Genomic DNA, 576,716 nt, shown 5'->3' with positions numbered 1-576,716 from the left:
AGTTACATTGGAGCGGCTGTACTACTTATGAACCAGATAACGTTTATATGAGGTGACAAATTTCCATATTGGGAGGAAGCAGGTTGGGTGGATGGCTAGATAGTTAGATGGCAAAAACTGGACTTTGCTGCAGGAGATTGTTGTTCATTTCCCGCTTCCAACCGCGAGTTGGGACAGTTTTTTAAAAACCGTAACTACAATTGTCATAGCGTTTACTGTTGCCATGATGACAAAGGTTGCCAAACTTTAAGGAAGTAGTAACTTTAACCCATAGCACTTTTTGTGCCTAAACCTGCAGGTACAATCAACCTATGAGGTTGTTTCATTATGAGGATGTATTGGTAGAAGCTGTACATGCTGTACCTGGCCTTAATTACTTTGCAGGGCTAGTGTCTGCGCTATAATCACAGCGTAAAGCAGAATAGTTGCCATAGAGATATAATATGACAGTAGTCAGGTTCAACGAAAGGTCTGTGTCTCTTTCAGTCTGTGTGTAAACAACACACACACACGCACATGTACACGCACACACACACACACACACACACACACACACACAAACACCTGCCCCCCAGGGTGTTTTCCCGTGTCTGTTGTTTCTACAGGGGATCGTAATGACATCAGCATCAGCAACATCTACATCAACAAAACATCAACAGTCTGCTCACATTCGTATCCATATGCTCTCACACACACACACACACATGCATACACACACACACACACACACACACACTCTGACCTCATTCTACAATCTGTCTCCTGGGAGAAAAAGGTAGACGAGGAGTGGAGAGGGAAAAAATTATATCAGGTGAAATGAAGGGAAACAACCCATGCAGAGGTGAATTGAGCCGAGGAGGGGAAAGGGAGTGTTAGAGGAATAAATGATACAAGCCTGAATGGACAGAAGAGGAGAGTTTTAGGTGATAGCAGAGAGAGATAAGCAGAGGAAGAGATGGTTAGAGGAGATAGAGGTATCATTATCATCCCAGGAGTGGCGTTAATAAACAAAAGGAGGGTCATAAGGCAGGAGAGGATTTGCTGGGCAGCAGATGGCTATGTGAGTCACTCCCATCACCAGGAATGAAGGGAGACAGCGAGATAAGAGAGGGTGAGGGTGGACAGAGAAAAGAGATAGCAAGATTGATGATAGAGCCCGAGAGGAAAAAAAGAGTAGAAATACCACCTTGCAGTTATATGCCTCTGCCAACCAGTCAAGTTGCTGTTTACATCCATGTCTGTCCAGACTCATAATATTTGTAGTGAAGACTTTGAAGGAATTTAATAAAAGGTATTAAGCGTCACCAATTCAGTATCCGGCCAAATTTGAAATATGGTTACAATCTCCCCTTCTGTTCCTGAGTTACGGCGTTGAATAGCGGCCAGAAAAGTGTTTTTGCAGAACATTATGATGTCACAGTGAAGTTGACTTTTGACCTTTTGGATATAAAATGGCATCACTTCATCATTTTATCCTATTAAACATTTGTGCCAACATTTGTGTGAATTCTTGAGTTATGGCCAAAATGTGTTTTGTGAGGTCACAGTGACTTTGACCTTTGACCTTTGACCACCAAATTCTAATCAGTTCATCCTTGATGTTTGTGCCAAATTTGAAGAAATTCCCTCAAGGCGTTCCTGAGATATGGTGTTCACGAGAGAATGGGACGTACGGACATACAGATGTTCAGACAACCTGATAACATAATGCCTCCAGCCACCACTGTTGCTGGCGCAGAGGCATAAAAATCATTTATGTATCCCATCAAAGCACTTCTGCCTCTCTTTAACCATCCTGCCACTTCAGAAAAGAATAAACAGATTCTGCTGTGTTTTATTTACCCGCTGGGTCACAAGCAGCTGGCTAGGATAAATCCTCCCAGTCATGAATAAAAGAAGAAAATATTTCAATTATGCCTTCTGCTTGCAAGCCTTTTTTCAACATAAAAGACCCTACAAGCTTTTGTGTCTCTGAAGCAAAAGTGAAAGTATGTTGTTGAAAGATGCCACAAAACCTCTTCAGGAGGATGCTGGGGGTCAACAAACTGGTGACTGTGACACAGGAAACTGTTTTCATAACCAGTGAACACTGGTTTCTTTTAACCATGACCACGATTTTCCCCAAACTTATCTAGTTTTTGTGGCAGCACCTAAACAAAACTTATGGAAAAATCTATATAATAGTCAAGTTAAAGGATTTGGTTGGTGATCTTCTATATTTTTCTTATTGACAACAAATCTCTACAGATTTGATTCTAAAAAGCCTAAAGCCTGATATATTCCTATGTGTATTCCTCTGTTTTTGTCCAAAAACTATTAAAACTAGGTCAATGAGCCACACCGCTGCACTGGATAACATGTTCCCTCGCCCTGAAGGCAATGGCTGCCGTAGTTTATCTAGAAACAGCTCCAAAGACTAATCACAGTGATCACATTTTCAGTCTCTGGACAGTAGTAATTGTACGGCAGATGCCACTGAGCATGTGTGGGACTGTGGTTCCCGCTAGTGTGTTGTGCTAAATATCACAACCTCTTGACTTTGTACTGAAGTTCTTTGAGAAGAAGCTTCTATAGGCACCTGCCAAACCGTGCTCCATTTTAATGAGTCACAAGCCAAAAGGGTCAGGAACTACTAGCATATATGATCTTACTTGGTTTGATTTATTGAGTTTATTAAGTGAATAAAATTATAAAATGTTTGACTGATTTCTTGCTGTTTGCAACTGAAGAGCCTCTTTACAATAGAGGAGATCCTACTCTTACAGAATTAGAGTTGAAATAATCTACGACTCCATAAAATAAAAATAAGATATAATAGGTTTTATACTAATACTACAAAACCAACAACTGTCAGACTCAGCCATGTGCTCTCATAGTCGTCTCATTCCTCCGGATCAATGCTGCCCCTTGACCTTGCTGAGGGGGAGTCAGTGTTTTCCAAAAGCCTTTCTTGTCAGCTCATTGTCAGCTTTATCAAGGATCCATCAGAAATACATGATGGCCTGGTTATCGACCCACCGGCTCCTATAGATGCCTATTAGGATCTGCTGAAGGCAATCTAGATGTCACCGCATGACTCACACTTTCTTTGAAGAGACGGAGGGAAACAGTAGTAGAAGTAGTAGTAGTAATTTATTTCTGTCATTATTAACAACAACATTTTTTTTGCACATAGAAATATAGAAATAACAATAAGGCATTAGATTAAAAGGAAAATGAAACGGTGTAGACTGAAGCTTATCATACCTACACTTTTTACATTCTAATAGCTCTCTCTAATTTCACACAACCTCTGAATACAGTGAGGAAGTAAATTATTTTGTGCTTTGTATATTATCTGTTTTAAGATCAACTAGATCATAACATTTTAAATAAATAAAAAGAGGGAAGGAAAGCAGGAAAAGACCCATTTCTTTCTCCTCTAGAAGCCAAGGACATGCTGGTAAATGACTTGTGCTGGGAGGAGAGGAGAGGAGCGGAGCGGAGAGGAGAGGAAAGGAGAGGAGAGGAGAGGAGAGGAGAGGAGAGGAGAGGAGAGGAGAGGAGAGGAGAGGAGAGGAGAGGAGAGGAGAGAGGTTTTCAGATGACAGCAAAGACAGGGAAGCGTCGAGGGAAAAGGAGATGGGGAGAGCAGGGGATGGGAGAAGAAGGGATGAGAGTGATGAAAGGATAGAGCTGGAGGGATGTGATGATTAGGAGCATGGTGGAAGAGGGAGAAGGGGTGACTGGGAATGTGGAGGGATGGAGACCCATTGATCATTTGTCACCTCAGTTTACAAGGACCTGACTAACAAGCAGCAACACTTGGCTGTTTGAACTCTGTCTACTGTATGTGTGTGTTTGTATTTACAATATACTACAGCCTGCTGGGACTGGGTGTCCTTTGAATTTTTCATTTTAGTGTTAATACGCAACTCGAGTTTTGATACAGATATCAAAATGACCAAAAGATAGACAAAATTATACTTTTTTCAATGCCTCACTCACATTCTCAGCAGTAGGGACACATTTGGGCGAGAACAAAGAAAGTATTGAGGTTTGACACCCTAAATGTTCTTGAGCAGCATGTCTCCATATCTGCAACTGTGGCAAGTTTAAAGCCGCAAGAAGAAACCTGCCTGTCTCTAAACTCTCTGAAATCTAGCTACTACCAAGGAGGAAGGAAAAGACGAAGATGTCAGTGAAAAAGAAGAGGAATGGTTAAGAGAGACTTTCCCTCATATCTGTGAAGTGCTACATTACTCACACACTGTCTGTCTGGCTGCTCGGAGCCATCAAAACACTCTGCAACAATCAAACTTGACATCCCACACTGGATGCCACTTTATATTCTGTCCAACACCAAACACAAGACATTCCCACAAGATGCTCCAACAACAGCTAAAATGCTTCTGCAGACCGAATTAGACACAAAGGCTGCTAACAGAGGCTTCTGAAGCGCCAGCCACACTGGACTGTATCTTTTTATCAATGGCAGATGGAAATTCCTAATTACTAACCCCAGGAAGCCTTTTGGTCATCCTAACCGGTGGGTACAGAGATGATTAGCCTCGCGTGAACCTTCTAAGCCCCGAATCCAAACCTCTTCCCTTCCACTCCACAGCATCAATATAGCTATGCAAACCTGCCTGTGTCAACTCAATTTATTTTCCAATTTCCCGCAGGGTGAAAGAGTGTCTCTCACTTTCTCTCCTTGTCTGCCATCTATCACTCTCCAACTCTATATTTTCTTTTCCTCCTTTCTTTTCTCTCTATCCTTCCACGTGTCTTCTCGTCTCATTTGTCTGCCTCCTGCCTCGGCACCACACAGCAGACAGACAGAGTAAGATACTAGCTGGTAAAGAAAGTGGAACATTTAGCAGCTAAAGAGACAGATATTTTTCTCAGAAGTTGGTGGAGACCAAACTAGAGCTAAAAGGAGAGTAAATATAGGACTTACATTTGTCAGGTGGACACAGACAGCTCCAGATGAATGATAATGCTCCGTGTCTGCTGGATGTGTGAACAGACTGTTTGCTAAGACGTTAGCCACACTTTATAAGGAGATATTGTCTCAGAGTTTGTGTTTTACAGGTTGTTGTGGAGTTCTTCTCCCTCCAAGTGGCCAATTAAGTCAATTAATGCAACGTGAAGTCATTCATGCAGCAAAAACATCCAATATTTTCTGGTTCTGAAATGAATATAAATGTTAATTTGAATTATTTTGAGTTTTTGAGTATTGGTATTGATTCTCACACATGACATTTTAGTTTTATTTTTCATTTATAGACCAAACAATATATTGACTGATTAAAAAAATGAATCAGCAGGTTGATCAAATATGAAAATAACAATTAGTTGCATGGCAGAATTATTGTTTATGGCTTTTCAGTGGAACCGTATTACCAGTATTATCATGACAATATGCATATCTTCTGGTTTCACAAAATTTAGGTGTTTACATAGATACATAGATTTTAGTTATAAAATAGCAAAATCTGTTATTGAAGTCTTGTCCTAGTACTAAGGAGTTTTGTCCAAACAGTATAACATAATTTTGATTACTTTATAGGTGATTTTGCATGTATTTGTCATATAGTGATACACATTGATATTGACAAACATTTTCATTAATATCATCATATTGATTCCAACCTCATCTCCCAGCCCTAGCTGCACCTCTAGTTTACATATGAGGCCACAGACGTGACTGCTTGATGCTCATGCTGCTTTGTGATCAGCCCCAAAAAAAAAAATCACACACAAGCACAAACACAAGGGGCTGGCCGGCTGCAGAGGTATACACTATCGACCCACTAGGAATTCATCAGCCACAACAATTAATCTTGTAGGAGGCGGATAGTGACTGTGCGTGTGAATCTCTAAGTGTGCCTCTGAGAGAGAAATGGGGCGAGACTACAGGATAATATTGAAGATATCTTTTGTGCCGACCGCCCCTGATACACTCAGACAGGCAGACAGACTGCATACAGACACACAAGATTTCAGAGGGTTAGCCAGGCATGAGGGGAAGCTCCTCACATTCCCTCCACCTGCAGATCAGATCACATTTTCAGAGATGGTTGAACATCTAGTTCAGTCTGGATCCACTTATCCTCATTTTCTTAAAGAAACTTTCATCTTTTCAGTTATAACTGAGGGTCGGGTGAATCGAATCCACATACAATGAACAGGCTTTAAAATGCTTGATATGCTGTATGAGGATCTGAATAAACAAAAAAGGTTGTAAAACTGAGCTGGTGTGTCAAAAGAGGCTAAAAGAGCTATCTATATCCATGCAAAGCATCACATTACACCTGCTGTCATCCCCTGACTTTCCTGCATTCAAGGCTACATGAATTATTGAGCAATTCCTGCTTTGTCAACTACTACACCTCCGATTGAGCAGAATAAATATTCAACCTGTTTTCAGCATGCATTAAAATGACAAGATCCATGTTTGGGAAAGGTTTAACACAATCTGGCAGAGGAGGAATAAGAGTATAATAATGCTGTTATACAAAAAAAGATCATTCATGCAGTTCTGTCAATCACAAAGCAGAGCACATGCTTCTTCTTTATTTCTAGTTTTTCCCACCTGCAACAACTCTTTCCTTTTTTAGCTCTTTCATTCAAAGAGGCAAAGCTACTGATGCTACAAACTCTTCACCAGAGGAAAATAAAAACCAAGAAATTCTGCGGTTTGTGTACTCACCGTTGTTATGAGTGAGCGTGCGTTTGCTGGTCTGTGTGTGTGTGTTATGAGCTCCGCAGCGCAGCAGGCAGCCTCTCCTCTCTGTCTCGCTCCCACTGCGAGCTGGAGTAGAGTGTGTGTGAGAGCGTGTGTGTGAGTGTGAGCCCTCTAACTGGCTATTGTTACAGGGAAGGGAGCCAAACTGAGCATGCTCCAACAAGAACAGCCCTTGTGGTTGGCATGGAAACCAGGAAGCGGCTGTCGTGCTCGAGTTGTGAGGTGCTTTCTATTGCAGCGCTCTCTCACACACACACACACACACACACACACACACACACACACACACACACACACACACACACACACACACACACATACACACACACACAGACTAAAGTGCAGGCAGGTGCTACTGCTGTGTCATCATATTGGCCACGTTTTGACATTTGATTAATCCTTAATTCTCTGCAGTTTGATTCTCTTCAGTCAGAATGAAGTGACAGCTGCTCTGTCAGCAGATGACCTGGATCACATACAGAAGTTCACATCATGGACAAAATTAATCGGTCCAGATCTCTCAGTAAACACCTGACATTTAACCTGGGAAGACCCTAAATATGACAAATAACAAGAGACATGGGAGCTTCCTTTCCATAATCACATTATGCATCATCTCTCCAGAAACATCTCGTGACAAACCTCTCATATGGGGATATTTGTCTAAATTAAGTTACATTTTATCAAAATCTGTCACAGCGTAAGACCTTACAGCTCTTTCCTGAGAGGGAGTTTTTAATGTAATTTGGGGGCATTAGTCAATAGTTAAAAGACGGTGGGCGCTTTAACCCCTGGGCCACCAGGACGCCCCAATGAGAAGTTTTTAATGGGAAAATATTCACTTTTAATTTATACAAGTGTTGTAGTTGAGTCCTGTCTGATGTGACAAAGCATTTTATCTTAACTTAAGAACTTTCACTATGGCCTCTCAATATCAATAGTGGGTACTACACTGGTGTGAAAGTGTAAATATAAAGTAAATATCTTGCTCAAGTTATGTGTATGCTGATATAATTGATGGTAGGGCTCATGTGGAGACCCCACACCTGTGTTGAATCAGAAGAAGTCTAGATATTATATGCTCAGTAAACCTGATAGAGACATCATTTTGTTTTGGGTAAGTATTATATATGCATACACCATGCTGTAGTTGTAGCAATATCAGAAATGATTCTAAAAAACCACATGCTGCAACATTAAATGTGTCCACACTGCACCACTGGCCTGTATCTATAGGGAAGGGGTGAGTGTTATTGACTGTGAAGGGCAACATTATGCATCATGGCAGTGCAGAATCTCATTAGAAGAAAATGATTGACATCAATCAATAAGATTTCTACAACGTCATGAATTATGAAAATGAATGCATTTGCAGATATTTCTGTATCACCATACAGTACTGGTCTTCACATCACACCAGGGTGATTTTAATATGAAGTCTGTATCTCAATAATATCAGCAGGATGCTAACAATCTAATCAGATCATCTGCTCTGTCGGAGAACATGTCGTAAGCATGACCAGTTTTACCAGCCAATGCATCAGCTCTGAGCAAGTGCCCCACAGAGTGATGCTGAGGCTATTTGTCCTCTGCTGCAGTGTGTGTAGTAGTGTGCTGGTGTGTGTGTTTGGTGTTAGCTATGCATATGGAAGGAGATTCCAGGGGCCATCCAACTCCAACTTCCTGTGGGAATAACAGTCACGAAAGGAACCTCACAGGCCAGCCAGCCAGACGGCTCTCAGTGTGTTTGTTTGTGTGTTTTTTGTCACTGTTACAGAGTAGAAACTGAACTAAAGAGGACTGTCAAACAGAGACAAAGCAGCATACTTAGATGAAAACGGTATTTCATCAGCCATATGTGCGTCACTTCCCAGACCATCTTATTACACCAAATCACGCCAAAGCCAATCCCTTCTTCCATTTCTTCCATGAACACACAGCACACAGAAAAAAAGTTCAATTACCTCGTTAAAATCCTGAGAGAAATTTTCCTCCTTCAACAGACAAATGAAAACAGCCTTCGAGTGTCAAACTCTGCACATACATCATTCTGCACAGTCAAGCTCAAACATTCAAGTGAAATAACATTAAACAAAACACATTTTTGAGTGGAGCAGCACTTTATAAAACAAAAAACCCCCCAAAAACTCTCTCTTACTAGCTTATTTTGGTCCAACTCCACTATCCAACGTGAGAGAGAGAGAGCAGAAAGGTTAGAAAGGGTGTTGGTGAAGCTATTGTGAGCAGTCAATGTAGCCCGCTCGCTGCAGGGGCCATGTTCGCTAAGCACCTGCTGCTCTGCATCTCAAGGCTACCTACCATCTACAGAAACACACTAAACACGTTCAAGACTGTTAAAACGTTTCTCCAATATTTAGCAGCTCCATCACACATGAAGAAATCAATACGGCAGCCGCAGGAGGGCAATAATCAGGCGATGGAGCTGTTTATGGTGAACGACATGAATATACAGTATGTAATCCTCACATTCATTAATGACAAGTCTGAATCTGCAATGAGTATGGATGGTAGCAAAATGACTGCAAGGGGTTATAAACAGGCAGGTGCTATATGCTGTTGAGGAGTGCAGAGAACATATTAATAAGGAGAATAATAAGTAATGAGTGCCAAAGGTGGAGTTGATTTCACAGGAAGGAAAAGTGGCCACGGTTGACTGTGACGCCGTCAGATAGGGCTGATAACCATTATCCAAAGACCCAAACACCACATTGGAAAGGCCATTGTTTCTGAGTGAGACCTTTGTCAATAGCTTGATTTTCCACCAGAATTACCACCCAAAGTTCAACTAAAGTGAACTTTGACTATCAAATATGCTCCTTAAGAAAGCATGTTTAATGGCAATCTGGCAAACAGGAAGTGGAATTTTATTGGTGCAAATTTTGACTGTGAAAAAGAGTGATTGGTTTAAGTGCATTAACAATCAGGAGGACATAGATACTAGGTTAGAAAACTTATAATATTGTGCACATTATGATTCAAATGAACCTCAGATAACAGTTTGATATGAACATATTTATCTATTTAGCATGATGTTAAAGCTACATTCATTGATTTTTTTGGCTATTTGGGGTCACAGGGACTCTCTATCTTATTATCTAACATCTAAACACAGCAGCAAAGATACATTATCATCCCAATGGAGCCTTGTTTCTCACCACCTGATGAATCTAAGCCCTATATATTCACTCTGCTTGTAGCTCTGGTTTGGTCTCCACCAACTCCTGAGGAAAGTATCTGGCTCTTTAGCTGCTAGATATTACACTTTCTTCACCTGCTAGTCACTAACTTTGTCTACTGTTTGGGACTGGGCAGGTAATGTACAGAAGGTTAATCAGCAGTTGTTTGCTGAAAACATCTGTCGGAAACAAGGTGCTGCTGGAAACAAAGTTGATGAAAGTGACGTGACTGAATCATGAAGTAAATGTGCCGTAAAACCAAAACAAAGAGAGTTTTGTGGCGTGAAAGCCTAGTCATGTGTTTCCTTAGAAGCATCCACTGGGTGTCCAATGTATGAGTGTGTGTATCTATTAGTGTCCAGGTTGGCCCTGTCCTGCTATCAGCCCTATACAAAGGTCTAGATGGTACTGACACTGAGGGTCAAGATGAGATGGATCCACTGAGCTGCCCTGCTCCGCCCGGCGACACACAGTTAGATAATTTATGAGGGCTCCACCATTGGCTCAATAATTCATAGGACCCTCGCTCTGCTATGAGTGAGTCACAGACAAGCCTTTTACTGTGAACGGAGGGAGAGAGAGCAAGACACAACCAGAGAGAGTGAGAGAGATAAAGAGAGAGAGAGAGAGAGAGAGAGAGAGATATTTGTGGGGTGCAAACTCAACAAGAACTTGCCACACCATTACTTTTTGAGGCCTGCTAAATTTAGCACAGCTTCTATGACTCAGGGGAAGAGCCGCACAAGAAGATGAAGGAGAGTAAGCCAGCTTTTAGATTCGAGTAAGTAACCCATGGAGCCCGAAAGCATCCTACTGAAGCAGAGGGTTTCCCTGTACCAACAAACACAACAAGAAGTACAGAGAAAACAGGCTTCAGTCATGTCATTTGTCCATATCATTAACCACAGACACACACAGGAAGCCTAATAGAGTGTGTTCACATAATGCAGACCTTCCTTTTGTTAGTATTGCTGCTACATAATGGCTGTTACTGTTAGCTCTCCTGGGGAGAAACAATACATTGTTGTTGACCCCCTTGGCTAGATGGAAATGTTGACATATTAAAGGGGGAGGAGTGCTTTAATACAGGATGTTGTAAAAAATGTCCTTTGCCATATCTATCTGGAGCTTGATTACTTGGCAACCATAGGGGCATTGTAGGGCACACATCCTTTTGATGCCTGACAATCAATATCATGGGTGGAGGTTGATGGGAGGCACAATGGACAAAGGGACACAGTGACACACATGCAAGAAAGTAGCTACAGGCTTGACACACTGTACTATATTTATACCACTAACTGGGTGTTTGTCCTCTGACAAAGGTCGGCTTGGGTGAACCTGGCAAATGAGAGTAATAACTATGTTCTGCACTATTTAGTTATTGTTCCACACATCACCTACTATATAGAAAACAGCATTTTTCATACTTCAAAAGAGCGACATAACAAATATTAACAGAGATTTTGGCATTAGCACCTTGTGACCGTCATGACTATGACATTTCCCAAATAATGTAAAAAGCACCAAATTAATTACAACCAAAAAGTATCTAAAACATGTCAAACATTAGAAAGAAAGAGTATAATTTGAAAGAGATGTGGTTTTTTAGTCTGTACTATGTTCATTTATTTTTTAGGTTAATATTTTTTTTTTAGGTTAAATAAATTTAGTCTATTAAATGTTATAAAATAGTGAAAAATACCCATCACAATATCCCAGTGCCCAGTCTTCAACCAACAGTTCAAAATCCAAATATATTCAGTTTACAACCATATAAAGACTAAGAAAAGCAACAAATCACCACATCTGAGAAGCTGGAACCAGTAAATGTTTGTCCCTGTTTAATATGGAATGGAAGCATGAGTAGGTGTGATAAGCTATACCGTCTATCTCTTCAGTTATTTGTACAGCTGGTTTGACTTGCAGATTTAATGTTTTGTGGTTGTGTGAGCACTTGTGCATTTCATTTTTATTTTGGTTGTTTTATTATATGGAAACTAAAAACAGACATAAAAATCAATTCTATCAACTGAAGGATTGGGGGATGATACCAATCTATTATTCTATTCTGTGTTTGTTTTGTGATACAAGTTACTTTTTCCCACTAGAGGTATAAAACACTTTTTACAGTAGGATACATGTGTGAACACTAACATACTTAGACCCAAAGTGCTGAAGAGACGGGGAGACGGCAGGGGAAGTGGCCCACATTCCTTCACAAAAAACTGCTGCTTTATTTTCTCATGAGTCACGTGTATGTATGTGTGTGTGTGTGTGTGTGTGTGTGTGTGTGTGTGTGTGTCTGCACGACCCACATTCCAGAGCATGCTTGAACACCTAGGGCTGCTACTAATGGTTTTTATAATCAATTAATTTAGCTTTTCTTTTGATTTATCACTTTGTCTATAACATGTAAGGAATGCTGTTTATAATTTTACATAATAATAATAATAACAATAATAATAATAATAATAGGTCCCAGCAACCCCCACAACCCTGAACAGGAAAAGCAGGTATAGAAAATGAAAGAATGAATGAATGAATGAACATACAAATAACCAACATCACCATCTATGTTGCTCCTTGAGCTTAATAAAGCTGGAGACAGCATTGGCCTGCAAAATTGAATGTGCTCAGCAAATGGTCTTTTCACTCCCCATTGCAATTCTTGGTCAGATCCTTTTCAAAACTTAGTTGAAACAGGTGAGCTTTGCGCGGATGAAGCATACTCCTGTGATCGCTGAAGGCAGCACTGGTGGCATGGAGAGCAAGGACGCTGATGTGCTGGATGAGATTATATTTTTTGAAAACCAATTCCTGATACATATTGCAAACTTATCTGTGAAGTGGCTACACTATTAGCTAATTCCACCCGCCAAATTAATTTAAGACTCGAGTCAAGTGATGTGAGTCACAGCGTCGCATCACTTGAGCATCACAGCCTGTGACAGGTCAAAAATGACATCAATCACAAATAGGTTCAAATGTGCGGGCACAACCTGGTCTGGCCTGCCCCCAACGCTGGCCCTGCACCCATACTGACAGCGCCAACACAGTGCAACATTAGCTAACGTTAGCTTAAAAATGGAGTCCACTAACGTCCGACCCTGAGCTTTCTTTCTATTGGACAGGTAAGCTATTGCTGCAAAGTGTGTGAAATATATTGTGATATTGTAGTTTTAGCTGGCTGATGTTAGTGCTGTCACTTGCTTGCACTGACAGAGTGGAAGCACGCGCACAAGCAACAGGATGCTGACTGCAGTTCACTTAACAGCCACTGGTGTCATTAATGAGAAAGAATTTCTAATTCTTACATATTGTACCTTTAAATGACTAATCGATTACTAGAATTGTTGTTAGTTAATCTTGATTGTTGTTGATCAACAATTCAATTAATTGACTGATCGTTTCAACACTTCTAACTGTATCTATACCAATGTCAGGATTCTGCTTCCTGCTTCCTGACAATTTCAAGGCTAAATTGTAACTATGATTCATATTGTGGGTGTGTGCAGCCTCATATTGTGATGATCTGCTCTGCTCAGCAACAACCAGTATGCTGGTGGTGCATGTCTGTTTTTATTGACCAGGCAGTGCACTGGAACAGGTGACCTGCCTGTAAAAGGGGAAATAAGTGGAAAAACAGGGCCACACGTAACCATTGTGCCCCATTAGCCTCATTCATTATTTAATTTTCCATCCACTCTTAATAGGCCCGATAGGAAAAGGGAAGCAACCACAGGACTCCATTAAACTGATATTTACATGTCAATTGTTACGTAAAGGAAATTCTATGACCTATATTCTCAGATGTGTTTGTGAATAAGTATGTGTGTGTACTGTATGTGTGTACACATGCTCCCTGTATTGGCTAACTGAAAGCAGAGGGGAGTGTGCTATCATAATCAGCACGCCTGCAGCCGCACAGTACACTGAATGAACCCAGCCCTCCTGATGGGAAACCATGAAATCCAATTTTCCTGTCAATCTATCTGTCTCCACAGTACACCATACAGTCCCTCTCAAAGCTGCATCTCATGCTCACCATCTACATGCCTCTCTAATCAGCCTGCTTTGATTAGTCTCCTCCAGATGATACCGCAGATCTGGTTAGTGTGACTGATGCACTGCAGGATTATGCAGCCAGTGGCTAATATCGCTTTCATCATCATTTGCACCACAACTACAAGCTAAACTGCCTCCTTGGCTGGTATATCACCACAGGGAAATATAAAAAGTGTATTTTTGTGTCTGTGTTGAATGGCTCTGTTTCATCTGATAGTGCCAAATAGCAGAACAAAGTGTCAAGAGGTTCCAGCATGCATCTGAATAAGTATTGGCCAAACAGGAAATTGCCAGGGTAAACCTGGCGTAGCACAAACATGACTGACTTTCATTCATCTGCGAAATGGATGCGTCTCTTAATATTCAACCCCAATTAATCGCCTCAGTAGATACAGTAAACACAGGGCTGTTGACACATCGATGCCTCTGCAGATGGTGCACTAGACTGAACACTCTGAATCTCCAAAACTGAAGAGAAACCAGGAGAAATGTTGGCTGGATCACTTTCAATGGAAGATTAGCCTCTGAAACACAGAGACGATCAATGTTTTTCCTCTTTTCCAGAATGGCGCCTGCTCGTAAAGACTCTGCTGCGTGGGAGGCAGAAATAAAAACATCAGCCATCAAAATTCAACCGCGGCAATCTTCACAGTAATAGTAGGATGCTTGGGCGTACTTCAGAAACATCAGCATTTACACATCAATAGAGGGGGCTGGCTCAGGCGTATTATAATGGAGAATATTCACACAGTGGATGAGGCTTTTTGAATCTCAGTGACAGTGTTCTTGGGCAGAATGAAGGCAACAGGCGAGAGCTGTGAACTGTTGGAGGCAGTTATTCTGCACAAAGGTCCATGTCTGTATCAAACAACATTATGCAATGACAGTGACATAACTGAGGGACCAAGGAAAGAGCGGGGAGCCAACAAGGTCAGTACACTTTGAATAACGGCATGTGGAAAAGCCATTAGAGGAGACCTTGGGCTATGTCTGGAACAAAAGGTACAGCCACCAGTGAAGCTGTTGCCATAAAAAAAGATGTTTCTAATGTTAAATATGAGCAGAAAGAAGCAAAGACACTGCATGAAAAGCAATGTTATATTCTTACAGTAAATAAAAAGTGCCATATATGAAAAGAGACATTTATTTTGTTAAGCAAATGGGTGCAACGTTGGAACAAGACTTTTGTATTTGAGAGCATAAAGGAGAGAGCATTTTCAAGGATGTCACAGCTTTGTCTGGCAAATTCTTTTAAACTGGGCTCCACCTTAGCCGGAAAGCAACACTACGTCATCCGATAACACATTGTTGGTCAATCAAATACATGAAAGCTCACATTCCTGGTACATTACTTTGTAAACAGGAACAGGGTATTACTTAATATTTTGATAACTAACATGAATTACCCACAGTGCAGTGTTCAGGTCTGATAAGCCTTCACACTCATGGATCTATTACTTTAACTGAACTTCATGGATTGTATATTATCTTCTCAACTGGTACCTGGGACAACACGTCCTTCACGCCAACTCAGACCATAGTTTTTTTAAAAAACTTTTTTAATGTATAGTGACATTTTTGGTCAGAGCACCCTGTAAGGCAAACCCTAAAATATACAGCTTATAACCTATAGTGGAGATAGCAAGATTAGAACTTGATATTTGGCCAAACCAGTTTATGATTTTTAAAACGAGCAGGTAGGTTAAAACTAATCTTCACCTTTATTTTATGTCCCTGCACACCCAAAAAAGAAACAACCCAAAAAATAAACAATCCTTTATCTGAATACGGAAAACTCCACATTCACACCCTGACTCATGTGGCTGGAACGTGATCCATTACAACCAGGTAAGCTAAGGACCCACATGACCACAACGACTCCCAAGGTGTAAATGACTCTACAGAGGTTAAATCCTTGGAACGCCCCACCAGTCAGTCAGAAGTGAAATGTCTTCAAGAATCTAAAACAAGTCCAGTTGTCCTTGACTTAAGAAATTTTCAAACTTGCCTTGTTTAGTCCAATTTAATCGTACTGTAGTTTGTTCTCCCCCTTGGTATGATTCGCTTGGGCAAGTCTTTTCACAGCCATCGTACTCAATTCTGAGACCCTTTGAGGAAGTGGTTCGGTCCCAAACAAATTCTGGAGCGGTTTGTTTGTGGTGGGAGCGTGATCTGAACTTGATCTGACCCAGCTACTAGGAGTACTCTGCTAGTTTGAGCTAAGCAGCTCCTGTAGCCAGGTGCACTTTGCATACTGAGATGCAGATGAGGGAAATCAACAATAGTTAACAGATAGCCAGAGAGCGAATCGAAATCCAACCTGGATTACTGCAACAAAGTACACTGCATTTGGCCAGAGGACCTTCTTCTGGACCTTCTTCTTGTGTTTACATTCTTGCTCCTACCTCAGACACAACTAACCAATGAGCAGAGAGGCTTTTAGTGATGCATTTTGGATCACCGTGTCATCCACTGATTCAGACCAGCGCAAACAAACTAAAGGTTTGAAAAGACCCTTAGTCCTCCTGAATACTCAAAGCACTTAACAGGAAAAAAGGAAGACCTTTCTATTACCAGAACATTCTTGTATTAGAGCAGCACTATATCCATTTCTACACCGTGGGGGAGAGAGACAGTGGTGGAAAAATATTTTACCAACCAAATTGCTAAAGGCAAAACACATACGGTACACTGAGAGTCAGAGCAGGGTCTTCAGCCTCATGAACCAGACAGTGTCCCTAAGGATACTGCTGATCAACTAACCAACCTCTTTACTGAACACAGGCATGCCGATTCAGCTGCTTTCAGGATAATCCTTCCTACTGTTAAAAATGTGCTCTGACCTGAATCCTAATAGTCCAGTGGAAGGTTGTTGACATAAATGTACACACAAACACACAAGGAAAAGCTGTCTTCAGGCTGTCAGGTAGAGCAGCACAAAGGTTTTTCAGTCTCATTAATATTCTGCAACTGGCTTCCTCTCACATCACACACACACACATACACACACACAGCAATCTCCTCTGAGAGAAATATATTTTGTGGATAAAATGCCGCTGCCTCTACTATATAGATGGAAAATCTGAGAGAACAATATCTCACTGTGTGGGTGATCTGAAAGAGCTGTTTTTTTATTTTATTTTGTGCAACAGACTCTAATGGTTAAATACTTTAGGCCGAGTCATTGGGAGGGATTCAGTGAGTGATTTCTGTTGTCACAAGAGACTTTTTTTAAAGTGCTGCAGTCTGAATCTGTCGTGTCCATCAGCTAAATTGCTATTTTGCAGTTCCACAGCTGAGAGCAGTCGGGTAGAGATAAGGCTTTCAGGTGATAAATAGTTATATTAGTGGTAGCGGTGGGTGAGAATTTCCCCAGATGTATCACAGTGTAACTGCTTTAAGATATATTCTTTGAATATAATGAAACACTTGTAAAGTGATTTTCAGTATTTGAGTAAATGTCACAAACATACAGCTATTGATACTGAGATGGTAATGCTACATGTATGGGAATGTCAGTTTTGTGGGTATTTGGTTATAAACCAAAGTATCGGACCTGATGATGGCTCTAAAGAAAAGGTCAGAGAATCACCAAAGCTATTACAATTAATCCTTTTGGGAAGATGAACAGCTTTACCAAATTTCATGGCAATCAATCCAATAGTTGTTGACTCATATCACTTAAAATCACAAATGTCAACCTCATGGTGTGGCAGGGATCACCGAGGTTACGTGATATTTCACTATGAACCAAAGTGGTGGACCAACAAATCAACCAACTGGCAAACCCATCCCTTACATGATTAAAAATTGTTATTTTATGTCTTGTTTTTTGTCTTAGTGTGGTTATGTGATGTCTTGAGGTCTCTGTTTTGTTTTTGTTTGATTTTTTTGCTCTTTTAATTGAATAAATTCCATTGACTATGTTGAAATGGTATGACTTGTTGAAAAAGAGAGTTGTTAATATTTTTGCCATAAAATATCCCCCAAAACTCTAATAACAGCCTCAGAAAATACTCATGATACATGTTTGACAAGCCTTTGTTACCTTAAGGTGTAAATCTGTAACAAATATGAAGACAAGGCACCAAACACCTGCTTCAGCAGGGAATGACAGAATTTTTTTATCTTCGATTTGAAATGCCCAGTTTCTCTATATTGTAGTCATTTAGCCACATCTAAAACATATGGAATTAGGGGAGAGTGATACAAAAAAATGTACATTACAGTATATTGCCCAACCCTGTTCAAGCAGTGGTTCACGCTAACTCCTAAAGTTCCGCTTCTGACTCTGAGCATACCCGAACAACCAGTAGTAGTCAATAATGCAGTAACAATGACATGATCCTTCACTGGCTTCCCACTAATTTGTTCATTGGAACATATGATCAAACCTGAGGCATGCTTTGAACCCTAACACTTTGTTCTGGCACCACATGTAATGGGAAAGAAAAAATATGTGAAGGTTAGCACTGTTGTTAATGGGGCGTCTGCTCACCTTATCTTCAGTTGTTCCTAGTTTCTTCTCTCTAATAGTGTAAGAGTGAGTGAATGGAGGTGATAGAAATGGAAGGTTGGAAGGAGGGAGAATAGACAGGAACATCAGAGCATGTAGTGTAGAGAAAGAAGAGGAGAAAGAGGTGCTGAAATTGAGAGCAGGGTTATAAATGGTTGTTAGTGAGGAGAGAGGAAAGAAGTGGGATGTGGACAGAGCGCGATCACAGCTGGAGTCCTGTATATAGCTTTACTCATGGTTACACCAGATGATGGGTGGAGAGGTCATGCATTGAGGGAGCTTTTACCCTGCCACAGGCTGTCAGCAAGGTTCTGCTTTTGAAAAATGACTGCGCTGACAGAAAGCTGCTGCTTGCTGAGGTATGGTTAAGAGACCACCTACTCCATCTTTTGTCTGACTTACTAGAAAACCCACCTCACAGTCTCTTAACTTGCACAGCTACAAAGCATGGTTTCCCAGCAGTACTAGAGTTAACAGGGATAGACTGACATAAAGATTTTTGGTGTACAGGATCAATATCAAACGATCTAAGTTATAAAACACTGGCGGTCACACTGTACTTTAAACCTGCCTTTTTATTTGCCAGCACACTGATTATGAACCACAATAGCAGGTTTTGTAGTCCTGTATGCTAATGTTATCAGACTAATAAACCTGAATGGATTATGCAGGCTAATCCGGATAATACTATGGGATGAAGGCCACATTAGAGGAGGTTACACCTCTCATGGAACACACAGACATTAGAAATGAATGTTGTAAAAAAATGTTGTAAAACACTGCAAATGACATATCTCTCATGTTAACTGTTGAAATATTGGGTTTTAGGCAATCAAATGCTGTCCAGAACACAACAAACAACTTAAACAGCAGAACAGAGACGATCAGTGTGTGCAGTACAAGAGTTTCTGGCCTAATTTTATTTATTTACTGTATTTATTTATCATATGAGCATATGAAATTCATTCATTCGTATGTGAAATCAGATATTTTACACGTGAAATATCTGAAAACCACATGTGCCTGTATGCGCCTTAATCTCATGTGAAATGCTGTTTGACATGTGATGAAGTCACATGTGTCAATATGTGAGTGCAACACATGTGAAATGGTGTTCCACGTGTGACACATTTGCATGTGGTTCTCCCATTCCACTGTGAGCCAACAACAATAATGGATGAATATTCAGACAGGGCTCTGACTGAGCCTCATCTCTAATTGACACTTATGATAATAAGAGCAATCCTGTAGGTACAAATATTGTGATGGGAAGATTCAACCGGAGTGGTCTTGTTTCACACCAATTAAACAATGCCCACAATGAAAATGGAAATTCAGTCTGATTATCAGACTATAACAGAGTGGTTAAACATTTATTTTCACTTCAGTGAAATCCTTATTTGTTTATATTTAGTTTAGTCTTGTAAGAATTGTGAAGCACTGCAGGTAAAGGTATATTTTACCATAGGCATAATATGTTATGTATGCATCAATATGTCCCTTGTTTTGTAAATTAAATCTATAAAGCTCGAGACAGAAAGAAAATCACTTTTGGAATCTTCTTAGACTTATCTAAAGCTTTTTAATACAAAAAGTCTTCCCTGGTTTTCAAATTACCTTACAGAAAGGAAACAATTTGTCATATTCAGAAACTGTGCCTTAAAATGAGCCGATTAGACTACTGTCCTGTTGTGATGTCACAACTATACGCTCAGAGTTTGTCTTGGAGCGGTGGCCCTATCTTGTAATTAGTCTAATAATTAGTCATTTTAACTAATATTTTAATTACTTTGTGTACTTGTATATATGCATGTCTGCTATTATGCGCAATCTTAGCTTTTGTTTTCTCTCTTTTTTTCATTCTTTTAATGTTTTTTCTCCTTTTGTCATTGAGTGAGGTATGCATTGGAGAGTGCCCCAGCCAAGCCCCTTTGAGGGGTTTTTTGCACCTCTACATCACATTTTTCTGTTGTTTCTGTGTATATCAATTTGTATCTTTTGCAAATGTGTTAACAAATTAACATCAAAAAATCAAAGGTAAAGGACCAGCACGCACCTGGGAGGGTCTATGCTTTTTTTTTTTTTTTTTTTTTTTACCAGAGCAAGCAGGAGGCAGGGTTTCTTTGTTCTTTCGTTTCTTGCTTGCCATAGCTAAATAAACCAAAAGAAAACACAAAAACTTGCACACCTGCATACATGTCATCCATATGGTGCATCGATGGCCTTTTGATATCAAGTTTGAATTATTTGAAATTTGTGCTACTGTTTCAACAATTAGATCAGTCACTTTTTCTAAGTTGTGTAGATGTTGTATATTCACTTCCCTATTTTGTGTTGAGAATAGGATACTTTTATATTCACAGGAACATGGTGAGATACATTTCACTGATTATATCAACTAAATATCATCATTCTGAAATTCCTGTTGACCCAATCTGTATGTCAAGCAGTCACATGAGGTATATCAACCCCAAGGTTGAGAGACTCTGGATTAGAGTCTGTATTTGTTTGTGGAGAAGATGTCCTTCACAGAACTGCATGTGTGTGTGGGTGCATGCGTCTGTGTGTGTGTGTTTGTGTGTTTGTGTGTGTGATCTCTCACAGCCAACACGCCCAGCCAGCCTTGTCAGACTGACAGAGCATGGATGCTAAGCGCTCGTATTAGCATTTTATCAAGTGACCTTCCAGCTCTCCAGCCTGCCTCTTTAAAACTGTTTTCTTTTCCTCAGTAAAGACAGAATAAATCGCTCTGTATGACCCAAACTGCACTGCTAGGATACATTACTCTCACTCTGAACAATATTAACTGTGGCCATGAGAGTATGTGTACATATTTTTTGGGTGAAGAGTAAAAAGGCTTAATTAACTGTTTCCCTTCCAGCAGCAGCAGCAGCATTCCTAGACAGTCTCTAAGAAGCAGTTTATTGTTGCCACAGCTGCCTGATTCTTAATTACTCCGCTGGTAATTAGTGGTTGTCCATAATTGGGATAGGGACTCCAGACTGTCATCCACCCGCAATGCCCTTTGTTGATTGTCCTCTTTGGGAAAAGGGGGAGGACTGGTAACACACACACACACATACACACACACACACATACACACACACACCGTCAGTCATGCTGCCTTCATGTAGCTGTGCATGCAGCTGTGACTGATGTTCTAACAGGACACAAGGGGATGTGTTACAGTTTATCCTGCAGGCAGGACAGAGGAACAAAGGAGGTTCTCAGGGGACAAAGGGGTTCGAAGTATGAGGCTTGATGCTGACTGGATTCTTAGAACATATTCTCATCACCTTCGTTACCATGCTGATTTCATTGTTTTTCCCTCGAATTCCAAACTGTTAATCAGCAAATGAGTTGCCTTCTACAACCTTGACATCTGAGACATCTTTTCAAGTGAGTCATTTGGGGCAGATATTTGAAATTTTCTTCCATTTTTTTATGAAGGTCTAATCATTGTGCTCTTGAATCAAGGTGGCATTCCTCTCATCAGGGCTGAGGAGGCTGAGTGCCTGCTGACTGACGTCAACTGCAAAGTAGAGGGTTTTATTCGTCTGGACTTTATCACACTTTGTACTCTTGTAAAATTGTTAATTTCCCTGCATGTAAAATAAATGCAGATTGAGATGTGGAACACATTTCTGAGAAGTCTAATTATATAGTCTGTGAAGATTCTCAGCCTCCCAGGTCATTGTATACCCAGAAGAGCTAAGTCAAGGGCAAGTGGACTGGCTTTAGATTCTTGAAGATGTTTCACCTCTCATCTAAAAAGCTTCTTCAGAACTGAATCTAAAAATAATCGAAAGCAAGTCCAGTTGCCCTTGACTTAGCCTTTCTGGATATAGATGATGTATATTGATTCAATTATTTGATCCAAGACGAGGTTTGCACCCTCAAAAGACTCAGAGTCGTGTAATTCCATGCAACTTGCCTGAATGAATAACAGTTGCTGGAACTGGTTGTACACAGTACAGGACAGTGCAACATGGTAAGTGGTATACCCGCTTATCCTGTGCAGTGTCATGGAGAGCTGGAGCCTAACACAGCTCACACACTGAGTGACAGACATCTGGACAGGTTGCCAGTCTATCACAGGGCTGAAACATACAGTAGAGACTCAAGAAATTACTCTCCAGTTCTCAATCTCCATGTATTTGACTGTGGGAGGAAAGCTCACGTAGGCTAACTAGCCGGCAGGGTTCAAACACAGGACCTTCTTACAGTCATGCAGCAGGGCTAACCACCTGGTTTAAATCAGCATCAAAATACTTATAAAAAATTGAGTGTGAAAGCTCATTCTTGACCATGGAAACTGTTCGACAAGAAAATCTTAACTCAAGGTCCACTAACTAGCTTTTCTTGGAGCTTTCAAACACATCTTACAGTCTTCCTCAGTGAATGGAGTATGCTCCATTCTCATGTTATTATGTAAACAAAGTTCCATACTTATTGTTGTTCATGAGATGACAAATGAGCAAACTCTACCCATTGAGGAAAGATGGTGAAATGTGGATGAAAGCTCCAGAAAAAGCAAATAAGTGGACCTTAGGTTAAAAATGATTTTGTTAGGTTATAATTACATTTTGTATGGAATAACTACTGATCATCATGATATGATACTATCACTATTTGAGAATTTTGTCTGCCCAATATATAAAATGCAAATTGACATCACTAGTTTGCTTTTGAGAACATTTTCAGTTTTTGGTCCTACAACACAACAATAGATTATTATGTGTGTGCTTTTTAATCTGTTTGTTGGACAGCGTCAAGCAAAGATATAAATCTTTATGTGTAATTAGATGATCAAAGGCTTAGTGCGAGCAGTCGAAGAAATCCATACAACAGCAGTCATATTTACGCCTACACTGTAGTCATATAATGTGTGGTAATTTTATAGTACTTTCTATTCTGTGCAAAAACCTGCTCATAATATATGACCTTAATCCTTTAATGACTACAATAATGACTATTACTTAGACTCTGAGTAATTGGAAGTCAATGGAATAAAAAAAAAACCCTGATCTCAGCCAGTAAGTTAATGGAAGGTAATTATACTCTGTCCAGTCAAGCTGATCTTGCTCCAAAACAAAACCAGTACATTATGATGCCTGTTGCATGTAGGCACATTAGCATTATAGTGCCCCGGGGCCCTTAATGTGCCTGCCACGCATATCTGCTGGCTTAGCCTGACAGATCGACCTGTCTCATTAAATCTAGTGCTATTGACTCCTCTATGGCTTGTTGTGCTGTGTGTCTCTGTAGCTAACAGGAAGCTGTACAAGTCCGCAGTTTCACTGCTTGACCTTTTCTCACATCACCTCAATGATTAAATCCATGCAGAGCTCAGATACGCAGCAACAAGACAACCCTGAGGAGGAAAATCTATGAGATTCTACAGTATGCTGACTCTCTCTCTGAGTTCAGCATCAATCTGTGTCATGTTCAGTTACAAAGTGAAAGAAAAAGGGGCTGAGAGCAAGTTAACTGTGAATCTGCTGGTACATTGGTAGGAACCTCAGACATGCATCATTTCTCTGGATTGTGCAAGATCATCAATCGGCCGATGTTCCATCACAACCCCACCCTCCTAAGTAGTTTTTGCCACTAAAAAGTTTGTGACATTTTCTGATTTTTATTTTTCTATTCATTCAACTGCATTCATTCATCGTTTTGCCTGTAATTTTCTCCCTAGGTGACTGTTTAAAGGCTATTTCAAAGCCCTGTCCACATTGCCAGGAATATACAGTAATTCTACATAATTCTGGTGGAGAAATACCAAACCTTAACCTTATCTTTTTTAAATAAAAATTAAATTTAATTAAGTTATTTCTTTGGATAAAAAGATCTAAAAATGTTTGATATTGAGTCTAAAAAAATATGAAAACCAGCCTTTGAAAATCCACCATGTGTAATTTGTGTGTATTTGTTGAGTGTAAATAGCAGCTGGGTGCATCATCTGTTCATAAGATCAAACTTAACTAGTTATAAGTGTTTAGTAAGTGGAGATTTCTGCATCAATAAATTAAAAGGGGTTGCACCGCACAAACTAGTTCTTACACTAGTAGGAACTAATTTGTGCTAGTTTTTACTTGACCTTAACACCTACTAAGTCTTATCTAACTGAACCAACTGACAAAGCTAATGTTAGCTTGCTAATGCATGACCCATTTAGAATAAAACTATAAAAGACTTGATGTAACAGTCAATATATCTGATAGAGTCCTTTAATAACAATGTAAACTGGGTAGATTTTAAATTGCATTTCACAAAATTACACAACCATAAACAAAAAGACAAAAAGACAAAAAAATACCAATAAGGTTAAACTGAATTTCTAAATAACAGCAGTTAGGTTAGCTTAATCAGATTCCACCAAAACAGATTTCTCACTCATTTGTTTGCATGTGTAAATAAAACAAAGTCTTTCCTATGTTTACAAAGGATTGGCAGTTAAGTTCATATTTCTTTTTGCCTCCTATAACACTTAGTTTTGGAGGTTATGCTACACCTGCTAATGCTAGTGACTTCCTGTTAGTTGTAGTAGATGTTTAGACGTACGTGTTAAGACATCTCTTGAGTTTTAATGATGCAACAGGATTGATTTAGTATTTCACAAATTTGAAACTATCTTACAAAGAACATAGGACAGACCTCACACACAAACTTAGTGAAGGATTTAGCCGATTCCAAGAAACAATCCAGAGGAACATGACCTCAATATCCTCAATGGTTAGCTACAGGCCTGTTACCAATGCCCAAATGTCCCTGGAAATAAAATGACATTGTTTGTTATGTTCATTTAAAATAACAGAGACCCAAGAAAAGGCCTTGATGAAATTCCTCCACTCATGATGAAGGAAAAAAAGGAACAGTCACAATCAGTGTTTGCTAGCAAAACAAATCCATAAGTCACGGATTTGATTCCTCTTAATGAGCCAATCATTTCTGCTGAAAACCACTCACACAAAATATTATGCAAGCTAAACAACAACCCATTCCTCAAGATGCATTAATATATGAATTGTGGCAGTGCCTTTCTGAGAGCACCCATGACAATTCAAATGGTCTTCCAGTCATGTGACCCTCATCTTGGAAAAAGACTCCAACTAAGTCAGTTTTCATCAACTATTTATGTGCAGCAAGCCCACACTCTATTATACAGTATTTACCATTCCTGGAAAACAAAGAAACTGCTGCTAGTGCAAATAACACAATTTTACCGTATTCATTAACATTATCTGATTGCAGTCTGGGCGTCAGCCAGTTTTCCCATCAGCCCTAGAGGCATTTCCAGTCATGACTTGGTTGCACCTGTTTATTGTAGCCCAGTCATCCCCAAAATGTTACACTAAAGGACTCCCAGGAGTACCTGAAAGACTCCAGGGAGTTCCCAAGGGAAATAAGGAATGACTATACTGCTATTTCATTTCCTAAGTGGCATGACACAGAGAGAACAGAAAGTACAGACAAACAGTTTTCTATTGCAGCATGGCTTTACACTCTCCCATCTTGGGTAAAAATCATATGTACCAATGGAAATCTCCTCAGCTGGGTTTGATTCGAACAAATCTGTTTGTGGTTTCTTGACATTAAAACACACTAGAGACAGGACAGTTCTAACCCTCCATGTGAGTCTATAGGACTGTTTGACACTGAGGACAGTGTGCAGGCTGTCAGACAATTCCTGAGGGTAACGGGAGTTCAACCTGGCAGCTGTTTCCCTCCTTTGATTCAGATAATGGCGTTAAGTTATTTAGTGGGGACGTCAAGTCTCAATATAGCCTCAGTTTTAGAGTAGAGAAACTAAACAATTAAGACTAGTTCTGATTAGCATTAGTCAATTATTTGATTAGTTGTTCATAGAAATGTAATCAAGGGCAATTTGGATAATCAAATAATAAGTCTTTGAAGAGGGAAAATATGACAAATATTTGCAAGTCAAATTTCACAAATTTGCTATCTTTGAGGTTCACAAAATTATCCTAACAGAAGATGCATTTAGTAGCTGCTCTGAAGCTTTCAATCATATCACTGATCTTCCTCAGCAGATGGAGTTTGGCTTGTTGTCATGCCATTGTGTTCAAATTTACATTCTTTTACTTTAAGTACAAATTTACATTCTTTTACTTTAAGTATAAATTTACATTCTTTTACTTTAAATACAAATTTACATTCTTTTACTTTACGTATATTTCCATGATGGCTTAAAGATTGGCTTGAAAGACTGAACACTCATTCTTCACCTCGGAAACAGTCGTTGACAAAATCATCTCACCATAACGTCCATTCAGTGTTAACAGGCTATGTATCACTAGGCTATATACTGTATACCTTCAATATATCTAATAACCTAAATATATTTGTTATCTGATTGTTGATCAGACAGTACAAGCCCTTTGAAGACGCCCCTTTGGGCTCCTTTATGTTGTAATGGGCATTTTCTTTACTTTTGTCTTTAACTGATTAAATGATTTGAGGTAATCATCAATAAATGACTCTATGATTAAAAAAACATATTAAGACCACAAGCATTTCCAGCTTGTTTTCCATTATTTAAACATCAGCAGCAAAAACATGAACTGTGACAGATTGCAGTGGGATGTAAGAGGAGAGTCATAGAAATGCCTACTGGGCTACTATGTATAGCAGTATGAATACTGCTACTGTAATTGGGATACATGAGGGGAAAAACATAAATTCATTGTTGAGGACCACAAACACGCACAAAATCCTTCAGGGACACAACCGGTGAATAGAAACATTGATTGGTGAAGCAAAATACTGGCTACATCAACCATCATCTGTTTTTTGTTTATAGAAAAAAAATATCATTTGTGTTCTTGTGTGGGCTACTTACTCAGAGTTACTTTCAGAGCGCTGTCACCTCCATCACATCAGAGAGGAGAAGTCCCGTTTCTGCCAGGAATCAGATTCAGACAGCAGGTTGAACACTCGCTGCTCCTCAGACTGAAGGATGTAATCTGAGTCACACAGCGGGATCCGCGCAGCCTGGACGGTTACTGCTCTCACATTAAATCACACACTGGTCGGCCATTCATTTATTTTCCATCCTTCCCTCGTGCTCTTATGAGTGATTTTTACCGGAGAATCCCGGATTCACGACCTCTTTCCTTTGCGGTTTTCTCCTTGGGAACTGTGCTGCCTTCAGGAACCGCTCGTAAAAACAACAATCCGAATTTGAAATTTGGGTCGACGAAACAGGCTATGACTTCTGTCTTCACCTTATTCTGCTTTTCTTGATTTTGTTTGTTTGTTTTTTTTGTTAAATCTATTTAATGTTTAATTTCTGTTTTTGTGAAATGCACATTGCCCTGAAACCACGATATGAGGTGTCTTATAATAGCTATAATTTTGGTGGAAATCAAACAGTTTAGAGACACTTTGGGCTGCATCCTTTGGCCTATAAAGTAGATAAATTGCCGGCATAGGCTTGTTAGTCTATTTGAGGTTAGAAAAGCAAAAGTGCAAAACTATAGTAAACCTACAAATCATAGCACTGACACAGCCTCCATGTTTATCGTCATCCTACACCTCACATTGGATTACCCACAGATTACTCAGAACCCAAGATCAATAAGGAGCCTTAACCATTTTTGCATTTACATACAGTTTCAGCATGGTTTCATATTATCTTACTACTTATAAAGGCATCAACATTAAAAAAAAAAAAAAAAGAAAGAAGGATTCTATGCCCAGAATGATTGGAAATATGAATAGGAAATATTGCAGTAAAAATGTCTAAATATGAAAACAATGACTTCTTATCATTACAATCGGGTTGGTGTATAGGATAGACATACTATTTGGACACTGCTATTGTCTTGTGGTGACAGGTAAAGTTTTTGTTGTCTTGTTACGAGGACGTTCATATTCAGACTTTAATATTTCCAACAGCACTTGAAGGCAGCGCTAGCCATAGGACAATCGCTCTCACTCTGCTCCTGATTGGCCCAGATGAAAAAAGCTAGCTGTGGCCACACTCAGCCCATATGTCCCCCTCCTCACCCCCTCAAGACTGAAAAGGCAAGGAGCCCAGATCATGGTAGCATTCTCTCTCCATCATTCAGTATGAGTCAAGTCTGAAATATAATATCCATCTTATATGCAAAAGTAAGAACATTGAACAGCCCAATTTGATAAGAGCCTTTGATAATAAGGATCAGGTAAGTAAAAAGCAAGTATTGAGGTTCTGTGTCAAGCTGGACAAAATCAAGTTAAGATTAGCAACAATTTCACCCCAATACTCCTCAATGTGAATACATATCCACATTAAGTACAGTGCATATAACTTCTCACTGCCTCTTGACATTTTGAGTACATTTCTGTCAAACTTGGATTCATCCTGTGTCTAAAGTAGGTGGTAATCTGGAAATGATACAGTATCTCAAACTGAGTCTCTTTCATTTAGTTGTATATGGAAATTTCCTGCACAAATTGCCATATTCCTACCCATGTTGTTTCATTTATTGTCAGATTGAAGAAACTATTCAACAGATATTCTGAACAAATGTTACTAACAAGGCTGGTGTGTGGTGTTGCATTGGAATTATTTATATATGGTGTTTCTACTATGTTTGCTCTTTTTATGTCTAAATGTGGTGGGCAAAAGATTAGAAATACTTTTTTTATATTTATACATAATATTTTATATTTACTTAACCTTTACTTAACCAGAGATCTCTTGAGATATACTGTATATCTCAGATAAAGAATATACAACATTCACATACATGCAAAATAACATAAGAGCTGAGGGGGATGAAGGAGAGTTACTTTTTAAAACTGTTGACTTGGACTCAAGTCAGATTTAAGTCACAAAGCTGCAGGACTTGAGACTTAAATATTGATTTGAATCCTTTGACTTGAGACTTGAGAGTAAATTAATTTAATTCCCAGGTTTTGACCTACAGGGAACTACAGGGGACTGTCTGCATTCAGTATTAAGTATGAAGACTTGTGACTCAGACTTGCCCTTCAGCACTTGAGACGTGACTTGAGACTGGGAGAGCAGCTTTGCCTACTTTGGCTGAATATAGACTTTCCACTCTTCAGATCGGGGCCGTCATCTCTTTCACCTCTGCTACTGGCTCACAACCTTGGAACTCTTTATTGTGGCTCGACCACAGCATTGTAAACTTGTGGATAGTTGCTTAGAAACAGTAAGCTTTACCTCCCACGGTCCAAAGGCAACCCCCAACTGATATCACCAGAGGATGGCCACTGTTTACCTCCGTCCATGGAAACAGACCCCTGCTGTTTTCTTTTCACATGGGATACAGATACAGTGAAATAGGATTCCAGTCCTTCTGCAATCCATCACAGTAGTTTTTTCAAACGCAGTACTGTCACCTTTAGAAGAGGATACTTATCACAAAAAAATGGAAAAACAAGCCAAAGAAAATGAAGTATTTTTAAAATGGATCTCCTTTTGAGACCATCCCTTCATTTTTCTACTGCAAGAACTTTCTTGCAGCTGATGAATTTTACTCTGATTCTTACTCTATAATCTAGAGGTCAAAGGTCAACATTGCCCCCTGACTGCCACATTGTCTGTTCAATAACACACATTTTGTTCTTTCATGTTTTAAATGATTCCTCACATCTCCCAAAGCACTTGTTTTGGTCTCCTCCATCATTCACAGTGCCTCTTCCTTTTCCCAATCACTATATACTTATAATACTTGACCTAGCTGTTGCAGTGGGCTCCATACCTGACCTCTTACACATCCACCTGCACACACACACACACACACACACACACACACACACGTGCAAAAAGACCAAGTTGTGACAAAGTGGTGATAATACGCTTGCGTAATCTTGACAGTCCACTTGTCTTAGATGTTGATCCTTTAATGTTTGAAGGCAGTAGAGCATATGGCCTCAGTAAAGTGCAGACAGGGCAGGAATTTAAGGCTTAAGAATCATTAACAGTTTAAAGAAAGGAAAAGAGATTATTTTCACTGCCACAAGGCGTATGGAGCTCAGAGACCCTGCAGCCTATAGAGCTTGAAACTGCAGCCAGTTAACAGTTACTGCAGCAGTTCATTAGTCTCTCATTGCCAGACCTTCAGGATCTCCACACTGTGTTTGAGCTGTTCTATCAGTAATTACGTTTCCAGCTCAGCCCAGTGATGCTGCTAATTTAGTGTATAAGGCAGTTTGTCAGTGAGTTGAGCTTCTAATATATTTGCTATGGATATATTTGTGTATTCAGTATAATATCATGCACAAGACAAAGCAATAGTACACACACGGCAATAGAAAATGCCACAGTCAAATTCCCATCTTTACAAGTGTTGTCTTTACAAGTGTTGGTCACAGGCCAGAAAATGTTGAGAAATCATGCAACTCTATGATGTATTTTTATTTTCAGACCCCACACACAGTTGGACAGTAACATTTTTTGATATGAGTGTTTCATGAGGTCTAAAACATGCATATAAAATTTGATTCTTTGACCGCTCTTCTCTTCTATAAACACAACACAATGTCTATGAAGTGATTTGTCAGAATTGCAACATAATATAATGTAATAAGTAGTAATTTGAGAAGTTTGACTGTACTGTATGTCACCATAGTCTGATGATGGCATAATAATAAAGGCAGAGGGAGGCCAAATTCAAAAAGACTATATTTGTCCAATGAGACAAGCTTGTTTGCAAACATAAAAACACATAATCAGTTAATTAATCAATTAACAAAAACAAAGGATTTAAAAATAGAAAACATTTTAGTGTAAAGATTTAAAGGAAATTTGAAAGACACAAGAGTTAATGGGTTTAATGGCAGTGGCCATGTCTGACCATAGTTAAGCAACTGTGTCGAACACCATGAAGGCACATTATGTCAAAAGGTGCAAAATGTGTATTTATCAATTTATCTATCTATCTTTTTTCCTTGGCTGGTCACAAGTGTTATGGATTCTAGAACAAAACCAAACAATGACCCTGCACAGTAAATATGGTCTTTTCAGTAAATAATATTAGGCACTGTGAATAAATCTGTAATTATTTCCATGAATTCTATTAAACATGAATATTCCATACTTTTAATGTAAAGTTGATTTCTTTTTTTATTCTTATTTGTGATATTTATGAAAAAAACTATGAAAAAATGAGTTTGGATTCATTTTCATCAAACAGCGCCAATAAACAGAACATACAGATAGATAAAAGGTTGCATGTATCAAAAGTCAAAGAAATTAAATTAAAATAAATGATAAGTCAATGTATGAATATAAATATCAAGACAAGCATACAAACAAAAAACAAACTAAACAAACCACAATAGTAGTAGTGAGAAGATGGAAAAAAGGGGAAACAGAGATTTCTCGTTTTTACGAAATAAGAATCACCAATTAACCATGTGACAGCCCTAAAGATGCCCTGTCATTACGAAATCTTGATTGACAGACGCTGAATCAATCAGACCAGGGATCAGTCTGTTTGACCAATCACAACGAAGAAGAGGCGGAACTTTGCTATCGGATAAAACAGAACAGCAGAAAGTTCACAGCTCGTCAAACTCTCAGAATGAATGGTACAGCGTATTCCAACTTTGACAACCAGGAACATGTCTTGAAATTAGGAGAGACGTTTGAGAAACACCCCAAAAGCGGCTACCACACAGTGCGATGTAAGTGGTCCTTTAAATCAGTACGTTATGTTTGACTTTTACAGTTGCTAACAGTTTCATGCTAGTAGCAGCAGGCAGCTGTTAGCCATGTAGCGTCAGTTAGCGTCAGCGTTAGCCGCCTCGTCAAGTCCATTTGTATCCGCCTGTTGACACGTTTAAGTAAGATTACAATTTTCTGTTTGCCATGTCGTCTTCATAAGTTATTTTACTCTCGACTATTAAAAACCACTAATGGTCAAGCTGTCAAAACGTTAGCTAGTTGTGGCTAATCAGCAACGTGGACACCACCGCCATCTGCTGGTGCCGGTGGACAACTGCAGCAGTGAGGGAGTGAAAATCTACAAACACAGTCATGTCACTGTTTTTATTATTGAGCATGAAATACATAGACATTTTTTATGATATATATACCACGTTTGCTTGCTTTTTTCCCCCCGACAGATGACTTCAAACCAGCCTCCATTGATACAACGTGTGAAGGGGAGCTTGAAGTGGGCAAAGGAGAGCAAGTCACTATTACTTTACCCAATTTAGAGGTTCGTGTTTTATACTCCCATTAAAGCAAAGCAAAGGCCATCGTTATTTTTGAATCTTAAAAGTAACTGAATACCTAGTTGTGAAATTTAACCATTACTGAATACTATCTGAAAATGAAATTTAAATACAATTGAATATGTTACTGATTATGATTTATTACTATATATTAATATTTTACTATGAACACCCTTTGTATGTTTGTCATTCTCAGATATGAAACTTTAAGTCAAGTTGATAGAAATCAGTTTGCTCACATTGGATTGGTAAGAGTCAGGCCCTAAAACTCATGATAAATAATTCAAACTTGACAATGGGGCTACTGAGGATAAACAGAAGTGCCTGAATGGCATGGATTTGATTTGACGTTTGTCCAATACATGCTGACAGCCATGTGATCCAAGAAAAGAAACAATGAGCAAACCCAGTGCGTGATAATTTTCTGTCTGAATTTGTCAGACCCCACAAAATCATGTTTTTGAAATTACTGAAACTTGTGTTTGTCCAAATTTTTTCCAGTTTTCAGAGTAAAATATTTGAACATTAAGTATGCAGCAGTGGTTAGATTTCACAATTATGCATTCAGAAATATATCTAGATTCTGGGGGTTTCACAAGTTATTGATGAAGTTTATTAAACTGTGTTTCAGGGTTCAAGTGCTCCAGTAACAGTTTTCAAGGGATCCAAGAGGCCGTACATGAAAGAGTGCATCCTTATTGTGAACCATGACACAGGAGAGTACAGACTAGAGAAACTCAACAGCAACATAGCTGTGAAGAAGACCAGGTGGGTAGAAAAAAGTAGCGCAGATGTCGGAGGGTATACATAACTGAAACGACCCTGGTTTCAGTCCAGATGCGAGCCCTTGTTGCATCTCACCCCCCCCCTCTCTCTCTCACCATAGCAGCACATAAACACACCATGGGGTACACTCATTGAATAAACAAATATGAAGCCATGTTAGGTGGAAAGCAGCAAAAAATAAATACTGTTTTTTAACCAAAATGATAGAAATTCACTAAAAAAACTTGTGCAACATTTTAGTAGAAATATACTACATGTCTGCTTGTCCTGTACATGTGCATTTCCAGGGCTGAGGGCAGCAGTAAGATCCATTCTCGCCTGGAGCAGCAGACCAGTCGCCTGGGCCAGCAGATGAAGAGTAACAACAACAGCAGCAGCAGTAACAGAACCTCAACCAGCTCCAAAAGTTCTCCCCCCAAAGAAAAGCATCCAGCATCACCCATGGATGACATCGAGAGAGGTAACATGCTGTGAGGCACAATGTCTTCAACTGTGTAGACCTTCATGAGCATTCGTGTCTCATTTTTTATTGAGGTTTGAAGTAAATTTTCAAGTGGGTGAAATTGTCCAGCAGCTTAGATCAGTGATTGTGTGTCCATGTAGTTTTATTTATGGTCAACACTTTTTTTTTCAGCAAAACTCAGAAGGCCATGTCTACTGTTGCATTCTAGCCAGTTTGCCAGTGTCCACTGGACGCATGAAGTCTTAAAAAAGCCTACACTTACTGACAATGAACTTCAAATGAATATTTAATAGTGGTGTAATGGTGCACAAAATTCATGGTTCAGTTGGTGCCTTGGTTTTGGGGTCATGGTTCATTATGTCGGTACTAAACAAAAAAAAAAAACATCAAAAAAGGTAGAAAATAACATTTCGGTCTCTTATTTTGAAAAATGTAAACATCCAACAACAGCTCATTGGCAAAAACTAATACTGAAACAGTTTAGTTGCTGCAGTGGAAAAGGAAAACAACCTTTCTGTTTCCTTCAAGGAGTCATGACACCCACTGACAGCTGTTTATGATGGTTTATGGTTACTCAGAACTGGTTCTCACGAAGTGCTGTCTGACCACATTGGAAATCAAATGCATTTATAGTCATTTTGAAACGGCTTCACTCAAAGCCAACCTTCACGGGGGGGTGGGGGCGTTTTATGTGTCTGAACACATATAAAGCAAATTTTTTTTTCGTTTGTAAGTAGCAAGAGGGAGAGAGAAGGGAAAAGTTCTCCTCCTGCTAATATACTTTCTTCAGGAAATGCAGATACAAGATGGTACATAATTTATAATGAGTTAAGTACGGCCACAAAGCATCTGTCAATCTAAATGAGCTGCGTAGGTGTATTTATGCTTGTAAAAGACAAAAGATACGTAAAACCATAATGGAAATGTAGCTGCTGAAGCTCTTCCATTGAACTGCAACACAAAAGTGACAGAGCCAGGGTTATCTGACCTTTTAGTGCTACCAACACCTGGCATCAGGTGTTTGACTTAATACATTATAATCTGTGTTATTATTAACTATCACATATTTCTTGTTGCTTGTGTGCTTCTCTCTATACAGAGTTGATGGCAGAGGCGCGGGTCATGGACCAGATGAGCAGCGACAGCTCCTCAGACTCCAACAGCTCCTCGTCCTCCAGCAGCGAGGACAGCTCCAGCAGCAGCGACTCTGAAGATGAACGCACTTCTGCGCCGCATCTGGCCCCGGCAAACCACAGCATGCCTATCCTCAACACCAGCAGCACACACAGCCGCCCCCAGGAGAGCGGAGGAGGACTCATGAACACACTCAGTGAGTAGTCCTCTCAGATCCATTTGTCTTTCTAAGGGAGCTTATCCTCTTCTTGGGCTTGTCATTACTCAGAAGTTGATACCAGCTGGTTGCTCTCAAGTCTTGGATGAGTTAGGCTGCATTCAGATCAAAAGCGTCACTACCACGCAGGGTTCTGCAGAGGTGTGGGCATGTTACTGCATGACCCATCTGTGTGACGTATCTGATCGTAGCACAGGTAGAAATACCGAACCAGAAATTTCAATTTACAGCCCGATACAACGCCATGTGAGTGCATGGTGATTGAAGTCTTTGTACTCCCTCATGGCAGGGTTGTACAGCTCTGGAAAGGTCATCACTGCGGCGATGAGTCTCTTCCATCTTCACAGTTCCTCAGTAAACAGTGGAATGCGGTCTGATCGGTCTGATCGCAGGCTTATGTCATGTCATCTGATAAGGCACTATGTTGACCAATCACATGTTTTTTTATTTATTTTTTTTTATTTTGGTGAGCCCTATGCTGTCCCCTCCCTCGCAGCGTAAACACACTGTCCCCATTCTAATGGATAGGAGGGCTGCCATTTTTCACACATTGCAGGATTTGGTGTGAACGCAGCCTTAGACAGTCCTCTAATCTTTAACATACCAAATATTTTACTAACAGGTCAGTTTTCAATCAGATACGGTCTCTAACTTATGGAAGAAATGACATCTTCTCCAGTCCTACAGAGTATGTTTTAAAAAGTGACTTTTAAAAATTAATGTGACATCACATTTAAAGTTTGTTTCTACATCAACAAAGTTCAAACATATTGTCACTTTATTGCTTCATGATTGTCTTTTTGCGCAAATAAATGATGTTTAAAGGCCCTCTTTACACCTGGCATTAACATGCGTCTCCACATGTGTCCTGAGTAACCACATGTGATCAGATCTCACTTCCCCGCTCTATATGCAAATAAACACGGACATCATTTCCATTTTCAAAGACCAAATTCCTTCGTTATTTGTCCAAAGCTGTGTTCAACTTGTTTGATAACAGGATAAATATTCAGGATATAAATAAATATTCCGTGTCGGGAGAGATAGAGAGAGATGCAGCGATCTCCCCGCAGCTGCATCTCTCCATTCAGAGACACCATGTGCATTTAAGCATAAGATACAACAGCATAACTTCATTGATTATTTAATTATCTGACACGCCGACAGGGTCGGTCAGGATCTAATGTTGATTAATGTTCTGTATTCTTCTACACATCCAGTTGGTCAGCTGTTACACACACAGTCAGGGTTCATACAGTGAAACTGTTTGGAGTAAAGCAGTCATCATCCTGATAAATCCTGAGCTCATTATGTCGAGCAGCACAGCAAAACTAAAAACTGTCGTTATCAATTTGACAGGACAGAGGAAACTATCCAGCTACGTTTAGCTTCTGAAATATTTTTTTAGACAGACAAGCGAAAAATTAATGGTTAAATTTCTATTCTAACTGTCGATTTGAAGAGGGAAACCGGTTAGGGGAACGAGAAAAACAGGAAAAAACGGGAGGTGGATTACGTTTTTAATTCACGTTTATCCTGTTATCAAACAAGTTGAACAGCAGCAGACGGATGTTAATGCCAGGTGTAAACAGGGCCAAAGTGATGCCTTTTGTTCAGATGGATCATGATTTGAGTCCTATAACACACAAACCACTGGAATAAACTGATGACAATAAATGGCAACAATTTGTAGTCAAAAGTGTTAAAAGCAACATAAAAAAATTCATTATTATTTTTATGTCCTTGATTTTATCCAAATAAATGAAACTCCAAATAAAATAGTCTAAATAAATCAGGGTTGCACTGCAGGATTCAGGAATAGTCTGTGAAGAAATATGACACTCCCTCACTCAGTATGATGACGTCAAACTGTAGAATAAAATAAAACACAAAAATGATTATAGAATCCAGTAAAATGAAACAAAGGTAAAACACTGATGAAATGATGCAATCAGTGTATGTAATCAGCTTGCTTTTCCATCTACTTGTGTTGCAGAGAATGACCTCCAGCTGAGTGAATCAGGCAGTGAAAGTGACTGATCAACATGAGGACATCTGCCCACCTGTGGACATCAGGGAGGTTTTCAGTGTGGAGTAAAGGAGCCTGGGGCAGACCTGTCAGTGTCTTGCTTCCTTTTTTTTTATGTGGAACTGTCTTCTCTACATATCCACAATTCTGCTAGCAAACATAATTTGTTTCTTCTATGCCAAAAAAAACCCTTCAAATTTAATATCACCTTTGCTGCTTCTTGATTAGTTCTATTGTTTTGTGCAAAGAGTATGTATTTATATAAGTATGTGAAAGTGATGCCTTAGTTCAGAGAGACGCGGTGTGGTCGGTATGAGAGAAGCAGTACATTTTCAGAAACCTACTGTAATGTTTCATCTCACTGGATGCAGATGTGTGGTTAAACTGACCAAGCATATCAGAGGCAGGATGATGGTGGTGTTCATATAGTGTAGATGGATGTTTCTGCCCATTGATCTCAAGTCTTAAACCACCACTGGAGTTTCTGCATTTCAGCTCGGCAACATTTGGAACTTATGTCGTGTCTTAGGTCAGATGTCGGCTGATAGCTTCAGTTCATTTTCAGCTGAATTAATTTTTGCAATTTGTGCCTGGAGACATCAATTGATCGTAACTGAAATGATTTAAAAAAAAAAAAAAAAAAAAAAAAAAGTTGGATGAGCCAGACTGAAATGACAGTCTTCTGCTTTTGTCTTATAGAGTTATTGTTATGTTAGCTGTATAGCGTTCTGCTTTGGATTACTGAGACGCAGCCGCCGGACAACAAAATCTTTTGATTGAAAGCTGCATTCATTCATTTAATAATATCGACATTATCACCTTTATGGCTGCAAAACAAGTCGCCTTTTCACACCTGCAAACACACAAGTGTGTAGGAGATCACATAAACTTGTTAGGAAACAATTGGCTATCTACACATCCAGCTGTCATGGAGCAACATCAGCATCCTAATGAATGTAAGTGACTCTCCTTTTAGCTCTGGTTTGGTCTCCACTAACTGAGAAAAATATCTGGTTCTTTAGTCGTTAAAGTTTATGCCTGCTGCAGCTGGAGATGAAACTGGTGAGAGCGCACCAGTGAACCAAACAGTAAAGTTTCAGGCTGGAAAACCAAAAACAACAAGAACGCTCCGTTGAGCTGATGGGAACTGCAGACTCCGATGATAACGCTCTGTGGGTTTGTCACTATGAGCGACACTTTCATATCACACTTAATTATTTGATCCATGGTTAACATAGAAATATTGAATATTACAGTTTTAAGAATGGAGACGTCTCTTTAACCTTTTGTTTATCGTGATATTTCGTTATGTGAGTGGGTGTGATTTCTGGCAAAGTAGTGCACTAGTACTCAGTTGACTCAGCAAGGGTCCTGCTTTGTAGCTTTGAACCTGCAATACTTGAATCAAATTAATTATTTATATTTCAAAATATACTCGACCAACGGTGAACTGCTTAATATATTTTATATATTTTAATAGTCAAGCAATTGGAAGTGCAAGTTAGTATGAACTGTATTGCATAACAAGCCAGATGCTTTGATACTGCACCTCAATGTGAGTCTTATAGAACTTCATGTGCCTTGAGTTATTTGGCCAGTTATAACACGGGGCCTTCTTGTTTTGTTACAAGCTCCATAGCTGAGCGGTCTCAGTGTACAGGAAGCTGCTGTTTATGTTTCAGCATGTCTTTGGCATCCCTGCTGACTGAGAGAGAGAGAGAGAGAGAGACTGAGATAGAGATCAGTTTAAGAATTCTATCATATGTTTAGCCTTAAAGAGAATGGTGATTTCAGTGCATCATTTGTAAACTATGCAAGAGTCATTTCTTTGTAGAAAAATAAAGATTTTAATTGTTTTTTCTTGCTTCTGCATTATTTTTATGTAACTCTTAGGAAACATTCATTAAAACCGGTAGCTGCCCTCTGCTGGCAGCATTCTTAACAAAAATACATATCAGAGAGGAGGGAAGAAGCAAAATACAGATAAGTGGAAGAAAAGTGTAAAGGTAAATGTATAGGAGATGCATAATGAATATGCTTTGATAATATACATATGACACAATATTAATTAGTGTTGAATATTAATGTATTTTATATAAAATAATCGTTTTAATAGCATTGTATAAGGATGTTAGGGATAACTTATGATATACAGTATTATTTCATAGGAAAAGAGCATTTCTGTGATATATTCATCTAACAATAACAGTATAGGGTTGTGAAGTCACTTGGCTTTAATTTACTCATTCTTAATGTCTTTAAAAATGAACTGCCTCTATGCATTATCATATTTTAATTCTAATATAATATTACATTTCATAATATATATAAATTAATAATAATTGTATGAATTTATAACATTTTTTAAAGATTGCTCAATGTAAATTTTCAGTAGACTCAAAAAATCTAATTTAGTAAATAGTTAAACTGTTAGACAGGCTGACATTCATTAACATACTGTAAAACAGTAACATACCATCGTGGTGTACATTTGTGAATGTTTATTCCTTGAGATACAGTTTCAACAGGTTAGAACAAGCCGTCCCTGTCGACTGAGGACACACTACATGTGAGAACCTGTGTGGCTTTCTGGCAGGGAGTCTGTTCTCAAAGAGAACAGATCTGCCTCCTGACATCTGTAAGCAGCTGGATGAACAATACCAACAAATTAAAGATCCCCTCCGGACATGCATTAAGATATGTAAAAGTACTCTGCTTGGAATAATAATGAGTGTCTGATATGATTTTTCCACAAAAAAAGTATAATTACCACATTAAAATCCTTAAAATGACATCTCCTCTTCCTCCCTCAGTAAAAAGTCCAGAATCTATGAAGATGTAAATATATTTTATTTCACAAGTTTAACTGCTGGACACAAGATGTCGAGGCTTCAGACTTCCTCATCACACTTGTGTAAGATGAATACTGGACCATGACTGGCCAAAACTAAACTAGTTGTTGTGTCACAAATGCTAAAAAGACTGTAAATGTGTCAGATATCCACTTGATATGACTAACTCATATAAGCTTCACATCAACTTTTAAATGCATTTTTGCAGAAAATGACTTTGGACACACTGTGGGTTTTGGTCCCCATCACTTACATTGAAAGCACATTTCATTTGACTGTTGTTTAAAGATAGACTTGAAAAATTGAAAACCTATCCTTTAAAACCAAAACTCTCTGTTTGGATGTCTTACAATAAAGCCACTAATGTTATTATTTAGCCTATTTTCAAAATATTCAGATTGCATACATTTTCATATACATTAAAAAGAGACAATCTTTGTTACTTTAGCAGTGTGTTACCACCCCTCGGGTGGTGCTTAAGTCAGACATCCTGCACAATTTTGTGGAATTGACCCTTTACACTCAATGGCCCAACATTTGGACACGTCCACAACTAAGGCAATGCTGCAGTAGAGGCTCAGAATGTTTGAAGCTTTCATTGTTTTCCTTCACTTCAATGGTTATGGTGTAGTAGGCTATATAGGTTATGTCTAGTTGCATTGTAGGTTTTCTCTCAGCACTCTTTGTGAGTAGCAAAGTCCACAGATGAGGTTGGAGATAGCCTACGTGCTGCGTAACTGCTAACAAGTAACGATTATAATCAGCCTTCACAGAGAACAGACACAGACGGGAACTGAACTGCTTGTGTGGACCGCAGACACCGCCGAAAACATGCTGAGGAAATCTCTGGTAAACATCGGATTGCGAGTGAACTGTCAACAAAATAAAGGCATCCAGAGAGTGACGACGGGATGGAATCCAGTAAATTATGGAGGGATCCACCGCCGCGACGCATCCTCTTCCACCACCACCGTGATGGGAGACAACACCAAACCAAAAACTATGGATGAACTGGGCGGACCAAGTTTCATGACAACATTATACTGGCTTTTTGTAAAGGGTTACTTCAAAACGACGCAACAAATGCAAGTAAGTGGGATTATGAGGTGAGGGGATTTATCTGGATGAGGGTTGAAACTGCAGTCCTGTCGTTTTGTTCATACTGCTGTTTGTGTTTCATTTGAACTATAGTGCACCCATCCATTGTTCTGCAGTTATTCTTTATTTCTCCTTAAATCCTGCATTGACTGCAAAAGTTAAACTGTACAGCATAATCCAAAGGATCAATTCACTCAAAAAACATACATACTGTATCTTCTAGTGGTATTTACCCTGCAGACAGGTTTGGGTTTATGTGAGTTGGTTTTTGCTGAGCTTGACAATGTTTGCTGAGCTTGACGATGCCCCCAGATACTGCTAAACCATCAGCCCCGCAGTTATAAATGATAATTAATCATTAATAAAAGGTCAGTGTCTCACATTTTCTAACTCATCAGCCCTGCAGTTATAAATGATTATTAATCATTAATAAAGGGTTAGTGTTTCACATTGTCTAAATCATCAGGTCTACAATTATATTTAAAAAGTCAATAAAATAATTAAAGTCTGCAGTTATAAATACTTATGAATCATTAATAAAAGATTCACATTAAAAATACATTAATAAACTGTTAATAAATGGATTTTTGTCTGGATGCTCTGCAGCCCTTTTCAGAAGGTAAGTGGCTGAACATCACAGGTGTCTTCGAAAAGAATTAGATAAAGCAAATGTTATGATGGTATTGAAAGGAAGGATCTTTCACAATCTGGCAACCCAAAGACATGCTTATTTATGGGTTATACATGATTTATAAAGCATTAGTAGATGATTAGTTAACCACTAACTAAGCCATTAATGAATACTTATAAACCCTTTGTAAAGGGTGGCTTATTGTAAAGTGGTACCAACATGTTAGATGTCTTTTTGTTCCATTCACCTCCATTGTTTTGGGGTAAAGGCAGAAAAACAGAGATAGATATCTCAAAAATACTGTTGAAGTAAACTCTGCATGAATAATATAAGACAGTTTAGCAACTGGATTGAATCCAGTGGTAATAGTACCCTCCTTCCTCATTCACACATACACTAAAAATAGGCCAACTGGCATTTATGGACTGCAGGACAATGTGTTTTCAGCAGCAGTTGCTGCTAAACAAGCAGACTTTTATAGCCTGTCACTGGTGATGACCTCCACTCTACCACAGTACAGCAGATTCTCCCTAATCTTACCTTTAAACTAAAACAAACATCAAATAGCCTGCATCAGCCTACATCAGCACGTACTGCAGTACCTGAGGTTATTGTCCACATTACATGGAAAAATAAGCATCTAAAATTCTGCTTAAAGCACACATGACTGTCTTCACTAGTCTACCACTCAGTCCCTCCTGGAACCTTGTTGTTTGTACATTTTTTGCCTGAACACCATGGAATAGAGTCATGACAGCAGAGGAAAGAGATCTGAATAAAGACATTGTCTGAAACTATTGCAGAAATGTGAAACATTCACCACATTATTTCCAAATTTGGGCAGAGAGAGGGATCACCAAAATTTTTAGATCTGTTCAAAGATAAGAGTCTGTTCTATTCCTTTGATGATCAACAACAACAACAACAGAAAAGTTGTACAATGTAAACACCTCTTTAAGTATCTTCAATTAAGGAATTATGTATTAGTGACAGTGGTCACTTCTGCAAAGACTTAAATACTGACATCTCAGAGAGAGATGGGAGTTAATATTCCACAATGCACAATATAAAATGATCAATACTACGTTGAAATTGTTGCAGTATAGATTTATCATATGCTTATATATTACTCCCATTCTCTTACATTGATTTAATTAAAATAATCCAAACATGTGCAAAATGTTGCTCAGAGGAGGAGACATTGATACATTGTATGTGGAAGTGTCAGGAGATGCAAATCTTCTGGGTAAAAACAATACAAATATTATCAGATATCGTTTCTTGAACATTACCTATCTGCCCCATCTCTTTCCTGATGATATGAAACTATTCAAATCTAAGGCAGAAATGATCAGCTTTTGTGTCCTACAGGTAAAATATTGTATTGCACTTCAATGTATTTATGTTTTTATTAATTAATTTATGTGTAAAAAAGAAGAAAACCAATAAATATATTTAAGCAAAAAAACAAAACATTAATTAAACATTTGATTCTATTCAGTCACTTTGGTATGTGCTACCCAACATTTCATATTGGAATAACGCATAAGCCTGAATGTGTGTTTCTTTCACAGGTCAGCTACATTATCTCCAAAACATCATAAATACACATACAAGAGCAAAAATCTCAATAAAGCAAATCTTTTTAACATGCTACCACACAAAAGTTCTAGATGTGTGAGATGTGTGCCTCTGTGTGTCTCTCTCTGTATGTGTGTGTGTGTGTTTGTATCTGTACACATCAGTTTCACATCTGGAAGGCTGAAGAGTTCATTATTTTCTGATTCCAGTAGGCAACTGACTAAAATCATTTTTCACCTCTTTAACACACTGAACATCTAATAACCTGATTAATAATAACTCATTAACTCAAACTGTCTGCTAGATAGAGCACAGCAAGATCTACGGTCCCCTGTGGAAGTCCACATACGGCCCTCTGGTCGTGATCAACGTGGCCAGCGCCGAGCTGATAGAGCAGGTGTTGAGGCAGGAGGGGAGACACCCGGTCCGGACAGATATGCCGCACTGGAGGAGCTACAGAGAGCTCAGGAACCAGGCCCATGGACCCCTGACAGAGTGAGTGAAACCTCCCCTACACATCACCCAACATTATATCCACTGCTCAGACCAGAGGAAGAACTCTTAGTACTCCTTCATGGACAGACTGTCACAGCAAGGCTCCCAAGGTTCCAGATCCCTGTGGATCCCTGAAAACTTGAGGTTTACTGTGTCTATTGGTTGGTCTTAATCTTTTTAATTGTAATTTTTTTTTCATATAAAGTGCAATACTAGCTGAAATGATAAGGTGCATTTATGTATTTAATGTAGTCACCACAAGCCAATTGTCACACAGCAAACCTGGGGCCAGGAGTACTGGTTTTAAAGTAAATATTAACAGGATCACATAACTAATTATATTGTGAAAGGGCTCACTCGTAGTGATGAACAGCTCATTGTTTCAGTTTTCTTGCCAGCAACTTTTCCGCTTTTTTCTGCTTTTAGTCTCACTGCCAGTTTTCAGCCAGCTGTTTCACCCACTGTGCAATACCCACCCAGCACCTAACGACAGAGACACAAAGATAGTGACTAGCTGTTAATGAAAGTGCAACATTTAGCAGCTAAAATATTTTCTTCAGGACAGAAAACAGAGCTAGGGGTTCACAACACGATGCACAGAGTGGTGGGAGCAAGAAATCATGTTTGCCCCTGGGTCACTTCAGCAGCCTAAATCATCAACAGCTTCATAACAAATCTTAAGACATGCAAAGGGAACTTAACTTCCTCCCAGGTGTTGTTCTCTCACCCCAATAAGACCTGAACAGGCTCGTGGATCATAATTGTCTTTGACTGACTAATAGCAGCTTTTCTTTGCTGGCTTGCCCAGTCTTTCCTGTCAGACCTGTTGTTGCAGCACACATCATGGCTGGTAAATGTCGTAACACTGGAGCAATGCTGTCAAACTATGAGTCAAACAGCACTGGAAAACACAGATTTAGCATTCTTCTTCTTCTTGCTCTTCAGCTCAGCTATAGCTAATTAACTTTCATTCTGTAATGGCTAAAATGAAAGGTTTGAGTTATGAGGTTCATGTGCTCTCTGCAGCTGATGTCTGTATTCAGACAAAGATTGTTTGTGAGTGAGGACACATCACACTGTAACACCACTGTGTCACCATGGGTGGACTGTGTGTTTCTGTAGTTCAACAGGGTGGTGACTCTTCTCCACAGAAACGATCAGCTGATCACCTCACATCAATTTAAGAATCTCCAAAAACTTCAATCCAAATCATATCAAGATCTGATCAACTTAATAATTTTGAATAAGAATCTTCAGTATTTGGAGTAAGTAGCAGGCGGTGGTTATATGTAATGTGTCAGACACATTTAACTAACATTTCATATATTGTGCTGCTCATCTCATTTTCAGGTAGTAGATAAAATATGTGAACATGAATTAAAACTAAAAACTGTGGTGTTTCTGCCCTCTCAGGTGATTAGACATCTTTGAGCTGTAGTTATTTTAGCCCTTAGGTGTGTGCAATTGTTGAAAGGTAAACCTGAGAAGATTCAATAAAGGATTTGAAAGGTTTGCAGTTTTGATAAATGGAGTGTATACCAGATCTGAATTTTAACCCTGTTCATAACAATGCAGCTGTAAGGCACAGAGGAATAAGATATATCAGGCTTTTACACAGGCTCTTGATTAGGAACTCAACACTTTTGAGAAGGAACCATTCATCGTTGGTTTTGGTCTTTTCGTGGGATTGTTGTTGATAACAAGAAAGATATAAGAAAATATCAGTATACGTTTTGGAAAATAAGTAAGTTAAGTAAATACAGTACAAAATAAGTAAGTAAATAAGTACAGTAAACCCATAGTACCAAAAGCCAAATGTTAAAAATGTCCACTTAAAAAATATACATAATTTCAATGGTAGTTTCCAGTGAAATGGCCAAATGAAGGCCAGTCTTCCTCTGTGTCTAACATTAATATTAAACCCTCTTAAGCTTAGAACAATTAAAGGGATTGTTTCACTCTTGACAGTGTAGGTATTATACAACTTTGTCTCAATCTGTCTGTGAGCTCATTTCCTTGTATTGAATCCGGTTTTTAGGATGGGGGCTAAGTGGCAGCGCATCCGTAGCATCCTGAACCCTCGGATGCTGAAGCCCAAACATGTCTCCTCCTACACCAACACCATCAATGAGGTGGTGACAGACTTCATCTACAGAGTGGCTTGGCTGAGGCAAACCAGCGGCGGGGGAGTTATGGTCAACAACCTGACTGAAGAACTCTACAAATTTGCTTTTGAAGGTTAGCAGAATACAGAGTCAAACAAATGAAATATTTTCATTGAATCAGCTGTGAAAACACAAATTTTTTCTTAGATGCGTGAAACATCTTGATTTTTCTCTCTCAACCCAACCGGTCAAGGCAGATGGCCGCCCACCTAGATCCTGGTTCTGCTTGAGGTTTCTTCCCGTTAAAGGGAGTTTTTCCTTGCTGCTGTTGCCAAGTGCTGCTCATGGGGGAATGTTGGATCTCTGTAAGAGTACGGTCTAGATCTGCTCTATGTGAAAATTGCCCTGAGATAACTTCTGTTGTAATTTAACACTATATAAATAAAATTGACTTTACTCAATTAGTAAAAAGAACACGTCACCTGCAGTAGTGGGTTCTTGCGTAAGTAAATATTATATGTAATGTAATACTAAAACTACACCTTGACCTCTTTATATAGGCGTAGCAGAGCATTTGACTTTGACACGGTTTCTCAGCCGTTTGGCCTTGACAGCTGATTAGACACCGTGAGATAAGCTGTGGGTGTGATCATAGTACATTAGAGTCTATGATCACACTACTAAGTTTAAGTACACTATATGACCTTTAATCAGAGTCCCTTTCAAGGCTTTTACACATGAGGTTGGCGTTTACTTAGCATTTTAAGATTTAATAAGGCAAGGCAAGATTAACATTACAGGAGCATGTGGGTAGTCTGGGTCCTCAGTGGTTAAAAACCAATTCATCAAATTATTTATTTAATCTCTGCCTATTACACTTTTACAATAAGTGACTGGTGTCTGAAATTAAAAATCACATACATATACTAAATGGCTTTTTGTGTGCTTTTGGTCTGTTGCTGTTTTTCCTGGTTTGACCTTAGCCCCTTAGTTTCAATGAAGGGAAGTCTTTCTAAAGTATACAACAATGTTGTATTAGACCTCACTAATGCTCTTGTTACTGAATGGGAGCAAATGTCTGCAGCCAGGTTCCAACATCTGGTGTAAAGTCTGAAACCAGAAGAGTGGAGGCTGTTATAACAGCAGATTGATGCCTATAATTTTCTAATGAGGTGTTCATCTATCACATATGGGTGTGATGTTCAGACATCCACATACTTTTGGTCATAGTCTATACTGTGTATGTGAAAAACCACAAACCAGTACAGGTTATATTAAAGGCACCCCACCTCCCCTAAAAAATAATCAGAATTTAGATGTAACAAAGTTTTCAGTTCAGTTGTAATGTATTCATCTCCTAAGGGAAAAAAAAATAAAAAGACAAAAGACAAGACAAGTCATTTCTCTCTGCATCCTGTCAAAAGTCCTGTCCAAACACAGCAACTCAGGACCTTTGTTCCAGAAATCTTCAGTAGTATTTACTTTAAAGCAGTGTAGGATTCACCACCTATATTTATTTTTAAATGCAGGGATCTGTTCTGTGTTGTTTGAGACTCGTATGGGCTGCATGAACGAGGTGGTGCCCGAGGAAACCCAAAAGTTCATCTTCTCCGTGGGGGAAATGTTCAGGCTCTCCCCCATCATCGTCCTCTTCCCCAAGTCTGTCTGGCCCTACATGCCTTTCTGGAATCAGTTTGTGGCAGCCTGGGATCATCTCTTCAAAGTTGGTGAGCAACATTAGTTTTAACCAGTGAATCAATGTGTGTAACATGTTTTATTTGTTACAGATAGAGGGCTGATATTTAACATGAAGCAAGTGGTGTTCACTTAATGCTGATAAAGAAACAAAGCTGTACAACCAATATTACTTACATTATAAAATCAACACAAAACTTCACATCTGGTCACTGTGGGATTTTCATTTTGGTGATTTTCACACCTCTGTCTTTCTCTACCCTTATTTCCTGTCATCTCTGCAATCAACTTCAGAAATAAAGGTAAATATACCAAAAAAATAGTTTAAAAGGCCTTTGGGATAATAGTTTCAGAAAACAATTACTATCAAGGACACTACACTCCGGTGACTCCCTCAAAGGACAAAGTCCATCTCACAGGTCCTGCTGCCCTTGTTCCACATCAGTGTCTTAAACATAGACTGTATATAAAGATGGACGTAGCGAGGTGTGACATCTCCCAATGTTTTGCATTGGAGCTGGTGTTGTGAAGTCTGTTCCCCCCGTTGATATGTGTTTCCCTTGCCTTTAAACTGCACCCAGCCTTATCCCTAATCCCAACCACTTGTCCTCTGAGGTGCTTAACCTGACCCCAACCACTTATCCCTGCTACGTATAACCATAACCATAACCATAACCATAACCATAACCATAACCATAACCATAACCATAACCATAACCTAAGTCTTAACCCCAACTGCAGAGGTGGTGCTATGGAAAACAGTTTTGACAGGAGGGGAACAGACTTCGACACAACACCAGTTTGAATTCCAGAGGTCAGAACCAAGATGTTAGGAGGGAGTGTGTTTTTCGTACTCTGTCAGGTTTTTTGGGGTATGTTGCTAAACTACTAATTTGCTTCAGTTACTCGTAATAAACCAAACCCAGTGATCTTTTTCAGTTATTTAAATAAGTCGAACAGTCGAACATGAAGTCCATTGCGGAAGATATGGAAGTTACCTGTGCTAAAGCTAGCAGGAAAGCTACTGCAAGTAGTGAAGCCAATGCGTCTTGGTGTGAAGTTTAGGCAAAAGTTAGCCCAGAGGTCCTTTCTCAGCCTCTCCCCGAAACTCCAGAAAGGCTTCCTCCACTGAAAAAAAAACCAAGATCATATCAAAAATGACATGACATGACATGACACCAGTGCAATTGTGAGAGCTATTCAGGAGCTCTCTGTTAATCATGATCAAACTTCGGAGGCTTTATTTGAAAAGGTCTCTGTTATCAAAAAAGTGTCATTGTCCACTTCCAAAGCAATGTCCTCCCTTTTGGCTATGGTCAACCAGCTTGTTACTGATGTCAGTGACCAGAAAACCATCTTGTCTGGAAGAAACAGGTGAGAAGATTAAAGATGAGAACAAAAACCTGAAGGCAAGGGTTGCCGACATTCAAAGATACAGCTGGAGCTGGTCACTCAAGTTACACAGCCTGTAGGAGGAGAATGGTGAGGACAGATGACAGGTGGTTGCTAACATCTTGGGGAAGGTGGCACCTAAAATCTGTGAGCAACTGGAGGACATTATCGACGTGGTCCACCGCCTGGGACCACGGAGGAAAAACAGCTCGCATTACTCCATCATTGTGATTTTTTCCATGTGCCACTACCGTAATTTGATTTGGAGGGAGAGGGTCCAGGTTTCTTCATGACAACAATCTCTGCCTCACTGAAGGTTTGTCTCCTGAAGATAAAGCTGTCAGAGACAAACTGTGGCCTTTACTCAAAAAAGCAAGGGGGGTGAGTAAGCAGGCCTCATGGTGTGGTGCCTCCATCATTAACGGGAAGAAGATTCACTTATAACCGTTTGTTTTTAACTTTTCCCATCCAGATCCTATAATCTGTTGAATGGGTAATGCTGTGTTAAATGGTGAGGCCAGCAGAGAATACCGGCAATGGTAACAATGGATGGCATTGCTGTCAAAAGTTAAATTATTTTAAGTTTTTGCCATACTCTGCAGCAAAATTTACAACCAGATGTTACGTAGCTCCCTCACACAAGGAGAAAACATGAGTGATCTGGACAACAAGAACCTAATTGTTTTGGTGCAACACCTGGAATTATAAAATCAGAGCTTGAAATCCTACTGAGGATTTTGAGGAAGTTTTAGAGGGAATTTAACATTCATTTTAAGTTTGGAATAGAAAGCTGCGTTTTATAGCTACATGCATCACTAGAATAATTACATAAAATAATAGACACAAAATAGTTTTATTTAATATATTTTATTCCATAAACAATATGACATCACCATAGCAACATATCCTCATGTGTGTTTGTTTTGCCATCCTGCCATTCTGTCAGACTGTTAGTTTTTCCCGTGCCGTACAGGTTTTGTTTATCTGCCTGAATTCATGTGAATGCGGCATTACTCATTATAGGTATTGTTGCAGCTGAAAAGTCTGCCTGTCTAGTTAGGTGACACAGGTAATTAAATACCAGGAACACAGAATTTTCCCTGCAGTCCAACTGCCTTTTGATCTGCTTACACAAACACTGTATACTTTCAGCCTCCACCCAAAACAAGCACTTTGTGTGCAGTCACACACTTCTCTGTCTGTTTCCTGCAAGATTGTTTATAATTATTCCATATACGGTGTCATTCCTGTCTTGTACAGTTTCCAGTTCTTGCATTAAGTTCCCCTTTTCCAACTTCTTAATATTTTTATGTCACTTGTTTATATTTCAAAAGTTCATAGTTTTTTTGTCTTTTCATGTTTTTTGTCTTTTCATGTTCATTCACTGAAGCATTTGCATTTGGTGACAAATTTACGAATGTAGGTTTTATAATGACATATATATTTTATGCCCTCTCTTTAAATGATAATTTCTCTAAAGCCTCTGGCCTATTCCTCAATATCTCCATCCCTGTAACAATATTTCAATTGAAAACATACCAGTGAAAGATACTGTTAAATATCTGGTTATCTTTGTTTCTAAAAATCCCATTGCAAGACAGAATTTACATTTCTCACACAGACTGAAGAAAGCCTCTTGCATTTTTAATAACTGGCTACAAAGTTATCATCCTGTCATTGGAAGGGTCTTTGTCTCCAAAGCTGAAGGCTTGTCTTGCTTTGTGTACCCATCATTGTCTTTATCTGACAATAATAATACCTATAAAGAGGTCAATAAGATTCTTTATAACTTCATATGGAAAAATGGTGCACAAAAATTGAAACAATCTTTCTCTGCAAACAAAACTCTGAGGGAGGTCTTGAAGTATTAGATTTCTGTGACATAAACCACATGTTTTAGCTAAACTGGTTTAAAATATGTTTTAGTCTATCTGGAACTTCATTCCATCTCACATTTTCAACAAAATTGGTGGTTTAAGCTTTCTGTTATCTTGCAGTTTTTTTTCTTTTTACTGTAAACTACCTGTTAAGCTATCAAAGTTTCATCAACAAGCTCTGTTAGCTCGGAAGATCTTCCATGTCCACAATGTTTCTCCACATAAAGCCTTACTCTGGAACAATGCAGATATCACAATTTAAAATAGGTTTCATAAGTCATCAAAGCTTTCCTTGTGGTCTATTACATCTTGTCAGATCCCATATTAACTGTTTGTTTTGTGTGATGGTTTTTTTTATTTTTGTGTCATTTGTATTTCAAATTCGGGACAATAAAATTGGAGAAAAAAAAACCAAGCAATAATTTCCAAAATGACCACCAGCACACTTATTAGAGGCCTGAATTTAGAGACTGAGATCATAATGACTGGTTGAAAAAAAATGATTGACTTGGTATTTTTAGAGAAGTTGATGCTTTTTGAATGGGAGTCTATTAGAGCCAGCATCTAGTGGCCACCAGTGGTATTGCACTTTAAGGGACTTCCTCATCAGCTTCAACCTTAAGTTGTTGTAGTTGCAGCTTGGGCTGAACAAGACTCCTCACAGTGTGTCTCTTTTGCCATCTAGTGGGCTGAAGTGTTTATTGCTCTCTTCTGTTGTCAGTTTTGGTTCTGACATGATAAACTAGGTAGATATATTTCTTGGAAGTTGGGGCGGTGTTGTGAATCTTGATGTTTATGAGTCTGTATGTGACTGTCAGCTTTTTTGTCACCTAGCTGAGGAACTGGTGCAGAAAAAAATGGAGGAGATCCAGGAGAAGGTGCACCTGGACCAGAATGTGGAGGGAGCCTACCTCACACACTTGCTGCTCAGTGATAAGATGACCGTCACTGAGATCCTGGGCAGCATAACGGAACTCCTGCTGGCAGGAGTCGACACAGTGAGTAGATGCTGTGTGTGCACGTGAAAGGATGGATTTCTACATTTAGTTGTGTTGGCATAGTTGGGAGGCATAAAAAAATGATTTTCTGTCAGCAATGTTGTTGAAACAACCTACACATCTAAAAAACTTTTATCTTTCAAATTAATTTAAGCCCATTTTGAACATAGATGTCTTTTGAGCTCCACATTAATGCTCACTGAGGGGGCACAAAACTGAAACATCAAACAACAAAAGATAACTGTGTGTGTTGCTCTGTTGCAGACCTCCAACACTATCTCATGGTCTCTGTACCATTTGGCAAAGGAGCCAGAGATACAAGAACAGTTATACCAGGAAGTGATAAGTGTTTGCCCTGGAGACAAAGTGCCAACCAGCGATGACATTGCTCAAATGCCGTACCTGAAGGCCATCATCAGGGAAACACTACGGTTAGAGGGTTTCTTTAATTTTTATCAATATATTCCATCAACGGGACACTTGACAGCAGGTCACCAGAAGTTTGTTTGGTTGTGCTGAAATAGGTTTGTTTTCTACTGAAAGGGCAGAACCTGATAATCACCTGAGGCCCAAAATGTGAACATTTATTTCATACAGCAACTAGAAAAAATAAAATATGGAAATCTAACGTTTCAGATTCAGGTGTCACCTAAAGGAATAGTTTGTCATTTTGGAAAATATGCTTGTTTGCTTCCTTGCTGAGAGTTAGATGAGAAGATTGATGTCACTCACATATCTGTCTGTTCAATATGAAACTATAGCCAGGAGACAGTTAGCTTAGCTTAGCACAAAGACCAGAACCAGCTAGTCTGGCTCATTCCAAAGGTAATAAAATCCACCCACCAACACCAGTAATTAACATTAACACATTATATGTTTGTTTAGTTCATACAAAAACTGAAATGTAAAATTGTCAAGTTGTGGTTTAAGGAAAGGTAATGTGCAGGACTATTTCTTGGCTGGGAGCAATGACTAGCTGGCGTCCAGCCAGCTTCTAACTACTAACTAACTTTTCTTCTAACTCTTGAAAAGAGAGCAAATAAGCATATTACCTAACATGTTAAGTCATGCCTGTAAGGATAAAATTGCTGATATAGTTTGGTTTCTGAGCAGTTAAATGTGCTGTTTGAAATCACTAAATATGCACATACATGCTAGACATCCTATGTTTCAGTTTTAGCGTAGCATTACACAAGTCTAGTGAAACACTGCTCAGCAGCATATTTGTTGTTGTTGTTGTCTGTTGTGCTCTTTAATCAACTATGCAGGAATCCATTGACAAGTGTCCTTGCATAGTTGATGTCATTGACAAGCTAAAACTCAGTTTGCAAGCTGAACAGTACTCAATGTTCGTTAGTAACAATAAATAATAGTTGCTTTTCAAACAAATGGCTGTTTTGTTGACTCGTCACTGTGTTCTGTGGTCACCAGGCTTTATCCAGTGGTACCAGGAAATGCCCGTCTCACTGTTGAGAATGAGATTGTGGTGGGAGATCATCTCTTTCCCAAAAGGGTGAGATACATGTCAGACACTCCTGGTCAGACACTATTTTAACCTTTTACCAGAAATTAAATTCAAGATCAGACATGACAAAGTGCTTCACACAAAAAGACAAAAGCAAGAAATTAAAATACAGACACAATAAAACAGTAATAAATTGCCTTTCTGTAATGGCCTGTTGCAAAAATATACAGTACAATGCAAAATAAAAGGACAATGCATGTTAGTATGTACAACTGAAACCTTGAAAAACATGGTGTAAATGCTTGAAAATTTTACATCCAAATTCACAAGTATAATTTAGCTTGCAGTGAAGTAAGTTCAACAGCATTGTAAGTAACGTAATGTCATATGTCGATGTTCATTAAACTCAGTAAAGCAAATGTGGTCTTCCTCTCACAGACGCTGTTCCACCTCTGCCACTACGCTGTGTCCTATGATGAGAATATTTTCCCCGAGCCTAACACCTTCCTGCCGCAGCGCTGGCTACGGGGAGCGGAGGAAAAATCCAAGCAGCACCCATTTGGGTCAGTGCCGTTCGGTTTTGGTATCCGGGCGTGCCTGGGCAGGCGGGTGGCTGAGCTGGAGATGTATCTCCTCTTGTCCAGGGTAAGAACATGTCAATGCTGCTACTACCACAACCATAGATCCACTTTACACTGTCATAGCTGATATCTTTTTTTCTGGTTGCCTCTGGTTTCTTGTTTGCTTCTCTATAGGTTAAGAAACAAAAAGCTGTATGAAATAGCTCAGTTATCTCACATTAAGAGTGATTCTTCTTCATTCCACTGTTGCCTTCATTGGCAACAACTTCATTGACTTTTCTACACATTACTTATTATCACCTTGAATAATCCAACACAGCTTATATTGTTTTCACGTAAAGTATTTATTGTTTTCATCACTTCACTTTTACATGACAGTTTGCAATACAGCGTGGTAAAAAATGCTCTGTACACAGTGTCTGCAGCATGACATACATACAGTGCTGCTTGAAAGTTTGTGAACCCTTTAGAATTTGCTGTATTTCTGCATAAATATGACCTAAAATGTGATCAGATTTCCATTGAAGTCCTTAAACAAGATAAAGAAACATCAGTTAAACAAATGAGACAAAAACCTTACACTTGTTTGTTTATTTATTGAGGAAAATGTGTTACACATTGGTGCGTGGCAAAAGTATGTGAACCTCTTGGATTATCACTTTATTTGAAGGGGAAATTAGAGTCGGGTGTTTCAATCAATGGGATGACAATCAAGTGTGAGTCTGGGAGGCCCTGCCTTATTTAAAGAAGAGAAATTTGGGTCTTCACTATCAAAGTCTGAGCTTCACAACACAGGTTTGTGGACGTATGTCATGGCTCAAACAAAGGATATTTCTAAAGACCTTAGAAGAAGAGTTGTTGATGCTCAACAGGCTGGAAAGGGTTACAAAACCATTTCTAAAGAGTTTGGATTCCACCAGTCAATTGTCAGGCAGATCGTGTACAAATTGAAGACACCCAACACCATTGTTACCCTCCCCAGGAATGGTCAAACAACAAAGATCATGCCAAGAGCAGGCATGTAATACTCCCGGAGGTCACAAAGGACCCCAGGGTAACGTCTAGGAAACTAAAGGCCTCTCTTGTAGTGGCTACAGTCAATGTTCATGAGTCCACCATCAGGAAAACATTGAACATCAATGGTGTGCATGGCAGGATTACAAGCAGAAACCCACTACTCTCTAAAAAGAACATTGCTGCTGTCTACGGTTCGCTCAAGACCACATGGATAAGCCAGAAGGTGATTAGAACAATGTTCTGTGGATGGATGAAACCAAAAATGAACTTTTTGGGTTGAATGAGAAGCATTATGTTTGGCGATGAGCAAACACTGCATTCCAGTGTAAGAATCTTATCCCATCTGTGAAACATGGTGGTGGTAGTATCATGGTTTGGGCTGCTTTGCTGCCTCTGAACCAGGACAGCTTGCAATCATTGAAGGAGCTATGAGCTCTGAGTTGTACCAGCAAACCAGGACAATGTCAAGGTATCTGTCTGTGAACTGTAGCTCAACAGAAAGTGGGTCATGCAGTAAGACAACGACCCTAAACACATAAGTTGTTCTACCAAAGAATGGTTAAAGCAGAAGAAAGATAATGTTTTGGAATGGTCGAGTCAAAGTCCTGACCTTAATCCCATAGAAATGCTGTGGAAGGACCTGAAGCATGTAGTTCATGTTGAGAAGCCCGCCAACATCCCTGAGTTGAGACTGTTCTGTAAGGAGGAATGGGCTAAAAATCCTCCAAGCTAATGTGATAAACAGTTACTGGAAATGTTTGGTTGAAGTTATTGCTGCAAAAGGGGGTCACACCAGTTACTGAAAGCAAGGGTTCACATACTTTTGCCTCACACAAATATGTAAGATGGGATCATTTTCCTCAATAAATAAATGAAAAAGTTTTTTTTTTGTTTCATTTGTTAAATTGGGTTCACTTTATCTAGTTTTAGGACATTTGTAAATATCTGATCACATTTTAGGTCATACTTATGCAGAAATACAGAAAGTTCTAAAGGGTTCACAAACTTTCAAGCAGCACTGTATATATTGGTTCTTTTGTACTCTTATGTTCATGTGTGATGATAAGGAATCTATTTGAGATTGCTGGAAAAGATTGTTAAATGGGTTAATAGCTTGTTAAATTAATATCTTTTTATATGAGCAGTGAGTAAGGTGACTCTATGATGTGTAAGGGGTTACTCTCAGACAAACCTGATAAACCAGCAGAGAATGATCACCATCTGGGCAGCTCTATGGAGCTGGTTTTCACGGCACATTTACTATGTGGTCTGGTCTCAGTACTCTTACCAAGCTAATTTTCAGCAGCAGCAGGCAGCTGTTTTCAGCAAACAAGCTCTAAAAAACTCACAGTACGCTACCTGCCCAATACCAAACAGCAGAAAGACACAGTTAGAGACTTGCTGGCTCTCTAAGAAAGTGGAGTATTTATCAGCTAAAGAGAGAGATATTTTTTTCAGGAGTCAGTGGAAACCAAAACAGAACTAAAGAGGAGAATATTGGAATACTGAATATTGGACTTACATTCATGAAGTGGACATAAACACAACTCAAAATGAAAGCCTAGTGTTGCTCCTCCTGCTGGATATGTAAATAATAAGGTGTTTGTAGTGGAGTAATTCTTCCCCTAAGTAGCCAAAAAACAATTAATGTAGCTTAAAGATATATAAGTGAAAGCCAGCAGGTCTCTCTGATTTCTGTCAGTCACTGTACAGTCCACAGTGAAGCCTCATTGTCTCACTCTTTACTCTGTACACAAATAACTGCAAACTGATTTATCAAGACCGCATTAGATTACATTAAATATGCCAATAGTACAGCACTGAACCTTCTTGAACAGAATCAGAATCATCCATGTTATGTGTAAAATAATACACAGTATTAATTTACAAATGGTATGTTAATGAAGCCAAAAACATGCCGATCAGTTTTGACCTTGATGACATCAGTTGCTCTCTGAACTATGTGAAGGGATCAAGTTGCTGTCCTGAACTTTTGTACTTTCAGTGAAATGTCATCTTTCCAGGGACTGGGCACTCTTTCAGCACTCTGTGTGACTGAAGCAGCAGTATGTGTTTGAGGAATATTATCTTTTTAGTAACTTCAGTTTTGATATAATATTTAATTACTTTAACATCCAAATCGTGTCTTTTCTTTACTTTATTTACATCAGTGACTCTGGACTCTTGCAGCATAGAAACCAATACAGTACAGTCGTGTGAACTGAGCAACTTCAACACCATCCTCCGTTTTCACTCCCTGGAAATCTGTTGCTTTTTATCTACATTCAATGAGCAGCATTGACCTATAGTAACAGTCCAACCAGAGCTCAGAGGTCTGGCTCCTTTTGTTAGTCTTGGCAATGCAATGAATACAAACCAACAGTCAGTCATCTGACTTTGGACTGAGTCATGTCAGCCAAAAACCACAGTAATAAGTCAGTTAGCGAGTGAGCAGTTGGTAATCATTAACAGGAATGAGGACTGTGTTTGCACTCTTGTGCCTTATGTTAATAAATATCCTGCTCCAAATATTGTATTTCTTTGTCTGTCTTTGATTTTCAAGTTGATAAAGCACTACGAGGTGAGGTCGGATCCTGCTGGAACCACAGTCGAGCCGATCACCAGAACCCTGCTTTGCCCTGCTAAGCCAATCAACCTGCAGTTCCTGGACAGAAGAGTCCAGTAGGAGGAGCCGAGAGCAGCGGCAGGAGTTTCTCTGTGAGCTGTTTTAATATTCACACTGCGTTACCTTCCTGTCAACAAGCACTTGTTTATAGAGCGTCCACATCTTGAGGACTGGCTGGAATGCTCTGAGACTGTGGCATAAAATACAAGCTGATTGAAGAAGTAGTAACCGCACAGAGTATAATGCAGTATGTATAGTTTTTTCATGTAAATATCAATACTTTAACCTACAAAGACTGTTTTTCTCTGAGGAATCATTTAGTTTCAGCTCCATTAATGCCATGTATTTTCTCAGTTGTTTGGGCTGTCGGCTTGCAGCAGGAAGTGTTCTGGCTGCAGACATGAGTAGGACTGACTGGATCCTTTCTGTGTGGAGTTTGCATGTTCTCCTCAAGTTCATGTGGATTTTCAAAAGAAATACTAGAGTACTCCCGCTGCTGGCCTTACAGAATAAGGCTTCCGTTACTTTTATTATTAATTCTGGGGGGTTAAAAAACCCCATGAAAAGACCAAAACCGACAATGTGTTAGTCCGTCCACACATACTGTAAATAGTTTAATTTTAAAATGTATTCATATAAAAAAAATCCTGAAAGATCAGGTCACTGTAGTTTTTATGTAGGTTACTCAAAGCAGGAGTAAATAGTGTGTTTGTTGGGGACTATTTTCACTATTTTCAACTGTGAGATGGATTGCCATGATATTTGGTAAACACATTCAAGTTCCTCACAGGATGAATTGTAATCATTTTTGTGATCCCCTGAATTCATCAATCGCTGTCATCAGATCAGAATTTAACAGTGTATGACCAAAAACCTGCAAAACTAAAGACATTCCCATCAGCCTCAGCTGTGCTTAGTTCTTATTTGCAAACGTTAACATGCTAACACACTAAACAAAGATGGTGAACATGTTTAACATCAAACCTGTTTAATATCAGCATGTTAGCATTGTCACCGTAAGGCACAGCAGTGCTAAAAATACTAAGAGTAAAATGTAAAGATCATATTATTAACTTTCACATACATAAACTGTTTGCATCACTGATTTAAGTGCTTTAATTTTCTTTTCAAGTCATTTAACATTTATGTTTTTACTGTACATGTTAGAAAGTGTTGAGGAAACTAAAAAAATAAAAGCATCGACAATCAGTTGGAATTGTAACATGGAGATACAGGGTTTTCATTCTTCAGGCAAAGGCAGTTTGCAGCTTCATTATAATGTTTCTTATACATGCAGACAATGTAATTTTAGGTTTTAATATTTATAATTGTGATTTATTTTATAATAAAAAAGTCTAACCTGTGTTGTTTGTGCAGCCCCATATTTCATATAGTGTGTCAGTGTGTTTAATACATTATTGAGTTGCTGTAATAACACAAACTCTATGAAGATGTTTAAGACTCCATTCAACTGTGACAAAGTGACATTCTGGGTTTGAATCTTTGCGACATGTCATCTGCCATCTTTATTTTGTCTAATAAACATAAGAATGCCAAAGTGTAGGTAAGTATGCAAATAAGTATGACTGTAAAACAGCTCATTTTTGCTTGGGCTGTTGATGGACACTATTCATTGCATGGCACAAAGGAAATGGAGACTACTGACAGCTGCAGACAATTTAAATGAATTACAGGCGATGGTAAGAGTTACAGATGTTTTTTTTAAAAATAAATCTTTGGAAGAACATTTTCCTTTCAATCTACCAAGTTTAATTACCAATGGCATTATATAGTTACAATTTGATTTACAGCACAAGTATCATTTACTGATAGTATAAAATGTTCAAGTATGTTTGTGTGTACTAATTGCAAAATCAGTATACTATAAAAAATGAAGTATCCCATAACTCATTTTACTAACACATAAAGAACCACACATAAAACCCTATGTTGCACTTTAGAATGTTTGGTAGTGTGAGTGGGAAGGATGGACCAACAAACAGGTGTTGATTTGTCAGAATAGAAACATTTATTCAGACCAGCCACAAAAAAAAAAAAAAAAAAAAAAAAATTAGGTCCATCATCTGCAGATAATTAGTAGGAAAAAAACCTTCACAGTCCATGAAACACTGGCCCTCTATTTTCCTGGAGAGGGGAAAAACAGATCAACCAGTTTGCTGTCAGCTGCTATCTGTGGCCAATCAGGGACGGTCTTTGGAATTAGTGCCACTTTGACCCAGGTGGCATTAATCTCCCCTCATTTGGAGTTAAATGGTATTCAATTGTATTTTTGACTAAAACTACTCATCAAATTTCCCCTTAAGAGGCATTATCAAAATTACTTATTGTTTATGATATTAGCAAGTAAACATTCCCTTCTTTGGAATGGATTAACATTAAGCAGGGAAAAAAACCCACAGAGAGATTTTAAAGGAAGTGCACTCCTTCTTCTTAAAGGGTCTGGCAGATTAGGAAATTAAAATCCCCTTAAACCTGTGTGAGCAAGAAGACTAGACACAAGTGAATAAGTATCTCTCAAACATCACAAGTTCATGACTGATATGTTGACTGGATGAGTGAGAGGAATGTGCACCTTCCCCTCAGCATACATGCCAACACTGACTCAATTACATTTTGGAAACGGAGAAGGTAAACTCTATGACACCCTATTGTTGACATAACATTTATTTTTGTTGTCTCTCACAAATTCAGTCTCTATATATATCACACTATGAACTTTGATCATAGATATAAATAAATATATATTTATAAAAAGTATAAAGTACTTTGGTTACATTTCATACCACATCTAACATTTTGTGCATACAATCCCAAAATTTAAAACAATGAAAACATTTTTAAATGTGTTCTGTGTATAAGTGTCCAGCCCACATGGGCATGACAATTGTCAGTTTCTTCTTAAATCTAACATTACATTGCAAACAAAAACTTTGTCTGTTCTGACAACCTCACAAATAAAAGCTCAGTTTTATAATTCTTATTTACACTTTACTGTCGTAGCACTGTACATTTGTTTATCTTCTAAATGCTGCTGTTGTCTGTTCGTAGTAGACCAATGCTGCTCTCCTGCGGACTGTTATGGTACTACATGAATTTCCAATGAACTAATTTAGGCCTTATTCATTTGTTTATTCCTTAACAGGGACAGTGTACATTAATAAACATTACTGTAGATGTGTCCCTGAACTGATGTTAGTGTCATCCTAAAATGACAAGGTGCCATGTGCTGATGCTCTTACATAGAGAGGAGTTTACTGTCTTGCTCAAGGACACTTGCAGGACCAAGTTATTGATGAGTTGATGAAAAGCCCTGACATCATTGCTCCTGTAAGTAATACATCCTGCAGCTGCTCTGGAAATGGTAAATGCTACATTTTTAAGGCATGACAGTGGTGAAAACTACTAAATGTCACAAGATCATGACTTTTGCGATGCATAACAGATGTCATTTATTTTTCCTTTTACTATAAGGCCCTTTTTCCTCGCAGCTCCATTTAAAGCATAAAGTGACATTTAAGTTTTAACCCCTTTTGTACAATCTCTATTTCTGTCAGTGAGCACAGAAATCCTCATCAGTAATAATGGCTTTTACCTGGATTCACATCACTAGTGCACTTCACAATAAGGGAAGAACACATTTGATTAACACTGGTCAGTTTTAACGCCTCAGTTTCCTCCAATCAGAAACACTGTATGCACTTCACATTTTTGTTTTGATTTTAAAAGATAGAGGCATTTTTTAAAGATGGGGTTATTAATATTTTCTTCTTCCTAATGCTTTGTAAAGCTGTTTTTGTGACACTCATTTTAAACTGATCCTTATTACCAGACTATAAACTGGTGATGTTTGCTGTGATCAGAGAGCATATAACTGAAACTTTGAGGTCATTTGTGATGTAAGATGAACTGAACCTGCACATGAATTATCACCTGAGTAAAACTTTGAGGAATGAGGAAGAGAACCTCCATCAACAGATACACCCTTGTAATAAACTCATTATTAATGTGCTATTTGTAGCAAAGTGTGAGAGCTGTCTCTTCACCTTGGAACTCAGGACTCATGGTCCTTTTTCTTGGGCTTCCAACCACATTTGAGATGGAGTTTGTTCAGTTGTCATTACTTTAATTGCAGAGTTTCGTAATAGGCTATCTCTCAACATCCTATTGGATGGATTCCCATGTAATTTTGTACAGCAGGACGGCTTCACAGTTTTTCAAGTGTATCTTAAAACAACAGTCAAGAGCCCAAATAAACATTGTGAAACATGTTTTTCTTGCTCTAATCATTCCTCCTGTTCATACTGACAATTAGAAGATCCCTTCTTAATGCACTTACAATATAAGTGACCACAGTCCTCCTTCTGTACAAAAATGTATTTAAAAGTTTATAGTCTTTTTAGTGCCAAAGTCCCTCTTTTTGTTACTATACTTCCACCACAGCTCAACAGGGAAACACTGTCTGAGGAAACACAAAGAGGGAATACGATGCTAAAAAGACTGTAAATGTGGCAGATATCCACTTGATATGACTAACTCAGACTGCTGAAGTCTCATATAAGCTTCACATCAACTTTTAAATGCATTTTTGCACAAAGTGACTGTGCGGACACACTGTGGAAAAAATGTTATTGCTTTCAACAAGTGCCATTATTTACCATGAATCTTTTTAGCTCCTGAAACCTGTATGTTCTGTGTCTGTTCATTTTGTTTTGGCATGTTTTTTGTGATATTATTTGTCCTCTTATGTACTTTTATATGAAATCATTTTATTTTTTTCTGCTGCCATCTTGACCAGAACCTGCCTCCCTGGCAGAAGGGGTAATGTATCTCAATGGGACCTTTCTGTTTAAATAAAGGATAAATAAATTTGGCCCCCATCAGTTACATTGAAAGCACATTTGAAAGGGGATCTTTTAACAGCCAGTGTGAACGGGAGGAGTGATTACAGTGAGGAAAACCTCTTTCACTGTTCATATGGACAGCTGACAGCTAACAGCTTATTTATTATAGAAAACTTGATCACATGTGAGCATTTCTTAAGAAAATCATCTATTTTCTGAATAAAATGTGACTTGTCAAAGCCACAGTGAGGCAGTGGGTGTTGCTCATGCTCAATTACAGGAAATTAGTAATGCGCACGGAGTTATCCATCTGAAGAAATAGGGCAGCTGGGCCAACACTTCCAGGACGCTTTGACCCTCTATCCCACAGTCTGCTCTGAGCTCAACAACGACACTATTGTACAAGCAGAGGCTGCTCCCCACCTCTCCACAATTAACGGACCTCCTGCTGCACAGAAAGTGAGTTGAAGTATACAAACATTTGGCCAACATGGTGTTTCTACATGGAGAGTGACTTATTTTTTTTGATATTACTAATTGATTGTTTTCCTTTACAGCTCAATGTCTTCAAGTACAACCGTTTATAAAATAGAAACATCGATTTTTAGAGGTAAAAATACTAATCTGGATGGTATTGTCTTGTTTGGAATCTTTCCTACAGTAACTTAAGTCTGTGGAGGCCTGCTGTGGTTCTTTAAGAAACAAGTCCAAGTTTTGTGGTGGAATATTAACTTGAAGTCGGCTTGAAGAGCATAAATGATCGAGAATTTGCATTCGTCCTCAGGACAGAGCGGAGTGGGACGGACTTGGATGTTAGTCAGGAGCCCCCGATGCAGCACAGAGCCAAAATCTCAACAACAAAAATAGCAACATGACTAAGGTAAATATACGCAATGTTTTTATGTAGCAGAAACGAAGACGTGCATGTTGTTTGTTTGTGTTTTTTGGTTGCGTAAGATTTTTTTTTTAATTATTTTAATCCACCGTTAAAAGTTTCACCGAGTTTGGCTGGCACAGACGCGTGGACACGCGGGAGGGTGCGTGAACTTAGAAATATTTTTCAAGTCTAACCTTAAGCATGTGTCACGGTGTCAGGTTGCTGTACTCCTCTCTAAGCCGTTGCGTTAAATGATTGAGAAAATGATGCAACAGGCGCATATTTTACTGCTGCTCACGGACAATTTGGAGAAATTTGGTTCAACAAGTTCAAAACTTGTGATTAACTTCTAAGGAGACAGGTTGTAAAGAAAATGGATTGACATGTTGGTTCACCCAATAAACATATTCAAACTTAACTTCATGCAGATTTGGTTTAGTCTTTGCTGTCAGCAGTGATGGGAGGAGTAGACTATTCAGATTGAGACTAAATAGAAGTTACAATTACGAAAAATAAATAATTAGTAAATAATCCAGAATCAGAATTATACCTCATTAAATGCAAGTAAACATACTACACTTTCATTTCATGCATCCTTTATTTCACCAGGTAAAAGTCTCACTGAGATGAAAATCTCTTTTTCATGAGTGACCTGGCCGAGAGCGCAGCATAAACATTGTCACAATAAACACAAACAACATAAACAGGCGAATACAACTGTCACACACTACACTTACTGTACTTGTACTTGTAAATGTATATAAACACTTTTCACCCCTTCTTTGGAAATACTTTCCACTTAAGAAAAAAGAGCCTCAGAGAGAAGACTGACAGCGAGTTGTGAGGATTATTCACAACAACAAGGACGTCGTTTCCAGAAATAGATTTATCTTCAATGCTGTGAGCACAACAAATGAGTTGTATTGGTTGGGAGGCAGACATTTCAGTGACAGGCATCTCAAAACCTGCGCAAACAAAACAAAAAAGTCAAGTACTTGCACTGATAGCACTGGAGGGAAGTGAGGAAATTTGTTTTGATGTAATTTGGGCTGAACCGTCCTTTGAGTGAGTAATTGCAGCAATAATTGAACCGATCCAACTTTTTCTCCGATACAGATTCTCCTCAGCTGAGGGTATCTGCTCCTCTTTTGGTAACATAAAGCCAGAGACTGATTGTTTCCATTAATGATGAATCTACTGGTTATTTTATAAATGAAGTGATAAATCGTTTAGTTGAAACACTGTAAAAGAAAAAGCATTAAATGTCCATCACGAGTTCACAGAGCACATCTTCAGAGAGCTTGTTCTGTCAAAGATATTCAGTTTACAATGATATAAAACAGACTGAAGCAGCAAATCCTCATATTTGAGAAGCTGCAGCCAGAAAACGTTTGACATTTTTGTTTGATAAATTATCTAAAGGAATAATCAGTCACCAATATGTCTTTATCAATTAATTTTATGTCAACCTTCTGTAATCAACTATTGGCTCAGCTCCTTGCATGCACTGTTAGATAATGTCATTTTGTGGCAATACATCACATTTTATCAGTTTATAATGTTTTTCACTTATCTGCAGAGCTCACAGATAAATGGCGTAAAATCTACAATTTCCCTCTAAAATGTAGCAAAGTAACAGCATAAAGTTGCATAAAATTATTTAAATTAAAAAGTTACAGTAACCTGAAGTCTATCCCATATTATTAAAAAAAATAAATCATTGAAGCAGCTTTAAAGCTGTGTAACTTCTATTTCTGCACAATTATTAACTTGAGTAACTTATGTGTGATTGACTAACAGGAAGTACGCATCAACTACATTCCCACAATTCCACGGCAAAGTATTGATCAACTGGCTGTTAGAGATGGTGGAACTATTGATTGAATCAGCAACTTTTAGTTTATATTTGACTGAGAGAAAAGAGATTAGACTGTGTAATTACAGATTTATTGTTAGAGGGGTTATCTGATGAAAGTCTCACACTGTATGTTCTTGTTTTGAAAGTGTTGATTGTCCTTCAAACTTTGTCTCTTTTAGACACTATGCAGGACCAATTACCCAATCAGCATCTGCTTCATAGTGGTGAATGAGTTCTGCGAACGCTTCTCCTACTATGGCATGAGAGGTATGCAAATGTTCTGTTTGGATAACATGTAGTACTGTTGGTGGACCTGATGAGGAGGATTATTTATTCACAGACTGAATTTAAATGAAAAGTCCTCAACACAAAACAAAGTGAGTGATGATGCTCAGCTCGTAAATTCATCTGGTTAACACAGTGTCAGTCTATGAGGGCAGTGTAACAGAGAGCCTGTAATAGACTGATAACACTGTCTTTGTCTTCTTCCTCTCATGGTACCTCACTTATTCTCACATGTCTGTCTGTCACATTGCTTCAGTCAGTTCACACACTCACACACAAACATCCTGCCGATCATTTCCGCCTAAGATAAGGATCTGTGCTTATTTATAAGTGGTAGGGAAGCTAATTTCATTTAATGATTTAAAAGGCATTTGTGACAACTATAAGGAGCTATATTCATTTAGCAGATCATCTAAGGGCTGCAACAAATGATTATTGTCATCGCCAATTTATCTATTGATTTCTTATACTTAGTTATATACAGTCAATGGTTCAGACACCTACTTCCAGGGACATAGCCTTCAGAGGACTTAGAGTGAGCGGACTGAACCCTCACACAGAAAACAAATAGATTCAACATTAAAACAAGCATTCAACACCAGAAAAACTGCAGACACAGTGGTATAAACCACTGGACCAGTGTTTTATGATATGAGTTGTGAGGTTCACTTCAATGTATGTTGGCCAAACAGCATACAAGGTTAATGGTTATATTTAAAGGCTTACGTAGGGATGAGCAACACATCCAGGCTGCTAACAATAACACAGACAGAGGAGTTTTATCACCTTAACAGGCATTTTTCCTCTTGAATTTCCCCTGAAGTAGCTTTACTGGTACTGGCATTGTACTGGTATTTGGCCCTGGATACTCCCAAATCCACCTTTTAGGATTTGGGAGTATCCAGCCCCTGAGCAGGGTCACAGCTTTGTCTCGTGTGTGTGTTCACAGCGGTGTTGACGCTGTACTTCCTCGCCTATCTGCACTGGGACAAGGACCTTTCCACCGCTGTCTTCCACGCCTTCAGCAGCCTCTGCTACTTCACACCCATACTGGGAGCTATCATCGCTGACTCTTGGCTTGGAAAATTCAAGTGAGTCCTTCATCTCCAAATGCACCCAAAATTTGGCCCACCCAAATCTCAAGACATGCAAATACTTTTAATTTCATGTTCAGAAGTTATCTCTGTCTCTGAGATTTCTGCCTCCATTCCAATAAATATGAATAGAATTTTATTTGCGCTGCTCAAAGCCTTGAAATTTTATATTTAAAAACTCATCAGCAATTTGTTTAACAGGATTTAGAGAAATAAAATAGAAAATTTAGAGAAATAAAATAAAATACTTGCAACAAAATCATACAGTATGTCTATCAGGCATCTTTTGGCACATGATTTTAGTTTGCAATATGTCAGCTCTTTAACCTGGGAGCTTTGTGGAGAGGAATCACTCAGACCACACGCAGATCTTCCATAATAATACAGAGAGCAAATTTGAATGTGCATAATCACAGTTTGCTCCCAACAGGACCATTATCCACCTCTCCATTCTCTATGTCATCGGCCATGTGGTCAAGTCGGTTGGAGCCATTCCCATGGTGGGAGACAAGAATATGCACATGTAAGTTGTCTGGAGCTGATTCATTTTGAGCAGTCACAGTCACAGAACAGAACTGTTAGACATAAAAACAAAGAGGTCTTTATTATTAGTGTGTGTATTATAAGCCCACAATTGAATTAGGCAAGGCTGATAATGAAGCCGAATTGCCATTTTGTTCTACTTTGAATTACTCAACATATCAGAGATCTTGAACTACTGCCACTAACAGTTATTTTTATCATCAGATCTTCTGTCAATTATTTTCTCAATTAATTGTTTCACAAGATTGCACAGTCTGAGATGTCATTCTCAAACTTATTTTGTCCAATTAACAGTCCAAAACCCAAAGATGTTCAATTTACAATGACATAGTACAAAGAAAAGCATCAAATTTTCACATTTAAGAAAGAGGAAGAAACAAATGTTTGGTGTTTTTGCTTGAAGAATGACTTGAATAATCAACTGATGTTTGTTTCAGCTCTCTTTTAGTTCTTTGTGAAAAAACAGCTGTGTCTCATTCCAGAGAACGCCTGTTTGATAAAATAGTTAATTATTACAATATCTTAATTTTCTGTCGATCAATTAATCAATGAATAGATTAATAGTTTCTATGTGTCCAGTAGCATCATTAGCAATTCATTTTGCATGTGTGTGTTGCAGCGCTCTGTCTATGATAGGTTTGACACTCATAGCTATCGGCACTGGAGGAATCAAACCCTGCGTGGCGGCATTTGGAGGAGACCAGTTTGACGAAGAGCATGTAAGGCAGCTTGCATCTCATACTGTTTATATTGTCTTTAAAGGTCACAATGAGAAAAATTACCTGTGAAATTAGTCAGTAAAGGCCACATGTATCCAGAAAAATCTATTCTGAGTGTAAATGAGTTTTCAAAGTCTTTCAAACATTGGGTTGCTGAGGGGTCACCAATGAAAAATATGTCGTCAACTTCAGTATATCTTTTAATAGAAAAACCTCCCTGCAATTCAGTTTGGTACCTACAATTACATATTAGTTTTACAGAGTATCTCCAGGCCTTCTGAACTAAAAAAAGTGAAAGTCATAGCATCTATAAAAGCTGCTTGACTTTTTGTACCACAGTACGACACTCAGACACTCAAAAATCAGTACAAGGTTATGGGAATGTTACCAGACAGAGCTTTAAATGTTTAAACCATATGTTTGTACTAGTTTTGATAATAAAATTACAAGTTCACTCAAGCAATTATGTTCCATTCATATGGTTCCCTGTTATTTTTATTTATTTATTCATTTTTTGATATTAACATTTAATTAAAAGTCTCAGTGTTCATAGGACTGAAATCACAGAGAATTATCTACATCTCTTTGGAGTTTTGGTATTCTTCACATTTTACCCTCTATTAGCTAAATTTTGGTTTTATGGCACATTTAGTGTTTGGTTCAGACTCAGTACTCTCATCTGTGTCGTTTCCAGCAGCAACAGGAAGCTGTTTTCAGCGAACAAGCTCTGATAAACCAACTGTACGCTACCTGCCCAGTACCAAACAGTTAGCAACTAGCTAAAATGAAGCATTTAGCAGCTAAAAAAATAGAGTGAATGTTGTGTTTATATGTATCAGTTTTAGACAAACATAACTCTAAACGAACACTAATCTTGCTCCGTGTCTGATATGTAAGTTGGCAGTTGTTTGCTAACTCATGCAATTTATCTGTCAGGTTGTTATAATGTTTTCTGCCTCATAGTAACCAAGACTTTCAAAGTAGATCAATTAAAAAAACAGGTTAAATTGGGTTACACAAAACTCTAAAACTGTTCTTAAACCTTAATGGGGACTTAAAGATGACAAAATACATGTGGAAAAAGTCAGAAAAAAATGCAGTTTCTCCTGATTATTTTGTTTATCACCTCCAGGTCAATGAGAGGCAGAAATTCTTCTCCATTTTCTACATGTCAATCAACGCTGGGAGCTTCTTGTCTACTGTGATTACACCCATACTGAGAAGTGAGAGCTCACAGTCGTAATGTTCAACACATGCTATATACCCGATGAGGTCGACTATGTGAATGGCATCACGGTGTTGATGCCGATAACATTGGATTTGTTCCTGCAGGTGATGTGCAGTGTTTTGGTAGTGACTGCTACGCTCTGGCCTTCGGGGTTCCTGCAGCTCTGATGGTCGTGTCTTTATGTGAGTGTGCATCTACCTCCAACATCATCCAGTCACATGTAATCCATGCAGTAGTTAAGCTTTGGATAGTGGTTGCATAACACTCTCTAGATCCTAGCAACATTAGGTGGAGTGAAACTAAAAAAGAAATGATAAGAGATAAAATAATTTTCCTTTTTATACACAAATGCTTACAAATTGCAGCATTTTTGGCAATTACTGCTCAAATTAGGTTTATTTAGGGGCTGTCCTGAGCCAGGATATTTTACATTTGATCAATTTAAGGTATTATCATAAAGTGATTATAACAAATATATGAACACAGTAAATATAGAACTTTTTAACCGAAAATCAAATCACACAATCTCACATAATCAGAGCTAAAAACAGATACAACAAAGTATTTTAAAAATTATATGCATCTAGTTAATTCTTGACCTTACTATACTACTTTGACCACACAATCCCAAATCAAGGTCCACTTACTAGCTTTTTCTGGAATTTTCAGCCATATGCCACTGTCTTTATCAGCAGATAGGATTTGCTCAGATGTCAAACAGTAGTTTCTGATCTTGCATGTCAACAGATGCATCTCTATGACAGCCTAGCAGACTCCATCCTCTAATGAAGACTATGTAGCAAGGTTGAAAGCCCTGCGAAAAGCTAGTTTATGGACCTTGTATAATCAAGCTATTTTCAACTTGAATTCATTAAAATATATGTCAAAATATTAATAAAAATACAGCCTATAAAACTCTTGTATACTTGAATTTATACTTACATATCTGTCAACGTATATGTCAGTATATACTGTATGTAGATAAACCAATATCAGCCATTAATATCAGCCCTGTTGATATATCAGTCAGGCTATGCTACTTTCCTTATCGTGCTGACAGTGTCTTGATCAAAGCATCAAACTCCAGCTGATAGCTGTCAGAGCTTCTCAGTGGTAAGGAGCACATTGATGCAAATTATATATGAAACATCTATTACTAAAGAGCAACTGTGCTTTGATCAAACTAAAACAAAATTAAACAAAGTATAAATGGACTGTTCACATTTGAATATTATTTAAATCATTTCCAGATTAACTGACAAATTTCAGAATTTAAATCTGGTCCATGTGGTGATCTGCATGCTGTGAGCCTGTTTCTATGAAGTCCAGCTCTTGATAGGCTTGGCTTCCTGTTGAGTACACATACGTCCTGACAGTCAGTTGTCTCTGCCCCTGAATTTCCATCCCCCTGATCCATATGGGATTCATGCTTGGCTGACCACTCACTGTGAAAACAAACTATGAAACCCAGTGAGGGGAGACAAAGTTCTGGTGAACTGGCAGATCCAGGCTTGCCGTGTTCAAATGTTAGAATTTATTGCTCATAAACACTTCATAAATCATTGGGAGAGACCAAAAACATCCTTAAATGGTAAAATACTGTATTAGATGCTTTTGTCTGTATCTCAGGTCAGTTATGAGCATATTTGTACATCTGATTACGAGTAGGGCAATTGCTTGCGCAACGGTTGAGCCATTTCCAGCGTAAACTGTTTTCTTTACTCCTCTGAGTCCAGTCTAACTCTTCATATATCTTGTGCAGTTGTATTCATTGTTGGCAGTGGGCTATATAAAATGAGTCCTCCTCAGGGAAACATCTTATTGGAGGTCTGCAATTGTATTGGGGTGAGTCATCCTCCAGGTCTCCTCAGTCATATCAGAGGATTTATTAAAGTGCATATTGATGAATCCACTGCTATTTCATGTCAAGAATAATTTTGTGCTGTAATAAAGGCATGAATTCACCCATTACTGCTGTTTCTGTGTTAGCTTTCCATTTTCAGTCCTGTTGCTTATGATTCACAGTTTGCCATCAAAAATCGCTTGAGGAGATCGAAGCAAGACCCTAAGAGGGAGCACTGGTTGGACTGGGCTGAAGAGAAGTACTCGGTAATGAAAGGACTCCTACTCTTAACTCTTCCATGTGACAGCTTGTATCTATCTAAGAGTGTTTTCTGAGGATTGCACTTTTCAAAGATTCAAAATAGCGTGATGTTATTGCATCAATAATCCATCCAGTCTGTGTGTTTGTGTGTCAACAGAAGCGTCTGATTCAGGAGATTAAAATGGTTCTACGGGTTTTGGTGCTCTACATCCCCCTGCCAATGTTCTGGGCTCTGTTCGATCAGCAGGTGTGTGAAGACAAAAGACTGTGTGTTTTTAATATGTGTTGCAGTTGGTGTACAAGCAATAAATATAGTCAGTTAGTAGTTAGTTATAGTTTTTATTTGACAATTTATGAAAACAAATTTACACAATACAAACATATACACACACATACAGTACCAGTCAAAAGTTTGGACACACTTTCTCATTCAAGGGAATGACTGTTACTGTATATAATACACACCACATGTTGTCAAGGATAAAACAACAAAGTTGACAAAAAAGACTTATTTCCATTGTGGTCCTCTAGTCCAGTGGTTCCTAACAAGCGGTTATAAGATAAGTCTGAGCAAGATTAATTACAAGATAGGGAATAAAAAAAGGGAAATAGTTTTGGAAATAGATGTTCCTCTTCAGGCCTCTAAAAACTATTGAAATGAAACAACTCATAGAGTTATAAAACCTGTGAGAAAGGTTTGCAAGGGGCCATTACTTCACTCACAAGCAAAAAAGACCCACTCAGGCAGAGATGTGATATCAAATTATTAAAATGTCAATTCACATTATGGTTATTACAATTTCACAGCAGTACAAACATACTGTTTAACAACACAAACATCAGCTTGTATTAGTCGAACTGTAATAAAGCTGAAACAATTATTAATTGGTTAGTCGACTGACAAAAAATGAATCTGCAAACCATTTTGATAATTGATTAATTGTTTCTGTCATTTTTCATGCAAATTTGCCAAACATGCACCGGTTCAAGCTTCTCAAATGTGCTTCCCTTTGTCAGAAATGAAAAAATTGAATGTTTGAGTTTCGGACTGACTATTGTTCACATAAAACAAGTCAATTGAATATGTCACCTTGGGCTCTGGGACACTGTAATGGGCAAATTTCAAAACTTCAGAACTTAAATAATGTGCCTGCAAGGACTCATTGTCATTATCAGATTTTTCTTTTATGTTCCTGTTATGTTTATCAGCTGTGAGTAGCTCCGTCATGTCTGTTGTGTAATGCATTGTGGGTCAATATTCATTAAAAGAGTCCAATTTTACTTGTATACCTGCATTTTCAAAGTCCCTATGTTCAAAATTTTGGAAGTTGGCAACCTCTAGTGGTGGTATGTGGCTGACAGCAATATACACCACTGCCTACGGATCCCACCAGAGGACATTCAAAATGACTGACTGAAAGCACAGAATGCACCCCTTTTCCACCACGATTTTCTCATTTTTCTAACAGACAAAAACTAATTGCATGAGAATAATTCCAGACATAGGGGCTTTAAGTATACTTTACTTTGTTGTTTTAGTATGTGGTGTGCAGCTGGAACATAGCTAAATTGGTCTGTAATTTAAATAAATAGAAATAATGAGCTTTAATTTGACTACTTAATTCCCTCTTGACTTATATATCAGGCGTTGAAAGCAGGTTATACGGAACATTGCAGTGGCAACTTCATTCTCAGTGCATGCTGGTAGTACATTCATGACCAGTCAGCACCAGGCCAAGGTTATGTGTCATAGCTGTCTTATAAAATCCCATTACTACCTGTTATTCTTCTCCTCTGGCCAACACTCAACACAACCATCTGATTATGTAAAACCTCAGATCCATATCTAACATGCTGTACCCTGGACTCATTCTTCATTTAAAACTACTCATTTAAATAAGTTCAGAAAAAACAAACAAACGCGTGTTCTGTGGAATTCAGGTCAAGAAGTTTACCGGTTATTCATTTGAGCCCTCTCCAGGAAAGCAAACCAAATAAGTCTGCTGTGGTTAAAGGGTTATTTTACTAAGCTTACAGTGAGCTGTTGCCTTGACATAACAGCCAGTGTTTTGCTTTATTGCAGGGTTCCCGCTGGACACTCCAAGCCACCGGGATGGACATGGCTTTTGTAAGTTTGAGTTTCCTTACATGACATAACAACATTGTCAAAATTTCTAAAAGCTGATAACATCTTTTAATGCACTTTGATATCAATGGATGGTTTGTGATATTCATCAGATTGCACAAACTGTAAAACACACCTTCCCTTTTTTAGGGTGTTGTTGCAACGTGTCATTTTACTCCAGTAACATTATAAAATATTATATTGTGTATGGCCTTGATAAATCCTCATCAGGTTTAAGTGGATTTCATAGGACAATGCACATCCTGTTAGATTTAGTTAAAGTTTAAATGGCTGTCTTGTTAATCTGAAATCATCTTGTTTTATTACAGGGAGACTCTTTCGTCATTAAGCCTGACCAAATGCAGGTGTGTGCAGCTCCTCCTGTCATCAGTGGGATCTATTTTTTGTAGAATAACTCTGTTAAGATTAAGATTTGAAGTAAGCAATAATGCACAATAGCATGTCCTGATATATGAAAATAATTAAAGAGGAAAATAGGTTCATTATTTTCTATATCTGTACACCATTAAATCATCAGCTGTTTTTTTACCTTTACCTACTGTGCACTGATTAAACTAATGAAGTAAACTCTGGAGAGAGGCATGCTGGATGTTTCATACTTGATACAATCATACTTAACGTACAGACATGAGAGTGGTATCAGTGTTCTAGGACTTTATAAACAGTCCTAGACATTCATATTAATTCATATTCATATGTCCACAATAATTTTAATGTGAACACCCTCAAACATAATTAAAGCTGAAGTTAAACCCCCTAACCTCATAAAAACAGTTTCATTTCAATTTCAATGTTCTGGAGTACAGAGACATTGTCACTTGTATATTTAGTATACATTTTTATGGAACACATGCGAGCCAACTGGAAACGTGTATTTTTAATGTTTCTGGCATAAATGATTTTCACTTCCAATGAAAACGCACTCGGGGTCACATCAGTGCATAAAGGCGACTGATTGACTGTTGACTTGACTAGTGATGTTGCCATTCACATGAAAACATTTTTATAGCTGTTTATCGCTGCCAGCTCTTTATGGAATCAGAATGTCTGTCAGTCTCTTTATTTGTGTGTAACTCTAATCTTTATAATTTTATGAGTTTTATTTAGCTTTTATGGAGTCATTTAAAGGTGAATTTTTCCCTCCTTGTTGTCCAGATGTTGAACGCGCTGCTGATTCTTGTCTTTGTGCCCATCTTTGACCTCATCATATATCCACTCGTTGCCCTCTGCAGAATCAATGTCACGTGAGTAGAAGCCTGTTGTTTTGGATACTACTGTTTTTATTGCAGACATGATCATTTTTAGAAGGAAAGGACACATTTGCAGCAGATGATATTACATCAAAACAAGTGATGATTCAGTCTCTTATCAGGCAGGACATCAGTGAAGAGGCTGATGTGGAAATGCATGATTCATAGTGATGAAAGCCTGACGTTTAGAACAGTAAACACACACCGTGCTTACCATAATGAAGTGTCTAAATGTGTCGACTGTGTATCAGACACTGACTCTCTCTGCCTTCAGTCCTCTTAGGAAAATGAACGTAGGGATGATTCTTGCAGCAGTGGCCTTCGCACTAGCTGCGCTGGTGGATGTGAACGTCATAGTACGTATGAGCAGCGATCATGAATCTTGCCTTTTGTTACAATAATAGTCACTAACCAAAACCCTTACTAACTTACACACATACAGTAGGATTACCTGCATGCATTCACATTCAGCCAGAAAACATAAAAATGCCTGAACACAGACTGCCTGACTTAAATATAACAAGAGTTCCCATGCATCCTGGAAATCCTGGAATTTATTAATGCTGATTTCCAGTCACATGGACACCAAAAGGTTCTGGAAAACATTAAGCTGTCCTTACACTTAGGTTATTATGCTGTATAAAGTGAAATATCTCAACAATTCAAATTAAAAAGTGCAGTAAGACGTAAATGTCTAAAATATTCTTCTGAACATTAAATGTGCAGCTTTGTCTGTTGTTTCTTATTTTTGTCTCTGCTGATAAAATGTTTTACACATTTTTAAGTCATATTGCTATATTTATTATCATCCCATTCTAATGCTCTGACCATCTCAGAATGAACCATAAATAGTAGCATATATGTCATTAAGTCTCTGAAAATATCCTGGAAAATGATTTCTTGAAAAGACTGGGTTCTGTGATATTTATCACTGTGGTGCTCTGATTTCCTTCTCTGTTTATTAGAAAACAGTGGTGGATCCTGCACCTGCAGAGAAGTGTCTCCTGCAGGTATTCAACCTGGCAGATGGTAACGTCAGTCTGCAATTCCCCGACAACAACAACAACCTGTTCCCACAGCCGATCCAACACCTTCAGGTAACCAGATGGGAGGAGACAAAAACAACTTTTTACACTATTTAGCAACCCAATATCACAGCAGTTTGTGAAATAGTCATAAAATTTAATCAATAGTTTCATGTACGTGGATGTGAATTTTCCATTCCACTTTCAAACAAATGTCAGTTGCCTCCGCCTTGAAGTAACCTATTTTCCTCACTGTGTTAAGGTTTTCTTTTAATGGTATCTTTAACATTTCTCAACACACAAACATGAAAGTGTCCTTGATAACTCAACAATATGACAGATTAATGTTAAGGCCATCAGTTTTAATTATTTCTCCTTTGATTCTGAGAAATAAAGGTTTTTGATAGTGGAAGGCACTGTGTTGTGGGCACGTTCGACTGCTGTTTTGGGTTGTCTGCTGTCGGAGGGCTTCATTCCCTTTCAAATTGCCACCAGTCGGCTGCAACCTGAATCCAAATGTCACCATCTCTGTTAAGAAAAGGCGTTGGTGTTATAAAATAGGAAGTAGCTATTTTAATTTTATATTTCCAAGAATATATCGCTGAGGATATTTAATATGAAATCATCTTTCTTAAAACATAGTTTTAATTTATATTAAGCTACATCCAATAAAGCACTCCAACTTTGTGTGTGTGTGTGTGTGTGCATCAAATCTTGTAGCATGGCCATATGAATGGGATGAAGAAGTGGTTATCAAACTGGACTTTACATTTCACATCCCTCGTTTAATCCTTACACTTGTCACTTTCATATATTTCATCGAACTGGACTTCAGATTGTGCATTGCATTCAGACTCAACCCTAACCCAAGCACTTCAGGCCTTCCTCCAAGCCCGTATTAATGCCCTCGGTTGTCAGCAGTATTGTAATCCCTGAAGGTGACACACTTTTTGCTCACTATTTCCACTAAATAAGAAAAACACAAACAAACAAACAAAAAACTTCATTTCATATATTGGGCCTTCAAAGTGCTCTCTGAAACTAGTCCTGGGATGGCTTGTGTCCATGAAATGAGAACATTAAAACTCTGTGGTAGAGCTAAACCATCGTTGGAAAGGTCTTGACCTGGAGAGTAATATATGTCAGCATGAATATTCTAGATGCCTCCTGCTTTGAAATACTGACCTTTGAAACTTGACCTTGGTGCATGTTTGAAGGCTTATAATTCAGCAACAAAAGGGGTTGCAGACATGGGACCAACTAGAGAGCTCTTGACCTAGCTAAAACAGGAGTTCAACACGCCAACCGCCCACATCTTGAACCACATCATCCAACATTATGTGTGCGTGTGTGTGTGTGTGTGTGCCAACATTTCATTCTGGCGACTGGGTTGTTTTAGTTTAAAAGGCAGGGAAGCAGTTTCCTGTTGTTTGTTGACCATCCTTCACATGAGCCAGAGCCATTGACAAAAAGTGCTCTGACAGGAACCGCTCTACCTCACTTCATATTTCTTCGCAATTTCAAAAGAAATAGAGATAAAGAAGAAGAAATAAAAACAGGGATAAAATCTTGTGATTAAATGTTGAGTAATGTAGTGGTTATACTTACAAAAATGAACACAGTCATGCTGAGTGTCATGAAAAAATTGAAAATTCATGTCCATGTACACAAATCTATAGATTAAATTTTGTGACTATTTCACAAACAGCCGTGATACTGAATTGTATTTAGTATGCATTCGGGGCAGCTCAGAGTCCTTTTTCATATTCATATTAATACACTGGGTTTTCTTTTATTCAGTCAGGATTGTAGACTCTACCAGAGGTCTGAGTGTGTGTGAGTGTGTTTGCCATGTGAGAAAGAGCTGGCCTGTGCAGCGTTTATCAATCCTTTCATTCAATGATGTCAACTTCATTAAACCAGGAAATTCATCACTGAAATATAAAAATATGTTTTGCAGGATTGTCTCCTATAGGTGAGACAGCAGCAGCACACAGAACAGAGAAGTTAGAAAACATATAAAGCAGATTGGTATTAAAATATGGAAAGAACAAACATGTGGAAATATTCTGTAGGCTCATAATGACTGTGCTGTTTGTACTTAGTAATGCCCTTTAGACATTTAAAACCTATTTTGTTGGTTAGTTTTTACTGTATGTATTTGCTTTGCAATGAACCCAGTAAGTTAAATTTGTGTTTACCAGCCACTGAATGAGCCTTCTTCTGCTCTACAGGAACATTTTAGAGACCTCATTCACAGACATATGTTATGTGTGAGGTTTCTGGTTAAATTTTCTAAACAAAACTATTTTAATACTCAACAATTTCTAAACAATACAAATAAAGGCATCCTTAAAAAGTACTTTGCAAGTAAAGAGTTCTGTCTTCTGAAGCTAAGTGTTATACTATATTTCATTCTCTCATTTTGTCAGAGATGGTGTTGAGATGTTTTTCAAACGGTGGGGATTTTGGAACATTCATTAACCCTTTGGTCTGTCTTTGTCAGGACCCTCCTGAATATGTGACACTTCCGCTGGAGGCGTCCAGCAAGGAACTGCAGATTCAAGTCAGCCAGAACGGAAACATCTCTGAGTGTAACCAGACGTTTGACCAAGAGGAGGCCTACAGTCTCATCTTATACCCCAACACTACTGGAATTCAGTGCAAACTTGTGAGTATAAAAGAAATACTGCACACACAATGATTGAGTGAGTGGTATTAGCAGAGTCTGTACTAGATAAGAACAGCGCTCTGAAATTCAAGGAACAGCATAAATCAATGAGAAGAGAATGAATGTTTTACATAAACGAGTGGCTGTGTTCATTTATAATCCAGGTGCACGACAACATAAAGAAAAGTGAAGATGGGAATCCTCTTCTGAGGTAAAAAACTGTATGTTTAATATTGGAGGTTAAGACTCTCCTTATCTTTTATACCAACATTGTCAAACATTTTCATCTACTTCAAAATAGAAGTTCACATGCTGCTCTAAAGAATATGTTCATATGTTCAAGTCTGCAGTAAAAAAAACACTTGCATGCCCATATGTACAGTACGTTGTAAGAGTCATTGTTTGCTGTAATCATCCCTTCTGTCCGTGCTGGCCTCCCTGGCTTTATGGAAACACGTTCTCCATCTATGTGGACAGTATTCCCATGAAAGACGAGATCGCCATTATAAAAACAAAACACAAAACAAAACAAACAAAAAAAAAGTACAAAATACAAATTTTTCCCTCCAAGGAAAACACAAGACAACTGATATGCAGATATGTATATTGTAAAAGAGAAAAAACTTGCCATTTAATTTCAGTTGGTAGAGATGGGGGACAAAATCCACAGTCTTCATTCTGTGTAAAAATACATTTTAAAGTTCAGTTAAAGCTGATATGAACTTTCAGCAGTCCACTTGCTATATTCTAAAGTTGAAGGAGAGTAACTATATGCACATCATGTAGGTGCAAGGCTATGAAAAAGTAGTAACGCCTGCACACTCAAGTCAAAACTTTTTGACCTGATCCAGGTAGGACTGAATCATTGTCTGATTAAATTTTGTGGCTTTGAGTAAGTGTGCAGGTATTACTACTATGTTCTTAAGTTACCATCTCTTTTGGCATTTTAGCTTTATTTGACAGCAAAACAGACTGACGAGAAACATGGGAGGGAGGGGTATGACAAGAAAGGTCCATGGTTGGAATCAAGCTGCAGATGTTGCTGTGATCAGACTGCTACATCCTCATAGCTGCAGCTGAACTTATGGATGCATTTTTGTACAGGATGAGGACTCTGGATTTTTTCCTCTATCACCTCTCTTCATGGCCAAAATGAAAGAATGATTACAGCATTCAAAACTTGCTGTTGCAAAGTACATATGGCCCTGTTGACGTTTCATAGATTAAAAAAAAAAATCTGTCCACCAGCAAAGTGTAAAAATGACTACTTGTCATTTCACGTGGGGTTATGTCAGCAGGTCTTGGCCAAGAAATACAGTAGTTCAGCACATAAATACATAAGTATAACGACAACTAGTAATTTTTATATTGTGGTTTTTGTGTTAATTGTGAGCTTTAATTTTAATTAGTGAGATTTAGAGATGGTAAGCAGACAGAGCCAGGCAAGCTGTTTCCCCCTGCTTCCAGTCTTTATACTAAAGTAAACTAACCAGCTGCTGACTGTAGCTTCATATTCATTGTACAGATTAAGTGGTATCAATCTTCTCATTTGACTCTTGCCAAGAAAGAGAAGAACCTACTTTTTTAAAATGTCAAAGAATTCCTTTAAGAGAAAAAATGGGAACTTCTCCTTTAAAAATGTAGGTCAACTAATTTAAACCTGAATAATAAGTTAAGTTTGCTCTAATTCTAATTTTACAGGTTCCTCAACACACAGCTGGAGACAGTAAACCTAACTGTTGGAGATGTGTCTTTCCACGTGCCCCCCGGTTACAGCATGACGCTTAACAAGACTGTGCCATGGGGAACGTGAGTAGAACTGGGTGAGGGAGCTGGGTGGGGGTGGGGATCTAGCATCTGTAACTCAATACAGTCTCTCTCTAAGCATTTTTCTCAGTCGTGTCTCTGAAAAAGTGAAACGTGATCCTGGGAGTTGACTACTCCTAAGATAAAGTATCTACAGTAGTCAGTTGCTTTTACGATTTGAAACATTTGCGGTCTTCACAAAATGAAAAACAACAGCCCTCAGCGTGGTTTTACAAATAAATTAGCATAAAAAAATATTACAGCTTTGTCTGAACTAGCCACGGCCCCCGGCGCTGCCAATGAACTCTTCTTATGTTGAGCTGGTACAGTTTATAATTGGCTATAATCAGTATTATGAATTTGATCAAATGACTACGTGTTATGTGAAACGGCATGCTCGTAGTCCTGAACTCACTGATTGCCCAACTCTTATCTCATTGTTTTTTTTAGTTTTCCATCCCACATGTTTATGGTTTAGGTTCATTCTCACCACTTGCATCGTTTTCGATCAAGACGTATCTAAAAATCCACTGTACGCCACCAGCTGAGCATAAAACACACAGATTCAGTTTGCAATTTAGCAGCTTAAGAGCCAGATATTCCTCTCAGGAATTGGTGAAACAGAACTAAAAGGGAGAGTCAATATTAGACTTACAATCACCTGAGGGGTGTACTACGAAGCAAGTTCAACATACCCAGGCTTTTTTTGTGTGAGCTGGATCAACAAACCCTAAACTCGCGATCAGAGATAAGTGGTATCACGACGGTGGATATAAACTTTCTTTGTTAACTCAGGCTTTCTGCTTCAGGCTCTGTGTGCGTCCCCATAAAAACGAATGTATTAATTACGTAATTAGTTTATATACATATTTTACCACTCAGTGCACTCTCCGTGCCTCCCACACCCAAAGCTCTTAAACTTTAAACTTGATGCAGCAGATTCAAACATTATACTCAAGAAGTGCATTCAGGTCTGACTCTGTCCCATAATGAAGGATAAGTGGAAATCACTTTAGATTCTGGTCAAATCAAAGTGAAATTAATATTATAGATTGAATATTACCTGTGATAAATACCAATAGATTAATCTTTTTTTGTTCAAAGTATTTTTTCATTAGTTTTTTGTTTTTTATTTGTTTCTTTTTTACAATTTGAAATACAGTTTGATATATTGTAACAAAATCCCATCCCACAAGTAACCCTAACCTCTTGCACCATTACAAATTTACAATATGACATATCAAATCAATGGCAAGTATGGTAAAAGACTAATCAGTTTTCTAATCAGTGTTCTGATAGCTGCAGTACCAGCAGTATTTAACGGACTTCGCAGGAAATCAGCTGGTTAGTGAAAGGGCAGCGCTTTTTATTGCTGATTTAAGCTGAAACTCGGAACATAACCTGCTCCAGACTAGGTTAAGTTCGCAGCATCATTTACCACGGTGATATAGCCAGGTTAAAAGAAAGCCACCTTTGTGACATTGAAAACCCTGGCCTTATGCTCAACATACCTCGCCAACCCACTAATCTTGCTTCGTAGTACACCCCTCAGGTGGACTTAAACACAACTCCAGATGAATGATAAAGTTGCTCCTCATCTGATGGATGTGTAAACAACTAACTGTTTGCTAACTAGTTAGCCATATCAACTAAAAAGTTGACATGTTCACAACTTGTCTCTGCTGCCCCCTGAGTCGCCAAAAATCAGTTTTGGCAGGTTTAAGTAAAGAAGCATATAACATTTTTTTTTTTCTCTTTAATACCATACCTGTCTAGACAAACTGAATGAACTACAAGACACACTGTTGTTGAGTAAGAGTATGTTCCAAGTCTGGATATTTAGTCATTTGCATCACAAAAAAATGTTAATGCAACTTTGAATGAGGTTTCCTCCAAAGTTCTGCTTTCACTTTGGCTCTAGTGTAAGAATTTTTTTTTTTCATCACACAATCAACTGCAATCATCTCCCCACTCCCCACTGACTACCCATCTGCTCTCTGGATCTGTGAAGAGGATGTGTCAGCTCTTTCAGAGACAGAAAATCACGAAGGCACCAGGCCCAGATGCTGTCATCCTCCTGTCTAAAAGTCTGTGCTGATCAGCTGGCCCCCATCTTTACACAGACTTCTGATTCAGATTTTTTTTAACTTTTTACACTTAACAATCCTTTACATAATGAAGCTCAGCTAAAACCTACAGTATGTAGATCTGCACAGATGTGATTCCCAACACAATAATGACAACAAAAATAGTGAAAATGACAAAGAACAGTATTAAAAAAGATGTTGTGACATAATGACGATTGCTAATGTTGATGTTTATTTGAGTATTAATCTAGACTATAAACCCTTAATACTATAATCGATTAACATATAGATAAGTGGTGGCAACCAGTCCCTTTTTTAGCAGAAAAATAAAAACATTAACTTAAAGCTTTTATGAAAATGTCTGCCTTTGGTGGCTCCCAGTGGTAATATTAAAAAGGACATTGTGGCAGACAGTAATAGAGTTGTGAAGTAGGAGGAGATACTGCTTCTGCAGTTATTTTTGCCACTGTGAATTCCAATTTGCAGGTTTTCAATTAATGTATCCTCAATGTTCCTCAACAATGAAACATGGGCCTTATGCTATGACCATCAGTTTTAATGGTTTCAGCTTAGTTTCTGAGACATCCCGTTCTTCCATCCGTTTGGTTATTGTTGTGAATTTAAAGTTGAACATTCATGAAAATACATGACAATAATTATTGGTAATACTGTATATTGAAGTTGTTCATGGGAAACTGCCAAGTTAAAAGTAAAATACCAAATTCCATTGTCATTCACACATTAACTAATGGCAACAGAATGGACAGATAAGTGTAAATCAAAATCACTGTATAAAAAACTACATTACCAACAATTCTACAAACCAGGAAGTAGTGACACTGAGTATGTTGTTAGACAACAGACAAATTCAGAACACTGTGTCGTTGCAATTGGGAATCTAGTCATCATCTTCATGTGTCTACAAAACAAACAAACGCATGTGTTCTGTGCAAGGCAGGTCAAGAAGTTTACTAGTCATTCATTAGAGTCCTCTCCAGGAAAGAAAACCAAATAATTCTGCTGTGGTTAAAGTGTTATTTTGTTAAGCCAACAGTGAGCGGTTGCCTTGACATAACATAACACTCAGTGTTTTGCTTTATTGCAGGGATCTGTTTCTTTAAATCAAAGAAACAGATCATTATTTAAAACTTTTAAATAATGCTCATCACAGAGAGTTTCTGCAGTTTCTTGGAAATTCAAGCCACGTCCAAGCCAGATTATGTTGACTGAGTGATCAAGAGTTTTAATTCCAGAACCAGGATGCCTGAAATAACTTAACCCAAAATTTAGCCACAATTTATTAATGAATTGATTTTATACATGTGTATATAACTTTTGAATTCAGTGTAGACTTGTACATAATCAGATCACTTCAATCCGTGTGCCTTCTATTATTCTCTAATTCCTCCCATCCTTCATGTACCTCCTGGTAGTTTCTCAGATGTCAGCTGCAGCACAAAGTCAAAGAAGTGCTCTGTTCTTGATCTGGGCCTGCTGGACTTTGGAGCTTCCTACACTGTCATACTCATGGAGGTCAGGATGCTTGCTATACCGATTTTATACAGAATTTTTACTGGTTATCCATCCTGACAGACCCGTCTCTGTGTGTTTTTTCAGGAATCGGGTAAAATTGTGGCTTACAAGATGGAGGATGTGAAAGCCAACGATGTACATATTGCCTGGCAGATCCCTCAGTACATCCTGATAACTGCGGCAGAGGTCATGTTCTCCATTACAGGCCTGGAGTTCTCCTACTCACAGGTTTGTCATGATACATACCAAAATATCAGTGGGGCTATGGCTCTGTATTGCATGTATTTTGTATATTCTGTATTATTGTCTGCTCTGTGGCAAACCTTTGTTTCAACCTGTAGACTTAAAAGGAACGGTACACCTTATTCAAGAGGGACAGAAGCTGTAGTCAGCTTGGATTCATTAGAACTACTACTGTGACCCTAATCTAAGACACTAATTCACCAGATGGAAGACTTCTTAGTGACTTATGAGGCAAAAAATTGAAAAAGAAGATTACGAGTTCCCTCTGACAGTCTTCTAGCACTGCAATATGTAGCACAGTTATCCTGGATCAGCACTAAGCTAGTTTCAATGGCAAGTTTGGCAGTTTTTAAAGTGAAACAAAGTATCAAAACCATCCATAGAAACCTATCATATCAAACCACTTTTGCAGCATAATTCAAATCTGCGCTGTCTATTTGCATAATCATTATGTTACAGATATTCACATTTCCCCCCAAAATGGATTAAATACAAAGCTGTTGTTTGTCAAAAGTAAACAGTTTCAAACAAATCATTACATCTCAAACTTGGACCCAAAAAAGTGGAACATTTTGCAAATTAACACTCAAAAATCTTCATAAAGGATTCTATAGAAGAAGTAATAGCATTGATCAGCAAGAACAGAAGAGAAAACATCATCTTTGGATATATTTTTCAAATCAAAACAACTAGCTAGCTGTCAACTGCTAACTGCTACCTGCTGTCACCAATATTCCAAAGGAGATACAGCACTAAAGAAGCTAACAGATGAGTTGTTTTTTTTTTTAAAACAAGATGAAAACTTAAAGGATCCTTGTTGGTAATGTAATCCATACATGCTGGAGCCTCTCTATGCACCCTGGACTCAAGAAGTGATGGCATATGACTGGGGGTCACTCATTGGGATGGGAAGATGATCAGCTCACCCCCCTGCCAACTCTGCTACTAGGCCAGTCCAGGTTTTCAAATGTAAACATCAGATTAAACATCAAGTAAGACCATCTGTACATCCATCTCAACATCGAAGGAAATGGTCCTGGCCACATGGATCTTCTGCGTCAAGTTCAAGGCAGTGTTTCATTAGCAAAAACACCTGGGATGTGTTTCATGGAGTGCTTTTTGGACTACTGTTGGCACTCATTGCTGTATTGCCTGTACATGTCTGTCTGGCAATGGGAAACAACTGGGACACTGGGTGATTGAGCTTGGGACAAATGCTGGCTCATGGCGACTTGACGCTCCAGTGAGTTTTCATCATAACTTACTGGGATATTTTGCAATCAATTCCTCTGTCTTGCGGCACGGACAAGCCCAGGCACCAGAGCGAATCACCAATCCAGTGGACCGGTCATCTGCCACCCCATTTCGTTCCCCATCTCCTCTTCATACTGATCCTGCTCTCCGGAGATGTTCAGCTAAATCCTGGACCAGTGACACCTGGAGTGCTGCAGAACTTCGCTGCTGATTTGTGCCCAAGTGTGTCTGGGACTCCTCTGGTGCCAGTGATGAATGAGCAGCAATTTTCTGAGCCAGACTTCTCCCTTAACAAACTAAACTTTGTTAACACGAGGCATGATGTCTCAATGAATAACTTTTCGCTACTGAGCTATAGAAACCTTGATAGGTCACAAAACCTGCTGCTGACACCACTGTGTGTTGAAACCCTGCAGTGAGGAGGCAGAGCTTATTCAAAACCTTCCAAACTGTCAATCATACAAAAATCTTATGGGACCCGAAGCTGAAACCGAGGGGGCTATTCAGTGGACATTTTAACATCAGAAGCATTACTGCAAAGAGCAATCAGCTAACTCATCTTGTGTCTGACTTAAATCTGGACTCTCTCTGTCTGACTGAAACATGGTTGAAACAAACAACTCCTGCGAGTGTGTTCATGGTGCCTGGATACCAATGTTTCAGAAGAGACAGACCTGATGGAAGAAGAGGAGAGGCGCTTTTTTATGTGAGACATCATCAAATGTGAACCTGTGGTGTATAATGCAGGTAACACGTTAGAATATGTTGGGATAAAAATAATGTTATCCCAGCAAATGTCTTTTAACATCATAGGTAACTATAGGCCCCCTTCTGCAGATGACACTTTCTATGATCAACTCACAGAAGTCTTGAAAGAGTGCAATCTCAACAAAGAATTATTACTTATGGGTGATTTTAATGTGAACTGGGAGGATAAAACTAAGAGGAAAAAACTAAAAATGATCACAGAGAAATTTCAATTAGAAAAAATCTCAATATTTTGAATGAGGCAAAAGGCAACAGTAAATTGATCTGGAAAAACACAAGGAGGGACCAAAAATCTTTAGGCGATTTTAAACTCAAAGTAAAGGGGAAAGTTAATTGAAGATCATTTTACTGTTGCTTCTGTCTTTAATAATTTTTTTTCTTGAATCTGTATATGAGTTAGGAAAAAAAATTACAAAAAAGAAACTGGATAATGTTCCTATAGATACGAAAGGCCAGGTTTCGAGCTGGTAGAGACTAATGAGTTACAAGTAAACAAAATCCTTGTTTTTTTTTTTGCTTTGTACTGTTTGTTGTTGTGCTGTTGTATGTTTTGATTGTGGGGGACTACGGATGCAAATTAGCTTCAAGCTAACTCTGGTGCAGTGCTTAAAAATGCACACTGTCCCAATCAATAAATCAAATCAACAGCTAACCATGCTAATGCTAAGGAAGGAACCATGCTAAGGAAGCTGTGTATTTACTCAATTTGGGGGAAAATGTGCATATTTGGAACATATTGAACGTATACAAATGGACAAAGTTTCAATGGACATTTTGATACTTTTTCGCCATTAACTGGTTTCTTTTTGAATTGCAATTGTTGTCAAACAAGCTGACTGAAGCAAACATCAACTTTTCAGAGCCTCCTCTCAAGCCTACAGGGGTTGAATGTTTGACACAGACATAGTGACCCTTTTTTAAAAATATTTTTGCTTGAGCCCAGGACTGCTTGTTGTCTCATTACAACACTGGATCTTCTGTCCCTGCAGGCTCCAGCCAACATGAAGTCAGTCCTGCAGGCTGGCTGGCTGTTCACTGTTGCAATTGGGAACCTGATAGTGCTGGTTGTGGCAGAGGGGGCTGGACTGGAACAGGTAGGTTACAACGTCACGGGGAACTTAAATGGGAGACTTAAAAATATTTCTTCCGAAATATAAGGAAATAGGAGGGTATACATAATAAAAAATCCGGTCAATCACCATTTTTATAAAACAGTTTTATGGATAAAGTGCCTTCATGCTGTAAATACACACTTTTTTTTGTTTCTGATGATCAGGCTGAAAGTTTTAACCCTCATCTTTTTAATAACTATATTGCTCATAAACACTGTATCATGTTTTGATTGTTTAATCCAATAAAGAGCTCTTTACTATTGTTTCTTCATTAAAATACACATCTACAGCTATAACCTTTCATCATAACGTGTTACAAGCTTTATTTTCTCAGCAAACCTCAACACTGAATAAAATCCCTCTGTACCCCATAGTCATACACGCTAACCTGTATTTGTTGTCCCAGTGGAAAGAGTTCGCCCTGTTTGCTGTCCTGCTGTTTGGTGTCTGCATCATCTTCGGCATCATGTCTTGTCTCTACACCTACGTTGACCCCGAGCTGCTGGACAAGATTAACCTGGAGGATTTAGGTAAGGAGGAAGATGACGATGACAACATGAAGGAAAAAACTAATGACATGCATTTGAAGAAAACGGGGAAGAGCACCAGATTGTAACTGTGCCACATTACATATGCCATCTTTGATGCTGTAGCTCATTTGATTCTGCTAACAAATGTGAAGTATTGGACGTATTAGACAAGGAGACTTCAGGAGAAGGTACCCTGTTTTAATTCAGATTCTTTTTTCTTTTCATGTTTTGGTTTTGAGGTACATTTTTTTGTGAAAAGGAACCATATCTTGTGGTTTGAAGTTTAGTATTGGTTTGTCATGGCATTAATATCTTTTATGAAACCTTTGTGAACACTCCAGTAGATTATAAATTTACAACCAGCAAGGAAAGTATTTTCTGAGAGTGAATAGATATGCATGAAGTAGTGAGGCTAAATACTATGTGATTTCTCACACCTTGATCAATAAATGGAGTTATTACAGATACATATCAATTATTATATGCTCTATATATTTGTTGCATATTAACTCCATCTCAAAATATTTTCTGTGATGCTAAATAATGCGCTAACCTATATTGATTTTGACAGAACACTTTGGAGAAAGGGTTCAGTTTACATTGTGTCTATGACAATAATACTAAGGGACCATAGTTACTGGTGGTTTTGTAACAGGCTATTACTAAAAATTACTAAACATTACTGCTGCTGTAACTGTTTTCCAAAGCATACCACATTTTTTGATTGTTGTCCTGCCATTAAGGAAGCTGATGTTTAATGCATCAGGATAACCATTTATTTGCCTTTACTTTTTGTAAGTTACCTTATCATTTTTTGGTAGCACAGTTGCAAGCAGGGATTGTTGTGAAAAATGCTTTTTGAGTTGACATCTGAGATATAGGTGCCAGTAACATTTGATTTTCTGAAATCAAAGCTTGTCATTGCAAAATGTGACAGCATACTTGAACACATTACATAAGGAAAACAGTGCCTGCTTGCAGCTGTATTACTATACAGTACAATGATAAGTGTACAACAAGGGATTCTCTATCAAGTAATTTTCAAGTCTCTGCAAGTTAAGCAGCCTGGATGGTGGGAATTAAATAAATCTAAATGGAAAATGGTCAGCAGTATTGTTAAATACTATATATGATATGTAGTTAATGTGCTAAAATATGAAAAACCAGTAAAACTGTATGGTCCTTTAAAGTCATAAAATACTTGTTGAGACTTTATTCAGGGAAATGTGTAAATTGTGCTGCTCCCTATAAAGTTCTGTAAATACTGTTGTGATGCTGAAACTTGTTTTTGTGTGTTTGAAATTTTTAAAAGAACATTTAAAATGTGCTTTGTTGTCAGTTGTCTAATTCACATAACTAGAACAATTTTGCTCCACAGTATATTATGTTGAAAGTGTAAATATCTATGGTCTGTTGATATCAGTGGAAACCTAGTCAGGACATTAGTAATTAACAAAGACATTGTTAGTGGAAAGATTACATTTATTATTCTTGTACACGAGTGCCCTTCCCTTCTCTCATAGATGTGTTACTTGTGGCAGACTATATTCAAACAGACCCATTTCACTCATCGGTCCTTACACAGCTGTCATCAATCACCAAACCATTACTATCAGCCCTCGGTGCCTGTTCAATGACAATTCACATCACTAAATGACAGGGAAACATTATGCTGAAAATAAATGTTCACATCCCAGGAATATCATCTTGAATCATTTGGCGCATTAGCATACAAAATTAATTTAAGCGGTCATTTTTCTTGTTGTGGGAGAACCAAATAGGATTAGTATGTTCAGGATAACAAAATAAGGAAATGTTAGAGCCACTCGATGGCGTCACTCATTGCATTAAGATTGGTTTTGGTTGTGACTTCTCGCATTTGGGGTTAATCTCCGGAAGACCTTGACAGATGAGAGGAGAAAGAAAAGTAGGGTGAAATGCTGCATTAATCTTTATCTTTCCTCTCTCACTTTTTACTGACACCAGAGCATTAGCGGTAGCGAGGAGGATGGTTTTTTCCACAGCTCTAAATTACAGCGAACTCCAGCGAGACACCCGGAGGAGAGAAACTAAGACGGGCTTATCCTGACATTTTCAGATTGTGCCATTACTAGTCAATGAGGAGCTTTTTTGGGGGTTTATTAGATATTGTTTCTGGCCTGCGTATATTAAAGCTGGAGTGATGTGGTGGTCCTGTGACTTCCTCTGTGCCTTTCCAATAAAAGTTCAGTGACACGGGTGATGATATCAGGATGCACCAGGCAGTCAAGCAGGTCATTAGTAGTTATTGTTGTATGTCTTGATTCCCAACAGTCCTCTGATTGTCGGTGCTCTGAGTTCCCATCACCACAGTCACATGGTCTACAATGAGTTAAACCAGGGCTATATTCATGTTCTCCCTGGTGGAGTCTGACATCAGATGCAGGTTCTGTTCTTGGAGCTGCAGTACAGTCCTCTTGAGTTTGGCCCACACAGTTCCTGAAGGATTTAACCTCCAGATCTTTTGGGGTCACTGCCCTTGTTTCTGATGAGTCTTCTTGCTGACAGCGCACATATATTAGATAAGAGTCCTTAACAGGGTCGTTGTTGCTCCTGACTTGTCCACTGGAGTCCCGCTTGACTGGACGAGAGTCTTTCGGATGCTGGGTCAGTTTGCTGTGACAGACACTCCTCTGTCTTTGAGCGCAGGCCCTCACTGCCAGGTTCACGTACTGCATGTTCTCATTATGGGATGCTACTCCTTCCTGCAGAAACACAAGAGAGACAAAGGTCAGACAGTTAAAAAGAGTTCAACAAGCAACAGCTACTGGGTAAACAATCAACTACTCATCTCTGTGTGTTGAGTTACTTTTATATCTAAATGTCAATACACTCTGGAGTTAAGAGAGAGGAAGTCTGAAGAGGCTGCTGATTGAATAACATGATGAAGTTAATGTTTACCTGTGCAAAGTCACCAATTCAACATTAGACATAGAAATGCTAATTATAATGTATCTGTGAAAGCAAGACACTTCAAATATTCAAACTTTATACGGTGTAAAATGTGAAAATTTATGACTTTAGCAACCCCAAATGGTAATATTAACAAAAACACTATTGTAAATGGGGTGAAAGCAGCAGACTTCACCACTTTTCACTAGGATTGACCAGCTGGCTACTGAATTTTTTGGGGAAACCTCTGCATTTTTAGTCATGTCTGTGTTTACATGCTCACAAGCTGAGATAAAATATACTCAGCTGGCCCTGCAGAACCTCCATTACGGCTCATGTATACAGTAGCTGTTTTAGAAATGCTACAGTGAAAAGACTGACGTTATCTTCTAAATAATTTATTCTGCCTGATTTAAAGCTGGTCTGTTAAGTTTAGAGTACCAAATTATTATATGTTTTACAAAAAAAGCTTCTAAGACACAGATGTTAGTAAGAAAGTAAAAGGGTTTGAAGTTCAGTCCTTCTCTCCTCTCTTTATAGTTAGTTTCATCTCTCCCTAACACCTGTGTTTCTATACTGCAGCTCATACTGTGACTGCAAGGCAAATGACCTCCAGTAGGTGGGATAAATCTAATATACCTTACATGGGATAATGTTGGGATGATGTTGCTAAGCATCTAATTATGTTTGGATATAAATGCTTTGTGATGCAGCGATGCTGAGGCCAAGAAAAAAAGCCCTAAAGGGACCATAACTATAACTATATCTTATCTTAGATATATTTTACATCAATTATTTGGGAGAGTGATAAAAATCAGAGTATTAATTTGCTACCTCAGTGGGGTTGAGCCATTCGTCGGTGTTGTCATCACTCGGTGTGCTTTTAAGGGCGCAGACAACAGCCTTGGTCACAGCTTCACTAATTCTTGCCACGTCATCCCCTTCCTGCACAGGAACAAAATGCCAAGCAAAATAAGTATGAGTACTGCATATCAAGATGATTACACTGAATGACAAAGACAGTCTGGACATATGCTACAGACACAGTCTGATGTGTCTGTGACCTTGCAGGGGGAAGCTGGATGGGGACCCGCTCTCTAAATAAACATTCATCTGGCAGCACACCACACACACTCATCATAATGACTGGGAATCGTTTACTGCCAGGTCTGTTCATTACTCAAAGCTGAGAGGGGCCTTCATCTGGAAGCAGTAACCATTGTTAGGATCAACCAGAGCGGGTCCTTGTCAGGGCAAAGAGGAGAAGAGCTGACATGCCTACTCTCAAAATGCCAAAATTTGTCTGGCATATATGGATCATGTTTTCATTATGTCAAGTTTTGAGCTGAAGAATTCAGGGTGAAGAGGAGGCATGGCTGGGTTGCTTACCAGCTCAATCCAGGAGTTAACGCTGACGGTGACGGGATCCACCGACTCCACATAGTGCCACCAGTGTCTGGGGACATAAAGCACCTGAGCAGAGAAGATAAAAAGTCTTCAGGAGCTTAAATGGATTAAGAGTTTAGTGATTTTTCCACTCCCTTCTTTTTGTGTCCTTCAACTATTCTGACACTGTATAAATGTGGTAGGGTATATGTAAGCATAATTAACATCCACTAGATGGCAGCATACACCTTTTTCCCCACATCATCCATTCCATCCACAAAGGTCAACTTGTAGCTTTAAACTGTACATAAAGAGCAGGACAAAACAAACCACGGCACTGACTGGGAGGGTTCAAGGTGAGACTGGGGGCAGAACTAGATGGATAAAGGAAGCCAATGATGATTGATGCATTGATGCCAATGGCCAGCCTTGGACCAAGACAGGGGTCTGTGTGACTAAGGAACCAGGGCCCCATTCTTCATATGTGGATAACCGAGTTATCCAAATTAGAATGTTGATGATTTGACGTGAGTCTGGATTTTTGGTTCTTCTAAACTTGCTTAAAATTCATCAGAAACAAACCCGCAAAAGTGCATCTTATTGACAGTTTGTTAGATCATGACCAAGATGTTTTAAGATGAACCCCATAGAAATGGAGATATAATGAAAGAATGTTGATATTATTATGACTGATGTTATGATCTGCTGGTGTAATTATCACAATTTAATTTTTATATTCAAGAGTCATCTTGACTTATACATCACAAACTATACAAACTTAAATAACAACAAACTTAAAGTTAAAAAATAATTAATCCAAATTTAGTTTGAGAGCCAGAGCATATGGCATTAATGAGAACTTGTCATTTGAACACTAAGACTTACTAAATAATGAACTGCAGAACTCTCTTTGATTGAAATTGTTTACGCAATTAAAACTGCTTTTTGAGAGATTTCAGAAAGCATTAATTTTCACATCTGGCTTATTATTATGGAGACACTGTAGAGCACAATGTGGAACAAAATAACACCAGTAACAATGCAGAAACCTAACACATTTATGTCCTTGGATCTATGGCCCCAGTGCACACTGGGAGGTTCATCTACACAACTATCTCATATAAACGCAATCACATGATCTACACACAGCCAATAATATATTTGAAGAAACAGGCCCAGATTAAGGTCATGTGATAACATCTGAGGCAACTCCATTCACTAAATGAGGACTGTGAGATGTGGTTAAAGCTAAGAAGTGGACATTTCTACTTTGTGTTTAGATTCCTGTCACCATATTGAGTTCCTAAAGGTCAAGGAAGAAAATCCATGATCCATTTACAATAAATAAGACAAGAAAAATGGTCTGCTATGGTATCAGTGGTGATCCTGACCTGCACATTGCTCTACAACCAGCCTTTAGAGTTACCTAACAGCTGGGTTTGGCGTTGCTGATGGGGGGGTATTTAATACTCTACAGCAGCTCCAGCACATACAGTAAAAAAAGAGACAGATGGCTAATTGCTTTGTCACCATTTTGACTCTTGAAAAACAAAACAATGCAGCTTGAATATGAAACGAGGCTAAGAAGGACAAATACATCCAGGAAACGTTTGCAGTGATTCAGAATTGAAAACTACTTAAAAAATGGCAAAGAACTTCCTGAAAATTAGGGCATCTTGGCAGCTAACCTGTGATTGCACAACACCTCAATCATAACTTTACAGCCACCTCATAACTCAAGCAAGCAGATGACAGAAACTTGTCTAATCTGTCAGTTGATCTACTGGCCTGGACTTGACCATGTAACTGTTTCTCCTGGCCAGACACCAAGAGTAATGACGCAGTCAACTTTATTGTTGCTTAACCTTCCACTTCCTCAAGGTTGTTGAAGGTGACACAGTTATACTGAGGCCAGATTTTAATCGGAACCAAGGCCTTGCTTCACACCTTTATGGAGGACACCACAGCAAATAAATCTCTCTGTTCGGTCGATTTCTACATGTTGGGAGCTTAAGGACCAATAATGCTATATTTTATGGTTATTGCTTCTGTGTCAAAAGCAGATCGTTGCATAAATGTAGAGCTACAGTATTGCATAACATGAAACTTTAGTCAATCACTCATGATAGTTTTCCAATGTCTGTAAACTAGTGTTTGATGTGTCTTAGTTAAATATTGGATTTGAAAAATATGTAGCCTTGGGGGTGTAACAATACTGTACAGGCTCACAGGTCAATACAACTAATTTGACTGAAAACAAACCATGACTGTAGAATATTCTAATTTTATTCATTCTTCAGTCAAAATGTGCACACAGGCTGTTTTCAAGTTTGAACTGTTCTTTGGTTTATAATTGTATTCATATAGATTTTGGTTTAAAAAAAGGGAAATAATAGAATCTCTTCCTTTCACAGGCAGACTCTTATCTACTTACAACTAAATCTAAATTAAAGAACCAAATACTGTCTAGATGAGAATTTCATCTTCATTGTGTAAACAATATCCTCATTAACACATAGAGCAAGTATCTGAACTCAAATAACATTGTTCTAACACCTCATTTAGTCATGAAATGTAATTTAACACAGAATCAAACTTTAATTTCTGGTCAAAGGTATGTTTTTTTTTTTAAAGAAAAGTATGAGTCATGAACAGACAGTCTGGCTGTCTTCACAAGGGGAAAAAACACTCATCTAACATCTCTGTGACTGTCACATTTACTTTGACCACCTTCAGGATTAGAGCAGCAACGATTAATCGATTAGTTGTCAACTATTAAATTAATCACCAACCATTTTGATGATCAATTAATCGTGTCATTTTTTATGAAGTAATTGACCAAATTCTCTGATTCCAGCTTCTCAAATGTGAATATTTTCTTTATTCTTTAGTCTTCTATGTAAACTGTAATCTTTGGGTTGTGGACTGTTGGTCAGGACAACACAACATCTGAGGACATCATCTTGAGCTTTAGGAAACAGTGATTGACATGTTTCACAATTTTCTGACATTTTATAGACCAAACAACTAATTGATTAATCGAGAAAAAAACTGACAGATTAAAGGATAATGAAAATGATCGTTAGTTGCAGGCGTATTTAGGATAATACAAATAGTTACAATAGATTCAGCCAATAACACAGCATTTTGTCACATTGTATTGCAAAACATTGTGTAAAGGGTTCTCACCTGTCCTGGCTGCAGAGTGACCGTGTGGGCTCTGGCTCTCTGAAAAGCAGGGAACCTCCTCAGGTCTGGATGGAGAACGTCCACCTGGCTGAAGATACTGGACTCCTCATAGGGGATCCTGGTAGGGTAGAGTTTAGAAGTGTCCTCTGGAGGAAACAGGTGCCAGCGCTTCCTGCATACAGGACACATCATAGATTGATATGATTTCAATAAGCCTACTGAGCAAGTCAAACATTACTAAGTGAAGTGATTTCAGTTATCTATGGAGGAAACTGTAAATTCACTGAAGGCCAAGAACACAGCTTTACAAAACTGTAAACTAACTTTTATTGCACTCTGATAGACTATAGTAAATATTACAAGTGATGAAACAGTTTTTTAATATGATGGGTCCAGAATACACTTACATTTGCTCAAAACACAACACAAAATGTGGAAATCATGAGAAGAGGACAGAAGAATTTCTTATTATGGATCATTTTTTTCTTTCCTACACATTGTCATGATATATGATATATAGGAAATGCTAAAAGTCGTCAGACCCGAATGCAAATCCTTCAATATGAAACCATCTAGTCTTTTCTGACCTGAAACTCTGAAATCGCACTATAAAGTATTTTTTGATCTAATCTATGCTGCTACAGCTTTCTATTCATCTGACCCACCACTGTCACAAATGTCACTCTATCAGTCAGCTCTGTTGTATTTTCATGGATCAGCAGTGTCAAAGAACTGCTTGAACTGGATGATATTCCATTTGAGATCAATACTAAATAAAAGAGCCTGAGACCCAATTACAAGGAGTGAGATAAAACAGCTGATCAGAACAGTAGACTGAGATAAGATACAAAAAGACCTTTTCTCTTTTGTTTCTTGACTCACAGCGCCCTCCCTCCCTCCCTCCCTCCCTCCCTCCCTCTCTTGTGAGCTATGCGACAAATTAACTGTCTTTCAGGGGCCAGACGACAGATCACACTCTGTCAGCAGTTACCGTACCCTGCACCTTTCACATTGCAGAAGACGTAGGTGGCGAACAGACAGAAAACTTATACCACTCGTGTGGTGAAATACAGCTGCTCTTGTATAGAATCTTGAATCTTCCTTCCGCTCAGCTTCAGACTCCTCTGTCTAATTCACAGGCCCATTATCACACGTATGACAGGGCAATGTCACTTTTTATTTTACTTGTTATCTCCATGGGTATACCTTTCTTCATCCTGTTTATTGTTGCCAAAATTCATCATTCAATGTACATTTTTAACTTATAATTTTTTGATCACACTTCAATTATATTCAGTTATATTGCAAAATCTAAAGCAAAATCTCTTTCCAGAAACACTGCCAGTTGATGTAGATAAAACAAACAATGCAGTCAACAAATTCAACTGCTGCGACAGAAATTAGATCCAATAAAAACTGTACATGGTGTAGTCTGAGGAGAAGTAAAGAAAATATGAAAAATAGTACAAAAAAAAAGAAATTTAATATAAGTGAACGATGAATGAAAAAAAGGTATTGCGCCGCAGTAGTCTGACTCTAGTTTGCATGCAGAGTCTCCTATGAACTACTTAATCTTGGAGAACGATTGGCCTGAAACCACATGACCATATATCCAACCCATCTTTGTAGATGTCCCATTGGCTGATATGTGTCTATTTGTATATGATTGGTTGTCTTTTATATCTTTTTCAACTTTTTTTAAACCTTTTTTCATACCCAACATACTTTATTTAAATGGTGTTTGTAATGTGTTTTATGATGACCCTGATGAAGACCCTGAAATGCGTCAGTCAACTAATAAAGTTGTTCCTCATACTACAAGTGTTGCGGGAGTTCTCATCTTTCTTTTCTCTTCTTCTATGAATTACCACATTTTTCCTGCAATTTTTCAGGGTAGGGAACTGTAGTGGAGAGCATGAAAAGTTTTTGTTAGAATTTTACACACACATACGACTGTGAAGGTGTGTGCCCTACTTCTGGCTGTCACAAAAATGTTACAACATTAATTAGTTAAAATTAACCACTGGGCAGAGGTTTAATCAGTTTATACAGAAGGGCTGCCGTAAGTGGAAAGTACAGATAGACTCTCTACTGTAACTACAGGGTTATCAACACAAAAATGTTAAGTAAATGGAAGATATAATAAGGCCTGTAATAGGACAAAGGGGATGTGTAACCTTTGTAATGATAGTCGTCTGGGAGATGAGTACCACATCTTGTTTAAATGTTAATATGTCAGTATAATGAACAGTGGGAAATCCTAATTACCAAAGTGCTATTTAAACCCTCCAACCTGGCTCAAGTTAATTTGTTAATATAATTTAGATAAGATAAAAGTTAATGCAAATTAGGCGCCTTCTTGAAGAATGTTTTACCTTTATTCATAGAATTTATGTTGCTGCTGTGGGCGATAATTTTACCATTATTGTATTGAATTTGAAACTGAATATCTAATTATTTAGCGGTTCCACTTTTCAGTTCATAAGGAAGATCACTAAAGTGTCTCCTGTTTCAGTCAGTATGCATGGCCACACACACCACAGCAGAAATCTACATGTGATAACGGAAACCATGTTTAGTTTTTTGTGCACTTGTAATCTGGTTATTTAGGTGCACGTAAATATAGCAAAAATCTACTGGTATCATCCTTACCGTCCTTGCACCTGCAGTACCAGGTTACAGCCGTAGGAGTCCAGGTGGCATGGAGTGTTGGCCCCCATTGTGCCGATCCATAGGGTGCTCTCTCTCCCGTTACGTCCCTCAAAACCAAACTCAGACCACTTTACATCCTGCGACACACACACACACACACACACACACACACACACACACACAGTATGTCAATGTCGTTTATCCACCTAAAATAATGTGAAAAACATAAATAACAATCTGATTTTTAAATTAGAAGTCTCTGTTCTTTTTGCGCGTAATAATGACATGACATGGAGACAAGACTCACATTTTCACAACTGTCTCAACTCAGCTCAGAGATGTTTCCCCGCCTCATCAGCTTCTTTGACAAGGCCTATTATAGGTAACCAATGGACACCTCTGTGTAGAAAACCCAGCTACAGTATTTGTCATCTTTCAAGGCAAACAGGTCTGTCAGTCATGTCCTGTCAGAGCACAAAGGTGTAGCAATCACGCCAGCATCCTGAATAATGAAGTAATTACCATATATGCAGGCAGCTGTAAATGACAGACTGGTCAATCTCGCCTTCAGACATTCTTTTACGCAGCACCGTTTATTCTGTAAAAAGCCCATGTCTGCCTGTCTCAAAGACATGAATGTCAGCAGGTAATAATTGTACGTGGACGCACAATAAAAATTTATCACTGAGATAAAAATGAAATGAATGTTTAGCGATGGCTCTACAAAGGATGGCACTTTTATGTCTTTACCTATCGGAGGACAAGAATAGCAGCTAATATAAAATCATTATGGGCAAAAGCTTGATTTTTAATTGAAAAATAGAAAAAGTAAAAATGAGCATTTTGAAAAATAAAAAAGACCAGAGAGGAATATTTTGGGTCTTTCAATATGTAATTTTTTCATTTAATATTTCATTTGTTGATAAGCTGACAGTCTTGCAACTAGATTAGACGGTAATAGGTAATAATTTTTTAAAAATGAATTTATTATCTTCCTAAAGAAAAGTTGGTTTTTCTAACATTTCTTGACTTTGTTTGCTTAGACTGTTGGTGCTGATGTCATACTTCTGGCTCATGTATAAGTCCAAGTCATACATGATTAATTCCACTGTAGATGATACAGACCCACTGAGGCAGCAGGATGTGAATGCATTGTGTCTACTTTTTAGTACAGAAACAATGAAGATACATACTTACCATACAGTACACAGGCATATTTCTATAAAGAACACACTTATAAAAACATGTTTTTGAATTGAGAGGGGTTTCTCTTTCACTAGTTTAAATGTAGCATTATATCTGAACCAGGTCGAACCTGGTCATTCATTTATGCAAAACATGTTCATCGCTTGAAGCTTAATACATAAAACTAGATCTAACAAAGCAAGAAATAAGACCAAATGTGTGATGGTATGTTTGCTGCACTGCTGGTCTTGTTACATCTGTCAGACAGCCTGACCTCACTGTAGGCAGCTGTTAAAAATTACATGATGTAAATATGACTTCACTGCTTGAAAAAATTACAACCAGGTTTTGGGTTAAGGGAGAGAATTATTTAACATAAGATACATAAGTATGCAGACACCATTGTCCAAGTACTCGGTCTGATCTGCAGAGTGTCTCCAATATTCAAGAACCTCTATCTTGTCATAGCAGCCAGGAACTGCTGTTGATTCTGACAGAATAACGTAAAAACACACTACAATCACTGGTGTGTTATAAAAAAAGTACTTACCTATAAAAAGTTGCATGTTTTTCAAAAAAATCTTTGTAGTTGCAATGTCACTCAAAAATCTGAGGTGACAATTAACAAACACAAAAAAGCCTGATCTGGATCTGAGCCTGATCACCCTACATGTCTGTTGGACCAAGCATTACAAAACCGACCTACTATCTTAACATGTATGTATGCAGGAGGCTGATTACCTCAAACATGGAGGGCTGATCTTGAAACAGCATGGCGATGTACTTGTAGTCAGCATAGGCCCAATACTCTGAGTAGGGATAGTCACAGAAAGGCCCTACATCAGTCCCAGCCTGACCCCGCGTCCAGCTGAGAAACTGAGCCAGCTTGGCTTCCACATAGGAGCACTGGGTTTCAAACAGAGGTGCTATGAGAGCAGGAGAACAAAGCAAGAAAAGGTACAAGAAAGAGAATAATCAGTGGGAAATTGTGATAAAGTTTCAGTAAAACAATTCAGTTGATCTATGCTAAAAAGAAATGCAATTCACATGCCAGAATCACAGCTCTATGCATCATCACAGAGGCATGCGATTTTGTTTTACTTGCTTTTATGAGAAAAATAAATCACTGTTGTAGTGATTTACTCTTGGTTTTGTTTTAGTAAACAAAGTGTGTCTACGGTTGAGTGATGGCATTTATAATCCATCATGAGCAATGTGCTCCTGTCAGCTGTAGCAGCTGAAAAAGATGATTTAGAAATCTAATTAGCTAGCTTTTATCAGAGGACACGCTCTCTGTTATTCATCACAGAAGGAGTCATTACTGTAGCTGTTAGAGCCACATGGAGGGCAACATACACCAGATGCTCAAAGACAAAAAGCTCCTAATGTTTTTCTTATGTGACATTTATGAAATCAGATCATTAAACAACCTCCAATACTTCATCCGGTTCAGCTAACTACAGTCTAACTTGTAAATCAGCACCTGTCAGAGGATAAACTACACAAGACTGCAGATAATTATTATGTTTTTTTCTGAAAACAGAGAGCTGATATTGCCCTATAAGCTTTATGCATGGATATTATAAGATACACAAAAAACAGGAAAAGCTATATATATAGCCAGGATATATATATCATATGTACATAAATTGGATTTCAGTCACAGCTTTCAGAGGACAGATAAATGAAATGGCGGTCCAAGAGAGAATTTCTCTATGGGATTGTTTCTGGATTCTTATTAAAACTATGTCTGCTTAGATCTCAACCACCATTGTGAATCTCCCTCCATGTATGTGTTCATTCCCTTTTCATCATTACCTGGGCCTTTCACTGATGGATGTTGCTTTCTCAGAATTTTTATGCAACATGACATATCTTTTGAGTAATGCAAACTAATAAAATATTTTGAGCAAAAATGATCATATATGTATTACCTACATTGTATATAGCTATTTCTTTACCTTCATCTCAGTACTTTCAAAACAACAGCTTGGGTCTGCTCAGAGTGCTTGGTGCGGAGCCTGAATTAGATCTTTTTGGGTCACGTAAGTCTGTTTTCATTTTGCATGTTCAATCCAGGTGATTTATCACACAGAAATTATTTCAACCCAGATCTGTCGGAATTAATCTTCTGCTCCTACCGTTAGTCTCCTCTTTTCTCCCAAGTCTGAATCGCACAAGTCTGTTACCAAGGCAGCCAGACAGGTGCTCTGCAGTCCAGTGGAGAACAGGCCAGCCACAGGTCATGTTCAAGAAGACTGCTGGCTGCTGCAGATGATGCAGAATCCTCCGAGTCTCTTCTGGACTGAAGGGTTTAGCGGAGGCGGTGGTGGCCATGACCTGTAGTATACACCAGAAACAGCAGTGTTGTTGTGTGCCTCTCTACAGTACAGTACAGTTCCTTCCTCAGGGTTCTGTCATTTACCAACACAGTGTGCACACATATCTAGTGTAAATTACATAAAACAACTTAAAAGACATGGCCACAATTGTGTGTTATCACTCAGGAGCGTGATTTTCAACCATGTCTGTACCTGAGGCATAAACAGTTATCTCATTCTGTCAGGGACGTAATCTATCAGAGCTTATGACAGATATTTACCTACCAGGCAGAACGAGCCACCTAAAGCCAGTGTGGGTCAACGGTGGTCAGTTTTTAAAGTTACATTAATAGCAAATTAATAGAACAGAATAGAGGCATAATAAGCCTCTATTCTTCTGTGGAGGCTATTTCCTCCCATTCTTTCACAAGAGATTAGTGAGATCGACCACTGATATGATGTGTTCCAGTTCATCCAAAAGTCAGGGCTCTGTTCCATTATAATATTTTTAAGTCTCAAATATTATCATTATCGACTTCAAAAAATTCAGTATCAGTCGAGCCCTGATACTGAAGCGTTAACCAAAGTTAACTTTCCTAAAAGCGTACTTGTGTTAAAGATTTTCCCGTTTAATAGTTTTTCCCCATTTTACATTGTTGATAGTATTAGTGGTTAGTTGTGGACATTTTCCACCTTCAAACATGAGCCAGTGACGTTATAGAACTTTTGTTTCACTAATTATCCGGATGGCAGAATGGGTGGAGTTGCCTTTACACAATGAAATTCTGCTCAATATCGAAAGCTTGATTTTTTTTTTAGAACGTCAGCACTCACGATAGTGAAAGTTAGGCGTTGTTGTTTCAGCTAACAATAAGACGACGCTTTTAGCTCGGCTCTGCTTGGGGGAACGTTATCTTCGCTATGGAACAGGCATCTACTCCATGTTAGAGTATCACAACAAAGCGGACGTTAGCTAGGTGAACGTAGCTAGCGGAAAGAAGCGGGGTCCCTGGAGCAGGGGGCTCACCTTGTACAACACGTGCAGTTGAAGTTCGGGCGGAAGTAAACAAACCTCACATGACAGTGTACGGTTTCTATTTACACTTGGACCGCCTCCCTGTGAATCTACTCCATTGCGGCTCTGCGGTGGCAGCCACAACCCCACTGAAACTAATGCATCAGCCGAGCCAAAATGGCAGTCCTAAGACCACAGTTTCCACATTTCAAACTAGTTCCGTTGGCGCATGCGTAGTAAATTCCAGTGACTGAAACAGGCTATCGGGGTGTTATTGTTTGTGAGCTCGACAGCATCCCAGTGAGAAGCTTATTTCCCGCTGCTGTACACTCATTGAAGGCGGAATTTAAACTGAACGGACACACAAAAAGCTGCTATGGGTGCCGTTTCGAGCACCGAGGCCGAAAGGGAGCCGCTTCTCGTCCCCTCTTACACGGAGGCAAACAGTCAGCCGGTAAACAGCAGAGTGTACGGGAGAAGATGGCTGGTTCTGACACTGTTTTCCCTGCTGGGACTAATGCAAGGGATGGTGTGGAACTTCTGGGGTCCCATCCAGAACTCTGCCGTTCACGCTTACGGCTTCACCAAGTCCGACATCGCAGTCCTGGTTCTGTGGGGTCCAGTGGGGTTTGTCCCCTGGCTGCTGTTTATGTGGTTAATGGATAAAAAAGGTGAGCTGTTCTAATATGGTACACAGTGTCCTCTCTCAACGTGATGATGTTTTGAATCCTCGTTTGACCCATACTCTGTACTTACAGGAATATTACCAACCTTAAAGTCTTAAAATACACATAACATGTTGTTCTTTTTGATGGCTAATCACTCAGAAAAAGTTTAGTGCAGTTACTTGACTCAAATCCTACACATGATAGTCTCATATGCATACAATGAGTAAGATGAGTGCTGATATCCGGTGTTACACAGTGTTCTGTTATCCGTCAGATTCTGTGGCCTGATTACAAATTCGAGGTACTTTGACACCGACAGATGTTAACCCTGGTCACATCATGTATTTTGATAGCTGTTATCAAAAATGGCGACTCCTGACCTCCACAGAGGGATGAATATATATGTGATTTTGAAGCTGATACCATTATCCAATGTTTCCCCAACTTAATCAGCTGATACCGATGTGTAGTTTGAAAATTAGTGTGCGTTTTAAATAGGGATGCAACAAATGATTATGTCATTATACATTAATATGTCAGTTTTCATTTGATTTAGTCTACAAACAGTTAAAATACCCATCACAATTTCCTGGAGCCCAAGGTGACATCTTGAAATTACATGTTTTGTCTGACCAGCAGCCCAAAGATATTTGATAATTAAGGTGTGAAACACAGAAAAGCAGCAAATCCTCATCTTTGGAAAGTTGGGAACAATAAATCTTTGGCATTTTTGCTTAACTTACTTAGTTTTCTGTTCATTGACTAAGATATTAATGGAATAATTGATTCAGCACTGGTGCTACACATGCAGGTGTATAGGTTGCATTTTTCCATCTTCAGATGATTAATAAATTCTTTTAAGAGTGATATATTTCTTCTTTTGCAGATTTGACATTTGTAAATGGCAGTAAAAATAACCACTGTCACTTTTTTAATTAGACATCAGTCGGTGCACAAGGGTTTTCCTTTTCTTGTGTCCAACATCAGATTTGGAACCATGTGAGAGTTAAATTGCTGATGCAGGATAAGCAACTCTTGCAGAGCTTTTAAGACTTCTGTCTTTCAAGAAAGATCAGATTCACAATGGCCTTGAAACAGCAGAACATTTTGTAAAGTGCCTTTTAGCGATGGCAAGGCAGCCTGAAGGAGATCTCTTGACTTGAGCTACTGAGTCAGAGAGCACTTCATCTAACCAGTTCCTCTGCATCACCTGACTAACTTGTAAAAGTCAACGTTGGGCAAGACTGTCAGGTGACAAATACAGTAACAACACAGTAACAAGATCTCAGTAACCAGGCAACTTATGCATTGAAGACAACAAGGAAAATCCTGCCAAGAAATTACATAACTCAACTTGTGATACTGATTCATCAGCAATTAGCAGTTCTGGGTGTTTGTTTGCCTAATGAAAACAAAAAATACCACATCACATGAGCTGCTCAGTGGTAGAAACTTATCACTAACAAGTATGTATAATCTTAGTAAAATAACCCACCTGTAGATTCCCATCAGACATGTAAAATTAATGCTCAACTTTATAGGCTACATGCAGCTTGCAAGTCTTTGCTGCTGAGTCATATATTGAATTAGGGCAGCTCATTCAGCATTCGCAAATTGTATTAAGCCATGGTGTGACCTTGTTTAAAAACCTATGTGAAATCCAGACGTTGTGACAGGCCTACACTGTTGTCCATTGACACACACACACACACACTGGTTTTGCTCCAACTTGTCAGTGAGGAAAATGTTTGGCTTCTCTCTGGGATTTCCTCCCTCCCCAAATTAAAAAACTGTTGATGCAGTAGTTGCCATCCAAGAGAGGCTACAGTCTTAATATCAAGTCATGAGTGATGCCGTCATGGAATAGTAAACCCACATGATGTGCTTAGGATATGACATACTGACCATATATGCTGATGTTGTAAAATGTGTTGATCCACACATTTAAGTGTGAGGTTGTAAAGCTTGAAAGTCCTGTTTGTAGCCGCTGGCCTCCAGGGCCTCTCTGACATATATAGGTTACTTACTTTTCCAGTATGTTTACACACTCAAGGTATTTGACTCTAGTTTATGGTGGCTCTCAATGTACAGAACAATGTTCAAGAAGATATATGTGGTTATACATCCAAGACGACACAGCTGTAAACATTAACGTATAACCTATATGTAGGTGTCAGTAAATACACATGCAGTACTATGTGAAATATTAGCCCACATGCAGCACCAAAAGTAGAATAATACAGTATCTCTGTAGCACAATTATTATGAAATGATTCCACAAGTTTACAATTGGATGAACTGATTTGGGTATGCTCTCACCTTTATGAATAGGCCTGACTGGTGAATAATTAAAACGTTGAAAGCAAGACATTCATTCAGGTTTATTATGTCGATCCATAGTTGAATTGGCAGGTGCAAATGTGCTTCTTGACCTTTGTAGGCAGTGATAGACAGCATCACCATGCAACTATCGTCTTCTCCAGATCAAATGAACACTATGACTTGTTGAAAAGTTGTTTCTTGATTTTTAAGAAAGAGCACAGTCTTGACAGAAAACTAATATTCATTGACAAAGTCTCCGTTGATACTTGTTGCTAGTAGTGCCTTGTCAATACAGCAGAACATTACATACAGTACGTATGGACAAATCAATGCCCATGTTGACATCTAAAGAATGCAGCCCGACAAACTTCTAACATGCACCATAATGCAATATTGGCATTCTGTGACCTGTATTTCCCATTAGGGATCGATAAAGTACAATTCCAACCCAGCACTGTTTCACTGGTGTCAATATATTGACCTGCTCTCCACAATGATGACTGTGGTCTGTTAGTCAAAGGTTCAGCAAATGAAAACTGGTGGAAAAAAAAGAACAGGGAAGTTGAGAGTTTCCTAAAATGTGCGTCATGTGGGTGAAACTGAGAATAGAGACTTCCATGTTGATAGAGAAAGACACTTTGTCTGTACTACTGCTGTTACACAGGCAATATTAAATAAGGAATTTTGGGATTCCTCTAGTCTGTTTTGGAATGGTTGGTGTTATTATTGGCCACATAGATGCTGGAAAAGTATGAAATGATTAGTGAATCAGCAGAAAATTAATCAGCAACAATTATGGTAGTATAGTGTAAGTCTAAGTATAGTGGTTTTTGATCTAGACCTGGTCTAATGTGGTCTGGATGGAAAAATATCAGTGAAATTGTGCTTTTTTCTGTTTTCATAAGCAAAATAAAGGTTTCACAAACATGAAAGTGGATTTAAACAGTGTTAAGGCTTTTGCTATGGTATCTTAACACTTTTTCATAAGTGTAAGTGGTGAAAAAATGGAGAATCAGCTGATAAATATTATTTATGTTTCCCTTTGTTCTCTCAGGCAACTGCCTGTCTTCCACTGTGTCAGTGATCAAATCAAACAGCCAATCAAAGGTCATGGTCAGTATTCTAAGTGACCAATCAAAGGAGCAGAATGTCCATTCCATCCCCCGGGTCAATTGAATATCCTTGGGTTTTTGAAAACAAGCATTTTGAAGTCTTGGAAATTGTGACGGACATTTTTCACCATTTTCTTACATGTATTAACCTGATGTGCCAGATGGTTTGTTACACAGAACCATCTGAGAAGTTATCCATGGGAACTGTTTGGAAAAAGGCAGGCACTTTCAAAGAATACTTGGCAGGTGATTGGATGAACCATCTGTTTATCACCATCTTACGTTGCAAGGCAGTTGCATTCATGACGCTGATTGGTCTGAACCACCACTGGTTCGGACACAGGCGTGTAACTTGAAGCCTGACAAGATGGGTTCTCGTGTGATGTCATGATCTCACAAATCCAACTGCCTCGCAAGGTAACACATTTATAGGCAAATTTTAAAAAAAATAAAAAAACAACAAATTAATAGAGAATGACAGCCCTATTTGGGAAGTATTATAACAACTTTTCATTGGAAGAAAACCTGACTATCTGTGCCAGTGACCTCAACCATGCTCAGTCCCTCAGTCACCTATCTTCTGTCTGCTATCTTTTCACTCTTCTCTCCACTTCCGTAACCATATCTTCTTGTCTTCCAGGTTTGCGGGCCTCCCTCCTTCTCTCAGCATTCTTCATGCTGCTAGGGGCTGCTCTACGGAGCATCCCGCTGACAGACCAGCCTCTCAGACGATGGTAAGGCTCCTGTGTAAACATAGTACCAGATGGTTTAGTGGAGTGAGACTGATGATGTCCTTTTAGAAAAGTTTTGGAGAGGAGGCAAAGATTGACTCGTGATCTTCAGTGCAGTCAGAAGCCTTCCATAATTTCCATAATTTAATTTAATCTAAAACAAATCTCTCTAACCCACCACCACAGCCAATTCAGGACCAGCTATGTGCATCAGGCTATGATCCAAAAGAACTTAATGCAAAAGTTAGGCCTTCTCTTTGTCTGACGTATAAAGAACTTTAATAAATTAGGATTTGTGAGTTGTGATATAATTTTATAATGAAGCCTAATGGCTTAAATGATACTCCAACCTTTCCTCTAGCACCACCATGGGATGGGCATTTTTGTTTTTTAGTGAAATGTCTAGGATCACCATATAATTTGGTACAGATGTTCAGGATCCCCAGAAGATGTATCCTACTGTCTTAGGTGGTCCCCCTGACTTTCATCTAGCACCATCAGTGGTTCACAGTGTTCACTTATCCAGTGAAATATCTCAACATATACTGGATTTGGCAGAACATTTTGTACAGACATACATGGTTCCCAGATGATGTATCCTGATGATTTCGATGATCCCCTTAATTGTTGTCTTGCGCCACTGCAAGCTTGAAATTTTTTGTGAAATGTCTCCACAAATATTGGATTGATTGCCATCAAGGTTGGTTCAGACGTACTTGTTCCTACCAGATGATTTGTAATAACTGTAGTGATCCCATAATGAGTCATTTTTTAGTTGTCTTTGGGGCAAAGGGCAGTGGCAAAAATGTTAAAGTCCTCTCTAGTCAAAATTGTTTTTTTTCTTCTTGTTCCTTTGGTTGGATATTTGAGCTTCACTGTGCAGAATGATGTATGTGTCTGACACTAGAAGGCTGTTCTCACACTAGACTTTGCAGTGAAGAAGAAGACATCTTTTGTCCAGCATTCAAACTATTGAAATGAAAATTATTAGCTTATTTACAGATTCTGGATTTTTCAATGAGGGACAAAGAGGAGATGTAATTTTTAAGATTTTTAAAGAGGTAATTCAACTTTTTTGTGGAAAAACATATCAGACAAAAAATTATTAGTAAAAGCAGAGTCTTTTTCTTCTGATCTTTAAGAATTAGTTTATTGTCACAAACATGATGAAATAAAGAAGCGTAGTGAAGCACTTGGATGAATATCAGCACAGCCTAATGCAACATGCAATAGTGACTACTATTGTGGCTAAGAAGGTCTTCTGCTGTATTCAGCTGCATAGATTTACAGGTCCTGTTCCTTTTTCATCAAAGTATAGACCTGTACCTGAATAGAGGGACAGTCAGGCAGCATTTGGCTGCCAGAGAACAGAATTCTGAAAGACAGCTCAATACTGTATGGTTCCTTTATTTCTTTTTTTGTGTCCTTGCTGCCAGTTTCCTCCCTTATCAGACAGCTCTTTGACAGGCCATCCCTGGAAAACATAAAAAGAATCCTATTATTCTTAGTGTTTCATTCTCGGTTTTACCCATGAGCTCAGTGTTCGTCTTTTAGTAGGTGCAAAAGCTCAGAGAAGGTCATTTCAATTATAATGTGTCTTTTAAAAGTGTAATGTCATTGAGTATTTCTGAGTGGTAATCTGTCTAATGATTCCTATTGGGCTCCACAATGAGGCAGTATATCATAAAATATCAATACAGAGAGGAAATTGTATTTCCATAGAATGAGTCACGTATCACTTTCACTCCATGGATTTGAGGTTTTTTTTTAAATCATTTTGGATTTCAAAGAGCAGATGAATCAATTTTGTTTTTCAATATCTTTCCCTCTGTGTCTCATGAGGCAGGGATAAGAAAGCCATTAGTGGAGTGAACAGCTAATGTTACAGTGATACAGGCCAAATGCAAGAAAAATAAAAAGCTTCTGTTGAAGTATATTAAGAAAGGGATAGATTCATGATTTCCTTGAGACAGTGCCTAATTTGAAAAAGAGTATTTACAATTTGCCATAAAATGTCAGGACTTGGATCTTGGATTTGTTGTCACTCTGTGGTTTTAGCGTCCTGTATGTGTGTGTTCCTCACAGCCCACTAATAGCTTTTATGGTCTCTTTCTACAACCTTGCGATCAGCGACGTGCTGTCACATTAGCCCATTTCTACATGCTTATACCAACATGTAGACTAAACTTGTTTGGTACATGTGCAGACTTCTTGTCTCGGACTGTTGACCTTGTATAGATCACTGCATTAGATAACATAATGTGGTCCTGCTAGTGTTTTACAGTGGCAACATTTACAGGCCACTTAAGGCATTAACTTTCCTATTGCCAACAAAACAAAGCAGCTTGTTTTGAGGAAACTTATATTTCAGTGAGAAACATAGTGTTTTTTTAATGGCTGAATCATAACTTTAATCCATCTCAACCTCTGGGATTCGTCATAGGTTTTAGTGGAGTAGCAATCGCCTAAATCTTCAGGATGTTGTATTTTGCTGTTTCTGGCCTGCCTTTTAATAACCTTCATTTAAACAGGGAGTTCCATTGAGAGCAAGCTCTCTTTTACAAAGATGCCCTGATTAGTGTACATATAAAACAATAAAAGCACAAAATTACAGTATACATCAACAGATTATACAACAAACAGGCCAAAGACATCGACATAAGGGACATATTCAATTCAAATGAAACACATGCATTCACACTGCTCTATGTTAGTCAAAAGAGATTTAAATTGATTAAAAGGGATAAGCTTGTCTAATTTTACAAGCAGATTGTTCCACTTGTGTGGAGCATAGTATTTGAATGCCATTTTCCCAATCTGAGTACTAACATGATGATTTTCGAGGACCAAATAGTCTTGGGACCTGGTGCAGTGTGAAAATGATCTATAGTTAAAAAGATATGTGAGATACCCAGGAAGTTTGCCAAGAAGTGCTTTGAAAATACAATGCAGTACCATTCTCTTCTCACTGCCAACGAATGCCACCCACCTTTCTCATATAGTATACAACGATGTGTTCTTAAGCCATCCCCAGTTATGAACCTAAGGGCAGAATGATAGACTGCATCGAGAGGTTTAAGAGTAGAGGCAGGAGAGTGCATATAAATTACATCACCATAGTCCATAATGATAAAAAGGTCTACTGAACAATTTGCTTTCTGCAGTTCTGGGTAATACATGCCTTATTTCTATGAAAGAATGCCAGTTTTGCTTTTAAGGACTTAGTCAGCTCATTAATATGTTTTTTGAAGCTCAGCTTGTCATCAAGCCAGAAACCAAGATATTTATAAGAGGATACTCTTTCAGTTGCTGTCTCATTAAGAGTAGCAATATTCACTTCAGTGGAACTGTTAGCCAGTTTTCTAGAAAACATCATGCATTTTGTATTATCTGAGTTTAACAATAATGTAAGATCAATTAAAGTTTTCTGTACAGCACAGAAATCAAAATATAAGTTTTGAACTGCCTGGGCATCAAAGGGTGCTGTTGTATAGAGAATAGCGTCATCCATGTACAGATGAATGGTACTGTTTCTAACATTTTCACTTAATTCATTTATAAAAAATTGTGAATAAAAGTGGTCCTAGAATACAACCCTGTGGCACACCTTTGTTAACTCTCATAAAGCTGGACTGATAGCCATTAGCCACAACAGCTTGTGTTCTACCACTGAGATAATCTGCAAACCAATTACATGACTTTTCATCAAATCCAATAGATTGCAGGTGTTTCAAAAGATTTTTGATTATCGACAGTATCGAAGGCTTTAGATAAATCAATAAAAAGGGCAACACAATCCTGCTTGTTATCTAATGCACTAACAACATTATTCAAAACTTTCAACGCTGCTGTCACAGAACTATGCCCAGGTCTAAATCTTGATTGATAAGTTTATAAAATGGAGTGTTGAGATAAAAATGTTCTCACCTGATCATTTACCAGTTTCTCTTAACACTTTAGCTACATATGATAGTTTAGAAATTGGTCGATAATTATTAGCTCATTGGACTGACCCCCTTTATGCAAAGGTAGGACGTAGGCTGTCTTCCAAAAGGGATGCTTTCTGTTACCACAGTTAGATTAAAAATACAAGTTAAGCATTCAATTAGAAATGGAGCTGCTAATAATAAAAGCCTTGGCTCTAACTGATCAGCCCCATTGGACTTTTTGGATCAATAGAACACGAATGCATCACATATTTTCTTTCCAACTGATGGTTGAACCTTGAACAATTTCATTGAATAAGGATGAAGTAGATTATGCAATAATGATTTAACCGCTTTCCAAAAATTTGATTTGTGATCCTCCAGAAATTACAGAGGGAGCTAACACTGACATTTTAATTTTATCAGTAAATCAAAACCAAAATCCTGCCACAGTGGACAAACTGTAAATGTCTAGTTGTTTTATTGTTTTTTGTGGAGTGGCCCCTTAAAATAATACTCCATATTAAGAAAGGATGGTCAAAACTAATGCAGCTGAGGTCGAGATATCCTGACCTTTAGTTATTAGTAAAGGCCAAAAATGTTGGATTCTACACTCCAACTCAATTTTTTTTAGATCTTTCCTGCCAGGTAAAGGCCAATGATTAAAAGTTTACAATGCAGGCTTTCCATTAAAAATGTGTGAACTTCTGGCCTGACCTGAGATAACCCTCAGGTTGGGCAAGGGATGTTCAGACTATACAAAGCTCCTCCGGCAGACAACATTATACCATTAAACTAATTCTACAGTCTGAGTAGATTTATCATAGATCATGTATGTAAGTGCTGCTATGTCATGCTTGATTGTACAGTATAGTGTGTGGAGCCAATAGGCTTTATCCTCATGACATCTGGTAACCTGTGAAAGAACATATCTTCAGAAAGCTCTCAAAAAGTAACTTTGGTCTCAGCCTTTCACTTGAACCTAGTTCAACATGATCTTTCTGTTTTCTAAGAGAGTGGGCAGTTAAGGCTAACACAGCTCCTCCACTTGTCATTTGTTGGATGTTTTTATCCAAAACTTCTGCACACTAGCATGCATGTGCTCTTGCTTTTAACATTTCTGCTAACCATTGCTTTTACTGTAAAGGGGAAATAGATTCAAATAGAAACAGGCCTACAAAGAAAAAAGAAATCTCTTCCTCTACTTGTGTTGGATGCACTCAGGAGAGGACTGTTTGCAGTTAAAACTGACAAACTCACATCTCAGTATTACTCAAGTGTCAGTTAAGTCCAAAAACCAATAACTCCAGCATGCGTTAAGTCCCACCTCTCCTGGATCCAGCCCTGCAACAAGGATATCAGATCTTTGTGTCTCAAGCTAAAAGAGCACATAACGTTCAAGGTGTGCAGCCAGGTCAGAGCTGCCTGCCGTTTTCCCATTGGATGATGGGAACAACATTTCATAGCCATGACCTTCAGCTCCTTAGATTCGGTATTCAAAGTGGAAAACAAGATAGCACAGTGAAAGCCAAGATAACACAAATCACACAGCAAATATTAGTTCTGACACAGTTCAGCCTAATTTGCATATTAAATGTAATAGGTCACAGCTCTTGAAGCCACGTTTCAAAGGATGTCACGGATTATGACAGTAAAGTGCAGGGTGATGGAATCGTGTAGCTCACTGGATCACCAGTAGATGTCACTCTTGGCTTTGCAGTTGTGGAGATAAAACAGTATCAAGACTGTGAGAGCTTTTGTTTAGTGAGCTGTGCTGCTGCTGTGTGTGCTGGCCCTCATACAATAAATAGGACATTTTTTTCATACCAGCATTGGAGCTTAGATGATTATTTAGATTATCTGAGAGGCAGGGAGGGGGCCTAACAATAGTTACGTCTAGCTGGCTCCAGATTTTTGGACGTGTGGAGTTCAAGGGCATTGCAAGAGCCATCAAACACAGCATTTGAGTTTCCTGCTTCTCTGAAGAGGAGAAAAGTGGCGACAGTTATACAGGTAGAAACAGTGAAGTTCCCCCGACAGCCCCCTGCAGATAGGTGTTTGTTCCACATGCCGTTTCATGTTTGATTGAAGTGATTTTGTTTTTTTGTCTTTTATGATAACCTCTTGAGGAAGTAAACCACGTCTTTGTTGTGAGTTTTTAAGATCCTTAATCAGAAATCAAAGGCAGTTGTGAACTTGTGAGCAGTGGAACTTCCTCTCTTTTATATCCAGGATCCTCTGTGTAGCTCTTTCAGTCACGTGTAAAACAGACCTGAGTTGAATGCCTTTTGTTTTGAGAAGTTCAGATAAGGAGTGGAAAGGTGCTTTTGCCTCAGTGGTCACTGATTAGACCTCGCTTTGATTAGGTCTGCTCTCAAATCAAAGACTTCAACTTTTTACCCTCCTCGTTCTCTTCTATTTCAATGTATTCACTCTTTCTATTCACTCTTTCGATTCCTTTCCCCGACTAAGTACAGACCAGCTGTGTGATTAGTAAGTGTCTATCAGTTAGATCTCAGACTCTGTCTGATTGGTCATCAGAACACATTGTGGGTCCCTCAGCACGCTGTCATATTACTTTGACGATTGCTCCGGTGCCATTTTCAAGACAGAATTGGCCTTTGTGTGATGGCAGAATTGGGTCTGTCAGCCCTGGCAGACCAGAAGCAGTGGGATGATTTCACTACAGCACTGGCTCCTTTGTCTCCTTCTCGATCAGATTCAGTCTGACGGGGTTCATCAATACTGATTAACTCAATCATCTCCTGTTGGAAAAAGCTGCTCCCTTTTCCTGCCAAAATGCGACTGCCTCGACCACTCGTCCTCATGTTACTCACCATCCGTCCTCATCACCTGTCACATTAAAGCCAATTTTCTCAGTCACATCAATCCTGTGATCATAAAGACAGCGAGGCTGGGTTCAGTACTTTTTAACTACTGACTGAACTTTGTCTGCAACAAACTATGAAAGGCTTAGAGTCGGCTGTGAATACTTGATAACATTCTTGATCTTGTTAATTTATTCAGATATATCTCCTTCATTTCATTATAATTTGGTTTATTTTTATGCAGAGTTTCACTTCAGCTGTGTGTGTTCAGATAGAATTAAACAATGATACACTCAAGAAGTTGCCTTATTTTGTTAAACCAGAACAGGAACTTGTTTTGGCAAATTCCTGAAAATGTGATCCCATCTGATATTTGACTTTACATAGTCCGTGACCAGATGTGAGACTTCAGCTGCCAGTTGTTGCAGGGACACTGCACAAAAATCAAGTCTGGAGGATTGTCACGCCTTTAACATTTCATATAACAACCTAATCATTATTTTGTTGCATATTTTCCAAAAAATATTGGTCAGCTTTGCCATTGTTTAGCACTCCTATCTGACTAGAAAAGAGCATCACAGAATTTTAGGTTTTCAGGATGTGTGAAACCCTTCTTTTGTGTGGGGTCCCATTATAATACAGGATGTTGGATCTGACACACTGCTCTACAGCAAAGACAATCAAAAATGGCTGCAGTGGTGAGCCTCAATTCAGTATATTTATGTAGCTTAAAATTAACACATGAAGGCGTGAAGTAATGACGCATTTGTTACAGGGATATGATGGGAAAATGACAGGCAGAGGATTAAAAATAAGGTGAAATTGTCTTTGAGGAGGTGAGTAACAATCCGCCACTCAGACATTCCAAGTTCCAGTCTCACTTGTGCTCCTTCAGACTTGAGCTGTGCAAGACAGATGTACTCTGAAATGTCCCCTGATGCCACCAGACCCCTCACCACCCCCGGCCCCCTCCAGAACTGTCTGACTGAGACAGCCAGCCGCCAGAGACAGCGCACGGCTGATTGATTGTCTGTGAGCTCAGTAAAGACACCATTCATTCAGAGCAGTGCGAGACAGCTCAGCAGGGAGGAAGGAAGAAGAAGAGAGAGAGAGAGAAGAAAGGGGCAGACAGAGAAAACAATGAGGAGGAGAGAGGACGAGTAGGGATCTTGGGCTAATTCTGAGTTCATGGTATTCAAAAATATTCTGTGTATTTGCGCTCGGTTGATCCTAAATCAACATATATGAGGGCAGCCTTGAAGGAGAAAACTGAAAGTTTAATGAAGTTAACACTTTTCAAGATCTTATAAAACCAATTTGGATAAAAATAAAATATAGCTCTCATTAGACAAGTAAAATTAATATGAAACTAATAGTTATCAGTATATGACATGGATGCATGAAGAAAAAATTATTCCAGATCTTATAAGATGTTAGTTTAAATAACATAGTTTATAAGATTGTTTCAAGACTTACTGAAACTATGAAAAAACACATGGCTGTCATGTGTTTAATGTCCGTCATTGTCCTTGTCAAAACATCAATTTAATCTTTTAGAAAATTCACCTGTATGCTGATGACAAGTACATTTAAATAGGACATGTTACTTCTGATGTGATACTCAGGTTTTAGTGTAACCACAACAATACGGACTCAAAACCTTACCGTCATAACTACAAAGATGTTTTTCTCCAAAACCATTAAAAAAAAGAAATCTAATATTGGCAGCAACAAGAACAAGAGAAAAAATCAGGAACTATGTGATCAAAGAATAAGCAGATAAGACTACAAATCTGACCAGACATTCACTGCCAGCTTTTGGTTATTGACTGTTTCAGTACCTCACCATGCTACCTACACATGTCAATCAACACCAAACAAGTACTGAGGTTTGAAACTCAGGCCTCCATTTAAAAAAAAAAAAGAAAGCAACATCTTTATACTTACATAAAGCAGTCAGTATGTTTACTCTCTAGTCCTCTTACACTTCTCTGCCCTCTAACTCTTTCTAACTTTGCTGTACACTGCCTCTGGGGCTCACAGATAAATGTGTCCTGGCAGAATACAAAGTGCTGTGGTCACTGATAGATTGATGGGAGAATAACTTGTTCACCCTGTATCTTCTTCCCACATCTCAGACCTGTTAACATCGCTGCCTACACACCAGCACCTCCTAAAATACTCTGCAGCTCTTACTTTTTATTCATCCCACTCCTTCTTTTTTATATGCGGCTAAGTCTTAGGTCTCATACACGTTATTGCTCAATTAACTGCGAGAGCTTTTATTGGGGTTCTATTACAGACTAGCACTCTAACGGCATCTATGAGCATGTCTACATCCTGGTATGTTTCTATTAAATCAGGATATGATGATTTAGGTGGAACACGGAGACACCTAGTTATTCATCAACCTGTTCCTGATCTGGTCATCTGTATCAGTGCAGGCATGTCTGACACTTCTGCAGTTGAGGATGAACTCAGTGCCTAGCCACTGCTGCATTTACCACTCTGCTATTTTCTTTTCCATCTCATCACAAGTGATGGAAGAGGAGAGCCAAAAGCAATATAATTTATCCTCCACATTACTGGTGTCACACTGTCATTATCATTTCAGCATGTACAGTACCAGTCAAAAGTTTGGACACACTTTCTCATTCAAGTAAATGGGAAGGTGTGTCCAACTGGTACTATAGATCATCATTACATCATTTATCATGATGTTTTTTTTGTTTTACTGACTCGCTGCGGTGTGATCCAAGTCAAAGATGCACCTGCACACATGGCAGACATTAAGATAGTTTTAGGATTATTGTTTTTTTGTCAGTTTTTCATCTCAATCATTAGCTCTTGATTAGCTGAAAACACTCTCTTCTGTCTCTGCTCACCCCGAACTAACAAGTCCAGTCATCCCTTGATATTCATTATGAAAGCAACAAAGACAAATGAAGACTCCAAATGAACTTATGTGACCTGTTAGGGCTGGGCATCATTTCAAATGTTGTGTCAAAATGATACCTGAGATTTTGTACCAAAACCTAAATGACACTTTTCTTAACTCATTTTCTATTGATAGCTTTTCAAGGTCATTGCAGACTCAACCTTTCAGACCTCTCACCTGTTTCTGGTTTCATCATTCGAATAGTTGATTATTTCCTTTACATGACATTTAAATCAGTCCCTACAATGTGGAAAATTATTTCTTTATGCCTACTGTCCCACCACTTTTACTGTGGTGTTTCTTTTTCTTCTTGGTATTGTTTGCTTGTTTTCAATGAAAATTTGAAGCATTTTCTTTCTGCTCTTTCTGCCACAGGTTAATTCACGGAGGTCAGTTCCTAAACGGTTTAGCCGGCCCAACCATAATGAGTGCCGGCCCCTTCCTCTCCACCACGTGGTTTGCTCCTGACCAGAGAGCCACTGCCACTGCGGTGGCCTCACTCTTCTCCTACCTGGGAGGCGCTGCTTCGTTTGTGGTTGGACCTTTAGTAGTTCCAGCCCCTAATGACACCCTTGCAGCAACCACGATGGCAGCAGCAGTTTCCAACAGCTCCATCAGAGACAGGATCCAGCTGGTTATGTATGCAGGTACTTACAGCAAGCGAGAAACTCTGAGGGCATGGAGGATCGATAGCACATCATTTCAACATCATGTCAGCCCTGTCAAGGGACACAAATACAATCAGGCGAAGGGGATCCGAGAATTTTGCACAACTACCAAAAAAAAACCCAATTATAATCTTCATAAACGCCCCCCTGAAAAATAGATTGCTGGGACTGTTATGCTTAACTGATTCAGAAAATTAAAGGCACGTTGAAAAAGAGAAACAACCATGCTGTAATAGATTGAGGCTGCAGCTTTTGTTTAACCTAAGGGACAAAGCAGAAACCTTTCATCAACCAAAAGTTTTGGGGGTTATCCAAAGACACTGGCTACCTGCCAAATGATAGATCAATGTCAGTTGGAATGCACCTCTATCAGGGAGTAACAGGAAGCTGCTGCTTGATCAATCCATATCTGAGGTAATGAAAGGGACATGTGGATATGGCTGCACTGGAGCTTTTTGGAAATGACCAGACTGTAAAAGAGAAATAAGACTTGGATATTAACTACTGCTATGCCAAATTGCATGATACTATGACATGAAAATGTATGTAGTCTATAGCCTTGTCTAGTGGTTTATAATGTTTATTCCAGGGATGTTTCAGAAGACCTTTAGATGTCACAGTGACCTTTTAAAATGTCAGAATGGTCAGATCTGTCTTATCTATGAAAATGACATGTATGTCTCTTTTATCTGTGTCACTGTGCTCCGGCAGAATTGGCTGCAATTGCTGTGCTTTTTGTGGCAGTCCTGCTCTATTTCCCGTCACGCCCACCGATGCCTCCCAGTGTGGCCGCTGCGAGCCAGAGACTCAGTTACAGGAGCAGCATCTGCAGACTTCTGAGGTGCAAACACACACACACACACACACACACACATTCACACACAAAGTCATCTGAAAGACCAATACCAACTGCCACCTTTTGTTGAAACCAGTTTTGTCACTACAGTATTCAGTATGCCTAGCTTGATTTTGTCCTTGATTCAACTCAGGTGTGGATGTGTGAAGCAAGCGAGTCTGCATTTCAAATTAGTTTCAGGTGCTGTTATGTTTTACGACATCAGACTCTAAGAGAGCAGTTAGGAGTGTATTTCTGCAGCACCTTCAATTCTCTCTAACCGCTGTGTCTACAAGTATATTATGTCTAGTATGGTTACTTATTTAGTTATGTATTGCGTGCTTCTTGTCCAGGAAAGTTCAAGTGACAGAATCTTGCGTTGGAGAAGGATAAGGAATCTTAACGAAGGGGTTCGCCACTCACCATCTGCTTGAATTGTTATCAAAGAAACCCCAGCCTTCCCTCTAGATTAATTACTAAGCTATAATATACTGGTCGCTTTTAAAAACGACATCATCCTCTGCATCTTTACCATCAGGGCTGCAGACACATGTGTTTAAAGGAAGAGAGGTGGTTGGTTATGACAAGGTACTGACTCTCAGTATTAGTGGAATGCTTTTATTGATGTTTCATCACCTTTATCTTTTTTTCCTCCCTGGGAAATGTATAAAGGGATAGGTAAGAGGAAATCTAGAGTCAATGATTGAATCACACTTCAGTTAAACTCTGCAACACCCCAGCCCCCCACCTCCACTTTAAACCAAGGCAATATTTATCCTCGAGGCCATGAGGAAACGGCATTGCCTGAGGAGCGAATGCTATGCCTTTTGCCTGGCTTGTAGAGGAATGAGGCCTTTGGCAGTGGCCAGGGATTAAAGGGCTGGAGAAAGAAGTAGAAAAGCTGGGCGACGACAGCTGGGGAGTTGGCCTATAGGTTTGTTGGCGACTCTTGGTCCCCTGCAGTAAGAAATAGCTTCACTACAGCGCCAGAGTTTCCACAGGCCTCTGACAAGCAGAGACAGGCTTAACTCCCTGTAAGAGCTCCCTGTGACAGATGACAGCGACCAAGCTGATATTAACCTAATGCATAGTTTTGGACAGATGTACGTTCACACACACACACTCACACTCACACACAGACAGGCCAACTTAACTAGGCCATCCAGCTGAATGGGTTTCTGTTCCACTTGTGATAGGCAGCCTTCCAGTGACCTGTTTAGGCGGCATGTTGTATTTCAGTCCAGCAGCATCAAACCTTAGAATTCTCCTGCAGGGACTAGACATGGAGCAGGAAAAGTGACTTTTGAGTTTTTGTGTGCATGTGTATTCACACAGGAGGTAGACAAAATAATGGAAATACTTCAGGTAGAAGAATTCAACTTTAAAGCACCACTTATTAAGCATTTCAATGAAAATCTAGTCAAACGGCCACAGGAAGGTGTCACCATCTCTGCAACTCTACAGAGCTTTTCAGCCTCTTTGAGCTCATTGTTTTCATTTTACAGCACATTTACAGCTTGGTTCAGTCTCAGCGCTCTCACCAACTGTATTTCTAGCAGCACCAGAAGGCTGTTTCTACTGAAATGCCCTCATAACTAGGGCTGTAACAGTACAAAAAAGTCACGGTTCAGTATGTACCTTTGGGCTTGATACACGGATTACGGTACAACAGAAAAAAAAGATAGGTAGAAAATATCATTTTGGTCCTTTATTTTGAAAAATGTAATCATCCAACAATGAATTAATAAATTGGTTATAACTATTACTGAAACAGTTTAGTTTTGCTGCAGTAAAAAAGGAAAACAACTTTCTGTTTTTTGCAAGGAGTCAGGACACCTGCTGACAGCTGTTTTATGCTGATTTATGGTCTAAATGTATATAAAGTAGTGTAAACTAGCTCCACCTCCAGCAGCTACAACAGTAACATGCTGCTCTAACACTGGTGCTTCACTATTAATAATCTAATGATGTCATATATAATAATATATCAGTTAGAGGGACCAAACCACTACTTTTACTTTTATTCTTTTTAACTACATTTTACTCTCTCAGAACTGGTTCTTACTATGTACTGTTTGACCACATCAGAAATCAAATAGCTCTTCTGAACGTTTTCACTCGAAGGCGGAGTGAAAAGATGACCACCACAGAGAGGGGAGGGGGACGAGTAGACGCTGTTTTAATAATAGTGTTGCACTTGGTCAGTGTTACGGCTCTCTTGTTTGTCTCTGAAGGCAGCAACACTACAAGGTAACCAGGGTAACCAGCCTACCTTGGCTAAGCCGGCTAGTATACATCCACGCTACAACTAAGTGGTGCGTTGCCAAAACGTCCCAGGTAAAACTCACACTCTAGAACTGTTTCACACATCAGAGTAAGTGGTTTATTAATTATTGAATTATTGAATTAAACAGTAATTGTTTGGGTCACGGAGCATTTGTGAACACACACACACACACCCTGAAAATCTGTCTCCACTTATGACAAATGTTGTTCTTTGAATGTGTTTGGCATGTGTTGTCATACTTTTTGACATTGACATTAAATACATTTTTGAATAAATATTTTTAGTGTACATGGAAACTCTTAAAATGCTGAGAATAAGTGTTGTAATTGACTAAAAATCTTTTTTTTTCTCTGTACATACTTTCTAGTTCTTAAATCTCATCACCAGTCACAGACTGGACATTTGCCAATATTGATTCCCATTCTAATACCAGTGCTGTCTTTTTTTACCAAAATCTAGAATACCACAATGTGTGAAACTCATTGGGATCATTTTTATGTAAGGTAACATGAGGCACTAAATACTGAGTTGAAAGCCTGCTGTAACTTAATAAATAGTAGTAACAGAAATACAGAATTTTATAATGGCAGTGATGAAGAAACTGTATTTAATGTGAATCGGTCATGTCTGGATGATGCCCTGTCCACTTCACAAGGTCACTAATATCAGCCCTGATAACGATCCGGGGCATTTGATCGATGCATCTCCAGTAAAGGTGACAAAATGTTTTGTGGCCTCTGTGATTACAGCAGGTGGCAGCCAACTAGCCAGTTAGTCAGCCTGATAACTATCCACTGATGTATCAGTTCATCCATTAGCGTGTCAGGGTCTGAGCACTGGTTAATGATCTTCAGCTTGATGAGTGCTTCCAGCTGTTCACATCTGCTTCCACAGCAGCGGTCTAATTAGAAGCCTGAATGTCTCTACACGAGGTGTAAAGTTATTATTGTGTTTTAATCACAATGTGAGGGAGTACTAAACAGCTCAAAGCCGGAGTATCGATGATTCCCCTCCTTCCCAGTCATACTCATTTTAGTTTTGAAAGCTGTCATCCTGATGCATTGATTTCCAGCCGGGTCTGCCAAGGACAAATGGCACTTAGCTGATGATGCGGCTAGCTTTGAGACTTCTTCGGAAATATTTCATCACCAGCAGGAAGGGACGGGGAGAAAAAAATGTCCCCTGTCTTACCCAGTAGCTAGTGTCTGCTTTTACATTTGGTTATCTAAATAAGAACCCAGATGGGGAAAAAGGTGCATGGATATTGATTTCCTGCCGTTGTGGCAAGGTTAATGAAAAGGGTGCTGGGAGAAAAACAGAGAGGGTGCTCCATCACGGGGCTTTTTATGACTGTCCCTCCGTACTCTCTCCAAGGCCAAGTAGCTTCGTACTGCATAGGACGAGTCATGCCTGCAGCAGAGAGACAGGTTTGTTTTTGTTTGTTTTGAGTCAAAGCATTCTGCGGATCAAGTGATTCATTGTGTAAAGTGCACCAGTGTCAGGACAGAGAAAGGGCGTGCATATGTTTACAACAAGAATGCTTTTTGCTGTTCAGGTTATGCATCTCGGGACACGTTCTTCCCATGGTTTGCAACTCAAAGACTGACTTAAAGTGTGTGTGTGTGTGTGAACTTTATCTGTCTGTGTGTTGAGCATTTGAAGCCTTGGGGGGGGGGTGTGGGAGGGCCGCAAAGTGCTCTCCAGATGTCCCCACACGATACTGCTCAGGATGCTGCCTGCATTATAATGAACAAAGCAGGGGGGTGGATAAATGCAGGAGCTTAACAGTGTCCATAAACAAAAAAGAGGAGATCAGGAAAACAAAACAATCTATGAATCTGCTGCCTGCTCTGCCAGCCCTGCCTCATTTGTCAGACACCCAGTGATTCTAATCACATTGTTAGAGTTGAGAAGGTGGCACTGATTTAAATCAGCATGCCACCTCATTGGGCGAAGGTGATTAGCGTGGGTGTTCCAAATGATTGTAATTGGGTTGACTGTGACTGGAGGGGTGCCATATACCCTAAAGAGGTGAGCTCTGTGTGTGTATACTAGGTGTACATACATAACTAGGCATAGAGTTTAGGGGTGTCTTTCTTTTTTTCCTGTTAGACACTGCTCACTGTCAGCTGGTGAGATTTAAGCAGACAGTTTGTCTAAGATCGTGCAGCACACACACCTCTTCTGAACATACAGCGAGCGAGCGAGCGAACTCTACTGGATGGAGCGCGAAAAATTGTCCAGATCAACTACGAATGATGTCACAGTGAGAAGAGGGGATGAGATTTTTTTTGCGCCGCTTATAATTTCTCCCTCTCTTCTTTATTCATAACTCTCAAGTTTTAATCATTTCCTCAGCTAGAATGATTATTTTTTTGTGATTTCTACACTGTGACATTTTATATAGGCTTAGAATTTCTTATCTCTCTTTGTCCATGTTGACTGCTGACTGGAGGTGAAACAGAAATGTCAAGGACGCCAGCTTCGATTTTGACCAATGAAAATAGGTTGGAGGTGGAGGAAGTGTGTGAAAATTGAGAAGGATCTATCTGCAGTCTTGCAGACCTACACAACACACCTACTTCACTACATGACACGCCCACTTTACTACATGATACACACCCCAACCCCTAACCATCTCACTGATTGTACCTGAACCTAACCAAGTGTGTGTGTCATGTAGGTACCGCGAGTCCGCAAATAGACCTACTTCTTCTAATTTCGCAAAAATAGAGCCGGAGTGAGTGTTTTTTTAAAACAAGCGACACATTTCTTAGCCTGTTCACTCACGCACGGAGCAGGTTAGGACATCTTCATTGGGAAAAACTTCCAGTTAGGAAGAGGTGTCATGGTGTGTTCAGACCATGTGAAGCAAATTTTTCATACACGCGATTATATACAAAGTCAATGCAAAGAAGTGAATATCATCTTGAGAAAAAATTTGCACATATTGCGGCTAGCTTACAGCTAATGTACAGTAATGTTTTTTGGCTGTTTGGGGCAAATAAACACAAATGCCATTTATCAGCTTGGAGATGATGCTTGTTTTTATCTTATTTGTACAGTTTGGTTTCAGTTAATAACTTGATAAGTTGATATTAGTTCACAAAACTTTTAGATAGAGCTGAAACAATTAGCCAATTAATCAATTAGTCGATTGACAGAAAATTAGTCAGTAACAATTTTGATAATTGACAATTGTTTTAAGGTGCAGTGTGAAGAATTTAGTTGCATCTAGCAGAGCGGACTTTGCAGAAATGGAATATAATAATTATAATAATGTTTTAATTAGCATATAATGACCTGAAAATAAGAACAGTTGTGTTTTTTTTTACCTTAGATTGAGCTCTTCATATCTGCATAGGGAGCGGGTCCTCTTCCACAGAGCCCGCCATGTTGCACCGCCATGTTTCTACAGTAGCCCAGAACGGACAAACCAAACACTGTCTCTAGAGAGGGCCTTTAGATCTGCCATAGGTTTTCCTACACGCTTGGAAGGGGAAGAGTATTCAGTTGGTTGCAATCTGCAACCTCACCACTAGATGCCACTAAATCTCACACACTGGTCCTTTAAGTCATTTATCAAACAAAACAAACAATTAATTTGTGTGAGAACTTGCTGCCTTTAACTTTGTAATATAATTTTAAATTAAACATCTTTGGGTTTTCAACTATTGGTTTCGGAAATTGTGACAGGCATTTTTCACAGTTTTCTTAAGTTTTACAGACTTAATGATACATCTCTTGGTAAAAAAAAATCAACTCACACAGACCTTTCATGTGTGTCACACACCTCTCTTTACCCTTGTGTGCTGTCTCTCTGCACTTTCAGCTGTCAAATAAAGGCAAAAATGCCAAAATAATAACCTCAACCCCTCCTTCCCTCAGATACGACCCAGGGACACTGAGATGAATACTAGACTGTACCAATTATCAATAGGATTGGCTCATTTTTCTACAACCAAACCTTTGGAAAGATGCTACAATCTCAAAAAAATTCTAACCACTTTTACATAAACATTTTAAACTATCTATTTCCTCCTACAAGGTCAAAAACAGACAGCAGAATTATGTTTTAAACATTATCTTTAAATGAGAGACAAAAAGTGATTCTGTTATTTCATTGTACATTACGATATGATGCCAAACATCTGACTTCTGGCTTTTTCCTTTAAACAGCGCTGTCAAACTGGAGTATAACTTTTAAACAGAGATCTAAAGATAGAGAAGAATCTTAACAGTTTCACTCATTTTAAAATGTGTGTTTTGATCAGTCTTGACCACACATTCCAAATTCAGCAGCACTAGAAATTGTAGTGACAATAGCAGCTGTCACAGTGGTAGTAGTAGTGACATTAGCAGTAATATATTACTAATACTGAGAGATTAACAGTAAGATAGTACCAGTTCTGGTTTTTCAATCTTAACAGCAACGTTTGTTGTGATTTAGTGTGTTTGATCAATTATTACTGAAGCCAGATTGATCCAGTTCCATTATTTCTCTTAGCAGATCAGTATACTTTGCAATCGATCCAACAAATGAATCAGCACTATGTTACACTCTGTTAAGCCATACAGGACCGTTTAGAATAATCTCCTAAATCCATAGTTTAAGACAGTACTGTTTAGTTTTAGGTGTGTGTTGCCCTCTGATACCTCTCAGCTTTATTCCAGCGGCTCTGCCCACTGTGCTCAGGTAGCTGCTTATCTCTCTGTCACTACGCTTTTCACAAGAATAGATCTTTTGCTGTGACAGGAGCTGTGTGTGTATGTGTAAAGTGACAGCATACTGTAGGCAAGTAAAAAAAGCCCTGGAGCTAGTGCTGCCAGTGCTGCTGGGATGTAGGTTGCACTTGGAGGAGCTCTCATGCATTCATGCAGTTACTGACATTTTGTTGTTGAATAATCACTGCGAAACCATTGATGACTCTCGATTAAAATCAAACCTCACCTGTGTATATGCTAGGAGTCTTTGGATACACATTTATAAATATTAAAATATTGGCCTTTTTTTGTTATAATGGGAGACTTAAACAGCAGATGTGACAATACTGTACCTTTGACTTGAATGATGGAAAGCAAGATGTAGCAGATGCCTCATTAAATTCATGGGAGATCTGCCAATTCAGTATTTGATTTTTTAGCAAACTGCTGCATGTTAAATGGAAGAAACCGTGTCACATAATAATGGATGTGCAGTGATTGTGAACTACAGTATGTATTTTTTCTCCATGAAAATTGATTGGCCTAAATGAGAAGTACCAGCATACTTCATCAGAAGTGCTTGTCGATTGGTTGAACAGCTTGGGAAACCCCCTTCCCCCCACTCCTTTCCAACGTCTGAATTGCAGGGGCTGTGTTTGACAAGTTTTGTAACTTTCCAAAATAGATAATCCGACATTCCATATTTGAACTTCTGTCTCAAACTCTCTTTCATTCTTCACACAATTATTTGGTTCACTTTTCACATTAACAGCTGAATGCAACACTATGAAAGCCTTCCAGGAGAGACTGCCTGTGTGCTGTTATGCCTGTATTTTATTATGAGATTATCTGACTGAGCCGTCCAGTGTGGTCGTTTAGAACAGCTATAAAAACTGTTGCCTTCTGACGTGGTCAGACAACATGTTGTATGAACTTGTTCTATTCTAGCATGATCCAGCCCTTAACCAGAAGTTGTTAATAGGCCCTGCAAAAGAAATGATTTTAACAGTTTCTTATTAAGGAACATGGTTGTAGTTAATAAAGAAACCAGATGATAACAAAATAACAACCTACTGTCTTTTCACAGAATATTATGTCCAGTGTATTATTCAGGACACAAGGACACATTATGCATCTAATCTTGTGTAGTCACACCATGTTGGAGAACTCATCCATATTCATATTTTGGGAAGAACCAGTACACAAACATCTTAGCTTGTGAGTCTTTTTGTGAGTGCAATCTTGAGTCTCAAATTTGTTTTTTTTTGTCCCCTTTAGCAACCTGCGGTTCTTGATGATAGCGCTTGCCTATGCAGTCCCCACAGGAGTGATTGCTGGCTGGGCAGGAGTCCTCGACATGGTCCTTACACCAGCCAAAGTCAGCCAGGTAGGCAGCACGCACACACACACACACACACACACACACATAACTTTTAATCTTGTTAATGTAAGGAAGCATATCAGTAAACCAAGGCCACAATGCTGAATATAGTGACTATGGGTGAGTTTCTTTTTCTGTGCCAAAAAATGTTTTTCTAGGAGACCACTTCAAACACCTTTCAAATCAAAAAAGGCACAATCCTTGGTCAGCACTGCTATTTTGACTGGCTTTTGTGAAAATGTGCAGACTTGGTCACCACTTATTTTGCCCAACACATTTCATCTTGGTTACTTTTTTTTGGTCGATAATTTGCAATCAAGTATGAATAGAGGCTCGTCTCGTATTTCTGCATGAAAATAAACCAACACAAGTAGCTCACCAATCCATTTTCCAGCTTTGATTTTCCCATTTTGAAAACCTTGAAAAGCTCAACTGTTCTAACAATTTGCAAGACTTCTCACAGAGGTAGCCCACTCTCTGAACAATGGGATAAATAGCTGGTAAGCTTTCTCTTCAGTCTCATGGTTGCATTTTGAAACATCTAAAGCAATTCCAATTTCCCACTGACTTAGCTCCATGACCTGGATGACTGAAAACCAACACCTGAAACACTTCTCAGAAACTCCCTATACCTGCAGGGAGGGAAGTATGTTATTGTGCAGATGATGTTCTTTAACATCAATGCACAGAAAGCATTAACTGTGTTTAAAGCAGATCTGAAATAGTGGTGAGGTGTAATTAACTCCAAAGCTAGTCTACCGACAATAGAACATTATAGCCATTTCAGTGCAGAAGGCCTCCAGACAGCTGAATCCTTCTGCACTAGTTTATTAACCTCCTCTTGTACTCTTGTGAATACACTTACAAGTAAAAAAGAACTGCCCCTCATCAGCTAAAAACAGACAGTCATATTTCTTATTTCTAAGAACCGACAAGTAAGAAGAAAATTATCATTCACCTGGGCTCTTTTCTCTCGCTTTTCTCTTTTCCACTTATTGAACCTAATCAGAGGTTTCGTCCATCTTTTGTGAAGGGGCCAGTCAATTGCAGTTCAACATTTGCATGTCTGCTCATCATCTTCAATCTTACGCAGACAAAAGAGGAAGACAAGTTGGGTGGAGCTGTCAGTGCGACACAGGTTAGAGAGAGAGAGCTCCATATAGTTTACATCTTACAGCTCCCGACACAGCGGTGTGTCAGAAGACAAAGGAAGGATGTTTTCAAGGTTATCATCAGACAGGTGCTGCTGCAGAGGAGATCACACACAGGAGAGCAGAGAATGAGACACTTCTCATCACACTTCTATCTTTATATGTCTGTCAAGAGGTAGCAGATAGCATACCAAATTGTTATTAGATTTCATTTGTTCTCAAAAGATTGTTCTCTCTCTTCCGCATGTCTTTTATCTATGCTAGTTAAGAAGATAGCAGCGAGGTGAGGTATGTTACAGGATATCCCCTGAGTACAAAACTTCGAGGTTAAAAAATGTATGAAAAAGTATGGCGATGCATCTAAACATGGTGAGGAGTAGGAGTACTAATGCAACTGAAGATTTTTGAAATTTTTACTTTGTTCTTCAGAGGTAGAGATGTTTGTTCTTAAAGTCAGGTTGAACTGAGGAAAAGCAAATACTGCATCTCCTTTTCCTTTTTTTTTTTTTTTTGCATAGCTCACTATGCATCCACAGATCCAAATCGTGGCTTCAACTCATCCTGCTTTCCTATTTGCTGTTAGCTTTGTTGATTCTGTTAGATCCAAAAACAGCGCGGAAAGATGGTTGTGAAATGAGCATTTCATACAAGCACAAGATGTGACATATGTAGACTGTTTTCCTCCGTCTGTCCTTAAAGTCCGATGCTTTCTGCAATGTGAAAACAATTTTCCATTTCTCTGTTTCCTTGCTCTTTTATTATCCTTCTCTCATCACTTTAAAATGTTACTGAGTCTTACTGTATCTCTGGTAATTTAAAATATGCAGCAAGTGCCTGAGGCCAAGGTACATTGATAGCAAGAGAGCAATTTCATACTTTCTATTAATTTCCTCATGCTTTCCAATAATGTGTTCATTTTTGTGCAGATGGATGGTTACAAGCAGGTGTATAAACAAACAGATGTGTCTACCTTGGTAGTCCTTTCTTTTGCTGATAATTGGTACATTGTACTGCTGCCAGTGCCAGTCTGTGTGTGTAGTGCAACTCCTGATAGAAAGAGCAGGGTTAGGTATATACAGTATGCAGAGCAGATCCTGCTCCAAACAGGCAGAATGCAAGTGTACTCATTTTGCGCCTAAGTGCACCACTTACATCGTATTGCATTCCCTTCATTTGTGCTCACAGACCACATCGGGATCTGATGTAATGCCCTCCACCTACATGCCAACTTGGTTTATTTTCATTGTCCCTCCCAGTTGCAGGTTTCTCCCCACTTTTGTAGGTCTCTCTCTTTCTCTCCCTTTCCTGTCCATCTCTTTTCCCTCTCACAGCGATAGGTCTAGTGCTGCACGCATTCCATATAATGACCTCTGTATTGCAGATGTCACATGTTGTTGTTGTCAGTTCTCTGAAGGGCTCATAGTTGACAACTTTGTTATACATTTGCTTCATGCAGTCATTTATCCATATCCTTATCCTTTGTCTGTTTCCTCTTTTTCTACCCTCCCTCGATCTTTGTCAGCATTTTTCTGTCAGCTGTTTGTTCAGGGTTCTTCCCAAAAAAATATAGATGTTTCTGTCATCTGTTTTCTCAGCTAGCCATGCAGTCTGATTGAAAGATGACCGTGGCTGCTGTGAGGTAGCGGGAGCAGTTGTCATCAGATGAGACAAGATTGAGAGAGAAGATTGGATTGGAAACAAACTTGTGCCCAGTCCACAGGAGAGGGTCCTAAACTATTGTAGTAGAAAAACTTTCTACTTTATATCATGATGTCAAAAGAAACATGTCCTACAGATGATAAAAAGCCAGCACCAAGCCAGCTGTCTGGTAAGCAGGTGTCATACTGAGAGGAGTTTACCAGAAATGCACCTGGGGTGTTTAACTTGCAAGGATTAATTCAGTAAATGACAGATAGAGGGGCAGAGACATGTAGGGGTCCACTGGCTGGCAAATGGCACAGCAGGAGGTGATATGGTGATCCGACGGAAGCTAGCTTAGGAGACAGCAGGGTTTAGGTGATGCTGAAACTGTATGAGGGTAACTACATATTGGGCTTTTATAAGGTACATGGGCATATAGTTCCAAGTAGTTTCCATGTTTGTGGCTTTGTAAAGTCAGTGCTGTATGAACATAGATGGAATTTCAGCAAACCTTAAAACACACACAGACTGTGTGTGTGAAACATTTATATGGCATCTGTAACATCACCCACAGGATTCTGAAGCATCACTTTGAAGCCTGGAGTTGGGTTTAACTCTTGCCTCTGTCTTGTAAACGCCTGGAAAATGCATATTTAGGAAAAAGGGTGGATCCTGGATGAAACTGTGGTGATTGTTAAAACCTAATGCTGCATCTCAGACTGCTTCCTCAGCCCTAGCTCTTGTTTTGGAGTGACATTTGATTTTGAGCGCAAGTGAACTCTACATAAAGAGAGCCAAGGGTAGTATAGGACACAGATGCAAACACCTTTGGAGTCACATTGAAGTGCTTTCATGTTGAAGCCTGATTGGGAAACTGGAGATCACCCACCCCATACACACACACACACACACACACACACACACACACACACACACACACACACACACACACAAAGCCAGGCTCCTGCAGCTTCCCTGGGTAGGAAGAAGGGGTGGGTGAAAAAAATCGATTCACATAAGTGTGGTGATTCAGCTCTAGTTGTGCAGGTATCACACTGCTCAGCCTCCCTGGGAAAGAGCATGCCAGGGTGTTGGAAAGGAGGCTACAGTCAAACATAAGATTCAGGAGGAGCCATGTGCAATTAATCTTGACTGTGGAACAGTGGACAAGCTTATTCTAGCTAAGATACGGAAGGGGTTTTATTGGTTGCCCATCCAAGCTATGTGTGCTCTGTGGATGTGATGGATATGCCTGTAACCATGTCCCTTTCGGGGCTACTCTGGGAATATGGTGTACGTGGGTCATTGCTACAAGTCATCTAATCCTTACATAACAGAGGCTTCTTACCCTTTTGATAAATCTGTTTTTGATTTTCATGTAAAGAAATAGTCAGCCCCTCCAAGTCTGAGGCCATGGTTCCTCAGGGTTGGGAGTGAATTGCTGCCCCAAGTGAAGGAATTCAAGTATCTCAGTCTTGTTCATTAGTGAGGATAAAATAAAGTGTTCAGTTGACAGGTGGGTTGGGGTGGCATCAACAGTAATGCAAGCATTGTACTGGACCATTGTGGTGAAGAGGGGGCTGAACCTGAAGGCTGCTCTGAGCCAGCCACAGATAAGTGCCAGAAAATGGATGGTGTGGGTATTGTCTTCAGGAGTGCATCTTTACTTTTTGCAGATCATTTAGTTTTATTGGCGTCAAGGGCACATTGGGCAATTCATAGCTGAGTTGTTCTGATCAGAAACAGCACCTACAAGTCTAAAGGCATGGCACTCTGCTTGGTGGATTTCTCCCTTTTGGAAGTTGGGAATGAGTTGCAACCCCACATGAATGACTTCACTACCCCCGAGTTTGAGCGCTTCCCAGTGATCATGTAGCAGCCATTAGAAGAACTGCCTCTCAAGGCATTTCCATGCTGACTTCAACCCTGAGACACAGTGGTTGCTGCTTGAAAAAGAAATAAAAACTGCAGAATTGGGCAGTTTGTATACTTCTTTGACAGAAGCACGTCTCAGTGGTTTTTCGTTGCTATCCTTGTTTCAGTTTTATACCTGAGATTATGTATTCTCAAATGCAGTCAGTCTGTTTTTCTTGCAGTTACAAAATCTTACAGCCTGCTCTCCAGTGTGTTTTATATTAGGTAGAAAGTACAAGTTCAGGTCAGACGAGGACAAGAACCATTCAAACACAGGAGAATGGTGAAAGTTTAAGTGGACAGACTAAGGCTAAGGTGTGGTATTCTTGGATTGGATCTGACTTGGAATTGGAATAGTATATAATCTTGTAAAAGCAATGCACTCCTGTTGCTTAATGCCTGCTGTGTGAGCTCTGTAAGGGAAATGTGTGAGAGCTGCAAAGGAGGATTGAGCATTGAGCTTAGCATCACCATAATGAATAAGACTCAGGAAACAGGTGCCTTACTGTGCTCATCAGTCATACGTAATTGTTCCCTTAATGGAAAGTAGCCATTTAGAATTCACAGAAGAAGAAGGCTGGTCCAATGTGTCCCACTTCTTTTAGTTTGATTAGTCTTCTTTTATTCCCTTACAGATTCTCTTGTGAAGTTCTGAGGCACTGTATAACTGTATAACAGAATGCATGCTCTGCCTTCAGATACAGTAGAACACTTCCTTACTATTAAAGATTGTTTTGTGGATTTTCTGGGATTACATGAAGTGAATTTGTGCAGGAATACCATTTCAAACTAAAGCTAAGGATAAGGTCTTTGATTATTGGCTTAAAATGGCTTATAACGAGAGCTGAAGAGAGAGAATTAAGAAAACAAACACATTAACGTGTCAAGAGCCTGGAGTCCTGGCTTTCCTTACCCTAACACCAGCTTATTGACACAATCGCTATATAGCAGACATGATTAAGCTTCAAATCTGGCTTTTTTTAGGGTTCCAAGGCACTAAGAATACTGCGGTTAATTAACTCTCCACCCGCACATGAAACATAGTCATTTGCATCTCAGAACTGAAATGGCTTGGCAAGCAATTTGTGTTTAGCTTCCTAAATTGGTGTGCAAACTGATGTGACATTATACGCCTTAGAAACCTTTGCATTGGTGCTGCAATGTCTACATAGATAATAAGCAGCAGTTATAGGTGGCATGGGGCTTCGTGGGCGTTTTAAAATGTTTGTGAATCAAATATTTTGATGTCTCTATGACAACAGTAGCACAGATCTTCATCGTTTACCGGGGGGTTGTGGTTCATCTCACCATGCTGCCTCAGGTTATGCAAACAAGAGATGGGTGCCTTTCAATAAGCTTTTAGCATCGCATAAAGGGTGGCCCACACAGAACAGGAGGAGGAGGAGTGTAATTTAGATCAAATATAATGACATTTTGGCATTCATCACTTACTAAGCCAGAATACATTTTACATTTAATAATCTTGATAGTCCACTTTTCTTCATTATAGACTTTCTTGACAGGTCAATGCAGAGTATGATTAAGCAAAAAGCACCACATCCTACTTTAGATTCTGCACCGTTTCTGTCGCATCTTCCATCTGGTTGGATTTGGTTGAATGTGAGTTATTGCCTCAGGGAGATTGATGGGAACCAAACACCTTATTTGGCACTCGGAGACGTTCTTGCCTGGGTGCCCCACGCTGATTGGTTTTGTGTGTGTGTGTGTGTGCATGCACATGTGCTACACTTTACCTCATTGATTCTGCTGCAGTCCTCTGCCCAAAATGTCCTTTCTTCTGACTTTAAGGCCATGTGTATGCGTTGGCCTACATCAGTGTATATAAGAAGGGACAACAATCTTGCCCACACACATACACACACACACACACACAGCTGTTTTTATTTCCTTCAACAGCATTGCTGCCTTGTAATTTACCAGACAGTGACTGACAGACATTTGCAGACTTAAGACGCTTAGTGCCTGCTCTCTGTCTAGCTCTGTGCTCACAGTCACGGCCTGCATGTTGAACACCGAATAACTTTCTCTTCTCTTCTCTTCTCTTCTCCTCTCCTCTCCTCTCCTCTCCTCTCCTCTCCTCTCCTGTCCTCTCCTCCCCTCTCCTCTCCTCTCCTCTCCTCTCCTCTCCTCTCCTCTCCTCTCCTCTCCTGTCCTCTCCTCTCCTGTCCTCTCCTCTCCTCTCCTGTCCTCTCCTCTCCTCTCCTCTCATCTCCTCTCCTGTCCTCTCCTCTCTTCTCCTCCCCTCTCCTCTCTTCTCCTCTCCTCTCCTCTCCTCTCTTCTCCTCTCCTCTCCTCTCCTCTCCTCTCCTCTAACACACAGGTGGATGCAGGGTGGATTGGTTTCTGGTCGACCGTTGGCGGATGTGTGTTCGGAGTGGCAATGGCCAGGTAAGCCGTACCTCACTTTTTTTAAATATGGGACTATCTCATCCTGTGACCACTGAATATGGCTTTAAGGTGAACTTTAAGAACGTAAAGTGAACACGAATGCAATGCTGTCCATGCCTAATTCTAGATCTCTGAATTGCTGCCCACCTCTCTGATTTTCTCAGCGTTTAACTGAAAACGAAATGGCAATTCAGTCTGATTATCTGACTAATACCTCTCAGTTCAGTGAAAACTTGATGGACCCGGTGAGGCATCAAATTAGAAAATAAGCATTTACTATAACCCCGCATTTACATTTACAGACCTTCCTTGCAGCTGAATCTGCTGACATTTTCCACATGTAATCCTTGAAGCAGTGTTGTCTCCAAGACGGTCAGACAAGTTGCACACACAATGACCTCAGTCAGCTTGGGAAAAGCAGTGAAAAGTGCTTATATCATTTCACAACTTTAAAGAACTATGTGCTACAGCAAATGTGTAATACATATAGAGCAAAGGGGGGCTTCCTCAGTGTCAAATCATGGCTAGACTAAAGGTTTTTTAAGGGGGCAATGCATGGAACTCTAAAACACTTTGAGTGAAAAGTTGAATCTTTGAAAAATATACTTGAATATCAGAATATCTTAGTATTTGGTATGTTGCCCTTTTGTTTTAATGACAGCATGCATTCGAGCTGGCGTGGACTCCACAAGTGTGTGCATTGCAAAACCTGATGAGCCATGTTATACCAGCATGATTTGACTATGTTCCAAAGAGCTTTTTGTGATGTCACAGAATACTAATACTTTCTCAGTCTTCAAATGCCCCCATAAATGTTCGGTGGGGTTGACATCAGGTGACTGTGGAGGAAAGTTCATGACAGGTTGGTCTCCTTTGGTCTTAAAGTAGTTCTTGCAGTGCTTTGAGGTATGTTTTGGGGTCATTATCCTGCTGTAGTATGAATCCTTCTTCACAAAGATGCAAACCAGAGAGTACAACGTGTCTCTGAAGAATGGAGTGGTACTTCTCCATGGTCAGGGTGTAGTCCATTCAGTGCAGGTGTTCATCTCCAGAGTAGGCAAAACACCCCCAGACTTCCTGCCACCATGTTTGACTGTGGGTTTGATACACTGCGGTATCATTCTCTGTCCTGTTTGTCTCCTTACTGAGATTGATCTCAAACTTGGATTCATCAGTAAACATGACTTTTTTTTCCAGTCACCCACTGTGAAATGCTGGTATTTCTTAGTTTGGCCTTGTTTCTCCTCTTGAGAAGTGGTCTAGAAAATGCTACTCGTCCTCTGAGACCATTACAAGACAGCCTTTTTTTTTCTGACAGTACTTTTACTGATTGGAGTCTTGCGTTCTTTATTCAGCAAATTCTCTATCTGTGATGAAGTTGCTTTTCTATCTCTCAGGGAACTAAGCTTGATGTATTGATCTTGTGATGGTGTGGTCACTTTTGGTCTGCCTGATCGTGCCTTGAATACAACCGATCCAGTTTCTGCAAAGAGTTTTAGAGCTCCATGCACTGCCCCCCTTAGAAACCTTTAGTCTAGCCATGATTTGAAGCTGAGAAAGCCCCTCTTTACTTAGATTAACAATTTGACTTCTGACACTTTCACTTAGTTCTGATCCCAAGTTTCCCACTATCACAATGCTACTTAGTAAGCAATGATCTGCTGGAAAATTGAGTCACAGACATATTTATAACAGGTGAACACTGGCTGCAAGTTGAATTACTTGAATGAGCCTCTGATGAATAGATCAAATCCACCTGAATGTCATCCGAACGCATGCCTCTGAGGAAGGGATACAACTCAAGGAAATCTGACCTTTTGTACAAAGGAGTTAAGTTGGTCAATGCCACAATTTTGCTTAAATTCACAACTTTAATACTAAAAGGAAGGTTGACACGCTCTTAAAACCATCTGTTGCAGAAGAAATACAATTCTAGCATCACATAACACAGAGGATGTCCTTTAACCCGTAAAACGTACAAATAATCAATTTGTGTTCTGTGTGATAGCCTTGCCTCTGCCTCTGCAACCCGACAAACGAGATTAGAAACTAGGAGCTTTGAATTTTCCTCCTGGGAGACTAGCTCTGGTCACTTTGTAGTCACACATTCAGTACTTCAGTCTATCCACCTGACGCTCGGCAAGCTGTGCTGTTTATAACATTATTAATATCTAATAAATCTTATTTAAAGAACAGCGGAGGGTTGAGTTGAGGTAAAGGGGGTGGTTTCTCCCTTGCTCCCCTTATCTCATCTACTTTCTTTTAATATATGATCTGAATGCAGCAACACTGTGATAGAGTGAGGGGAATGCTAATGCAACCGTCACTTCGCCATCCATTGATGGATAGGGAGCCACACCGTGAAGACAAAGTGTGGAGTCTGCAAAAGCAAGGGATTCATTCCTGCTCTGACGGATATATGTTTATCGCAGGCGGAGGCCCAATCAGCACTTCCAGGCAGGCCCAGTGTTTTCTTAAAGTTGTAATCAGGGAAATGAGCCCATAACTCCCACTGTTAATCAATGAAGCTGTTTGCAGCACGAGATGAAAGTGTATGTAAACAGAGCTGTTGAATTATTTGTGTTGATTACAGAGACTCTGAGTCACTGGAGGGATTGATTAGTCTTTCTTTGTTGCAACAGTTGATAGTTAAATAAAATTCAGCTTTGCCAACTGGTCACACTTCATTTGCTCTATGTGCAACTGTTGGAATGTGCTAAATATGGTGTTTGTGGACTTCTTTGGGGTTTTTTGGCCTTTATAATACCCATGCTCACTGTCCAGTTGACAGGAATGGTAGAAACAGTCATTTATTGCATCTAGTGCGTTTGCCAAAGTACACAAAAGTTACATTTATTGAATAGAGGCTTAATGTGTCATCCAGGGGGATTCAAACGCTAACAATATGAACTTTTCAAGCTTGATGATCTGCTGGCTGTCAGACTTCAACATTTGTCTCTTACACATCAAACTACACAGTTCAGGGTCATTTCCTACAGTTAAAATTAAGTTAACCGACATAATCTTTAGCATTCTCAGTCACTCTTTGGGAAGTGGTTTGCTAGCAACAGGGCCAGGACTCATATTTTGGTCTGCACCTGGAAGTGAATGGGTTTGCTCTCACCTGCCAATATAAACTGGAAGAAAACAATAAACAATACGAATGTTCCCTTAGTGAGATTTAGTGAGTCATCCTGAAATTAAATGGAAGTTGATACAGAAAGTGTTTGGAAAGTCACTTTTTTGCATTATTATATAATTATGAAAAAATTATCAAAACAAAAATCAGATTTGTACACCACAGGAAGCAGACATGCTCATCAGTTGTCTTAAGTTACTGGGGTGACGTCCGTTGGGGTGTGAGCCTCTATATGAAAACTTCCTGGGGTGTCCTAACTGGAAACCTGTTTTAGAACAGCAGATAGATACTTTAATAACTTCAATCTTTTCTGTCTTTCTTTTCCCTTTAAAATAAATTCTGCCACTTTCCTTCTCCGTCTTTATCCACTTGCTACAATATGGCATCATTAGAAACACTCCCAGGAAATCTTGTGCTAATGAACTGAGCAGTGAGCAATCTTTGTCCCTTGTCTCACCCACTAGCAGCCCTTAAGGCTGGAGATATACTTGCTTTTTAACCATGTGTTCGCGTAGACAAATGGCTGCGTCGTGAACGTAATTGTTCACATACTTGCCTATGTACGTCACGTATTACTGTGGGTTCCCACTAGAGGGCACACCAGAAAACTAAGAATATAAATTGAAAATCTGGATTTGCACGATGTAAAATCTGTCAAACAACAAAGAAGAAGAAGAAGCATGATGTAAAAAAATAAACATGGCAACACGTGAGGAGTTTACTTCTTTGTTAATTCAAGCATATTTGTCACTGTGCAGCGGCAATGACACATCATACAGATGTTCTACTGACCCCTGACCCTGTCACATCCCCATACTGCCCCTACACTGCCCCTACTGTTCATATGCGTACTTGGGGACGTGTTGTGTAAATTTCTGAGGACGTGCACAACCAAGGCTCCAAATGGACACAGGATACGCCAGACAGCCATCATGTGCACGCAAACGTGTTGTTAAAAGCAAGTATATCTCTAATGTTGAGATGTGACTTACTGCACACCTCTAGCCAGCACAGTACTGTGCCAATGCTGAGCATAGTTTGCCTCACGGGGCAGAAAACGGCCCCTTTCAGATGCTTTTTGTGCTGCAGGTGTTGGAGTTGCACATTTTCAATACTTCTGCAAAGCTAAATTTCTTAAGGGAATTAGCACTTGCCAAATAAACACTGGCTGCTTGCAAACATTTCATTGCCTGTGTCTTGCTGGAGGAAAGCTGAGTGGCAGGGAGCTCGATGCAGCAAGTTCAATTAGCAGTGGATGCTCCAAGGTGTGGCACCCATCATGGAAACATTTGACAAACAATCTGGCAGCTGTTTAATTGTGTGGCCCAGACAGAAGCTGATTGGATGACAGTGCCATGCTGCACATTTTTATTTTTTCACAGATTGAGGAGGCTGGATAGAATAACTAACAAGCATCCCTCATTATCTTCCCATTACAAACCCAGAGCAAAGAGGAGGGAGAGGGGGTCAGAGAGGAGGAGGTGACAGAAAACAGAACCAGGTTATTCTTCTTCACACCACAGAGGTCTGAGACAGACAATAGCCCAGGTTAATGAGATGAGATAGCGCAAACACAAATGAGTATCAGCTATCGCCTAATTTGTTTTGCCTGCAAACAGGGACAATCTGTGGCTGCATACTGGTCATCATATTATACTGTCTACATCTATTTAGTTATTTATTGCAGGTCCCTCACTAAAAACCTAGACAGGTCCAAATGATAATGTCATACTCGTGATGATATTTCATCATTCCCCGAAGGCACTGGGAGAGCAGAAAATGGAATCTGATTCTGTGTGACTTAAATGATGCTATCTTTATGCCCAATAAATCCTGTTAGAGGAGTGTAAAAGATAGGCTTTTAATTCTGACATTACCTCATGAGATGACATGACCCTCTTCAGTCACTAAGTGGAACAGAGCTCTGAATAACATTACTGGAGACGTACAAACCTTAACAGCAAAGTGTTTTTTACCGTCAATGAATCCAATGAAAAGACCAAAACCAATAAAGTCTGTCTTTTAATACTTTGTACTAAACTGTCTGCGGCAGTCAACCACAAGGCCACTGGTTTGGAAGTGTGTAAATCTTTACAAAAGCCTGTTTAAACAGCTGGATGCTGTAGTTTCGGTATAAGTTGCTCAAACAGGAGGAAATGTTTTGGGGGACTATGTTCAGATGTGGATTAATACTCATTTGGTGCACTTTTAGGCCTTTCATGACATTGTTGGATGTAAGAAAACTATGGAGTGTCACCTGCCTTATGCATTAAAAATATGAGAAGTCATAAGGATAGGATATTTGTATTACTATTGGTTGTCAAAATGGTGGTTTTCAAAATCAAAACTCTACTCAATTGCATTAGTTTAATTCAAAGTGTGTCGCACCTTACTTATCTTGCCAATCGGTGACCAGGCTCTTTATCAGTGGACTCAGCGACCATCAGAGATGGAGTATAGGAAATAAGCTACTTATGGCTTTTCTGCCTAGAGGATCAGATTGGAATTGATACAGGGGAGCAGGCTGTGATCCTCTCAGCAAAGAAATGAGGGTTAGGCTGGGTGCAAGCTAAGGATTTCCTCCCTTTCTGGCACCAGGAATGGTTGAAGGGTTGTGGATGAGAGCCAGTCAGTGGCAGATGGGTGATGCAGATTTGAGGGGGTGTAGCTGTGGGCAGAGAAATCAGACATCTCTGCGTAGTCGAAAGCGCTTGGCCCTCTGATTAGACTGCCTTTTCCAATGCAAACCAGCTTGTAACAGCAATACGAAAGCTTTAGATCTGTTTAACATAAAAAAACAGACAAAAACCATCATGTAATGCCCCTTAGCCCATTCTCTAACAGTGATCTCAATTCCAAAGGTAGAAATGCAGAATGTAACTGAACTGAACATGGAGGTAAAGTGTTGAGGCTGTGATGACAGCACTTGAAATCCCATTAATATCATCAAAAAAAGCTACCCCGGAACATTCTGAGTGGAGATGTTCTCATTATCTGTCCAAAGGATGATTTCCCCCCATCGCCTGGCCCTCAGCATCCTGACAGAACTTCACAACCTAGCTGAACTAATCAGCCATTTCCAACTCTTCTTCTTATTATTATTATTCTTGCTTAAAGTTCATTGTCAAGTTCAGCCCTCTTTTCTCAAGCATCTTGTCTGTGAGCAACAAAATAAAAGTCATTAGTGTTTGTCTTTGCTACAGGCGTCTGTAGCTTCATCTAATCTTTCACACTCATACATGTGCATACCCAGAGGAGTGAAAAGTAGTTAATGAACTATGAGGGTTTTGAAAGGGCTACAAAGAGAAACCACAATGCTTAAGAGAGTTTGGGAATGGCCCGATGGCTTGTCTTCCACAATATAATACAATGCGCATCTCAAGTCTGCCTGCCTAGCTGGTGAGACAAATTGAATCAGCTCTCGGAATAGTGTCTGCGTGTGTAATGACAAGTACAACTGACGCACTCAGAAAGAAGTGGGAGAAAGAAATGATCTAGCCTTTCTCTGAAACAATGCATGTCACAAGTAATAGATTATGACACACAGAGGAAGCAGACATTGAGAAATTGCATAGCTGCTCATTGTGTTTATGAAGGACGCCTCTTGCCTCCAAAGCCGCTGTCTTTACTCACTTAAGTACCCTTGTATGTTTTTTGTCCAGATGTGTTTCCGGATCATTATCTTATATGTATTGTACTTTGCCTCAGTGTTTTTATAAAGTGATGTCATCCCCTTCAGGTTTGCAGACTCCATCCGGGGGATGCTGAAGCTGATCCTGGTGCTAATGCTGGCAGGTGCCTCACTGTCCTCTACCTGGTTCACACTCACCTGTCTGAGCAGAGTCACTCACCTCCCCTCCACTGCAGGTGAGTCCACAGGAGCAGCACAGTCAAGGTGACACTGCAGACAGGCGGTGCAGCTAGGAGGCTGCACTGTCTTGCTCGCATATATTTGCTAAGTGCAGGATAATCCACAATATATTACAGTATGGATTTGATAAGGACCAAAGCACAGATGTGTTTTCTATGTATTACAGTATTACACACAATATAGCCCTCCCTATTTGTACAGTGAAACATTTTGTGTTGGCTATGTACTGCTCATTGGATTGGAAATGTAACAGTGACTGTGAGCTTAAAGTGCTGACTTTCATCATTCATTTGAGAGTGTTTACAGTCACATAATTAACAGAGTAGGAATTGTTGCCCTTTTATACATGGCTGCCCAGTTTTAGGGTATCAGAAATTAAAATCAGCCTATTTAAAGGTACCCTGTTGAGTTTTCATGTAAACAAACACAGTTCACATTTATCATCAAAATGCACTGTGAGTCTTTGAGGTCTCACAAATGTGTTCAGTGCAGTTCCTTCCTCATAAAACATTTGGAAACCCACATTTTTAAATGTTTATGCCACATTTTGAGACACACAAGATACAACCAAAACTCGGACCTGCCCATCAAAAGTCCACAGTACCATTAGTGGTCAAAAACTCTACTTGGTACCTTTTTAATATGTGGTTGAAAACCCTTTGCAGTCAAATCTGAAGTCTATGACCCACAGACATCAGCAGACACTTGTCATCATCCCTGTCAATGCTCTGACTTGGGCAGCTTGGGCCATTTTGCCATCAATCTGGTCCTCACAAATACATCGTTGTCCATCTGCACTGCCCTAAAATTGGAAGGCTTTGTATAAAAAGTGTCATACACTGTTCCCCCAGTATGGAAGTAAACACCCTGAAAGCTGAAAGTCACTACTTTAATCATGTAATTACTGTTTCAAGTGTTGGAGTACAGAGCCAAAGCAATAAAAAAATGTCTCTTTTTCCAAATACTTGTATATTTGGTACATATTCAGTAGGATGGATCCATTAATAGACCTCAGTGATAAACCCATTGGGGACATGAGTGGACCTATCTGCATTTTCGTAAGCCAAACCAATAAGCATACCAGTGTGTCGTTCAAAGCCTCTGATTCTAGCCATCGTCATCCATCATCATTCCCCCGGCCCTGGCACCACTCTCTTTCTGTCTCACATCCTCTTATCTCTGACACTGGCAGTGTGCAGCAGCCAGCCTCCAACCTCGTTCATCCACCTGGCATATCATACAAGAGGGTGGTGTGATGCTGCAACTAAATCCGCCAAAACCCCTCATTAAACCACTGTGGGATGGTCAGTAGTACACACACAGATCAGTATAATCTGCTGTAAAGTTCTGCAAGCTTGTGACCAGTCTTTAAAAAAAGAACTTTTTTAAATAATTTGAGGTTGTTAGTGGGGTCTGTTGGTGGGATTCAGATGGAAACAGCCCTGCGTTAAGACAACACAGGGGGCTGCGTTGGTGGGGGTGTGTTGTTTGTGCTGTAGTTGTAACAGATTTATGCGTTTAAGGCTCATCAGACACCAAAACACAGGACAACGGTTTGTGATACTCACTGACATGATTTTACATCTCTGTAAAGTTATCACCGCATGAACTGTTTTATCTTTCATTGTGTCATTAGTGAGGTAAACAGTGGAAATACAGCATTCACGTTACAAGTGTTTCACCAGGAATATGTGTTTGTGTGTGTGTGACCATTTATAATTAAAGATCATTATATGTAGAGTCTTCCTCCTTGATTTTTTCCTGATCTGCACAGAAGAGTAGCAACCCGTCGAGTTGAAAAGCCGAGTCCAGCATATTGCTGTTTAGATAGAATAGCTGGCCTGGTCGCGTTAGCGTTTAGCTTGGCTAACAGACTGGCTCTACTTCTGTGCACACTGCTTCCCCTCACTTCTTAGCTGTTGTAGTCTGCTACACCAGTCCGCTGCTGCAGGGCAGCCTCAGGAGCTGCAGTCTGCTGAGTGCGGCTCTAGGCTTTGGTGGAAGTGAGGTGGGTGAGTTGTTGATAATGTTCAGAAGTTCGGTTGGGCTGTACCTTCTTGGCCTAGTTGCATTGGTCATGTTATCTGCATACTTACTCACATTAAGAGAAGAGTCCCTAACACTCTTTACTCCATAAGCCGGAGAAGCCGCTGCACTACTGTGTGCCACCATGAATATATTTGCATATTCATATTTTCTGGAATTTTTAATGAGTGAGAAGGAGTAAATGTCATTTTAAGGATTTTAAAGCGATAACTATACTTTTTTGTGGAAATACCACATCAGACACACATTATTGTTCCAAGCAGAGTATCTTTATACGTCTTAATACAAGTCTGGAGAGGATCTTTAAGTGTTTTATATCAATGCTTCATTAGGACTGAATAAAGACAAGAAGGGGAAGGCTGCCTTCGATGGCTGCATGAGTGGCGCCTGGGTTCCCCGTCACAGGCAGGCAGGCAGGCGAGGGCCCTCAGAGGCACTGTGATTAAAGGGACGTGCAGGCTAATAGGGGGCTCATTTGGACCAATCTGCTGTGATAAGGGAGATGGAGGGTGTAGTGATGCTCCAGAGGTGATGGCTTAATCTCTCGGCACATCCACTCTAATACACATTCACACATTTTACTTTAAGTAGAGGCCAAAGGACTGCAGCAGAGACTAGACCCTGAGCTGGCCAAACATACCGAACACTTTCTGATTGCTCTGCAAACATGAACACACACACACACACACACAGTTGACAATGACATGCCGTGTGTAGTAGCAACACAACTGTATTACACAAAGCTTTGCAAAGAGGTGACCTCTACAGGGTTCATTCTGAGAAATAAATTGAGGCAGACAGAACATTATGATTTTAAATTAAAAATGTACTATTCAGAATTAAAGTTTTAAAAACGGAGCCGAGAGGTGCTCTCAAATTAAACAAGCAGTAGCCAGCATGGAGACTAACAATTTTGTCATGCTTGAGGAGCAAATGAGACAAGCTGTTTATGTGTGGACATCTGCGCATTTTGGCTAAAGAATAAGAAATGTGATTTTAATATTCTGTAGAATCCGTGAAATGAGTTGCATCTTAATGTCAAGTGTGCAAGTCAACTAAAAACAGCAGTGTATTAGAAAAGAAATAGGAACTCAAACCAAAGTGCTCTCACAATTTATACGTAACACAGAGAAAACTGTCAAGTAGTGTAAGGTGAGTTAGTTATCTTGTTTACTGGAGCCCTTCTCAGACATGTCTTCTCTCTGTGGAAGCGATGGCTTTTGTCATTCAGACATTGATGACTTTTATGTTAATCTTCCTCACTTTATTGAGACATGACAGGCCATTTATGGAAAGAGACTATGCTTACATGATATTTAACACCTGCTGCACGAGCTGAGACAGTTTTTTGTTCTTTCACAGGTTTCAAAGCTTATTTAGCTGTTGAAGTCTTAATTAATGACCGTTGTGAGAATCACATCACTACTGTCAATTTCATCATTTAAAGTTATTAGACGGAGAATTCTGACGCCTGTTTTATAAAGTCTGACATGCACAAGTGTTGACTAACAGGACGATAAGTTACTACTCTGTCATTCCTGTTTGCTTACATACTGTATGTATGTAAAGAGTTTCTCCAGATATTGATTTCTTTGCATGAATCGACCGATCTGACGTGAGAGAAGATCAATCTCTTCAACGAAATGGCTTTTCACAGTGTTTCTTCATTTATTAAACCGATTTCGTGCATAAGAGATGATGATTGAGATATAACATTTATAAGAGTGATGTTCGAAGGCTAAACAAGACAGACGTTTCTCTCTTTCTGCATGTTTTACTTTGTGCTGCTGCACTTGATGTGATGCATTCAGACTTGTGTCGTGTTGAAAGCAATATGAAATGTTACTAAGTCTGACCTAGTAAGATTGCTGTCATGACTTTTATGTAAAAGTGACCTAAGGTGATTAATTAGACATGAGGCTGACATGTTGAATTGCCATCAGATGAACGTAAAGGAGGGAGAGAGGTGTTTCAATCATATTTAGCCATGGCTGCAGACAACATTAAACATTTTTGAACATGTTTGGCCTCTTGGTGAATTACAAAAGGAATTTAGGGGAAAACATGTTTCTATCTGTCTAAGTAAGGTATGGAAAAGTATTGTTTTGTTATCCTTACTGAAAGTCAAGTATCATATTGACACCCAGCCCTGGTTACTGTATGCACATATCCTCTACCAGCAGATCACCTGCAACCTCAAACTGATCCTTCCTGAAAGTGGACTCATGAAATAGTAACATGAAAAACAAACAAAGGAAACCTAGAAACACACAGTTCAAAGGACAAACCTTAAAAATGCTACTAATGATGTTCAGGTGAAGGTGATTGTGGTCTTGGAGGATGTGGCATGTTGTTTCGGTTGTTAACTGGCCATTTTCCATCCATATAGTGACAGTGTTTTGGTTTTGTTTCTAGTAAATTGCTACCTTAAGGGGTGGTATTCAAAATGAAATGTTTCAGGATGAGAGTCCGTCATAAATCTATGTGCTGCGAAGAACAAATGGCACAGTCGGAAGCTGTGGAAGGTGGCATAAATCACCACTGCTGTTCCATAAAGTTGACCAGCGTGCTGCAGTTATAAAGAGTTACCCAGATGGGATTTGATATGCCGTTACATCAAAGTTTCCAATTAAAATCTTAACTTTTTGTTGTTTCTTTCCCCCTTTTACAGCCATCCTGTACACTTCCTGCATCCTGGTGGGCATTTTTATCAACAGCAGTGTGCCAATATTCTTTGAGCTCTTCATTGAGACAGTGTACCCAGTCCCTGAAGGCATCACCTGTGGGGTGGTCACCTTCCTGGGCAACCTGGTCACCGGCCTACTCCTCTTCTTCCTCACCTTCTACTGTAAAGGTAAGACAGTGAGTGCTGCATGTATGGTAAAGGAGAGACATGTGACGGAGAGACATGTGATGAAATCCCTGTTGCTGTAGTACTGTTTCACAATATAAATGCATTTATTCATTCATTTTGTATACTACCTGCATGTGCCTGTTTAAGGCCATTTAATGGGTGACCCATCCAGTCATAGGGTTGGGTTAACTTGAATATTTCTTTTATATTTCTTATTATTGGCCATGAAAAAGTTTTTGTTCCGTTCAGAAGCCTTCTGTCCCCCTGCAGGTTTCTCCTGCCTCTCAAATTCCACCGGTCCCATTGTTTTGAAAAATCCATTCCAAGCCCTGCAGATACTGCCGATAAAAGGCGGATGGTGGGAAAATTAGGTTCCGATGCAATTGACACATTCAGTACAAAGAAAGAAAACCTTCAGATTGTAATTTAGCCTCTGATTTATCTTTGAGTTGGCCGCCTGGCAGAGTTTGATATAATAATTTGGGCCCACAGCAGAGAGGACAGCATGTCATCTGCCTCTCCTCTGTCTCTGCGGCTTTCACAGGAGAAAGCAAAATCATAAGTAAACTGAGCTCAGTCATCCATGTAAGAGCCTGCGTGTCTGTGTGTGTGTGTGTGTGTGTGTGTGTGCGTGTGTGTGTGTGTGTGTGAGAGAGAGAGAGAGAGAGAGAGAGTACATTTTTGTGTGCATGTGTGAATGTTTTTGTCTACTCTGGACTATGGTTTGCTCCATGACTCCAGCTCTGTGATCTTTGCCCACCTGTCTGCAATTTGCAGTTTGGCCACATCACAGCACCAATCAGCTGCAATGACAAATCTATCTCTGACAAACCCTCCTTATACTCTTTTTGTTTGAATAAATAAGAGATATATTTTCAGGCCCTCATAAATATTCATGAACTCCAGCCTCCTCCTCTGCCAAGTTTTTCCAATAGCTACGAGGCTACTGGCAGCTGCTGCCTGACAACTGTATTTTGATCCTGCCTTCTGGGTTGTCTTGCCAGTGCAGGTGAATATGATTCTTGTTTGACCCGAACAGCCGTGAGGTCCAGAGGCCCTCGGGTAAGGATGGAAATTAGCACTGGCCAACGGCCAAATACCGATGAATTTGCTCAACCTATCAGCCACGGAGGCTGACGTGCTGTAACCAGTCGACAGCGAGCCTCTGCTGCACTTCATATCACTTAGTTTTAGTGTGAGTGTGAATGTGACGTTACTGTCTGAGCTGCTGTGAGCACAACATGAACCATCATGCGGCTATGTGGAGCACATGTGTATAAATATGACATATGAGACTGATCAGAACTGGTCACCAGTCATGACCAATCAGCTGAAAACTGGCCGTTTTTGATCGGTGGCCAATCAATCAGTGCATCTCTACAAACAACAGCTTTATTGTGGGAACCAAATATTGGTTGCTATCAAGGATCATGAAGCCTCCAAATCCCACAAAGAGGTGATTTGCATCTTACAAATAAAGTTGGCTCTGGAGAAAATGGCTGCGATGACTGTGTGTGTGTGCGTGTGTGTGTGTGCGTGTGTGTGTGTGCGTGTGTGTGTGTGTGTGTGTGTGTGTGTGTAGCTAATCCAGCAGCCAAAGTGACTGGTGGATTCTAAAGGAAGAAAAAGTTCAAACCAGTTTGTCTTGTAACAGCAGGTCTCAAACATTTACATGTCACATATCCTGACATGGGCATATTTCAAGGCTACAACTTGCAATTAATTTGATCATGGATTCATCTGTTGCTCATATTTTGGATTAAATGGTGTCAGAAAGCGGCCCATCAAAACTTTGCAGAGCCCAAGCTTCATCTTGGCCCCTCCTGTCTCCTGATCTGTGTGAGCAAAATATTCTGTTTCCTGGCTGGTACATTGAGAAACTCACCCACTGCTGTCACAGTTTTCTTACCCAACCAGATTTTTAGAGGAGAGTAACTCTTGAGTTGTGATTGTTTTCCTGCCAAAGTGGCCTGTAAAGGGGAGAATGTTACCAGTGACTGCCAGACCATTTTGCATTTAGTTGGTAATAATACACTGTAAAAAAAGAAAAAAGGGCTACTCAAGATAGTCATAATCATTCTTGGATGATGAAGTCTTATTTTTTCTTATAAATGATAAATAATCTTGTCAAGCACTATTTCCCAGAGCTGTCAAGAAAGAAGTCTGGAAAGTGCATGTTTAGTTTTTTTTATTGGTGTATTATTACATTACATTATTACATTTTATCAAATTTGATAAAGGCACAGAAATGTGGATAATCTTGTTAAGCATTGACATCTAGTTGGACTAGATGAAGGGCTGAGAGGGGAATCTGAGAGGGAAAGCGTTGAGTAGATTTGTTTAATTTAAGTTCACTAATTTTCACAGTAAAAAGAAGAGTAGTTAAGGGACAACTCAAACAAAGACGAAGCTGTTTGAAAATTGCTCGTGAGTGTGATCCAGATGACAAACGATGTGTTTTAAATTCTCTGAACTTGTAGTGTGTCAGTTTGATGATAAATCATAGATTAGACAGCCGGATACCAGGTGTGGATAGACGGAGATAGAGGTAGATGGAGCAGCTGCAGGCCGACACACACACACACACACACACACACACACACTCGAACACACAATCACAAGAGAAGGACTCATAAAGAATACATGATGTATCCTCTGCTCTGCACTTCTCTCTGTGGTCCTGAATGATAGACCGCTGGCCAGTGCTGAAGGTAACGTATGTGCACGAGTGTGAATTTGTGGTTTGTGTAGCTCTGAGGAAGCGTATGTATGTGCTTGTTTTTCGAGTGTAGACATGTGTTTGTGTGTGTGTGTGTGTGTGTGTGTGTGTGTGGGCGAGCTGAAGGGCGTCAGATGTGCTGAGATGGATCGTGACAACTTCCCCGCGACAGTCGGGGGAGAAGATCAAGCTGAGATGATGGAGGCTTTTGCTGCTCTCTTCTTCACTTCCTACCCTGAAGTGGTGTAACAGAATAGGATGCGTGGAAGCTCTTTTGTCAGAAAGTTCATACCGCTGCAGGCATGCCGTCTTTGTATACGTGAGCTCGCAGATGACTACCTGAGTGGGAGATTGCCACCAATCACCTACTAGCACAAATTGTCTATGGGTGCCGAGTTGCTGAAGTCTACTGTTTCTGCCACATGGTAACTACCCACTGTCTGCAGGTCTGTATGAGCTGGGAGGTGCAATAAATCAATGTAATATGGGTATCATCATACAAGATTCAGTATCCTCTTGGATTTGCTTTTTATAATAGTGAGATATATTCAAGGATAAGGCTGGCTTAATCCAAATTTTTCTTTTTGTCAGCAAATCCCATGAAATGATTAAAACAATGCGTTTTTCTGTCTCTATCAACACTTTCTAACACGCTGTCTACACTGAAAGCGTCTCAGCCGCATTTTTCAGTCATCCGTGTTGTGAGTCTGACGGAACAGAACACTTCTATGTTAATCAATACAGCTAATCTACACAGCCTGCGTACCGGCTCATGTGTCATGCTATGCACTGACGTTTCTCAGCAAACAATTCTCAAACAGTGCATTTGTTGGAGACTATTATCAGATGCAGATTAATACACACTTTGTGCTCTAGTGAGTCTTGACAATGATAGATTGTTGAAAACTATAGAACATCTCCAGCCTCATCAGCTGATAATATAAGGCTTGCTGATATCATTGGTCAGTAGGCCTCCAGTGGGGATTGTTATTGGTACTTTAGGGAGCACCTAATGCAGCCTGTTAAGGACATCACTGATAGTAGTATCTGTATAAGTGTTGGCCAATGAGTAAGTTGTAAGAAGTATGTTTGAAGTTTTTTAGAAACAGTACCTTGCCATTACAAAGTTTATTAATCAAATGTTAAATTTCTCACTTATTACATCTGTGATATTCTTTCATTCTTGAAGTATATATTGATATCAAGGAAATTCTTGCGAAATATCACAACATCAGATTTTTTTCAGCATTGGCCAGTGTTGATTATTGGATCTTTATATCATGATGTATTCTGCACGTCTGAGGTTATTCTTGACTTTGGAAACAGTAGTTGGCAAAACAATCTAAATACAAAGTCCTTTTAGCAGCTGTTGTGGAGCTTTCAATCATATCACATCATCTTCATCAGCGGATGCAGTTTGCCCAGTTTTCATGGAAATGTAGAAAAATTTCCACTTTTTCTACGCACTTTAAGGAGCTCATGTTGGGTTAAAAGATATCGTGCAGAGTATATATATATATATATATGTTCTAATTATATATTATTTCTATTTTATATACCACAATAGAAGATGAGGAGATAGAAGGTCTCCTACTCGCTCAGCCGGTGACTCATCCAGCCACTCAAGCCTGGGAATTAAAAAAAGTGCATTTTTCCTGTCGTGTTTAGAAATCAGCTGCGTTCTGTTCTCCTGAAGAGATCCCTCCTGCAAAGATTAATTTGATTATTATGTAAATTCCCCTTGGAAGCATTCTAGTGGGCCATCTCATTACTCTAATTTCCTCTCCGTGGTCCCATTATGGATGTGGCAAATAATATGCAGACTTCAAAACTGATAAATTCTGCATGAGGCTCGTCTTTTCAAAGCGCTTTCACCTCCTGATATTTGAAATTGGCAACCCCAGCCATTAAAGATTTCCATCTATTTCCAGTTTAAAGTTCATTTTAGGGTTTTCCTTTTGGCTGCCCACTGCCTCATTATACATTCTGAATTACTTTCCTTTTCCCTGTGAGCGGAGAGGCATTTATGAATTTACCTGCTTGTCCATTTTAATATCCATGAGAGGCTGGTTTTGATTCAGCCAGTCCTAACTGGCCTCTTGACTCTGTTGTGTTTTAAAAAAATCCTCAAAGTCCCTGAGCCATGTGTCTCGGAAACATGAATGGAGCCTCCAGGCCATATATCTGCGCTTGTTGCTCTTTTTCGATTTCATCTGCAGTGTATTTGTGTCATTTAGCGCAGTGCACCGGGTGGAATACAAAGCAGCAGAGAGGTATTGTGCAGAAAAAGAGCCTCAAAAGTTCTGTGGAGGAAGAAGAGGAGGGAGCGGATGGGTGGCGTTTAGCTTCCGTTCAGCTGTGAGTTGTTAGTTTCTTGCATAGGGGGAAGCAGGAATTATTCAGCACAGAGAAATAATTGCTGCGGTTCTTTAGTCCCAAGAACTTTTTCTTTTCCTTTCTGCTAAACTTTGCATGCTCATCTGAAGTGAAAATGCTTCTGCAGAGTAACTTTTTAAACCCCCCGTAAAGTCTGTGGAGGTGTTAAAAAAAAACAACAACAAAAAAAAAAGAACATTTCTTTGTAGAGCTCAGTCACTCCTGAGAGAATAAAGGCCTTTTTCATTTGCTGTTTTCTTTGGTTTGTTTTTTTTGGAAGAGTTTTAAATTATGAGTGAGGAGCAACATTGACAGAATAAATGAACAGCAGCACATGGAATCTGTGTACACACACATGAAGTAAACACACATACACATATTGGCAGTCATTTTGAAGAATGTGGCTATTATAGGTGTGCTACCAACCTGACGATCCACAGTAAATATTTCCACATGCATCGTAATGATGAAGTGGTCATTTCATGATGGATGATCTTGTTCTTTACGGGAAGCTGGTCCATGTATCTTCAGGTGTGACCTCAGTCTTCTCAAACAAATGCCGCAGCCATAAAGGAGACACTGAACCGCATTAATTACAACGCTGCACTGACCTCAATTAAGACTGATTAAGGCCATAAGAGGCCTGTCAGCCCACGTGTCTGTCTGTCTATCTGCAGCGGCAATCTGCTGACGGTGGCAGCTGCAGTAATAGGCTGTTAATATGATGAACTGTCCGGTGTTCACACTGATGTCCTCTGAATATGTTCATACTGTTAAAGAGACCCAGCTATAGTTTATGGCACCACTGATCATTTGGATTGTGGTTTGTGGCTGATGTCCAATAGGTTCAGTTTTCAGTTCAGCTTTTGGAAAATGGTTCCTACAATCTGAGTAGATTTAAAGAGAAAATGTAGACAAAGTGTCAAAAAATTCAACAGCTTGAAAACATGTGTTCAAATGTCTTGCTCTGTAAATGGTTTCCTGTACATACTAAATTGGTCAGTCAAGAGATTTCAAGAAGTCAAAATTCAAGTTTTTTGAATTTCAAATAAATAGACAATGTCCACATACTGTATAATACATGACATTTACAACTATGTCTTAGTGTTCTATGCAGGGTTTCTCAATGGTTTCTCAATGTCACTCCACCCTCATTTCATGTCACCTCTCTACTTTAACTTAGTAATAAAGGCATAAAAGGCCTCAAAATACTTAAAAAAAAATCTTGTCCAGGTCTAACACTGAAGACGCTCAGAACACAACGTAAAGTTCAGCTCTATTCATTTTCTTTTGGTCGTGAGCGAATTTCTTTGCAGACGACACAGGACTGATCAACAGTGCAAAGAAGGGAGGAAAGTTTAAACATTTTAACTTTATGCCAATGAGCGCCAAATTCCACCGGTCAACAAAAAGGTGATGCAGTGGTGTGACTGGAGGTTTAGTCTTGGAGGAAGAGATAATTATTATAGTTTCCATGATCATCTTTTCTATGTCCTGTGCCTCCAAGATTACAGATACAAACAAAACCAAAGTGCTGCTCAGCACAAAGTCGTGTAAATTGTTTGAGAATGTTATTAGGTCACTTATTTACACAATGTTTGTAGCTTGCTGGCTTATACCCACAGAGGTGGGAAGTGGCAGAGGCAATTTGTTCACATCCAGTGTGGGTCATCATGGTAACGATGATGTGCAGCAACAGACACTATCCCAACAGCTGGACTAAAGTTTGCAAGTTTTAGTCACAGATTTATAATTAAACACACTTTCCTTTTAGAAATTTACAAAGCTGTTGAACTGTCAGATTCTAGATTAATTGTCAAAATTTTGTCTTTTGGTGGTTGCCATAGCATCACCATCAGGACCACTGTACAAATAGGGAAGAGGAGGAAAAGGAAGGACTAAAGAGAGATGAAGAAAGAACAGCATAACCTAAAAAATATTCACATCATCACAGCCGTCTTCTTCAGCTACTTAATTATTAGCTATTTTAAAAACTTTACAAATTGTTATAATAATACATATATAAGCCTACCCATAGAATTAATTAAAACAAGTAAAAACAAAAAAAATCAAATTCTCAAGTGTTGTTGAGTGTTTCACAGCCTCTGAGCCCAGTCACTTGTAGTGCTCAGCCTGGAGTTTATATATATATATCATGAGTCTGTGGCTCCTCACTGTTATAGGAAAGTTTACCAGCCTGTGACACAGTGCAAGCCAGATAAATCTGTCCTTCAACAGCGCTCATTAAAATCTTATAAACAACTTTAAAGCAAACCTGTGATCTGAGGAGCCTCCAGAATCAGAGCTAAGTGACTTCTCTCTCCTCTCCTTCCTTTTATCTCATCTGCTCTAATCTTCTCTCTTCTCCTCTCACTTCTCTCTTCCTCCTTTGTTCCCCTTCCCATTAGCTTACCCATTCAGCCAAACTTTTAGCATATCACCCCCAAACTTTGCTCCAGGCATGTCCTTTGAGATCAGAGGGGCTGCGACTGAGCTCCTTGTCCATTTTTACCACATCACCTGATTGAATTACTCCAATTACCAAGCTCTGCATTAGCATTCATTTAAGGCTTGGAGGCCCAAACACACACACACACAAAGACACACACACACAGAAGCAGACTTTGTGTTTCCAACTTTAAATGGACGACTCTCTGTCGGGCGTACACGTGCGAAAGTAAGACAGAGTTAGATGAGGAGACGGCAGGTCAGATAAACACAACTCCATTAACCCGCCTCCACGCCGGGTCTCCTGCTGTCCAGCTCACACACTCCTGATTAATGAGGCTGCTTCAGGAGTCTCGACACCTCGCCGCAAACACCCTCACCCCCCCCCCCCCCCCCCTCTCAAACCCCTTCTCCACCTCCCCTTTTGCCACGATTTATCCTTTGCTTTCATCTTCACACCTCTAACCCCGCATTCTTTCTCCTCATAAAAGTGGGTGAGCGATTAAACACCCAAAACTCATAATTTACCATAAAGAGGCCGCGCCATGCAGTCCAAGCACCGGTGTCTTCCTGCATTGATCAGTCGCTCTCTTTAGGCCAGGGCAGCTGATTGACGATGTTATGAAAAGCCAGTCGATTGGAATGGAAGCGGAGGCGGCCTGAGTTGAGACATTGTACTGGCGGGTGCCCTCAGGTCTCCACGTCGTGTTACGACCTGATTTCTCTGTTTAGTCTGGCTTATTATCAGGACCCAAGCAGCTGCCTGCTGCCACCACATCCTCCGGCCTGACTGAGAAGTGTAGATTCTGCTTAATGTCTTTGTCAGGACAAACACTTGTGCGTGTGGTTGAGACAGCCGGCTTCGCTGGGAGAGCTACTTAATGCATTTGGAAGAAGGGATTTATTGATTTGGTTTTTGCTCAGACTTGATTCTCGTGTCGGGGTGTGGCTGCATGCTCATCTGTGGTGAATCTGAGCGCGTGCGTCACAGAGGCTGAACAAGAAGAAGAGCTTATTTGTCTGTGTGCTGATGAGTTAAGATGCCGATGGTTCAGTGCCACTGCGGACTCTCCATCTGCCCTCCAGATTCAGCATTATTGCAGACAGCCAGAGCACCTCTCCTGTGGTTAATGGAGCTCGAACAGAGCTGTGAAAATAGAACACCTCATTCTGCACCATGTTTAGGTTCAAGTGTAGGTCAATGATAATGGGGAACACTGCCAATATCATTGAATTATTCAGAATCATTATGAAAGACAGCTTTCATGAGAAGGATGTTCTTATGGTATGTCTGGAATTCCTATTGATTAGCCATAACACTCATACATTATTCAGTGGCACTAACTCCCAGTAGGTTAATGGATGTATGTAGATGAATCATTTTTCATTGTGATGGACCATGTGGTCATATATTGTGGTCTGTACCTTGCTACAGAGACAGGTTAGGAACTCAGTCATCATTTCCTGTTCAGATACTCTCTCAGTATCATCTTTTTTTCCTAGGTGACAGTTCATTTGATCTGCTGTATGTATTTTATGTTTTGTCCTTTTAAACACTACAGTGTAAAAGAAACTGAATGTTGCATATGTTTTGGGTTTGGTTTTTTTTTTTATATGGCCAAAAGTGTGTGGATACTGATGTTGGGCAATAATGTCTGGTTCATGGTTGGCATTCCACTTCATCCCAAAGATGTTGGATGGGGTTGAGGTCAGGGCTCTGTGCAGGCCGGTCAAGTTCTTCTACACCAAACCGGGAAAACCATTTCTTTATGGGGCTGGCTTCGTGCACAGGAACATTGTCCCAAAACCACTGCCACAAAGTTGGAAGAACATGATTGTCTTAAATATCATTGTGTGTTGCGACAGTAAAATTTCACTTCATTTGAACTAAAGAGCCTAGACCAAACCAGAAAAACCAAACCACAACAAAAACTACACAGTAGACAGGGGTGTCTACATACTATTGGCAATATAGTCTATATTCATTTTATATGGAAGGCAAGAGGAAAAGATGAAAAAATAAGGTGGAAAAAAGAAAAACAAAGGCAAACAAATATACAGTTAATTAAAAAAGTCTGAAAGTCACCCTACCTGCCCTCCCAAGGTATCATGTTCTGGATCTGAGCTGAAGCACACAACTTAAAATCTAACCCAAACATGTCTTTCTTTTTCTCTCTCTCTCTTCTTCACACAGAGCTGTCATGGCTGAACTGGTGTCTAACCGGCTCCTGTCTCTTCAGCCTCGTCCTCATCCTCTTCTTCAGGGAGTCCTACGACCGCCTCTACCTGGACGTCTTTGTCTCCGTGTGACGCCCCCCCCCCCCCCCACGGGTCAAAAACAACGTTAACAATAAAGGACTGAATAATTATTCTTGCACAAAGTCGAGGAGAAAAGGGAGATAATGTGGAAAGCCCACACTCTTTTAAGATGTAAGATTTTAGGATGTAAATGTGGTGACGGTGGTGATGCATTGCTGTTGTATGGCTGCTGAGAAGAAGCAAGAAGCGTCAATGTTTACTCTTTATACTGACTCGAGGCCATATGACTAACACATCATTACCTGTTTTTATATGTCAGTCTATGTTTGTATGTAAAAAAAAGTTTTGTGAACGGTTAGTTTTTTTTTAACCAAACGCAGCATGACCGACTGTTAATTGTTGTTGTTTACAGATAATGTAATATTTAAAGATGTTCTCAGTGTCGCCCCCGTGTGGCTGCTCGGTTCACCTCCCCGACTGTCTCTAAAATGACTGGACACTGTCCTGAAGCTGGATAATGAGCTGACTCCGGATCAGCATTGAATGTCGGCCACTAACAAGGAAGTATAGCATTATAATGGGACAGGTTTGTCAGCCAATCAGCAGGCCTGGCTGTGCTGAGTCGGGGCTCATCAGTGGAAACTACATTTTATTACCCTCTCAAGATGAATATTATGCAAGAACAGAAATTACCAACCACACTGATGTTTGGATGTCAGCCAGAGACGTGGGCTGGGATTGGATGAGCCTGCGCTTTTTTTTTCACCAATGAACTGTTCATGTGGAAAAGTTCCCTGAACTGTTATACATTCACATTTCAGAAGTTCATCAGCCTATTTATGATTCATAATGTCAATTTCCAAGAGATTTGTTGTTTGTGTGTTTGTTTTTTAAATCTAATAATGTTAATTTGTTTTTACTGTTTTTAATATTTTAGTTGTCCTCAGTAGTCTGATAGTATTTATTGGAACTGTCTCAACACTAACACAAATGACACCCAGTTTCACTAAAACAGGATGTTTGGTGACGACTGCAAACCACAGCCAAGGCACACTGAGGGAGATTATTTTATTATATAGACATGAGGATTACGTCGTGTTGTAATTGCCAAGCTGCTCCCACTGCAAAGCACCAGCAGGTGTCTCTGCGCCAACTGAAAGTCTACTGACAAAAACCTTAAGGGAAAAAGAGGGAAGTAGCTATTTTTTTTGGATTCCTTAACTGATAAAACCTGAGCTGTAACAGAACTCAGATCTGGAAGGACATAACCACAAAGAAACACATCAAGGCAAATGAAAAACATCTGTCATTTACATTCTCTAACTTGTCCATGATTTCTCTATGTCTCTTTGTATTGCACAGCAGATATATGAATTGTTTTAATGTGTTTTCCTCTGGGCTTCGAGGAGGCTCTGTAATGTTTTTCCTGGTGCTTGTATTTTTTTTACTCTCCTTGTACAGAAAAGGTTTGTCTTTTACCTTTTGACGTGTTGCCTTAATTGCTCAGTGCGGTGCGTTCAGCCTCCCTCTCTTCCACACTGTGACTAGCTTGTATATATTGTTAAAGGTCACGTTCTTCACAGCAAATACTCTGTGGTTTCCTGGGCTTTGGGTTATAAATGTCCTTGTTCTGTGGAAAGGAAAAAGAACAAATGTGACTGTCAGATATTTCCAGCACCTTATTAAAATGAACATTTTAAGAATAACAGTGCTGTTGTTCTTCTGTCGTTGACAGGCTAATAAGGTTTTCGAAAACGTACCTCTCGATGACTTTTTGCTGTTGGACGTTATCGATCTGTGATGTCCATCGATGCCGGAGTTAAATTTGTATTTGTGTTGTGCTCACTTCTCCTCAACCTGCCTTGTTCTCTTTTACATTAGTGGTCTCGTACATTTCCATCACTGCCTTTCAGTGATCTTTTCATAAAGAAAAGGCATGGAAATGTTGCTCCTTGCAGTGCAGTTCCTAAGTATTTAGACACCTTTTTGGCTCTGCACTCCAGTACATAGGATTTGAGATGAAACAGTGGCATTGAAGTACTGACTCTCAGCTTTAATTTGAGGTAACATCCACATCTGATGAACTGTGTAGAAATTGTAGCCCTTTTGTTTTTTGATTTATTTATTTTTTTTCCCAACACAGTCCCTTAAGGGTAAAATAAGCCTTGTGTCCTCCACTTTTCACCCAGTATGGATGTAGACATCTCGAACACTCATAAAAGTCCTTTTACCTTGTGATTGCCGTTTCATTTCTCATCCAGTGTGCTTGAGTAGAGAGGCGCCACAAGAGAACATGTCACTGTCCAAATACATACAGGCTGCACTCTAGTTAACTAGTTTGCTTCCATTATCACAGCCGGGCCCAAAATTCAGCCTTTCTTATGGTCCATTATTTGCTTTCTGTGGAGGCTACAGTCTGTGAAGAAATTGGTATCCGTGCCCCGCTTAGATGGAACCCTGTCACAACGACTGTTGAAGTGCAGAAAGAGACTCTAGCTGTTATTGTGTTATTAATGACTTAGCTGAAACATTTTCTGCTGTTCTCAGCTGCAGGACATCAGGTCTAATGTAAAATATAGTACGACATAACAGGCCCCTGTTTAGTGGTTTGGTGTGTGAGGCTGGAGTTGTTTAAAAGGGCATCCCAGTGATTTACTGGAGTATTACACTTCCATAAAGTCACAAGCAACAGACTGGTATATCTTGAATTACAGTCCCTGCTATGGGTTGCGCTCTAAAAACAGTAGATGCTACATTTCCCGTTAAAAAATGAGAAATCTCTAAGCTGAAACATCCCTCATGATGTCGGAAATGGAGTTCTGCTTTAAAGCTACATCGAGCAATTTACTTGACATCACAAATATAAAATATTTCCTCATGTTTAGTGTGATGTAAATGAAAATTCTTGTTTTTTTTTACATAACTTGTCATTGTCCTGTTCACAAACATTATAAACAAACATTTAACAACACCAGAAAACGTTAATAACTTAGATTTAGTGTCTGCGTCATAAAAGAGCTGTCAGTCGATATGTGATTGACTGCAGGGTCTTTTATGTACATTTGGATCACAGAGTGTGCCTTTAAGGAGCAGATAACATCATGCTCTGCTGGGGCCTGAACTCATTTGGTGAGTTATTTTGGCAGCACAGGAACATTCTCGCACATCATCCCAAAGCAGGATAAGAAGAAGGTCTCAGAGGACACCTGTATTCTAGGAAATCTCATTTCCTACTTCCTCCTACTTCTTTCTTTCGTTCTTCGGATACAAGTCAGAGTGAACATGTATGACCTCACTGTTTTTAAACCATCCATTAAGTCATGTGCATGTACTGTTCCCCCCCTCCCCTCGGTGGCCCAGCTGGGGATGAGCTCATGCTCTGTTGCTGGCGTGAACGACGGTCTCTAGGGCGAGTCTGCATGCAACACACTGTTAAAGTCGTCAGTCTGGTTCCAATTAGTATCAGTGGCTGTGTGTGTGAATGAAAAGATGCTTAGATTAATTTCACTTCCTCTGTAATATTATAGATTCTGTTGATGATCCTCTGAGCTGTTGCCATTCAGTCTGGTAGGAGCACAAGACTTTCGTCGGGATTCAAAAAAAAATAACTGCAAGAGATTAATTTTGCCCAACATTAAATCAGATTAGATGGTTTTAGGTCGGGTGTGCCTCAGATTATTGCATGATATTTATAAACCAAGCCTGCAGGAATATAAAATTAATCCACTGTTGGTTTATGGTGATCTGTTGGGTTTTAGAGGAGCTGTCATATGCAGTCATCCCAAATCCTGCAGAGGAGAGGAAAGTGTTTTGTTTTGGCTTTTCGGTTTATTGACAATCAGTTTATTGACAGTTTCACCCCTTACCTCCTCTCTTCCAGTCACTGTCCCCCATGTTCTCTTTGCACTGTGATAAAGCCAAACTTTGAGAAATATAATGCATAAAATAACACAATATTCTCCCACATAAATAAACAAACATAAACCTGCCAAACAAGTAAACACAGTTATCAATTGATACATTTTATCATGGGTGTGTTTGTTTATTTGCTGTGTTGGAAATGTCATCCAAGAAATGGTCCCAAGGAAAGGTTGTCAAGTTGCTTCAAGTGGTCGTCAGCCAAACACTCGACACAGCCAAACACACTCTTGTCTTGAAATGAAACTTCATAATGAATATGGAATGGTCGCAGTGACCTAACAGCCATTGTTGTGGTGTTATTTTAGATTTCTCCTGGAGGATTTAAATTCAAAAACAAAACAATAAAAAAAGATCTCATAAATCAACATTGTCATTCTGTAAGAATATCCGTATACACAGCCTTTATTGTTGATTTATTCCACACAAAACTGTGAGCTGCAGAAACAGAAAACACATTCAAATATGATCCACGAGTACTTTTGAAGGATAAACCAATCAGATCTTCAGCTGAACCAGAGCAAATCTTCACTTGTCGAAGTTTTAAATTCATGTCAGAGACAGCGAGAAGCTGCAGGAGCCACTAACCCACAGTAGAAAATCTGATTAAATCCAGTTTTATCTGATGTGGAAATTACTACAAAAAGAGGAGCCGTTTTACTCACACAGAAGGATGTTATTAAGGAGAAAATGCTTTTCTTTTTACAATGAGGCCTCAATGTAAGCAAATACTCCCAAATTCCCCGACAAGTGCGGGACAGAAGGGGTGGCTGTGTTTTTTTTTATCACAGAGAAATAAGGTAATGATGCATACATTTCCCACAGTTCACAGACACAACGCTAAATGTGTATTAACAGCTTTTCAGCAGGAGTTCAACTCCAACGTCTCCTCATTGCTCATTGTCAGAGCAGGACGTGGTATTGCAGCTCTCTGGGGTCTCTGGGGAGCGGACGGAGCCACACAAAGTGAAACAATAGTTTTCTTTTACCCACAAGCAATTTGGGTATTGTGGCTTTTGCTGCTGTTCCTGTCAAAGGCTATGAAAGCAGCTGGCTGGCTGGCTGTAGAAAACTGAATGTTGCTGTCACTGTGTGTGACATTTTTATACCCCGTCTATTGTTTTCTTGGTTTAGATGCTGCTTCTTACATTTCCCTGCTGTTTTTCCATTGTGGCTCTGCTTGTTTTTCTTCCTCCTGTGACTAAAACTCACTTTGTGTCTCTTTCCTTTGCATTGCACCTCAATGTCTCCTTGGGCCTCCCCGGGCACCACAAGTCCCTTAATTGACTTCTCCAGGATTATGAAAAATGAGCCGCGCTTTCAAATGGCTCATTTAGCAGAAATGCTATCACAGTGCCTGTTACTTTATCTTCAACATATTAAAAAGGGCTAGGTGCTCTTGATTAGGAGAGATGGGCTGCAAAAGCCCAAGCTACCGGCATTTGACAGCTGGCTGCTAATTTGCCAATTCATCACAGGTGAATTTGAGGTATTTTGCCTCTCCTGTGGGAAAACACAAAATATATTAAGTTATAAATGCTTCACCAGTATTTATAAAAAAACACAAGACACACTAATGTAAAGGAAGACACACACACGCCTGCAAGCACACTGCATACTGAGTTAGTGCTAACACTAACAGAGCGTTTTGGTCACAGTTTCATGGGCTGTAACAGTTATTATGTGACAGCCATATGTCTTGAGCAACATATCGAACCCTTACATGCTCATTAATTTCAAGTTGCTCTGCATGAAAGCATCAGCTAAGTTTATGCACACAATAAACATACAAGCAACAAGCACTCCCTCCCATACATGACAACAGGTGTGCAGGCTCATTATAGCATATATACTCCAACACAGTTTAACCACTGCCACAACTTAGTGTACAAGGTAACCATAGCAACTGTAAACCAGTAAGATACCATGTATACTACTAAGTATACTATGTGTTAGAGTTTAGCATATATGTTGTGTTTTATATACATTTTTTTCCTCAATAGATGACAATAAACTTGTAGGAATAGTTTTGGTAATTTGCATGTCAATAAATATCCAGGCAATGTTAAAACTGGGCTAAATATGGTTGAGCAGTAAAAGTTTCTGGATGGCGTATAAGTTTCTGTGAATGTTTTGATATTTCTTTCTGCCATTATTGATCTATTCTCTATCCATTCAGAAACCACATTCAAGCCTACAGAGCTATTTGATATTCAAAAGATTTCAGGGGGAGTGTGACTTTAAGTAAAATGTGATTTTAAAGGTCAATGAAACATTTTAGAAGGTCAAATATGAGCTGGCCTGAGTGAAGCAGATAAGCCATGAAACTGTCACTGATGAAGTACCTTCGTATTATTCCTAAAAACTAGAAGTGTCAAACTTCCTGAGATGTTCTTTGGAGAGAAAAAAAACGTGTCTACCTGCAAAGCCAGGTTCTGCTTGGCTGAGGCGCCTCAGCTCTAATGCAGGAGGACATGGCCCTGACGGAAGCAGCATGTCCTCTGAGCAAGAGCAATTATGATAACCATGCAAGCGGAAAGGCTGTAGCCAGAAGAACAGCAAGACAGGCTTTGATCCAGCAGGCTGCCTATTTAAATCACAGCTCAGCTCCTCTACAGACGCCATCCTCAGCTAATGTAGATGGGCTTTTAAAAAGAAGTCTGAACTGTCTGAGGACTCCTGTGGGCTCCTCTGCTATGATATACAGCTGTTTCATCCTTTAAAACAGCATTTGTTTCACCTGTCCTTCCTCCTCATCAAAGGTGAGTGAGGGTGCTTTTGTTTTAGGGCAGACTGGTGAGGGATGTTTCCTTTCATGGCCATTTAGACAGTGTTCCTCAGTAGCATAGCCTGTGGAGGCACATTGAAGCACCATGAAGGCTCAGAGGGAACAGTAGGCTCAATTAACTTTCTATCAGAACAGAATCCAAGTCTTTGTTAAACTCTTTGAGCTCTGGATCCTAACTGTTTTGACACTGCTAGACAAGCTAACAAAAAAGTTTTTAACAGAAAAGGACTGAAAAAAGAGAATCACATCTGTTTGACCCGAGTCTCTCGACACCAAAGTGTCACTGAGGGGAGGACTCAATGAACTGTGACATATTGTCTTCTCAGATGAGCTTAAAAACAGAGATATCCATCCCCACCCTGAATGTCAAACTACAGACACTTAGCAAAAGCTGTTTCCATGTTATTTCACATATGTTCTGCATGTAATTTTTTTTTTTTAAAAAAAGAACAGTGATCTACAATGTAAAACTTGAAAATATGAGGAAAGTTTTGCTGTGTTGTGCTGGGAAGCTCTTGGTTCATCATCATTTATTGTTTTTACACTGCATTAAAGGAGCTGTGCCTCTTGAGCATAAAACACTCCCTGCAGGTTTTTACTTTATTTTACTTTTATTTTATAGTCATCAAATCCCATAAAAAAGAATTGGATTGATCATACTAACATATTGTCCGTGTAGCCAGAGAAGTTAATATCTCTCTGTGCCATAGAGCTAAAAGTTTGTCTAAAAACTTTTAAAAACAAATCAATGAGCCACACTGCACTGTATGACATGTTCCTTCATTACAAAAACAATGAGCACAGTAGTTTGAGTCAGTCACAAGTACACCAAATGTCTGTTCTGCATCTCAAAATAGTCCCCCAGAAATTCACTATTTATTTACACGTGTTTGAGTAACATTTTCCAAAAACTACAGTGCCCGGCTGTTTTAGGAAATTACTGAGTCTTTAAAAAAATTGAAGTGTTTGTGACTTGTTTTTAAAGATTTATGTCTTCAGTAGAAACAAATGGGCTCTGGGCAAATGCTAACATTTGCAAAGTAGCCTAGCAATAAACACAAAGTACAGTTGACGCTGATGGGAATGTCATTAGTTTTGCAGGCATTTGAATAAACCAAAGTAATGAACAAACTGAAATTTGGACCTGATGTTGACACTAGATGAAAAGTCAGCAGATTACCAAAGTTATCACAATCCACCCTGAGCAGCACATGAATGTTTCTGTTTGTACCAAAAAATGGCAATCCATCCAATAGTTAATAGGCTTCATCCTCCATGGACACGATCAGGATAGTAAAATATGGATCTTACGTCTGTGTTTACGAATCTCTTCTCGCGTGACGTCTTTCCAGCCACTCATGAGCATGGCCGTCATTCTCCTGTGAGAGTTTGCACAATAGCAAACTGCTACATCCAGTTAGAGTAGCGTATTTGAAGATTGCACAATCATAGGCTATGAGAAACTTGAGCTGATAAGGTAAGCATGTAATTTAATTTCCTTGTAGATGCTGAACAGGCTACAATTTGTGTTGTTTACTTTACTATTACAGCCTTTAGTTTATTGAACAGCTATGCTTTTGTTTTCAGTGTTGGGACATTTTTATTTGAGTGAGTCCTGAACGACTGCCCCCTTCCATGCACCGTAGAACTACGTCAATAATTTTTTTAAAGCAATGTGGCTAGATTTGGAGGCAGTGTCAAAAAGTCATTTGTCTCTGTTTTCTGAAATTACACATTTATGCCTATTTGCTCTCTTTTTTATGACTTTCATACAATAATTTTCATCAAAATACAATAATTTTAAGCCTTTTGTATGATTCTTGAAAATTTCCCATCCGGCAACACTGGTCATTTCCTTTGGTGCCAACACTGAATGGAACACATTTGGTTGCATATGGCATTGTTCTAAGCACAGCGCTTTTAGAGATGTAAAGGATAGGGTGACACATATACAATGCCTAAACCTAATGCTGACATTTACCTTTGTGAAGGTTATAATGTTCTGTTTTTTTACTGTCATTGTCAGAGCGTTAATTCCATTTCTGAGGACATAAGTTCAGGTGTTGCTGAACTACATTATTTTTTAAGTTGCTTCCATTTATATCCCCCTGTTAAGAGCAAAGTAGGTGAATAGTGTGCACATCCAATCCCAGGTGGATACAGGTACAGGAAAATAACAGCATACAAAGAAAAAGGAGAGGTTGTTTACACACTGAAATTTAATAATAAATAATACTCAATAATACTTCCGGCGCCGTCTCAGGTGGCAGCCCGTCGCAAGCTCTTTGACCTATTTGTATTGTTTGTCTATTTATTTTAGTTTTAAGCATCTTTTTTTTTTAGCATTTTTCTTCTTTTAGTCTCATAAAGAATGTACCCTACACAATTTTTTGATTGTGCAGAGTACATTTTGAGGAATACCACTGACGTATTCCGGGTGAATTGAGGAGAGGGGAAACAAGCCATATCTCCCTTCCAGCATTACAGGAAAAATGAAATTGCTGGTGAGTAAGATGGATGAACTAACAGCACTGATGAGGGGTCAGAAGGAATTTCAGGAGAGCAGTAATATGTGTTTTACGGAGACATGGGTCCATAAAGATATCCCGGACTACAACTACGCCATCACTGGCTTCCAGACAATACGGGCAGACAGAGACCAAAAGAAGAACGCTAAGAATAAAAGAAGGGGACTTGCCATTCTCATTAACAACAGATGGTGTAATCTGGGGCATATTACTGTCAAGGATGGAGTCTGCAGCCCAGACAATGAACTTTCAGCAGTGGGCCTATCTCCCTATTATTTGCTAAGGGAATTCTCACATGCTATAATGATGACTGTTCTGCCATCGGCCGATGCAACCGCATCGTCCACTCCGTTACAGCGAAGCTCCAGTGACAGCACCCTAGTGCTTTCATCATGATATCTGGGGACTTCAACCACGTGACTCTCTCCTCCACCATGACAAACTTCACCCAGTTTGTTGACTGCCCAACCAGAGATAATAAAACCCTGGATTTACTGTATGCTAACATTAAGGATGCATACAGCTCCACTGCCTGCCCCCTACTTGGCAGGTTGGATCACAACCTGGTCCACCTCTCACCCCTCTAGAAGCCTCTAGTCCATCTGCAACCTACAACCACCAGGACATTCAGGAGATGGTTGCATGATGCAAATGAGGCTCTGAGGGGCTGTTTTGAGGCTCCAGACTGGGAGGTTCTGACCGAGCCACACAGTGAGGACATCGATGAGCTCACACACTGCATTATGGGTCACATTAATTTCCATGTAAACAATATCATCACTACCCACACAGTACAGAGTTTCCCATATAACAAACCCTTGATTACTAGAAATAAAAAAAGCCCTCTAAATGACAAAAAGAAGGCCTTCAAAGCAGGGGAGGAGATCAAGAGGGTCCAGAAAACACTTAGAACTAAGATCAAGGAGGGCAAGGATGCCTTTTGGGAGGAGGATGGAGAACAGGCTGCAACAGAACAACATAAGGGACGTGTGGGACAGCATGAGAAGAATCACTGGCTACAATCAGACAAGCAGCCGTATGAGAGAGGACAGCGTGGCCAGGGCCAATCAATTAAATCTGTTTTTCAATAGGTTTGACACTGGAGCCCTTTTCCACCAACCCACCAGCCCCTCAAACATTCACACCTCCCAAATCACCATGCAGCCCCCCTCCAGCCCTTCTCATGTCCCTGTATCTGGAACTGCCCCTCTCCCCTCACCACTCCTCCCAACCATCACAACTGAAACACACACAACACACACAACTGAGTGAAAATGCAACTGGAAAGACTGGTGGTGTGAGCATGGAGGTGCTTAAGGATGTGCTGAACAGCTCTGTGGAGTCTTCCAAAACACCCACAACAATCTGAGCCTGGGACTTGGAAGGGTCTTCACACTATGAAAAACATCATGCCTGGTCCCTGTGCCCAAGAAGGCGCACCCCAGGGTCTTAAATGACTACAGGGCTGTGATGCTGCAGACACTCTATCAGTCAGTGGTATCAAATGCCATTTTCTAAGCAGTGGTGTGCTGGGGGTGTGGTATGAAAACTGTGGATGCTAACAGACTGAACAAGCTTGTTAGGAAAGCCAGCTCCAACATAGGAGGTGGAATTGAGCTGGACTTCCCTGGAAGCGATGGCAGAGAGGAGGATGCTAACCAAGCTGGTGAGCATTTTAAACAACACCTCCCATCCCCTCCACGATGGGCTTGTCAAACAGAAGAGCACCTTCAGCAACGGACTGATCTCCCCCGAATGTTCCAACAAGCAATACAGAAGGTCTTTTCTGCCGGTGGCCATCAAACTTCCCAACTCCTCCCCTCTCTGCCGCAACATGGGATCAGGCTGATGCTTTCTGCCCTATGCTTTACCCCTTCTCACAATAACTGATAACTGGTTAAGAGCTGCACTATATAATTATGATCGTTCTGCACAATGTTTAATAACTTTTTATTTTATTTTTTCTCATTACTCTCATTTTATTATAAATTACCTATATAATTACTGCACAATGTATAATAACAACCTTTTCTATTACACTATTTAAATATTTAGTTTATTTTATTCTATTGTTGTGTGTGATGTGTGCTGGTTGTTGCTTTTGTGACACTTAAATTTCCCACAGGATTAATGAAGTGTTTTTTATTCTTATTTAATTTAAAAACACTGAAATGTTCTCTGAGCTGCAGTCATTTCTTTAGGGCATTATGTGTTTTCTTATGTGCACAGTAAATTGTTTGGGGATAATGTGTTTTTTTTGTACCAAATGATTTCCTAATTGTAGGTAGAGCAGTCATTAAAAAAGCCTACTTTTTGTTGACATGGATGATGAATACCATGTAGGTCGAAACATTGCATCAATTGGTAAAATATATTTTCTGGATCTTGTAAATGTCAGTGCAGACATCCTCTCCAGAGTTGAATCAGCATCCCGCTGATATAGGCCTCAACAAGAACTGAGCATCATTATAATGCAGTAAGATTATTGTAATGCAGTGATTACAGCCTCTGTAAAGGATTTTCCACCCTCCTACAGTTAGATTTAATACAATCAAGTGGGGCTGCCCCCGGCCAAAGATTTTCCTAGTCGACTAGTAGGCGTTAGTTCAAACCATTAGTCGACTAGTTGTTGCACATTTATGATATTAATTTAATATATATTTTTTCAGGCATCAGGAAATAGTTTGGGAGTTGAGTGCTGGAAGTCAAAGATGAATTTTGACCAGATTTTGTTGCCTTTATGGCAGTGAGCAGTTGTAGCCCACTCGCTCGCTGTGAATTCTCCAGAGAATTCACTGCTGTATTCACACATGGGCTCAATTGGAAATTACACTGATTTTGTAATAGGGAGCTGGCAGGGTAAAGTCTGATTTGGCCATTTGCATTCATACATACAGCTCCTCCGGGTAATGTCCAAATAAATTTCAGGGTTGCAGTGTGTGTATGAAATGGGCTTTACATACATACTATGTCCTCTTGTGAAGGGGTGCATTTGATCAGTTTATCAAACACCACAATCTGAAAATGAACACTGCCTGCCTTGGTTGTTTGATAAATTGATGACCCCTTCACCAGAGCACCTTGGGAACTGATCAAACTCCAAAAACCCTTAAATTGGACTAAATTATGTAATATTAGACAGACTATTGGAATATCAGATGGAAAATAAGAACTTTGCAGCAAAAAAGTTGTAGCCTGCATTTTTGAGTTAATTTGCCTTACTTGACACCGTGCTTTCTGCAATGTGACTATTGCACATGGGCACATCACGATGTTGATGCTGAAATGATATATCATGTAGCCCTAGGATAATGTATTGTAAAATGGTGTTTAGGGATGAGGGTACTCTCTGGATAGAGTTCTTTGAACATTCTGTTATGGTCTATAATGAGCTGTTTCAAATTCAGCAAGTCCTGTGGTTACAACAGGTGCAAAAATGATGCTGCATATTTCATGTAGCAATAGAAATAATTGCCAGTGTAGGCTCACTGGATTCACCAGGTCTCCAAGAGGGAAAGGTAAGGTTTGTATGACACACCACATTTGCACTGTGGTCTATCTAATAGCAGTCTCAGATGTCCTCAAATTGAGGATGGCACTGGGTTTGTTTTTCTAATTTGAATACCCATAATCAAAGCTGACTATTCTTTTATTTAACTGTTCCAGGAACAATAGTTTCTCCTCATAAATATAGTGTTGAAGTAGTAGTTTTACCTCTGAAGATGCAACATCCTCAAGGACATCATGAAAACCAAAAAAAAAAAAAAAAAAAACAAAACCCAAAAACATATGTTTCTCTGTCAATGGAATTGAACAGAAGGCAGAGATGGATATTTACCAAGCCTGAATTGTAGGTTTCTTAAGGAGAAATACACAGCCCCCATTTTATGAATCTTTATTTTCAACCCCAGAGGATTTATGGTTTCCCGATCATCAAAGTATAGCTGAATCTGTAGGGCATTTGGATGTCTTTTATATAAGTCATGCCTGGCAAAGTGAGCACCATCACAGTAATCATGCATCTTTTCATCTGTACTCTTGTGAGATTGCAAATAAAAGGTCTGCATTTTCTCATCACAGAATATAAATTTTAGTGTCTTAAGTATGAAAATATACTGAAAAGTATTAGCTGTTAGTGATTGGCTAATGCACTTGTTCTTGTGGTGTCAGCTCTGTGGCCTAGGAAGATTTCTGTTGGCTTCACAAGAGAATATTTATCTTTAAAATATTTAGTCATTTTATAGGGGTTGTCCAAATCATCAAATACATTTGGAGTACTTTCAAAGTCTTTAATGAGACAACATCCTTATTGTCTTGTGGTACTGACAAAGTTCTCAGCAATGAAGTGATGGATGCTTGAAGGCTATCTGCTGTCCTGTCCAATAGTTCTTTAGTGCATGTTACACTCCTTTGTACATCACTTAAAGTTGTATTTGAAGCAGAGTACATTTTTGTGACAAAAGTAGTTATATAGCTTAGTGCAGGACCTTTGGATTTAGGTGAAGACAAGTCGGTCTCTACATCAATATCCTCATCTTATGTTGCAGTGTCCTGTATTACATCAGTTTCTTCACAGATGGTGGTTGTATTGTCATCCAAAGTCTGATTAGACAAATTGCTTGTATAAGTGTCCCCAGATCTATGTTCTCTGGAATGATGCCTTGAGTAGGAATTCAGATTATGGTTAGTCTGCTGGCAGCTATTTTGACTGCAGATAACGGTATAATCCTGACTGTCAGATAGAGAGTGCACTACATGTAGCAGTTTCCTGATCTCAACAGTAACTGGCTGTTTACATATAGGGTAATGATACATGCTGAGTTGATTTAGGCCAAAGCCTGAAGCTTGCCAATGAGCTCTAACACTTTGGATCGTCTTGCAGTCTTTGACACTGGCAAGTCATAGATACTGTAGTAGGCTAAGCAACATTGCATACCCAGTAAAACTTGAACAACTTATCCAAGGCACAGGTTAGGCTGTGCAGTGGAATGGTGATCTTGTCACTTTGGGCAACAATGACGAACTGGTGTGCTTGGCTGGTCAGATGGCTGATGCACACTAGCTGTGGCTGATGGGTCTGCTGATGGGTCCTCAAAGATCCCTAATTGCTGTTAAAAAGGGAGGGGACACTGGTCCTATGTTTGAGAAAAGAAAAACACACAACAAACTTCTTGAACACTGGTTTCAACCCTAAAACATTCCAAATATTGAATGTCCTTCACAAATAGTAAATCACATTTGAGATGATAGGCAAAAATCAAGGAGCTGACATCAGATGTCTGTGTTAGACAATGCAACCTCTGCTTTCTGAGGAAACCAGGTTAAGAGAGATCCCATAACAGTCTAAAAAGGAATTCCACTGATATTGACGTACAGATTGTAATCTTGAAAAAGTAGAGAGTTTAATTTATACTTGAATGTGATAATGCCATCAGAAGTCTTGCCGAACCCAGCATAGGCCAAGGAGCCTACCAGTGGAGCCTATGTACACCTATGTACTACCAAAATGTAACTGTGCATAGGGTGATGCAGCACTGCAGGCTGGAGGAGAGATTAGCAAAAATGTCTCATGGAACTATAAATGCTCAACCCCCCGAAACCACCACAGATAAAGCGCCTATGTGGAAGTCTATATCAGCCTTAAGGCCTCAACCACTCTGTGTGAGTGTGTTAAGGCAATTAGCTAGTACATTGGCTAATTCCCTTTAAAGACCACCTCCAAACAGTGAACTGCTTACAGTTGGCAGTGTCACTACTTTTGAATTTTGTTAGGCCTAAACATAGCCCAGACTGTCATGGCTAATGTTGAATTTATTTTTTATATTCATTATGGTGGGTAAAAAAGAACATCTGTAATTATAACACTTTTACCACCTCTGCTCTTCCTCATCCCTAGAATCCCACCCTTATCCCCTTTTCCCCCTACCACCCCATGGACTCTCTGGGCCCATGCTGGCCTGGTCTGTTTATTTGACTAAATGTGTTTACTTTTACATGTTACATATTTATTTATATATTGTTAATCTATGATAACTTCTGGTTCAAATTTCAATAAATTCTATTTATATTTGCACTCCTTTTCTCTTTATTACTGACTGAAAATGTTAGATTTCACATCCAAATCTGACTGTCAATTGAAAGGACAAGCAAATCATACAATACAAATCCACTTGAAGATAACTAAGGAGCCTTACACCCAGCACTAGAGCCTGAGAAGGTTTTGGGGAGTGCCTTTTGTTTGCTGCTCCGATAAGAGTCTAGTTTAAACACAGAAGAATGTGTGCACATCCAAACAAATCAGTGGGTCAGGTGCTGGCTAAAAGGGCTCAAAGTGAAAAACAAAGAATTACCTGCATACTGAATAGTTTTGAAGCCTCCTAGAAGGTATAATTTATTTGCCACATTGCAAACTCTGAGAAGGTCTTCCTCAGGCAAATACCCAGATACAGGCATTGTGAGGCTTATATTTCAAAAACAAACATAAGCAGCTGATTGAATGCACCTGTGAAAAATAGGTGCATTCTATCAGCCGATTGCATGGAGGTTTTTTGGCCTCACTATATAAAGGATCACAATACCTGTGTAAATACCCACAAGGCCTTCTCAGTGGTCGCAACATCACAGATAAATGATAACTCTTAGGGGGCTTCAAAACTATTCTGTGTGCAGAATGCTTTATTTTTCACACAGCCTCTCAAACTAGGTAAAGAATTATGCCATATCATATTATTGATCCAAAATCAGAGATATCTACTGTCCCATCACAATATTGCATATATTAATATATAATAATATAACAGTTATTCCACCCAGCCCCAATGAAAACAGCAATCAGACTAAAAAATTCACCTAAGAAACAATTTGAATTAAAATTGGATTCAAAGCCACTTTTTGTTCAATTCAGATATCTATAACATAACCTACAATACTAAATTACTGTGTGACACACTTCAATAACTTAAGTATCCATAACATAAAATCAAACTAACCATGGATGTTACCTTTTTGATGTTTGCAACTGAAGTAAATGAGAGAATCAGAAAAATACTCTTTTTAACGCTTTTTATTTTACAGATTTTTTGTGCTCTTTTTAAACATGCAGTGAACTGTTTCTTAACTTTGACACACAATTCCAGAAACTATCCACATAAACATTGACCATGGAGGTTGCATATGTATTTCACATGATACATAGTTAACAGATCAATATCACCTCGGGCCCCGTTTATGCAGACTCTAAGAGATATTGAACAGTCTTTCATATGCTTAGTCTTTATTTGACAAGGGCAAGCCCCTGACATTAAGCAGCAATATCTGTGTGATTTAAGGTAGGCTCCATATGTAAAGGTTCTATGTACAACTTAGTATGTTATATTTGCATGTTTTGTCTTGATGTAGCATCTCAGCATTCTATGATTTTTAAGAGTATTTCCTGGACAATTGGGCCCCATTCATGCAGACTCCAACTTAAAATCATCCTGGCAATTGGTGGGGTTCTCTGTATACAAGTGCCTCTCCAGTATGTACTTCTCTGTATATGCAGGCTCTAAATTAATATTTAACAGTTGAGTATATCTCAGATATGCAGGCTCAATATTTACAATGTTGTCCAAAGAGAGTTAGGCTCAGTACTTGCCATTTTCCATGTTCTAAGTCTGAAAACTACAAAAAAGGTGTTGGCCACATTCTGACACACATGTATTAAAGGAAAACCAACAACAACAAAGTGTCCTAGTAAGGTGTTGGGCCACCAAGTGCCACCAGAATAGCTTCAGTTAGCCTTGGCATGGATTTTACAAGTCTCTGGAACTCTACTGGAGGGATGAACACCATTCCTCTAAAAGATAGTCCCTCATTTGGTGTTTTGATGATGGTGGTGGAGAGCGCTGTCTAACACGCCGATCCAAAATCTCTCATAAGTATTCAACTGGGTTGAGATCTGGTGACTGTGAAGGTCATAGCATATGATTCACATCATTTTCATACTGATCGAACCATTCAGTGACCCCTTATAAAAATTACAAGAAACATAAAAAATATGGCATTATTGCAGAGTAAGTGGCTGTTATTCATAAAAGAGTTTTGTGTGTTTAAGTTCTTTGGATATTCACCTTTGTATTTGAATGTGGTTTTAAATTTAACAGTGTATTACTAAAAACAATTTGAGTATGTACAACATTCACCCACATTATTATGTGGATGAACTGCATGTATTATTATTATTATTGAAAGTATTTTTGCTATTAAAAGAATATTATCTGCTCTCAAAGCCTACTACCACCGTATAATCATGCTATGTTCAGCTGTCTCACTTGGAGAATAATTTTTCCCATAAATTTTTCACAGACAGTATGTGGGGAAAAATTGTAGCAATTCTCACTCTACAATAAAGGGTATTTGCATTAAATGCACAGAAATTTGAAAGTTGGCAAAAAAAGTGTTGTCATGTTGCTTAATTGGTAAACTCTTCATATAGCCTTTTGCATCAGGGGAACACTAAACTTCACTGGTGTGTCAGTAATTTCACCTTAACAGTGATGGCACAGAGCAAGACATGCCCTAATCAAGTATTTAGTAATGTATGTATGTAATTTAGTAATGTATGTAATGTATTGTAATGTATATTAATATATTAAAGCCAATACTTCATCAATTTAAACCAATAAGTTGCTTGATTCTTTGTAATATATGAAAAAAGGTCTCTGTACTCTGGAGTCAGACTCTCATAGTGTTCACTGCACAGACAAGAAGTCTTGTTAGGAGTCCAGTTCTGTCTTCTCATGTTGAGTATCCACTGGTCCAGCCTGTCTGGATCACCAAGAGGAAAACTTAACACAGACAAATAGATATGTAAAGTAATATATGTGTTAGGTTACCTCCTTCACAGATTTCTTAGCAAAAAATAAAAAATAAAAAGGGTGGTGGACATCAAAGTCATATTCTATCTGTTGCATTGTCTATTCTTGTTACAGGCCTATTCCTACACTTATTTTTGAAGATTATTCACATGACCATAAAATGCATAGTTTTTTCATGCTATATTCACTTATGTAACACACGATTGACATCAATTTAGTTCCGTGAGTGTAAAGGACAACAACGTAAAAAATCTGAATGCAACATAGAAGCTTAGTTTTCACTGAAGTCACATATAACGACACATCAATAATTAAAAAAAATACTTTCAATATAGTCTGTGTTAATAAACATTGAGCTACTTTGCACAATCCCTCTTGAAATGCAGGTGTAATGTTATATGTCAACGTCTCAGGGTACAGCCGATCATAATCAGTTGGTTTCTGGAGTGTAATAATCTTAAAATGCCTGTTTTAGTGATAATATTGAAAAATAAAAATAATAAAGTTTGGGTTCATGGGCCGTCAAATATATATACCATATAGCTGCTATAACCAGCTCCAGCTCAACCAATAACATATTGCAACATCAAGGTTAACATTATGTCTGGAACCATGCTGAAATGTGACATTAATATTTTCAAGTTTCACACACCTTATTGTAATTTCACACAGTTTGCCACTTTTTAACATACCTAGCCAAGTCTAGCATCAATGTTACATTAACGTTACGTTGCCCGTATGGCAAGTTTAACATTAACATTGCATAACATTAGCTAACTAACGTGGTGGACCTTTATTTTCCAACCTCACACAGACACCTTTTTTCAAAAGTATTAACACCCTAAATTCTACCACTTTTCCATTATATTTTGACTTTGGTGCATGCTGATTTACTAACTATGGCATCTTAATCGAAGGCTAACCCAAGGTTAATTCATTAGATGGCTAGTTAGCTAGTTAACAAACTAAGCTAACAAGCCAGGAAGTCAGCTGTAACGTCCCACAACCCAATCCTATTTGCATCCATCTACATTTACTTCTTCTTACTTCTCCTTAACTGGGAGGGCTTGTAGGAGATAATTAAATTAAGGGGCACAATTCATTGAAAATTTTGGCTTTTCCCCATAGAAATAAGAATAGAGGGTTTCACCTTTTCATGTCATTCTTGAACTTATCCAAGGCCATTGGAACTTACCCACCTGAAACAGTGTTCCAGGGCAGTAAGTTGTCAAAGGGAGAACTTCAGACTTTGTCCATTGACCCCATATCCTATGCTGCAAGATAAAAATCAGAATATAATGCATACAGCATGATTTTATCAACTGTCTCTCCTATATGTATCTCTGGAAAATTGTGAGCCTGAAGGATGGCGGTGGCTAGAGGTTCAAGGGCTAAAGAAAAAGGAGGGGGGACAGAGGATCAGTGCATAGAGCATGTGCAGTACCTCTATGTGAGTCAAAATTATGGGAGATGATACCATTAGTAAGAACAGATGCTTTGGAGTTAGCATCTAGAAGTCAAATCCATCTAATGAATTTTTGGCTAAATCCATATTATTCAAGAACAAGGAATAAATAGCGCCACTCGACTCTATCAAACGCCTTCTCCGTGTTGAATGATATTGCTGCCAGAGGACAGTTCTCACTCTGAGAAAACCACATAACAACGAGAGGGTGTCTGATATTGTCTGCAAAGCTTCTTAAGCGAGTAAACTGACTTGATTGAGATGATGTATTATGCTTATAATAATTTTATCAAGTCAATTAGCCAAGATTTTCTAAAACATCTTTTGGTCTTTCTGAGAAGGAAAATGGGTCTATAACTTTTACAGTCAGAAGCCAGTTTACCCTTTTTGAGAATAAGAGAAATTAGAGCCTCATTCAGAGTGGGTGGTAGGGTGCCCTGCTCCATTGCTTCATTGTACACACTCAACAACACTGGAGAGATTTCATCAACGTAGGTCTCATAAAACTCGGCTGTAAAACTGTCTAAGCCTGGAGCACGCCCACTTCGCAAATTTCTAATGGTTTCTAAAGTTCCTCTATTGTAACAGGCATATCTAGCAGCTCACACTGCTCTTCAGACAAGGAGGGGAGGGTCAAACTGGAGAGAAATGAAGAAATCTCCTAAGAGTCTCCCTGCAGTTCGGATTTGTATAGGTTTTTATAGTAGTCTCTAAATTTTTTATTAATTGAGGTAGAGCTGGACTGTAGATTGCCACCTTTGTCCATGACCCCTAGTATAATACTCACATTTTCTTGCTGTCTGATGTACCATGCTAACATCTTGCCTGCCTTATCCCCTTCCCCAAAAATGTTTATGCTTTGCTCTAAATAAGGCAAACTCTGCTCTCTGGGTCAGTATGGAATTAAGTTCATACTTCAGGTGGGTGAGGACCATAGGATTGACTGAGGACATATCCTGCTTGAAAGTACACTCCGCTATTTGAATCTGCCCCTCAAGCCCCAGATATCTGGCCATTCTGGCCTTTTTTCTAAAAGATGCATACTTGTTTTTTTATATAAATTAATTTGGTTACGCAGAGCTTCACTAAAATTAATTAATTGCTACTCCTCTGCTCCTCTTTGTGCCTAACTTTTTATCCTCTGCTACTGCCAGATGTGTTTCTTGCAGGAATGCCACATCACATTTTTTTGATTTAAAGAAAGACAAACATTTTTTGTCTTTTGGCTGGATTATTCAATCCCCTTACATTCCACGAAATCAGGCAAAGCCCCTTATTACTGTCAGCATACAGCATAAAAATTATAAGCCCAGAATCCCCTTGCTAAATAATATGGCAGCACAGAAGTAGTGAAAAAATAATAGATTAAGAAAAGAAACACTACAAGAATGAAACTCCAAGAAAATAAATAGGTGATGAAAGGAAATAATCATCCCACTTTAACTCCATATCAAAAGGATGTTAAAACCAAACCAAAAACCACACTGGTCCATAAAACACAGAAAAAACTGCTATCCAACCCAGTACCACCCAGTATATAACAAAATAAGAACAAAGAGAAACTGTTAACATGTGGACAAACAGTGTTAAACTTGGACTCCCCCCCACCCCCCTGTTCCTCCCCCCTTTATTTGTCTTCCTCCTTTCTTTCCTGCCTTTTCCCCTCTCCCTTCTCATCCTCTACCTTCTAAAACTATTCAGAACATAGTTAGCAGTTGGTACAGGAAGAGCAAAAGAGGGCCCATATATTACCCATATACTGTAAAATATCCTAAGAAACTGACAAAGCAGTGCAATGTGGAAATAGACTAACATTAGGTCTAATGTCTTTCCAAATAGGGCCATCCTGCTGCAGCTTTTGGCCCAAAATTATATAGCATAAATCTCTATAGAAGGAAGAAGTCCGTGAATAAACATAGTCCGTAACAAACCAGGAATGGGGACCATCTTAAATTGCTCTTCATGGGGATAAGGCGAAATCATCCAGTACAAGTCAAGAAACAGTCACCCGTCCAATACTGTCCATCAGCAAGTCCAAAGAGGGGGAATCCAGTTAGGGGCTCTCATTTATAGTGTATTTATGTAGGGAAGTGCTTGTTTGGGGTCGTCAAAGGTCTTCTGTCCATCTTTAGTGTTGCGGGGAATTGCAGAGCGAACTTAATGTGGTGCTCATGGAGCAGACACTTGCATTGATTAAACTGACATAGCTTTTCGTCCATGATATGGGAGTAGTCCGGGAAAATCATAATATGATGGCCTTCCCAGGTGACATTCTCAGTCCACCGGCAGCTCTCAGGATCCATTCCTTGTCTTGGTATTGCAGGAATACATCCATTTCAGCAAGGGTGGCAGGTGGATTGGCTTTTGAAGCCCTATCGACATCCCCAAGAAATTCAGACGGACGAACCTCAATATCATTCCTCCGGCTACTCAGCTTGGTGAGTTTACCATCAATGGAATCTGTTACTCTCTAGATATTATTCAGCTTGCTTTCTTGTTGTTCAGATGTTTTCTAAAGAAGTTCATAAATCCTTGCAATATCACCTGTCATTTCGCTCTCTTTACCAGTAGTGCCGTCTGAAATAGCACAAGCTACATTAGCATAGCTAACATTAGTGTTATGTCCGCCTGCAAAACTAGCAGGTATAGAGCTCTTATTAGCAGTTCTTTCCCTTTCTTGTCAGCTTTTTGTTTGCAGAAGCCATGTAAACCCTGTGAAGTCATTTAACACTACGTCTTGTTACTCTTTGATAACTTTTAAAGTGAAATACTGAAGAGGTGGTGAGTTTTCAAGCAGTCATTCTCTGGCAAACATCATGTGACTCCCCTAGTTCTACCTAGGGGTCATTTTTTGCCCGAACATGGCAAAGGATCAATACATTCACACTTTGGCCATGGGCTGCTAGCATATAACATGCATATCTGTGCTGAGCCTTGGAATTGTTACTTAATCATGTATGTCACAAGAACCAATATATAAAGTCAAGTTCAGGTCATAAAATTCACCTTTGAAACTTTGATAATATGTATGTAAATTCTGTTCATACCTAAGAAAGCATAAATCTGCCACTACAGTCTTAAAAAAGGTAGGAGACAAGATATGTAAGTTTAGTTTGTTTATGTACAAAATTATATCACAAGGGACAGTTCCCTACGCTTGTGTGGCTTTAACCCACAAACAGACAAAATAGACTCTTAATAACAAGGCAACATTAAAATATGTGCTTTTAAAAACACTTTCCATCAGCACAAAAAGGCTGCAGCTTGATCCATCCTGCTGTTTGGCAACTGAGACTTTCTGTAGGGTGCATCCATTGAGGCACTTTTAGACTATCAATAGGAGTAAATATACCTCCAGTGCAAGAAGAACCACTGCTTTCTTGCAGGATTTGGCTAGGAGTTCATGATGTAGACCTGCCATGATTCCACATTTGCAGCAACATGGAACCTATGTTTATGTCTGCACACTGACAGGAAAATCAAAGTCCAAAGACCATGAAAATGCCAAACCATCACAAAAATAGGGCCCAGTCTCAGCTTAAGTTTAATTTTTTACATCATTTCAGCTCATAATGCTTACTAGAATTAAATAATCACATAGCTAATGTTCATATTATTATATGAACATATATAATATGTTCATATTATATATAACTTCCGAATTTTTAGCGTCCAGACTTGATCTTTGTGTGCTTGGTGCGACGTGGTGGTTGTTGTCCTTCCTTCCTCATCTGTGGACCCAGTGTGCAGGTGATATTCACTGTCTGAGTCCACAAGACCAGGAGAAACACGGGAGAAACGGTCAATCACCGTCATTTTAACATTTTCGACCTCACACTTGGGAACCCCGGAGATCTTCAAGTTCCAGCACCTAGAATATGCATCCACGTTGTTCATGTTTTCCAGCAACTTCTTATTTTCAGCAGACAAAGTATTAATTTGGAGCTCCATGGGATTCACTCTTGATGACATCTCCCCTACCTTCTTCTGTGCAGCTTGCACGGTAGTAGTGAGTGTTTGGATATCCTCCAGGTTTTGGAAAATGGTCCTCTCTATGGATTCCAGTTTATCCATGGAGCAGCAATGAAACTCAGAAATCTTATTAATTGCAGCAAGCAGGACAGCATTGGAGAGATCCTAGCAGCAATCTGTTTTTTTCTGTGGGCTATTGCTGAGACTTTTGGACCTCTTCAATAGCCACAGTTGTTTGGCATAGTCATGAACTCATTCAAGATTTTCCACTGCCCCTTCCACTTCAGTTAGCTTTAGCAACAGCTTTAGCTCATCATAGGCAAAGTCTGACAGGAGGAACTTATGGGAAAAAGTCAAAAATGGGTCAAAAGTTCATAAACAAACCTCAAACCGTTGTTCTTAAAGGGAAACTGTTTTTTTTTTCAACCTGGACCCTATTTTCCCATCTTTTTGTGTCTAAGTGACAACAATTTTTGAAATTGGTCCACTTCTTAAGGAGAAGTCTTATTTTGAAATCTTGCAAGAGTTGAGTTGTTGCAGGAAGACAGCTAAATAATCAGCTAAATATTCAGCCATGACTTTGAAAATCTTTTATGTGACACTAAACTATGCTTTCTTTACTCCAACACTCCAATTCCTCCTAGCATTCCTCTCTCCAACTCTGTCATGGCTGAATATTTAGCTGATTTCGACAACAGCTCAACATCAGAACGATTTAGTGAGACTTAGTTAGACACAATAACATACTGACTGGATCAAGTGAAAGGTAAAGAAAAATGTTTTATTTCTCTGTAGGGTCTTTCCAATAATGTTGTCAAACACTTATAAAAACAATATGAGCCCATCAGTGGCAAAAACAAGGACTTTTAGTGGACGTACATTGACAGGGTGCTATTGCCCTATCAGATTACATTACAGCCCATTTTGCTGCCGCTGGCTGAAGTGCTGTCACTCAATACAGGACCAATTTCAAAACCAAATTAGTCACTTTGACACAAAAAGATGGGAAAATAGGGCCCAGATTGAAAAAAATGACATTTCCCTTTAACGTTAGAAAAACTATTTACATTTTTATTGGCTTTGGGCAAACAAATTCAAGAATTTAATGAAAAAAGATCCTCGAGTGCACAAAAAAGTGCCGTACAGTGGTGCTATCTTGGCTCCTCATGGCTCTAAAAACTGTGGCCGCCTTGATTTCATCAGGTTATTGTTGCCTACGTGTGCATGATGTCAGAGCAAGTTGGTATCAATTTGGACACAAATCTAACCAGCATGCATTGTGTGGTGATCGCCGGTGATCGCCCTGGCTCATCTTGAGTGAGCCTATTGTCTTTGCATGAGGCGCAGGGATAAACCAACCAACAGCAGAGACGCAATGTGATTGGCCAATAATGTAACACACTTGGGTATGTTGAAGAGGATGCAACATGCAACACATTATTTGCAGAAATTGACACAAAATGTTTTATTTAGCTATCTACACAATAATTGTACCAGGAAACAACACATCTTTATGCGCACTGTGCAGTGACTTCACTGCAGCGTTCAGTCTGTTCCTGTGAAAGTGCTATAAACCTGTAAACTGCCTGATCCCTTCACCAGCAGGCAACGAGAGCAGAGCATAAACATGGAGAGACACCCTTTAACAGCACCTGTTTGTCGTGTTTGGGGTAAACACAGTAGAGCCTTGGTGTGCCTCCGCCGCAAGCGCCACAGGCTCAGGGAGGGCTTTACTGGGGACGGGAGCAGGGGAGCAGAGATGAAAGTTTTTGCCAAAACTTCCTATGATGCTTGAAACCTAAAAGCTTGCAGCTATTTTCTGGATTGACTGATTTCACAACTGGGATGCAGAGCAAAACTGTGCACAGCTAGACTGTAATTCTACGCATTCCTGGCTTCAACGCCCACATGCAGTGCTGATCTCACAGGAGCACCCATGGATGAGAGAAAAAAAAAATCTGGTTTTATGCACTCTTCTCCACAAAACAGACCAAGTTCACTCCTCAGCTGGTACAGAGTTGCACCATGACTCATTCCAACTGATTACTGCACAGAACATTTGAGTTATTGGTTTTGAGAGGCGGTGGAGGGGTGGAACTAAATTAGTACTGGAAGTAATAATGCCCTGAGGCTGGAAGGAAAGAGAGATGTTGAAAAATTAGTAGTCCATTCATTACCCCATCTATCTCTGCAGTGGTGTGTAGCATTAAAACAAGTCATTAGGGGTCACTACCTACAATGCTGTAACAGTGTAAATACATTGCTATGTAAAATGTTTGAGTTTTCTTTGTTCTTGTAGACTCAGTATGATTAAAATGTTCCTTTAATCTGTTGATGTCTGTTGTGGTAATGTGTGAGTTTTGAGGGCAAAGAGGAAAGAAAACTTTTCTAACCTTCGTATACTAACCTGTCTTTGAAAGAAATTGTCACTTAATGGAACACAGTGGCTGCAATGCACTTGTATGTATGTTTGTGTTTCAGTGACATTGCAGGAAAAGGCATCAAACAAACACAGGGACAAGGAAATTGCTTAAAAGTCTGTCGGAGTGTGTGGCGAATGCATGGCCTGAAACCTATTTGCAATTATTTTGTCATTCTTTCATTTTTTAAAACTTTAATACCCATGTTCCCTTTTTGTTGTCTAAGCACTTTTAAATTTCCATGCTTCACATGCAGGCCCATATACAAGCATACGCTCGAACTGTGTTGTAGAAACGAAGCCCTGGGGTGTATAAATGATTCACGTCGAACAACTTGTTACCACCCAAGATCTGCAAATCTAATGTGAGTGCAAATGGCTTCTCTCAGTGTGTGTGTTAGGTGCATTAACCATGCCACAAGGAGAGTGGGGGTTGTCCGTATCGTAACAGAAACCTGTCATGGTAGTGGGTCAAATATAAGTCAAGGAGCATTTATTGAAGAAACTACAACAGTGTCTTTTTGTACCAAATGTCAGATGGCTTAAAGTGAGCCCACAGACTTATGGGAATATATGATTCAATAGGCACAGTGTAAACTTTAAGTTTTAGTGTGAAAATGAAAGGGAAGTGGTTTGCTCCTTTATATTACTCTCTGTGTGACTTACATCTCTGTAAGCTGCAGGAGGACCAGCAAGGTTATGTTACCTTGCTTCACATTCAGAGGTACTTGTGTCCCCATCAATATTTCCGTGCTATCAGCAGTTTTATTTACGATGCTGTCATCAATATTGCTTCCACTCAGTGCGGCTGCCAACCTTTACAACCTCCGTCAGCTGGTTAAGTAGATTGAATAAAACGCAAATGGCTCTCTCAAGCTCTGCGCTGCGCAACTACCATAATACCCGAATGTTCTTTAAATGAGCTTCTTGGAAACAGCCCCCCCATTCTGCAGTGGCTACTTTAACGGCCGAATGTGGAGGCTTGGCTCTGCGTGAGAAGGAGGCGTTGGAGGTGATTTAACATCATTTGGTCTCCCCTTTCTGCTTTATTAGGAGGAGGAGAGGACCGTACATCACTGCCAGCTCTGTCTCTCCCACTCATCTCTCTCTGTCAGCCAGGGTTAACTTGTGGCACCATTAACCCATCCTGTCCTATTACAAGCAAGGAGATCATTCCAACTTCTCCTTCAACAACATGACTTTTTGACCTCCAAGAACTGGTTTCACAAAGACATGTTCAAGTGGCTTACAGAGTTGAGGCAGTCTTAATTTTGTTCGTAGACCAGTCCAATTTTGCTTCACTTTACAAACTCAAATTTGAGTGACGCAGTCTTTTTGCAGTGCAGCACTGTGCCACTGTACTGACTGTACTGTGCCATCAGTGTCATATGAAAACTGAATCCTGGACTACAACATGACATTAGGTTCTTCCGATGAAGGTTGCTCACCATGCACACAGGCCAAAAATATTTCACTCTGCGTTATATGTCCCTTTGCCAACAATTTGTCTGTGCTCTCCAAAATTGTTACAAATCACTGTTAAAAAATAATGATGCTTTATGATGTGACATAGATATCGTTAAGGTCTGTTTAGGTTTAGGAACAAAAAACACTTGATTAGGTTTAGGGAAACATCATGGTTTGGGTTACAAATATTACTTTCTTAAGGTTAGGAGACCTCTGTGGTCATGGTTACAATATAACCACGTAGCTAAGGTTAGGGGGTGATTGGTCATGGTTAAAACTGTGTTAGGTAACAGTTTGAAATGCAAACCATACCAACTGATACTAGATGCTTTGTTGATCCATCCATACCCACCTCATTCAATATGATGTCATTTTAACAAGGTAGCAGGACTTGAAAACATTGTGTGGAACATTGGCTGAATATGTAAATTAGTTAGAAGAAGTAGTCAATACAGTAGCCAAAATGTACTGGTCTTGTGAGGGAACATGATTAAAATTGCAGCTTTTTGGAGGACACCCAAAGGCAATAGGACACTGGTGTATTCTGATGCAGGTTACATGCTGCCAATGTATATTGCGCTTCACTGTCTCTTCTCTTAACTCGCCCGCTCGTCCCATAGATTTTACAGCTCAAATTGAAATATTTTCAACATGTGCAGATGTGTCTTTGCCAAATTATTACTACCTAGAGTAATGATGTCCTCTTGTTTATGTCCTCTTGTGACTTTTTATTGACTTTGTACACAATTGCATCACTCAAAAAAAAAAAAAAAAAAAAGCTTTGCATTTTGTTTTAACACACTTCTATGGAACATTTGTACAAAAAATGAACACAATATTTTAGGCCTGAAAAGTTGTTTATTGCAACATCATGATCTTCAAATTATTAATATTTTTTCCGTGGTAACAGTAAATGCCATTTGTTGGGAAAACAGGCCAAATATGTGGTTATATATAAATATATTGTGCAGGGATATGATTTTTCGCATCCCTGCATAGGCTGAAGTGCATGAAGATTTTCTTTTACTTTCCAAATATCCACGAGGATGTTTGTTTGCATTCAGCTTGAGCTCAGCATGCCAATTTTAAAAGGACACTGTTGAGTGGGAGGAAGGCAACTGGCGCCATCTTGGCTGTTTTAATGACTACAACAGGGGAGAACTCACTGGGAGAAATAACATAATCATTGGGATTTCACTCTCTCTTGCACTTGCACAGTTGTGCTGCTCGGGAAAAAAGTTTGAGCAGGTTTTGACAGGCGCTTTGTTTCTGTATGTCTTAGTTACTTTCTTTTGTCATGGGTGAATTGTATTTCTGTCCACCGTTTTAAAGAATGTATAACTTTACTTTCAAGTAGCATTAACGCTAGCTGGCAGCTAATTCAGTTCATCCCACTTTATGGCGTCGACTATTTACTGGCATTTACCAACCTTTACCAAACAATTGATGCTTTAGCCACAGACATATTATGCTCATTTCCAGCTCTATATTTTTATTCTGGGTCTCCACTAGAGTAGCTTTGCATCATTCACAGTTCATTCTCTTTATGGCCCCCCTCATGATGAGCCCACTATGTTCTGGTTGGCCAGCTTTCCGGAAGCCTGCCGAGGGACAGCCGTATCAGTGTTGTGTTAAGTTACTGCTGGATCAAACCCAACATCTCCTGCTTTACTGCTCCATATTAAAAGCTTTTAAATGACTAAATAATGGGAGACTTTTATTGTGAAGAATGAATAGGAAATGAAACGTGTTCCTCACTGAATTAGAAGACCTTTTTTTAGCAGCGCTAAAAATCACCCCTTAAAGTGTAGCCAGCAGCAAGGTTTAGTGTAAGGCTTCACAACCAATATTTAAAAAGTTCAGCAGTACTTCCTTATGGCCATGATAACAATGAAGGCAAATCCACAGTGGAGTCCATCAATGCAGTGGTTCTGATATCCGGCCCTGCCGTTTCCAAAGCAGGACACTAGCCTAGAGTATAATGGCTGTGCCCGAGCCAGTGAGAAAAGGTTCTGGAGTTGTGAACTGTAAATCAAAGCCATTTGATCACATGTAGTTTCACTTTAATTTGTATATATCTGTGCAATTTAAACATTTAATAAATGTTCTGCCATGTGCAAAGCAGATAGTCACACAAATAGTCAAAAAACTGAATGTAAACATAAATACATTATTTCGACTATTTATTTAATTATAGCACTAGAAATAATTTATCCTGATTTTTCTCTGTCAGACCAAATGAAGGGAATCGACTATCCTTACATTCTAAAGATAATTTCCATTATTCTTGATTTCCAGCATACACACACTCATGGCCCTGAAGTAAAATCTATTGATGAGGGGGTCAAGAATTGGTTTAAATTGAGCTGGTTGCAGGAGACTGTCCGAGTTGGAGGAAACACCTCTTCACTGAATTGCTTCAACAAAATTAGGGAACCAGGCAAGGCTATTTGCAACACATGGGGTATGTATAACATAGGAGGTATGTACAAATTTTCCTGCTTTTTTGTCCTTTGCCAATCACCTGCCTAATTATGGAGCAAGCAATGAGAAGAAACCCTAGAAGCTGGTAAAACTTCCTTGTAACTTATAAATTCTTCCAGACAGTTTGCTGGACTGAATGGAGCTAGTGCAGTTATTACATCTTCTTGTTCTCGTTATACAGTAATATTAATATCTGAGATTAGAGGGAGATACCTGAGTAGACAGTTTGATTTTGTTCTACAATGGATTGCACTTTGGTGGCTTCTTGACTCCTTTGATTAAATTTCTAATACAACCAATTCCTCCCAGACAGGCTTTGCTCAGACTGCACTGACACACACCAGAAGAACTGGCCAGTGGATTAATGCTGAGCTGATGAATCATATCAAACAATGGCCCTGTTTTCCCATGGAGGAGGATGGAGAGCTGACGATGGAGGCGACAAAGTCTCAATCCCTGCAGATGATGAGAGCATTTTCTGGCTGCAACTTCAGACACTGTGTATTCTGCCCATCCTGTCTTGTTGTGGGAGAACACAGACACGTCTGTCTGCCGGCCGCCTCCTGGGACGCTGCAGAACACACATCAAAAACAACCGGTGGCTAACTCTGCAAACAGGACAACACAGAATAAACATCAGATGGTCATATTATGCAACTGTGATCTTTGCTGGGTGCTTGTAATGTTTGAGGTTTCTCAGGCCAACGCTGAGCTACTGCTGCACTGGCCATCAAACATTTATCACAGGGATCTCGCATATTATTGCATATTTTATTAGTTTATTTTATTATGTTATGTTTATAGTTAATAAATGATGTACAACTGATGTATAACACTGAAAGAAGTTTTCCTCACTGTAAGCATTCCTCCTGTTCACGCTGGCTATTGAAAGATCCCCTTCAAATGCACTTTCAATGGAAGTGATGGGGCTTCAGCAGTCTGACTTAGTCATATCATGTGGATATCTGCTACATTTACAGTCTTTTTAGCATAAATTTCCCTCTTTGTGTTTCCTCAGACAGTGTTTCCCTGTTGAGCTGCAGTGGAAGGATAGTAACAAAAAGAGGGACTCTGGCACTAAAAAGACTGTAACGTTGAAAGATATCTACTTAATCTGGCTCATTTGGATGGAAGCTTCATGTTAGCTTCAGATAAACTTTTAGATACATTTTACATTGTAAGTGCATTAAGAAGGGATCTTCTAAGAGTCAGTATGAACAGGAGGAATGATTATGGCAAGAAAAACTTATTTAGGTGTTCATTTAGGCTCCTGACTGTTGTTTTAAGACGGGTTCGCAATTTAAGAAAATTGCAAACCTGTCTTTTAATGTTTTATAGATAAGTAAGTCATTCACAAGAACTTTTGGGGTGCCAGTTTTGAAAAGTATCCACCATTCTTACACTACAATACTTATCACATCTGAAATTGTAATGTTAATCAATATTTTTAGATATTAACATTGAATCAAATGACCGTGTATAATGTGAAAAAGGTTGCTCCTAGTAACAAACTCAGAGAGAATAATAAAAATAATAATAATAACAAACTTTATTTCTATAGTGCCTTTCAGAACCAGAGTTACAAGGTGATTCATAAAATAAAATACCATGAAACAGTCACTCCAGGATTTTGCTGAGTTTTTTTGTGATTATTGCAGCCAAAAATGCTTGAGAAAAGGAAAATCATTTTTAAAAACTACTACCAATGAAGAGTCACGTGTAATCACTTCCTTCAATTAAAAGCATACTGCATAACACAGAGAGAACTATATTTCAGTGCTAACCTACGGAGGGTTGAATCGAGGGCAAATGGATGTCTTGGTTATAGATACTTGAAGACCTTTCACTTCTCATCCAAAGGGCTTCTTCAGTTCTAACCGACTGGTGGGGAGTCCCAGGTATTTAACCTCTATGGGGTCATTATCAAGGTTGATACAACTTGGTTCGTTTGTGCTCATGGCTGTTGTAACAACCGTTGTTAGAATCACTGGAGTCACCTGAGGCAAAGTGTAAATGACAGTCGCTGGACAGTCACAGTCACATGAGGCCAAATGTGAATGGTTGTTCCTGGGAAGGGATGAAAGGACAGCATTGTAAGTGGGGATAAATGGTGTCATAGATGTATTGAGAGATGGTTTCTCTGGATAACCTGGATGACTGTTAATCTTCACAAAGCTTTCAGGGCTATTTTTTAAATTTACTTTCTTAACATGACCCACGGGGTCGAAGTTGAATAAAAAGAAAATATTGTACTTGAATTCCATTTATAAACCTTTATTAAATCAACTTTCACCTCAACATTAGCACCAAATAAATTGAATCAATAATGCTATCAAGATAAAGCCATTAACATAAAAATATACTTTAATTTCCGCTGTCCCCATTTTTAAGTTTGAGGTAGATTATGTCCATCTTTGCTGTCTGAACAGCGCATCAACTTGTATTCTTCTGACAGAATGCAAACCTCATTTGGAAACATTGTTTTGTTTTGAACTGTTTTGCAAGGTCTGTGGCAGTATTTTTGGTTGACAGGTGAGATTTGTCCATTGTCATGGAAATTATTCCTCTTAATAAAAGGCATCTGCCTTGCGGAGTTTTATTGAAATAATCAGAATTGACATTTGCAAATGGATCTCAAAGCTTGTCAGGCAGAGAGATGACTGTTCAGCTATTATATTTATACATTCAGTCTACATCCAGTCAGTTTTGTCACCCTTTGAGTCTTTTAATCAATACACAGTTGTCCTTTGTTCATTCATAAATATCAGTTCCTTCTCTGGGGGATATATTCCTCTGTCTCTATCTGCTGAGAATTAAAAGTTGAAGGCCGAGTTATAGCTTTGCCTTTGATAACTTATCCACACCTGCTGTGAACTGGCAGTTGAACACTATCTCATGCAAGGATGACATCTACTTAAAATTCAGACTAACATAAATCAAGTTAATCAGTATGAATAATACAGATGTAAACATGATTACAAAAATAAAAAATATAAAATTAATCAACACTAGTTATAATCAGTATCAATAATAAGTCACAATATTTTAAGCAGAACTGAATTCACTTCCATACACTTGAAACACAGTACTGTAGTTCAATTCAGCTCAGGTCTCCTGGTCATAGTGACGTTAGCTCTCAGATATTAACACAGTGTAGCAGGCAGAACACTGGAGCACAGGGGTGCTTGGCGATATCCTTGTTTCTACTTCAGTCCCAGTTGTGCACTTCTGGTGAGACATCATCAGTTGGCCTTGGAACCCTTTTGCAGTGGTTGGCATACACCTGCATAGCCCTCTCTGCCACCTTCAATGCTGAGGCTGTTGTGAGGAGAACCTGGTTTGGACCCAGCCAGCTGGGTTTGTTGCAGCTCTTCCTCCTAAAGTCTTTCACCAGCACCCAGTCTCCTGGTTTGAGGTTGTACGGGTTACCTGGTTTCTGCTGAGGTAGGCCTGCTTTCACCTGTTTGTGTATAGTACTAAGGCCAGAAGACAAATTTGCACAATATTTCAACATTTCATCAATACAATCCTCTGTGCCAGGAAGCTGTCTTTTTGCTGGTCCAACACCTTTGCTACAGCACTTGCATCCATTTTTGTTGTTGGGAAGGCTTCAACCTATTTGGAAAACATGTCTACAATGGCTACACAGTATTTCTTTCTCATTCTTGGAATCAGCTCAATAAAGTCCATTTGCAGGTGATCAAAAGGTTCATCTGGTGGTGGAGTAATTTAAGAAGCCTTTCATGTACCAATATCCGTTACCTCTGTCAGCATTCCCTCCTTTGACACATGGTCTACACCATGTGTCAAGTTTGCATAGAGGAGAAAGAGAATTTAGGTATGAGTTACCATTTGGGCCTATCAAATACCATCCAGGTCTTGTGCTCCTGCCTTTTTCCACTGGTGTTTTTCATCTAGTGTTGCTCTGCTTTGTTAGTCTTTGGGATCAGCTGTTGGTGTTTCAGGTGCAGTGCTGTCTGTGCTCAGCATCTGTAAAGAGGAAGTGGTTAGGGATACTGTGCACTTTGCTGTTGTATCTGCTCTTGCATTACCTGTTGAGACTGAGTCTGTGTTATTTGGGTGCGTCCCACATTTTCATATTGTCAGCTGTTCGGGAAACATTACAGCATCCAGCAGTTCCTCTACCAATTTGTCATGTGCCACAGGTTTCCCTATTGCAGTCAGAAACTGTCTATTTTTCCACCGTGTCTCAAAGTCATGCACCACCCTAAAAGCATATCTGCTCTGTGTGTAGATAGCAGCTGTTTTCCCCTTAGCCCAGGGGCAGAGCTAGACTCTCAGCACAGAGGGGGTGGAGCATTCTTAATGGGTCCTTCTGATACAGTAATTTTAAAATTCACAACTGTCAAATAGCTGATATATCAAATCCTATCCATAAACACAAATGGTCACTCATTGAGCCAAGCAAGCCTACGTCTACGAAAACATACAGTGAAGCCACCTTGTCAGACAAGCTTGTTCTGAAGAACAAAAAAAGAAAAACAAGTTGCCAGTCACATTCAAATGTTTCAGCACCCAGGACAGCACATAGTGCTCTACATGCATCAATTGACGAACGGTTCAGCACCACCGCCGATAGACAGCGGCAGGCCAGGTGCACTGTCTCAGTACCATGTCTTTCTTACACAGGAATAACACAAACATAAAATACAGTAAACATGGTGGTCTACAACACTAGAAGACCTGTTCAAATACAAAGTAGACAGTCTACAACATCACAGGCAGTGACACAGACACGTGCCAAGATATGGTAAGTATGGAGTTAAACAACAGATTAATCTAACATTCTGACTGATTCCTTCACAACCGAAATTATTTTTTTTAATTAAGACTAATTATGGATGCTTGTAACTTTGTTGAGCCCTGAAAAGGGTGAAAAAGCCTAGCATTTCCCAAAAAAGGGCAGTGCAATTACAGAAAAATCTAAAAAAATTAACAAAAATTGCTCTCTTTTTTCTGTTTTATACTTTTTATCATCTTGTGACTCCACACATTTATCAAGGTTAGCTACATTGAGTCTGGAACTAAGCACTTATAGTGTATATAGCATAATATAGCAGTGGAGTGGTCAGAAGCCAAGTCAGACAGGTCATAATAAAGAAATAAGGTATAAAATAGCATAACATGTCAACTTCATAGTGGTGTAATACAACAAACCACATTGTATTCAATTAGAAAACTCTAGGATGGTATTTAGACAGCATATTTATGTTTTCATCAAAAAGAAACAATGCATATATCACACTGTAGATACGTGACTCACACATATTTATGTATATTCTTTAAGAGTTTTTATTCATGTCAAAAAGTATCACTGCATGTATCAAATACACAACTTACTCACTCTTGTTTTCTATATGCATGAATGAATTCTCATAGGCAACAAGCACACAGCTTCTGCTCAGGCTCATTCTCAAACCACACATAGTCAACAGGTGACTAAACCACTTATAAATGCAAAATTGGGGAAAATTCACCTTATTCAAAGCCTCGGTGGGCTTGTCAGTCCCAGTACAAGATCCAGAACATAATATAATTTATATAATATATATATTTTTTATATAATATAATTTTCCATTGTTATGGAACTTACATATTTCCATCACTAATTGTTGTCCCTGCTCAGCCTGCTGTAGTTCAATAGCCCATTTGTGTATTCCACCATTCTCCATAGAACAAAATAATTTGAACAGGTTAACAAACTTTATACATATCATGGTCCCTTTTTAAAACTTCATCCTCCTCTCCTCCATGGAGGCAAACCTGCCAACCACTTTGTCTTTTTCATTAGGGATGGGCGATACCAAACTTTTTTTGATACCGATATTTTTTGTTACAATTTTAACAATACTGATACCGATACCAATACTTCAATCATCTCTTAAATGTAATTTTTTAAATTCATCAATGGTCAAATTTATTACAGAAAAAATATGAGTATAATTAAATAACAATTTTAGTGCTAATAAGTGTAAAAAATAGTCCAGTTTTTGATCCAGAAATACTATGATTAAATAATATTAATATAAATAAATAATTATAACGAATGTGAGTAAATTAAATTAAAATACCAAAACCTTCCACTTCCCATGCAAATTGTGATCTATAAAAACAAACTTGACATTTGTGCGCACCTGTACGTAAACTCTGACCCATGCGTATGAACATGAAGAAGACAGGGGAAACTGGCGATGCAGATGACGAGGTGGTGGATTGAAGCCCCAGATTGTTTAATAATCCTCTCACACATTTTATTTCACTTAATATCAAATGTTAATTATAGATCCACATTATCATAAACATTCAAACCAGCAGTGTTATCTGTACTTGCACTCATAGTGAGCCATAATTATTCCATGAGCACCTTTCAATTTGAAAAGATATAAGCCAACTCAAATCTTAAAACAAAGCGCGCTCAACATTTCATCAGCACTGTCTCAACTGGAGTGCAGAGGAGAGGGTCAGTTGAGGAGCAGCACAGCAGCTGCAGGAAAGTCTGGCTTGCCTTTCCCCGATATTAACCCTGAATATACTGACTCCTTTTCACCTCAACCACGTTAACTAACTGATGAAATTATCATCATCGGTTGTAGAAATCCAAGATGACATAAAATAACTCAACTTAAACATAACTTAAAAATAATTGCAGAATCGATTTTAGACTAATAGATTTTAATATCCTCTAATACTGTGCATATATCACCAGGTATGATTTTAGTTTAGTTTTTGTGTGTAAGATCGCTGCAGGGAACACAGTTCTCTGCCACACACACTGTCTTCTCCACTCACCTCACCGCCACATCTTCACCACCTGCACTCATATATGGACTGTGTAAATTAGAGAAATACCTGTATGCTGGATTTTGGAGTAAATATCAATGAATACAGTGTTTATTGCATTGTAGATATTGAGTGTGTGGTGTAAAAACGTCTTAAAAATGATTAACTGGGAACTGGCCCGCTGCAGGGTGTCCAGTAAGAAACTTAACCAGAAATGTCTGACTTTATGATCCACAGGAATGTTTATTGAAGTTGTATATGGCTGTTTTGGGTTACACACATAAGTTCAAGAAGTCCAAAAACAAGGAAATAAAACAGTAAAAATCTATTCATGGCTGTCGCTGTTCTTCACCTGCAGCTGCCCGAGTGCAAGTGATGAGCAACGCTGACTCTTGACACTGATTGGTCAGGCATCTCAAGACAGAGTGACTGATTGGTGCAGCGAAAGAAACATATGAACATCAATGTTCATGAATACTTTTGCATGGACTATTTATGGTTGAATGTGGGCGTGTAGAGGGCGTGATATGAGGCTGATCCACATGCATACATTTCCAGGTGGACTGTGATTTATAAAGGGAAACATATGTGCATTCATGAGTACGTACGGTTTTATAAATCTGATTATTTTTTGGGGCACACCATTTTCAGCTTTTGTGCGCACGTACACTTTTAGTATGAATCCTACACACTGTTTGATTAATGAGATCCCAGAGCAGTAAACCCTGCTATGAGGGAGTAAAAAGACGTATTTGTTTTTTACAGTCTATGGTGTGTGCGCAGTTAACACCAAATATCTGTGTGGCAATTAGCACTGGTCTTTGTGAATCAGACTATTTTTGCAACAAGTCTTATTTCCATAGAAAGGGGCCAATTTTGCGCGAAATGTATGAATATTACTTAATTTACATACATACAAATGTCACAGGTGCACCATGACACTGTTTGCTTGGCAATACAGTTTGCGGTTCATTTTTTCCTTTGTGGGTTCTTTGTGAATTACTCAAAGACTTACATCTTCTTGTCTCATTTGCACAGGTTTAGCAGCCACAAAAGCTGTGCAATCCTGCAGTATCAATCAGGCATCTGATTCTGCCTAACTCCCTGTTAATCCAAAATGGGCAAAGAGGTGGAGCTGTGGTGAAGCCTGGTTTCTGAAACAAGCCCCCTAGCAGCCATGTCCATTATTATGCATAACTTTACAGCTTAATAAATTTTAAGCGGGTGAGTTATAAAAAATTCACTCCCTGTAGAGTTGTCATGAAAGGGGGAATTAGCTATAGAGACCAAAATTGTTTTTTGTTTCTGCTGTAAAGTTGGGCATTTTAACGTGGGGGTCTATAGAGACTGACTCGCTTTTGGAGCCAGCGTGAAGTGGCCAGCTTTTGGCACTTCCGCATTGGCTTCATTTTTCAGCCCCGGGTGTTGCTTCTTGGTTCAGTCAGACAGAATGGGCTCAAGGTATAACTGAAGAACACCGTGTCCCCCCTCACCGCCCCCCAAGCTAAGGCTCTGCTACAGCCTTGGCCAATTTGCATGCTTCTGTGAGTGCTTTTAGCTCTGCTCCTTGGGCAGAGAAGTGTGTGGGCAGTGGTTCTGCTTTCAATGTCTCATGTTATGTTACTACTGCATAACCTGCTCTTTTCACCCCAGTGTTCTGATCCATGGACACTAAGCCATCCAGGAACAACTCTAGCTTTGCACTGACCAGTGGTGTGTCTTTGTGGTCTGGTCTTGGGCTGCACACTTCATTTATTGCTGCCACACAATCGTGGTGCTTTCCATCTTCTGCAGTGGGGAGATAAAATTTGTGTTCACAAGACAATAGGGAAAACTATGCTCAAACAAACTGCAACAAAAGGAGAGAAAAATGGCAAAACATCAACAACAATAACAACAATAACGAAAGAACAAATAAACAAACAAACAAATGAAAAAGACATAATGTTTGGCTTAGATTTTCTTATTGTAGCACGCATGTGTTTAGGTAGGTGTGTGTGTGTTTGTGAGGATTGGTTTTCTGTGTGAAAGAAATAAAGGGGGGAGAGAGCATGGGGTGGTGGATGGGGATGTGGGGGGCAGTATTAACCAAAGGAAGAATAAATAAGTAAATAAATAAATAACATAGCTACAATGCAATACTTGGAGGGCATCCCTGGTTGGGCTGCAAGGACAAAGAGGCATCGGGGTAGATCCGGGGTGGGCCAGGTCAGGCTGGATCAGGGGAGAATTTTGTATATATAGAATATTTGTATTTATTTATTTATTCCCTTCCTTTTAATATTTGTTTGTTTGCCTTTGCCTGCTTTGGGCTGTCACCAGACCCGCAGGAGGTAGCTGGCCTGTTGGAGGTCAGATGTCCCTTAGAACAGCCCCCATCCCTACAAGAGGGGTCTGTTCAACTGGGTCTAAGCAGCATCTTTCTATTTGTCCCCAAAGCCCCCAGAGCCCCTCTAGTCACCAGAGCCCAGACAAAGGTGGTCCCATCATACAGATATGGTTGGAATGAAGCGGTTAATAAAACATAATAAAAGATGAGAATGAATATGCCAAACAGTTAATAAAATAAATTAATAAATTAACAATGATAAGAAAGTGAGAATGGAAAGGAAAGAGAAGTAGGTGAATAGAGAAGTATAGACTTGTATGTCTGTCTATGGCCTGAACATGAAGATGCCCGTGTATAAATAAAAATACTTAAGTAAGTTCCTTAACTGATCTGAACTTAAGAGACTGAAATTCATCATGTACTAAATAAAAATAAATAAAATAAATTTTAAAAAGCCTGAGAATAAAAATGTTTGTGTCCGTGTTGTCTGGTGGTGAAATAATTCAGATACTACAACTACTACTAATACTAATAATAATAATAATAATGATAATAATAATAATTCAAAACAAATAAACATATTCATCTTTGTCATCCTATTAACATGTCTAATAGCAATAAGAATAAAAATAATCATCTGTACAAAAATCAACATCATCATACCATTGGAGATGATCACTGTAATATATTTTAAGTATAATCATCACCATCGTCATCATCATCATCGCCAATCTCAACCTACCCATAATTACCTATTTAATGATACTAATCAACATCATAATCATTGTCTTATAAATTTTGCAACATTACTCTGTTTAATAATAATAATCCTATCCTAATCCTCATTCTAACAGTGTCTTGCTGTCTACACAACAGCAATGATAATAATAATGATAATAATAATAATAATAATAACATATCAGCATCGACATCCTCCTCATTCTCATTCTCATATATAATAGTATGTAGAATATGTAATATAATACTAATAACAACAGTCATCATCATTAAAATTATCATCAAAATAAGCATCTTCATTGTTAACATCATTTATATCAAAATTAATTATGATAATGAGTTACTGATTGATGATTTGGACTAGAGGATGCAATGCAAAAATAAAAAAGAACGGGGTTAAATAGTGATTAATTAACCAAAATTATAAATGTAAAAAAAATAACCTTTTGCCTCTTCCTTTCATTTTATGTGTGTATGTATGTAGACTTGGATGAACATGTAGGTGTGGATACTGATATTGATGTGTATGTGTTCAAGTTATGATTGGTAGGCAAGAAAAACAAGTTGGATGGAATCAGGTTTGTGGGGTTCAGTTGCAGTGTTGTTGATGGAGGTGGATAAATTTTCCAAAGAGATGTATTCTATCAGTAAGGTTTTTCAGTGTGCAATATGTGTGGTGTTCCTTGATTTCCAGTTCATGAGGATAGTTTTCTTGGCGATAGTTAGAACCATGAGGAGTAATTTACTGTTTGTTTTGTTCAGGTTGATTGTTGATATGTCTCCTAGTAAGCAGAGTGCGGGGGATAATGGGATGCGGCAATCCAGGAAGAGGGATAGTGACTGAGTGATTTCTTTCCAAAAGTGTTTAATGGGTGTGTAGTGCCAGGTGGCATGAATATAGCTGTCCAGGTTGTTTTGTGTGCAATGTGAACATATTTCTGAGGAGAATCCCATTTTAAACATTTTTTGCCCAGTGAAGTGAAATCTGTGAAGTGTCTTATACTGTATGAGTTGTAGGCATTTTTAGGCATTAAGTAGATGTTTTTGCAGATTTGGTTCCAGAAGTCAGCATCAGGGTGGTATGGATTTATTGAAGGTATGGATAGTGTTTTGTCAGAGTGTGATAATATTCTATATATTTTAGAAACAAGTTTTTTTGGAGAGGGGATGTTAATTAAATCTGAAGTTGAGGGAGGAAGATCTAGGTTGGTGACCATAATATTAAACTTTTATTGAACAGATGATATAAGTTGCAGATATTCGAAAAATTGTTTGCTCCCGATGCCATACTTCTGGACCAAGTGGGAAAACGAAACCAAGGTATTATTATGGAAGATATGTTTAACATGTGTGATGCCTTTTTTAGTCCATGTACAGAAGTTAAGTGGTTTCTTGTTAGTTGGAAAGTTAGGATTGTTCCAGATGGGAGTAAAATTAGATGGTACAAAGGTGGTATTTGTGATTTTGTGGAATTTCCACAATCAGAAATTACATTGTTACTGTTTTAAAATATGAATGGCTTTTGATAATCTGGGAAATGATATATTTGAAATCTGAATGTCTTTACAAAGTATTTGTTCTATATCTAATCATGTGATATCTGACTGGTTTGGATGGATCAATTTGTATATATATTGAAGCTGATTTGCCAGAGAATAATGATAAAAATATGGAGCTTCTTACCCTCCTTGTGTTTTTGGTTTAATTCTTGGTGTCTTGTTTTTCCAGTAGAATTTGGAGATGATTGAGTCAAGAGATTTGAACCACGTGAGGGTGGGTTGGGTTGGAATAATTGAAAACAGATGGTTTATTTCAGGGAGTATTGTTATTTTAACAGTGGCTATTCTACCCAAAATGGAGAGTGGTAGGTTCATCCAGCGGTAGAGGTCATCATCTATTGTTTTGAGTAGTGGCGTGAAGTTGAGTCTGAACAGCTCTGGCAGCCTGGGGGAAACATTAATACCTAAATACGTGATGTGACCCATGCATAAGGGGATAGGTGGTGTATGGACTGCCACATCCCAGCTGTTACTATGTAATGGAAGGATGCAAGATTTGTTTCAGTTAATGGAGTAGTCAGAGATATTGGAGTATGATTCAATAAGCTTAATTGTTTCTTGTAGTGATGTGTGTTATGGAAATTTCTAACTTTAGGGGTTACAAATTGGGTTACACTGGGTCATTAAATCTTACAGAGAGAGACACTGTCTCCCCTCCTTGAGGCGCACAGCAGCTGTCTGTGATGTTTGTAGAAAGCAGGAGCCATTCTGATAAAGAGTAAACCCGTCTTGTCACGATTACCAAGGTCAGAGGAGATGGCCCCGAGACTCCCCAGACACCACAGACAGGTGACTGCGCGGATTCCATTGGCATAATCAGACAACAGTGGCTGTAGACCAAAATGTGCTGACAATGACCTGAAGCTCCTTGCAATGTGTGACAGCCCTGTCTGGACGGACTTTGTTCTCTACCTGCACGAGCCTTGTGGGTGGAGTTGGGTTGTCAGGAAGATTCAGCTCACCTGGACTGCCCAGCTTCTATATAAGCTGGAGGCAGTTAGTCATTTGCCCTCTCTTCTCTGGCTTCCACTATGTTTTTAGGTTGTGTTTAGTTTAATTTATCTTTTAGTTCACAATAAATCCATTTTAGTTACAACTTATGTGTGGTGTCCCCTCCTTTGTCCAGCCTTGAGCCAGGTTGTGACAAACTTGACTGAACTAACATGGGCAAAGACATTTCTCTGTTTGGAAACTAATGAGCCAATAGTCTAACTTTGCATACCAAAGATGCATTGAGTTTGACCATTGAGTGACCACCTGCAACAGAGTTGAGATGGCATCATGTACAGACAACTGTATTGATAATGTTTTGATCTTCCTCGGGCAAGTTTCAATAAATATTCTCAGCATAAGACATTAAAGGCTCCTGGACACTTTCTTCACTGAGTTGATCATTGATCAGCAAATTTTTTTTGCAGGAACAGCAATATATCATCCGCATATAAACTGATCTTATGATGTATCTTGGGTGTTTAGATTCCTTTTATGTAGATGTTCTGACGAATGGCGGCTTCCAAAGGTTCGATAAGAATGGTGAATAGAAAGGGAGAGATTGGGCATCCTTGCCTAGTCCCCCTGTGCAGTGCGACGCTTTGTGAGGTTTGTCCATTGGTGATGACAGTGGCTGAAGGAGTGGTGCACAAAATCTTGACCCAGTTAATGAATGATTTCCCAAAGCCAAATATTTCTAGTGTGGTGAAAAGAAATTTCTAGTTTACTCTGTCAAAAGCTTTTTCTGCATCTAATGTGCCTATGATGGAGCCTGCTTGTTGTAATGATGAATAGTGCATTAAATTAAACTGCATGTGTGCATATAAATTAAGTCTCTGTGTGTTAATGGATGCATGTCTACCCTTGATATAGCCAGTTTGAGCTGGGTGGATTATGGATGGAGTGACTTTTCTAGTCTGTGAGCTAGTGCCTTAGTGATGATTTTTATATCCACATTGATGAGATAAATGGGAGGGTAACTTGATGGCAAGGTTGGGTCTTTGTTAGGCTTTGGACAGAGTGAAATAATGGCTGTGTGCATGCCTGTTGGAAATCTTCAATTTTGTTTTATTTCAATTATAAATTTATTGAAGAGTGGAGCTAGAATGGACCAGAAGTGGACTCAGCAGGGAAGCCCTTGGGTCCTGGTGCTTTGTTATCTGGCATAAGATTGAGGGCAGTGAGAAGTTCATACTGTGTTATTGGTGAATCAAGTCTGTTGATCTGTTCTTTATTAAGCCATGGTAGGTCAGTGCTGTTGAGAAATGAGTTGATGACTTGGGTCCTTGTCTGATGAATAGAAATTAGCGTAAAAAATTCTGAAAATTTTATTTATCTCTTGGGGTGAGTTTGTTGGCTTCCCTGCTGAGTCCTTAATGGTGGAGATTGTTGCTTTTTCTTTATTTTGTTTAATTTGATTCGTCAAGTATTTGCCCATTTGTATATTTCAGTTCTGTAGAATTTATTGTTCATTTTTGTGTTATTCTATTCTGTATATTGTCATTGCTGCTGCTGCTGCTGTGTGTGTGTCCTCTCATTCTTCCCACAGCTCCACCCCCAGACTGGGATGTCTAGTCTACTCCTCCACCAGTCATTTCAACTTCCGGTGCAGTGGAAGACACACACATACAACAAGAGCAAACATCTGGTCTTCCTTGCACACTGAAGGCGTCCGACTGAAGCAGCACCAAATGTAAAAAAAAAACCCCAAAACTGTCAAGCACATAAATGACTTATCTCAAACATCAGCTGTTGACTCACACATCAGCTATCAAACCAAGAGCACTGCTCAACAAATTTGTTGTTTTGTTCTCTTCTTTCCTTGGCTAGACTGTGAACTCACAATCTTTTTTCTACTTTTCCTCTGCCTTGACTAAGGCTTCTGTGTGACAGAAAACCAACTACTTTTACTCAAAATTCAAACTGACTATGAATAACTGACCATGGATGGACCTTTTCACCTTCACATCAGCAGCTTTTTCACACTTTTCTTTCTATATATATACATATATACATATTTTAATAATCCTATGATTTCAACAACTTAATTGTTCTTACAGAGTTTAATAAAGAAAGGGAAAGAAACCCTCTGTGCTCTCTGTCTCCTTTTTTTCAATCTCAGAAAACTGCAGCTTCTGCTGCACTGCACTGCAGTGTAACTTTTATTCTTTTAGTCTTTTAGTCTTTTTTTTAACTCTTTAATTACTATTTTAATAGTATTTAAATGTATTTTTACAATATGTTTCTTTTGCACATTGTCTTAATGCTTTTAATGTTTTATGTAAAGCACTCTGAACTGCCTTGTTGTTGAAATATGCTATACAAATAGACTTGCCCTGCCTTTTTTTACACACAGACACCACACACAAACCAACCAGACTGTACTGTCTACATTTATCTTCCAGATAACTTTGCTTGTCTGTATTTATCTTCCATAGGCTATATTGGATGAGCCAACTGCTTTCATTTCTTTCTCTCTAGTTTCCTTACCACATTTTCTCTTAATGTTTCTCTCAGCATTTATTGCTAATTTCTTTACCATATTTTCCTTTTTTGTCTTTCTTCTTTTAATTTTTCCTTTTTTCCCCCTCTTTAGGCTTATTTCCTTTTGGGATCCTCGCTATGGGCATCAGACTGAATTACCCAGTAATTTCGATATGTTGTCACCTCTAGCAAACCTGTTTTCTCTATCCTGACCTTGTTTTCTTTTGTTTAAATCACAGGATCATGTTATCTGATCTTTTCTTTTAATAAGAATCACAGAATTCACTTTACCTGGTCTTTATAAAAACACAATTCAGGATTTACCATCCATCTCCAACATTTTTTGTTTGCTATCACAAAATCATTAAATTCATAGAGCAGATATTAGCAGTTATTTTCTCTTATCAGACAATGCTGCTGTGTGAATTCTTTTTGTTCCTGTTTCAGTCAGTGACCCTCTCACCCTTTGGACCCTCGTTTATGTTGTTGTCCCAAACTGGGGAGGTAGGAGTTTGTCAGTCGGTCCCAGACTGTTGCCTGTGCACAGTTTTTCCTTCAGTGATGAGCCACAGTTGGTTCACGTCTTTGGGATTCCATCCTTGTCGCCAATTTGTTGTGGGAATTATTCTTAATAAAAGATGAATTCACAGAGAGCATCTGCCTTTCAGAGTTTTTTTTGCAATAATCAGAATTCACATTTGCAAATGGATGTCAAAGCTTGTCAGGCTGAGAGATGACTGTCGTGTAGTTCAGCTATCACTCATTTTTGTACATACATTCTCATACATCACAGAGCATTTCATCACCCTTAGAGTCTAACAGGTCTCTTTTAACTAATACATAGTTGTCCTTCGTACATTCATAAGTCTATCAGTTCCTTACCTGGGGGGTTTCTTCCTCTGCCTCTTTTCTGAGAATTAAAAGTTGAAGGCTAAATCACACAACTTTGCCTTTGATAACTTATCCTCACCTGCTGCAAACCGGCTGTTGAACACTTTTCTCACTCAAGGAATAAACAAAGGAAAAGTGTCACACTGTGCACATAGTATAACATAAGACAGTGCACGTAATTATATGACAATATAACATATATCAAGAGTATAAATTTCTATTACATCCATCTTCCACCTGAATCTGCGCCTGAATGCGTGCTGCGATCATGTCAGTTATCACAACACAAAATTAGTCACTTGGTCCAAATCACAAGCAGTCTGTTGATTTTGGCCAATTCATGTGGAAAAAGTTACGATTGCAAAATCGCATTTCAGCAAATCAAATTTCAGCAAGCATATTTCAGCATAGAGTAATGAGACAGAGATAGTGAACATAGAAAAATAAAACAAAAATGAAAATAACAACATACACAGAAAATGTGTTAAAAACACAGATTTCAAGGAGTGGTCAAACATAGAGAGATAAAACAAAATATAGAAAGAACAACATAAAACATTTGAGTAGACATTCTAAAAATATTATACAAATGCCAGTCTGTACAGGTGGGTTTTTAAAAGCTATTTAAACTGAAGCACTGACTCAGCTGATCTGATACTGAGGGGGAGTTTGTTTAACAGCATTGGAGCTAAAACAGTATAAGCATCATCCCCCCTTGTATTGAGCCTGGACCGTGGAACTTTTAGAAACATTTGGATCTCTGATCTGAGGGGTCACAATAAGGTGCAGAATAAGGGGTTAAGAGTTCTGAAATATAAAGAGGAGTCAGGCCATGTAAGGATTTAAAAGTAATCAATACAATCTTAAATTGAATTCTGTAAAAAGAAATGGGGAGCCAATGTAATTCAGCCAGGACTGGAGAGATGTGTTCCCTACGTCGAGTGTTTGTAAGAAGTCTTGCTGCTTCATTCTGCATCAATCGTAGACGGGCAACTGCGGCATCATAGGCAAATAAATAATGAATTGCAGTAATCTAGGCAAGTAACCAAACAATTTCTGCCTCTTTTAGCTCCTAGTTTTGTTTTTTCAGCTCTGTTTGGTTCAGTCTCAGCACTTCCATCAAAGCCGTTTTCCGCAGCAGCAGCAGTGCAGCAACAGCTGTTTTCAGCAAACAACCTGTGGTAAACGTACAGTACACTACCTGCCCAGCACCAAACAACAGACAAAGTCAGTGACTAGCTGGAGAAGAAAGTAACATTTAGCAGCTAAAGAGACAGGTATTTTTCCTCAGGAATGGTGGAGGACAAAACAGAGCTAAAAGGAGAGTGAATATTGAATTTGTCATGGACTCATGGTTTGGGACTCTGTGTTCTTTGGGTTTTACTGTGTTACACTTATGTTGCCTAGTCCTTTGTGTCATTTGGTTTAGCTCGTTTATGTTATATGACTTATCCTTGAAAGATTTGCATTCTCAGTTAGATTGCAGTGTTGTGTACTTGAGTTTTGTATTCTGGCTCTTTCTGAAATGGTGTTACTTTGGTTGCCTTTTATTGGTTGGTCTGTTCTCTGTGTCTTCCTAGTGTTTTATTTATCACCTTCAGCCCTTCTTCTGGTCTCTGCATTTGGGTCCACCTGCTCCACTTTTCCCGTGACAGAATTTACATTCATCAGGTGGACAGAAACACAACTCCGAATTAATACTAATGTTGCTCTGTGTGTCTTGGATGTGTAAATAGGCAATCTCATTAAATAATAGCAGTTACAATTAATGAATCCACTATAAAGTATGTCTAAGTAGAAACTGGCACCACCATTTCTTTAAAAAATTCACTTAAACTCTAAAATGCACTATCACTTCATTTAATAAGGGGTTGTTTCTTGCGTCCTCTAAATTGTTAACAGAAAGCCAATAACTTCCAAGATAATCCATGATGAATGTGGCTCTCATTGGAGTGTAGCATTTGTTCAGGATGCAGACTCATTTTTCACAAAGCTGCTATCTTTGTTTTAACAAAATTCTTCATTAATATCAGTGATCATCACAAAGGTGAAGCCAGTGTTTTCCTTCCTTCACTTCATTGTTATTCTCATTCCTCACTGTCACTTCATCGAGAGTGAATTATAAAGCCATACGTACATCCTTCCTACTGCCGTCTCCTCCCTTACTCCTCCACCATCTTATCTGAGCGGCCTCCTCCTGGCGACCTCCTCCTGGCTGCCTGCCAGAGTGCTGATCACTACACCTGTCTGTCAGCAGAATACCAACTGATTAATGCTTTCACTGCGACCATTAATAAAACTGCAGTGAGACTGCTCTCTCTAATTGAGAGGTACAGCGAGGGCTGCATTGAACCAAATGAGAAGGACACATACAGTAGAGAGACATGCCAAATCATAGGCGTGTGTGTTTGCTTGTAATTTAGGGGATGAAGAGTGGGCTGCTCTCCCTTCTGACAACCATGATATAGTTGCTCCAGTGTAAAATACAAACTGTGTACTCTGTTATTTATGTGAGGGCTAAAGACTGAGTGTACACAGACTGTTTTATCAGATTTAATTTAGTGTCTTTTCCTGTCCTGTGTGACAGTAGCCGTTTTTCGGCTCTGATCTTGGTTTTCTGCACAGCAGCAGAATCATTGTGGTGTGATGATAAAGTACTGGTGTCTAGGCCACTGGCACCAGCAGTGATCCACGGGCACTCTGCTGGACACACCCTGACTACTTGGCGCGTCTGTCTCATCCATCTCCCCTCTTCTCCCATAAGTGAAGGATTCCAGCGCCGCAATCATTTGTTCTGTGGATGAAGGGTGAGGATGCACTTCTATACACGTGTCAGACTGAGAGTGTGACTCTACTAGTGTGTCTAGTGCTGGATACACACAAATATAGGCAGGGAAGCTTCTTTTCAAGAGTGCTGATAATTCTGTTTTAATTGGTCTTTTTAGTATTTTGCTGATTTTGGCCCATGTTGGAATGTCCAGTCCCCTTTCCACTGCAGTTCATGTCACTGCTAACTCTACTGTTGTCCTGTGGAGGCTGCAGACAGATATGTGATACCTCCAGTTCAATTCACCTGCCAGCAATGACCTTCACCTGGAGGGCATTACATGTTGGAAGTTCACACTACCACTGCTTTTCCAGCCTTGGAATTAAACAGTTCAAGGATTTATATGTTAGTATATTTGCATCTTTTCAACAGCTCTTGGAATTGTTCTCTCTTCCTAAATATCAACCTGCAAATTCATAGTTTTATTCACAGTAAATATGCTCAGGTCCCTAACCTGCCTGATGACATCCCTCTAGATGCTTTTCTCACTCAGGTCCCTGTGATGAAAGGTATGATTTCATACATTTCCAGTCATATCCAAACCTTATCTTCAACCTCTCTGGATTCTGTGTAGGCTCTTTGGGAGGAGGATTTGGGGGAAGGGATCTCTGAGGAGCTTTGGGGGGATATTAAATGTGTGCACACCTTATCTGTCTGGGTTGATTCAATGTAAAGTTGTTCATTGCACTCATTGGACCAAAGTCAGGTTTTCAAAATTTATGACAATTCTGACCCCTCTTGTGAAAAATGTCATCAAACACCTGCAAACCATGTGCATATGTATTGGTCATGTGCGTCTCTGTATAACTACTGGACTGCGACTTTCAATACTGGCAGAGGTAACTGGGACACTTATTGAGCATAATGCCATTACTGCTCTGTTCAGTATCTCTCAGTTTCCTTTGCCTATAGGTTCCAAGTGGATCTGATAACTTTTGTAACATTATTAGCTAGACGTCTAATACTAATGAGATGGAAATCACCAACACCGCCTTCTTTCAATCTGTGGGTATAAGAAATCTTCAATAATTTACAGCTTGAAAAAATCAGATATACTGTACCTTAGCCAGGGCATTTTTATTTATAAAGCATGTTTCATAGACAGAGGTTCAAGGTGCTGTACAGAGAAGTTAAAACACATTTGGAAAAGAGCAAAATAAAAGAGATAACATTTTTAATGAAAATTAAAAAAATAATTATGAAGTAAACTAAAAGAGTAAAATACTAAAATAATAGAAATAAATAAATAAAAAAAGATTATTATTATCAATAATAATAATAATAATAATAATAATAATAATAATTAGACCATGAGTTTTAAGAGCATTTAGTTAAAAGCACTTGAGAATAAGGTTTTCAGTCCAGATTTAAAAGTTACAAGGGTTGGGGCATTCCTGCGACAATCAGGCAGTTGGTTCCAGCACTGTGCTACATAATGACTAAAAGCTGATTCTGCTTGTTCAGATTTTGCTCTGGGCACCACTAGCAGTCCACTGCATAAGAGGTCTTGCAGGGTTATATTGCTCAAGCATATCAGTCAAATAAAAACATTAATCAGTTTTTCCAAATCTTGTTTTGTCATAAGGTTCCTGACTGTGGCTATGTTTTTAATGTGATAAAATGCTGATTTTGTCATTGGTTTTACATGACTTTTAAAACTTAGGTTGGAGTCAATGAAAAGACCAAGGTTCTTAACCTGCTCTTTTGTTTTTAGTGCCTTGTCCGTTAAGTGAGCAGCAACCCTGAGCCTCTTATCTTAGCTGTGAAATAAAATTACCTCTGTTTTTTCTTTGTTTAACCGCAAGAAATTTTGTGACATCCAGTTATTTATTCGCACAGTGACTTTGCATAATGACTGTATAGGATCATAGTCATTTGATGAGAGAGTTAAGTAAATTAGAGTGTCATCAGCATAACTAAGACAAGCAAGGTTGTTGTTCTGAATGATGTAGCAAAGTGGGAGCATGTACAGGTTAAACAGAAGCAGGCCGGGATTTGACTCTTAAGGTACACCACATGGAAAGGGCAACAAAATAATACCTGCCCTCCAAGTATGATTTCAGCCATTTTAAAATTGTTCCAGAAAAACGAATTCAGTTTTTCAGTCTATGTAAAAGTATACTGTAATTGACAGTATCAAAGGCCGTACTAAGGTCTAAAAGCACTAAAATTGATGTCTTGCCTGAATCACTATTAAAATGAATATCATTAAAAACCTTTATAAGAGCCGTCTCTGTGCTCTGAGTGGCATGAAAGCCTGATTGAAATTCATCAAAATAGTCATTTAAATTAAGAATTGTGTTAGCTGATTAAAAATTGCCTTCTCTATATTTTTGCCTGAAAAGAGTACATTTGAGATGGTTCAGAAGTTGCTGAGAGTAGAGGTATCTAGGTTGCTTTTTTTTTTTTTTTGAAATAAGAGCTTAACAACTGCAATTTTCAAAGATGAAGAAAAGGTGCCAGACAGAAGTGATGTATTCACTATGTTAAGAACATTAGTTTCTATGGAGTCAAAAACATGTTTTAAAAAGTTAGTGGGCAAACTGTCAAGACAAGTGAATCAATTAAGGTGCTGCACTATTTCTAATCAGGTATCTCTGTTGATGGGGCTGAACTATGATATAAGGACTGGTTTCGTTGAAAGTGTAGTTGGGAAATTAAAGGTTTGGTTCAGGCTTGAGCTAATCTCAAGTCTGATATCTTCAATTTTATTTCTAAAAAAGGATGCAAATTCATTACACTTCACATTACACTCAGGTGAGAGAAATTCAGGAGCTATTTGCAGGGCGGGATTTGTCAGTCTCTCTACTGTAGCAAATAAAGCGCGAGCATTGTTTTTATTTTTGTTTATGATATTGGAGAAAAAGGGTTGTCTTGCTTTGCAAATTGTATTGTAGGAATGGAAAATGCTTCTGTAGATATCATAGTGTATTTGAAGTTTGGTTTTACGCCATTTGAGTTCAACTTTTCTGCACTCTCTTTTCCTTAGCCTTACGGGTGCTTTCTGTTTATAAGTTACTGTCTTATGCTACACCAGTGCAATGTCGATTATAATATACAGTATTCTGGAACTGAAGTTATTCAGTAGAACATCAACAGGGTCAGATGTTCCAGTTGAAGTTGTAGACATTGCCTGTCTAAAAAGAGCAGCAGTATGGTCCCTTAAGTACCTCTTCTTTACAACCATGGTTTGGATTTGAAGGTTGGATGTAAGAAACAAGTCAAAAAATTTACAGAAATGTTCCGATAGAGCCAAGTCCTTGACCATGGAGACCCTTAGCGATAATCAAGTCCAGAGTATGTCCTTGAGGGCTCCTTTGCTCCCTCACATACTGACATAGTCCAAAATTATCAAATAGTGCGTTAAGTTCATTTGCATAATTATTCTTTGGGTTATCACCATGTATGTTGAAGTCACCAGCTATTAGAAGACAATCAAAGTCTGTGCAAATCGCAGATAAGAGTTTGCTCAGCTCCTTGAGAAAATGTCGTGCTGAGTGCCTTGGAGGTCTACAAATGATATGATAAGTAGAATGTGAGGTGAACATTTAAGGAGAGCGCAGAGGTATTTAAATGACATAAAATTACCAAATGACGCTTGCATCTGTATGAATCTTTAAATAGGGTTGCTACGCCCCCATCTGTCCTCCCTGGTGGTGTTGATAAAATTATAGTTATAGTTTAATTAATGTTTGCACAGCTGGCTTTGTCTAGCCAGGTGTCAGTTAAAAAATCTGCACATAAAATCAAGTTTATGTGCAGAAATAAGATCATTTACTAAAAGAAGGTTTGTTTGTGAGGGATCTGATGTTGCGAGAGCTAATTTTGCTGAACATGCAGTGGGTGTTACATGCACTGGCGACTGGTCATTAGGGGCACAGCCCCACCTGCTGTCGCCAGAAAGAACTGCAAACAAATTATATTATTATCAATTTTCAAATTTTTATCTGCTATATTTTATTATCAATGAATATAGCATCTTCATAAATTGCATTATATAATTTGTGTTAGCATTTTAGTTCATTTTTAATTGTTCCCTGCCTTGCTGCTTCGACTGCGTTTTCCTGATTCGTGTCCACAGTGGGCCTACGGTGGCCGGCGTGAATGTGGGGCTAGCCCCTCTCTCACAATGCAATGTGTATTGTACGTGGGAAAATATGAATATGCATGCTCAGAGTGTTAGTGTATTCAATGTAGATCACATAAAATTGATGACAAGTGGGGCAAACAGCCTGTAGCCCCACTAATGCATCATTTCAAATGACGCTGCAGTGAGGCTACAGCGTGAGCTTGGAATTTACAGTCAGTAAAAAAGAGAGGAGACTCTCTTAGCTAACGCCTGTTAACTTGAAAAAATAAAGTGGATTTCATACTCACAGGGTATAAACCCTTTATTTGGAGGAGAAATTGCAATTAAAGCGCCTTGGAGCCCACCAGCCATGGGATACTGTCATCACTCAAACTGCTGGTAAAATTAACCGTGGGGTTTAATGTGATGAAGTTTGCCCAGAGGAAAAACCGCCATGCTGCCCTTTTTCTGAGCCATCGGTGGTGGTCTGTGCATTGGCCGTGCATTGGTGGTCCGTGCATTAGCCATATTGTTGTGCCAGATCAATTGATATAAATGGTGACGGGTGTCAGTGTGCCCATGCTTATCTATTAAGGTTGTTGTCATAAAGTTGTTGTCAAAGAATGGATTCGTATCCCTAAAATGTTGTCTTTGCACTTTGTTGTGGTGTCGCGCTCTTTGCTGTTAGCTTATGGCTCTGTAAGCTCATTTGTTTTGAGCTTGGTTGTGTCAGCTTATGACAATAGAATATTGCGTTCTTAATTAAGCAATATTGCACCAGAGGGTGTGCTTCAGTGATGCGGTCGAGCACCTCGTTCCTGACCACTTCACTGTTGTGAGTCAGCCAACCAACTTGAGCTAATGCTTTCTAGAGATCGTGGCATTTCCCAAACTGAATAAATACCACACATCTAAATGTCTAGTTGACCAATCAGATTGCTTGGTCCGAACTACCTGTTATATGATTTAGGCTTGCAACAGTGGTAATGTAACTTGTGTAATTTTTCTCACTCTCTCTCACTCACTCTCTGACTCACTCACACACACACACTCTCTCTCGCCACTTTGTTGTTAAAAGTGTTTTGTGGAGCCATGCATGGACCCATAACACATACACAAGTACTGTAGTTTTCCTGGAATGTAGCCTATCTATTGAAGTAGTTGGTGCCCAACCAATTTTTTACATATAAAAATGCCACTGGTTACAGGTATGGATTGGTATGTGACATGATGTCAACTGGAGAAGTTAACAGCTTTGTTTGAACAACCTTTAGTGATTCTGTTTCTAATTACGACAGGTATAGTCAAGAGATGTTTTTGGAGTGCTGTAGGTGATTGGGAGCACCAGGCCACAGGATGGAGCTGGTGAACGTAATAGTGGGGATCGTGGCAGTGGTGACATGGTGAAGTAGTTACTCAGCGGGAGACCGAAGTGGCCAGTAGTGGACATGTGGTAGTTGCAAGTCAGGACCCTGGAGTGTTAAAAATGATATAAAACAAGTTGTCAGCCACCTTAACGCCTGGAAAACAAAAACACTTGGTGGATTTTCTTCAGACTTTTCTTATGTTGAAATCCCTTTTGATAACCATGGCCAGACTGGGGGTTGATGATGAGGTTTGAGGTGATGGGGTTAAGGACGAGTCAACAGTAGTGGGGGTGGAGTTGCGCGAGTGGGCAGTGGTGGGACAGGAGCCAGAGAAGAGGACAAAGGTGCAGGAGTTAACTGTGGCTTGGAGTGATGAGTAGTGGAGCAAGAAGATTGTCCAGGTTCAGCTAAACACAGAGTCAGAGCCAGAATGATAAACAAGCAGAGAGGCTGACGTGTTGGTGTGAAGAAATGCCTTCCAGGGGGGTCATCAGACTCCAGAGACGAAGGGGAGATGTGGTGACTGGTGGGTGGGGGAAGTCCTGCTTGTCCAGGATGGAATATTTGTTGGTTAGCTGGAGGGCCTCAGGCGGATGGGGACAACAGGGGAGTTTCCCAACATGTTTACCTTCATAGGCAGCAGTCCATGGCTCCCTCTGGCTAGGAGTGGAGTTAACCAAGGCCTTAGGCTTAGGTCCCAGCTGGGTCCATTGGTCTGCAGCCTGGGCAGTGGCAACATCCAGACATGGGACAGTCGAATCTAGTTCTCTGGCGGTTGTGGTGGTGACAGTGGGGCCCATGGTGATCAAAGAGTTGAGGATCTGTTCTTCATCTCTGAGCTGGCACAGGATGGATACTCTCCCTTCCAACTCAAGAGTTTTTCTGGGTCAGGCGGAGACAGCTGCTAGGAGAAGAGTTATGGCTAATAAAAGGAGTCGTTGGTGTAGTAAGCCGGCAGCGACACAGGGTTAGACTTACCCGCGAGGGCTCCACAATGGGAACTCACAGCGGAAAGTAGACTTACCGGCACAGGCCAAAAGACTGGGCCTTCTGCAATGGATCAGCTTCCAGTAAGCAGGTTTGATATCCATGCTTTCCTCCCCATTTGTGGTGTTGGTGGTGAAAACATTAGAACAGCAGAAATATCATCTGCTGTCCCTGTTCGCAAGTTAGCTCCTATGCTAAAAACAAGCTGGATTATGCTAGCAGCAAATCCACTAGCATCTACTATCCTGACCGGGAGATTTAAAACTTAACATCCGAACATCTGATAACTAAAATCTTTTATTTTGTTAAAACATACAGTGAGGCCCAAATGTCTGAGACCACTTTCCCATGTAGGTAAAACAGAGCTTCTGATGGACAAGCACACTCTTACACATGCACATCATCATTGAATTGAAAGGCTCTTCCAAGAAACTTAAAAAGATGTGGGGTCCTTTCTTTACCTATGTAGAGAAGATTACTTTCCCAGTTATCCGTGAATAAGATTCCATTTTATCTTATTCATTTATTACTTTTATTTATTTTTCTGACCTGAAGGGTGAGGTTATTATGTTTACTATACTATATGAAATATTACCAAGCTGACTGACTGTGTTGTGTTTCCTTATAGTTGCTATGTATTGTATGCTGTTGTTTTTTCTGGTGCACTACCATGACATGACACTGTCACTCACGAGCACTTTAACATTATTGTTAATTTGTGCGTAAACAAAATGATAATAAAAAAAATCCCAAATCCAGCTCAAAATCCTAAAACTACCACATCAGACAGAGCCTAATGTTGTGTTGGCATCAAGGTTTATTATCCTTTATAATGTACAATATACAAAAATATAGGGTACCAAAAAATTCACAGTGTCTAAAAGGCAGTGATTACAGTCTACATGACAGGTCTAACCGTACACCTGGTAAGTTGCATAGAAGGGCACAGAGCCTCACATCGCAGGGGACAGAGCTCAAAAATGACCAATCATATATTGTATGACTGGGCCTGTAGAGGCTTAGATTAGATCAAAATATCGTCTTCTGAATTGTGTATCTCCTTCTTATGTGACTATTTGAATGGTGCAGTCTATAATGTTTGGTGCTCTCTCTCTTTATCAGTGCTACACTGAGTTATTTTCAGTCTGGGTTCATGTGTCTCTAGAAATTTGATGTTTGAGCAGCTGGAAAGGTCATAAGCCACAGGAGGTCGGTCACATTGTGGAGCTCTGTCCCCAAACAAACCTCATGGTTGGTGTGTACTTAGCTGCTGCACTTTTTTTAAACAACTATAAGGCTTTTTTAAACAAACAGTGTTAGCTATACAATATACAGATACATTTACACGATCCTCTTCAGGGTCATTAAATGGGCCGCAGAAGGCTGTCGCTCCTATATACAGATAGAGCTCTCATATCGTGCATGTACAGTAGCTGAACTGAAAAGCATTGCTGGGTTAGCATTCATCGATCAGGCAATAATAATAAAATATAGCTGTGAAAATGCCCTTTATAAACCAAGCTTTGACTATAAATAGTGTCCGTTCCTCCTCCAGAGGAACCAGAGGTCAATGCTTTAACTTACAATGATTAACATCTCATACATGAAATATAGAAAAACCAGTAGAACAGCTGGAGTGTCAGTGACAGAATGTGGAAAAAAAATGCACATACGCCTTTACAGACCTCCTCATATATAGTCATATGTATGAAAGCATTTACATTGTACAAAATACAGTTACCCCCCTCGTTCAGTCTAGCATACAGCCGCACAGACATGTACATGTGTTTGCATGTACACACATCCATACACACATGCACACTTTTAAATCTTCACACAGGCAAACTTCTGAGCAAGCATAACTTTGTTTTTTTTTCTTTTCAAGAGGGGCCAGATTGATGTTTTGTTACAGTCATTCTTTGTAAAAAAAAAAAAAAAAAAAAACACATCGACAATGTTTATCATTTTATCTTTGTGTTAACAACATTTCATGAACTGAAGATGGAATGGTTACCGAACTGCCGAAAAATCAAGAAAACAAAGGAATGTGTTCAATCAGTGAGGTGAAATTAGAGAAACAAGAATTAATCAGCTATATCTTATTTAACAAAATATTTCCTCCTATGCTACGGCTCGTCTGAGCATAAAACAAATATCATCTTTAAAAAAGAAACATAAAAAAAACAAGTGCCAGTCTACTAGCTTATTCTATCATCATAGAAAACCCAATCCAGTTGTTCAGCACACTGGCCATATTTGATATGACCACCGAGCTATTTAGCACTCAGTAGAATCGATGCATCCATTGGAGAATCAATTGGAGAATCAATCAATTCCATTTCAAAAGTCTTTATTGTTCTTGAAAAAAAACCCAAACAAAACAGAAGAAATAGAAAGAAAACGAATCTTGTCCATGCCCACTATTGCATACAGGCACCCAAGGCATTCCCAAAGCTTTATGTACAGTTCAGACCGCTTCCCACAATCCCCATTGCTCTGACTTTACCAGTTAATGTCTTTGACCACAAAAGGCGTATTACATCAGCAGGTTTAGAGAATATTTCTCTACAACTCAGGCTGATGTGTAGTGTTGTGACTTCTCCACACTGCCGACCAAAATCTTCATTGACTCTGATGTTCTTATCTTTTCCGTCACATGAAATATCAACAATGTGGGGCGTGCATCCCTCCTGAACAACGAAGCTGATATTGATCTGTAATTTATTTCATCATCAACTTCATTGAGTTTTCTCCTTTGTTGTTGTTCTCTCGCTCTTTGCCATTCGGCAAGGACATAACGATAAGCGCTGTTTGTTCTGAGTAACCGGGACTGAGAATGTGGTTTGTAATGGAGAGATGTAAAAGGGTGACCCACATCCAGAGAAATGTAACTTTTTAAAAATGTTCTGTTCATGTTCGTCTCTGGAATTGTTGATGTTCGACTCTACACCTGCACTGAAGTGTTCAGGTTGTAACAATCTGTCTAGAGTTTTCCACTGAATCCCCACATGATGCTCTGGGTTGACACTGCTATATCCAGTCAGGCCCTTACAATAACACACCCCCAGCTGGTTGCATAAGTCCCTAACAGCTCCAGGACACAGGCATTGTTGCAAAAGCCTCATCTCCTGATGGAAAGTTCCAGAAATGCTCTTGAAAACACAAACCCTACCATGTGGAAGATACCGTGGGTGCCAGGAGAGGGACAGTGGCGAACAGAGGAACATAGCCGAGCTCTGAGAAAACTCTTCAGTTCATATTGGTTCAGTTATGTCACCATGGCATTAGGGGAAGGGGGTCCATTTGGGGCAACGGCAAGGGGTTTGGAGAGCCGGTTGTGGGGCGTCTCAGCTGTTGTTGCTGTGGTTATATGTCCTGCATGGCGAAGGGGAAGAGTTGGGCTGGTAGTCATATTTGCCAAGCGCTGTTGGATAGTAGGTGGTGGTGTAGACGTTTGTCTGCTGAAGTGGAGTTGGATAGAAATTGGACCTTTCATCTGGCAGCAGGTTGTTCTTGTTCAGTGTCTGGAATGGCAGCAGAGAAAATTTGAAGAATTTAAATAAAAACCTTTCCACTGTTACAAAATCATCTATTTGCTTTTTAAATGTCTTATTGCTTAAGAATTTCAGAAAATCAACTTTGTGCTCACACACAATAGGCTACACATTTGACCAGCAAAGCCTCTCATGTGTCAATTTGTGTTTTAAGAAAATAATAAACTTTTATGACTCAATTACTTGTCTTTTAATTCCATTTTTATGCTTTATTCTTTCTTTCTTTTTGAGATACAGACACCCATTTCTAGAGAAAATCTGACAAGTTGATTTTAATTGGAAACGGCACCCTGGAAGATTTTTTTACTTGTTTTAAAAAAGTAAGGTTTTTAAAAGTCAATTATAGACAGAACTGACGTGATCAGACACATAATACCACATAAGCCACACACATAGTATCAGAGTAATTCTTTCCCGCAGGTGAATAAATTCCTCCACTAGCTTCGAGGTTATAGCTTGTGCACTATAAGTATATTCATAACCAAAGCAAACCAATTTAACAAATTTAATTTAGTTCATGTCAGGCATACTCAGTACACTAATATATGAGATGGCAGGAATTCACTGCAGCTCTCTTAAATAAAAACAAGTCTAAAACCCACATTTTATTCTAATGCAATTGCTGAGTCTCTGGTAAAAGCCGAACATAAGGTGAAACACTTTCCAGAGGAAGCATTAGACTAATGTAATCCATCTGAACAGCTCTGGGGACAGAGGCAGGAAGATAATCAGGTTAGAGTTGGTGAAATGCATGGTGAAACGCTGGGCATCATAAATTGGCCTGAAGGAGAGGGAACCTGCAGGATGAACAGTGCTGTAGCGGTACACAGTGACATCAGCTGCACATCCTGCAGGGTCGGGTCACTCCTTCTGGTCATTAAAGCTAATGAGTTCAGGCTCTCAGCCCCATGATGGCTGTCAGCACTGCGTCCACACAGCGACAACAGTAACAGCAAGGACAAGTGTCAGGAGGCTGACACCGTCAACAATATAGAGATGGGTCATTGTTGTTCGTCGACACTGTTCCTGCTGTGCTTTGGTAGGACCTCAGACACTGTCAGGTAGACAGGAAAGGTTAAGGTGAATCCTGGCTAGCAGGGATAAGGCTATAGACAGAAGCCATGCTTAGACCAAAATCAGTGCTGGGTTAAAAAATGCAGGTGATACATATGAGAAAATAAAATGTAATCCAAGAAGTCAGTTTAATACATTCATGAATCTTTATCACATGCTATAACACTGCAGAGTTTTTTTTTTTACAGTAAGACAGGGTGTTAGAAGACAGTGAAAATCTCCAACTTGATGATTACCCACCAGCATTTCATTGGCCAACACAGTACTTTAAGTGTTGCATTGTGTTGTGGCAAAAGTTGAGTTTTTGTTTTTGCCCCCACTGTACCAATCTCACTCTCTCATTGAATTAAATGAGGGTTTTTTGATGCAGTACCAGGTAGACTGTGCAGCAGCTGAGAAAGACAATCATTTTGATAAATATCTGTGGTTTCAGCAGCTAGTTGATGTGTGCCATCGCATCCAGTTTTACAAAAAACACATTGGGATTCAAGATGCAACGACAGTGTTAGGCCTGATGGATTAGTGTCAACAGGAAATGTGATGCCATCTCCTGATTGGCAAGTTTACAGAGTGTCTGAAAGAGGTGTAAAAATATCAGTTTGTAATATCATTCAATAATCTGAGCAGCTGTGGGATCATTCAGAGAGGCAGCGGGGAGGGAGACCTGTCCAGAATTTTAAGGTAACATTTCTGAGCATATGAATATAACAGGATGGAATGAGTCACTGCACTGCCTTTCACATAAAGAATACAGTAATATTTAAGAGTTGCAAGTTCAATTTGGAAAAACACAGGTCAGGAAAATGGTTGGTTTCTGATTAGCAAATTTTAATTAACTTAAATTAGTGATCGGGATCAGCCCCAAAAAGCCTGATTGGAGCTTCCGTGCAGACAAAAAAAATGAGATGGTGGTGGCAAAGGTCTAACTCCACCCTTGTCTGAGGTCATAAAACGTTTTACGTTCATTTATCTACAGCTTTTTATCACAAGCATTCCTTAAAAGGACTTTACTGAGACAGAAAAATCAATGATAATCTCCCAGAGTTGAACCAATCAACATTCAGTTAGAGAGCAAAACAATAAAACCTGCAAAGAATAGGACACAAACTTGCAATGAAAGTCTGTGACCCTCTGATGAAAAAAAGTTTCTTGACTTGCTGTAAATGTGAATGCACAGTAGACTGATAACTGTGGGAGGTCAGGGGCTCTCTAATGCTTTAGAAAGCTAATGGGGCCCATTAATAAGGACTTGGTTTGTGGGCAGGTAGAAGAGGCTACAGAAAAGTCTATAGGTTCTGTATAAGAGCAAGGAGGAATGAAAATGAGCAGTAATTCATCTTCTGTGGTTAGCGCTCTATTGAGATAAATGCATGAATAAAGGTTCTAAATAAAACATGAATCACATTCATTGCCCTTGAATCTTCAACATTTACATTGTGTGTGTTTGTGCATGTGAGTAACGCCGAGTAAATAGCACTTTTATTTCCACTTGTCTTAACTTGTAGAACATTTGAAGACGCAGGTACAAAGACCTTCAACGTTCACGTACCTTGAACTCCATGGGTGTGTATTTCTCGTTCTTTGGCGTGGTGTTACCCTTGTAGTTAAGGTGGTTCGGGGTGGTGGGGTGAATGACGGCCGACTCCTGCGAAGGCTTATGGAAGCGTTGACAGTACACGTAGATCAGGAAGGACAGCAGCCCCGCCCCAAGGAAACAGGAAACACCAGTGGCAATCAGGTGGATGGAGGTGAATGCTGGGAAAAGAAGACGATACATGGAGAGTTATTGAAGGCTCAGCATACAGTATTGGATCTTGTTTTTAAGAACTGTTTTCTCGCAACCCTGGTTTAATGTATATCCCAATTTTACATGATGCTCATTCTGAATTACAGCGGTGCAAGAGTTGCTGGTGGTCTAGAGGTAAAGATGCATACCATAAAACCATAAAACAACATCAGGCTTTGCTTCCAATTTTCAACCTGGTTTGAAGGTGAGAAAAGAAGGCTTATTTTTTCTATTGATTTAACACACAGCATGAGCTAACTGATGATTAGTACTTTGCATATCTGACTGATTATTGAGGGGACGATTTCTTAACTTAAATCTCTTAGTATAACATTAAGTACACTAAGTATAGCGTTAGTTCAGACAGAGCACTGAAGTCACTCTTGATTGGTATCAACGGCTTCATTCATGTTTCACAATGGCTGGCTTCCTCACCAGCTGTTTGGCCAATATAACCTGCATTTCTCACTGCTAGTTTGTTGCCGCACCTCCCTCCACCTCCCCACCCTCCTCCCTTTGTGGTGGGATTTTGGCATTGTTAATTGAACTAGGATTTAATGTTCAAGTATGTGTTTGTTCTCCCAACAGAACTGTCATTTCTTCTCAAATTCTTTGTGAACTCCTTCAAAGAGCGGAGCCTTTTCTGCCAAATATGACTGTATACCCTTTTGCTAGGAATGGTCAATTTGTTGACCCGTCTGACTGGACTGAGCTCATGAAATGTAGTCTGGCTGTGTGAGGCTGCTATGAAAGCTTGTTAAATTAAAACATACCTTTTTCCTTTCTGTGATGGACTAGAGCATTAAATTACAGAAGCTATTTCAGAAAGAAAAAAAAATGCTACGCTTTACAGGTCTAACAATTTCTGTATGATTTAAAGGGAGAATTCACCACTGTGAATATGATGATTTCTTGTGTTAGAAATATGCAATTATTTTTGTAATTTGTGTCCTATGACTAGAGAAAACTAAGAAAAAGGCTGTAGATTCCCCATGATGCTCTTAAGGGGGAAACCCACAACCAGAATGCACTGCACGTGTCCTGCCCAATCAGACTGACTCTACTGATGTTGTGTTTATGGGCAGCAGAATGGCTGTTTAGTAAAGACTGAGCAGCATTATATCACTTTACTGAGGCTTATTTTCTTTTACAAAACGTTTTTCCTCATCAAGTCTGGATATATCGTATCTGTGTGCCACGGCCATAAAGCAAACGGCACGCTGGAGTCAGTTATGTCGATCATTGCAAACTTACTGAAAGCTGCACGGCTGCACATAAGAGCTGCCAATGGACAGTCAAAACAACTCAGAGTCTGCTGACTCCTTTTGAGCTTGTTTTGGGAAGCTGTCGTGGATGAGGGGGTGAAAAACTGCAACCAAACACTGTTTCTTTTACCTATTTTTGATGATGAGGTGCCAGACCGGATTGTGCTCAGACTGGATGCAGCCGCATAAGTAAACGTACAGGTAACTTAACACAGTCGCTGTTCACTATAATATTCTGTCAGAAAACAGGTTTACCAAAGCACCACAAAGTTTGTTGAAGCGCAGAGTTCTCAGTGTGTCTCCATTCTCTCTGACAATCCTCACCAGTCGATGCTGCAAAGCTACTCTGGCTGCAGCACCTGTCTTTCAGCTGCGCCTATAACATAGCTCTGGTGGTTGCTTTCTCCTCCACATTCTGTTTTGTCTGATTCCACATTGCAATATTTGGCCTCATATCATGAAATTAGTTTTTTTGTTTGTTTTATTTTAGTATTTAGCAGTATGATATTGTAGTGACTTTTTTTTACCTATTGCTAGTGTAACATGGTTGACGAGATGGGAGTGTTTTGGGATACCAACCTTTGTCCTTGAAGGCACCACTACAGTAAATAAGGAAACATAGTTTGTAGTCTAAGGCAGATCTCCAAAAATTAGTTGGATTATGTGTTTTGCGTCACTCGACGGACAAATGAGTGGGGAGCTCTGGGTGCAGGCAACATGGAAGGAAGTTAAACATCGTTCATTTGCATATACAACCCAGGCTGTAATGATACAATACTGGTTGAAAATCGGCAAAATTTCCCTTTAAATCTTCTGTGTCTTTTTGTCAGCAATTATCTGAGCAATTTGGTCTCTCTCTTGTTTTGATTGCCTTTTCAGAGACAGGAATATACACTTGGGTTTCTATTTTCAGTCTTATACTCTATCAGTATTTTTTCCTGTTGAAAACTGTAGATATACGTAAAATGATGATTGTGACATTATTTCATTTTTATTTACCATTTTTCTTCTGCCACTGCCACAAATTCTGTTTTTTTTATTCAGGACATCTGATATTTCAATCATCTCTAGTGCTGCTGTGAGTCAGCCATTTCTCAACACAAAGTGGTTTTGAATGTCTTTCTCTTTGCAATAAAACAGTAGTTTGTTCCAGGTACATCACAGTGTACATAATGTTTTTTCCTCCTTTGACTCATTGGCTGTTAGGGTATAGTACAGACAAACATCCACATGAAAATGTACATATAATGCATGAAAACATACATCATGGACAGACATCTGTGGGAACATACAGGGGCAAAAAAAAACAAACTCTAAACATGCGCACAGAGACAAAGTGAAGGCTGCTGTTAATCCACTTACCTCCACAGTGCTGGTCCTTATCAAAGCCAGATGCAGGGAGAATGACTGCAGAGAGGAGAGGAACACAGGGTCAGACGCACACATGCATGCACACACACGTACACACAGACACGCACACGCACACTCTCCCTTGAGCAAAGAGCCTTCAGAACACAACAACCACCAACTGTAACATCAGGGGAGTTGACACATGCAGAAACAAAAACAGTGAATGAGAAATTGAAATGTCATTTAAATGTTGTGCAACTGGTCCATGGAGACTTTTTTTGCATCAGTGAATTCCAAAACTTGCTAGAGAGAAAAATGGACTTCAGATTGAGCCTCTCCAGTTGCGGTTAGGAACACTTGACAGGAGGACAATAATTTACAGCTACAACACGTCCTGCCCCCCACAAATCTGAGAGAGAAAGAGGAAGGGAGCAGGAAGGGTTGATGTGTGTGTGAGCACTTTTAATTGCAGTGCCACATCTCCTGATTAATTTTTTGGCCTAATTTTTCAGTTTCCTCACAGTCGCCTCCCCTCTACAAGTGACCTTAACAAATCCATCCATCGCCTCATTGAAATTTGCAATAAAATTAGATGTGATTTGGTGTTGTGACAACCCATTAATATTAATCGTCTTCGTCTGGATTCATTAGGGATTCTGAGCGTGGAGAGGCTGATGCTGGCAGGCCATGAAAAATCATTTCAGGAGAAACTTTCTTAGATCGTCATCAACATAACGAGGTACACTGAGGCCATCAGGGCAAATCGCTTACTTGTTGGATTCACATGGACTTAATTATGGTTTATTAACCGAGGCATATGCATTTAGTGCTACACCGTTGGTGTGTGTGGACATGTTTGTGAGTGAGGATGATGAGGAGGATGACTGTGATGAAGCTGAATGGCTACAGTATTGAGTACACATTTGACAAGGACAGATGAGCTGTGTCCCAGAGTCACAAGCTGCCACTTTCGAATGATGCTGCTTATGAAGATTAAAGGACTAGAGGTGGGCTGAACCTGAACCTGACCTCACAGAGACTAAAGCTAAGTGTTTTCGGACAAACCTTGTCAAAACTTAAATGGATGACAAAGCAGAAAAAAGTTAATGGTCAATCAATAAATTAATTAGTTGATTGCAGAGCTGGACAATAATTCATTACTGTCATTCATTAACTTTCAGAGGAATCACATCATGATGACGATCTTTTCATCTCTTTTCATCTTGTCAGTCTACATATTTCTGCCCAATTTAATGATTCAGAGCATATGGAGGACAAAAAATGACATAAGCATAAATAAATAAATTATACATTTTGGTAATGAAAAAGGACATAATTAATGTCTTGAATATATTTCTACATTTCCATACATCAACTTTTATTTAGGATATTTCTGTATTTCTACATTTATTTATTTCTGTATCTCTGTGTCAGTATGTTAATTGAGTGGGTGGTCCTTGTCACCACAGGATCTGAGTCAACCGGGGATGTGAGTCATGCATGCACAAGCGGGTCTGCCATCTTGGACAGCTCAGTACAGCAACACCACTTGGACAAATCACATACACCCACTCAACTCAATTACGCCCCGTCACTGTATGTCCACTAAAAGTGCTTGTTTTTGCCACAGACAGTACAAACATAAATACACAATATACAATATTATATATTGTACTGTACATACATCACAGTAATTATTTGTGCACATTAAACAGTCTGATGGCAGCTGGCAGGAAGGTCCTGCAGGGTTCAGTCCTGCACTTTGGTGAAATTAGCCTGAAGGTGCCGAACCACCTCCAGGGCATGAAGTGGGTGTGTGGGATTGTTCATTACTGAGTTCAGCTTTAAGAGCATTCTCATCTCTGCCACCTGCTGAATTGTATCCAGTTCAGTCCCAACGATGGAGCTTGCCTTCCTGATCAGTTTGTTAATTCTGTTCCTGTGTGCTGTGCGAGCACCTCCCCCTAGCACACCACGCCGATCCACGCCGATCCACGCCGATCCACACCTCATCTTCTCACCTAGCAGCCCTGGCTGGATTGTATTGAAGGTGCTTGAAAAGTCAAAGAACATAATCCTCACAGTTGCACCAGAGATGTCCAGATGTTCATGGGCCCTCTGGGTTATGCAGACGAGGGTATCATCCACATCAATGTTAGGCTGGTATGCAAACTGTAGAGGATCCATGTACATACTCAACCTGGGCCTGATGTAGGAGAGAACCAGTCTCTCCAGGGTCTTCGTGATATGCGAGGTGAGGGCTACAGGCCTGTAGTCAGTGGAGTCAGTGAGGTGTCTCTTTTTGGGAGCAGGGACCAAGCAGGATGTTTTCCACAGTGTGGGGATCCTCTGTAGTTGCAGGCTCAGGTTGAATAAGTGTGTGAGAATTCCACACAGCCGTCTGGAAGCAGGTCTTCAGCAGTCTGGGATGACTCCCATCATGCCCAGCTGGTTTTCCCTGCTTTAGTTTGTCTAGTTCCCTCCTGACCTGAGATGAGTGGAGTGTTGTAGGTGAGGTTATAGGCGAGATGGTGGAGGGAGGAGTATGAGCCACAGGCCACAGGTAAGGTGGGGTGGAGCTGTCAAATCTGTTAAAAAACAGATTCAGGTCATCAGCCAGGTCCTGATCTCCTTCAAGCAGTGATCCTCCCTTCTGCTCCAGACCGGTGGTCTTCCTCATGCCAGTCCAGACCTGCTTCACTCCATCCTGCTGCAGTTGTTGTTCCAGTTTATGCCTGTAGGCTTGTTTCCCCTCAATCTTCACCTTCAGTTCCCTTTGTAGTGCCTTTGCTTTTTCCCTTTCTCCTTCCCTGAAAGAGCCTTTTCTTCTGGTTCAACAGGGCTTTCAGGTTGCTGCTAACCTTTATTGTTAGAGAAACACTGAATTTCTCTGCTGGGTACGTTATTATCAACACAGAAACTGATGTGACGCAAGTCCTTCAATATCCTCTCCATATGACTCACAGAAAAAATATATTTTGTGTTCCATGGGATGTATAGCAATATTACCTATATAATTCAGCTTCTGGTCATTCTTGGTAAGTTCCACATCCACAAATCAAAATGGTCTGGCTCCAAACCCTGCTTTCATCAGTTTCATTCAGCAGAAATGTGAAGAACAAAAGAGCTACAAAGACTCTCATTATTTTAAAGGAGATATATTTATTTGAACTCTGTTATAACTCTTGGTATACCTCTTTGTTGTAAATAAGGAAAGTTTTGAAAAAAAACAACTCAACTCTTGCAAGATTTTTCACTTGGCTAGTCTGTTGCTTCAGACAGAGCTTTGAGGGCCACGGTCAAGACAAGGCAGCAGTGGTAGAGCCAAAACTACCACTGCTCTGTAACCAATCGGGCTTTAGACTGAGGTTAGGACCGCCTACCTCATTAACATACGGACACAGAAATAAAGAAATAAAAAAATGAAGAAATGTAGAAATAGAGAAATAAATAAATAAATGTAGATATACAGAAATGAATAAATAAATGTAGAAATACAGAAATAAATAAATGTTGAAATACATAAATAAATGTAGAGATGCAGAAATAAATAAACTGATGAATAAATGTTGAAATACAGAAATAAATAAATAAGTGCAGGAAATCCATAAATAAATATATGAATAAATGTAGAAATACTGAAATAGTCTAAATTAAAAGATTTTTATGGACACGCAGAAAAGAAATGCTAGACATTAATTTAATTATGTCCTTTTTCATTACCAAAATCTATTTATTTTTTATTCATTTATGTGTTTAATCGTTTATTTGTGCATTTATTTATTTAGTTAAGCTTATGTCATGTTTTTGCTCCAACGGATGACCTTTTCAACCTGTTATGATGAGTATAAAGGAGACTTTACAACTATCTAAGAGCTGATTAACTCACCAGGTATTTCATTGCAGTCTCTGCGCTGAGTGCTGTTCCCCATACAGGGGGTGCTGCCCTGAGCTCCACACACCCGACTCCTCATCTGCATGCCTGAATCATCACAGGCTGACCACAGTGACCAGGCCATCCAGCCACCTAAACACAGAAAAAAAGACAATCAATACAAACCCCAGACAACCACAAGACCAGATCAAACTCAGACGGCCTGGAAACCAGTGCGCCCACCCAAGCTGTCACCACCCGCGGCCTACAAACCTTACAGGCCAGCCAAACAGCCCAAACACACCAAAAAGTGTTTGTGATGTAAACAGGATTGGAAGAGTAAACCCATGGAGAGTTTGTTTAGTGCATAGCGGAGATGTTTGTCTCCTAAGCCAAGCTTTAGTGCCGTTTCCCCACAGCAAGTGACCGAGCAGTAAACAAAGGCTCCTACCCAAGAGGAAAGAAAATTCCCAACTCTCTGCCCCTCCCTTTGAACCGTGCACTTGCTGCACTCTTTCACCCTGTATTCAAAAGCACCGACGTGGAGGCAGCGCAGGCTACCGCAATGAAAGGCTGATGAAAAGACCGGGTTTGTTATTCAGGGTGCTCTCAAGTGTGCAGTTTTGGCAGAGAGGGTTTGAGTAGAGGCAGAGGACAGACCTCTTTTACCTTTCCTATCATTGTGGTGCTCACCGACAGGCTGCTTAGTCTCCGTCATCTGCTCCCTTCTTGCTGCACAACCATCTAGACACACACAACACATCGGCCACCTCAAACATGTTTAATAATCGTGCGTCACTACAGCCTGCTTTAATTGCTTCATTTATTCTCATTTATTTTTGTCACCCGGACGACCTGCGTGATTGCAATGTTGAGTCAGAAGGAACGGCATCAGGCCTGAGGCTCCTCGTTAGTATTCTGTTCTGACAGTCTTTCCTGTCCTCCATTACTGGTAGTGACTTTAATCAAATGACCTGCGACAGGGGCATCAAATATCTCTATGACTGACAGGCAGCTTGCCTCTAATTACGCATGCAGAGAGGGCGGCGGCACCACAAAGACCCCGATAGATGACCAATCTGCTACCTGTCAATAAATGAACAGACTAGGAGATGGACTGGGGCCAGAGATGTTAGTAGGCCTTACGGGATGTGTTAGTCCACGTCAAACAAGAAACCATTTACCTGATAAAGGAGGTTGATTAGAATCTGAGAAAAGGGAGAAAAATAGACAGGAAGCCATTTACCTTTCTTTGTCTGTAATTACAAGGGAGGCTGGCTGTGAGCACTACTCTCCCCGTGAAGGACAGTTGGGCTAATTCAAAATAAAAAGCAACTGAGGAAATCGACAGTTAAGGGGTAACAGCAATTACATTTGAGCAGAAATCATCTGCAATACAAGACGCCACGAGTGTACACAAACTTTGAAAGACACACACTGTACATGCACACCACAGACAATGAATATTTGTACAGGTCATTCTTGTTTTCCACTAAAATGAATCAAGAAAAGATTATAAATCACATTGTGGCACCAAAATGGAAAAAGCTGTTTGATATTAAACCGTGACTCGAGTCAGAGTCAGACTGAAACCTTATTATGAGTTCTGATGCTGGAACCTTTTTTTCTCCTGGATTAGCACGCAGATCTCATAAATATTTCAGTGTCCTTGTGGGAGCAGAATGGGAGTGGGGCGGAGGGGGGGGGTGGGGGTGACACGGAGGGCGTTGTTATACATCTCACATCTCATCATCACATGGTGTGAGATTTTGGGGGGAGGTGAGGCCATCCTCCAAATGAGAAAAGAAAAATCTAACACCAGTAAAACACTCAGTTTTACTCTCACCCAACTTTTTCATAAGCAACTTGTGTTTTACGTTACTTCTTGTTTGTCTTTTTGTGTCATAGTCTTTTTCTATTATTTCTTTTTTATCTCATATTATGGTCCTATTATTAAATGATCAGTCCATGCAAACAACTAAAAACATTTTTATAGCATTATTCTAGTGGTGTCTTGACATGCTGATAGTTTTGGATTCATTTGTATAGCTTTTAAGATCGTCTGGTGCTCACAGTGCGGAAAAATCACATTACATGTTTTTTCAGAAAAAAATGTCCTAGTTACTCTTGATAATCCACCAAACACTCAACAGTTCTCTTGAAGTTTGCTTTCTTCTGAAGAAACAGTCCCCATGAAAACTATAAATTTTACATAAAGTCATATGTCTGGAACAAGGCCATTAAAATGCATTGGCATAAATAAAAGTTAACCCTAACCCTAACCCAGTTCTTTCCTTTGCAAACTTTGAGAAAGATGTCTTGCAGTGTTATTATAATGTGGCTGAAGTCATCTTTGAATGTTATCTGGTTTTGCACTAATGAAAAAAAACTTTTGTAATTGTTCTGTTAATGGATCAATATACAGACCAACACTTGATACTGTGTTATATGTTTTTTTTCATATCAATATCAAACATGCACTCTAAATACAACAAACCTTCAGACGCATTATGTAAGATTTCCATAAAATCATTACAACAACGCAATATGATCTCTGTATAAACTTTCCAGAGAGGTTGCCATGGCACTCTGAGCTCCGGCAACACAGCGGGAATTGACATGGTGGGAGGATGGGTTGTTTTCACAGCATGACTCTGTTTATCTTTTCATATATCTAAGACCTGGTTTATTCATTAGGAAAAGATGAAAGAAGCAATTTAGCGAAGGAGATGACACAGAGAAGACACGGTGTGGGAGACGACTGCCAGCCTTGAGACGTGAGGAAAGGACCCTGAGCAGTGGGGGCATGAGTCATATTTGACTCTTTTTAAAGTGTGACCTTACCATCACAAGTGTGTGTGTTGCACAGGGCCTCTTCAGTGTGTAGTCCTATACAGATATCTCCTCCATTGGTGGGTGCGGGACTGTTACAGGAGCGTGTGCGTTGGTAGTGACCGCCGCCGCAACCCACCGAGCACTGAGACCAGGACGACCAGCAGGACCACGCTCCTTTCACTGTAACAAATACACACACACACACACACACATTACATACTGCCTTTGCTGATATGATAAGACGCACACTAATCCAAACTATCTTGACTCCCGGTCAAGACTTCTTTTTAGAGGCATACTCTTTATCAGGACAAACATTTTCTCTGGATTGACTTCGGCTCAGTTTGAATACCACAATCAGAACCACAAGCATCTAATCAGGAATGCCAAGACGCGTCAAGCACAAACTTTCTGAAAGATATTATTCATTAGACCTTCTTAAGAAACAAACTTCTTCCTTTATTTAGTCTGTCGGATAAAGCTTGTTTAAATATTGTGAAAAGCGCTCCATAAATAAAATAGGTTTCACAGTTCACCAATGTTATATAATGTAAACATCCAACAATACAAACATCTTGTTGAGCCATTTTTATTTCCTTTTGCGTAATGTATGAATGGAATCCTGATTTATTGTTGCATTTCACATTCTTTCTGTCCATTATTCCTTTGTTTTTTATTAATGCAATGTTTCAAGAGCTGTTGACTTGAGACTTTGAATCAAGTCAGACTTAATTCACAGAATAAGGTCTTGAGACTTGACTCTGAATTTACTGCTATGACTTGTTTAAAACTTGACTCCCTAAAGACTTACATTTACATTTAGTTATTTGGCAGACACTTTTATTCAAAGTGACTTACAAGCAAGGTGAGACAATCAAGTGTTAGACGACAGTGACTGAGAGAGAGGTGTGGTACAAATTCCCAAGTAGCTGACCAGCCACAAGTGCAATCAGAAAGAGTGCGGACATGCAGCATTATGGGTAACTCAGTGTAGGAGGGTGCCATTGGTCCCCTTGAAGGCAAGTTTCAAAGCTTTGAACATGATGCAAGCCGCCACCAGGAGCCAGTGGAGAGAGATGAAAAGAGGTGTGACACGAGCTCATTTAGGTTGCTTGAACGCCAGACGCACTGCTGCATTCTGAATCCTCTGCAGAGGTTTAACAGTGCATGCTGGTAGTCCAACCAGGAGCAAGTTGCAGTAGTCCAGTCATGAGATAACCAGCGCTTGGATTACGAGTTGTGCTGCATGCTCAGACAGGTGTGGCCGAATCCTTCTGATCTGAGGCATGGGACATGTCCCCCCCTCCTTTCAAAATCGTTTGTGTCGCCCTCACTTACAAAAAGTTTTTATTACTTTTTTTTTAACTGCAAAAATCGTGCTAAATACACAAATGTTAAGCCAGCAGTCAGATTTTTGCTGAGGATGTGAGTTGAACTGCTGATTGTAAGGCTCTCCAAAAAATTGCCACAGATGATAGTAAATTCTGGCGTCTGTGGATGCGGACGTGTTCCACGCATGCACACTTGAAAAATTGCTCAATGATTGAGCAAGTGGCAGTTCATAAAAATGAAACGCCAACAGCAACAGTTAAATTTAATGTGTTTCTTTGGAGAGGACATGAAAAGAAAGAAAGGAAATGTGAGTAGGTTGATTAGAAGGCTATTCAGTAAATTAGCCAAGGATAATCATATTTTCTGTCTAGACTTGTTGATGTTAGGCTAACGTTGACTGAGCCAACACTGATACACTCTTGCTAGGCAATGTTGTTACTATTACTAACATTCACTGGAGAGTGAAATAGTCACCTTTTCCTGGGGGAGGACCCGAGACCTTTGGGCTGAGGCCTAAAGGACATGAGACTTTGAAAAGGAACGATAAAAAACTTTCAAAGACTTGAGACTTGACTTTGACTTGCTCCAAACCCCAGCCTTGCCAGCTCTTTTTGTATTTGTTGTCTCCAGGGCATAGCAGGGATGTATAAAATCAGTTTTAACCCTGACACTGAATGTATTTATCTGTTGCACCACCTGGGCACCTTTATGCATTTTTAAATATTCAGACTGAATATTTATCACAAGGCTACGTCGCTCAGCTTAACATACAGCAGGGCTCAGCTGGTGGAGCTGGCCTCAGGTACACTAACAAGCACAATAGTGAAAAATAATGCAATCGTACAAACAATAAACACATTCTGTTTGTTCAATCAGAAACAACATTTTCTTTGTCTTCTCAAGCTTTTTCTTTTGAGGTGGAGTTTAATATTTTTCAAATTATACACAATTTCCATTTGTCTTTTGTCTTACTGTTGCACACACTGGATACATAGAGGATGTCATATGTTTTTCCTTCTTTCTATGTTCTCCTGTGTAAATGACAGTTGGGGTTTGACTCTGTTCCAGATCATATCTTACTTTGCCTTTGCTGTGTCCTGTCTTATTCTTGCATTGATTCAGTCTTCCCATGGGCACCGTTAATATTTCATCTGATCTAATCAGAACAGTGTGACTGACTAATTGACTGGCTGGTTGACTGGCTGACGCTCCTCTGACTGACGGAGGGAAGCGGCGTTGCCAGGTAACGTCACAGTGCTGCAGAAAACTCCATTAGCTGAGTGGATTAGTGTGACACTGAGAGTGATGCAGGCTGTGACCACTTACCTCTGACTAACTGGCTGTTTACCTGACTGACTGGCTTAGTGTCCAACTCACTGAATTACTGAACGACTCACTGACTACCTGACTGACATACTGTGTTTATGACTCTCTTACTGTCTGCCTGTTCTTCAGTGCGGCTGAGTTGCTGTGCTCACTTGTGTTTAGAAATAAGAAGTCAAAAATGGGAAAAGTGCCATTCTTGATCTCCATGTGTTTGTTTGCCTGCTCGCAAACACTAGAAACTTTCATTTGAAGTGGATGAAGCAAATTTATTGCTAAAGCTGCAGACTTAAGTTATTCTGGAGTCACTTGAAACTTAGGACTTGAACTTGACTTTTGTGAGACTTTGACTTTAATTGAATGACCTGTAACTGACTTGTGACTTGACTTTGACTTATCTCAACTGACTTGAGACTTAACTTGGCCTTGACTTGGACTACATGATACTCAACTTGGACTTATAAACAGTTCAAAGTGAAACCGAATGCTTTTCACACCTGAAGACTAGCAACTGACTAGCAGTTTGCCTATGATGACTTTAGACTTGAGTTGAGACTGACTTTGTCAATACTTAAGACTTGGTTTCAACTGACTTTAGGGGTGACTTGGACTTAAGACTTAAAATCAGCTGTGTGTGTGCCAGTGATCGATCTGAAGGCACATTATGTTGAATTAATGATTCTTTTAAAAGCTTACAATCTTGTAAAAGTAATATTTGCTGACTGTTGTCTGTAGGAAGGAGGGACAGCCATGTAAATCTGACATCATGCCAGGAACACAAACCTAACCTAGAGGGCTGTTATTTAGGTCAGAAGTAAGAGTTCTTATGATGAAAGTCATAATTGAACTAAGGCTGACTGTGACTTACTGACAAACTCAATGACCGCCTGCCTCTGTCTCTCTCTCTCTCTCTCTCACACACACATAGACATACACACATGCTTCCTCCACACACACACTAACACTATTCATTTCAATCTCCACAGCAATCTATATTGCCTCCATCCTTCTCCTAATCTCATCATCAATTACTATTTCACACTCATTCTCTCTTTTGTCAGTGGCCTTGTCCTTCTCACCTGCGTGTCTACCTGGGGCAGGCGCTGTGAGACCGGCTGTACACGTGACACTCATGGGGAAAGGCTTGTGGGAAGTAACCAAGGTTGCCTCGCCTCGGCTCACTTGGGTTATATGTTTCAGTTGCTAAACTAACTGCTAGGGACTTCATGTGGATTTTAACAATAGCATTTGAAATGCATTACAGGAACTTGATCAGCTTTGGACTAACCAATCATAAATCATTAATTCATAAGGAACTGGTCATGAATACTTAAAGTGAGCTCTTAAGAGGATATCAGACCTTGTTGCAATGCCAACCATTGTGTGTGTGTGTGTGTGTGTGTGTGTGTGTGTGTGTGTGTGTGTCCTCTGTGAGGTTTAATAAGTATAGCATGTCAGTGCAGCAGTCCATGGGCAGCAGAGTTGTAGGTCAGCTGATTATGGTTTGATGAGGAGTTTGAAAGAGATAACTTCATTTGTCCAAGGGCTCTTTCTGCACTGCTGCAGCTGCTGGTAACCATTAGCTAATGAAGCTAATGATCCACTCAGCAGTATTTTACTACTACTACTGACCCCCCTCTCTCTCTCTCTCTCTCTAGATATATATATATATATATCTGTCTCAGTGTGCATATATTTTCTTTTTTAACCAGTAATAAACTCAGTGAGTTAGAAAAAGGCCAATAACTGAATGATGTGCATTCTGTGTTTGCAACTTCCTGCACTCAAATTGTATCAGAAACAATGTTGGAAAGACTAAAACGGTCGCGTGAAGTGTTTGTATGAAGTGTTCACATCTTCAGACTAATGTGACAGAGTTATTTTCCATCAGATTCAAACACACCAGCAGCCTGAACCATACAGGTAAAGATCATTGTTGTTGTTTTTTTTGTTTTTTTTGTACATATTATTATTATTATTATGATGTTATTATGATTACAAAAATGAGCGGGAAAATGTCAATATTACTGAGATTTTCTGTCCCCACTCCAAAATTTTCCACTGTAAATTCAATAAAATTGTTCATCACAATTTACAGTAAATGAGGCCATCTTGCAGCAAACACAGTTGAGAAAATACTTCCTATTATACAAATGAAAGAGAAAAATGCAATGTCAATTAAGGTCATTAGAAGAACAATAAACGGTTAAACTAGGGTGTTTACTGTCCAAATGGTATTTCTATAATAGAATTTTCATTTGTATTATTGATTTTGTTTTTTATTTAATTCTGACCCGTTTTATTAAAACAACTGTACACATGGATGCAGTCAGTCAGGAGAAGATGGTTCTTGTGTGTCCTACTCACCAGGACAGGCCTGCACGTTACAGTCCTGGTATTCGACAGGTGAACCACGACAGACGACTGGGGCGCTCTTCCCCTCTGGTCCTGCGCAGCTCCGCCGACGGGTGCGGTAACCTTTGGCGCAACTCTGAGAGCAGCTCGACCAGGTCTCCCATGATGACCAGCCAGCGCCTGACACTCTCACCACCGGTGTCTTCAGGAGCTCCTCAACGAGGGCTACAGAGACACGACAGAGTGGATAAAAAAAAATCCACATCAGATCAAAGACACTGATATATATGCAGTCCTGTCAGATTGAGAGTTTAAAGACTTTCAAAGAGAGATATGAAGCATGCAGATTCTTTGAGTGTGAGTCATACTGTGTATATGACTTTGCCAGTAGGCATATTTCTCTGTCTGTCCTCACAAACGCTGCCTGTGTCCCTCACGCATCCCACAGTTCCCTGCTGTCAGTGTTTCATCAGTTTGTCAGAGTCGATGCGGCCCCCCAGGAGGCGGGCAGGGGGAGACAGGTAATCGATTCAGGAGAGGGGGGCATGAAAAAGCCACCAGTGGAGAGCAGTGGACTGAGACCCTGTGTAGCTCTCTCTCTGTCGGTGTGTATTTGGGAGTGCTGGACTGTGACCCTGTCACTAACAGGTCTAACAGGAGGGCACTTTCAACATGTCACGCTCCTACTGGGAGAAATTTTAACACGCCACTGCCTTCTCACTGTGTTCATACAGGAGGGTGTGTGTGTGTGCGTGTGTGTGTGGTAAGTGTGCAGTATGTGTGCTTGAGTACACATAATAACAGATTTTGAACCTATTGAAATTTCCTCCCAGAAACACTAAATAAATCAGCTCAGACTTTGCCATTCAATTTTTTGTGCATTTTCTTTTCTATCAACTCCTACTGAAAAAACAATAATTATACTTTTTCATTATTATTATTATTTATTCCAATGATTTTTGAACATAAAATGCAATATCTACTAACTACTGCTAAGTAAAAAACAAAACAAAACAGTATAACATTGTCCCAATAAGTGAATTTAATTCCCATCAGTGTTAATCTCCTACACCCAGAGACCTGACCACCTGATCACATCACTGTCTCTGTCAGCCGGTTAACTTACTATCGGTCTCGCAGGCTGCTGTGCCATCGTTGGGGCAGAAGCGTGTCTCCACCTTTCTGCGTCCGATCTGCAGCTCGTGGGGATCGGGCAGGTGAGCTCGGCACATGTAGCGCATCCTCTGCTCCTGACGAGCCCCGCCTTGTGTCACGTTTACAGGCATCCAGGGTGTCCAAGGTGTGTTCCTCTTCACCTCTGGACACGCCTCCAGGTTACAGGCCTTGTACTCCTGAATGGGAAGGTGGCGCAGGTTGAGGTTGCAGAGTGGTAAGTTTCATTCAGAATTTAAATTTGTAAATTTAATCAGTGCAGCGTTTGCCTTAAGGGTGGTGGCATATGAGAATAGATCATGGGGTTATGAAATGTAAAGGGTTAATCTCCTGGCAATCTGTCTTCTAGATTTTAAAATTTCTCATGAACAAACTGGCTCTAGAGGGGGTCACCAGGATGACCTTTTGCAAACAAGAACATCCAAAACCAATTTTGTTGAAATCGGTCTTTTATATTTTGAGATATTTTTGTTTAGAAGTCTTTTTCAAATTGATCTTCAAATGCGCACAGTTTCATACCAATCTGACACTAAAATGACAAACAATGTTATCTCCTTTACAGTTCCTATAAAAACCCAACTGTATGCACTGTGTGTTGGGAGATACTGAAATATTGACATTCAAATTAAAACTTGAAAACTCCAGGTGGTCCCCCGAGACCGTCAATCATCACAGTGACAAAAATCATCCTGCATTTTTCACATTAAAAATAAAGGAAATGTGACATTTTGTTTTGACGTCAAGGATTTCATTGACATTTAACGGGCATTTTTTTGTAAACAAACAGCAGAAAGGTGATATGCTGTCACTGTAGCTTACTCCAGTTGAGCCATTAAAGATCAGGAGAGAAAATCTAAACAGTTTTATCTCTGCTGTCATTATCGCCTGCTCTATAATGATTTTAATCTCACTTTATTAAACTGTTGCTGTCCAGCTTCCACCTGAAAGAAGAGTAATATGAATAGATTTACATGTTAGCAACAGAAACAACTTGTATCTCTTTAAAAGACTTTTAATTTGTACTTAAACTGATACATTTCTGATTAGGAGGGAACGGCTGTATTTGGCCTCCAAGCTCTATCATAGCAGCAGGGAGACAGATTCTACTGAGGTTGACTGACGTTCTTCTGTTGTTGTTATTCATCGGAGTGTGTGTATATGTGTGTTTGTTTTCCTACCAGTGCACATCCTGGGCAGCTGTTGCCATTCTCGCAGGTGCGGACCCTTGAGTGAACGCCTCCCCCGCACTCAGTGCTGCACTTGGTCCAGGAGCCCCACGGGGACCAGAAGATCGGTTGAGGACAGGAAACCCCTTCATTGCAAAACCTGAGAGATGGTGACATGAGGGGTTTAAGAGAACTGAAAAATACAGGTATCAGTGAGAGTCATAGTCTTGAGATTTGACTTCAATCAGACTTAAGCCATTACAATGATGAATTAAGACATGACTTGGACTTGATATAGTTGACACCTATTGCCTTAAGATTTGAGATTTGAAAGCTAAAACATTAAAGTCTCAAATTTTGACCTGTTAAAATTACAAAACAACTACAAAAACCTAACCTTAACAGAAAACAACAGCATTTGTTCACTTAAAATGTTATGATCTAGTTTAAGTTTCCCAACTTCTCATGGCTGTACAAATAATGAATGTTCTCTCTGAGAAGCAAAGGTACAATATATAATATAATATAATGCTGGAAAACCTCTTGGGTGCAGGGTTGGATGGCTGTGCACACAGAGCATCAGACTTTCACACCAGAGACCACAACCGGTCTCCTCCACCCTGATCAAAGCACGATAGCTGATAATGTTTGGTGAATAAAACATTGTGTACTGGAGAAGAGTTGTGCAACGTGTTTTCACTTCAATGGACTTGCACTGAAGCTCACACTGGTTTGAACCTGGCTGTTTGTGTGTTCTCATGGTTGTAAAAGTGTTGCAATCAGTTTCCTTACAATAGCCGCACCACAATCCCCTAAACCTAAACCAAAGCTGCATAAACCTAACCAAACCTTAACCATAAAGCAGTCACATGAATAATTTTTTATACAGTTATTTATTACAGTTTAGGAAGGCACTGAAAAACAATAGCATCCTCCCCAAAGGGCATTCAGATCCAAAAAGGCCTTTATGGCTTGTAAAATTAAACTTGACAGACTGGAGACTTGACTTGGACCTAAATCAGCTGAGTATGCTGGCTGAGTGAGGACAAGATAAATCAAATGTCTACTGCATCATATGTAGCGTTGATATGTTGAATATGTCACATTTATCACTGTATCACATTCAAAGACTTTTTTAGCACACAGGGGAGTCATGCTGAGTTAATCATTCAGTTGAAATAATTCCCTTAACATCTGCAGTCTTCAGTGTACGATGTTTTGGATTTGTTAAAGTTACTTTATCATCACATCTGGTTTTCCTCACCTCTCGTCCCTGCTTGGGCCGACGCAGACACGGCCGCCGTGTCGGGGTGAGGGGTTATTGCAGGAACGCTGGCGCAGCTCAAAGCCTGTACCGCAGGTTGTGCTGCACTGTCCCCATGACGACCAGGGCGTCCAGCCTCCATTTCTATGGCAACAGACACATGGGAAAGTATAAGCAATCCATTTCACAATGGTTCCAAAACCTGCATAATTATTATTATTCACCAATGCTTTTAGTATTATTCTTTCACATGTGGTTCTCTCATGCTTGCTAAAGGGAAAAAAGAAACAGCTTTTTAGCTTTGTCTAATCATTCCTCTGACTCTATGCGTCAGGAAACAGGAATGCAAACACACACAGGGAGCTCATTCTGACAGGGAAACATTCATTCAATTTGCTTATGTGCTTTGTTCCTGGGTAGCACTCCTCATGATTTAATTGCCACTTTCTGCAAAAGCACAATTCAATTTCAACACCAGGGATTAAATCTGGCATATCTATCCGGTGGGATGAAGGTGCCTAAGCTCTTTGTCTCGGCTCTGCTCTCTGTTACACTGATAGGCCAATTCCCCTGCAGACAGAGGCGGTGAGAGGTGTCATAAGGAGAACCTGGATGTCACCTACATTTTCTAATGAGGTTCCTCACATTGATGATCTTTCTCATGTTCTGTCAGAGCATAAATTGTGCCCTGAGGTAGATTCTTCAAAGTCCATCAGGACACTGCTGCTACAATATCAGAGTTTAAGAAAAGATGTTAGAGTTCAGCTGGTCGGATTCATTTGTAAAATGACTGTCTCACTGTGCTCAATCATAGTATTGTAATAATGTACAGTACGCGGGAGCCAGGATACATAGTAGTATAAGCTCAACTAACCTCAATGTAGACCATCTTTTTACATATGGTACACTATAGATCTTATTATTTATTCATATATGTATTGTCATATATGATGGTTATGCTAATACGCCACAAATCCGCTGTTTCCAGCAAAACATGTTTATTTGTTAAGCATCTCTCAAACACAGAGAAGTGCTCTACATAAGCAACAAATGCACATGCATTAGACTAACAGTTAAAACACAATAAATAAATCAATTGCAGTAGAATAAAATAAAATAAAAATGGACAAAAAAATAATAGATAAGGAGAAGCGTTTCAGTACTGTTACACTTCAGAGAGGACAGAAGTTTAATTGATCATACACATAGAAAAACAAGAGTTTTTCATTTAGATTTGAAAGTTGTGACAGTTGAGGTTCATTTAAGATCATCAGACAGTTGTTGCCATCTGTATGCAGCTTGACAGCTGAATGCAGGTTCTGACTCAAGGTACAGCAGACTTACTGGGTTAATATTAGTCAAAAACATCAGAAATGTATTTAGCACTAAGGATGTTAACATCCTCTTCCTTCTAGCAGTAGAGCTTTTAAATCTATTCCATAACTAACTGGATGCCAGAGTAAATATTTAAGAACAGGAGTGATGTGCCCAGTCCTCGTGGTTCTTGTTAGAACTCTGGCAGCAGCGATCTGAGCGTGCTGAAGATGTCTAATGGTCTTTTTGGGAAAACCAGATAAAAGATTGGTGTAAAATTGCATCCTACTGGAGATGAAGGCACAAATGAGTTACTCTAAATCTTCAACAGACATGAAATCTTCAATTCTTCCTATTTGCTGTGAATAATAAACGGCTGACTTTGTTACTGCCTTGATGTGACATGCACATCCATAAAAATGTCAAGTTTCTGCTTTCTACTTGTTCTAGTGCTGCAATAAAGCTGAAAAATAAAACTGAGTCTTTCCTCCTTGTTACCAAATACAGTGATTTCATTCCTCTTTTTTAATTTACTGAAAGCATCTTTTCAGTTTGCTGAATCATTGTATCATCTGTTCTATTGTTGTATTCATTATTATTCCTTAATCCATACTTCAAGGATTTATTTACATTAAATATTCCTAAAAATGCCACACAAATTATTATGATTATCATATATCATGGTTATAATTATTATCATTGTTTTATTATCATCATCAGTGTAAAAATGAATCACTTATTCTTTTCCTACCTTGAGCAGTTAGAGACTTCGATGGTGGGGCCCTCACAGTTCTTGCCTCCACAGCGAGGGGCGGGGCTGTCGCAAGACCTGGAGCGACACAAGCAGGAGCTCACACCATCCACCCCGTCGTCATTGTTGCAGGTTTGCCATGGCGCCCAGGCTCCGAAGCCGCCATTGGTGGTCTGGTTACGCAGCTGGAAATCAAACATCCGGTCATGATGAGAGTTAGATCAGGTTGACGAAAATCAGTCTAGTTTATTCAACCATCCAGCACACGTGTGTCAGTAACTGCTGAGAGCATTTATGATTTTTAGAGCACATGGCTCATGCTGCCAGACAGGACTTTTCTTTCTAAGCCTGAGAGAAAGCGTTTTTAGAGGATTATAGGAGAATACATTTCCCGCAATTCACTTCAGCCAAACTCAATCCACTTGATCTCAGTGAAATCTAATCCATTTCAGTCCAATTCACGTTCCTTCTCTCCTCCACTACTCGTATATCCTGTCCTGTCATGTGCAACACATCAGTCATCGTGAGTCATGGATGATGGCAACCACTCTGATGTGTGAGAGATGAGGCCCCATGAGGACAGGTGTGACGGTGTATTTACTGTTAAGAGAACGTTGGTTGCGTCAGTCTTACCGGACACACAGTGATGTTCTGCTTCCACTGGCTCATATTGGAGCTGTCCTCCAGTGTTGTGCAACGGCGCTGCCTGAAGTCCCAGCCGCAGTAGGGGTCCCTCGCCTCCAAGCATAGCCTACAGGGGGCAGGAGAGAGAGGAGGGAAGAAAGAGTATGTTATCAGCAAACTGGGTAGTTTATTTGCTAAGTAAAGACAGTGAACATTAATCAACAATACTGTAAATGATACCAGTTAGCCAACAACTTTGTAGTCCCAGAGAGATGTAACACTGTCACAAAATAAATGATAAATATATTTTAAGAGCAACTTCATACCTGTTTTAGATTAAAAAACTACAAAAGTAGATTTAGTGTTAAACCTGCAGTGCAGAACTTTTCCATATAAATGAACATCTGTTACATTCAAACCCTTGCCGCATAAATTCACACAATGCTGATTAATCCCATCACCAACAGGTAAATTTCTCTGTATTTCACAGTATACTGGAGTTTTTAATCTGGTGTCGGGTCTGACAATCCTGTGCTGGCCGGATGAATACATACTGCACATGCTCTATGAGCAGAGCATGCAGCCAGACTTCAGCCAGCTGAGCCGGCTAACTTCCGGTTAGCTCTCTGCTAACTTGAATGGGGATTAAATAATTTAATCTTCTAGACTTTCCAAATGTTTTTGGACTGGATGGATCAAATTCTGATAGTGAAATGAATCATTTTGCGGGGGTTGTGTGACTCTCAAAACAATTTATCCACCACTTTGTAGTCGCAACAGTAGCGATGGAGTAGGCTGAGGTGGAGTCTATGACGTAAGCACATGTCCACAGTGTATTTATAATTACTCTCACTGCCATAAGAGGGAGACAAAAGTCCTGCACTCCAGCTTTAAGTTGAATATGCAATAAATAGATAGATCAACTAAAAAACAACTAAAAATAATAAAACTGTGAAAGTGGATATGAGTATGTGGAGCGATTGCAAAAGAAGCTAATATAGACAAATACAGCATTCAAGTTTAAGTTCAGCACTTTGCACCAGACTCACACCACATTGTGACAAGTCATATCCAGACTTGCTGGCTTCAGACCTGCACGACATGCATTCAAAAAACCTCTGAAAGATAACAAAAGCAGACTTTTTAGTGCATCATTCTTCCTTCTGCTCTCACACAAACACCATACACGGTACATCACCCAAACAGTGATTAAATATTTGTAAGCTCCTCCAGTAAAACAGAGGCCTAATGACGGCTAATTAAATCTAAAGCTGTTAATGACGAGGCTAATCCACCAGAGCTGATCTGCCTCCGGAACGCAGGATGAAGGCATCAACTGAATAACTCCTTTCTCTCAAAGGCTCCCCTCCACTTTCTGCCACCCTCCCTCCCTTCCTCTCCTTTATACCTCGCCTTTTGTCTCACTCTTTCTTCATCTATCCTTCTCTCCCTCTCACCCTTCTCCCGCTTCTTCTCGACTCCTCCATCACAGTGTCTTTCCCTTCCTCCTCTTCTTCCTCTTTCCATTCAGCTGAAAGGAGAGATTCCTGTTGTTGTGTTTTTTTCTTTCCTGGCACAGACCATCATGGTTTATTTGAAGAGCCCTGTAGTGTTTTAGCCTGGAGGTTGAGGAATCTCCAAGTGTTGATACAGCTCTCTGTGCCAGGTCTGGGGCTCCGTGGTGAACCCGAGGTCGGCTTAGATCCAATAAAGACATTACTGCTTAGCCAGCACATCAGCGGTGACCCCACAGACAAAGCGAGAGAGCAGAGGAGGGGAAAAGGAGAGAGAGAGAGAAAGAGAGACCATGTTCTTTGGTGATCTGTGGCACAACTGAAAGAGGACGACTCCCTTCATGACTGATGTACTCACCAATAACCTTCCTGTGTCAATTTAATTAAGTGACACTATTACAGCGACGGATGCAATCTCCAATACAGATGAAACAATGATCATAATGAGGTCAGCCACAAATTCACAGTTCAGTGAACCTAATAGTTCTTTTGAAAGGGAGGAGTGTGTTGCCATTTTGGCTCAAGGTCAACCATATTACATCTATGACAGCTCTGATGTGTGGCTCTGCACTGTCATTGTTGCTGAAATTCTGAGCACACACATACAACCGACACACACACACACACACACACCGGTACAGAAAACCAGCTAAGCGGAACAATTAATAAGCACGTATTTCAAGGAGGAAATAAATATGAAAGAGAGAGGTGGGAGAGATTTGAGGCCTAATTAGCTCAGGGTAACGTGTGCTGAGAGGCAGGCTGGGAGGATTCTGACCTCTGGGAGCAACGCCTTTAGTCCTGGATTCACCCTCTTTGCATTAATTTAGAGAAAAATGATGGTCGAAACATGAAAAAAGACGCCTGCGGCTAGACCGAACCATTCAGCCTATAAGACCAGGAAAATGTATCAGTTGGAAAGAACTGCTGATAAATTAATTGCAGCGCAGGTGAGGATAGAGGTTAATGTTATAGGTGTAAGATATTCACACAGCTGCAGGCACACACAACACACACACACGCACACCTAAAACACAACGTGAAGCAACAGTTTGTCTGATTCTGTCTATCCCTGAATATTTACATTTGAATTCAGCACTTCAGCACCAAAAAATATTGAATGTTTGGCAAAAGGTTCTGTCGTTGTGAGGTCTAATTGACAGTGGCATTCCAAAGTTGCATTTTGATTGACTTCAACATATATTGCATCATTTTCTGTTAGTGTGAGAGGGTTAAGTGCATTGATATCTTGTATACTAACTGAAAAAGAAGTATACTATGACATATATAGCATACTGTATTCTATTATTATAATATGGCATGGGACACAGCTTAAGTTTGCAGTTTCATTTTCTCCAATCATTACCTAACTGGAGGCCATTTCATAAGCAAGGATTTACTATTAGAGGGGGAGAGGAGGGCGTACCACGGCATTTAGCTCCCACTCTGACCTTTTCTGCATGCTAGCTAAACACATTTTTTGTCCTCACAGCTCACCGTTTTTTAAAAATAGGACCGGTGTAAAAGTCAATTAGAGGCGGTGTGGGTGGAGAGAGGGCTGTGTGATGAGAATAGAGAAGCTAATTTCTGTAACAGGAAGTGTGGATGGATGTCAGCCATGACAGGAGGCTGAGTCTGCAAGATACACAGGAATGTGAATGTGTGTGTGTGTGTGTGTGTGTGTGTACATAATCAAATGCCTCATTTGTGTACACTGTAGGGGCGTGTTTTTGTACTGTGGGTGTGTCACCATGTGTGAGAGCATTGCTTTGACAACTCTGCAGGGCTGATATTTAATTCAGCAGCTTGCGTGCCCGGTGGCACACTATATCAAAACAGAGAAGCCAAGGAACATGGCCTGTTAAATTTTAAACAGGCCAAGCGGCAAAACCCACCAGCCCATAAAACAATATGTCTGGACGACTGGCATCGGAAGATAAATCTGCCGGATTCTCTCTGTGGGGATGTAATTGGCATTTTAAATCGTTTGTGAATGCTGTAAAAACCAGTGTCTCCTTTTATTACAGGCCCTTTAACAACTAGACATAAAAACAATAGTTCACCTCGCCTTTAATGGCACGCCGTCAGTGTATAATTGCAAATATGATCACCAGAACTGATAAATTATGGATTATAATCAGCCATTATTAGCTGTAGCACTGACACATGGGAATATGTTAGAGAATGCTGTCTGGAGGGTCTAACTCAGTTAAACATATGTCTGCATATACCTGCTTCTCTCCATCTCTCCACACCAGTTATATCACTTTCTGCAGTCGCTCCCTGGAGACCACCGCTGACAGGCTCTCCCTCCTCATCCTCTCTCCAGGGGAGAGAGCCTGTCCCTGGGGCTTTTTTCCCCGTTGCGCCAGGCTGAGCTGGCCATTTAGGAAGTCTGCTCATGATGAATCGGAAACAGAGAGAACTCCTGCTAGCACTCAACGCTAATACATCCAATTAGGCCCAGTTGGAGCCAGGCTGAAGACTGATAGTGCCGGGTCCAAAAAAAAAAAACAGGAAAACAAAAGGGAGATGGCTGTCTGCCAAAAAATGCCTGCTGTCCTCTGTGTACAATTTTAGCCCTTGGTGAATAAAAAGTAGCTGCATCATCACGGGGAAACAAAACGGAGGCAAAGACAGGGTACACACACACACACACACACAAATACGTGCAAAGGATATACTGTTTATATATAATTAATATATATCAATCTTAATGTTGTGTCAATGTTCATATTATTGTTATTTAATGCTTTGGCAACATTGTTCTCAAATCTTTCATGCCAATAAAGCCAATGGAATTGAACTGAATTGAATTGAGAGGACCAAAACAGTGTAAATGTATCAAAAGGTGAGGTGATAGATGGCAAAAAGATGATAAATGAATGACACAGGAGAGAGAGGGAAAATACAAGACACTGAGATGAATAATACAAATGTGGAAAGACATAACACAAGACAAGAAAGCAAAAAGAGCCAGAAAGGCGAAGTTGAGAGCAGCACTAAACTTCACCTCAGTACTACAGGTGGGGTAACATTCTATCAATCCAGTCAGTATCTACACAAACTCACGGTTTGCAGGGTCATGAGGTGCTGACAGGTTAGCAGTGCCTCTTTTCCTTTTGAATCCCTTATGGAATCTAATTAAGTTATCTTTCAACATTTGTAACAACATAGTTACACGTAAGTAAATAAAATTAAAAGATTTAGCTGAGATCTATTAGCATTTGTTGGCTGAGAAGGCAAAAAACTACACTTTTCAGCAGCAGCCTAATCAATGTTAACGACCTGTAGCTACAACCTGAAAATGAGAAAAGTAGCAGAAGACATGAAATGTTGATTAACACATATCTGACAAATTGATATAAATGGTGAAAACACCTTTGCACCAGCTAATTGCTTCAAATACCGGAGGTCTCGATTCATAATTATCACGTTGAAAAGCTTAACATATTGATATGATATGCATAAAATTGGCAGAAATTGACGTGACAGGGTGCTGCGATGGCCTAGGTTTTGAGGCACTGACCATGAACCACAACATGCATGGTTCACGTCCAGCTGGGAACCTTTGTTGCATGTCATTCCCTCTCTCTCTCTCTCTGCCCCCATTTTCTGTCAGTTCTCCTCTGTCTATCTTGAAAAAAGGGGGGAAAGAATGAAATTGAAGTGACCAGGTTGTCATTTGACAATAAAAGACTCATCACACTGTTAGTGTTGTTGAACTGTTAGAACACAGTTCACTCACAACCGCAGAGTGACATTACAGAGGGGTGCTTCATACCCTCACCAACCATCTTTGACTGAATACAGACAACAGCCTGGTTGAATAGAGATTTGTTAATATTAGAGCTCAGCAAATCTGTTTATTGTGACAGATCCAAACTGGAACTCAAACTTACTCGGTACTCATTGTAGCCACTTCCTTTCTTAAGAATATATATATATATATATATATATATATATATATATATATATATATATATATATATATATATATCACAACCTTCCTCTTTTGTAAGCAGCAGATTTGAAGGGTGGAGAGCTGGAGGTTAAGACGTAGTGCCGGCCCCAATCAAGGCTGAAAGACAGGAGGGCAACAAAGTCATACAGACGGATACAGAAGGAGAGAGAGAGCAAAATGATTACACTGAGCTGCGGCCAGAACAAAGCCTGTAATAAAAGTAACAGCATTCTGCAGCAGTAATAAATACCTCCACTGTGTGAACACCATCTCGATCTCTCTCTCTCCCTCTCTCTATCTCTATCTCTCTCTTTCTCTCAGTTCTTGGCTGCTGAAGTGTTCCTCTGATTGGTCATACAGGCTTAGTGGCAGTGAGCTCTAGAGGCCTGCTGACAGGCTGGCAACCACAGCAGACAGTAAATTGGGTTTGCTGGGGACGGGCCTGTAAGCTCCCCTCACACACAGGGAAAGACAGGAAAGTTCACACCGCTGTATAGGGGTGCTATAGGGACTGATTCTAAAGTATAACGCAACATGTCATACACACTGGTCTTAACAAGCAGCTACACACACACACACACACACACACAGATTGTAGCAGAGATGCTAATGGTCAGTGGTTTTCCTCGATGGCCACTTAGTGGTTTCCATGATGTTGTTTTAAACTCCTGCTGCAGGCGGACTGAGCTTCCTCGGCCTCATGACTGCTGCTAGGTCACTGTAAATCACACACACACCTCACACACTCAGCAAATTGAACTAAAGCCCTCAGGCGAAAATTTAACTATCACCAACAGGGCAATTGTACCTGTTGTAATAAAACGTAATGTTTATTTAAGCAGATGTGTGAGCGGCAGTTTGGCTGCAGGAAGAGAACCACTACAGAAAACCTGATTTGTTTCATTTCACCCTCCTCAACATTATCCTCATCATTTATTCAGCATTTCCTCCTTCGCCTGCTCCTTGTAGTTATTTTAGTTTCTATGTTTTTTCTTGCCTTTTCTCCTTTCTCATGCCCTTTCCTCTCCTCATCACCAGCTGCAAAAACAGTAAAAAACAAAACAAAACTCACTTGCTCATGTAAAACCACTCTTCACTGTCTGACACGTTCAGTTCTTACAAATGAGCAGTGGTGGAAAGCAACTAAGTACATTTACGTGCTGTACTGAAGTACAATTTTGAGCGACTTGTACTTTACTTGAGTATTTCCATTTGATGCTACTTTATATACTTTCACTCCACTACATTTCAGAGGGAAATATGGATGATATAACAAGCTTTTAAAATACAACACATTGGTCTCCAATCCTTTTTGGCTTTTGACGTCTTACAAAAAGCAGTGTGTAGTCAGGGTCACATTTCACATGTCTATGAGTTGTTAACAGCTCCACCAAATAGTGATTTTTCCCTCTAAACTTCTCACATGCTTTCATTTCAATAAATGTTCAAATGATCCAATATTTCACCAAAAATCAAAGATTAGAGAAAAAGTCCAAACATTGAAAACAGATTTGTGTATCAGAACTTTGTTTTTTCTTCTTTCCTCTCCCATCAATCATCTCACGACCCCTCAGATTTATCTGCTGACCCTTTGGAGGGGCCCGACCCCTAGATTGGGAACCACTGGACTAAACTAGCTAACTGTATATAAAGTAGTGTAAACTAGCTCCACCTCCAGCAGCTACAACAGTAACATGCTGCTCTAACACTGATGCTTCACTATTAATAATCTAATGATGTCATATATAATAACATATCAGTCAGAGGGACCAAACCACTACTTTTACTGCAATACTTTAACTACATCAAGCTGATAATACTTATGTACTTTTACTTAAGTAGGATTTTAACTTGTAATGGAGTATTTCTATATTGCTGTATTGGCACTTTTGCTTAAGTAAATGATCTGAGTACTTCTTCCACCACTGCAAATGAGTGAAGTGATCTAGAAAAAAACTGACTTACTTTCAAAGTTGGCTACTGTTGTGAGTGAGACCAGTAGTTTCATTCTCTATTTGGCAGCGTGGACTACCTTTCTTCCCTCAGAAAAGCCCTGATGGATGCAACATCGCAGCTAAGCTAGCACGCCGCTGCAGCCAAAATAAATTACTTCACTAACAGAATGAGATAGAGAGATAGGGTCTGTATAGAGGACGGAGTGGTGCTGCTAGCCAGAGGTGCCAATTGGCCAGATCAAATATAATTACCACAAATAGAGGACAAACACACACAGGCATGTACACACACATACCCGTGCACAAGCTGCAGCATTTGTCTGCGAGCTATCACTAAAAGGCTACAAATCACAGGCTGTTGAAAAGGTTTAGCAGCGTAACAAAAAAGCACTTCAACTCAAGATGATGATGTAAATGTTATTCCACTCTGAGGGTTGTGAGGCTCGACAGAGTCGCCTATAGGGATCAATAACAAAGGAAAACTAAACATTAAAAGCACTTTAACTTAATTGAATTTTTAGAAGAACTGTACAGGCATTCAAACCAACATATGTTTTTGCTGCTGTGTGCTAAACAGTAAGAATCTGTATTTTCACTCAATGTTTAAACAATTACAAACATGCACACATATGTGAGGTATTTCTGCATTACAAGTACAGTGCAACCAAAGTCCATCCAGTATTCCATTACCAGCTTCATAACAAACTGGATAAGTTATGACTTGTCCATAAATCATGTCTGAGTTTGTCTCTGTCACTGTGACGCAGTACTGCAAGTACAGTGTCTCCATTCTTCACTGTGTACATGCGTGTATATGAGTGTGACAGTGTAAAGCAGCATGTGGCTACAGACGAGCTGCTGTCAGCTATAAAACTGTGTATATTCAGCTGTTATCAGTGTGTGAATGGATATATGTCTGCATGTGAATGGGAGGGCCACACACAACGCAGGGGAGATGAGAATGGCTCATTCAGACAGCACCACAATGAAGGGGGAGTGTGTACAAAAAGCAGGACAGCAGGTGGGTCTTTTTCACATAGTCTGAGCAGTGGACACAGAGAGACGGATGGAGAAAATAAAAAAAAAAAGAAAGAAAAAAGTAATAAGAGCAAGACCAGAGCTGGCCTCTGCTCCAGCCAGTGATGAGAGTCATGTGGTGCAATATGACACGTTACTCCAATCACTTACTTTTCCCAGTAAAACAGCAGTGTATTGCATTACCCAATCCCTCCAGGATCTCATGCAGTTTTTGTAATTTCTGTGGCCCAAAATGAACAAATATACAGCAAAAAAATATGTTAAATTTGTAGATAAATGTTTAATCTTAGAGTGCGATTTTTATATATGCAGATATGGTGGCTGCTAGTTGGCTTTCTGTGCATGTTTGCAGGCCCTGAATCAACAATATTTTAACTTTAATCTGATACTGTTGCAGACATACCAATACTGAATGGGACGCTTCATGGATACAAAGTTATGCATCTGACATGCATCAGTGCTATCCAAATTTGTGATCCTATCTAAATGCTATGCTACTATTTGGTAACAGCTATCAAAATTTAGCAGGCAATAAAGTATGATAGAGGGCGTACAGCTGAAATTCCTAATCAGTTCACAGAATCTGATAGGTCATAGCATATGGTGTAACACCTGACATCTCTAATTATGACATCCAGACCCTGTAATTATGAGATCTTTTCTGATAATTATGAGATACAGAAGTCATAATTATAGATAAACTCTCTGTTTTTCATTAAAAAAATTGTTGCCCTGGGCCCTGAAAACATGCATGTGATGGGCATTTTTCACTAATCAACAGATTAACCGTTCACATGCATTAATTCATAACCTGGCTTCCTTTTTTTCTTCATCTTCTGACTCAATGTCACCTGTCTGCCCTTTTCTACTAGATTGAGTCCCTCCAGACGAGCTCAGGTGTCACACTGACAGACAGGTTGACATCTGTCGTGTTCTGCAGCCAGCGCATTTAAAAGATTGTAAGAGTGAGTGAGCCATAGAGCTGCACAGAGTATCGCAGACTGGATTAAGGACGGCCTGTCCTACCTTACCCCCTTCTTCCACATGGTGCCCTTGGTGCCCACTCTTCTTATCGTTTCACCCCACTATGTCTTAAATAGGACTCTGGCTGCTTGCTCTGCTCTAGTCTGTGTATCTATATTTCTGTTGGCTTCTTGCATATCTCACCCACATCTTATTAAATGCACTGGTTTTCCTACCTGAGCTTTCTCTCTCTCTCTCTCTCTATGTGTGTGTGTGTGTGTGTCTGCTCCCATGTGTCTATGAGTTTGGATTTAGTAGAAATATAGCAAGCTGACTCATCAGGCAGCACATATGAGAACTCGTCCAAGCACCAACCCACGCACAAATCACAAAGTAGAACCCTTTCCGTACACACACACACACACAATGAAAAAAGGATCAAGCCATTTGTATGCTAAAATGAAGTTGACTTTGAAGGACTGAGGTGGCTGGCTGAGGATCCTGATTAAGAGGACTGATGAGATACAGGAGGTTGGACAAACAGCCAGTGGGTTTTTCTCCCCTCGCTCACCCTTGAGATGGAGATTTTCACATGAATAACACTGAAGCTGGAGATGGCAGAGCGAAAGGCCGCTTTCTCTCGCTCTCTCTCTCTCACTGTCTTTGTAGCTCTCTCTCACACACACAAACGTGCCTTCAGAGAAACTTCTCTGGCAATGTACTAGGTAGCTTCACACACAGTTTTTGTGTATCCTTTGATTCAGACACAAACAAAAGCCAGAACAGTGTTCTCTCTGTATTATACAGCACTTCATTACTTGTAAAAAACCACAGCACAACAAATTAATTTCCTCTAGCAAGCAGATACCGCCCCAGTCATTTGTCTGGTTCCATAAGGACTTTAATGATTATAGGCAAGGCCTTCCAGACATTAATCCTAGTTGAGGACAGATAATTACCTTCAGTAGAAGACCAACCAGGTTAAAATGAATCCACCGCCAAGAGGCATAAAATGAACAATAAAACACACTGTGTACACTGCATGGCTGCTTCAGAAAGTGAACACCACTGTCCCTCATGAAGCTTATCACTTTATTCTTATAGTGGGACTTCAAAAGGTCTCACATCAAGAGGAAACATTGCAGAGGTGACCAATCATACCAATCGACCAACAATCGAACCACCAACGTTGCACAGTTATGGTATGCCTGGTATGCACAATCTGTGATTTAACACAGGCTGAATCCAAATGTTCAGCCTCATGGACTTCGGTCATACAGTACATATTCTGAAGTGTCTGAAGTGCTCGCTGTTTTTTCTTCAAGTATGTGACAGTGCAGGGCTATGATGGAAAAAATGCACTTAGATGCGACCTAGACAGACCTTCGTTGTTGCCATGGACATGGCTTAGATCTTGACATTAGGCTTGCCGCAGTAATTGGTGTTACCGGAGATACACAGTGTTCAGGTATACAATGATTACATCACTTTCCCACCCGCCCCCCCCCAGACCTTTGAATTCAGCCCAGTGTTGTATTAAATTGGATGGAAAGCTCCCTCCCCTCCCTGGTTTTTCATATGTTTTTTACTTTACACTCACCTGACATTTATTTTTTTCCACTTGATAAGTTCTCAAGAGCTTAGAACACCTTTTCACCAGTGACTTTGCATTTTTAACATTCTTCATAATGAATTTTACGAATGCCTGAGTGACCATAATGTTTGGGTTCCCTCTAGATTAGTGAAAATGCTCCACTAGACGTGGAGATTTTAAGTAGTACTCACATCTCAGTTTTGTAGGTCGAGCACCTCTCAAGGGGGATCTTCAGGACTCGATTGTTGAGCCCAACAAACAGTGACCTGTCACTATGCAGGATCTGCAGGCTCAGGATGGGTTCACGCACCCCCGGAGGGAGGAGCTCCATCTCCTCCAGGTAACAACCTTGTAGGTTCTTATTGGGTGTAGCCAGGGCCTTCAGGATGGTGCCATATTCTGATTGGACAAGAAGGACAAAAAGATTTATCAGAGAGATTTCAGGGATAATAAGAAGCAGTAAAAAAATTATCAGCAGATCAGTGCACAGATGTAAAGCAACAATGTGCAGCACAGTAGCTCAGTAGTTAGCACCGTTGCCTTGCAGCAAGAAGGTACTGGGTTCGAACCCCAGCCTGTTCTTGTACCCATGTTTGCATGGGTTTCTGCCAGGTGCTCTGGTTTCCTCCCACCATCAAAGACATGTATGTTAGAGTTAATATTCCTGTCAGTGCCCCTGACCAAGACACTGGCAAAAGGACTGAAGTACTTCTTCTTCAAGTGTTACTTAAATACACCTGACGAAAGCCAGCTTCAGTTGCTCTGCTTTATCTTTTCCTTTCAAATTATACATTTGAGATAAGCCATATTTCTAATTAATATACAGTATGTGGGGTGTGTAAAAGCCTGCATGTATTTTCTACTAACCCGTGCTGATGTACATAACATGGTAGAGGGTGTCCATGCCCTGAACAATGTCCACGACCAGGTTGGAGAAGCGAACGTCATCCTGCATTATCAGCGGATCTACAGACTCTGGCTGGACGACATCGTTCATCAGGTAGAGCCGCTGGGCGTCCTGCAGGCTGCGCTCCGTCAAACCTTCGTTGGGACCCTCGTCATTTATTGTACCACACTGGAGAGGAGAGACAACAGAGAGGGAGAAAAGAGAGAAAGGGTAAGGTGTCAGAGGAGATGTAAAAAGATGGGATGGAAGCAAGAAAACAAGACAGTCTGTCGGAAAGAATGACAAACAATGGAGAAGTACCTCATCCAACCACGCATTGTACTTTCTAAATCAATACACCATGTCTGGCTACGTTGTTTCAATTCTTAATTCTATTATCAGTAATTGCAAACTACAGTGTGATTGTGATATGACCACAGCAACAACACTGCAGTTTAATGTTTGGGTCTGTTTGGGTTGCAGAGTGTAGCTGCTGATCATTCTCTGGGATTTAGAAATCAGAGATGGATTTGTTGGTAGATTCCTTTTTGGAATTTTTGGTGGTAAAACTACCAGTCACTGTCACAGCAGCTTTTCCAGAACTGTTCTAAACTACTCTTTGTGACCATTTTTATGTTATTTAGTGACAATCAGATATAATATGTAATATTATATGTATAATCATATATGTAATATGTTCCAGAGAGAAAAAAAAATAGTGCACAAATCTCTTAGGATATCAGAAATGTCCTGTTTGTGGCTATTTCTGTCCATAGCTCTAACATGTGCAGTTAGCTAGTCATGAAAGTTTTTTTTTCCTGAATTCAGTCTGTGAGGTGACCTTACTGCTTCCAACCATGCTGTGTAGCATTAACCAGCGAGCTGTATAAACCAAGTGGTGCTAGATACTAGATTAGAGATGGTTCAGTTTTGATAAGTTGATAACTAAAATGCCACTTAGAGAATCTTCATTGGAGCATTGGGTTAAGTAGTGTTAGATTACCCTGGATGAGCTTGGGTGGTTAAACTAACCTGAAAGTTGTGGATGGGGTTGGGCGTGGGAAGCCAGGTAGAGCGAGGGTTCTCCTGGGAGCGGAAGGGCCCGTTGAAAGCCTGGGTGATGGCGCTCAGGTTGAAGGCGCACACTGCAGATGCTGCAATACTGTTGCTTTATAGAGAGACAGACAGGGAAGACAAGACAGCAAGGGGAAGATAGCAGGGAGCAGAATAGGAAGAGAGAGGGAGAGAAGGTAAAAATAAAGACATTTAAACAACAATGTTCATAACAGTTTACATGTTGGCAGCAAATGTGAAGCTATATCAGATACGAGCAGCATCCAGCTGTGTAATAAAGCCATTCTGCAGTGTGTGTTCCATCCTCTTAATGGAAGTTCTATCATTTACACCTGCACTAACCAGGCGCCATGATGCTCGCTTGCTTTGGCTGCAGGCTAAGCTATGCTATCAGAGCCACACAGTGAATGGGGACAGTATTAAGCTGAGGATATGGGAGGCAGTAACACAGATTATGTGCAAACACACACACACACAGCTGCCTCACATGTGTCAAATACGAGAGTAAACCCCAGCTAAACTGGCAGTGTTAGTAAGGTTATTATCGTGAGGCTCCTCGGTCATAATGTGCTGCAAGGTAATGAGTTTCTTAACTGCCTTCTACTGCTGACTGTTTTTTTTTTTTCTCTTGCCTTCCCATACACCCAGCGCAACACACAGACTTTTTACTATGCTGTGAACAGCCTGCTTCCTTGGCATGGCTTGTGGGATGCTGATAAGCCATCAGTTAGAGGATAGTGAGTGATAACATTATAGGGAAAGAGTGAAACAGAAACAGAGAGCCACAGAGAGAGCCACAGACAGCGAGGCAGAGAAAGACAGGCTATTGTAAGGTCTTCATGGTGTTTTATGAGCCATTTCGGTATCTTGGGTAAAGTATAAATCAGTGAAAGCTGCTGGATGAAAAGGTGAGGGAGAAAAGGCTGAGAACAATGTGTCCCAGGGTTTGGTAAATGGTATTGGTAAGGCCTAAATGTGTATTTATCAACTCTTAGGCTGCTTATGCTCAGTTATGATTCTCTTCATTTTCATTTCTGTATGGCATATCCACTACATGTTTTAACTAGGCATGCAATATGTCCATTTCTGATTTTTATGTTTCTGAATATTTGGCACAACAGTGTAACGTTGTCATCAAGGAAGCAAATTTTACACCTGAAACTCATTTCTTTCATTTCCATTTCTTCTTGCACCACAGGAAATCATGCTGCATTAGCTACAGTGCTTGCAGTCTCTGTTTGCACTGTAACCATAGAGAAACAAACAATCACCTGGATTACTTTTGAAATGGAAGAACAAGTATGAGTCTGATGATTGTAAGGCAAAATAAAATAATATATAGATTATGTGATATATGTATGCACTGTGCATGAACATTCATTCTTAATCTTCTATGGATGTATACTGTATCTTTAATAGACAGAGAGGACTTTCTCAGGAAAACTAGAAGTTGCACTGATTCCAACAGTGTGTGTATGACATTTGCACAGTCTGCTTTGACACAAAACAGAGACACAGCTTGTCTTCTGTGCTTTATGGGAACCTTGTTTTTAAGACATAAAAATGAAACTCGGAGGATCATCCTTCATATCCTATATTGGATCATCCTCCTCTGAGATTAATATTCTCATTTTTATCTTGAATATGTTGACATCTGTGATTGCTTTGGTTGGTTTTGGTTTTGAATATCACTTTCTCTGAGATCCAGTTCAGAACTGTGAGGAAACAAATATGTTCTGTCATTTCAGCGGAGCAGTAAAGTGCTGTGCAGCTCCAAATGAGCTCTGACTAAAGAAGTGGGGAAGCCAAACAGGTGGCTCAATGACCAACTCTTAGGCTGCGAAGGAGAACAGCCTCCAGACTTCAGCAAAAGGAGGGGGGGTTTTTCTCCTAAATGGCTCTGGTGGAAACAAGAATGACAGGAAAGCAACGACATAGTGTGTGAAGCAGAGTGAGTGCTGTGGTGAGCCGGCAGTAACCAAACCCCATCTGAAAGAAACCACAGGCAAATGAGCTGCAATAACTGAGCAGCAGCCACAATAGTTTTCACACGGACACGCAAACACACAGTTTGACATACACTGTAATAGTAAGTTAACTGTGGGTTTGTGGTAGTACTGTATAGCTACAACTTGCATTGAAGCCAAACTCTGCCTCAGACAGCCTGATACTGTCCAGATTATTTGAGATCTACTGGGGTTGTTGTGCATAATGCCAAGAGAACAGAGCGACAGGAAGCATTCAAAGGAATACAGTCTATTGCACTAATGGATGCAACCCATATGTTTTGAGTCTGCTTAAAAGCCCGGGAAAGAGATTGAAAAGCAGTTTGACATCTGCTATGCTGTTTGCTGCCGCTGCTCTGCCGCTCTATGAGGCCACAATGATCACTTTTATTATGAGTGAAGCCACTTCTTCAAGTGATTCATCTCAGCCCAACAGCCTGATCCTGTTACTGCTCGTCCTCTTAAAAACATCTCCATTTACTGTTTTGTTTAGCTGAATTCATCCCCGTCCACCACTCGTCGTTCTCTCCTTTTTCTTTTCTGCGCTATGCACCGATTTGTTCAAACCTCCTTCATACCCCATGCTGCAGTGGATATCTGGCGATGCAACCGGCATGTTGCGGTGTTTTTTATGTTGAGAATAAGTGATGGAATGAGAGAGACAGGGAGGGAATGACAGAGATTGAGGCATCAGCAAGACCTCTCTCTATGTTCTCATTCTCTCTGATAAAAACTTTTTGTCTCTCTTTTCCTGTTTCTTTCTCTTTCTCCAGAGACTCGTGGGTGGAGATGGAGGTGTACAGAGGTGTCCTTACATTCTTACTTATACTAGTTTCATGCTCTCCAAACAGCCTGCAGGTAGAAGATAACCACATACAGTACATTTACTCAAGTACACTACTTGAGAATTTTAAGTAGTGGGAGTATTTTCATTTTTATGAGAGAAATATTGCACTTTTTGCTCCACTAGACTTATCTGCTATTGATACATATAGCACTTAAAATTGTGTTCAACCAGCTACAACACTGAAATGCTGCTTACATGTTAATGCATCTATAATGATAATCCTGGTATAATATATGATAATAGTTTTAAAGGGACCTTTTTCATGAGCATTCAGTATTTTTACTCTGTGGTATAGTTATGAATGCTTAAAGGCTGAGGCTGGCTTGGCTATATGTTTATTACTGTCAACAAATCCAATGAGAAGATAAAGGAAATATAACTCATTTGATCCCATTAGCAAGTATGGTCTATCCAAAGCCTGATATATCTTATTTCTCTCTGCCAGTGTTGTCAAAAACACACTAGTTAACCACACTGTTGCTCTGGTTTACATTACTTTCCTGCACTACCATGAACACACACACTGTAGTGTATTATGAGTCACTCCCACATACACTGTTCTGCTGCAAGAAATATTCACTACAGCACCAAATGTGTATTTATATGTGGCTGAAAATAGTCCCCAACAAATGCAGTATTTCCTCCTGGGAATATTTGCTAAAACTAGATCAAAACTACAACTAAATCAAACTAGGCATTTATAATTTGCTTTTTGTCTTCAGTAGGAATAAATGGGCTTGGGAGTGACACAGGCAGGGTACAAAAGTCAAAGCATGGAAAGACAGACTGACTTGCTTTGTGTTTACTTGTGTTTTCATGTGACTTCTTGACAATAAGAAAAAACATAGAATAACACAAGCTACATTCTTTAAGTAAAGGGGCTGAATGCTTCTTCTACTGTCATCCTGCCCCGCAGGGTACATCACTGCAGATGCCAGAGAAGTTTACGACATAAAAAGTTTAGATGTGTAACTCAGTTTAGCTCTAAAAAAAAGGTGTTAGGAAGGTAATGAGCTCCTCACTCAGCCAGGCTGTTTGGTTCTCTGCAAGTAGTTCAGATCAGTACAGCAGTGAGTCTGTCTGGTAAAGATTAGTGGATGATGTGCATCGCACTAGATAAAAATATCTTTTTAGGCAGGATACCAGTATAACTGCTGCTGCATGTTGGAAACCAGACACCCAGGTGTTTGTGTTCATGAGTTCCTCGTCTAATGTTGACATCCATCTTTTTTTCTTTGGCTTGTTGACCGTTGTTATGATTACTTTATTATTATTCGATCATTTTCTGTTTTTATTCTTCAGTGTTTTCTGGTGCAGTATGTCGATTGTACTGATATATTTGTAATGATTTATTTTCATATTTTCATTTATTTTCTTTTTAATTGTTATTTTCTTGTATTGTAGTATCAGTAGAGTACAGGACAGTCCAGCTGAAACCCCAGGTTTTTAGCTAATGCGCCTAACCTCATTTTATGTGAAAAAAGGAAGATCTAAAACTACATTACGGCCAATGTTTCACCCTCTGTGAATACCTGCATCGCAGCAGAAAAGAAAAAGGGCACACTCAGCAGAGTTACATGGCTGCAGGGAGCAGAAATTGAACCAGGATTATCCATACATATTTTTATACTGCACAACAATACGCCAGCAAAAGCAACAGCTTTGGCCCAAAACAGTCACATTCAGAGGCACACCGAGTCAGCAACACCTCCACTAAACAATAAAGCAACATCACAAGCTCAATAGGTTGCACAAACATCCAGGTTTTAGATTTCGAACAATTGTGAGGAAGTGCACAGCTGACTGAAGTGTAATGGCATTGCTAACCATTAGAGGGATCAAATTGGATGGCACTGTAGTATTTTTTCAGTCTAAGCTTGACTTGACCTATTTTCACTGTATTTCCAATCAAATGCAAATCAGCCCGAAGTGAGGGACACCAAACAAAGTGAAAATAGTGGGTTCAATTTAAAGAATATACGTGAAAGGAATGATAAAACCACTGGTGCACAAGCAGCAGATCCTGTTGAATGTATTCAGATCAGGCTCGGTCTTCCACCGTGGGTCCATAGTTCATTTCAAGGTAGATTTGATGTCAGCAAGTTGATACCAGGGGAAGAGAACATTGTGTAAAATCAGAAATATTGTACAGTTATGCGACTCGCTTCACTTGGCTGCCCAGCATATCATTTATCACCCAAGTCAAATCTGATCTCATTCGGAGTCAGTCACATATTTTTCAAAGGATTACAAAGGATTTAGGGATCCCTAGGAGGTTGAAGGAGGTTCAAGTTGCACATACAGTAACATGTGTCCCGGTGACCAAGATAGCAATATAGAAATATGTGGATTATATGCCAAAACTGACTTACACTCCTCGCCATTTTTGTGGATTTTTTTTTTTTTACCATCTTTCTGGTTCTGGCAGAGGAAGATGACATCCTCATTCTTTATTCTGCCTCCAACACTATGATTGGTCGGTGGTTTCTCCAACTGGAACCGGACTAAGAAGTTGTTTCACTGTTTGACTGATCTGTTGATCATTTTTTCAATTAATCATATAGTCTATAAAACACAAGGAAATAGTGAAAAAAAAGGCACAACACAAGTTCCCAGAGCCCAAGGTAATGTCTTGTTTTGTCCAATCAGCGGTTCAAAACACGTTATTTGAACCACAGAAAATCAGCAAATCCTCACATTTGAGGAGCTGGAGTCAGATAATGTTTGGCGTTTTTGCTTTATAAATGACTTTAAGGATTAATTGATCATTAAAATTGATGTTGAATAATAACTTGCTGATCTTCTAATCTAATAATGAACCGACTGTTTCAGCAATCCTCCTTATTCTTCTCCCCCTCTCTGATATAAGACCCTCCTAGAACTAGTGAAGTGGAAAGGTCAGTAAAGTAACTCAGAGATAGATAAGGAGGCTCATAATTAGTTAGTAATGGCAGGTTAGACACCTCAGCAGGAGAATCTCACTGCTGCTCTGAGACCACAACAGAAGGACCCTGCCAATAAGGGCCCGGAGTTAATTAAAAGACCTGGCTGTGCTCTGGGGTCTTAAGTGTCCTTACTCTGATGGAATGCTAAAACCCTCCACTACATAACAGCTCGACAGTCTCAACTGGCTGCTGCACGTCTCGGTAAAAATTACAGCAGAATCATCTCCTTCCTTCCTCTCCTCTTTTGAAGAAAGGCTACAGTTAATGATTGTACCGGGCAGCTTCCAGGTGTGAATGTGTGTCTGCAAAACTGTGCAAATGTGATTAGGGCATTCTTGCAAAAAAAAGAGGCTTCCTCTCAGTGAAACTTCCCTGAATAAATAAAGATTTAAAAAACTGATTTTACAAATCAAAATAGTCATAAGGAGTCAGCCAGACATTGGAAGATATCCACGTAATTTGGCTATCTCAGACTGCTGAAGCCTCGTAACTTCAGATAAACTTTGAAATACATCTTTGCATTAGACAAGGACTGTGGGCTTTGTCCTCTTACACTTCCACTAGAAGCACATTATGCAGGGATGTTTTAATGGTCAGTATTAATAGGAGAAATGATTACAGCAAGCCAAAACTAACTTTTTTAAAGTTAATTTGGGCACCTGGCTATTGTTTTAAGACAGACTTGAAACATTAGGAACCTATCCTTTAAGCTGGGACCAGCTTGTTTGCTTGATGAGTGACTTAAATGATTAACTGTTTATCCAAATTGTGTGTTTTAAACATCTAATTATTTCACCACTAATCTGAGGACAGTGACTGAGTGAAAAACAATATAAAAGATGCTGTGTCATTTTTAGGACATCGTGGGATATATCAAGAGGGTCACAGAGAGAGAGAGAGGAGGTCACTCTACAGTATTGAGACCCGGCCCATATCGTGAGCAGACAGAGAGGATAAGTACTCTGTTCCAACTCTTACAGACCCAAACTCCTGGGAGCAACTGTGAGCCTGGTCAATTTAGGCCAGACAGATGGAGGCAGTGTTTGTGGTGATTGCATTAACATATCGAAACCCAATGAGAGAGGCGGTTTTGGAGGGAGGACAAACAAGTTTCTTTAGAAAGAAAGGGCAATGAAGGAGGAGACAAAGGACAACGGACAAAAGCTTGGAGCTCACTCTGTATCTCTGTCTCTCTCTCTCTCTCGCTCTATCCCCCGACTTTTCTTTTCTTTTGTCTCTCCACTATTTCCTGCTCTCTCTCTCTCTCTTGCTCCATCACTAAAGACGGCAGCAGACTGATGGGGAGCAGCCATGTGGTGGCAAATACCGGCAGCTTAACAGGTGAGGGAGAGGAAGCTGAGAGGCAGGATTCAACTTTTCCCCTGACAGAACACAGAATACATTTGAATACAAACGACTGCGCTTGCTCACACACACATACACACACACACACACACACACACACACACAGCGAAGATACATGCCCTCACATAAACACACACCATATATGCAAACACACAGTTTAGCCCAAGACAACTCTATGCTGCACTAGCAGTGATCACTACCAACTCTTAATCATCATCTTAAATGACTTGTATTCAATCAAAGTGAAGTCACAAATCTGATGACTTTAGTCTCTTAGATTTTAGACTTCAGACTACATTTGCCAGAGTTAAAAACACAAGTGAACATGTGCCTGGGTCTGGAGAGAATCCCCTCAGATCAAACATGCTTGATATTTGCTGCGTGTCTCAGATCCTGTCTCTGTGGACAATGGCATTTCAGCATTCATTACATGAAATCAGCTGTTGGGCCATTATCTGAGTGTTGCTGAGAGTTTCATCTTTATATAATTTATGTAGTAAGTAACCACAATGAAATACAGACCAAGTCATTTAAATTAGTTTTGCTTTATGTGTGCCTTTTCTTTTTCTTTCCCCCTCTCTGTCTTACCTATCTTTTAACTTGCTGTGAGGCTTTTCTTTGTGTTTTGTGGGGATGAATAGAGGCAGAATGATTGTGCCTGAACAAAAACATACATGACTTATCAAAAGGCATGCGGACCCACAAACTGATTGCATCTTGTAATGTGTGACCCTATTCATAACTTCCAGAGTGCGCACTGACGCTTACTGAAGTGTGAAAAGGGAGATTTCATTCACCAGGTGTACCACAGATTCCATGAAATCAATGTGTAATGTGCGCTGGCTGTAACTCCTTGGTTACCAACCTTCTCATCTAACTTTCAGAGAGAAAGACAATAAGCGTATTTCCAAAACATCAAACTATTCCTTGAACATTTCTAACTGCATTTCTTATTCTAGTGCCCTGCTAGTGAAACCTAGAGGCTATAATGTTCATTACTCCACACTATACGAAATTGTTGGGATGGAACAAACCATCATACATATTGTTTGCTATTCTCAGAACCTTAACAGCAGTAGAGCTGAAATATAAAAATACTTATGAAGGTGCTGCTTAAAGAAATATCATACCATAGAGTCATTAAAAATAATGTCAATGTCAAATGTGTAAAGGGTTTCTCCTCTCGGTAGCATTAATGTGCTCAGCAAATTTCATGGCATATATGTATTTTCTGTACAAAGTTGATATTTGTCTTGAAGGTGGAATGAAAGGCTCATAAAGTGTCCAAAACAACTCAGGGGAGCATACAGCATACCGTAAATGTCCACCAGAGGCTCAAAATTCTCTAGTTCATTGTTGGCAGAATCACAGAGAAACTGAAGTTTGTGAGTCAGGCTGCAGCTGTAGTGTATAGCTCCGATGGTTCGCTTCCTCCTCCACATTATGTTGTGTCTGATTCCACAGTACCATATTCAGCTTCTTAACATGAAACTAGCTTTCTTCCAAATATACTGATATTTTATAGTTTTTGGTAGTATGACATTGTAGTGACTGTTTTTACCTATTGCTAATGCTTCCTATTGCAGATGGAGTGTTTTGGGAGACCCACCTTTGACCGTCCTTGAAGGCACCACTACAGAAAATGAGGAAATGTACTTTGTAGTCTGAGGCAGATCTACAAAGTCCACCAGGTGACGCATCTGGCGGACTTTTGCAGCTGGACGAAGAGGGATATTTTATTTCAGAGTTTAAGAAAGTTTAATGTCATTCATATGTATGTACTACCCACATTAAAACTATAGGAATCAACTTGAAAATCAGTGAAGCCGTCCTTTAAGATAGTTTGTCTCAAGCAAAAGGAATCATCCTCCAGGCAACATGAATATTCTTACAGATGTTCATGTTATGCCCAGTAGTTATTAATAGCAATATCTTTGTTGATATTGTGCACTGGACTAAAGTGTTGGACAGACTGTCTGACTAATGTCACCATCCTAAGCCTGCTCATAACCAAGCAAACGTGATGCAATTACACTTCTCTAAACATAAAAAAAACATAACAAGATCTGCAGTCTACGCACTTTGGCTCCCTGTGTTTCCTCCCTGTAATGAAATGTGTGACACTCCTCTGACTCCCCACCCCACCCCACCCCGCACTGGAGCAATCAAACACCAGCGGGAGTATGAGTCAGTCTGTATATCCAGCCCGGCTGAGAGCTGCATGCATCCACACTGATCATTAGCAACAGCAAGGAGGCTCTATACTCTGGAAAAGTCTCTCCCTCTCTTAATAGGTGGGAAAATGTCGGAGTAGCAAACCTTATGAAATGATGAAATCTGAGGGCTAATGAAAAGAATTTGGAGGTGAAGTGTTACGGTGTGTGTCACTGTTCCCCCATTAATATTCGTGTCGGTGTTGAAAGGGCTCTTCAGCACAGCTGCAGCTTGTTTTTGTGGGGTTGTTCATCCTTTCTATTCAGCACTGAGGGCAATGTTGAGTAATGCATGGATACTTTAGAGTCACTATACTTTTTACAATGTCTGTACAGATACTCAAGCACTGTCTTTTTCACTGTCCTGTGTGGCTGAAAGTGTATGACTGAAATCTTGTAATATGATTTCTGTAGAGTTATTTTCTCTCTCACTCTAAATACATAACAGAGTCTAAACTGACTGAAGATGATTGCTCTGAAAGTACACCCACCCTCATCCCCCAGTGTGTTTTCATCACGCACACACTGAGCTAATTTAGATGATAGATGTCAGAAAAGTTTCTTTTTTCTAGCTGCAAGTATTTCCTCTACTTTATTTTTATCAAGCAGCATTATGGCAAGAATAGCGGATCACACTGCATCAGGCTTCCACTGTCATTCAGGTTTATTGAGATGAATTGTCTAAATTTTGCCCATTAGGAAAGAATGCAATTGCAAATTTTGTCCTTGAAAAAGAAAAAGTAATTTTAAGTGGATAATGAATTACCGCTCTCAAAGGAATAATTATCAAGGTTAACAGCAGAACTTTTGAAATGAGTGATAAGTCATGAAAGATTCAGTATATCACTTCTGAGTAATGAACAATGTGTTATCTACTCATTTGTGTGTCTATATGAACCTTCAGAAATGTAATAATAAGCTGTGGGGGGATCTGCACTGGGGTTTAATCCTGGGAACTGAATTACCTGTATTACCAGGAATTCTTATCAAAATCAAGTCTTTTCCCAGGAAAAATTCTTACCGGAAAGCAGGACTTGTAGCAGGTGTGTGCAAAACCATTTTATATACGATTTACAATGTACTAAAACAAAGACACTAATTAACACTATCATCCAATTGTCATGGCTAAATCCTTAATCCAACCTTGAAATGCTGTTATTATGACAAATTGGATCAACTTTTCAGCTGCAGCAGTTCAATCTGTTTCATTTTCATGCTAAAATGGAAACTTTAGCTACAGTCCAACTGTGTGGAAAAAATACAATATTTTTTAGAATAAATGTGAACCAAGAGGAGTGAAAAATCTATTAACAAACACGCAGTAGGTCCAACAAGTGGCTTAATCATACACATGGGCCTCCTTCACCGACATCAACATCAATGCTCCCCTGTCTCAAAACATAGAAAGAACATGCTAATGGGTACATGACGCATTTTCCTTCGCTGCCTCTCCCAGCAGTAATAACCTCAAGTCAGCATTATGAATATGGCCAGGCATGCTTTCATTTAACCGTTATATTAAAACTGATGAGAGGATGTTATGAAAAACTGAGTTCTGTATGGCTGGCATTGTGTACTTTTCAATTGTTGTTTTCCTAAAAAATATTACCACATGATCCAATGATTATAATATGATATGATATGGTTATTTGCAGGTCTGTGTTTGTAATCAATAATTTGTGTTTGAAATCAATAATCACAAGAAAACATTAAATCCTACTTTGTATGGTATCTATCTACATGGGTGATTGTTAAGACCTTGAAGTAATGTAAAGTTTGTGCTGTGACATGAGTTCAAATCTAAAATCATTGCTCATATTGCTCATACCAGATATTTCCAACATTAGGAACCCTCGTGGATTAAATGCTTCCCATGCATGTGTGAACAGGTGTGCATACAGTACATATGATCTCCACTCACACATTGGTCGTGAAGATGCCGTAGATGAGGTCTTGCTCGGGCAGATAGAAGGTGCTCTGCAGCTCGTTGTAGTAGAAGGGGATCTCTCCAGAGCGGGAACAGTTAAGCCTCGCCTTCATGAACGTGGTCCAGGTGTCCTCCAGGAGAAATCGCCCGCCGATATCGTTCTTGCAGACCCTTGCCACACGGGAGTAGACTGTCTTGCCGCAGTCGTGCTCCACTGCGTTCTCCCTCAGGAAGAAGAAGGTGAAGAGGCCGATGTCGTAGGCTGAGATGAAGTGGGGCTCTGCCGGAGGTAAGAAGGGGGGAGGGAGGGAGAGGATCATTACACTATAACTCCAGGGAAAAAGAAATATTTGCAACATTTATCTTTAAGATTTTGTTGCTTTGACCCCTGTACTCCCTAATATTGATTGCAATAAAAACTTCAAAATTCCACTGTTGCATTCCTTTTTAAGATGGTCTAGAAAGGATCCTCAATGTCAAATGTGTAAATGAGAAGAGACGGTGCAGAGGGAGGAGGAGAGGATAAAAAATAGTTGCTAATAAATCCATCTGATGTTTTGATGGTAAATCCATGGAGCTATGTCTGTTTAACTGGATGCCCGTGCGGCTTTTATTGCCCTGGGTGACACAGCAAATGATTAATGGCCCTCCCTGCTGGGTGGGTTATCAGGTAAAGCAGACTGAATAACAGTTTGAATGGGACGTTAGTGTCTTCCATTGTAAACACATGAGTCATCACAGAATACTAATTCATCACTGTGGCCATGTTGGGAAATAGAGCTTAAACATGTCCGTCGGCGTCCATGCATCCAACACATCGAGGTTGATTTAACATTCTACACGTGGATCTCTTATGTGCAGACGTTCTCAGACGTTTGTATCTGGCATCTCTGCAGACACCTCAATACAATCAAGGTGAATGGAATTTTGTTTGCACCGCTCACAGCATTGAAAATTACATTTAAAAAACTCAAAGGCAGTGTGTCCTTCTAGAAACAATGTCCTTGTTACTCAGTACAATCAACAGACCTATCTAAATAGTTTTCAGTGAAACCTCCTTCTATCTAAGAAATAGTTCCCAAGTAAAACCCAGTGTAATAGGTGAGAACCCAACCTGGCCAAACCTGGGTTTGGGTAATTTGGGTAATTTGGGTAAACCAAACCTTTGATGCCTAAAAAAATATGACTGTATAGCATCTTTGTCCATAAAAAAAACACATACATATCTAAATGTAATTGTTTTTACATTTTCAGATAAGTATAAAATTAACTAGCCCCATTTGATGCTTAGAAAATAGAAAAGCTCAGGGAAGCGGCTGTGTGCTGTTCTTTATCTGTGGTGGAGAAGTTAACCAGACATGCATTTGACAAACTAACCAGTTAGTCCTCATGCCTGAATTCTTCTCTCTTCTAAAACCAAAACATACTGTTTGAAAACACTTTTGCTCCCCAGCCTTAGGGGGCAGTAATGAGCCCATCACTGCTATCTGCACCAGAATGAGGAAAACTCAAAAACTTACTTGAACAAACTGCACAGAGTTAAAATTTATGCTTCATCGGAAGTGTTTTCAAACAGTTTGTTTTACAGGGTCAAGACTTCATGGATGATTACTAACTGGTTGGTTTAGCTAATGTATGCACATCTGATTAACTTCCCCATGTCAGACAAAGAGCAGCACACAGTCATTTCCCTAAAGCCTTTCTATGACAAAAATAGAAAAAATTACAAGCTCTATGGTTTTAAATAATCCATAATAATCTTGGAGATCTGTTGTTTTCACAGGAAAGTGCAGAAAAAGGGTGATCCAGTTGTTAGACTGTTGGTCACCATGTTGTCTGTCAAAGAGTCGTTGAGAAAGATTTTGTGTATCTCAAGCCGGTATCTGTTACCAAAGTTGACACCAGAATTATTTGTCAAACAATTAAACAATCATAGATTCTTCATAATACAATAACAACCTTCTGACATTTCTGGTTTTTAAGTTGTAGTTTAAAACAATCTAATAAAATAAGCATCCATGTTGCTGTTCTGACACTGAGCTTAGCCATGGCTTCATCAGCCAAAAGTTTTGTTTTTCTACTGGTGTGTTTTCTACTTCTTCGAGTACTACTAGTGTGAAAAAATTATGAAACAAAGAAAATACTCCTCTGCTGCTGTCACTTGAGTTTTCCACTGGGACCCATTTATTTTAAGTGATATCACACACTCAGATACATGCTTGCACACTCACACAAGCATGAACACGAATGGAGGAATAAACCTTAATTTGCACAGATGTATTCACACCCACAAACAAAAAACAATGGAGATGCTGATGTTATAAACACAGTCACACGCACAAACACACACACACACACACACTGCAGAGATGACCATGATGGAATGTGCCTCAGGGACTAGCTGGGCCTTTCATAAAAGAATAAGATTTTGAAACAGTGCAAGAAGAAACAAAACCGCTGTCCACACAGCTATAGCGGCCCTCTAATTCCATTTCACATCTGTGATAAAAACAACCTGTGGTTGGACCAACCGCAGATGAAAACACTGGTTTCATTACCTTTCCAGGCAGCTGGATTCGCGAGATCACGACATCACAAGATCATGTGAGAATCCATCTTGTCAGGCTTCAAGTTATGCGCTTGTGTCAGAAACACCAGTGGTCTGGACCAATCAGTGTCCTGTGAGGATTCTCACATGGCAAATCCAGCTGCTTCGCAAGGTAAGACGGTGATAGACAGTGACTGGCAGATGGTTCCCTCAATCACCTGCTAAGTATTTTTTGGAAGTGCCTGCCCTTTACCAAACAGTTTCCAAGGACGACTTCTCAGATGGTTCCGTGTAACAAACCATCTGGTGTGTGTCTGGTTACTGGTTTCAACAAAAACACAATTAGCAGAGTGAGTGTCCCAAACTTTGTAATCAAGATGCTGTATATCAGAGGGACAATGAGGTCCTCAAACTCTGATCTTAGTTATTCTGCATGAATGTGGAACAAGCATGTAAAAAAGTGTGATGGCTAATTTAGCAGGTGGCCTAATCAGTTGTTCCAGTTTATGCTTAATGAAGTGGAAGTCTTAATCATTTCATCCTTCATGTGCATTTCTGATCAAAGGCTTAATGAGCAGAAATGTCATTAAAGAAAATAGAAATGAACTGAAAAGTATTATCATTAATATTATGCATGACACCCACAGGTATCATTTAATATTTATATCTTTGACAAAACACCCCTTGTCAAACCAATCACCGTAATGTACACCCCCATTCAGATGGTTAATTGGTACTAACAAGTATTCAGATGAACGAGTGAGTGTTGTCGCCCGTTGGGTCATTAACAATTACAGCAACTGAGGCTGGAGAGACAACCATCATAATGTGTTAGCATTAGTTTCCCTGTAGCTAAAGGCCATGTGAAGGAGCTAATTGTGTCTGTGAGCGTACTGTATATTATCTATAGTATAAGGGATAATATATGTATATCCAGCCTGCCTGAGCTGTGATGTGGATTTGTGCAAGTATCTGTGTGTTTACATACCTGTGTTTATGCATACTGTATGTGTGTCAGGCAAAGGGCAGGTGGAGCTGACAGATTCTGCATAATATTACCGAAGCTGCGTGGGTGTAAATGTGATGAGCAGAGTTTTTTTTTTCCAGCACCCTGCTGAGTGGTAAACAGATTGTTCAATCTGGCGGGCTGGTTGGGTGCTGGAGGAGTGAAGCTGCCATCACTAACATCACATGATGCTTTAGATCAAACATAGTTGCAGTATATAGAGCAGGGCTATTTGATATTTGCATAAGAGATTCTATAAGAATGTAAAAATGATCCGTTATTGATATAAGGATGGATTGTCTGTAAGCAGTACCCTGCTGTAAACTAGTTTTTTATTTTAATTTACTTTAAAAATGTTTTTCTCTCTCCATATTTGTTGTTCTTTCTTATACTATTTGTACTCTGTTGAGTTAATTGGTTATCTGGCCAGAGTGAAGACATCTATTAGTTAAAATGAAAGTAAATGTCAATCAATCTCTTACCATTGCACTATTGTATTACTGCACCTGCCTGTTTAGCCTCCTAGAGAGTGCCCTTTTTCTGCTGTTTTTTTTTTAACAACAAATGAATAATTCCTGTTATTCCTGCTACATCCAGCATGACACAACAATATACTCAGTACCTCATCTTGATTCTGAGTGTAGCTGACAGAGAATTTATATTATTATATGTTAGTGTTTAGAATGCTGCCACAAGACTACTCACTAGGTCAAATCAACAGTCTTACATTACTCCTATACTCAAATCTCTTCACTGGCTCCCTGTTACATATAGGATCCAATTTAAAATTCTCATTCTTACTTACAGAGCTTTGCACGGTCAGGCCCCTGCATGTGTGGCTGATCTACTACACCCTTACTCATCAGCTCACTCTCTTAGGTCAAATATGCTAAACTTGCTGTCTGTCTCATACACCTGCCTTAAGACCCGTGGTGATCGAGCGTTTGAGGCCATTGTTCCTAAGCTATGGAATGCTCCGTCAGTCTGCTGATTCTGTGGATTCATTTAAAAAGCAGCTGAATAAACACCTGTTTAGATAGGAGTTGCAATAAATCAGCATTTTATGCTTTTATTGTGTATTTTATTGCAGATTGAGGTTTTTTTTTTCCTATTGTGTATTGTGTTTTTTAGTTTTGCACTTCTAAATCAAGTGACTTGGGAGGTCACCTCATCTGTTATGATTTGTTTCTTTTTTTGTATGTTGCATGCAAAGCACTTTGTAACTGATGTCTATGACAAGTACTATACAGATACATTTTACTTACTTACTTTACCGTGAGGTACTATTATTGTCATTGCATGCGTATGGATACTGTCACATAAGTTGTTTAAATTAGTTATAAAGTTGTGAAAAAGGTTTGCATCTTTATCCTCCACAAGCTACAAGATAACAATAATATGATAAGTTTTCCTCCCTTCTGTAACAAGCAGCCAATGAGGTGCGTTCAATGTTGGCCAAGTTAATCTGAGTTTCAAGTGTCAAATTGATCTGCATTAACTATAGTCAGCGGTGATGTTATTGTGTTTGTGTTATTAATGTCAGACATGAAAGTAATGCCTCATGTACAATTACTATAGTAAGCATTTATATTTCCTTTCTTTGTATGTTATGTGTTATGTTTGCTCATCAGGTGAATATATGTATCAGGACAGTGAATGCAGCTACATTTACATGAATGCTGAAAGTTAACTGTTTACTAAATGTCATTATATATTTAGGCAAATAGTTAAGTTTAAGCACTTTTTCAGTATTTTTTCAGTATTTTTGGAGGGAAGAAGGAATGTTAACTGTTGAAATTTTTTATAAACCAGTGTCTAATACAACTTATCTAAACCTTACATGTTGCTTTTTAGAATTGTGGCTTAAATGCATAATGTCTTCTGAGCCTCAGTATTATGATATGTGAATTATATTAAACTAATATGTTGGCACGTAGTGATAGAATCTTAGCCACACAATATCAGCATCTTCTTATTGGCTGTTATTACTGAAGCAATTATGTCTTTTATGGAGAGGGGGTAAGAGATGAATATGGAGGTGAGAGAGGCAGCCATGCAGCCAGAGGAAATGCATCTTTGTCAGCAGTATTAAGCTGAGTTTCTGCAAGTGAGGATGTCAGTCAGAGGACTACAGTAGGTAAGAGTTGAGCTGGTTAATTTCTTTGCATGTATCATTAATTAACTGTCATGTAGCTGTGTTTGAACCAACCTCAGTCATGGGTTTGTTTTAAATACATACATTTTAATATTCCTTTGACAGTGTTGCAAAAGTAGTCATTCCAGGCATATATTAATTATTTGCAAAAATCACCTTTTATGAATTCGGGCCCCTGCCCCTCTAACATCCTCTGCATGTCCCTGTATATACATATATATGAATTCCATCTAGTTTTTCCAAATTCATGACCCTGGCATAAAGCGTGATGGTTCATTAGTATGGCTTCACTTGGATGGAACTGAGCCATCGTTCATTTTATCAGTTCCACCTGTACTTTTCCTGCTCTGACAAATTAAAAAATTCTGCTGTGTCTGGATTTTTTTCATCTGCAACTTTTTTCCCCAATCCACAAAATGCAAACTCACATTGCACAGAAGTCATGGATGTACTGTACGTAGATTTAAATAGGTCTGATGTTCTGCCCATTCACGGTTGGAGAAACACTCAGGGTTAAGCAGGCAGGATTAAGAATGGGAACTTCAAACTGTGGTAAGAATCGATGAGATTGATGCAGCTGCACAGGTTGTTGTAAGCAGACTTACAGAAGAAACAACTCTCAAATCCGTACATTTCTTTGATCAACGCATTCATTCACTCCCTTCTGACTGGTTAGGACAAAGCAAAACTAAAAGCTTGCATCCCACATGTTGGTTAAGATTAGGAAAAGATCTTGGTTTTGATTATTGTAAAGTCAGCGCATCCCTATCTTGTGACTGAAGTCAGAGTTGACCTTATCAATTCTTAACCAAGTCTTATGAGTTGCCTAAAAATGTTAAATATATGCTTAAGTTTAGTCAGAAAAACTTCCACCAAGGAATTGGTCCTTTAAATTTGGCAGAAAAGTCTCTGTTCTTTCAGGAAGCTCTCATAGACTCTGAACAGCATCGAGGATTCTGCTGGAAGAACTGAGCCAACCTAATTAACACATTCATGAACATTTAATCTGTGTAAAGTTCACAGTACCGGCATGGTAATAATGAAAAGTGTCAGGTTATAATATACAGATCTACGAGTATTATTGGCTGTTACCAGTCAGCTGGTAGCCAAGCAGCTGATGATGATGATGAGTCATGGTGAAGCATAAGTGAAGCAGCTGATGCCAGTCAGTAAGCATTACTTCAGTGCTCTATGTGAACTAACACAGCGCTCCACTTGCCAGGAGCAGGTGTAGAGCAAACGGATGAAACATTTTGCAGATGCATGCAGTATGAAGTGTTTGCAGAAATGTTCAATATAAACTGTAGTAATAGCAGTAGTGTATTTTAGTAATGCATATCAGATGTCACGTGTGTTTATATGTCTTATCATGGTTATACACAGTACAGGGATTGGAAAGCTCTTACTTTAGCTTTATTTTTATTATAGAAATACCAAAACACAATTTTTGGAGAGCAGAAAGTCCGAGAGAATAACAGCAATATAAATAAATATGTTTCACACACATATAGTCTGGGGGGGGGGGGGGGGTTGAGTGAAGCACACAGAAATTGTTTAGATTATTTCACAGGCGACTCTATAGCTCTTCCTGTCATTCAGATGCATGATGGGATACAGCTGGTCAGCACCTGGCAGGCTACCAATCCAATAAGGGAACAGATTGATTAGATCCAGGACCCCCTCCCTGCCTTCGGTTCTCCTGAACTCGAGAGGCTTAGAGCTGGAAATGAGATTTTCATTCACACCCTGAATCCACTGGGAAACAATTCCATAACCCTCACAGAGTCAGCCATGAAGCAAAGCAGGTTTTGTCTGTGATGGCATGGATGTGTGTGTGTGTGTGTATGTAGTTAGAATGCGGTGCAACATATGTGTTTGACTGTGTGTGTAGCCAGCTGTGATTATGCTGATGAGGACACTATCTTCACTGCTACTCATCTTTCTTCCCTCCCACATATTTAGTTCTTGTGTGAGTGCGTCGCTCTCAAACACGCACACCTCACACACACGTACCTCGGACACACATGGAAGCGCATGCAGCATGCAAACAGTCTGAATACATACAGTATATACAAGTACACATTTACATGCACACACAGGCACAAGTCTCTATGTGGTGTGAAGCATGCTGTGTGTTGTAATTTCACCCTCTCCCTGTCGTGAGGAATAATTACATCGCTCACTGAGTCCTCAGTCTATCTTCTCTGCTTCTCTCTCATCCTCATCCTCTTCCCTACCCTGCAACTCTCTCTCATCCATCCTCTCTCACCAGTGCACACACACACACCTTCACACACACACCTTCACACTCTCCCACCGTTTCTTCTCCTTCAATCCTGTCTGTCTCTACTCTGCCTGACTCTTTTAAGTACAAATATTTCACAACCTACAGTACTTCTAGTCATAGCACAAGTGTCCATCAATATTCTAATATTTGTTAGATTTAGTACTGAAACAAATAGTTGATTTATCCATTCCTCAACTGATAGATAATTAATCAATAACATCTTTGATGGATTCATCATTTAATTCATTTATATCAAGCAGAAAATGTGAAACCATCTCTGGTTTCAGCTTAAATATGAGGATCTGCTGCTTTTTTCTATTCTTTATCATTTCAAACTGAATATCTTTAGGGTCTCAACATATCTTCAGGTTCCTGCCTGTACCTGCCCCTCGCTGCTGAAACTACTGAATGTTTTATCAGGTTCTGCAGAGTGTGATCAGCTCACAATTAGCAGTGCACATAACAAAATTTTAAGCTTTGTGATTGGATGCTTCTTACTGAAATGCTTCCTGGGAGTCATAGTTGACTTCTCTACTCACGTTTTAATGTCCACAAGCTTACACCTTTGACTTTTACTTATCAAAGAACCAGATATCTTCTAACACAGTTTCTCATCTTTTGTACTGATAATTGTAGTGATAACTGTCACCTGACATTGTCTATGATGGAGAAAATTAATTTGACCTTTACTTTCAGACACACGGATGCCTAAAATAACTCCTCCCTCTTCGCTATACTGCCATGAATCCAGTTATCTAAGCGTTTCTGCATATCAAAGGCATTAGATGACAGCCTCTTCCAGTGGAAGGTCCATCTACATTTCTGCTGGAGTCAGGATGTGTGTGAATGGATTTCTGCTTCGGTGTGTTCAGAGGAATAGGCACAGCGTCAGCAGCAGGGAGATTATTGACACCGACACCACAAGGATCGACAGCATTTCATGTTCCCGGCCATTCCATAAATCCCATCAATTCCCGTGCCTAACCTGTACTGTGTGTTCCTCACACAACTTCAAATGCAAACAGTCTTTGTAATCCTTTCAAAACACCCCTGTCGGATTGATAAATCTTGGCTGTAACAAAAGAGCCGATTGTGTTGGAAGCAAAAGTGCAGACTTGGCTCATTTGCTGCTCCAGACGGGCTGAGGAAAATGTTTAAAGTAAAAGCAGGAATTTTCACTGATTGTTTGACACAAGTTTTTTCCCTACAACTTAACCTTGTGCGGATTATTTGAAAAGTCAACGATAGTTTGGAAAAAATCAGATTTCTGATCCTGTTATATTAGATTTCTCATGCTTGATCCAGTAACCCTGTGAAATACTAAACAAAGCTGTGACTCAAACTAGCTCACTCCTCCATTTCATTAGTATTTATAAATATTTAACAGAACTCACATGAATCCGTGAGATTCATGAAATACTGTATATGATACACATAAAGTTCTCAAATTAGCTTATAAACTCAAATTAACTTATATTTTCAGTGTGAGCCAAGGAACATCATATGTAGTAGTTACTGTACCATTGAGCCATTTTGAGTTGTATTGTGCGGTGCGGAGAGGCGGCATGCCACCCAGGCTGCGGTATATGACGGGGTCACGGCCGGAGAAGTCGATGACAGTGGCGGCGTACAGCTCTCCGCTCTCCGTCACCACTGCTGTAGAGTTGTGACGTGGGTCATACGGGCAGCGAGCCACGCCGTTTACCCGGTCCAACACGCTGCTCATGTTGCCCACCTGGTATGGATGGATGGATGGATAGAGGGATAGATAGAGATGGAAAGTAAAGGGGAGACGCACAGGGAGAAAGGGAGAGTATCAGGTGAAGTGTTTTCACCAAATTTCTACAAAATCACACACTCACACACACACACACACACTTATCCGTACCTCTCGAGTAATACACAAGGGCAGGAAAGCATTGGTTCCACAGGTCATGACCTCAGTCTTGTTAACCAGCAGGACTCTGATGTAGTTCTGACATTCAATCTGCAGGAAAGTGGGTGAAAAAGAAATCTTTCAAAAAGTTACAGTAGAGCAGAGAAAAGCTGAGGTAGCAAGCTAAATAGTCTTTGATGTGTTATTGAGAAGAACAATGGGCCGAGTCCTCTGGTATCAGACTGCCATGTGACCGAAAGCGTTGCAATTCAGTGCGTTCGGCTTTCGCTCTTGTAGGGTCCATTGTTCGAAAATACGAATACTCGTTAGCAACTGAATGGAAACCTATTTGTGACATTGACAGAGGCTCACCAATAAGTCAGGTGTGTGCTTCAGTGAAAAGAGTCAAATCTATTTTTAACAAAGGTGTGAAATAGATTTATTGGTAATGGAACATTTTATGTATAGTAAGTATAATTTTAGTTAAATAGCACTGCTTTGTGTTGTAGCAAAGAACTGCAGTAATTGCCATGACGCAGGTTTCGAAAAGGATTGATTGTCTGTTTTGTGTATTTGGTATCACCACGCACTCTGTAGGCCCCGTGGGAGATAAAAATGATGTGGCAATCAGTTCTCACAAAGTAATCGAAATAAGACAGCTGATCGAGACATTGGTTATCAGACCTATTTGAAAGGAAGTCATTTTGAGTGTCTCGCTATCTAGCCTGAGGCTGTCTTGCATGCATTTTCCTTCCCTTTGCGCTCTCTCCGCTGCAAGAAAAACAACTCTTGATTTGAGAGTCTGAAATAGCTGTCCTGTACAAACCCCTTCCATGAGCCCCAACAGCCAGAAGATATCAAGATGGCCTCAGTAAGTCAGGCAGCACTGACATGAAGTGTTGTAATTGTATTTGTGGGGAGGGGGGGGGGGGGGGGGGTCAAGGTTACCTCTGTTTTGCCTTTGCTCTGACAGGACCTCCTGGTTTCCTCGTCCGGTGCCCATTCTGTCGCCTAGGAGACAAAAACAAGAAAAAGCCCAGGGATGACAAAGAGGCCGAAAAGCAGTCAGCTGAGTCATTCAGACACTACAAAACAGTTACGCAACAGCTGACTGTTGCTAATACTGTAGGCACGCACAAAAAGATGCATGAAAAGACTTTAACCTCATTGCTGTTTGTTTATTGTGTAAACATGGCGACCAGCTTGCCAGCCAAGAGCTTATTCGAGGGTAGCGGGCAAGGTACCCAACAAGGCAGTTGAAGGGCTGGGGACGACATTAGCATGTAAATGGCTTTCTCTCCATCTTCTCCTCCTTTCTCCCCTCTCTATCTTTCTCTCTCAAAAAGTTTGCAGCACTTGCCTCCGCTCCACTGCCCCCCTTTTCACTCCTACCGGCCAATTATATTCCTGATGATGGTTGTGTCTTGCACCTAATTATGGATGCAGGCAGCAGCACTGCACGACTGCGCTGCAATCACACTAATGCATGTGCATACACACAAGGCTTGGCCACCAGAGCTGCACTGGCTCTTGTTAAGAGGGCTGAGAGATGCCCCTCTTTTGGCATGAACTGTATATATGCAAGGTGCCAGAGGACCCCCTGTTGCATGTCATTGGCCTCATTTTACTCATCCCCCCCCCTCATCTCCTCCTCTTCTCTGATCTCACTGCCCAAGTAGTAAAGTTGCCTCGGTATGTACTATTCCAAAAAAATCTGACATTATATAGCTTCAATTTCTCTGACTGTTTGTCCTTATTTCTTTCTCTCCTCTCCCGAAGGAATCATGCATATATTTATCTACATCTTATGTGTGTATTGCTCTCCCAGGACAATTGGCCAGTGAGACAAAGTTGTGACCCAACAGTGGAGCCCGCCAACTGAGGCCAACCAAGAGTCAACACTAAAGTGGGTCAGCATTCCAAGAGCCAAATAGAAGACTCAAACAAACAGCAAACTCCAGGCGAAAAAAAAAAAACTGAGGTGGATTCAGTATGCAGCTCATCTTACACACCTATTATGCAGCCTTGGACAATTTCATTTTTTAGGATGTGAATTTGTCCTGCGGTGAAATCACTCATGTGCTTTTTTGGATCCTCATTTTGCTTTAATTAAAGCTCAGCGGAAGGGACTAAAAACTATATAGCCCCAAGACTCGGAGAGGGATTCTGCTGGGAAAATATAGTTTTGAGTTAATCACATTTTTTAAAGATCCTTGGTGGAGAGAATATAGCTCTTTAGAAATTTAAATGGAAATAAAATATTATAAGCACATTTAAATTAGAACTTAAGAGAACTGCCAAAATCTTTCTGGGGACAATTTTTATTTATTAATTTCTTTATTTATTTTTGCTGAGCGCTGCTTTCTGTTTAAAGTCTATAAACCCAGCTCTCTTATTACACAGATCATGGAGTATATCAATGCTTGCAGGAGTGAGAGTTCATGATTTTAGATGATTATCCCCTGCATAAATTCTTGCTAATGACACCAGACTGAACAGTACTGTCCACAGCTTAATGAGCCAGTCAAACATCTGCACATTGTCCCGGGTTTTCCTTTATTGCTTTTATACTAAGCTCATACTCATAAACATTCATGACTGTGTGATTGTGATTAATCGCACTGCCACAAGTGTTTGTGGTGCAAAACGCAACAGGGGAAATAATTCTCTCACATCTCTTCACATTGTTTTAGATGCAACTTAAAGCTCCACTAATCAATATGATATGTAATAATAATATTTGTTATATTAGCCTGAATTGAAGAACTGCATGTAATGTAAAAGGTTTTGCTTTTAAGCCCGTTTTAGTTCATTGTTTTGGTTTTACAGCACATCAGCTGTATGGTCTCAGTGCTCTTATCAATGTTGTTTCCAGCTATAGCAGGCAGCTGCTTTCAACAAAGAAGCTCTGATAAGCTAACTGTACTCTGCCCGCCCAGCATCACACTGCACAATATGAAATAATGTGTCTTTAAACCTGCATTACTTGATTCGTTTGCCCACTTTAGCTCAGCGCAACAAGCCATAAACACAACACTCACATATGATCACTGTATTATCAGAATACTGCCATTCAAGCAGACTTGGAGTGACATTTTCATCCATTTTCATATTTCTGGCTACCTGATGAAGTCAAATCTACTCTTTGAATTCTTTAGTCTCAATCAACGTCTGTGGTAAATATCTGGCTCTTCAGGCCGAGACTGAATCTAAACAGTCAAATAAAACTAAAACAATATTGAAAGACACTAAAGTATTTCACAGATCTGAGGAGAACAGCAGAGTTGCTGATAATTTTCTGTGAGTTTGTCACTACAAGCAACCGCTTTGACATTGCACCTAGTCATTTGATCCATTGTTAATATAGAAATATGGATTTGGGAAGTTTCAACCAAGCTAAACTAAACTAAATACAAAAACAGACAAAAACAGCTGTAATCTATAACTGTAGCCACAGTCTAAAGAGGAAGAATGAGACAAATTAATTTGCATTATAAAACTATGTTTAGCCCTTGCAGCCAGTAGAGTACCGGTAAGTGGGCTCTGGCCCATATTGATTGAGTTACAGCTCATCTCCCTGTGTCCCACAGCAGCTCCCTTCAATTAACCTGCTTCAGATTGTGCTGGAGAGAAAGGCTGCAGCAGGGGACAGCCTTCTAAAGTAAACTGTGATTAAAATAAAACTTGAGCTCTAGACACTGAGCATGAAGTAGACAAAGAAGTAAAAAAATATCAAATGTAGTTAAAGTGCTCTACAGGAGCTGGAATATCTAGTCCTGCCAAACAGTACAGACAGTCAGCGGCATCCTCAAATCCACTTCCCATGAGTACAGTGAACAGCGTGGCACCCGCCATTCGAAGAGCAGCCCCGCCCCCTCCGCGGCAGTCCATCACTCTGCCTGTTGAAATGAAAACACTGCTCCTCCACAGCCCCTGCCTGTCAGCCCCTGACAGCCTGGGGACTGATGGGATGACGTCATTGTAAACACGCACACACACCACACACACACACACACACACACACACACACACAGGGTGATGGATGCCTTTGCGATGAATCATGGCTTGCTCGGGGCATTACCATCTTTTCGGCAGGGTCCCGTCTCCAAGGATCCCCATAGGCTTAACCCGCTGACCTTCACCAGAAACCGCCCCCTCCTCTCCCTCCCGCCTCCTCTCTATCCATCTCATCTTCTTCACTCCACTTTGGAACAAAGCTACACTCACACAGAGCCTGTGAGAATACCAGTTCTGCCTCAACATCCTCTCCCTCACATACCTTCCCTCTGTACCAAACCCTGAATGGCCTGACTGCAATCAACAAGATGAATAAAAGCTGTATAATGTGTGGGCAGGATGCAGTGGCGTATTTTTTCACGGACAAATGTCCTTGTTAACAAAAATCCAACAACAAAAGGAAGCTGAGCGATAAAGAAGGAAAATAATTTCCTCTCACATTCTATGTTGAAGCTCTCTTTTGCTGTATATTGTAACAACCTCAAATGTTACCGTCCTCCTCAGTGCTCAGGCTCACGTCTGTTAAACAAGAAAGCTTCAGTACAGATTTTGAGAAAAAAAATGTGGTGGTACATATAGTTGGCTTACTCCTCTTCCTCACATACAGCGAGCAAACTCTACCGGATGGAGCACAAAAAATTGTCCAGATAAACTACGAGCAATGTTGCAGAGCGAGAAGGGGATGAGGTGTTTTGGTTTTTTTTGGCAGCGCTTGTGAAATTATTTACTAACTAACTAATGTAATTTTCTTAAGTTTTAATCATTTCCTCAGCTAGAATGATTCATTTTTGTGATTTGTACACTGTGATATTTTATATAGGCTTACAATTATCTCTCTTCATCCATGCTGACTGCTGACTGCTGGGGAATCAGAAACATCAAGGATTTTAACCAATGAAAATAGGTTGGAGATGGAGCAAGTGCAACTTTGTGAAAATAGAGCCAGGGTGAGAGTTTTTTCAGACAAGCGACACATTGCTTAGCCTGTTCACTGACACATGGAGCAGGTTAGGACATCTTTATTGGGAAAAACAGGAACAATCTGACATTTACTCGTTTGCATCATGTCCAGTTAGGACGAGGTAGAAGAGATATCTGCAAAACGTATTAATTAATATCAAATTAAAAACGACCAATATTCTCATTTCTGTTCTGTCACAGCTGTGGTTAAGGTTTGGCTTCAGACACAAAATCCACTTGGTAAAGGTAAGTGAAAGATTGTCATCACATCCATAAGAAACCGACTTTGATTGTTTGTACTGTAGGAAACAGGAAATAAACAAAGGTATATTGTGTCAAAGTCACAAACTTTACCCACCCGGCCTGTGTCAGATTCCCGCACTGCTGCTGGACAAGATCCACTGCCAGCTGGTGTGCAAATGCATCCCCTTGACGCATGAGTGGAGTATCTCACTTGTAGTTCAATTGCAGCTCTATTCTGGCTCTGCTATCTTTACATGCTGGGTCTATTCTTGCCAAAACAGCTTGCTTCTATGAAGCCTGAAATTCACTTTTAGCGATTTAAGTTTTTCTTGTTTGTTTATGTTACTTTTCCTTCGAAGTCTGTGAAGCGAGACAAGGACTGCTGAGGTTTTCCTTCTGATAATATACACTATTCAGAAATACAGATACAAAGTAAAGTACACTAAGGTTTCCCGGAGCAATTATTACATCATTGCTACCTACATAATTCACACAGACAATAGATGTTCTCGTCAGGTAAATGTCAACATAGGTTGCACAAAAAATATGCATACATCATTCCCCACACATAAACTGCTATTTATACAGACAGCATTTCTGCACCTCATACATACTTCAGACCAGACGTACACATGTTTTTCTAGAGCCAGCTGCAGGAGACAGGATCAGGTGGAGATGGAGACACAAGGTGAGAGACAGAATACATAATATGAAAGAAATAATAACATTGTTGTTGTCTGCACTGATGTGATTTTTACACTTCAATAAAATGCCAATGAAAGGCACATTTATAAAGGTAATATTGCCTGATCACAGTACTTTTGTGTGATCAATTTAATCCACATAAGATACATCATTTCATTTCCCTTTTGTTTTGATATGAGTGCTACAAACTAATCATTGATTACATTTCTGATGTTCAGTAATGATGATGCCGATGATGGTTACATGTATGTAACCTCAACACAATGCAGCACAATCAGAGCTATTGCACTTCTTTCCTGATTGTTTAACTGACAGGTCTAAAGAGAGTGGAGCAGGCAGCATATTGATATATAAACAGATGATTTATGGCTGACTGTGGGAGTGGAAACAAAGCTCACACATGTGCGCCTGGTTCCACAATGACAGAGATTTACATAACAGACCCATGCATGCACAGCATGAATCCACACTGAGTTTTATGCATCTGGCCCCTGGTGAGGACAATCTATGCACAAATATTAATGTCAAATTTGTAGATTTTATAGACACAAAATAAGAATAAATATGAAAAAGAGAAAATGAGAAAAAAAACACTTTTCATGTAATTTAAATCACTGTCCTTGATGCAGAAAATTCTAGACAATTAAAGAATCATCTGCTTCTTGGAGACACCAAGTTACAGCCCATTTTTCATGCTCAAAATCAGCCCTGGGCCACACAGCCTGTTTATTATTTGTGCCTGTAGCTTCAGATACATGTTAGAGTTAATTTCCATCTATTAGCAAGGCCAACAACAATATGCTCTTCCCGCCATCAATTCCCCCTCCAAACCTAAGCCTGACACCCCATTTCTCCCAATTTTGCCACTTCTTAGACTCAAGAATATTTTGCCCCCGGCATCCTAAAGGAGGGAAGAAGGGGGGAATGATGAATTTTTTATAGGCAAATAAAATTGCAGAAAATAAAATTAGTAGCAGGAAAGGGGATTCATCACTTTTACTGCAGAAAGATGGTGACTGGGCTTGAAAATGAATTCTATTTTTACGACAGACAGAGAGAAAGAAAGAAAGAAAGAAAGAGGGAAAGAATGAGAGATGGAGAGCCGGAAACACTAATGAAGTAAAGAGAGTTTGCGAGCAGTGGCGGCTGCAAATGTGGTCCTTCCTGAAATGTGGCACTTTGTTGATAAGGCTGCCTCTCTCTGACACACTGCTAACATCATGTGTGACAACTAATTATAACTCATGAATATTGTAAATAAGTGTGTCAGGGGAGTAATAGTTGTTTGAATAGGAGCTATCTGGCACTTGTTACAGTCCAGATAGATTTGTATTCCAGTGCAATGGGTTCGGACCTAAATGGTGCGAGTTAAGAGTAGGAAATGATTAACTATATTATAGATAATAAGCTATTTCTTTAACATAGAGCCTTAAAAATCCAAATAACATGCCTGTATTATGCAGAAACTATGCTATTATTTAATATATAAAGCTTACATAATTGTTTAAAGACAGTAAACCACTCATTCTGACTAACATGCCCTGAGCATGACAGTGTATTAGTCCTACAGCTCTGTAATTCACAGTGACTTAAGAAGAACATTTCCTTGAAACATTTATTCACTCAACATGCTCTGGGCCTTAAAGACAAACAAAAAAAAAAATAAAATATATCATCAATTGGAAGATATTTGTATGGGAGTGTAAAATATTCTGTAAGTCTCATAAACTCCCTTCTCGTGTTTTCTTCTTCAGTCATCCTGATACACTTGACTGCAGGCTTTTTCTTCTATATGTAACTTTACCGCTGAGACAGGGGAGGAAAAAAAAAAATCTGCATATTCATTCACCACCTCACTAAAAGAGAGATAGATAGATCTATCTACGGTTTCTGTTCTCTTCAAGGTGTCCTCATTTCAAAGCATCCTACGCTTCTTCTTCCCTCCTATTTCTAGCCCTTCACTTCTCAACATGATCCTTCCTCCACTTGATTCTTTACGTAATCTGCTGTACCAGGTGAAAACCAACACCCCCCCCCCCCCCCCCACACACACACACACACACACACACACACACACACACACTCAGGTCTTGACAATATGGCCAATTTTTGGCACAAATTGACGCCCATGTGGTGCAGAACAGAAACACTCAGCCAACGACGCAGCGATACAGGACTGAACCCCACCAGCAGTGTTCACAGTTTCACACCTCTGACGAACAGAATGTTTACATCACACCCCAGATTATGTTCAGTTTTAATCTTTTATTTCCAAAGTTACTCAAATTATTACAATATTTATGTCAACTGTCTGTATGCGGCGTGATGTGGCAAACGACCCATGTACCATTCCAACACTTTGACCTCCACACCTGTAATTTCTGTCATCCTGCATCCTGCTTTCTGCTAAACAAAACAACAAAAATTCAATTTTTTCGGAGAAAAGGCTGTCTTGTCATTGTGCCTGTTGCTACTATAGTGAATCCTATAGAGGGCTGGGATCCTGAGGCTGTAAGAATGAAACTGCATGCTTGTTATGCTCTGCAGGTGAAGCTATTGGCTGACAGAAGAAACGAGGCGGATTGCAGCTTAATGTATATTGGAGCTGACACATGCCCCAGCCAACAGAGGCAGAGTGCACAGGTCTGTGGTCAGGGATGCAATGCCCTTCAAGTATCAAGAGATGGAGGAGAAAAGCTGGACCTGTGGCAGTGATTTTGACGATCTTGTTTTAATGGAGAAACCTGCCTATGGAGAGATGTGTTTTGGAAGCTGAATATGCAGTGTAATCAAGTATGTCTTCAAAATAAAAAGTGGAAAATCAGTCCATCAATACTGAGTATGAGTATAGATCTGTTGTGGCAGAAAGGTTTGGACAGGATTTCGACAACTCCTGCACAAACATACTGAAAAGCCGTTTTGAACTTCAGAGGTGTGGCAGACATGCCGAATGTGGCTAAAACGGATGCAAACCATCTCATGACACCTCTGCTTGAGTTCCTTGCTGTGAGTTCATTTTATAAAAAACTGCTGGCTGCTGTTTATTTACTTTGGCGCTCGGCGTTCATTTGCTTTTCATGCTGTCCAATTTTAGCGTTTCAACTGGGCTCAGTTGGGTATTAGTATCAGACATACTAGCTTTATAGAGCTCAAGCAGATCCCAATATTGAAAAAAAACTTGGATTGTCCCCAATCCTGTGGAATTAATCAAGATTTTTTTTTGAAACATTAAAAAATATTTTCAATGACAATATTAATTTATACTTTGATATGTAAATGTACCAGAATCAGTCTTTTAGCAACAAGTGATTTTCATTTGATTTTAATTTTCCCTACATGCTGAACTGGCCGTTTGCTGGAAAAACATGAATAAATTAATTAATAAATAAATAGACAGATAAATAATTACATAAATAAACCATAAAGTAGGTTCACATCCACGTTTCTATACATATAGGGTTTCCAAAGCCACGTGTAAAACCACAGGCGAATGAGACAAGACTTCCCAGCCCTTTGTCTCGCAGCTCATTGTGTCTAAATACTGAGCCGTGGACACACCCACATCCTCTTCTTTGTGTTTCATTCTCACCCACACACACACACACACACACACACACCGTCCATTCACATAATGATATGATCTACACACACACACGCACACTTGTCAACCACCACACATGGCTGACATAGTGTGCTCATACCTCTCTCTGTCAAACACCACCTTCTGACAGACTGAATCAGTGCAGCATGAGGTCGCTAACCTTACACCTCCGTCTACACGCTGCTGCAGAAATGGAGGGAAGCAGTCTGAGGGAGTGTTCAGAGCGAGTGTGTCTGCAGTTCAGCACACACCCGACCATGTTTAAAGTTCTGACTAAATGTGTAGGTGCAGACACCAGCTGACAGTCACACTGCAGGAGGAGTGAACGGCAAACAGAATCATTCAACCGTGGATGCTACACCTACAACACCTAGCTACAACACAGCTGACATCTCCCTCTGTTTCAACCTGACAAAGCAGTACTTAGACAAATACTTCATCCTAAAGCACCATGTATCCATTATAGTCTTTATTACAAAATTAATTTCAGGAATGGCTGAACCACCAGAGTAAAGAAGCAACTAAGCAACATAAACTAGTGTTTCCTCTGTATTCATCTCACCGCCGCTGCAGAATTCTGAGCACCGCTGCTAAAATTTCACACCATCATTCACATCAATGGGCTACTAATGATTTTCACTCACACACTGTGCGAGCGTGATAACACCCTACGTTATCATGGAATTGTTTTGAGTCATCAACTAGTGAGTCAAATCTCAGAATCCTCCCTCTCTTCATTCTTTAAAGGACTTCTACGTGAAAGGTACTGTTACAGAGTAGCGTAGCAGCTTTAAGCAATAGGGCAGTGCGTAATGTGTGTGCGTAGTGAGTGTGTTGTTGAGCAAGCGGAGAGAACGAGCAGCAGAAAAGTGACAGTGAACGCGAGCGGAGCAGAGGAAAAGGTTAGCAGTAGGTTGTCAGTCTGGCAGTAAATGTACAGAACAGACTACAGTGTGTCAGTTAATAAATGCTGCAGCTTCTCAAGACCAAGAAAAGTCTTGTGTGTTGTTTCCTCAACTGCTAAAAAAGTGAAGGGCGAAAAGTGATAATGGCTTAGCCTAACCTGACCAGGCTCACTTAAGGTGGACTGAACTTTAAGGTGGATCAGCTATTCCCATTTTACTGTCAATCTCAGTTGCCTCTAAAAGAGAAGTGCTGAACTGCTGAGTCCCTGCTACCACTGCAAAGCAGTCAACCTAGTGGAAACACTGTAAGCAATATGACCAATGGGAAAAAGTTGCATACACTAGGAGAACAAGGTCCAGGTGTGCAGAGATAAGCAGGATGAAAGGAAACTGAGGGCATCTTGTGGACAGGTGGGGAATGACAAGGTCTGAAAAGTTGAAAGAAAATGCAGGGGGTAAGGACAGGGTTGTGAGGCTGAAGGGGAAGAAAGGGAGACAGAGCAGGTGTCACCATGACACCCATCCCTCAAAACAATACTGAACTGTTCCTTTGCAGAGTATAAATATGATTTTCTACAGAAAAGCCAAACTTCACAAATGCGTCAGATGATTTTAAGGCACTTGACATTTTCTTGGATACTTGGTGCGAAAAACAGTTTGCAGAAGTGAAGAGTGTGATGAAAAATGTGTTGCAGAATATAAATATATTTTTTAATAAATTTCTACCATGGACCTCCTTTTTGAAAATGTTAAATTCTTCCAGACATAGTGATATTTGTGGAGTTAATTAGTAAAGTAGCTGTTTTGCAGTGGGTATTACACAAAAAAAAAACTAATTCAATCAATCACAACTGGGGACAGGAAGTTGTTTTCTCCTTTGATATAAAAGTGTTGAGTTGAGAACACTGTATGGCTCAGTATGTTCTCACAGCCTGTATGTGCTTGCCCACTCACCCAGCTGCTGCCTCCCACTCACTGTAATTCCACATTAGGGAGGCTGGCAGGTGAAAGCAGACAGTCTCTCTATGATCAACCAACCAGCACAATGGACTATTCCTTCTCTTCTTCAAACACTTACTGTACTGTATGCACCCACACACATACAGATAAAGATGCAGGTAACACAGATGAATGTGCACACTAGCATGGTTTTAAACCATAAGGCTCATCAATTTCTGATATATGAAAAGAAATGTAGCAATTCTGGAAATACAACTGTCTTAATTTTATGCATTTTGTTTCATGACATGTTTGTCAGGCAGCAGCTCACACAACGTTTGGGTGTGTGGGGACATTAATTCAGGTGAAAATCAATCAAACCAAAAAAGAAAAAAGAAAAAAAATCAGCCGTGTGTATACATATGTGCAGGTACCATTGCACACACATTCTGTATGCAATTAAAAATGACTAAGCTCTCCAAGCCAGGCTGGCCATGCTGCTGCAGCACATTACAGGGTGACAAGTAGCCCCCCTCTTGCTCTCAGCTCCGTAACTCACATATTATCCCTCCATTCTGACAAAGCCTGCATCAATAATTAAATCTCTGGCCAAATTGCGGCACAGAAATTAATGAGGAGTGTGAATGAAATCGGCCATGACTCGGTGTAAGAGCGCGTAGCTTGATACTGTGGGCGAATCGAGGGTATGAATATCCGAGAGGGTCAGCTTAATGTCCATCCACGGCCTTTCATTCATTTTGATCCCCTGATTTCTTCATGATTCCACTCTGTCCTTCAGCACTGTGACAACTCTAGCTGTAGAGGAGAAATCATAAAGATATATAAGGAACACACCCCACGTCACATTAATACTACGTGCCTGAGAAAAGGTCAGAGTGTCCTTAGCATAACCATATGCTGATCCCTCCTGTCCTGAAGGAATTTCAAGCCAACAAAACCATCTAAAATAACAGACACATTTATTTTTCTACTGGTAGATTGGGACATTCCCAACGATCTCTGTTGATGAGGGCATTTGCACAAGGCATTTCCTGTTTAAAGGAACAAACAGTGACAACAGACCTATTGACCCTTTAGGTCAGCTCTGCTCTCCTGACCTTGATCCATCGTAAGGAAACGATGCACGCTGGGACCAAAAAACAGCAGGCAGTCAGTCGACCAGCTGCTCCTTCCAGATGTAACTGTCATTTTCTTTAGCAGAGTGAAAACCTGGTTCTTCACTTTACAAAACTTAATGTAGTTATGGTCAGATTTCAGTTCTGCGTTGATCTTGTAGATGGATAATTGATTTAAATCTGAAATTTATTTTAACCTCCTACTGAATCTTCCTGTTTCTCCATCTTTACAAACTCATACTGTGAAAACACGTCATGTTCAAACCCACCAAACTTTATTTTAAATTCTACTGGAAGTTTACAAAGATAGCATATATTCCATCCATATACAAATACACAGTAGGGAACAACATTTATTTCTCTGAGGGTAGAGAAATGAAATTTCATCTCTACTTACGTTTTGATTTGCCAGCTACCAATTTTACACCTTAAAGTTAGTGAGTAAAATGTTATCATAGCCATTTTTCTTCAAAGAAGTAGAATCTGTATTGCAGAGCTGGTCAACATGCTCAAATTCAACATCACAATATTAATAAAATGTTTTTTTCCAATATTTTCTATACAAGAACAATGGTGGAAAGTAATTATGTACATTTACTCAAGTACAGATAAGTTTTTATACACAAAAAATAAGATCAGCTGGTATTTAATCATCAGCTGATCAGCGGAAGATTAAATTTTATAATGTAAACTATCCAGCATTGTATGAAGCAGTGAGAAACAGCCCCCCCTCACCCAGCTGCAACATTAAAATGGTGCTTCCACATTGATGGAACAGTAAAAATCCAATAATATATAATATAACTCTCACGGGGGACATTTTTCTGCACAATGAGTACTTCTTCTTTTGATAACTGTAGTACATTTTCTTGCTAATTCTTCTGTATGTTTGTAAAACTAGAACTGGTACGATTGCAACAAACAAAACTCTTAACATGTGTAAAATCATATCATGTGTAAAACTCATTTAGTTATTTTTTTAATTATAACTGCTCAGTTTATTTAATTGGACAACATATTTTTTTTAAATAATAACATTATATATCATGACAATTTGATTCTACAGATAGTTTATATACACCAATACTGAATTATCACCCAGACCAGCCATATTGTCAGCATTTGGATATATTTTAGGGATAGATATATAAAATGTGACACGGTGGTTTCATGATGACAACAAGGTAAAAGCATTAACCAGAATTAAACAGCAGAATAATTAAATACTGTACATTCATTTGTCACTGAACCTACAATTTAAAAAAAATTAAAACTGTAGAAAGAATACTCAGTGAGAGCAATTAAACCAAAACTGAAGAGCAACAAAGGAAATGTAATTTCTTACACCTCTGCTTTTCTGATTACAATGATAACACCACACTGCAGTTTTGCTTGAGTGCCACTGTGAGTCTGTATCCCAGCCTTGCATTTGGTAAAGAGGTCTTCAGCTCTGAAGAGGCAGACTATGATGTTGCACAGCAGGACGGCCACCTGCGGGCTACTCATAATCAACTGGCTGTGGGAGCCGGAGACCACAGCTCAACTCAAACAACCCCGAACACAAACACCACGTCAAGGACAAATCCCAGGCCCCGAACACACAAGGGACCACTCCTGTCTCACAACTTCTGACATGGTCTCAGCAAGAAAACTAACAAAATACTAAAAGAAAAGTCTCTGACTTGGAAAACAAGGGCATAAGAAAATATAGGTCACCTCAAGAGTAAGTAAGTCTTGCTCTTGAAAAAAAGGAGGCACAAAAACCGAGACTGCACTTTGGGTCCCCTTATTTCAGGGATAATGGCTGTTGAAATTGGGTAGCTCTGCAAGGGAATAACCAAGAACTCATTCTTTTTTGGAAAGAGTGAAATCACAAAAAAGCAGTGTTGTCCCTTTCCACAACTCCACTACCCCCCCCCCCATGCATCTACAAAAAGGGCAAACCAATCAGAGGAAAACGCTTGACTGTGCTCTGCCACACGGAACACTGCAATTCAACAGCAGCACACCTACGGGATCAAAGTGAGGCTGTGTGTGTTTTGGAGCTTAAAGCGACAAAATCAAAAGTCAAGCCAGACTGTTTTCACTGGTTTGCACATGTTTTCCAGTCCTGTCCCTCCATGTCTTGGTTTTGCCAGTGCTGTGATACACACGGTTTGGATGAATGAGCAGCTTTGCAGTGGCATATACATCCATTATCATCTGTGGCACTGAAGTAAGTGTTTACAGTACTGTTTAGAGTAAAGGTCTGCATATTGATTTACAACCTGATTGTTCCATACAATGCTTAACTAGCAGAGAAACATAATGGACGGGAACAAAGAAAAAGATTAAATGGAGGAATGAACTTGATAGAAATGCAACAGCAGTTCCACACCAGGAGCAAACATAATGCTCTCCTGAGTAGAAATGTCATACAGACAGAGGTCTTGTGATTTTTTCAGTAGATGGGATTAAGAGAATGAACGTGTGCAATGGCAGAGGAGGTGATAGGGAAAATAGTGGAGCGGTGGGTTAAGGAAGGTGGATGGATGGAGACAGATATGTGGAGATCCAGACAGTAATATGGTGTTTACATTCCACCTCTACGTATGTTGCTGCTGTCTTATCTTTGCAGAGATTATCTGATGGACTGACAAAGGCCTCTCTCTTCCCCCTCCCATTTCCTACCTTTGCTTCTCTGCACATATCGCTAAGAGTGGAACAAACAAATTATATTTACTCCTGTTGCTGTCTATAAAGAGCTTTTCAGTGTTAAGTGCACTTTAAACTAACCACTTGATCCCAGCTGTCCACACTTAAGCTTAATGTGATGTCAGTCTCTAACAAGACCTTCATTTGGAAAAAGGTCAAGATCTCAAGTGAGTTTTTTTTAAATGATGTGTTTTCTTAATAACTGATATATTTTTCTTTTCTTGAGCTTATCGCTAAACCTGCCAAAGTAGTTTTTGTGCCTAAACCTACAAATCTGAACCATATCAATGTCACATCATAAAAGTGAGGAATTTTCAACAGTGATTTTGATAGTTTTGGAAGGCAAAGACCAGTGATGTCACCCTGCTCATTGGGGCGTCAGATAAGAAAGCTACTGTATCATGGCTGGAGCTGAAGACAACGTGGAAGTATCTTAAAGTGCAATGCCACTGACGGCTGCTGGACAAGATGAAAGTTTACTGTTCGTTGACTACAGTTCTGCGTTTTTGCTCCAAGCTCATCACAAAGCTCAAGGACCTGAGATTAAACACCTCACTATTCATGTGGATCTTTGACTTCCTGACAGGCAGACCCCAGGTGGTGAGGGTAAGCAGACACATCTCTTCTACCCTCATCCTTAACACCGGAGCACCCCAGGGCTGCATTTTGAGCCCCCTTTGTGCTCCCTGTACACACACGACTGTGTAGCCACTTTTGACTCCAACACCATCATCAAGGTTGCTGAAAACACAGCTGTGGTGGGCCTGATCAAAGACAACAATGAAATGACCTGCCTGAAGGAAGTAAAGGACCTGACCCAAAACAACCTACTCCTGAACGACATTAAGACTAAGGAGCTGATAGTGGACTTTGGGAAGAAGCAGGGAAGGAACTATGCCCCCCTTAATATCAACGGGTCCTCAGTGGAGAGGGTGGATAGCTTCAAGTGTCCACATCACTTAGGGGCCTGACCTGGGTGCTGCATCCCTTTCATGACAACTGTATGAGGGGTGAGTTTTTTTTATAACTCACCCATTTACATTTTATTAAGCTGTAAAGTTATACATAATAATGGACATGGCCGCTTTGAGTGACAGGTCGCTAGCGGCTAGGTGGCTTGTTTAAGTAACCAGGCTTCGTTCAGCCTGCCTCAGCTCCACCCCTTTGCCCATTTTGGATTTGATGGGTGTTAGGGGGAGTGCGGCAAAGCCAAGATGGCGACGACGGGAGCCGCCCACTTTGAGCTTCACAACCACTCTTCAGAAACCAGTAGGTGATGTCACGGTGGCTACGTCCATATTTTTTACAGTCTATGGTTAAGACACATGTCTCATAACTGCAATGTCCACCTTTGTTGCATGTTGCCCCCCATCTCTCTCTCCCTTTATTTTTCCCTGTCATATCAACACTTTACATAACACAATTTCACTCTTACATAATAAAACGGAGGATTATGTTTACATAACACAATTTCACTCTTGCAATAATAAAATAGAGGATTATGTTTACATAACACAATTTCACTCTTGCAATAAGAAAACATTGGATTAGTAAAAAGTGTATTTTTGTTCCTTTTTATTTCGACGGGCAAAATCATAACCTTCTTGACTCCTTGGTGGAAGTAATTACATAAAATTAATGAAAAACAAATAAGTTGAATGTGGTTGCTCAAAAACCATCCTCAAACAGACTTATGGCTGCTGACCTGTCATGAAAACAAACCAGGAAATTTGGCCCCGCCCTAGATGACAGCAAATCTTTCAATTACTCATAGAATACCGCAGGCTGCCACTGCAGTACCACAGGCTGCCACTGAGGTGACCTGCCAGTGCCACTAGGAGGATCCCTGCCTTACTGCTTTTCAATGCACAATTTGAAGAAACTGGTGGGATTACATTTCACCGTGATCTTATATGATTACATTTGACAAATAAGATTGATTGATTGATTGATTGATTGATTGATTGATTGATTGATTGATTGATGCTGGCTCCAATCCATCCCTGGCTCCGACTGACTCCTATTCAAAAAGCCTCAACTACTCTGTGGAAATACTCAATCATTTTTAACAAGTCATTATGGTCTCAATCCATATAGTCTCACCTGCTGTTCTCCCAGGCTCCAGGACTCACACTGAGTTGGACTATTGCCACAGTCGTTGCAATTTCTTAATTACGATACCTGCCCTGTTAGCACAATTTAGCTAAAGTAGCTCACATTTGCCCAAGCGCAAACTTCTTGAATAGACTGCTAAACACGTATTACTAAGGGTTTGCAAACTATTAACTAGCTCATTGTTCGCTTGCTAGCTCATTGAATAGCTTGAAAATGACAGTTTTCAAGTACTCAATGTATTTTAATTACAGGTCAACCTTTTAAAGGAATACTCAGCAGAAAACCTCCGTATTGAACCTGCCTGTCCTAAACACAGTCACATGCAATAAAAGTAAACAGCTAACCACACCCACAATAAACAAAGCTGCATATTTATCGGTTTTGGCAAAAATACAGGTGCTTGGAACACTGAGAGAGCAGAGAAAAGGATTATAGAAGTTTTATGGAGATTTTAATATTTTATCATGAAGCTTTATTGCCGTTGGCATCCATCAAGCCAAATACTGTGAAACAGCTGCTGTCTGTCCTCTTTGGGCAAGGTATAAACTTTTCAGAGCCACCTTTAAAGCTGAAGGTGTGTTTGATACTAAAAACATAAGTAATTGGTATTTCTTTAAACCTATGACAGTATTTTTTTGTACTGCTTATTCTGTTCTCAATTTACAGAACATGCTGCTCTTTTCACTGAGTACAAAATGCATGAATTCTGCTTCTACAAAAATGTCAGCAAAGAGCAGGATATTTTTACACTCTTTTCACTCCTGCATATTTCTACCTGCCGTATACCTCCTAAACATTTTTTTTCTTTCTCCTCTCCTTATTTATGTCTTTATCTCTGTCAGTGCTGGTACTTAAGCTCAGTAAAAAGCCAGGTCAACACATTCATGACCCCGTACCGACTGATACCAGAAGTTACATTCTTTACCATCTTCTCACAAAAGGCTAACGCTGGAGCCTTTGATGCCTTGAACCTGTCAAATAAGCGCATATCGCATAAGTGCGAGTGAAAAAGAGAAAAAGATAGAAAGAGAATTTAAGAGCAAACATATTATAGTTGCAGTCATTATGAGAATGCATGTGCATACATTGTACAGTATGTGAGTGATAGGTTTTGAGCAGCGGCGTGTGAAGCCATTTCTTGGCATGCCTGACTAAAGAAAAACAACAGAGCATCTTACACAAACTGACAAGATCAACACAGAGTACTGTGACGCACAAAAACTTGAGGAAAAAAGCAATTCAGCCAAAGACAAAGATATTCAGTAAAATTCTGTAGCTCTGTGGTTTTGTACAAATATGTTAGCACGAGGAAGATCAATAATCTATCTCCTGTTAGCACCCTGCAAGATGAGGAAGAAAGAAAGAGCAATCTAAACAGGTCTCTGCTTGTGTTATTTTCTATCACTTTGAAACTACAAAAGAAGGTGAGAGAAAAGGAAGCAGGAGGAAAGAAATACGGAGACTAGTGAGCATTCACTCCCATCACATACATGAAAAGTTTGCTCATCAAAAGTTGCTGTTATTTTTTTCATGACAGCAGTGGAATAGCTCATAGCACATCTGGCAGATAAGCATCCCAACACAAAGAAAAATAAACAATGAGAGAAACAGATGACAAAACCAGAGCTCTTGCTTCAGCTCTTCTTTTCCTCTCCCACCTATCGAACACTTGAGCTCTTCCTCTGCTGTTTTTACCACTCTCCCACTCCTCTGTTTTATCCCCCACCACATACACACACACACACACACATACACACCTCCCACCACCTTCCTCCTGCTGTTCTGATTGCGGCGGAGATCAGGCCGACCAGCACATCAGAGAGAGAGAGAGCTCTGTCAGTGGGTGCAGCTAGGACAGAGCATGTGGGTGGATTGCAATCAGACCCACTACCAGCACTAATACCAGCACTACATCCCACAAAACAGACAGAGAGGGAAAAGGATTTAAAAATAAAAAGAGAAGGAGGGTGAGGGACAGAGACTCTGAATTCTAAGAATATGCAGTAGCATCTGATGTTCAGAGTCTCAGCTCTGCCCAAGTAGGAAACCTGTGCAGTCCCATTGTGAGGTAGCTGGGTGGGTGATGGTGTATGTTTTTGTGTCTAAAGTACACAGTATCTGTGTAAAGGGCAGGATATGTTGTTTTCGTATGCATAATATGATCTTGAGGAGATGACAAAAGATGTCATTTATTCACAAATCTCCACTCAAATATTCAGTGTGTGTGTTCATGTGTCTGACTAGGCACACTTGTGGTATGTGTATTTCTTATATCTTACTAAGGAATATTTCTTATTTCTTATATTTGGCAGCACAGCTACGACAGAGTCTGATGGGGCTAAAAACACAAGTGGTCAGGTGATCAGACAGCAGGTTAGCCGGATTATATCTAAATCACTTCATTTGGACATAAAACCGGAAGAGAGCATACCTGAATGTTGGTAATAATCTCTTGCAGTCTGATCTACTGCACGTTTTTTGACCCATCAAACTTCTCTTTAGTGATGTTGTGTGTTTTGAGATCTTATAGGTTAGGGTAGGCAGTTAGGTAGATACAGGATGGAAATGTCCATTTATTGGAAATGGTGGTAAATTTAGACTTGGCAGAAAAGGCTCATCCCTCCTTAACAAACACATACATTATGTGAAAGTTAGATCTTATTAAAGTCACCACCACCAAAATCTTAAGGTCTTGGCATAATGGTTGGAGTAGTTGTACCATGTACACCAGTATAAATATGACTGGGTGTAAAAAGTCAGCTGGAAGCCAAGTAGGTGAATGAACCACTGATGGTGCAGCATGAATGATGCAGATGACAATCAGCTAATGCAAGCATGACCTCAGTGCTTTGCCTGAAGTAACACAATGCTCCATAATAACAGCCAGGACTCTGAAAATAAGATTCAAGTTGTAATAAACCAGAATAATCCTTTAAGTGATACAAGAAAAACATCATGTTCAAACTACATTTTAAACACACTATAGAATTTTGTTAACACATAAATAAAATGACTTAACAATATGGTCAGGCTCTAATATTTTCAGGCAAGTATGAAACTAACTAAAACCTGTTTGTGCCTTAAATTAGTGAAGTAGGATCACACAAAGCTTGTGAGTTCAAGGGTATTATAGTACATGTAATTCATTCTGTATGCCAGTACCACATGAGGAGAGGTGGTTTAGTGTAATTCTCAATTGATTGTCATTGTAGGATAGCTGTTAGCCGATAGGAAAATACTTATTGAAAACCCCCAAGGACTTTGCCAAAGTCTGCTTCTCCCCCCTACAATAACAGATCAACAGGGAGGCGGTGTATGCAAGAAACATCATCTCTGAAGGCTTTGAAAGCCCTCCACACACACGTCCTGTGTAGGTACTGCACAGCAGGGAAATGGTATTTTAGTATTTTGTATGACTCCACAGAGACACAGAGGCTAGAGAAAACGCCCAGAGAGAAAATGTTACGCTGGAGCACACTGAGAGCTTGTCACCTCCCTCACACTCCTTCATATTCACTCCTCTTCTTTCTCTTATTTGTCTTCATCTCAGCTCTGTAAGTGTGAATTTCAGGGTTGCTCTCTTGGTTTCTGCTTCTGTTTCTTGTTCCTTTTCTTCCTGTTATCTTTCCTGTCTTTTATTCTCCCGCTCCTGCCTACCTCTTTATCCCCGGCTCTACTCGTCTGTCTCCTCTCCCTCTCACTCTCTTTCTCTGCTGATTGCCTACGCATTCAGTCCTCTACGCTTGCCTGCTCACTAATGGCCGTGGCAGGTGTTCTCCCAGGTGCCTGAACAGAACAGCCTGGACTGAGCCTTTAAAAGCCCTGGCATCAGCACCTCAGCGCTCCACCCCTCCCTGCATGGTCCGCCTTCAAAAACCTCTGCCACCGAAAGACTGCAAAGCTGGCATGTACACACTGGTCTGCCTCCATATACACACACACACATACCTATACAGTGATAAAAATACCTCCAGCCCTTCATCTCTTCTGTTTGCACCCAGGCACTGGTTGTTTTGGCTTCGGGTGTGAGGCGGATTGTTCTGGGCTGGCTCTATAATTCAGTGCTGTCATGGATAACCCTTTGGATGACACACAAACAAACCACACACACCAACACATACAAGCCCTAATAGTTTCACGCTGAAGAGGAAAGCAGACACTACAAGGGGGGGGAGGGGGGATGGCGATGGTGGAACTGGTGTGTGGTTACAGGCTGTAATAATGGCCCACTTGGAAAGCCCGGGCCGACCAGTCAGAATACATGAATGGGAGAGCAGAGAATGCAGCATTGTGACCACACCGTGAGTGGGCCACCCTTTTTGGTTTGCTTTTCAATCAATCAGCAGGTCGTTTCTAAAAAGCGTCAGTGTGACTTTCACCTACTCTCAATGGATGACTAAAGCCAGTCATGCTCCGCGTCCCACAGGGCTGGGTCCATTTCTACAGGTCCACTTGGTCCCTGAGTGTAGTAGCTGCAGTTAGCTTTCACTCTGGTAGCTTATACTGCCTTCAAATAAGGTTGTATTTTTGAGTTTAGGAGTTAAGGAAACACTTAAGGTGTAAGTGGTTCATGTCGTGAGAACACTGCTATAAGGTGACTGACAATAAAAAGGGACTTATACTTACTCCTTCAGTCCACCTGTCCTTGCATTTTACAGCTCCTGTGTACATCAAAACGGGTTCCCACATCGTTTCCTGGCTATGTTAGTCAAGAGTTACACTTTGATGAGGGTCATGAGGGTGTGCAGACAATATTGATCTTGAGTTTGGACTTAAACAAGCAAACCCCGGGTGAAAACAGCGTTAGCCTCTGACGGGTGGTTTGGATATTTAAGCAACATATCACTGGTTCAGTAATCTAGAGTGCCTTAAAGAAATGAGTCTTTGATGTTGAAGCAGAGGCTTGAACTGGCAAGTGGGAGATCTGGATTTGTTTTCTATTCGGTTATACAACAAAAGGAAGGGAGTATTTTAAGATGCCGCTCTCCTCCGTCTCTGTGGACAGCTTTCATTTACTGGCAAATGAGCATGGGGGTAGAGACCCTCCTCTCTGCTTCACTGGGCAGTTTGTATAATGTTCTCATTGATTTCAGCCTTGGCATCATGGATGACACCTCTGCGTTGGCCAAAGAGAAGAAGGATCTGCCTCATTTATCCCTATAGCTCACAATAGGCTGAGCCTGTGCGTGTGTGCAGGCACACGCGTGTGTGAGGGAGAAACAAATTTAGAGTTTTAGTTTGAGTGCATGTGTGTGGATATTTGTGTGCACATTGTATATGCATGTATGCCTTTTACGTGTCATAAAGATGTTAAGATGGCAGATATCTATTTCAGGACAAAGTGTACAGCATCATGGAGCTGTAGAGAACAACACAACCAGGGTGAAAACAAACGAAAACCTTCATAAGTCAACTTCTCTCCTCCAAAACTCGACAACTAGGACATGCAGACAAAGGGCGCATTGATATCGGCAGTGACACACGGGTGGCAGCTGTACACATCATGTCATTCAGTTGTGGCTGCTGTGAAAGGGGACTTTGTCAGACTAAGTCAAGTCTGGTGATGTGCTTTCATCCTGTGGGGAAATGTAGTGTAAAATAAGGCACATCGTTGTCCTTGAAATAATTAGGCGACTGATGCTGCAAATCTGCTTTTTGAGATATTTGTGGTTATTTTAAAATTGTTCGAAGAATTGAAAAAAAAAAAGTCACACAAGCCTGTGAGCAAAAGGCACACACAGTTTTTAGATTGATTTTCTACCTTTTTTACTTAGATGTCAGTAATGTATGAAAATCAACTTGCATGAGATGGGTACATCATAGTCTGCTTTATTTATTTTCAGTTACTTTATGCTCCCAAAGTTTGTCTCATTAGCCAAAAAAGTCTTTGTAGCATCAGAAAACTGTCCTGAAAACTGAATGTTCTGTTTATTTCAGACACAAACACAAGCTGACACTCAAATCTCCTTTATGGACTCTCTCCCAGATACATTTAAACCCTGACCTCATCTCTTGGCCTTCCATAAAACTAAAGCAGACTAAATGTAAACTATGATGGATTCCAGCAAGTTTAAATCTTTGATCATTTACATATTGCGCTGGCATCAACTGAATCCAATGTTTGCATGGAAAGTAGATCAATCTCACGGGGTGTACTTTGGAAAATGTGCATGAGAACAAAAGAAGACAATATTTGTATTTAATGGACTAAAACATGCAAAACCTCCACTATGACCCTTTAAACTTCAACAGGAAGAGTGGATTTACTCAGTGACCAAAGTTGTATTGCTGCTTTTTATTGTGTGAGTGTATAAAGTGTGTTGTTATTACGGTTCACACTCTCTCCCCTTCATTTACTTTACACGCAAATATCAAATTCTTGGTGTGAAGAGTTAATAGAAATGTCATTAAGCCTAACACAGGTAGAATATGCCATTAAATCAGCTCCGCAAACTGAAAAGAATATCTGCTACGGTCATTTGAAGCATTGGAAACAGTGCACTGTGCTGTCTGGGTTATATTAAGACTGTTTTTCTTTACTCAGTGACAGTGACATACCAGTTTAGATTACATTGTCCCATAGAGAGTCAGGGGCTTGTCATTTGTGATGTTTGATGCAACCATACAGCAACCCTTTGCCCCAGAGCAAACACTCCCGGCTATATCAAAACTACTTTACCACACAGCGCTCACATCACCGCAGGCCTTTCTCAAAACACACACATCACACCCACGTATGTGTCTAGGAGCACTCATCACACTCAATCCAATTATATACTTTGCAACATGGAGGATACTGAACAATATTTATTCTATTTAACATGCACTCTTCTCCTGAAGTTCATTTAAAATGTATTCCAGTCATTAACTTTTATAACATAAAGGACGTATCCATGGGGATGTTTTACATTTTTAGAAGCATTTAACAACAGCTTGGAATAGAAAAAAATAGATAGACAGTTAGATAGTTATCATGTCTGAGCAGAATATAAACGGCCTACAGAGACTGCAATGTCACTGATAGAAAATCAAGAGAAAGACGCCTCACATTACTATTTATTATTGATAAGTGATGATCTGTAAGTGTGGTAGCAAAGCATTACACAGCGGACAATGACATTAATCAACAAGATGCTCAGAAATGTCAATTTTCTGCTGATGCAACTACCACAGAGTTCAAAACCACCAAACTCATTTTATTTTATTGTTGTCATTTGTTATTAAATATATTAATAATACTGTAAGTACTATTGTACTCATGTTATATGACACATTTCCCCATAGGAAATGTTATAAAGAATTAAATAATGTACTATAATTTGAAATCAATAATCATCACGAGACAACTGATCACCCATACTAACAAAAATCTGTTATATCTTTAGATATAGCCGGTATTCATGATTACAGCATTTGATATGATTTATGTCTCATTTATTTATTTTAGAAGTCTAAAGTGGTCCAACTGAATTTGGCTGTGGCTGTGACCCTGCTGAGTAACAAACAGTCATAACAATTTTGAAAAAGACATCAAATGAAGCTAAAGAGTCCAAGTAGCTGAGGAATCTCACCTGCTGTTTTCTTGCTCACAGAGTTCGTTTCATTAAGTAAGATCTGTCTTTGTAGTGTTAGAAAACATGTTCGCTTTTAAAAGTTAATCAAAGTAGCCGTCGTTGGAGGGTTTTGGTTTAGGCTCTTGTGACTCTCTTTATTAGATTTCTATGTAAACTGCTCCCAAAGTATTTAATCAGTTAATGTTATGCCCACCAGAAGTCATCAAGATGTTACAAACATAACGGATGGATGAGATCTGTTGCTCTGTGCTTTTCTGTATGTATAAGACAGAGATACACACACACACACCAGCTGACACTCATCTCTCCTTTATGCACTTTCTACTGGCTACATTCTGAACTTGACCTCTAATCTTGGTCTAGACTGTCTGTTATGACTGAAATACTGAATTATGACTTTGAAATGCCATTACTGTGGAAATAAAACTTTTCAGCCTGCAGATATTTTTTTAATCACATTTCATGATACAAGAGCAGCTGGTTTGATACTAAACTTTGGTAGAATAAGTGTAAATGAAACAGAGTGTAATATCTGTAAACCAATGATGAAATATATACACAGAACAACAAGTGGCTTTATCAGGCTTACACGTCTCCGTTCTCTGAAACCATTCATTTGTGGGAGTAATATTCAACAGGTGGAGTGCAGAAAATCACTCATTCCAATAAAACATCCTACAGGAAGGATCTATATACCTTAAACAACCAGAACAACAGGACAATATATGGCTGCATATGACAGACTCTCCTTCCATGCCTCACCTCCAATCAGTACTACAAAAAGACAAGCATATGCTCCCATAGAACCACTCAAACATAGTAAATGTGGTGAGAGGATGTCCAAAAAAACAAAACAGAGAGAAAGGAGCCTACCTGTATCAGCGACATGTTACTGAGGTCCAGTCTGAACAGATAGTTTCTGGATTGAGGAGAGAGGAAAAGGAGACAATATGATTGGCCTTTATCCAGATAAAATGGGGTTAACAATCACATTAGGTATTAGTGAAAAGACAGGCCATTTTAGCTGCTGTCAACTTAAAGCAAAGCCGATTAAAGGCCACACTGTGACTGTCCGTCAGTCACAGGATGTTGTTTTCAACTGCGTTGAAGTATTTGACAGTGGTGTGGTTTTTGCATTCACAGACAGTCTACTATACGCTGCATTTGTGAGCCAGTGTGTTTTTAACAGGGTCAAACTAGGCTAAAGTTGAACTCATGTCATCTCATGAGAACATGAAGACACACACACACACACACACATAAAGACACACATACACTCACACAAGCCACACGCACTATTTTGGCATGACGCATTTCTTCCAAATCCAGTTCTTCTGCCAAATCCAAAGCTTGACTTGGTCCAACAAGGTCTCAGCAGAGCACTTAAGAAGCATCATTATCGGAAAACCACGCTGTATGAGTGAGTCAGAAAGGGTATCACGTTCTCAGTAATGTGGTCTGTGGGGTGAAAAGCTGAGTGGATTTACAGTTCCTTACCTGGCACCCACAATAAGTTCATTCCTAGTCAGGTCAAGGGTGAGCTGGGAGTAGTCTCTCACGCCAGGGTGGGAGAAAGTAGAAATCCACGGACTGAGCGCTGAAAGAGAGGAAGAAAGAGAGAAAGAGGGGAAAGTTAGCAAAAAGCCAAATCATTTCAGAGTTTATAAGTTGAAAGCAGTGACATTTGCAGGCAAAACTCTGTAGTGTTGTATAGTTTACTAATGTGCAAAAGAGCATTTTCAAATATTATAGTATATTATGCACAAGTGTAGATTTATATTTATCAAAAATCGCCAAACCTTTGCTGGTTCAGCTTCTGAAATGTGAGGATTTGCTTGTTATCTCTGTTTTGTATCATTTCCAAATGAATGTCTTTGGAGTTTTGGACAAATAAAGACATTTAAAGACGTCCCCTTCATGCCGTGGGAACTTTATCAGATTTTGTGAAAATGTTTCGATGTTAAACAATTCATTGTTCATTTCAATTAAACATCGGCATCCTGGTGGCCTGTTGGTTTAAGACGCTGACCATGTAACATCCCTGCTTCAAGTTCAGCCCTTGTTACATGTCGTTCTCTCTCTCTATCCTCTCCTTTTGTTTCTCTCTCTCCCTCCCCCTTGGGAACAATAAAGTATAACTTTTCTTATCTCACTTCCTGCCAGCTTTCTACCCTACTCCATCTGATAAAAGCAGAAAATGGCCAAAATGCTTGTGTGTATATATACAAATAATAGAAACAATTGTTAGCTGCAGTCTGAGTGTCAAACAGTATAGTGGGCAATGCAGTAAAAAGAAAGCTTCCTGCACTGTGATGGTGTCTCCTGCAGAGAGGGACAAAGCTGTCCAGGCCACATCAGGCAAAACAATCCTGATACAACCTGACATTGGGACAAGCACAGCTCTGTGTGATGTACTGCTGTTTAAAACCGGCTTTTACAAATCAAAATTTCAAAGCATCGGAGCAGAGGGGCCGTCTGGCGAGGCTTTTAATGTCACTTGGAAAACCGCAGGAAAAGAGCAATTTCTTTTCAATCTTTGTGTGACCCAAAGTGCGGACCCTTAAACGGATTTAACCACATGGAGGTTTGTGTAGCATAAAGGGATTTACTATATTTCCCATGCTGTACATAGTATCACAGCGGTTAGTGGGAATTCAGATTCCCTTAACCAATTTGAAAGGCGGTGTTAAAAAGCTCTTAGCGATTCCCCCCCCCCCCCCCCCCCCCCCTAAAAAAAGAGAAAGAAAGAGAAAGAAAGAAATTGCTGTGAATCATGATTCAATACCTTGCATGTCTGTAGATTGATGTTTACAACAAAGTGAAACTGTTCACTTCATAGTTTCAATTTTTAAAGCCATATAATCAGAAAACAAAGAATATAACATGTGGTGATGATAAAGTAACTCTATTAATTAGGGAAGCAGTCATCAAACATTTAAAACCTTAAACCTTCATCTTCCTTCAACATTAAAGTAACAAGCTTGAGGCTCCGGGTGCAAGAATACATCAGAATGTTGGGAAAAAGTCATAGCGAACAGCGAAAAAACTGTCCATCATTTTGCAGGGATGGATTTTAGAACTGATGGGGCCCATATGGCTCTGTCATCTGGAAACATAACTAGAGATATGAGTCTTAAAAAGACAGAAGGCCGCTGCTATTACACAGTATGGTGCTCTTCATTTAAGATACAGATAAAATAGTTAAGGGTGCCGATATTGACAGAGGACGTCAGTGAAAAGTAAATTACATGCCACAACCTGTTTTCCCAGATGTGGATTAGGACGGAGAAGTTTTCTGCTGTCAGATGTGACTCCAGGTTTTATAGTTATGAGATATGAGTAGTGCTGGAAAATTCGTTTTTAATGCTATTTGCATAGGAGTGCACTCTACGCAACAGTTGTGTCCATCTCACACACTTTCTGACTTCTAAACTCTATCTGTGGCCACTGTGACCGTAAGCATATTTGTTCTTACTGAAGATGTAAATCTTCAAAAAACAAAACAAGAAAAAAATATCCCTTTAGAAGGCTTTTAAAAAGGGGGTCAGTAATCTTCTTCTACAGCTGGGCACGCCAGTTTTTAGCAAATGTTGCTCAAAAAGGATTAAACAGTGCATTTGGGTGGGACTATTTTCAGCAGCAGATTAACACACATTTAGTGCTCTGATGAGTATTCCTGCCAGCAGGTTGGTGTATGTTGCATAGTGTTGTTTGGATATTTTTAACGCTTTTTTTATATATATATATAAATTTGGAATACATTCTTATGTTGTTTTTATATTTGTGGGTATTTATTTCCTGCATTTTGGTCATCAGTGTTGGTTGATTAGGTTGGGAGTAGCACTGTAATTTCCATGTTTTCGTGGATGAATGAACTGAACTATTAAATCAAAATAAACTACAGTGAGTGTGTTCATGGTATTGCAGGAAAAATGCCACAAATGTCAAACTGCCAACCTTATCTTGACATGCTGTATGAAGTGAAGTTTGAAGCATATCATATCATTGTCTTAGGGCTTTTTAACTTTACAGCTCTGAATCGAAATCCTCCAGGATTTGGGGCTGTGAAGACTGTCAGAATGTAGAAGTTAATATTAGCTTTAACAGCTACAGTACAGTTTGTCATTTTTAATGTAAGTGAACACTGCAGTAGTAATACTGCCATTAGTATTTCTTATATAGAGAGAGAGTATATGTACTATTAAAACCACCACAGCAGCCATGACATTTCATTTACAGAAAATAATTGCAATTTCAATCATGTTCACACCATCAGAACTATATATTTTCACAAAATTGTTCTAGCTACAGTGGGATTTGTAACATACTGTATGTGCTGGATGTTGCCCTTGGCAGCTCAGAACAGAAAGAAAGTCACACCAGCACATGCACTGCCTGAAGCAGCAATATGATACATGGTTAATTATATCAACAACCTGCTCTGCTCTCATTGAAAACATGGGAACTACAATGACTTTTAATCAACCAGCCAGTGCAGAGAAGTAATGTAACCTTTTAAAATTAATAATAGACTGTAAAACAATTTTACACAAACAGAATTAAATCACTGATAACCTCAACACACATAATAAATCATATGGTCCCAGTGTGATGCAAGTACCGCACAAATTCCACGAGAGGACTTCTCTTACTCTCTCTATAAATATTTATCTTACATTTATATACATACATTACATTCATTTCTCACATTCAAGCACGCATCTATGGGTTGCACGCTTTTGACATGCAGAGTGGGTGCAGAAATAATACAAGGCCAGTGCGAGGAGGCGAGCGGGACCATCTGTATATCACTCTCTGATTAATGGCTGCAAAGACTGTAGCTGGTGGTGCAGAGGGGAGCAGGGGAGCAGGGGAGCAGGGGGGGAGTGTGAGCCATCTTTAGTCTCACAATCTTATGTAAACAGACCTGAAGTTGACAAAAGTAACACATTTATAGGTCTGCACAAAGCGGTAGCATGAGTGAGCAGAGCGTGTGTGTACATAGTGTCCCTGTTAGTGTGAGTAAAGAACATGATTCTAACACACAAATGAGATCATTAGAATTCAGCAAATCAGTTCTTTAAACACCGACTGCATTTACATGCACAACACCTCATTAACGTTCAAAGGATTATGCTCGCACAGACACTAGAAGTTTGCACTACTTAACATACAATTACAGCACAGCCGCTTCCGTATTACAAAAATCCAACTTTCACATAAAGTACTAGACATTCAGAGTTTTCAGGTTAATAAAGATCTTCTGCTTTGTATGTTCACCTGTTTCCATGTATACACAACAAATCTGTTTCAATGTAATGACGACGAAATAATGAATAGCCAAACATTGTTAAGCGATGTAAATGACACTGCAGCTATCCACAGCGGGAGTTGAGAATCATTCTGACTAATAACTTTTTGATTGCAACAAATCATAACAGAGAAGAAAAAGTGCTTATTCTCATCTTATATGACTTGACGTCCTGTTTGTGACTCTCTTAATGCAGGCTGGTGCTCTGCTATTCACGGCTATTCAGAGAGACTCATTCTAACTTACTAGTTAGCCTTAAAAGGCTGATTAAAAAAAGAGAAAGCATCACCTTACCACTGCTGCTCCTGCTGCTGCTGCTGCTGCTGCTGCTGCTGCAGCCCAAGTAAGATGAGCCAACATTTCTTCTTGTTTTATGATGAGAAGTCTGAATTAGTTTTTCTCCTGTGTGTCTATTCCTCCAAAATCCCTCCTCCAGCGTTGAAAGCTGTTTCGTCATTTACAAATTGTATCTTGTCAGAATACTAATCTGCAGTAAACTTGCAAAACTACTAGATACCGTGGTGAGCAAAAACAGAATTCCACCAAACGCCTTTAAGGGTTAAGAGGGTTACAGTTCATGTCGCATACAATTACACAAACATTTTTGGGAAACACAGATATGATCAGGGGAACATGCCGAGATACTACAATTTGTGCAGACATGCTTTTGACTTAACAGTAAGTGAAAAGTAAACACCGACGTCAGAGTGCAGAATATTTAACAGGATATGTGTTGGTGTCAGGAATACTGTGTGTATGCAAATGTAGTCACATAGTATTTCCCAACAGCCACAACAAGATTAAAGTAGATTCAATTAAAGAGCTTTGTCCATTAGCACTGCATGTTTTATACAGTACGCGTACGTGAAGCCTGAAGTTGCATCATGTTACCATAAGAGCCAGAGGTGAAAGCAGAGAGAAGTGGAGAGATTATACAACAGTAGAAATGTTGTGGCAAAAACACAGAGAGAGCACAGACAGGACTGTGGGTCATAAAGAGTAGAAGAAGACCTGAGGCTAGTCTCAGTGCAGTCAGTAGAGGTAAAATACAGCAGCCATCAGCACAACTCAAGGCCCCAAACCATACAAGCTAAATATATTCTGGAAAACATCCAGAAATAAAAATTTTGTCATTTAAACAAATGACAGATAGTTAAAAAGTGATTCATTCACCCCATAAAGTAAGATCATTAAAAAAAAGCATATGACATGAACCATAAAATAAAATAAGAATGTGCAGTGGAGAAATAGATAACAACAGAATTATTCCCTCAGAAGCATTATGTGGCCAACAGTAAAAACAGGAGCTGTTAGCATTCAGTACAGAGAGTTTCATATGGAGCATAAATCACCTCAAATTCGAACCAAGAAGTATTTCGCCCGTATAAACATTACCTCACGTCACAAATGTCTCTTCAGAAGCTTGTAAAAAAAAAAAAAGCATGACCGAATTTGATTCAGTAGCACGCAGGAGAGCTTATGAACCATGAGCTTGTTTACTCTCTCAGAAAGGCCTCTTTGACAGTGAGGGGTCTTTTATTGACTGGCATTTATCCTCCTGCTTACAAGTTGTTTTATATGCACTGCTCAGTCCTTCCCCTCATAACTGTCTGACCGGGTGGTGGGGCAAAGTAGGGACAATAAAGCAGGATGAATATGAAAGCCCTCCTCTCCCATGGTTTACTCGCAGGCCTCAAGCTGGACTTGATGAACGATTATTGCATTCTTTTTTCCCCCTCTGCAATCGGCAGGCAGACGGATTAATGCATTATCCCGTGGCTGCCAGAGGGATGTGGAGAGGGATGAGGACATTGGCTGAGACATTTGTCTCCCAGAGACATAAATCGTAACCTTTCCATCTCCTTCCATCTAACGGTTTTTAAACATTCAGCTTCTTCCCACACAACCAGCGTGTGGGCAGAGTGTAGTGGCACCCTGACCGATCTGAGTCGCTGTTTGACTGAGTCTGGATGAAGAGTAGTCAAAGCTGCAAAATGCCAACATATTATGGAACTGAGGGAATGAAAGCACAACAAATTGCAGATCCAAAAAACCCTGTGTCTGCACCAACACACACAAACACAGAAGCTCAAGCACAATCCGATCCATTTATCGCTTAAAACCTGATGGAATGTGAGATTCCCTGAAGTTGGAGCACATAGAATGGGCTATTTGATAAAGATCTATCTTACCTTCATCTAATCCCTCCAAATTTGAGCCACTGGGCTGCTCTGCTATCTACTCCATCAAACTTTGTCCATCTCTGAGCTGGGAGGATGGTGTTGGCCATTAAGGGCATGGTGCAAACTCTAATATATAGGTACCAGAGAAGATACAAGCTAGAATCTGACAGTTTAAGGAGCAAATTTGTAGCAGAAATAGAAGGGTTTTTTTTTAAAAAAAAAGCAAGAGGCCCATGATCAGTTTCTGTTTCTCTTTCTCTTTCTGTTTTCGCCATGGACGCATTAAGAGAATTGGATACAAGCGCAAAGTACACAGCTAATGATAATACCACTAATTATACTGAACATTTGAAGGTATAAAGTCAGTCAGCACCTAAGCTCCAACTATCTCAGCGCTCCGGCATGGGGCTGAATGTTTGCACGATCCAAGAAAGCCTTCAGAAATCCCCAGTCAACCAGGGACAGAGTTAAAGAAGTAGTTAGAGAACTGGTTCCATAAAAGGAACTGAATGAGTGAATGGGATTTAAATGAGTTTGACTGAGCGAGCAAAGGTGAAATGGCTTTAAAATCCATTTAGAAATCCTGAAGGGAAACTGTTGCTGTTGACTGGAAGAAATCTTATAAGTGTACAATAAACCACCGGCAGAGGACGAAGCTCAGATGACCTTTAAAAGCAAATTACGTATATCAGTAAACTTGCTTCTCTTTATTTAAATGTTTACTTTTCATTTTCAGTCTGACAGCAAAGGCCCACCTAATAACATCCTGCACTATATCATATTTTTGTTATCATTAGCATTATAATCAGGCATCTAGTTGATTTCTCTCAAGAGCTGCACTGTTTAATGAGCTATGAATGACACATATTGTACTAAAGGTAGCTGTCTATCCTCATCTTCCTTCAGGAGGTACACAGGAACATAATGTATTACTAATGGGAATAAGACTCACTGAAAAGAGGCAATATTGACAATGGTTATCTTCAGGGCAATGTGGTCGATCCAATATTGTTAACAAAACAGGTCACACACGGAGCCGTGCTGCTATCTTCTGGCAGATGATTCTGTAAATGATCACCTCCAGTGCCAATTAGCACATACGATTGCATTCTGTCAATTGTGGCCAAATAATAGCACAGAAATGAATCCATCCTGTAATATATACATTTGCATACAATATCCATTTGTTGTAAGCACATTTTTGTGCAAATAAAGCTAAAGCAGCAGCATAAGTGGCACATTACTGTGCTGCTCATTCCTTCAGGAAAAAAAAAACTTTCCCAGCAGTGCCAGATCTGTTCACACCTCAGCCTTATCTGCCCAAAAATCCCTCAAAATATGTTTTGTTTGGTCTTCTTCATATCACTCTTCACCCTTCCTCGCACTCCATTCTCCACCCCTGTCCCGTTCTTCACTATCTCTCCTATTCTAACTTTCGATTTTCACTGTGGCTGACTTTCAGAGGGTGATAGTTTGAGAGAAGCTGCCGTGCCTCAGTGGAGCACAACTCTCCCTCTATTCCGCCGTCCTTTCAGCCCTCCGCCACTCCATCCTCCCCATCCCCTCCTCCTACTTGACTGAACTTAGATAGAGGGGTCTGCGGGTTACAGGCAGCACTGAGAAAGGGCCTGTGGAGACCGGGGACTGAGCAGCCACAGGAGGAATGGCGATGGGACCAGGAGGCTAATAGCCTCTCAGTCAGCAACCGGTAAAGATGTCTGTCTGCCTCTCACAAAACCAATGATGAGGCAACATCCCAAGCTGCTGACAATTTGTCCACTGTGCCCTGGTTGTTTTATAAAACTGACAGAGAAGTGAGCCATATTCTCAGAATGTGATTGTGAAAGAGAGACATAAGTGTGGGTCATATCATGAGCCCTATTCAGCCACGCAATCTGTTAAATTGGTGGCTTAATCTAAGAGTAAAAGTAATGACTTTTTGTCTTCAAACATAGGTCTCTGTTACGTAAATGCTATGTGATGGCTCTACTCAAACTTGACAGGATCATTAGGAATAGAGTTATATTTGACACCTGAAGTACGAGAGCTAGCAGTGACACTGCTGCTGCTGTGAAGTAGTGAGTTGTTCTCAGTTGTGCTGCATCAGTAATAGATTTTGAAACTTATTTCATGGTTGATCATTTATTATATACAGAATGCTGCTTCCATGCATTCTGACAGTGTCCAAACATAATTAAAACTGATAAGATGTTAAGTTGTGACTGTGATTTTATTTCTATTTGCTCACATGCCGTATGTAAAATGTTTTGCCAGAATGTTCAAACTGTGAAGTAAGAAGCTGAACATTTGATGGTAAGATCATTATCCTGGTTTTCTGAGGGTTTTATTCTTTGGCTTGTAACGATCAGGGAAATAATTTACTCTTGTTTTTTTGACTGATCTGACATGAAAATAATTCCTTTGACAATTTCAAATTGGCTCATTCACAGTACTTTGATACTTTTTTTTTTTAAGCTTTTGAACACAGAGAGTAGTTTGTCCTCTAAACCCTTGGCTGTTTTCGTTTTTCACTCTGCTGCTCAGAAATGTCATTCACTGGCATATACTGAGAAGATTTGATGAAAAACGATGTTTAACACAACTTAAAATCATTTTGGGTTTGGGTACGATCTTGAGTTATAAGATTTAAATGATTTCCAAGTAGATTTATCATCATTCATCCTCATAGTGATTCCAGTAGTGAGTTTTGATGCAAAATGTGTAAATCATGTTCAAAGCTTTAAAATCCCTGTTTCAAATGAGCTACTGTAGCCTTTACATTACCGTGACGGCATTCATTTCAGACTTGAGCTGCGTAGCACCTGAGACTCTCGAGCCAAGTAAGTTGGAAAGTAACTCAAGTGCTTATTCAAACATGACGCTGACATGTAAAAATAGCCATGCACTCACACAATGAGGAGCATGTTTGAAAAGGGGGCTATAAGATCCAAGGGTGTATACGAGCTACGGCCACAGAAAAGCAAGCAGAGCAATTTTCCTTCCCGCTCTCCACTTTTCAGTTAAAGTGGCAGTAAAGCCTTTAAATGTTTTCTTTCCTCAGATCCTCTTTGCTATCGCTCGGGCCTGCATCAGATATCCTGACATACCATCAGTGGGTGAGAGCGTGGCCCCCGCAGCATGCTAAACTCAGATCCATTCAGCAGCCTGTTGACGGCTGCAAACACACCACGGCTCTGATAGCACATCTCCAATTAGGCCCTCCGCTGTAATCTTGACTGAGGAGGAGAAACAGGTGGCAAAGTAAGATGAGAATGTAAAATGAAAAATAAGATAGGAAATTCATGGCGAATACTTTTTTTTTTTTTTCTTTTTAAGTGTTGTGTCTTACAGGGGCATCACTCAGGTGCTGCTCAGAGGCCCTCGAGATGGCGAAACGGCTAAACGACAGCACCATTACCCAGACAATGAAAGAGATAGAGGGACCTATACGAAGAGCGCAGTACATTTCTCTGATTATTGTAAAGGGGGAAAAAAGAGCAGGCTGATAGAAAGAGGGATGGAAAGGGAGACATGAAGAGAAAGTAAAGGAGGAAGGCAAGAAGAAATAAATAAAAGAAGAGGTGCGTGGAGAGGAGAAGAAGAATGGACGAGAGAGGAGTGTAGATGGGTAGAGAGAGTAGTACGGGCAGGGAGGGAATAAGAGAGACTATAAAAGCAAATGAGAAAGACAAGATTAGCAAGGAATAGAAAAGAAAATGAGCAACAACACTGGTCGTTTCTCTTCCCCTTCATCTCTCTCCAGCGAGGATCATTACAGTGATTTGGGCACAAGCACATGACCCAGAATGTGAAGCCATCTAATCCATCAAACAAGTTTTCCTCTCTTTTTTTTATCTACTCCTCTTACACACCAGACTGACCTTTTACACACACTCCTAAACCAGTTCTGTGGGCCTCATAACATAATACACAACCGACTCCAAAAAATCCAAAAACATAACTCCATATCTAGATTCAGTGAATTCCGGTTGCAGCCCTCATGCCATGCTCTTATCAGACCTACAGTATTATGCTGTGAGCCAGTATCACCCATCTAAATCATGAGCTGGAGGCTTGTACAGTGTGCGCCTGTGGGTGCAGATTACGTGGTACCAAATGCTGTGTTCCTGCACGGATCTGCGGTGCGGTTGACATAAAAAGCTGGCGCATCTCCTGGAACATCAGACATACAGACATGCAGTGTGAAATGTTCACGGTGTGTTTTAGCGGACTGGAAAAATACTGTGTTGCAGTGGCCAAAGTAAGCTGATGGAGATGTTTGATGCTAAACGTGTGATGGTTTTGATTTTCTCCAGCATCTTATGATGATACTTGTCACTGCTGTCAACTACAGTATGGCAGCATGATGGTTTCCCAAACAAATCATTTCTCTAAGTATTTGGCGGTATAAGGGGCGTTTGAGTCTGTGCTTACAATACCTACAATTCTGTACATTTGCACATACCAAAACAGCCACAAAAAAAAGAAAAAAAGATAGCTTTAAAGGAGATTTAGTTTAAGACCTACCAGTTATGATAACACTGTACTCACCAAACAAACTGCTAAGATCTTATATGGCGACATTATCAAAGGGAACATCCACCGATTTTACACATCAAAGGTGTTGGGAAGTACTACTGCATTATGTGAAAAACAGTTGCACAAAGAGTTTTGTGTCTCCAGAGGGAGTTGCGTAAAATCTGATAACTTGTCGAGTCAGTGTCAGTTCAGGCTGAAGACTACAAGTTTGAAATTTGAAGTCCAACAATGTTATAGGAGTGTAATGCTAAATTGCTGAAGTACTCTTTTGAAAATGTATGACGGCCTGTAAACTGTAATTTTTTGGGTGATAATTTTACTGTTCCCATTTGTTTTCTCTTTCAAACTTTGGCTAAACTGGGGGTTTGTTTACTTCTTATCTGTTTGCTCTTATTTCTTGGCTTGTCTGACTTCTTTTTAACAATGTTCCTGAGCTCCAAGATCTCAGCGAATACATTTGTGAGTCGATGTAATCACAACCGATAGAACCATTGGCCAAAGCCTTGAAAATAAAACCTGTAGTTGTCCATTGCTGTACTTCAAGTCTATAGTCCTTTAAAAGTGTATAGAATGGCTTCTTTCTCCACAGCCTCCTCCAGGTGACTGAGGTAGCGCTTCAACAAGCCACTATAAAACGCTCATCAATCACAGAGGCTAATCTCAGGTTCTCACTGACACTTTCATTGTGCAGGCCTTTTCTATACGGCTGCCTCCACATAATGCTTTGACAGGCCAGCGGCCCTGCAGCTCCCTGCCATGAGAGCCATTCTCAATTGGCACGCCTTTGAAGTGAAGCACTGGCGGAGCTTGGGCTAATCTGGACATCTGGAGGCCTGGCGGGTAAAGCAGGACAGAGGCAAAGACTCAGTGTATAGGTGACTTCATCCCTTTGTGCGGATGAAAATAGCCATTTTGTTGGTTGTATGGATTGGAAATCCAATAGAAAGAGGCTCTAGTTTTTGCACTCGAAACTGCTATCGCACAGAAAGTCCAGCAAAAACGGATCATGGCAGAGAGCTCTTTATGTCCATCTTCAGTTCTATTAGCCAGAGTTCAGACCTACAACATGGGTGAACAGGCCCCCAGAGCACAGAGGGAGAGGAAGGAAGGGAACAATACTGCAGTCCAAAAAAGAAAAACTATAAAGACTTGAGGAAATGTCTGCAATATGGTTCGGAGGGGGAAGAGTATATTTCTAATCACAAGTAAACCCTCTGGCCTCCTCTTCAATTTTTGTGTTTCCGTCCTCGATCCCCACCGGCAATTTTTTGGTCCTCCAATCTCAGTCACTGCTCTTGGCAGAAGGAACACAAACAGCCCTATTCAAAAATAAACACAGCAATTTTGTGTGTGTTTACCTTTCATTCTGCCATATCTATCTGTGATTCGCTGCCCCAAACTGTTCTGTTCCATTTCACACCGTGAGGAAGAACTTGTTTCTTGGCCCACTGTACAGATGAACAGGCTAGATAGTGAGCGCATTTATTCTACGCAATCATTTCTATCTTGTCCCCTCTTGCTTTCTGTTGTTCTTTCATAGGCGCATGCTGACCTTCCTACATGCCAAACTGTGAGGTTTTATTGCCGCCGGCACAGGGATGTGCTTATGAAAACCATTTATTTTGTTGCTGTGAAAAGTGGCATGTATATGTTTCCACAGAAAATACATGTAGGGGTGCACAGCGTCATCACAGCCCAGAATTTTAAAGTCAAGAGTCTCTGAGGCATGTATATACAGAGAAATGTTCTCCTTAAAATAAATGATAGCAATCATTTACAGCACTGAACCTCATTCAAAACTCCCTATAAAGCCTGCACAAACCATTTCACTGCCAATGTTTGGAAGTGACAATTTTATGTGCCAATCTGTAATGTTGAACACATTCTGGGGCTCATTTTGTATAACAATTCCCTCTTCTACGCCAGTTACTGATACATTTCCCAGAGTACTTTGTGGTAACCATCAGGAAGCATTCAAAGTTATTACTGGAAATTAATTAATAAGAAGTGGCTGCAAAAAAACACAACTGTCAAAATGAATAGAAATGATATACGGAAAAAATGTCTTTGTATGAAAAAAAATGGATGAAACAGCAGAAAAATGTTAAATGCAACGACGAACTATCTCCTACTAACCTTCCTCTGTTTATATCTGTATTTGTATGTATGTATACAATGTTTATGACTTCCTTTTTCTTTCTTTTTCTTTTTTTTAATGATGGATTTGCACATGGGGTGGTGCACCATTTGCTAACTGGAGATATATACATATACAGTACAGTGTCATGTTATAATTATGTAATTTCTCATTTGATTAAATAATGGTTGGACGATACTGAACAGCATTAATGAAGACTATTAAAAAGGATATCTGCTGCAGGATTTGGTTGTTTATATTGTAGTGAAGGTGAAGTGACCGGAGCAAAAGTTGAACCCCTTCTGGCTTCATTATATTATTTTTACACTATTAATAGTAATAGAATTTCTTCCTCCTGGTATAACTGCTGAACATTGGTGCCTCAGGTTTTGTAAGAAGCCAGCGTTCTTTGATTCTTGGGGGACTGACACTGAGATCTGACATTTACCACTGATTCCTTTACACTACTGAAGAGTTTCAGATATTTAAATCAACTACAGTATTTTTACTTTGAAGTAAAGTCATATAGGCACCTCAACATTTAAAGAGAATTCTGGTTACTTATTTTTGTAGTTTTGGCCATCATTCCTATTGGTTAAGATGCTCATCAAAGTTCAGTAATTGCTGAGAGGCAGGAACACAGCAAGGTTGTTACAATAAAGAGAGGTAAAGGGGTCAGATGATCAGACAGGCTGTAAACAAGCCCACAGATCAGTCAGATGATGAAGTCTTTTATTCAGAGAAGCAAAGATGAGGCAAAGTCAATGTGTAAACTGCCATCGATGTTTATAATGGACAATCAGAGTAATCATTTTACCATTTGTATTTGTTTTCTCTTCCAAATAAACCTGTCCAACCTGGAGGTTTGTTTACAGTCAGACTTGATGAGGCGACAGTGTGGCTGTATGAAAGGTAACACCACTACTTAGAGCAGTTGGTCTTTGTAACCAGAAATACTAATCATCTAAAGTCAGACTGAAACTGAAACTGACACTAAAATAAAGAACAGCTGCTTCAAAAATTTTGCACCTCAGAATTTGACAATTTTATGAAATTCAGTCACATTTGTGCTGTAAGGAAAAACTCTCTCACTACAGAGCCTGTCCTCTCACTGTGCTGACAAATGCCAAAACATCTTAAACAGGAACTCCACACTATCTTTCGTGCTGTATGCATAACTTAGACTTTTGTAGGCATATGATGTTAATAGAGATCATTTTTCCAACAATACACATATAGTGTTTAAACACTAGTTTTTCTTATTTTTTTCCCCTTATTTTAAACCATGTTACAAAATAATGCACATCCAGGTAGATAAATCATAACAAATGATATCAAACAAACAAAGAAAGAAACATTATTGACTGAAAAGATGCAGGCTGAAGCTTCTTATGCCTAACCTTTTTACCTCATAGGAAAAACAAACAATACAAAACAAAACATTTCACTTATCATTATGTTCATACCTCAGTTTGATATTTGCTTACTGTTATTTTTTTAACATTTTATTAAAATTTAGGAAGTGTACTGCACATTCTTAACTCCCTGTCACAGTCATTCCATAAATTAACCCCTTACAGTTATACATCTAGTCTTTATATTTGTCCTAGCTCTTGTTTTTTTAAACATACATATTCCCCTACATCCATACTGACTCTCTAATCTTCTTAAAATTAGCTTATTTCTGTCTGCTTGGATTTGAAAGTTCAGTGCAGCTGAATTCTCTGACCCTAATCATGATGTAACAGGTCTATTCTGTATGTCAGCTGCTGCACCAAGTATAAAGAGCAGAACACTGACTGACTGTAATCTCAGTTTGTGAGTTTTGATTTTGCTTTATTACTGTTCTGTGGCAGCAAACAAAACATGAAAAAACAGCCAAAATCGGGGCGATATTCAACTTAACAAGATGTTCTGGGATAACAAACAGTAACATTAAGCGTGATAAACAACACAGCTACGGTTATGTACTGACATAACCTTCATTTTCCCAGACACTAGGTTTGTTGTGTTCATGTAAACATAATAAGTATAACATTATCAGATATTTATATAAATAAGGTGGTTGTGGACAATGTCTGACCTTGGATGGAGACTTTGGGATGTTCTTTCTTGGTGCACTCTGGTTGGGTCAGCGGGTCAAACAACCACGGGGTTGGGGTCGTCTGGACCGCAGAGCTCTGTGTGAAAACAGTCAGGAGGAAGAGGAGCAGGAAGAGGAGAATGGAGTCCTGCAAGGATGCTGTCATGGTGATGACCTCTCCTCTAACTGCCAAGGTGGGCCTCTGGAATACAGCTGTAAAAAAAAAAAGAGACAGAGGAGAACAACAACTTCAACACCTCAGTGCAACATGTTTACGTCAGGCTTCAAAGAAAAGAAGCTCTCCTTGAGTCACTTCAAAATCATTTCCTCTCTCAAACTTTCAATTCATCTCAGCTCTAAATCCAGCGTAGAAGAACAAAAAGAGAATGAAACATTAATGCAAAGGTATGAAATTTTGGTAAAAAGGAAACAAGAACCACGGGATAAAAGCATGGATGTTCAGTAACCAAAGGAGGGGCTAGAAAGACGAGATCTAAAGCTGAGTAAACTCAAATACAAAGAGAAAGAAAATGAAAGAGAGACATGGAGGATGTGAAGGACACTGAGTGGAAAAACTGCTCCAAAAACTCCTGGGCTCCAGCAGTGAGCCATCTCAAAGAAGTGCCTAACCTCTAACCTCAAGATAATTATTTAAAATGTGCAATTAAACTTTGGAAGTTAATTTAATGGCTGATTAAAATTGGAAAATTGACTGCAATAGCGGACTGTTCAATGAGCCAGAAGTTTCCACAAGTCGATGAAGCAGAAAAGAATTCACTTAACATCTGAGTCTCTTAAAGCCATGCTGGAAAAAATGTTGCAACTACTATTTTTTGATCCATGTACATTCAAAAGACATTTTTACTATGATGCATATAAATATATTACTGATTTCCAGTCAATCTGTTACTTCCGTATTATCAAGTACTATGCGAGCTGATCCAGCCAGCGCAGAGACACACACACTGAGATGTTCTTACACAAAACACACATACAGACACTCTCATGGGTCTTGAGTAAATGTAATCTCCTCCAGTCATAACATATGAGTCTACATTGCTAAGCTGAAACCAGCAGTTCATCATCTCCCGCCCTGCACTCCTTATGATGTTAGGTTAGCGAGGTGTAATATCATTAAAGTAGATTAAAAACTGAGAGCATCAACTTTCTGCACCACTTTGGCTGGGTTACATCTCTCTGTAGTGTTTTCCTCACTAATGCTTCAATCAATAACAAATTATTAGCTTGGTTGAGTTGCAAATCAAGCATATTGCCCTGCAATCAATTATCCCTCTCACTACAGCTGGTAACTAATTAAGCAAATGCACAGTGCCCATGTTTGTCATTACAATACAGTGGAGTCAACAGGCCCACAGCTACTGCCAACACATACTGTTGATGAAACAGGTGGAAGTATTCAATATACTCGTACAGTGGGCCTAGACTTGATTCAGCTGAGCTGGAAGCGTCTCAAGTTGTAGGGTTCACTGGTAGGTCACATTCAGACCAAAAATAACACTGTTAAAAAAAACATAAGGGGGCTGCGCTGATGTCAGTGTGTTGCTATAGATACAGGTGAGACAATAAAATATGTTCCAGAAAGTTCAGTTTCAGTATCAGATCCAAGGGTTTGCTATTGCTTAACGTCTGATGTCTAAAAAGTTTCAGCTATGCAAGTGTTTTTCTTAAGTTTGCCATCCAGACTCCTCTACAGGCCACACACAGGCCACTTCATGCCACTCCTGCCAGGCAGATGTCTGATTTTCAAAGTGTTCTTTGTTGTTGTACAGAGCAAGCATGAAGATTGGAGTGTGCCGTCGAGACAAGACTCTCAAAAATGGATCACGCCTTTGTGACACCTGCATGGTCTCGCACTGCTGCCTGGACTCCATCCCTCCTTACTCTCTATGTATACCCTGTCATTGTTTCCAGTGTTTCTCAGTCCTACTCCTGGCAAACCTCCAGCACTACATATTTACAATCTCTTCCTTCTCTACCCAAATTTGATTAGTTAAATTACTGTCTTTGTTTTAAGTTAATCAAGGGTTTTTGTCTCCCAGGTCTTGATTGACTGAACACACATGAGTGAGCTTATAAGGTATAGTCAGAGAAGAGATGCTGCAGCGCTTAAAGTCTTCCAGGAGTTGGAATGAGATCCACTGTTCTGGAGACAGTGATACAGCACCTGTGCTACTGGCAACCTTAACCTCCCGTTCCTGCACTTGACCACCCATATGACCTGCTACCTGCTCACCTTTTGCTCTTCAGGTCCTTTGAAAAATATTCTCTGATTCTCCCTCATCATTAGCTTTTGATCCAATGCAGTTATCTTTACCTGGGAGTAGTTTGGCTGGACTTATATCCCATTTGGAGCCTGTAACACTGCCTAACAACCAAGTAAACTGCCTTTTAGCCCTAACTGCCATTTCCTGCTGCATGCACTTAGGTCCAGTTACCTGTTACCAAAACCTTGGCGAGATCACATTACAGTGTGGTCTCTGAGCTCACATGACACTCAAACGTCAAGCTGAGTTTTCTCTGGTTGCACTACAAAGTGATACCGGAGGGTTTTTTATAAATCAATTTTTGAAGGCACTTTCAAAAAGATCAGTGCCGTTTCAGTTTTACAGAACTGAAACTGCACTTTAAAGTGGATGAGGGTGAGTGATCTGTGGTAGCGGTGTTTGGCATGAGGAGTCCAGCATTTTGACACAGTAGATGGTGGTATCCTTACTGACATACTGAGGCTATAGGTGGGAACCTCAGAGATCACATTAGACTAGTTCTCTTCATATTTGACTTTATTACATGTTGTGTCCCTCAGGGACCAATTTAGTTTTTCATTGTAGTCACCTCCAAGTCACATTATTGAGAAGACCTGACACCTGCTGCTATATAGGCAGTGATTAAGTTGGAATCTCTGCACAGTTGCTTAACTGATGTTAACGACATTGAATTTCTTACAAATAAATTCTGACAGAATGAAAGGCTTCGTGGTAGCCACTATGCATGTTTTTAATAATATTCAACCTTTCTTTCAGGTTTAGAAGTCATGTTTCACTCTAGTTTTATTTTTAGTGACTTACTTCTTGTTTTTTAATGATTTAATGAGCACGCTGTTACCTGCTTCAACCAAAGTGAAGCAGAACAGCTCTTGTTGTTGCTTTTAATTAAATCGAAAAGATGGGACCACATGTTCCCAATTTTAGCATCTCCTGTTTCATAATTGATTTGAAGTCATTACCAATTACTTTTTAAGCTTTGCGTTGACTGAGTGCCAGGTTATCTTTCTAAAATCTTACGTTCCCTAGTCCCTACATTCAGTTCTTTTGGCTAATCCATTGTATTCATCACTTAAATCCTGAAGGTACTTCATCACATTGATGCAAAAAAGTGCAGTAAATCCAGTATTGCCATTGCAGTACAATCCACCCAGACATATTGAAGCAAGAGCTACTATGGTTTAAAAATATATCTGGGTATTTATTGTCGTACAGCAGACTCTCTTTTTCTACTTTTTCTGACATTTTCACTTTTATTAGCCGACAGCAGAGAGTGAGAGGAAACATGAGAGAGAAACTGAGGGATGACATACATAAATGTCCCTGATTGAAATCAAACCAAGAACATTATGCTCACAGGGTATGCATTTTGCCCTGTAAGACACCCTCATTTCTTTACTCCTATCTTCTGCAGAAGCAGGTTTGGCAGGTACTTAATTCACATTAAATCACTGAGTCCTGAAAGTCAAAGGCTGACTCTACAAATCCTTTCATTAGTCTAAAAGCTGGACTGAGAGCAGGCATGGCAGGAGATCATGACAGATGCCCGGGACTCTGCTGTAAGTTCAGACTTTGGTGGACGAGTTATCTTGGCATGGACACGCACGGAGAGAGCCATACTGTCAGCAGCAGGATGAGGTTAGTGTGTGGATGTCAAAAAATTCTGAAGGAAGTCATATCCCAGATATATGCACACACACACACACACACACACACATACAACACAGAGTCTCAGCTCCGAAGACAGGCAAAATCCAGCCATCGACAGCTGGTCACACTCCATATTGGGTCACAGCGAGTGGGCAGAACTGACGCATGCTGTGTGCCAACATCCACTCCTTTTGTGTGTGTGCGTACTTGTGTGTTTGTGTTTATACCAGGCTCTTCAAGGCCTCTCCAAAGGGGTCTGATAGAGTCCATCCAATTTCCCAACCCGCTGTGTTCTGGATTAACAACAGTTTGTCAGCGAGGAACCAGGAGGATCTATACCTTTGCTTTTAAATAGACTCACTGAGCCACTGTTTGACCGTCAGTCAGTCAGTCAGTCATGCAGTCAATCAGACATCCTACTGGATACAGTGATTAAAGGTGCACTGTATGCGGAGGACTTACAGGGTACTTGTGTGGATTGGACTAATAGATGTCCAGGCACGTCTCTTTGTCAATACCTTTGTGATCAGTGAGGAGGGAGATTTACTGCCTTACAGCGGTGAAATTGGTCTTAAGTTGTTTGGGGTGGATTAAGACGTTTTTAATTCCTTTGTAAAAGTAACACCACCACAATGAAAAAAAACCTCTCATGTGAAAATCCTGCATTCAAATTTTACTTGAAAGTATTACTTATAAAATGCACTCAAGTATCAACAGTATTCATACTGAAAAACTCACACTTGCTCCACTGGTGGCTCTTAACTACACACTGGGGAGTGTAATGAGGGCCTGAGGGCTGTTGTAAAGCTCTGTGTGTGTTAAGGTAAGATAGTGTTTTATCAAGTCATTTTGATTTTTATGTTTGATACAATATTTTACTGGTTTGTAGAAGAGTATTTAAGTGTAAAAGCAGGTGAAAATGCATTTGAGTGTTGTAGATGGTCAAGGTTGAGCTGAGCCTGACTCCTGCATTTCACTGTTGGGGAGTTTAAACTCTAACAATGCATCATATCGCTGCTATAAAGTGAAAACCTCATTCATGGTCAAGTCTAGTCATCATCTGACGAATGACATGCTTGTCAGCAGTTTGAGAGAATTCTGCAACCTGCTGCACATTTTTTCTCCTTTGTTCAGTGTGAGACAAGAAAAGTTGTTTTCATATTAGCAGAAAAGCTGACCAATCAGAGCAGTATACTGTGAGTCTGGAAAGTACCAACTTACTGTACACTATTTGAATAAATGTACTTTCACACCTCTGGTTGTGTACTGTGTGCAATTTACAGTACAGTGTTTACAGTAGACACACACATTAGATCTGAACACTGAAAAGCTATAGGCAGTGCTTTTCCTTTGAAAGTGCATTGAATTAATTATCAGGATGCTTCACCATGGTGCAGCAACAACATGTCTGTTTTTTTCTCCCAGTGGCATATAAATAAAAGACTACAATTTGTAGGTGCTCTGATCATTTTGGAACCCTTCATAAACAAGGTAAGCTCTGTTCTTAAAAAAATTTAAAAAATAATTTCCACTCTTCATCCAGATGGCAGCCAGTTAATCTGAAACTTTCCTCAGCACAGGCTCTCATAAGACCCTGCCAATGCCAACGTGTATCTATGGCAACAGAGCGGCAAGTTGGTACTCAAGCAGCAGGAACCAGGTTGAGTGTAATTCGGCACAGACCTCAACAGTGTCCCGGGGGGAGCCGGATGGCGGACTGCCCGCTGATGCAGCGCGGTGTGAGGAAGTGAAGTGCTAAGGACAACAAAAAGCTTGAAGCAGGCAAATGTGGGCAGTATGCGTTACAATCAGGTTATATATAAGTATGTACTCATTGTATATATAGTACTGTATTAGCTACGGTGAGCCGGATGACTGACTTCCCTGATTTCTAAGGTGGTTAAAACTTTTGCATTGCTGGCAGGAGGCATGATGGAAGGCTAAATTAGGTTTTTGGGGCAGTAAGGAGTAGATTCTCTTGGCTGATGAAGAAACAGGCCTCTGGATTTGAAATTGACCATTCCACAAAAAAAACACGAATCTCTTCTCTCAAGTTCCCTCTTTCATTTAGCTGAAACTGTGGTGTTAGAAGCCGGTTCAGCCTGACGGTCTTCTCTCCAAATGTTACCATTCACCTTCAACTAAATAAAAAGGCTGAGGGAAAGAAGCTGGGCTCAAAATGCATCCCTGCTATTGTCAGAACACTTTCCCCCAGGCAGCAGTGCCTCTCTGCAGGTGTGTCGGTCTTCCTCCTACCAGCCGTAAAAACCCTCTCGCTGTCTCTCTTTTAACCCTGTCCTTTTCTTATCGCTCCTTATTTGCTGTGCAATCCTCTGTCCTGCCTCCTCCTTTCTTTCTTCCATCGCTCTAGACGGGGAGTTTTCAGAGTTGCACTTACGCTGGCCGTTTGCCTCTTCATTTCAACTTAGCCTGCGAGGGGAGTACTTCTAATCACAACTCAATACTAACTCCCTGAGCCCAATCTCATCAGAATCTATTACGACACTGATTAAATTGCTTCTGGCCCATTGGGAAGCAGTTGCTGCCTTGTATAAAAGAGCTGCCTATTTCATGCCATCTTGGAGCAGGACGATGAAGGAAGTCTGTATGACCAGCAGGGGGAAATAAATCAGTGTTTGTTGCTTTTAGAAAAAAACTGGCATCACAGATAGCAGATAAGAAACGGAATTGGTCATTTTCGCTGCAAAGCTCCCGGCAGGGGAATGTTTTCTCTTTTACTTTGGTTTGCTAGAAGTGATTAGACATCATTGTTAAGCATCTTTTATCAGGATTTCAAGTTAAGCCCCTCCAGAGCTTTAAGTGCTTCAAAAATGTGTTACTCCTACAGAGCCTGCTGTGATCCTCGCAACACTCATCATTAGCTTTTGTGGCACAGGAATACCAATACTCTCTCATCCAAGAGCTCACAGGAATTCTCTCACACACAAAAAATGAATTGCAACAGAAGGAAATAACACCTGTTTCCTCCAGGAACTAAACACAAGATAGATGCCTTCACTTCTGAGTGTAAATCAAGCAGGTTTTTAAACAAAACTAAACGCAGCAGAGCTCGTTTCACACTTGTCATTTTATCTCAACATCACTTCTGCTCACCTAAAGAAGTTCATGAAAACATGGACAGTATGAGAGCGTTTACATGTATTGTGTCTTTTTTTAATCAAAGCAACAAATCAAACCGACCTTACAACATCGTGATAAATGCCGACAGCCACGCCACGGATGCATATTGCCACCATATTCCCATCCTATTCAAGCTCTCTCACTCTTGCCCTCGGGGGGTTTGGTCCAGCCAGGGCTACACTGACCATGTCTAATTCAACTCAATAGCTCAACCCCACCAATCTCTTTAATGCTTGCACTGCAATGGGGGGGTGGGGTGGGCAGGGGCAAAGAGGGCCTCATGAGAGTCCTGAGGGAACGGGGTGGAATATGTAAGCAACACACTTGGGGGAAGAACGGAGGAATGTGCGATGAAGATGGTTACAGGGTGAGATAGAAGATCCTTTTTCTTTCCCTTCTTGGAAAGGAAGGGTGACGGAAGGGTCACGGCAGGCACCTCTTGTTATTGAGTCGCTTCACTCATGCTTGAGAGGGCAGGCCCAACCAGAGAAAGGGATTTTCTATAGGAATGAGGACGGGTTGACCTCGGACTTACGAAAACAGTGTGTGTATGTGCATGTGTGTGTTTGGGGGAAGCATTGACTGACAGGGCTGATGAGGTGGCAGTAGCGCTGTCTGGATTATGTCTGATATCAAATCAGAGGCTTTGGTGGAATCAAGGCATTATGGTGCCTGAGGGAAGGTGGCATCTGATATACTCAAATTGCTGTGGGACTGTCAACTGAGATGTTTTGTGAGAGGAGACAGCTAAGCACAGAGACAGAGAGAGAAAAAGACACTGGATGATGTGTGTGCACATTTTGTTCACTTGTTGGAGGTGATGTATATGTGCACATGCAAAAGGGATAAAAAGGTTCTGTATGATAGCTGACTGTCTCTGTGGCTTCCTAGATTATTTTTTCATTTCTTTCTGGACAAACTTTCCGATTTTTACAGAAATTTTATTTTTCAGGAAATGATTTTGCAACGGACGTGTTTGGTTTAGTTTAGTTTATTATATTCATTCATCAGGGACTGTGTACAAAAGCATTAATCTGACATAAGGAGAATAGCAGTATTGAACCAGATTTCATTTCCATCTGCAGTCCCTGTAGGAAAGGTGTGGTAAGTAAAAGTCAGAACATCAACTGTCATTGTGTTTCATTTGAGAATAACACATGAGTGTAAAGTCTATTTACCACTATTTTATTTCACTATTTCTAAATTCTGAGTGTGACATTAATGCACTGTATGGAGCCTTTCAAAATTCCCACAATGGAAACTAAAAATATAGTGTCCATGACATATTCATTATATTAACAGAATGCAATGTGTTGCATTTTATAAAGGCACAAATTACACCGATGCGACAGTGATACAGTATTATAGTGAGGTATTGAGTGTCTATTATATGGGAGTAGTGAATGTGTGAATGAGGGAGTGATCTCTGATACAGATACTGTTACATACTTAAAGTTCACGGAAAAAATGGAAATTTGAACATCTATAACTCCATGACAACTAGCAGACCCCATCTGCTGATGAAGATCATGAGATATGACCAAAAGGTCCAGAACAGCTACTAAATGGGCCTTGAGGTGAGATTGTTTTGTCAACTCATATGTTTCTTCATGCCTGCTAGGCATCAGGGGTCGAATGTTTGTTCATTTGTGCACACAAATTAGCAATTTGTGTCCTCAAATTAATAATCTCTGCGCAATAATTAATAATTTGTTCCATCAAATTAATAAGTGGTGTCCTTGAATTACTGGATCATTTCGTCAAATTACATAATTCACTCTCTCGCCTGCTGTGTTGAGTCAGGTAGAGAGCAGCAGACTACAGCTGTGTGTTACTGTACAGATCCCTCCAACTACTGACATTATTCCCCCCACTTGAAAAGTCAAAAGGGATGACACATAGTTGACACGTATCACTGTCAACTATGTGTCATATAATGTAAATATCATATCGTTCACATATATCATACATCATCTCACTCCCACTCCTTTGTTTTAACTTTCACTTCTTTTTGTCTTTCATATAAATAAAAGGAGACATTATGACAGCCTGTATGACAACACATACATAATTCAAGACAATAATGTTTCTGTTGTTGCAGAAATATGACAAATTTCAACAGTTGGAATAAATATCAGCATAACTCAGTCTGAACAAAATGTTTACAAAACTGTAAACTCCGGCTCTGACCAGCTAGTGTTTTTCCAGAGAAAAACAGAACAAACCTCAACAGACAAAATAGCATAGTCCAGTTCCACGGAACTCCCCGATACAGCTGTATTTAAAATGTCTCAGCAGATGTTTGAAACCGCCGAGGTCTATATACTGTAACTTCAACTAATCCACACTGAACACATGACCAAACAAACGTTGGCCTTTTGTAAAAGAGGATCTCAATTATGTGCCAATTGTAGTAACTGTAACAATGGAGAGAAGAGTACTGTATGACTATGACAAGGAGTGATTGGGGAAGAGTTTGATTGTAAAATAATGGGCTGAGGCCACAGACATGGCGGCTAATGGTCAATAAATGGTGAATCAGACTGCAGTGTTATTACATGCTTTGATTGACAGACCCTGCTGAGGGCAGCCGTGGTCCTGCATCTCTCTCTCTTGTCTTACATGCACACACACACACACACAATAACATGAGACACACTGGGAAGTCGCACACACACACATACACACATAAATACAGATTCAAACCTTGCCAACCTCCCACTTCAAACACACACTAGCCATTTTATACCTTTCCACATCCCCAGTCTGTAATAACACACTGTCTGGCCCTCAGAAACTCTATTATGATTTCACTTGGCACTGTCAACCACAGTCTCACACCTTCATTCACACACACAGAAACCATAATGCGATACAGTATTATCGACTGCATTTCTCTCTGTGTCTACCTGATACTGTTTCATTGAGCGAACTGGGAGCCCTCGAGCCCATATTGATTTGAACTCACCTAACTAGTTCATAGAAGCGCGGGGAGTAAGAGACTGTTCAATTTTGGCCACCAGTTTCATATTAGAGTGTAACTATACAGGCTGAGCTCAGCTGTATTATAGAGAGCAGGCTGCAGCAGGCCTCACAGGCAAACTAATCCCACAGTGCTTTCAAAACACCATGTAAAGGTAGAGCATCAAACATTGTTGTGCTGCATTGCTGTGAGTGTGGAATTTCAAAAGCCAAATTATAATTACTATATAATATTATCTAATTAAAAAGCAGTGGGGTTTATAATAAATGTGGTCCTGATTTTGAGAAACATCATGTTTCATATACAGTAGCAGCTATAAAATTTTTATTCTAAGTTTATCTGTCAATTAATTCCAGATTAATCAGTTGTTTTCTTTTCCAACTTCTTCTTAATTTGATGTTTCCATATTAAATCCACATATTCGATCAAACTTCTTTTAAAAATAAACTCTTTTGTTTTGTTTTTTTCTTTTTGTTCAACCAAGAGTCCAAGAGATGTCACAAGATGATTTATAAGATGAGGAACAAGACAAAACATGTCTGCTATTTCCCGTGTCTTTGTTTATTTCTTGAGGAAGAACTGCATACTTTTACCCTTTTTCAGCCTCTAAAAAAAAATATTCCAATGAAACAATGTGAGAAGGGAAAATTAATTTTCATGGCGGAGCAGTGACCAGCGCATGCAGCACTCAGACAGTCTGGTATTTTCCTGACCTTGAGTTTTGCTGTGCCCATCTGTGTGGTATTTTGGTGAGCAGTGCAGAGCGCACGGTGCACAGCTGGGAGGTTCTTTCACTATTCATTCACTGAGGGCAGTGCAAAGTGAGCTGTTGAATAGACGTCTCAGACATCACTCTGCTCACACTTTGGTGATTCTATCAACAAGGGCAAACTACATATTTTAACAGATAGATGCATTTAAATTGCCATCAAAAAATAACTGCATATACTGACTTGAGTATTCCCATTTTATGATACATTATGCTTCTATTGCACTATATTACCAATTAGCTGTGTGAGTTTAGTTTACATTATTTCTAATTGACATTGTGGGTCTATGTGATGTGCTGTATGCAGCTTTGTGTTTTGTATTTTGTATGGTGTGTTATATGTGTTTTTTGTTTTTTTTTTGCTTTTTGCTTTTTATTGTTTGTTGTTGTGCTGTTGTCTGTTTTTTGTCTGGGACTACAGATGCAAATTAGCTTCAAGCTAACTCCGGTGCAGTGCATCTTTAATGTTTCAAACTGCACACTGTCCCAATCAATAAATAAATCAATCAATTTCAAAGAGAAACACTGTGCTTTCTAGTCCATTACATTTACAGTTATAGTAGCTTACCTTTCAGATTATGAAATTTAAATAAAATGTAAAACATATGACCAGCTTGTAAAATATGATGCTTTCTGATTCTGACATTGAACATAACAACTAATATATATTAGTTTTAATATTAGTTGTTAAAATGAGCTTTACCTTGGCCTTAAAGTAGACCTTTTTCACAGCAGACACTTGTCATAGCAGGAAACGCACAGGTAGAACTGATAATGTTAACGATGGTTCAGTTCCATTTAAGTGCCTCCATTTAAGCCTTACCATTATGCACAACACCAGGGACCTCATTGTGGGGGAACAGCTTCAGGGCCAGTATGCAGAGTATGAACTATCACAGTGACAAAGACACATTTCCACATATATATGGAAAAAAAACCCTGAACCTATGTTTAATAGTGGGTTAATAGTGGCAACACAATGTGTTTTTACCTTGAGGCCCCCTTTACAGGTTGGCTATGCATGCATTCAGTATTCAGAACATACTGATATGATTTGTACATTTCCAGTCTTGGGAGTTGTGGCCTTTTTCCTTGCGGAGTGATGTGTCAGAGGCGCGAGGTCAGAGGGACAGTGCCCAGATGATGGGCTATTAGGGAACAAAAAGGCTGAGACATGAGTAACCGCTCAAACAAAAAGGTCTGTCCAACACATTTCTGGCTTGACACAGCCACAAAAGAGCGGCGCCCGATGCTCTGAGGAGAGGTTGTTAATTGGAGAGCCAAAGGTCACCGAGGAAAGGGAGGGTTGGGGGGGTTGGGGGGGGGCAATGTGAGCTTTTATTCAGGCTTCTTTGCTTGTGTTCTCTGCTCAAAAACAAGAACTTGTTAGATGTGTATAGGACAGGCCGCAAAGGTGAGCAATGTTTTAGTTTTCAACCCAGGAGAAAAATGTGAAGAGTCAGACAGTAGTTCTCAGTTACCAGGACAGAATGTCTGAAGCTTTCAACTTGAACAAACCCCAAATCGATACGCATTAAGCCACTAATGCTGAAATAATTTGCTGATTAAATGTTGGGTTGTTTCAAAGACAACTATTCGATTTTAAAACTGATTATTCACTTTAAGTAATTCATCAAATAAAACCATCAAATATTTGTAGGTTCCGGAGGATTTGTATGCTTTATCTGTTCTCCTACAGACTGAACATTTACAATAGTGTTCAGAGTAACAAGTGAAATTAGTAAGGAAGCACTTTCTCTGTTGCCAATATAATTATGCTCAATAACGTAATTACAATAGCTGCGATGTGCAGCTCTTTTGTGCCTGTGAATGAACACTGTAAGTATAATCATGTCACAGGCAGATAATTGAATTAATTCCACCACTGTCTGTCAACCCTTTAAGAGAGAATAAAAAGAAGAGAACGGTACAAACTGCATTTCTTGCATTACTAATTATTTGTTTACATACATTTCATCGACAGTGGGAAAATAAACCGGTACATTTATTGTCCTTCACATTTATGCAATTTGCAAGTGTAATGTCGTTAATCATCATTGTCATTATTGGCCCTGAAACTCCACATGCATCTCTAGAAATTCCAAATTAATTTTGCTGGAGACACTCTGTAACCCATTCAAGGTGGGTTGGCCCTATTCCAGGAACGAGCATGTTGTCAGATCTTTAGACTGCTCAGTGCTGTAAACATGTCTCTGTGATGACTTACAGACACAGCAAGGCAATAGTGGCTGGGCTGATAACAGCTGATAAGATAGTGGCATACGACCATCTCTTCACTTCAAACATCAAGGAGTTAAAACCACAAACCATCCTAGGAATTCTAAACTGGCTCACAAATCAACACAACTGTGCTTGGGAGGTTTAAAACTCTACAAAAGCATTTGACTCATTTCTACCTGCTAGGATGTCTCTGTGAAGCTACCCTCTTGATATCACAGATGAACTCCGGAGAACAGGAGCACTGCTGTGCATTATTTGCAACACGCGCCGAATTACCCTTCCATTCTGCATGCTGTTCCTCTCTGCTAGAAGAGCAAAGCAGGCATTATGAACAAGCGATTCAGACAGCTCACACTTATTAGCTGCTATCTCAAGGACGACATGACACGTTCTGTTCTAATTAACTGGAGCGGACACCAAACAAAACACACACAGAAGGCCGAGCCAGACTGTGTAACTGATGAGCAAATTTATTACATCCGACTTCAAAGAGAGTCTGGATCAAAACGTATCACTTGATATGATGAGCAAAGCCAAAAAGATACAGGATGTGTGGCTGCAGTGTGAATAGCAGAAACACACAAAACTCTCTGAGGCTGTGTGTAAAGCTGCAGCTGCTGTTTGTGTGTGTGTGTGTACTGTCTGCATGACTGTAACAATAATGATCAATGTTCATATTAGAGAATAAATATACAGTAGACATATTATTGCATCATGGTTATTTATGAAAAACAAACACAGACCATAAAAATCTTTTCAAAAGATAAGTAAGAGGATCAAGAATCAGGCGTATCATCACAGTTGATTGGAAGTCGCCTGTTGACGTGGCAATTAAGTTCTGTGTTTGTGAGTGTGAAGCAGGCGATGCCCCTTGCCAATTAGAGAGAGGAGGGGGTGTGGAGTGTTATTAGCAGTAGTGATCCACAGCCATGATCCCATCAGCAGCAGCCATGCTCGGGAACAGACAGGGGGGCAATGAAAAGAGCCCTCAGCCTGCTGCAGAGTCTGGTGTTTGGGCAGACCTGGCTGGCTTCAATCCCACAGGCTGCCCTGATCACTCACCCCGGACGGTGAGCAGGCCTGAATGGAGGGTACACGTGTGTCATAAACACCCACGATAACACACACACACACCTACAATGTCAGACACACAACCCACACACATAGATAGACACACACACGCACACGTACACGCCCTCAGGATGTAATCACTCCTTCTGCTAGTTCCTGAGAGGGACCACAACAACTTTGTTCACAGCCTGCCTGCTGCTCAGAACATCCATAATGTCACCAAATCCTCTAAACACTTGATGTTTGTAGTAAAAACATCGCAGTATCTTTGAAATACCGTCGTGAAATAAAACCAGTAGCAGGCTGCTGGAGAAACACTTCTGTTGTGCATTTAGTCTCTTGTCTCGTGTACACACATCAGATTTTTGACACTACTTACTTTACAAAAAAAAACACTGACAGTTTGAGGCATACACTTGCAGCTTTACCATGACTCAGATGAAAAAAAATGATATCAGCTTCAGTCCCTGATGCACAACAGGTAAAGAGATTCTGTATGTCAAGGACATGTGTAGCCTAGCTTAAGACAAAGACTAGAAGCAGGGAGAGCAGGGTTAGTGGTGTGTCTGTACACCAGTCAGACCATATACTGAAAATAGAAATGTATCTGATCAAACTGTCATCTGTTGAGCAGTTGTCAAAAAGTTTAAGGGCTAAGAATAAGAAACTGTCCTAAAATAACAGCATCAGTAATTTCTTCAAATTCCTAAAACAACTTACAGTATGTTCACGTTTACCTCGCAAGGACGTGTTGTGGCTGAGTGAATCCTGACCCCTAAGCTGTCAGGACAAAGGCAGAAGTAGCGTGACGACGAAGAGCTGGAAAACCTCACAGGGAGGTTTGTATGTGTGTGTGTGTGTGACTTTGACATAGGAGGAGGATTTTGTTTACCTTCTGTTTCCAACCAACAGTGAATGGTGATTGGAACCATGGATTGTTTTTGTGCCTAAACTTAACCATAGCAGCTGTGGATTAGCAAACACTCATACAGGGAGTGATCATTTGTAACCGTTTCAGAAATCAGCAGCTCAGAAAATATTCACATGAAGCGTCTTGGAAGGCAGTGAGTGGCAAACAACATATTCTGTTATTCAGTTTTGGAGGACTTGATGTGAATTACATTTCTTTCTGACTGACTTGGTTTGAGGTGTTTAGCTGAGCCGGATTTTATTTACATCAGTCTTATTCTACAGTGAAATAAAAGACTTCATGTAAACACAGCTAGTATGCTAACGTACTGTGACTGCAGTATGTTTTTACTTGGGATTTTTCTGTTAATGGTGTTGAGTTTCTGTCGCTAATGCTGTTTGTTTTTGTCTATTCAGCCATGGCGACTATTGTTGTTTATGACAATGACCCATAACCTCCATTTATTGCAAACGCTGTCGCTGCTACAGGAAAAAATAAACACATCACTCAATAAACTCCTACTTGGCATGAGTACAGCGTTGTAAAATTTACGTTTACATATTTATGAAAATGTCTTATACTTATGGCTTTATTTTTGCATCTCTTCTCAGGTTGCTGGAAAGACTACTCATCTCTCTTCCACAGCAGAACAGCTTCTCTTGTCTCGGTTCTGTTTGTGTGGCAGCGAGCAGACAGAAGAGCTCTAATAAACCCTTCTGCTCCTTGTCAGCTCCCTTCCTCTCTCCGCTGATAGATCTGGATTGTAACTCTACAGGACCACACTTCCTTTTCCCTACTGAAACACACCCGAGCGGCTTTAATCACTGGGAAGCTGGACAGGATTGGAAGTCATCGGAATTTAATGCACCATGAACTGTAAGTTTCATGGCCCAGGCTTGGGGTTTTTGTCCGGTTTTGTTTCTAATGTTTTATTTCTGAATTCAAGAGAGCTCGGTCAGAATTCACTGAGTATGAGATGGTGATGATATCTGATTCCTTTTCGCAAGTGCGTCTCATTATTAATTCTATTACGGATAGTCTATTCGCATGAAGACCCATTAGACAGAGTCAGCCCGCTAGAGCACAACAGACCTCAGGTTTAATTGACACCGTGGCACATATGTGAATGTGGGAGAAAAAAAAATGTGTGTGTGCATGGCTGATCGACACAAATGCCAGCCATCTCTCACAGGAGTCTGAATTTTCAGGAAAGAATGAAGAAAATGTTTGAGTAAGTATTCTGACAGGAAGAATAAAAAATTAAAGGTGAAAAAGCAGGAAATCTTGGTAGCCTGATACAAATTCTGAGATCTTCAATCTCCAACTTGAGCTGATCTACGGTAGCTCACGGTAACATTTTATTAGGAATGACATTTCATCTTTAAGAGCCACACTTCCAAGGCCTCTCACGATAATGACACACTGCTGAACTGTGTCAAAGTGATCAATCACAGGCACCCTGATGACAAGCTTGTGGCTAGTGCTTAAGGAGCTCTTTGTGTCTGTGCTATGTCTATGTTATGTGAGTGACACGGCTGGGACGGCAGCCCTGAGCTTAAGGCTTCGTTCATCCAGACACAACACAGACCACTTGTCATGCACTTTACTTGCCGTTTTCTATGCGAGCTGGTTTTTTTTCTGTCTGAGAGATTATTGCTAAATTGTGCCGAAAAACAACATTTGAAAAAACTGAAAAACAAATTTTCAGATAAATTGTCATATTTTGCAATAGATCTGGATTTTTATCTGAGGGAGGGCAATTTATATGAACATTGTGCACCATGACTGAGCACTGTGTCTGATCACATCTTTTGGAGAGCACTACTTGATGAAAATAACAGCTGGACACTCAAACAAAACAGCAGACACTGGCATAATCAGAGACACCAATCATTCAAAATATAGGATGAGAAGGCTAGTAGAGTTTAACTCATCATTGTCATCAAGTCTATGTGGTGCGGTGAACACTAATGCCCTGTGTGATTCTCCATTTTTATTCTGCTTCTTACATGGCATCAAACTTTTCATTTATAGTATGAGTGCAAAAATTGGAGCTGGGACCTTACTTGGTTATTGTTTGGGTTATTCAGCATCTCACAAGTGGCAGAAAATCTCACATTACCTATGGGAAAAAGGAGCAGGTGGCACAGCAAATGCTATGACAACCTTGGAGACCCATAGTTATGATATCTCTGTGGAACGCTGATGGTAATTGAAGCAACTGAGGATGTCTAAAAGCACCTGGAAGCACAAAGGAAGACCCTCCATTCCTGCGCAAAAGCTACAACACCCCCTTCCCCCTGATGTCGGATTTTTACAAAACAGTTTTCAAGGATATGTCTGTATATGTTGGGATGTATGATTGGATGGATTAACCCTAACCCTAACCTTGACCCTAACCCACATACAGCATGTGGAAGCCATGCTAGGAGCAGAACAACTTTCATAACTGGTGTTCTGATAATAAAAGACAAAGAAAACACACAAATTGATCATTGATTTCCTCCCCTGAATTTGTAAATGGTAAAACCACTGACCGCAAAGTATAAACACATTATTATTGATGACACACTGAATTTAAATGCCAGCACTAATGCTATAACTGCAGGCGCAACACGCCTTGACTTTGTCAGATATCTCAGGGCACTAATGTTTACAGATTGATTACAAAATGTGTAATTTTCTGTTAATATGTTGGGGAATGTGTTGGGGAAAGTACTGATGGCAGGAAATAACAGGAAAACCAGTTGTGATAAATGACAAAAGAGGTTGTCAGTGTGCTAACAAAAGCAATTCAATTGAGCATTTTCTCATCTTTTTTTTTTTTTCTTTTTTTTGGGGGGGCTTAGTTTGACAGTTGAAAGTGCAGAGAGGCAGGGAAGGACAGACAGGGGTATAATCTGTGACAAATGTCAGAGGCCGGACTCCAACACAAGTTGTTAAATCATTTGAACAATCAAACAATGCTGTTGTTTTTCTGAAGAGGAGAGTTAAAACATACTGGACAGTTTGGATAGCAAGGTAACTAGATGTGCGGAATGATGGACAGTTTCATTTATGAGCTTGCTTTCGGGATTGCAATAGATCCATCAGACTCTTTGTTATGTGAATATACAGCTTTACCCCCTGAGTTCACATCTTACTCAGAAAGAAAACAAAAATACCCTTTTCAACTGCAGCATCCACCTGCTTAACAAACTCACTCTTGGCTGGCACCAGAGCTTTTTTTTTATATTACAGCTCAAAGTCAGTTTTTTGTATATTAAAGTCTACTCTGTTAACTATTGTATGCAGTACTTACAAGCTAGTGTCAATTATATGTTTTAGGGGCCAATTGTACAAGAAAAATTCCACAATGGGCAGCTGAGGTTTCATTTATTCGTTTCTGCTTCATAATTCTTCCAGTTAAACTTTAAACACAATGAGGTACATGTTTAAACGTACAGTAAGTCAGCACAGGTCGCCGCTCTCACTGCCAGGCAGCAACACAGGAATCCAAATACAAATCTTGAATTTAATTAAGCGCAGACCTATTTCATTCATGCTCAAAGCCTTCAAAGCAGTCTGTACAGTAGGCTGCAATCTCTCCGCACCACACAGTCATGCACAATGGAGACAACAGCAGACAGCTTGCGCGTCTGTCTCTGTTAATCGCGGCCGACTGCTTCAGAGAGTCCACTTTAGACGCGGAGTCTCAGTGAGACAGGCTGCACAGGTAGGAGGTTTTCTATTAAAGACCAGCAATGTGCCTCCCCTGTTGATTACAGAACATTGATCTGCCACCAACAGATGAGTGATTTGGTGGTGATTGGTGGATGAGCGACTGGGTATGTGTGATAGAGTGAGATAGAGGGCGTATGAGAGGAAGAGAGATGGTGTGTGAGTGCGCTAGCGAGAGCTGCTGTTCCCACCAAATCCATCTTATTGGATTTTAGCTGTGGGCATTCATCATTCCCTACCATTGTGCTACTTGGGGATTGGCTGCAAAACTTTAATAAAAGCTCACCGGCCAGCTACACACAGTCTGTCGAGAGCACCTTTGTGATGCCAAATAAGGAATTTTAGACTAAGCATTAATTTTGTTGTTGACGGTTATATAACAATCTAACAAACAATCACTTTCAAAAGCCACACACATTCCACACACATAAGAAGAGACAAGGAAAGACGCTACCTTATGTGACATTGAGTAGACCATCACCAGCAGCTGAGTGTGTGATATGTGTGAGGAAGTACAGTATGTGTGGGTGAGTTCAGGTCCCTGTGCTGTCCTGAGGAAAATCTATTGCTGATGATGCAGCAGCCTGACAGAGGCAGCTCTATAACAAGTCTCCTCAGACTCTCGGTGGTCTCTGCTCTGCCGTCACAAAGGATGCAACAGGTCAGCGCCGCGGGCGTTACTGCCGTTAATTGGTCCGATCTTTGATCAAATAAGCATCAGTCCCGTTTTCGGGAAGTCACATATGAACACACCACTTTCTGGTCCGCAGTACACCGCAGTACTGATCAGATGCCGTACACACTCACACTCTGCTCAGAAATACACACTCAGCTCATTATTTTCAATTTTAAAGAATATTTAGTAATATTTTATTGTTATGTTATATGTTACATTCAGTTACGTCTTTTCTCAGCACCCAAAATTTGGCTGCATGGCATAAAATGCAAATAAAATCCCTTCAAACCTATCTCCTTTAAAAATACTGATACATTGAAGTGAAATTTGATTTGAAACAGAAACAATGAGCATCAGATGTAAACTCTGCACACAGTGACTCTAAAACAAAAATCACTCCCATTTATATTTTTCATTTTGTCTGTCCGCTGAGGTTTTATTTGACCTGTGAGCTGATAATTAAATAAAAATCTGGTTGGCTGCATGTACAGATGACTCAATATTCTTTTTGGAAAGAGTATTTTGTTCCATCTGTATTAAATTTCCCAATCCTACTATTTTTTATTGATTCTGATCTGTCCCTCAAGGCCATATTCATATCTCTACAGACACACACATACACACACACACAGGTTTACTTAAGTCACTTTTTGGGGTATTAACATATACTTACATAGTCAAAGTCAAAGGAAAATCAGAACTATTTGGCCCTCTTCAAACTTTAAAACTGACTTTAAATTTATTGGCAAATTCTGGATAATCCTCACATTCATGACTCCTTCAGTTTGAGATACTGCATATAATGCACTAGCAGCAGAATAACAGCTTGTCATACTAGCACATGAAATGCAATCACAACATCACGTTGGATCTTGTGTGCCTGTCAGTTTGGCACTTCCTGCTGAATTTGACAAGGCCCTTGATACAGACACGTCTTGTTCCTGTTCACGTGGCATTAATATTCATCTCTTGTGATCAATTGACAACTAGACAGCTAAAAACTGTGAATGCACTCAACACACGCTGAGAGCCTAATCAGGCAAACCACACTGGGGGGATGGTCCGGGATGCATGCAAACAAACAGTGTATACTGCTTGTTTTATTCAACCAACAATCCAAAGATATTCAGTTTACTACCATATATAACATCAATATGCTACAAAAAGCAAAGGTTTGACAACGATTAATTGATTATCTAAAGCAAACGCAGATACATTTTCTGTTGCAGCTCTAAAACAAAACAAAACAAAATGTTTCAGCCTCATTTTTCAGTCTCACACACATCTGATAGAACAGATCTGCTTCTATTTAAAATCTAGTTTGGAAACATGCGGTTCAGCTATGGACAATTGCTGAGGAAATGTAGTATGTAACAGCAGAGGTAAGCCACAGCTAAATTATATATTGAGAGAAAATTGTGCCTTATGGAAGCCGCGATAGACGACACCCTGCTATTTTGAGTCCTTATGTTTTTTTTCTTAACTTGGTGAGAGGCAAGGTGCACTTGTTTTTATCTTCGGTGCGTCTCTAACAGGTGATCATGTCGTTATGCACACCCTCATTAGACTTATTGTGATGTCGTCCACTTCTTTACGATTTTGCATCGCTCCGCCAACAGATGGGCGACAAATCAAAGGAAAAAGCAACATGAGGCCTCATTAAGTCACCACAATAGCTTTAATTCTCATTTAAGTCTCTATCAGAAGGAAGAACATAATTCCTCCAAAACATATATCCTCGACTGGTGTTTTGATGATGGTGGTGGAGATCTGTCGAACTTTTCACTGAGCCTTCACGTCCTTATGTTTCTCCGCTTATTTATTCAGGTTTTTCCTTTAATTCGACACCTGTCTGTATATTCTTGCAATGCTGATTCTCACATCTTCATTTCTGCAACACAGAGGCGGTACAAGACGTTACGAGCGCACGAGGAAAACAAGGCCGCATTTGTCCGCCGTAACAATGGACGCCCTGCACTGTCCTAGGAGCAAAACTCTGTCACTTGTGCAGGAACACTGTGGAAGCGATGTTCTTGCATACAGAGCAGGAAATCTGATCGCTGGTTGTCATTGGAGATGGATTGTCAGAGAAAATTCGGTCCGTCTCACAATCTGGAGCTACGTCAAAACAAGATCTCTCTCTCTCTCTTTCTCACGCACACACACACACACTAAAGGCAATAAAATGGTCATACATTTAAGAGTAACCATAAAGCCATTTCCATTTCACAAACTTCTCACTGTTCAGCTCGGGGCTGTCAAATCCTGCTGTTTTCACAAAGGCTGAGAGAAAAGCAGGAAGAGGAAGTGTCAGTAAGAGGGATTTAAGATTGCAGGAGCACTGTAAGCTGTCAGAGCGATACAATGTTTTTGAACTGTCATGGGTTCAACTTTTTAAAAAAGTAACTGTTGCCTTTGTGCACATATTCATGGTGTTTATCTCGAGTATCCAAACTTGACGGTCAAGTTTGAGCTCTCCAAATGACGCCAACCTCTGTAAGATCACCGCTGAAAGCTCATCAGTGTTTACTGATCATTAAGTTATCAGTTAAAAGATCATTAAATGTAAATTACTGTAATTCTTCTGAGGCAGTTACATGTTTAGTATCAAACACAGATGAACAAAAAGGCTGCAGCGGATCATTTGTTCCATTTCATAAACTCTATATCTCCCAAATGGAGCCAGTCTTTGGCTCCCATATCTTAATGTCTTCTCGAACAGCGATTACAGTCCAGGGAGCGAGGGAAACATCCTGTCACAAACAAAAGACAGACGATCAAGCCTGACGCTATTTGTAACACTGTTGCTTTGCAAAACATGAAGCTATAATTAAATCCATTGTGATGTAATTAGAAAAAAAACATCTTGTATCCTGTTTTAATTGCTATGTGGTCTCACTACACAATTTCTCGTTACGGTCTTCTTGATGCGTGACCCAGGCGTCATGCCAGGAAATTTGGTGATGAAAATGAAAACAAGTCTGATCACTGGTGGCATTGTTTACCACCCCGACACACGTCTCCGACATTAGGTTTGTAATTCCAAAAGGGAACCATCGCCCTCACTGAGCATCTGAAGCGGCCATGTTGTGTTGTAATTGTGATATAATCACCCGCAACAGAAAAAAGAAAGGCTGCCTCTTTTCTTGATGAAATACAACAACCAAATTATTCCTCAATTTTTGTTCATTTTCTCATTAGTTCTGTAAATGAGCAGTTTGATCAAGCTGAGCTGTAAATTGGAGGCTGCAGCGCGGATATCTTCATCAAAGGGTGTGTGTGGATGGTTTTATAATGTGCCAGAATCTAAGCATCCAAGATATCTGCTGGGGAACAACGCAAACATTGCTTCAGCTAGCGACTATCAGTCACCTCTATTTTTCAAAGATCCAATTGCCAATCCAATCATTAACAAATTGACACAGCCTGTTCTGCTTTATATATTCACACTTTTCAATTAACACTCCTTTATGTGTGTATGTGTGTTTGTCCGTGTGTGTGTGTGTGTGTGTGTGCGTGCGTGTGTGTGTGTGTGTGTGTTATTTTTTTCATTCTATACTTCAATATTCACAGAGAGCAGAACTAATAAGACTTTCTCTTTCAACTCTGCTCCTTAATGTTGACGTGAGGGGACACAAAGGACCCAGAGATTGAAAATGCAAAAAGATTCCTCAGCCCCAAACCTCAGAGTAATTAATTCTGTAAAGAAACCTCATTCTACCAAAAAGAGAAGGTCATCCTGTACGAGAACAAGGATTACATGTGATCCCATTTTGATATATTGAAGTGAACGGAGGCTTTAATGATGGTATAACTATGTGAGAGGCTGACATGAAACATCCAGATGCCCTTAAGGTGTTTTCAGACTGGATGTGAGGAAAATTTTAGACAAGGTGCACTTGCATACAAAGTCAGTTGAAAGATGCGGGTGGGTGTCAGAGGAAGTGAGTCTGCTGCAGGCAGCACAAGCTGAGGCCAAGTATCAAGTTAAAATGTTGTAAGTAAGGCAAAAATGTGTTTGTTTATCCAGAAAGTTTATGACTCCATGTCAAGAATGTACAAAGAAGAGAATGAGAAAAGCTGTAGGAACAACAGTGTTATTAGCAGCTGCACAGTCACTGGTGCATGGAATGCAAAGACCAAAATGTCTGCTGCATTTAATCGGACTCAGTTTTTAAGCAAATATTGTGATTTGCTGACATTCATGCTAACCAGAGTGGTAATCTGTGACTTTACTGTGGATTAACTGAGGTGCAGACTGAGCTGACAGGACTGAGATGGTGAGAAAAAAAATTAAAGGAAAATGATGGTGCCAATAAGTAATAAAAGCTTTATGCTGTGCAGGTGATGAGTGCAGGTGCAGACTATACTGTGTTAAGAGATGTTGTCAAAATGTGAACTGTCAGTGATGGGGTTTTTTTTAAATGTCACAAGCTGACAGTTAAGCCACCGTTCCGTAATAAATAAATAAATGAGAGCAGCACAGGCGCTGTTGGAAAGTGAAAAAGTGACAAAAGACCATGTGACTTACTGCGACAACTCACATCTTGAATAGCAGAGTTTCTGTTTGTCGAGACTGGTTTATGGTTGTGTCAAAAAACGTATCACTATATATAATTGTAACAAAAAATATACTCATTATCTAAAAAAACTCATGTCAAATCATTAAGCTTTATCACGTCAAACATGATAAAGCTTGATGCATGAGGTAGTGCTGCTACTCCTCTACACTATTTCACTCCCAGGCTGAAAATGAGTCCCAGTCCACCCCTGACACCGTCCCTTCTACATACAACAGTAGCTCTAACGTTGTTTGAAGGCAAACTGTACTGTTTTACTTTTGATGGAGCTGGCTGGCAGTATCCCCTCGTTTCCAGTCTTTGTGTTGAGCTAGGCTAAACACAACATACAGTAGACAGATGAAATTCATATCAATCATTTCACTCTGTGTAGGACAGCAAACAAACACAATTCCCAAAATGTCAGAGTGTTAATTAAATTGTGTGTGTGTCATTTCGTGATGTAAATAAATTATTTTGAGTTCATTTCAAACAACATACAGTTATCTTCACAACCGCCATGTGGTTCCACATCGCAGGCTCGCCAAATGACTGATGGGAAAATAGACACACTAATCTGATCTAAAGTCCTTCTTAATAAAGCGCTTTGATTAAAAATGGATTGAACCATTTCCTAGGTGTCCCTTGAAGAAGTGAAATTGATTTGGCTTAACAACAGAACCCCCAAAAGACCAAAACAGGATTTGATAACAAAAATAACCTCATAAATATATAATTCAAGCATGATGTATAAAGAAAAAAGGAAGAATAAATGGAAGAATAACATCAGTGTCAGTGGCCAGCAGAGGAAACAAAAGCAGAGAAAAAAAAACTCACTCTCATCTCAAACATCTGCATCCGTCAACTCATATACTTCTGTTTCAAGCGTCCCAGTTCATAGACGGGACACAAAGCAGTCACAATGATCAAAAACACATGACTGATACTCACAATGCAGGATACACATCTGGCCTGTTGTCAAGCCAGATGCTTGAGCTGAGACTGGCAGCCATCATTTTTCTATCATTGTCTTGCAGGGCTTATGGGCATCAATATTTTCCTTTGATCTGTGCTTTTTTTTGTTTAGGCGTTTCAAATCAAAGTGTCTCACAAACACCTTTGTAATGGAAATGGATAATGAGCTTTCCCAGAGGGGTTAATCAAACCTATTGTTCCCCGAGAATGAAAAGATGTGAAAAGACGTGAAAGGAAACTGATTGATTGTGTGAAAAAAAAAAAGAATTGGTGTCCTTTTCTTTCAGGCAATTCCTTGTTTCCTCCTTGATACAGGAAGTGATTTATTTTGACAGCTACTTCATTGAGTTTTATTTTATCCGAATGAAAAGTCTTTGTTGTGAGCTCGACAATAGAGACACTAGGAGGAAAAGACAAACAGACAGACGGAAAAAAAAGAGCGCATGCGAGGATACAAAGAAAAATGAAGAACAACAATAAAAAGTTAACCACACAGAAAGAAATGTGTGAAAGCAGCAGTGGAGTGTAGCTCTGAGTAAGCGGCTGGCTGAGGGCCTGGTGGGCTAGATTTGACCCCAATGAGGAGGAGAGAGCACAGTCCAGGTCTATAATTAGAAAACACACAGTGCCACTAATCCTTACTGAATGATTAAGCAGCAAACAAGTTTACAGCCAGGAGCGCACAACCGACCGGCTGTGGAGAGTCAAAGTGGTTTTCCCACAGTGTGAAAAAGCTGACAAGTTAAGTTCTGCTTTGTGGTCAGATTCAGGTGAGGCTGGTTTAGCCTAAAATACATCAAGAGTTCTAATGGGATTTCAGAGATGTTAACACATTAAAGCTGGATTTATTCTGGTGCGTAAGGGGGTTACAGGCTCCACTAGAATTGATGTGTACCCTCTTAAAATGTAACTACGTGAGACAGAAAGAACTGTGTTTGGTCAGCTCCTATATGTTTCTAATGCCAGGAGACATTTGTGACAGTGGGGACATGAGCAAGAGGACTTTGGAGAAAAGCTCAGTAATCTTCTCTTTTTCAGTAATGCTAGACATATTTTATGATCTAGTAAAAAAAAAAAAAAAAAAACAGTATTGCTCAGAATTACGTTGGTATTGGACACTCTGTGCCAGTGGGAGTAGTGCTCTTTATGAAGGGAATGGAAAGTAAGGTTGTCAGTGTCAGGGAGTTGGACGAGCATGTAGCACTTTCATGCCAGAAACTGGAGTGTTCATTCAGTCAAACAACCAACTACAAATAGATTCTTTTAACTCTGATCTCTGCCATACTTGTAGTAAATAAATCTAATAAAAACTTTTAATTAAACATTCAAAAATGTTGTCTGGAATTTTCAAAATCTGGTGACAAGTTTGAGAAAAGACATCTTCTGTGCAAACCTTTTCCTCATAGTGGTCGTCGCTCTCTATAGCTTCATTTATACTCCCAGGCGGATGCGTACAGAGACAGCTGCAGACACCACAGACGCGTAGTTGTTCTGTTTGTACTACCCTCTGGAGTCCTCTTGGAGGACACATTCCACATATGCGCAGTAGATCGGCGTCTAAAGGAAGACTGTTGACAAGTCCACGTGGTCACAACAAATTGGAGGTACGCAGATGTCTGCACAGAGCCTACACATACACACTCTGATGATGGAATTTACGTCACCCAGACCCTAGCAGACCCTAACATACCCTAGCGGACCCTAACAGACCCTAACAGACCCTAGCGGACCCTAGTGGACCCTAACGGACCCTAGCAGACCCTAGCAGACCCTAGCAGACCCTAACAGACCCTAGTAGACCCTAGCACACCCTAACAGACCCTAGCGGACCCTAGCAGAACCTAACAGACCCTAGCGGACCCTAGCAGAACCTAACAGACCCTAGCGGACCCTAGCGGACCCTAGCAGACCCTAACGGACCCTAACTGACCCTAGCAGACCCTAACAGACCCTAGCGGACCCTAGCTGACCCTCGTGGACTTGTGGAATTGTAGACACGCAAGTATAACTTCAGCTTAACACATGATTACCCAGCTAAAGATTGCACAGAAATACTTTTTTTTCTATATCACAACATCACAAAGACAAAATGCAAACATGATTACTTTGGATATATAATGAACGCACAATATGGCCTGAAAATGTAATGTGATCTACGTCTGCAGGACCATCATAACAACTGCCACAAAAACATAACTCCATCTCAACTTGATCGTTGTGGCCTAACAGAACCTGCCTCATTCTTGAAAACTAGTTAATTTAAAATCCGCTTTGTAAGTGGGGAGACGATCATTGTTATTTTCTATCTTGGTTTTTGAATCCGAGATGTATCACAGTCACATGCCTGCACAGAATAACCAAAGCTAATCAAGGATTTTTGATAGAAAGAAGAATCATTATCCAAAACACAGCTTCTCAGCCTTAATTTCACAGAAGCCAATCATCTTCCTCTCTGCTCCATAAACCTAGAGATTGTTTATAGACAAGGCAATCTGTTCAGCAGTGTCACTTAGAGGATGTAAATGCTTTTTTGTCAAATTCACTAGCACCTGTACTCAAACCACTCCATGAAAGTACAAACTAGTTACAACTTTTCATGGCCACTAACAGCTTTTTATACAATCAGCAATAGTTAAAATCAACAGAGCTTTACATGTATAAACCATTTAAATTCCACAGTGAGATTTGTGAAAAATAGATCAAAAGATTGATGACTGAGTTAGACAGACTAAGAGAGAAAGTATTTGAGGGCAGATTTATATGTTTTCATAACCTCCTCTCATTCAGACAGGCAGCAGAGGCAGCAGCCAGATCTGGAGTAGCTGCAGAAGACAGCTAATCATTAGCCAGTTAGCCTCCATTATGGCCTGGGATCCAAGCCTGGTGATAAAGAACCAAAGGACTCACAACTTAATGATCCAAAGATCAGTGCAGGATTTACGGGCTCAGGGTTTCCACCACAGCCCCTGGACAAAAGCCTCCTCCCTTCCTTCATCTACTTCCGCAGAGGGATTGAGTTCATAAAACCAGGAAACAATGTTGGAAAGTAATGAAATCTCCCACCTATCGTGGAAAGAAAAGTAAAATGAAGAAGACATCAATCATCAAGGTAAAGCTTCCAGTTGATTAGATGATAAAGGCAAGATGCCAGGAACAAACTTTTCACACATTAAGAGTTTTACAGTGCCTACAGCAGCCTTCTTATTTAGTTTTCTTTGAAGAGTTACATTACAGCTCATGGTGCACTCTGAATTTACGGGTGTTAGGTGGAAACTTGATTCAACCGTTTCAGGCCCAGAGGACCAGCACTGATCGCTGAGTCTGAGCTACCTGCTGATGTTTGAAATGAAGACTAAACTTCCTCCGAAGCTTGTAGCAGATGCCATCCATAACTGAAAGACATTTATATGTTGCAAGCACTGTGCAATGGCTGCAATCCTTCACACAGACTAGAGGTGTCTGCTCCTGTTTCTCAGATCAGCTCCTATAGCCTCTGAGGAATCCTCCTCTCAGTGGTGGTGGAATAAAAGACACCAGGGTTCATCCAATCATCTCAAATGACCCTTGAAATGTGAAAGCACTGACCAGGTCAAACAATGCATCCCCAGTTCTTTCTTCTTCCCTGGACTGTGCACATGCTCATTACCTTATACCTTAAAGCAAGACCAGTGTTCTTAATATGTTTCAAAGCAGACAGCTAATTGAGAAAATGAAACAGCTGGGGTCCAGAGGCTTTCTGCTTTTGAGAACATTTACTAAAATGGGAATTCAATGTGCTGCTCTGTTTATTCTTTACAGCTTGTGTCACCAACTTGTAGGAATCATTGTATTGATATCCACTGATTCTGCAGGTTCAGGTTCTGCCTGACTTGAAAGTAATGTCCTTACACCATGATGGTGACTGTATTACTGGCTTGAAGTTAAAGTTAAAAAAGAAAAAAAATAATAATTTACACATTTAAGAGGAGCATCAATCATTTTTATTATCAATTGACCTGTTACTTCATGATTCACTGACTCTACAAAATGTTAAAAAACTGTGAAATATGCCCATCAACAGATCTTAAAATTGTTTGTTTTGTCCAACCAACAGTCAAAAACCCAATTATATTCAATTTACAACCATGACATAGAAAATGTAAGACACTAGAATGAGAGAATATTTGACCTTTTTGTTAAAGAATGAAAATTAATCAGAATTGTTGTTTATTAATTTCCTAGCGATTGACTGTTAGGGTAATGAACTAATCATTTTTCAGCACTGCATCATTATCATGAATCATCAGTGGCATTTCAAGCAAATACAAATATTGATAAACAAATATTAATGTTTGATTGTGATTTAACAGCATGACAAAATGCCAAAGTATACAAAGAGACAAGCCAGTCTGTTTGGCATCCATCTGCCTCTGCTGGTATGTTGCAGTTTTATTAAAAACTAGCCAAAATAACTCCAGCTTCCCTTTGCTCCACAGTCTGTTAATGCACCCTCCTCAACACTGTGCACGCCCCCACAAAATATTCTCAAGAGACTGTTGACTGGATAAAATGAGACAAAGATCTGACAACAGATGTAGTTCTTCAAGGGGGTGATGGAAAACTCCAGAAGTTGAAGAATTTCCAATTAGTAGTGATGATGATTTGTTGCTACACATGTAATTAGCAATTAGTCCACCACGAGACTGAATCAGATCCTGGTGTAGGTAATGGGTTGATGCATGCAGGTCTTAGTGAGTGCACTAACTTGGATGGAAACCACATTCATGAGCTTCCTTATCAGATCCAGGATTTCCACGGGTGATCAAACTCCAGACGAAGCCAAGTGATGACATCATCAGCTGGCATGGGTTTTAAGAGTATGTCACATTGGCCTTGGCCGGAGTGAGTTTTACTCATCTCAGGAGACCCTCTCCATCACCGTCATCACCATCACCATCCCCCAATGTGGTGTGAATGCCTCCTCTGTGAGCCGGGCCAAGGATCTGCCAGCGGCCCCTCTCTTTGTGCGCTGAATGGGCACGGCTCGGCCACGTTTTAAGGCACCCTAATGTACCATGGTTGGACCACAAAGGCAGTGTGGTAATTTGCCAGGGATAATGACGCTCCCTTAATTCGGCCCTAGGGGCCACAAACAGAAAGCTTTAAAGAGAATCCCCATCCAGGGATGAGTCCCCTGTCCCCCCTTTTTTTCTAGGTCTCCCTCTCCCTCTCAATCCAATCCTTCTCTCTCTCATTGGCCTAAAAGGAGCTTGTTTTCTTCCGGCTTTTTGTCATCCTGAACTAAATATCAGCAAACAACAGCGGGACTGGAAGAGACTACATGCCAACCACGACTGGAGTCCCTGATCTCCTCCCAGAGGAGCAGAGAGAACCAAGACAAACACAGAGGAGCTTCTTCAAAGCAGCCAGAGAGGGGAGCACTGCTGCTATGCTCCAATGACACATATTAGGGAAAGACATTTAGACCACAAATTGAATCGAGCAGAGAAAGTGAGAAGGAGGCGATTGCTGAGCAAGGGGAGTACAACAACAGAACATTAGCAAATGCCAGGGCTGGCCTTTGGGGATATTAAAATACAGAGATTGAGAAGAGGGTGAGATTGAAGCAGAAGTGGTCCATGTTTTTCATGATAAATTGGTCTGTGCTCTTCTGGATGTTTTTTTTCCAGCAATGAAAGGTTTGTTTGATGAGTTAACTGTTCAGCCACAGCCTGAGTATTGTTTCAGCCCACAAAAAACAGGCTCTGAATTTAATTACCACACCATGATGAAATGATAAGCAGAGATTTATTTTATATTTGTAATTAAGTTGGTCCTCATCTCGGTAATAAATCTGACAACTGATGGCACATAGCAACCGATGGTCTGCTGCAGATAAATCAACACGTAACTTACAAGGATGATGACATTTGATCATTTTGGTTGATGAGTTTTGGTCTCTGTGCTTTCTGAAACCCTAAAAACCCACTCTGAAATTCTCTCTGTAGTCTTAATCTACTGCACATCAATTACAAACTTTAATTTCATCCATTATTTTAATTGATTTAATTGATCCTATATTCTCATATTTCTGTTCATTCACATGACATGTTATTATGATTGAAGGAAGTTAACAGAATCTTTATAATCTATTAATCTACATAAAGTCACAATCATGACATTTAAATGCAAACAAAGAGCTTTTTAACTGTTATAGATAGATGAGGCCAACAGCATTTATATAGATGGTCCACTTCACCAACTGTCCAAAATCCACATTTTTAATGAGCTGTTTGACAGTCAATTAAAGAGTACTCTGTAGATTTAGCATTATACTGTAATCATTGGACTCACAATGGACAATTACAAAAGGATTAAAATTCATGCAGCAGAACCAAAGATATATCATCTTTTATTCCACACATTCTCCTTCCCTGTCAAAACCTCGTGCCTATATCACCCACAATGCAACTCAACTTGAATCACTCCATAGTACAGATTCAGGTGTGTTATGCTAATATAGCCTGGATTAGCTAGCCTCTAGCAGAGATGAGGTCTGGTAACCTCACTTCTTTCTAAATTCACACCCCCAGATTTTTTTCTTTTTCAAACTTGTAGTCTTCAGTCCCCACCAACGCTGACTCAAGCGACATCACTTGAGTCCATTCTTATATTTGGGATTGGATTTCGGCTCCGACATTTATGGAAGTATTTAAGAAGTTGACATTTCGAGTAAAGAACGAGAAAAAGTAGTGAAATCCTACTACTATAGTTTGTTGCATGCTTTGTTGACATAGTCTCTGCTGCCAGCAGATATCTGCCAAGGGGCAGCTTCCAAGAGCCAGCCAATCAAAACAGAGTGAGCTCATCGTGGGGGGCCTTAAAGAGACTGGATTGAGGGGCTGCATCAAGGGTCAGTATTAGAGTAGTAAATAAAAGGCTTATTGAGCTGTAAATCATACAAAGATATTCCAGATTTAATGTATAGATCTGGAAATGTTTTTAGTATGTCCCCTTTAAGTAAACTTTGATTGATTTAACTGCTGCTTGAGGCAGACATTACTCTGAATATACTATATATATGCTACATGTTATCTATTGTGAATGTCATTCTGTCAAAATTTGACCCACTGTATACTGTATAAGCATGTAAACAAACGACATACGCACCATAAATAATAAGAAAAGATAAAATACAGATGATATACCACCAGGAAATTGTTATTTAACCCAGAGGAGATGAATATATTAGCTGAGAAGATTGAGAGGACAACAAAACTGGCACATTAACTGTTCAAATCAATTGTTGAATTAATTTGTTTGTGTGTTAGTTTAGTTTTATTTTCTTCTTTTAGAATTTAAACATGATCACTTATTTTACCAACATTATTTAACAAGTTCAGTGTCAGAGCTTTTTCAGAGCTGTAGCCTCCTGTGAGTGAACTGGAGGCATTCATTAATCCACGATCATTTCTAATAGTGTTACAATACTTTTGGGAAACACCTCTTAAGCTCTAGAGGGGTTTGAAGATGGGTTTTATGATGCTTTTGGGAAATGGGGCCCAGCCTCTTTAAAGAACAGAATAAATTGGTGAAAATAAAAAAAAAAATCCCAAAACTATTGTGGTGGTTTAAGTTGCTGACCATGTAATTGCAATATCCATGGTTCAGGTCTGGCTGGGGACCTTCGTTGCATGTCATCTCCTTCACTTTCTTCCCCGTGTACAATCTAATAAAGGCTGACATATCTGAAACAAGGCTTTAAAAAAAACAAACAATGAGCCTCAGGTGTTGATGGCTGCAATAATGAGACTATTGTCTTCCTCTGGTTATAATCAAATTAACAGCGAGCAGATAAGCGCACTGACAGTGACTTCAGTCTGTTACGGTGGCGGTGATGGCACAAGGTGATTTTGCACTCATGTCACATCTCATCTGAACATTGATTTCACAATTGTTTCAATTAGGCTCAAGGCTGTCTGCACTGGAGTGATTCACTGATTCACATTCACACACACACACACACACAGAGAGACAGAGAGAAAGAGAGAGAGAGAGAGAGGGAGGTAAAACTTCCATTAGCAGCCTGCATGAAGCCCCTCAACCCCCCCCGTCCCCCACCTCTCCTGCTTATCCTCCTCCCTTCCGCCTCCACTGCCACACTCTCGCCGCTGCTTTTCAAATCACTTCACTCAGTCAGAATAAAGGGCTTTCACCAAAAAAAAAAAAAAAAAAAAGGCTGCCTTACTTTTACTACAGAGGCCACAGAGATTTGGGGGGAGGAAAGAGAGATGTGGCGAGAGAGTGAGAATGTGAGAGAAAAAAATAAAAGAATAATAGCAATCCCTCATCACAGAGATATCCGCATGAGAAGCCTGGTGTTTGACAACAAAATTGAGCAAAAAAAGAATCTAAATTGTAGATTGAACACAAAGCGGGGATGCAGGTAAAACATGCAGAACAAACCGAAGAAATGCATGAAAGAATGACACGGGAAAGTTTTTTTGGAATGAGAAAGATAAAAGTGTACTCACCAGCTAAGCATCACTGGGGTGTAGGGACGGGGCTGAGAGGGCCGTCTGTCCTTTTCAAACTGATTCTGAGAGAAGGGAGAGAGAGAAAGAGAGAGGAGGAAGGGGGAGGGGTGAGTCTTTCACTTGCTGCTCACCTCCTTCTCATAAGCGGAGTGCAGTTGCCACAAAGAAGTGCTGGCGCTCTCGTAAACAAACCGCCAACTTTTCAATGGAGCGGAGAAGGCGGAGCAGGAATGGTATTTAAACTGAGACTTCACGGGGGAATGGGGGGGGTGGGGGGGGGTTGCTGGAGGAAAAAGAGGCAACTGCAAGATGTCCTTTACATCATTTGAAGGCCTAACCGGACAATAACAAACCGCAAAGTTCAGCACGGTTCAAACACATTAAACCCCGTATAACATAAAGAGAGTTGTAGTGCATAGAAAACACAGCTGTAATTTAACTGTAAATTAACAATATAGATGTAAATGAGGTGAACGCTTGCCTAATTGTGTTGAATCAAACACAGATGCTAATATGCAGAGAGCACTTTGGGTTCCAAGGTTTTTGATCTCAGCACCACAGAGCAAATTGGAACAAATAGCCCTGGTTGGTTTCTACGGCAACCTGAAAGAGCAGCTCAGACTTGCCATCCCTCTTGTGGCGTCAACTGCCGTGATATGGCTGCTGTTTCCTTCACTGCCACATAAAACTGCAAAAATTGAACAAAATGGGCATTGATTATTATCCAGTGATGGCTCTGATAGGCCTGATCACGTCTGCTGTAGACATACAGTGTTATCAATAAGCTTTCCTAGGATGCTGCTGTTCCTCAGCATTCATTTAGACAGTATTTAAAGCTGCAGCTAATGATTATTTTCATTAGATTAGTATTGATTTGTATTTTGACTAGCTGATTTAACATTCTGTCAGAAATGTGAAAAATTAATGAAAAATGTCTATCAGAGCTGAAGGTGACATCTTCAAATTATTCATTCTGTCCAAAATCCACACACATTCACTTTACAATGATATAAAACAGAGAAGAATAGAAAATCCTCACATTTTAGAAGCTGGTATTAAAATACCTCAATAAACGATTTAAACCATTTATCACTTATCAAAATAGTTATTGAATAATTAAACGTCCTGCACAAAGTTCCTCCACTAAATTCTCCAGCTGGATGCTGAGACTCTGAACAGCCACAAAGACAGGTAGACAAATGCAGTAAAGGGGATTTTCTATGGAGCTAAGCTGAGAATTTAAGGCTGAGCAGCGGGAAGTGTCCGCTCAAACAAAAAAAAAAAACTCCCCGTAATCTCCAATGTCAGTGTGGGATCAGGATTTATTCACTGCAACAAGTGAGGAGGAAGAATTCTCATAAACTGCTTAGTGTGTGACCTATAGTCTTACCCTGTTTAGGACACACACATATACACACACACACACACACACACACACACCGCAATCTCCTGGCTCTACAGCAGACAGTCAGACAAACAAAGTCTGGGCCTACTCAACCCTGCTCAAATTCAGTAAAACTTTAATGACCAGATAACTGACAGGCATGGCATGTGACAATCAGCGTGACACAAAACACACTGCAGAGCTGTGCTTTGATAAACACAACACAGATAAGTTAATAACAACAGATAACACAGCCAATGTCTGCTTCCAGACCTCTGAATTACTGCCAACATCTCAAATTTTTTTGCAGTAACTCCAGTAGGTCTGGTGTTTACTGACAGCTGTTTCTGCAGCTGGAAAAACAACCGAGTCAACCAGAACTTTACAGGTTGGATTAAGAATACGGACGTCGTCTTCCTCAGCCAGAGCCTGAAATATAGTGTAGATGTACATGTAAGTCAATGTGAAGAAATAACAACAAGCCAAATATTACATTAAGTGCTCCTAGCAGCTGCTAACACATCCACGACGGCTGAAACTGACACTGACAGGATAGATATGTCAGTCACAGTTGATTGATTGGGATAAAACATTTAATATGAACCCCATGTCAAACTGGATAATTGCCAGTACCCTGTGGAGTTTCTAACCACTACCACTTAGTGCAAAGCTTAAAGTGGGCACCTGCTTTGTTTGTGTCATGCGAGTGCATAAGGATCTATGCAATCTAGCATGCTCAGTTTGACTCTCACTCTAACATAACGCTGCAGAAACAACAACAAACTCCTTAAAACATTTAATTTCACACTTCCCTAAATCTCTTTTTGCTCAGCAGAATAACCTCACAGCCAGATTTCAGTTATGCAAAAATGAGATAATCATGGTAATATCCTGATATTTGTTATGGTAATATTATGATATTTATCATAATATAATCAAATTAGTGCTGAAACAGTTTGAACTTTTTAAGCTAATGCGTTTTAGTATCTCAGAAAGTCATCTGGTGCTTTACTCGTTTTGACTTTTTTGATGTTATTCTCTAATTATTTCTCTTTTCCTGATCTCTGTCTCACAAACACAGGAGGTATATATAAAGCAACAATTAGAATAGCTATTTTCTGTCTCTCCACTGTTCTATTGAATTGAATTGAATTAGTCCTTGAAAGTCATCTTCCTGTTTGGCGGTCAGTCTGTGTGTGTGTGTGTGTGTGTGTGTGTGTGTGTGTGTGTGTGTGTGTGTGTGTGGTTGTGTGTGTGTGTTCCGATGGTGTGTGGTGAACATGAGATGCTCTAAAAGCAGCAATTTTCCTGATAACAGTATGAGGCCGACTGAGCAGTCAAGAGGTTGAGATCACAGTCTTGTGCTCCGATCTGGAACTTTCATTCGGCCTGTCAAAACTTTTACAGCTCACACTGTGCATCCCCCCCCCCCTTATATCTGTCCATAAGAAGCGGTTATCAACGGTTGCCGTCGGATCCAGCGGTGAAAATCGAATTCTTCTAATTAAGCTCCGGTTACTGGTAACTGAGTCAGACAGTTTAATGAAGACTTAGCGGGAAGTAGGTGAAGAGGCGAGATACGAAACAGCGGTAGCTCACAACTCGACGACTCATGGAGTTTATCTCACACATATACACAGAAAAAAAACACACACACACATACAAACTGTATACGTGTGTAATTTCATGTTCCTCCTGCAGGGCATTAAAGGAAATATGTCTAATTAGGAGAAAATTACTGCCTGCAGCTTTCCAGTTTACATCAGACTGTAGCAGGGAACTTGTTGCTACACAAACAGGTTTTTTATGAAGCCACCTAAAGTTTATCGTACCAACAGTTCTTATTGTGCCAAGGACACACCACATGATATGAACTGATGCAGCGGCACTCCAAAAGCACAAAAAAGCTTTCAGTACTCTTTCAAAAGCACTGACAACTATATTGGCTGGTGTTCTCATGGCTGTGCCTAATGATTGAAAAAATTATATATAGTTCTTACACTAAAAGTTCAGTATGAAAGGAGGATCATGATTTATTTGGCGCCCTGGTGGCCTAGACGCAGTGTCCCCAGTTTACATCTGGTTGGGGACCTTTGTTGTATGTCATTCCTGTCATCTCTGTACTGCCTGCTGTCCAATAAAGGCATTAAATGATGCCCCAAATCATTTTAAATAGATTTAAGGAAATTATTGAAAACTGTGAGAAAAATCAGAATCTAATCCGTGAATTGTTTCCATCACCTCCTGTTATGCAAATACACTCAAGAGCATACAACAAGACTACATTGTTAATTGAGGCACCAGTTCCTCTCATGCATCATGGCAATTAATTCCTGATTCCTACACAGCTTGTACATGTGTGAAGTTTTTGACAGCACTGATGGGGATAGAGACATATGTGACATGCAACTAGAGTACCCAGCTGGACTCACACTGGGCAGCAGCAGTGATGGAACCCAGCAGGAAACATCAATCAGGCCAAAACTATGATTTCTCAAAAAAAAGAGCTAAAAAAAAAAAAGGCAGAATCTGCAATCTGAACATACACGAAAGCGTAGCATTTAAAAATTAATTAGTCCAGAGACCAACACCAGACAACAACTACATCTAGAGTGGGTTATGAATGAATATTAATGTTTTATTATGCTGTTGAAAGTTTTGTTTACAACAGTAATGTCAGCAGCAGGTTAAATGCCTCTTTTTTCAGTTCTGACTAGTGAAAAAAAGCAATCTGCAGATTTTTGATCATAACAGTTATGTATGTAAACACGCTTCACGTTAACTTGTGCATTCTAAAAATTAGCAACACGGCAGATTTAAACCATGTGATGAGTCACAGAGAGGAGAAGCACACAGGCCTACTCTCTGCTCAACTTCTCTGCCCACTCACACAAACAAACAGATAAACAGATAAACCCTGTAATGACAGTTTCTAAATCATCTCGAGCACTATTTGTGCATTATGTGCTGTCACTGTTTTGCATACTGACTGACCCGATAAGGCAACATGACTGATAATATCATGACTCAGGCTCTACTTTCTATACCATAAAATATAAATTCACTCTAGATATTCCAGTCAGAATGTGGAAGAAACCATTTGAGTCAGTAAAAGGAAACATTTCCAATTACAAATCAAAAATTTAGAGTTTTGTAAGAAACTCCCACAGGTTAAAACACTGAGAAACAATACATGCAGGGCAAAGACAGACCATTATCAAGCTCTGATCAGAATACAGAAAAAGGAAATCACATTTTGTCAACAAATCTGAAAAATAATGATCTCAACTTCAACTATTACAGGCCCGAGCAAAGAGCAGAATACAATTCCCTAAACACTTAAGCTGAATCTTTACAAACAGATAAGTACCAAGTCTCAGTGAGAACAGAAAGGATGTTGAAAAAAAGGTTGATAGAAAATATGACTATTCAAAGAGGTGAGACTGTATTGTATTCACATTGTGATGTTTGACTGGTAGGGATGGAGATGGCCTATTCAGAGATATTACTATTACACAAAAATACATTAAAAGGACTACCTAACCCTGGAAAACAAATCATCTACGTTTTGACAATAGAAAATTGGAAAGATATCACGTTGCAATAAATACAATCTATTAAACTTGAAATAGGGATGTCATTTCATGTCATGATAGCAATAAATAGCTGTGAAGCGGGAGAAGCTGCTGGTTCCCAAAATATTTTTCACCACTCAACCTCAGTGCTTTCTTTTAATAACATCCTCTGTGCTCCTCAACATAGAAACATGGTAATCTCTTCTATCATTTAACTATGGTTTGACTGTGATAATGAGGAATGGTGTTTTTCCCATCACTCAGATGGTAAAATGCTTCTACATACTAGGATACCCATGGGCTTGAGCTTACATTGTTATGGAGAAGACGTCAATCAGTATCAGATCACTGCAGTTGAAGAAAAGGCTGGGTCATAGTTGCTGAATACATCCGAAATGACCTAGAGTCTAAAAACGAGCTGATTTAAACTGCTGAATGATTAAACCAGGAGAGTCTCATGTCCATCCCGGCCTTGAAGGGTCAAGGTGTCGTCTAACATTGTCTACGCAAATAGTGAAAAGGAGTTTGACTTCTGGTATCTTGGTGACCCAACATATTCCCTCCTGCTTCACTATACTACTCATTACATTAGTTTGTTTTGTTTCTACATCGTAATTTTGCATTGTTGACATCTCAATCCAATAAGTCAAGTCAGGTTAAGTCACATCAGTTTTATTTCTATGGCCCAGAATCACAGATTTGTCTCAGAGGGCTTTACAACCACCCCTCACCTTTTAAAAAGGGCAAAAAAAAAAAAAAAAAGACTTTGGCAATAAAAATGTGCAAATTTTACCATGCTAAAAAAGCACAATAAATCAAATTGAATTGCCTTCAGGGAGAGAAAGAGCCAGACAGTGGCAATTACCTTGGTTAAATAATCTAACACATCCAAGAGGCTGGAGGCTGTTGTAGACAAGTGGCCTTGGTCACATGGGTGCGCTGACAAGAACACACACACACGCTGCTTGCCAAAAGGTCGACTCTTACAGAGGAGGCGGTTTAACTTGCACAACCTGAAACCATGGCATCATGTTGACAGGCAAAGTCATCCATTACCCTTGTTATTCTGCACTCCGTTCTCCCCCGTCTCTACAGCGGCCTGACCGGGTTTCCAGCCCAGCTTCATATGTCCTTAGCTTTCCATCATACCACTTGACGCCTGTTTATATACGGTGTGACCTCTGACCCCGTACTCCCTATTCTCAGAGACAACCCCTCCGAGTTAGTGGAGAGGTTGTCACTTGCGTTATTGCGGGAGTGGTGACAAATGACAAACGGGGTACAGCTAAGATGTAAACAAGACCAGAGTTTCGAGACCACAGAGGGAATAACGGTGACGATGTAGACACCCACACATCCACACCTACATGTCTATACTGTGTTATATAAATATGTGTGTCTTCCTGTACTTCCATCTTCGTGAGAACCAATTTCAGACCTCGTGTCATATGTATGTGTTTCTATCTGATTGCTCACTAAGCTCAAGTTGGTCTCTGTAGTAATTAAATGGCACCTCCATTAAAGAAGCCTGCGGCAGCTAATACATCCGCATAAGCTTTAACGCTACAAACTGCACGGCTGACCAGCTGGCTTAGAGAAATGATGGAGAGTTAACTACGCTATTTAAATGCATCAATTCTCACAAATGTGAAACTGCCTTATACAGTATTCTACTAAAGCTGGACAAAATACTGAATATTAATGATATATTTGCAATATTATGTTGGAGATACAAAAGAAGGCAACACTGCTATTATTGCTATGACCTTGATGTGTTTTTTACTTACTTAATCAGGTAATTTTTTATCTAATGCAAAATTTCCATAACCAAACAGGCAGCAGTTAGGGCAGAAGCTATCAAATATTTCCATAATTAAAGATCCCTTCCAGGCATGTATTAAGACATATAAAAATACTCTACTTGGAACAATAATGTGTGTCTGATATGATGTTTCCAGAAAATTACCACGTTAAATCCATAAAATGACATCTATTCCTTCTTCCTCATTAAAAATTCCAGAATCTATAAATATTTAAACATATTAATTATCAGAGGTTTATCTGCTGGACACGAGATGTCTCCTTCTTCAATTTAAAGCCCATTCTCAGTGTATGTGCACTGGAGGCTTCAAGTTTCCACATCCACAAGTTGAATACAGGACCACGATTGGCTCCAAACTAATTGTGATGTCACAAATCATGCTCGTAGGCCTGCCCCTTCAAATCAGATTTTCAGTGAGCACAGAAAAACTCTCCACTTTCAGCAGATGAATTTGAAAACAAACTCTGCACATACATCATTCTGCACAGTGAAGCTTAAACATCCAACTGTAGGAACAAGAAGAAAAACATATTTTTGAGTGGAGGGAGACTTTAAGTTTACTACTGATGACTTAATTGAGTGATAAGAGAATACTTTTTACTTATTTTCTTTCAAAGAGTTCAAGTTAATATCATATACTGTTTTATATACTGTTCATATACTGTTATGATGTTGGTTATCTATCTTAAACATGGTCACAGTTCCAAAACTTGAGGTTAACATATGTGGAAATGCTCCCTGAAAGTCAAAAGCCAGGGCTTCAACTTGCTCTGAATGCTTTGTTTGCCAATAAACAGCTGTCCCTTCCATAGCCTTTGTTGCTAAGGTTTTTGCTAAGGTTTTTCCATGTGTTGTTTGCATTGTCCACTCTCATATTTCGGATCAGATTCGGGCTCAAACATGCATGGATGTATTTAAAAAGTTGACTCTTCAAGTTAAGGATGAGAAAAGCTAGTGAATAGTTTGTTTCATGGTTTTGTGCTCTTTTAAATGAACAATAATTGGTTGTGCAGGACAAAAATAACATCATTTCCTAATATTGTTATTAGGAAATTGTCTTAACAATTGTGGTAGCTAAGCTGGCAGGGTTTGCCGTAGCTAAATACAGGTTTCTACCTGCTAGCCCTTTGCTAGTTCTTTGCTAGCAGGACTTACATGAAGGTAATTCACAGCTTTCACACTGACATACTCAAAAACCTGACAGTTTCTGGCTTTTTTTAAACTGCCTGTCTCCTTTTGCTCTTTCCCCTTACTTTCACTTACCCTCACTTACAGCTTGTGTGGTGAGACAGTGATTAATGTCTGTGCACTTGTCTGCTGTCTAGTTGACAATGGCACATTGCGGTTCATCTGACATGTCATGGCAGGAAAAGCACAGGTGTAATCAATACGTTAATTATGGCTGATTTCCATTCAGTTTTACCAGGGTTCATGTGCATGACTCACTGCTTACTTGTCTAAATGGAATTGAGCCATTGTTGTTGTTAATTCCACCCCAACTTTTCCAACTATGAGAAGTCAAAATTTCTGCTGTGAAAAGGTCTGTTACCCAGCATTATTTCAACTCAAGCTGCAGTAGCTTTGACACCTCAATAAGGAGTCTGTGGACTAACATCGCTGGCATCCAGGAGTAAAGCTTCATGAAATAACAGTTGCTAACGAGAATGAGTTAATACCTGGAGGAGGGACAGAGGAATACTCTGTTTGATTTAGACCTTAAACCGTTCAAACAGTGATACTGAGATGGATACATATATTTATTTGCTTAATTAACTGGATTTTCTGTAAATCTTATTTGTGCTGTACCAATATTTACCTTGTTTGAGACAATGAAGCATCCAGATTTACATATTGCATCGCTACCAATGTGGCTATTTCCTTCAGATCTATTAACATTCATGGCGATTTAATATTTATTCCGACTTGAGATTTTTCTTTGTTTTGTTGTATATATTTACTTATTTCTATTTAACCAAAGTTTTGCCCAGACCTTTGCTGAAATGTCTAAAACTTCGAAAATGGACTTGCTGTACATGTTTTCTGATTGAGAAGTATCGACCATATGCTACAGAATATGCTTAAACATCAGGATATATCACAAAAAAGTTTAAAAATATAAAGATACAGATTTTTTCCCCCTATTGCCCAGCTTGCCCACTACAAGCAATTTCACATACCGCCTACTGCAGCAGGATTTCCTTTATTTACTTACTGTTATGAAATTCTGTTATACTGGATCAGAAAATCAGTTTTTATACAATTGAATCCATTGAGAGTCATTTAAAATTTAGTTACAGTTGCAACAAAGAAGTGAAAAAAGGAAGAATAACCATGAAGACAGACTTGAGAGAGAGAGGAGATATGAAAAAGAGACCTGCAGTGAGTTGGACTTTCTTTTCAGAGAGTTGAACAGCAGTCTGTCCTTGCCTCAGCAGTGTGTGTGCAGTTTGTGTGAGTACATTTACTCCCCTGGACCAGGTGTTTGCACTGGGATTCATTCTTCCCAACAGAGTCTTCACATGGTCCTGGGGCTGTTGATTAGTCTGCTACTAGAGTAAATGTGGGTACACTACTGGGTGTTTGTGTGTGTGATAGAACATTTTATGTATGTGTGTATCTATAGCTTCTATGTATCTTTAGGTGTTTGTGTCTTTTCACCTCTCTGTTCGCGTCCTTTAGTTGTTTGTGGGAGATGCTGCTCACGTGCATGTCTGTAAGTGAATTTGGTCGTTCCAATTACAGTTTGTTGTGTTGGTGCAGAGTGAAGTGCACAGTGGGGGGACTGAATTCTCTGCAGGCAGCCAGCAGCAGCGACCTCAGCTTCATACCAACATTATACTTATCGAGCTGAATATTGATCCACATGTCCAAATTGTGCAGCAGCCAGATGGCCATGCCAGTCTTGCCAAGCCAGCAGAACCAGACCTGGATCCATTTCACAGCACTTGACACAAACATGAGGAACGTGATAGGCTACATTGTTGTGTTTAAGTGATAGATCCTTGGCTGCCGAAGTGTGTTGCACAATGAATTCTTCACATTGGGTTCAAACACTGAAATCGGCAGGTTCTTTTTCAACGTGTTGCAGTAATTAGTTCAGCCTATTCTGCCTCTGTGTGTTTTCATCCTAATTAGCTACAAAAGCAAACTTGATGTGACTGTTGAGCGTGGTCATGAACTGTGCAGAATGAAAAACAAACTAGAAGTGAACATCAATAAAGCAGGAGCGTTCGCAATGTTTGAGAGTCTAATCTTGAAACTTACTGGATCCTTTGCATTTCTTTTCTTGTTTAAACATGAACAACACAGACACCACAACAGTCACCCTGGATCACTAGGGTTGGGTTCACATCCAATTTGGACTCTGTTCAAGATTGGTTAAGAAAAAAAAAGTGTTTAACATACAAATCTCTTATTTAATTTTTTTGTCCTCACTCTCTTTATTATTGGCAAAACATCAGGGTTGTAGTTTGTAGCTAAAGGTTTGGGTTATGCTGGCCAGTTTGGTTTGGATCCAGTTCCCTGTTGGCAAAATACTCATATTTGTCATATTGTCACTGATGCTAACAAATCTCTTATCAAACCTTTTATCTCTCTCGTTCTTATTTATTAGCAAAGAACAATGTAGCAAACATTCAGGTGATGTTCTGGTTTTTAGCTGCACTGACTGTCACTTCCACCAGTTGAAATGACAAATATCACCAGTGGCAGATTATATCAGTTAATTAACGTTAATTCCATAAGTGAGGCCAAAATGAAACTTGGCTTGGTAGTCTGGTTAATGTTCTCTCTGCAAGCCACTGTTTGTATTAGAAGTAAACGCCACTCTCTAACACAATCACAAGCGGATGGTGTGTTTTTGCAGTACTACATGACCCACAGAGGGGTGAGTTTCTGTCTAGCTGATCATGTCAGTTCAATCTCTCGATTCGGCATCTTCTAGTTCATGAATATCATGGGAATATTTGAAACTTTCTTAGTGGTTCTGAATCAGCGTCTCCAGTATTTGGATGGAGTATCTTGTGAGAAATAAAGTGTGTAAAGTAAGTAGGGTATACCTGTTATTTCAATGTGTCAGTTACATACTTGATCAACATTTAATATCTTCTGCTGCTTGTCGCATTTCAGGTTGTCATCACTTAAAACTGTCTTTTACTCTTTCTGTTTTCTCAGCCAACAAAAGGTGATTGCAGATCTCTATTGAATCTTTGACTTTGAGTTACTTTTTAATTTAGTAACTTGCAAATGTTGAAACCCTAACCCTAGCTAAATCCAAAGAGATTTCAATTCAGGATTTGAAAGAAGTTCAAGAACCAAATCTGATAAAAATTTGTGTAAAATGCTGTCAAATCACAATCTTAGCGAATAAAGTGGTCAAAACAATGATAAGGTCAGAAAATATAGATGCAAAGTATTCAAACGAGAGTCCAAGTTGGCTGCTCCACAGTGTATAGCATCTCTAATCCTGAAACTTGAATCTTCCTGACGAAGCTTTGTGAGAATATCCCCAACAGCGAGCATTCAGACCCTCTATCCCTCATTATCCAAAACACTTGATCTCCGTTTCCCCACTCACTTTTCTCCTACCTCCCATCTCAACAGAGAAAAACTCTTGACGGTAGCTGCATCATTAAAACATGCACGGCGATACGATTCAGCTAAATCCCCCGACTTTGTGGGTGGAGAGCAGCTGCACTCAAAAACACAGAAAGACAGAACCGATTCTTTCATGCAGTTCTGAAGTAGTTATTTCTCTCTTAGGAGGGTGAACCGTATGAGGTATTGAAACGAGAAGAAAACCATTTGTACCTGCCGTTCACATGCATATTTACTCCAACAGACACTGGGCTCTGTGGATGAGGAAGCTAAGGACTGGGGTGAGGAATTATTTATTAAGCAAAAGGAGACCGGCTTCCAGAGGGAGGAAGAGAAAGGATAACTCTCCGCCTTTTCCCTGCTGGTCAGACGCCATCAAGGGAAGAAGTGAGCTGAGTCGAGCAGAGCAGCAGTAAGTATCACCCCGACTGAGGAAGAAAGAAAGAGAGTGGGCGATGAGGAGGAGGAAACAAGAGGGACGAGAGGGGAAGGGCGCATTGCAGCACCACACAAATCCAGAGAAAAACACACCTTCAGGGAGAGCTTGCCTGCAGAAGCCTTATACAAAACTAAAACTTAACCCGTTCAGAACCCAATTATGTTGCAAGCACAAAAACAATGTTGTAATGTTGATTTGTACTCTAAATGCACTCATAAATCATTAGCAATCAAAAAAATGGATTAAAATACTTTATCACATCCGTTCCAATGGACAGAGAATCTGAACAGGAGAAACTACCAATAGTAAAAATGACAATAAAAAGTCTTAAGAGACCTTTCATTCAAATCATTCAGATCCCCCGACCATTCCAATGGACAGGTTTTTTGAAAAAATCCTGAGTTAAGTATATGTATGAGTGACGTATAAGTAATATAACATTTCATGTTTACTTTAAACACAGTTTAAACACAAATTATGTACTTTAACAATAGATTTTAATAGATTAAAATGTGTCATACACTTCCTCCTTGCCTCACGGTCGGCCATGCTCGCTGAAAAAGGGGGTGTGGCTCTACTGCAGCCCACTTTAGATGATGCGGAACACTGTGATTGGCTTATAGGTATCCCATCAAATAAGTTTGTGCATTTGGGTAGAATCAGATGACAATAACCATATATCTAGACATCCTAGAAATGTTATGTCCATTGGAATGGTCGGAGGATCTAAATGGGTCTGTTTCCTCAGCTGTATGCAGCTGCATCAAAGCAAACAGAGAGGGAATCAGCTGTATTATGGCAATGAGTAGTCTTCTTTTCAGCTGCTGAAGCTGCGCAGCTCATATGCTTTTATACCCTCCACTATGTAAATTATGAGTATAAAATTGATTGAAATGTTCCCATAATCCTTATGTCTTATGTGCATTAAGCTAACACAGGCTTCAGTCTGCGGCACTAAAAACACAGTCGCTGCTCCTAATGTGAGTGAGAAACTCTCTCCATATGAACACGCATAGAGAATTTGAATTAACCCATACTGGGACTTTTTCAGACATGAAGGCGGCTGACACTTGATGGCTGGACACAAAAACATATGTGAGATTCTCATCCAAAACCATGTTCATTAATCTGCTGCTATAACAGCCTCCACTCTTCTGGTTTCAGGCTTTCCACCAGATTTTGGAACCTGGCTGCAGGGATTTGCTCCCATTCAGCCACAAGAGCATTAGAGAGGTCCAACACTGATGTTGGGATGTTGTCCAGTTGGTGTTCCAGTTCATCCAAGGCTGAACTGTGCAGGCCAGTCAAGTTCCTCTGCACCCAGCTGGAAAAAACATTTCTTTATGGAGCTGGCTTCATGCATGTAGGCATGGTCACACTGAAAGAGGAAAGGTCCCAAACTCAAAGTTGGAAGCACTCTGTTGGCTAAAATATTAGCATACATACAATATTACTATATGCTGTAGCATTAAGATTTCCCTAATAAGAACTAAGAGGCTGAGCACAAATCATGAAAATAGCCCCAGAACAAAAGCACATTTTTGTATTATGCTTTGTATCTTCTTAATAGCAAACACCAGTCCCCTGTAGTCCTAAAAGGCTCTAAACTGTTTATAGTTCTTGGAAGGCAGCAACTGTGGTCAGTTAAATTCACAGCAGCTGTCCTTTTCACAGCAAAAAAAAAGAGAAAAAGGTTGAAGTGTTCATAGAGTGTTCTTAAACCACTCTTCTTGCAGCGTAACCCACTTTTCTTCCATTGATCCATACGTTCAGCGTGTTCCAAACAATCATCACTCAATAAACAGGTAAAAACGTTAGCTATGCTGTGGAGAAACTATGAGAAACACAACATAGCTATCACAACCTGCTGTGGATCCAAGCTGACCACCGCTACTGTCCTCTGCAGGACTAAACAACATACTTTTGAGATTCATCTTTCAAGCCTACAGGACGTGAATATGTGATACTGAAAAAAATTGATTTTCAATATTGCTTTAACTTTTGATATTTTGAGAGTCAAGCAGAAAGCACACACTGACCCACACTGTGTACCTGAAGCACCAATGGTTACCTCAACAAACCCCTGCATACATACACAAACTAAACCTGATGAAAAAAAAAGGCTGACCACCTCATTGTCTCCTAAACACACACACAATCAGTCCGGGGCTTATTTCATTTTGGAGTCGACAGCTGGGAGAGTGAGGGATGGATGCAGAAAGGGAGTGGACTGATAGAAAGGGTTGAGGGTGATTCATCTTCCTGAACTGGGCTTGGTCAGATGAAAGCAGAAGTGCGAGCCACGTCTGGTGTTAATCAATGGAAATTCCACTTGGAGCAGAAGCTGAAAGAGCCAAAAAATTGAGAGAGCCGCTTGGTGAAAAGCAGAAAATATGTACGAGAGAGACATCAAGCGAGGAATGAAAAGAGTGCCACAAGAGAGTGCCAAAATGAGTAATGTCAGGAATTCAAATGCACCATCTGATGATGAGGATGATACACAGTAAATAGGAGAGGATGAAAGACTGAGATAAAAGTTGAAACGGTGACAAGACAATGGGCACACGACAGCAAGAATTAAACCGTTTACCTTACAGGGGGCTGGGAATCAAGCTCCCAATCCATCTTTTAAAGTGCAGGGATGAAACCCCCATTCATCATTTTGGTGAGAGGACATAACTAAAGAAAAGAAAGTGGCAGGTAACCAATGCCCCTGTCTTTTTATCGAACTCCTCTCCTGAGATGACAGCAAAGAGTTCCTGACTTTCAGAAAGGCAGCAGGAAGATAGAGCATTTGATTAAGTAATTTGCTGTTTACTGCCACAGACTCATCCGTCATACGCGCCGTTTGCTTAACAACTCTTGAAATGGAAGTACTTAGCAATTAAGATTGAATTGCAGAACCGAGAGACAGGTTCAAATTATATGTGACACAGTAAAGGAGGCTATTAATTTGGGTTCAAAGAGAGCATGGCCTGAAGGGGGGAATAAAAGGAAGCACTAAAGCGTGTTACACTGTCTGAATGTGTGTGTGCATGGGTATCAGTGTTCATTCTCAATCTGAAAGTCTACTTCCAACGATTTCCAACTCACCCAGAAATGTTCGTGCCAACACAACATAATTACCGTTCTTCTGACAATACCTTAAATAAACTTAAGGTGTCCTCTGCAGAACCTGCGCTAGTCGACACAAAGCAGTTTGCAAGTGATACATAATTAATTCAGGTTTCATCAGCCAAGCGAACAAAGAATGTTTCCTTGCACAACTCTATGACCCAATCAGAGTTGCGATTCAGCCTCCCCTCTTCTGTCAGCCTCTCAGAGCAGCAGATCAAAGCTTACTGGGATTCAATCTGGCATGAATGAGACCTCTCCAATGTTGCTTCCAACCATAACATCACCTTTATTCAATTTCTGCTTCACTTTCTAACTTCACAGCATCCAGGAGCCCACACCAATCTGCTCTAGAGTCTTGAGACATGAACTCAACTAAACACATTGAAGTACCTGAAAACTTTTAAATCATCATTAAAATCATTTCAACCTAGAGATAAAAAGCATTAGCTATTAACGTATAATAGTGTAACAGCAGAAAACTCAGATTTGACAACCCAACAGCTGTCATTAAATTTTGATTCTCATGTTGTTCTAATTGCTGCATGGAAATACCTGACGTCACCATTTAAAACACAGCCAAGCAAACAAGCATGGCCCTAACTTTGCCAGAAGTGTTTGTGATAATCTTATGACTTATATTTAGCAAGAATGGGGCTGGGTATAAAGTATATATTAAATATTAAGTGTTGTCTAAACACAAGCAAGAACTTTGCCTAAATAAAACTGTCAAAAATTGGCAACTATCAGGAACTACAGTGTCTGAAAAAAAAAAAAAAAAGTAAACAAGATTCCAAATAACCGGAGGCATTCAATAGATAAACTTAGATTGTATCTCATGTGTACATCTCTTTGGACAAAAGTTTCTGCCAAAATGGACAAAAGCGTCTGCCAAATGAATAAATATACAATGGAAGTTTTCAGAATTTGAGCATTTTTAATAACTATGCTATGGACACATCGTAGTTGGTACAAAAAATGTAATCTTTCCTTATCCATGGAAAGGATCTAATGCTACGTTCATGTTATATAGGATAAATAGAAAAGTAGAGATGGGAATATCTCTTGAATGACCATATTCGGCTGGTTTTCAGGCACTGGCATATTATTTAGCATATTATTAAGTCTTTCAGAAAACAACTTGGATGTTGAATTGTGTGCTCTTTACAAGTCAGACACTGGTTATGACATGAAGGTGGAATATAGACAGCAGGTAGTGTATGTTGTACACCTTGTAAAGCCCTTTACAATTTAAGATTTTTGTCTATATCAATAAACTTGATGTCACCTCTCTTGATAACTAGCTCTAATTAAGAAGCTGCTTCAGAAAACACATTTTTCCAGGGCCTTTGAATTAAGAAATTAGAATAGAAGCCAGTGCATTAAGTGCCAGTGTAATAAGTAACTAAGTGAAGAGGCAGGATGATGTGCTGTTCATCCTGATAGATGCACTAAAATTAATGTGCTGTTATGAATCATTTACTGTATTGGAAAAACTGTAAGCCTGAAACGGGTTTGACTCAGTCCACAAGAGAGCTCGAAATAAAGCAGCTATTTATAAAGATGTGGTTGTTAATACATAAAAAAAAACCCAATCAAGGTACACTAAAGCTCACCACAGAAGCATCCATTCCAAAAAATAGAGCATATGTTTTGTATCAATCCACTCAGCGGTGCTTACCGATACCTCTGATTGACTGAAAAGAAATGCTTTTATCGTCTGCCAGAAAATTCCCTTTTTGCTCTTGTCAGTTTTGCACATCTTCGATTCCTTGTTCATAGCCTGGCGTTTACAGTAAGCTTTGAAAAATCATCTGGTGCATCAGACTCTGGCACAGAGGGAGAGAAAAAGACAAAACAGAGAAGTGGCATTGGAGGAAGAGGAGGATGGCTCGGGGTGGCTTAAGACTTGTACTCATCGTCACATTACTGTGCCAGCCAGCTGTCTGGGTGTCCCTGGAGGCCACAGCTACCACACTAGATCACAGGGAGTGTCAAAAACACACCAAAAGACGCACGTATACAGTAGCACAGAGAACTTGTCCTGTCTTCTGTCCACAGTATCAAATGGCTGTTGTCAGCAGAAGCAAGGCCACTATGCTGGATCCCGGCCAGGTGATTTCACTCCAGAATATTTCACGGCAGCGAGGTCATTCTGCTGCATCAGAGAGCTTAGCTGCCTCAAGTCACCATTATGGTTTTAAGGGTTTTTTAATACTTATCTAAAAGCTGTACTTAGAAGGTATGGAACCATTTCTGCTCTCTGAGTTACTAGTTCCTATTACATACAGTACGGGAAAATGTTAGGCCTAACATTTAATTAATTTCAGGTTAGCTTCTGTACCACCAGCTTAAAACACAATACTGGGGTTTTCTGTCCGTTTTATAAGATAAATCTATCGATCTACAACTGTACTGAACCATAGAAATTTGAACACTGTAATTCTAACAAAGATTAAAAAAAAGACTATTAGCATTCAGCAACATGCTCTCATAACCACACCTCTGAAGATAAGTTAAATGCAATATGTTGCTGTTGAAAGCTAATCAATTATTTTCTTCTTTTATCTTTGTTAATATGACACATTGCTCAAATTCTATTAGCTATTCATTTATATGAAAAATAAAATGGGACAGGACTTTAACAGTCTATACTATGGCCATAAACTACTAGCTAACTCTTTGGTGAAACATACTGTTAAGATTCCTACAAACAACCTCTGCAGTAATGGATCTCCTCCATTTTTTCTCATATTAAGATATCTTGTCGTGCATTATCGCTAACGTGAAAAAGCTTGAGGAGCAAATGCTAACATAAAATTTAAAATGTGATATTGTTAACATAAATTGAGCACTACATGAGGAGGTAACAGGTAGTCCTACTGTAGTACTCACCAACATAACACTTATTTATCAGATATCCTTGTGTCAAATATCAGACTCATTAAGCTAGGTGATACAGAAATACACTAACACACACATATACACACACACACGCACCAAAACATGGCTGAAGAAATAAGGACTAAGTAGAGCACCAGGGGGACATCCACTGTCAGTGCTTCATAATCTCATCATCAAAGCCTTTCTGCCTGTCACTGATTGTCATGGTCCCACTACACAATTTTGACTCTGATAACAATAATATTCATGTTCTAAAAATAGTGATGAAATGGAAAAAATGCAAAAAGGAACAAAAAGTCATTTCAAGATAGGATTGAATCTTTTTAGCTGTTTGATTTCAATGAATTCTGCACAGACTGATGCATTCATTAATACATTATCACAATAAATAATCATTTTGAGCCCACATTTCAGTCCCATCTTTTTTAAGGTATTGTAAAAATGTCTGACTTTTTCTGATAACAGCTGAGGTTGTTAGGATGGTAGGATGATTGAAAATCTTATAGAATCTTGTATACATGGATGTATGAGTTCATTAGAACAAACAAGTTGCTGTGTAAACACAATGGTCAAACATGATAGCTGTTATATTGTGTTGGTAACACCTACAGAGCAAGCGCATGAAAACTACCAGGCAAAATAAGCATCTAAAACTTCAGTCTGCTTCAGGTCTTACAGAGTACCAGGATTCCAAATGCAATACCTATTGAAGATTATAAAAATGATTTTTAGTGTTTGATGAAACTAATCCAAGGCACACAACTCATGAAAGCACAAAGAATTGAAGACACACCAGGAGCTCCCTGTTAACATAAATCTCTCACAAAAATATGCAGCCACTGGAAAACACTCATTTAGATCACCTGCAGCTTAGCTTTTTTAAACAAAAACAAATCACTGCACGGGAGAGAGGGACAGAGAGAGCACACCTGAAGTTAAACACAGTCTAACCGCCACAAATTGGCTGTCCCTGACCAATAACTCCGTGTTTTATGTCTTGTTTATCCCTCTCGCCGCAGAACACAAGCAGCCCTCTGTCATTTGTGCCACCTTAATGAATGGGAGCACGTCTTCAGCAAAGTCAAAGACGCGTGGGCACAGCCACCATCTCTGCTGGTTTGTAAATTGCCAAGAGTGTCTGGGCATCATGCCAGAAGGGGCATGCTGTCGAAGCAGCAGGGGGCATCGAGGGCGGCTGGAGCGGGTTACTGTAGGAGACGCAGGACAATCTGAAGGGTTTGTGGCCACAGGACTGAGGCTAAGAGAGGCAGTAACAGAGGAAACAAGTCCCTAGTCCTACTGTTTGTGTTGGCTGTAAAAATACACATACAGTATATGGCCAAAAGAATGTGGACAGCCATGTCTGCATGCAAAACTTTTGTTTGTTTTTCATGGTTTGGGCCTGGCTCCTTAGTTCCAATGAAAGCAAATCATAATGCTACAGCATGAAGTGATATTTTAGAAAACAGTATGTTTTCAACTTTGTGTTTGGCAAAGGGGAACCCCCTGGGCCCTCAAGGTATTCAATGAAGGCCTAAGAAAAAATATTGAAAGAATCTTTGTACTAATAATAAATATTTCTTTTGATCATTTATATTCACTGAAATAATAGTAATAATTTCTAGATCATCATTATAAAATTGGACTGATATGTCTTGGGGTGGGTTAATATAACAGAATGGGAAATGGACTGCTAGGACCTTTGGTAGCTGTAAGGAATGCCTGTGTAATTCAAGTCAATATGAGCATGAATTTGATTTTGACAGCTGTCTTAACCAATCATATTTTGTTGAACTTTGGGCGGGACAATATCCCGTCATCTTCCGGGCATTTGCGAATATTTAGTAGATAAGCAACCCATGAAAGTAGTCAGTGAGTGAGCGACGGAAAAAAGAGACAACAGAGTGACAAGTGGGTCATAAAATCCTGTTTAGGTTTAACAGTTTGTGCTGCTGACTGTTGTGCTGTGTTTTTAGTCGTACATTATAGACCACATGTTAAATTATATGTAAGTTCAGTGACTGTAGAACAATTTTCAATTTTGGCCACTAGGTGTGGTTCTTACTTCGGTTTTAGGGCAGCCTTATTACTGATAAGTATGTTGTGCGACTGCCATGGCAGTAACTTGAAGACTGGTGAGGCAGTTTTTGACTGGAAGGCATACGAAGAAATTGTTTTGCAAACCTGTACATACATACAGTAACTCACAGTTCCATTTCTCTGCTGAATGAGAAACATTGGAGCAAAAGTTGCCAAGAACACTGCAGTATATTTGGTTGAAGATGTTTCTGAAAATATATGCTAACTCCAAACTTTCCATGATGGCTTCCACTTGCCATGAGGAGGCAGAAAGTCATTGATTGCTTCATTGGCAAGTTGCTGGTTGTTAATTGGTCTCATTGTGAGCATAGTCAGTCTGTGGGCATTTGTAAAGTTAAAATTTAACTCTGATTTTAGGTTGACTTTTGTTCAAATTTGCATCGTAATTTTTGCTGTTTGTATTGATGTTGGGTACTGCAGTGTTCAGGCACAGAATTCAGTATGAAATGGATAAATTTGTCATTCACTTTGCTAAACTAGCCTGCAGTCAAGACACGTTTCAGTGAGAAATTAACAATTTCATTTTATCATTTTCATCATTTGATAATCACAGTTTTCTATGCAAGTTGTAAGAAGTATAAAGTAAACCTACAATTTGCATCTCTAGTTTTATTGCCATGGGCAATAAATGGCTTAATTAAGGCCAGTGAAAAATGGTTGAGCATAGCTTACAAAGAGCTTGTGCCTTTTCCCATTTCACCTCGGGAGGTGTTGGCTGGTCAGTACGAGATATCTGCTGGCTGCCTTTACTTCTGACAGAGAGATGTTAAATCTACGTTGAAATTAAAGTATGCCTAAACTCAAACACAGAAACATTGGATTAGCACTGGATCCATCTTAAATTGTTGAACAGTAGCTAATGGGTATTTTATTTTCATTCCAGCAAAACAAATATACAAAATGAGTCAATATGAATTGCTTGTTTCATTTATTTTCACAAAATAATATAGGCCTAGTCTTTTACATGTGATATATAAATGTAGTTTTGTCATGATAGCCAGCTTTGTGTGGCTGGTTTTCCAGAATCACCTTTGAGTGTTGTGAAACCAATTAGGGCAAAGAAACCTTTAATATGCAGAACTACCATGTGACAGGGCTCTGGCTATTATTGCTATGTTAGATTTTTTGGGGGGGGGTTTATCTCCACATTTGGTATAAACACATCCTGTTTCAACATGACAAAGTTTAATAGAGAAATGGTTTTCCAGTTTGGTGTGGAAGAACTTGACTGGACAGAGCTGCACAGAGCCTGGACCTCAACTACATCTAACACCTTTGGGATGAACTGAAAAGTCAACCGCGAGCCAGACCTTGTCACATCAGTAGCCGACCTCAATGATGCTCTTGTGGCTAAATGGGAGCAAATCCCTGCAACCAGTTTCCAAACTCAAGTGGAGAGCTCTCGTGGAAAACCTCCCCAGAGGAATGGAGGCTGTTATAGCAGCAGATTAATGCTGCATGATTTTGGAATGACATATTCAACAATCGCATATTGCTTTAATGTTTTGTATGTGTCTGCATATGTTTGAGAATTTAACATAACAGCAACAATAAATGAAGAAAGACATGTAAAGTAACAGAAATGAAATGTTTATACTCATTTTCAGCTTTGCTTCTCACTGGTTAACATGCAACACAGGGCAGCGATGGGGCAGAGAGACAACCCCTGGCTAACCTTTGACGTTCTATTCCCCAAAAAACGAATATACATGAACCCACTGTGAAGGGCCACAGGTTAAAAGTCACCAGCTACACGAATTGCAAACACTAAGGGCTAAATATATTTAATCTTGCAAGTAGACATTGTCTCCAGTCACATACATACGGCCCTTCCACCCATGAAATGAGACATCTGTATGTAATAACAGCTTTTAAGATTTGCCAGCCTTCTGACCACGCCCCAGCCCTTCAGTCAAAGTCTTCAGCCTCCAAAACAGTCAGTACTCAGCATGTGTCTAAATAACACACACAACTGCCTGTCTAACCCTGTGGTAATTGCTAGTGCTGTTGCAATGACATGACATAAGTATTCAACTATCCTACCTCCATCATTCAGCCAGGTGTTTATGAACAGACCAAACCACTGTAGTGTTGGTAAATGAGGTAAATAAAGCCTTGTGGGTTAGATGTAAATTGGATTTACTTCAAAGAGGAAGCAAAGAAAAAAGGTCAGATCTCTAAACATGGAATCAGTCAGGGACTGTAAGGACATTAGAATGAGAGGGGACAGACCATGGTGCCGTGACTCAGGAACATCACATTTTAAAAAGTTGATTGAATCACTAGTTTGTTCCACTACTAAGTGACAGTGCAGCAAAACAAACATTCATTACAATTTGAAAGCACAGTTGAAAATTACTTTACAAATTAGATAGGTATTCCTATCACACCCTATGCTTTGTCCAAATGTTTTTAGAACTGGATATATTTGTCAGTTTGAGGAACACTGTAAGTTCAGCACTACTATTGGGACCTCAGCCATGGTTTCAAAAGGGGCCTGACTAAAGCTGCTATCGTCGTGGGTGATGAATGGGGCTGCTGGCCAACACTAGCAAGAGCAATCTGCTGTGAGCGAGGGCAGACATTTACTCTGCCATCAAACATCCAGCAGCTGATTTACACATGGCTAGAAAGTGCTCCACTTCCATCCCTTGGAATTACCTTTGCATTTTGTAAACATACTTATGAAAACGCGCTCACACATTCATTCCATTCAGACCAGGTGAAGAAGTCGAACAGGTGTGCAAAAATGACAAGGTAACGTTACCTCCTGTAGTTGGATGAATACACAAAGGAATGCATGTATGTCTGAAGCTCATTCATCACATCCTTTCCAAATCTTACACTGGCACTGCATATTCTGTGTGCTTTCAGCTCCTTTACACTGCTATCCACATTTGACGGGAGGACAAGAGGGTCAAGTCACAAAGAGCAAAAAGTGTTTGAAGGTGGTAGGCGGGGACGCCAGGTGTAGAGGTCACTGAAAAGGAGGAAGAAGAAGCTTTTTTTCTTTTCTTTATCAAAGACAAGCTTTAACTGCAGTACATAGTGCTCACACACACACACACATTACGCACTATAGCAGCCCAACAGAGGCTCCTTTCAACTGCAGTATTATGGGGGAGTGCTGAAGTAAAGGGGAGGGGAAAGTGCGATGAAGTGCGAAAACCCAGCCAGGGACCAAGATCCTCAGAAGAAGCTCTAATGGACCTTGAGATCCAGGTGGGCGACTTGAAAGAGGAGCAGGTACTGTGGTGAAGCTTTGAGGTTGTTCCGTTATACAAAAGCGTTTCCACTACGGAGGGAGAATAAGGTGTATGCATATGCACGTGTGTGGATGTAAATGCAAGCATAGATGCAGAGTATCCAAATAATGCGATAGGTGATGTTTCTATACTGTATGCTTTCCATCATTCAAACCCCACTGGTCAAAAATCCAGATGCAGTGTTTCTGGAGTGTTTCTTGTTACGGAGGGGGAGGTGGGGAGGTGAAATGAGGAAGTATGATTGGCTGCTTATCTCTATCATGCAGACGTTCGGCCTCCAGTCTTCCATCACTTCACTTCCTTGTTAAAAGGCTGCACAGTAACCGAAGCGCCACGTGACTCCCAGCAGTCGAGTACTAGCCCCTCTCCCCACGCCACCTGGGAAAGGCCACCTCCACTTGTTTGATGTTTAAGAATGAGAGGTGAACGGAAGACGGGGGGATGCTGAGACAAATGTTTCGCCATTAATCAGCCAGATAGCCAGGATTGATTTTTAGGAGACACACAGGTGAATCTCATTTCCTCCTTGGCTTAATCCAACATTTCAATTTACTCCGGCTTTCATCCTCCAAGTTGAAATGTAATAGATTTTTGTATAATAAATAATTCACATGATTGTGATTAAACTTCTTGAGCAAGAGAGATGTAGCGTTGGTTTGGAGCCGGCATGCTTCTTAACGCCTTGATGCTGATGAGGAGGCCCTGAGAGCCGACCGTCTCTGTTTCTGCCAGGACATTAATCACTGTCACACTCCTCTCTTTCTCTGTCTGCCGTGGTCTGAAACAGACCCTCCTGCCCCTGCTGAGAGCCACTTCTATCGCCATAGTAACCAAAGCCAACCGCGAACCAAACTCAGCAGCACTGTGGAGGTAGCGGGGCACAAAAAATGTGTTTATGATGATTGCTTTAAGCTTGAGGGGGCAAAACTGACATGCATCATAGTTTTTGTTCCACCTTGTTGACTTAAACTTTTTTTTCACCCCTTGTTGCCAGCCATATCACTGGTGACAATCAGAACAACCTTTGTGTGATGCAGCTTGCTCAAAATTTCAAATTAGGGCTACGCTCATATTCTGAAGGGTCTAATATTTGCTGTTATGCTCATTTCAGAGACATGTGGTCATATGTGTCCTCCATGTGCAGCACCAGTTAACTAATGAGCTCTTGATTAAGGCTCCCTTGCAGCACCATCCCCTTGAAAGCCTGAACTCCAGAAATGAGACTACAGCTCACACGCAACATGAATCACAAATCAGTCACTTTGGTGGAGAAAAACTCCAGTCTGCCTGTTGGCTTAGGACCAAGAGATTTCTGGCAACAGCCAAACAAAAAGGTCAAAAGACAGAGTAGAATAATTTCTCCTGAATGTCTGGCAGGTTAAGTTGGAGTGCAGCTACGTGCTCATTGGTACCCAGGTCAAATAAGAAAAGCTATCAAACAGACGCAGACGCTGAATAATAGTCTGGTCTGATTGTCTGAGAGAATGCTGAGATGTTTTGGCATTTGAGATGTGAAATAGGCCTATAGCCACCACACAAAAGACTATGTAGCCTCTGTTATTGCTTCTCTTTGTCACTCATTCCTCAATTCAAAACCACGCCGCGTCTTGTACACATACAAACACTGAACACTGATTTTTCAAATAAAATTGACCTGAGGCCTCAAAAGCACATTGTGGGAATATTGAACATAGTATGAACAATATATGAAAGATAATATCATCAAGTGGAAGCTTTTTTTCACTGTGAAGGTATGGAATATATTAAAAACTGTGAACATATAACGGTTTTTCAGATTTCAGTGTGGTAGCTGAGGAGATGTGTTATTATGCGGTACAACATGCAGGCATTGTGTCCACAGGTTAGGGCCAGTAATAACACATGCAGGATAAAACATTTAGAGGCACTAGATCCTAATGAGGGAGGATGAACATAATGATCAGCAGTGTTGGTGTTTCTGTATACTGCAGCGCCTTTGATTGTCCTGTTGCTACACTTGTCATTGAACCTGTCCATGTTGTGTTCAAGGGCTATTTGTGATGTACACTCTGCTCTGCAGTTCACTGTATGATGACATGTGAATTGGAAGTCTGATATAATGTTGTGCCAGGAGTAAGATGAGATGGGAAAAATAAGGACTGGTCTGAAATTGGCAGTAAAGTTACCTGCAGCTGAGATCATTTTTGGGGGTAGCTGTGTAGCTGTGGGGAAACTTGCGTGTGTGTGTGTGTGTGTGTGTGTGTGTGTGTGTGTGTGTGTGCTTTCTTTAAAATAAATCCAAAAAATACAGAAACAATGGTGAAGTCATTTTTGCAAAATCAGCACAAGATAAAGCTGGATAATTAACCAAATGTATCAAATTACCAACATTGTCAAACTTTCAAGAAATCTGTAAGATCCCATTTTTTTAAAATTCAGAATATCTAGCTACAACATCCAACAGCATAACCAAAAGTTCAAACAACCAATCAGCCAACAATTCTGTCAAGAAGTCCAGAATCAGGTCCGAGCCAATGCAAGAAAGAACATATCATGCACTAATGTATTTTTTAAAGTTTACATTTATCACTATCAAGATAAATGTAGAAAATTCATCAAGATTTTAGGTCATATAGTCCAGCTGTACTGCTAAATTATTGTTTCCCCTCCCTGGTCACCTTCTACTCTCCAGTGAATGAAGCCACTCCAGCCAATTCTGAAAAAGTGACAACAGCTCTCATGGAATTTAGCGCTGCAAAATCACGGCTCATACTGCTCATACTGCAAATCACACCCTGACATGTGGTTGTCCAATTACACGCGCTACAGGAATGGACGGCTGTGGGGTAACAGTGAAAGCGGGACCAGCTGCCTGCTATCGCTAACTGCTGATTTTCTGGCCATTACTGCAAATGCACAAAGCCAAAACAGACACACATATGCATGCATGGGCGCAAACACATGGATATACAAACAAACCGACAGGCGCATTCACAAACACCAGACTGCTGACCAACAGAGATGCATGTGCTGTGCTCTCTAATGAGCTAGTTATACGACGAGTTAATCAAAGTCTGATACTGGAAACAAACCAATGCTAATAAAACTTTAGGTAAACACATCAAGAGGTCTGAGCTGGGCTTTAGCTAATAGCCTCCAAACCCACTGGTGTTGTTGAGATGCCTGAATAATGACTGCATTTTGCAATACTAATAATCCCAAAAACACAATAGCAAAATTGCTCAAATATATTATTAAGTCTTTTTCCTGTCAGTGTGTATATACATGCTGGATAAATACCACAGGAGTTGCAAAATAAAGCAATAAGCTAAGAAGTGTTTTATAAAAGCAATAAGCCCCAAGAGGCTTGGTTTACAGTGATTTTACAACAGCTAAGCTTATCTTAGGCAGGACATGGAGCAGGAGTAGACATTGTTAGGCACTCCACTCCACGTCATGCATAACAATTATATGATGATTATTAACATTTATCTGGATATTGCCATTAATTGTGCAATTGTTGAAGTAATGTCCAATCATGTTGGAACTCTTCTCTGCTGGCACAGAGGTGTTTGACTCTGGACAGGTGCATTTTAATTGCACATTGCCAGAAGCAAGGATATTACTGCAGCATCTTCTCTTGTTGTAGTTTGGGGCGCCAGTAAGATTGCAGGGACAATTCACATTTATGCCCCGTCACTGACATGATTTCTCTTTCCTCTAGGCCAGCATCAGGGAGTTTCTGTACAGCGGTGCTTTGCAAGCAGCGGTTGGTGTAAATTGTCTCGGTGCCGGCTGCTTTACAAATCCGTGGCACCATGGAGCCGAGGAAGTTCACCCTCATGGGCTCTCTAGTATACCTGATGTTAGGAGAAAGAAAAAATGTTCCCATCATGTTGCATTTACATTATAACCACATATGTGTCTACCATCAGCAGCTGTTATGCTCACTTTCCCCTATAGCCATATCATTTTTGTTAAAGTGTAGAGTAACCAAGCTGCACTGTAACAAAAGAAGAGCTACATCATTAACTTACCATAGATCGATAGTGTAGTCTGTCTGCTTTTGGATGGAGATAAAAGGCCGATGGATTGGGCGGCAGCAACCAGAAGTATTTCTCCAGTGAAGTGACTGCTCTAACATAAATCCCTTTAGGCTCTCTTTGTTTCTTCCGCTGGCAATTTTTGTGTTTTTTGTGCATTCATTAAATTATAGCGTTACATATTTCTGACCGTTCTCGTCTTGGCGGATGATAAATGATTCAGGCTTCAGTTGGCGGTTGCCCTCTTTATCTCTGCATCCCATATGCAGCTGCACATCCAACCAGACTTTGTTGTCAAGACCCTCAGGTGTGTTTGGATTCAGTGCCTGAGAGTGTTTGATTTTCTGAAAGTCTGCCTCCGTTAACACTTGGCGGTGGGATGTTTTGTCACATACTTCTTGGTAAAGTTTTCTCACTATTCCAATGAAAATGTTGTTGCTGGTGATTCAGGATCGTTCAACAGACACCAGGAAGATCAGTGGATCATTGATGTACCGGTTAAGCCCCGCACATAAGCCAACATAATTGCTGAAACAACACGGTTCACCTTTCCTGTTTTTTACAGTGGAATAAAACTGACAGAGAGTCTGGTTTAGCTCCATTTTGGTGATTGATTTAAAATCAATAGCCAGATCTTTCCTGGCACACAGGTCTGAAAATAGTGAATGGACCACATAATCTGCTTAATGGTCCTGGCTTCATTTCTTGACTTTTCCTGCTCTTCAGTTTCTCTTTAATTTCAGCATGTCTCCTTTCTTTTTGATCTTCCTCCTCTATCCTGTCCAACTCTTTCCACCAGTCATCCACACTTAGCTTACCCGCTAAATCAAAATTCACGTCAAAATCTGACATTTTGAAACAGTTTGTTTGGCGTAGTAATATTGATGTAATACGGTCACAGGTGTGTGTTTGTGGAGTATTTTACAACAGCTTTGAACGCAGCCTAGCCAATCATAATCAAGGACCGGAACTATCCTTTTTATAATGTGTCTTAATCCAAGCCTTGTTTGGAGGGCTTACTGCAAAGCTATTACTTCACTGAGCACAGACTTAAGAAAGGAGTTTAGTTCTCATCCTGTGACTCCATTTGGAAGAGGTATAACCATTTGAGAGGGTACGCCAGGGTAAAAATGAGCCTTATTCCATTAGAAGGGTCTCTTAAAGCAGTGCACAATGAGGCTTTTGGGAGTAAAATACCTGAAACCCAGAGATCTTTGAGAAGAATGCAGGCGACTCAAAGCAAAAGTAAGGGTTTTATGAAGGCACTTTACAACACACGTGTAATATACACAGTAGTATGTATGCAATATTACCATCTGAATGTCATGTTTATAAAATAATACACATGTCTATTAAAGATATGATACTTTTAGCAGCACATTTTTGTCAGAATAGGACTTCTGACAAGGTTTAAGAAAATGTTCACCATTATTACTTTGCCTACTGTTGCCAATTTATTGCAAAATGAATACACAACTATGTGTGAAGGTAGCTTTTGTTCCCCTTTTACTTTCATATCGATATAAACAGGTGACAAATTAAAGGAATATCATGAATAAATAAGTGGAGAAAAATCAGAAAATCAGATGTTTCCGTACAGATCTGAGAGATCACAAGTATGAAAATGATGTGAGTGATGTGAGATATTACAACACCAAATGAGGAAATATGTTTTGGAAGAATGGTGTTCATGCCTTCAGTAGAGTTTAGAGACTCGATAAATCAATGACAAGCAGAGCTATATATAGCTGAAACAAAAGCTTTATGTGGGTTTTTCCTTTATTTCATCATCTGTCTGTTTGTTGATTTAATGTGATGACATAACTATCATGATTTCAGATGATATCAACACAAAAGAAAATCTGGTGAAAGAAAAACATTAGTAATGGGAAAATTATGCTTAACGGGAAGAGAAACTCATACTTCATTACAATGGTAATGTCAGATAAATAGAAACTTGAAGCAAGTACTGATACCTGATTTGTTGTGAGTACCTCCCATGACGACCCATGTGAGTGTTTTCTGATCTGCCACCTCTATTATTATGTTAAAGCATCTAAAACTACTTGGTTATGGTTAGAGAAGATGGCAGTCATGCTTAAAGGAGGCCAACTTTGATTGTTTGACAGGAGACAGGGCATGAACCCTGACCTCCCTAAGAGATTTGCAGAAATATGACATCACACTACTTCCTCTTTTGTAACTGAGACGAGAGAGTAATTTGTTACACAAATGCAAGCTGTAAGAAAAGGTAAACATACTGCAGATTGTTTTAATAATTTCACTAAATGACCAATGCTGCCATTTTTCTGGAGAACTTAAATTTTTTGTCACTAAAATTGTATCATTCAGCCTTTAAGACCAGAAAAAACATGTTAAAACTATTTCACAGTATTTTGATAACCTAAATTTGAGATTTGAGACAATTTTACAAAAGTAATATTATATCAATATATAACCCAGCCCAACTCAATTCAAAATCACAATAGATTCTCTAATAAGAGACTCCAGGAAACTGTTTGTGAGATATTTCAAGGACTAACATGAGAGACCTCTCTAGTGGCTTGTAAAGGAAAAACAGACAACCTGAGAGCCCGTCCAGCTCACAGAGCCAGTGGTTCAGAGAGGTATTAAAGCAGCGGAGTGGGGACAATGTTCCCACCGTCCGCACAATGGGCTCAACACCCATCTTCCAACCCAGTCCTCCAGGTCACATCAAGCCTTGAATAAGCCCCCTTCCTAAAGCTTCTGGGGGTTTCAGCCATGCGTCCAGAGCATCAATGGGAATAGTGTTCCTCCCCCTACAATGGCCAAATCAACTGTGGGAGCACTTTCTCCTCCTTTCGCGCCCCTTTTATTCTCGCCCTGCTCAGACCTTGCCGGCGCTGAACAGAGGAGGGACGGGAGAGAAAAGGCACATGCCTTCACGTCCGCTTCGCACACATACAAAGGGAAAAATCAAATTGCTCAGACATGCACGCATGCGCACACGCATGTATGAGCGCATGCTTGCACACACCACACACTCACACCTCATTTAATACCGAGAGTGTGTGAAAAGAAGGAAAACACTGAATAGTTTGACGCTGTAAGGAAAACACCTCCGGAAAAACTGTCCTTCGAATGACTAATAGAGGAGGAAAAACAATGCAACTGTATCTTCTCATGATGATTTTCAATCAAGCTAGGACCGCAATAAATGACTGTTTTTATTATTCATTAAACTGACATTGTTTTTTAAATGAACTGATTAATCATTTAGTCTATAAAATCTCCCAGAGCCCGAGGTGACGTCTTCAAATTGCTTCTGTCTGCGTCTTCTGTCTGAACAGTCACAAACCAAAGACTTACAATTATATAAAACAGAGAAAACTAGCAAATCCTCACATTTAAGAAGATGGAAACAACAAATGTTTGAAATAAATGCCCTAAATGATGTTCCTATAAACTAGTTGATTAATCAAATAGTCCTTTTAGAACATTTAGTTATTCACTGGAACATTTTTCTCTCTCATCTTATTCTTCTGCTCTACATCCTGCTTGCCCTTTTCATATTCTCCTCTGTTTGCAAAGATGCACTAATAACAACACAGGGAAAGGGAGCACAAACAACGACGATAACGTTCCAGAAACAAATTGAGCCTGTTGGGTCGCATCAGACATTAATTAGCGGGGTTGCAGACAGAGTACGGAGACGATGCAGCCGTATCGGATTTCACAGACGGCGAGGTTGCATGTCGAGGCAGAGAGAGGCCAGGTTACAAACAAACAGACACCGCTCTGCGCTGAAGGCCACGCCAAGTGCACTCTGCATTCAGAAACAATGAGAGCCCGACCTGGGAGGCTGAGGGGACCCAGACAGACGTCGTGGAATTATTCATTTCCACCCACCGGCTCAGACTGCACCACACAGACTGCTGGCCTCCCACTGCTGATGGATCAAACTGTCTGGTTAGTACACATCCACCATCGAAACTGCTCCATCATGAGGGTGAACTGATGCAGATTGTCATCAAGGTGCTGGTGGAGTGAGGCAAAGCTACTCCTGGCAGTAAAATTGGCAACACATCACCCTCACAAAAAAAAAAAAAAAAAAAACCCAGGTTCAAGTCAAAATTTACATGTTTGTGCACAAGTTGTCAAATCACTGAAAAATGATTTCATTTCAAATAAAACGAGGAGTGCTCAGGCGCAGGACCTCAATCAGGCTTCGGAGAGAGAGTGAATGGAAAATGGCTAAATTTATGCCAGCCCTGTGGGACGACGTAATCACATTCAGGTGACAAGGCAGCAGAGCTTTGTATTCTGAGTATAAAGACCACAGTGAATATTGTTGCGAGGATTGCCACTACAAGCCACGGTGCCTGAAGCTGTGATTTCAAATCTGGCATTATGTTTACATAACATAAAGCAACAGACACTCCAATATGACTGCAGCGTTCTGAAAATGACAGTATAGAGAGAGAGGAATCATCTCTCTCTGTGTGTTCCTTCACTCTCTTTGAGACATCTTAACACAAACACGGTATGTTTTCTGCTCTCTCTCTGCATGCGGACAGCTTTGTTTTTCCTCAGTGTGCCCTGACCTAATTATCATGTGAATCCTGCTCAAGAAGGCCACTTTAAAAGTCTAAAATGCCTCACTTTCACATACCAGGCACAAGCTTTGCAAAAAGGAAAGCAAAATCAAGATCAATGGTCGGTGGAGCACGTCACAGCCAGCCACTCGCTGCCTCGCAGCGGTCCTCAGAGCATCCTCCCTGGATTTAAAGCATGGAGACGCATCTTTGTCATGGTCGCTCTCAAGTTAGAATTCAGAAAAAAAAAAAAAAAAGAGCATGAGTTGTCACAGCGTGTAAATGAAACCGAGGTCTGGTCCATATGAGTGTACACTTGACATGTGTGAAAAGCCAAACAGCTGAATGACACACTAACAGCAGAATTGCTGTAGAAGTTGTCACTTTCCGCTTTCCGCCTTGGTCGGTGAAAAGCCGCATCTTGAAATGACAAAACAGTCTGTCAGCACTGGGGAGACAGATTACTTCCCCTTAAATATAACTGATTTGTCCTTAATTTCTACTTTTATAGACCCTTTGATAGATATGTGAAGGACAACAGTATGAAAAGCAGCAGCACAGAATGTTCAGCTCAGACCAGCCTGAATCATACTTGTTATCTGTATCTGTCTGTTATCTCTTCACACACTCACACACACACGCTCACACATTTGCACATTTGTGAGGGTCAGAGCCATCTTGAACATTTTTTTTTCTTTGAGAGGTAATATCGTACAGAGGAGAGGAGTCAGATCAAGTTCTTGAGACATTAATCTTTCATATCCGTTTGTCCCCTCTCAAATGATGCCCTGACAACAGAAATAATCCACATGGCACACTTAAAATATGCATCATTAAAAATTTGATGAAGAGGCTGCCGGCTCATCTATTCCACACCTATCATATTTGTTAATGAAAATGAATTATTCATCCCAACATCAGATACCATGAAGAGACGCAGACCTTTATATAAGCAGAAACAAAACACTTGCAGACACTGTAGCTGCAAGGACAAGAAAGAGAAAGTGACTAGAGGTGGTCTAAGAGGAGTATGGGAGGGGGGGCGTCCCATCCCGTCCAGTTTTTGTTTTGTTTTGGATCTCTTTTGCTCTGCTGGTCTGGTTCCCCCCACCAGGACCTGTCAAGAGCCCTCATAAGTTCATCAAAGATGAAAACCTGCTTTCCATTTGAAAGGACTGACCCAGGATACTAAAAGCTCTTCAAATAACAAAAGCGTTAATCACCCATAAGACAAGCATGCGGGTCTGACAAAACCTGTAAGAATAAATGAATATCAATAAAGAGATGGGGGTGATATGGGACTTTCACGCGTGTTGATGAATGAACAAAATAAAAACAGGAGCTTCGCCAACTGCTGTTTAGAACTCCAGACGGACGGAATTAAGATGTGGTTCTGAATACGACAGGATCTCCTTCTGTGTTTAACTATTATTCTTCTGTACTGTGAGGGAAATAAGAGGAATAATAGCAAACTAATGATATGAATGTTTGCTTAATTTCATCACTAACTATAGTTGTAAAATGATTTTTAAGGCAACGATATAAATATTTCATTGGCTGTCTGTCATTGGCTTGTTTTAAAAAGAACCAAAGTGGTTTAATAAAACTTCACAGCAATACAAACTTATTATGTCATCTGACACATTTCCCAAAACTCGCAGCAGCCATACTCGGTTGCATTTGAGAGCCGTTTGAGTGTTAATGAATAATAAAGTGTCCTTCATAGATGCTGTTGAAGACAGTGTGCCACTGAGGCTCAATAAAATGTTGCAGATGAAAAAGAGCGCAGTTCTAAAAAAGCCTCTAAAAGCCCCAGTGGTGGTGGTTGCTGGTGGGGGAAAATAGCTTTCAAGTGTTTGATGAATTTAGTCGATTAAATGTGATATTTTAAGCCTTGAAAATGCTAACTGTGGAATAAATGTCTCTGAAAGCTGTCCACAACTGCCTGCAGATAAAAGCCTGTTCAACAGTACTTGACCTTTAATCACCTGACGCAAAATAAATTTAAAAAAAAAAAAAGCAATAATCCATTAAAGCAATGTCCCTTATATGTTTTCAGTAGTTCAAGCTTAGATACCTGCTTCATTTTTGCTCCAGTACAAAGACAAGCTCGTCTGCAGTGCTGTGTCTGTGTTCACTTGTGGAAAACACAGCAGATAGTCCAGCACATGATGCAGCAAACCTCACCTGGCAAGGTGTTATCACAGCTGCACAGTGCTGCTCAACACTGCCCTCTGTTGCTCTGCAACAACGCAGCCCGCCTCCCGCTCCAACAATGCACCTCAGAATTATCAACTTAAACACATACCGGAGGGAAATGTCCTCTTTTATAATACTGTCTTTCTTTGTTCGACATTCCCAGTCTGGGTAACTTTGTGCTGGACCCTCATCCTTCTATAAAAATCTACATCTAAATGTCTGAAGTGTCTGTATATATCGGACAGAAATGGGGAGCAATTCATCCAAGAGACAAGCTCATGAATAAAGACTTTCTGAGCTGATTTCCAGTGTTTTTATGCAGAATTACTCTCATAAAACGTTTGCGGGGATTTGGCAAGAATAGAGCAATGTAAAACATTTGGCATGTTGTGCGCAAAGCTGCATGCGCCGCGCGTAAAAGCCAATCTGTTAATTGGAATTGATAAGCAATGAGGTCATTGTGGGTAGTCTTAAGTCGGACAACAAAATTCTCTCTCAAAGTGCGCACAGAGGCGACAATATGATCCATTTTACACCGTATACATGTACCTCAAATGATGTTACCCCGTTTATATATGGACAAATTAAGAAAAAAATACAATTGAGACGCACAGCACCTAAACAATCCACTATTCCACAAGATCACATCAAAGATTTTTTTCCCCCTAAGGATAATTTTTAAAGTTCACATCCAGTCTGTGTCCTAACTGTAAGGCAGCGTGGCGCACAAAGTAAGTTTGAGACAGTGCTAATGTGGCAGGCAAAAGCAGCTCCTGCAGCCCACAAATGCTCCTCTGATCCTGGGATGAAACGTGAGTGGAAAGTAAAACTGGCGTGGCATAAAGGACCTGCTAACTGCTCTGAATAACACATGCTATATCAGCGGACAAATATTCACCTCGCCTGAAACAGTCAAAGTGGATAGAAGGACAGAAAAGTGTTTGACATTACGAATAAAAATCGCCACATTGCTCAAACCCTGCTCCGATAGAATAATGGTCCAGAGAAAAACGGACCCCACAGCATGGCAGAAAAAAAAGCTTTCGAGTAGCCAATCCATTGGTGACGGAGGGTTTTTTGTTTTATCAAAGCAGGTTACTCAAGCAAAAGCTGGCTTTTTTTTTTCTCCTGAGTCCTGTATAAAAAAATCCAACACCTCAATCAAAGTCGAGCAACATCCATTTCGCCTGTGACGGCAAATCTGGAGCGGGATACAAGCTGGAAACTGCTGCACAGCACACCCAAAAAGTGCTTTTGTGTCAGTCATTTCAGGTATTTAGCCTAACAAAAGAAAGAAAAAAGTGATTTTCCTTTTACCTTCGAAGATATTCCCCAAGTTGATGAGATTGCCAGGGGGAGATGAGGAGAGACTCGCACTCTGAGCAGCAGAGCTAGGTTAAGAGACGGGTTCTAGTGTTTTGTGTCCTCGGCGGCTGTGTGCGTCCCTCTCCGAGCGACCTGCAGCCGACAACTGCGCTCTGGCTCTCCTTGAGCGTCGGACGATACCACCGGGTTGAGAGGGGGACGGAGAGGGGGGAGGAGATGAGTGAGGGGGGAAGAGTAAGGAAATATGGGCCCGATTTGCAGGCGCAATAGGGGGGAAGTAGCCTACGCATGAACACCCCCGGAGAGCTGGAAGTGTCGCAACAGCGCGTCCGTCCAGCGCCAAAGCACTCAGTGTTTTAAGAGTGAATCACAGCTTGGACCTGAGAGACACACAACGGCTTCTGGGAGAGGTTGGCCATGATGTTGTTGTCTGGGACTCTACAGAAGGCTACCTGCAGCGTATGTGTGCAGGGGTAACCTGGCAATACAACTCCACTGGGCATTTAGGTGTTTTCTTTGCTGCTTTGTCCAGAGTAGACAGTGAAGCACAAACACTGAACAGTGACTTATGTCATTCTATTCTATTCTATTCTATTCAAGTCACAAAGCAGATGTTGGATATAAAAAGAGACTGAGAACGCAAACAATTAGTAGCCTATAAACCAAAGTCCATTCGGAAACCACCCATTTATAAGCTATGCTTTTTGTCCTTTTCTTCTTCCTTATTTATAGGCTACACCTCAGTTTATTACCTACAGTTGCCGACATCATGGGCAAACAGAATTAAAAGATAAGGTTACAGTAAATTTTTATTTATCGTTTTTATTGATTATATAGGGCGGGAAAATATGATTCATAGTAAGACATAATGATGAAATGTGCCGTTCATACCAAACGCCATTCAGCCACTCGTTGTTGTCTTTCTTTGTTCTTTGACAGCCTGTAAGTAGACTTACAAGAAAACTTCATTTGCAGTTTTGATTAAAATATGAGGTTACTGTAAATTTTTATTCTATCCAGCCTTTTCGTTTCAAATTTGATGCTGTCACAGGTGAATTTATTTGACTTCACTCCATTATAATATGGGCTATATAGTTTTATAGATCCAAGTTTTATTAGATTTTCAAATCTCTCATTTCTATGCTTCTGCTTTCAACTTTGGCCCAAGCGCTGCAAAAATCAGATACAGTGACAACCATTTCACAACTATAATCAAACCTAATAGTCCAAAGGAATGGAAGTAAAATGCTAATTAGGAGATTCAATCACAGGCCAATCTACTAATTACCCTCATATGTAATTAATTGCCCTTCAATAATGCTGCATTATGCTGATAAGAACAAAATCATGCAGACTACTTTCACACATTGCCGACAAATAACATGGAATGGTTCCCTGGCTTATCGGAGTCTTCTTAAAGGCTGCAGGTGCAATACTCCCGCCTCCTTCTCCTTTAAACTACACTTCCCATTGAGCCTTGCGCCGTGCCTGACTATCCGTGGAAAACCGATTGCGCCTGCGTATCCAGACGTGGCAACGGCATCATGGCCTCTTGGAACCGCTACGGGAGTCGGATGAGAGAGGCGAAAATGCTCATGTTGGTGCTTCTGGTGAGTCAAACGAACCTCTTCTGCATGTCGTAGAAACAGAGAAACGTCTCTGTCAGATTCCCGCGCGGGGCGGCGGGTGTTTGTGTCCGTTAAGGAATTCAGGAGGAAAAAAAAAATCCAAATAGCCCTTCAACGCGTCTGCTCGCCTGACCGTGCAGGCGGTAAAGTTGACAGCCCTTGACTGAACTTGCTGCTTAGGTTTTACTTGCTAGTCTAATGTGGGTGGACTTTAGTTTCTGTGGCGCAGGTAAAATCACAGGAATTATCGGTGCAACTGCCCACACTGAGCGGTGCTCTGACCCAACTGTCGCCTGTGTACACGGGGTCCCTCCCCGGTGTGTGAGCCTCAGCTACCGTCCTGAGAAACAGACCTGCTTCTAACTCACCTTTCTCTCTCGCCTAACATCACTCTTAAATTCATGATTTCATTCATGCGGTCGGTGAGGTTATAAGTTATCAACACAAGAGGACTCAGAGTTACAGGAACTCATCTGTACGGTCATGTGAGACTGTAAACGGAGCTCGAACTTTGACTTGCACAGAAGTCTTGGTCATTCAGTGGTGGGTGTGAGCTGTAGCTACTGTACTGTAACGATGTGTGTGTTTGTCTGAAGTGCTCTTTGGAAGAAGCATCCTTTTCATGTGATGTGATAGAACTGAATTGGTTGTGCAGCTTATACTAATCTTTAGTAATGGAAATGATTGTCTCCTGTACAATATCTAATCTAATATTTGGTTAATAAAATGTCAATAAATAGAGAAAAATGTACAATTTCAAAGGCCCAAGATGATGATGATCATGCCTGTTCAAAAATGTCTTCTTAATGACCATTAAACAATAGAGACTGGAGCCAAAGTATCAAATTTAATAGAATTTATTTTCTTGTACATGAAGGAGCGTTTCACAATGCAACACATAGGATTAGGTTACAAAGAAAAAGGCTCTATAACAGAGTTTTATACACCTGAAGTGGGCGTTACAGTTTTTTCTTAATCTATCAAATACAGACTTATAGATAACGTCATGTCTGTTTCCAATTCTCCTGTCCAGGGGCCAACTTGCCCAACTGACCCCCAGATGACATATCTCACCCTGTCTCCAACAAATTTAAATTTCTACATCTTCCTCTTTACAAATATATGTTGTAACATATAACGCTGAACTTCCTTTAACTTCAGCTGATTAGTCTGCTGATGTTGCAGTACAAGACGTATAGATTAAACAGTAACACTCATACACAGTGCAATCATCATTTTTATAACAATGCCTCTTGTTTTATCTGACCAACAGTCCCAAACCTCAAAATATTCAATTACAATGCAAATGTTTATTATTTTTGCTTGATTATTGACAATAAGGACTATATCAGTTAATGGTAAATGATCTAAACGCGAGGTCTACTTATTTAGCTGTTCTGGAGCTTTCGACTGTATCGCTCACTCTTGTTTAAACAGAGAAGAACATTAACCACATATGTGTCCCCACCCAAGGCTGAGAATAAATCACCACGCATGACTGCATCAGAGGTTTTGCATGTTTAGGCCCATTTGCTACAAATCACCTTTACTTAATGTCACAACTTTGCAAACCATGCTGCTGTGTTTTTCATTTCCGTTCATTTCTGTACAATATAAAAAAAAAAAAAAAAACAATTAGCAGACTCTTAAAATTAGCTGGAGTGAAGTAATTCATCATGTCAACATCTATTCTGCATTGGCTTTTGTTAAGGTCACATTGCTGTTGGGACAATAATGTCACGTCAGTGTGATGAATACTGAGACTTTTCCTGCTCCGCTTCCTGTTGTCCAGCAGCCTTTGCAAACAAGGGTGGTGCTGGGATGTGCTGTATATGTACTTAGACAGTGTCACACTATTTGATATGTTGGCTCTGCGCCAAAGCTGGTTGGGTTTGACATGAAGCGATGACTATGAGGTTAAAGTGATGACTTTCAGCTTAAACATGATGGTGTTCACAGCTACATCACATGACGTGTGTAGGAACTGTAACTCTATTTATGCATAATCCCCCCCTCCCCTCCCGCCGCCCCGAGTGAAATCCTCCATATTTAGCTTTCAATCTTTTGCAGTCAACGACGGTCTGAAGTCTGTGACCCAAAGACCTCATCAGACACTTGGTATTCACTGCTGATGCTCTGCCTGGTCTGTACTGCTGCCATCTCTTCACTTGTTGCTTATTTCAGTGGCTGTTGGCCTTCAGTCTGGCCTTCAGAGAGTGAAACACATGTCGGATGAACGTGAGCGCTGTAGCTTGCGATTTTGAATACTCAAGTGAACATTGTGGCAAATGCTGCAAGAATTAGATGATTAATCGATCGATCTATTAGAAGATTAACAGGACAGCAGCTCTGATAATTAATCACTAAAGTCATTTTCAAAGCAAAAAGTGCCACATGGTAGAAGCTTCCAGATTTACTGCTTTTTTTTGTTTCTCTTTTTTCATTGTAAAGTGAATTCTTTTAGTTTTTTGTCTGGAAAACTATGATGGACACTTGTCACTATGCTGTATATACAACCTTTTATTGACCTTTTATTACCTGCAGCCTTAATCAAATGTTAATGTTAGGTCTGCAACTGACGATCATTGTAGTTATCGATTAAGCTGTTGATTTCTCAATTAATCGATTAGTTGTTTGGTCTATAAAATGTCGAAATGGAGAAAAATGTTGATCACTCAAATGTCTTGTTTTGTCCTGACCAACAGTCCACATTCACTTTACTGTCATACAGGACTAAAGAAACCAGAAAATATGAACATTTGTGAAACTGGAGCCAGAGAATTATGATTTATTTGCTTAAAAAATGACTTAGAACGATTAATTGATTGGCAATTAATATAATAGTTGACAACTAATGTTTGCAGCTCTCGTCAGTGTCAGCCAGTGTTGCAGTAATGATTGTGAGAATCATCGGGATATTGAATTTGTCAGTATCACCCACCACTCGTTTCCTGTGTTGTTGAATAAACCTGTGTGTGTTTGCTGTGTGTTTGCTGTGTGTGTGTGTGTGTGTGTGTGTGTGTGTGTGTGTGTGTGTGTGTGTGTGTGTGTGTGTGTGTGTGTCTGGACTGGCCGGTAGCACTGTCAGGTGTTTAGAGGTGATTCCACCAGGGAGGGACAAACCACTGCAGCACTTTGTTGGAGAGCAGCTGTCTCGGTGGTGGAGGTCTGTGTGTCAAAACAATTTAATCCAAACTTCCTCCACAGATACAGACACACACACACACACACACACACACACACACACACACACACACAAATTGAACTATTTGCTTCGCCTGCCTACAGCTCATAAACTCAAGATGCTGTTGCCCTGTCAGTTATTATTATTATAATTTTTTTACCAGGCAAGAATAATAAATTTTTTGTCCCTGCCTCTTTTTTTTTTTTACTGGCATTTTGTGCAGAGATTCTCAGAATGAGCAGAGTCAGCAGCCAGTGGGGTGGGTGGCCCTTATTGATTTGCCACCAAAAACATGTTTGCTGGCATTTGGTCTTCGGAAAGTGAACTGTATACACTGTGCACGTACACACTCTCATAATTACACTTACAAAAGGCCCACAGTGCCTGCTTCATTTATGAATTCAAATAATATAAAACATTTCATTCCTGATCATTCTCTATTCAGTTTGGATTGAAGAAAATATTGCAACTTCAGATACCCAAAACGTTGGTTTGAATTTTGGGGAGCTCTCATCATGGTCCATGCAACAACCCGTGCACACTGTCTGCAACAGTGAACACACTATACATGTAGAACAGTGTATACATACAGAGCCGGTCCTAGACCTTTGGGGGCCCTTATCAGAATTTGGTTGGGGGCCCCTCTGACTGCCGTGCATTCTCAATACATACGGCACAGAAGCAACATCTCTTGTTTTTAAGTAGGACCTGATGAAAAACAATAACTACCTTCTAACTATTAAGACTATATATTATTATATCTACTATGTTGGATGTCTAACAGGAAAAATATGATGCCAGCAGTGGTACCGAGCTCCATGGCAAGACCCAAGAGACACTGATAAAGTGATAATCACTGACACACACCACTGATTCCAGTAAGGGTCCAGAGAGAGTGAGGCGTGATACCAGTTCCTCACACTCCTGTATTTTTTTCCAGCGCCTCACTAAGTGCACTTAATTAAATAAAAGCAAAGAGTGAAAAAACAAGATAATTTTATGTAAATAAATTACAGCTAAAAAGTAAAATACATTTTTAGATATAGAAGTTATTAATCTTATTCATTTGATAAATGACATGAATGATTATCTATTCATTTATATTAAAACCAGTTAGAACATCACTGTTAATACATCCTTTATTCTAAGACTAATACAAACAGCTTTCAACAGCTTCCAACTATCTTATCTATAACTGCACTACACTATTTGCACTATGTAGATAATTACACATGGATATGTATACAAGTTGATAAGTATTGTATAGTTTTTGCTCAGTATCTTTGTCTTTTTTGCTCTAAACTGCTATAATGGTACAATTTCCAGCTGGATGAATAAATGACTCTTTCTAGCAAGAAAAGCCAGTCACACATCAGATTTTCCAAGATTTTCTGGAACCCTAAACGGTGGCTAGTTGGACTTTTCTTACATCTATTTCAGGAGTTCAATGTCCTCACATGCCATTATTAAATAGAGGAAAAGTACATTCACCTTATTAACATGTATAAACTATTTGACTGCTAACTAGCATAGCTTGTAGCATATGCTTAGACGCTGCTTTATGTTGCAAACATTAGCTTGTAAAGTTTGTGTAACGTTGTGTTAGATAAAAAATTATCTACAGTGTTAATATTTCGATCGTCATTGAATGTAGGTGACTGCTGTAACGGTTATTTATCCAATTCATTAGCAACATGCTACATTCACTCAGGGGAGGAGGGCAGTCATAGTTGTGTTCCTGCAACAGCACTGCTGCATCAACACACTCCATTTCAACATCCGCCGTTTCCTCCACATCACAACAACTTCTTTTTGCCATTTGTGTCCAGTGTGGTTTATTTTCTCCCCTGTTATACCACAGAAATCCGGAAGTGACAGCCTGCGGTTTCAAATATTTGCAATAGGTGTTTCCCGTAATATGCACCCCTGCTGTGAAACGCACCCCCTTGCCCTAATATCACAACCAAACGAAGGAGGAAAACTATCTAACATTTGAATTCTTTGTGAAGGGAATAGAAGAGAAGAACATTAGTTATTTACACTCTTTAGATAACTGATGTTCTTCTCAACACAAAATCCTTAAAACACCTCATTTCATGACAGATAATAATGAACACAAACCAATACCTTTCTTATTCCATCACACTGCATTCTGTGGAAATATACCCCAGCTATAATTACAAAATGAAATAGATTTTTTCTGTGCTAATTGAAAGTATTTAAAAAAATTCAAATGTGCTTTTAATGGAGTTAGCCTGCTCATATAGGTCTAAAACAAAAGCCTTCTGATCCAGAATATCAGCTGTTCTACTATGTCAGGTCATGTAACCGTATAACCTCTATGTATCCCATGCGGGGGTGCATATTACAGCACATGAAAGAGGAATAGGAAGTCCCACAGACCAATGAGCCAATCATCAACAAGGAGCTGTAACTTATTCAAATTATCAGTTAATCTACCCATTGTTTGATTAATTGAGTTCCTTATGTATTGTTTGTTTTCTAAAATGTCAGAAGAAGACAAAACAATGCCCATCACAGTTCCCCAGAGCCCTGATTACAGATTCCAGATTACTTTTTTGTTCAACCAACATTTCAAAAACCTAAAATATTCAGTTTACAATGATATAACACAGAAAAGCAGCAAATCTTCACTTTTGAGAAGCTGGGACAAGTGAACATTTGGCATTTTTGTTTGGTAAACAGCAAAGTTATCGCCAATTAATCAATCATCCAATGAGTTAATCAATTAATTCATATTCATGTCTACTAGTGAGAGAGTAATGGATATCCACCAGATGAATAACATCACAACAAACAGACATACATGGATTACATGTTATGATTTATAAATCTATTAATGTAATTTTCAGCCAAAGCTAAAACTCAATGACATTAACAAGTACAAAGTATTTAACAGTGTTTTTGGCTGTGAGCTGCTTATCCCATAGAAATGCACTAATTGTGCTGCTAAACCAATCTCAACACTCAGCTCAACCTTTAAGCTGCACACACAACGGCTTCCATCCAAATGTCTCGAAGAATAAAACGGCAAATCCAATTGCCTTTGCTTTTCAGATAAGACGAACATGAACTTGAGGACAAGTTTACAACTCCCTCCAAACTGAGCTACTATGTACCAGTACAATCAGCCTTCCTGGTAATGATTATTGATAATGTGCACATTTTCATTAGAGCAAACTTTTAGAAAGCATCATTTAGGAATGAAAGTGTTTTGGTTTGAACTTTTGCCTACATAAATTAAGTCTATAATTGGCAAATTATGACTTAATTAAGTAAATCTGACTTGACATTTGATGCCAACTTTCAGTAGGCCGGATGATATGTTAGTATCCTCTCCCCTGACTTCCATCACCGATAGCTGAAATGTGATAGTTGCTAAAGCTGCTAATTGATTGCCCCTCTGCTCATTTGAGAGCTAAGAAGCCTCTAAATCAGCGCTCTGCCCGTGTTATCGGATGCTGCATCGCTTCCTTTACAATCAGCCGGTCCACACACACACACCAACACACACACACACACACCCGACTGGCTCATTAGTCAGAGGAAACTGAAGGCAAGTGCTTGACAAACACTGGTGTGATTTGTGCTGATTCAGATATGCCCCTAGAACTGGATGCCATTTATTAAGCAGATTTGTCACAGCAGATGGAGGGTGTGGGCTCGCAGGCAGGGGCTGGGCACCTGCTGCTTAGTAAGCGCCTACATTTTTTTAACAGCAACGTCACGGGACATACCTTTATGGCAGATAAAGGTCGATTGTATAAAGCATTATCGGATTTTCTCAGAGTTTGTCCTGCACTGAGTCATGTAATCACACAGTTTAAGAGTTATCACCTGCAGGGTCCGGGTGTGATCGATGATGAAAGCATTTCAGGTAGATCACCATTATGAGAATGGATTTTTGTTGAGAGGTCACAATTGGTACATGCCAGCTTGACATTTAAGCTGCTGTCTTATTGTGACCACCAGCAGAGGGAGTTGGCAGCTTTTCTGGCATTTGAACAGAACTCAGGTTTTGTGCACGGTTGCAACACTGTGGATTTGACAGGATCCTTTTCATTTATTGTTAGTAGAGCACAACCAATGTGTTGATAGATGAGCTGATATTGGTTGATGTTGGTTTATCACAGACTTATTCCAGTTCATCAGGTCCACCTATCTAAAACTAGATAGCCCTGTAATAAATCCTACCTACATGAAGGTTATCATGTTGAGTTTTTGTTGAAATTCTTTTAGAGAGGTGCTGATTTAAACGTTGTGGTTCTTTTGGAGGCTTCAGTTCGTGGTGCTGTTGAGTTGTACTGTGTCTGAAGTCTTTGGTGTCACAATATTTGGTAAAATTATAGGCCCATTAGGTCAGTGAAGCAAAGATCTTCTCAAGTCAACAGGTCTTAGCAAAACTAGATTCAACTTTGTAATTCAAATCTAATGGAAAACTATTCATGAGTTGAGCTATGCATCGTTGGTGTTTGTTAAAACTAGTCACCCTATCGATGCTTCTCACTTCTCTCGACTGTTACCTTATTTGAAGTTTATTTCCCAAGTTTGAGACAGCGTTCACTATTACTTTTTGTGGAATGAAATAGAAAATTGAAAATAAATACATGAAAATAAAAAGAAATAGGGCCGCAACTGATGATTATTTTCATTATGGATTAATCTGACAATTGTTTTTTTTAATTAATTGTTTTGTCTATTTAAAAAAATGCTTGTTTTAATTTCTTAGAGCTCATGGTGAAATCTTTAAATGTCTTGTTTTGTCCGATCAACAGCCCAAAATCCAAAAATATTCATTTTACTATCATGTATAACACAGAAAAGCCTCAAACCCCCACATTTGAGAAGCTGCCACCACCAAATGTTCGGCATTGTTTCTCAGAGAATGAGTGAAATGATTAACACAATAGTTGTGGATTCATTTCCTGTTGGGCAACGAATTGTTGCAGCTCTAAAAGGAACATGTTTCCATTTCACATCATTGCAAAATTGAAAACCTTTTGAATTTTTGACTGTTAATCAGACAATTTTGGACAACTTGTGATGTGACTTGTGGCATTTGTCATTATTTTTGACTTTTTATAGCCGATTGATTGGAAAATATAACCAGTGTATTATGAAAACAATTACTATTTGAATCCCTATAATGAAAACTGTTATCAACTCTTTGTTTCTATTGGGCTTCTATATTGAATTCAGACTGTATGCTGCTTACAGCTGAAGCTGCATCATGTGTTCCATTAAAGACAGTTAGTAATTCTGCTTGGTCTTTATAATGGATCATAGAGGACTGAGTGCATTATGGATTCAGTGTCAGAAACCATGCACATGTTCATGGAATTGGCATTGCACTTAGCGATGCTAATGAGGGTCATTTATTAGAAATTCAAGGAAAAAATACATCATGATGCCCTCGTTATAATGCATAAAATGCATATATGCATTTCACATAGATGTTATCATCCCAGACTGTACTTCCAAAGTCAGCGGGGGTATTGGATGTGAGAGACTTCAAAGTGCACCTCTTTTTTTTTCTTTTTTTTATAGAGGGCATGATTTTTTACCTTGCATCCATAGAAACCAACCTTCATTACCATCACTAAGTGACAGACTGAATCCAGGAATATGCTCATGTTTTTCATACTGAATACATCGTACACCCTTCACTCTATTTTGATTCACTGTGTAGGTTTCATGTTTTGCAAGAAGAACACAATATACAATGGGGCCCCAGAAATGCAACCTATAAATAACATTGAATCTGAGGTTTTAAATAAATGTTAGTGACACAAACTTACTCGAAATCAGAGGTTATTCTTGCAAATTAGTTTGATTTATTTGAATTTCATCACTTCTTCTTTTTCATAGTTTCAACTATGCCACCTCTGGGAATTTCACCCCAAGGAAGTCCTTGAGTCTAACCACTTTGGGACCAAAAAAAAAAAGGTCACCCAGGCTTGAAAACACCTAGACCGAGACGTGATTCTAAAAATACAGCTACCTTGACACACGACCAACACTGCGTTAAACAAAGGCTGGAAGCAAGGCAATATTATTCTGGGTCTGCCGACGGGAGATGAGCAGACTAACACTGTGAAGCCAGAGAGCAGGGATAAAAATAACGCCAGTAGCACACGCTATGAACGTGCGGTACAGGGAAACCATACACCCCTAACAATTGCTGGGAGGCCAGATCACGAGGAAACACTGCAGACACGCCGGTATGCCAAACTGTGCACACGCCAGGCTCATGGAAACCAGGCTCCAAAAAAGAGGCTGAAATGTCCATCCCAGGAACAGTCACCTGCCTAGATGGAGCACAGAACAGTGCCCCAGAAATCAGTGCACAGCTGATTAATTGAATCCAGCCTGGTGACAATTTAGTGGGCAGAGAGAAAGGAGAAAACCTAATCTGCCTTAAAGAGACAGGAGCTTAAACGGACTGTAGAGACGTGGTGTTTAGTGAGGGGCTGCGTAAAGAGTTTTTTGAACTGTGAATCATGCAAAACTGCTCTAGTGGAGTCCAAAAAAAAAAAATAGAGCTGGAAATGAGCTCTTTAAATATTCTTTAAACTGTTAATATATTGTTCAATTTCAAGTTTTAAATTTACCTTTGCAATAAAAGAGCCGTTCTTTAGAGTTGTCAACTTTAATTTTGTGCTTTATTTTTTTTAAAGTATCAGTTCAGGCACCGTTTAGGCACTAACACCTTTTTAAAAGTATCATTTTAGCACCGGTATCAGGGGAAAAACACCAAAACAATACCCAACACTACTTCTGACATGCTCCTCTGATCACTGCAGTTATAAAGAGTGGTTATCTGAGTTATTGTAGCCTTTTTGTCAGCTTGAACCAGTCTGACCATTCTCCTCAGACCTCTGTCATCAACAAGGTGTTTCTGTCCACTCATTCTTCACACCATTCTGAGTAAACTCTTTCAGAAATACTCAAACCAGCCCATCTGCCGTTAACAATCATGCCACGGTCAGAGTCACTGAGATCATAGTTTTTTTTCCCCATTCTGATGTTTGATGTGAACGTTAACTGAATGATTCTATGCATTGCCCTGCTGCCACATGATTGGATGATTGTATAACAGCATGAATAAGCAGGTGTACAGGTGTTCCTAATCAAGTGCTTGGTGAGTGGAGTTATGTATGTTCTAGGCTCATATTTTTGAATCAGCTTGTCTCCTTGAGAGAGGAAAAAGTGATGAAATTGCATGTGAGGATAACAAGACAAGTGTTTTGATTAAGACTGCTGTGATCTGATAAAAAAAATGAAGTTGTTCTCTGTAGTTTATTATCACTGTCTTGCATTTACCATTCGCAGTTCAAGTTGAAAATTTCCATTTATTGCACGAGTCAAGCAGCGCAAGAAAGGGATGAAGCTCCAACACAGATAAATTCAGACACCATGAAAATAAATCGGATTCTCATCACAACTATTTTTATTATCACTTTATTTTTTGTAACTTCCACCCTTCATATCATCTGAATACACTACATAACGCCGCTCTACTGCATTCATGTTTTGTGTTTTACTCGCCCGTGCATGTGCTTCATTGTAATAAATCTCAAGCTTTTAAATCGCCAGCAGTGCAGTAACGCTGCTTGTGAATGGGCCTGTCACTCACGGCGCTTTGTGGGGGGAAACTGTCAGCACAGTCTTGTTATTTCTATTCTCGTACGTCTGTCACTGAAAGATGACGCACGCTGCAGTTGGTTGGAAGAATGACATAGTATCAGAGCCATCAGCGATGTCAGCTTGACGACGGCAACGGTGTCGTTCTCCACTGCCTCGGCTGCAGGTGTAGGTGTCAGCCAGAACATTTCACGCTACAGGAAGGACTTTGAAACGTGTCTGTTTGCACATTGATGTAACATGTTAATCATGTTTTTTGTACAGCCAGTAGTCCTCTCAGTCTGTTAGATACTGGACCCAGGGTTTACACGTTTTAAAAACATATGAATGACAACGGACTGTGACAGTAGACTTCTTATCTATTTCTACATAAGCTTGAAATGAGCAAAAACAGTGTTTTACAAGTAGATTTTTATCTATACTAAACAAAATAATCCCTTACTTATGTTGGCCATAAACCCAATTTAAAGGAATACTCCACCAAAAATCTGCTGCTGTCTAGTGTATGAAACTCCACACCTACCACCTGAGGGTTTAGAAGAGGCTCTGTAAAGTTTATAACTTGCTCCTTAACAGAGGAAGGCAGCTGTATGTTTCAAACACTCTCAGTTTCTCCTCAACGTATGCCATTTGCCTCAAAGCTTCAAAGCTGGAAATGGCATACAGTATACAGTATTTCTTGATAAATAAAATATAAGTTTACTGATCTTATGGAAATGCAGATGCTGCTGGAGTGGTTTGATATGTTCCATTTTCATATGTTTGTAAGTTTTTGCTGTGGGTCACAATTGGGTTCCATTGACAGCTTTGGATTCTCTTGTTAAATACAAAAAAGGATTTTGTTGAAATTTTCTACAAATGTTCCTTCCTGTAAAGTCTTGAATAATGTATCATTTTTTTGTATTGGTACAAAGACCCAAGTGTCGTATCAACACTAGTATCGAATAAATGATACCCTACTGATGAAATATATGGTAAATAGTACTTGACATTTCTCTATATTTGTTGCCGTGGACACATCCTGGCTGGTAGCAGGTAAGTGTTGAGGATCACTACCCAGCCCTTTTCCCACAGTCCTGTATTCTAACATCCTGGTTGGTTTTTATTCCTCACTTCTCCTTCATGCAACTGGCAATGAAAAGGTCTTTAAAAGTATCACATTCATCATTGACAAAACTTGCAGAAGCTCTTTAACTTGATAGATGAATATTTAATAAAATACATCAAAGAAATATGTGATAATAATTGATCAAATGTTTAAATGTGCTTTTGATCAAACTGAAAGAACAAGCTTCACGCTTTTTAGAGCCACATTTCAAGTCTTGTGTTAGTCTGGAGTGTTTATTGCTCAAAAGATTTTCAGTGGAGTATTCCTTTAAACATCCTCAGAGAAACTGACTGTATATTTAGCCTAGAATAAGGCCATGTTTACAGTGTTAATCTATGTAATCGTGCCATCTCTCAGCTTAATGGTGCATCTCACTACTTGTCTATATTGTTAAATATTCTGCCACAGTAGATTGTCTCACCAGTATTATATACCATAGGTAAACATGGATAGCTCTCACCACTTTAGCTTGTCATTATTTGTATTAGAAAGGCAGGTGCAGAAAAGATTTAGCTATTTAGGGAGAGTAAGAATCAAGCTCAGTTTGCATCATTATAATCCTCCCAGGCGGCCCATCAAGCATTACATTTCCTGTCTTACTTGGATAAGTAAGACAACCTGCTATCTCTTCTCATCTCCTAATCTTGCCTCCGGCTCCCCGCTCCCATAACCACCCAGTGCCCACCTATATGCAGACAAGTGTCACCTAGCCAGCCTCTAATTAGCCTACCCTTCACAATGTGGCTCCCATGGGTGCCAAAGTGAACACTGTCACATCCTGTTTATCTTGTCATCACATCAACCTAATCGGAATCAAGCATCGACTTTAAGAGACAATGTAAAAAAAAAAAGATGTCTTAAATGTTCTTATTATCCTTTTCTAAGCCCTTTGGCTTCTCTATGTTAACCTCCAAATGTAATGAAACTGAAGTGTCTTCCCATCAGACTCACTTCAGAAGAGCATCCAGTTGGGAATTAAAATTGGAAAATGAGCCTGACAGGTGCTTGTTTTCATTGCAGGTGATATCACTCATCAGACAGGATCCGCTGAGCAAGCAGACGATGTTTGGTGTCTAATTTAGTTCTCTGTAGGCAGAATGGAAGGGCTTTTTAATAAATGGTGATGGCACAGATACAATTAGAATGCATGGAATTAGCCTCATATGACTCTTTTTTTTTTTCTTTTCTTTTCATCTTTGATTAATGTCTAAGCCTCTCAGTATTGGCTTCGTTTCCATATTGGGTATTTCACAACATTAACCCTTACCAAACACTACCAGTGTTAGTGGTACCAAACACTACCAGTGTTTAGTAATTTGAAGAAACCATTCAGACTAATGATGCAGATGTACCCACTTGTTGTCTTTGAAGCTGTCTTCACTACAGGTTGATGTTGAAAGTTTGACACAAGATAGGAATATTGTTTGTGCCATAGTTGAAAAGAAATTGGTAGTCATATATATGCTGTGTTGAAGCTCTCATGTAGCCACTTCAGTGTAAATATCAAGTGGAAACTGTTGGCCTGATAGTGGCACAAGGGCAAAGGTCACATGATCTCCAAAAACATTATGAACCATCCTGTGATGACTGAATATACATGCACGAATATAGAATAAAACAGGCAAAAATTTGCAGCATTGTTATTGAAATCAGGAACTATGTTATCAAAGTATATACAGTATAAAGTATATGAAGTATAATTAAAACAATTAGGAATCTGAGCAGACATGGATGCCAGCTTTTGGTATTTGGTACCTTTTTCCATACGTGGGGGCTGTGAATACATTTTGTTTGGTGGGAAAAGTGTTGAGGGTCGACCCAGCCCTATTGCTATGTGTTGGCATCATCACACGATGACTAATGTGGGAAAACTTGTTTTTATATGTGTTTGTATCACCAGGTGTGGCTGCTGCCAGTGCTGGAAGCGGTAAAGGTGTCACCTCTCATTGAGAAGGTCAGCGACCACAAAGACTTCAAGAAGCTGCTCAGGACGAGAACCAACGTTCTGGTGCTCTACACCAAGACAGGTTAGAGAAAACAGACATCCACCCTTCATGGATATTTGTTGGATTGGACTGAAAAGTTTGGTAGAACATTCATTGTTTCTGGCAATAGATTTATGTGATTTAATTGTGGGATCAGAATCCTCATATTTTTATTTCCTATAGAGCGGGGGTATATTTAGTGCTGACGTCATTATGTACTTACAGAAGTGCATACTAACAAACAATCTTAATTATTTCATTATAATTTGAAAGGGTGAATATGAAATTCACAGCTTCAAAGTGACTCAATTAGCAGCAGTCACTGCTAAAACCTTTACTTGTAATTGAAAGACACCACAGTTGCATCCTAACAGCTTATATTAAATAAGTAATAATGTACAAAGCACTTTAGACCAACACCTTTTGACTGACTTTCCCGACATTACGTGGTGCTCTAACACAGAACTGAAACTTCATCAAACTTTAGATGTAAGATGCCATTTAAATGCAATTTCCTTCAGTTGCAGGTGAGTAAGCACAGTACATGTATGATTATACCTTAAGATCTTGACAATGTTCACTTTATGGACACATTCACGTAGTGGATAAAGACAGTGGGCAGATTCACATTGCTAGTGCAGGATGATTTAAAGTCTGTGTAAAGCAAAATCAGAGGTTTCTTTTGAAACACATTATACATATCAGAAAATAATTGCTGAAAATGTGAAAAGACTGAACTATGTAGTGTTGAACTGTAGAGTTAGACCATTAAATTGTTTTTCACCATATCTGTGTTCAGGAGGGTGGGGCTGAAATGGTGGCTCAATGACATAGAGGGATTACTAGTTTGACCCCTCCCCTAACGCTATATAAGACCTAGAGCGCATTAGCATCGGCTGGGTGTGTAGTCTGTTGTTTTCTAATGGCAGCATGCAATACTTTTATCGCAAGCTTAGCATTAGCATCCTGATGTATGCTGCAGTCACAACAGTAGACGTGAACTCTCAGGGCAGATAGAAAGGTCTACACTCAACTATGAGATATTCTAGGTCAGCAGAGCAGTGCATCTCAGTAATGGCACTGTCTGTGCACCAAGCTTCGTTAACATAAATGCACAGTCCCTTACGCCCCTCAGGTCGTACCGGAGTCATTAGCTGTTGTATCCGCCCTGAGGATGTATCACCCTGGTAGCTCAATGGCCTTATCAGGGATGCTGCTGTTAAGCCATGTTTCCATGAAAATCATGACGTTGCAGTCCATAATCCTTTATGAGTCGTGACTCGCAGTAGCAGTTCATCCATGTTGTCCACCAGAGACTGTACAGGTGAGGAAAATGTTAGCTAGTCATTTAAGTTACATTTTTACTGAAGTAAGTCCACATTTACCTGTAAAATATGTGCCGAATTAAACAGTGACTCCTAGTGTTACTTTATTTTTTAAAATATCATCCATGTTGCTTGTCCTATATCTACAAACAAGGCTCATTTTAAATTGTATGTTTTTTTGAGGGAGTTTGGCATTAGCATTGTCACGTTCAGAGAGTGAGAGGTTGTTCAGTTGGGGGCGTGGTTTCAGCTCCTTCAGCGGACACGCCACCAATGTTTCAGAGCTCAGAATACTGCTTGTTTTTCCATGATTTTGAAACCTAATTTTATATACTTGGCAATTGTTTTAATCATTCAAATTTGGCTGGGTGGTTAATAACACATTTTTCTGTGGCATGAAGAACTCAGAACACATATTATTGCTTTACAGAGACTTATATAAGCATGCGTTAGTGCAGTAGCTTGTGTTAATTAGTATGTCGGTAGTTGCTTTAATAATTAGAGATTCTATATATATATAATTGTGCAACATTAAAACATCAAGTTAACTGAAATTTTTTTCGTGCACCCTCTGTAATAAGAAATATATATATTTTTTTTTACCTCAATATCTTAAGATATTTCAAATGAATCCTTTTGTGCAGCTTTAGCCTGCAGCCTGTTTTAAGGGGATGACCGCAGTGCTCTATCTCCGTAATGAACTTGGAAATACATATTTTATAGAATTAGAGAGTAATTGTTAAATAGAAACTAGATAGTTATAAACCAGCACTTACCTCCAACCATTAGGGAACTCCTAATCCAGTGGTTCTCAAAGTGGGATCTGGGGACTCCCAAGGGTTCTTGAGGGGGTTCCAGGGGGATAATTTATTATCAGTATAGTTCCATCCATAAGTAACACAATGAGAGAATGTATGACGATTTTGGTCATGTGTTTCATATACTTTCTGTAATAAAACGTTTTAAAGCAAAAATCTTATCAGATGGGGGACCCGGTGAACCCTGCAGAGGGCTCTCAGAGCCCCACAACAACAGATTTATTTTGTTCATAATTCAAGGCCCGCATCAGCCTGCGTTAGCTCATTAGATCAGGCTTCTAGCTATCAAGCTGTGGTTCTGATTGATTGCTGGCTGCAGCATAACGAAAACAGGTTCCCCTACTCATGCTGGTTTAATTCCCTCCAATTCTATATATATTACCTATTCTAACCACTTCCAGCTATACTGCATTCATGTAGTGTAAAGACAGTCTTGAATAAAGACAGTCTTGCGCAGTGTCCCTGACGCATCACCAGCTTCACATCCCTATTGAGTTTTGCTCCGGTTAGTGCTCATCAAACCCTAACAATGAGCCCATTAGAAAATCTGCCAGCCAATATCTGCTCGCCTCCTGCTCCATACATGGTAATAAAGTGACACTGTATTGCCAGATGTTTTTGTTACCGAACTGGTGTGAGGCGGGACCCAAGGGAGTCATGGCAGTGCCCCTAAATCTAAATATAGCCTTGGCCTGGAGCATTCAGAGGAATTGTTCTCTTCATGCAATGAATAAAACACATTTGGTTTCAGGGGGTAGTATAAAAATGATGTATTGTGTTATACAAGGACTAGAATATTACACTTTGTTTACTTTACTCAGAGGAATCTACTTTGCCTGCCATATCTGATGAAAATAAGTAATATTACTGTGTGTGTTGTTTTAGCTGGCAGAGTTTATTGCACACTAGTTTCTCCTCTTTCCTAGCACAGAAAGCAAACTGTACAGCACAGCGGTATTTTCTCTCTGAAACGGTAGATTGTGCAAGTCTCCAGTGGTCATGAACGCTCCATGTCGTCCTCGAGCGAGCTCACAGATGATGTTCATCATGGCTCTGAATATGGTAGTAAGCAGCATGCAGCAGGTACAAACTGTAGTTCACCAAAACATACCTGCTGTGCCTCCCCCATTCACCGAAAAGTCGGTCTGTATCAGCAGTCGCAGAGTCTTTGTGTCACCATATAATCCTCCAATCTCTTGCTTAGTCACACTATTGTAAGATGTTGAAAGCTGATGTAACTTAAGCCCCCTCCTTGAACCCATCCAGTGAAAGGTATTAGAAAACCATCTTCCATCACCCCACTAACCCAAACTCAGTGATCTCTTTCTTCATCACTTGGTGCTTTATTAAGACACTGAGCTCCACTGTAACTCAACTCCTCTTCACTGTGTTTGACATGACAGTGTCCTCTTTGTCTCGAGACTCCGGGTCATCCTGAGCTATTGAATGAATTTGGTAACAAAGCTGACCATAGTTTATTCTCTGTGTCTGTAGCTACATCAGGGGACTCCCACCTGAAGCTGCTGTCAGATGTGGCCCAGACAGTGAAGGGCCAAGGGACTATTGCCTGGGTCAACTGTGGGTAAGTAATGTGATGATAAAAAAAAAAGCACAGTCTAGGACTTCCTCTCCCTCCATTACACACATTTACCCCCTGTCTTTTTCCACAGTACGGCCTCTTTTGTCCAAGGAGTTTTCTGACAGCAGTTATAAAGGCAGAGCAATGTACTCCCTTAAGAATATCTCTACTGCCATCCATTTGCACAATTTATGGCTTTTCCACCAGGGTGTAAATGTTGTTGTTCCACATGTTCTACTATAAAGGCACAATTTGACAGCAGCAAAACTTGGGAGAGACTCAGCAGCCACACATTTCCTCTTTCTCTGTTTAGTGTTGTCAGGTTAGGCTAACTCATTATTGCTAACTTTGGAGCTAACCCCCTTCACTTTCCCAGTAGTACTCTACATTTACTGCCAGATTGACAATTTAACTGCTAACCTTTTTCTCCGCTCCGCTAGCATTCACCATCATTTTTCTGCTGCTCGCTCTCACATACTCATTATGCACACACATTACACACTATCCTATTCCTTAAATGGAGCTACGCTACCAAGAGTTTCCCAGGAAACAACACAAAGGTTGACTCACGTTTCGTAACAGCACTGCACAGAGAGGCCTCCAAAGCTATTGATTGAATGGATATTTGACTATATTTTTGGCATTAAATTTTTTTTTTTTTTTGGCCTGGCAGGGGCTGTTGTTGGCCTGGAGGCTGGCCAGGCCTATACAAGTAGGGGAAACAATGGCTGATAAATTACATCAGTCATGTCTGTAGCACTGAAATGACTGAGTATCAAAGATCTGACCAGAAATTCATTGTTAACTTTTGATCCTTGACATGAAATGATGGACAGAAAATTAATTGGCAACAATTTGGTAATCAATTAAATCATTTAAGTCACTTTTCAGGCTGGAATGCCAAACATTCACTAGTTCTGGCTAGTGTAGAGCTTTTTTCAGCAAATTTGATCTGATTAATGTCACCTTGAACTTTAGGAACCCAACCATTAATCAGGTAATCGATAATGAAAATATGAATTAGTTGCAGCCGTACTTGACACAGTTTATCGACACTTGGTGTGACAGACACTGTTTGGTTGGTACAAAAATTGGTTTTTGGTTCAATACTTAGCCCCAGTCAATTGATAAGAAGTATAAATCATCCAGTAAAGATGCCAAACATTTGTTTGTTCAAAATTCAGCTGATGTTCTCTGCTTTATACTATTGTAAATTGAATATGTGTGGATGTTGTACTGTAGCTTGGACAAAACAAGCAAATCGCCCAAAATGTCATCTTGGACTCTAAAATGATTGAAATGGGCATTTTTCACTGTATTCCAGCATTTTATTGACTAATCGGTTTATCAGTTAATTAAAAAATAACTGACAGATTATTTGATAAATTAAGATATAAAACATGGAACTGTAATAATCAGTATTTGCAGCCCTAGTCACATGGAAAACGTTTGTCTTCACACTCCACACACCATTTCCTCTTTAAGGCAGAACAATACATGTGTCATCAGTCTTTGTAGAGCACATCTGTCTCTAGCCCACACTGTGGAAATGTTTACATTTAGTAAATGCAAGATATTCCCAAGACATCTGCAAGGATTGTTTTCTCTAAGCACAACTCGATTTGCTCCCTGGTGATCTGACTTTGGCTTGTTGTTCTCTCTGCCCTTCCTGGTGTTCAGTTCCACTCGCTTTATTTAATTTTTTTCGTACCTGTCAACCCATCAGCTGCATGAACCGTCATCTTCACTAGAGAGGAAAGAATGTTTCATAAAACAGGAAACTGTTAGGAAGGCAGTAACTCCCCTTTGACACCTAGTGCTCATTGCACCATTCACAATCTCTCTCAAGCTTATCCGGGATTGAAGACCTGACGGACAAAAGGAAAAGAAACTAAACTCCAAACAGTCTGAAGAAATTGTCAGAAGTGTTGGTGTCTGTATTTCTCTTCAAAGACACTCCATGATACACATCCTTTTTTGCACTGTTTACTTTTTGACTCAGTCACTGTTTTTGTCTGAGAGAATATGATCTCTCTCTTCCTTCTCCAACAACTTCAGTGTGCTATAGAGTGGGCTTATGCTAAGCAGAGATTTATCCTGGGCCAGATTCCTGCCAGGGGAGCTAGAGTGAGCTGGGTTCATCACTGCAGGACACATGGATCCGGTGCCAGCCTCTGTAGCGAAGCATTGTGCTATTTGGCATATTTCTCCACCATCTCAAATGGACCGGCTCCAAATCGAAGCTCCAGCTGACAGCTCATGGTGGACAGAGGGAGCGAGAGAGTAGAGCGTATATCACAGCGTGAGAATGGTTAGCTCTGCCAAGGAAGAGGGCCACCAAGGCCAGAATGACACTTTGAACAGATGACAGGGATCTGAGTGTTGGCCAACCGGGATCCACCATAGGGATGAATGATCTCATACAGGAAGGAAATGCAGGACTGCTGTCCTGCTCCCATTCCTATGGAAATTTAGAACTGACATAGAACATGAGAAGAAACATGGTCTTGCCTGGATCAATGGGAATAGTAGAGCACAAACAAGCATGCCATGGATTAGGATTTGTGTTCTGGAAGAGTAATAATTGAATGACATGCTGGGACTTCATCCCCTTTGCATGATGAATCCATCATTAATCCCTTGCAAGGGACTCCGTTGACTTTGGCTAAATGCAAAGTTTTGGCACCGACCTTTTAAATTTTATTTTATTGAGTCATTCAATCACTTGATAAAAGAAGCTGCACCACGTTCAGCCACCTCTTTGTGTCAAGTCTTTGCAGTTGGGTACCTCTAACCATACCAAATGTAACAAAGGTAGAAGAAAAGGTGTGCACTCGCTAACAGGCTCCAAATACTTGACTTTTTTATATTGATAAAAGGGGAGCACAAATGTTTCTGCCACTATGTGCTAAAATCACAGTTTTTTACAAACTGGGTCTTTTGTAGGTTTGTCCATCTTTTCTATTGGTTAATTATAAGCAAGTCATTTTTGCTCTTCCAGACAGGTTGTAAACAAACCAAATGATTGACCAGATTATATACCACTGCTTTAGGGCTGTAGTCAACCAAAGAAAATCTTGGTGCTATTGATTTCCGAATGAATGGATATTTGGCGAGTACAGTTAGACCTAGCAGTCTCCATTAGGTTGGGCGAGTTCAAACTTGTGAAAACAACAGGGGTGTTTTGAATACACCCTTGTTTTCACAGGTAATTTATTAGTCTGTGCCTCCTGCCGCAGGAAATAATGGATTACTCCTGGAAAGCTGTTGATGTAGCATTTTTCTCCTTATGAAAGTAACACAGAGATTATTCGACCAATGAGAATTTAGTCAGACGAGAGCATATCGACCAACTAATCGACCAGTCAACCAGCAGACTACAGCCCTACACGTCTTTGAGGTAGATGAAGTGAGTTCACCTGAAATGCTGACCAAAGTTGCACCAGGATATGTCTGTATACTGTGATGGATGTTTGGGTTGTAATGTTACCGTCTGCATTCGCTGTTCACTTCTGGACATTTGCTTAAAATTAAATTGAAATCACATTTAGTAATCCCTTTCTGCTGTCAAAAATAATGCTAATGTGTTTTTTTAAATCTATTGTTCACAGTTTTTTATCTTTAAAAGGAAGAAAAATGGGTCTTTGGGGAAATATGAGAAACACTTATTTTCATTTCAGCCACTGGAGGGGTGGAGCAGGAAAAAAGTACTCCATCTAAGTCAACAGAGAATTAACGATATTCTGACAAATTAATGCAAAGATGGGGGGCACCATCATAAAACCAAAAAGTATAAATTGTTCATTTCCCCCCTTTTTTTCTCAAAGGAGAATAGGGAACATGTGATTTACAGAGCAGATATGCTGCAGCAGACTGTTCCATTTCAGTGAATAGTTTGCTACAGCATGCTGCTATGTGATCACCAAACTCCTTGTGTTTCTTAATCTGTCAGACTTCTTTTTAACTCTGTCGCCACATTTTCAGATCCAAGCAAATAACCTGATAGGTACAATGTAATCATAACCAATAGCAATAACGGCCAAAGCTATGTAATTAAGACCAAAGTTGTGATAAATACAGTAATCATTTAACTTTGGTTTCAACAGTAAAATCTACTAGAATCTGGTACATCATACAAGCCATCCAGAATGTGAACTCAATTGCTGACAAACATACAGTATGAAGCTGTAACCCCAAAGTATCTGGCAGTATCTATCATCTGGCAGTAAATGTACAGTACAGACTACAGTGTGTCAGTTAATAAATGCTGCAGCTTGTCAAGACCATGACAAGTCACGTCTGTTGTTTCCCCAACTGCTGGAAAAGTAAAGGGGGTTAGCTCCAAAGTTTGCAACAATGGGTTAGCCTAACCTGACGACGCTAAACAGAGAAATAGAGAACGGAGAAATGTGTGGCTGCAAATCCCCCCACTGTCTTATGTGTTCAGTACCATAATTTCACTGTCTAACATCATAACATTACTTGATTGGACAATGGTTTGCCTTGGCATCTACAGTACTATTGCGGTTTACCCCGTTTGTCAGCACTTTATAAATTCTCATCAGTCTATTCCCTGTGCTCCAACCCCACTCATACCTTCCAGCTTCACCAGCCGTAGACCTCCTGCTCACTGCAGGCGCTGACACATCGACTGACGTTACAACATGTGTTCATCTGATGAACAGGCCTCTGAATTGCCGTCATGGCCTTTGTTCTTTCTGTACTGAACATTAGTTAGAGAGGCATCCTAACTTTTCTGCATGTCCATTTGTTATGTGATTGAAGGGTATTGCTGTGTCATTGGTTCATTCATACATGCAGCTGACCACTGTTCAGAAACATAATAGCCTGCAGCTTAGTTTCTCTGAGTCAGTTTTACTGTGTATGTAGGACCACAGTGAGTAAGACGCTGTAGGCACATGTCCATTGTTCTACTGGCCCGTACCCAGGTATGTGGCCTATTCACACTGTCTTCCAAAAAGTCCCATTTTACAATACATGGTGGTTTCTTGCCAGCACTGTACAGCTCATTTCAGTTGACAACACCAAGACAATGGTCTTCACGTACGAGTGATTTAAGAGAATGTGGGGCATTCACCAATTTTCTCCTACTTAAAATTTTCTCTTGGGTACAAACCAAATTACAAGTGGTCCAGACTTGTTGTACGGGTCATGTACAGATACACTCTTTTGTCTAATATCTCTGTGTAGAGGTTAGAGGTTCTGTTGCCCAGGGTGTTGTCTTTTAGCAGCTGTTTCAGTGCGGTCTCCACCGCCTCAGTAGTTGGAATATATGTAAAGAGTGAGGTAATGTCGTAGGATACCATGGTTTCATCCTTGCAGTTATGGATGTTTCCAACCAAAGGAGCTAAGATTGTGGCTTCATGCTTGGTAATATTGTTTGTGACAGAGTTGATGCTGCTGCTGATGTTCTTGGATGAGGCCTAATGTATCTAGAAAAGTGTTTTAGGAGAATAAGATTAACATTTCTTTGATGTTATTGCATAAGTCCAATGCGGTTGAGTTGGCAGCATTCTGTGAGTAGATGAGTTAATACAAATGTTAGAGAAAAGAAACTGTAAAAAGTAAGTTATTGTTTATTATGCAGGAACAAGTCTTACACAGTATTAATACCACAGAATACTTTCTGATGGGTACTGACAGAATGTGGTTCAGTGACCATTTCAAACGAAGAAAAAATATTGTAATACATGACATCTAACAACAAAAATGTACTGGATAAGGTCTTCTTAAGTAAAGGTTCCTGGTTTACTTATTACTGGTTTGGGATTTCCTTGATGTGATAGATTTTGAGTCTTTCTGAGAACATTGTGGCCCTTGCAGCCTTTTTCACTTGTGGCAGTGTTTCAAGGAGTTGGGAGAAGCAGACAGGTTTTGAACTGGATGACTGCGTATCATCCCCCAAATAAGTGTAGAGGTCACATCTGCTCCTGGTGTGCCCCGACTGGTGCCATCTGCCTTCATGAGTCGGCAAAATATGGCATTAAGCACACAGTCATTACCTGAAATACTGTCTGTCAACACATGCACACAGAATAACTCTCCCTCATATAATACAAAACTACACTGAAGTTTTATTTGGCTCATCGTGGGTCTTGGAGCTGTAATTGAATTCTAGCTATTTGAATTTCTGTTAGCATCAAGCTCTAGCTCTCCAGTTAAAAAACTCTCTCCCTTTAAATGAATGCATATTTCCCTTGCTCTTTATCACAGAAGAGGAAGAGTACTTTGTGCCGCTGATACCGCCTCACTGTAGCAAGTGTGAAGTATGTGTAGGCGGCTAGATGCATATGTATTTGCTTTCCGACTACAGGCTTTTTTTTTTTCAATTACGGAAATAAGCCTCTATAGAACAGAGAATTTATGCATGCTGACATGCTGTATAGTATAGGTTGTAATCAACATTGCATTCCCATGGCACATGTATAACATTGTACACGTGATGAAATGTTAATGTAGTTAGGTCTTCATGCAGCCTTCCTCTCTCTTCCTTTCTCAATTTAGTTCAGTGAAGTTTTATTGGAAAGTGACCAAAGATGTGTTGCTAAAGCATAGACATAAACAGAGGACATAATACATACATTGTATAAATAGTTGAAGCAATACAAGGAATTTATCAAGTAGTTACTGCTAAATTAAATAGAAAGAACTCTGGATAAGTTTAGTTTAAATTTGATGGTGGACAGAGGATTATTAGGTATTAAACATGGGGGTAGTTGAACCTTAATTTCACTCTTCTTTTTTCTAATATTTCTCATTTTCAGAGATTCAGAGGGCCGTAAACTCTGTAAGAAAGTGAAGGTGGACCCAAGCTCCAAAAGCGGAGGAGCCGAGCTGTTGCATTACAAGTGAGTAACCAGAAATTCAGCCGCCTGTCAGGCACTTCCACACCTCAGTGCTTTCTGGAAAAGTAATACTGTACTATGTTTGTAGTTTAAGGGGCATGTTGTTCACTGTTTATGCCTGATGTGTGTTGCAGAGATGGAACGTTCCACACAGAGTACAACAGGCCTGCTACCTCCAAGGTGAGTGCTCAGCTGCAACCCTGCATTCTTTTTACACGCCCTCGGCTCAAGTGCAGCACAGTTGATCTTTTTGCGTCTGTCTAGTGTTTACTAATGACTCTTCATATTGCTTGTATTCATTATATTGCCAGCCATATTATACTGTTCTGTGGAGCTCAGCGCGACTGTGTTCATTTAATTAATTCAACAGGTATATAAAAGCACTTCACTCTGCCTGTTTTATTAAGATTAGGGATCGACAATTTAGAGAAAATATGTTTGTTTTTTTTGTAGAAGTAATTGTGATTTCTCAGACTTATGTTGAGATTATTTTTTTTTTATAAATTAAACTCCAAGCCTGTATTGATGGTCTACATACTTTATGTTTATACCAAACATAATTGTATCTCTTTCCTACATGAAAGGAATCAGATACACTGGTGTGGTTGCTTGATGTTTAGGTCCTCTCTGGTTCTTTTTTTTTTTTTTTTTTGTTAAAGCCAGTTGAAGTGAAGTCAACTTCTAAGCAAAAATATGAATGTAGGTCACTACATTAATAGTGACCTATTAATGACATCCAAACATCCACTGCAAACCTTAGAAGAAATACAAAACCTTTTTTTTCTTACCTGTTGTTCAGCAGCAGGTCGTATCTTCAGTTGTTTTCATGATCTCACAGATGGCTTTTGTCTGCCTGGAATGAAAAGAATAGTAGCTCAGGCAAAACCTACATTTAAATACAATGTTTTTGCTGACTGCACCGTCCACCACCCCAGCCTGCCATAGGCTCGGGCATGGGACTTAATGAATATCCAGAACAGAGGAAAAATATAATACAGAGTGGTGCTTCTTCTTCTTTTGGGAAACCATCTTTAATCATGCATGAATAGTAGATAAACCAGCATTCAGTGAGCATATGAATTAAAAAACAGCCAAGTTTCATTTTATAATTTGGCCCCTTTACAGAATTAGTCTATGTTAAGTAAGCTACAGTTAACCATATTTGCTGGCGGCTACAGCTTCACCTTATTATGTAAATTATAGTTTAAAATCACAGGTCTTGCTATTTGAATTTTGCGGAAATCAATTTGTGGTGGTTTTCATCTATGAATATATAAGAACCCCATCTTAAAGAAATCTGGCAGCTATTGCTCTTTTGTACCTGACTGCCTGGATTTTATTATCCTGTTTGCTAGTGTTTTGCCCATATTTCTCTCCTTGACAGATGGAAAAAACCAACAATCTCAGGTTAAACCATTACCAAGTAATCCTTATATTAACATAATGATCATCACATATTCCACCCATGTCCACGCTGTTATTGTTATAGCTGCTGCTGAATGAAATATCTCCTGCTGTTGCCTCTGCAGATAAAAATTTATTTACATGATGTTTGTGCATTTCCAAGGCCATTACCAGACACTTTAAGGTATTGAAATAGCTTTGACATCTCTTGGATGCACAAACATGTTGCTCTGTATGAGCTTCCATCTGGTAGAGCCTACAGCGTTACATGTGCTAAATTTAGGAGTGACTTCTGGAACGGTAACGTAAATCATCATCAGTCACTCTATTGTTCATAAAATGATTGTTAGATTCTATGCCAGCGACAAGTTGTTTCATGATTTAAGTGTTGCCTTTGTACAGACTCATTCATCATTCTATTGTTTTTTTAATATTTTTCCTCCATTCAGTCCATGGTAGCATTCTTAAAAGACCCCTCAGGGCCCCCACTGTGGGAGGAGAACCCCGAGGCAAAAGACATCGTCCACATAGAAACAGAAAAAGTAAGTAGTGACCTAAACAACCTTTTGGGCTTTTTGATGAATTATAAAGAAGCTTCCACTGCACTGTTAATTGAAGACATACAGAACATTAATGTTGACACACAGTTACTGATTATAAAACATTGAGGACGCAGTTAATTTGATGCAAGGTTCACATCTCTCCTCCTTGTTCTTGTTGAGGGGTTTGATCAGCTTCCGGAGCTGACACATGGAGCATGTCCACCTCTGCATCGTAAAACCACCCAAAACATAAAAGCATCATATCAGAGCTTTATCATCAAAGAGATGCTCAATGTAGATCAGGAAGTCTGCTAACACAGCCTTGTCCTTACAGTCTCAGAACATTTCCGGACAGCTCACATCCAGTCGGGTCAGATCGTATCGACATATCCACCCACAACCTGACACTCTTAAGACACTGACAGATGTAAACAGAATTTTTTTAAAACCCTCTAATTTAATAACACCAGACCCTTCAGTTTTCACCTGCTCGTTCACACATTCCTGGAGGCTTGTTGAAAGTGTCAACAAAAGATAGTGCTGAAGAACAGTTTTTAGGGAAATAGCTGAGCTCATGAAGGTGATAACGAGGAAGTGAAACTGGTGTGGGGGGCTGATCTACCTGCTGTCCAGAAGCACGTCCTATATTTCTTCATGAGGTAATGTGATGACTCCATGTGATATTCGTGTAGTCAGATAAATTGCTGGAAAAGCGAAGATGATGGTGTGTTTAGTTATTTTAAAGCTCTGTATGCTAAACACTGACACACTCTGGGAAAACTACCCCAGGGCAAGTTTGGAGAGATCATGCTGACACATATCACTGTTGACTCCAAGCTTTAGTCAACATTAGTGATGTTTATCTTGGACAAATTTAGCTTTTACACTTGCGGCCATTTTATATACTGTATGTATGTTTTATTTAATAAAAATAAAGCCTTTTAATCATCTTCTTATCCACCCTCACTCTCTCTTTTTAAGGACTTCAGGAAGCTGCTGAAGAAAGAGGAGAGGCCTGTTCTCATGATGTTCTATGCTCCCTGTGAGTGCTTTTATTATCACCACGTTCAATAGCTCACAGTAACTGGATGCTACTCTTTCTGGGCTGTGATCGGAAGACAGTGTGCCAGGAGAAACTGACAGCAGCTGTTATTGTCCTAAAAATATGAAACTAACTTACCATACAGAATAAGATGGCTCATTCAAAGACAGAGTTTACAGTATATGGACAGGATCAATAAACTGAGGCATACTTGGCAATACTATACTGTAATAATCAATACTGCATGGATCATACCTGGTAAATATAAGAGACTTTCTCTTTCACTTTGAATACTGAATAGTGTTTACAATCAAGAATAGGGCTACAACTAATGACTATTTTCTGACAATTATTTTTGAAATCAATTAAGTATTATGTAATATGCCAGAAAAAAGTTAAAATTGCATTAAACTGTTCCTAGAACACAAGGTAACAACTTGTAAGTGCTTGTTTTGTCTGACCAGCGTTACAAACCCAAAGATATTCAACTTACAATTATATATAGCAGAGAAAGGTATCAAATGCTTACGTTTGAGGAACTGGAGACAGTAAATATTTTTCATTTTCCATGATATGACTTAAACAAATAATTGATTTTTAAAATGGTTGACAGTTAAATTCTGTTGTTTGACTAAATGATGAACCGACTAATCAACATTAATCAAGAACAAACTGGGGTTTAGTCAGTGAGGATGGAATTGTCTTGATCATGGTTGATGCTCAATACTAAATACTTTACATGGGCGTTTCCATGTGTTGTGCTCAGTTATGGTCAATGATTTACAATACATCATATCTTTCAAAGCAAATAACACTCTGCAAGTGGTTATTGACAAAGAAACTTTTCCTGGCAGATGATGGGAAATCTTTTGTTGGTCGTATAGATGCTGTTGGAACGATGGTTCCCATTGAGTTCTCTGTAATAACTTCTGTTCTGTTTTTTATTTTGGTTGCAGGGTGCGGCGTTTGTAAGAGAATGCAACCGATCTTTCAACAAGCGGCAACAGAGACGAAGGGAAAATATGTAAGTCTGCTAGATCTCCCTTGCACACTTGGTCTACTGTCTTATTGCATTAAGTGTCTCTGATCTGCAGCTGTCCTCCACTGATGTTTGCAGATGAGATGTGTCAGCAGTAAATGTCTGGATTTTTTAGCTTGCCTGTTCGAAAGAGTACAATCTGTCAGTCTGGCATAAATGAAAGCTTTCCTCGCTCTTATTTCCTGCAAAACTTTTCACAAGTACAATACCTCAGCAACTTCTGCTCCATAGGTTTTTGATTCAGCAGGATAATAACCCAAATGGCCTTTAAAGGTAATTCAGAGGCCGTGATATCCTCTCTGCTTGACTTGATTTATACGTTATCTGTGCTTTGGTTTGCATCGACCCAATGTACCAATTACAGTATTTCATTTGCGAGCCTAGCAATCTGCTTTTAATGATTTTAGTGCTTTATAGTATTATACAGGTATGTAATCAGTGACTGGATTAGATTTGTTTCTTACTTGGTTTTAGTTGGCACCTGCAGCCACGACTAAGGACTGATGTCCTTCCAGCTCAAGCTTACAACCTCTACATAGATTAAATGTCAGTTTAGCATTCCCAGTCTTTGTGTTTTCTTCCTCACTTTTCTTTCCTTCCTGTTTCCATCCTGTTTCTTCCCTTGCATGGTCTCATGGGTCCCCTAAAGACCCATGTTGTCAGTTTGCAGACAAGCAGAATTACAATCAGGGGGTGAGAGTGCCCCGTTCCCAGCCATTGAAATGGTTTTTAACAGCACTGGAGAGATGCAAGCACAAAAGGAACCAGAGGCCTATGTAATCAGCTGGGGAAACAAAGGCTTTGTGTTCATAAACACTTCTCCTCGAGCACCAGAAGAAGAAGAAGAATCTGAAGGAGAGTGTCCTGTACAATGAGAGCTGAGAGAGGCAGCTGCCTGAGGAGACAGTGAAGTAGAGGAGCGTGTCGTGTTTGCCTCACATGAAGCAGGAAATGAATGAAAAGATAATTGACTGCATGTTTATTTGATTATCAAGCATGCTTTATGAGTATTGAATATTTTAGCCTCTCAACTGGAAATTAACATGCATACAAGCTCCCGGTACTGAACATAGAAGTGTTTGTTGTTGAGGCGGAGATAGATTTTCGGGACTATGCGGGGTATTGTAAGAGGCTAATAGTGCTGCTGAAAGGTTTGAATACTGAATTGGTGGTCAGCCAAGTTGTATAACACATTTCTCGCCTCTGTGTCATATTTACAGGAAGGCGTAAAGGCGGCATTTGAAGTGTTGCGTCTCGTCAGGCTGAAATAGCTGTGAGCCAAAAGATTCACAGATTAATGTTGGGAGTTTTTTGATCTGTATCGTTTCTGCATTTCAAGTGTATTCCATAGTATCTCTCAATACCAATCTTGATACATACTACATAACAGAGCTATTGTCGAAGAACAACTTTAAATAAGTAAAGAAGGCATCGAGAGCTTATCATGACTCATAGACATTCTTCCAGCTATTTTTGTCATGAACAGTGTGTTGCACAATATTTCCTCAGAGGGAACCTGGAATGTTATAGCTGTTTGATATACCAAAGAAATCTCTGAACTAGAAGAAACGTCTTTTTTTTCTCTCTCTCTCTCTCTTTTTTAACCTACAAGCAGCAGTGTAGGTATTTGATGTTTCACTGTTAATTGTCAAATGTTCTCGGTGTCATTGTTCTTGAGGCTGGCTGTTTCTCAGGGAAGAATTTTGGGAATGGAGATGGCATCCTGTTGAAAAGCACAATATTCTCTATCTTACAGGGTGATAAAGGAAATGCTTCATACTGAGGTGTTTCTGTCTTTGCAGGAAATTACTTTTCAGCATGTAAACTACTGAATAATGTTACATACCACACTTACCAACTTGTCCAAATTCTTGTCAGCCAGTCGGGTCTATATAATCAAAGCCAATTAATAGTAGAATTCACAATCATCTCCTCTCATACTAAAGCTTATGTAACCTTTTCTAACCTTTGGGATGGCAGCGTCCATCAATCCAACACTTTGGTCCAAAGTTAAATATCTCAACTTTTAATCCAATTACTTTAGTGATCCCTTGACTCTTTCATGTGACAACACCAAGAAGTCAAAGGTATATGATGAGATACCTTCAAAACTAATGGCCAGATTCTTGTCATGCTAATTTACACTGAAACTTACTGCTAACATAGCATGCTCACAGCAAACATGCTTAACTCTGGCATGCTACACAAATATACTGTAAGTGTGCACATTAAGGATGTAACGATACATTCAACTCATGATTTCTCATGTTTATGTTTTAACAAAATGAGATTAAGAAAAAACATGACTGAAATAGTTTCCTTTATTTCTCAGATAAATCTACTAAATATATTTTCTCTTATCTTTTCTTTATCAAATTAAAGAATCCTTTTATTATTTCTGAGGTAGGGTGTAAACTATGCAAAACAATGCATATTTCCATTTCATTATAAAAGTGAAACTGAATATATATATTTTGTCTTAAATAACAAAAAAAAACTAAATTGAATTTTAAAACAAATCCTAAATCAAATAAATAATAAAATAAAACTAATAAAGAAATTCTCTCTAAATAAACAAACCAAGGCTAGGTCTGTGTCCCCAGCTTGGAATTTACATGTTTTTTTTAAGATATATCAGCATATCTACATTTTCAGGCAGAAGCTGAGATCTCTGCTGTTGAAAAAAAACCTCTTTCACTAGGGCCAAGAGGTGGCTGGAATGGAGAGGTATGCCTTTGCTACAAGGGAAAGCAGTGGGAACAGCTGAGCATTTTTTTTTCCCACCACTTGAGCAGACAGTTTGTGAGGGAAATGGATGTTTCTCTTCTATACTTATCCATTTCTCTCTTCAACATTTGCACACTTGTTTTGTCTTGTCTGTTACCCTCTCACCTTTTTCATTTTCTGACTTTGGGAAGCCAAAATGCTGCCAAACCTCCGATTTGAAACAGGATGGTGCATCCTCAATTTCAAAATCTTCACCTGTGGCCTTCGTGTCTTTGCACCTTGATACAGCTACTGACGCCAGTGATGTAGCACGTTGAACAAGCAAAGTTAAAAGTAGATAGTGCCCCCTGCTGTTTAAAAAGAGTATTGCAATTCATTTTTCATCTCAGCGATTTGAATTGTCACATATTTGTATCGCAAATTTACTGTCTCGCAAAGTATGGTTCCATTCCTAGTACATATGTTAACACTCTAAAGATTAAATGCCAAATCCTCACATTTTAATATGCTTACTGTACACATGTTAGCAAGTGTAGCGTCCTCAGTGCTAACCAACAGCAGTAGTAAGACACTAACATCTAACTAGGTCCGATGAGCAGTTGTCTTGAATAATTCAAGGAATGAATTAATGTACGGTTGACAATTTATTGCTGCAACTCATACATAATAATACACAAGACTTTGAGTTTTTACGAATGGAAAATAAAAAATGAAAGAAGAAAATAAACAGAAATAGTCCATTATGGAGGAGGAAAACCTCCAATGAAATGTTCTTTAATTCACTGAATGTCCAGTTAATCTGTAGGGACTCCTTATGATTAGGAGCTCAAGAGTTCAGTTCAAAGTTGTTTTGTGTTGTATCTGTTCCAAATGTCTAATGTCACTACTATCACTACTACCCGGGTAGGATAATAAGTGTGTGTCTTATCTGTAACCCAATGAAAGTGGGTATCACTTTAAATCAGATGTCCTCTGTGGGCAGTTCCTACAGTCTGGCCAACACCGTTTCTCCAACCAGCCACAGGGTCACAGGCTGGACTCGCCATCTTTGATTCTATCTGGTCACATAAAACCAACCTACACAGATAGTGCAGGATAATAAGTTATTCAGTTTTCTTTATGTGTCTAAGATGAGATCTCATTAAGTTCTTTTCTCCCTCAGAATATCATATAACCATCAATTAAGGATATACTTGTACTACAATGACCATATTTTAACAACTGGTAATTTTAACATGAACAATTTACCATCAATTTCTTTAAAAAAGATGTCTTTTTAACTTTAACAATAAATTATTTACGATGAATTTTCCCTCTGTCACATCAACATTTGTATTCTTAAAGTAACAGACTGCTTATTATGAATTTCTTATGTCAAAACAATTAATATTTTAACATTTACCTAGATTATATGCTGTATTGTTACATTTTTATGCACCATTTTAATGTACTGGCGACTTAATCATGAAAATGAACTAAATTATCCTTTGTGATTCACTTAACATGTATAACTAGCAACCAAAATCGGTTAAAGTACTATTTAACAACATTTAAGTGCACAATTCCCATTAAAACATAACGATTTCAATATTAGGAAACAGTTCAATGGTCTTTTAAAGTTTTGACAGTGTCGGTAGCTACATTAGCCAGAGCTAGCGATTAGCTTAGCGATTAGCTTAGCCGTTAGCAGCTAGCGATTAGCGATTAGCAGCTAGCGATCTTTTCAGACTATAAATACAATGATACAGTTGCACCAAAGCATGTAGTACACGTTAGACCACATTTTCACAATCATCGGTTGGTTTTTATGAAAAGTATTTTGACTCAAGAATAAGTTTAATGCAGCTTCCCTTCACAGTGGTTAACAACAACAGACTAGCAAACAACACAGCAACTCACCGGAGTTTCTCAACAATGATAACTCGACAGAAGTTATTTCCCTCTCGCTCACAGTTGGACCTCTATTAAAAAAGCAACATATGAACATTAATCTGACTTTTATGACTATTTTGCGGTGTTTCATACCAGGAAATGCTCGCTTTTTCTGTTGTTTACATGCTCACACACGTTTGCTGCCGTGGTAAAACAAAGGGGGCACGTAGTTCCCTCAACATAACAGGCGCACAATGTATATGCGCTCCTTGTGGGAAGAACATGTAATTACATCTCTAAATCACATATATGGGTTTTGTACATGGATGTATAATAAGAGCTGGATAGGGCGCCGCTGCTCTGCCGTGCAGCCAATTTTTCCCAGTGGCCACTCGCGGTATTGCAGCGAAAAATCCCCCTGAGGCCCAAAAAGGGATTTTCCCCATAGACCACAATTGTAAAGGAGACGCCTGTAAAACTGTTGACAGGACCCTTCAAACCGCAAACAACGCCTATTGTAACTCATTTTATTATGAACTTTTGATCCATGGAGGTTTTATGTTTGTAAAACTTTCCTCGAGCCGAGAAAAGCGATTTAAAAATCCGTGATGTCATCACAATGTAAAGTCTATGGGCCGAGCAGGAGCTCCCGGGCGGGGCCAGCGGGGGAAACACTACTGCGCACATTCAGTGGGCCGCACATCGCTGAAGCAAACCTGGAAGCTAGAAACTTTTTTTGGCGTATGCGCCAGGCGAGCAATTCCTATAGGACTGAATGGGCGCCATTTTTAGTCCGGTATCCAGCTTTTATAATACATATATGGTTTTATAGCCGTATAATCCATGTGGGTTACACAAGCTAATGTTAGCATGTTAACAAACTTAACCATCAATTATGCTGAATGTTAGCTAACTGTGAACTTTTTAATATGCTAAGTGTGATATCATTAGCATGAGAACACGTTTAAATTTGATATGTCAAATGCAAAATGTCAGCATGTTGTAAATGTGGTACGCAGTAATTGGCATGCAAGTAAAAATGCAAACGTTGTATTGCTAACGTTAGCAGTGCGTTGAGCTGAATGCTAACATTAGCATTCTAATGTTCAGTGTACCGATGAGGCTGGCGGAGTCCAGTTTATACAGAGGATATCATCTTCACTTCAGATAACAACATGGCCTTTTCTCTGGCATCACCCTTGGGGAAAACTTTTCATTTTTTGTCCCACAATTTTGAATAATCTAAAAGTAGCAATATTGTCTCTTTTAATGCGTCCAACAATGTTGTTTTGGTGTTGTTGATGTGTAATGGCAGTATAGCCTCCCAGGGCTGCTAGGGTGGCTATGGACTGTTATTCCATTTGTGCTGCAAAACAAATACATTTACTGTTAAATTCAAGTTGTCTAAATCAATTTAAATGCAAACAAGCTGACTGCATTTAATGACAGGTGGTTCTTGTATTAGTTTTTTTTTTAATGTTAATCGGCTCTAAACTCACGTATTAGGCTATTTTAATACTGATGTCATACATTTTTCATGGTTAGTCTCCTATTTAAATTAAAAGTCAATAAAAAGTTAATGACAAAACATGTCAAAGTGACAGTGTGTCATTAGAGCCCGCTCATAAACATTCAATAAACCTATGTTGTTTCACAGTGCAGTCTCTTTTCTTACTCAAACTAATCCATCTTTTTTTTTATTTTAGAGTCCTCTGATGATACCTGTTTTGATGTTTGATGTCTTTTCTCTTTCTTGTCTTATTGCCTTCACTTTTCTTCACCTCCCTGACAACCCATGCCTCATTTTCTCCTTTATTTTTTTAAGGTACTGGCGGGGATGAATGTGCACCCAGCTGAGTTTGACGGCCTCAAGCAGGAGTACAACGTCAAAGGCTACCCGACCTTCTGCTACTTTGAGTAAGTCGAGTCCTCTCATCTATCTCACTTAAGGCTCTCACTTCCAAGGCTCAGAACATCAGAGTAGGGCCATTTCAAACAGATAGTGCAGTCCAGGTCCCCTCAACACCAGCAGACAAGATGGTGGCAGACTTACAGCTCACAAAGGTGGCCCTTGAGGTTCAGCACTTGCTTCTACGAGGTGTAAAGGAGAAACTTTGTCAGAAACTTTCTCCCTTTATACCTTGTCATAGGGAATAAGTCTTCTCAAAGGTACTCCCTTTTTAATAAAAGCAAACTCACAGGAGGGTGTGTGGTATACCTGAGTGCCAATGCTAAGGAGCATGGAGGACACAAGGCTATCTTCTAGGAGTGGATGATCTGACCACACCTAAAATCTATGTCAAGATAAGTGATCTGATTTACCCAGACAATGATAAATTTAACGATCGTCCTTTTTAATGACCCTATGACCTATGAGCTCTAGTTTGGTGTAATTGGCTGTAGAAGCAATTAGCATATGGGATTCAGGCATTGCAATATGAGCAACTTTAGATCGTTAAGAAATGTATGTAATAATTGAAGACCTTGTTACCAGGCGTTCAGACAGAAAACATCCTTGAGTTAAAACGAGGCAAGGGGCTGCGTAGGTGGGTGTGTGCTGCTTCAGCAAGACATTGAAATCTGAGCCAGGAAGGCTGGTTAGAGACATAGATCAATGAGTTTAAAGGCTTATCAGACATCAAAACACTGCACATATATTCTAAAGCAGTTATGACTGGATGCATTCTTTTATTTTGTCATGATAGCCAGGTAAACAGTAGAAATACGCACCAGACACTGAGTCACTCTTCTAGTTCTTGGGACTACTAAGATTTGCACACAAAAAGGAGTGATGACAACAGATATTTGGTTATTTATTTACAATATTTACACATATAATGAACACAGAGAAGATAGCCATGGGCTAAGGGTAACCATTTCTAATAATAAATTATGAAATGATCAGAATATATCGGTGGGAGAGCAAGAGAGTGATCAATGACTGAATCAGAAGGTGTAATAGATTCAAATTAAAAAATGGATTGAAATAATGAAAACACATTATAAATCCATATTTAATGATAATCTATGATGGCATCTCCTCCTAAAAGATGTGAGAATTTGATTATTTCTAGTAAGAAGACTTTGGAATGCCCCGTGAACCTAATATGATGAATGGACAGTACCCATGGCAGCATGCAATGAAGGATGAGAACAGGGTGACTGTGCAGTCCGTAGGCGGTCTCCAACAGCTCAGGCAGGGGTCTGTGATGCAGGTCAGCTGGCAGCATGAAGCTCACAGTTCATCAGAGTGCTCAGTTGGCTGCAAACAGCAGAATGTTCAGCATTCAGGCAAGCAAAGTCTGCAGCCAGATGTAGCTGGTGGGTGCAGCTCTTAATGCAGACGTGTGGCAAACACTTTGAGGAAGTGTTGGAGATCCCACATCGGCCAGACAGTGGTTGTTTAGGTCTGTTGCCGTGGCAACCACAGCACGTGGAGGGGTGATCTGAAGGAGTCCAGCTCACACAGGAGAGAGAGACCGGGTCTCTGCTGGAGATGGATCGTTGTCACACACACCCAGCGTCCTTGGTGCCACTCTAACATGCGTGAGGAGAGTTAGAAAGGTTTGAGATCTGGTTTGAGGGGAGCAGGGAGAAGCAGGCCATTTTCATCTGCCATCTGCTTTGGGAATCACACTGTGCCAACACAGCAAACCCATTGAAATGAATGGAAGGGCTGCATTTTTTCACACAGTGCTGTTGTCTGTCTGAACATGGCCTTACAACTCAAAACAAAGTCCGCATATTTAATAATTTATGTGCCTGACTAAGTAAAGGCTTTTAATATACTGTATTCAAGTTCTTTCATCTTCAAGACCACCTAACTCTCCATGTGACATTAATTTAGCCTCTGTCTTTTTAGTGTTGGGAAGAAATTTATGCTGTTGGTAATCTGGTGATTTCAGTTTATTTTCCAGCCCTATTATTTTTTGAATACGCATCCAGACACACATACACGCAAACCCAAAGCTTGTAGCCACACATACAGCCGGGGCTGAGAGTATGACTGACTGATAGTGTTTAATGCAGACCCCCTCCAGCCAGAGCATCCCTGCGTTGTCCTCACATTTACAGTATTTGTTAACTGTGTGCTGGTGCTCTATAGCTCCCGCTCTGTTCTCCACTTCTTATCCCTCCTGCACCAGCTTTATCTTCCCCATTTCCACATTAAACACTCTCTCATTCCAGTCTGGCCTTTTAATTAGACCGGGACTGATTAAGTGCCTCTATGGTTAGTCAGTGTGTGTGTGCTTGCCCTCTTCCTGTATGTGTGTACTTCTTTCTTGTGTGTGTGTGTGTGTGTGTATTGTGTATTTGTGGGCACACGAACAATTCCCGCGCACTCATGTGTAGCTGAGTCGGAGCCAGTGCTTTAGCTGGGAGCACATTAGTGTCAGCACAGGGCTAGCTAATGACCATCCGAGCCCATTGGCTACAGTAATGAGCCCCTCACTGATAAACAGCAGCTAATCACTGCAGGGTAAATCAGCATCAACACCGCTGGAGTTATCTCACCGTTGCACTGGCTGTAAGACCAATTGTTCAAGGTCTTACCTTTTCAGTCGTGCCTGTTAAGCAAGCTTACTACCCAACACAACAGCACATCTCAACCGTCCATCAATTAAACAAACAATAAAAGTGAAACTATTTCAGCATCTCACAGTGTCTGGCAAGGTCAAAGAAAAACACCCAAGACTGTGCAAATGACATTTATTTCACATTTCCTAAACTTGATTTTACAAGGCTCCAGTGTACTTCACAGAGGCAGAGATAAAGCAAGTGAATACAGAGTTAGTCATAAATCTCACTGATTGAATTCCAAGCAGCCACTCTCCGCCACAGTTGTCAGTTCACTTAAAATGCAAGTTTTAAGCTGCAAATCCAGTGTGTGTAATCGTGTATCACCTTTAATAGTGTCCGCTCTGTATCTCGGGAGCTGTAACCGTGGTCGTCACCACCCTCTGTGTTTGCAGAATCATACTGCCCACAGCAAGTTACTACTGACACTGATCCTTCGGCACTGGGCTGAGCCACCGCATCCTTCTTCCAGCCTTCATTTAATCACAACGAATAGCAGAGTAGATAAACTCTTTCCCAAGAGGAAAATCTGCTTAAGTTTTGAATCTTTGCAGACTGTGGTGCCGAGGAGATGCTTCTAGCTCATTTCAAATGCATTACAGCGGGTCAGTGGCATTTCATATATATGCTTTTTTAGACAGACATACAAAATACAGCACAGAGGAAATGTTTCCTTTTGGCTTTGAGCTGTTCTGTTTCTCAAAGGTCTGAGCCAACTCTTTGTCTCAGAAACTGGGTTATGTTGTGGTTGTGATTGTGTTTAGGGTCCTGTCTTTAGTCCACACATGACCTGGATTACTTGGTTTCTCCAGTGACAGTTCTGTAGGAAGCAGTGAGATCTCAAAGCTCACTATTTTTTGAGTACTGTCCGAGCTCTGTCTTCAGCATCAAGTATCATAAACTGAAACACTGAAAGTTGTCACAAAATCCTTGGTCAGATTCTTTGACTTGTTTATTTTATCTTATATTACTCACGAGTCTCCCCTTTGCAGACATGACCACTTTATGCTAATCCAATGCAGTGTTGGGGAAGAACTATGCAGTTTTTTGCATGCAGTATAAGTGTGTTATTTTCTAAAAATGGTGTACTTGAATATTTCTGCATACTGGGATCCCTAAACAGTCTTCAAATCACATAAAATTTCATATGACTGGAAAGCTGAGACTGTTGTGGATTCAGTGAGTTCAGTGAGTATTCATTGAGTGATGATGTTAGTCCCCACAGTAGTTATTTCATCGTAGTGAAACCATTTTTTGAAACTTGACCTCACTGTTTAAAATGTATTAACATGTAAGATGTATGTAACCTATTGTGACCTCTAGAATAATCACAGCCTCATGAAACTTTACAACTACAAACTAGAGACCGAGAGCGTTCAGAGGATGTCTATATCGACAATAAGGAGGTTTCTGAACAATTACCAGAACAGAAGTATTCACCATCCAATTGCCAAAAAAATGCAATTCTTAAAGAAATCTCCAAATGTTAACAGTTTTTGATACCAAATCACAGCATGACTTTTTCTATGGCTTTCCTCAAAGTCTTAGTGTCTTAATGTGGTATTCTGGAGGGATTATTGACCATTCTTATCAATTATGGAGTGGTCGAAAATGGTTAAATTTGGTAAATGGTATCAACCCAAAAATTGCTGCAACAACCTATGAGACATAACTGAGCATGGGAATGGCCATCATATACTTCCATCATGATGCTCTAAGAACTTGAACTTGCACTCGAAACTTTCAAATTTGAATAGGCACCTAACCAAAACACAATGTTTATTACAGATTTATGACTAGAAATACATGACACACAGTGCTGAGCTGCATCTCAAATTAATCTTCAGGTTCCCAGCTTTCAGATGATGTATACCACTTCTATGTGTTATATACTGCTGACCTGCTATCTTCCCCTAAAGATCCCCCCCCCACCTTCTTTCTTTTTTTATTCCACCTGGCACCTACATTACCCACCATGCAACTCAACCGCCTACAGTTTGTAAATTGCCATTGTTGGAGATTCGGGTGTATTGTGCTAGTAGCAGCTAATGTAGCCTCAAGCTACTAGCCTCTAGCAGAGATGAGGAGCTACAGAGGTCTGGTAACCTCACTTCTTTCTAACTCCACACCCCCAGATTTTTTTCATTTTTAAACTTGTAGTCAGCTCCAACTAACATCACTTGAGGCAATTATTCAGATTCTGTGCAGCTCCCCCTGGAGCCACAGAAGGCTTTATACAAATATTTTACAGTAGCTACTCTTCAAGACCTGTAAACAGACTTTGATGTGTAAAATAGATGGAGTTCTCCTTTAAGATAACTTTTGTATTTGAGAAGTTTTGTTAAAGGGATGTTCCCCTGAAAATCAATCTTTTGAGGAGGAAATACTCCTGTAGGCTTGTGGAGGATGACAGTCAGTAACAATGGATTGAAACTGTGACACATCCGTAGAAAGCACTGCACTATAAACTACTTACAGCATCATCCACTCCTAGATTTTCTGTGGAATATTCCTTTAAATAAAAAAGGATGTTGTAGAAATATAAATATAATCCGTAAAGTAAGGTATCACAAAAAGTGATGTTTTGTATCAAAGAACAGATATCACATTGGAAGTGGTTTTTAAACCTTTTGAACATTACCATGCCATAATTGTGTCCTTTGCTGATGATTTATCTTTCCTTGTGCTCTGTTGTCTTTTAGGAAGGGGAAGTTCCTCCACCACTATGAAAACTATGGAGCTACAGCCAAGGATATCGCAGACTGGATGAAGAAGTGAGTATGGTCCTAATCACTCTCTGAAGATGCATTCAGACTTGTTAAAGTTCAGAATTCTGTTCAAAGTTGTTTTTTTTTGATGTAGCTATTAAAAATACAGAACAGAGTTTCCCAACTACATTCTGCCCTCTGCCTTAAACTGCTTCTACTTCTCACCTTAAATGTCTGCTATCACCTTTTCCTTCCACTGTGGTATCCATCACACCTTTTCTTGCTTTTCCTCACCCCGACTCACCTTGCTACCGTGTCATCAATCTACACCTGCTCCATTCTTGTCTCATTTTTCTTTCTCACCTTGGCTCACGCTCTCCACCCGTAACCACCTCTTGCCTCCTTCTCTCTTCCTCTCGTTCCCGCTCGTTTTAAGGGCCTGGCAGGAAAGCCTCGACTGTCCACAGGGCTGCAGCCAGAGGGCACAGAGCAGCACTTTCACAGCTATCACAGGAAACTGAGCGAGACAGGCAGAGGATGTATTCTAGCTCCAGTCTCTCACAGGCGTAACAATTTCCCCAGCTCTAAGTTTTTACTGTTCTGCTTATTCAGGGCCCAGCTGTAAGTTTTAGAAGTGGTTGCCAGGCTGGCAATCAGCAATCTAGTAGACAGAATGGTTGCTATGTTTTAAATGTACTGATAATCAGAGTGTAATTACAGTGATACAGAGTGATTTAACATAGTTGTTTTGTCTATCCCTCCCTCTCTCTCTGGCACAAAATGAAAAATAAATTCACATGTATGGGCTAACCATAAGCCACTAGATTTAAATCATTTATTTGCATAAATATGTTCCATATGGTAAAAAGGTGGCAGGGTGGCCTCCTGCAAGCCTCATCACATCTGCACTTTTCATCTGGAGATGCAGCAGACGGAAAGCTGAAAAGGGTTTTTTTTGCAGTGAACAGCACTGAAAGGTTTTTCCAGAATAGTCAGATTTGCTGCATTTATATTTTGAAGCACTTTGTCCATTGTGCTCTTTGTGTAGCACAGAATTTTTTTATCTGCTCTCTCCTGTTTATCACCCCTACTGTACTTTGCTACCCAGTGTTTGATGAAGTTTGTGTTCAAATTCAGCCGTCTCAGAATTTATTCCCTACTCAGTATCCCTTGTTTCACCCTCTATTGCCAGTTAAAAGAACAATAGAGGCCACAATGTGACAGTTACTCTCCAGACACACCACTGAAAAAGTCCCATGCTCTGGTACTTTGCACATCATAACATCACTTGACATCTGCTTGATACTGATCCTGACTTACTTTCTCTTGAGTCTTACTTCAAGGCAATAAGTGGACACAGGAGTAGAGGTAAGTATGCTTGGTGATCTTGAATATCTGTCCTCTGCAGCAGTGTTACACCAATAATGGGGTAAGATTCAAGTGGTCTGGTTGTATACTGACAGCCCAGGAGGGAAATGCACTTCATGTTGCAGAAGAGCAACCAAACATATCACTTGAAAAGTGTAGCTTCAGTCTCTGATACACTTTTCATATATAAAAGAGATGTATATTAGACAGATGACATTCTGGAGGAGATGCAGCATTTATCAGCACTGCATTCTAATGATTTTGGTCACTGAGTCACTGACTGACTGAGTGATGAAGTCACACCATTGGTCGGCTGATGACCACCAAAGCTAAGTGTCCCAGAACATATTTTGCACCAACTGACATCAAACAGCAATGGCGGAGATTAAGCTGTTGTAATTTTCGCTATAGGGCTGTTAATATGTCACTTTATTAAGTTTTAATATTTTTTCAGGCAAGAATAGTACCACGATTACCTACCGAAGGAGACTGTCGTCTGACATTTACATGAGAAGAGAGGATCTGTTCACCATCACCAGTGTAATTTAAGATGAAAACACACAGCCTAAATCTGAACTCAACCCTTCTTACAACAGCACCATATAATCTATACCCAAAACCTGGTGCAATGTATTTTAAGTATTATTGTCTTTCTCATATGTACAGCACCTTGAGTTACAACTACTGTATAAAAAGTGCTATTTAAATAAATAAACTTACATAAAAACAAACAAAATACTGTGATGGCCATGTCTGATTGGAACCAGGCAACATACAAATTAAAAGCCCTCTAGCTTCTCATATATACTATATACTGCCATATACCAGGTTTTGACCTAGAATTGTTATCCAACCTCATGGGACTTTTGCACATTAGCTCAGGCCAGACTGTGTGATGATGAGGAAGATTGCGCAATGACTTGCGTGCGTCTGGACAAGTGCAGGGAGTGAGCACTTGTTTATATCTGCGTCGACTCGTTCTTGGCACCGCAGCAAGGAGCTCTGTCATCAAGGCGGGGCTTCTTCGCTCCAGATGCGTGTGTTTGTGCGACATGTTGGGTGGAGTGTGGGCTACAGCTGTGTCTGATTTATGCTCTATACAGATTACACACGAGCTGGAATGTGTCTGCTTTTTAAATGTCCCTCACCTCTGTTGCCCTTGCTGTCTTTATTTCCTGCTTCAGCCCTCAGCCACCCCAACCAAAGACCCCTGAGGTGCCGTGGTCAGAGACAAACTCACCAGTCTTCCACCTGACAGATGAGTCCTTTGACAGTTTCCTGGAGGAACATCCTGCAGCCCTGGTCATGTTCTATGCTCCCTGTGAGTAAGAAAGCAAAGTTTAAAAAGATGATCATTTTCTTTATCAATCACTTGATTTATAATAAGTGAAAATATTGAAAGTTGTACATCAAAATTTCCCAGAGCACAAAACCCAGAGATGATATTCAGTTTACAATGATTCAAGAGGGAGAATGACAGCAAATCCTAAAAATGAGTTGTGAATCCCCCATGACAGTTCTGGGTAGGGTCATTATTAAGAGCATTCGACTGTTATCTATCATCTTCTTACTGTCAACAAACCCCATTAAAGACCAAAACAACAAAATGCTTATAAAAGATTTTTAACATCTTTTTAATCATTTTTTTTTTTTTAAAAAGGAATCACAAATATATATTTTCATTTTTTTAAAGGCTCATTAAACAGCTGGATGCTGCAGTACAGGGGTAAACAGTGCCTTTGTTGGGGACAATTTTCAGCTGCAGATTAATTTTCATTTGCTGCTCATGTGAGTTTTTCTGGCAGCAGGACGGTGTATGTGGGACTGACTCCAAATAAACTGCAGTGACGGTGTCCATGGTAATGAAGGAACATTTCATGTGGCTCATTGATAGTGTTTGGACAACAGTGCAGCTCTATGGCACAGAGGAATAAGATATATCAGGCTTTAGATACACACACAATACTTGTTAGTAGGGTCATTTCATTGTTGGTTTTGGTCTTTTCATGAGATTTGTTGACAATAAGAAAAATACAGAATATCACCAGCCTTGCTCTTTAACAACTTTAGGTTAAGAAATTAACCCTGGTTCTCTTAAACGTGTGAGGTATCTCACTATGGGACACGCTCCTTGCGCTGTCTCCCAGAAGCTATTTTTACACTACACAAGTCTTGACTGACAGACAGACAAAGGACTTCCTACTGCTATAAAAGCCTGACGTAATGCTCTCCCTTCAGTTTGAGTAATCACACCTCTTCCTCGCTCCAGGCATGGAGGGCGCTCTGGTGAGATACTCATGTTTCAAGAGAACTGGGGTTAATTTCTTAACCTAAAGTTCTCTTTCAACATTTGTGAGATATAGAGTAGCCCATGACACAAACAGCCGCTCTGATTTGAGTGAATCCAGCAGTCTTATCAACATAGTGTGTAAAGATCGCACAGGGCAGAGCGCATTAAGCTGTTCATGTTCCTGCGTGGAGAAAGGAGGAGGATAGAAAGCCGACAGCTCAATAGGGCGGTTATGATAATGCCGGGTTAAAAACCTTGGGTACAAACGCAGGATTAGGTTTTAGTAAAACCTTAGAATCCCCCATTAAAAACTGCATACATGATGGGTTCAATGACAACGCATGGATGTCATTCACCCAGTAATAAAGCCATTTTAAGGTGTTGGGCCACCATGTGCTGCCAGAACAGCTACAGTGAGCCTTGGCATTGGTTCTACAAGTCTCTGAAATCTTCTGGAGGGATGAACACCGTTCTTCTAAAACATATTCCCTCATTTGGTGTTTTGATGATGATGGTGGTGGAGAACGCTGTCTAACACGTCAGTCCAAAATCTCCCATAAGTGTTCAACTGTGTTGAGATCTAGTGACTGTGAAGGCCATAGCATATGATTCACATCATTTTCATATTCATCAAACCATTCAATGACCCCTTGTGCCCGGTGAATTGGGGAATTGTCATCCTGGAAGAGACCACTCCCATCAGGATAGAAATGTTTCATCATAGGATAAAGATGATGACTCAGAACAACTTTGTATTGATTTGCAGTGACTCTTCCCTCTAATGGGACAAGTGGACCCAAACCATGCCAGCAAAATGCTCCCCACAGCATAACAGAACCACCAGATCCCCTTACTGTAGGGGTCAAGCATTCAGACCTGTACCAGTTTTTGCTTTAATTTGTCACCCGTCTGTACAGTCTTAAGAAAGGAGAAAGTTGTTTCAGTTGTAAAATATGTGCAGCAGTGTGTCACAGTAGCTTCACAGTCCTTCCTGCTGTGTTAAAACATTCTATTGCAGATTCTCTCAGGCAGAACTTTTATTTAGTCACATGAATTATGCACCACAACAACACCAAGGCCAGTTCCTTGTATGTGCAAACCGACTTGGCAATAAACCTGATTCTGATTCTGAATAACATCATAGTTTCACTGTCATGCTCAGTATTAACAGTCAGCTGGAGAAAGTAACTTAACAAAGACTAGAAATGAAAAACAAACCCAAGCCTCCTTCAGTTACCTAAGCTTTTTGTGTCACACACAAACATCCTCACAACAGAATGCTTCATTCTTGCCATATGGTTCACATAAGCCTGCTTGTCATTTTTATTCATGCACCATATTGCCGTTGTTACGCAGAACTTTGTAAACATGCCAGATTTTGTCAGTAGGTTAGATTTTTTCCAGTTCCAGATTGCTTTGCTTTCCTCCAGCCCTCCTGTGTGTGAGGAAGCTGTCCAAAGGAGATTTTGCATGTTGATAAATGCGACCCATAGCTGTAAAATCATGCAAATAGATTCTCCCCATTTAGAAACACATTCTGAGTGCAACAGCTACATGACACACATCTGAATAGAGTCGCAACCAATTTCTGGACCTTTGATTATTTTTTTATTTAAGCTTCCTCTTTACTTCGTGACTACGTCACCTCTCCTACTATCTACCTCCTCATCCTTCCTCCTCGCTCTACATGTCCAATCTCTCTGTGCTCATCCCATTCTGTACGCTGTAAAAATAAACGAGTAAATAAAAATAACATCCTCTTCCGTAGTTTTCACCATAATGATTATTCACTGTTTTCAAAATTTCATCACATACTTTGCTGCAGAGCTTTCATACCTCCAGGCTGCCACAAGCACTGCACTCAACCCAGAGGGCAAACACACTCTCCAGCTGCTGAAGTGATTAAAACACATCCTTAACACTAGCACTGCAGACGGACCTGCTATATCCACTGTCATTATTCACTGCCTAAAACTGAAAAATATTTTTGCACTATCAAACAGCTTATTTAATCTTACTTCTGCCAGTTGGCAGTAAACAATGTTAAATATCTCTAACATTGCGTTCTTGTCATGGAATTTTCTGTAAATATGATCTGTTGAATAAGAAAAACCAAGTGACATGATTGGATTTATCAGAGCAATCTGTGTGGGATGTAAAAACAACAGTTACACAAGACGCCCAGATGAGGGTTAGATGCTGTGTCCAGCCTGCATACCTAACCGCATATCTCATTTCTATTTCTGCATGTGTTAAATACAAACAGGCAACATGTAAATCAAGCAGCTTTGGTGTTGTTGAGCTCACCTTTGATGAGATTAGGCTGCCCCCCCCCCCCCCCCCCCCCCGCTTCCGTCTTGTGTGCTAAGCTAGACTAAACACATCAGAGTATGAACTGATCTGTGCTGAACTCACAGGGGTAAAACTGTTATTGATCTTCTCGTCTGACTCTTAGTAAGACATTTTCCAAAATGTTTTAATGCCACTTGACCAATTGGTCACCATCACAAGTGTGATTGGTACCAAAATTTAAAAAAACATGCTTTAGCATAGTGCAGAGCCAGCTACATTCTGATGCTATAGCATACATTATGTAAGGAGTAATACCCATCAAGTTGTCCGCTCCATGATTGTAATGGATAATGTAAACTTGGAGGGTATTATCCCACTTATACCACTTGCCAAGGAAATGCCATATGTGATCAAATGTTTACTTACTTTAGATATCAAAAAATGTAGTTACTTGGCCTCAGAATTGCTGCCTACCTTTTATTATACCATTGATTAAAGCATTAGCACACATTATGTTTCAAATGTGCAGAGGAGATTGTAGTGTCATTATTTAGTGTACTTAGGGCAAATATTAATGATTATGTTTTTTTCACCATCCTTATCCTGAATGTACATAACAATATTTGAGAGGAAGTCTGAATAGTGCAGGAATCAGACTAGTCTTTCCTCTTCCTATGCACTGTCATAGCTTCACAGACGCTTGTCCTGCACTTGACTCACCCTGCGGACATCAGCCACTCACCCACACACTCGGATCAAGGGCACCCAGCTGAAACAAGCTGCATCGAATCTTTTCAGCTTTAATGCGCACACATATACATACACACAAGTACAGATATCTGTACACACACAACACATATCAAACACATTTTTGCACATCATGACACAAACATTATTATTGCAAACAATTACACCGTATATCTTTCTCTCACACACACACGCACACACACACACACACACACAAGGCTACTGATCCCGACAAGGTCGGTGTTTATACCGGAAAAGGTCCCAGTGAGATAACAGAAATGCACACACACACACACACACACACACACACACACACACACACACACAGATGCCCAGTCTTGCTCCTTTGATGCAGTTTCTTAATGGCTGTGCTGTCAGTATGAGATTAATGGTCTCCCAACCACCACCATCAGCTTGCATTTCTGTCCACCTCTCAGTGCGGCCATTCTCACCATCCTCTGAAAAACACTCAGCAGGGGTTGTTTGCATGCCGCTCCTTACAGCGGCAAAAACCTCCAGCTGAACGCTCTGTTTCACAGAGTGAGCCTGATTATGTCCCAGTCCAAAACAAAAAGTTCCTCTCTGCTGGTGTTGTTTGAAGAAAACACTGCAAAATATTGAATACGGAATCACGTTCCAGCAGATATGGCTGGAGATGACCGTGCTTGATTCATAAATGTTTGTGTTTGCGCTGCAACTGGTGCACCAGGAAGCAATTAGGTCTGGTTTTAACATCTCTCCTGACTGGCCACTTAGAAAGTAGCCACAGGCTCAGCTTGCTGCTGCAGTGGGCCCAGAGAAGATGACCTTATAACATCCTAACACCTAACATTTGCTGTAAAGCTGAAGGAACACACCAGACTTTTTCCTCTTAAGCTTAGTTTTTATTACAGCTACAGTGGTGTATGGTCAGTTTGTTTGTTCTCTGGACTCTGAGGTCTTCTCCCCCTCACTCAGCCTGAATCAGCAATATTTCTGTGCTTTCCTGTAAGCCCCTACACACACACACACACACACACACACACACAGGCACACACTGACCCTGCCCCTCATGCACCACTTGTTCTGAATGCGGAGCAGAACTGATGCAGAGCACAGGACGGACATTTCGTTTTCTCTCTTACTCATCACTTTGAAGGGTCAGACAAAGTCCTTTTAGTCACTCTGTTTCTCTGTTAAGCCTCAACACGAGCTGCATGATCACACACTACAGTGATTCACTTGAGAGGCATTTTTTTTGTTGTTGTTGTTGTTGTTTTTTTTACATGATCACACTTGATTTATAGCTTGCACCAGCACTGCATTGTATATTGAAGAAAGGAATTCCTGAACTGTTATGACAAGGGCAATTTACCGGGATTGGAAATGTACCAAGTTTGTTTCATGCATCTGTGCAATACAGCGTTGTGAACACATACACTCACAGCTCATCCCTGATCAAACAGCATATTCATTACATCTTAAGACGAAACATCTTGTACATTGTGTGAGACAAATATTGTGTTATGTATCTGAAAGTCGTTTTAGATCCAAAAATAAAATGTTTTCCAGTCGCTTGCTGCTCATGCAGTATTAAACACACCTCAAACACGGAGTTTATTCATGACGCTCCGAGCACATACGGATTTGTTGAAAAGAGCAGTTGCAAAAAATGTGCACAGACATATTCATGCAGACACCACTACCTCCAGATACACTAACACTAACACTGTCCTGCTTCAAAGTTTAAAAACACAGGAAGTACAGTATTTAGCTGATGGTGAAGTTGGCTGATGTAATGGAATTCATTCTCTTTGAATTTTTGCTCTCAAGTCGAGTAAGCCACCAACACCCCCATCTAGAGCTGGGAGATAATTCTTATTATCATTTAGTGACTTTCAGTGGAAACAGATTGTGATGATGCATTACTTTTTGAAAAACTTTTGTTATACAAGTTTTTGTTTTGCTCGTACAGTATGGAGAGATTTGTCTGCTCTACATAATAATGAAACAAAGTTTGTTTGATTGAACATCAATCTGACTTTTATATAAGATCTATACATTGTCATATCATGATATACATTGATACAAAAAATAGTGCCATCATTTTACAATATTGCCTCAAAACAGAGTCATTCATGAACTAACAACATTGATGATGATTTTATCATTAATTGTAGAGACATAGAGGCAAATGTCTGTGGTTGAGGCATAGTAGTCGGCAGAAGATAGAGTAGTTAAGTTATGATGATGATGTTCTAACATGTCTATGAAAAACATTTTCATTCAGGGATATTATATTTACAGCCCAAGTTTGAAGGCTTCCTTTTCAGCTGTTTGGATTGGCATCATATGTGTTGCCTAACAAAACATAACCGCTTTGCAAATTTCCCTCTACCGTCTGCTTTTTCTGTTAAAGTCTCTGTTTGTTGTAGGTCTGACGTGTTTAGAACTGAACCATCGTCACACTACGAAAGTCGTTACAGTTTTTTTTTGACAAAACAGCCATCCACAACATTACTTTCGCTTTCAGCTGTGTCTGTTGCTACTGTCCGTCGTCACATCACTAGTTGTGATATGTATTTCAACTGTATTGCCCAGCCCTCACTACTACTCCACCACTTTGTTTCCCCTCCATCTCTCCCTGTCACTCATCTATCGTCTCCTCTACAGGAGTTTTGATTACCTGTGTAGCCACTTTCACAGGTTCTGCTTCTGTTTCTACTGTACTCCTTTGCATCGGGGGAAGAGTTCCTGAAGCTAAATTTCGGTGCCGCTAAGGAGTCTTCTCCTTGCTCTCCTTCTACTGTCGTCATCGCTCACTCACACCCAGCTCTTAGTCTCACTCAGTTTGTCTCTAACATGCTTACACAGACGCAAACACACCCATGGCTGAGAGTGAAACATGTAGTAAGTAAGCAGACATGACTAAACTCTCTCAGTAAACATGAGAGACTCTTGTCATCCCATTTACAGTTTCACCCTCAGCACGGCAGCAGTGAACCCCTTGAAAAAAGCCTGGTGAAACAGCAAGACACCAGCTGTTGACGCATTGATTCAACAAGACAGCTCCGAGGGTGTAATGTTGTGCAAAGATTGCAGCATTAAAGCTACTAGCTTTGGTTTTATAGAAGTCATTTTCCTCTGGAATATCTCGTTTATATGTTTTACAAGAGTGAGGGGTGATTAGACCCTCATACAGTGCATTCAGAAACTATTCAGACCCCTTTCACTTTTTTCACATTTTAGTTATGTTGCAGCCTTATGCTAAAATCATTTAAATTCATTTTTTCCCTCATCAATCTACACTCAATACTTTGTCAATACCCATAATGACAAAGTGTCAACAGGATTTTGGAAATGTTTGCAAATTTATTAAAAAGGAAAAACTGAAAATATCACATTGACATAGTTATTCAGACTCTTTACTCAGTACTTAGTTGAAGCACCTTTGGCAGCGATTACAGCCTCAAGTCTTCTTGGGTATGACGTGACAAGCTTTGCCCAGATTTGGGGATTTTCTGCCATTCTTCTCTGCAGATCCTCTCAAACTCTGTCAAGTTGGATTGGGACTTTGGTTGACAGCCATTTTCAGGTCCAGATATGTTCGATTGGGTTCAAGTCAGGGCTCTGGCTGGGCCGCTCAAGGAGGTTCACAGAGTTGTCCCTTAGCCACTCCTGCGTTGTCTCAGTTGTGTGCTTAGGGTCCTTGTCCTGTTGGAAGGAGAACCTTTGACCCAGTCTGTGGTCCTGAGCACTCTGGACCAGGTTTCCTTTAAGGATATCTCTGTTTTTGGCTCTGTTCAGCTTTCCCTCAACCCTGACCAGTCCCCCAGTCCCTGCCGCTGAAAAAGACCCCTACAGCATGGTGCAGCCACCACCATGCTTCACCATTAGGATGGTATTGGGCATGTGATGAGTGCTGCCTGTGTCCCCCCAGACATGACGCTTAGAATTGAGGCCAAACAGTTCAATCTTGGTGTCATCAGAACAGAGTATCTGGTTTCTAACAGTCTGAGAGTCCTCAAGGTACTTTTTTGCAAACTCCAAGCAGGCTTTCCTGGGACTTTCACTTTGAGGCTTCCGACTGGTCACTCTGCCATAAAGCCCAGATCGATGGAGTAGTAGTAGTAATTTATTTTGGTTGATATTAACAATTTTTCAAAAAGAATGCACATAGAAATATATGAATAACAATAAGGCATCAAATTAAAAGGAAAACAACAAAAATATTGACCGAAAAGGTGTAGGCTGAAGCTTTACCTCATTATACCTATATTTTTTACATTCTAATAGGCAACCTGCTCACTACAAGGTTTAAGCTATACAAAAACAAAACAAAAAAGAAAAAAAAACAATAGTTCTTATCATATCATACACAATGATGATCATATCTCAGTTTGTTTACCACCTTATGTTTTTATCATTTTATCATTCAATTTTTCATGCCAACATACCAGCTAATATATCATTGAATGTATCAAGGCAGGTTCCTGGTGTTCTATATACACAGCTAATGATTATATTTTTTGATTTTTCAACATCAATTTCTACAGTTAAACATTCCAGAATATTTTCTATAGTATTTGACATACATTTAACCATGCTGCATCTCAAAGCTGTATCAACATACAGGGCAACTTCTCCTCCTTTGTTATTGATCCTATTTAATCGTAAACAACTCATATCCTTCCAGTTCCACATCATAAACTCTCATTTTCAAGCCAAGTCTCAGATACAGTGATTCACTGAACTTGAATTGACACAAATAATCCTTGATTTTAGGGAGGTTTCTATAGAGGCTTCTGCTGTTGAAGTGTAGTATTGATAGAGCACCTTCCATTTTCACATTACTGTTGAGTTGTTTATCTGTGTAGTACTCACAATTGTCGTTGATGTTATTGTAGAAGTGGTTTTCTGGGTCAATACCATTTTCAATCTCGTACAATTTGTGCTCTGTGTAGTCAAAAGCTCAAATTTTCATACTTACTGTATAGTCTATTTAGATGATCACCCAATTAATTCTTTTTTTAATAGTCTGTGCAAATGCTCCCCCACACAATGTGAACCAACGACCAAAAAATCCACAGCCATCAACATCTCCAAACCGAAATATTAGATTCAGATTCAGAAAACATTGTCGTGACAGAAAATCATCTTAGACGGTACTCAGCATACAGTGTCCTGTACAAAACTCAGACTAAGACATACAGTACCTATTCCTAGAACAAAATAAAATACATAACACAAATAACTTAGAATAAAATACATACTTAAAATAAGATACATGGTACTGGTGCGTGCAAAGTGGCATAGTGCACGTGTGAGAGTTCATCGTTGTTTCATCGTTTGTTTAATATGCTTATGGCAGCGGGAATGAAGGACTTCTTTTTTCATTCCTTTCTGTAAGATGATCATTCACATATACCCATGTCCCCTTCAGCTTTTTGGCTGCCTCAGTAGCTCAGTTTTGTGCTTCCTATTCACGAACTGAACTATGATGGCAGGCTTTGTTTTGCTGTCCTTTTGTGGAAGGGTATGGCAAGCCGCAATGTTGCCACTTTGGATGATCATATCTTTACTTTCAAAGAACTTTATTACTTGCTGTCCCAGCATTTGTGGTTCCTCTGTCGTGAGTGTTGCAGTGATGGTTGTCCTTCGTGAAGTTTCTCCCAAATCCACATAGAATCTCTGGAGCTCAGCCAGAGTGACCATCGGTTTCTTTGTCACCTCTCTTACCAAGGCCCTTCTCCCCCAATTGCTCAGTTTGGCTGGGTGGCCAGCTCTAGGAAGAGTCCTGGTTGTTCCAAACTTCTTCCTTTTAAAAATTATGGAGGTCACTGTGCTCTTGGGAACCTTCAATGCAGCATAAACTTTTTGTAGCCTTCCCCAGATCTGTGCCTCGACACAATCCTGGTGTGAGCTCCACTCGCAGTTCCTTCGACCTCATGACTTGGGTTTTTGTTCTGGTATGCATTGTCAGCTGTGAGACCTTACATAGATACATAGGTGTTTGCCTTTCCAAATCATGCCCAATCAATTGAATTTACCACAGGTGGACACCAATCAAGGTGTAGAAACATCTCAAAGATGATCAAGAGAAATTGAAGGTACCTGAGCTAAATTTCAAGTGCAAAGGGTCTGAATACTAATATTAATGTGATATTTCAGTTCTTCCTTTTTAATAAATTTGCAGACATTTCGAAAATTCAGTTTTTTCTTTGCCACTGTGGGGTATTGAGTGAAAGTTGATGAGGGAAAAAAAAGAATTTAAATGATTTCAGCATAAGGCTGCAACATAACAAAATGTGAAAAAAGTGAAAGGGGTCTGAATACTTTCTGAATGCACTGTATGTATGTATGTATATGTGTATTATATAGCAGGTCACTCACTATTATGTGCCACAGTTGACTTATTTGTTATCAGTGTATATTTTGGCCCATATGCAAATAAAACTTTCAGTACATAAATGTGCTATATGTGTGTATTTTTTATATATTTCTGCCCCTCATTTGTCTCAACTGAAGTTTAATATTCTTGCTGTATTTGTATGTGGTGTTTTAAATTGTTATTAGTTTCAGATACCTTGCATCATTCAGACACTAATGTGTGATTTGCATCCCTTAGGGTGTGGCCACTGCAAGAAGATGAAGCCAGAATATGATGAAGCTGCTGAAATACTCAACAAAGGTGCAGAGGTAGGTTTCTTGTTTTTATATCTGCGAAGCATGCATGTCTACACGTCTGTGTGTTTTGTTCATTTTTCATAAGTCACACGCTCTTGTGAACATGAGGAACTACACGGGTGTAGTGGTGCCTCATTAACAGATCATCATAATCCCTCCTCTTGGCCTGAAGACCTGTTGGCCGATGCAGCTGACACGCTGGTCAGTCTGTCCTGCAGCCCAGCTCTCGATGTGTTTCTGATTAGTCGGGCGTGTTCCTCACCTTCCTCTCCGCCATTCTGTCCTCTGTGGTAATCTAACGCTCCCCAGCCAGGGGCAGGGCCTATAAAACTCCAGCCTGGTGACTGTAGCAATTATCTCATTCGTGAGCGTCCCCCCGGCCCGTGGTTTGGACCTTCTCCTTGTGGCTCTCTGCCCAGTACTGGAGGTCAATGGGAAAAGCCTGGCCATTATCTAGTATGGATGGACTCACCCTGCGCCCCGAAGACCCAGCATATCATTAATTTTTCTCCCCCTTGCTTCTCTGCTAGTCTTACTAATGCAGCACTTTCACATATACAAAAAGCTCTGTGGCCCGTTTGCTACAGTTGAACTTGGATTGTTTCCAATGGGTGTAGTTGGTGTTAATTGGTGTCATGTAGAAGGTTATTCTGAGGGACCTTCATTGGTCTAACTTAACACACTATAGGTATTATTTTACCAAGTCCCACAGGACTTAAGGTCTGCCTTTTTTACCTCTCCGCAGAGTCCAGGTGTGTTGGCAGCAGTGGATACCACAGTGCACAAGGCTGTCGGGGATCGCTTCAAGATCTCCGGCTTTCCCACGGTTAAGTATTTCGAGAAAGGTGAGGAGAAGTTCACGCTGCCACAGCTCCGAAGCAAAGAGAAGATCATCGAGTTTATGCACAAGTAAGTCATACAATTAACAGGCAGCTCGACCAGTCCTGTACTTCTGTTAAACAAATCCGCCTGTGCACATTTAGACAAGACACAAACTCAGGTACATTGCAGTAATTTACTCCTGAACCTAAACATTTTAGCTGCTCCCTCTTTTATCTTGCATGCAACCTTGCATTCTTTATTTGTTACCCTCTAAAACAAAATGTATGAAGTGAAGCACTGATTAGCTGCAACATTTTTTTTCTAAACGTCCTCCTAGTATAGTAGATTAATCTTTGGAAAGGGTTTCTGTGAAAAGTAATCAACCTGTGATGACATCAGTCCAGCTGTGGTAATTACAGGCTCCATAAAGACAAAGTCTGCAACCAGAGGTCAACAGACATCATTTTATGGCTGACATCAGATCTCTCTCATTGAGTTTTCTATTATATAACTAGTATGCACATGGTAGATGAATACTATATAAATGCATACATTATATCTCTACTTACACTACTTGTACTTCTTACAATTAAAGCAAAGCAGTGTCTTTCCCTCCTTGCAGTATCCATAATAAATATTGTTTTGCTCTCTTTCATGTCTCCAGTCCCCAGGCCCCTCCTCCACCAGAGCAGTCTTGGGAGGACAAGCCCTCCAGTGTCAGCCATCTTGGATCAGAGGATTTCCGAGAGGCGCTGAAGAAGAAAAAACATGCTCTGGTCATGTTCTACGCTCCCTGTAAGAGCTAAATTCATACAAACTCTACCATACACTCATTTTAACAACATAATTTGAAAGTTACCCTCTGCACAAAGGTCTATAATTACTCCTGAAAGGTTCATCTGTAATTGGCACCAGATGATTTTTTACAAACTGTTGAAATTCATATGCTTGGCTGTTTTGATTAATATATAAAGTGTGAGTGAAGTTGTTGCAACCAAGTGCGATCACAGCCCTGCTTTGTTGGATTTCATGTGATCATATCCTGGGTTTAAACCAGTGCACACACGTAACTGAGAACAGCCTGCCAAGCTCCTCATCACACAGCATATAAACCCCACCTAAGCCATGGGGAGACTGAGGAATGATTCAGATGACTGAGAATAGATTTGTGTAAGTAAAAAGAGAACAATATATCACAGTTCCACCTCATATTTCAGGGTTCCCACGCATCGTTGCAAACATGGAATTCTGTAAAGCAGCTTAACAATCACAAAAATGTCTGAAGAAAGTTAGTTGTCCTGTAAAATGTTTTAATGGGCAACAAAATAACCGTCATTTGACTATATGGACTGACATAGTCTGACCTGTCGAAATGTATTGTTTGTCTTTGCAACAGCTGGCAGCTGAAATTACAGCCTGGTTAGGGATGAAGAAGTGTCGAAATTGTGCGGGATCATGTTTTCAGCGTTCAATTGATGATGGCTTGTAAAGCTCCATAATCAATATTAGAGGTGCAGCGGTATACAAAATTCACATTTCAGTAGAGCAGGAAAAAAAGGTAGAAAATAATATTTTGGTCTTTTATTTTGAATGTAAAATCTAACAATGGCTCATTGGCCATAACTGTTAAGTTGTGCTTCACTGGAAACTATTACTGAAACAGTTTATTTGCTGCAGTGGAAACTATTACTGAAACAGTTTATTTGCTGCAGTGGAAACTATTACTGAAACAGTTCAGTTTTGCTGCAGTAAAAAAGGAAAACAACTTTCTGTTTCTTGCAAGGAGTCAGGACACCTGCTGACAGCTGTTTTATGCTGATTTATGGTCTAAATGTATATAAAGTAGTGTAAACTAGCTCCACCTCCAGCAGCTACAACAGTAACATGCTGCTCTAACACTGATGCTTCAGTATTAATAATCTAATGTTTCATATATAGTAATATATATATAATATATGGAAAAATTTAAAGACATGTTAAGAGTCCATGTAACTGAGAATTGCAACTGCCTTATTTGAGCTGACATTAGCCTATTCCTATCTGATGTTTGTATTCCTTATCTGTTGTGCTTTTTTTCTACTACTGCTGTCTTGGCCAGGTCTCCCTTGGAAAAGAGATTTCAATCTCAAGGGACTTCCTGGTTAAATAAAGGTTAAATAAATAAGTCAGTCAGAGGGACCAAACCCCTACTTTTACTTTCATACATAACTACACTTTTCTCTCTCAAAACTGCTCTTAGACGTGCTGTCTGACCACATCAGAAATCAAATGTGTTTCTAGTTGTTCTGAATGGCTTCACTCAAAGGCGTAGTGAAATGTCGACCGTCACAGAGAAGGAGGGGGATTGGGAGACATGATATTGTTTAAATATGGGAATAACGTCGCATATTTAATAGTATTGCACTCAGTCATTGTTATGGGTTAACACTACAGGGTAACCAGGGTAACGAGCCTACCTTGGCTAAGCCAGCTAGCATACACCATGGATGTATAAAGAGAACTGGATACAGCATCAGAGGCAGGGATCCATTCATTCCTATTAAACCACTTCCTGCTGTATCAAAATTACCTGGATGAAAACATACTGCACATGCTCTATGGGCCCAATGCACCCATAGAGCATAACTAGCATAGTATAGGAGCTTAGCATAGGAGCTAACTTCCGGTTTAGCACTCCAGCTACTTGAATGAGGTTAAAACAATTCAATCTTGCAGCTCTTCTAGACTTTCCAAATGTTATCGGACCGAATGGATCAAATTCTGATAGTGAAACAAGTCATTTCGCAGGGGTTGTGATGCTCAAAACAATTTATCCACCATTTTACAGCCGCTTCTTTTCCCATGATTGTGTGTGGGGAAAAATGATTTTTGGGCCCATCAGACTCGGAAGTGGTAGTGCCACTATGTCCACTATGTCAAATTGACTCCAAAGCCTGGTGCTCTTCCTGGGGGCTTGGCATACACCCATGAACATGCTACAGTTAAGTAGTGCGCCGCCAAAACATTCCAGGTGGAACTCGTACTCTAGAATTATTGTTCTGTATGTCAGATTAAGTGGATTATTAAACTATTTTGACAGTAATTGTTTGGGTCACAGAGCATATTCTTCGTACAACTGCATGCACCGAACTGTAACATCCGTACCATCTGTACACCCCTACTCAATATATTTTATACTAACAATAAATCAAATGAGAGTGCTCTCTAGTAGTGGTAAACCCACGTGGATTTATCACCAATTCTGGAGCTCTTCTGAGATGTTTTACAGCTTATTTACTGTATGATTCAATGTCAGCGCTCTCATCAACCTTGTTTTCTGCAAAAAGGCAAGTGAAAGTGAAACATTTAGTAGCTAGACAGCCAGATACTTTTCCGAGGAGTTGTTGGAGACCAAACCAGAGCTAAAAGGAAAGTGCATGGTGGGTTTTTGTTCATCAGGCGGACAAAAAACAAGACCTCAAAAGAATGTTAATATCTGCTGGAAGTGCAAAAAGACAGTTATTTGTTAATATGTTAGCCATAACAACTTTAAAGATGATAATGTCTCAAATGTGCATGTTTCTTCAGCTCTTCAATAGCCAAAAAATAATTTAATGCAGGAGTAAAGCTCACCACAAACTTTTCACCTTTTCACAAAAGACATTTTGACATGTCGACACAGGAAAAACAAAGGTGCAGTTAATGAGTGCTGAATAACATTTAGTTTTTCCAAATTCATGACCCTGGTACAGTACATGATGGTTTACTAGTATGGCTTTGTTGGGCACTTGAAGGGAAGTAAGAAATAATAAGTTAATGTTCTCTGTTTTACCTGTGCTTTTCCTGCTCTGGCAAGCCAAAAAGTCTCAAATTATAGGAGACTAAGTGGACTTGATTTCTGAAATTGAAATCAGCTGTTTTTAAACTGGTGCATCATTAAAGTCAACTGAAGTCAGATGTGGAATCAAGTAATTAAGTCATTTTACACAAAAAGAAAAGCATTGTTCTCTTTTGTTGAACTTGTCCTAGAAAAGTATTTCTTTAAAAGAGTGGGAACCCTGTACTACAAAACTCTACATCTGAGTTCTCAAACAAAGCACACATAGAATGAATACAGAGTTTCTACCCTGCTTAATTATCAATACATGCGTACGCACTCACACACATCTCTGTCTGATCTGATGAGGGCTTCAAAGCCAGACAGGGCACTGCGGTCAAGCTACTGCCTCCATCGGGCCCTTTGGTGCTTCCTTCTACAAAGAGAGACTCCAGATGCAGTAACAACCTGCTGCCCACCCACCCCATCTGCACCCTGCTCACTAGTGTCTTATCAGTGAGGGAGCTTACGTCTAATAGAGCATTTGATGAGATAAAGCAACTTGCTAAAACATCATAGCTGGAGACACTTCAGACAGAACAATTAATTTTTTTTTCAAAGGTTTGGGTTATTAACTTATAGCCTGAAGCATAATTAAACCTAAACTGAAACTAAATGTCATCACATCTTCTCTCTCTTCTCTGCCCTTTCTTGATCCCAGGCAATACCACTGCATACATACAGTGTTAAATTAATGCACTGTCTAATTTCCTAAATACTCATTTACAGCCATCAGTTTTCCAACTCTAAATTTTTATTTTTGGACTCCACTTAAGTAGTTTTGCATGATTCACAGTTCAAAAAAACTCCTTATTTATCTTATTCTGAGCTCCTGTGTCTTTAAGGTCCCCCTCACGATGAGCCCACTCTGTTCTGATTGACCAGCTTTCCGGAAGCTGCCGAGGGGCAGCATGTATCAGAGTTGTGTAAAGTTACCGCCGATGCAAATCCAACATTTCCTGCTTCAAATTAAATGCTTTTAAATGACTAAATAATGGGAGACTTTCATTGTAAAGAATCTACAGGAAGTGAAACATGTTCCTCACTGAGCAGAGCTTTGTTAGCGGCGCTAAAAACTGGTCAAAACAACAACATATGAAGATATTTGGAGCTCTTTGTTCAGCAGATCAGTTAGAAATAATGCAGGGAGAAATATAAGCAGAAACAGCCACAGTGATGATGATGTTTGATGAAGAGCTGCAGAAGACCAGCACACCTCTAACAAGTAAACAATTTATTTTACTTTGCTGTGCTGCATAATAGAGTCATGGCTTGGCATGACTACCTCCACAACAATGGAAAAGTGCCATAATGTTAGCAGAGCAACGCAGTGAACTTGTGCGCTGTGTGTGGAGCAGATGACCATATAAAGAAATTCATCACAAGCCGATGTCAGCTTGGGCTGAAAGTAGAAAAAAACATTGGAAACTGAGTTTTCAGAGCAGTCTAAAGCCGGTGCTTTTTGCTCACAGGGATCACTTCTACATACGTTTACCTCATTATTTGACACATCGTCCACTTTTAACATGAAACATCCAACATTGTAACATTATATATATGACTGAAAATAAGGAAAAGTATAATAGGTCCCCTTTAAATAGTGTTAAGTAATGCTCAGTTCCAAGCAAATCATTCTAGTGCATTTATGTTAAGTTGTATTAAATTGCTTTGCTTTATTCTCCAGTTGGCACATTTTTGTCAGTGAGTGATGGTGAAAAGACAGTCTCTTTGTATTCATCTCTCTGCTTTTCCCTCTACCTCACAGTCTCTCTGTGAAAATGTCTGTGCGGATAGAGGAAAGACATGAGAGAGGCACGTCTCATTATCAACAGCAGACGTGCCTTTTAGCTGCTTTTAAGCCACTTGGATAACAGGAGGTCTGTGAGATGTGGAATGTTCCTGCACGTAGGATGCAGTGTGACGCCTCGTGCCCTTTGTTCATTTATCTGTTCTTCCTCCAGTCACATCCAGTCTTTCAGCAGTCACAGTGACCTGCCTGGTCACTCTGTTCTCTTAAAAAAAAAAAAAAAAAACTTACACACCTGCCATGTTTTTTGATAGCCTACATTAGTTTCAGAATTGTGACAGAACCTTTAAAGGTTTAATGGCCATTTAATGTTGCAGCTAAAAGCTACTTCTGCAGGAAATTGTTTTTTTGAGTAGTGGGTGAATACTGGCTTAGAGAGGCAGCTCTGAAAAGGAAGTAAATGGACGATTGCAGAGTTGATGTATAATTAAGTTGAAGGGAGGTATACCTGTGTGTGTGTGTGTGTGTGTGTGTGTGTGTGTGTGTGTGTGTGTGTGTGTGTGTGTGTGTGTGTGTGTGTGTGTGTGTGTGTGTGTGTGGATGCTTTTGGGCATACATGCAACAGTAAAAATACTTAATTATAACAATGACCACCATCAGTCAGTGCTCTTGTAGCCTGTAAAATCCATTTACAGTAGGTAATGTGTGGTAATGATAATGGTAACCTATGTAGTTTGTGACCTCTAGTAGTGCTATGGAGCTATTTTGTATGTTTCGTAAACATATGTATGTGCATGTGGATGATGTGATACAAAGTCCTGCCAATGGTTCCCACTGATGCACCAGCAAAGGCTGTGAAGGAGTAGGCTGCAAGTTAGTGAACATGGATGTAGATAATGCAGGATTTAAAATACTTTTAAAAAATCCATTTTGAAAATACATTCAACACTTTTGTTAGACCTTAAGGATACATGCAATATGTTTTTGTGAGTACAACTAAATGTAAACGTAACTTGGTGGTTGCAAACTTAGTGGTAACAACTCTTGAAAGCCTGGTTAGAATAGCCAATGTCAACAATGGGAATATGTTATGTCTTTGTGCATTTTGAGCAAATTTAAGAGATAGGATGTAGCATGCTATGATTTCTAGGCAATATGGCTTGAATCTGAGTAAGAGCAAGTTCACTTTACTACTCTATACTGAATATCCAATTAAGGGACATCTTGATGCTTTAACATACAATGATATTTTATACAATAGTGTGCCTCCAACTTTGTGGCAACAGTTTGTTCCTTTTTTGTTTCAATGTGACAGTACCCCTGTGCACAAAGCTAGGTCTGTGAAGAGATGTTTTTTCCAGTTTGGTGTAGAAGAACTTGACTGGCCTGCACAGAGCCCTGACCTCAACCCCATCAAACATCTTTCGGATGAACTGAAACACCTTATCACCCAACATCATCTCACTAATGCTCATGTGACTTAATGGGAGCAAATTCCTGAAGCCAGGTTCAAACATCTGATGGAAAGACTGAAACCAGAAAAGTAGATGCTGTTTGGTCTTTTTTGTGCTTGTGTTGCAGTGGGAGAGAGGCTACTTCACTGATTGTGTGATTAACGTGGCCTTCCTGCATTTTATTTGAGCTTTTTTAATTTTTCTGTTTTCTGTCTGCATGTTTTCATCGCCTTTGAGTTGGAATATGTTCTATTGAAGTGGTGGACTTTGGAGTAAATAAAGCAAAGCACTGCCTATCTTTTCTACTGGGATTTGTGGATTTTTGGATTATTCAACATGAAGTTTTTCCTACCTGCTCTATTGGGATCCCTTTTCTCCAGAGGTTGTCTTTTCCAGAGGCTGTCTTTTCCTCCAGCTTGCCAGCTCAGGTGTGCCACAAAGCCATGTGGCACACCTGAGTCTACTGTCTATCAGTGTGGAAATCACTGATAGCTGCACTATCACTGATGGATTGGGTTTTTTCTTCAACTGGAGCTCCCTTCATTTTTGCTGTAATGATCTCCACTGTGTGACTGTGACTGTGGCTTTTATCAACACTGCCATTCTGCCCAAACAACACAACTGCTTTAATTATTTTGTCCTACACCACCACACAGCTATGGTGTTTACGCAGCTTTCTAATTACACTCGACATGGGGTTTTTAACCCACTGCCAAGAGTTTGGGATTTTAAGAAACTTTACATCCATAGAGGCTTGTGCCTTGGTACCAATGTGGAATATGGAAGCAAAACAAACTTGGGCACCATCTTTGGAAAATTGCAAGACTACCTTACACCAGGCGAGACACAAAATATGGAGTGGATCACAGTGTACTGCGGAGTTTGCAGAGACTTCCAACCTTAGCTCTGTTTCCTGCTACCATGGAACTATTTAATACTCAATCTCTCACCAATAAATCCTTCCTCATACTTAACCACATCTTGGACAAGTGGCTTGATGTCACGTTCCTAACAGAAACCTGGCCCAAACCAGGGAACTACTCTGTGCTTAATGAGGCCTGCCCTCCTGGCTATAGTTATTTGGAAAAAGCCCACAGCTCTGGCCATGGTGGTGATTTAGCAATCGTACACCAGGCCGAATTGAAATTTCCCCTGCCTATGCCAGATCTTTCTTCAATTGAATGCCTTGCTCTAAAATGTAAACCTCCATACTCGATGATGGTACTTCTCATCTAACATCTCCCCCAAACCAAACTTATCTTTCCTCCCTGAGATACAAAATCTCCTCACCTCACTCTGCTCCATGTCAACCAACATTGTCATTGTTGGTGATATGAGTATACATGTTGACAACCCCTCCTGTCATTTTGCAGTGGAGTCCCTGAATCTGATTGAGTGTCTTGGCCTGAAGCAGCATGTTGATGTCCCTACTCACACCATGGGGCACACAGTTGACCTGGTCATCACCGACTTTGCCCCCATCAATAACCTACAGGTCTATAATCTGGGTGTGTCCGACCACAAGGTGGTCTCAATGGATTTGACATTCCTGTCAATCCTTACTAAACCTAAATGTCAAGTGTCAAGTGCTGTCAAGTGCTAAGTGTCAAGTGCTGCATTGACCCAGCCATCATGACCATGTACCTCCAGCACATCACCTGTCTAGCTTCTGCATCAGTGGATGAACTAGTGGCACTCTGTAATACATCTCTGAGCAGTGTCTTTGATCTTCATGCCCCCGTCAAGACACGTGAGGTCAATTTTTTGTGCTCTGCTCCCTGGTTCACTCGTGACCTGCGGAAAATTAAAACAGTTGAACGTGACCTGGACAACAGTTCAGACGCTCTGGGCTTGCTGTCCATGGCCTTCAATGAACATCAAAGGATTTACTCAAAGTTCCTTAAAGATGCTCGGTCACAGTTCTACTCCAACCTAACTAATAACAATCCTGGCAACCTTATGAATCTTTTTCCACTATAAATCATCTCCTGAAGCCACAATCATCTTCCCCAGTTGAGGCTTCATTGACTTTTTTAGAGTCAAGGTCAACAACATCTGCTCTCTAATATCCAGCTCTTCCTCTCAGCCTCCTCCTGTCATCAACCCTCTGTCTGGAAGCTTGCTATCTCTACTCCATTTATACTGGCGTCAGGCAGAGCCACATTGAGGAAATCCTCAGGAAGATGAAAACCTATACTTGTGCCCTGGACCCCATTCCCACAGCTCTGCTCAAATCCCCTTTCATCCCCTTTCTCAGCCCTCTGATCACCCAAGCTGTCAAACTCTCCCTTCAAACCGGTAGTGTTCCATCTTCCCTTAAAGTTGCAGTCATCTGCCCCCCTCCTCAAGAAGCCCACCCTGGACCCAGAAGTTCTTGCCAGCTGCAGACCTATCTCCAACCCCCGTTTCCTGTCTAAGGTTATGGAGAAGGTGGTTACTTCTGAGCTTCAGGACCACCTTAAACACAACAACCTATTTGAAAAATTTAAGTCATATTTTCCTTCAGCACACAGCACTGAAACAGCTCTGCTCAGGGTTGTGAATGACTTGCTGATGACAGCTGATGCAGGTCCCCTTCTCTCCTGATTCTCCTTGACCTGAGCACTGCATTTGACACTGTGCATCACACTATCCTCTTAGAGCGCCTCCACACCACCATTGTACCGTCAGATTCTGCATTTAAGCGATTTCAGTCCTTCGTTTCCGGTAGGACTGAGTATGTCTCACCGGTAGGATGCAGGTCTAGATCGCTTTCTGTCACCCTTGGATGTGTCAACAGCAGACATGGGATGTCTTTTCATTGCTATGCTGATGATACCCAGCTGTACATCAGAACTGCCCAAGTACTCCTGCTGCCATGTCACACCTCAGCACGTGTCTTAAGGAAATAAAGATGATAAAGAGATAAAGATAAAAGATGAGCACAAATTTCCTCCAGTTACACAGCAGTAAAACTGAAACTCTCCTTATTGGCACTCCACACCAGATTCAGTCATCTCATACCTCATCTCACCTTTGACAGCCAGGACATCCCCCTTTCCTCCTCAGTCACTAATGTGGGTGTTTGGTTTGACCCTCAGCTGACTTCTTATGACCATATAAGACATCTAAAACCTCTTTCTACCATCTCATAAACATCTCTAAACTCTGTTCTCTCTAAACCAGTACATTCAGAGCAGCGCTGCCAGGATCCTGATGAGAGTGTGAAAACATGAGCACATAACACCAATTCTGTTTTCATTGCACTGGCTCCCTGTCTCCCTGTCTCCCTCAGGATTGACTACAAAGTTCTGCTATTCGCATAGAAATCCATCAATGGACATGTGCCTCCCTACCTACAGAAACTGATCATACCACAAATCTCCACCCGCACCCTCAGATCTGCCAGCAGCTTGCTCCTCAGGGCCCCCAGTACTAAGCTCCGTACCATGGGGGATCGACCCTTCTGCTCTGCACCTTGCTTATGGAATAGCCTTCCTAACCATCTGAGGGCAGCACAGACCCTAGTCTCTTTAAAAAAAAAATGTCACAAAATAAAAACCTTTCTATTCAAGAAGGCTTTTTCATCTTAACTCTTGTTACTATTTATTTTGTTGTGTGTTATATGTTATTAATACTGTAGCACTTTGAGTTTCACTGTGAATGAAAAGTGCAGTAAAAAATTAAGTGTATTATTATTATTATTATTATTATTATTAGAGGAGCAGATTATGTAAATAGTTTAAGAATAAGATGTTCAGCAATAACATATGGGTGTGATGTTCAGGTGTCCATATACTCAGTATCAGCATTAGTAAACTTATGGACAAACTGTCACAGAGAAAAATATGCTCCCTTAAACAAATTAAAGCAGTAAACTACATCGAAAGGTATTGTTAATTTTGCAACTCTTTTTCACAGGCTGACACTGCTGATTTAATCCTACATGCGTACATGAAAGCTTTCATCCAGCCACCCTCTGCCTGCTTGCTTTTTTTCAAAGTCAAAAGTTGATGCTGCCTTTTTTTCACCTGTCCCATTTCAAAAGCAGCAACAACAGATTTATTGTAATAAATAGAAGAGGAACTGGGTGCTTGACATGAGCAGGAAAAATCAAAACAACAGAGCAGTGCCTTCAGAAAGTCGAAGTTCAACCGAAATTCAAAGGAAAAAGATGTCAGTACATTGATTGCTGTTTGATTGCAAGTGCAGTGCAAAAACACATCCGTCCCTACGTAGCAAGATGTATCTAGAATCAAAAAAAATATTTACCCTCACAAATTATAAGTCGCACAAGCCTGTCAGTTCTTATTACTTAGTTCGATCTTTTTGCCTCCACCTGCTAGAAGTGAAATTGCCCACTGGAAATGTGATGTGTGGTTGTGGTACCTGGTGGTGCATTTGTGCACGTATTGACATACTGTTTACATATGCCTGCTGGAGCAGAGAGAGCCAGGGAGGTTGTGTTTATGACAGCAATAAAGAGATTTATAGTTTTTCATAACATACAAGTGAACCATCTCTAATGTGGAATAAACCTTTAAGTAACTGCAGGGTTTAATAGGGTTATAATGTTCCATAGGGCCGCATGCTTTATGAACATGTTTGAGATTGAGTAAATGATGTGCGGAAGTGATTTTGTTTGTATTTGTGATGTGTGCATACAGGTAATATAAGTGTCGTGTTTATGTGTCATTAGAATCTATGTGAGATGCTGTTTAGGATTTGAAGCTAGATGCCGTGGTGTAAGTGTGTTCTTCCTGATAAGCTGTAATAATGTTCCATCTGTGTATTCTCCTATTTCAGGGTGTCCACACTGTAAAAACGCTGTCCCCCACTTCACCACTGCAGCAGAGCTATTCAAAGAGGACCGCAAGGTAAGTGTTTCCTCTTCACATATACAGCACAAGTACATACATATTTTCATACCAAGCTGTAATGGTGCTGCAGGGATCCTTCAAGCTCACGCTAACACTCAAAGTAACAATTCAACAATTTTAGAAAATGCCATCTTATCAACAGTTAGTCACCTCTGTGTCCAGAACAAAGAACATGTTTAGCCTAGCTTAGCACAAAGACTGGAAGCAGGAAGAAACAACTCTAAACTGTCTTCTTAACTTATTTATTTCTTAGCTAGACAGCCAGACATAATGCATCCAAAAATTTGCTAGGGTTTGCAGTTACAACAGTGCTTAAACTAGGGATGTGCCGATCCAATATTGATATCAGATACTGACTCAAATAGCTGCATCAGTTATCGGTGATAATAGGGCCAATCTATTCAATTTAATTCTATGTTTATGTCTACGTGTGCATACTACATCATGCATCAGCAGCACGCCGGTAGACCCAGCCATTTCATGCTTGCTATGCCAACAAGTTCTACGGCTTTTTTTTTACTAAGTTACTTGTTTATACTACTTGTGTGAATTGTGATTTAATTTATCAAGTTTGTTTGCACTAGTTTGTGACTTAACTGTGATGTAATGTTTACATTTTGTTCTCATTTGATGCAGTTGTATTGTTTTATACTGGAATTTTATTTCCTGACCAATTTGTTGCTGCATTTAAAAGGTTTACACATGTATTGTAATTCCTGATAATTTTGAAGATTCTTTACCAAGTTGCTGGTGCACGATTAGTCATTATTTTAATAATAAATAAGAATAAGTAAATTCATATCTATGTGGTTATTTGTTACATTTTGTTTTACAAAGTTAGGAAAGCAATGTTTAAGTCAAGCCTGATGTTGCCTTACACATAAAAGAATGATCCAAGTCCATACATTGAGGCATACCACTTATTAATTAAACACAAAGCCCAGGTATCAGTATCAGGACTGAAAAAGTTGGATCGGTGCATCTCTAGCTTAAACTGGCAACCCCAATATGAGGAGAGGATTTCAAAGATGCTGCATTTAGGTTACGTGGGTAATTGGGGAACGCTTTTACATGCACTGTAGTAGCCTGGTTACTGTAAATCTGTATATACATGCAGCAGATCAGTAACCAGATTTCTCTCCTACCCCCAGACTTTAACTGTAATAGTGATAGAAGACACTGTTTCCTGACTTTTTTTGTTGTGTGTGTGTGTGTGTGTGTGTGTGTGTGTGTGTGTGTGTGTGTGTGTGTGTGTGTGTGTGTGTGTGTGTGTGTGTGTGTGTCAGAGCAGACTGACAGCACAGTGAGAGAGAGACAAGCAAGCAGACGGAGTGGAGCTTTCCCTCACAGCGCAAAAGTGTCTGAATTTAACAGTTGAATGTTCAACAGAGGAAAATGGTTTATTTAGATTCCGACAGGCTACTTTATTTTAGTTTCAGTTTTAGTCAAAAATTGATGGAGTTGTTTTAAGTACAAGGAGGCATTGCAACATGTAATGATCTCTCCTTTCATCCAGCTACTCTGTGCTGTGCTTTCCCTGTCTGCAGTCTATTGTTATGCATATGCTCACATGTAAAAAGCTGTTTAAGAGACACAGTTACATGTATACATGGTGGAGAAATCTGCATTCTCCAGGAGCAATCTACCTGTGGAACCTAGTTTTCTCTTATTCCCTACCCCAATTACAGAAACCAGGTTTCTTGTTTACATGAAATTTAAGAAATTATCCTTCCGGAGAAAGCAGACTGTAACCTGGTTACTAAAGTGCATGTAAAGCACTGAGTGTTTACAATTTCTAAATGTTTTTAGTACACAAGTTGCACTGTGTAAATAACAATGTAAAAAGTTAAGCTAGCTGTTTCCCTCTGCTTCCAGTCTTTGTGCTAAGCTATGCTAATCACATCCTGCACATACAGTATATCTGTACTGCACACACAGAAAGGAAATTGATATCAGTCTCAGCAGACCAAAGTAAACAAGCATATTTTTCAAAATGTCAGAGCATTATTGTAAATTGCATTCATAAAGCATAATGAAATTACATATTTACTACTTACAGTATGGTCAGCACATTTTCTGTACTGTATGTACAGCAGTCACACACAAACTGGATTTAGATGCTCAAATGTAACGATAAGTAAACTTTATACTCACTGTTTTATCTATTATTTGCTGCACATTTTTTTGTTTTTTTTAACTTATACTCATATGTTTTATACAATAAGCAGCTTTTCTGAAATGAGCAAACATGACTGCAGCCACATTATGTATAGTCAAAATCTTAAAACAGCGGTAACTTAAAAACTTCATCCTCATTTCTAATATTTGTTTGCATATGTCAGTTAAAAATTTGACCACATAGCTAAAAACCACCCATCTTATCAAATCTTCAGCACACATAGGCCTTTGGGGTCATTGAAGGTTCAAACAGTCACAACAAGACATGTTCATCTTCATTCTCCATCATCTCTACTCCCTCTCATTCCTTTTCCCTGCGGACTCATGTCCCAGCACACTCCCACTCCCGCTCTTCCCTGTAAATAGTAATACCCTCTGACTGCACGGCTCAGTATTTCCAAACCTCTGTGTGACTCACACATACACACACACACTGAAAAAATGTAGGCGCGTGTCTGGCATTACTTGGTGCTACGATTTATCATCTCAAACTGACACTCACTGACAGGGCTTTTAATTTGAAAATGAGGGCTTTTAATTTGAAATGGACACAGGAAGTGGCAGCATTCGGCCAACCAGTGGTGTAACTTCATCACTCAGTCAGTCAGTCAGTTATGGACTTCCCTGTTTATGTTGCTGTCCAGCCAAAAATACATCAAATGGTTTGATTGTAAAGCGGCATTGTGATGCTTAATGTTAACCTCACATTGTTTCAGTGGTGCTCAGGCTGTAGAGGCTCTGTCATCCATTTGGAATTTTTCAAAATCATTGTCAGATGGTGTGAAACAGTGACGTGTCCTTAAAAACTTAGTCATCCATTTTTATGAGGCAATCCTTTGTAACATTCTTCAATAACATTAAACCTCAAGAGATGAGCTCAAAGTGTTTATGTACAAGTCTTCAAGTACTGCCCTTCAACTGCAACCTCAGGAACTGGTACATATCTTTTTGTTGGTTCTTTCAATCTCAAAGTAAACAATGATATACATAATCAACAGTAAAATAACAGTAACAGCCAAAATATAACTGACTCAGATATGTTGTCTTTGCAGCACAGGAAGAAATAAAAGTTGGAACATAAACTGTAAAAAATGTTTGTATGTCAAAGGCTGTGAGACACTGGTCAGTCAAGCAAACATAAGCATAAGCTGGAACAATGATTCTCAAAATGACCACTAAGAAACACAGTCTACTGTATTGAAACCACCTGATTGAAAAAAAATATTGACTTTGTATTTTAGGAGAGAAGTTAGGACTTTCAGAACAGTCAGAGATGGGTTTTTTTTTTTTTGCAATTCAGTATCTAGTGGCCACAACAGCTTAAGGCACTTTGGCACCGTTTTACTATACACCTGCGGTGCTTGGATCTGAATCTCCACAAGCTGCCATACCAGGGGACCTTCCTATTTCTGAAGGTTATATAAATGCAGAAGTTTAAGATCTCTTTCCTCTCGCTGTCCCTCCAGTGGCCAGTGGAGGTGTGAAGTTGCGTTTGAACAGGAGTAAATCTGAGAACTGGGCATGTGTTTACTTCTATTTATAAAGCTGAGCCCCAGTGTATTGTACCAGGCCAGTGTTGATCACAGTCTATTAGCTGCCCTTGCCTCATTTACCAAAGACAAACACAAGCTTAGCTTCGGCTTTGAAGACGCAAACAATTAAAACGCCTCATTCAGTGCTTTATGACGGCAGGGGAGCTGTGTACAGGGTTTGTTTTAAGCTGTTTGTCATTTCCCCAAATTCCAATCAATAGCGGCATTAAAGGTTCAGAATGGCTTGAACTGCTTGTTTTCCCAAAAATGTCTGATGTCACTAATGAGAACACTGTTTTATCACAGACCTGCCTAAGGAAAATGGCTCACTACTGGTGCAGCTGCTTCACCTCTACAGTTCATGCACTGAACAGAAATATACTGTGATTACGTTAGTTCTATACATATCACACTCTTCCTTTAGCTTTAACTTGCTGGAAAACCATGAATGTTTAATGTGACCTCATTTTTCAAGTAGGTGTAAACACAACAAAGAGTTTCTTGCTTCTTAACTTGTATTCTATTGGTTTACAGTTCAAAACAATCCCATAATGTGTGAAATCATTATTTCAGTTTATTACAATTTAGATCTTAGTTTCATAGTTTTGGGCATGAGTATTGTACTTGCTTTTGTTTTGACCTCCAAATAAATTACTAAACTGTTGGATTGACTATTTTTAATATACATAATAATGGAAGTATAAGAAAAATACTATGCAAATCCCTGTATTGTAGCTCTACTAAAGATACTTTCTAGTGTCTCTTACAGATACCTGATATGCATCCTTGCTAGAAAGGGCAGTGTGCTTTACAATCATATCTTTACTGTTTAATTCTAGCATATTTTAGTAATATTAATCACTGTAAATCTAGATTAATTTCTTTTTGTCTGAACGACAAAGTTTTTTTGCCCTGAATAGTGTCTGCAGGCTTTCCTGTCATGCAGCATACAGCCCCAACAGCCTTCACCAATAAAGTAGAGTAGCATGAGAGGCGAAAAGATATGATTATTTTTTCTACTGGAAATTTCTCATTTCTTTTGAAGGTATCCACTAGTCTTGAGTTCCTTGCATCAGTGACCTGCCATGTTAATTCACTGTGCTCTTTCCTGTGTGTTAATTGAACACAATAGGCAGGTATGGCACCTTACATGGGTTAAGATACAGGAATAATTGAACATATAAAAATAAATGGAAGAATATGTTATGTAACTATGGACGTTACATAGTCTGTCTTTAATATAGCTGATACAATTAAAGTAGTTCTTTATCTACTCCAGCACCAGTCTTGCAGACCACTTTTTGGCATCCATGTTCAGTATTTTAAAGTAGAGGAACTTTGTTGTGAGAACCGAGCTGGTTCTGAGTTTGATTACCGCTCTGTGTTTCATTATAAAGGATTGAGACCAGGCCAACTGGTAATATGCTGCTCCTCACAAATTTTGCAGTCGGATCAATTACATGATGTGGGGTCCTCTGTCACTTGAAGATAGATCAATAGCGGAATTGGCTACAGACCCTTGGAAAACAACAACTCTACGACTTAATTTTCTCCTGTCAATTCACAGCAACTCTGATTAATTATTCACAAGGATGAGCAGTCGAATGGAGTCGCTCGTTGCTACTTCTGTTGTCGCTGCTGCTTAAAGTACTCAGCGTGTATCTCACACTGTCCTAACACAGTGGTCAAATATAAAAAGGATTTCAAATTGTAAAGAGTATATGTTGGTGAACTGCCAAGGTACATGAAGGAGTAGGAGGATTTTACACAGTGTTGTCAGCTAAATTTCTGTTGACTATCCTTCTTTTTTAGAAGTGAACTCTTCAGTACTGTTGAATACACACAGCTTGTCGCAAGTCCGTTAAAACATCTTTTTGCTGGAGCACATGGAGGCCTAGTTTGAGACACCTGATCAACAGACCATAGATGAGTGATATCCCTTTATAGGCTATTTCCTTCCCTGTTGTTGCTTTGTGTTAGCAGATGTCTGTGCTGCTGATGCAGATGGAGCCAACACTCAACAACAATGTACTCCTCTCAAAATATGTCAGCCCTCATGCAGATTCTCACATTTGAGTATTTGTATTTGCATAATAAAAAAACTAGAGGCACTTGTATTTTGTACTGTAATTAGGACAAGTTTTGATCATCACGTCACGGTAGGATGCGTAGGAAAAGTGTCCAATATGTTTTCATCCTGCAGCAGATCTGTCATTTCCACATACATCTCGAGCAGACAGATGGACGGGGAGTGTTTATTTGATGGTGACAAGTTCAATGTGCAGCACTCAGTACCATGAAAGAGGGTGACATTTCAGCTGTCCAAAAGGACACGCTGAGCGAGCCATGTATCAGCGAGGCGGCATATACGCCTCATTGGGGCGGCTTGTCTCTAATCGATGAAACAGCCTCGCAACATAAATCTCCCATGTTGTTTTTATGTAGGAGTGATTGTTGTGGGATATTTTTTTTTTCTCCACCACCCACTCCAGACAGTTGAAGTGAAGAGCAATGTATCATGTCATTTCTTGTAACCTGGAAAGGGAAACTAGAGGTCTAAATTTGGATGACGAGAATGTGCTGAGCCTGCTCATCTCCAGAGCAGCTAAAAATCTCTAAGCACTTGTCATAAATGCCCCTTTTACAGTTGTTGAAAAATGGACTCCTCTACTACGTTCTCTTGTAATATTCAGCATGTGTATTTTTTTAGTATTGATCTACAATTATAATAAAGTTTTCTTGCTCTGAATATATAGTGAGTGCTTAAGAGACACAGAAACAATAACTAATTGAACCAAAACAATAAAAATGTCAGGTGTGAATTAAAATCATTATTATAGAGCAATAAAACTGGGAAATAAATATAATGAGAGAATATGAAGCCAAATAATACTTCATATAAACTCCAGAATGTTTTCGGAGGTGAAAGACGTTGCAGATCTCGCCAGCTTTAATGCCCAAAGGAAGGGAAAACAAGAATCTACATTAAAATGAATCATCTTTAGCATTGTTTTTATTATCAGAGGAGAGGAGCAGAACACATGTAAAAAAAAATACACAGTTTTCACGTTTTCATTGTGTAACCTGTCCACAAGTGAAATTCCTAGCTCTGTGTTGTATTATACTTTGTATACACTGACAGTGATTGCTCTCTTCTTCTCCAGATCGTCTATGCTGCTGTGGACTGTACAAGAGGACAGAACCATGAGCTTTGTAAGCAGGAAGGGGTGGAGGGATACCCAACATTTAACTACTACAACTATGGCAAGTTTGTGGAAAAATACAATGGAGATCGTGGGGTAAGTTGTACTGCACCTACTCTCTTTATGTCACTTGTTGTTTGCACGCTCAACATGTAAAGAGAATCCCCTCCTTTACTTTGGCACAGAAGTAAGCTGTTATAACCTCATAAGTGATTAAACCTATTAAGTAATAGTATGGCACGCATGAGCTCTGTGCATAAGCTCCCTTAACAACACCACAGAGTTCAATGCTTGATGAGAATGCTAATTTGGCCACTTTGAAAGATTAAATATCTGGTTTACTCCCTAAAATGGGTCACTGTGGTTTGGAAATACTGCTTCTCAATGTTGATTTTCACTCACTGTAGAAAAATGTTTGAACAGTTATCACTATGACTCATTTATTTTGCATTTCAGAAGTAATGCTGGATATTGTTAGGTCATAGAGGGTGGCTGTTTGCACTTTTTTACACCCTTTTTTTGTGTACAGATCACCTCAAGTTGATAGAAATATTGAGTTTATTGAATCCTTTATGTATTTGTGAAAGGATTCTCAAGGGCCATAGTCATGCACACAGCTCAGCTCAACCTTAAGTAGAGTATGAGACAATTGACAACAAAGAATAATGCAAGCACTTTTTGAATAGGGCTTAATATTTTGGATAGGGTTTCAGCAAATTGACTTTGAACTTGGCAACAATATCTGGAGTCTGTGTTTACTTCTCTTATCTCAGTGCTGTCAGGCCAAGTTGAGCTAATGTTTAGTGACAAGACTGTGATTTTTAAAAAGGGAATTTCAAGACTAAAATAATACTTAAAGCTTTTAAGTCATCACTAAAAACTGAGCCGTTGTCACTCTAACTGTCCCTCACCCACAGGAGGTGGGCTTCACTGGCTTCATGCGCAGCCTAAGAGGACGTGATCAGGAAAAGGTTGTCAAGAAGAAGGAGGAGCTCTGAGGGCGGCGTGCACTGCGCAGTTTGTCATTGCACTGTGACCCTTGACCCTGGCAAGGGCCCTATCAGCACTGACATGGGAGACTTGATGACCTCAGTGAAAGGCTATTTTTTATACCATGGTGATCACGTTTGTAATAATACCAACAGAGTACCTACAGTCAGACCGACCACTTGAGACTTCTTTTTTCATGGATATTCTGATGGGCAGAAAATACACAAACAAAAAAACTTCTTCCTTTTTTTTTTTGCCCAAACACTGTGACTGCATATGTGAAAAGCTACACCCTATACTGTATCTATGCAATACTGACCCCTGCTTAGCCCTGTGGGGGTCTGCACCCATGGTGGGGGGTGGTGGTGGTGGGAATCCTTCGTTAAAGGTGGAGGCTGCACTGTCTGTCACTCTATAGGGGTCCTAATCCAGTCCCATCAACCCTGCTGTGTCTCCAGAAGAGACTAATGTTGATACACCTGTTGGTTCCCGTATTTTTGTACAGAACCTTCATGTCTCTAGTCCAGAGCCATCCAGAATATTGCTTTGTTATCCTCTCAGATCCATTAGAAGATAACTGTAATTAACAGTGACATCTGAAAAATCCCAAAGCTAGTAAAATGTGAAGTGCTACTGTAGGTAATGAGGTACTGTAGCAATGTAGAGGAAGTGAAATTATGGCCAAATGGTCAATATTCTGCATGATTCTGGGCCACCATGATTAAATTTGCTTTTAGAAAATACTTTGTTTTTTTGTTTTCATTTTGTTTTGCTTAAAACTGTGGCCTTAAAAATAAAAAATAGCTGGAATTGCAGAAGTATAGTGATGAAGGGAAGGGAATGAGAGGCCTGGTGCCCTTGCAATTTCCTCAAGTCACGGACCAGAGCAAGCAAAGGAGAAGAAAAAAAAAATAAGATGAAATGCCAAATATTACTACGCATAGCCCTTGATATTTCTATGCTTCATACATTTCCAAATATTAACAACATTCACAGCTGTAGTTTTACCTCTTTTACCTCCACTGTTGTTCATTCAAAATGAGATTTCATCCATGTTTGGATGAGGGAAGGGCTCATTTACATAAGCATGGGAGACGCTCTAGTATGGTTGCTAAATATTGCATGTTGATAATAAAATGTCCGCAACATGAATCTTGCCCCTGTCCACTGATGTGATCACAAATTCAACACCATAGTTCACAGTCTTCTCTGTATTCACTCATTGTTCAGGGAAACGCTGGAATAATTCAGACCACTGGTCTATACTGGTTGGACATTCAGGGTGTTGATTTAAGGGTCCCCAGTTTGTTTTATGGCAATGTGTTTCTGCAAGAGCAAAAATGACAGCACTCTGGCCAGTTTTGCCTCAATGTGTCATGCCTTGGTCTGGAATTGCTTGGCTTGGGTTAGACTGGACAGTGCTCTCCCATGTCTTCCATCATAATTAAAGGAGGACTTCGCAGTACATCCAAGGAGTAATTATGTATTAAGTAAGCGAAGACTCCAGTCTCCCTCCCGCTTCTCACAGTGTAACACCATCATCAATTCGGGGTCATTATCTTTACCTTTGTGGCACTTTTCTTAATGCTATGTGTTTTCAACTCCCACGCTTCGGCCGCTATAAATATTTAAAGGCTTATCTGTAGCTGAACTTGTGTTTTATTATTCAAGACTTTGGTTTCTTTCATTATAAAAAAGGTTCTCAGGGATAGCGAAACACAATTAAAGGGAACTAGTTTGTTTGTAATTTTGCATTCCAGTTGAATAATTTTGAGCCCATAGGTCACCAAATTAAATATTGTTTACATTTGTATCCCAAGGAAAATCAAAAATGAATGATCCTTTTTCTGTGCTGTATCATGACAACATGTATTGAATAAGATGTACTGTCAGTAGATGTTACTGAACCATTTCTTGTCAAACATAAACATTGTGATTCTTAATGGACTCGTTCCATGTGAAACTGTCTCAAATGTTCTGGCTGGCACCAAACACTGTTTTTTGTGTTGAGTGTTCAATGTGACTATTTCATGGTATGCAAGAGCATTTTGGAAGAGCGCTTTATACAGTTAGGTGTTGACATATCGCTGTAATTAGGTGTTCAGTCTCCTCTCGAGGGGAAACAATTATCATTGTTTACTTTGTCCATTTGTTTTCTTTGGGAGCCTCCGCAGACATCACACGTATGTTGAATTATAGAAGGACCACCTCTATCTTATCCCAAAGGTATCCATGTTGTGTGGGAATTTGTCACACTTATGCCAAGAAGTCATTGTTGCCTCTGTTGATTTTCTGTGCCCAGCCATATGTACAGTTTTGCCCCTTACACTAAGGACCTTGTGAGATGAAAAACAAATAAAGTCAAAACCTTTCCAAAACTTTTTTCACCCGTTGTTTTAATCCAGTGTTGAAATCTCTACTGTCTTTGTGTCATTCTACAACCAACAGATGGCAATGTCAGTCAGTCAGTCAGTCCACCACTTTGGTCCAGACTAGAATAAGTCAACACCTACTGGATTGCCATGATGTTTTGTACAGACATTCATAGTCCCTACAGATTTTGGTGACTTTTCATCCAGCAGCACCAGCAGGTGAAATTTTCCCTTATCCTGTAAAATATATCTAAAATACCTCCTCATCTACTTGATGGATTGACACAAACATTTGTACAGTTACTCATGTTTCCCAGACAGTGTGTCCTAATGACTATCGTGACCCTCTGACTTTACCTATAGCGCCACCATGAGGATCAGATTTTTAGTTTTCAGTGAAATATCTCAACATCTGGTGGATGGATTGCCATGAAATTTGGTACAGACATTCATCTTCCCCATAGGAAGAATTGTAATCATTTTGGGATCTAGTGTCATCATTAGGTGAAAATTTTAATTTGTCCAATGCTTGGTTTATGATCAAAAACCTGCAAAACTAATGACATTCCCATCAGCCTCAGCTGTACTTGTGTGTTTGGTGCAAATGTACTAATGCTAACATGCCAAAGTAAGACAGTGAACATGGTAAACAACAATAGTAAAAGAGATTATAGTAGTAATTAACCAACACTAGAAAAAAGGAATAATGAAAGATTTTCAACATTATTATTGTTATCTCCACCACCGCTCATCGATCTCACTACCATCATTACTTTAATGAGCGGTGTTCACTGCTTATGTCACTCAATCTTTGTGCTATTCTGAATAATGATACTCTTCCTGTGACACATACATGATCATTTGTTCACTGATGCAGCATTGAGGAAGCTTCAGACCGTGAGAACGTGTTCCAAGTGATTGTATTATTACACCAGCAGCACCCGGCTCAATAGTAGGCACAATGAAATAAATAGAAGTTGACCTTGTTGGGTCACTGGGCTGATGGACATTCCTGGTAAGAGCAATTTTTGTGCAGGTTTATTTTGACATTTTTCTCCGTTGTGCATCTGAGAAAGGAAACAAATGGACAACAAGCTGCACTCAGCAGATCTGACACTGATGGCTTTATTATGAGAAATGGCTGGAAAATGGCACTGGACCTAAAATTGACACTGCTCACAGTAACGTCAGTGAAACTCTTAGCTTTACATCTTCGACTTGAGCATTCCCAGACTGAGAAGCCTGTTAAGTATTATGAATCATTACGTTTAGGATCAAGGTCCTGGGAAACCTATGGGGAATTTAGTCCACATGACTCAGTCTAAGCTGAGGAGTGACTTTGAGACTGAAGTTTCTTGTCTTCAGTGTTTGCAGTCTACAGGTCTGCTTAGATAAAGTGGTGTTGTTGCGATGCATGCGGTGTTGAGCCATAGCAGGCTGATTAATGCCTGTGAGCACAGGCAGGAATGCCCTCTCAATCCCAATTTCACCTGAGAAGATTTTTAAAGGGATGTAGTACTTTTTCATGTCTGGGAGTGTTGCTTCATTACTTTTTTGTGTGTTTTCTTGGAGGAGGGTAGCCAAGGTTTTTAACCTTTGGACAATAAGCATAAGAAATGGAGGGCATAGGGTTGTTAATGCAAAGTCAAGGTCTGCTTGGATTCAAGTACCCTTCATAGAAGCCATTTTACCATCATGGATAATTGTGTTTCGGGCTGTTCAGGATTTTATCTGCTTGATGTCAGTTTGCATTCTGCTTTTCTCCACCTGTCTGTCCTCTACCTCACCTCTGCTTGTTTGTGTCATCATTATGTTGTTCATGCTCATTTTTTTCTACCATCCTACCCGACCCCTCGTTTATCAGATGCATCTTTTAAAAAAGAAACTTTCTCTTGATGATTTTATCGATCTTTGCTGTACATTCTTTAGTCTCATCTGGTTGTTTTTGCAGTATTCAATATGCTGACTCTCGGACAAATTGGTCCACATACAGGCAGCCAGAAAAATAAATAGACCTCTAAGTATCTGCTTGTGAGAGATAAAGATTTTCTTTAGCTCGTTTTTCATGAGGCAGTAATCAAAATCATTTGCATCCCCTGCTGAAAGATCCATATGTTTACTCTCTGTGCAATTTAATGGAGCTGTCATTGAACAATGAGAAGAGCAACCCTTTCACTGTATTATTGATAGAAATTGGTAAAATATGGTTTTGGAAATCCATCCACCATGAAAAATGTCAAATTCTTACCCTTGATTGACTGGTGAAACCATCACGGGAAAATGAACAGGCCTTTGAATGGACTGCTCCCATGTCTGCAAATGAATGCAAGATAGAATTATGGATCAATCCATACTCCATCCTCCTCCGAGTCTTTGAGTGTGTCTGGTGGAAATGACTTTTATGGTACCCATCCAATGTTTTCTAGATATTGAATCTTGATTGGCAGCAGTCAGTCACACAGTACACAACATGAATTTACACGTGAACTGCCATTAGTTGTACAGTTGATTAGATCAAGGCATTTGCTGTCAATTATTTATGATCACTTCTGTTCAAGACTCTCACTTTCCCCATGCTGAAGATGCTGTATCATGTCCTGTTTGTGTCACCACAGTCCAGTCATTGACATTGTTTAAAATTATATACTAAATGTGCTTTTCTAAATACTCACCAGACATCATGATTTGTTGTATTAAAATATTTAACATATTGAAATTTATCAACATATAATTTCAATGTATTTTTTATTTAAATTTGCTTCTGTTTTTGAGTGTGAGACATATCTGCAGCACGACACCTGAATAAAACTCAATATTTTTAAAAAAGGGGACTCTGGTTTAGTACTTCCATTCAATTTTGGACTCAAGAAAAAAATGATCAAATCTGATGCAGAGGCTGAGATATCCTACACTTCTCATAATGTATTTTGATAGGGTAAGACCCTCAACAAATATATGTAATCCATGTGCGCTGGCTGGTGAAGTCTGATTAGTTTTTCCTACAACCTGGCCCAGAGGAAGATTTCAAGATAGCTTACTACTGGACACACAGGCGTGAAATTTGGTTTGTATATTCACGTTCCCCAGAGGATGACTCATAGTGATTTTGCTGGGCATATTGACACTCTCCTCAGGAAAAAAAAACTTTTGATTCTCATGACCCCATGGCCTTCCTTTTAGCACCACCCTGAGGATAAACTTTTTTACAGTCTGTTCAATAGTTTGACATTGCAGCCTTTGGAGACCACTAATGAAGCTTTAAACATCTGTTTTAATAACATGTGTCACCCAAGACAGATAAAAAAACATATTTTATGTCAAAATTCTGCAGTTAAACTGAAACATTGCTTGAGACCCAAGAAATTGTGTATTTTTAGACATGTCACAGTTGTCAAGAATGAGCTCCGGAGCTACAAGTTGAAATGTATAATGATGACATGCTGGAAAAGAGACATTTGGTGGTGATGTATTTGAATGCTGATGCGTTTGCACCACTGTTTAGACTGTGTCACCATGAATGGCGACATTGCCTTCCTCACACCTGACATTCTCTACACTAAACGCTCGCCGAGACCTGTGGCTATTCATCAACTTGTCAACAGCAGCGGACATCCATCATCCACTTTCACTCAGCGAGTCTGTCTTTCTCTCTCTGTCTCTCTGTCTCTCTCTCTCTCTCTCACTCTCACTCTCACACTCACACACACATACACACACAGCTGTGTTTCCATCACTTCAGAGGACATTACATTGATTTACAGTCATTTCATGGAGACCTATCCTAACCTTAACCAATAACCAGCACATGCCTAACCATAACCCTTACCTTAACTTTAACATAACCCGAAACTAACCTTAACTTTAAACCAAGTCTTCACCCTAAAATTAAGGGGACTTGCTTATTGTCCCCATAAGGGAGGCGATGTGTAAACAGATTTATGTCCCCACAACATGAGGAATACCTGGTTGACAAAGCCATGAGGATAGTAGGAAGGTTCCTTCAGGCTGACACATTGCCTGGGCTCTGGGGAAATTGCATGGGTATGTGTGAAGGATGAGGCCACTAACCATATCTGTATTGTTGTTTTCATTTCCTCCAGCCACAGTTGTGTTTTCTTCCATATTCTAACAGGAAATGTATGAAAATAGGAGAAAATGCTGATGCCAGTGAATGGCCTATTTCAGGTCGGAGTGGAGCGCTAAAGCTTGGCAGGCTCCCGGTACACATTATTCATTTTTCATGTTATTTTAATTTTAATATTAAAAAATTCACAGCATCAGATGCTTGGAATATAGAGCTAATTTGTTACTGGCTTCCAGTGGGAAAGTAGCAACTGGGGCAACTAGCAGAGATGAGAATAAAAGAAGAGCCAAAATGCTGTGAAAATCAATCCATCACAAAGTTAATGATCCCAGTCCATGTTAAAGAGAAATGAGTGAATATAGTAGCAGACTATTTGCAGTCTATTAATCTTGTTGTGTTTATTTATTTCCATTGTGGTCTTTGATGGATGGAGAGTGAAGATGCTGGAGTCCAGGTGACATCAATCAATACAATAAAAATAAAAATGTGGTGTCTACTTCCTTATTTCAATTCCCAGCACCACAGAAGCTAAAGGAACAAGAGTATGTTGGTGTTATACCTCAGCAAGCAACACCTGTTCTAGTGTGGTTGGCATTAGTTTCCCCAACCTTACATAAGTGTCCTTTGAGGTACTCTGGGCTCTGCTGTTATAAATATTATGTACCATTTTGTCCCACGCTGGGCTGTAGTGGTATGGGTCTATCTACAAGGCCAACCATCCAAACTATTTGATTACTGTCTGTCAGCAGGTGCCCTTGTGTTCAAACCCAACTTGCTCTGGGAGATCATAAGTTACCTTAAGAATCATTATTATGATTATGAGTATGAGTATGATGATGATGATGATTCAAATTGTTATTATTATTATAAAGCTCGATTAAATTGCAAACAGCATCATTGCACTGATTTTTTTAAACAACTTTATTGAAATAATAAGACACAGTACAGAGAATAACACAAGACAATATGCAGAGAAGAAAAAACAGCCTTCATAAATGCATGCATTTAGAACTGTAAAACATTTTTAAATAAATAAAAAGTTATATTTGGTGGACAAGACACATCAATAATGACCAGATTAAAAAAGCAGTTTGAGCCCATAAACTGAGTGAGTGAGTGCAAAAACTAAATACATGAGAAATCGACTCCGTTTTGCAGAAGAATGTTGGGGATAGTAAGTATGTCATTTTTTTTGTATTAATTTGTTTTTGGGGAGGAAATGCTATCTTAATATTAACTGTAATGTGCGGAGCAGAAGTTAAAATATCCCTGATTAGATATTCATCATTATTATTATTATTATTATTATTATTATTATTGTTGTTGTTATTAATATTATTATTATTAATAATATTATTATTATTATTATTATTATTATTATTATTATTATGACAAGAGAGAATCTTTTTCCATTTGGTGCTGATGAGAAGTTGGCTTTACCCACAATGCAAAGCGCCACAGCCACGTACACGTACAGGATCGCCGCTGCTGTTAGCTCTGTGCACAGCAGTGACACAGCTGCACATCACAGACTTCCGCATGATGCTACACTCGTTTACCAGGTAGTGAAGATCCAACTACCTCTCTCAGCTTGCCAGACATGGGTGTTTTTTTTCAGGTGTACGTATAGCGTTGTCCTAAGTTGTGGGAGTGCAAAGTAGGTAGCTGTTAGCTTCTTAACCTGCTAACGTTAGCTGAACGGAAATGTTGTTGAAGAAGCTAATGTAGTTAGCTGCTAACCTGGTCTGTAGTTAACGTTAGTTATGTAGTTTTCTGTACTGTAAATTGGCCGCTAGTATTATAGGAAACTTTCCAGTAGAGAAATCTTGTAGTTAATGTGCTCAGCATTGGAGTGGCAGAGTTAACAGATGTAAATAAACTAGCTTGCTGCTGCACAGATGAACGCTATGTTACTTACAGGCGGCGCCTAAAGTTAGCTAACGTTAGCTGATTTAAACGTCTTTTTCCTGTTTAAACGTTGTCATGGAGTCTTGCTCGCTGTTCATTGTATCAAACTAGATACTAATGTTGAGCTCTTGAGTTTGTTTTGAAGCTTTTACGTCCTGTATGAGTGCAATGAATCCTCGGTGCGATGAAAATGCCTCCCAGCGCTAGCGCTTCCTTTCATTGTGTGGAGCTGTCCATGGTTCCCAAACGCCGACCACACAACCGTCCACACACCCACCGACTCATCGACTACATAACCACTGACACACCGACCGCACAACCGACAACACACCCACTGACACACTGACTGCACAACTGACCACACACCGATCGCACACTGACCGACACGTGCATCATTAATTAGAGCAGCAGAGGTTCCCAAACTGAAATTTAGTGTGTCCCAAAGAACCAGGCTTATGAATTCATAGCTAAGTATGATAACATCTCCATTAGCCAATGAAAAAATAAAGGCAGGCATCAAAATACTTAAGATTATAGAACATAAGTAAGTAATTTTCATCAATCATAAACTTTATTTGACATCTTTAGCCAGTATCACAGGTTAGTGTGACTGAATTTACTAATTTAGTAACGAGAGAAAAGATACACACTGCTCTGTATGCATTAAACCACCTTTGGAGAAATCAGCAGATCAATCGATCCTATTTATCTTGAATGAGTTATAAGGAAAGGTCTTTGTCTTCTGCACCCACTTTAGTTTACTTTAAATTCATGTATATCTCAGTATATGTAGATGTAAGTGTATCTCTGTATATGCATGTGAATGACTTTGAGTACATAGTTGTATTTTTAAAGTGAAAACAAATGGATAAAAAAGTCTACTAAAGTATTGATAGCACTAATAGTAATTCTTTTCTTCTCTGCTGCTACAGATCACCTTGTTAGTTCAGTGAAGTCACATAATAAACATTTTTGTTATCTTCACCATCACACATTGTTTTGTGTGTTACTACAGGGAATAGTAAAAAGAAACGCTTATTATTTGTCACATCTCTGTTGTAATGAAAATCTATTCAGAAGTAGCTTGTTCACCTCATAGCTCTCCCCTACGCGGAGAGCTTTTAATAATAAAACTAATTGGTATTAGTATCAGTATTGGTGACTCTGGCTTTGGTTTCACTTGGTATCTGATGAAAACCAATTTCTTTGGTATCGTTTCACCCCTTCTACCTTATATTTTCTTTTACTTTTGAGACACTGTCTTTTGAAGTTTTCAGCTTTGTTCTGGCAGAACTCCCTCGCTTTCCCCTTTGGGTGTTACTGTGCAGGTGTCTAATAATTAGCTGCTTTTAAAGCTTTCATAACAGCTCTCCATACAAATCACACTGCAGCCACTCCATACTGTTTCTAAGTTATGTGGCAAAACCGTATGAAAAATGTAAGCCTTATTTTTATACTGACATGCCTTCAGTTTGGTTTTAAAGGTGATGCTTGGTTGTGGATAGGCATCTTGAGGAACAACAGTCAGGCAGGAGATTGACAGGAATGTGGAAAATGTCTGCTGACACACATTATAAGCAATATAAGCAGATACCAGTGCGAGGTAGAGCTGCTATAGGAGCATTTTGAACTCTGTGAGACCAAAAAACTGTGTGTAAAGAATTATACACATAAAGATATTTTGTTGGGATCCACCCGTAAAGGGCCTGTAACCCACTTTGTGTTAGGAACCATAGTTTTAGAAACACTGAATTAGAGTCAACAGAAAGACTGCACACACCTATTTATATCTGAGATGCTACGACAAACATTTGAATAGTTTGTTAGTGAGAGAATGAACTGTCTAAACATTTCACATAAGCAATAAAGTTGGGTTGAAAGTTATTGTAGCTTGACATTTCCATCCATTATCTAAACAGCAAAAATAAAGTAGTAGCTCCATTTCATTTCTCAGTGTGTTATTGTAAAATCCTCAATATTATAAAAGTATGATATTTGAGATTTTGGAAAGCAACAATAGATTTTTGCTTGACTCATTTAGAGTGGGGGTGAACATATGAATACATCATGATCTAAGACTCAACCTTCAAAACAACTGAAACACAGCTAAAGACACTGCCACCAAGATGGGTCATATTGATGACAAAATACAATGTTTTTAAGTATTTAAGATCTTATGCTTATTACCATTGAATTAGACATTAGATTTCTCTCTTCTCTCCATGTGTATGCAGGGCTTCAGTGACAGTGCCAGAGCTGTAAGATGTCGATGGTGGTGTTTGCCTCTGTGGTTCGGGTCGGGGATGGCCTGCCTCTCTCTGCATCCACTGACTATGAGCAGGACAAAGAGCTTCAGGAAACCAAGAGGCACCTCAAAGGTCTCTCCAAGAAACTCAGCCAGTTCCCGGACCGCTGCACACTAAAAACGGGACCATACAATGTCAAGTAGGTCATATGGAATGTTGACTTAAACTCCAAATGTTCAGTCATTTTAAAACGAGCTGTCACATTCAATAATATATAAAATATATCCACTTATAATACCTCTGTTAAAGTGGATAATATTTAGTGTTTTCCATGAACATCAAATCCAGCTGCACATTATGTGGCCCTTTTTTTTTTTGTATGAGTGAATTCGTTCAATTGACACATTTCAATCTCTTCAAGTTGAGAGATTTAATTTTAGAGATTTAGATCATCTCCCTTCTTTAACTCCCACGGGTGATTAAACTGTTTGCTGTTGGCAGTGTTTCTGCACTCCTCTTGACCCCTTCTAACAAAGTTTTGACGGAAAAATGCTTTTTAATTGAATTGATTTGACAGCAAGGCCTTCATTTAAGGTGTCAAACTGTTTCTAAAAGCCCCGCTGGTGCTCGGGAAAAAGGCTTTGAAACTCTCTCACTCGCTCTCTCACGTACTGTTTGTTAAGAGCTAATTAGTCTTATTAAGATAGAGGACATGAGTTTAAAAGAAACTCAGAGTGAGCCATCAATGAGCCAGCTGCACCTTTCAACAACCACGGTCTCTTTTGATAAGTGTCTCTTTAATCAATGAGAGCCTGAAGCATCTGAAGAAGAGAAGGTCAGAAGACAGAGAAGGTCAGAATGAGAAAGGCAGGTTTAAAGTCACGGGTTAATCTCTTCTGTGATATACTGAACCCTTTAGAGGCTGTTGTTATGCCTCAAATATTTCTGTGTCACAAAAGCAGCTGATTCCTTGTGTTATTCAGCAGGACTGTGAAAAATATAATCTGTAATATTACCCACCACTGGTAAACTGTGTCAGTAATAGCTGACTTTATTCAGATAGAGAGACTAGTTTACAGTAGTTGACTGCATAGTATTTCTCTAATATCCCAGTAGGGATTTAGAACAGAACTGGTAGGATTAAAGTCGCCTTTAGACTTTGTGACAGTCATGTTTTTTGCATGTCACACTGTCCAAGATGGGTCTAATAATACAGTCTTGGTTCTTGGTTGCAGTCTGTGTCAGTCTGCACGGTATCAGTTTGAAGCTGTCAGATTGTGCGATGAATATGAAGTGAATTGTAGCGCCAAGAAGAAAAAAGTATATGAAAGCAGAAGCTCATCATTTTTTTGTTTCACTTCCATTGTTTTGTGTGTTTCATGGACGTATTAATCAGCATGTGTGTTTTTTCCCTAAACTTTATTTAAAAATGCCACTTATGAAATATTGCGCTGGCCAGTGTATTCCGCATCATTTCATATTGTATCCTGATTGGTTGGTTTGTAGATGTGGGCTGTAGCAGCAGTCATATTGTGAGAATTTGGTCTTAAATTTCTGACGCTGTCAGCTGCAGGCTGTCTTTGGTTGTCTCAACTTTGTCAACTTTTGTCTCAAACCAAATCATTCAGCGTAAAGAGGCCTTTAGTGACTTTACAATAAGCTTAACAGGCTACTTTAGTTTACTTGACTTTTTACTCAACAGTGAGTTTATGATATTTTTCTTACATGGTAGCACTAAGATAAAATACAGGCTGTCAGTCTGTGCATTCTGTCCAGACACTGTGAAGGTAATGGGAAACGTATATGTGGTCAGTTGGATGTCACAGGTGAACATTGACTTTTGACCAGACCCTCTAAAACGTCTTATGTGACATTGATCTTGATTTCTTCACACTGGGAGCCAGTATCGACTGCAAGATTCTTGTGATGGATTTCAGAGCTCTGCAGGCATCTGTCAGGCATCTGCCTGCATCAGTGAGCTACTACTGCCCTAAATCACCAGCAGGTCTCTGAGGTCCTCTCATCAGTGCTTGTTGGTTGTTCCTCCCTCCAGCCTTAACTAAAGAAGACTATCTTTGAGGTTGTGGCTTATAAATTTTAGAATTCATTCCCTTTGAATGGGATTTTTTTTCATTTCTGTTGCCTCAGTTTTTTATTGTGAAGGACTCTGTTACATATGCTTTAGAAAGGTGCTATATGAATTAATTTTACTTTCTTACTATAGGCATAAAATCCAATTACACCCACATTAGTATTGTCACTCCCAACCTGGTGTGGAGTAACTGTGAGGGGAGATTTTGTGTTTTTCACAAAATTAGACACACAGTATCAAGAATCTTATGAGCTTATGAGAGGAAGGTGCCAGCCAGCCTCTGTCTGTTATTTGTATATGAGTTCTGAGGCGCCGCAGCTAAGTATTGACATGCTGGCATCAGATGCATCCTCATTCTTCAGATATCTACACCTCCGTTTTTTGTGGAGTCCCATGATAAGCATCGCCTCAGTCTGTACTGTTTGTAGACATTTATGTTCCACATCAATTTAGATGTTGTTGTGATAACCGGCTTTCCCCTCAGTTGTGCTCTGAGCTATTCAGATAATGTAGAAGTCTTTGTATCTGGGGAATTTAATTTGTGCTCTGTGTATCAAATAACACTGCAGGGCCAAAAGATGGTGTCTGCCAAAATGCATTTGAATGTGGTGTTTTGTTTAATTAGCTGTGAATGTTAGGCACAAATGTGCTGAAATAGTGTGTTCAGAGCCGCAACCAGCATAATCAGAAATACCGTTGTATTTTTTTTTTTCTAAAATCTGCACCTTATTTAACTCTACAAAGTTTGTGTCAAGAGAACAAGAGTGCAGTGCATGAAAAGCAATAATGAGTGTGTATGTGTGTGTGTTTCAGTTTTACAAGCTCATTGGGTGTTGGATATCTGATGGTGTGCACTGCAAACTACCCCAACGTGCTGGCCTTCTGCTTCCTGGATGAGCTACAGAAGGAGTTTATCGTCACCTATGACACAAAGAGAATCAGCAGCGCTGTGCGGCCGTACTCTTTCATTGAGTTTGGTGAGTTCCATTGAGTATCACACCGTGTTTGACAGAATGTTTCTACTGACTGAACCTCATTATGTCCGTCACTCAGAGTCAAAGAGAAAGGGCTTCTTTGTAGCCTCCTCACTTTGCACAAACATTCATCAATAAAAAGGAAAAAAAAATAGGAAAACTTCCTCCTACAAGTTTAGCCTCATGTCGACACTTTTAATTGGACGCCTAACAATTTGAGTAATGCTGCATTCACGTCATATCATTTAAAGTGAAGATGTGAGCAACCAAGTCAGAAAAACCTTCATGTCAGCCTGTGGTTTGTACTTCAGAGTTGGAGACAGCGACAATACCTCCCACTTGGTAAACAGAACTACAGAAGTGTCAACAAACCGCTGGCTGTAAAGAGCCTCCATCACTGACTGTAACAAAGTAACATTCTTGATGAATGTGTTTTAATATTTTTGTGATTAATTCTTGAATTGTTTGGTTTGTAAAATGTCATAAAATATGGAAAAATGCCCCCAGCACAAGTTCACAGAGGCCAAACTGACATCTTCAAAATTACTTTCTTTGTCTAACCAACAGCCCAAAACCCAAACATATTTGCAATTATATAAAAGTCTGGAAACCAGAGAATATTTGGCATTTTTAGTTAATAATTTAACAATATACTCATTGAAAAAACGGTTGAGTAATTTTCTGTTGATTTATCGACTCATCATCACAGAACTAATGCAAAGTAGCAAGAGACTGGAGTCTTGCTTTATCCCTGACAGAATCTCCTGCTACAGATGATCTGTGTATCTCCCTCGTTTCCTTCCCTGTTATTAATCACCTTCTTGTTGTGCTAACTGTCATCCATCAGACACTTTCATCCAGAAGACCAAACAGCGCTACAACAGCCCTCGCTCGCTATCCACCAAGATCAACCTGGCTGACATGCAGACGGAGATCAAGCTGCGACCACCGTACCAGCTCTCCCCTGAGGACCTGCAGGCTATCAACGGATTCTCAGTGCACATGCCCTCTAAGTACAAGGGCATAGGTAGGACACGAGCTGCTGCCACACACATATACACATATACACATATACACATACGTGCCCCATTCAAGCATGAAAGAGGTTTGCTAGTGTAATATACTACTTACTTAATTTCCCTGGTGATCAATAAAGTGTTATCTTATCTTCCCTCATTGCTTGGCATGATTAACACTGCTGCTGGTCTTTGTAACACAATGACATAGAGAGGTCACATGATTTCTGCAGTATATAGTATCCTTCACTACAGCAGTAAAGGAAAGATACTGGATGCACCGTCACACCTGTCAGTGTTCATTTTTGAGCTGCTTGGTCTGACAATACGTGTAGACTGTACGTGTCCTTGTTATGATGTGTAAAGGGGCAGACCAGTACCAAAATAAACTCCTATCCACCCAGTTTCTCCAGTCCTAAATTCTTCCTCTACTTGCTAATAGATGTGGTTATATTCTACTGTCCTGTACTGGAATGTTGTAATTGGTTCATACTGTAGATCATGTGTAGTATCACATGAAAGAAGTCTGTTTTTCTGTCACATCATTTATTTTGAACTTTAAAAAACAGGTGAAAATATGATTTAAGACAAAAAAACAATATTAAAAAACTTCAGATAAAAATTGGATTTCAAAATAAACAATTTGCAGCACAGCATTTATTGTTTTAATAATGACTTTTTATAGATAGTCAACAGCACATTTTGTGTTTACTCTCCTTTTTTTCTTTCACTTTCAATTACATGAAACATTTTCTGAGCTTTTCACAATGATGTTTAAAAAAAAAAAAAGAACATTAAAGGTTCAGATGTTGTTCTGTATTTTTCTATTGTCAACAAATCCCATGAAAATACTAAAACCAACAATAAATTAGTCTCTCAATAGTTCGACTTCACTACCCTGTCTGTTAACAAGCCTTTCGCTTTGCTTACATGTGAATCTTTAAAAATGGGTCACAAATGTATTGTGTCATTTCTTTTAAAGACCCAGTAATATCATAAAACAGCTGGAGCTTTTTAGCAAACTCAGACAGGAGGAAATAATGTATATGTTAATCACATTTGGTGCTCAGATTAGTATTTCAGGCAGCAGGGTGGTGTGTGTGTGTGTGTGGGATAGACTCAAAATAAACTGTGTGTTCGTGGTAATGAAGAAACATTTCAGCCAATGCAGCAGTGTGGCTCATTGATGTGTTTGTAATTGTTTTGGGGGAAAATGGAGCTCTGTGGCACAGAGGAGAAAGATATATCAGGCTTTGGATGCACCGGTCATGCCTGTTAGCGTGCCCTTCATGGTATTTGTTGACAATAAGAAAAATATAGTATAATATCACCAGCCTTATCCCTTAAGGATACTGTGTCTGGTGGTCAGATATCCAGCTGCTTAGTCAAACAGCTCCTGTGTTTTGTGTGGCTCAGACACCCCACCCCTCAGCTGCTCCAGAAAACAACCCCTTTGTACGCACCGTCACACCTCAACTGCCTCAAGCTAAGCGATGCCACCTTGGGTCACTTAGAGCTGTTGTGTTTCCCCCTGACATCTTTCGAGGCAGCTTTCCACGCATTGTTCACTCTCTGTTGTCCTTGCCAGTCTTAGTCTCAACATAAATCTTTCTGTCCTGAGTGATGAAGTATGCTAATCTGATAATAGTGACTCATCACTCTGCTTACCATGCCAAAAATGTTTTGGAAGTCACAAATGAGAACATTTCATAAAACGTTTTGTCATGTATCTTGGAAAGCAGATTTCTTTTTTACTTAATGTTCAATCTTAAATTCTTCCAGCTCCCACACAGATGTTGGAACCAGTGACTCTCCCTGGCATCGTCTCCTGTGTGCTCAGTGTCCTCTGTGGAGGCCTGAACCTGCTGAGAGGAGTCCACGCTATTGAGAGCATACTACAGGTGAGGATGTGACTGACTTGATAATGAAAGAGATTCAGTTTCTCTTAAAGGGAAATCTCAGTTTTATACAAGCTGGGTCTTATTTTCATAGTTTTGGCTGTCTATCAAAATTACTTCCTGAGACCTGGGAACATGGCTATATCACTAAAATGAAGTCTGACAGGTCAAGACACAAGCTGTCAGACAATCAGACCAGTTTTAAACAAAGCCCTGGGCTAGCAAAACATCCAACTTTATCGTAGATGTGTTATCATATAATGTCTGTCATAACCAATAAAAACAATGGTAAAACTACCAAAATAACACCAAAATTGTCATTTTTCTCTAAGTTTGTAGAAATTAACCGGTGTATAAAAATCTGCCTCATGTCATCCATCCTGTTCCTTGAAACTGTAAATGTGAAACGTCATATTCTGTAAAACTACATGAGACTAAATGGGGGAATGCTCTCATCATATTGGTTTCATGGTGCTTTGTTTAGACTTGGATGACTAGTGCTAAAAACTCTACCTTTTCCTCCTGTCTCCAGAATGACGATGAAGACTTTAATTATGTGATTGCCTTCTTCCTCGGCACAGCAGCCTGTCTGTATCAGGTAAGTGACATTCTGTGGTAAGAGCAGCCCATCACTGGCTGACTAACAGCACTTTACAGCTCAGCAGCTTGTCAGCTAGACTAACATTAGCAAAGGCACAATGCCTTTTACCCCACTAAAACATTTTCATCAGCTCCTCCTGTGCAGGTCTTGATACTAAATGGAGCACTGCAAATTGATACACTGATGGGGGGAAACAAAGTTACCAGACAGGATTTCTTACTTAATCCAGGCAGACACTGTACAGATTTAACTAATTTTAGAATTGTGCCAAATTTCTGACAGATCGATTGTGGTTTGATGTGCAGCTTTAGGGAACATGGCCCAAATACTTGCCTGAATGATCAACAGTCTGGCTCTCAGACGAATGTCAGTAATTTTGGTTGGCTGTCTTGCAGGTTGAACAGTTCCATGATCCAATTTTCTGGATGACTGCCGTCAAAACATGTATTTTAAACCATAGTGAGCTTGTTTTAATATTATTGGAGTAATCACTAGTACAAAACTAAAACTGCAGTGTTCACTGTGACTGCTGTGATATAAAATTGAAGACGATTATATTGTCTTCATCTTCCAGCCACACAATTTTTTCTTCATACTCTGCTCATAGTAGACTGGCACAAAGTAATGTTGCATTTCCCTTTTTGTCAACATTGTTGAGGATACAGTCGCCTTGTTTGAATCATTTTTATTGGACCAAACAGACCGGGGGTTCTGTGCTTACGTTCAGCATGAGCTCCCACCACAAGTCGTGGCGGATTAGTTTGATCCATACAGTGTGAGCATAAAAGTTGCAGGTTCAGGCTTTGCAGAAAGTAGGGATGCACGATATTATCGGCACGTTATCGGTATCGGTCGATAAAAGCTCTTAAATGAAATATCGGCATCAGCAAGTTCTCACCTTCTCCTCCGCCGCCTGACTGTGCTTCTGTTGACGGACCATGTCATCCTGACGGTCCCGGTGTTTCCTCCGCAGGCTCCACTTCACTCAGCTGCCCGTCAGACCCGCTGCTTCCTCCCACTTTAACCTGAATAACAAGCCGGGGCTCAGTGCTCTGGTTGGTTCCACATGGAGAGCCGGGGCTAAAGTTGGGGGGGGGAGGGGGACTTCTTTTTGGTTTATAACCAGCATATTAGGTGCATTACCGCCACCTTCTGCTCTGGAGTGTGGTCCAGAGATTAAATCCTACACATTAATCCTGTCTGTCTAATAAACTCAAAGAAAACTCTGCTGCTCCTCCCACTTGGCAAGTTCATTAAAGTTTTAATGCTGAGCTCCTGAACTCCAGTCTTCCTAAGTTCTTCCTTCATATATTGTCTTTCTTGATCATACTTAGTACAATCTATGCTTGCATGTATAATAGTCTCCGCAGACAGCTGGTAAAAATATGTGCATATATCGGTATCGGCATTGGCAATTGGCCACAATGAGTTGGAAATATCGGCATATCAGATATCGGCAAAAAATCCAATATCGTGCATCCCTAGCAGAAAGGCCTTGAGTAAACACAACATACAAGACTAATAACAAAGCACAGTGTCTGGCCAGCTTTACTAACCAGACTTATTGTTCTGTGAAGGACATTACTGATGAAAACATGTTACTGCTCAATGTCAGTCACTAAAAAAAAAGCGTGCAGCATTCAAATTCTTCTCTGCCGTTTCCTTTCAGTGCTACCTGTTTGCCTACTTCTCCGTGTGGAGGAACAGTAAGTCCTTCCTGGCATTTGCACTCATCTGTCTGTCCAACATGTATCTGTATGAACTGAGGAACATGTGGCAGATCCTCTTCCATGTGGCGGTGGGGGCCTTCATGACCCTGCAAATCAAACTGAGGCAACCGCTGGGCAAAGCACCAGACTACAACGTCTGACAAAGACCTTAAACACAAAGGACTAACGGACCTCCAGTCAGATGTCCCGCACATGCAGCAGAGATGGCACTGGTCAGTCTGGGGACAACGTTCAGGAAGAGAAACCAAAAATCTCGCAGCACCACAGTTCCTGTTCACACCAACCATCATCCACTGATCACGGTGTGGACTTGGATAAAACTCTGCCACAAGCCCCAAGTATATACGGATCTTATTGGATTGATTTTGGGAGTTGTCTGCTCCCCACCATTGTTTTACAAATATATTTACTTTTACTTATTTTAAGTGCAGCCATAGTTTAAGTCAGGGTCCTGCACATGAGCAGTTTTGCAAACCTGTACCTTCCACGTAGCTGCAAAGATAAGTATCAGAACCCAACGTACGGTATAATCACACACTCACTCTGTTCAAAGCTGTCTAGTTGTTACCAGGAATTTATTGTTTTTTAGATGGTGGTGCAAATACAATATCTGAATTAACCAGTACCAAAATTATACTTTTTTGATACCTTACTTTGAGGAATATGAAAGCTTTTTTTGTTTTTTTCTTAAAAAATAAAGGTGCAGTTTGTAGAATTTAGTAGCATCTAGGGGAAAGGACTTGGCAGAAATGGAATATAATATTCGTAAGTATGTTTTAATTAGTGTGTAATTACCTGAAAATAAGAATAATTGTGATTTTGTTACCTTTGAATGAGCCCTTTATATCTACAGAGAGAGCTGGTCCTCGTCCACAGAGCCTGCCATGTTGCACTGCTCTGTTTCTGCAGTAGCCCAGAATGAACAAACCAAACACTGACTCAAGAGAGGGAATTTCACGTTATTCATGAGTTTCGCGGCCACCGTAGGTTCTCCTACATGCCTCGCAGTTAGATGCTACTTAATCCTACACACTGGTCCTTTAAGTGAAACTTATGGAATGAATCAGTGGCTTTGTCCCAACACAAAGCCACCATATAGAGAACTTGGTGTAAATACATGCAGTCTAAAATGAGTACATTTATGATTTAACTCAAGGAAATATCTGATAACCAAGACTAAAGTGCAACACACATTGGTTGTGCTGCAGAGCATGTCATCAATTGATGTCCATAACACAAACCGGACATGTCATAAAGATAGAAGTAGTACAGTAACCAGGATATGCTAATCCTGGATCATTTCAATACACAGATCCACAGACACATTTCAGTTGGTATCCTTAAAGAATTAAGGCTTGATTCTCAGCCCTGTTGACTCCTTGAGCTTGAACAAAAACCCATGTAGTATTAATTAGGCTGAATAGATTTAACCAGCATATGGCAGAAATTATTTTAGAGAAGATGTTAAGATTAATACAAGTACTTTGCTAAAGATAAAATACGAGGACCACAAGACTTGAATTTCAATTTCTTTTTCGTCTCATGTTTTTTTTTTTTTTACCCACAACCCACTGACATCTATTTTTTCCTGTTTTTTTCCCCATCTTTTTATCTCTCTTGTTTTCTTAACCCATTACATGCACTTTTTGCACATGTACCCACGGGTACCTGACCCGGTGCAGAACCCTGGTTTAGATCTTGGTTTAAAACTATGCAATGCTGCCTGGTGTGTATGGCCCTCATCTCAGTGTTGCTGTGTTCTGTTTAGTCAGGAGCCAATGCTCATATCTTATTTTGCAGATGTCGTTTTGTAGACAGTTAATTTTGCTATTTATTTACTGACTGACTGTTCAATGACATCTGGTCAGTGAAGATTCATATAAATCATTAATTTTATTTGTGGTTTTATGATTGCTCAACTTTGTACTCAGACTGATGTCTAGTCGTCACAAAGTAACTCATGCTCAGACACAAACAGCCTGTTAGCATTCATTCCCAACTTCCTCGCCTACACAGCTTCAAGCATATGCCAGTGTCAAGTGACTCTGTCAATAAACAGGTCTGTGTTGGCAGCAGTAAAGATGTGTGGCTGTGTTGTCGAGGCTGGTTGCTGCCTGTATCATCTGAGCAACCTCGGGCTGCGTTTCCTCCCACCGAGCCCCTCAGTTCAGACATAGTGGCGTCTGCCACTTATGAAGACAAAAACTCACTATCTCACCCTCTGCCTGTTTGATGGATATTAGCAGTGTTCACATTTAACACAGTTACAGTCAGGAGAGGCCACATTCATCATTGTTAGGCAGTGTGAGATTTTTTAAGGGAATTATGGGAAGATTTCCCAGCTTCTCGACCTCACCGACAAATTATAGCAAACAAATGGAGAAGAACAGAGACTTACATCATGCCTTTATTGTTCGTTGTCTATGAGTAGCTCAACAGTTGTGCCACGATTGTTATAAAGGTTTTTTTTGTTTTTTTAAAAATAATCAGTCTCTCTGGATGAAGTTAAAAGTGAAAACGAAAAGGAGCGTGTACTCCACATTCATCTGGCATCTGTACTACAGATCTGTCAGGGGACCACTGCAAAACTTCAGCCTCGTATGATTCATCATCACGCTGTCTGAATGTTCTCTGCTTTCCAACAGCGGTACCACACCTACATGACCTAATAGCGCTTTTTACCACATGGCTCAGATCTGGATTGAGCTTCACTGGCTCAGATTGTGCTCACATTCTGCTTTTCCACAGCAGTTCCAGTAAACATGTAGTGTGGGTGTGAAGTGTGAAATATGGAGAGTAAACACAGTTTCTATACTGGTTTATCTAATTGTGGAAAACTAATGTCATCATTTCCAGGTCTTGAAATCTTTGGAATGAACTGCTAAAAACATGTTGTGTGTGTTGTGCTAAATTTTCACCTTAATGTTTTATTTTACACTAGAGTGTCATGTGACACCTTTTAAAGTTCCCCAGTCATAATTAGCATACACATGTTATGAATTATAACTATTGTTAAATTCAGAAAATGAAGACCTGGGAAAGAATGGATTTAATTTGAAATGGAAAATGTGTTAGAACACTGGATTTGAAGCATATCTGAGATCAGTTTTCTCCTGCTCATGGAGACACTTTGATTCATCATAATGTGATCTGGTTCAGTCCACTTGAAATATATCTTCTCTTGTATTAGGCCTCATTGTCTATGAGCTCAGCTATAGAACATGGAACATTAAAAAAACTGAGATTACCGATACGATGATATTCATTCTTCAACCAAAACTGAATGTCCTATCATAGCGCTGCTGTAGGTTAATGAGGCATTCAGTGAGATCTGATGAATGTTGCTGTAATTGTGAAAAGCTGAATTATGAAAATATATATGTATATTACAAGACTCAACGTATCCTGTAATAAGGAGAATATCAGCTCCAAGTCTTTTATTATTTAAAGAAAACATTTATCTAACCTTGGAGGCTGGAGCTTCCAGGATACGTTAAATGCTACACGTGTGCACTGATGTTTCAGCTGCTGAGTTGAGTTTAATGCTCCCCACCCATTCAGTCATTTTTATTCTCTTTGGAGCAACAACAAGTAAAAGATTGCCTCATGATTCAGAGGCAGCTGAAACATTTTTCAGGCAGCACTTTTTTCCCCCCTTTAATTTAGCAAGTAATGCCACAAAAGACATTGTGATTATTATAACTGATATTATTTGTGTGCACCTCATTATACAGAACACCACTTTCTTCTAGATGTAGATTAATGAAACAGGGATATATTTTACCCTGAGCAGGAAGTGTGCGGATTTAAATGACAAATGGTTCCTGCAGGTGTAAATTGCAGACTACTTGGAAGCACAATTTCAACTCAACATGCTTCAAGTGAATTTCAGTAGTGATAAATGTTTTTGTGGCAAAGCTCACACAGTCAGGGACTCTCAGATTGTGCAAAAAGGTCAAAATCATTTAACTGAAAACTGAAATAAAATGATTTAAACTGAAACATATTTGCTCCAACTTGGGCTTGAGTTCGAGTTCCCCTGTGAGAAGCCAAGTAAACACCAGTGTGGTCACTGCTTGTAATACAGTGGCCTTTCATTCCATTTCTGACCATTCCTCCAATCCTTAAATTGAATCTAAAATTACTCCATTTGTATTTAGATAATTAAATTCTCAATTACAGTCCGACATGGCTAATTAAATTCATATCACAAATATTAACTAAGACTGATTGATTCTTATTTGATGTAATGACCAGTGATTTGACTACTATATAAACATAGATATTAAAACTGTAACGGATGAGGTAACACTTAGGGTGCTAATCAGCAGATTATCATTTTGCTTCCATCTCCTCCATCATGCATAAACAGTAATCATGATGTAAAGAAGACAAAGGACCCTCCATGGAGACCAAGTGATGTACTGCTGCTGCCATCTGTTGGTGATATATGAACATGTCACAACTATTTCAACCTACTGAGGCAGAGGAGTTTCAAGCATTGTTGCATAAGAAAGGTTATAAAAGAGGGAAAGATTACAGTCCAAAACTATGGCCATTAATCTGCTGCTATGACAGCTTCCACTCTTCTGACTTCATGCTCTCTGCCAGATGTTGAAACCTGGCTGCATAGATTTGCTCCCATTCAGCCACAAGAGCGTTCGAGAGGTCCAACACTGATGCTGGGTGATAAGACCTGGCTTTGTGCAGTGTCATGTTGAGACAGGAAAGGGTCAAACACAAACTGTTGGAAGCACACTATTATATAAAACATTATATTCTTAAGCATTAAGAAGTCCAAGCTAGAGTGTCAACACACTTTTGGCCATATAGTGTATGTCTGAGGTCTTTGGAGGAAAAAAGACTAGCTTTTATACAGATTCTCCAGCTCTGGTACTATTCGTATGATTAAGTGTGATAAGACAACAGCTTGTAAAAAAGTAAACAGACATTAAATCCCTCAGTAAACTGACAACACAGACAGATTACGCAGAAAAGAATCCAGATGAGATCATGTTGTACCTGTGAAACATCTCAGCAGTTTATTTGACTGTTTAAAAAAAAAAAGAGCATAGTGTTTGGCATGACAACAAAAACAACCCATGGTTTTGTCTCAAGCTGCTTTTGCCACAGGTGCCACCTCACCTTATCTAATCAGTCATTATGAGGATCCTCAGCTGTAGAAATGAATGAAGTTGAGCTTCTACTTTTCCAACCGACTCAAACACCCCTCATTTCTGATTTGTGCCTTCTCCCCAACCCCCCCGTGTTTTCTAATGGCACATTCCTGCACAATAAACAGTAGAAAAGGGGCTCACAAGGGCATAGAATGGCACTGCATTCAATGAGTCACATGGGATGACACTTAAAGTTTTAGTAGTGGTGTGTGAAGATAATGGTTGCAGCAGTACAGTACATTAACAAAACAGAAACCATCAGAGTAGACCAGTGCAGGCGCATTTTCATTCTAAACGCTCCATGCAAACATTTGGACTAAGTGCCAAGTTTCTCTTCTTCCTTTCAAACAGGAAACTAAAAGCAAAACCACCAACATTTAAAACAATGTATCCATATTTTTCTTACTGTATCCAAACTGATGAGAAGGCCAAAACCAACAATAAACTGATCCACTGAGAAATATTATCTGTGTAGGAGAAGGTTGATACATCTTGTTCTTCTGTGCCACATAGCTCCAAAAACTATTAAAACACTGTAGTTTCCTGCTGCCAGAAATACATAGTAATGCACCAGATGTGTATTAGAACTGAAAACCATTTGATCAATCAGTCAATAGATAGAAAATTAATTGGCAGCTATAATCAAACTTACAAACTTGGATCATTTTTAGTTTCAGCTTCTCAATTCTGAGGATTTTTTGCTTGGTTTTGTCTTATGTGACAGTTAACAGGATTTCTTTGGGCTTTTAACTCACTCTGTTCTGACAAATTTTGGACAAAATGGTTATTGTGAAAATGATCAGCAATCAAAAATGTAAACAACTGTCAGTAGCAGCCTTTATGTGTTTTAATCCACATCTGAAAATAGTCTCCAACAAATGTGCTGTTTATTCCCTGTTTGACTAACTGCAGTGGCTGGCTGTGTAGGAAAGGACTGAGCCTCAGCTGTGGGGCTGAGAGCCACTGACAGGAAAGGGAAGTGAGACAGTCTTGAGAGATGAACTGTTGGTTTTGACATTGTTGGTTTTGGTGACAGTAAAAAAAAAAAAAAATACAGAATAACACCAGCCTTATTTTTTCTTATTTGTTTCAATGAACTTCGGTTTTCTCCAGATAAAAACTTGAGACTCGGTCCAAACGTTTACCTCATAATGTACTCTGGGCCTCAGCCAAGACAAACAGAACCAGCTGTAGTGTTTGGTATCAATATCACTAAAAATCACCCAAATCCATGGAATGTCCAGGGTGACATGCTGAGTTATGCTATAATACTGGAGGAAACTACTCTGGAAAAAAACAAAAACAAAACAGCAGATAAAATGGCACATTTTCACGTGGGCTTGTCTGTCCCTGTCCACAGGATGAGCATCATCACCGTCGTCAGTATAGAGTTCATATTAAAGGCCTCATCGGAGATCATTGGACATTCATTGGGTCGTACCATCTGATTGAGCAAGCAAGAGGGGTGTGAAGGAGGGGGGGGGGAGGGGGGACGGCTGAAAGCACTGGAGTGCAAAATGGCTTTTGAGCACCGAGACCGATGCATTCCCATCCTCTAGTCATTCAAAGTCTTACGGTGAGATTCAGACACACAAGAGGGGAAACCATCTGAAACCTCCATCCAATCAGCAAACAGTTGACTTCCTGCAGATCGAAGCAGTCGATGCTGTGAAAGGAGTGAGAAGCAGGCTTTCAGGGGCGTCAATCTGCTGAAGCTAAATGGTACATCAGCTATGCTGCTACGCAAAGACCAGGCAACACCAGTGAGGACCTCTGCAATCCCAACATGAGTGATACAGTATGTACATCTGAATACACATTGGTGTTTATAGATAGCTCTCTAATATATTAATGTACAAAATATAGAATCTTAAAATATCTGATAGGGTTTGGTGTTCTGAAGTCAAAATACAAAATGTCGAAGATTAGAAAAAGCTCTTCATTGACATCCTCTTTGTGTTTTTGTGTGTGTGTGTTTATATGCTGTTGATTCTGTGGTGTGAGTTTGTGATGGGAGGCTTTCTGTGAACACTGTGGAGTGTTTTCTCTCTGTTCTAACAAACTGTCTCTGAGGGACCTCCTCATCGATATGACACGACTTACTGCGACTCATCCATCAATCGGTTAATTACTGCTGTGATCAGATATTGATACAAGGACGGATAGTGCTGCTTGGGGTGTCCACACTTAAGAGATTTGTACCTGTATCACAACGGCATGGACAAAATTTGTTTTTACATACAATCATATACATACACATAAAACTGTCTGTGTTTTACATGTACATATATACTTCAGCAGGAGAAAGGCAGAGAAATAGAAGGGGAAGTGACACAGTTCATGTCCTCCCACAGGTTTGTTCAAACCCTCAGAAAATCTAGCAGAATGAAGCAAACAAAGTTTCTCAGAGAACATTTTCCCATCAGGACTGAGACTCACGCGGCAAAATCTGTCTACACGCTCTGATTGGACATCTTTGGTCTCAACGACAGACTCAGGTTAGTGAGAGAACTCTCCCGCTCGTAGTCTCCTCCGCAGGCTGAGAATTAGGATGAGTTTTCTCATCCTTCCCTGTTGTGACCTCAGTAGGTTCAAGAGGGGATCAGTGCCGCAAGAAGAGAGAGATGGTCTCAGTCCGCCATGAGCTATTTGAGGTCCATGAGCCTGCTCGCTGTTTCAGAGGCAGAGTTTAAGGTGCCTACCCCAGTGTGTCTGTCTGTCACTTAGTGTGGGTTAACTGCTGGAGGGTCCACCGGTGAGAAAATAGGTCATCATCTCTCCTTTGCCCTTAACTGTGACCATACCTCTGTATTCTAATGTGTAGTTATAGGAGCTCAGGAGTTGGTACAGGTCTGCGGTCACCTGAGGACAGAGAGGAAGTGAAAGTGAGTGCATATTTACAGTTTTTCATTATAATCATCACTAGTTTGTCTTTCTTTAGCACCTAATGACTCCCAGTGAGCACCGATTTGGAAATAATTAAGTCAAAAGATCTCCACATGTGTAGAACTGGTCTAAATTTGGTTGAAAAGTAGATAAACATTGCATTTTAATATATTTAAAGGTAAAACAAGTCCTTAACTAGAACTCCATGGGTCGATGAGATTCTGTTGAACATATGTGACCGGTGGGCAGCTGTGGTGAAAGTAAAGCGGGTCGGTCATTAATCTCACTTGCTTGGTTTTTCTGTAGATTTCAGCCACATCTCGAAGCAATTTCCATCCACAAAGGAAGACCAGGAGATGTGGCTGAAAGATCTGTAGAAAATGGTGCTGTTGCCTTGTCATTTTTTCATGTTCATTTGGAAGCAGCTCTTCATACAGTATTTGCTCTCGCATTTATGGTTTTTCAGAAGATGCAGTGGAGATGGATAAAAGGAAATTAAAGAGGCCCATCTGCTTTCAAAGTAGCTTTGAGTTTAAGCTTTAATGGGTTCACATCTGAGCAAAACTTATATGGCCATTTTTCATTCTGTTGAATAGACTTTTTCTAAATCCAGTGATCATTCATTAGATGAATTTCAAATTTTTGACCAGAATGTTCTTGACTAAATTCTAAGATGGTAAAGTGAAACTAACAGCTGTCCCGAGCCAGATAGAATTATGACATTTATTTTTTTCCTTATCATCATTTCCTTATTATCATCAGTCAAAACCTACCAAGACAGGATCAGATACTTCAAAACAATGTTAAATGAATGCATAATTTAGTCACACTTTACGTCACCTGGATCCTCTCTGGTACACCTGTGCTGTCCATGCGACTCGCCACGTTCACTGTGTTCCCCCAGATGTCGTACTGAGGCTTCTTGGCCCCGATCACCCCGGCAACCACTGGACCGATGTTAAGACCTAAGAAGAGACACTGATGTAAGATGACACTTCTAAAAAAGCTACAGTGGTGTTGTCCCTTTTCCTATTCAACCCACCTATTTTCATCTTGAAGTTGTTAAAGGAGTGTTCATTGATGTATTTCATCTGGTCCATCATCCTCATGGCGTAGTCAGCCAGGGCGCGGATGTGCGAGCGCCCCACTTTGTCATATGTGGAGTCGTTGAGGCCGGAGGCCGCCATGTAGGTGGAGCCGATGGTTTTGATCTTCTCCAGCTGACGGAACTGGTCCTCACTGATGATCTAAAGGTTGCAGGAGAGGGAAGGTTTAAAGCAGAAGCTTCTATATTTAGCAGTGTTGGGTTCAGATAGCAGGCTCTCGTGGGTCCACATCAGTTAATAAAATTACTAGATTTTTTAGGCCCTGAGTGTAATGATGCTCCTATTGAAATTTTTATGCCCTGTGTATTTTTTGGTAGCAAAGAACAACATACAAAACATTTAAATATTCCTTCAGGGAAAAGATAAATATTTAATCTAGTTTCAGTTGTTTGGTTTGAACATCAACTTCTGAGTTTTAGTTTTCAAATTTGATTTTAATATTGAATCATAGAGATAAAGACTTCTCACCTCTTCTGCCTCAGCTTTTTAGCCTCTTTTGGCTCACTGTTTTGGTTTTACAGCTCATTTACTGTATGGGTCAGTCTCATATAGTAAATGAGGATTCATCTACGTTGAATCCTCTCTTTTTACAAGCATTAACTTAGGTGAAGAGAAATGATCTTACTCCTCACTTTACTGGGGACCAACAGCCTCATTAAGCTTCACTGACTCCCATGGAACCACCATCCAGTGGAGACCACAGACCTACATCTTCACATTAACACACACCTATTCACATCTCACCTCATCAAAGTCAGCGATGATCTCATTAAGCAGCCGCAGACACTCCACCCCCTCATTGTTGGCCTCCAGCTCCACGTAGAACTCTGAGAAGTTACTGATGGAGGCGAACATGACTGCTACACACTCGCACGACTGATAGTAGAGCTCGTCGTTACGCCGTTCGCGCTGCAGGAAGTGGGCGGCCACATCTTTGGGCAGAATGTTGTGGAGCAGACGACGATTGTAGGCCTGCAGCTCCTCCATCTCCTCCTTCTCCTCTGTGGCCTGGTGAGGGGTTTGAGACGGGGACGAGACAGGACGTTCTTAGAGGCAGATCCCAACACATGTATGACAAAACAACCAGCTACTGCACTTCTGCAAAAGCCACACATGGAAACTACAGCACTGTTGGTATCCGGTAAGGTCATGATTTTTGTCTTTGGTGGTAAATCCTAATGACTGTGGTGATCCCCTGACTTTTAATCTAAAACATTTCAGTAAAGCATCTACTAGATGGATGTGATAATGTGATGCACTGTCCAAACAATCAGAGTGCAAAATTACAACTGCAATTTACATTTACTGCACCACATCAAGACCAGCATCAAAACCAAATGTTGGACCATAACTGTCATCCGTCTTACAATTAGGCTCTGTTTACAATGAGCATTACAGCCTCACATAACTGCTATTATGGCTGTAGACACTTAATCTTGTTTTATACTAACCATCAGTGGCAGCAGTAAGCTGGAAAATAAGCAAAGTTTTTTTAGATTTATAACTTGTTTATCCTCTTCACTGGATTACCCAGCACAGGCAGCATTAGGGGGGAGGGGAGGGGATTAGGCTTCAGTGAAGGAAGTTTCTTCACAACAAAGCCAGATACGTTACTTCCCTGTCACGCTACTTAGCAATTTATCGGTGCAGGAAGATTGTTACAGCTGCAGTCCTCCATGAAGAAGCAAGCCACAAGCTATTTAGAGCCACCAGAGGTTGTGTGATACTCAAAAGACAAGATTTTGGTGGATCACGCCTTTAAATAAATATTACTGAATGCAATATTCAACTAAATTTTTGTTTTATCTGTTGAAATTACAAGGTCTTCAAATTGTACTCTCCAGTCTACATCTGGTTTCTTGTTGGTAAATACTTAGGTAAAAACGTAGGAGTCTTGGATCTCTAACCAAAGTCAGTCACACACACACACACACACACACACACACACACACACACACACACACACACACACACACACACTGACCTGCAGCTTCCACAGGAAGTCGAGTCTGGCTGTGGACTCCACCTGCTGGGCGTGAAGATAGAGGGCAAGAACGAAAACAGTGATGACCACTGGTGTCATGATCTTCAGAGGAACCTTGGAGTCCACCATACAGCTGGAGATCAGCAAACAAACATACACACACACACACATTAGGTTCTCAGATGTTTTATGCTAAGTACTGTTCTGTACTGACTAAAGACCAAACTCTTTAGTCTGATGAAGAGCAGTAGTGCTCGAAACGTCACCTTGGTGCAATAAATTAGTGGACGTTGGAGCCCTGCAGTGCGCAAGCTGTTAATAAAAGAATATAAACTGCTCTGATATTCTGCTTAAACAATGTTTCAATTTTACAAAATGATACTATAACTTTAACACAAGATAGTTTGTGGCAAGTTGCCTCCAGTCTTTGGTAGCTAACTGTAACATTAAGCTAGCTGGCAAGCTCTAGTTCAAGTTTAACTGTCAAGCTAAGCTAACAGTTAGCATTTATTGAAATCTCATCAGCATTGTCAGGACAATTGTGGTTTGAGCAGAATATCAGGGTAACTCAAATGACACCATGGCTAATAAAGGCTAGTTTGTCCCTTTCCTAGCTAATTAATGAAAAGGAACTAGCTTGCGGACAGTTTACACCATTCCTGCATTTGATACAGATACACAGGAGAGTGCACTTACAGAAAGATTTTATTGTCATCAGCTGTAATTTTGCGCACTGTCAACAGTATCTAGAATACTGTTTGTCAAATGATATCAATCAGATTTTGTAGTCTGTGTGCACACATATATGCACCCATGGCGACCCTGAAACCACAGAGTCCCCCCAAATAACAAATCCCAGTTTAAGGCCTGTTGATGATGTACTTTGTAGCAGCACTGTGACACACACACACAAGCCACCCACTAAATTTTGGCTCATTAGCCTTAGCATCTGTTGCCAGTTGGTCATTATCATTACATTTGTGCCAGCACAGTGATAATGATGCTGTTAGCTTAATCAAATGACAGAGGTGATGCTTTGGGTCTCTGTGGTCATAAAAGTTGCAAACAGTCTCACCTTGTTCCATTAATATGCTCGCTGTGGAGGGAAGAACAGAGAAGAACACATCAGCGGTTAGAACATCTGCACACAGTCACAGTTGTGAACAGTCCACGTCAATCATCTCACACACATGCAGCAGTAATGAAATGACTCACACAAAGTTGATGGCGTTGGCCATGACCAGCAGGTCCTGGTTGTCGAAGAGACTCACTTTGGGTACCTCCATGATGAGGACGTAGAGCAGCTCGATGAAGAGCATGAGGAAGAGCTTACCAAGGCTGCTGACCTGCAGAAAGACTGAGCAGGCCAGCAGGCTGAGCAACACGCAGGAGGAGAAGTACTGAGGGAGGAAAATGAAGGGAAAGAGAATTAGGAAAGGTACATTTGTTTTTATGTTTGGAAGTGAAGGTTTATACTCTGTAACAGACAGGTCAGCCTGAATGAGATGTTGTAAAACACCCAATAAAGCCACACTTCTAACCACTTAACTGTTCATTTAAATATCAATGTGCAAACCAAAAGTCAACACGTATACCTGCAATTACCATCACTTACTATCTATTTGTTCTGCTACTGCTCCCTTTACAACCACACAGTGTTGCTTCCCAGCTGACAGTCAGACAGAAAAAATGATGTTTTCCCTGATTTACACTGCTTGACAGGTATTATAAGCAGCATGTTTTGTTGTTTTGACATGCAAGCTGATTTGATGACACTGCTGGACATCTGCATGTGTGATTAGACCATGTAAAGTATGTTAAAATATTTATTCTATTCTGCTGGCATTTTATGCCTTTTGAGCAGGACTTGGCAGCGGCTCCAAAGTCTTTCTTGTGGAATAACTGAGACTGCTTAAACATTTGGAACAGATATATTTGATCAGTGTAATCACTCATAAATATACAATGCTGCATCTTTCTTGCTCAGATGAGCAAGAAATTTGTTGACGCCTCAGTTTGCCTGCTTCACTTGGATACGTTCATGGCACCTCTAAATTTGCTTGTTGCTGTAATAAACTATGTTCTGCTTTAAACGAGGCCAATAAGTGAAGCATGAAACATCTATCAGCTTTTCCAGGAGCTTTTAACTGTATCACCTTATCATCATCAATGAACACTGTGTGATAGGGTTGAAAGCTCCACAAAAAGCCAGTAAGTGGACCTGAGATTGTTTTGTCAAGAATGAACTTTAATGCTTCTTTCATAAGCCAACTCACACACAAAGCCCTTAAGGTGGATGAAATTTTTGCAGCTACTGGAATCCAATGTCAACAGATCCACCTCTGTGACAACTGCGCAAACACCATCCATTGATAAAGACCATGTGATAAGGTTGAAAGCACTGGAAAAAGCTAGTGTGTGGACCTTTGTTGAGGTTTTTTGGTCAACAATGTGCCGGTATACAGTTTCTACTGTATGCTGTGGTGAAATACTGACGGTATCAATACCGCCAATCATTACTATTACCACCATTACTATGATTATTGTCATTTTCAGAGGACACAGTGAACAAAAAGCAGCCCTCCTGCCTTCATTAGCAGTTTGACTTTGTTTAGCCACAAGCAGCCTGTAGGAGCCAAGTACAACTTTTATTATGTTCTGTGTGCCTTTACAAAATTCTATTTCTTCTCTATGAATTTAACTGTTAACACCCAGCAAGTAACACTTACTACAAACTTCTTGTACTCCAGAAATCAATCAATCAATTCCATCAGGAAAAATTATTGAATTTTTAGCATATGAATATGTGTGCAGAATCTAAGAGACATTTCTAGTCAACTGTCTTCAACTTTGAACAACCTACTTTTGTTTACATGGTTTAAACAGTTTTTGATGTAGTTTCTTATGCAGAGTCCAATAAAGTTGCAATGTACAGACCACTGTTCAGTGAATAAAATCCAAAGTGATCAAGGTGTGAAGTAATTGGATTATATTTTAGCAATAACAGTCTATGTGCTAGTGATTATCATGATAATACCATTTATCAGCATATTTTTATCTGTGATAATCGTAGTGTGAAAATTTGATAATGGCCCATCCCTACTACTACTACCACTACTACTTCTACTACTACTTCGACTACTACTACTACTACTACTACTACTACCTGCTGGCACACACTCAGCACAAGGCACACCTGTACCTCAGGAAAGCTGCAGTTGAGTGCGTCGTCTCCACAGGGGCTGTGCTGAGTCTCCAGGCTGTAGTTGAGGACGTGGGCGTGGCAGGCGTTCACACTGTCCAGGCTGATGTTGAGCTCTGCCTTGATGCAGCTCCGCAGGTCGTGGCTGCTGCAGGTGAACTGAACAAGGTCAAAGGTCAGTGAGGACGTGTCAGTAGAGAATCAATCAACATGAGCAGAATCTTTAAAAGAATTGTCTTATAAGGAGAAAATGATCCTTTTTGTTTTGGGACTCCTGTTAATTAAAACTCACAATGTTGATGAAAGCAGATAGAAAGACGACGATGATGGTGAAGACGCCCACCAGGGTGCTGTTCAGTCTGGACTGGACTATCCTCTTAGACAGAGCCTGCAGTGGGACTGGGAAGAGCTGAGAGCACAAGACAACCAGGAAGACAGAGCAAAGGAATGAAGTGATGGGCACAGAGGGGAAGATAAGCTTTGAGAGGGGGATTCAGTCTACAAGTATTTGTTTTTATTCCATTTATTTAAGCTAAAGAAATAAATCCCTGAATACATACTGTAGCAGTGCATCTGCTTGGCACTGATTTGCATGCTGCCATAATATATTATAGTGTTCCGTTTGTACCAATTCTCTCTGTAAGATCAATAGATATAGTGTGGAAGATTTTTTTTTTCTTCTCCAAAACAGAACCATGAGTCATCAGTGAAAACCATCTACAGCAGCTCCACTTTTCTCCAGTTTTTCTGATCTCTTCTGTCCCTCATGACCCGTCAGCAGCCAGCGAGAGGAGGAAATAGTTGGAAAAAAAAGTCTCCTGAGGTCTGACAGGTGAGCTCTCATCTATTTTATAATACACAAACATAGGTGCATGAAATAGTGTGCAAGACAGAGTGCATGTGGGAAAGAAGAAATTCTTCCTCATGTATACAGTACTGCTGTTTCTACAGAAAGGATTCTGTTTTGACAGTATTTTCAAAGGATTTGAGGTCTGGCTGCAAAATTCCTTTGATGAGTCAGACTTTTCACATGAAGCAGTGAAGGGTGTTAAATTGAACAAATATTACAGAATATAAAATAGCAGAGTTTCAGTTTTATGATTGACTGACTGATTTTTAATTTCATGTGGTGCAACACAACTCCACAAGAGCTCATAAGACATCAAGCACATTACAGGTGTAATAGTCAAATAAAACTTGGCATTAAAGAACATTAATTACCTTATAAACACTAAAACTTTGACAAAACACTCTGTCACCTCTCTTGAGCTCTGTATATACAACAAAAAGCCCCCATCCTAATCACAATCACATCACAAACAAACCTGTGTGGCTAATAGTGGTGCACAGTAGGATCTTTGACTTTGTGGGTCTACATTATTATATTATAATGAAAGATGTTCATAATTTAGATTTTTAACATACATCAACAAACTATCCTACTAGTGAGTCTCTGTTCTGCATCTCACATCTTTGTCTGATATGAAAAAGCCAAACAGCTGTGACCTGAATCTCTGTAATTTACGGTGTTACAACTTTCCTCTTCAACATCAGAAGAATAATCTAACAACAGGCCTCCAGTGGACTGACAGTGGTGTCGTCATCATGCCAGGTTTGACAACTGATAGGCTCACATAAACATAACCAATTCCACAAAACTCCATCCTTGTAAACAAAAACTTCTCTTATCACTCAGTTAGGTTTATATCTGGAAAAAACATGTCTCAGATCTGTATAAAGCTTTGACTTTATTTTTTATTCATCACAAGTAGAGACAACTCACCCCAAAACAGCAGTAGACAGCTGACACAAACATGACAGCCGTCAGGATAATGAGACAGGTGATGAAGAAGCCGATCATCAGACTGGAGCTGCAGACGACACAGAGTAAGAATATGATTACATACAATATAAGCTCCTGTTTATTTCTGGGCTGCATTTTCATGCTTTAGGGGTACAAGATAACAGCACGAAGGAAGTGCAGCAAACACAGGATCAAACGTGTGAAAACGATTAAGGAAAACAGATTAAACAATGTGAGGGAAGAGGAGGTGAGGAGTCTACGAAGGAGGGAATCTGAGGAGGACCATGAGGTAAAGACAAGAATAAAAGATGAGAGAAGAGTGGTATGATGAAAGGTTAATAAAGAGATAGGCTAAAGTAGATCAATACTGAGCAATGGGCAGGGAGAGAAGTCTGGAGTGCAGGAGAGAATGAGAAAAAGAGGAGGGATCGCCACGAGATAAAATCTGCTGGAGCTTTTTTGATTTGATATTCTCTTTTATAACTCAGCTGTTAGGCTTTTTATGTTGTGAAAACAACTTCTTCATTTGATAATTGTTTGTGAGATTGTGAGATGAAGAAGAAGTTGCAACAGATACTGGAAGGTCTAAAGCTATCTGAGGATTTGTGAGACTTCAAAGATTAAAGGCATAAACTGACCATTTGGAAAGATTAGCCACAATGACAAGAGAACATCAGTTATTTCTAATATAAGGCTTATAAGTCACACCACTTTCTAATAAGACCTGTTTATAAAGGATGTATAACTACCTCACCAACTATGTAACTAATTTATTAATGGTTTAAAAATGTTTATTGATGCCTTTTTGATCGGTTATATATCATTAATAAGGATAACGATTAGGTTGCCAGGTTGTAGTTTTAGCATTCAAGTAGTCATAAAAATGCTGAGAAGAAAAGGAAAGTCAGTTTTAACTGTGAGCTAAACATGTGCCCATCCTTATACTGAACTCTACTGGTGTCGTCTGACAGTCATCTATAGTTTCCACCACTTAGTAGTTTGTGAAGTGCATCACTTTGTCAACTGCCTTAATCTGCTTAATAGCAAAGCAAAGTGTGCAGGCTTTATATACGGCATACAGTGGGAGTGAATGTAGTCGTGTGTATGTTGCTGAGCTAAATGATAAATTCCTGTAAAATCCCGTGTAGATTTATCTGATAATTATTTTGAAAAGTATCTGCTATCCAATGAGAAAAATTTGGCACCAATGATCAGACGTTTCTTGCCCCATTGGACCTCATTGCTGCATTGTAGCAGTGTTGTGTTTCCAGAGCTCAACAGTTACTATAGTTAGTGAGTACAATGAAAAATAAGATCCTAAAACAACAAAAATAAGACTGGAGTTGTAATAAATCTGAATGATCTAATAATTCATCAGGAAGACCTCACCAACACACTGTTCAACACTTTACCTACTACAGTTAAATGTTCCTGCAGATAGCAAAGCACTAATGATTTATTAACATTAATAAGGCCATTAGTCACAAATAATAAACTCTTTTTATTATAACCCCTATGACTTATCAGACAGTGTGTTCTCTATATGTCGGGTATTTTTGGGTACACACTAGTGTTGAGTAATAGTGGGCTGATTGCCTTATCCAAGGTAAGAAAACCAAAGTTTTTAAGGTGAAAAGTTTATGTTTTATATGATATCGTTTATTGACTCGTACATTTTACTTTTATTGATCCTGGCTGTATTGGAAACACTGCAGCCTATTCACTTACTATGCAGTGATTTTTACTTGTGAACATTCTCGCCTGCAACACTCACTATCTATGTAAATAAATGAATATTTCTGTAATTCAAAAGTTTTCACAAACAGCCAGACTGACATTTATTATTTGATATTATTTACCATTTAGCTTGCAGCTGTCACAAGCTCATTTCCGAACTTTTAAGACATTATTTAGAATAGTGGATGCTTGGTTAGCATGTAGAAGACACATGGATGATTTGAACATCTTTCACTGTTATTAGGCCTTCTGTTGTTAAATGACAATAATAACACAAGTGTCGGTGAGGAGTCATATTACTGTCATCACATCCGTTTTATCATAATAATTATAGTTGGTAATAGGGACATATTTCAGTGGTGGGGGATAGGGAGGCTTTTCCAGATTGAAATTTTGAAAGCGATGACTCACGGTGGCACAGTGATGATCTGGATGAAGCAGATGAAGAGAAAGACGAGGGAGGCGCAGGCCACATAGGCCCCGAACCTGGAGTCCACCTGTTTGGAGTACTGCAGGAGGGAACGAGAAGAGCAGAACGAAACAGCATCTTAACATCTGACACCAGACCTTCTGTTCCTCTAACAGCAAACACTGTCTGTCTGTAACAGATTAGAATCACTTTATTTGCAAAGTGCAAAAATATAAAAGGTATGACTTAGATATACAGTTGCAAAGACAAACCTTAAGTTTTGTAATTAATACTTACACATGACACATGGTAAACATGTAGCAGAGCTGTAGACGGGACACTTGTGACTTGAACTCAGGTCAGAATAAACTTAAGAAATAAGAACTTCATACTTGACTGCTGTGAGATGTGACTTTTGACCTTTCTCAAACATTTTCAGCTTTGTTCTCACAACAGTTGCAATTTCATGAATAAAGTCATATTGTATTCTCAAAATTACATCTGCTTTTTCATAACATTACAATCTCTCTCTATTTGGATGATGGTTATTCTCAGTGGCCTTCGTGTTTTTGACTCTTGAGATTTGACTCCCTCAAAACTTTGAGACTTGAATGTTTTGCTTTCAAGTCAAGTTTTGACCTGGTAAAATCTTTGAACAATAAAAATAAATCAAGATAAGATTAAATATTTGATTATTTCATAAAAAACACAAGAGAAATGGTTCTGAGGCTACAGTTCTTCAGTTTGATGGTTATCATTCAGACTTGAATGACTATAGTCCAAATAATACAAGGTTTTTGAGGTTGATATTGGAGAGTCCTTTGATGAGGATTCTTGGAACTTGGTTCTTGAAGAATTGTGATAAACCTTTGTGAAGACATGTACTGAGGTTGACCCATGCCCCAGCCTCTGCTGCTTTCATTATGACCATTCTTTTTTAGCAAGTCTCTTGTGTGTCCCTAAACCTTATGTAGTGTAATACTGAATTGCTGGAGAACTTTAAATGCTACTTTATGGGTTGAGAAAAAGTCTTAAAAAGCTAAAAACAAAAGGAGCTCTAAAAACCCACTGAAAGAAAAAAAAAAAACACTGTCACAGAGCTTAACACAAAGCTGCTTTTCTTTTTTCAAGAGTACTTTGACTACTTTGATAGACGTGATACTTGGACTACTGATAACTATCAGATAAGGACTGGTGGCTGAGTCTCAAAACCGTTACTGCCCCGTCTAGGCCGATCAAACTGAGGATCTAAAGGACGCAGGACAGAGAGGCAGAGATGATCTCACCCAAAGCAAACTGGAGACTCACAAAAAGTCTTTCTGATCTGCTCTAAGTCTTCACCTCCTAACACTTTTACCACGGCAGAGAGAGTGATCCAAACTTAAAAAAACAGATTTTAACTCTTTTCCCCACACTCTAACCTTTTCTTCTTAACCTGTCCGTCTGAAGCAGTTTACTTCCTCTTCTTTCCTTTGGTAGCCGTCTCCAGTCAAACCCCAGTTCCTCCCTCTCTATGTTACACTTTGCTTTGACTGACCTCCTCAAGGGACAGAAGAGAGAGAGCAGGGGAGAGCTTTTTCTGCACAAGATAGATTGCTTGTCATGGCCAATTACTTGCTGCTATATTGGCAGTGTGTGTCGTTATGTGTGTGTGTGCACATCCTAACCTTTTTCTCCAGGTCAGGCTCTCTGAAGGTGAGCAGGAACCTCTTGACGTGTTCAGAGCGCAGACGGTCGATGCTGCGTGCATCAATGGCCCGGCCCAGGAACTCATCCACCTCGTCCTCTGGGTTTAGGTTTTCCTGCGTGTTTCTGAATATGAAATGCCTGAATAAGACAAGATGAGACCAGGTGACATTTATATGTCAGGACGACTGGAAAGGCTCTTCAGTCTCTGCTGTAGCTTAACTTTTTTGACTACAATGTCTGTTTTCTAAGGAGAACTCTGAACACCTGCAACCGAGCATCTAATGAGTGGGAACAACTGCAAAAGAAACAGAAATCTATAATTATCGTATGGTCACCTGAACAACCTACCCTGAGGTGCAGTGACATTTAGCTAATCATATGCAAAGTAAAAAAAGGGCACTTGACCTAAAAGACCGCCACACTCTTCAATCACAAAAGACACTGATAAGCAGGTTCATCTTGGACTAATCACCAAATCTGCAAAGTGTCATTTAAATTGATTGAAATTCTCCGGCCTTTGTGACAGGCGCTAATCAGCTGATTGAGATGTCATGCTACTGAGATCACAGTGATTATACGATTGTCTAAGGCTGCTGCCGTTTTTTCGTCCTCAAAAATGCCACGTCCTTGATGAGAAAAAAGTGAAAAGAGGGTGAATGAATACAACAGCACACAGAGTAAATGCATGTGATGAGGTGAGAACTTGATATATGTTAGATGGGTCTTAAAGGTAGAAAAAAATGAAAATGTTCAACTTTGATGCAAGTGGTTGTTTTAAAAAAAGACAGCAATGCATAGGAATATAAGGCATTTATTAATGTGAAACCTTGTATAATGGGCTCCACCTCCTAAAGGGTCATCTTTAATGTCTGTAGGAAACATTAAACCCTCAAATGTTAATCGACATCAACCCTTGATCACAAAGCCATGTTATGCCTTATTATTGAGGCGTTTCGTTGTGGTTGGTGTCGTCTCAGCAGGTCTGGGTTTGTCTTAGTTTAGCTGTAGTTAACTGCAGTGTTGAGCAGTGCGGCCTGGCTCGGGCCGTGTTGTAGATCTGTAGTCTTTGCGGTGCAGTGGTGTTGAACCATCGGTGAAGAGGAGTCAAGCCATGTTTCAGGCTGCTCTGTGAAAGAGTCTTTCTCTCAGCTTAACCCCCAGTTTGGGCTGTACTGCTCTCAGCAAGCTGGCCCAGATCCAGTTTAAGCGTCGCTATCTCCTTCAAAGCGATGTTTCAGTTTGAGTTTAGGATTCAGGCTTTCGCTGACTTCTTGTAATCTTAGTTTAAAGCTGAAAAAAGTTTAAGTTGACTACACTCAAATCTTATTCAGTAGCAGATAAACTCTGAGAGCTGACGTGATTTCAAAAGCAAATACTATTCATGGAAACATGAGACTTAATGTTACAAATTAACAAAAACAAGCTGAACTTGTTTCGATAAAAGACTAAAATACACGCTTACTTGGTCAAAAAGAAAGAAAAGAGATGTCTTAGAGGCATTGTGGCTTAGCTCATGTGTTTCTATAGACTCAGTCAAACTTTCTATTTATAATTTTGGTCAAAAGGGGCGGAGTTTTGTGTTTTAAATGATTTCGCACCGGATTGTTGACGAATATTCATTTTCTCTGTTTTGGGGACTATTCAGGTGTGGCTGATTTTGACTTGAGATGGTAAATTATTTTACACTGGGGAATTAAATTTTGAGTTTTAAATGCAAATTTCACACTTCAGAGTCACTATGTCTGAATACTTCATGTCACATTGTAAACAATATAAATGGACTGCACTTATATAGCACACTTCTAGTCTCCTGACCACTCAAAGTGCTTTTACACTACATGTCAACATTCATCCATACACACACATTCATACACTGATGGCAGAGGCTGCCATGCAAGGTGCCAACCTGATCATCAGGATCTAATCTCATGCACATTCACACACACATTCACACACTGCTGGTGCAGCCGTTGGGAGCATTTTTGGGTTCAGTATCTTGCCCAAGGACACTTTGACATGTGGACTGGAGGAGCCGGGGAACAAACCACCAATCTCCCGATTAGTGGACGACCCGCTCTACCTCCTGAGCCACATATTGTAAAACCATTCAGAAGAACAGTTCAGCATTATACATTCATTTCATAATAAGTCAATCCTTCCTAACATACACATTCACATTAATGCTTCTCCTAATGTTCAACCTTCATTGATTCAACCTTCTCAAACCATCTATACATCTAGTAGTGAAATAAAAGTTTAAAGCAACAATTATGTGATTAGATTAAACTTTCAGAGACATAATTTCAAATATAAATTCAACATAACTCTTACTTCATAATATAAAACATTCAATGTGACTATTAACCTGAAATTCTTCACACATTATGTCTAACATTCCTATTACTTCAGAGAACTTCATTCAATACAACTACTTATTTAAATAAAACGTAAACATTTAGGTGATTTTAAAGTACCATTGCATAGTAACCATATAAACATTAATTCATTCTTACCATTAAAAAAATTAAATTTGAAGATCTAACCTTGTCAATGGGGCCAGTAATAAAAAATGTAACAAAATCAGAAATTAATATCTCCTCAATAGATTATAGCATAGTAATCAAAATTATACCATTATTTATGATTTTTTATAAGAAACAACATGATTTGATATACATAATGATTAGACATTTAATTCACACCAATTCAGATTTGGCTCAGATTTGCAGAGAGACTCCATGAACGTCACCCAGGAATGTGAGTTAGAGTTTATGACTCCGGTCTTGGGAGATGAGAAAAGGGGTTTTCTGTCCATGTGTTGAGTTATTGGTCCTTTCTCCTGGTTCATTTATGCTTTTAGTTCAGGCTTTAATTTAGTTTTTGGACAGAAATGGCGAAGGAGGTCTGTTCAATCTCCATTTTGTCACAGTGTTTAACTTTGGTCAGTGTCATGTCACGCCAAGAGTGTTCCATTAAAACTAAAAAGCTTCACAATTTAGGATTGTAAAGGTCTTTAGATGTCACCTACCAAATTTGAAGTTGCTTGGGTTAAATCTCTTGGAGTTCGTTAAAGTACAACGTCTATGTCTATGGCTTCACTTTGCAAATGCACAGTAGATTCAAAATGGCTGACTTCCTGTTGGACTTAGAGTATGACTCCAAGAGGATTTTTTTAAAGTCTGGAGATGTTACATCTGCCTACCAAATCATGTACATATACGTCAAATTTAAAGGTGGGGGCTTTGACTTTGGAATTGTCTAGAGGGTGTCCTCGAGCCATTTTGCCACACCCAAACCTGAGACCCATATCAGATATGAAGTTTCACCACTTCTAATGCATGTGCAAAGGTTTGTGAGTTTTCGAGCACCGCTAGCACCTGAAAAATGCTTAAAGTAATTAAAGGGTGCAGTAGAGCCAAGGTGCCACACCCAAGCCCAATTGTGATACTAATCGAAATACTAGCTCAAACATAGGTGCTAAGTTTCATGAGTTTTTGTGCATCCTAAAGGCCACAAATGTGTTTGTAAAATGAAAACTGATGCACGAAATCCAAAATGGCTGACTTCCTGTCCAGCAAAAAACTTTTTTTTTTTTTTTTTAAAGTATGTATTATGTCCAGAATGATGAGAGCAATGATCCCACCAAATTTCATTAACATCCAAGCAACCTTATCTCAACATGGCCCTGTATTTGGGGGTGCTATCGAGCCTACTGGCCACACCCGAGCCCAGTCACTACAGAACTTTGCAATTTTCCCCAGTTCTGATGTGTGTGCCAATATTTGTGAGTTTTCAAGCATCCCAAGTCCTTCAGAAATGCAATGGCGTAGGGGAATAATAATAATCTTAACAAAAACAAAAGGTTCCTCACACTTTTGTGCTCGTGCCCTAATAAGAGTTCTACAGAGAGATTGTTAATGAAGTGACTTTATAAGACAGAGATGTTACAATACAAAACGTTCTTTTAGTAAGACAAAGTAAGGAGAAAAAATGGAGGAATTACTTCAATCCAATCCACAATAGAGTCCAATCCACAATAGAGATGTCCTTAAATTGAGTCTCAATCCTTGTCATTTAAGGCCTTAATATAGTGGCATAGAAGAATTTTTGTAGCAGTCTAAGAGGCATTTTTCACCCCTGAAATGCCTTCATTCAGGGTATGCTTCACCTTCAGGGTCAGAGATGATTTTCAGAGTCCTCATAAATGGACTAAAAATATGTGACTGCTCACTGCAACAAGCCTCTGAATTCACCAGACCACTCAGCCAGATTTCCAAACTAAGCTGTGATATCATATCAAGTGATACCTTCTAGCAGAGCATGATAAAAACACAGCATGTTCTTCCTCTCCACTTCAAAAAATATGTCGGTCTGCATAAGAAGTATGATCTGTGGTGTAGCCTGGAGCAGAAGCTGTCAGCATGGACGCTCCGGCTCTGTGTGATGTCAGAATGAACTCACAGATACAGAACAGCATGGGAGGAGAGGAGGACGACCACTTCTTAAGAAATGACTGCAGTGCTTTGATCACTGACAGCCTGTGGCTTAAACATCCCCTCCCTGTCTTTTATAGATTGTAGCTGAGACAGTCGTCATTGCACCACATTATGAATATCTATCTGACAGTGGTAGACCTCAAAAGACGACATCATCCATGAATTGTGACAAAATGAGGACACTTTCTGAAAAAAAAGACTGAAGAACATTCGTCACAGTTACAACACTGTTCCAAAGGTTGGTCACATAAGGTTAAATGCCTATTAGCGGCATTTATCGGGTATAAAGCCTGCCAGGCCATCAAGACGTTTATATCTGGGTTTCCATAGCAATGTGAGACAACTGATAGGATTCCAAAGAGGACAAATCATGAACAATCTCAAAATCATATCAACAAATGACAAAGAAACTTCCTATGATACAAACCAGACAGTAAAAAGCTTATATGAGCCACTTTAGCTGTGTTGCAATAGTGAGTTTTCTTTTTACAGTGAAAACAATCATGGTTACACAAGACCACTAGACTAAAAGGATTCCTATTCACAACAGTGATTTCATTACTTAAAAGTCCTTTTTCATTAAGTTATTTTGTGTACTGCCTGTATTTCCCTAGTCCTGCATCGATGAACACAACATGGCCAAAAGTATGTGCACGGCTAAGTATTACGTCCTTATGTGATTGTTTGTGTCCTTGTTTGTGGGTATTTATATGCTGCTGTAAAAATCTTCAATCTTCTATGTAGGAAGGCTATCTACCAGATGTTGGAACCTGGCTGCAGAAATTTGCTCCCATTCAGCCACAAAAGCATTAGTGAGGTCCAAGAAAGCTGCTCCTTTAAAAGCTGCTGCATCCTCTAGGTGCTCAGTAATCAGGTACACAATGCATTAAATTTACAATCTGTGCTTTGTTTCTGCTTGTAAGCAAAGTGGTAAATGTCTAACGGGTATTTACATCAGCCATAAACAGCAGCAACATAAAGTCTCATAATATTTCATGACCACTACTAATGCTGGTCTTTTGTCAACAGTGTGGAAACAAAGCTAATTCTCAGATGTATTTTAGTACTGTAGATGGATCTTTAACCTGAAACGGTGTCAGACAGGCTTTACAGTACATCCTTAGAGATCACAGCAATGTCCTGTGACTCAAACTGTGAGTGAAAGTCATTAACTTCACTGATTTTCATCAACAGTGCCATGGAACACAGACAAACAGACACAAGACAGAGAGGGATGAGAGGGAAGACACAATGCTATTGAGGTTCAGTAACTACTCACTTGTCCTTGGGGTCTTCAAAGCCCTGCAAGACAGAAAAGAGAAGAGAAAAAGCAAAAAAGACAATTAGCTGAAAATTACTGCAACATCTGGGAACTTTATCAGTGGCCTCTCTACATTACTTTATCCCACATTATCCCATAAACAAAACAAATCAAATGTTGAGATCTATCTGGTGATTGACAGATAATATATTTCAAAATCTTTTTAATCCTTTGAGTCATTTATCAAGGAAAAATACTGTTCTTTTTGTCCAACTTCTCAGATGTGAAGAATTTGTTTTTCTCTTTTATATCATTGTAAATGAAATACTTATAACTAAGGCACTCGAGTCACCCAGTCATCCATCTATCTGAGTGTGCATCAGTTTGTTCAGTTTAACATTAATTATAAAAGTTCACATTGGCTTTATAACTTTGAAAATAACAGCACTTGGAGGCCTGTTGACAGTGACTCATTTGAGCCAAAGAAAATGAAATGAAACAGCAGGTATAAAGAAAAAAGTTCACTGAGCAGAAAAAAAGTCAAGCAGATGCCTGCTGAAAAATGAAAGAGCAAGCTGTGGTCAACAAGTAATTATAATAAGAAGTAAGTGATTTTTTTTGGATTTTCTGAGGTCAGATTAGGTGAGAAAAAGTAAAAGAAGGAAGAGATGAAAGGTGGGAACGCGCAGAGACGGAGACAATGAGGTTCACTTATTTTCTGTAACATTCTCGTCTCCTCTTCGCATCTGTCTCACAAGAGGTAGCAGTGTCATAAGAGTGTCGATGATATTTTTCATTACGGTGTAAAGTAGATAACAGGAAAGCGGCGTACTGCACATAGTAATCATCCACTCCTCTGAGATAGGAGCAAAACCCTCAGACTGAAAAAGACATTTGCAGGTTTGCTGCTGCTGTTGGTTCAAAAACTGCAGCTGAACTTCAGTATTTAGTATTTAGTTCACACTGTGGCTGAAGAGAGGCTGTCTGACGTCTGTCCAAAGCTTCCTGCCACAGTAGATTCACCAACACTCACATTTTACTAAATGCTACAGCAGCAATATTATAGGAAAGCATCAAAGAAAGTCTGAGAGGCAGGTTTGAGTTTCCAAAATAAAAAGCTTTACTAATTTGACTGTATTTAAATGAACAGTAGGCACGTTCAGTAATGTATCCACATCTATGTAAGGTATGACAATGAAGTGAGCTAACACGTCTCTCTAGCTCCCTCTCATGAATAAACACAGTAATGTCACTGCTGAGGAAGCACAAGTAGTGCAGCTGGCCTCAATATGCAAAGACTGCAACATGAAAAAGCAGAAGGTAAAAACTAAACATTGTAAATCCTGCTTGTTCCAGTCTTTCCTCTCATGTTCTCAACATATTACAGTTGTCTGCTCAGCTCCATCTGTCTCTGGATGGAAGAACAAGAGAGAATATACATCCGTAACCCTCCTTCCCATTTGTATCTATATTCTCTCTCATGCCCTCTGTGCATCTTTGACTCCTCACTCTCTACGACTCTGTCTGCACAACTTGTTTTATCTCTGGTGCTTGCCGGGTGATTAATGAGCGGTACAGAGATAGAGAAAGAGAGAGAGTGATAGGCAGGGGGAGGAAACAGAAAGGCTGAGCTATAGCAAAATAAAGTTGATGTCAAAAGTGTTACAGTTTCTGCAAACTTTGAAAGAGCTCTTTGAGTCAAGGAATAAAGAACACACTCTAGCGACAAACTCATCAAACGAAGAAAAAACACAGAAGCCGCTGACATGGTGTCAGAACCAGTAATTGAATGTAGTCATCCAGAAAGCCGGGAGATAAACCTCTTTTTGTCTTTAATGCTGACCAGTCTGAGCTGTGGTGTTTCTACTTTTTCAGCCTGGCACCATTTTGTTGTCTTTTTCCTAAGATTTAATGTTGATGTGGTTGGAGTTTCAGTAAGCTCTTTTTTTGTCTATTTAATTCACAGTGGCTATTAGTGATCAAGCTAACCACCTGCTGTGGAGCCCCTTGGGGGTCAAATACAAATATAAAAAATAATCAATTAAACATGTAATGCAGCAATAAATTGTCATACAACTAGTGAAAATACTTTTTGTTATTTGTCAAAATTCCTCTACAGGCCTGTACTTTATTCTCTATAATTAATGCATTAACAATCAAACAGGACTTACACAGTGGTTATTTTAGACATTGTTATGCCTCCTGTAGGAACAAAATCTAAATACAGTATCATCAAAAATTGTAAGCTCATCCCTCAATAACAAACAATTATTCTCACTATATTTCTCATTACAGGAGCATTCCAGTGGTTTAGAAATGCACTTCCATAAGGTTGGGGAACTTGCAAGAGACATTATAATAAATATATAAATATAAAGATAAATGCTCGACTCACTTCTTCTATTAAATGTCATGCAGGGGTGATAGGACTTCAAAACGGTAAAGTCTGCACATCATGACTTATGCAGAAAATATTTTTTAATGCATGGACATTTTGGGCCGAGGTCTTCCTCAGCGTGGTAACTGTTAGACCTCACGTATGTGGCAGTAATACACAGACTGACTAGTCAACAAGGTACATCTGGCATAACAAACAACCAATGGCATCAGGAAAAGCCCTTACAAATTCACAATAGCACCAAAAAGAAATAACCAACTAAAAAATATTCTTAGCCCCCCTGCGGATCTTTACAAAAGATGTGAAAGAAAAATCCTGATTTAAACTGTTAGGTATAAAGTTTGCAAAACATCAATCCAAAGAGACTTTTTTTTTTTTTTAAAGATCAATATTGATGCACCAGAGGATATCTTGATATATAGTCCCGAGGGTCGAGTTAAGCTTGAAAAACACCGGAGCCTACATTCCCCATGCTGCAACTTGATAGCAATATCCCTCTCTGGTAAATGCCCACATCTTTCAAACTGCACATCTCCAGTGTTGGCTTTATGTGAAAATTTTCAAGTCTTCAAACCCTGATAACCCTGATGAAGACAAGACATTATACCTTAAAATGATCTGTTTTCTCATATCGAGTAACCTGATAAAACAGTTATACTAATCTGATAAGACTGAATAACAAATTACATTACTTTAAAACTATTTAATCCTTGTGCACAGACTTCCTATTCAATCTTTTAATTTTCTACTATGTGACCACCAGGGGGGTCTGTAGGCTGCTATAAACACAACTCAGATTTTTTTTTGTAATTAGGAGATGAAGTGTGTGTGTGTTCCACAGCAAATGTGAAACTTCAGAGAAAAATTTGCATGCAGCCAGAGTTTTGTCATCTTCTTCCCTATAATAGATACAGTGAGAGAGGTGGGTGGACTGATAACATGAGGACAAACAAGAAGCAATCCTTTGAGTGTGTATGTGTGTGTGTGTGTTGTGTGTCAGGTGTGGGTGCATCCATTCACTGAGTGAGTCATTGTGCACAGGGTCAGCTCAGCAGGGAGAGCAACGGTATGTAAATAAAAATCAATCTCCATACGGTCTCATCACTCTGCTGCTCCTACATTTCAAGTTTTTCCTCCAAATCAAATTCAGCCCAGTTTGGAGGATGGGAGTCTTTCTCTCTCTCTTTTTTTTTTTTTTTTGCTGTTCAGATAGCTGTAGACCGACAATTTGCTGTGGTACTCGCTTCATCACGGCCGCCTGCATATTGCTGTTGTCTCCCTGAGTGCCCCAGAGAGCCTCTCAGAGCCAAGGTGAGGTGTGGTGAGAGGTGGAGTGTGCCATGAAGGGCCATCACCGCTGCTTATCAGGGCTGAAGATCAAAGTATCATGGGTATTAAAAATGTGTTGGCTTCATCACCAAATGAGAGCTGAGATGAGATATTGCCAGGAGAGATACCTGGTTGTTGCACTCTATTAGCATTGACATGCATAATAGCAATGCTACAAAGCAAAAGGTCAGGACACTTTTCTAATAAGAATGACCACTTTTTAAATTTTTCTCACCATCCTCTTCATCTCCTTGGAGATCTGGTTGCCGCCCAGATGATTGTAGAACGGACGGTCAGTCCAGTGGCCGCTGTTGTGGGTGACAGAATTCGTCCTCTGTCGGTTCATTTTGGCTATCATCGCCTTTTCCTCTTTCTGTAAGAGAAGAAGATACAGAACAGAGAATTACTCATTACCTGTTGATGGACTAACAAAAAACTTAAGACATTAGACGTTTTGTATCACAGTGCAATGTCACTAGACCTCAGAATGAGCTTGTTCTGAAGGTTCCCACCTTTGAAACCAGGCAATGAAAAAGCAATTAAAAGTTTCTTTTATCCTCAAGAGGATTTAAAGTTAGATCACCTGATTTCTTTGGCTGAATCTGCCACTGACTGCACCTATTTGATGGTTAAATCTGCAGATCTTTAAGGAAAAGACATTAAGCTCTTACCACCTATTCTTATATTTAAATGTATGTATTGCTGGTTCAGTGCCTTTTGAAAACAGTTTTCTTTTATTTAAGTTTCAGTTTTGTATGTTTTAATGTTTGTTTTGATGCTTGTTTGGTTTTTTTTTGTACTTAAACCTGCCATACGGAACTTTTGTCTCCCCCTTCTGGCAGTGAGAGTAATTACACAATTGCTGTCAACGTCATCACTGCAGACACCTGATGCTTTTTACGTGAGCCAGTCCCCGCCCTGGCGACACAACTTGGTTGGGGTGCACTGAGGACAGTCCGTCCCAGTCGATAGTCACAAACCAATCATTGCTGGTTGACGTGAAACGCATCACTATCGGTGCGCCAGTTTGGGAAAGTCACCACAGACACCAGATTTAAAAACTGTGGTATACTGCAAAATACAGAGAGATTTATCTGGCGGTGACAGGCTTAATCAGCATTGTGTGAACTCGTTTGGCAAGGGCTTGAATGTAATGGATGTTCATTTATATGTAAAAGTCCTGCACTCCAGCTTTAAAATTGTTAATGTAACAATTCTGCCTTTATAGTCCTGTGCACAAAGGGAGCCCATGCAAAAGAAATAACCTCAATATATTGGTGGTGAAAGGCATTCTGTTTGTATTCATGAAAGCATGAGAAATTTACATTTGAAAAAAACTCAACAACAAGGTGTATTTGTAGAAACAACACCTCTGTACAATCCACAGACATCACTGTGAATAATTTTCATTGGGACTATTTCTTCAGTAGGAAGTAGTTCCAATGAAAAGTGTTCACAACAGGATCGCTGGATAAACCAGAACATTATTTTTAGAGAGAAACAATGGACATTTGAGCAACACCAAATTTTAATATCTTAAAATCTGGGCAAGTAAAACCAGAAATATCACATCACTATAGGTAAGAAGGAAAGGTAAGACAGTTTTTTTAGTAATATGGGTGAACTGACCCTTTAATATGACAGAAACAAATGACAAACTAAGATACTGTGCAGTATATGGAAAATGGGTGAGTTATGCCACCCCTCTTCTCTGTTATTTATGTAATGTTCTTGTGTTTATGACAACAGCTGATGTACAGTTTTCATCCCAATCTCAAATTTTCCAAAGGCAGGTGGTTGTGTCGTATCATGCGCAAATTTGAATGCAAAAGTGCAAATGGCTTGCAAATGGATTTCCCACAGCAGAGTCGCAGCGGCTTCACATTATAACTCCACACAAAAATGTGTATTTCTTATTACTTCAGTTGGATGTTTAAGCTTCACTGTGCAGAATGATATATTTGCAGAGTTTGACACTAGACGGCTGTTTTCACATTCATCTGCTCTAAGTGGAAAGTTTCTATGAGAGCACTTTAAATCTAAGTTTAAGACGTGTATCTATGAGCCTGATTTGTGACATCACAGGTAATTTGGAGCCAATCGTGGTCTAGTATGCAACTTACAAACCCCCAATGCACATACACGGACTTTTCAGTGAAGTAAGAAACATCTTGCGTTCAGCAGTTAAATTTTTTAAATGAACAATATCTGTATATTCATAGATATGTATCATTTTCATTGAAGGAGAAGGAGTAATTTTAAATTTGAAGAATTTCTAACTTGGTAATGAAACTTTTTTTGTGGAAAACCCATGTCAGGGACATATTGTTCAAAGAGGAGTATTTTTTATGTTTTAAAACATGTCTGGATCTTTAAGAAGCGTTCCTGAAGATCTTAATGATTTTACTTTGTTGTTCACACTTGACATCTAACTAGCCTGTTCCTGAGGTTTTGCCTCAACAATTAGCTTTATTCCCTGGCAACACAACATGATAAAACAGAAACGGCCAAAACCCACACAGAAGCAGAAAAACATGGAATACCCAGCAGCTGCAACTGTGTTGCTTTCAAAGATGGTTTCCAGTGATAGTATCTTGAACTGTTTTATTTCTTGCAGATCTGAGATTAGAACGGCATACTTGCTCTAGGATGTATTCTTTAAAAATAAAAATTTGGAAGCTAACTAAAATAATTGGACCGTACAATCTTTCCTCTGTCTCACAGCATGAGCAGCAAAATGAGAGGAGGATACCACTTCACATGACATGCTATCTATAGTCACAGCTTGTGATACTGCTGGAGGACAGAGACAGCTGATAAAAGCAGTCCAGTCATAAACACACTGGGGCTCATGCAGTGAAGCGGAGACAAACTCATTCCTCTCTGAAACACAGTTCACATGGGACAGAATACCCGTTTATAAGCAATCATATGTGCAATATGTACTGGCCGTGTGTATCTTAAAATATAGCTCTATCAGTAACAGCACTATAGCTTTGGTTATAATGATGCATCAAAAATGTCAAGTTCTTAGATTCAGAATAATTCAACATCCACACAAAGAAGGTCTCAGTATATTTTTGGAAAGTTACATTGTGCTGTTTCAAGCCTTAATAGACACGTACCGTCAGCTCTTGGCTTCAAAATAATAATATTCATTACATTAGAAGTACTGTCAACTAGCTATTGCAGCTCCACATGTACTGTATGTAAAATAGTTAACGCTCAGTGTTTTCAGTTTAATGATTCGTTACCAAAAATACAAACATCTTGTAGCAGTGGTTCAATGTTTCCCAGATTTTATGTTACCAATCATTAAAGTTGTCATATTCCCTGCTGCCAGTGGATGCTTTTCAGCACATTTTTGACTACTTTTACACTGGGCCCTATGGGAATGAGGACAGCTCCAAAAATGCTTTCACTAACAAAAATTGAAGGGAAAAAAAGGAGGGAAAAATGCAAAAGTTGCTGTTTAAGCTGCAGATGAATCCCTAAAATGAATCCCCAAATAATTAAGAAACAATAAGTGATGAAACTACAGACAAAAGCCCCTTTCATACATGCACTGCAACCCTGAAGTTATCCAGATATCACCCAGAGGAGCTGTATGTGAGAAGGCAAATGTCCGAATCAGTTGGACCAGACATTAAATGGACTTTACCCTGCCAGCTCCCTTGTACAAAGTCCATATAATGTCCGATTTGTTCCCATATGTGAATAGAGCAGTGAATTTTCTGGAGAATTCACAGCATGTGAGTGGGCGTGTTGATGATATTTCTATCATGCGACTGGCACAAAACCGAAAGAAAACAAATATCTGAGGGTGAAGAGGAAGGGTCATTTACATGAAGACACCAACAAAAATGTCTAACAAGATTCAGGAACTTCTGTCAGTAAGGGCCGACACCGAAATCATCAGACAAATTCAAGGAACGGCAAGAGACTTGGTTGTTTATGACCAAATTATGAACTGCAGTGTACTTTTTACATCATGTCCGGCCTCCTGAACGCTCTACCCAGGCACCCCCCCTCGCCTAAACTAAACAGAGTATTCCAGTAGGTGAAAACGCGTCTGACACAGACAATCTCCTGTTGTGTGCTACATGTGTGAAAGAGCAACTCCAGACATTGTACAGAATTCATATGAGAAAACAGCATCAAGGTTTGCATTGCTGGATGTGTAAATAACCATTACTTGCTAACATATTAGCCTGCACAACTTTAAAAGGCAAATATGTTGACTGCGTCTTTCTGTCAGCTTATTTTGTAATTATTCTGCCCCCTAGTGGCCAAAAGTTGATTAATGCAACTTTAAACAAAAACCTAAATATGGTTTATCTGTTTATGAGCACACTATAGATAGAAAAGTGACTCTGCATTGTGGACAATAGTGAGGACTACCCGTACCCGTTTCTGACTGCATCCCACAATGAGGTAGGTTTCTATGTTGTTCTTCTTTAGGTAGGGATTTCTTTCTCCCCCTGCTCCCGGCTCCACATCATAGTCACCATTCAGATAATTCAGAGTGGCCTTGGTGATATGGATACGTCTGCAATGAGAACACAAAAACACAACCATAAAAATGTCTATAACATACTAGGCAGCTCATCCAGTTTTAGCAAAATGTTGAAGTTTATTAGAACTGAACATACCCAGCTTTGCCCCCGGCCTCCATCTGATTGGCTAGTGTGACGTCATTGGACCAGACGTCAAACTGCCACTTCCTGAGTCCCAGAACCCCACAGTGCACCCTGCCGCTGTGGATGCCCACTCTCATGTTCACGTTCACTCCCATCACCTCACGCACCAGCCTGCAAGAAACATCACAACAGTCTGTCAAATCATCTTTAAAGGGGTAATCTGCTAAATTACTGTCTTCTATTTTTGCATTTTAACATCTCTGCTGATTCACGCTGACTGCTGAGGTGTTTCTGCACTGCACTTCCCAGAGATAATTGGTCATCAACTTTATTTAGCACTGTGATGTCTTAATCAGTGTTCTTTATTTTTTGTTTGTTATTGATGAAGTTTCTTTAGGCTATGTTTTTTCTCTTTGACACTGCAACTGGACTAGTCTCTTCACTATGACCTATAGTGTGACTGAAGACTACCTCTGAGTTCATCTCTGCTTTGGGAGACAACTTCAGGGTGCTGGTAAACCATCATATTCTCACCAGTTGAGTATTTGCAGTGGTTTTGCAATGCTTGCCATGCTGCATTAACAGCATTAAAAAGGAAATATCTAAATCCAGAAGTGTAAATAAAATGAAATCCTGATATGCAGAAGCAACATTAGCCCTGTGACAAACTGGTGACCTGAGGGTGGACCATGCCTCTTGTCCTCTGGGCTGCAACAAATTATTATATTCATTAACAATTAATTTTGAATAACTTGATTAGTTGTTTTTATCAAAACTGATGTTTTTAATTTGCTTAATTGCTTGTTATGTCCATCTTACAGTCCGAAACCCGAATATATTAAATGTATAATGATATAAAACAGAGAAAATCCTTAAATCCTCGCATTTAACAAGCTGCAACCTCAGAACATTTGACATTTTTGCTTGATAAATGACTTAAACAATTACTCATTTTATCAATTATCCCAATGCATGCTGGGATAGGCTCCCATACAGTTCAGACCCCTGCAACTTTGTACAGGATAAGCAAGTACAGAAAATGGACAGATGGGTGGATAGATGCAAAGAGAGGATCATGCTAACAGAGCAATGTGGAGCAGATGAACTGATATGGTTTAGAAACCTGCGGTTGGAAAAGTCTAAAGGCATTGAGGAGCATGTGGGCCCTTCAGGAAATGAGTAACAGACAACTAGCGATCAATGTGTCACCCTCAAGCCATGAACTGTAACCTCAACCCTCCCGAGCAGAGTAATGATGAGATGCTGGATGTCAGTATTAATCTCTGATCATTCACAGGAGCAAACCAAGATATGAAAAAGAACACAAGCAGCCACTAGTTCTTGCATTTTACAAATTGCAGTCACACGTTAACCAGTGATGACTTCTTAACCCTGGGGGCAACTTACGAGATAGCCTCTATCATGTCCAACCCCATCTCCACACAGCAGTGGGCGTGATCTGCTCTTGCCTCTGGCAGCCCAGACACGCAGTAGTAGCAGTCTCCCAAGATCTTGATCCGCAGACAGTGGTTCTCCTGTCAGAGAAGAACAACTTACTGGAAATGCACACACACTCATAATGTTACATAAGGGAATGAGCGTTTACTGTGGTGGGTTTCATAATGGCTTCGCTTTTATATTTCTTCGCCTGGATAAAGTACAGATTGTTCTACTCATAAGTCATAAGTTTATTCATCCTTTAATATCATTGGCTGTTGTGGGTAGTGAGTTATATCAAATGCAACATAGAGGTTGCCAATCACAAGTATGGAATTTAAATAATATAAGAAGTAAGCAGGCATTTACAACACCCTTGTTTCTGAGGCTCTCAGTAACAAGAAATTAAAGCAGCTCTAATTGAAGTTGTAAATGAAAGGTTTGACACTATTTTGAGTGCAAATTCAGGAAGCTCATCTCTGCCCAGTTATCACAGTTACAGTCAAAGTGCTCCTACAGAGCAGCAGCCCCACACTGAACTGATATAGCAGCTTCTGACTGCTGAGAAGAGAAGACGCTGTATCTGCAGATATGAATTGTTGCATAGAAAAGGAAAGCAAGATTTCTACAAGAGCTGTGTCTCACTATAGACCTCTTAGCAGTGTGTGGGACGGTCATAATACGGTTTGTGTGTGTGTCTGTGTGTGTGTGTGTGTGTGTGTGTGTGTGTGTGTGTGTGTGTGTGTGTGCTCGTGGATCCGGAGGGCTCGGGAGAGCACGGTGTCTCATGATAGCCACCTGAGTATCTCTCTAGCACATGGCTCTGGGAAAATACAAAGACACCCACTGTGTAAAGAGCACAGACAGAAAAGGCGTGTGTGTGTGTGTGTTTCTGTAGTGTGTGCATGCATGTGTATACACAGATACAAGGTACATCTGGCATGGACATAAAAGTGTCAGTAGCAACGTTTCTGGTTTATAATGCCATTGTGCCTGTTTCACTCATAAATATTGATTAGTGCCTCATTTCACCTTTCATAAACAAATGACATACATCGAGTGTAACCTGAACAAACATTGAAGTGTATTGGATAAGAAAAAGAAAATATCAATATTCATGAATGTGCCATTTATGAAGCTGCGGCTCAGAGATTTATAAACAAGTGTCAGTTTGGAGAATATGACAGATGTGGAGTAGATATTCTAGAGCTTTAAACATGAACTCAGTGCATACATCCTTGTGTGTGTTAGGATTGGTTGATATGAATTTCATACCTGTCTTTTAGTCTTTTAGCTGACTTTAAGGGCCCTGAAATGCCATGCATCATTTGGAAAATAACATTTTAGCAGTTTTCAGTTCTAAAACATGAAATCTAGGTGTGTTGCTATCCGAGTGATTCCACAAGTTCTATCTGTATCAATGAAACAAGGTCCAAATAAAGTTAAGGACTCTGGTTAAGACTTTGGTCACACACTTCTCTCTATTTAATCTTCTGTCCATCATCGTTTTTCTAAAACCATCTCCAGAGCAGATAAACCTGGAAACGCTGCTCACTCCTTTTAGTGTGGACTGAGCTTTTGGAAAATGATAATGTTAACCTGCTGAGACATGCAAACTCAGTTGGGGGATGTAGCCAGTTTTAATGTGGACACAGTCCAAGTGAGAGACAACCATGGGTCATGCATATACCTGATATAAACCATGTCATTGCTCACCAAATATTCCACAGCTTTGGAGCTTGGTTGGGTTTGAACAAACTGATAAAAGGCGAGAGAAGCTCTGTTGTAAACCTGCCACAGGTCAGCTGCAGTGTCGTATCAGTATTCAAATCTGTTACACCTTGTTCACACTGGCTGCATCAGTCTGTTTATTTGCTCTTCAAGTCCCATTCTTAATGCAGCACTGTTCCCCTCCTGTGGTGACAGCTAAATTGAATTTCATGTCCTCTATATTTGTCTTATATTTGTCTGATGTCCATCTCAGCACCTCCTCTGTCTATTTATCTAACATATCATGTTGATTATACCCCTGAAGAACAAAAAATATGTTGTGAATTATCAGCACTGTGTTACCAGTGTTTCAATAATACATTAAATATTCTTGCAATTGAGATGGTATAAATACCACAAACGCCTCAAAGCCTTATTTTCCATGCAGCTTCAAAAGAGCTTTTCCTCCTCGAGCCCTCCTCATGCACAGGAGGTCCAAAACAGCATGTCCTCCTTCATGCCTCCTCATGTACAGGAACATGAAAAGAGCCTTTCCTCCTCTAGTCTTCCTTGTGAATAGGAGCTTCGACCTCCGTATAGTCCTCCTGCTGTACAGAGGTTCATAGAGCATGTTCTCCTCTACTGCTCCTTAAGCTTTATAGAACCTGTACTCCTCTAATCCTTCTCATATACAAGACTTTTGGACCTTCAGCTGTGGACTGTGAGGAAAAGTACCTGTTGCATTGGTGACAGCTAATGATGATCCAAATAAATTAACAAATAAACAGATCTGAGCTTCAAACTCAGTAACACCAGAGGTAAGCTTTCAGCTGAATAGCTCAGTAACACTCAATAACTGCACTACTCATCTCAGTCACAGTCACCAGCAAGAAGAATGATCTCAGGAACCCTAGAGATGTAATCAGGCTTGTCTGACCTCTAACTAATGTCACACATAAGTAGAGCTGTGGCTGTTTTTATAAGAAACATCCTGTATAACACAGGATTCTGCCTGAACAAGCCGTGTTTCATTATTGTTATCTTTTGAAATGGAATCACATCTTTTCTGTATCTGTGGCGTAAACTAGTGAATTTGTTGTGTGTACTGTTATATTTGCTGCCTATTGACATCGATAACAAATTTTTTAGTTTCCTTAACATCTACATGTGAAGGAATATGATCTTTCTCAAAACAAAAAAACAAAAGATAAAAAGGTTAAACATATTTAAATAAAATTTCACAACCTAAAATGTAAGCACTGTTTGTGAGTGTTACACATACATGTGTGTGATTGTGTCCTTACCGCTGCCAGCTTGTCAAAGCGAGCGAAGAGTTCATTGAGAGTCATCACCAACTCCTGTGCTGTGCACTGGGACGCCAGACTGGTGAAACCCTCGATGTCTGCAAATAAGATGCTGCAGAAACACACAGACAAGAGGGACACAATTCAACATTCTTTATTTGGAACATTTTCCTTTGTGTTATCCCAGTTTGGAATTCCCAATTCCCTGTGCACGGCAGTCCTCGTCTCTGCTCACTGTACTGTTTGCATACAGAGACTGTAGACAGACATGTACTACCTATGAGAGCACATGCTGTCACCAGTCACTGTTTTGAATCCGCCAGTGTTAAGCTTCAACAGGAATATGTAACCCATAGGAGCTTTCACTTATTCCACCCGTTACCAGACTCTCAACCAACCAGTAGGAGTTGTTGTTGAGCAGCATGGTCCCTCACCATCTTCCCACTGGTGAACACAATGAGTTGTGTTTGTTGGAACACATGGCCAGAGGGACCACTACTGGGAATCAGTCCCCTGCATCACCTCTAGCCATGTAAGCCTTCTTTAAAGGGAACACTAGCAATATTTTAACTTTTTAAAATTATCACCAATTCCTCTGAAGAGACCAAAATCAGAACTTATAATTCCACTGTCATAGCAATCCACCTAAAAAAAAAAACCCTCCGACCTCCTCTGACTGCTGGGCGACTAACATCACAAACAGCACTGCCAGGAGTGAGGAGGACCAGAGAAGCTACCGTTGTATGTCACAGGTTGTTCTACCTCTCTCTCTATCTCTCTGCCTCAACTGCCTAATTTTCACTAGTTTCTGATTCCTCTTGATGTGGTTATTTCATGAAAAATTGTAATCACGCTGCCAGTGCACCAATGCAAATGCAAATGCATGATGTAAGGAACATGAACTCACCCGGCTGATTCCAGTGCAAAGAAGGTTGCTGTGGCAATTGGGCACTATTGCACTAGATCAATCGGAATATGGGAGACACAGCGACCAAATGAAGTAAATCAGACAGGATTTTATATGTTGGATGTTTAGTAATTTCTTGGTGGGGCTACTGCACCCTAGTGATGCCTAAATACGCCTAATAAAGTTTTGAGTTCGGACATGCTGGGGCCTCTTTATGGGGACTTTGCATAGCCGCCCCATGCCTGAGTGGGTTTCCTCCAGGTTCTCAGTTATCCACCCACAGTCCAAACACTGGTTAGGTTAACTGACAACTCCTAGGTGTGAAACGGAGTGTGAATGGTGATTCGTCTCTATGTGTCAGACGGGCAACCTGTTCAGGGTGTAACCAGCCTCTTGCCCAATGTCAGCTGGGATGAGCTTCAGCCTCCCTACATTTGGATGGAAAGCTGTTTCACGTCAGGCAGATGTCATTGAGCATGCTTAGGGACAAGTGTCCCTGTGAAACTGTTTTACTAATTTGATGAGTAATAAACTCAGCCATGTTTATCAGAGTGAAAGAACATGTTACCCTGTGCAACAGCAAGGCTCTTTTATGTGTTTAATAGTTTGTAGACAACAACAAAGTTCTACAATGCATAAGGTACTGTGTATCAAGCTGTTGTTACACAGACAATACTTGCCAGAAGGATAAATTTGTCAGTTTTAGTCTCTCCATGACATAATTCCATAATATTAAAATGAAATAACACCAATGTTACTTTCAGAGCTATAATCTATAGATTTCTATTTAATTTAGAATTAGTCCTGAGGCTGTCATGCAACATTTTAAGCATTCCTGCTTTGCTTTATCTTGTAAAAGACTTGATTCATTCATTCATTACAAAGAAACCATGCTTATTGTTCAGTATAATGCACCCGCAAAGAGATTAGGTACATGAAATTGTTAGGTGGTAATTCAGAGAGGTAAAATGAAACTGGTCATTGTACCACTGAAGCCATTGATGGAAGTGAAAGGTGTGAGATTACGACTGAGACGACTTTGTATAGGCATGTCTAAATGTATCACAATGCCTGTAATCTAGTGTTGAAAAGTACTTTATATAGCATTTGTGCTAATGAGGTCTTGCCTTGGCAAAGTAGCAGGGAGTGAGTTCAAGTGTGTTTGTGTGTGTGTGTGTATGAGAGAGACCTGTGAGCAACTTTGCACATATAAAAAGTTTGCGTCCCTTCCCTGAGAACAAGGTAAACTGATACAGCAAAGGTCTTTTTATGATAGGAGAGTAATAAAAATGCCCCAAACACTGGCACAGCAGCAGGGCAGATGATCTCACCAGGCTGAATCATTTCTCTCAGGTAGAGACTATAATAGGCTCAGCATTAGCTCTGGGTGACAGTCAGGTTGGCCTCACGTACACTCACATATACGACCCACGAGCTTGTCCTCAATGGCTCAAGTTGTTCTATAAACATCATAACCCTCTACCACACAAAGTCACATCTCATGCTCACTCACAGATACAACCCTACAACCCTCTCTTTCTTCAATAAGCATATTTATTTTCTGGTCACTGATTTCATCCTGGGGTGAAACATGTGATGGACCTCATAAGTCAAACTCAGAAGGCAAGATCATGCCTTGTCTTTTGCTACTTAATGCTGCTTTCGTACTGCCTCCCCCTACAGTTAATAATGATCCTATAAGGAGCTTGACTCAGCTATTTATATGATCCCCAATGATCAAATCAAAATAACATTTTAAGCCAAATCTAAACCTTTCTCCCACCTTCATCTTATTTACATCACTGGTTTCTAATTAATGTCCTAGATTTCTTTATGATGAAAGTGTGGACAAAAATGTAAATTCCTTTTGCAATCTAACTGATCTGCAACAGTAAAGGAGGGTGCAAAATTGACATAAAGAGCATGTAACAACTGATGACAGTACTGTTTCTCATGGTTTGGGCTGGGCCCCATATTAATGCTAAAGAATACAGTGATATCTTACACAATAGCATGCTTCCACCTTTGTGGCAACAATTTGGGTAAGGTCTTTTCCTGTTTCAACATGAAAATGCCCCTATGTACAAAGCCAGGTCCATAAAGGCATGGTTTTCCCAGTTTGGTGTGGAAGAACCTAACTAGCCTGACCACCAAAATCTAGTGTTGGACCTCTCTCATGCTCTTGAGGCTGTATGGGAGCAGATCCCTGCAGCCAGGTTCCAACATCTGGTGGGAAGCCTGAAACCAGAGTGGAGGCTGTCATAGCATTAGATTAATACCCATGGTTTTGGAATGACATATGGGTGTCACCATACATGACTTTAGGTTAGACTGGATTTTCATGGCAAATGATAGTGGATAGGCAGGTTAAATGACAAAAGTAATGCACAACTCTTAAAGTCCAACTGAAATCACATGTGATCACTCCTTTGTGTCAAGTGTACTGTAAATAGTTTTTATTATTAAAAAATGATGGAAAAAAGTCTTTTCACCTCAGCCAACTAGATGGGTGTGTCTGTGTTTAATTACAACAGCTGACAGGTTGAGCTCCAGTGGCACCAGCAGGGCATCACAAGACAAAGTAAACAAATTTATGCTGTAGCTAATAAGTCACGTGCAATCAGTGTGTTTTTAGCAGTAGTATTGAGGAGTAAGGAACAAACCAACATCAGGGTCAAAGAGACATTTTCAGGTATGCTTACATGCTGTTTAATGTGCTGCAGCTGAGCAGCTAATTGACTATCTAGTTTACTTTTCCTCGGTTTGGTGGCCTGTTCAACAAGCTAAGCTGCAGGACAAGACGTGTGTTCATGTTTGTAAGTTAGATAAGGAGGAGACTTTAGCAGGAAAGCTAATGTGGGTTGTTGTTCAGAGTCTATGGCTCTTGTATTGTGTAGCAGGATGCAATCAGGCTCAGTGTGACCGTCTACTCTGCCAATGATAGAATGTCACGTTACTGCTTTATGCAAGATTTGATTAGCTGTATGGAAACAAGGTCTCCATCTATGTAGACAGATAACAGACAAAAAAATGCTGTTTAATTTCAGCTGGACTTTAACAGCAAAGCTAACATTACTATTCCCTGATAGTATTATTACCTTTATTGGCACAGTTCCGTGTACAATATGATATGAACAAAAATACTTCATTCAAATAAATGACACACAAAAATAACTGCATCAGTGAAGACTGATGAATTAACACAGTTTCCATGGCAACAATGTTCAGAGACCAGCTATTTTCTTCAAATACAGAAATTGTTATTTAATAGATATAATATTATATCAGAGTTATGTTTTCTAAAAGGTATTTGTAGTGTTTGTGGGCCAATTGGCTATGGAAGTAGCTCATATTGTTGAATAAGGCGCTGTGCTACGTCAGGCAGAACTGACCATCAGCTGATCTGTGTTCTGCTGATTCTTTCAGTCACAGTCAAATAAGTTAGCAGTCATCATAATCTGACACTATGCTCTCACTCTGCTTATTATTCATGTCGCTGCTGCTCTTTCATATGTTGCTTAGTCCTGCCAGCTCATCTATAGTAAGTTTATTCATCATACTCGTAGATGTTGTCAATTAAGTTATAGATGAGAGCTACTTTTCTTGCCAGTCATACATCCAGTGACAAAATACAATACCACATGATTAAAGACACATAAGTTATGCACTGTAATGCATCCCTACTGACAAAGTGCCACACAAAACATGAAACAGATATTATCCAAATTAAAAGACTGAATGAAAGTGCAAAATTCATTGATTTTAGAAACAAGTTGCTTTTAGCCAAATTTTTAATTGGCTTTAAAATTCCTGACTCAGCTATAACTCTTAAAGTCATCTGGCAGAGAGTTTAACAGAAAAAAGCAATTGCTTAAATGCAATATGATGAAAGGATACAGTACAATCTTTTGTGGAAGATATGCTAAAACATTTTATGGTGTTCTCACAACAACGTCATATAATAAAGGCTGGGTCAGGTCATCAAATAGGGATCTCTATCAATTTTACACACTAAAGTCTGTTTACAGGTGTTGGGGAGTACTGCTGCATACAGTTTGTGATAAAATGTGTATAAAGCCTTTTGTGGCTACAGATGATCTGATAAATTGGTCATTGGTTGGGGCTGAAGACAACAAGTCTGAAAATAAAAAAAAACAATGAAAATCTGGGGATGGGAGACCAGACCCAAAAAAGATGATATATCTGGTTTTGCTACATTGATTTTGATCCTTTTTTTTCAACGTGTCCACCGTGAGTCCAACAATGTTACAGGAGTGTCACGCTAAATTGCAGAAGTACTCTGGGTTTTTTTAATGTGGGTCACAGGACCCATCTTACCTGTTGTAAGACTGTAAATAAGTGAAAGGTGTTGTATGTTTTGTAGATTGTATTTAATTGCCTTTGTCACTTTTTGTGTTTCTGAAAATTAAGGTCTGAGATTAAAATAACACCAAGATATTTATATTCAATAATTATATTGCATTATCATTTCCCCTTGATAAACATGTCCACATTAGGTGGATGCAGATGGGTTTAAAAACATACCCAAACCAATTTGTGATCATTTCAATATCAGTTATAACCAGTAGAGCAGCTTTTATGCATACTCTGTTATTATACTTCTTTATTATACTGCTTTATATTGTATTTTTACCCATGAATGTCTCATGGTCCTGCAACAGCCCAGTTTACTTGCAGTTATTGATAAAGTAACTTAATCTGTCCATGGTATATGTTGCATATGGTTGACACATGACGTGAACACATTCACAGCTGGATTAGAAAATCCCAGGTTAACGCAACCTGTTGGTATCCAGCTACATAATAACACTTGTCCAAACAGCATTGTCATTGTTTGATTTTGTGAAGCCAGATATTGCAACAGTACTCTGACTATTTAGAAGCCGCTTTGTGAGTCAGATCCCCAGGAAGGAGAAGAGAGAGCTATAAATAAACAAAGGTTTCAGACCAAACAAACTCACATGAATCTCACATGAATCTCACAGGGTAGGTGCCTGCTACACAGCCAAGAGAACATAGTGTGTTTGTGTGTGTGGGCAGGGTGTGCAGGCATTTATGTTCAAATATGCATGTAAAAAAAAAAGTAAGTTTATATTCTGGGTATGTGACATTCATTTAATCTGAGTGTGATGGCAAGTTTTTTCTGGGTTCACAGACTTTGCCCAGAGCACTCAGATGCTCTAATGAACCTACGTTTCAAGATGCCTAAATTTACTCAATTTGAGTCTCGGGCTGAAAAGGATTAAGAGTCCCCACTCTAGGGAACACATTTCAGAGAATAATTGATTGCTTTCTGTGAACTGTTGCATGGGAGGTTGAGTGAAACCAGACACTTGAGCGACCTGTCTGAGCTCAGACACAGGTCTGTCTCTCTGGGTAGAAGCAGTGGTGATGGAGGAAAACGAGAGAGGGAGGGAGTGATGGCATACTCTGGAAGGATTAGAGGTGAGTATGGATATAAAGATGATTGACCAAGACACTTAATGCATATTTGTACCAAACCTCTTTGTATCAGAATTAAAAGTGAGACAAACTGTAGTGCACCTTCAGCAACCACATTAGTAGTGTCACATTTAACACACACAATTGAATCAGACATGTATCTAAGCACACAGTAGTGCTTAGTAATTTTCCTATATTTCCCAAGATTCGTTCGAGGCAGTCACGCTCATGGCATCATCATTAGTAGTAATTGCAGATCACATGATCACATTTTTCTCATATGCAATCAATACAAAAGATGTCTGAAAAAAAAATTCAGTTTTGAAGAGCTTTATGGGCCCAAAAATCTGGAAGCCTGAAGAGCTTATTCAGCATGTGTCCAGTGAACAACTTCCATTGGAATGAACGGAGCACCAGCTTGGAACAACACAAACAACAAGACAAACAAGACCATATATGTATTAATTATCAAGCCCCCAGGAACAACACTGGTGCATAATGCACAGATGTCCTGATGAACACTTCCTACTGGCACACTGAAGCAGAGAGCAAGCCCACGGCCTGATGTAACATCAGATGCAACAGTGGGGGTAAGCTACAAAAGCAGTAGAGTGAGACAGGCAGCGCCAGGACATCATGCTTTGTGAGGCAAAAATTCAGTGGTTGAACATATAGGTGATGTAGGAATATAACATTTAATGTTTCAAGAGTACACTGCTATCACTACATGAACTTGTAGACATGCCTCACCACATGGTTACAGATGAGTTCTCCTTTGATTAAAAATAAATTCATTCAATTTATTTCACCTTCAGAAATAAGCTGCTCAGCTGAGATAAACCTGCGATGATGAGCGTGAGTGAAAGAGAGAGAGAGAGAGAGAGAGACGGGTGATGAAGCTATAACTGCCTCTTAGCCAACTAATCAATAAAAAGAGAAAAAAATCTCACCACTTACTGAGAAATTTGGGCCTGTTTTCTTTGGCCAACACTGCACAGTTCAGTACTACACTGCAGCCCAGTCGCTAAGAATCACAGATCTAATCTGACCAAATCCACACTTAATAATTACACATAGGCACACAAAACAAAACAATATGAAAGCAGCACACAGCCTTAATACATAAAAAAACATCCTGCCACATGTCTGGATAAATGATATGCCTCACTGACAGAAGATAAAGTCAGCTGTCCTGCACACACAGTTCAACATACTGAGCTGACAGCCATTGGATTTTTATTTAGTTATTCCTTATGGGCTATCATTTACTGCACACCGTACACATCAGCTTTAACACTGCACTGTGATAGAACTGACATCCAAATCTCTTCTCCATCAGTGTTGACTCACTGTTGAGTCAGGCTACATATGTTATAACAGATTAAAACAAAGTTGTATAAAGTCACAAATGGAAGAGAAATATATAATGGTAGAAAAAATGTAAAATACAAAGAAGTTGGCTCACTGTAAAGTTACTAAACTCTACCAGATTTGTCTGAAGAGGAATATATTAGACAGGTATTGAAGTGAAACAGTAATTGAGCTATAGTGCTCTGGATTTTTTATTTTATTTCATCATATTAAATTTAGATTTGTCATTATTATTATAATGAATGAGGAGCCCTAATTGTTGGGTCAGTTTCCTAGGCTCCTTGTGTTCATTTTCACGCAGTCATTGAACAATATGACGCATCTCTTTGCGATTTCATGACACAGAATAGAGGCTGTACTCTATAACTAGAGGCTTCTGTTTTTTCACTCTTGCCTACTTGTGCTCACAAGCAGGAATGAAAGACAGCCTTCATATGATAACTATTACATATAAATAATCAGCAAGCCAAGTAATTTACAAAAAGCTTCAGCTTTCATGACCATTTCAGTCTGTTTGCAGTTCCTGGGGAGTGCTATATATGGAGAGATGAGAACTCCAGCAACACTTGTAGTATGAAGAACAAATTTATTAGTTGACCGATGCGTTTCCTAGTAGTACTATATATGGGAAAAAAAGTTGTAGAAAGCCTTTTGTGGCTGGGCAAAGTCTGATACATTACCTCAAGTAATGTCACTAAAGTCAACATCAGTTGGAGCTGAAAACTCCAATGACAATGTTATAGCAGTGCAATGCTGAATTGGTGAAGTAAACATTTAATAGCAGATGTACCCTCTGAGAGAGGGACCTGTGGTCTTGAAGTCACATTTCATCGTTACCTTCGTGATAACTCACCAGTAGGTATGAATCCTGGAGATTTTTGCCTTTCTCAGTGAGTGCAGCAGAGATCCTGAACTGAACGGGTGAGCTTGTTTCAAAGTTATTTAATCCCGTGAATTTCACCAAAAGTGGTAACATGATGATTAACAATGATAACCACACAGTAAGTTCTGAGAAAAAAAGCTGAATGCCTTGCAGATAAATCTGTGACTCTCTGTTTGGTTTCAGATCAGTTTATAATTTGCAAATGAATTCAGAATATCCTAAATCCTGTGACTGTTAAATGTTAAAAAGTAGCTGCACTGCTCACTTATTAACGTCATCCCACAAGATTAGAGAAAAAGGCTGTGCAGGCTTCACACAGAAGGTTTGAGGTCTGTCAATACAAAGCCTTAAGTCATCAGTGTACTCTGTATGCTCAGATGGTGTGGTTCTCTTTAACCTCATGTAGGCTGAGGCACATGCTGCTATTTATAAAGCCATTGTTGGGATACGACCACAATATTTATGTCATACATTTAACATGTGTGAATGGTTCTGTCCTTTGAAGCCAGGGCAGACATTAAGTCCTCGCTACACAGTATACTGTATATATCTCAGCCCACTCTATGTAAGAATGATGAGCTGGTCATCTTGTTGTGTGAAGGTTTAATACTGCTTTTAGGTTGTTTTATGGTGTGATTCTAATAATGATATAAAATCTCATTTTTTTATTCTCTGATGTTCATCTTTTGGTCTTATGATGTATATTTTGTGATGCTGGTCTCTATACCAGTCTCACTGCAGCCTCTTGGCCGGTACACTCATGAAAAGAGAGATTTAGATTTTCTCTTATAATACATCCATAGTATGGATATGTCATGTCGCACATTTCTCCAAGTTGTTTAAATTAGTTATAAAGTTATGAAAAAGGTTTGCATCTTTATCCTCCACAAGCTACAAGATAACAATGATATGATAAGTTTTCCTCCCTTCTGTAACAAGCAGCCAATGAGGTGCATTCAATGTTGGCCAAGTTAATCTGAGTTTCTAGCATCATTAACTATAGTTAGCAGTGATGTTATTGTGTTTGTGTTATTAATGTCAGACATTAAAGTAATGCCTAATGTACAATTACTATAGTAAAATTTCCTTTCTTTGTATTTTATATGTTATGTTTGCTCAACTGGTGTATAGTGAGGGAGGGAAGAATGTTAACTGTTGAAATTTTTTATAAACCAGTGTCTATTACACCTTATTTAAAGCTTACATGTTGCTTTTTAGAATTGTGGCTTAAATGATGACGTCTTCTGAGCCTCAGTATTATGATATGTGAATTATATTAAACTAATATGTTGGCACATAGTAACAGTATCTCAGCTGTACAATATCAGCATCTTCTTATTGGCTGTTATTACTGAAGCAATTATCTCTTTTATGGAGAGGTGGTAAGAGATGAATATGGAGGTGAGAGAGGCAGCCATGCAGCCAGAGGAAATGCATCTTTGTCAGCAGTATTAAGCTGAGTTTCTGCAAGTGAGGATGTCAGTCAGAGGGCTACAGTAGGTAAGAGTTGAGCTGGTTAACATGTGAGGAGAATTTATTAAAATACACTTCATTTCTTTGCATGTATCATTAATTAACTGTCATGTAGCTGTGTTTGAACCAACGTCAGTCATGGGTTTGTTTTAAATAGCCTACATACATTTTAATAACCCTTTAACAGCGTCACAAAAGTAGTCATCCTATTTATTTAATTATTCTATGAATTTGAGCCTCTGCACCTCTAACATCTGCTCATCCATGTTTCAACATAAAGCAAGTCTTCATCAGAGGCAGCAACGGCGTAGATGTTTAAATCGCCTGTGTCCAGCTAATACAACAGTTACGCTTCTTAGCAAGAGGAAACATGGAAAAATGGAAGACATATAGAGAAAAAAAACAGTATATAGGCAGTCCTTTTTCCTGTTTTAAGAGCCACTGCTGCAAAATCTGTTCTGGGCCAAATCTCAGCTGAACCAGCTACTGCGCTTGCGCTGCCTGACCCTGTGATCCCCTCGCGTCTGCCACTAGCACTGCCGCCAGCCAGCTGCTGGTGGCTCACTAACCTCAGCCAGGAAATAAACTCCCACAAACCCTTCAATCCTTTTTCATCGTTGTCTGGCTCAGACTTTCCTGCTTCTCTTTCTCTGTCGCTCCCTTCATCATTACATTCACATATATCTATTACCCATTCCATCCATTACTGTTTTCATTTCCTGTTCCTTTCTTTCTGGGTAACCCCTCAGTCTGTGTTTCCTATCTTTTTTAGATTCTTGGCCGACCTTGTTTCACTCCCTAAATGAACTCATTCTTTGCTTGTTTGCAAACAGTGTGTGTTTATGTTGCCCTCCTTCTCATCCCTCTTAAAGTAAATGTATCAGCATCTGGACACCTACTTAGAGTGGATGATGCGTTTTTGTCACCCCGGTTAGATGACAGATCTCAGCTTAAAGTATAAAGTATGTTTAAAGGCAATGAACATCATGATTTAAACACTTTGTGTGCTGCATGCATGTGTATTGCTGCCTGTTCACCAAGAACAGATTCTCAGGTCAGGCCTCGCTCCAACACCAGCAACAGAACGGCATTATGTAACAGACACGTGCATAATTAACTGCATCACACAAACTAAAACCATGCGTTTTTTTCTATCGATTCTTGTCCTCACTTCAATTAGTAAGTACATGGAGAACAAAGGTAAGGTCAGTTCCTCTAATTTATGCAATGTTCTTTCCATGTCTCTCTCTTCAGGGTGCTGCTGGCCTACATAAAAACAACAGCAGTTACATCCACAGTGTTCTGTTTGAGAATATTTCCCGAATGCTCACAGGGCAACCCAACAGCATCAAAACATCCGCCCCAAAGCCCTCTTGCATAATACTTTTGTCAGCACACATTGCATGGCCTCATTGCTGAAGCCACAGGACATCATTTTACTCCAGAGGACAAACACATGTAGGGTGCCTCAGTCACAGGAAAAGGTAGAGCACAACTGCACCTTTGGGGTACAAAAGCTTGTTGCGTGGCCACAACTCTGAACAAGTACAATAACATTAAGGTACCATTTGTTCAACAGCTCCAAATCAGTATAGTATAATTGTATCTTAAATGGTACCCACTTATCTTCAAATTTACACATTTATATAAGAGTTACCTTTAAAAGAAAAAAGATACATAAAAGATATAGTCATTCAGACATATTCATTTTTTCTATATTTCTCCATTTTTCTCAAGACAGAAGGAAACAGTGTAGAAGAGCCATAGACTTGAGATTTAAGACTTAAATCACAAAAGTGAGGTTTTGAGACTTTTTTTTTAGGAAAATTTGCAAATGCTATTTTATTGTAATGGTCATGAATTTAGAGACTTGGAGGACTTCCCCTCCTTCCTCTTTACTACTGTGTCTCTTTCCTATTTCCTCAAAGACTTGAGACCTTGTGACTGGCTCTGAAACACTTGGATTTGTTTTGAGCTACTAATGACTTGGACTTGAAAGCTTTGACTGCGCAGCTGTGCAGTGTAGACAGACCAACCAGAAGACTGTAGATTCCTCATGATCTTCCCACACACCAACTAACTGTGCTTGGTAGGGTCAAGCTGGAGGCACTGTTGCTTGAACTGAATTGAACTTGGGGCTCTACAGAGGTAGACAAATGCTTTTTCCCTGTACTACTCAGGTACCTCATTCATTGCAATGCCTTAACTGACTTTAATAACAGTACATTAAGATTTTAAGAGGTGGGCCAAGATGCATGATTTGTGACATCACAAATAGGTTGGAAGCCAATCATGGTCCAATATTCAACTTACAAAAGTGTGATGTGGAAACTTGAAGCCTCCAGTGCACAAACACTGAGAATGGACTTTACAGTGAAGTAGGAGACATCTCCAGCAGTTAAACTTCTGAAATGAAATATATTTGCATATTGATAGATTCTGAATTTTTAATGAGGGAGAAGTAGATGCCACTTCCAGGATTTTAACAAGATAATTGAACTTTTTTGTCCAAAAAAAAGGAAAAAGCATATGAGACACACATTCTTATTCAAAGTGGAGTATTTTATATACATCTTTAAACATGCCTGGAGGGGATCTTTAAACTATCATGGACTACTTTGTGCTTCAAAGGATACAATTATGTGCCTGTCATGGTAAATCTGCGAAAAATGAACTAATCTCATACCTGGTATTATTGAGCAATAGAGTATAGGCAGTTGGGTAGAGACTGTATGAGCTCTATTCCCCCAGGCTAGTCCCTCTTTACCTCTCCACCTTCCTCTGTGTCCTCTCTTACTCTTTAATCGTAGCAGTGGGAGCTGTCACTTCTCTTCCTGTTGTTACTCGGCCTCTCAGCGGAGCCCCAATTACCAAAAGCCACTGCCGCTCCCCGACAAGCACGGTCACACCTGGTAAGCTAGCCATTAACCACACACTCATGACCACAGATAGAAATCTGCCAAGTGTAGCAGATGCTGCTTATGTGCCGCCTACTCCCCTGTGAGTCAGATAAAAAGCTAAAGTAGAACACACCAAACTAACACCTTTCTTTGCCTCTTGATTTTGCTTTGGTCCAGCTGAAACTGCAGATTTCTAACAGTCTGTCTCTTCTAATTACGTAAAGGGTAACACAGGTAAGAATGAGTTAACATGTCATGTAACATGAATTTTGTTAACGCTTGACAGCTACAGTAGTGAACACATCCACACTGATCCGACATGACCTTCTTGGAATTTGCCTCTCAATTGCACAACACAAGTGTATTGTACGCTCATGTGGCTCGGTGCACATTGGTTTCAGTAACAACAACTTCTGTCACATGCCCTGGAAATATCTAAATTTTTCACCCCTTCCCACTCTCCTAAAACACTCTTACTTATATTGAGCTCTTAAAATTAGGCAACAAAAAAAAAGGGATAATTCCTGATAATGATCGCATTAATAGTGATAAAAGACCTTTGTGTATGCAAGCTCTGAGTACATGACCTGATGCTCTATCCTGTGAGGTTTCAAAGAGACACATCAAAGTGATAAAGAGCTTCAATAGCACCCATTATGTATTAAGCTTTGAGCTTCCACCTGACTGTGAAAGCTACAGGCCATAAAACTCCAACTGCACAGTATGATACTCAGGCTGTTGTTTCCCCACAAACAAACACACAATCTTGTTTCCATCACTTCAGAGGATTATATTGACTTACATTGATTTCCTAGAGACTTACGCTGACCCTAACAATATCTACTACATGCCTAACCCTAACCCTAACCTTAAACCAAGTCTTCACCCAAAAATGTAATGATTTACATTATGAGGACTTACTTTTTGTCCCCAAAAAAAGAAAAAATCTCCACAATGCGACCGTAAACAGATTTATGTCTCCATAACATAAATAATCCAAGTGCGCACACACACACACACACACGTACACACAACTAAGAAGTCAGTTGCTCAGTATCACCTTGATGTAGTGTTTTCTTACTCCACAGGGTGGTGCCACACCTAACCACAGCTGTTCAACTGCATCAGCCCTGTGGGCTTACACAGTATATAATGATCTCCTATGATTTAAGTAAGTAAATGATCTGCATCCACAGTTACGAAATCATATGCACCCATGTAAGGTAAACCACTTGCTCAACACTGCATCACAAACTGCAAGAACCCTGGACAAGAGACTGAATGAACACCGCAAAAACAAACAACATCCGCCGTCTGTGAATGTCGGAACAATTATCGGTCAACGCATTGACTAGAAAGGGGTCAAAGTCATCAATAGAGAGTTTCCGGAGAAAGATCAAGGAGGTCTTTCACATCTGATGCCAGAGGGTATCTTTGAATAGAGACAGGGGGTTTTTTGATCCCCACATCATATACATCTGCCTGTTATCACATGACGGAAATTCCATACTTACTGTGAATCCACATCAAATGCCAGATGTGAGTGACACATAAGCATCCATCTGTTCAATTAATATTGACTCTGTCCTACGTTCAGCCGTCACTGTCATCAGAGCCAGCTGAGAGGACAGCGGCCAGACAGAAAGTGCAGAAAGTGAAGCACATCTGTTCTTTGAGAGTCAAAATGCTCTATGTGTGGATTGCCCTTTAGATCACATGATAAGAACTAAACCATTTCAATGACAACTGAACAAACGCACCAAAGTACCAGTGAGTGGTGCTTTCTTTTCTTTTTTTCAAACTATTTCCAAGGTTAGCAATGAACCTCAAAGCTCACTTACTCAATACATATTTAGTAGAATTTAGTAGATATATAATATGCCACATTATGAAACTAAAGTTACTCCAAACAATGACAGCGGCATGTTTGCTGTTTTAAGTTTTTACCTTAAAATCATTATCAGGAGGAGGTAGAGGTGTTGGGACGCTGATTCATTACAACAATATATTGAATAGTAGCATTTTTTAGATAGATATAGATTTTATCTTTTGGATTGTTTTATCATTTGAATGTACAATGTTTTGTACAACTTTTGTCCTGTTTTTTCTGGTTTGTACTGGTTAGTTTATTGATTATGCAGGCTTGAGTCACTTGCCCCAATGTTGTAAATTTGCAGCACATGTCCCAGTTGGTATAAATACCAGTCAGGTGGCTGCTGAATTTTATCCTGAAGAATGCAGTTTGCAGAAACATTAATCCTCATTTGTTGAAATAAATGCATCAGAGTTATGAGTGTTTGGCTTTCCTGTTATTTTTCTGATGTCTGCCTGCCAGCCAGCACCTCACTAGAACAGGTGTGCGTTCCAGTTTCAGTTTTTTATTATCAGCATAACTAACATTACAGAGCAACCAGCTGGCACACCTAAGGTACAGAGGTGTTATTTCAACTCCAGCTCCTCCTGGTGATGGTATTACAGTAAAACTGAAAGCGTGAAATATAGTATCTGTCATTGTGTGGAGTAAACTTAATACCTTTCGGGATATCAACACAGCTCCTTTGTTTTGGAATGTGTTATAATTTTTGAAGAAACCTGTACCAGCTTTTCAGGTTGAAATAAATCTTAAAGACATAAATCCATTGTTTACATCATTGTAATAAAATAAAAGGTAAAATATGGTGGTCTGAGTTTACCCTGGGTTTTGGTTGACATTTTTTAAAATTAATTTCATACAACTGATATTTCATTCTGTGTGGTTACTGATAGTGAAACAGGTGGAAAATACTCTTGAAAAATACCACGCAGCCTATTGTCATGGCGACGCCTGCACTTCTCTCTTTCCCTCCTCCTCTGCCTCTGGCTGTCTATCTCCCTGCTATCTGTGGGTGGGCTGCACCATTCAGGATTAACCTGGATTCATTTGTGGTTTATTGTACAATTCTGATGCACTAAAATTTTACACTTAGTTTTTAAACACAACAGATCTGATTCTTTTACACTGGATTACACCAGACTGGGAACTATTCATTTCAGATTTTCAGGTTACTGTAGACTTTGTTAAAATAAACTATGACAAAATATTCAAATCAAGTTTAAATTAAATACCATGTGCTGCATGATTTAAATTAATCGCTGGGTTAGAAAAATATGGCTCAATGATTTAAAGCAGAGGTGTAAATCAAATCAAGGGATCCCAAGATAAATCTGAGTGGTTATTAGGTGATAACAGGGAGAAGAAAAACACATTTTATATAATTTCTTTTGTCTTTTCTCTTGTTAAAAACTGGACAGGTTCACCTCTTCAGGCTAAAACCCTCCATTGAGACAAATCAGAGAAAGAAAAATCACTTTTTAGTTGAATTACTTAGAGCTCATGTTCACCCTAATGAGGGGTTACAAGGAGACATTGCTTCATTTTAAGTCGTCACTGGGAAGCACTGATTTTAACTAAGTAAATATTAGCTGTGAATATCAGTGAATATATTATAATGAATATACAAGTGAAATATTAAAGATATGGGCCATGCTGAATATAATCCAGATCAGAATGATCTTTGACAAATGCCCATGAATACAACCATCGGTGCATTCTCAAGCCTTTATACAGTAACTGTTGGTTATTTCTAACTTTACTTGGAACTATTTCCACAGCAGAAAGCTTAGCTAACATTAATTGATCATGAAAGTACAGCAGAGAAGCTCAAATGTCTCGAGAGCTCGAGAGAACTCACAACTAATACAAATAATAATTCCTTTTATTTATAGAGTTCTTTTTAAGATACTCAAACAGCCCCTGATGGTACCTGACATTGTCGTGCTTCTGGATGTAGATCTTGTGAAACATCATGTCCTCCTGCTTGGCGTTTATGTCAGCTTTCATCTCCATGGCAACATGGCGGGGAAGCACTGAGAGCAGGAGACGCTCCTGCAGGAAAACATAGGAGAAAGCAAGTTCAATGGACAAGTATAAGTAAGTTAAGAGGTACAGGCTTTGGTACAGGATTTGTGAGGGTGGAACATGCTCCAATTACCAACTATGTACCTTCCAGCCCAGAGAACATTTGGAAATGGCCAGCTAAGGAAAGTGCTTTTTGTCCAATTTGGGATGTACTGTATAAAGAACAAACTAAGAACCACGGTGACTCAGAGGTGTCGCAGTCATGTCGCAGTTAAATCAGATTTGAACGCTGGTTTATTGTAAGAGAGCTCACTCTGTTATCGTGTGTTTATAGCTGGTTTAAAGAGGAGTGCAACAGTTTGTCAGGCTCTGTGATCAATGCTTTGTTTAACGGGTAAATGAATAGATGCTTTCAGACCAAACAGTTCTGGGGACTCCCTGAGAGGAAGTACCCACTGGGGAGTTCCCCCGAGAACATACCTTCGCACTACCAATAGGAATGCTTAAGTGACCGGCCAGCAGTTGGTATAGCAATGTCACTTCTGCGTGAGATACAACAACAAGATAGAGAGCGCCATGATATGAGCTGTGTGTTTGTTGTGTGTCATGGGTTGTGGGTCGCGCTGCATTGGCAAATGTGGTTAACCAATCAATATACACTTACATCTGGACCAATGACCTTACACTTACGTCACTCAAAGTTCCTCTTGTGCTGGGAGAGTACCTACCCTGAAGTAGAAGCTAAAAAAGTGTTCTAAGAAATACTGTAGTTCCCAGTTCCTACAGTGCAGACACAATAAAAAGGGCGTGGTTCCTCCAACAGTTTTTAGAAGTATGTAAAAGTTCCTCTGTTTCGGAAGCGCATTATATTGGGCCATTCGAGTTCCAGTGTGTGACTTGCAGCTGCCACTTGCATGTAATTCAGGTTTGACAAAGTAGGCAGACAGATGGTTTTGGATGGAAAATGCATCCGTTTAAATAATTTGAAAAAAGAAAAAAAAGACAAACAGTTGACAGGTATGTCAGGGAATCACATGTCTGCACAGTCTTTTTTGATGCAGCTGCTAAACTTTTACTCCTCCTTTTATATCCAATTATAGCATTATGGTTTCTAGTATATTTTATATTCTGGCATTATATATTATTTATATAACTGCAGGAATATAAAAGGCAGTATAAAGAGTGGGGGGGCCTCCATGTTCTTAATCATTTTGCCTACACATGGTCTGGGACACTGAAGGAATCAGCTCATTTCTCACCAATAACAAGAACTAATTTATTGGTATAGTCCAGGTTGGTGTTATTACTGCTGGTAGCTGTGTTAGCTACACCTATAAGCATGTGTCCTGTTGTAAAAACAAAGTTATGGAACTGCAAGGACAAGTGTTTCATACTAATTCACATCTAAAAAGTACATTTTTCCACAATTGCACAATTTTAAATACTAAAAGTATCAATACATTAGCAACCATGTTATAACAATGTGTTTTGTGAAACCCGCCTATAATACTAAAATAGCAATTAAAATATGTGTCACCCAGCCCATTTTATACAGTATCTTGAGTAAAGAATCGGGCATGGTGTTAAACAGACAAACAACATCGGAGCAAGCTACACACTTTCCAGAGAAATTCTTCAAGCCTACAGGAGGTGAATGTTCAATATTCACAATTAAAGTTTTTTGTGGAGTATTCCATTCAAGTTTATTTGATTTAACCACAAATGTTAGGTACTTTCTGGACCCTGCCTTCCCCCATTTCATCATGACACCCTGTCCATGCTCTCTCTCACCTGCTGCTGGTTTTCCCTCTGGGAGTGGAGGCGAGCTTGTATGCATTCCCTGGTCTCCTGGAAGGCCTGCCTCTGGGAGCCCTCAGCGGGGTAATGAGTGCACACTCCCACGATGTTGGTACAGGAGAAGATCAGCACATTGGACACTATCTGTGAAAAAGAGTGAGACGAAGAGTTAGAACGCAAAGAGGAAAGGTCAAAGCCTTGTGCCTTTTTGTTGCTTCTCATTCCCCTTCCTCTTCCTCTCTCCGCCCTGTTGCTCTCTTTATCATACAAACTACAACTGGTTTTTTACAATAAGGGATCAGTTCCTTTTAATCACTGATAACATGGCACCCAGCTGAGAGATTTCATGCCATGCTGATCATTAACCCTCCAAATACAATTCAGCTAAGTGACTAGTTTTGAACCTACTATCTGTGACACTTTTTTTAAGAAATTAAATAAAGAGATGCTAATTTTATTTCTCTCATTTACTTTAAGAACACAATAGGGGCTCAATGTTCATCAGATCTATGACATTAACAGTTCCTAACATCTGAGGCTAGATGTGATACATACATGTACTACTATTCAAACTAAAACTGGTATTCTTTAAGTATTTGTATTCCTCCACATATGCTTTACATGTACATGTGTGATATAGAAATCAATTTGTTCAACTTTTTATGTTTTTAGCTCCATATTGTCACAGTCGCAGGTTGTCTTTTGTCATTTTTGATTGGTTGTCAAGCTTCAAGAAGGCAGGTCTTACCCAATATGAATGAATGTAAGGTCATTTTAACTGTATGATAGTAATACCACTGGAAATAAAAAAACATGTTATAGTATACTATGGTTACAAATGTAAAGTATTTAGCTCAGGACACACATATTACAGAACTACTGTGGTAAACTGTGCTTCAATAGAGACTCAATGAGCCTTATATAGAAAGTATTTAGACTTTAAAACGTCGGATATGAGTTGCATGACAAAGGTGGTAAGAGAGAAACAAAGTGTTTGATGTACTGTTTTCCAGGCCTGCAGCTGTTCTCCCTCTAACTAAGAGTACAGCACTCTTTGTTTCCATCAGCTCCACTTGTGTGCCTCCCTCTCTGCAGCAGGAACAGGGCATCTCAACCCTCTCTCCTTGATTTTGACACAACATCCATCAGAATATCCCTATACAGCCCAGAGAAGACAGTGTCTGTCTTCTTAGAGGACTAAACACAGAGAAACTTGCATGCTACATGGTTGTATGTTTGTGTGTGTGTGTGTGTGTGTGTGTGTGTGTGTGTGTGTGTGTGTGTGTACTTATCAGTGAAACTACTCTGATACAGAACAAACTGACTAAGTACGTGCCCTTTTTAGAGATTTTGGAGATCTCTCACATATTTGTTAAACAATCGTATACTAGCTGATATCACGTTACAAATTACAGGCTTATCCAACATAGTCCTAGTCAGCAGCAGAGTTAGTTTTCAGTTGGTGCGGTAGTAGGCATCCAGGCCAGGTTTGAAAGCTTCTTATGCCCTTGCATCATGTGAAGCCCTCAGAACATTGTAATCTTTATTTATGCAGCACTTTTCTTTTTAAAGCCACAGTCAGTATTTTCTGTTCTCTGGTCAAAGGCCTAAAACAAGAGTTAACACTGTTAAATATCTGTTGAGGGCCAATAAGCAGAACTTCAGCTCTATCAGTATTAAGTGCAGGATGTCCAGATTATAAAGCATACTAGGTTGTGTCAACATCATAACAGCGGCAGGAAAAACAAAAGTGATACAGATAACTGAAAAAAAATGGGCCAAGTATAGAACCTTGAGGGATGCCACACAACATATTTTAAGCACTTCATGATCTGGCCATTGGCTATATTGCTGAGCATCTGACAGCACATGTGACATAAGATCCTCATAAACACATACAGTGTGTTTACATGCATTATTTATTTAACCTGGTTCACTGCTTTCTCCAGTAATCAGGTTACTTAAAAGTCATGTAATCAAGAAACCCAGTTTCCTTAATTGGGGTAGGCAATAAGACAAACTTGATTTCCCCAACTAAATTTCACCTGGAGAAGGCACACCCCTGTACATAAAGAGTTAAGACGCCAACTATGAACCACAATGTCACACGAGTTTAGCTGGGGACCTTTTAGAGTTTTTTCACTAGCCCGGGTTGGTGAACTGTAGCCACACAAGCTATGTTTTTAAGTCTCTCTGTGTTTAGCTCTTGGTACTTTGTTGCTTCTAAATCATTTTTGTGGTTTGAAGTTTAGTTTCTCTCCTGTCTTCCTGTTTGTACTTCCAGATATCGGCTATTTTTTCTGTTTCCTGATCGCTTTCAGCCATCCATAGTTGTGTTAAGTTACTGCTGATGAAAAACCAACATTTATTTATTGTGAAGCCGCTGTGGGATATGAAATGTTTTATCACCAAGTTAGCTGAGCTTTGTTAGCGATGCTATTCTATAATAACAGCAGGTCTACACAACAAGGTATGGAGATATTTGGAGCTCTGTTGTCTACAGAGCTGTAGACAACAGGCTCTTATTGCATTTTCTGCAAACAGCACACCTCCAACAGGTAAATGTCTTGTACATGTGCTGTGGAAAAACACTTGCAGCATGCCAGCACGTCTCAACTGCTTACATGGCGCATGTGCATTACAATTTGACAGGATGAAAGGAAAAATCATTACACATAGTGATGCATGCTTGTATTCAAAATAATTCCACCCAAAGCTCAACTGAAAGTGAAACCAGCACAAAGTAGCCTTGAGAAATTGAAATAAGTTCTACTTCCACAGTTATTTGACTATTGTAAAATTAAGACACATTCATGCTGTAAGGAAGCACTGTGCTCTTACTACAAAGTCCATCTTCTTACTGCTACATCAGTCCTCCAACACACACACAAAAAGTGTATTAAGTTAAAGTTAAAATACAGAGAGTAATCCTTCTGAAATAAGTTTGGGGGAGAAAAGTGATTACTGACCCGCAGCATATACACACAGATTTTAATTAAACATGTTAACACATTTCTGATTTCCTGCATAACCTGAGTATGTACAATGAATATGTATGATATATACAGTTTAGTCCAGTACGGGTTCAGGTTTCTTGTGTGCATGTAAACATACAGAAAGACTTGTGGAGCAGAGGATATAAGAGAAGGGGCACTGGATGTCTATGGAAAACCCTGCTTTGGTGCACACTTGCATGTGTGTGCCTCACTAAAACCTGAATTTTTAAAAATGTAGTATGTAGGATTTAGTGGCATCTAGCAATGAGGTTGTAGATTGCAACCAACTGAATACCCCTCCCCTTCCAAGCATGTAGGAGAACCTACGGTGGCTGCAAAACTCGCAAAAAATGCAAAAGGCCCTCTCTAGAGCCAGTGTTCGGTTTGTCCATTCTGGACTACTGTAGAAACATGGCGGTGCAACATGGTGGCCTCTGTGGAAGAGGACCCGCTCCCTATGTAGATATAAAGGGTTCATTCTAAGGTAACAAAAACACAATGATTCTTATTTTCATGGGATTATACACTTATTAAAACATACTTATGAATATTATATTCTATTTCTGCCAAGTCTGTTCTGCTGGATGCCACTAAATTCTACACATTGGACCTTTAAGTAGCAGAAAATCAGTACATTTGGGTTTCATAGACCCTGTCCAAGTTTCCACCAATCAAACAGCTTGCAAACTGTCATGTGTCCAAGTCACCAGTGCTCAAGACATTGTTTCCATTCAGTACCAGGCATACAGTGGGTCCTGGGACTGGCAGCCAGCAGCAAGCCAAAGCCAGCAGCCCATTCTTTTCACAGAGCCATTTAATAGGCTGAATCAGCCAGCTGAATCATATTCACACCACGGGCCTCTCTGTTGCCGGAACTAACTGAAAAAAAACAACGTCTTTATCAAGTCAAAAACCCCTCAGCAGGTCTCAGTGCAAAAACCAAGCATACTCAGAGGGAAAAGTGACTGGCGGAAGACTAGCCTGGAAGTGAGGCATGACCACGGAAAATAGAGAAATGAGGTGTGAGACAGAGAGAAGGTGGTGAATTTAGAAAAGGTTACTCCTTGCTATTTCTGCCCCTTATCTAACTGAAACACTGTTCAGCTGAACTGGACTGAACCAATGAAGACAAATGGCTTTTAAGATAAATACAGTCAAGCCTTTACAAGCAGACATGTCAAAGTGTACAGAAACAGATGTATATTTCCCATGATATTTTCTATTTTGGATATCATAATTTATGCATACAGTGCATTACTTTGACAGTTCCATTCGTACCTTATCGCATTTCAGTCAGGGAAATGTAGGCTCTGCTCTTTGAGAGAGCTCTCAAAGAATCTGAGCAGCAGCAACGATTAACCTTTAACACATGGACTATGTTATACTCAGTAACTGCTGCCAGCATACTTTGATTGAACATTACATCTTTGAAAATTCAACAATAACAAAAGCTTCAACACATTAAGGATTAAGGATAGGCTAGGGTGGTGGAGGCAGCTGCAGAAGCAACCAGTGTTAGCATGAGTGTATGAGCAACAGTTAGAACTATCAAGCTACAACGGCAGCCCAGTACACCTGTATGAATATGTTCAGATGGTACAAATCAGCTTTTAGTCAGGGTTTTGCAATGAGAAATATTTTTGAAAAATCTATTTTTTGTGAATACAAAAACAATTAAGAGAATCCTATGAACACACAGAGAAAGTCTTAAAGGCATAAAGGGTTTCTCTGCATAGTGTTACAGTAAAGTGAATGTCAGTATTTAGGAGGTAGAGGAGGTCAAACTGTTATAGAATCTTAATCATTAATGTCAAAGTTAATGGTGTAATATTGCATACATTTTAAAACTAAGTACTAAAGATTTTTATGCTACAAAACATCAAACATTTGTAGCAGCAGTTCTATCTCCTAAAAGCAAGGCCCTGACTTTGCACAACTCCATGACACTCAGTGAACAAGAATGTATTTGGGGTGAAATGCTTCTTGACAGCTGAAACTCTGCTAAAGAATTACAGTGTGTTTTCCAGTCCGTAAGTGGCTAATCAGCATTACAAATGTGTTTGAGGCATATAATCAGCAGAGCAGGATGTGTTATTTTGCTCTTGGGAGAATTGTTACCTAGTAGAAAACCTCACAGTCTGTGCGTTTCAGTAAAGACGTTGAAAATGGTCACAGAAAACAAAGAGTCCTGCTTTAAATCATCTTGAAACTGACCAAATTTGACATTTAAAGATGGGTTCCTGCTACCTACCGTGAAGTCAGACAGCCAGCTAGCTGTAGCTACACTGCAGCCTCGTAGCATCCCACCCCCACACTACCATGGAAACGGCATGCATCAGATAAAGTCTTTCAACAGGTCAATACAAATATTCCCCTGCAGCAGTCTTATTCTATTAATACTGCCGGCGCTCACTCAGGCCTTATTTGGAGACCTATGGGCTTTTCCTACCGCAGAGGGAAAGTGAGAGTAGAAAATCACCCGTGTTTAACACAGAGACTGTCCCCAGGCTAAGAATGCAGAATTCTATTATCAAATAACTGCAGCGGAAATGATGAGGTCTCTGCTGATTATTGGCGTTAATAGACGGAAATACATTAATGTCTTCTCAAACTTAACATACACAGTGAGGGACAATGATTTTCCGTAATTTCCCTCGGTGATTCATGCATATTGTTTTGCTCACTTCTCTCACGCTGACTCATCTTAATACTATTCAAAACCTGCTGAACCAAAGACAGTCAAGAGCACTCAGGCAAGTCATTGTGATGGAAAACACAACCAACCTAAATGCAGCTTAGAGTCCCCAAATGACCAACTACCTGCGACAGCAATGATGTGTCAAACAAGACAACGCTGCTGCATGACACATGAACACAGCTCCAATTCCCAACTGCAGAGAAAAGATGTGATGTAACACTCCAGGCAAAAAAGCTCCGTGCTTAGTGGCACTCCCACAGGTATTTTACTCTTTACTGCCCTTGTTTCTGTTATCATCTGATTAATGGAGACCACTGCAGCAATTGGCACCAGCAAATAAACATCTGTAGGTAGACATTGCTCAACAACACCATGAACACATCAGTCTCATTATGTGTCTCGGCTGAGCAAAGTGCAGTTCTCTGGTCTCGTGTTTCTACAAAAAAAAAAGGCCAATCAGCAGCACATGACCACATCAACACCACTGATTTATAAAACAAAACAGAGATTTAAGTGCAGTGTCCTACCTCAGCTGTGAAGAGTCATATACTGTAGTGTTTCACAATTGCACTAACTTTATGTTGCTTTTACCAAAGATTATGTTCTTTCATGCATGAAAAACAGTTCCTAATTTAGAGGTGAATGGGATTTTAAGTCTTTTTAAATGTTTGGTCATATATAAATTGCAGTCAGTTCTCCTCATTGTCTTCTGACAATAGGGGATGGAAGTTGTCATCTGACAAGTGAGCAGCAAGTAGAAAAGCAGATGGAACCTTTACTTGAAAGTAATCAAATTAAGTCAACATTAAACAAGCATGAACCATGTTTCAGGGTCTCTTATATAAACATTTGAGATGTGATAATGCGTCCTCTAAGTAATAAAATTAGTTTTGAGTCCAAAATAATATCATATCAGTATGTTTATTCTAGACCTCATGTGACTTTCCTGATTACTTCCATTTATCTATCATAAGTATGTATTATGTATATATAAATAAGACCTCATACAGTACATACAACATGTGCAACTGCCAATGAGCGAAAAAGTCTCTCTTGGAACTAATAATACACTCAGTTTCCAGTTTATTAGGCTAAAACTTTTGCGGTCTAATACAACAGCCCTGCCATGTATAATGAAGGCATCAGATTTTGTTGAAACTGTTTTAGAGAGGTTTTGATTCAGCTTTATGGTCATTTTGGATGGTGTAGTTTAATAAACTGGCAACAGTTGGCCACAATTTAGAAATACTTAACATGTAAACCATGTTACATATTGATACACCATTGATATATATCAATATCAGAAAAAATATTATTATTATTGTGATATGTGATCAACCATATTGCCCACCCCTAATGTTCAAACATGGCTAATTGATGCTTAATCATTAACTAATCAAACCATATATCATCTTTTCTATCCTATTTTGACAGTTATAAAGCCACAGCAACAACTACAGAATAAAACCTATGTTGTGTTAAGTCTGTTAAGTAAGGTACAATGATAGAAACTATGGAAGGTGCCAGTCCAGCTCAACTGTGTGCAACATTATATTAGTGGGTGATTAATAATTACAAGCAGAGGCATAAACAACAGAGCATGACATCCTAGGTGACAATATTTAACCAGCAGAGTTTTTACCCTCTTCCATCTCACTCACACTTTACTTTTTCCATACTTCCTATATCCACCCTGAGACGTCAAGTTTCCAACAGACTTTTCATGTATTTCTTCTAGAGATGCCCAATATGATGTGTGGTTGAGTTTTCAACCACTAGTGATGCTGTAGAGCAATGTTTTGAGTAATGCCTATTGACAGCTGGTGGAGGTAATACCCCCAAAAGGGTGGGGCACGGTGGCCTAAAGGTTAGAGAAATGAGCTTGTAAGCTGAATGTCCCATGTTCAATCTCCAACCATCAGGATGGTGACTGTATGGAGCCAGTGGTGACCCTCTGTCATTACCACTGCTGATGTGTCCTTGAATGAGGCACTTAGTCATTACGTTCTTTAGTATTTACTACAACGCCGAGTCCAGCTCCCAACTAGCTCCATAAATCACATGTTTAGTTTGAGCACCATTGTTATTTATAGTTAATTTTAGCTGTAAGGTTCTGAATGTTTTTTGGACATTTGAATTGGCGAAGCTTGTTGGAAGCAATGCACAGCCTGAGAGTAGGCAATGCAGGAGAAGGACAGTGATGATTCTTCTACCACTTTTATGTTAAAAAATCATCAGGAAGCAAGAGAAAATCGCAAAGTTTTTCAAGTAACACTGGGACTAATGACATTTAAAACAGAAATTACTGTAATCGCAAGGTCACAAATTCCTGGAGGAACTGGCTTCAGCAAACCATAGACTTTATTTTGAGCAAAAGTATGTAAAAGAAATAAACAGGCCTCTGTTAACTCTGTTTTGCCCCTTGGTAAGTAAAGCAACACTGTGTCAGTCTGATTTTTACTTTTACTTTTGATTAGATTATTAAATTGATTACAAATGTACACCCCCTTAGTTAGCACACTGAGGCACATTGTGTGCTTTAAGGATATAATGCAGGTCATGTGCTGAATGCTGATTACTGTGTACAGCCCACTGCCAGCCACACTCTGCAGGGCAATGTACAAGAGAGTGAAAGTCTCTCACGTGAGAGCCTGCAGTTATTTGTTGCCGGATTTTACCTCAAAAGCTGTCAGCTGCTATATTAATGCCTTTGCAACCAGGAACAAACCTGAGGATCAAGCTGTAGGAACCTCAGGAAGGTTTTGTTGTATGAGCTCTGTGTATGTAATATAGTTTATATCACCATGAGAATCCTATAAGACTTCTATTATTAGACTCATGCTATTTCTGCTTTAGGAAGACAAAGTGCACTCTACCACTGTACATTAACTTAACCTTATGTAATGAAAAGTGAAGCCTTTTATTGGAGAATAATCATGTGTCAATCAAGTCTGCTGTATCACTTACATACTTTATGCATCCCTATATTCTAGCAGGGTAATATATATATAGACACAGAGAGAGAGAGAGAGAGAGAGAGAGAGAGACTGGAGTCATTCATTCATCCATTAGCCGTTGAAAAGTAGCAATCAGCTGAAACACCTACTAAGATGCAAGACAGTGTTACTTTACTGTATATGTGCTTCACAAGTAGATGCATCTATTAAACTAAATAGAAAACAAATTGAGACAGGCAGTATTTCATAGGCAAACACACATACATTGCAGTACACAGTACAGTTACAGTACAGTGCAGTTTCCTTTTTGCCATATTAAAAATATCTAAAATATACCTCGTTCCAATGAACAAACACATAAAAGCACACTTTATACTTGGTGTATACAGTTTTTCAGTATAAGTAATCTCCTTCAGGAAATCTTATTTTCAGCTTATAGGCTAACAGGAAAGGTTTTTCCAGCCCTGAGAGTATGTTTGGTGAGGTGTGAAAGCTATTATCAAGCTTGGGACCACCACAAAATAGTGTTCAAAGGGTTTGGTTTGAGCAGTTCCATGGAGTCTGCATCAAATGTGAGAGGCAGTCGCTCCATATGCTGGTAATCTGATTGGTCTACATGACACATAATGTTGTCTGTCATGGCGACTGGGATGGAGGTGATGTGGTCAGATGAGACAAAGTAAATTTCAAAACACAAATGCTCAAAAGTTAGCAGCAATAATGTATTTTTTGGCCTCCTGGGGGCAGCACAACAAGATGTAAACACAACATCATATTACCTTATCAATTGTTCTGGCAATCATGTTAGCAAACAGATTCTTTTTCACACATTCAACAGCCAGGGGGTAACATTAGGAGTCCTGTTTCCTGCTGCCCGAGTCCAATATTCTTTCTCCTATTAGCTCTTTTGGTCTTTACCAACTCCTGAGGGAAATATATGTCTCTTTAGCTGCCAAATACTTAAGTATGCTCACCAGCTGGTTGCTAACTTTATCTGTCTGTAATTTGGTGCTGGGAAGACAGTGTACAGTAGGTTTATTGGAGCTTTTTCATTTTAAACAAGTGCTAGAAATGATGTTGATGAGTGTGGTTCAGCTGACAGATGCTAAAACAAGAATCTGATTCTGGGCCAAGTGTGAAAATGGTCGAAATCATACCTCTAACCTTCAATGTAGCAGCTTCCTGACATCTCAAGACCATTAAACACAACAAAAAATACATTGTTCGACAGAACAGAACGTGAAGATGAAGCAATTTGGCAGTTTGGCTTTGACTGGTGCCTCACAGGAGGCATCAGGGCTGCTTGAAAGCATTTGGTGATCTCCTGGGAACTGAAAGGTCATTCCGTGAGTCATGCCTTTGAAGAAGAAAGACAAGCCCACCGACAAACAGAGGAAAAGGCACTTTTAATTTTTCATTTCATGCTTCAAAAGAGAAGAGACAGAGAGTGGACGCTGACTTACTGGAGATTCTTCCAAATATAGATCCCACATTTCAACACAGGCCATACGGGAGACAAGGCCGCGTGGCACTCTTTGATGTCAACATCTAGCACTCAAATCCGTTTTCCTACAATGCTTTGAAAACTCTTACAGCAAACACGTTCTTTTTTTAATAGCCAGGTAGGTCTCTGCATCCAGTGCACTGCTATCAAGCATGACAAAGGGAAGAAAAGGACAACCTGTAGGAATTCTCTTTGCCCAGACAGACTTATTCAAAGCCGGGGGGGTGAAAGCATTCAGTCTCCATCTTAACTTTAAGACCTCGGAACCAACACAGCCTTATGAAACCGTCTAAAACAATGCTACAAATATCCTGCAACACACTCACCGTGTTACTGGAGAAGCCCAGAGCTTGTAGAGAGAAAAGAAGTGGACTCAGAAGGCGTCCCCTAGTCTGCCTGAATTATGAAACACCATGAGAAACATTAATGTCTCTCCTGGTATGACCTGTCCTGTAATAATGCTTGTCATGCATTCCCTTAGCTTGTGCAAACTGAACTGTTTTTAAACACTTCTATATCATTGTTGGCATAATTTTTACAGTAAAACTGGCCTGACATTATTACTACAATTATCACTGTACTAATAACATTCATGTAGAGCTGCAACGATTAGTCGATTAATCGATTGACAGAAAATTAATCCACAACTTTGAAAATCGAATAATCATTTTAATCCTTTTTTTTTTAAACAAAAACATCACACATTTGCTATTGTCAGCTTCTAAAATGTGACATAGTGATGATGTGATAATGAAAATAATCATTGGTTGCAACCCTTCATTAACACATTATGATCTGATAATCATGTTACATTAGAATCAGTTTAAAGGATTTGTTCGACATTTTGTCAAATACACTTGATCGCAAGTTAGATGAAAGATCAATACCACTCTCATGTTTGTGTGTAAATATGAAGGAATATTTGTTTAATTCGTACACAATCAGAAATGTAAAAAAGTTGTTTTTACAAGGAGTTACATGCTGGAACTATTTTTCTCAGGGTGCAGTGACTATTTTGTACTTTTCAAAATGTCAAACTGTTCTTTTAAAAGACAATTAGTGTAAAAATAATCTTCAAAAAAATGCGATCAATTAAACCACATCATCATACAGGATGTAAATTAGGACTCAGCAAACCATTACAAGAAGAAGAGACTGACATTTGGTCAGAAAGGATGGAAGGAATAGATCTGGTGGCAACCTTAAACTCAAAGTTCCATTATACAACACAAAATGGAAAGTTGATTTTAATAATTACAGACATAGAACACTAAAACTACTCGTACAAGTCTGCTTTTCACATGAAACAGAATAATTGAATAAATGCTGAGGCACACTGGCACTCAAGATGCAAACTGAGACACCAGAGGCAAGTCTAGTTCCCCTGCAATAAAGATAACAACAGCAACTGAGCTTATTATTCAAAATATATTCATAACACGCTGTCAAGTGAGCACTTACAGCAGTGAAGGAGAGTGTGTTGTCTCTGATGAATCTGAGTGATACGAACTCTCTGTGTCCTAATACTGTGTGCCCACTGCAAGAATTCATTCTCATGTTGTTGTTGAGTGCTCCGTCTTAGAGCACGTTAACTACGCACTCACTTCCACAAATAGCAGCAGTCAAGATGAAAACAGCAGGGATGTTTTCAAATATAGGATATGTCATTATGCATGAGTGGAAAAAGAAAGCTACTAATCAGTATCGGAGGGGAATTTATTGGGCTTATGAAAATCATGTATGTATGAAAAAGGAAGCCTCAATTTCACGTAAAAGCTCAGCCGTTCTCTGTCATCACATTGGTCGTACACTACAACGGCATTTCCTTATGTCTGTATCAGGTCACGTGTTTTACTGTGAGCAAGAGGTTGGCTGAACTTTGCTAGAACTTGATTTACATAAAAGTGCACGATTAGACAAAATGCAATCATCTCTGTGCAAACTAATTTCCATGCAAGTATGCCACTGGACATGCACCAGCTGTGCTTTGCAAGAAAGCATGTAATTGGACAAGTGCTGAGTGTGCGCATTGTATCCACCAGTAACTGAGTGGCCACAATGTATGATTCATAGTCCAGAGTGGCTACCCTCAGCCTTAAAGTTTTAAAGTGACACTCTACTCCAACTGTGGTGAGTATAAAAAATTTGCATTTTTCCAACACGAAGGACAGTGGCTGTGGTCAGCTTGAATTCATTTGCTGTTACAATGAAAATTCATCATAGCATAAAAAAAGGGTATAAAAATATCCATAAAAACTCTAAGACCACTCCTGCAGCATAAATTCCTCTGTCCATTCATATTTTCAGTAAGTTCAGTCATAATTTTGACAAAATATGGGTAAAAATATGGGACAAGTAAGTAAATTACAATAGGAATTCACACCAAGTTGCACATGGCAGCCAATGAGTGAGGAATGACAGAGCGGGTCTGACTAATGCAAGAGCAGGAGACAAGCGTGAAGATCGACTTTTTTTCTCCACCACAAAAACACTGTTTTACTGAATCCGTTGTAACTGTGGACCACAGCCTCCATTCTCAGTGAAGAGGCAAACTACAAACTTTTCAAAGTCACTTTTCAAGTCTACAGAGGCTTAGAGTTTCACAGTCAAAAGACGAGAGGGGTATGGTGAAAGTAGAGAGTTGTCTTTTATTGTGATATAGAACAGTTTCTCTGAGTTTGTTCGAATGATAGTGGCCCAGTTAGGATCCAGCCAACTCTGAGCGGCAGCACACTCAAGGCCCATTCAAGAGCAGTGCAGTGAGATTGACATAAACTTGGCTGCATGTTGAGAACTGGTGTTTTATCTAGTTTGCTTACTTTTAGTACTCCCATGGATTTGGTAATATTTGTGTCTCTGAGTCAGTTGGCTGCAATATCTCCTCCAAAATAAGCGCCAACTGCAAACTCCCAGTGCAACAGAACAAGCAGAACCCGGTCCAAATCACAATCCTCTTATTTCTCTGAGAAAAATGACATCTTCATGAAATAGACAAGAGGAAACAAGTGGATCAGTGAAACCTGATCTGTGCTTTCTATTAGCAGGAAATAGTGAAAGAGTACAAGATCGTCTGACAGGAGTGCTTGACTTAACATCCAGTTAAAGCTGTTTCTAACTAAATCTGTATGTCCTACATGATCAAAGGAGGCTTACTGCAGCTCAAACACAGTATAACATTATGTGATGAATCATGGCTGTCTCAGGAGTAGTAACAGCTGAGTGAACCAATAATTCCTGTTTAGGAAAAGTAAACGGTGGATGTGTGTGGGCGAGAAGGAGAGGAAGTGTGTGTGTGTGTGTGTGTGTGTGTAAGTGAGTGAAAGAGAGAGAGCTTAGTGAGAGAAAGTACCATTGCCTCCAACATACCAAGCATGCCATCTCTGACCCAGCAATGGATAAATATTAATGCTGAGCCCGAGAATATGTGAAACTCTGTCCCACTGTGTATATTTACACCATTACACCACCATTGACACCATTTTGGAAAACAAGGCCAAATATAGCCAAAAGTGGCCATTGTGAGGCTCCAAGAACAATATGCCAGTATGACTGTAGTTACTTACCTCAGTTAAAACGGAAAATAATAAGAAAGAAACTAAACTTACAGTTGTGTTGTATACCTTTTAACAATTAATTTAAGATTAGAAAATGTAATAATGTAAATTATGCAAACAACTGACAAGAATGTCACACAATGCTTGAGATTTAACTTCATTATTAGAATTATATAATATATAATAATTCAATATCATACAATCAATCTGTGTCATTTCTACTGTATTTACAAAAACGTAGTTTCTTTTTTAAACCTTTTTTTAAAAGGCAGAGTTCAACCTACACTAAAACATCTGGTTAATAATGTCAACATTTGGCCTTTCCACAACAATAGAGCACACTCCTCTCTCCTCTGATAAAACATTCAGTTGTTTGTGGTGGTAAATATATGATTTTCTGTTAGGAACTTTCAATGTGCTGATTCTATTCTTCTGATTCTTGCTCATTAGCAAACCTGATCCTGATTTACTTTTTGAGGGATGTGTGTGTTTCACAATTAGAATTAAGCCCACAAACAAAGAACAATTCTGTAATAAATAAATATATATATCAATTTAATTTTTTAATCTAATTTAATTTTTATTTTAATTTACATAACCAGTGGGGAAAATGTAGAGTGACCTACAGAGGAATGGGCTTATTTTCACAGCAGACATTTTCACTTGTCAAACACAGGTGTAACATCATTAACTGCTACATAGCAGCAATTATTGCATCTGAGACATCATTAAAATGACTGCTGTGAAAAAGGTCTATGAATCTGATATTGGGAAAATTATTTTTAGAAAGAGTGCCCTGATGGTAGTAAGGCTATAAATACTCAGGTTAGCACAATGTATTCACAAAGCAAAACATGTAAAATAAAGGATGGACAGACTTGACAGAGAAGAAAAGAAAAACAGATGACACTCATCAAGTAAACATGTCAGTTAAATCCCAAATTTGAAGAATATGTCTATCTTTGCTCTCGGGTTCATTGTCAGTGTATCAGGAGAGCCTTGTGTTTTGTGCGTACAAACTTGTATTAAATTACACTTGAAACCCTATAATTTAGCAAAACCTAATGAGAAACTTGCCTGAAACATGTGCAGTCCACTTTGTTACTGCTGTTTTGATCAAATTCAACTTGGCTCCTTCTGTTACTAGTTATCAAAGTATTGTCATTGTTGGTTGATGTTTTCAGCTTCCAAAGCAGGTTGTGTCAGAAAAAGTTTGGAAACCACTGACCAGCGTTGGACGAATTACTTGAAAAATGTAATAATTTACACTTAACCTATTACTCTGTATAAAAGTAGTCAAATAACTAGTTACCCAACAGCAAATGTAATTAGTTACATTACTCATTCTTTTACTTTCTTTACTCAGCCCAGCTGCGTCAGACTTTCCTTTTAAACAACTTCAGAGCTTCCACACCCACGTTGCTGTGTTAAACACGTGGAGAAAAAGAAAACCAGTCATCGTGGTTTAACAAGCAGCCAGCCTACACAGCGAGCTTAACGTTTGCCTTGTGTGACTGCATGAAGTCCCAACCGCACAGTGAAGCTGTTCTCACACCCTCCAACTCTGAACGAAACCAGGTGATTCCTAAATACCTTAATTACCTGTTAACATTAGCAAGCCAGCTAAAGTAAAACATACAAATAAGACAACTTTGGAGTTACCTGGTGTCTCATTTCTCCTCTTTTGGTGGTGGCTAACTGTATCCTCACACTTCCACCCCCACAACAAGCTAGAATGAACGACACCAGTCTGTCCACTGAACCAACAGTACAGTAATGTGCACAGATAACTGCCTAGCACTGCCATTGTATAATTTATAGTATTTATATATAGTATAGAATAGCAGTGTGGGAGCATAGAAACCCACCATCAAAATATACTTAGGGAAGTGGTTTCAGATAATGAGACATTTGGTGCAGAGAAAACGAATGATGCTACATAAACATGACAGTTCCAGCGCTATGTTCAATCCCCTAATAATAAACATCCAGTAGAGGCTTGAACTATGTGTACGTATGTCAGTCAGATGTCCCATGCTCCTCAGCACCTCAGCTTCCACTTGTTTCACAGTTTTATCCACATGGCCCTTGTGATGTTCTGTGTCTGCTGGTCTGTTGTGTTTGGGTGTCTGAGAGCCGTCCGGCGGCCAGCAGCCATGACAGTTCTGTCGGAGTGATCAAACACACCCACGCAGTGATTTCCACAGCACCGAGCCAAAACAGACTGGAGGCCGTCTGAGGCTGTTGGACCGAGTCTCAACTGGCCTGTTCAGTGACAGTTTACACTATAACACCTTTCAAAATATGCCAACTGCACTGCCAAGCCTGCCAAACCCCTTCAAACTGTTTTTTGGTTGTGTCAATATTCCCCAGAAACGTATTTATAATGACCTTATGGTATTAAGATATTGTTTAATTGCTTATCTCACCATTTTAACTGCATGGCAAACAGCTTTACAACATATATCTCATACATCTTAAGTGCCATTTGTACTACCTTATTGACGGGCAGTGTTGATTGCGTTATTCTGGTAAGTGATTAATGTGCCTTTCATTTAGCATGAAATTATAGTTTTATTTACTGGACTTGTAAATAATACTGATACTCTACATCTTCTCAAGTAATTGTAATCCTACAAACTGTCATCTCATATGCTCAATGATATTCCAACCAGTTTCTAACAGAAATCAGCATGTTTGAATAATTTTCTAGAAATGAATATCTAGTATCTTGAAACAGGAAAGAATAAGGAAAGATGATGCGGTAAAGTAAAGTAGAAATGGCATCTGATTTTGGAGAATACCTTTTGATTTGCAATAGAAACAACTTTATATTTTTAAGAACTAATTTACAGACAATAATGACTTGATAAAGAGGAGAGTTTTGCAGTGAACACACCGATTTTCAACATGCATGAACATGAAACTACTTTCAGAGCAGGTGTGTAACAAGACTAGTCTACAGCCATGCTAGTAGCTCTGTGACGCTGTGCTAATGTCGACATGCTAACGTCGACATGCTAACATGCTCACAATTGATTATATTTTCTGAGACATTCCACTTAAAGGACCAGTGTGTGGGATATAGTGGCATCTAGTAGTGACGTTGCAGATCACAACCAATGAATACCCCTCCCCTTCCAGACGTGTAGGACAAACTACAGTGGCCATGAAACTCGAAAACACAAAAGGCCCTCTCTTGAGGCAATGTTTGGTTTGTACCTTCTGAGCTACTGTAGAAACAACTATTCTTATTTTCAGGTGATTATACACAAATTAAAAAATACTTATGAATATTATATTCCATTTCTGCCAAGTCTGTTCCGCTAGATACCACTAAATTCTACACACTGTGCCTTTAAAAACCACAAATGCCAAGTTGCACTAGAGGGAAGTCAAGGGGATCGCCAAAGTCATTAATATTCATACTCTGGTTGTATGAATTTATGAATTTGAGATATTTAAGTCTGGACCCACCAACATTGCTATCCCTACAGTCATGCTGCTAGCATGGCTAAAGATGCCAGAGTATTCAATACAGTGTGTGGATCCTGTTCCTGTTCCCTCCCTCTGTTGGAGACTTTGATTCAGCAGCTGTTTATTGTTTACTGTTAAGTGGATCTCCATTAGCTTCCACTGATGCAGTTGCTGGTCTTGTAAAAGCTTTTTCCTGTGTATGCAAAAACCATTGAACCATGTGATATGAAATTCCAGATATTCATCAGAAATAAAACAGTGATCACAGCACAGTTACAGTTCAAGAAGAAGTGATTCATCTAGCAGTTCTATTAGCTGTAATTTGTGCATAGCATCTCTCGCTCCCTAATTTCCTGTCATCTCTATGATCTGTGATAAAAGCATACAAATACACAAAAAATACATTAGAAAGTATAAAAAAATAGCCTAGGCCTAGAATGGCCTAGAAGACCTATCCTGCATTGTATTGATACCTATACAGAATAAGGGGATATAATCAGTGTTTAAAGGCCTTAAAGACAAAATGAAAATGTTGCATGAACCTCAAGTGCTTGTATTGTCAATATCAACTGTGTTTCTTATATTATGTCCAAATCTGTACTGTGCTGTGTTTTCCCAGGTAACAGGGAACTCCTCCCTCAATGATTCCTGATTTCTGCACCTGCTGGCTGGCCTTTAAAACCCTGGTCAAGCTCCACCCACTCCCTCTCTCTCTCTCTCTCTCACATTGCAGCCAGTATCAGCAGCCTGGCTACCAGCCACCACCTTCTGTATCTTCTATTGACTTTTGTTTGTTTTGTTTGCAATAAACTTTGCAAATCCTAGGTGTTGACTCCTCTAAGCTGCTTCCCTTGAGCCAGGGTCGTAACACTTACAGGATGCTCAGACTAACAGTTTACCACACATGTGTTGATCCTGTTTGTATCAAAATTCAGCTCAGAATATTCATCTGTAACTAAGTTACAAATAAAATAGCAAGTAAAACCTTCTCCAGCGTATTCAGACTTTTCACAAACTGCTTCTATTGCAACAAGGATGCCAGAGGTCCTCTTCCAGCTGTCAGCTGTTGTTCTGCTGCGTCATTTCTGACACGTTGAGCTGACAGAATGCCATTAGCAAGGCACAAGGCCAAGGAAGAGTACCACAGTATCTAACACGGCTTGGTGTTTTCATGGCAACAGCATTCAAAGCCTTCTGAAGACATGACTCCTGGATGGATGAGTGAGAGGTCACTATTTTTAGAGGCAATAATTGCTTGATTTCTTCTCATAATACTATCTCACACCTTTTGATGGTGAGTTGATTAGTCCTGCAGAATAGATGAGAGCAATGACATTATTGTATGCTTCGTTGTTCAAAGTTACCATACCGATCGAACTGTGCAAAGAGGAAAAGCCAACTGCAGGAAATGTATCCGTGTAACGTACTGTAGCAGGAAATACACTCTTTATGTATGCTTTTCATTATTTGTACTGTTGTACTTTGTAAATGGTTTATTTAACATAATATCAGAACATAAAACCTCATGTGTCCATTAACTTTTTTGTCTCCAAATCACACTTCACTGCACATATGAACAAAAGGACTCTGAGGGCAGTTTTCTCATGTTTTCTTGTTGAGACACCTCTAATGTAGTAACCATGCAGCGTATGTTCAATCTAAAACGTTCTCACTTTGTATCTATTTTATGTTCTATATTTATATATTATAACACAAAATCCAAAAGGCATGTGGCTCTTCAAAAAACAGGAATTGTAAACTTAATCCAAAGCAAGAAGCTAGGAACTCAGAACCAAGAAAATCCTGAGCTTGAGTGCATTTTATCAAATTTAAGACACTTTCTATGACTCAAAAGTCTCCAATGCCAGAGTTTTACTTCAAAACTGAGTTTAGTATCATCCCTTGAGACGCACATGCTTCCTGCGGTTACGCTTCTGCTACTATCTTCACTAGAAATGCACACATCACGGAAGCTCCATGAAGATGACAGCTGTAACCAATCCGTGACCTGTAGCTAGTGAGCAGTTTTGTCCTGCTCGGTTTACGAAGCAGCCGAGGTTCAAACTCCGTCCATATAAGGCCAGGTGAGGAGACCGTGAGCCTTATCACACCCTGCGATACTTTGCTGCTCTGCCTCACAGTCATAACACATGTGGGAAGCATCTCTGGTGAGGGATCTGAGGACTGAGGCTTTTCCTTGACAACCAGCCACAGAATAATGATAACCTCAGAGCTGAAGACGGCTCTTCCCGCCCGATTTAGGCCCATCTGTAATTTCAGAGCCAGTTTTAGCTCAATCTAACCAGCCCTCTCTAAATATAAAAAGAATAAACAGATGGGCTGACACACTTCTCTCTCTCTAGTGAGAATAAATACACTCAGACAAAAGTTTGTTTCTCTGAGGGAAAGCATTCCTTTTGCATAACGCAAGTCACAGCACTTTAATCAACGTACTGTGTAAAATCTACATTAAATAATTAACACAATTACCAACTGTGAGAATATACACATGTAAGCTATTAGAATATGAACAATGCTTATGGTTGAAGAGTGTATACAGTGTTGAAGAGTGCATAAATAAACTGATGAGTTTAATCAAAAATCATCCATTTATAGATTATATACTGTATATTCTCTACTTGAGGACACATTGATTGCAACATTTCTTTATTTGCCAATTAGTGCTGAAATAAGTAGTCAATGAAATGATTACTTGATTAACAGAAAATTGTCAGTAATTTTGATAATTGATAAATCAGCTTCTCAGATGTGAGGATTTGCTGCTTTTCTGTGTTTTATATCAGCGTAAATTGAATAAATCTTTGTACTGTTTATCAGACAAAAGCAGCAATCTGAAGACATCACATGTTGGAGCTTCTGATGGGCATTTTTCATTTTTCTGACAGTCAACAGACTGAACAATTAATCAACTGACCATAAAAACAACAATCAACACAGTAACTGATTTGCTGCTTTACTTCAGTTGTGAGTTGAGAAGAGCCTGTCACATGCCTGCTCTCCATATGGAACATTTGTGCCCCAAATGGCTCTGTTCCCCATGTAGGAGGGGTAATTGGCGATGGGCATGCTGCCCCATATCCAGCCTCTGTCATGCACTCTCCCTCTAGAGCAGGCTGCTTTTATGTCTCTCTCACAATGGTGCCTCTATAAAACTATGAAGGGGTCTGTGGGAGCTAGAGTGAGACCTGGTGCCAAGTAGACTAATTCTGTCTGCTTTGTGGGTCCGTGAAACGGAACATTTAGCAATTGCAGGATTATCTTTCAGAGCATCAGTCAGCTTTATGGAGAAATTAGATTTGAAGATCTTTGTCTATACCGGACATAACATTTCATAGCACAGATCTGTAAATAAGCCGCATGCTCAATCCTCTAATTATCAAAGCAAGGACCATTTCTCACATCCCTGTCACCTGTATATATATGAGAGAAAACCTCTTGTATGAGTAACAGAAAAACATATTTTCTCCCTCTTTCCATCAACGACCTGGAGACAGGACAATAGATTTGCATTCATTACTCATAATAATGGAAATACTTTCTACAATTAGCATAATGGCACATAATGGGCTCAATGGACTCTTCGTGCCACCTTGACAATGGCAGCCTGTGAGTCGCACTATGTAACTGTGCATGTAAGCACATTTTGTGCACTGCGTACATGGTCCAGTCAGCTCAGGGCTTACTATCTGATGAGACAAATAGTTGGAAACTGCAACAAAACAGTTAGGAAATGGGATACTTTAGCTGCTTTATGAGTAATCTTATTTTTAACACCAAACAATAATCTGTAAAAATAAACCGCTCTCCTCATTTTAAATCACAGTTGTGCAGAAGAGACGAGCGTCCTGTTCCTTCAGGTTAAAAAGCCACAGATTCACTCTCTGTTTGTTTGTACCATGGACAGAAAAACTTACAGATGTAGAGATTGTACTGCAGGTTTAAAAAGCTGCTGTGGGCATTTTTTTTTAAAGCTGTGTACTATTATAATTCATTGCTAACATGAATTTAAGCCAACGACAGCAGCTGTGCTACATGAAAAACAAACTTAACATTTTACATTCACCCATACAGAGGGTGAGCATTTGATTCTGAGAAGATCAATCACTCAAAAGCTGCACTAGTCAATATTAGCAATGTCTCTATGGCATGGAACAAGTCACTTGTAGTGATCAACAGAGTTCTTATCAAGTCTGCAGCTCTACAGGAGTTTTAAGCATTTTTTAGTTCGTTGTTCTGTTTTTTTGCCCATGACTAAGTTTGGTTCAGTCTCACTGTTCTCATTAACTTTTTCTCCTCTGTTTTCAGTGAAAAAGATCTGATAACACCATTGTGCACAAGCCAAACTTAACTTTAACTTGCAAGTGGATCTGGATATGGCAAAGTACCCAAAGAGTTGTACAGCGACCACTTTCACATTTAAAAAAAAAAAACTTTTTACATATACAACTGCACTTTATGACTTGTACATGCCATAAATAATCACCAAACTACTTAAAACACAGATATGAGTCCAGATCTCTACAAATGGCCAAAAATTGACCTCCTCTACCGTGGACTGTTGCCAAAGCCCTCATTACAGTTCCATTACCAGAGATAGGATCAATAAAAAATGCAAGGTTGGTAAGGATCTACTGTACCCATCTCAGACGCTCTGGTTACATTAGGAAGCATATGGCCAAGTGGGAGGTGAACAACACGTCACAGCCAGCTGGGCAGCAGGGACTAACTGTTTCCCCGGATATTATGGACTCTGCTGGTTTTACACATGAGGCCAGAGGCACACATATGAGAAGATGAGTTGTATTCATGAGGTTTTACCTGGGATCTGATTCCTGTTCCAGCTGCAGCTACCACAGGCAGAGATTTGCTGTCTCCACTCATCGAGTGCCTCTGATTTATTGATTATGAGGTAAGCCTGCGAGATGGGAGAGGAAAACATCCCCTATGTAGCCGGCAGAGAGGCGGGCTCGACTAATATAAATGGATGTGGCGTAATACACACAGTCCTGCAGGAAAACAATACATCATGTCCATCATGTTTCAAGCTGGGTTAAATTAAAACACATTACTTGCTTGTTGCTATTTTAAACCACCACTCATTTTCTGTGCTTACGACAAACTTCTCTCCAGTTAAATGTTTCAGGTCCAGAATTTCACTGTGGATTTCAGTCTGCTGTAAGACCAGCCGTGGACAGAGAGTCTGTGCACTTGCTCTTTCTCCCACAGACCACATACAAACACAGGCGCAGTAGTGCCTATTTACATAAGAGAACTCTTCAGAGAAAAGGGCACAATCCCCTAGGATACAATTGTTCTTGTCTTGCTCAAATACTTATTAAAATACTATTTAGCAATTTGATTATACAGCAGCAAGACAACAGCAAGCAACAAGATCTACATTCTTGGATGGAAGAATCTGTAAATCTGTAAAAGATTTGTTCTTTACTGTTATAAAAGCAATAAATACACAGCTGTGATGCACATACATACACCCATGATACATGATGAACACACATCCTCTTGTATTTTCTCTTTTTATTGACTCGCTGTGAGGGAATCGGCTTGGCAGACTTAACAACTTGGGGAGCAATGATGTGACACGGGATGCAAAATAAGAACTCCGAGAGAAATGTAGCACTGTAGAATTTATAAGGGAGGGGATTTTCTCAGTGGAGTAGTAAAACATGATGCCTTCAAATGACAATTGTGTGTCTAGAGATGTACAACACAGGAAAGCTGATTACCAGGTGTACTTATGACCACGCTGGGCATCTACCTTCATGGAAAAGGAGTTACTTTAACATGTTAATTGTCACTTTAACTATTCAAAAGGAGAGACAGAGGAGTGAAAACAGGGTTAACGACAACCCTGGAGAGTTAATATCACAGATCAACAAGTAATGGTTGCCTGAATGCCCAATTTCAACCAGTTTGAGTGCTCTAGTCATTTCTCTATTGATAAGAAATAAGGCTATATCACTTTCAAAAGCTGTTAGTATAATAGTCTTCCTATCGTTTATCATTGTATGTTGCATTTAACCACATAAATAAGTTATTAAATGTGGCAACCATTCTGTCAGCTTTAGCAGCCATAACTGAAACAGAAACTGAAACAGACAGATGAGGAGACATGCAGTTGCAGAAGGGCAGAGCTTGCGTGTCACAGTAACCTGTAGCTTTAACATCTGTTCAAATTCAAAGCGAGGAATCGCCTCATTACTCATCCAGACCACCGTGCCACGATCCCTGGTGCTGTTGACATTAAGAAACGTGAGAAACAAGGCAGGAAAATCAACAGCAGCAACAACAGGAATGTGGTTTTTATGACTATGTCATTTGGAAGGAGAGAAACGAGATGGGATCAAAAGGTACACACAAAACCAAACTATATCACAGGATGACAGACTAAAGACTAGTCAGAGTAGTACCATGGAGATGACTTTTTTTTTTAAAAGGCTGCAGTCGCCACTGAGAAGAGTCATAAGACACCAACTCCATAACTAACCACAACATTCAGAGCTCAGTATGACCCAACAGCTTGTTTTTCCAGCAAGACTTTCAAAGAAACCTCTGCTGCTCTCTTATGTGTCATATAAATGCCCTCTGACTGCGATGACAGACTGAATCGAATCTAATGTAGTGTTCAGTAATAGAATCATGTACTGTGGAGAATAGTAACAGCAAAATCAATACCAGAACCAGCATTTCTGTTGTATTCATTCAGTATAAGGATATGTTGATTGATTCATTTCTTGGAAGGAAACTGTTGATCTCTCTAAACTGCAAAAAATACATCTACATATATCAAAATGACTGTGCTTTCATCAGGACAAGCCTTTGTTTCAGTACAAAAACGCTGCTTTATGCACTGAAAACATGAATATATATAGACAGCACAGTTGCTGCATTGTGAATAAGCATTAGAATTTCTGATGAGCAGGTTGGCACTTTGCATGGCAGTGTATCAGTGTATGAATGTGTGCGTGTGAATGGGTGAATGTTGGCATGTAGTTTAAAGCACTTTGAGTGGTCGGAAGATTGGTAAGGCTCTATATAAATGCAGCCCATTTACCATTTCCCATTGTAACCTAGACCCTCATTTATACGAAATTAACCTTCAGCTCTGAGAGTGTCATCACGAAGAAATAATCTATGTGATTGTTCATGGCTGCATTACAGGTATGTGTTCCGATGCCAGCACAGTTACAGGGGCACATTTTTAGAGGACACAGTTCTCATTAAATCAATGACTCATTCATGAAAGAAAAAGCACAGGACAAACCGCAGGGAAATGTCCGCTTGTCTTCCTCATATTGAAGACAGAGCTGTCGACAGCATGCAATACAGCATCCACAGAGGGTCACTGACCCTGGGAAATGACCAGTAAGTACCTGAATGTCATTATAGCAAATAAACTGAATCAATATTGAGGTCAGGAGCCTGCCATAAGCAAGTCAATATCATATTCATTTTGACACATTAGTATAAGTAAGTGATAATGTATATCCTGATATACATAAACATAAGGAGAATGTGTTGGTAAAATACATTATCGCACTTCTACCACAGTCACCACTGTCATATCATTGAGTCTGTAAGAAGAATTCTCTATTAACAGAGCTAGCTAATATTCCACAGTGATGAAATATCAGTGCAAGAGGCTGCACTGAACCAAAGCAAAAATATCATTAATAATTAACATGCAACTGTAATTTGTTTTTATCACTCACACTTCTAGAGACTTAACAGTATTTTTGATTGAATTAAGAGTCATGGAAGTTTAAAGTTGCTATGTGGAGTTTTCTTGTAAACAAACAGAGTCATGTCTACATTCAGTGCTTCTCACCAAAATGTATTGTGTTTATCCTTGAGGTCCATAAAGGAAGTTAAATTAATTTCTCATCCTCATAAAACATGTGAAAAGCTGATTTATCTTAAATGTTTGACGCCTGCAACGTTTACATCCACGTGTATTTGCTAGCACTCTTCTTCTTTCCTGCCTTTGTTGGCACATTGCTGCGTTTCTTGTAGGTTATGGCCACTTGTAGATCAGTGGAGTGGTGTGAAACCATTGACAGGAATGTGTTGCATCACCTGCATGCACACTTGAGCACACGTACAAGAACAAACAAAACAGGGATCCACTCGTAAAAAGGTGCTCCATAGCACCAACACCGGTCAAAAAATCATCAGGATGCCTTTAAGTCTTTGTACTGGTTTGTCAACCACCACTTCTGTCCACTTTTGTACTTGTCATGCTCATGTGAATGTAGCATTTTTGTCTATACTGTCACATAAACATGGTGACATGATGAGGTTCCCCTTCATGTTTTGGTCCAGGAGCCTGAACAAAAACTACACCTAGCAGGTTTGGTGTGCAACATTAGATACCACAGGGAAAGAGTGTGGTCTACACTTGTGCCAAAGTTAGTTGGACAACTCTCTTATCCTGTTTTGTCAGGCAGGCAATACAATCTAAATGGTGTGACATATGGTCAGCTTAAACTAAACACCTAGACTTCCTTAATCCCCGACTGCAGTTGGATTGGATTAAACGGACACCATGTACAGTTCAATTTAACTCTTTTTACATGAAAAATGTTAACTTTTCAGGCCACTGTCTTGAATTTATCTTGATGGCAGCACATTTTGGTACATTATCCAAAGGTTTTCATAAGTCCAACAAACCCAAGAGTCATAGATTTTCCACAAACTATAGAGACAATCTAGTCTTTGTAAAAGAAGTGGAAAACCAACCAAAACTGTGTAAGAAGTTCTCAAAATACAACAGCTATATTCAATTTCAACATTTTCATTGTGCTCTATATTGAGCCACAAATTCTCTGACACAGTCTACATGGTCTAAATGGTTGGTATACCCAAAATACAAAACTTACCAGATGGATAATTTAGTTTTCATCCAATGATACAGATAGTTTTCTTTGCTGCCACCCCAATACAATGAAAGTGAGAATCATTTTTAGTTTCAGCTATTACAGAACAGAAAAATTGTATTTTGAAAATTCAATACAAAAATTTTCAGCAGTACAAAAAGACATCTACAGTAGATATCTAAAAACCTGGCCACATAAGACCAAAGCTCTCCACTGCTCTACTTATTTGATCATCATATCTAGAGTAATAATATTTATCAGTTGTATTAATTCAAATTGACTATTTTATATTTTTCCATACAGATTGAAACACAGAAGGAAGTTAAATTAAATATATACAAAAACAGCAGCAGTGTTAACAGCAGACTCACACCTCAGTTGATGTTCAATAAAACATTAATGTCAGACTTTTCCTTAAAAGATAAAATCACCTGGTTTCAGGTAAACTGTGTGTAAACTCTATGTTTTATGTAGGCTATTTCGTGCTGGACCGACTCACCATCTGTCCCATCTTGAGCAGACCTGGCTGGGATGGTCTAGGTGTAGCCCATGTTCAGGCCGCTGTCTGAGCCCTGCATGTTGGTGGTCGTGATGACTGTGTGTGACATGTTGGTAGTAAATAAAACAGGTAAATTAATGTTTAAACAAGTTAAAAACTGCAGCAGACGTGCTGTAACATTACCAGTTGACAGCAAGTCTCTGCTGCAGTTCATATCATTTTGTTTTAGCGTGTGTGTGTGTGTGTGTGTGTGTGTGCAGCTGTGACGTTACTGTCTGTGCCCCTTTGTACACAGCCTGAACCATTGTGCAGCTATGTGTGGCATGTGTGTAAATTTGACTGCCATAAAATCATATATATGAGACTGATTGGGGCCAGTCAGCTATCATGGCCAATCAGCTAAAAAATCGATTGATGTATCTCTATCACAAAAGTATGAAGTAGGGAGGTAGGTTTGTACTAAATATACTTCAGGTGAAATGTCCCTTCAATACTGCTGAAGATACATTTTTGCATTTGATGCTGCAGCACGATTCATTTCCTGGCACCTCATTGAGGATAATGGGTTTCCTCTCCTGGAGAGAGCACATCAAAGAACAGGTAGAGCTTTGTTAACCTCTCACAATGGACAAACTACAGTGTCAACAAGCCCATGTTAAGAGTCCTGGAGGATTAAATGAAAGGACATGGCCCATGACCAGGGTGAGGGGAGGCTATTTTTATGGTGGTGAATGACACTCACAAAACCAAACAATACAGTACAGACATATGGAACAGCAAAGCTCAAAACAACAAGAAAAATATGGGATTGATCAGATCAGATAGATCAGTGTACATCTAGAAGAGTAGGGCTGCAGTCAATCATGTTTCTGTCTTTCATGTCATCTGTGGTGATTATTGCGCACAGGAGACTTTTGTTCTCCAACTTCAGCCTTCAAGGCAGTGCCTCCTTCCAGGCAACATAAGTAGCCTGGGGTCTGGAGAGACAAACTAAAGGAACAAATATCCCTTGCCTTATCAAGTTCCACAACCTGCGAGCTTCATGGAAAGATAAAATAGAGAGTAGCGAGCTGATCAAGCTCACAAAAATTAAGTGAACACAGCATGGCACATTATTAAACTCTGTCAATGAGAAAAAACTCACAATCTGAAAACGATGACACTGACGACAGTTACAAGGTAGAGAGAGAAGCATCTCCAACAGGAGATGGTGATATGAACAAAACATTACACAGATAGACAATGAACCACCAGGGTGTGTGTTGATCAGTAGGGGAGTATTCAAATCCTTACTTAAGTAAGAGAAGCAATACTCCAATATAAAAATACTCCATTACAAATAACTGTAGTGTCAATCCTGTCGCAACATAAGAATATTTCCCTAGCATCTTTGTGGTTGCTTTGGATAATGATATAATTACATTTTCCTGCTCCATCGACAGTGACGGCTTTGCTCTACCCTCCTGCCCTATCTGGCACAACCAGATGTTTACGGCAGGTGAGCACATTTGGTGTGACAGATGGTGGCAGAAGGAGGTAGAAGTATTAGGACCATTTGACAAATATATAGTGATAATATGTTAACTTTGAACAAATTAAATTCAGTCCGACTGATTCTTGTTTTCTAACATATGTATAATTATTAACAATGATTAAGAAGAATCTCAGAGATGGTACTGCCCCTGCCTCTTGCTCAGAACATGATCAATGTCTTATAAAGCCAACCACCTCCAAAAGGTACAGTTGCTATTATGTGTAGATCATTAACCTGTGTGTGCTGCAGTGCTTACTCAAGGTTTTCCCTGGATTTTTTTGAGACAAAGGTGGCAAAGGCTGGAGAATGTGCGTAGTGTGGTGTACACAGTTTTTCATTTTAAAAAGTTAACTGCATTAATTAATGAATAAATTAATTTGAAAGCATCTTATACTGGGATATGGGGAGGAGTGGGAGGCGGAGTGCTCTGCTGTGTTACTATTAACGTCATGTCTCCAGCAGTGGAGAGCAGCCTCTCTGCTGCTCCGTTAGCTCCAGGGAAAGACATCGCTATACAAGACGCTGAGTGGGGACAGGGTTGTTGAGGTGAAACAGACTGAGCACTGAGTTATTTTCTTCAGCTCAGAGTTGGTTTAATTTGTTTAATGCTGCAGAGTGTGTTGGCCAGCTGGTCTTGTTTGTTGCTGCTGCTCTGCTCCGCTACTGTTAGTCTCTAAGGGACTGCATAGAGAGTTCACAGTATACTTCACGTTGGTCTCGCAAAGGTAATTATTTAGTAATTAAATCAAATCATGCTTGCAACCGCTGCCTTTTTTGAAGATAAACTACAAGATAACTCTAGCATGTGCATGCTGTAGACTGTCCGAGTGCTGCACTGCCCTCACCGATAAGTTCCATCACATGCTGGAATTTTCAAAAAAAGGCCTTTAAGTTTGATAGGTAGGGAAAACCCTGCTACTGGGAACAAGCTCTGAATACTTCTTTAAGACTAGGAAAATAAAGGGAAATCACCCTTACACATTAGTCCTCTAAATGTGTAAGATATAAGGTAATTCAGTATATAATTTAGTGCAGAGCTTATATTACTCCCAATGGACTTTCCAAAATCAAGGACAATCATCATGATGATGATCAATCTGTTGGACCAGAAATTTAAAGCAGTGCACTCATTTCCGCTCATTTCCTTCTAATGCTGGGATGTCTCTTAGCAAAAATAACAATCCTGATAAACCATCCTGCTTTACAATAACAGTTGCTGTCAAAGATTTTGATAAAGGGCCGGGGAGCCACTGAAACATGGTCAGCAGCGTAATGGAAACATACCATGTAACTTAACTTTTATGGTATTATCCCCCATCAACTGTTCTGTATGCAAAATGCACTTTTAAAAGTACTCATAATGCAGAAGAGTGGCCCCTGTTAATTATTTGTAATTATTAATTGTTATGTATAAAATTGTTGGATTACTGATACATTAATGTACAATTTTAGTTATAAAGGCCACTGTTGGGTCGTCATAACAGTGCAATCATGTTTATCACATGTATTTTATGTAAAATGTTAGTCAAAGTAAAATAAAATATCTACGTACAGTAAGTTCAGTACTTTGTCACATACCACCAATGGTGTTGACCAACTACCCAGACCTATGTTAACTCAACAAGCACACCAGTCCATCCTCTGTAGTTCGTGTGATTTTTTTAACCCACCTACCTGGACACCACTGGGTACAACATACCAGACAGTCAGTGGACCGTGATCATTGAAATGTGGCTAGAAAGTGAGATCAACAGGAAGAGTTGTTTTTTGTGTTATAAACTGCATAAATCACAAAAATAATAGCGGGGGGAAATGTTCAATTTCCGGAGAAGGAGACGTTCCTTTAAAATCAGAGTGCACGGTTTGATATCTGCTTTTAATAATGTGGTGAATAGTTGTGCACAGAAACCAGAGAGGAAAAAACACCTGTTCCGAAGTAAAACAGCTGGCATTGTTACGGCATCCTCAGTCTGTGTAGTGACAGCACTCTTTCCCATGTAAGTGTAAACTCTATACTGTTAAAAGAGGATGTTGTGTTTAACAGCTCCACTCACTGTTGCCATAGAAGCATGAGTCAATGTGTAGCCATTAATGGGCTTATTAGGGAGAATGAGAAGTGTGAATAGAAAAGGAAAGGGTGCACGTTGCCAGTTGCATTCACTTCATATGTTTACCATTGTCACAGTCCTGTAAGAACCATGTATCTCCATGATGTAATTTATTTATAAACTAAGAAAGCTGCAATTCCAATTCTGTTTCAGTACATATTTGTTCTTTAGTTTTGTAATGTGTTACATAAATAAAATACTACAATGCATGTGGGCGAGGAACTGTTTACATCCTGGATTAAATATTTATTGCCTAATAGTGTGTCTTGGTGGTTTAGTCAGCTCTCAGATGCCTTATTGAGAAAAGTACTCAGTCCAACAAACCACTGAATCACATTATAACATAGAGCATCATCATGCAGTAATGTTAACCATGCAAATTACACTACCACAGACTTCACGAGGCAGAGACATTAATAACAGTTCCATGTCTGACAGAAATCAAGACAAAACCCAGGGCAGAAATGGCACATGAAACGGAGAAGATTTTCATACCATCCCAAATCCTTAGTGACCAGCAAAATCCTGTAAAAACTATTAGCCTATCTCTGAAGCTTTGAATGCTGTTGCTGAACAGAGAAGCACAGAAGTAGTTGTGTGAAGGAGGAAAAAAAGAGCTTGAGAGTGAAGTTCAAACTCTGCCTGCTCTCTCATCTCTGCACAGCTGGACAATCACTGCGTGAATCCAATAAGCACTATGATTCAAGCACGCTGAGGCGCCAAATGTGGTGGATACAACTTTATGAGGCCTGTGAGTATCTAAAACAGTACGACAGTATGACCTAAGTTGTAAAAAAAAAAAAAAAAAAAAAGACTTTCCTTTAATGAATTTATCAGAAATTGAATTTTTTTTTTGTTGACCGACAAAACGAATTTGCTCCATTTGCTTGCTGAAGCAATTTCGATTTGTCACCCTCCCGCTGACCAGACACTCAACCTGCTGGAAACAAGCAGCGGCCTAGATCCTCTTCCCCTTCTGCCTTCAGGTCAGGATGTCATATCAAGTGCTGAAAGGTCGCGTACACTATATGCAGCATGGACGGCACATGAACACTATCCCATAAAAAAATACACATCGCTCTCGTTAGTAAAGACTATAATTCCAGTGTCTTGAGCAGTTCCCAGTAAAAGCTGAAATGAAAATTACACCCTTTCTTACTTCAATAGACATAATTAACCCCAAGCTAACTGCTCCTAGCCACTGCTAACTAAGCTTCTGGATGTATCAGTCACATCCCATTGGTCAGTGCAAAAGAAGCCAATGTCAAACTGGATTAAAAAGAAACTTGATTCTAAATATCAAGCTAAAAAAAAGACCAGCCTTTGCTAAGAATAATGAAGATTAAAAGGAATATTCACTCCCATAACATAAAACTGCAGCAGTAATAGTCATAATCATCACAATGCTGGTGTGGTCAGCAAGAAACAGTAATGCTTCATCATAATACAAGCCCTCAGAGGAATTACCTCGCTGGACGAATAATTCCATAACAGAGATCTGAATCATAATTATTTGTAATTCCCCCTGCAAATAATATAACCATGAGTCTGAATTCCTACATAGCAAACAACCTAATTAAAGCTAATGAAAGTCAGATGAGCAGAATGAAGCAATGAAGCCCAACAGTCAAGTGTTGTTCAGCTCACCACAGTGAAAACACAACAACGTGAAAAGTGGAAAGTATCCATCAGTCTTAAATTCCACTGTTAAAGAATTTGCTCTTAATTGCAGCAACATGCAGATTAAGTGGACGGCGTGTTTTCTCTGTAGGAATCATGCAGCAAGTTGTTTGTAAAAAAAAAGAAAAAGCTTAACTCAAGGTCCACTTATTAGCTTTCTTCAGGGATTGCACATTAACAAGATCTGAGCAGCGAGATACAGTACAATTGATGCAAACTGTCATTAATAGATGAAGCAGAGGAACTTCAATGAAGGTCAACAGCCACTTACAGAAAAATGGGAATTTGCGCCTGAAATTAACAGTCTGAATGGTTTTTCAGTACTACCTTTTTTAAAATAGTATGAAACATTGTGGTGCCTTTCCTGAGCTTACAACCACACTTGGAATGATTCTTATCAAACACACTTGATTTTTGTAGCATTGGCATCTTGACAAATGTGTCACTGACCACTGAAATTTCTTAACAAGTAAAAAAATAAAACAGCTTGCTCCTCACCTGAGAGTTTTATCTGCTGCTCTCTGCTTCCAAATGACATTTCAGTCTCTGTTTGGTTTTGCTTTGTGGCTTAAGCACACTGCTGCCGCCAGAGTCACACACAGATATGGAAGTTTCTTGTTTCTTGGTTGGATGGCAATGTAGAAAAATATCCTTCGGTGCAAGGGGTTATTTATATACTGCTTTAAAGACTTAAATAGAATTTAAACTATAAACTTGTGTTACTAAATGTGCTTCTTACTGAGGTCATCCATGCAAGATTTAATGCAAGGAGTTCAGATCTGCAGGATCAGAGAGTTCACATCAGTATCATGACATTAAACATCACATTATCTACATCATTTTAGTCTTTATGCTGCCATTTTTATCTTAACTTTTTGTCTTTTTGCCAGTGTGAAGTTTGGATTCTTTTTTTTAAGATTATTTTTTGGTCTTTATTTGTCAGTCAGTGCAGAGAGACAGGACACATGGGGAGAGGGGTCAAACCACAGACATTGCAGTTATGTGGTAGATGCCTTAACCATTAGGCCAGTGTGGCATCCCAAGTTTGGATTTTATGATCTTTGTGATTTTTATACCTTTACAGATTAATTGAGGTGAATTTCTCCAGATTCATCCTTCAGTTTGATCTTGCGATTTCTCACATTCATCAGAGCTGAAAATAGCAGTTGGGAACAATGCAGAAGACAACCCTCTAAAATAAAATTAAAAAAAAAAAAACACCACCTCTAAAACCAGCAAAAAAAGCCAAAAACATTAAAAGGTGCAATATACGACATTCACCCCCACTAGATCTCGAACTAGAGAATCAGCATCTCAGACCGAAACAAATGTGCATGGTTTACTCAATAAAGTTGGAGAAAAAAAAAAGAAAGAAAGCAGAAACTCAGATCAAACTGTCAAACTAGGCAGTGCTGAATATGGATGTATGGATCAAAATTCTGTTGATGCATTGCTTATTTCCCACCCCAAATGTTATCAGAAACATATTTTAGTGTTGTTTAGCTGTAATACGAGAAACTTTGTGACCCGGCCGCCATGTTGAAAACAGACGTGTGGAGCCAAGGGAGAGACTCACATGCACTAACATGCACGCTCACATGTACTAACATGCACACGTGGCTGGACCGGCTATCAAAACCAAGATAAGAGAAGCTGGGATTACAACACACACGGAGGGAGAATGACTTCATTCTCTGCTCAGGTCGCCATTACTCCACTATATCCTTACATAGCAAATGACGTATTTTGCGACTTTAAGATTAAGTTGTGAGAAAAAATAAACATACAGTACACAGGGTGTTGTGTACCCTGTGTTATCAGAAAAACAATGCAGTGCAGGGGGGTAATGCTACAGCCATTCTACTAAAGTTATGTGTCTCAGCGTGACCAAGAACACAAAAGGATGTGCAGGCAGTCCACGGCTGGAGGTAAAAAATACACAGGTGCTCCCAGGAAGCACTGAGAGGAGTTTGATGGTGTTTGTGAAATAGAAAATCTGTTGCTAAGTTACAGGAGTACAGAGCACAATTTTCTGGACTCACAGGGGAATGCATCAGCAGTTGTATCTGAAAGGTGCTCTGGCTTGCCCTGTATCCACATTTGGTTGAAATATCATCTCCAAAACAGCAACATCCTCTGTAACAACCCTAAGCATCTGGGTGCTTAAATTCTAAAATACAATTAAACTAAGCAAACAGTAGCTGGAACTATATATTTGGACACCGCCACAGGGGACAGGTAAAGCAGTGAATCCTATGATGCGAAATCTGATGTTTAGATCCTGATTTAGACAGCTTTCCCGTGGGGCACTTTATCTCATCGCTCTACAGAGCACGCAGCTTGTTCTGCAGGGATGGAAAGTGGTTAAGTCTGTCCACAGGGGCTGAGTCTCACAGGGAAATTAAAAGCATGTCTAGAAGCAGGTCAGGACCAGGAGGGATGAGTGTATGAAGGCAGGTAAAGGATGGAGAGATGAGGTGGACATCTGTTTTGAATTTCTACACATTACGAGCAACGGGCAATTCAATTAGACAGGCAGAAAACCCTGTTAGCACTGGAATCCTGCCAAATGGGACTGGTCCGCTTACGTGCCCTCCTCTGTGAATTTGGAGAGGGGGCAGAGAAGAATAGAAGCAGGGCCTTTCAACCAAAATGTCCCATGAACTACTGAGCCCCAGGAAACAAACTCGAGGAGTAATTCAGCATTTCCACCAAATCTGAAGAACTGTGGAGATGAATTAGACCGGTAACACATCACATTTGAGATCATTTTGGCACAACACAAAGTGATCGTATTGTTCTTCATAACTTTTTGCTGCGACGGATATTGTAAAAAAGTTTTTGCAGAGGTGACGGCAGAGAGGCAAGACACTCCTCTCCAATGTAGAGAGTTCCTTTTCTTTTTTATTAAAATAAATTAAATAAACAGTTTCACTTTTGGTTCTCACAGGGCCACTATTGTTATCGTTTTCTTTTTTTAAACTAACTGGGAAGCCAGCTATGTAAGTGTCCTTTAAATGTCAACAACATTACAATAAGTTCCCATAGCAAGTCCTGATATTAATACTAGTAATAACCAGTACCTGCTTGCAGTCTGAATGACTTTACATGGGTCAAGTCCACCTTAATAGTTCCTGGACCATCAGAACATAACTACCCCAGGAACAAGGACTTTCTGGGAGGGCGGGAAACAAAACCTAGAGCAGAAATCTGCAGTTGAAATGTTATGTAACCAGGTTAAAACTCATTTTATTTACTATTTTTCAATGTGTAGTGAAATACAGTCCTTTAAATGTTGCTGCAACAGCAGTTCTATGTAACTCAGAAGTCTGAAAACGTTCAGTTTAATAAAATAAAAAATAAAAATAAATTAAAAACTATTATCTGCTTCTTCTATGCATTGCCTCTATGCCCTGCCTGTTGGCACCTACGCCCTTTTGGACCTGAACTTAGCTTTATGGCACTTACTCATGTTGTTCTCTCTTGACTAGATCCTTGCTTGTGTTGTATTAACCATCAGATCTACGTCTGCTAAATAAAATTGTAACAAGTCTACACCCAAACTTAGCCTACCTAGTCATCTTTCAGCCTTTAGAACTGTCAACCACCAAATCCATACTTACTGGGTCCTGGAAAAGTTCCTAAGTTCAAAAAGAGCCACAGAACAAGAGATCTGTCCTGCATCATCAATCCTTTCAACATGCATTTCTCTATCCTCATAAAAAAACAGCAGTATTACAAGATTGGTGCCTGTTCAGATTTCAGTCTCACCTATAATGAACCACAGCACTGTTTGGCACAGTGTTTCCCCTATAATAGTACAGGCATGGTGGGCCACCAGGCCAACAACAACCCCCGCCAGGCCAAAAAAAAATAATTTTTTTTAATGCCAAAAATAACAACAAATATCCATTCATTCAGAAATCAATAGTGTTTGGGAGCCTCTGCGCAGCGCTGTTCTGAAACATGAGTCAACTTCTGTGTCGTTGCCTGGGAAACTCTTAGCGTAGCTCCTTTCAGGAATAGTGCAGTGCGTAATATGTGTGCGTAGCAAGTGAATGGTTGAGTGAGCGGCAGAAAAGTGATGATGAATGTGAGTGGAGCAGAGGAAGAGGTTAGCAGGTAATTGTAAATCTGGTAGTATCGTTTGTTGTTCCCCCAACTGCTGGAGAAGTGAAGGGTTTAGCCCTGAAGTTAGTGACAATGGGTTAGACATTTAAGGTGGACCAGCTATTGTCATTTTTGTGTCAATCTTAGCCGCTCCTAAAGAAATGAGTCTCTCCCAAATTATGCATCTTGCCCAGCGCACACCACCACCACCATCATCACCCACCAATCCATCACCAAAAGACACTTGTATCAATGTTGAAAAATGTGAGAACATCATCCTTGTTTAACACTGATGTGATTTCCGGTACAACTGTCCAAGCTCATGACATGAAGCATTAGGAAAGGGGAAATATTCCTGGGAGCGTATGCATAAGAAAAGACATTATCTTGGGATCTCACATAAACAGCAGTGGTCTAACTCAGAGACAAGGCGAGTCCTATGTAAACAGGAGAGAACAGATATGCTAAAAACAACAGCATGGTGAGGAAAGAACAACAAATACAGCAGCTCGTTCCCACACACTCACATCATCACATCAAATAACAAAGTGGCTTTTGCGGAAAATACAAATAGATGCAGGGCTGAAATACTAAACCATCAGCCTGCTTTTTACTTGTATAATCAAACATTAGATTCCCAAAAAGAAACACAAAGGATTAAAATGTTTAGTGAAACTCCACATCCTTTATGATATTCAACACATTCTTTGCACGCTTTCATTTCTGGGGTGATGGTGATGCGTAGGTGAAATGACTGGGACTTTGCCGTGTCACAAGGTTGTCTGTGCACTGTGATTGGCTTTTTTAAAATGGTGTACAATTTAATGTTCTCTTTCTAAAGTTGGATACAATACTGATGGCCCAGATATACTGTGGGACATTTTCCATTTCTAATTTCTAGAGCACAATGTCCACTGTTAAATAGCTCATGTGCGAGCCTGTTTTAGGCTTTTTAAGTAGACATACATGCTATTTATTTACACTAGATGGCCAGAAGTAAGTGGACACTATCCCTTTTCACAACCACAGGCATTAATTCATTGCCATTCTAGTCAGTATAGCCACCTTTGTGAGTGCAGCGTCCTTTCTCCTCTCATCTATCTTTACATGTCAGAGCTCTCATCCCTGAGATGTGAAATTCACTTGTCAATGTATATGAATGCCTATTATATATTGACAATTGGCATGACATCAATATTAAAGGGGACATATTATGCACATTTACAGGTCTATATTTCTATCTAAGGCTCTACTGGAATATGTTTGCTGTAAGATTTAAAAAAAAAAAAACGACTCCTTGTTTAACTCATCCTGACCCTTTATGCAGCCCTTCAGTTCAGCCTCTGTCGGAAACAGGCCGTTTTAGCTTCTGTCTCTTTAAGAACCCCCCTCCCCATGAGCCCACACTGTTCTGATTGGCCAGCTCTCACAAGCTGCCCCTCTGGAGACTTCCAGCCACTCAGGAGTCTACATCAGCAGACCATAGAACAAACTATAGTGGTAGGATTTCACTACTTTTTCTCGTTCTTTGCTCAAAATGTCGACTTCTCAAATACATCCGTGCATGTTCGAGCTGAAATCCGATCTCAAATATGAGAGTGGACAATGCACACAACGCATGGAAAAACCTTAGCAACAACCTTAGCAACCAAGGCTACAGAACAGACAGCTGTTTAGGGGCATGTACGACAAGCTGACATCAGCTCGTCAGCAAGGTAGAGTAAAACATTGCAAACGAAGCGCTCAGAGCAGGTTGAAGCCCTGACTCTTGACTTGCAGGAAGCATTTCTACCTACTTTAACCTCAAGCTTTGGAACTTTGACCATGTTTGGCATCTGACATCATAATAGTAATATAAATAACAGAAAACCACAAAAAGCACAATATGTTCCCTTTAAATGATGCACTTCATTTGTTATTGACTTCATCTTTGAATATTTACAGAGCAACTAGTTTCTCTTGTGTGTTTATGTCAATTCTTCCAAGTTTGAAGGAGGAGGAGGAGGAGACCATGTTTTTCTTCTGTTAATGTCCTCTACTCAGGAAACACAGATAAGACAGCTTGCTGCATACAACAGTTCAAGTGCAGCCACAAAGTGTCTGACCCTACACTGATCATAAATGAGCTGCAGATGTGTTTTCAACAGGCTTGTAAAACACAAAAAAAGCTTGGTAAAAAACACAAAACAAGAAGGGGTCTTTTCCAAACTGCCACCACAAAGCTCCCACAAAGGTGTAGGACACAATCGCTTACAATAAAAATACATTTTTACTAAATTAGAACTCAAGAGGACCAACCTCCTGCATGATAAACCACCCCAGAACAAAAATGCACAACGACTAACACTGAGTAAACTAAACCCCTTTGAGATGAACCGTTTCACTTTCAATGACGTTCTTAGACACCAAAGACATAAACAACAGACTCAGTTCTCTATGTGACATTGCTACATTGTTAGAAAATGTTTATGAGTGCACCAGGGCCTGATAAAAACACTAAATTGAGTGCAGCCCAAACTATGAGGTGGGGTGACATGGAGTTAGAAGTTACAGCACTGCACACACAGGCATAATGGAGAGCACAGTTTGGGGTTAATAATACTGAATTGTAGAACTCGGTAGATGAGGCAATTAAATGTACTTTTAAATAATGGTGGAAAACCCATTTGTGTAAGCACCTTTATTACAGATTTAGTCTACAAGCCTTGGAGAAATGTTTTGAAAGCAATATTGATGTTGTAAAAATGCTACCAGAGGCATTTGGATTTCATTAGGAACATGTAGGCTCAACGGCACATTAAGACAATTTCCCCTGCAACTATCGACTGTAAGCTTATTACAAGTCCAAATGAAGTACAACCAACAACCCTGAAAAAAAATCTGCCTTTCTAACACTAGAGTTATTGCATTTACAACAGTTTATCCAAATTTTAGATGTTAATGTTATATTCCAATTCCCAGATGAAGGCTGTTGCTCATAGAACTTTACAACTAAATATTAAGTCCTAAATATGATAAATATTTGCGCTTGTAAATGTACTTAAAGTCTAACATTAAGAGCTTTGAAGCAGGATTTATTTAAGCTGTGTGTCTGAGCTGTTGTTTAAAAGCATAATGAATAAGCCCAGTAAAGCACAAAACATGAAAACCCCAAATATACAATAAATACATCACTGATAGAAGTTGTTCCCAGAGCTTACAGTTATTTGTCTACATTAATGCATGGCTTTCTTTATGCACAGCAAGTCATTGTTACACTAATGGACAAAGATTTAATTCAATTCACTTTAATGACCACACAGTGAAGCTGGTGGAATTTGATTTCAGTAAAACGAAGGACAACGGGAACTTCAGACAGGATCATCTGAGTCTAGTTTTTTTTTTTTTTTAAATGCTTTTTTGCTAAACTCACAGTAGAATGCATGTCTGAGGAGCAACAGTTGACAGCTGATGCCTTAGTAAGCAGCAGCTTCATCCCACAGTGTTTGTCCACCGATCAATACCTCATTTTGTCTATTAATGATTGTTAAAGAGGCAGTAGTTGTTTTGAACATTAAAAAAATAGTCTTGCTTGTTTTTGTGCTTAACTGCCCTTCAACGCCCACTTTTTAATAATCTTTACTTGATCATTAATTGTCTGCACTAATGGGACTCATCCAAGCATAATTTTTGCCCCAGTGTCCCCTAAATGCCCCCGTGTTCTGTCCAAACGTCTCTTCAGTTGACCACTCTGCTCTGCCTAAATGCTCCATGGTTAGCACAATGAAGTTTGGACATAAATAAAACTTAAAGGCTTCAGTATGATTCAAATAATCGGTCTGACAACATCTAAAGGGAGAAGTGTTTATACTTGTTTCAAATGGCCACACGGAGAGCCTGCTGTCACAGAGCCTCCTCCTGGCTGCAGGACTGCCTCAGTGTTTCTCCAAAAACTCTTTATGGTTTGTGTGTCTTTGTAGTTTTAATGTGAGGAATCATACATTCTGGGATAGTCTCTAATTGAGGATATTCGTTGTTTTGCATTTTTTTGCACACACAAAGTTTTTTTTTAAATAGTTGTGTGAAGAATAGACCCTGCATGAGGCGGTGGTGTCCCTTTTTAATTTTAATTTAGGCTACTATGCGAGCTGCCACTTGTGAGCCTGTGAGAGAAAGCAAGTTCAGCAACAGGCAGCTTTTAAGGGAAAAGTTCATGTTCTGTGGTGCGTTATTGCGCACAGTGAAGGCGCGGAATCCCACCTCTCTGTACGAATGATTAATATACTTTTAAACAAAGCACATTTCTCTACATACCTGCTTCCACACAAAGCTGTCCGCGCCGTTTAAGATCCAAGAAACAGCCACGTGGATGGCAGATAGAATAACTCCAGTGATGACTGCGGCGCGCATCCTGACGGGCAGCAGAGTGTAGATGACATGGATGAAGAACACGGTCCACCAGATCCCCTCTGAGGCACTTCTCGGCTGCACGAGCAGCACACCGATCACCTGGATCACCAGCACCAACAGGATGACCACATAACACACAATCCACATATGGTCCTGGTGAAAGCCGTTCCTGTTGCAGACCACCATGAGTATGAGTGTGAGGAAGATGGCCACAGAAAATACCACCACATAAGTTACGCTCGGCCTCACTGTCCCCCCAGAGCAGTGGAAGACTAGCATGACCGTGAAGACCAGCACCAGCACTGCCATGAGCATGGTCAAGCTGCTCTGGTTGAGACGGAAAAAGTAGCGCTGATAGAGTCGCTCCAAATTCTCCGACTGGAATTTCTTGGATTTGAAAATGTGCATGACGCTGTTGCAGCACGCAACTAAAGAAAAGTTTACTTCGGGCATGACCTCCTCCTCGTCGGCCCTCGGCTTGGCTCTCCGCTCCTCCAGACCCAGCTCCACAGACTTGGGTCTCACCTCGCCGTCAGGACGTTTAGGGGACGCGCGGTTGTTGTCTCGGCTCTCCTCACCATGGTCCTGCCAAGCCGACCTGGACGTGAAGCTGACCCTGCTGACAGTCGTGGAGGCTCGCCCGGGCTGCCGGTGGTCCAGATCATCCTCTTCCCTCCACCGACTGTTGGTCCGGGTGAGCTTCTTGCGCGGAGATCTGGCTGAGTACGGGCACCCGTTAGCCACAGACTCAGACTCTCCCCAAGCTGATCTGTGCTCAGTCCCTCCCCTCAGCCCGGGCGCACCGACTCCGGGTGGGCTGACACTGTTTGATCTGGACATTGTGGAAAAGGAGGAGGGGGGTGGTGAGGGGTGTGTGTTGGGAGTGGGGGGGTGGGGGCAACAGCAGAAATATGCCTGAACAAAAACCACCTCAGGAAAAGTTCTATTCCAGTGAACACCAGGAAACTATTAAGTCCCAAATATGAGGCGCATCAAATACATGTTATACACTGAATTTCTCATTGTTGGTCACTGTTGAAACAGCCTTTACATCTAAAAGTGTAATCTCACACCTTTAGAGGCAAACATTCATTTTAAAATATTTCAAAATCGAGATGGGATTACGGAAAGCAATAACCGAGAGAGGTGAAAAGCTCTGGGAATAAAAACAATTGAACATGCGCAAAGTCACAGGGGAAGTTTCGCAACGAGAGGAGGGAACATTAGATCCAGGTGGATTTAGCTCTACATCATTGGGCCCAATTAACTACCATCCATGGAGAGATTATAACTCAGATTGTCCCCACAGATCATAGCGTGACAGCATCAATTACACTAATCCGTTATATCTGCGGACATGTTTCCTGTATCCTTGCAAACGGGTTGTGAAAAGAAATGACGGAGGAGAAGGGAAATTTTTTAAAAAAAAAGGTGAATCCCATGTCGGCGGTTTTAATTTAGTTCCGTCAGGTCTTGATGCACCTGTATTGACCAAACATTGCAGCCTGGACGGCGGGGGGAGCCTCACGTTTGGCCAAAAAGCATCATCACGACCCTCGCACACTTGCGCTGATGGGAACGGAGGAGAAAACTCAACCGCTCCTCCTCCTCCTCCGGCAGCCACAAAAAACACCTCCTCGCTCCATGGTAGGCGACAGTCCGCGTTACCACACGTCCAATTTAACAACGTTAACGTCAACGTTAACGCCTGCACCGAATCAATGTCCAAAACTGGTGATCACTGCTTGAATCCTCACACAGCAACTCCTGATCTGATTTACAGCCAGACTCCGCGCACATTCAATCCGCGGCCATGCAGCGGCAGCATTTCATTAAGTCTCTCCTCGATACCAAAGTGCGCAGCCGGAGGCTCTGACAATCCGCTCGGTGTCTGTTTGGAGCTTGGCATCATCATATATTTACCGCTGATTGCTGTTTTAATAGCCATTCAACCAAGTGTGCTTTCTGTGGTCCGCTTCATCGCCGCGCTTCCATTGGAAAAGAAAGAAGGTGAGTCACGCTCTGACGTGCTGTCATTGGACGACAGGCTGGTCAATCCAAATGAGAGGCTGCGACCCCCGGCTGCTTTCGATGAATGGGCGGGTCTGTGCTCACAGCTGGATAGTGCTCACACACACACCTACACACACACACACACACACACACACACACACACACACACACACTCACGCACGCACAGTGAACCCCATGTCTCCATTTGTGGACAAATTGAGGTCCCAGGACTTCTTGAGGAGTTGGGGTCCA

At 39.7% G+C, this 576,716-nt stretch overlaps 10 protein-coding genes and 3 long non-coding RNA genes across 26 annotated transcripts in view; 6 read left to right on the top strand and 7 right to left on the bottom strand.

Moving 5' to 3' along the window:
- The window catches only part of arhgef49 (Rho guanine nucleotide exchange factor 49), a 65,860-nt gene extending 37,781 nt beyond the window's left edge, over positions 1-28,079 (bottom strand). The window contains exon 1 of one of the 2 annotated variants that reach the window (XM_067604448.1): positions 27,375-28,079. The gene's annotated coding sequence lies outside the window, so the exon portion shown is untranslated. Of the gene's footprint in view, positions 1-6,694; positions 6,810-27,374 lie in introns of those variants that run through there. The other variant, XM_067604447.1, reaches the window with a different exon arrangement.
- A 3,936-nt stretch (positions 28,080-32,015) lies between these two features.
- On the top strand, positions 32,016-39,213 carry eaf2 (ELL associated factor 2). Its single transcript, XM_067604446.1, has 6 exons — positions 32,016-32,176; positions 32,618-32,712; positions 33,360-33,496; positions 33,802-33,974; positions 35,077-35,307; positions 37,325-39,213. Exons 1-6 carry the CDS (start codon positions 32,074-32,076, stop codon positions 37,366-37,368), a joined length of 783 nt encoding a protein of 260 aa, XP_067460547.1. The 5' UTR covers positions 32,016-32,073; the 3' UTR covers positions 37,369-39,213.
- Positions 39,214-40,717: 1,504 nt separating this feature from the next.
- On the top strand, positions 40,718-59,133 carry cyp27a3 (cytochrome P450 family 27 subfamily A member 3). The gene is made up of 9 exons (XM_067604441.1): positions 40,718-41,298; positions 43,824-44,014; positions 46,053-46,252; positions 47,649-47,846; positions 51,918-52,081; positions 52,346-52,512; positions 53,513-53,594; positions 53,985-54,191; positions 57,708-59,133. Exons 1-9 carry the CDS (start codon positions 41,041-41,043, stop codon positions 57,828-57,830), a joined length of 1,590 nt encoding a protein of 529 aa, XP_067460542.1. The 5' UTR covers positions 40,718-41,040; the 3' UTR covers positions 57,831-59,133.
- A 3,637-nt stretch (positions 59,134-62,770) lies between these two features.
- On the top strand, positions 62,771-89,092 carry slc15a2 (solute carrier family 15 member 2). Of its 3 annotated transcripts, XM_067604439.1 has the most exons (24): positions 62,771-63,091; positions 63,190-63,242; positions 63,417-63,512; positions 65,547-65,634; positions 66,602-66,743; positions 67,177-67,269; positions 67,909-68,008; positions 69,141-69,231; positions 69,341-69,418; positions 70,999-71,081; positions 71,262-71,345; positions 71,498-71,587; positions 73,424-73,468; positions 73,795-73,830; positions 74,642-74,730; positions 75,011-75,092; positions 75,702-75,833; positions 78,268-78,432; positions 78,597-78,643; positions 80,134-80,241; positions 83,759-83,858; positions 83,943-84,086; positions 87,113-87,217; positions 87,642-89,092. In XM_067604439.1, the coding sequence occupies exons 3-24, from the start codon at positions 63,504-63,506 to the stop codon at positions 87,849-87,851; spliced, it is 2,121 nt and encodes a 706-aa protein (XP_067460540.1). In that variant the 5' UTR covers positions 62,771-63,091; positions 63,190-63,242; positions 63,417-63,503; the 3' UTR covers positions 87,852-89,092. The 3 variants fall into 3 exon arrangements, with proteins under 3 accessions (XP_067460540.1, XP_067460541.1, XP_067460539.1); XM_067604440.1 differs by lacking the exon at positions 63,190-63,242; XM_067604438.1 differs by lacking the exon at positions 63,190-63,242 and having other exon boundaries at positions 63,294-63,512.
- Positions 89,093-89,226: 134 nt separating this feature from the next.
- On the bottom strand, positions 89,227-102,626 carry hspbap1 (hspb associated protein 1). 3 transcript variants are annotated; one of them, XM_067604444.1, is made up of 8 exons: positions 102,457-102,626; positions 101,250-101,448; positions 99,850-100,034; positions 97,924-98,060; positions 95,272-95,443; positions 92,086-92,169; positions 91,531-91,641; positions 89,227-90,509 (listed from the first exon to the last, which is right to left on the bottom strand). In XM_067604444.1, the coding sequence occupies exons 2-8, from the start codon at positions 101,443-101,445 to the stop codon at positions 89,934-89,936; spliced, it is 1,461 nt and encodes a 486-aa protein (XP_067460545.1). In that variant the 5' UTR covers positions 101,446-101,448; positions 102,457-102,626; the 3' UTR covers positions 89,227-89,933. The 3 variants fall into 3 exon arrangements, with proteins under 3 accessions (XP_067460545.1, XP_067460543.1, XP_067460544.1); XM_067604442.1 differs by lacking the exon at positions 102,457-102,626 and adding an exon at positions 102,264-102,450; XM_067604443.1 differs by lacking the exon at positions 102,457-102,626 and adding an exon at positions 101,715-102,238.
- Positions 102,626-157,377, top strand: slc49a4 (solute carrier family 49 member 4). Its single transcript, XM_067604445.1, has 9 exons — positions 102,626-103,115; positions 107,187-107,280; positions 117,345-117,616; positions 118,349-118,478; positions 126,742-126,850; positions 133,892-133,959; positions 140,838-140,965; positions 145,687-145,869; positions 155,607-157,377. The coding sequence occupies exons 1-9, from the start codon at positions 102,821-102,823 to the stop codon at positions 155,720-155,722; spliced, it is 1,395 nt and encodes a 464-aa protein (XP_067460546.1). The 5' UTR covers positions 102,626-102,820; the 3' UTR covers positions 155,723-157,377.
- Positions 157,378-169,180: 11,803 nt separating this feature from the next.
- Positions 169,181-171,330, bottom strand: LOC137192154 (uncharacterized). Its single transcript, XR_010930528.1, has 2 exons — positions 171,256-171,330; positions 169,181-170,040 (listed from the first exon to the last, which is right to left on the bottom strand). It is a non-coding gene; the product is annotated as an uncharacterized lncRNA (long non-coding RNA).
- Positions 171,331-211,411: 40,081 nt separating this feature from the next.
- Positions 211,412-382,257, bottom strand: sema5ba (sema domain, seven thrombospondin repeats (type 1 and type 1-like), transmembrane domain (TM) and short cytoplasmic domain, (semaphorin) 5Ba). 8 transcript variants are annotated; one of them, XM_067604432.1, is made up of 25 exons: positions 381,766-382,257; positions 346,448-346,512; positions 312,958-313,170; positions 298,202-298,301; positions 297,578-297,623; positions 272,764-272,826; positions 271,828-271,926; positions 271,461-271,674; positions 261,938-262,223; positions 250,599-250,728; positions 249,548-249,755; positions 248,872-249,079; positions 237,662-237,779; positions 237,029-237,213; positions 234,964-235,107; positions 233,712-233,859; positions 232,487-232,712; positions 231,373-231,585; positions 226,360-226,530; positions 224,700-224,723; positions 224,185-224,259; positions 223,531-223,668; positions 219,654-219,698; positions 216,790-216,995; positions 211,412-214,136 (listed from the first exon to the last, which is right to left on the bottom strand). In XM_067604432.1, the coding sequence occupies exons 3-25, from the start codon at positions 313,121-313,123 to the stop codon at positions 213,960-213,962; spliced, it is 3,390 nt and encodes a 1,129-aa protein (XP_067460533.1). In that variant the 5' UTR covers positions 313,124-313,170; positions 346,448-346,512; positions 381,766-382,257; the 3' UTR covers positions 211,412-213,959. The 8 variants fall into 8 exon arrangements, with proteins under 8 accessions (XP_067460533.1, XP_067460530.1, XP_067460535.1 ...); XM_067604429.1 differs by having other exon boundaries at positions 250,599-250,734; positions 381,766-382,254; XM_067604434.1 differs by having other exon boundaries at positions 224,209-224,259; positions 250,599-250,734; positions 381,766-382,254.
- Positions 382,258-383,261: 1,004 nt separating this feature from the next.
- Positions 383,262-460,227, top strand: pdia5 (protein disulfide isomerase family A, member 5). The gene is made up of 17 exons (XM_067604428.1): positions 383,262-383,384; positions 397,260-397,386; positions 400,982-401,069; positions 407,852-407,935; positions 408,067-408,112; positions 409,786-409,878; positions 410,860-410,920; positions 411,877-411,944; positions 418,384-418,475; positions 423,839-423,910; positions 426,397-426,533; positions 437,149-437,219; positions 437,953-438,116; positions 438,694-438,824; positions 449,872-449,942; positions 456,820-456,954; positions 457,776-460,227. Exons 1-17 carry the CDS (start codon positions 383,319-383,321, stop codon positions 457,854-457,856), a joined length of 1,587 nt encoding a protein of 528 aa, XP_067460529.1. The 5' UTR covers positions 383,262-383,318; the 3' UTR covers positions 457,857-460,227.
- On the bottom strand, positions 406,581-415,101 carry LOC137193169 (uncharacterized). The gene is made up of 3 exons (XR_010930692.1): positions 414,852-415,101; positions 408,721-408,785; positions 406,581-407,045 (listed from the first exon to the last, which is right to left on the bottom strand). It is a non-coding gene; the product is annotated as an uncharacterized lncRNA (long non-coding RNA).
- LOC137193168 (uncharacterized) lies at positions 415,318-416,995 on the bottom strand. The gene is made up of 2 exons (XR_010930691.1): positions 416,586-416,995; positions 415,318-415,763 (listed from the first exon to the last, which is right to left on the bottom strand). It is a non-coding gene; the product is annotated as an uncharacterized lncRNA (long non-coding RNA).
- A 5,527-nt stretch (positions 460,228-465,754) lies between the features above and the next one.
- Positions 465,755-480,022, top strand: sec22a (SEC22 homolog A, vesicle trafficking protein). The gene is made up of 7 exons (XM_067604427.1): positions 465,755-465,866; positions 468,447-468,657; positions 471,364-471,527; positions 472,372-472,551; positions 474,323-474,441; positions 474,971-475,036; positions 476,709-480,022. The coding sequence occupies exons 2-7, from the start codon at positions 468,476-468,478 to the stop codon at positions 476,907-476,909; spliced, it is 912 nt and encodes a 303-aa protein (XP_067460528.1). The 5' UTR covers positions 465,755-465,866; positions 468,447-468,475; the 3' UTR covers positions 476,910-480,022.
- Positions 480,023-481,905: 1,883 nt separating this feature from the next.
- Positions 481,906-576,428, bottom strand: adcy5 (adenylate cyclase 5). Of its 2 annotated transcripts, XR_010930690.1 has the most exons (22): positions 574,356-576,428; positions 534,025-534,174; positions 532,139-532,260; positions 515,339-515,450; positions 512,295-512,422; positions 510,900-511,058; positions 510,655-510,796; positions 506,483-506,620; positions 502,539-502,561; positions 496,742-496,901; positions 495,077-495,174; positions 492,908-492,995; positions 491,417-491,533; positions 491,125-491,283; positions 489,138-489,322; positions 488,998-489,018; positions 487,923-488,055; positions 486,683-486,946; positions 485,875-486,079; positions 485,673-485,797; positions 484,386-484,808; positions 481,906-483,612 (listed from the first exon to the last, which is right to left on the bottom strand). XR_010930690.1 is itself a non-coding variant. In XM_067604426.1 (21 exons), the coding sequence occupies exons 1-21, from the start codon at positions 575,289-575,291 to the stop codon at positions 484,680-484,682; spliced, it is 3,594 nt and encodes a 1,197-aa protein (XP_067460527.1). In that variant the 5' UTR covers positions 575,292-576,428; the 3' UTR covers positions 481,906-484,679. The 2 variants fall into 2 exon arrangements, 1 of the variants encoding a protein (XP_067460527.1); XM_067604426.1 differs by having other exon boundaries at positions 481,906-484,808.
- Positions 576,429-576,716: the final 288 nt, after the last annotated feature.

This window comes from Thunnus thynnus, chromosome 11 (genome assembly GCF_963924715.1).
Source record: "Thunnus thynnus chromosome 11, fThuThy2.1, whole genome shotgun sequence".
NCBI classification, from domain to species: Eukaryota; Metazoa; Chordata; class Actinopteri; order Scombriformes; family Scombridae; genus Thunnus; species Thunnus thynnus.
The sequence above is the reverse complement of the archived record's forward strand: the minus strand, read 5'-3'. Positions and strand labels throughout refer to the sequence as shown.

Excerpts from the sequence above, each read along its gene's own strand:
- eaf2 (XM_067604446.1), top strand. The coding sequence starts at position 32,074 with ATGAATGGTACAGCGTATTCCAACTTTGACAACCAGGAACATGTCTTG. Across the intron at positions 32,177-32,617 it reads CGGCTACCACACAGTGCGAT|ATGACTTCAAACCAGCCTCC; the intron begins GTAAGTGGTCCT and ends TCCCCCCGACAG. Across the intron at positions 32,713-33,359 it reads TTACTTTACCCAATTTAGAG|GGTTCAAGTGCTCCAGTAAC; the intron begins GTTCGTGTTTTA and ends ACTGTGTTTCAG.
- cyp27a3 (XM_067604441.1), top strand. The coding sequence starts at position 41,041 with ATGCTGAGGAAATCTCTGGTAAACATCGGATTGCGAGTGAACTGTCAA. Across the intron at positions 46,253-47,648 it reads CTACAAATTTGCTTTTGAAG|GGATCTGTTCTGTGTTGTTT; the intron begins GTTAGCAGAATA and ends TTTTAAATGCAG. Across the intron at positions 54,192-57,707 it reads TGTATCTCCTCTTGTCCAGG|TTGATAAAGCACTACGAGGT; the intron begins GTAAGAACATGT and ends TTGATTTTCAAG.
- slc15a2 (XM_067604440.1), top strand. Across the intron at positions 67,270-67,908 it reads GGAGACAAGAATATGCACAT|CGCTCTGTCTATGATAGGTT; the intron begins GTAAGTTGTCTG and ends TGTGTGTTGCAG. Across the intron at positions 69,419-70,998 it reads TCTGATGGTCGTGTCTTTAT|TTGTATTCATTGTTGGCAGT; the intron begins GTGAGTGTGCAT and ends TATCTTGTGCAG.
- hspbap1 (XM_067604444.1), bottom strand. The coding sequence starts at position 101,445 with ATGGCCACCACCGCCTCCGCTAAACCCTTCAGTCCAGAAGAGACTCGG. Across the intron at positions 98,061-99,849 it reads ATCAGCCCTCCATGTTTGAG|GATGTAAAGTGGTCTGAGTT; the intron begins GTAATCAGCCTC and ends TGTGTGTCGCAG. Across the intron at positions 92,170-95,271 it reads TCACTCTGCAGCCAGGACAG|GTGCTTTATGTCCCCAGACA; the intron begins GTGAGAACCCTT and ends TTCTCTGCTCAG.
- slc49a4 (XM_067604445.1), top strand. The coding sequence starts at position 102,821 with ATGGGTGCCGTTTCGAGCACCGAGGCCGAAAGGGAGCCGCTTCTCGTC. Across the intron at positions 133,960-140,837 it reads TTCGGAGTGGCAATGGCCAG|GTTTGCAGACTCCATCCGGG; the intron begins GTAAGCCGTACC and ends CATCCCCTTCAG. Across the intron at positions 140,966-145,686 it reads TCACCTCCCCTCCACTGCAG|CCATCCTGTACACTTCCTGC; the intron begins GTGAGTCCACAG and ends CCCCTTTTACAG.
- sema5ba (XM_067604431.1), bottom strand. The coding sequence starts at position 313,123 with ATGACAGCATCCTTGCAGGACTCCATTCTCCTCTTCCTGCTCCTCTTC. Across the intron at positions 237,780-248,871 it reads TCGACCTACAAAACTGAGAT|GCTATGCTTGGAGGCGAGGG; the intron begins GTGAGTACTACT and ends TGCCCCCTGTAG. Across the intron at positions 219,699-223,530 it reads AGACTGCAATGAAATACCTG|TCATTCTCCCTGCATCTGGC; the intron begins GTGAGTTAATCA and ends TCCTCTCTGCAG.
- pdia5 (XM_067604428.1), top strand. The coding sequence starts at position 383,319 with ATGGCCTCTTGGAACCGCTACGGGAGTCGGATGAGAGAGGCGAAAATG. Across the intron at positions 407,936-408,066 it reads GCCGAGCTGTTGCATTACAA|AGATGGAACGTTCCACACAG; the intron begins GTGAGTAACCAG and ends TGTGTGTTGCAG. Across the intron at positions 438,825-449,871 it reads GGTCATGTTCTACGCTCCCT|GGTGTCCACACTGTAAAAAC; the intron begins GTAAGAGCTAAA and ends CTCCTATTTCAG.
- sec22a (XM_067604427.1), top strand. The coding sequence starts at position 468,476 with ATGTCGATGGTGGTGTTTGCCTCTGTGGTTCGGGTCGGGGATGGCCTG. Across the intron at positions 468,658-471,363 it reads ACGGGACCATACAATGTCAA|TTTTACAAGCTCATTGGGTG; the intron begins GTAGGTCATATG and ends TGTGTGTTTCAG. Across the intron at positions 471,528-472,371 it reads GTACTCTTTCATTGAGTTTG|ACACTTTCATCCAGAAGACC; the intron begins GTGAGTTCCATT and ends GTCATCCATCAG.
- adcy5 (XM_067604426.1), bottom strand. The coding sequence starts at position 575,291 with ATGTCCAGATCAAACAGTGTCAGCCCACCCGGAGTCGGTGCGCCCGGG. Across the intron at positions 506,621-510,654 it reads TGGGATGCAGTCAGAAACGG|AAAGAGGAAAAGGCGATGAT; the intron begins GTACGGGTAGTC and ends CTTCTCTTACAG. Across the intron at positions 488,056-488,997 it reads GAGCATATTAATGGAACAAG|CTGTATGGTGGACTCCAAGG; the intron begins GTGAGACTGTTT and ends GCTGATCTCCAG.